This window comes from Carassius carassius, chromosome 45 (assembly GCF_963082965.1).
Source record: "Carassius carassius chromosome 45, fCarCar2.1, whole genome shotgun sequence".
NCBI lineage: Eukaryota > Metazoa > Chordata > Actinopteri > Cypriniformes > Cyprinidae > Carassius > Carassius carassius.
Window position 1 is genome coordinate 24962117 of NC_081799.1, and position 488777 is coordinate 25450893.

General features: G+C 37.7%; 11 protein-coding genes, 4 long non-coding RNA genes, 1 other non-coding gene and 3 pseudogenes across 29 annotated transcripts; 8 read left to right on the forward strand and 11 right to left on the reverse strand.

Annotated features, from left to right (window-relative positions):
- Positions 1–38721: 38721 nt before the first annotated feature.
- On the reverse strand, positions 38722–39300 carry LOC132127853 (uncharacterized). Its single transcript, XR_009427609.1, has 2 exons — positions 39095–39300; positions 38722–38961 (listed from the first exon to the last, which is right to left on the reverse strand). It is a non-coding gene; the product is annotated as an uncharacterized LOC132127853 (long non-coding RNA).
- Positions 39301–55769: 16469 nt separating this feature from the next.
- Positions 55770–69866, reverse strand: LOC132127840 (uncharacterized). Of its 3 annotated transcripts, XM_059539997.1 has the most exons (5): positions 69717–69866; positions 67876–67933; positions 59758–59787; positions 59131–59296; positions 55770–58345 (listed from the first exon to the last, which is right to left on the reverse strand). In XM_059539997.1, the coding sequence occupies exons 4-5, from the start codon at positions 59259–59261 to the stop codon at positions 55882–55884; spliced, it is 2595 nt and encodes an 864-aa protein (XP_059395980.1). In that variant the 5' UTR covers positions 59262–59296; positions 59758–59787; positions 67876–67933; positions 69717–69866; the 3' UTR covers positions 55770–55881. The 3 variants fall into 3 exon arrangements, with proteins under 3 accessions (XP_059395980.1, XP_059395981.1, XP_059395982.1); XM_059539998.1 differs by lacking the exon at positions 59758–59787; XM_059539999.1 differs by lacking the exons at positions 59758–59787; positions 67876–67933.
- LOC132127841 (cryptic protein-like) lies at positions 69466–73000 on the forward strand. The gene is made up of 6 exons (XM_059540000.1): positions 69466–69641; positions 69723–69772; positions 69862–70020; positions 71179–71293; positions 71381–71490; positions 72279–73000. Exons 1-6 carry the CDS (start codon positions 69625–69627, stop codon positions 72395–72397), a joined length of 570 nt encoding a protein of 189 aa, XP_059395983.1. The 5' UTR covers positions 69466–69624; the 3' UTR covers positions 72398–73000.
- Positions 73001–157039: 84039 nt separating this feature from the next.
- On the reverse strand, positions 157040–159252 carry LOC132127273 (uncharacterized). Of its 5 annotated transcripts, none has more exons than XR_009427501.1 (3): positions 158485–158716; positions 157880–158132; positions 157040–157258 (listed from the first exon to the last, which is right to left on the reverse strand). It is a non-coding gene; the product is annotated as an uncharacterized LOC132127273 (long non-coding RNA). The 5 variants fall into 5 exon arrangements; XR_009427500.1 differs by having other exon boundaries at positions 157042–157258; positions 157985–158132; XR_009427503.1 differs by lacking the exon at positions 157040–157258 and adding an exon at positions 159166–159252 and having other exon boundaries at positions 157393–158132; positions 158485–158683.
- A 2812-nt stretch (positions 159253–162064) lies between these two features.
- On the forward strand, positions 162065–173291 carry LOC132127036 (uncharacterized; annotated as a pseudogene).
- A 25719-nt stretch (positions 173292–199010) lies between these two features.
- LOC132127571 (C3a anaphylatoxin chemotactic receptor-like) lies at positions 199011–200112 on the forward strand. Its single transcript, XM_059539491.1, has one exon. The coding sequence runs from the start codon at positions 199095–199097 to the stop codon at positions 200037–200039; it is 945 nt and encodes a 314-aa protein (XP_059395474.1). The 5' UTR covers positions 199011–199094; the 3' UTR covers positions 200040–200112.
- Positions 200113–225646: 25534 nt separating this feature from the next.
- Positions 225647–349312, reverse strand: LOC132127037 (C3a anaphylatoxin chemotactic receptor-like). The gene is made up of 2 exons (XM_059538648.1): positions 349185–349312; positions 225647–226684 (listed from the first exon to the last, which is right to left on the reverse strand). The coding sequence occupies exon 2, from the start codon at positions 226667–226669 to the stop codon at positions 225647–225649; it is 1023 nt and encodes a 340-aa protein (XP_059394631.1). The 5' UTR covers positions 226670–226684; positions 349185–349312.
- Positions 243520–244943, reverse strand: LOC132127582 (C3a anaphylatoxin chemotactic receptor-like). The gene is made up of 2 exons (XM_059539502.1): positions 244916–244943; positions 243520–244721 (listed from the first exon to the last, which is right to left on the reverse strand). The coding sequence occupies exon 2, from the start codon at positions 244687–244689 to the stop codon at positions 243748–243750; it is 942 nt and encodes a 313-aa protein (XP_059395485.1). The 5' UTR covers positions 244690–244721; positions 244916–244943; the 3' UTR covers positions 243520–243747.
- LOC132127038 (uncharacterized) lies at positions 262760–270605 on the forward strand. Its single transcript, XM_059538649.1, has 10 exons — positions 262760–262975; positions 267307–267395; positions 267938–268083; positions 268241–268377; positions 268502–268595; positions 268686–268797; positions 268884–269107; positions 269192–269363; positions 269502–269629; positions 270288–270605. The coding sequence occupies exons 2-10, from the start codon at positions 267314–267316 to the stop codon at positions 270603–270605; spliced, it is 1413 nt and encodes a 470-aa protein (XP_059394632.1). The 5' UTR covers positions 262760–262975; positions 267307–267313.
- On the forward strand, positions 290420–291891 carry LOC132127483 (C3a anaphylatoxin chemotactic receptor-like). Its single transcript, XM_059539384.1, has 2 exons — positions 290420–290557; positions 291167–291891. The coding sequence occupies exons 1-2, from the start codon at positions 290420–290422 to the stop codon at positions 291749–291751; spliced, it is 723 nt and encodes a 240-aa protein (XP_059395367.1). The 3' UTR covers positions 291752–291891.
- LOC132127039 (C3a anaphylatoxin chemotactic receptor-like) lies at positions 303714–306805 on the forward strand (annotated as a pseudogene).
- On the reverse strand, positions 347225–349322 carry LOC132127580 (C3a anaphylatoxin chemotactic receptor-like). The gene is made up of 2 exons (XM_059539500.1): positions 349185–349322; positions 347225–348410 (listed from the first exon to the last, which is right to left on the reverse strand). Exon 2 carries the CDS (start codon positions 348393–348395, stop codon positions 347370–347372), a length of 1026 nt encoding a protein of 341 aa, XP_059395483.1. The 5' UTR covers positions 348396–348410; positions 349185–349322; the 3' UTR covers positions 347225–347369.
- Positions 349323–359046: 9724 nt separating this feature from the next.
- On the reverse strand, positions 359047–361055 carry LOC132127581 (C3a anaphylatoxin chemotactic receptor-like). The gene has a single exon (XM_059539501.1). It carries the CDS (start codon positions 361022–361024, stop codon positions 360077–360079), a length of 948 nt encoding a protein of 315 aa, XP_059395484.1. The 5' UTR covers positions 361025–361055; the 3' UTR covers positions 359047–360076.
- A 17568-nt stretch (positions 361056–378623) lies between these two features.
- LOC132127638 (uncharacterized) lies at positions 378624–384332 on the reverse strand. Of its 3 annotated transcripts, none has more exons than XR_009427559.1 (3): positions 384005–384332; positions 382680–382764; positions 378624–379682 (listed from the first exon to the last, which is right to left on the reverse strand). It is a non-coding gene; the product is annotated as an uncharacterized LOC132127638 (long non-coding RNA). The 3 variants fall into 3 exon arrangements; XR_009427560.1 differs by having other exon boundaries at positions 383994–384332; XR_009427558.1 differs by lacking the exon at positions 384005–384332 and having other exon boundaries at positions 382680–383214.
- An 82-nt stretch (positions 384333–384414) lies between these two features.
- On the reverse strand, positions 384415–385438 carry LOC132127254 (uncharacterized). 2 transcript variants are annotated; one of them, XR_009427498.1, is made up of 3 exons: positions 385223–385438; positions 384648–384817; positions 384415–384451 (listed from the first exon to the last, which is right to left on the reverse strand). It is a non-coding gene; the product is annotated as an uncharacterized LOC132127254 (long non-coding RNA). The 2 variants fall into 2 exon arrangements; XR_009427497.1 differs by having other exon boundaries at positions 384415–384477.
- Positions 385439–394984: 9546 nt separating this feature from the next.
- LOC132127085 (C3a anaphylatoxin chemotactic receptor-like) lies at positions 394985–396067 on the reverse strand (annotated as a pseudogene).
- Positions 396068–397024: 957 nt separating this feature from the next.
- On the reverse strand, positions 397025–430695 carry apc (APC regulator of WNT signaling pathway). Of its 4 annotated transcripts, XM_059538711.1 has the most exons (17): positions 430468–430695; positions 424132–424284; positions 413752–413836; positions 411336–411525; positions 410510–410618; positions 410309–410422; positions 410144–410227; positions 408206–408286; positions 407058–407088; positions 406990–407024; positions 406524–406902; positions 405412–405507; positions 405163–405302; positions 404999–405076; positions 404741–404857; positions 404432–404646; positions 397025–404340 (listed from the first exon to the last, which is right to left on the reverse strand). In XM_059538711.1, the coding sequence occupies exons 2-17, from the start codon at positions 424264–424266 to the stop codon at positions 397980–397982; spliced, it is 8250 nt and encodes a 2749-aa protein (XP_059394694.1). In that variant the 5' UTR covers positions 424267–424284; positions 430468–430695; the 3' UTR covers positions 397025–397979. The 4 variants fall into 4 exon arrangements, with proteins under 4 accessions (XP_059394694.1, XP_059394692.1, XP_059394693.1 ...); XM_059538709.1 differs by having other exon boundaries at positions 406990–407088; XM_059538710.1 differs by lacking the exon at positions 430468–430695 and adding an exon at positions 426961–427154 and having other exon boundaries at positions 406990–407088.
- Positions 430696–432014: 1319 nt separating this feature from the next.
- Positions 432015–479181, forward strand: epb41l4a (erythrocyte membrane protein band 4.1 like 4A). 2 transcript variants are annotated; one of them, XM_059539065.1, is made up of 23 exons: positions 432015–432553; positions 447368–447472; positions 451095–451146; positions 452823–452901; positions 452991–453088; positions 454903–455023; positions 459476–459563; positions 459758–459846; positions 460877–460940; positions 461150–461241; positions 463712–463789; positions 465626–465741; positions 470020–470104; positions 471366–471443; positions 472452–472565; positions 474859–474909; positions 475148–475225; positions 475360–475479; positions 476258–476305; positions 476388–476456; positions 477251–477361; positions 477445–477523; positions 478485–479181. In XM_059539065.1, exons 1-23 carry the CDS (start codon positions 432455–432457, stop codon positions 478593–478595), a joined length of 2025 nt encoding a protein of 674 aa, XP_059395048.1. In that variant the 5' UTR covers positions 432015–432454; the 3' UTR covers positions 478596–479181. The 2 variants fall into 2 exon arrangements, with proteins under 2 accessions (XP_059395048.1, XP_059395049.1); XM_059539066.1 differs by lacking the exon at positions 478485–479181 and adding an exon at positions 477648–477710.
- trnaa-agc (transfer RNA alanine (anticodon AGC)) lies at positions 476920–476994 on the forward strand. The gene has a single exon. It is a non-coding gene; the product is annotated as a tRNA-Ala (tRNA).
- Positions 479182–488777: the final 9596 nt, after the last annotated feature.

Sequence of the window (488777 nt, forward strand, 5' to 3'; positions counted from 1 at the left end):
CAGCTTGGACGACGTGCTAAACTCCTCGTTGGGCGATTCACAGAAAGTCACGCGAGTTCAGAGCGAAACGAAGGTGAGTAGATGTAACAGTAGTTCATTTTGAGGTGAACTATCCCTTAAACTTGTCATAAAACCAGAGCTCTCAGATACAACGAGAGTGATTTCATGTTTCATCGAGACCGATTGGGTTCACAGTTCAGTGCACAGCACATCTGAGCCTCGAGAGGGCCGAGAAAACATCTCACTCGCTTTCAGAGACAATTTGTCTGTCATACAGAAGTTAGCAAAGATTTTGAGCAAAAAAAGCAATTACCGACCATGCTGAAGAGCAGCCCACAAACAATACTCGTGCATTATTTTTGTTAATTAGTTGTTGCTGTTAATTACATTTGCTAAGCGCTTGTCCCGTAGCAACTGCAGAAAAATGGCCTGTTTATTTAAGAGTCTCTTCTGCAGCTTAGCAGATAATTGTTTGTTAATATACGGTTGCAACATTGGCTAATTCCAATGACTTTTTGCCACAAAGTCACACAAGTACGAAGCGTGCATGGAAATAAGGACTCTACTATTAGAGGAGTGACAATTCATAAATAAACCTGGGAAACGCAGTCGGAGGGATTTGCATAGATGTTATTGTGCGTTGACAATGGACTTATTCATTTGTGATGATAAACAAATGAGCAATGCCATTTAGAGGGCAGTGTGTGCTCGGCCTTTTAAAAACAGAAGAAGGCAGTGCGTATAATTACATATCTGAATATGGATTACCTTTTCTTATTTGATAATTGGATTTACTCAGAAGTGGGTTTATCCCGGCCCACATCGACAGCAAGCAATTTAGGAGAAATAGGAATTGCTCAACCTACACACGATTGTGAATAATCGTGATTATTCAACGCCGTGGGCAAAACGCTTCTGACAGAATAAACATAAGCAGAGGTTACACTGAAGAAGTGTAATTTACTTTAATAGAAGTCTGTTTGTTTACCAAACTGCTGCTTTTCAAGAGCATGACATGGAAAACGTTTTACGGATGCCTGTCGGAAAAAAAACACTGACAATTGTAAACTTCCACCTCGTGAACTATTCGTCCTGTGCCAAGACCCGTCAGTCGAGTGGAAAGATCTTACTTATGCAAATATACACTCCTCTCGTCTAACGCAGCTGCTTTGAGCTCAGGAAGGATGTGGGAAGCGGTGCTTTAAGCGAAATGCTGGAGAGTTACAGTCCATCGACTGGCGAATGAATCTGTGACTCTCTGCTGAAGTATTATCAACACTGAGCAGCAGTTTATCACACAGAGACACAGTAAACAGATGGGCCACAAAGCTGCAAGAAAAGACCCTTCATACTCCGCATCTGATTGAAAAAACGGCTGTAAATTATTATTGATGCTTTCTGTTCAGTCTTCACTATTACCAGCGCTTGTGGTCATGTGATCCTGGTGTAACATTTATACTAGAATTTCATTACCTAACCCTAACCCTAAACAGATTAGGACAAACCACACAGTAAGTAATGCACTAGCAACACCATGGGAACCAGCAAAAACTGGGGACAATTATTTAAAACCCTCCCTAAAATAAGAATAACCAACCGAAATGCTCTAAACTACTGCACAGCAACACCCTGAAAACATCTTATAACATCATTGGAACCACTGAGCAACAGTTAGGAACAACCCATAATTAACTAGCAAATGCATAGCAACAACCCTGGTGATGGTGCAAAACCTTAACATAAATAGGACTCACACAGAATACCCATATAACATGCTATAACATCGGCCATTTTTTGGTCTTTTTTCGGCCGATTTCAGCTCACCTTTCTTGTGTTGGATGAGAAACGAAGCGGACTAAACTGTGACAAAACTGAAATGCTTTTTTTTTTTTTTTTTTTAGTAGAAATTGCATACATGTTTCAAAAACAAAAGTAAACGTCAGTTCTGAATAGGATGCCCTAGTCTAAAAAAGAGGTGTCTTCAGGCGCATTGCTATTTTAAGGAGCTGAAAACAGACTGCGACATAGACAAACTCAAGCCTGGTCTAAAGTCTAAAGTCAATGGCGCAATATTTTTTTGTTATTTAAAGAGCGCGTTGGTAGAAAATGCCCCTCTGGGCAGTTCCACAGTATACGTAGACTTTGCTTATTACACACAGGGATGCGCATCACACAAACATGCCAAATATTAAAAACAAAAGGATTACAGTGTAAAAGAATATTATTGTGTAAAATAATGTAATGTAATGATGGATAGTCATTGCGTGTATTAGAATTAGGCTACCTATTTGCAATTCAGCCTATTACTACTTATAATGATGAATGAAATTGGCGAATGAATTGATTGAACAATCGTGCCAATACAGCTATTTAAAAGCCTGCACTGCTACAGTATTTCATCCCATGCCTTCTTCACCTCGGGAAGCTTTGGTGGATTCCTGCTTGTCCCGTAGATGATCTGCTCGCGTGCTTTAACTTTACGCATGAGCAGATCGGTTTCTTCGCTTGTGAAGCGTTTAGCTTTTCCGTGAACAGATTCCTCCATGTAAATACCAATCCGCCAAGGAGCATCTCGCTCTTAAAGGAAAATGGGAGATGACAGTCTGATTGGTTTATTAAACGTTACACCCCTTACTTATTAAGAGAATAGGGACAACCCATTCCAAAAATGCGCCCCAGCCCACGGACCGTTTTTCCGTCGTTAGAATAGCAAAACTGGATTTGGACACACCCTGAGTGCAGCTGCGCCGTACGCTTTACACTTTGCGTTAAGATCGTTAAAATAGGGCCCATGCTTTCAAATGGAGTGGCATTTAATACACAGAGCTGTAGTTCGGTGACAAGCTGCGCAACATCGTGTTCATAATTGAATGCGATTCATCTGTGATTATAAACGCGATACTGTGTAGTTTGTCAGCGCAATGTACTGACGAGGTGTGCATGACAATCACATATGATTTATCGTGCAGCCCTAGCAACCACCCAAAATACCCTAACGACTGAAAGCAATTGCAATACACTAAAAGCAAAAAAAAAATATAGTACATTAGCAACTGCATATAACATCCCAGCAATCACTGTGTAATGCCCTGTTAATCATCCAGAATATCCTAGCAACTACATAGAAACACCCTAGCAACATCATATAGCATTATGGGAACCACCAATAATACCCAAACAAACACACAGCAACACATTAAAGGAAAAATGTACAGTATGTTAGCAACTGCACAGCAACACCCAGGCCACATCCTGTAACAACCTGAATAATGCAATAAACATACTATAATATGCTATCAACCACTGTGTACTGTCCTAACAATCACTCAGAATACCATAGAAACTACATAGCAACACCCTGGCAACATATTATCCTATCAACCAGCTTGAAACTTTGCAGAACTTTTGAAAAATATTGGACACTGTTCGAAATATTTCTGGAAATTTACCAGAAATGTTCCACCCCTAACAGCAACACCCTGACAACAATACTATAACTTCTCCAGAGTTCACAGCTTGAGTAACACGTGAAAGCCCCGCAGCAGATCACTCTCTGACCGATGTGCTGAAGAAAATGCTGTTGGAGGTTCAGTCCTGACCTGACATGATAATCACTTCTTATCGCCTCATTTCTGACACACGTCAGTTCAGGAGGAGCGCATGAAAGCAGGGATGCAGCACACGTCACAGTCTTAATGCATTCACGTCAATCTGGGCGCACGATTGCTAACACTGAATAACATAGAACAATCCTCAACGACATAACACATATTTTGCATATTTCCGGAAATACTCTGATAGACAGTGATTTAAAACAGTTCTGAAATTTCTGACAGATAATGCCTTGGAGTTTATTTTAGATCTAATATGAAACACAATCAATGTCATATGGAATAGAATACGTTTCCTTCAGTACGCCTGTGTCTGTGACTAAAGGAAAATGGGATGTGCATTAATATTACTGATACAACTTTATAAATAACATGTTTATGCTAAAGTTTCTTTGATTACAAAGTTTTCACGAGTAAAAAAAAACATCTTGATCAACAGAAGCAGAGCTAAACCTTAACGGCTGAACTGAATTCCATTAAATAAGTAAATTTTAATTCAATTAAACAACACAGGTGATGCATTCTGGGAAGTGACCTTCACCCCGAGCAACAAAAGTTAATTATTTAAATATGATGAATTGACATTTCAAACACATATCTACAGTATCTATTGAATGTTTTGTTCATGCATTGTTCTATCTATCCTTCTTTCCGTCTAATAAATAAGAGATAATAAATTAGAAAATAATCTAAGGCAGTTTAAACTTTCAGACATGATCAAGTCAGCATTCAAAGTTTGTCTTTATAAATGCTGCTTTTCTAGTTCAAAGTGTATTTGAATTTTAATGCTTTTTTTTTTTTATAGCAATTCTTCATCCTGTTTGCTATTTAAATTCAAACACAGGAACTGAATTATAATTTAAAAGGTATTCTTAATTAAATTCAGTGTAACAAAATGTACAATTTCTACAGTATATCTTCCTCACATCCACATTGCAAGCGCTGACTCTGACTGTAAACACTAAAATAGAAATAAAAATTGGGGTAAGAAAATGAATATAATATATATATATAAAAATGTTAGTTTAAAAAAATATGTGGTTTTTGCCTGCAGAATAATGTACAGTAGTTACAACATCTTAACTGTATACTGTACATGCCACTAACCAACCTGAATTTACACTAATGCTCACTAGTGCAGCCCAATAGACACAAAACAGATCGAAATGCAAACTTCCATTGTATTATCAATTGAAAGTATGTACAAATTGATGAAACCATTTATGCCACTAGAAGCATAATGTAGTACAATGTAATAGTTTATGTTACCAGGGTAACATGGAAAGTGTATGGAAGTCCGTGTTAAACTGATTATACGGATATATCGCATATTTTTTATACGACTGAGAATATCTGCCTTCAGAAGTGCATGGAGAACAAACGATCACGCTTTAATACTTCCACCTGACCAGCATTTTTATCAACTTCAAGGACTTGGAAAAACAAAAGGAAACCCAGGACAATTGGTTATTGTATTTCTTGAAAAGAAAAATGTAAAATGGCACAACCGCTGAGACTGTATGGAGAAAAACAAATGATAACTCCAAAACCAATTTAGGTTTCTATTACCCTTCCGCCGTCTGTTCTGTTCAAAAGCTGCTGTGTGTGGAAGAATTGCATTTTTTGTTTTTTCTGCAACAGGAATTTCCTGAAGGCCTCTCTAACCGGACTGATCGCTCACAGAGATTCATGATTGTTCCTGTTATCCAGTTCGAGTTGCCAAGACGGGTCAATTATCTGTCCCAGCCAGCTGGAAGGCACCAGAGCTGGTCAAGATGCTTGTTTGTGTTGTTCAGGCTATTTATAGTTTGCTTATTACCTCTGAACAAACCTGGACTGAGTGCATGAGGGAGATTTTCTTATTTACCTGCTTCTCACACTTGCAAAAATGCAATAGAACCAAAACAAACCTAAAGAGAAATTTACTCTCCCTATACTTTCTGTGCACAGTAGGACACAAAAGAAGATAATAAGGCATGATGTCCACGCTGCTGTTTTTCATTATGCACAAGTGATAGATTTAATTTAATTATTGATCTACAGTATATACTATATACTCTATAAGGGTCTTTCACAGCAATGCAAAAAAAAAATAGAGATGTGTTTGGACAGTGTCAGGCCGACTCTAACTTAATCATGTTCCAAGGACTCATAGATTTTCTCATTCATAGGATGCCAGGATGCTGCAAAACTTAGAGAATAAGGTCTTCCTTAAATGCAGTTATCTATAGTGAAGCAAGACCAAAATCTAAATTCCCAGCAGGTGAGGTGAGCAGGAGCGCAGTCACACAGACCAGGAGGAAATGTCAGTGGTTTCATTGTCCTTCAGTTTAGCTTGGCTTTTGGTGTCAAATCCTATTAAAGAAAATCAGAGCACTCTTGCTGTCCATCAAGCCGTCAAAATGCCACAGGTCTGGAAGCCACATGTGGCTTCACGTATACAGAATCCAGTGCATGCTTTCTCCACTTAATGCTTAATCCTTAATGCTTAATTTATTTTTTTATTTTATTTTTTTGCATTTCAAATACCTTATATGTGGATTGCTCTTTCAATGCTCAAGTGACTTTATGGAGTTCTGAAGTTTTGTTTAATCTTATGAAGGTAGGGTATCTTATTTGATTAGGGATTTCTAAGGTCTCTAAATAATCAACAGGATCAAACTTGGTTGTTAAACCTGTCCCACACAATCTACTCAATGCCTTCTGTTGTCTGATAGTTTTAGAGTTTTTATAAAGTAAAGGGTCTTTTAGTGTAATTGTACAATCCTTGGGATACACACTGCTTCGGGTGTGTTTTCACGATGTGTGTGTGCACTTCAGATGGGTTAAATGCAGAGCATGAATTCTGAGTATGGGTCACCATACTTGGCTGTGTCACATCACTCACTCACTTCAGCTGTTGCTTTGCATGCATTTTTACCATCATATCTTGATTTTCATCAAGTGAACGTAAGAATAATTGCAGTAATATCTCCAGATGAACTCTTCCTGGACTGAAGCAGCTCAGCTTTACTTGATTCTCCATCAATCTTGTTTTAGAGTCTCAAATCTGATCCTCAGGATCTTTTGAGGAGCGTTTGTTTCCAGAAGCTTTACTTTCACTGTTCCTCAGCGGAGGAATGATCTTCACAAGCCTCCAGAACATCTCACATCTTCTGAGGAGCCTTGATTTCTTCAGCTCTCCATCACTGCGTTATATGTGCGGATCATTTACATCTCTTCTTACTGACACACATTACTGGAGATATAGAGTGATGACTGATATTTATAGCATTTTATGTCAGTATCTGCTCTACTGTTATAAAGATCTCACTGATTCACATCACAAGCAGCAGAATTTCATCACTTTCTGTCCACATAAATATCAGCATCTGCACCAAATTGCATTTTTGAGTCTCTGAATAAAACTCATCTGATTTTTTTTCACCATATTCTCACTGCATTAGAGTATATGAGCCATAAAAGCATGATGTATCAAATATGATACAAAACAAAAAACATGAGCTACTTTTTTTTCCCTAAAGGTTCAATGAACTCTTCCATTTAAAAAGAAATATATATATTTTTTAGACTATTAGTTCATATATCAGGCTTTACAGGGTTAAATATCAACATGTCTCTTACAAATCAAGATGTTTAATAGTTAATAATTGTCATACAATAAGAGTACAAAACTATATGGAGTTCATATGGAGATTCTTTTTCAGGAGAAACACTTGAAAAATTCATCAAACATCCCCATTCGCGCTCTTATTTTTTCTGAGGAACAATTGAGATATTAATGAACAATTTTCCTTTCCTATTGAAAAGCCCAAAATTTGTGAAATTGCTCTGAAGGATCCAATCATGCCATTTCCCCAGCAGTAATGAAATCTAGAAGTGTTAACCAGCGCTCTTTTCTTCATACAGTGGTCATTAGCTAAATATAAAGGTGAATTATTTCCTCGTCTAATATCTTGCGAGAGCCAAATGGAGCTCTTATGAGGATCTGAAAGTCAGCAAATGTACAGTATGAGTTAAATTAGAGAATAACAGCCAAGCAAAGGAGCAGCCATCAGCGAAAGCCAAAGGCAGGAAGGATGTTGTGGCGCACTGATACAGATAACCTTGTAGAGGTGATGAGAGCATGAAAAATTTCAATGTATTTGTTCTTTAAACACAACGTGGACGTGCTGAAGCAGCATTTATAGTGCAGCATGCTTGGCTGCGTTTGATTGTATTGATTTCATTATGCAGCCTTGTTGTCCATGCATTTCCAAACACACACACACACACGACTTGTTATTAAATTATTCATTGCATCCCCTTTACAAATGAGAAATTGAACATTTTGAAAAGAAGACATCAATTCAATAGACGCAAGATGCTGATAATGTACAACACTGACTTAACTAGGGAGAAATAATTGTTTTGCTTTCCGTTACGTCCACCTGAGAGCGTCTAATCTATACATGCGATCTCTCTATTAGCTGCGCGCTGAATGAGCATCCTATGCAAATGAGTTTCTTCATGTGCCTGCAGCGAACGCCTCATAAAACACTACAGAAATGCATTAGACAGCAGGGCAAAAGGTCAAACGTGTACATCTTTCCTTCTCTAAATTACAATATAGAATTGGATACTGCTGCTTATTCAATGATTAGAATTAGGAAAGGCAATGCAATTCACGAACAAATAATCAGAAACCTCTGAAACTTTTATTGAACATTGAAATAATACCCAGCTAACAAAAGTTGGTTTAGAAGAGTTCTCTGAACATTTAAAACGTCTAGTTTTTAAAGGAATTGTTCTTTCAGCTGCACCACACGAATATGCTGCTTACATTTTGTTCTGAACGCAATGCTTTGATCTGCATGTAAACAACACATCCGTGTAGATACGTTGTTTACGTATTTCATACTCTTTAATCACTATTTTAAAAACTTTTGATAATCATGAACTTTTTCCTCCAGTGTGCATGCCATTTCAATTAATTAATTTAGCAAATGTTTTTATTTAAAGCCACTTCTGAGTAAGAATCACCAACAGCAAATTCAAAAATATGGAAAGTTTCAAATTTAAGCTCGATAACGCAAACTGTGTTACAGATATGATGTGCAGTAAAGGCCTCAGAGATATTTCTACCATCTGTTTACCGGTCTGTCCACCTCAAAGTGTCATCTCGGTCTCTTATATCCGTTCAGATCAGTATGTGACACTGCTGGAGAACTCCACGCTTTTTCCGCTCAATTTACTCGGTTGTATCTTAATTGAGATCTTAACACAGTCCAATGGAAATCAGTGAAATGCATTTAGCAGCGCTCAGTTCTCTGTGAGAGAAAAGAGGGCCCATTTCAAACAAATTATGTTAATTGAGGCTATTTTTGTACAATGTAGGATGTGTGCTGCTGCTTCTTAATTGTTACAAAAATATACATATTAGTGGTGCATGCCAAAGGAATCCTCACTTTTACTATTTCTAACACTGAGGGTTAGTGAACCAAATCCTGAATTTAAATGAGTTACATTTAAAGATACTTACAAAAGAATGTTATTTCAACACTTGATATGAAGTCTATGCAAGTCATCAGTCTGAGAATTTGTTCACCGCACCACTGACCTTAATTTATGAGTGGAAAAATGCATTGTTTTGGTTTTTGGTCAAGCATACGGACTCATTCGCACGTGGCCTTTTTCACACTGCCATCTCTTGTAGAAATGGAAATAAAATATGTTTAATCACACGGCATAAAATGTCATTACGGTTTCTGCAACAATTCACACGGTGACAGATTAAGATGTGTGGTGTTGGGTTGGGTTGCGAGAATGAAAGAAAAAGCCCAGATTTGATTCTTTTCACTCTGTTGAATGCGTCTAGCAAGGGCTTTGTGATGAGATGTCTTATTTTCATCTTCTCTAAGATAATCACTTTTATGGTTGTGTTATATTTCATGCCTTTCTTTTCATTATAAATGAAACACAGGATACTCAGGTTGGAACGGCTAAAGGCGCATAACTCTTCAGTGAACTCAATGACATCATAACTCATATATTGTATTACTCTTTAACATTTCTTGAACTTTGAACAATATAATTGAACTTTTCCAGTGTCCTAAGTTCCTGAAAGTATTTCTTCCATTAATTTTCTCCATTTCTGAACTTCCTTAAATAAAGAGTTAAACCATGGCCTGATCCAAACTAGAGATGAAGCACAAGATTACAAACTACCTTTTTAAGTTTTAATTTTAAGACCCATTAGAGTTAAAAAACAAAACATCCCATTAAAAAATTGCATTAAATAATGGAATCAAGCTAGATACACTACTTAAAAAGATGGACTCATAGATATTGAAGAAAAAAAAAAATTATATATATATATAAATAATTCTCACTGGATATATGCAATATATTTTAAGTTGTTAAATTAAAATGTATTATAACATTATGCATATTAGAGATTAGCCTGATAAAACAAACATTTATAAAAATAAAAAAACAAAAAAACAATGGAAGTCTATTAAGTCAATTAACTTAAAACAGTACAGGTTACGGTAATTGATTTCTCACTAGTCTCATAGTAATGCGTACATGTTTAAAAAATTGAATTAAATATAAAAAAATAAAATAAAGTGTATGAATATTTAAAAAAATACAAAAATAATGTCTGAACATGTAAAAACAAATGCAATATAACATGTTTTAATATAAAAATACAAAAATAAAATATAATACCAGTAATATTATAAGACTAGTGTGACTAAAAAAAATTAATAACAGTCTTAGTGCACAGTATAAATGAGTCCACTCCTTCTGAATAAATATAACAGATGTATTTTCTCAATTAACACTAATATAATATATAAATATATATAAAAAAATGGCCAGCATCTCAGAGAATGAGGACAGGGTAGCATCTTCTTTTTCAAGATTTTGTGACCGATTAAGAGTCACTCTTTTCATAGCTTTTGCCAGCTCTGAGACACTTGTATGGTAAAAAATCCCTCATCACTAAATCAAAACTCAAAGTGAAGGACATTTACATTTTAAGTTGTATATCAGAAACAAAGAGAGACTGATTCTGTCATTTTCAGTCCTTCATCATTAGAGTGAATCTATTGCCTTTACCATGTTCGAACCATTTCTTCATTTAAATTTGGCTAAAACCATAAAAATATGGTTTCTACAGAAGCATATACCATCGATTAACAACATTAGGGCTCATGGTACATGATTCTTTATACTTTATCATTAAAAATCCTTCTCTCTATGGAGAAAGAAAATGGATTTTTCTTCCAGAAGCCAACGGTTGCGTTCTACTGCGGCACATCAGCATGAAAGGTCATGGGAAAATCATCCTTTGAGTTTTCTTTGGTTACTGTCCTCGTCTCTCTAGGGTTTGCTCACTTTTTCACTGGCCTATTGTTGTTCTTCCTCATGGGACACATGACCACGAGCGCTTGCGTGTGATTGGCCATGAATTATCTCCACACTGTATTCCCTGCTCTCATAACTCAACCTACAAGCACAGATAACATTCAGCTTCTCAAGGAGACTCCTCATATGTGCAAAACAGGAAGATTTCTTATCCTGTCCTATGATATATTACGTCTGAATATGTTGTATAATGTGCAGAAACAAACAATTACATTAAAAATAAATTATTCAAATTAAGCCTGTAAAGAAAAGTGTAAATGCCATTACAGAATATATAATACAAAATAAATTTTATACAAAAATATATACATATAACATGTCCAAAAACAAATATAAATAATATAAATATAAATAAATAATAAAAGATGTCTATTAACTGCAAAACATATGTAAAGGCATAAAAATATATATATAAAAATTAACAGTAATATAAAAATGTGAAATATACAAAATGTGAAAAATTATTAAAAAAAAATAATAATTAAAATAGTCTGAATATATATATTCACACTAGTCTCACATTAATGTGTAGATTTGTATGAAATGTTTCTAAAATATTAAAGACTAAAATTATAAAAAAATGTATTATATATATATATATATATATATATATATATATATATAGATAGATATATAGATATATAGATATATATATATAAAAGACTGGAAAAAAATAATTCACAGTGTCGAAATATGCTGTATTATGAGCATGAGGATTAAAAGTAATATAATAAGCATAAAACAAAATATTAAATCCCTTTGGTTAAATCTTTAAAACAATTGCTATTTGGAACAATGATTCTGCTTCATTCCATTATTCTAGCAAAATATAAACTAGAGATTCACAATGCATTTACATGACACTAACATAACTTGAATATGGCCATATAATGATAAATATCAGAATATCCCAGTGCATGTAAATGCAGTCAATGTCACCCAGTGGAGCGGCTCTAAAACACTTCATCATAAGAACATCCTTCATCCGTGGTGCTCTGAATGCTGCTCTTTCTTTGAAAAACATATGAGAGGATAAAAGAGCCATCAAGCAGCTGTGTGCTAAAGACGTCACCTCTCTAGTGTGCACTCAGAAGTCGTCTGAAGGGGGACAAATTTAGCAGGACACATCCACCAGCAGACGACGTGCAGTTTAGTGTGATGTATCACAAAAACCTCTAGACTCCCACATATTGTCTTAAAGACAGATGCTTCACTGAGCTGGTGGGCCGACAGAAATGAATCTTTCTACAGCAGGTGAGTAACTGGAGCAAGGCCGTGCAGAGACCTTTGGAGGGGCAGGTGCTCAAAGTATAAAAGGGGCACATGGAACAAGGCTTTAAATGGCACTGTTCAAAATATCAATACAGCAATATATTGTGATGCATTCCTTGCTGATTCGCGTATCGATATGGATGATTATGTATTGATACGGCAGCAAATGCTCTGATGCAGTTTTGAAAAAGAAAAAAGAAAAAAGGCAATTTTCAGTTTAAAAGTTAAAAAAATATTTTCTTTCCACCTAATAATAGCTCTGGGATCAAAAACTGAAATGTCTTAAGTTGTCCCAACCTGATGGCTTTTTCTTCTCTGTTCTACAGAATAATTAAGAACAGCTGTTATAGTAAAAACTATAGAAAGTGAAAGTGACGTGACATTCAGCCAAGTATGGTGACCCATACTCAGAATTTGTGCTCTGCATTTAACCCATCCGAAATGCACACACACAGAGCAGTGAACACACACACACACACTGTGAGCACACACCCGGAGCAGTGAGCAGCCATTTATGCTGCGGCGCCCGGGGAGCAGTTGGGGGTTCAGTGCCTTGCTCAAGGGCACCTAAGTCGTGGTATTGAAGGTGGAGAGACACAAACGCACAAAAGCTTGTGCCTCTACATTTTCCTCTTTCTCACCAGCCTCTGTCTCCTGGCTTGCTGTTCCCTGCTCCCTTTCTGTCACTTGTGCCTCTACATTTCCCTCTTTTTCTTCCTCTATCTCCATCTCCTCATCTGGGGCCCATTTCACAAAGGAGGTTAAGTGAAAACTCTGAGTATGTTTACCCTGAAATGAGGGAAACTCTAGGTTTTCTGTTTCAGAATGGGAGGTTTGTCAAACCTGAGAAAGCAGGGTAAGTCAAGCCCGTTTCTGAAAGAGAGGTAACTTACACTCAGAGTCAGTTACCATGGTAACTTACGCTATGAACCTAACCTGGTTTGGAGCAGGTTTTCTTCGGTAAACCCAGAGTTTATTTCGGTCTCCTCCCCCCTTTTAAACACTTCATTAATGCACACTGGAAAAATGCTCTTCTTACTTATTTTTATTTTTATTTTTTGCTCAAGTAGAAATATAAAAAAATATAAGAAAATATATAAGTAAATGATATAAGAAATGTTGTCTTGTTTCCCGGGGGGGGGGGCGGGGGGTGGTCTAAATTAAGTGCATTTTACTTAAGCAAAATTATATGCCAGTGTGGTAATAAAAATAATCTTAATGCAAATGGTATTATTCTGAGTGTCTATTACTAAGTGCAACTCTACTGTAGCTCCGCCCTCCATCGACACATAAGGTTAAATATGACACATGTGAATAATGGCTTCAGTGGTGTAGGCACTAGGCAGTAATGTTTTTGGCACGGAAACTAGCTTGTAACGCAATTGATTGGGTTACACCAGAGACTCCGTTTTTTGCCAAGCTCATTCTTCTCACTTTTCCCATCACATGTCACATTAGAATTTATTTTCAATAAAAATGAACAAAATGTTCTAAATGTGGAAGTAAAGTGCCTAACGAGTGTTTAATAATGATACAACTATTTATAATTGTAATAAATATAATCATTTACAATGTTGCATCCTGTTAATGTATCACAATACTGAGGTGCAAATGTATCTGCCAGTATAAAGTATAACTAGCATCTAATTATTATTTACACTTAGCCTGTTGCAAAGAACTGCTACTTTTACATGGTAAATAGATCACGATTTTCACTGTACATTTTTTTCTGTAAATAGCATCTAGAGCTACTAGCTCTTAGCCTACTGTAAATAGGATCTATCGCTAAGTATGTTAATTCCACTTAGTGTAAATAGCCACTGCCGTATTTTTCTTACTCTATTGGCAGATCATTTGTAAAATAAGAAAAATGCACTTAAAATATTATTATTAATATTATTATTTTATATATATTTTTTAAAGCTAAGCTATTAGTTCATTAATCTAATGTCCTGCCGGTTTTCACCTGTGATATTATAACACTGAGAAGAATTACATTTGTATCGAGTCTGAAGTATGCAGATGGATTTTTGGCGGGAGCTGTTGCCATGGTGAATCGTAATATGGGCGCTCCATTGATAGTGGCTTTTTATAGTTGTGGTGCACGCGCTTAACTCAGTCAGTCAATTTAGAGTTGATTAAACCAACTCATTTCAGCTGTTCTGTAACCGAAAACTCAGAGTTTCCCATCTCAGGGTAAGTCAACTCAGAGTTCAAGTTTAAACTCAGAGTTGGTTGAACCTCCTTAGTGAAACGGGCCCCAGCTCTATTACTTTCAACTCTCTGTCCATTTAGAAACAAGGCATAATTTACTAAAATCTATTATTTTAACCATCACTACTGTCTACTCTTGCACCTAATCAATAAGTCCACCTTAAATATTGATAGAAAACATTAAACAACTGATACACTGGAATATAGTGATTAATATTATTATTACTGTTGCAGTTATTGTTGTCTAAAATTGAACACCTTTGCAATGTAAACAAATGACAGGCTACAAGTGTTATTCATCTCCTTCACACTGCACTTTGATGTCACGTGTCAGATGTCAAAATATATATATATATATATTTGTGTCACATTTAAATATAATTATATTTTAGTTCATTTATTAATTGTTTTTATTTTTATAATGATAATTCAGAGAGTGAGAAAATCTGAATAAACCTTACCAGTGTTGTGATAATTATTTTTAAGGCACTCTATGTTTTAAAAAATAAATAAATACTGTAATATAATACTAGTTTAGTCAAATAACATAAAAAAGACCATACCCCTCGATGCCTGTGAAACTTTTCTCCCTCAAACAGCACGCTAACGTTACTCTACACTACAGACTACACACTGCAATATAAACAACATATCTGCATGTTCTCACATCACATCGTTCTTGTAAAATAATAATAAGTAAATAAACATCAAAATCACTTCGCTGAGAATGAAACACCACTTACCAGCTGCCGCGGTGTTAATAATACCCTCTAGCTATTAAAAAATGCGCGTGCAGCTTTAGAGGAATCGTCCCGCTTGAAGGAGGTCGTCGTCGTAAGGTGACAGGTCATCATGTGGGTCATTTTATTTACGGCTAAATTAGGATTAATAAATTTTACTAATATTTAGATTGGGCATGGGCAGGCATTCACAAAAGGGCATGTTATTACAAAAAGTTTGAGGAAAATTTGCTTTGACAAAAGGGCACTTTGGGCACCAAGGGGCAAAGGGTCAGGTGCTCAAGCATTATTATGGAAAACAGCTGAATTTAATTATTTCAGGTGTCTTTGATGAATAGAAAGTTCAGAAGATCAGCATTTACCTGAAATAGAAATATTTTGTAACATTATAAATGTCTTTGTCAATTTAAAGCATCCTTGCTAAATAGAAGTATTCATTTCTACAATAACCCCACCCCCACCCACCCCAATAAAAAAATAAAAATGATATTGACTCGAAGCTTTTAATTAGTATTGTATATAATGTTACAAAAGTTTTTTATTTCAGATAAATTCTGATTCTTTATATTCATCAAGGAATCCTGAAAAAAAATGTACTCAACTGTTTTGAATATTGATAATCATCATAATAATAAATTTTTCTTGAGCAGCAAATCAGCATATTACAATTGATTTCTGAAGGATCATGTGACACTGAAGACTGGAGAAAATTCAGGTTTGATCATAAGAATAAATTACATTTTAAAATGTATTCAAATAGAAAGCAGTTATTTTAAATCGTAAAAATATTGCACAATATTACTGCTTTTGCTGTATTTTGGATCAAATAAATGCACGCTTGGTGAGCAGAAGAGACTTCTTTAAAAAAATAAAAATAAAAAACATTAAACATCTTAACGTTACCGTTCAAAAACTTTTTACTGGTAGAGTAATTTCTCTTAAAATACCTTACTGGGTTATGATAATCAAAACAGTCCTGAGCTAGATTAAACTTTGATCTCTGCAGACCAAACTATCACTTTAATCAAATATTTAATAATAATATTTAAAATCGTAAAGCTGCTTGATTTAAGGTATTGCATAAAATACTATAGACGTGACATAAATGCTTTACTGAGCTCGTGCAAACATCCACATCGTAATAAGATGCATATTTAACTGCTGCTTTCACGCTGCTGTGATTGTTTTTTTGTTGTTGTTTATTTCGTTACTGAGGAGGGCTGAATTACAATCTTGCGCTACAGCACCACACTGGACAAATCGCATTATTGCGGGCTCTAAATTAGGTCAAATTAAAATCAAACGACTACTCGACAACAAAAATATTTGTCGACAATAAAAAATTGTCGACAAATATTTTTGTTGTCGAGTAGTCGTTTGATTTTGTAATCATTTTTGTAATTGTCGATAATGTCCACTAATTGTTTCAGCCCTACATACAGTACATATATATTTATGTGTGTGTGTGTATACAGTATATATATATATATATATATATATATATATATATATAATTTCATAATTAAAGTTATAATGATATTATGTATTTTCAGATAGATCACATTGGTAATTTTTACAAAAAAAACAATTTTACACACAGACACACAGACATGTAATATGATTTTTGAATTAATTCACACACACACGCACACACACACACACACACACACACACACACACAATTTTAAAATTAAACATTTTTTAATATATATTTTATATATATATATATATATATATATATATATATATATATATGAAAATCATTAATTGTATATTATAATCATGACACAAGTAGTCTCGCATAGCCAGGCCTTCAGACTTGATTCGAGGTTGACCAGTGGCACTGTAATCTGCAGGTGTATGTGTTTGAGCATCATCTGGCTGACTATATGATCAGTCTGTATCTTTGACCTGTGTGGTGACCGCACGCTCTTCTGGGACAGTGACGGCGTAACTACATCCCCCCAGCGGCTCTCGCTGTCATCTCACACTCCATTATTGATGTGAGTAATATAGCATCCGTCCCTGGGCACATCTGTCACGACTGTTATGAAACCATTTCATAAAATATAAATGTTTCCCATTTTACTGAAACTGTCCGCCGGCTTCTGTCTCAACTACAAACAAAACATCAAGATTTTTATAAACACATAATTGTAAATTCAAAGAAACAGGATTAGGCTCAACATGCATGAGTTACACATATCTACAAGCGAGCCGAGCAAACAGCATCTCTCAAGCGCTTTGTTCTTTTGCACAGAAAGTGAACTCTGTGAATGTGTGTTAAACTCACGCTGGGCTGGAGAGATCTGTCAAAATCATTATGTGTTTATTTGCTCCTCTGGCACTGATTTAATGACTTACAGTCGGAAGAAAAGGAGCACAGCTGAAAGTGTAGATTCATTTGTAAATATGCTAAAAATCCATGCATATAAATGTGTAAGAGCCACTGTCCGTCTGTTAATAGACTGTTTCTGATGCTGTTTTTCTCCCACCCACAGCGAAGCATGAGTTTCATACATACGTAGAGATACAGTTTCCATCCCATTTCTGCAAACGCCGTCTGGATTTATTCATTTTCACTTGAATGAGATGTAATTTGCAGTAGCGTCCTGATGGAGATTAACTCTAGCGGTCATAATTTCTCAGGATACAGTTATCTGGGAATTTATGAATGATGATAAATCATTTTATCTGTGTTTCCCACAAAGACTCGGGCGAAATGAACCCGAACAAATGGAGAAACGCTAATGAGAGAAAGACTCCACATATGCTTTATATTTTTATATAATGGTTGCAATATGAACTGTGACTAGTGACTACTCTAAAACGAAACACATAAAATAACATTTACATGACTTGAAAAAAAAAAAGTTAATTTCGATATAAAAACTAACTTTTTAGCTCTTTGTCAACACAACATTTCTCTGTCATTTAGCTTCTCTTGCTGTAAATACAAAATCATAAATTATACACATATAAAAAGTAACTGAGGTGATTATGAGCATTATGAAAGTAATATGCTCTAATTACAAGAATTACATTTTTGCAATCTGATTACATAATCCAGATTACATGTAATCACTGTTTTATGTGTGTGTGTGAGTGTGTGTGTGTGTGTGTGTGTGAGAGTGTACGTGTGTGTGTGTGTGTGTGTGTGTGTGTACACACATGCATATGTTAACTAATACAAATAAAAATGTAAAAAACACTATTAAATGACTCAAACTTGCAAAACTTGAAAATATGCATGTATAAAAAAAGTATTCAAAACATTCTTAAAAACGATCAATTATAATAAAATAAAACACTTGACTAGTTCCTCTAAATCATGTTTATATCATGTCTACTCTTCACTGATTGATTTATTAAAAACTAAAGTGTCTAATTTCTTCAGCACTAAATATTAAAAACACAAAAAATATGATTTTTCAACCAAACACTGAGGCTGTCTTATTTTGTATTCAGTGAGATGTGCATAAACTCCAGTGGAAACACATTTAAATTATTTTCTGCACATACAAAAATGACTGAATTAACCATTTAAAGAAAGAAAATAAAACTTTTTTTTTTTTTTTTGCATTAATTAAATTCACAATTTGGATTTGGGCCTTGAGACAACCCAGCAACCACATAAAAACACTGCTGAGCCGTTCTGACGTATTCTTCAGCTTGAGTAAAAATGTAGCAGCATGATAATATCTTTCTGAGAGTTAAATGCAACAACCTTTAAAATAACCTTCCATTAATGAAACGCTTTCATTAAAATTATCTCGCTACACTTTACATTTCACAGTCAGAGGTCATTTTAGGATGATTTAACTTTCACAGAGACTGGCCTTGACTCAGAATAACATCACTGAATGCCAAACATGTATCTCAGCATCATCATCTTTGGCAGTTCGCTCGCTAATTCAGCAGCACAGTTACCTTCTCAGCCGCGCTCTTCTGTATGCTCTCTCTCTCTCTCTCTCTCTCTCTCTCTCTCTCTCCCTCTCTCTCTCCCTCTCGCTCTCTCTCTCGCTCTCTCGCTCTCGCTCTCGCTCTCTCTCTCCGTCTCTCTCTCTCTCTCTCTCTCTCTCTCTCTCTCTCGGGGGGCAGTGAACCTGCGGGTTACTGATCAGATACTGTATGCACGCCACTACACAAATCAGCATCTGAAAATAGAGTATTTATGACTGTCAGTTCAACAGCAGCATCATTATAACACTCCAAAAACACACTGTGACTTCTCCTCTGTAGCGCTTTGATTTTTCACACAGAAGCACAATGATGCTGTTGTTTTCTTGTCAAGATTTGTGACCCTGGACCACAAAACCAGTTTTTATAGCAATAGCCATCAGAACATTGTATTGGTCAAAATTATAGATTTTTCTTTAATGCCAAAAATCGTTAGGATATTAAGTAAAGATCATGTTCCATGAAGATATTTAGTAAATTTCCTACTGTAAATACATCAAAAATAAATTTTTGATTAGTAATATGCATTGCTGAGATTTCATTTGAACAACTTTAAAGGTGATTTTCTCAATATTTAGATTTTTTTGCACACTCAGATTCCAGATTTTCAAATAGTTGCATCTCAGACAAATGTTGTCCTCCTAACAAACCACACATCAATGGAGAGATGATTTATTCAGCTTTCGGATGATGTTTTGTGCTCCAGGGTCACATATAAGTCACATATAAACTTTACAAAACACAATTCATATCTCTTAATGAGAAATGCAAGAAAAAGTCCGAATAAAAAATTAGGTATAATTGCAATTTATTTTTCTCACAATTCCAATTAATTCACCACTGCAGAGGGAAAAAAGACAAGAATACAAATTAAAAAGTTTAACTGCGTGATTACATCTCACAGGTCTTGTTTAGTTTTTTCAAAAACTGCAAGAAAAAGGTCAGTATTGTTAGAAAAGACCTTTTTTAAAAAAATCGTTTTATTCTGCGGTGTAAACAAGCTTCTAGAAATAACACACATGAGCTCAGTCATGTCAGTGATAATCAAACTCTTATTTTCTTTCGAGTAGCATGCACTGATGAATCGCTCATATAAGAGCAGGAGCATGCATTAAGAAAGTAAATAAAGTCCATTTGAATTTCATGTCGGCTTTAAGTCTTGATTGATCACCTCCAGATCCCTGTTATACACTGAAATGCTTCTGTAAGAATGCATGGATTAAATGCTTATCGACACCTCAATAAAATGCTGGAATAAAAGAGGTTTGAATGTCACCTCAGCTCTGTGGATTTAGCAATATCTAATTCCTCCTCTATTGTTTGTCACTCAAACTAAAGAATGATTTCTGTGTGAGCTGGGGATCTCTGATATTCTCTGCCATTAATTCCTGCAGTCTTCAGTGTCACATGATCTTCAGAAATCATTCTAATATGCTGATTCATGATCAGTGTTGAAACTGTTGTGCTGCTTCAGGTTTGTTTTGGAACCTGTGATACTTTTTCAAGATTCTTTGACGAATAAAGAGTTAAAAAGAAGAGCATTTATTTAAAATATAAATCTTTTCTAACAGTATACACTACAATTCAAAAGGTTTTTTTTTTTTTGTGAAGAAATTTATACTTTTATTCAGCAAGGATGTGTTAAATTGATAAGAAGTGATAGCAAAGATTTATATTGTTAGAAAATATTTTTATTTTGAATAAATGCTGTTCTTTTTAACTTTTTATTCATATAAGAATCTTGAAAAGAAGTATTACATTTTCCCCAAAAATCTGGCAGTTGCCCAACATTGATAATTTTAATAATAAATCAGCATATCAGAATGATTTCTGAAGATCATGTGACACTTTATACTGGAGTCATGATGATGGAAATTCAGCAGCGCATCACAGAAATAAATTATATTTTAAAGGATATTAAAATAGAAACCATTATTATATATTTTAATAACATTTTTCAAGATTGCTGTTTTTTTATAATATTATAGAATTATTAAATAATGAGATATACATGCTACTATGTACTAAAGTATATATATATATATATAATATAATAATATAAAGTATATGTTCTATATACATACATACTGTAGATACATATTTATATTATTCTACTTTAAATCTATTATATATATATATATATATATATATATATATATATATATATATATATATATATATATAAATATAGGCTAAATATAATTACACATACAGAGTACAAAATTCTAAATTTTCTTTAATGCATTATTATAATTCTACATGTACTGTATATAAATATTATTCTAGATAAGATTATATGTATATATACACCACAGTATATATAATATTATTGATCTATATTCTGTTATTGTACTACAAATCAATTTTTTTTTCTCTTAATTCTATTTTTCTTTTGCAAGAATCTGCTTTTTTCCATCATTTGAAGCACATTTCCCATCTACAACTCTTCAAAATACATCAAGCCTCTACAAACGTCAAGCTAAACTCTAAACTGTCTCAAACTTCCCGGAGAGTCTGTCACCTCAACGCTCAAAGCCTGCCTCGACGAAACTTTCCTTTCGAGGTGTATTTCTGTTTCTGAGTGAAATCTGGCCGGGACAGATGTTGAGAAGGTTCAGAGTATAAACAGAAACATATCGTGGTGTGACATCTGACGGCGTGTGTTTGTAATAAACTCGCTCTGACAGCGTGGGTGCGTTTGTTCATTTTCAAAACACTCAAAACACACGATTTCTTCGTAGCTGAAGCATCGTAACCTCACAGAGCTGGAGGAGGAAAACACAAAAGCAGATCCACGTCTGACAGCGAGGAGATCTTAAAACAGACTGCTGACCTCTGGATCCGTCTGAACCTCTTTCTGTGGAAACAGCGTTTCTCACTCGCAGTCAGATTCTGCCTACAAAAGCACTTTCCTTCCCTTCAAGCCAAACACACACACACACACACACTCGATGACTTGAGATTAAAGCAGAAATCATTAGGAACATGCAGATGACACTCTTCCCCTTCACAGAGTGTCTTTTCCTATTAGAGCGCTGCAGGAAAAGAGTGCTGGCTCAAATACAAGTCAAATCTCTTCAATATCTCATTAGTTTCTCACACATACAAATGAGATCAAATATTTGTGACTCCTGCGAAAACAATCCTAGTAACGATGTTTGATAAAACGTTGCATTATTATTATTACTTTCTAATATTAACAACACCAGTAATAATAGTTTTTTAAAAATTATATAATGTATTTTATGTTTAATTAATTAAATAAATATACTTAAAAAATATTTGTAATATTTTTATTATGAATAAAAAAATGACAATTACAGGTGAAGAATAATGGAAATATTATAATTTAATGTTTAATTTGTTTTCCTAGACATAAATGAGATTAAATGGCGAACTAATTTGTATTATTATTTTTTTATTATTATTGGTATTGTTTTTTATACATATTATTAACTCGTATTGTTAGTTAGATTTTTTATCAATTTTTATTTTACTTTTATAGTTAAATTCATTAATAACAACAACAATAATTCATTTATTATTTAATTTTATTCATAGAAAATGCTATTTATACAATTTTATTTAAACTATATTAAAACATATCTATTAAAATTGTATTTTTATTATAAAAAATAATTACATCTTATTAAATTTTTCAAAGAGAAAAAAGAATGAAAAGTTCCAGGTAAAATCCAAATTAAAGTTTCTCCTAGATTATTTCTCTTAGTCATTATTTTACTCCTCAAAAATTATATATATATATGTGTGTGTGTGTGTGTAACTACATATATTAAACTGTAATTAAAAAGCTGTGTTTTGATCATAACGGAGCGTTAATAAAAACATATAGAAACAGTGAGTTACTAATCCATTTTCACTCATTTCACATAGAGTTATGATGTTTAACAATGAATTCAAGAACTGAAAGTGAGCTGCTATCCCAGTGTGTACCATTATAAAAAATAAAAAAAACAAAAAAACACTTCCCCAGTCACAGACGAAACAAACAGAGGAACATCTCATTGTGTGGCTGTGTTTGGCATCAGTCAGAACATCCTCTTCTCTCCTCAGGCTGATTTCCTGAGCATTTGGTGGAAGGCAGTCGGGCATGGACCCAACAGGACACTGTATCGCAGAACAGGAGCTTGAGTGAATGTTTTGGGCTCTTTTGCATATCTCAGAGGGATTGAGCAATCGTTTGAGTGGGAATGTAAATCCTGAAGCGGGCGAAGAGTGGGATATTATCAAATGAAGTTGCAATCTGCAAAGAACAAATATTTAGTGTTCCTGCAGATCTGCTCAATTCGACCACTACATGCATCTGGACACCAGCTAATAACACTCACTACTGCATGCTGCACACTACAGAACTGAGCCAAAGTGTGCATTATGCACCAATAACCAGTCCAACATTACTGCCACATCATCTCACCATACATGTCTTTCATCGCAGAAATGATACGATTATTTACAATTTTAAATTATTTTTCTTTAAGTATTTTTTGGTAGCCTGAGAGAAGTTTCTTGAAGCGTATTGGATTTGCTTTGATGTATAATGCACATTATTACACTCATAAAAAGAGAAAGAACAGTGTGAGAACAGGAAGGTAGAACACAGCATTATTTTAAAATACCTATACTTCTCTCTGCATTTCACAAAAAGAATAAAACATTATACAATTTAGAAAAATTTATTTAAAATAATATTGTGTATATTTATTTTTAAATATACAATGTATTTATTATTATCAAATAATAAATGGATTAGATTTTATAATGATTATTTTGTTTGTTAATGTTCATTAATAAGCTTCATATTCATACTGATTGTTTACCTTGACGGACCTGCTATTAATTAATTTTTCATGTAGTTGTTAATATTTTTTTATAAAAACAACAAGTATTAATATTATTTTCATTTAATAAATTAATTATTATTATTATTATTGAAGTAAATGTTAATTACGATTGTTAAAATAAATTGTATATTATTATTAATATTAAATGATAAATAACAATACAATTATTATTCATGTTTAATGCTCAATTTCTATGTAATAAGTTATGTTTCTATACAGTATATATGAAATGTAAAATAATATTTTGTATTTTGTTTTATAAATATACATTTTTATAATATATATTATTATTATGAAATCATAAATTGATTAAAATTGCAAATGTTAATTTTTAATATTAACCTTAATGGTAATACTGATTGTAACTTCGACAGATCACTCAACCTCAACCTACTATTAATGATTTTTTAATTCAATTACATTTGTATGACAACAACAACAAAAACAAGAATTAAAATTAATTACTTTATTTATTATTTAATAATTTATTATTATTATTATTAAAGTAAATGTTAATTACAATTGTTATAATTAATGTTTTAATTTAAAGTAAAAATAAAAGTATCATTTTATAATTTGTATAAATCAACAACCACAATACTTATGATTTATGTCAAATTGTATAATATATATATATATATATATATATATATTAAATTATAATAATAATTTAGCTATTTAATTTAATATATTTTAATTTATATTTGAAATATGCAAAGAAAGAAAAATAGGTGTTTTAAGTATGCAGTACTTCCATGACTACACTACTCCTTTTAGCCAAGCAGTGCCATTTGGCTCTGTTCATGTGTTGTGTGTGATTTTTGCTCTTATCTGTGGATCAAGCCTTTAGTGTAATGTCCATTACTATCAGAGCAGAAGGTCTGTGCAATGTTTCAGCTGTTATTGACACAGTTAACACACCTCGTTCATCTGAGTGACTGTGCATCATGTTGAGGACGATTGATCAGTGCAGATAAACAATTCTGACCCGTCATGTCTCACATCCGTGCAGCCAGATCTTATTCTCCTGATCTGCATTACAATAAACTGAGCAGATGACAGACGTGAAAAACATCTCTTCTTCACCACAGCTGGCGGCTTACGGCTTAATACTACAGCATTTAAGAGAGTCGATACCTTATAAAAACGTCATTACACGACTCCTCCAGCTTTGTTCATGAGATACGCCGAGTGCAATAACAGCACAGGTTTTGATAAAAGCATCTGTTCAGAGCTGCATCTCAAGATTGAGCGCCTCATCCTCCAGCTTCAGAGTTCAATAATTACTCGCTTATTTTCCTTTCATCCAATTAAGCCTGATGCTAGTCATTACACTACATCAAGCAGCTATTTCTGTAGCGGGATGAGACGCTCACCAATGCAAACATCTGACTTCAGCGAGGACATCCGGTCATGTGAAGGTCACGGCGTGATAATTACACTAGAACGAGGTTCGTCTGAAGACACTTCTCCTTATCAGAAGCACATGCACGCAGAAGATGAATTGGCTCCAGTCAAGCATGCACTGTTTGGCCATAATAACTTGATGCGTGTGATAAATGAAGGCGTTGGTGAATAGTTAACGGGTTTCATCTTCTAATACATATGCATGGGGAGTTTGGGTGGGTGGAAACTTGCCATCAAACTATAACACTTTTGTTCTCCAAGGGCTTTTCGTCTTGCGCTCCGTGGACATTGTGATTACTAAAAACTGTTCTTGCAGCTTAATATTTTTGTGGTAGCTTTGATGCACTCATTGCACTGCTATTCAAAAGTTAAGTTATTTAAAAAAAATAATAATAAAAAAAAAACTTTGCAAAGATGCATTAAACTGATCAAAAGTGACATTTCTAACGTTACAAAAGATTTCCATTTCAAATAAATGCTGTTCTTTCGACCTTTCTGTTCATCAAAGAGTCCAGAAAAATAAAATGCATCACACTTTCCTTGAAAATAATCTCAACTTTTTTTGGCACTGATAAAAAGAACCATTATTAATAAATGAGCATCAATAACTGATAATTATCAAGCACCGAATCAGCATTGTAGAATTATTAATATTGAAGTTGCTTTAAAAGCATTGAATTAAATAAATAAAAAAAAATGATTAAAATGGTTTAGAAAAAAAAAAAAATATATAAGTAATTTTGTTGTTGAAAATTATTAATGTATACAATATATATATTTATTTCTAACAAAAACGTATACATTTATAAACACACACACACACACACACACACACACACACACACACACACACACACACACATATCCCTCGCCCCTGCCCAAAAATGCATTTATATAATACAATATATAAGTTAAAAAAAATAATAACTTATATATATATATATTATATATTTATATATATATATATATATATAATTATATATTTATATATTTATTTATTTATTAATTTTTTTTCCTTAGGGCAGAAACATATTTAATTATCACAAAACTACATATTGAAAAACTCGCTTCAGTCCATAAAGGGGAAATAGATTCCTTCAAACGTCTCTGTGTTACTAGTTAAAAACATATCAACTTTAACAAGCATGCACTTGCACGATGATAGTATTTAACCTGAAAGAGAAAGTTGACTGTAGACAGATTACGTATCAGGGTTTTCATCAACTTCCAGATAAAACAAATGAGATGAAGTGACTTTCATTAGATTCTGTGATTCTGCCCTCCCTTATTAAATCAAATGTTAAGAAGAGAAGAACATCCTGTTAATAGATGTCAATGCATTCTCATTGATGAGGGAGCGTTGCCTCTATTTTTGCACAGAGCAATTACCATCTCATGCCGTCTAATCACTAAAAACTTCAGCCGAGCACAAAGCACCACGGTCCAAAGAGCTGGTCCACTCATTAGAGCTGATGACTGAAGGACAAGTGTGTGAGGATAGTTAGCTGGGGTCATGGGGTGGACGCTGATATCACACGGCTCGCTCATTATAACACTACAGGAGAGAGAACACAGACTCTGATGACTTCTCTTCTTCAGCCCTCGAATGCACTTTTACTGAAGATTACCGAGACGGAAAGTGGGAGGACAGTACGAGCGGAAAAGTAAGGGTGAAAAACGCTAATTTTATCTGTCATTATCCTTCAGTGTTGTTGGGAAAGATCCGGCCTAACGGAATGATAATGAACTTGTTAATTATTCATAGCAATGCAACGCTATTAAAGCCTTGGAGTGAATTTACATATCACTCGCTCTTCAGAACTCCCATCTGACAGTTATTAATCTCACACATTTATGCATTTAAGTTAATACAAGGTTACATTCCCCAAATACAGCTATTCGTCACATAAAACGAAGCGTGTTGTTTTAAGTGTGAGTAATGATCTAGGTGTTCATGCAGTTGCTCCTAATTGGAAATATTACGGTCATTTAAAGTGAACATAGAACGCCTGTGATTTAAAATTTAATTAATGTTGGATCCCTGTGGAGAATATTAAAATGATTTTGTGCACAACTATAGAGAATGCATTTCTTTAATCATACGCACACGATTATTCTAAATAGGAAATAAAACAAGGAATAAAAAAACAACAATAGTTGCCTCCAACCACAGCACAACTGCAACTTCAAGTTACACATATAAAAACAATTAAAAAGACCAAACTAGCTCATTTTTATTTTTTTTTATATTTTATCCAATTAATGTGCACAATGTTAATTAATTAATTCATTATTTATTTTATAGATATATATATATATCATTTTTAGATTTTAATTATTTATTTCTTTTTATTTCTCCTTTTGTTTTGTTTTTTGTTGTTTTTTTTAGAAAACATGATTTAAATGTTATTTTCAGTAGTAGTGAAAAACAGTAGTACAGAAATCACCCTGCAAATGATGTTGTTAAAGGTATAAACAATATTAAAAAATAATAATTGATTAAAACAATCTTTAAATTATTTTAAAATGCAAAACTAAATATTTATTAATTATTGCATTTATTAAACATTTCTGTCTTTACATTAATACATTAAGTTTTTTTTTTATTTCTCTCTCTCTCTCTCTCTCTCTCTCACACACACACACATACTTTGTTATTATTGTTTCCTTTTGAGTTCTTCTTCTATAGATGTTTTGTCTGGAAAAATGTCTGTGTAACCAAATGTTTATTTTATTTATTTATTCATTTATTTTTTTAAATAATTAAAAAATATTTCTTTGTATTTCCATAAAAATAAATAATTAAATAACAGATAGGGAAAGCAAGAAAAGAAAAAAAGAGAACAAATTTAAAAAGTATATATATAAATATATATATATATATATATATAAACAAGAGATTATTTATTTTTGTTTTCTTTTGATTTCTCCTTCTGTTTCGTCAAGAAAGATTTTCAAATGCTACTTGCATCACTTTCAAAGCTTTAACAGACTCCTTGTCATGATGTACAGTAGATCATCAAGTGTTCAATTTACATCAACAGATGTTCAATAACCATTAACGGACCAAACATCATCAAAATAATACGTAACCCCAAAATATCCAGCTAAAAGCACTCTCTCCAACAATCACAGAGATGAATCACTGAAGTGCTCAACATACTCAGCGTCGTCCCAAACAAACTCAGGAGTGAGCCTTGAGTACGTTCAGAAACACAGGAAACTTTAAAACAAACTGGAGACTGAACCTGAGGAAACCCTGCACGATCGTGTTTCAGGACAGGACAGAATCTGTCTTCACGCTTCCTAATTTATACTGAGAGCAAAACCTGAGCATCTCGTTTAAATCCATGGAGTTAGTTCTATCAGACTTGAGCGTGACTGATTCTCTGTTTATCTCACAAACTGTTTAATCTCTTTGACTGAGTGAAATTCTCAGGTTCCTTCGAGGAGTCTGCAGAATACAGATTACACTGAACTATCTCTGATACCGGTCCACCTGTTTACGCCCAACACCTGATAGTCCTGTTTGTGTATGTTGGTTTACTTTAGAGACATAAATGGCTTAAGAAGTGAGCAAAACATGACAAAACCTGCCTTTCGGGAGACGTCCTCAAAGGTAAAAATGATTCCAGATTGAGTGAGTCTTTCATATGTGCTCATTTACACGCCTGAGGTTTTGGCAGTCACTGCAACCATCTGTCCGTCTGAGCAATGAAAGAAATACTAGCATACTGAGCGGTGCATGCCGTGTAATGCACACTAATCTCAAAAATAGTGTGTGACAGAATGAAGCATGCAGTGTTTGAAAACTTCTCTGTATGCTCCATGTTTAATTTAGCAAGTGCCATCCATCTTGCATTTGAATAATCATGAAATACTGAACCAAGAAAGATGTTAAGATTAAGATTAAAATGCCAAATATTTTAATATAATATAATATAATATAATATAATATAATATAATATAATATAATATAATATAATATAAAAAAGTAAAAAATAGAATAGAATACAATATATGAACAAACACATTGATAAACATTTTTAAGTATTAATAATAATAATAATAATAATATTACATTTTTGTACGGTTTTCTTATTTTTATTTTTTTTTTGTCTTTTTATGTTTTGAAATTGTTTTTTTTTTTTCAAATAACTTGTCAAATGCTACTTCAAAAATGTGAAATTAAAATAAATTAAACGCAATGTAAATATCACTGTTTTAAAAGTTGCATGTGCAATTTTAACAAAAATAAATAATATAATATAATTAGTGCTGTCAAAAGATCAAACGCTAATAATTGCATTCAAAACAAAAGTTTTTGTTTACATAATATATGAGTGTTTACTATGAATATTTATTATGTATATATATATATATATATATATATATATATATATAAATACACACACATACAGTATATATTTTGAAAATATTTACATGTATACACATTTATATATTTATATTCTTATATTTTATATTTAATATATAAACAACGTATTTTGTTTAAATATATACATGCATGCATTTTTTGTTATATATACATAAATAAACACAGTACACACTCATATATTATGCAAACAAAAACTTTTATTTTTATTAATAACGTTTAATAGTTTGACAGCCCTCAATATAATATAATATAATATAATATAATATAATATAATATAATATAATATAATATAATATAATATAATATAATATAATATAATATAATATAATATAATATAATATAAAACTGTATTTTATTTCGGAAAATTGCTATGGACATCTTCCTGAATGAAATTAGATATGCTAAAAATATATTATATCAAATATATTTAAATATATATATAATTAGTCAAACATAACATAACTGTACTTTAATTTCTGAAATTGAAACGGACACCTTCCTGAATTAAACAAGCAATGCTTTTTTGGAAAAAGACAGCAGGCAGCACTCAGTCTTCTGTGCACTGTGGATTGAGCAGTATGTGCTGGTATTCCATTCAAGTAGCGTGCATTGCATTGTGGGATGCATATTTCATGCAGCATGCTCTGCACATCAAGGCAAATGTAGTATGGCATGGTGTTTTCCTTCTACGCTGCGCTCAGTACTTCCCAAAAGCAGTGCAGCTCTGAACCGGACATCACACAGTCTCAGTATTTACATGAGGATGTTTGGCAGTGGATGACATTATGTAAACAATACAGTGTTTAGTAATGAGCATCTGTGCCGGGTTCCTCATGTCGTCTAATTACTTGCATTAGGCCACATAAATTATTCTTTGAAAGCCCCTCTGGATAACAGCATGAATGAGATCATTTAAGCCAACCAATTATGACCTCTCACATCTCAGAGAGTAAACAGCTTCAGCTCAGTAAATCTGCTTTGAGGTTATAATCAAAGATGATTAAAACTTCACGCCGAAAAATATAATCTATACTATAAACACAAGAGAAGACAAAAACATGTTTTTCATTGAACAATATATCTAGTGTATCTATTAAAAAAATTTATTTGTTACACCACTAGTGGAAAAAAGACGATTACAACACTTTACAAAATATATTTATATTTATAATAAATGTATAATAATATATTATATATTTATATAATAATAAGCTATATTTAGATAATAAAATCTATATATTACATTTGATTATATAATATATAAAATATAAAAAGAGACTTAGAAAATATAGCATAATCAAGAATGAGAAAATATATATGGAAAATTTTGATATATATATATATATATATTTTTTTTTTTTTTTTTTTTTGATTGATTTTATTGATTGATTGAACAAAAATCGATGATGAATTATTAATCAATACATTATGAATACATGATTTGCCATTGCAGGTCGCTAATGCCCTATAATAATAATTTCCCTATAGATGCACAAAGACAGAAAACACACAATAATGGCTTTAACATTCATCTTCACATCTCTACAGCTGTGCATCACCTCTGACTCCCCAGCGCTCTTGCTCTCTTTGTCCTTTCACACGAGTCGTTGTTCTGCTCTCAGTTCTCGGGTTGCATTTACAAATTGTTGGCGGTTATCTTGTAAGGGACAAACAGCAGATAGGACGTGTAATGTGGGATAGCTGGAGGCAGAAGGGCTCTCTGATTTTAATGGGAGGTTGGGAGAATAATGTGAGCGAGATAAGATCCACGTTTCTCCCCTTCCAACGAGGCGACCCTGAGAACAGGGCAAAGGGAGCAAATGTTTAATCTGCACGTACCTCTACACCTCTTAGTGTTTGGCGGGCCGCCAGCCGTTTGGTAGAGCTCTGTGTCTCAGTGACTCTGTGCTGTAAGAGTATCACTGGATGCTGGAGTTCATCCTCATCCTTCATCTGATATCTGATAATGAACAACAGCTTTTAAACTGCTTCTATCTGAACAATCGCAAGAAGATTATATTCAGATTCTGAGGTCATTTGAATGTAAAGAACAAGACGTACAGTAGCGGTCAAAAGTTTGGAATTTGGAATTTGGAAAGAAGTCTCTAATGCTCTCCATAGCTGCATTTATTTTTTTACAGCAAAAGTATGAAATATTATTATAATTTAAAATAGCCACTTTTTATGTGTATATATGTTAAACTGTAATATATTTCTGTGATGCACAGCTGTATTTTCAGCATCATTCCTCCAGTCGTCAGTCACATGATCTTCAGAAATCATTCTGATTTGCGGCTCAAGAAACATTTTTGATTATTATCAATGCTGAAAACTGTTGTGCTGCCGAATGTTTCTGTGGAAACTCTTAATTGTTTATTTTTCAGGATGCACAGATTATTTGAAAACAATTTGTTTGGCAACATTCTGAATGTCTTTACTGCTGCTTTTGATCAATTTAATGCATCCTTGCTGAACAAAATTATTAACTTCTTTAAAAAAAAATCACTGTGACCTTAAAAAGTATATCAAGGTATTTATGCAATTGTTACCATCGACATATTATTATGATTTCTGAAAATCATGTGACACTGAAGACTGGAGTAACGATGCTGAAAATTAATCTGTGCATTACAGTATTACTCAGTTTTTTTAATAATAAATGCAGCAGTGGTGGGCAGAAGACACTTCTTTCAACTTTTGGCCAATAGTGTAACTCAATTCTGATTGTGATTATCTAGTTTATCTTCTACTAAACACCTGGCAACCTCCACCAACCTGAACCCAAAACATATTTGCTCTTACTAGCAAACTGATAGAGACCTGTGCACACCACCATCAATGTGAAACACTTCAGTGATCTGTTGCCTGCGATACCGAAGGATTTTCAGAGGCAGTTTTCCAAGGAAGTGCATCATAATTTATCATCCCTTTGCTCAAACAGCAAAGCCTGGCGCTAGCAACAGCAAGGTCATAGGTTCCATTTCTGGGGAATGCATGAACTGATCAAATGTACAGCATTAATGCAATGTAATTTGCTTTGCATAAAAGCATCTGCAAAATACACAAATGTAAATATAATCTCAGCATTTGCTCCGTCAACATTTCTAGCTGTTGCTGTGTTCTGGATTGCCTAGAGGTCTTTGGCTTTCAGAGTCAGCTGGGAAAAACTTAAGATTCAATAAACAAACAGGAGATATCACATGTCAATCAAAATGTCTGCTACAAAAAAAAATAAAATAAATCAAAAATCACATGGTTTCTGGCATCAATGTGTCTGTAACACAACATGGCTCACATCAACAATGACATAAACAACATCACCAAGTGCTTTGATACCAACATGAGTGTTGCAGATCATGATAGGGAAACTGAAAGTAAACACTATATGTCACGACAACAGCAAAAGCTTATTTGAGCTTAGAACAAGCAAACAAAAAGGCCTGGTGATGCACTAATTCATAGCAAAATAAACATTTTGGTAACACTTTACTTAAAACCTTTATATACAATGCATTATAGAAGTCTTTTAAGCATTAACTATGCCTTGCACCTAATAATGCACTGCATGATCTCATAAATAATTGTAATCCTCATTACAATACATTAAAATACTTAGCTAATCATTGGTACACCTTTAAAAAGATATAATGTCTTACAATGTACCTTTCTAGTGCAATGCATTATATCTTTTTAAAAATAATTGCAACCAAATGCATTATAAAATTTGAAGGTTTCTTTGTCATGTTTTAATGTGTAATACTTTATAAAGGTTTAAGAACAAATAATAGTTAAGTATTACAGTATAATGCAACATAACTGATTACTAATTACAATGACTCATGAGATCATGCAATGCATGTATTACAAGGTACAGACTAATTAAAGCATTATATAAAGGATTTAAGTAAAGTGTTACCACATTTTTGCCTGAAATTAAAATAATATGCTTTCAACATGCAGGAGATTGTGATAATGCTTTAGCTTGATGCATGAAACCGCCTTCACGTCTCTATTTCTTTTTTTCTTTTTGTCCCTAAAGAGCTCAGGATTGCTCATTTGCTAATATTGAGCATTTCTATGGTTTTATTGATAGTATTATTATGCAGAGTTAATTTTATGTTTGACTGGGCACCTCCAATTAGTCTGTCCCTCAATTCGAGAAGCAATCCTTTCAAACAATCCAAACGGCTTTTACTTCCAAATAAATATGCATGTGAAGCTAAAGCCCAATAATGACAGAAATCATTTTCATAATTGAAACCTATTCCATACTGTTGGCCAGAATTAGCATTTGCATAAATTGGTCTTATCAATGGCACAGCTGTTTCCATTATCGATGGCGTTGCTTACGTAACTCAAATGAGTCTTAAAAACTTTAGACTAGTTTTAAATGCAACAAGTAACTTTCCCAAGATTGATATGCTGCTTTTAAAATAAAACAGGTGGTGGAGCATTCATCCTTATTCTTTGGGCAAACAGGACACCGGCAGCAATAGAGAAGAATGGGGATAATTACTTTGCTAAATTGGGAAAATGTTACTTAAATGTGAAGAATACACAGGAACAGATGAATTGTGCTCGAGGCTGAAGTGGCTCTCGCTCCCTTTGCACACCTGACACTGGTTGTAGTTGTCGAATAAAAATGTGTAGTCATTAACATGCCGCCTACGGCCTTTTCTAATTAGTTGAGCCTTAATGAATGAGATTTGCCACATCATATCTTATAATTCCACCTTGTGTGCATTTAACAGAGCAATGCAGACATCTAATTCGCCGAATCTCAGAAAATACAGCTTTAATTGCAAATTCTCTTCGCTGTGGTTTTTATGAGGTTAATAATGGCCTCCGAGTCCACTCAGTTTATCCACAGTTACTCAAAGACCTCAGCTGATCCGTAACATGTCTCCGTCAGGACGTGAACTTCATCTGAGCTGTTTTCATCAGAGATGCAGATCTTACAGCATTCAAAACTTTGGGTCGATTCCTTCAAAGGCGTCGAAGACACTTGCTGCTCTTTTGAGAAGCAGGCCGGACGATGCCCTTGGCTGGACGAGAAAACACAGCTAAACTCTTTAAAGCAGCCTTTCATTTTTTAAACAAAACCTCTTGTAGGAAAAGTTGAAGTAAAAGTTTAAACTGTCATCGCTGACTCAGCTCTCTGACTCTCCCATAGACAGCAACACAACTGAAATGTTCCCAGACCCAGAAACAGATCATGTGCTATCAGTGATGCTACAAGAATACTTTCTGTGCACAGAAAAAAAACTAACATTTATTTAGACTTTATTTAACAATTCTTCACTGATGTCCGTGCCATGTTTCTGGGTCGTTGTCTATGGAAGGTCAGAAAGCTCTTGGATTTAATCAAAATGATCTTAATTTGTGAATGAAGGTCTGACAGGTTTGGGATGACAAGAGGGTGAGTAATTAATGACAGCATTTTTTTATTTAAGGTCGAACTAAATAAATAAATAATGCCCAAAAATACAACCCGAATTCCGGAAAAGTTGGGACGTTTTTTAAATTTTAATAAAATGAAAACTAAAGGAATTTCAAATCACAAGAGCCAATATTTTATTCACAATAGAACATAGATAACGTAGCAAATGTTTAAACTGAGAAATTTTACACTTTTATCCACTTAATTAGCTCATTTAAAATTTAATGCCTGCTACAGGTCTCAAAAAAGTTGGCACGGGGGCAACAAATGGCTAAAAAAGCAAGCAGTTTTGAAAAGATTCAGCTGGGAGAACATCTAGTGATTAATTAAGTTAATTGATATCAGGTCTGTAACATGATTAGCTATAAAAGCTTTGTCTTAGAGAAGCAGAGTCTCTCAGAAGTAAAGATGGGCAGAGGCTCTCCAATCTGTGAAAGACTGCGTAAAAAAATTGTGGAAAACTTTAAAAACAATGTTCCTCAACGTCAAATTGCAAAGGCTTTGCAAATCTCATCATCTACAGTGCATAACATCATCAAAAGATTCAGAGAAACTGGAGAAATCTCTGTGCGTAAAGGACAAGGCCGGAGACCTTTATTGGATGCCCGTGGTCTTCGGGCTCTCAGACGACACTGCATCACTCATCGGCATGATTGTGTCAATGACATTACTAAATGGGCCCAGGAATACTTTCAGAAACCACTGTCGGTAAACACAATCCGCCGTGCCATCAGCAGATGCCAACTAAAGCTCTATCATGCAAAAAGGAAGCCATATGTGAACATGGTCCAGAAGCGCCGTCGTGTCCTGTGGGCCAAGGCTCATTTAAAATGGACTATTTCAAAGTGGAATAGTGTTTTATGGTCAGACAAGTCTAAATTTGACATTCTTGTTGGAAATCACGGACGCCGTGTCCTCCGGGCTAAAGAGGAGGGAGACCTTCCAGCATGTTATCAGCGTTCAGTTCAAAAGCCAGCATCTCTGATGGTATGGGGGTGCATAAGTGCATACGGTATGGGCAGCTTGCATGTTTTGGAAGGCTCTGTGAATGCTGAAAGGTATATAAAGGTTTCAGAGCAACATATGCTTCCCTCCAAACAACGTCTATTTCAGGGAAGGCCTTGTTTATTTCAGCAGGACAATGCAAAACCACATACTGCAGCTATAACAACAGCATGGCTTCGTCGTAGAAGAGTCCGGGTGCTAACCTGGCCTGCCTGCAGTCCAGATCTTTCACCTATAGAGAACATTTGGCGCATCATTAAACGAAAAATACGTCAAAGACGACCACGAACTCTTCAGCAGCTGGAAATCTATATAAGGCAAGAATGGGACCAAATTCCAACAGCAAAACTTCAGCAACTCATAGCCTCAATGCCCAGACGTCTTCAAACTGTTTTGAAAAGAAAAGGAGATGCTACACCATGGTAAACATGCCCCGTCCCAACTATTTTGAGACCTGTAGCAGAAATCAAAATTGAAATGAGCTCATTTTGTGCATAAAATTGTAAACTTTCTCAGTTTAAACATTTGCTATGTCATCTATGTTCTATTGTGAATAAAATATTGGCTCATGTGATTTGAAAGTCTTTTAGTTTTCATTTTATTCAAATTTAAAAAACGTCCCAACTTTTCCGGAATTCGGGTTGTACTTACATAAATAACTATGTATTTAAAAAAATAATTGCAATACAATATGATGTAATTATTAAACTTCAAAATGCAACGTATTAATGTATAATATAATATAAATTAATGAATATTAATTTAAATGTTTAACGCAAATTCATATTTCATAAATATATATATATATATATATATATATATATATATATATATATATATATATATATGGCTTGTAACTCTCACCTTGTAACCCTTTTTTTTTTTTTTTTAAAGAAAAACACTTTATTCAATGCATTTTTAGTGCATATGTTTATTTTTTGGATTATTATTCCGAAAGGCTTTATAGGTCGTGGATTCTTCCAGATTTTTTATAATTTCAAGAAACTACAGGCTTTGAATCTGTGGTTTTGATGCTGTTGCCATCAGGTTTCTCGGTTTTAGACCAGACTATAGCATTGGGTGCAAAGCACCATTATTGGAAGCCCTTGTAAATTGGAGAGGAGAGGTCTCGGCTGCTGAAGATCAATTGGAAAGTGTTTGTGGCTCGCAGCGCAGCTGTTGCAAACATAATGACGCTCTGATTGTTTCATCACTAAAGGGTCTGTGACATCTTTTAAAGCAGATCCTCAAAAGGGCTTCACATCAAGAACGAGGAGGCTTTCATGGCGAGGGGATCGCGGCTTTCATCATCTCTTCTGCTCTTATAAATTTTATTGAACACATGCTTTTATTTCTCTCTTTGCCCCAAGAGTTCTTTTGTCAACTTCAAAGGACGTTTGTTTCCAGCACATTATCCCGTTATGTCCAATCAGTTGAGAAGCAGAATGAGTCTCAGGTCCATTATGATTAGATCTGGATTGCACGGAAGAAACGCTGCTAAAAGAAAATAATACTATTAAAAGCTAGTCCTGTACAAATATTTCCAGGTATACAAATGGTCCTGTCTGAAGAGCTCTGATGTGTCGAGGTAAATGGATGTCCATCCACGGAGAACTCCAGAGTGCTGTGGACGCGGTGTTATTTTTTATTCACCAAGAACAGATTTCATTTTTGATATCATGGTCTGTCTTAGTTCTGCGTAGCTTCAAGCTAGTTAGCCAGAAGACACAATGTGCAAGGATAAGTCACACGGGATCCAGTCAGACATGCACAGAAAGACAGACTTGTGGTCTGGCTGTACAGAAGCCCGAGGCTTTAAAGCCAGCGAGGACGGATTCTTCAGCATTCAGACGACGTGTGGTTGTTCACCTTTCAAAGTCCACAACGTCCCCTGACCATAAAACAGCTTTAGCATCTGATATTGTTCCGAGGGCCTTGTTCACAATGAAAAGTGTTGGGAGTTACAACTCAGTCAATCACCAGTATTATCAATCATTCCTGACATTCGTAATACAGTAAATGTCTATGAAAAATGAATATCAAGAAAATAAACATGCATGCCATTATTTGCTACAGCATATTAGCAACCTTACATATCTAGCAGCTGTTCTTAAAACCTGGTTAATTTTCAGTATTGCTATACAGTTTTTAGACCAGTGCTGTTTTAACAGCAGGCCTCAGCAAACTTTCACAGGGAGACAGAAGACAATTTACAATTATTATAAATTCGACAAGCCCCCTGTAAATGCATGGGCATAGTTTATGATATAACCCCCCAACAAACCGTATGTTTTGGAGCTTGACAGACACTATAAACTGTTATTGTCTTTATAAGGTTTTTATAATTTATTGCAATTTATTTAAAATATCCTAAATGTAAAGAAAAATAACAATATCCAGGTTTGGAATCAGACAAGGGTGAGAGATTTTACATTTTTAATTGAATTCCTCCCATAAGCAGACATGTGATGCACGTATTGAGCCGCAATCGTGATATTGCAGCTTTTGAAATCTGGCACAGACACAGTGGATGAAATCGCTGAAGAGTTTCCCCCAAAGCGTGTAACAAAGAGGAGCCGAGCGTTTCCGTCTGAACTAATCCTGATGATTGACACTGTGTTTACCTGCAACCCTTTAGAGCCTAGAAAGGGAATAGATCACCTGTCAGCTCTTTCCTTATCTAGCCTTTTTCCACTAGTCCGCTATTTTCTGCAAAAACACACATTCACAAACAATAAATCTCACGTATGGCTTACTCAGTGCCTGCACTTTACCTTCTTCAATTTAAATGACACGTCGTGCATCTGCAGAAATATTTGCTCTCGGAGGATGACGTTGGCCGTGGGTTTCTCTCATCCGTGATGGTTCTGCCACAACATCTGACACTCGCCCGAGCTGAGGGAAGACAAACATGCCTTGAAGCAGCAGGGCTCCCAAGGCTCTGCTGGAGAACAGGTAAACTCACTGCAGATTACTTCAAGCTCTGGAAATTGAAACATCTTACCTCATCACTTGCTCACTTACTTTTCTCTTTCTTTACACAGGTATCAGAGCTTTGCAAGAGACTATCGTGTTTTCTGTCCGCAACAATTTAAGAGGCGAGCAAAACTGCATTCGGATTTTCACAAACGTTTAGCTGCTGTTTGCTAGTGCCATGGCCAAGACGCATTTTACACTGGGGAAAAAAATGGCTTGTGAACAATTTTCACATGGGAAATTGCTACCCACTTTCTTAGAAAGAAACAGCATTTAACACATTGAGATTAACTTTGAAGTAGTTCTGAAGTAGAAAGACTAGAAAAGTAGAAATATTTTCTTATAAAACATTCTAATTTACTAATTTACAACTTGTATTCTCTTGTAAAACACTCCAATAATTATTATTTGCATAAAAAATTATTTCTTGGAAAAAACATTTCTATAATCTTTGTTTTATTTACAAACTTTGTAAAAACGCTACACGCTACAGTCCAGTTTCTTTTATATGTACAATATAATATACATATATATAAATGAATATACATATAACCTAATAAATATATAACTTAAAAATATATTAGTGTATTTTCTCATAAAACGCACTTCAATGATTTTTATTTACAACTTCAAAAAAATAAAAAAAGTTACAATTTTCTTTTGAAACACTCCAATAATGAAATATCATTTTACAGTCTGTTTTCTTGTAAAATATATTCCAATGGTCTTTGTTTTATTTATAACAAGCATGGTCTATTTATAGTGTACACTGTTTTATTTACAACTTTGAAAAATATTTTTTTTTAAAGTGTATTATTGCTCATTGCCCCCATCCCTAACTGACCTCTAACCATAAGCATTACATGCAAGACTTTCTACTACTATATTATAGATATTAGTATTATACAGTTTACACTTTAAACATTAAATAACATCACTGGAGTGCATAGCAGCGAAGAGCTAACGATTGCCATGAGTCTTTGATAATTGCTGTACTGTCCAGGAAAATTGGTCATAATTAACAGACAAGGCCCGAGATGATTGGAAACAAGATCAATAGAGGCCTTGGGTTGAGACAGGTATTATCACGCGCTCGAGTGTGAAATAGGCGCTAATTGTTCTTTAAAATATAAAAGGAAAGATTTTCAAAGCATTAAAGGGCAAATCTAGAGCTCAGATCTGAGGACGGAGAAACCATGTGCATACAGATTCACTCCAAAATGACACTCAACATTTTCCATATTGAGGGATTTCGTGCTGAACGTTGCATACACAATGCTTGATTGCTTTCGTAAAACAACTGGGGATTGAAATCCCACATCATTATTCCTCTTACAGATGGAAAAAAACAGTTGACACTGGCGTTGTTGGAGTGTATTCAATAGTCATTTGCCGCTTGGCGGCTGCATTTCTACAGACTGCAAATTTGCAATTAAGTACAAGCCTCACCAGCGACCCTGAGGATAGTGAAGCGACATAAATCGTTCAATGAACATGTAAAGCCTCAGTCAGCAAACGCAACACTCAGGCTTACTGAGCATTATGGGCACAAATTCACCAACGTCATGTTGCTTGTCTCGTACGCATCCAAAGCTAATTAAAACCCACCACCACTGGAGACCTTGCAGAAATATTTGCGCCTTGCAAACGACATGCGACATTAATCTCAAAGCAATTTCTCAAATGCCTCTCATCAATCAAAGCGTACATGAGACGGCGAGGAGACTGATGGGACGATGACGTCACACTTGGAGATGTGCACGACTACACGCTTCCCAAATCAACTGCGAAGCTCTGTTTAATTATGCTTGTTTGGGGTCGTGTCCGACAGACATCGATCAGACGTGTTTTCTTAAGGGATGTTCACATAAGATGTGCTCCTGCATTCACAAACAAGCTGATGGAGCCCTTCGTGAATGCAAGAATCCAAACACATTCAAGGCCAACATATACTTTGATTTGATCAGCTTCTCAGAGACGGTTTTAGTGTGACAAGACTACAGCATTTTAAGCACAGCAAGCTAAAAAAGGCTTCTAAATATATACATATTTATCTATAACTCATACACATTTTAGAACTGTAGCATCTGGACCAATTTTTTGTATATTTAACAAATACTCCATAACATCCCTCAATCAACAAGCCAGCTATGAGGGCCTACGGACCTTTCCAAATGTGGCTAATGCCTCAGAAAGGCAGAACAGGCCTCTGGTTCCATGGGAACCAAAGCTGATAACAATGGTTATATTGACCATAGGAAAGCGGCGGCACAACAGCTCTCAATTAATTTACCCATAGGAAAAAGAATGCCATATAAATGGACTCTCATTCACAGACAAACCTGTCTTTGACCTTCCTATCACATATCTCAGGACATTGAGTATATTATGACTGTTCTTGTATATCTTCTTTTGTATTGTATACTGTTTTATGCACCCTTATGATAGAACCACTCACTCATGTAACCTCACCTATACCATGTTTGGTCTCTATGAATTTGTCTTCGGATGATCTAATTGAGGGTGTATATTATGTCTATACCTACCTAGTGTTCTAAGAACCTTTAGTAGACTTTGCATCAACATCCAATCCAGCTACATATGCAAATTACCACGTTTGGAGACAAAGAGTCGTAAACTTTCCCTCCAGAAGTGTAAGTCACTATTGTCTCTTTTGTCGCTTTTCCACTGCGTGGTACAACTCAGTTTAGAGTGGACTGGATTATTCACATGTCTTTTCTACTGCTGCAACGTGTAAAAAACGTTTTCATTCTACGTTGCTCCATGAAGCTCTCGCTGGATCCACTCCTCTGCTATCAACGAGAGAAATGCCTGTACTTCCTCAACAGACATCAAAACAGACATTTTTGGGTTGTTAAAAAAGGTGCTTGGCCTTGACCTTGACCTAGAATCTCAGCTGAGGTCTCTTTTAGTGCTTCTTCACTTTCCTCAACATAGAGTGAGAACATCTTTGGAGTTCATCACTCTTCAAACCCGGAAGAACATGATCGCAAATCCAAACCTTGAAATCATCAAGACTGCACGCAGAAACTTCTTCAACGACGAAGGCAATGCAAGTATCGGTAACGGGGGATTTGTTTCATGGTCAAGTTTTCATGTTTTTTATATTGGAGTTTAGTCATGGTCCCCGTCTAATCATGTGATTCTCTTGCCCTCATGTTAGTGTTATCTGTATGCAAAAAGGGTCTGAGAATAAAGCAAATTTCAATTCTCTGTATGTATGTGCTGTACATGTGGAAGAATTGAAAATAAAGCAGACTTGACTTGAATTGATGTGACCCTTATTCTTTGATATAAATAGCCCTCATGCTGCTATTGTCTCCTGTCAAGTATTGATGTTGGAAAAGAGCTTTATAAAAAAATGAATTAAAAAAAAAAACTGTTTAAAATTTTTCTTTTTTATTGGATTAAGTTAATTAATTATACTGACATTTTACACACGTTATTAAAAAACAAGAAAATACTTAAGTTTTTCTACATCAAAATTTCATGTTTTAACCTATTCAATGTTACTTGACATTCCTTTATAATTGTTTGTGAAATTCACTACCAATAACAAAGTGATTTTTTTTCCTACACTATTTTTAGTAGAGTAATAAGTCATAAAATTAAATAAAAGTAAACATTTTTATATCAATTTTAAAATGTGTTTTGGCATTAGTACAGTGACAATATAAATGCCAAGTGTTCAATTTAGGAAAGGTTTATAAAAAATAAAAAAAAGACTTCCTTTGAATTTTAAAAAGGGATCCCTCTTTTTTTAAAAGATATAGATAGATCTATTTTGTTTATATATATATATATATATATACACACACACACACACACACACACACACACACACACACACACAATAGCCCTTTATCCAGTTGACTATCCTGACCCATCCTTAGTGTCACATGAAGTGAAGTGACATTCAGCCAAGTATGGTGACCCATACTCAGAATTTGTGCTCTGCATTTAACCCATCCGAAGTGCACACACACAGAGCAGTGAACACACACACACACACACTGTGAACACACACCCGGAGCAGTGGGCAGCCATTTATGCTGCGGCGCCCGGGGAGCAGTTGGGGGTTCAGTGCCTTGCTCAAGGACACCCAAGTCGTGGTATTGAAGGTGGAGAGAAAACTGTACATGCACTCCCCCCCACCCACAATTCCTGCCGGCCCGGGACTCGAACTCACAACCTTTCGATTAGGAGTCCGACTCTGTAACCATTAGGCCACGACTCCCCACGACTCCCCCCATTCACATCATGTAGTACAGCAATGTGTTGAAGCAGGAATATAACTAAATGATTAACATTTGAGATCATTATCGGATACAAAGGACTTCATAAGGATGTATGTCACCGTGGTCAACATGAAGAATTACATTTCAAATTAGAAATGTGCATGACTTTCAAACAACGTGCAGCGATTTGCTGGTCAATCTATAATAACTTCATGCCTCTGCTGATAATGAAATTATTCATGTTTTAGAAGGATTTGTCCAATCCAGATTGGCCTGAAATCCAATTATGCGTTTGCTCAGCGGAGAACATTTTTCATGAGAAAAAAAGGCAATGAGAAGTTAATAATGTACTATCAAGTGTTCTGTTAAACAGTACACAATTATGCCAGTATATATAATATGTGCTTTAGACCTGCAAAGTAGTAACCAAGGTCAAAGCCTTTGCGATGCAAAATACATAGTCTCTCTGACTCCTCTGTGGAAGATTTTCCAGCAGATCGATGATCCCAGAGGCCTCGTATCACAGGAGAGCTTACTGAAGCTTTTTTATATTTAATGGCTTTAGTCTGTAGTCTGTTCAGTATAGTTTCTGTTTTGGGATTTGGCTAAAACTAACATTCGCCAAAGGCATGCCGTTTTATTGCTAATATTACTATAATTTAGGCAATTACGCTGAAATGTTGTTTTTGAAACACATCAATTCCCAATGGGTAAAATCAGCAGTGTTGCATTACAGAAGTAAAATGGGATTATGTTTCTCATGCAAAAAAGCTATAATTGTTTGAAGCCTCTATATGTTAAGCGCTGTGCTCAACAGAATAGTCTACATCTATTTAACTCAAAAAGGAAATGACAAACGATTACCTCTTCACAATAGTCTGAATGTATGCCGCTTCAAAAAAGGCCCTAGTTTTGGTTTCATCTCATGCATTTTGACTGACAGGCTCTAGACACTCGGCTCTCCTTGAGTGTCCATTCTCCACACGTAATTACCCATAATCACTTGTACATCCTGAGGAGGATTTGCTTCAGTGAAAGGCTTCGAGAGCCAGGGACGAATGCAGGCCTCTCTTCTCTATAAGTGGCAAAATCAGAGGGGAAAAAAAGAAAATCAATGTGGTCAACAGCTCGATGGTTCGGAGATAGATAGACCTTCATCTGAACGCATCTTTCATCCTTCTCTGTGTGAAACATCGCTACACTCTCCTTTTTCTTTTGTGAGACCTTCATCCACAATTATTCCTCCAGTGCTCTCCTTACCTTCTTCGATGTCCTTTTAAAGCATTTCATTGGCGTGTAAATTTACTGAACATTGCCAAGAAAGTATTTCATATTCAGATACGTTATCATTACTGTTCATTTTCAGCATTAGAATTCAAACAGATGCAGTGGCAAGCTGTTCACTCAAAGCATGCAACACGTTAAATGCATGAATTATAAATGAATTTGTGTGGAGCCTGTAAACGAAGAACATCAATCCATGAGATCAATGTTACCCTGACATATCATAGTTCATGATAATGATTGAGAAATATATGAATTTCATTGAATGATCAATCATGTTGCCCAAAAATAAAGATTTTTTCTTGGCCTGATGATATCGCCAAAAATAAATGCGCCACAAATAAAAATTAATTAATTTAAAATCATACAAAGGAATGCATCAACAAGCACAAGACCAAGTCTAACAGGTCAATTGAAATGTTTATTAACTATGTAATAAAAAGTTGACCAACTTCAACAGCACTAACCAAAATAAACCAGGAATTCATACTGGTCTAAGCTAGTCTGTACAGTATCAGAGGTGAATCCAGACAAATGAGGAAATTCATGATGATCATTCATCTGTCAAGTCACCTTTATTTTTCTGTCTTTGCAAAGACTGTGAAGATCCAGATGGAATAATATTTACAACACATTCATGAGAAGGGAAAATGAAATTATTAACACCCACTTCACTTCTGTTACACAGCAAAAATTGTCAATATAGATGCCATGTATAGATATAGACACTATAAAGACTAAGAATAGGATAACAAATATCCAAAAGTCGTTTTAAAATGCACATGCTGCAATTAGAATACAGCTTTAACACATTTGGTTTAACAGCTCAGATGCAACTAGAGAGACCAGTATAAGACATAATGATCCATTTCCATGTTATTATGTACAAGGGGATTCAATATAATACTATAATAAAATACCTGCTACAGTTTCATTTGTAAATAATGATTTTCTATTAAATCTTAATGCCTGCTCCAAACTTTAGATTTAGCACGAGCGCATGCATAACAGTTATTTATTTGGAAAGTAAAGTCATGTAACTCATTTAAAGGTCCACTGAACAAAGCATGAAACACTCCACACCCTCATTTAAGCATGATTTCTCATGGGGCGTCCAGTGGAGGGAGATGTTGAGGGTGACTACAGGTTGAACAGCTTGCAGTGTGAAAACTAAATTATGCATTCAGACTAAAGACCTCTGTGCTACTTTAAGGGGTTGCCTTTTGGAGAAAAGCCCCGAGGACAGTTTTTCTGCATGCCTACCGCCTTGGGTAAATGTGAAAACCCATAAAACTGAAGTGTGCAATGTTCTTTTTTTTCCCCTTTGTTAAAACACTCAGTTCTGTCCCAATTTCTAAACAGCCGATCAAAAAAACCACAATAATCAACGAGTCATCCACACCACTCCAGTCTGTCAATTAAAATCTTGTGAAATTAAAAGATGCATGTTTCCAAGAAACAATTTCATCATTAAAATGTTTTTAACTTTAAACTGTTGCTTTCAGCTAAAGTAGTCCATAATCCATAATCCATACACATGCTTCCTCCAGTGAAAAAGTCCATGTTGTCCTCTCAAATCAAATATTTGTTTAGAATGGTGTTTGATTAGTGCAGATTTCTCTATTGATTCAGATTAAGATTACTTTTTGACTGCAGGAAGCATTATTAAGGATTTTGAAGTTTACAGTCTTAATGCTGGATTTGTTTCATCTTTTGTCTTCTCCAGATGTTAACTGATGGACTGGAGTGCTGTGGATGTTTTTATCAGACTCTCATTCTGACGGCACCCATTCACTGCAGAGCATCCATTGATGAGCAAGTGATGCAATGCTACATTTCTCCAAATGTATTCCCATAAAGAAACAAACTCGTCTACATCCACAGGATGGCCCGAAGGTGAGTTAACATTCTGCAAATTTTCATTTTGGGTGAACTATTCCTTAAACAATATATGACCCACAAACTGCAACCATCCATCACTGTAATAGAGAATAAAAACTCAGACATATTAGTTAGAAATCAATAAAGGAATTATAGCTATACATCTGACCTCATGGCATTTCTCAGCCTGGAAGTCCAGATCCAAATAATGACAAATGGTTACACAATGGAGAAACAGGAATAGGTTACAAAAAATGAAAGATCTTCCCCACACAGTTCACTTTTTATTCTTCAAATTCAAACCAATAGTGAAGTTTCTTTCATGCTATCGTCAGCAATCTTACGAACGCCATCTGCAGAATTTCCCATGGTGCATTTGAAAACCAAATGTGGCATCTCTGGGAAAGAGCTGCTGTAATCTGAAGTGCATTACTGAAACAGTGACGGGAACATGGCGAGTGACAGCAGCCCTGCATATTTGATGCTTTAACTCTGTTGGCCCACTTTTCTTTCCGCTCTTTTAAAATGTACTTAACCTAAGAATTTCACTTAGTCATGCATTTCATGCAATGACAAAGAATGCATGCATATCAGATGCATTCGATTTATATGCTCTCAAATGAAGCAGAATAATAAAGGAAGAATATGCATTGAAAAAAAAAATATTTTTGTGCAAAAGGAAGTGAGGATACATGAATCCAAATGAACACTATAAATCTATTTTCTCTTTTTCGGGTAGCAGGTAATGAGTTGCTGGGTTTTTTGAATAATTGAGCAAAATGAAAAGTCATATTGCGTTTCCTTTGCCAGTTTTTAATAACAGGGTTTCGCTAATTCAATTTTCCTCGTAGTTGAATATGAAACAACTGCAAAACAGATCACGCCGGTTTCTCTAAGCCCAAAAAAGCAGAAGGATTTTTTTTCTCATATTGCCTTGTCAAGTTTTGGTAGAGCAATAAGACGTTTTGCTCCTCGGGAAATAAACAGACATCAACCCAAACAGTCTGAACATATACACTGGTTGCAAAAAGTATTTAGAAACTTGAGTTAAACTTAAAGTATGCATTTCATTACATAACGAAATGCATGCACTCAAATGCTATATAACATATATAGCGAGAGAGAGAGCAGTGGCATTCGGTTTTTAAGTGCATCATAGATGCTCAAGTACTTTTGGGCTGCTGAACGTGCAATAAACAAGCTTATCGCTTATCCCAAGCTGTTCCTTTCCTTATATACTGTACGAAAATCAATTTTTGAGTATAAAAGGCAACTTTATGTAAATCCATCAGAGAAGTTTTACTAGAAAAAAATCAAGAGGCAACGAAAAAAAAAGATAAATCAGAAACATATAACTGAATGTACGTTTTGATGTTTCTTACATCCAACAAGACTTGTTCTCTTCTGATAATCTCAGATCTGAATCAAGAGCTTTACTGGCTCCTCTCACAGGAACGTCAAAGATCTGCGGTCATTACTGCTCAGTCCACGAGTCCCTCTTATAATGGGAGAGTGAATTCAAAACTACTACAACCTCCTCCTGAGAAATTATTTTAGAAGTCCTACCATGCAGTTAGAGGTAGTACAAGGTTTTTTTTTTTGCTGTGATTCTGTACTTTTTATGAAATATTAATGACTTGGTCTACTGGTCTGGATATGCAAAAACATGTATAACCTCAGGCAAGTTGTTTTTGAGATTTCTTGCATCAAGTGAAATCTAAATGATTCCCCAAATATAACTCTGGGGCTTCCTGAGGCAACCTCAGCATGTAACTCATCTTGAAAGGTTTGGATGATTCATCAAATCATGTGTCTTGTTAAGGAAAGGTATGCTGTATGCCGATATAAATTTGGTTCGACATCTGACATACGTCAGAGATTCAGCCACAGAAATCTTCAATAGTTCTTTAAAGAGCACCATCACGTGAAACATGCATACTGTTTTCTAATTGTTTTCAAATGTCTAAGAAAACACACAATGTGTATTATTGTTTTAATCTGCCTTAATTTAAGGTATTATAACTGATAGACCTGCTAGACTTCATGCCTTGCAAAATATTGAGGAGGATTAAAACAACTGCGATGTGTGTTCTAATGCCTTTCAGATAGGGCATTTTTTTATACAATTATACACATCCACTAAGAACTTATTGATGTTTTTCCCAGCTAAATATCTGTATACATCTAATGTCGAACCAACTTTATATCTCTTTTTACACACTTTAATGCACATTTAAACAACTTTTAACAGCACCCAGTTGCGAGTATGATAAAACTTATTCATCATTACAATGGCAACTGTAAATATGCATTAAATGCATGAAGAATTCCTAATATATATATATATACAACCCGAATTCCAGAAAAGTTGGGACGTTTTTTAAATTTTAATAAAATGAAAACTAAAGGAATTTCAAATCACATGAGCCAATATTTTATTCACAATAGAACATAGATAACGTAGCAAATGTTTAAACTGAGAAATTTTACACTTTTATCCACTTAATTAGCTCATTTAAAATTTAATGCCTGCTACAGGTCTCAAAAAAGTTGGCACGGGGGCAACAAATGGCTAAAAAAGCAAGCAGTTTTGAAAAGATTCAGCTGGGAGAACATCTAGTGATTAATTAAGTTAATTGATATCAGGTCTGTAACATGATTAGCTATAAAAGCTTTGTCTTAGAGAAGCAGAGTCTCTCAGAAGTAAAGATGGGCAGAGGCTCTCCAATCTGTGAAAGACTGCGTAAAAAAATTGTGGAAAACTTTAAAAACAATGTTCCTCAACGTCAAATTGCAAAGGCTTTGCAAATCTCATCATCTACAGTGCATAACATCATCAAAAGATTCAGAGAAACTGGAGAAATCTCTGTGCGTAAAGGACAAGGCCGGAGACCTTTATTGGATGCCCGTGGTCTTCGGGCTCTCAGACGACACTGCATCACTCGTCGGCATGATTGTGTCAATGACATTACTAAATGGGCCCAGGAATACTTTCAGAAACCACTGTCGGTAAACACAATCCGCCATGCCATCAGCAGATGCCAACTAAAGCTCTATAATGCAAAAAGGAAGCCATATGTGAACATGGTCCAGAAGCGCCGTCGTGTCCTGTGGGCCAAGGCTCATTTAAAATGGACTATTTCAAAGTGGAATAGTGTTTTATGGTCAGACAAGTCTAAATTTGACATTCTTGTTGGAAATCACGGACGCCGTGTCCTCCGGGCTAAAGAGGAGGGAGACCTTCCAGCATGTTATCAGCGTTCAGTTCAAAAGCCAGCATCTCTGATGGTATGGGGGTGCATAAGTGCATACGGTATGGGCAGCTTGCATGTTTTGGAAGGCTCTGTGAATGCTGAAAGGTATATAAAGGTTTCAGAGCAACATATGCTTCCCTCCAAACAACGTCTATTTCAGGGAAGGCCTTGTTTATTTCAGCAGGACAATGCAAAACCACATACTGCAGCTATAACAACAGCATGGCTTCGTCGTAGAAGAGTCCGGGTGCTAACCTGGCCTGCCTGCAGTCCAGATCTTTCACCTATAGAGAACATCTGGCGCATCATTAAACGAAAAATACGTCAAAGACGACCACGAACTCTTCAGCAGCTGGAAATCTATATAAGGCAAGAATGGGACCAAATTCCAACAGCAAAACTCCAGCAACTCATAGCCTCAATGCCCAGACGTCTTCAAACTGTTTTGAAAAGAAAAGGAGATGCTACACCATGGTAAACATGCCCCGTCCCAACTATTTTGAGACCTGTAGCAGAAATCAAAAATGAACTGAGCTCATTTTGTGCATAAAATTGTAAACTTTCTCAGTTTAAACATTTGCTATGTTATCTATGTTCTATTGTGTATAAAATATTGGCTCATGTGATTTGAAAGTCTTTTAGTTTTCATTTTATTAAAATTTAAAAAACGTCCCAACTTTTCCGGAATTCGGGTTGTATATATATCTCAGCACAGTCATCCGAAGTGTGATCACGTGATCTGAAATCGCGGGTTTTCCGCGTGTTATGATTATGAATTCATATAACCGTTCCTGGATCATTTGTCAGCTACTTACAAAGCCATTTTACCCGTGACAGTTTCACCTCAATTCACACATGCAAGAAGGCAATTTCAACAATCATTAAGAGCTTTAGTCTGAATGGGTTCAACACGGTCTTAATACAAACATACACATCAAAAATCTCTCGGATGACTGGAGAAACGACTTAAAAAGAAATGGAAAACCTCGGTGCTTATGAAGAAAACATTATTTACCTGACATTTCTAGTCTGAATGGGAGATATTTTTAAGATGACAAACGGCCGTTTTGGCGAGTAGATAATCCGGGTAACAAGTGCACGGCGTTTACATACTAATCAGACGTTTGCTGTACTCGCGCCTGATTGGTCAGCGTGAGACAACCCTCATTCCTCATTGGCTGTTTAGACTGTTCATCACATAAAAACTAACATTTATCCACCTTATTCTTCACGGAAAAATAAATGCGTCCATTGGTAAATTTTATGGGTGTTGCTTCAGTCTCATTTGCTTCAAGCTGCAAATTGTTCTGTCTTGACATATTATTTTAGTGTATAATCGTAATTATGAACACACTGCTTTGTAATGCAAACAGTTTTAACATTCACTGTATGTTGTTATTCTTGTCGTTATTTCCCTATAGTGGCTAATAAACCGGAAGTCTCACCCATATAGGCTTACTTCTGCGTTTAGGAATAAGATGGATACAATAAGACGGTTCTTATAAAGTCATTCAACTTTCAGCGTCATCAAGTTTGTAAACTACTTCAGTGTGAGTTGTTTATATTCTTTCTCAGAAAGTAAATGAAAAAAACGCTAAACCATGATGATTTAATGAGAAATTAATTCCATTATGTAAGATGCCATTTGTTGTCATGTAGCAGTTGATTCTCATTATATTTGCTTGCAGGTGAAAAAACAGCGATCACTCACCACAAAATTGGATGCTTCACATATTTGCTTTCCTGAAACCCCTTGAAAACCCTTCAAGTAACTATCAGCTGTGGCAAACTATAATTCTGCGGTTTATGTTATGAATCTCTTGGGTAGAACCACTTTAGCATCGTGAAGCATATGGCACTGCTGAAATTAATAACTGTGCAGATGAAGTCATTATAAGTCATAGGTGCATTAAGTGATCTAATGATGACAAAGTTTGGGCGAAGACAATGAGAAGCATGACATTTTTTGCTGAAGGATAAAGTGAAGGATAATTTTTGCGAGAGGAGAGTTGATGGATGTGAGCCGCCTCAGCCCACTATATCTCACTGCTGTTTCTGTTCAAGAACCGTGGGACACCTCGAGTGCTGACAGTAACCAGCCCAAATTGGCTGCCAAACACAGCTTGGGTTCAACCATAAGTGAGGGGGGTCTTAGAAAAGGCTATATATCTGGGTTGGGGGTCAACAGGTCTTGTACGCTGGAGAAATGTGGCTGCATCATTACTGATGCTCCCATACAGCATGAAAACAGAGCAAGAGCAGCTTGATGAGAATCTGATGTGAAACCTGATAGAAGAACTAAATGATTTTTTGGCCCAGGGTTATTGACGTAAACAAATCTAAAACCATAAAAAAAATTAATTACTTGAAATAAATGTTACCTGGAGTTAAAAAAAAAAAAAAAAAAATATATATATATATATATATATATATAGGCAACTTTTCTCATTTCCATTTAGTTGGATGTACTAAATTCACAAAAACTAAATTTAAAATAAATAAAAATAATAATTTTATAATCCTAAGAAAATAAATAAATAAATAAAAATCTATTAAATATGAAGTATACTTATAAAGTCCACAAAATGTTTCGGTTGTTATTTTCAAATGTTGGCTTTTCAGTTTCTATGAAGCAGAAAATGACTAAAGTTTTTATAGTGCTGATAAAACTGTATTCTAGCATAATATAAAACAGCTAAACCTAATAATGACTCATAGTCTACCAATTTAATCCCAGCTTCACGCAGTCAATGCAGAACAGAATTGAATCTCACTGTCTGATCAACTGGTGACCGCTAGCATTATGAAAATGAGTAAAAAAAAAGATTGGTGCTCAGAAGCTTTAGCTTTAACAAACACACACCTGCGGGAGCTTTAAAAGGTGCATTATGTTAAATCTCTTCCAGGATTAGACTTCAACTCTATTCCTCAGAGATAAATAAAGGATTGTGGAGCTGCATATTGGGGTATTATGTTTTTGAGGATTTTTGTTCTCTTGAGACCCGTGACAGTACTGCAAATACTAAAACATCTCACTGCTTATCATTTGTCTCGTATGAATGCGTTTAAATATATTTCATCGTGTGTTCTTTTTAAATATAGAGGAGACTGAGGCTAGACAGTATATATAATAGTTTATTTTGTTTGCGAAAATAATATTGTTACAATTAATTAAATTATTACTACAACAAATATGTAAAATGTTAGAATGTTTTTCAAATATTAAAATTGAAAGATTGTATCTAATTGTTATTTTGTTTAATATTAAATTTTTCATATACATTTTTATTTTGTTTAAATATTATTGTAAATATATTATTAATCAATAATTATAAATAATTGTACCTAATTGTAACTGCACAATGAATTGTATACAATTCATTGAAATATTGATGCTATTAAGAACATAAAAAAATGGTGTTACTTTTGAATTTGCCAAGAATGATTATCTTTATATATATTAATTTTCCATTAAATGCCATATTCTATATGTGACAATATGCTCTACTTTTGAACATTTGAATTATTTGTTTTGCAATAAGTTGATGTTGCTGAATGTTGATGTTGTTGAATATTTGTTCTATTTAAGGTTTGTAAATGTGAGTAACATTGACTAGAATAAAGTGTGAACACTGGTTGCGCTCTTTATAATGCCATTGTTTTGTGAGAGTTAGGATGTTTGCTCGTGAACGACTTCAAGTTCAAGTTGCAAACGATCTGAAAATCGGTTGACTTCAGAAGCGAATGGGATAACAATCCCACTGCTCTGCATTACCTGCTCAAACGCCCCAATGAGACGAGCACAGAGATGCTGCTGAAGTGGGAGCGGATAGAAGATATATGTGTTTGTTTCTGTGTGTTTGTGGTGGAGAGAAAGAGAGGACTCTGCGCTGAAGGCATATCTCTTTGCAGGAAAATTAAGTGTCTGTGCAGCGCCCGAGACATCCACACTTCCCTCTCTCCATAATTTGGTGTCAGGCCCTCCGCTCATTAATTTTACTGCAGTGTTTCCAGAAGGCCTCTGGAGCGATGCATGTGGGGTACAGCCCTGTTCCTGCCATAACAACTACAACCACACCAGGCAAATACATGCTTGCAAATACAGCGAGCCATCGGCAAACACACAGGGTCGGCTGTAAATATGTATCTGATAGCGTTTTCACAGTATGTGACCTTCAGCCAATAAAAACTGAATGATGCTTCTACAAACTAATACAGCCACAAATACAATGGTGTTAGTACTAACTAAAATTAAAACTGGTTTTCAATAATTGAAGCTAAAGTTACAAAATATAAACATTCTATTAAAAACTATCCTGGATTCCTGGATAACTTAGAATTGTAATCGTGCAATGAATTGTATAAGATGAATTGAATTATTAGAATATTATACATCGTGTTACTTTTGAATTTACGACCAGTGTTGCTAATATTCCATCAAATAAAAAATAAATTCAAATGAAAACTGAATATATAAAAATAAAAGCATATAAATACCATAATATATAACTCCTGAAATAACTCTGGGCGGCAAATTTGTTGAATTACTACTTCATGACTTTCAAGAGAACAGTGATTAGACTTTAATTGGCCTTCCAAAAAAGAAACTGTAGTAAGTCTCATTAAGCTTTGACCTTTAATTTTACGTTCAATTTAAATTTTAAGTACAAAATGGCACAGCGTGAACAAAATCCGCACCTTGGATTCTGGCCGTCATTTGGAGAAGCACAAGCACAGGAGAGATTTTAAATGTGTTTCTGAAAGGGCAGAGACGGGACGTTTGTGACAGATGGTGAACCGAAGTGAGACAGCTTTGCCTGAGCTCATGCAAAACAAAAGATCAGACGATTGTCAGCACATTATTTACTAGTTTAATTTGTGCAGCATTAACAATAACCAGTGAAACGCCTTCTGCTCATTACTTAATGACAATATCTATATCTGTGCTGGACACTTGAAAGATGACTTTGTGTCTGTCAGACACAGTTCTCTAAACCTATAAAAGACCCATTTGGAATAAAGAAATCAAAATAATATACTTAAGTTTATCAACCAGTAATGGGTTGATATATCATGTAAACTCAGTATAATTATTATCTTGAAGCAAGTGCGCTTCATGTTTATTTTTAGTCATTGAGGTGGAAAAACATACCAGAGCACATCATTAGCCGATCAGATAATTAAAAATAAAAGATGTAAGGACCATTTCAAATCAATATGATCAGCTGGGTCATTTAGGGCTCTGAAGTCCAGCTTAATTACTAAATTAATCAACTGTAGCTAAAATGCTTGTCATTACTCTTGATTTTCACTGCCAGTAGGTGGCAGTGTGGGATACCCTGAGTTGTGAGGGCATGTGTGGTCTATAATCAATTTAACAGCCAGAATCACTACCATTTATACTAACTGTTGATAAATTATGATTTATTAGCATTTTCAGTAAAAATCTTCTCTTCTCTTCTCTTCTAATTATGCAGTATGCAGTATTTTTGCCATACAAGCATGGTGATTTCTATGCTGTATTACTGCAATTTTCAGTGATGCAGTATTTGATCATGCAGCAGAACTGCTGTTGTACTCCGTCCAATTTAATACACTTGTACTAGAGTTAAACAATTGCATTTGTGTTTTTGTTAGGAAGTGCTGAACCGCATGCACTCTGTGTGCAATGACTTGAAAAAGAATAAATGATGTGCCTTGAAACTGTTAAACTGTTCTCAGCTGTCAGCGTGACTGCATCAGAAATAATGATATGTTGTTATGGTTTGTTGTACTTGGACACAATAGATAAGAAGAAATGTAAGTGTCTGCACAGGACACACAACTTTATTCAGTGAACCTGTAGAAGTTTTAAAAACATCACTTGTCATTTATTTGAAATGAAACCTGACATGCAAAGTCTAATCCTCACCGATTCTTGCTAGATTTTGGGCCATTCATTGTTACATTCGAATCAAGGAGAAACTTCCAAGACTTTTTCCAATTGCTCAGAGATATATTTGCAGGCTTACATGTTTTTAAATTATTTGAGAATTTCCAAGATTCCATCCATTCTGCAAACATATCTTCATCTTCATCTTCCACGTTGCCAGATTTGGACCGAACGTTACGCTTTGCTCGTGGTTGCATCTTTGCTATTTTAGATGCATCACTCCATTTCTTCATTTGTGGTTTCAGCTGATCTATATCAGAGTACATTTTCTTTCTTTTCTTTACAGTCTTTGTCACTATCACAGATGTGTCCTCATACTTTCTTTGCTTCGAGTCAAGGTCTATCGTCATGAACCTCCAGGACTTGCTCCACATTTCCAGCTTCAAGTCTCTGAGCGAAGCAGAAGGTAAATTATAGATGCGTTTGTGTTTGGACCAAAGAATCAAGTCTTGTGCATTGAACGATCTTGGCTTTGCATCAACCCACGAGGCGATGTTCTTTGGTGGTTGTGGGTTTGACATCTTCCACGATCGACCCCACTCTGACCAGCTCTCGATCTGAGAATTCAAATAACATTCGATTTGTTTTTGATAAAACTCTGTGCTGGTCAACATCCAAGAGTTATCCCAATTTAACACTTCGTTTTTCATTAGTTGCGCAAGTCCAGGACCATCAAACTTCTTTTTAACCCTCCAGGAGTCATTCCACTCATTTGGAGGATATCGTTCCTTGAATGTCTGAGAAACAAATGATCTGCTAAATGCGTTCGATGCTCTACAAAGTTCCTTTCTGCCTTTCATTTCCATTGATCTCTCAAACCATGCATGCTCACGTTGGAGATCCTCCAAACAGGAGAACCTCCATGAACCAGTCCATGCCGTCATGGACGGTTCATCATGATGACACAGATGAGTTGATGACTTCCATGATTGTTCCCAGTCAGCCATGGATCGTGCATATGTATGGTGACATACCAACTTGGTAGATGCACTTGTCGCTTGTCTTTCCAGAAGATGCTGATGTCTCGTTGACCTCCAGGACTCTGCCCATGTGCAAACCCCTGCTGGTCCATTATGCGTAATGTCTTCATTTACTCGCACTCTTCTAATAGGCCTTGGTTGAGAATTGGCAGACCAACCCTGCTGCCATAAACCGGCATCTTGGTTGAGAGTTAAGTTGGTGAACTTCCAAGAATCGTCCCATTCGGTGAGAGTTTGTGAGAATTGTGAAGGTGGTCTTCTCCGGTTCCTCAAGGCTCTTTCTTCTCTATGCTGATGTTTCATCATCTTCCAAGAATCGTTCCAGTTTATTTTCTCAGAGAAGTTGAGCATCTCTTGGCGCTTCTGGCTTTTAGGCAAAGCAAGTACATTGAAATTCACATGTTCAGTTGGTTGCATGTCTAGTTTCAATGTCTCAACCTTCACTTCAATCTCTTTATTTATCTCTTCTTTATACTCTGACTGATTTTTTATGGTCATCCATGATTTTTCCCATTCAGGCAGCTGATTCTCCCTCCTACCGAACTGAGATCTCCATTGAATTTTGTTCTTCATCTCTTTAGACACATTTATTATCATGTTGCAGATGTCGGGATGCAGCTCCTCAGGCTCCTTTGCTTGAGATTGGATTGAATTAGTCTCCTTTTCTGACATGGTTTTCGCAACTCTCCAAGATTCACTCCAAGCTGAATTAACTGTAGCTTTAGATTTCATATGAAGCTGCTTTTTAAAGTGCATCCCAGAATTATTCCATGGTTGTTTTTCCTCATTAGCTGTGGGTTGAATGAAATCATATTTAACATCTACTTCTTTTACAGGCTTCGTTGACTTCCAGGACTCGTTCCAGTCTGATGCAATTTCCTCATATTGATTGTAAAATTTGTTGCAATAACTTTTATTTTTGTTTTCATGAAACTCTTTTCTTTTCTGACTGAATATCCAAGACTTTTCCCATTCTGCAGTGACCAGGTCTTGTTTAATGTGCTCGGAGTCTGAAGGTTTGCTACGTTTCTCCCATAGAAATATGTCATTGGAGCTCAAATCATTGTTGGCATCAAACCCAAGATCAAACCATGGTTTACCATCAGTGCTTGGCTGAAAATTGAGAAACTTCCATGACTGCCCCCAGTTGAATGCACAAGGTCTTTCTTCAGGTTGTGGCAAAGGTTGGGAAAACTTCCAAGACTTCGCCCACACCATCAACCCCGGGCAGCTTTCATTGAGCTGACGTAACAGAGCCAGTTTATTGGCTTTTGTAGTTTTCGTCGAGTCCACCTGCCTTTGAATCCGACTGCTCTGGAAGCCTTGAGACCTGCCAAGGTGGGTCTTTTTAGCCTTGTGTACATCAAGAGTCGATTCTTCAGGAAGCTTTGCTTTTCTCTCCAGCCTTTTAGGGCTTTTAATCTTGAAGGACATGCGCCCCTTCCAATCCTGATTGATTCTATGAAAAGTTTAATTGGTATGGACAACAAACAAAAAGACTTCTCGTTAATTATGAATTGTGTGCTTCTTTTGTTTTAACAGATTATTTAAAGATGGCTGCTGTTATTAAAATGTATATTTACACAATTAAGGCAATTAAAGTTGATGGGACCACAAGCTCAATATGGTTCTGAATGGCATTGTTATGTGTGAACACAATTGGCAGAGAGGCAGTTGGGATCAAACTGCATTGATGTAATATTAGAGTTACTGTAATTTTGAGATGACTCTTTAATTATTTTTCTTCAGAATTTATTATTTTCTAAGGCAATGCTCAAAATGCATCAATGAGCAGCTTGTAATTATGAGTACGAGAATGTTTTTTTCTAAGCAGGAAACTAATAATTACAGTAATTCTGACATGGCATGAGTGCGGCAATAGCATCTTCATAGATATTACAAAAGTATAATGGAATGTATTAAAGACAATTACATATATTGGTTAAATATGAACAAGCCCCATATAGCAAAAAGTATATTTTATGTGGCCAAAATGTATTTTAAATGTATGCTAAATAGTGAAGCTCTTTTTAAAATAGAAAATATACTTAGTTTCAACCCTCATACAGCAAAATATATTTTTAAATGTATTTCAATGGCAAGAAAATATAAGAATAAAAATTTTTAAAATCATTGAAAAATATTTTGAATTACAAGATAAAAATATTTGCAAGATTGTAAATGTGGAGTTGGAGTTTTCTGATTGAGAAATGCAGGAAAACAAGAGGTTCGGCATGTCCTCACCTTTCCAGAGCGCTCTTCCGTATCCTCTCTTCTTCCATCTGCCGTTTCTGTCGATACTCCCTCAGTCTGATTTCCCAGACATCCTTCATAATTGAAGCGCCACATACTAAAACCTCTGCTTTTTTGTCCATTATTATAGAGACTCCTTCCGTAAGCGGAGCTGAAACTGTCAGTGGATGAATGAGATTGGATTTAACAAGATTGCAATGTTCTTCTGCATAAACTAACCATAAAATGTGCATTTGTTTACGATAGCTCATCGAGTAGCATGCATTTGATTAAGCTACTTAATTTAACCAGGACAGGCAATTAAATACAAACACAGAACAAAACAAATGCAGACAAAAAAAAACGCTATTTGGAACATTTGCACATTATATAATGCATTTAGCAGGGAATCCGCATTTATCATGCAAAAACAATAACATATGAAATTGCTTCCGTGATTAATTCTAAAATAGCATTACTGGATTGTACTTTCAATCTATATTTAAAAGCAATAAAATTGTGTTTATTCCTAGCGATATTAATGGTAATTTCAAGAGCGCACTGCATCTAATACTTCTGTCCTGCCAACATAAAAGTGTATTTCTGTGCATAATTGATTAATAAAAAATGCTTGCTCACCCGTCAGACTGTTCTCTGTCAAATAAGCATCTGGAATCAGAAGCAGCTCTTATAAGTGTCAACTGTAACTAAACAAGCCTGTGTAACCAGGACTCTTGACCTGGCTATTTTTAACCCCATCAGCTGCCAAGTGACTCTGAAATACTTTTTGGATTTCATTTAAAATATTATTTTGTATTTCACCAGATACTGTACTAGACTATGTAACAATAAACCTGTGACTAAACGGATGTTGTTTTGTCACCCCTGTACATAATGATTAAAGTGGTGTCAGATTTCAGAATAAAAATGAGCTTCATCATGACGAGCGCTGATGATGGAGCTGATAAATAATACATTGAGTTTAGGTGGTGCATAACACAGTAGATCATTAAAAGGGAGTTTTTTTGGTGAGGTATTTGGGTGAGAGGATCAAGTGGAGTGTTTTACAGTTGTGTGCTCAATATAGCCACTAGAGCACGATGTTTGCAACGTTTGCAGGTTAAATATGTTATGAATGTACAATCTGCATATGACCGAGTACAGTATGGTAGTGAGTAAAAATAGCCACAAACAAGTTGTTCTATTAAGAGAATAGTTCATCCAGAACTATTTACTCAGATTTACTCACCCCATCCAAATGATCATTTTTGAATGAACTATTCCTTGTTACACTTACGTACATACACTGCATGCATATAATCAAATGTTTATGTAACTCATTTCATTGTGCTGTTGTGTATGCAACAAATTCAAATTTGATTTCAATTGTCACCAAGTTTGCACCAATATTGTTTTGCTCTTTTAATCTCAGTGCTGCTCGTATGAAAACTATTCATTTTGCATCACATTTGTCTTGCTTCTCACATAAGTTGTTGACATCCTGAATCTTAACCTTTCAAACGGAGTGAAGAAACAGTGCGGTGCCATTCAGAAGGCTGACAGCTCATTAGAAGACAAGAGTGTCAAACTTTGCATGGTTGATAATGATTCAGCTGTCATTACAGTGTCAGTTTTCAGAATAGAAATCACAATAATCAGCTCTGTTAAATGTTCTCTATAAGAAGCAGGAACTTGCACATTCACTCTCACTGCCAAGAATGACATGGATATTCAATCGATAATGCATTGTCAAATGTATCCTAATTACAAATTTCATTACAGCAAACCAAAGGCAATGTTGTTAAGTATTTTTAGAACAACATTTAAAGTCACCACGAAAGTGCTTTTCATGAGGAAAAGACTCAACTTTGCATTTAGGTTTGGAACAACATAAAATTACTTTTTATTGTTGGGTGAACTATCCTATGGATTGCTTTCTGTCTTTTTTTTTTAAGGTAACTGCAATTTTCAGAATTGCAAGAAAATGTCAGAATTGTGAGATAAAAACTCATAATTATAAGGAAAAAGGCAGAATTGCTATATATATGTAAACTCAGAATTGCACAATTCTGAGGGGTTTTTTTCTCTGAATTTAGATTTTACATCTTGCAATTGTTTTATTTTTCTGCCACAAAATAAAAAATAATAAAAGTTAAGTGCAATTTTATCTCACATTTCTGACTTTTTTTTCTCAGAATTGAGAGTTCATATCTTGCAATTCTGCATTCATATGTTTTTTTCATGTAACTGCAATGCAAAAAGTCAGAACTGTGAGACACTGTATGAGTTTATAGAATATAACATAAACTCGAATTTCTGTGAAAAAAAATCTGAACTGCATAATATAAACTTGTAATTTCTCAATTCTCTCAGCTTGTTTCTTGCTATCTTGACTTTTTTCCTCAAAACTGTGAGCTTATAGCTTGCAGTTCTGAGTTTAAATTTCACAACTCTTGAGTTTAAATGTCACATATTGACATTTTTTCTCAGAATTGCTTGGAAAAAGAATTTGAGAAAAAGAGTCCCTCTTTCATTTTTTACCCCAATGCAGAAACAGGCTTTTATATTATTCCTTTAATGCATTATCAGGAAGTTTATTTCAGCTCATCTATGAAAGGCATTACATACCAGTTTTTAATAAATGCAGCCATATTTAAAATCGAATAGACCCAAGTCAAGTAAGCATTACTGCACTTCTTATCTCCACAGATGTCATTAAAACTTCCCTGTAAACATGCTGAAACACCTAATGGGCCTGCACTGGCATTATCCAGAGGCTTGTTAATTATGGGAATGAATCACAAAGATATGTAAATTAATTACGAGCCAGCAGGGGGCTCATATGAGTCAGCGAGATCGCTCTATTACAAACTCTTCACACTGAGAGCTGCAGAAGAACGAAAGCGCCGGTGTCTCATTTCATCATCACGCAGCAATTGGCTTTTATAGAACATGCTTTGGTAGAGGATCAAATCCCAAGTGATATGATGATGAAGTTACATGGATTTAATTGCCATTGACATTTTGGTCTTATTTTATTTACTTGCTTTGAGTTTACTGCTGCTTGTGTTGGAAGACAGCTTCGATCCATTCATTCACTTTGATCTGGTGGAAATTCTACAATGAGTAAAATGAGGTCTTTAGCGATGTGATTCCTCAAATCATGCATCTTGTTGAGAAGAGATGTGCTCTACACACCAGAAAGAAATCTTCATGGATAATAAAAAAAATTATACAGCCTTGCATCTGGAAAAACAACGATGGAGTTTTTAGTGTGCTGTAGTTCTCTTATTTAACACTTAAAAAAAATATAAACTACAAATATATGCGGGGTAATTAACAGAAATCATACAATGTGTCATACTCGTGGGGACAGTATGCTTGGAAATAATATTTCATGTCTTCCATTGCATTTGTTATTTGTAGTGCGCCAGCCAACCCAATAGCAATAAGCTTTGTGCTTCTGGGAGGCCTGCTTTTAATATGTCTCAGCTTTCAAAATCAGTTTTATCGATACACAACTCATTTTGTGTCTTACAATAATGTGTTTTTCAAGCTCTTTAATGATCAGATTGCTGTATTTATGTGAAACATTTCTTTGTGAAAATTCCAAAATTCCAAATTTCCAAAACATTCTAAAAGTTGAAGTGGGCTCAACTCATTAACACAGGCTAAGATATATTGTTTTATTTTCTGAGGTAGCCTGCAGGCTATAACATGTAAGTGACTAGGCCTATTCACAAGCTGTTTTATTCATGGTATAATACAGTAAATGATTTAACATAATATTTAACAGCTTCCATTCATTATTTGTAGCACGCCAGCCACCCAGTAATCACAATAATTTTGTGCTTTGTTGCTTTAATATAACACAGCTCCGCTTTCTAATTGTGTCAGTTTTATCACGGAATACAAATTATAAATGTGTTTTTATTCTTTATTTCAAGTTTATAGCAAGACATAAAAGTGAAGGAACATCAGAAGGCATGAAAACTGTAGCCTATAGCTTAATTTATAATGAAAATAATGTCTCATAATTTTAATCGGAAAGACTCACATGCTGCTTAAACAAAAGCAAATACAGCGATCTGTCACACCACGTATAAGAGCGTGAAAATTACACATTATTGGAATATATTGTTTGCATTTTGTTATAAAACTGACAGATTTTGAAAGCTGAGATTTTGGAAAATCCCCCGATGCTCCCAATCCGGGCCATTTTCATGTGCAAAAGGCTAGAATATACTCTCAAAAAATTTCTACTTTATTCTCGTAATATTTCGACTTTATTCTCGTAATATTTCGACTTCATTCTCGTAATATTTCGACTTCATTCTCGTAATATTTCGACTTTATTCTCGTAATATTTCGACTTCATTCTCGTAATATTTCGACTTCATTCTCGTAATATTTCGACTTCATTCTCGTAAAATTTGACTTCATTCTCGTAAAATTCGACTTCATTCTCGTAATATTTCGACTTCATTCTCGTAATATTTCGACTTCATTCTCGTAAAATTCGACTTCATTCTCGTAAAATTCGACTTCATTCTCGTAATATTTCGACTTCATTCTCGTAATATTTCGACTTCATTCTCGTAATATTTCGACTTCATTCTCGTAATATTTCGACTTTATTCTCGTAATATTTCGACTTTATTCTCGTAATATTTCGACTTCATTCTCGTAAAATTCGACTTCATTCTCGTAAAATTCGACTTCATTCTCGTAATATTTCGACTTCATTCTCGTAATATTTCGACTTCATTCTCGTAATATTTCGACTTCATTCTCGTAAAATTCGACTTCATTCTCGTAAAATTCGACTTCATTCTCGTAATATTTCGACTTCATTCTCGTAATATTTCGACTTCATTCTCGTAGTATTTCGACTTCATTCTCGTAATATTTCGACTTCATTCTCGTAGTATTTCGACTTCATTCTCGTAAAATTCGACTTCATTCTGGTAAAATTCGACTTAATTCTCATAATATTTCGACTTCATTCTCGTAATATTTCGACTTCATTCTCGTAATATTTCGACTTTATTCTCGTAATATTTCGACTTCATTCTCGTAAAATTCGACTTCATTCTCGTAAAATTCGACTTCATTCTCGTAATATTTCAACTTCATTCTCGTAATATTTCGACTTCATTCTCGTAATATTTCGACTTCATTCTCGTAATATTTCGACTTCATTCTCGTAAAATTCGACTTCATTCTCGTAAAATTCGACTTCATTCTCGTAATATTTCGACTTCATTCTCGTAATATTTCGACTTCATTCTCGTAATATTTCGACTTCTTTCTCGTAATATTTCGACTTTATTCTCGTAATATTTCGACTTTATTCTCGTAATATTTCGACTTCATTCTCGTAAAATTCGACTTCATTCTCGTAAAATTCGACTTCATTCTCGTAATATTTCGACTTCATTCTCGTAATATTTCGACTTCATTCTCGTAATATTTCGACTTCATTCTCGTAAAATTCGACTTCATTCTCGTAAAATTCGACTTCATTCTCGTAATATTTCGACTTCATTCTCGTAGTATTTCGACTTCATTCTCGTAATATTTCGACTTCATTCTCGTAGTATTTCGACTTCATTCTCGTAGTATTTCGACTTCATTCTCGTAAAATTCGACTTCATTCTCGTAAAATTCGACTTAATTCTCGTAATATTTCGACTTCATTCTCGTAATATTTCGACTTCATTCTCGTAATATTTCGACTTTATTCTCGTAATATTTCGACTTCATTCTCGTAAAATTCGACTTCATTCTCGTAAAATTCGACTTCATTCTCGTAATATTTCGACTTCATTCTCGTAATATTTCGACTTCATTCTCGTAATATTTCGACTTCATTCTCGTAATATTTCGACTTCATTCTCGTAGTATTTCGACTTCATTCTCGTAATATTTCGACTTCATTCTCGTAGTATTTCGACTTCATTCTCGTAATATTTCGACTTCATTCTCGTAGTATTTCGACTTCATTCTCGTAGTATTTCGACTTCATTCTCGTAATATTTCGACTTCATTCTCGTAGTATTTCGACTTCATTCTCGTAGTATTTCGACTTCATTCTCGTAATATTTCGACTTCATTCTCATAGTATTTCGACTTCATTCTCGTAATATTTCGACTTCATTCTTGTAATATTTCGACTTCATTCTCGTAGTATTTCGACTTCATTCTCGTAGTATTTCGACTTTATTCTCGTAGTATTTCGACTTTATTCTCGCAGTATTTTGACTTTATTCTCGTAGTATTTCGACTTTATTCTCATAATATTTCGACTTTATTCTCAGAGTATTTCGACTTTATTCTCAGAGTATTTCGACTTTATTCTCATAGTATTTCAACTTTATTCTCATAAATTCGACTTTATTCTCAAAACATTACGACTTTAATCTCGTAATCTCCGGTTTATTTTTTGAAGAAAGAAGAAAGATGGATACTAAAGGAGGAACCATCATGTTCTGCACAGGCAAACATCACATTTCCCTAGCAATTGCATTTGAATAGTCGTCTAATTTAAAAGACAAGTGAACAGTACAAGCATGCACATTTAATCTAGATTTGTCCTCGCTACCCACCTCAGCTACTCTAATTACCTCACACATTCCCCTGGCAGCAACATGACAGACTGTCAGCCGTACCAGACAGAAATGCACCTGTGAGCAGAAAGAATAAATCACCTTTTGACTCCTTCTGCATCTGTAACAAAAGCGCAGCTCCACAGTAGACCTGAAGACAGCAGCACAGCACAGAGACTCTTGACCTCGGCCGCTCACTCGCTGCTCATTAGTGCAAGCGATTTAATCCTTCTTTATGTGAATGAATTATATAATTAAACCTCTTTAGCACATTAGCAAACACAAGAGGCATGCATTTATGAACTCTGCTTTACTTTGCATTAAATCAAATTAAAATGCATATGAAATAAACTAGAAATAAATTAATACTTGCTTGTTTTGGTGGCTGACAGGACATTAATATGGTTGCTAGAATGTTCTGAGTAGATAAGGATTTAGTAGAATTTTTTAACATTTGTTAAAAATGTTAACAATCTTGTTAACAATCATCTGTGATAATGTATTTGTAATTTGTAATGTTTATGTATTTGTGAATGTATACAGTATGTACTTTCAACCATGAACCCTAAATATGAACAATAATAAGTTATTTTAGTATTAGTTATATACTATATTTACTGTATAATATTTTGAATTAGCTTTTATTTTTATATTTTCAGTTTTCATTTTAGTTTTAGTATAAGTTTGAGCAGTTTTTGTTATTAATATTTCTTTTTAATGTTTTTAATGTTTAATGTTAACCTGTTTAATATTTCTATTTAGTTTATTTTTTATTTCCGTTTGAGTCATTTTAGCTTTTTTTAGTTTTTCAATTTTAAGTTTTTCTATGTAATGTTTTTTCCAGCTTTATTTCTATTAATAAAACAATTTTAGTCAATAATAACAGCACTGACTGTGATGTGCTTTTACCATATTTATTCATTTCATTTATTCATTTGTTTTAAATATTTCTATTGAGCTTCTATTCTTTTTTTCATTTTCGTACTTTAATTTAAATGTGTTTATTTCAGTTATTGTCCGAAACGACTTTTTCTTTTAAATCTAGCTTCATTTCAATTACTGAAAACCTTTTTTAAGTATTTTTTTTTATTTTAGTTAAAAGTAACAACACTGATGGTGAGGGCGCTTTTTTACTTTTTATTATAATTTTTTGAATATTGCCTTTTCTTTTTGTTTTAGAAATTTTCAACTTATTTATTCAACTTCAATTTATTTCACACATATTTATTGCATATTTAAGTTTATTTAATTTGATTTGCAGAGGTAACGTTCCTAATTTTGGTTTAGGTTCTTTAAGCTTTTTTTTTATTATTATTATAGCTTTATTTCAGTGACTGAAAATGATTTTTAATAGTTTTATTTTTACTTCATTTCATAAAAAGGTCATGGGTCTCTTGCTCATGGGTCAGGTGGCTGTCATGCAATATAGCAGCATCTATAATGTCAAGAACAACATGGAAAGCCTTCAGTCTGACCTTTAGCCTTTCAGGTTTGGCCTGCGCCACACACTCCTTCAACTTTATTTAGCAACTGGTCGACGTCTGCGTTAAAGATCATCCCTCTACAGATGGACAGAGTGGCTGCTCTTTCGAGAAACACTTCTCATCAACAATTAGAGGAAATGTTGGCATGAATGTCAAAAAACATTAATGGCACTACAAGAAAAGCTCTCTCAGTGGTGATGCATTGTGCCTAGAAATGAAAAATGCATCAACCTGAGCCATGCAATTTGCATGTAATTTATTTTTTAAAAGGATGATTTTTCCCACCAGACTAAATGAGCTGGTTTTTTTATTATTATGCAAAAGGCAGACATACATTAAATGTGAAATGTAAAACAGCACAGCTCCATCACTGAAACTTGCATTTAGATAATATTATGCTTTTTCTGTTTGAGTTGAGATATATGAAGAGAGAGAAACCAGGGCACATATTCTGAAGTGCATACGACGTTTCTGGAAGAGTAGTTGAAACGAAAGAACGGCAAACTAAAACGTGTGAAAGTTCTTCACCTCTAGGGCTCCAAGAGGAATCAGCTAATTAGAAACCAATAACAAAGCATATGGACAGAAATAGAGCGTGGTGAGGCTGCGGTGCTTTAAAGAAGCGAACTGCATCAAACACCAAAAAATCCTCAAAGAAAACTTACTCTAATTACTTGTTCGGTGGTTATATATTCCTGCTGCCGTTCCTTTGGAAATGTCAGCCTGTGGGAACAAATTCACCAGAGAGATTGTGTGATTTTCCAAGTAAAAAAGTGATAAAGAAATACGAAACCACAGCAATTGAGAATATCTGAAACACAGGTCAGTGTGTGCCTAAACAACGACAAACACCAAACCACTTCTGATATTTATATTTGGTTTAAGATATAAGCAATAAGATATGCTCTTTACTAAATCCAGACAATAAAAACAACACATAAACACATAAATAAATGCAATATAAACAAAAACTATAGGCAATGAAAAGGTACACTTTGGGCAAAAGCAGCTGCATAGATGCTGTGCACTGGACTAGTATTATGAATAAATTATGTAAATTTGCATTGAATGAAAAATAGGCACAGAATAAATAAATAAATAAATAAATAAATAAATAAATAAATAAATTGTTAGAATTCTGAAGGGAAAAAATATATGCACTAGGAAAGTTTGACTTAATTTATGTTTCTCATGTGCTTAAAAACTTTGATAGTCCAGAGATAATAAAGTAATGACCTTAACCATTTGGACAAATATATATAAATATATATATATATAATATTATTAATAATAATAATAATAATAATAATAATTCTAGACAAAATATATTTTAAATAGCAGCTAAATAAATGTTTCAAATGTTTCAAACAGTGTAACAGTTAAACAGTGAACAGTTAAAAATATATTTTTGAAATTAGATAACATTATATTTTTCAAATATTTTTCAAAATGTAATTCCGAGGCAAAAAAATACATTCTCAATCTTACAGTATAGCCTTTAGGCTAAATACTAATGTGAACGAAATAGCCTATATCAAAATTAAACTTATATTCACTTAATAATGTTTATTTTTTATTTGAATTGTATTTTAAGTTTACATTGTACGGTATGTTCTTTGCTGATTTATTCAAATGTGTTATATATTCATAGACAACAAATAAAGTTTTTCATCAAACGTGATTGCATTTTCTTGGATTAAAATATATGAAGAGCAAAATATATTTTTAAATAATAAAAAAAATTAAATACAAACACACCCACACATACACACATACATACATATATATATATGTAAAAAGAAAAAAAAATATATATAAAATATATAACAATATATACAAAAATCGCCTAAATATAAAATATATTTACATAGATATATTTTAGCAATTTTTTTGTCTATATAGCATTTTGAATTTAACAAGGATAGACTTGACTTTACAGTGGTAGGCTATCCACTGTATGTGATGTGATTTTTACTAAATAATTAAAACTTTTTTATGGAGTATTTGTCTAGTTAAAGGTTTGTTTTTTCACTCACTGCATTTCTGTCCCTCGCAGTTTTTATTTCTATCACAAATTAAATATGGCGCTACCCTGACTAAATTCTGTAATCTAAAGGTTCTTCACTTGAGAAACAAACAGAGTTGGTACAATCGATTCGCTTCAAACCGGTTTGACTGATGGAACTAATGTGAATGCACGCTCATTTGCATTAGCGGGTGACTATGGGAGGGGTTTGCAGGTGTTAATGGGGCGTCATGGGGGAGTCTGAAGCCCTAAAGATAAAGAACAGACCCAGCAGAGGGTGTTCTGGTCATTTGGTTTGCGATGCTGACACTGGGGATGTTTTGATGCTGTTGGATCAGTGCTGAGCAGATCGGGTGTTGAGTTGGGTGTTTGTCAAGCGAGCGGAATTATGAATCAATTATTCGGGTGAGCAAATGATTCACGGTTCGTAATTGAATCGCAATTCTTTCTCCTCAGGCCTCACGTTTGCTATATTCTTACCTACAGGTTCTTTCTGTCTGCTGTGGTGGTCTCTCAGTCGGTTTCGTCTGGATCAGGTAAAAGTCGGATCTTTGCGTTATTTGTTTCCATACGCGTTTGGGTTTTCCTCGCTCCTTTCTAACACGGATTCGCGTTCTTCTCCAAGGATGTGAAGGAGCAGGATGTGGGAAAGCTGCTGGAGTCTCTGGAAAGCCAAAACAACACGCGGAATTCTTGAATAAGTTCAACGAAATGAACACGCAGACGGCGCAAGGTCCACACCGGAACGCAGAGGCCGTGTTACCGTTCATAGGACTGACCGGAGGTGACATCATCATTACCGAAAATAAGATACAATTCTAGGCTATAAAATTAATATTATTGGAGTACATTTTAATTACTGTAAAAAAAAAAATATTTATTTTTTTGTAAATAAAACTGCCATTTTTTTTCTTTTTTTTCAGTCATAATTCACATATCGACTATAATTCAGAACTGCCATTTCTTTTAACTGTGTATTTTAGTTTTACACAATTTTTTCTTCTAATGCATCCTAACAGATCAAGTCCTTAGAAAGAGCAGAAAGTCTTCAATTCATAAAGTCGTGGAATAATATTTTGCATGCACTGCCAAAAAAAGAAAAGTTTTTTTTCCTTCAGTATTTTTCTTTTCTTTTCCAATGCAAATATCTAAACATTGCAAATGGAATACAATTAAATGCGTTCATGCTTTTGAAAAAGAACAAATATATGTCAATATTTCTTTTTAGTTTTAGGCATAAATTATCTTTTTTTTTTAAAAATATATTTTGATACTTAAAAAAAAGTTATTTAAGAATGTCAATTGTGTAGGCTACTAAAACCTTTTTTTTTTAATGTGTATTATTATTTTTATAAGGTTGATTTTCTTCTGAACCTATTCTGTCATATACTTGTTTTAGTTTTAAACAAACTCATTTTGATCTTATAAAGATCTCTTTATGGCATTATGCTTCTCAAGTATACTGAAAAAATATTCATTTAATTTACTACCTTTTTTTAAGGTAAGTGGTTAGAATCAATGTAATTTAGTTTTCTAACTTTCAACTATTTTGTTTAAAATGTAGCTGTTTCAACCACAATAAACTATATTTTTCCCCCAGTGTAAATTTATTTTGTTTTAAGAATCTTTGCACTGGAAATGCAGAGGAAAGCATCATAATTCTAGAGTTCTCAGTTTGCACAGCGCTTACAGACACAAACCAGAGGAAGCAAAACTGTGTGTTTTGAGCATTTAGGAGTGGATCTATCTGTTTATTAATGGGGATTCCAGTCTTGTCAGGCGTAACGGCCTGCCCAGTGTCTGGATAGTTCTTGTCATTCTGGGAAACAGATGTTGGTAGCAGCTGTTTAGATTACACGTCATAAATTTTGTAGGAAGGGGCTGCTATTTTTCTTTTACATCCTTTTATTTAACATCTTTATTCCACTGTTTCTCATTTCAGTTTCTAAACAAAGCCGTACCTGCTGCAAGAATGGTGGAACGTGCATTTTGGGAAGCTTCTGCGCCTGTCCGAAGCACTTCACCGGCCGCAGCTGTGAATACGACGAGCGCCTCAGGTAATTAAATGAGGTCAGGGTCGAGCTGGATGGCACTGGTGTCATTGCACAAGGTTTCTGAATGATTATGTGTTTTTATTTTGCCAGTGATTGTGGTGTGATTCCACACGGAGAATGGGTTCAGAAAGGATGCTCGTACTGCAGATGTGGATATGGACTCCTGCACTGCTTCCCGCATGTGTTCAGCAAAGACTGTGGTGAGTTGATAGATGCATGTTTGTTGTGGATTTTATTTCCAACTAAACCAGCTCCAGCACCTAGAAGGATATCAAGTGTGTCTGGCATCGTGTTATCAACTTAAGTTAAAAAAAGGCCCCTAAAATGACCTTCTTGCCCAGTGTTTGTGTCTTGTTTTCAATTCACATATCTAAATATTTTTAAATCAAGATACATTTGAAAACAAAATTGCATAATAAATTAATGTTAAATAAGTTTATGCTTAAAAAAAAGGAAATGTATTATTTTTGTGACCTATTGGTAGATTGTTTTCTTATTGTAAGTGTAAGTTTTATATATATATATATATATTATTATTACTATTATTACTATTATTATTATTATACATTGTTTTTTTTATATAAATTTGATTCATTTAGATTTTTTTTTTCTAAACAAGACTTCATGTGTCAAAATATTTTTAAGGATGTTTAGATATTTGGACTGAAATATGACAATAATAAGTAAGAAAGTACCATTTGCCTGTTTTATTGACCATTCCCATTATATTACAGTGAGGAAGGTTGATAACATGAATCTTAATGAATCTCTTAATATCCTGTAACTGGTTTAGCTGGAGATAAACAACAATAGACACAAGTTCTCACCTCCAACGCTTCTCTAACAGTGCTGTGAATCACTGACTGGCGCTTGATTTAACCTGATGGCAGATGATTATTCAGGCGTCTGCTGCTTCTGTGCTGTTTCTTCAAATAACATTCCTGTATATTATTTCGTATGCATTTATCTTTTTCTTATTTTCTTTCAGACGATTCTGAGGAAGTTCGGTGGTACAGTTCAAGTTCCCACAGAACGTTGTCTTCTGCAGTCGTCATGTTTGTTGCCTTTATTTTACGCTTTCCACTGGAAGTTAGTTTTCTGAACTAGGTTTTCTACATAAATGCTCTATTAGACTACGAACAAGATGTTTTTTTCTTTGACATTTAGGGCAGCATTTATTGGTGGCACTGAAATGCATTTTTCTTCCAGTGGAAGTGTACCTAGCTGTGTTAAAAGCAACTGTTTAGTGAAGGAACATGTACATAGGATTTATATTGAAAATATATATTGTGTGTGTCAGTGCACAGCCAAACCAAAATGACTTCTGTCTGTTTCTGTCTCTGTATGAATTTGTTACACAAGAGAATGCACTGGCTAAAAGTGATTTTTTTTTATATTCTGCATCTGTTTTGCTTTTAAAATATGCATGTCATCTGAACAATGCGCTTGTTTTAAAGTCAAGTTCTCTCCTCATCTGCCCTGGAAACGTTGGTTTCGTCAGAGGAGAGAGAAGGAGATAATGCTCCGATATCCAAGCGTGATCGTTGACCTTTTGGCTATTTTCTCTTATCTTATATAAACAATCGTCCAGCCAATCAATCTCAGTGACTCTCTTGACCTTCTAGAGCTGCCCAGTGATGTACTGTAACACTCTTTATGAATGAGCGAATGAATTTGTCTTATCTAATTAAAACGTGCATCAATAACTGAGATGACTGACTGTTTACTGACTTCAATTAAGCAATTTATCATGGATGCCAAAAATTAGATTGCATTCCAGTGAATAAAAGACTATTGAGTAGAAAAAATATAACGTTTTGGTATATTATTTTCTAATAATAATTCAAGTGGATTTTTAGTAAAGACCCCAATTATCTGCATGGTATTTGCTTTTTAAAATATGTAAATAATACAAAGATTATCAGAGAAGAAAATACTATTTCAGTCTTTCTACTACTTTAAAAATGTATTACTTGCCATTTCTTAGTAACTTTTAGTGAAATTTACTAACAATTCCTGAGACTGAGAGTTTTTTAGGTTTGTGTGTGTGTGTATATATATATATATATATATATATATATATATACATATATATATATATATAAGACTTTCTGTCTGTGTCTGGGCTGAAAGCTCTCTTCAGAAACAGACTGAATAAACAGAGATACTCAGGACTGTTTTACACTACAATGCTGCTGTTCTCTTTGGTATTAATAGCCGGGTGGGAGCTCTGCATCTTCTCCATTGTCAAGCGTGATAACGGCTTCATTCTGTATGAAGAATCTGCTCTTACATGTCAAAGAGATGCTTACAGGGACGTCTCATGTGATAAAGACTAGGATATGGCCCAGCCTGCGTTTCAGGATTAAGGAACAGAAACAGTTTAGCTCAGTTAAACTCATTTTGATATTTATTTTTGTGTAAGGGGAAAGCCACAAATATTTATTCTCATTATTTTAATTCTTATATGCATTTTCAGTGTCAATTCTCATTATTGCAATTATATATATATATATATATAAGTGTGTGTGTGTTCTTTCTTACAAGAAAGCAATATTGTTACAGTATCGAAGCAATATTGCTATTGTTAAAAGTACAATTAAAAATATGCAATACTGTTAAAAAGAAAAAAATGCACTTCTGCTCACCAAGGCTGCATTTGATAAAAAATAATGTTGTAAAATGTTAAATATTATTACAATTTAAAATAGCTGTTTTCTTTGCGAATATAGTTTGAAATGTACTTTATTCCTGTGATGCACAGCTGTATTTTCAGCATCATTCCTCCAGTCTCAGTGTCACGTGATCTTCAGAAATCATGTGTAACGTAACGTGAAGTTGAGATGTTGCTCGGAATGCACGAGGGATGACGTCGTAACTTTCCCGAGTTTAATAAAAGTACTTAAACATCACACACTCGTCCGCATACATGGGGAGTCGAGTGAGGAAAAAAAGACAAGAAGTGTACAAACATCTAACTCCGGTCACAAAAGAAAATATCAACCTCAGAGATCGGTAGAGCGGGTAACTGTCAGTTCTACCTCAGACACACTCTACGCACATGCGCAGTAGTTCTTATCAGATTACCATAAAAGTGACCGTTACACATGCTAATATGATGATTTACTGCTCAAGAAACATTTCTGATTATTATCGATGTTGAAAACCGTTGTGCTGCACAACATTTTTTTGGTACATTCTCTTTCATGATTCTTTGGCGAAAAGATGGTTAAAAAGTACAGCATTTATTTGAAATTGAAACCTTTTGTAATATTATAAATGTCTTTACTGTCACTTTTGATCAATTTAATGTGTCCCTGCTGAATAAAAATATAAATTTCTTCCAGTCCAGACACCAAACGTTTAGCATACATACAATTTATAATTTAATAAAAAAAGAAACACAGTATTACAGAATTGTAAACATGAGAATAATGAAAAACAACCTAAAAATTATTTACAGAAATATTGTACAATTTCTGAATTGTCCCTATAAGCAGTGTTATTTTAGTACAAGTGAGATCCTATTTTGTAAATTTTGTATAAATATTTAGTTTGTATTTTTATATTTTCAATTTTTATTTTAGTTCTAAATTTAAGATTTTAAAAATTTCAAAAGTTTTTCATTATATGTCTTAGTTTTAGTTATTTTAGTACATGAAAATTGTTTCTCTGGTAACTTGGAATACAAGTTTATTTATTTTTTTATTCAGTTTGGTTTTAGTTTTAGTTAACTAAAATAACTTTGACCCCCACCATTTTTTTTATGCAAAATGTAACTTTTGCTTTTTGTTTTGTGGTCTGAATTGTTAATTGTTGAACGAGAAACAAAGTCAGACTGTGTTGGCATTTTAAAGTTTTTAGCCACTGTTTCCCTCATAGTCCTTCTCCACTGAACTTTCTGGATTCGGCGCCTCGAGGCCTTCGTCTCTAAAGTGGCATTAGACATTCTTTAAGTTTCATTGATCCCCTTAAAAAAGGCCACTCTGTCTTCTAACCTCCAGAGATTAATCCAGTAAAAACAAAGCTGGCCACATCAGGAGACTTTTTTTTACTCCGTTTCCATTCTTTGAGCTCCAGGAAGTGCCACATTTCCCAGAGTCACGACATTCAGACGCTCGGGAAAGAGGATTAATGGGAGCCTTTAGAAAGTGACTCCTAAAAGAAACTCTCTCGCACTATAATATAATCGGTCCTCGCTCTGTCTGCGATCGTTTCCATGATAGCGTTTCATTTGCACAAACCTCTCGAGTGCTTTGATGGAGGCCTGGCATGTGGGTTGTTTAACTGGGCTGAAAGAGCTCGGCAGGAGTTTCCTTCCTGAAAAGGCCGGATGCATGGGATTACACGCAGGAAATCTGTCTGGGATTGTGCTGATTGGACGGGGGATGCTTTTGTAGCAATTGCAGGTAAACTTTTAAGTGATTGCATCACTTACGGAAAAAAAAACAAAGGTTGTTTCAAACCAGCTCCTGAGATTCCGAGGTTATATCCATTTGATGAAGCACAGGTACTTCAAACACAGCTTCTTTCTCTTTAATTCAATCTTAATGCTCATATAGGTTCATTGTCTTGGATATGCATGGATCAGCTCAATCCAGGCCGGGAGTCATATACTATTGATAAAAAGATGGCATTATTAATGCATGGCATATTTGACTGTGGCTCGTTTCATATGTGTGTTAAGGCGCCAATCACAATCACAAATTTTCTTTTCCAATTTCAAGTAGCCCAAAGGTTTGCTCGAGCTCCCTCTGAAAGGATTAGACTGAAGTTTATTGAAGTTAGACTGAAACTTCGTTAAAGCTTGCAGCTCAAGGAAAGCTCATGAGATGAACATAGATCTCCCAAAATATATAGACGGAGGAGAACAATCTTGTTCAGGAGGAAGATTGCCGTTTTTTTCTCTGAGACAGCAATGGAGAGCAAATATAGACAAAAAAAACCTAATTTCTCAACATGCAAATATAATATTATTGCACATGTGCATCACTTTAAACATGTTTTTCCAAAGTAACACATTTCTTCATGTGTAAACTTTGTTTTAAGTAAAATACTTTGAAACTTTCAAATTAAAAATATATTTTATTGGAGTTTCAGCAGGACTGAACTTGATCTCGGTGCTAAAGCAGTTCAGTGAGTCGTTTCTGATCTTTAAGTCCACAAATAATGACTTTAATCTTAACTAAGGTTTTATGAATTTGCATAGCAAGAAGAACATTCTTTTTCAGGTTTAAATTATGCATCTTAATCTCTAGTTTGTTTCTCAAACATACTATGTATATTATAATCATATTCATTCAAATGATAGCAAATGCACTGAGACTGAGACTGATTGATTGTTTTTTTATCTGGAAATAAACAATATTTCAGGATTATGTAAATGCAAAAAAGATTGGCCATAAAAAAAAAAAAAAACATAAAAATGAAAATGTATGTTTTATTCAAATATCAGTAAATGAGAGGCAATAACCATGCCAATTATTCTCTAAGGTTTAATTCTCATAGATACATATATTATACCACATTAAAAATAGTTTGTTTAATTTTATTTATCAATTAAACCTTGTTTTAGGATTGTGAAAATTATATATATATATATATGAAAAAGTGAAAATTTGTAGTAATTTAAATAGTTTTTTAATAACGTTTTTTAAATATTATATCATATTGATCATATTGATGAATATAATATAAAAGCACACTTTTCAAAAGTCAATTTTTAATCAAACCACTAAATGAATTCCATTACTTTATTTGCCATTTTTCCTAAAGTTTGTTTCTCAAAAAAAAGTTTGCCTATTATTATCGTATTCATGATATTTTATAATTATTTATTTATTCATTCATTCATTCCTGAGAAAAAAAATGAAACCGAAATGAGAAGTACACAATTTCTAGATACATATATTCTAGATACAAAGTTTTTAATTAAATAAATGTAAAAAAATAAGCGTCACTGATCATGTGACACGTCATTTTACACATTTCGATTTTCTTGCTTCCGCTGAAGCTCAATGAAACACCTCAAATCAAGCCGGAGGACACAGATCACCAGATCATTAGTGTAGCCGATGAAGCTCTAATGACACACCAAACACTGACACATCCTTACGTCTATGAATCTCACTTTTCACTCGAAAAGGTTTGGTCTCACGGTGTGTTTGCTATCCTGACCTGATTCTCAGCCCTGTCCCGGTGGAAAGCTGGTGTGACAGTGGCAAATGTCTCTTCTGTGTGGCAGTAAACAGAGGTAGATGGGGTAAACAGAGCGAGGGGCCGTCAGGGGCCAGGACTCGGGTTCGGGGGACACTGGTAATAGAGAGGGAGTGGAGAGTTAACAGTAAACACTCACACAGACAGAGAATGTGTTTACCCCGAACCTTACAGACGCTCAGAGCTCTTCTGCAGAGCTGCATGAGACAAAAAAGGAATTGCCTTGTCTTATTTTATCATCTCTTTGTACCCTGTACCCTTTGTACCTTCATCTTCACTTATCCTTTGTTCTCGCTCCAATTTCTCCTCCGTCTGTCCCCTGTCTTCACGTTTCCTGTGGCAATGTTTGAACGCAGCGTCTGCACTGTGTCCTCTCCCAGATCTCTCTTCTTATCTGAAGGTGATATGGTGAGAAGCAGGCCTGGACGCTCCTCTGCAGCACTGATCCTCCACAGATGGGATGGGAGGGTGGAAAAGTCATCAATAGTCAATCTCAGAATAAATATTTTCTGAAAAGAAAATACGGCATTAAATATGATTTCGTTTGAAACAAACAAACAAAAAAAAACATGGTTTGTGCCACAATGTGTTGAATGCATGAAACCATCGGAATTCAACACTTTAAAAAATGTTCAGTAATTTTATATTTTAAAAAAAAGCATGCAACAGATAATTAAATGTTTGTATTTTAATAGATCACAATATATATTGATGTTATAATTTTATATTTTGTCATATATATTATTAGTCATTGAATAATAAAAAATAAATAAATATTGATCATTTTCGAAGATTCGAAGGACACCTTTGTTTACTTTTGTATACTAAACCAAAATATTATTCAAATAAAAATGAATAATGAACTAAAAAATAAATAATACTACCTACAATATTATTCATATTATAGTTTAATTTATAACCTAAATAATACATTGTGGTATATTCTTATTATATTAAAAATACATATATTTATAATTTAATGTTTTTAATAGTAATCTTTTTAATAATAAACAAAAATATAATAATTTAAAGTAAATTATAACATTAAGTATGAGTTAATTTTAAATGTAATTTAGTTAATTAACAATAATAAACATGGTTTGTATCACAATGTATGCATGAAACCAACAATAATCTTAAACATTAACATTTAGATATATCATTCATATTATAATATTTACAGTATATTAGAATATATAATACATTATAATATATTCATATCATATTATTATATTTACAGTATGATAGAATATATAATACATCATAATATATATTCATATCATATAAAATATTTAGAACAAATAATACAATATTAATAAATAGTTTTCAAATATTTTAAATATATTTTCAATATTTGATTTAGTTTTTGTTTAATTAATAAACATAAAAAAATACAATTTTAGCATTCACAGTACATTACTAAAATAAATATGGGTTCTCTACAATAATAAACATGGTTTGTGCCCAAATTGAATGCATGAAACATCAAAATTCATGATTTAAAATGCTCAATTATTTTATATGAAAAAATATATTAAAATATATTATTCATGTTGAAATGGTTATATTATAATAATATATCAAACATTGCATTATATTATTCATATCGTAATGATATTTTATACATTTTAAAATATTAGATTTTCAGGACATTTTCGTTCCTTTTTCTACATTAAACACATCAGTATTTGGTGTTGGTGGTCACTCAATGTCCAGTCTACAGGCCATCTGCGTTCGGACGCGGGACGAGCTTCATCTGGGCCGGGTCAGAAAACTCACAGAGCAAGGATGTCACACTTTAGTTCTCCTCCAACAGTTAATTGCTTAAAGGCAGCCCCGCAGAATTAAATCTGTCTAATACGCCTGTGCCCATAACCCATCCTCACGACAGACGCGCTGCATAATAATCAAACCTTCCTCATTACACGAAGGGCAATTGGAGATGAATTAATTGACAGGCTGTACTGCCGTAATGAACCATAAATTAAACACACTGCAATCCACTGCTCACATTCAATAGCAAAGATGTGACAGTTTTGTACAAAATGACTAGATTGATATGCCTGCAAAAACCACCAAAGAAAAAAAAAGAGACTGATACTGAATACTAACTAGGCTTGGACATTTTCTTAAGAGTCTAATATGCTTTGTATGGGGTTTAGTGCATTGCAATGTGGTTTTTAGGGTTAACTGCACACTGCTTTGTTACTGACACTCATATTAAGCCATAGTGATCATAGTGATGCTTGACTTAGTAAACATTGCAATGAATCATACATTGCAATTAGAAAACAGCTTTACGTTTTTGAAATGCAATCGCTTAAGGTTAAAGGGATAGTTCACCCAAACATAAAAATGTAGTTATGTATTTTGTCTTCAGTAGAACAGCTTGATTCATAAAATGCAAGTCAACAGATGCACTTTTTAGAGCATGAAAAAAGCAAGGAACATAAAATTAATACCATGCAACAAATTGAGGTCTTATGAAGCGAAACAATCGGACTGTGCAAGAAACTGATTTTTTTTCTTACAACATTATTACCTGTAATCCAGAGTCTCGGGGAAAACGGGGAAACCTGATTCTTTTCCCTGACAGTTTGATTCAATGAACTGGTTCAGTTTATAGTTTATTTACATAATCATGCAATGACGAAACATATAAGCAATAACATCATTAAAGCACAAAATAATTATGTGAAATGTGGATGTTTTACATCTCTAAAGCATATAAAGTGAATGAACTCATCTTTATCAGCTCACCTTTTTACATAAACCTTGAGAAGCCATAAAAACGTTCACTTCTCCCGTTCATTCAAGCTGTCAGTTCACACATGTGCATATCAGTGCCTTATGGTTTCAAGTTGAATTAGTTGCTCAGTTCAGTGACTGTTAGAGGAACTGGAGAACTGAATGATTCATTTGTCACAGGATCAGATATGCCACTATTTTGGTTAATTTCCAGTTTTAGTGACTGTCAGGCGTCCGAAAGTGAGTAACTAGTAGATCTGTGCTGCTCGAGCTTTGAACTGTTTCAAATGAATCAGTCCAATTTGGTGAATTACTTCAAATAGTTCACCAAAAAGAATCAGTTCAAAATAATAATTCATTCGTTTGCCTGAGGCTCTGGATTACAGTTAATATGCTGTAAATAATGTTCAGTTTCTTGCACAGACTGATCGTTTCGCTTCGTAAGACCTCAATATATCGTCATGAGTTAATTTTGCATTGCCTTTATATGTTTTTTTGACTCTCTAAGTGACGGTAGCCATTGACTTACATTTGATGAACCACCAAGAACTACGATTACAGCTAAGAATCACCTTCCCTGTTCTACTGAAGAAGAAGAAGAAAATCAGCTGCATTTTGGTTGTCCTGAGGGTTTGTCAGGTTTTGCATGAAAACACAAGCCAAACACGAGTGGGTAAATTCACATGCACATGAGAGATGGAAAGCCAGTGCGAGTGGGAGTGAGACAGAGGAGTGATTGAGAGATCGGTGTGTGGGGGTTTGGAGGAGAGCAGACCAGAGGCCTGGACTGATTACTCCAGGAGTCACACACTGATCCTGCGATCCATCATTCCCTCCATCTCTGGGATTACACTCTGTCTTAAGATCCCAACACCTTGTTTCCCTCCAGGCTGGAGTTGTGTTGAACAGAGTGCTTTAGACGCTGTGGATTATGGGCTGTTTAATTAAGTAATGCTGTTAGTTCATGAATCACATCGGCGGTGATGCAAAAGAGCCAGACAATATCCTAAGGGCTCAGGGGAATCCTTAACTCTGAGCTTACAAAGAGGCTTTGTTGGTTTGTTTTAATGCTTTAATAACATGATGTGTGCAGTGCTGGGTAGTAACTGACTACATGTAATCTGGGTTATGTAATCAGATTTCAAAAATGAAGTATACTCATAATCAAATTACAGTTACTTTTTTAATGGATAACACAATTACAAATTATTCACACAATGACAGATAATTAAAAAATGATGCAGGTATTCCCAAACTTTTTGTCCTTGATCTATCTATCTATCTATGCATGTGTTTAATAATCTAAGATCTATGCATGTATTTATGCATGTATTATCTCTCTCTCACTCTATATATGCATGCATTAACTTATGCATACATTATCATTCAATCTATCCACCCATCCATCCATCCATCCATCTATCTAAGCATTCGTTTATAATCTAAGCAAGCTATTTATCTATGCATGTATTTAATTAATTATCTTTCTCTCTATATATGCATGCATTAACTTATGCATTCATTATCTATCTATCTATCTATCTATCTATCTATCTATCTATCGATCTATCGATCTATCTATCTATCTATCTATCTATCTATCTATCTATCTATCTATCTATGCATGTATGGATTTACTTGTTTATTTAAAGTCTCATTTGTGGTATTCTTTTCATATGGGTTTACAAACAAACACACAGTCGACAGTTGTTTTCTAGCTACCTGTGAGTCGATGAGGCTCATCTGTCATTAACACTCTGTGTGAGTTTTCAGGTCACAGAATCTCACCTCATCCTCACATCCCCAAACCGGATCGATTCGTCAGTCCCTTCCCTTCCCTTCCCTACAGCACAGACAGAGTTCATTAGAGCCGTTAGCAACCCAAATCCTGGCTGATTGTGAAAATCAAACACTTGTGAAACTTTACAACAACCGTGACAGCATCGAACACACTCCTTCAAACAAATCTAGTGCTGTTAACAATCTGTAAGTATAGCTAAAAAGGTTTACTGATAACCACTGATGGATCCTTCGGTGGCTTTTTGCACTCAAGTCTCTTCTATTTTTGGAGACAAATCACTCAGTCAGCCCTGGCTCTTTCCACCTAGTCAATAAAGTCACCTCACCGGTCTCTTAGTCTGAGCCTAATATCCACTTACCCCGAGGCAGCACGGTTCTCAAGAGAACATGTCCTCAGGGGGAAACGTGTCTGCAAGAGCTATGAAATTCACAACTTCTATCACTTGAACCATACAGCATGTTATAACCAGCACACACAGAGCTGCTGACATCACATTTGGTGATTTTAAACTCAACAGCATGTCTAGAAATGACATTTCCACTAAGCAAGAAAGAGAGCAAAAACGTTTGCCAAATGTGTCTTCAAACAGCAGTAATCATCATTTATGAAGCATGCATGTGTCTGGAATAGCTTACTCCAATACAATTGGTACTATTTTGCAGTTTTAAGTGCACAGTATGCTACTTTTCTGTACACATTGAATATTAAATGATTAAATGCTGCATTTGCCAAAATATATAAGGCTGTGCATTAATGATGAGCAGTGCATACATTCTATGTTATTGTTTGTGCCTTTAAGCATGCAGAAAAAGAGAACAGAAATTGAGCCAAATGTGTCTACAAATAGCAGTAATAATAATTCAAGAAGCATGCAAGTGAGAATGGATGTCTTTGGAATAGCACAATGCCATACTATTTGTACTATATTGCAGATTTAAGTCTATGCACAGTTTTGTACACTTTTCTGTATTTACTACTTGGATTAACTTGCCAAAAGTAGGTTACACTAACAGTGCATCTTTTTTTAATTTATTTATGCATTTATATATGCATTATTAATGCATGCATTTATTTAAGCATGCATAAAAGAGAACAAAATAGTTTGTCAAATATGTCTAAAAATAGCAGTAATCATCATATATGAAGCATCTTAGTCAGAATGGGTGTGTTTGGAATAGCATACTACTACTTGTTCTATTTTGCCATTTTAAGTCTATGCACTGTGCACAGCATGCAACTTTTCTGTATGCACTGAATAGTTGAATGAAATGCTACAATATATGGGGCTGTGTGCATTGATGATAAACAGCACACACGTTATATTTCACACAGTGCAATGCATTCAAATGCACCCTAGTTTTTTATTTTGATGAAATGTGCAACTGCACATTCTGCTCCTGCCGAAAGTGAAGAATTGGATTTAAAATTGAATTTTTGATGACTGGATGATGACACTCCTTGAATTTAGCATGCAACACAATGACATCATGTGATGACGATAATGCAGTTATCATTTCAGAGCACATATTCTGGATTTTGTACTGCATTATACAGTAGACTATGAATCAGTAAGCAGTTCAGTACATGGCTGGGATTCTTCATCTGAGGGGTTTTTAGTGGGTTTCATATGACTGTATCATGTGTGTCATCCTGAAATGCACCACTGCCATCTAGAGGCTGGCATGAAATGTGACTGTAGCTAGACATAGTGTTTCTGTAGGGGGTGTAATGAGAACATGTCCTGTTGAAGATGTGCTCAGCTGTGGTTTAGCTTGCAGGAGAGATGAATTTACAGAGGCAGAAGCGCAGGTCACTGGGACTTGTCTTTGCGGCTCTGCACATGAATGGAGACAAAGAAAGAAAGAAAAAGTGAACAGGATGAGACAACAATAGAGTTTGCTTGAAAGTGACATTTGCCAAGTATGATAGCCCATACTCGGAATTGTTGCTCTGCATTTAACCCATTCAAGTGCACACACCGTTTTTACACACCCGGAGCAGTGGGCTGCTATATATCCAGCGCCCGGGGAGCAACTGGGGCTAAAATTTCCCCAGTGAAATCCTTGATGATTTATAATAATATTTCAGGGGTTTTATTTTTTATTTTGCTTAATCGAAAACAAAGCATGTTTTCTTGGCAACATTTCTCTTCAAAGAGTTATAGTTATTGATTTTTATAAATAGCGAATAATGTTTTATACATAACATTGCCAGATATTTTTTACGATTTTTGCTCCTCCAATGAAAATAGTTCACACAGGAGTGGCATTACTGAACGAATCATTTTTTTAACGATTCATTGACTCACTCATAAAGGCAGCCACTCATAGCAAGTGGAGATACACAATTTATTGTATATGTACAACTCTGTTACAGCTGCATGGATATACATAATAAAGGCTTTTATTATGTATATCTATGCAGCTGTAACAGAGTTGTACATATACAATAAATTGTGTGTCTCCACTTGCTTAGAATGTTAAATAATCACACTGGAGGATGATTGGACAGAATAGGGGTTAATAGGGCTTCCTATTGGCTGGCTGGTTCTTTGTGCTGTGTGCGCCCTCTATTGCACTTATTAGTTCACATGTGTAAGGCCAGCGGTAAGTCGTGTGATTGATAGCTCTGTAATTCTGTCTGTCTGTTAATGAAATGTGATATATATTAAGGAATAACATTTTCAATATCAAGAAAAGTGTTGGATGTTGGTGAAGAGTGTGCCAAATATTTTTTATTATAGCGCCATGATGAATGAGCTTTATTGACACAACACAACGCAAAGAGGAAACGAGACCAGTTACATTGGTGCCGTGACCCGGATGTGAGTGAGGTTTGGTGGGTGAGTAGGTGCTGTGCCTGTAAACCTCACTCCCCTGATCTCAAGAGACGCACTAGCGACAGACACTAGTGGATGTAGTCATTTAGCCTCCTTGTTAGTGCATCCGCCTCCCATGTCGGAGACCTGGGTTTGAGGCCCACTCGTCGCGAGTGCAAGGTGTGGCAGTGAGGACCCGGGAGAGAAGGGTTATATTGGTGCCGTGACCCGGATGGGAGTGAGGTTTGGGGGGTGAGTGTAACAGAGGCCAGCGAGTAGGTGCCGTGCAGGTAAACCTCACTCCCCTGATCTCAAGAGACGCACTAGCGACAGACACTAGTGGCTATAGTCATTTAGCCTCCTTGTTAGTGCATCCGCTTCCCACGTCGGAGACCTGGGTTCGAGGGCCACTCGGAGAGAGGATGATGTGTGGTATCGAGGACCCGTGAGAGAGGAGTTACACAGCCACTTGTTGAGTTTTTCAACATAGTCGAATGAATCGGTTGAGTTAATGAATCAATGACTCGCTCATAAAGACAGCCGTTGTTTTGTTTCATAACTGTTTGAAACAATCGGTTGAATGAACGGTTCAGTGACGCACACATACATGACAGTCTTTGTTGCCACGTGAAGGCGTAAGAATGTGACCTGCAGAAAAAGAGACTGAAAAATGCATCAATGCATTGTATAATGACTAACTATGGCTCTCTATTTCCAACAAGGTCATTCTGTTGTTAAAAAATTGAATTAATTAACGTTATAATTAATAAAGTGCCTGAGCTTGTCCAGACCATATATTTTTAATATCTGCTGGATCAAAAATATAACATAAGAAACTGCAGCAAAGTTTCTGTGGCTTTGGATTCAGTGGGAGCTGTTAGTTTAAATGAGCATGAAATCTCTGCTGTTTTTCTAGCACAATGGGCGCGAGACAGATGGACAGTGATTGGCGTTTCTTTATCTTGCGATCACTCTACCGTCTCTAAACGTGTCACAACAAGCACAACAAAATTGAAAAATGAACAGGAGTGCAGGACAGATTTGCTGCTCCGTGACACAGTTTCTTCCAGAGCCGCGTGTTCAACAGTGAGATGTGTTTGACAGCGGCTCTTACTGTCATAGGAAACTCTCAAGGGAGAAATTCCAGCAAAATAGTTTTCCAAACTACTTTCAGGCTTGAGGTGGATTCATTCGGTTCAGAGATGCTTGAATAAATCCAGGCAATATAACCTGTCAAACACCTGGCCTGAATCCTCTAAAGATGCGTAATGATTCCTCAGGTCTGCTGCAGAAACATTCACTAAAGATCTGCAGGAGCAGTCATTAAAAACAATATTTATTAGTGGTAGGCCGAGGTTGTACCATCAAGTTTGTGACAGTTTTATGCCCAATTAGATATCACCAATGAAATCAATTACAATAAAATATGAAGACTTGATTTGTGCAAATGAATATAACTTTCCCCAAATCAACTTTTCCAAAACATGCAAATGAACAGTTTCAGCTAGCTATAAAAAGATCAGTCTTAAGGAAATGCTCTAGTAGTATTCTTGATATGTGACTGAATGAGTAATAAAACATTTGAGAGGCTCAATTGCACCCCCTGCTTTTTGAGAGAGGATTCATTCACCAAAGCACTTCATCTATCAGTACAAGCAAGCCTTTACACTGGTGTCTGAAAAAAAGATTTTATTATCTGATCATTTTACTATATAAATTGTTCATAATAAATTATACATATCATATGAAACATTAAAATGTTTGCATGAGGTCAGTAAGGTTTTTCAAAAATAAATGTACTACTACTGTAAACAAGGATGCATTAAAATGGTCAAAAGTGACACTTAAGACATAATGTTACAAAAGATTCCTGTTTCGAATAAATGTAATGTAACGAAATGATAGTAATGATGCTGAATAAACAGGTTAACATTGCAGGAATAATTTGTTTTACAATATACTCACATAGAAAACAGATATTTTAAATTGTAATAATATTTCACAACATTATAATTTATGACTGCATTTTTTAATCAAATAAATACTAATTTGGTGAGCAAGAGACTTCTTATATATTTATATCTCAATATATTTATCATTGACTTTGCTCTCAGAGCAGCTAAACAAAAAAAAAGAAAAAAAGAAAAACAACTTCTACAATAAGTATAGTTCATTGAATGCACATTTTGTGACCCAGACCTATTTAATTACTTTTCATATTCCTCTTTTCCCTCAAAGTAATTGACTCAGTGGAGCAGTAAAGATGTAATAAGTGAGATGCATCTGATCCAACACACCGATAAACTCTGTTTCCTTTATTTGCACCTGTTTATGACCTGATGATGGTAAACTATGCATTTCTGTTCCTCTGATGATCTCACCATTCTGTTAGCCAACCTGTTTTTCTCCATTCCCTGCTCCGTCTCTCCAGCGGCCTCATCTTACCCTCTATTCCCAACTATCCCGCTCACCGCTGACCCTCTCTGCTCTCATTAGCCCCTCTGACAGCCTTGATCTATGATTGTTTTCCGTCTATCAGCTTGTGTAAAGTCCACTATGCTTAGGTTATAGTTCAGGTTTGTTATCCGCCTCACTATAGCCACAGTTAAATTGGTAATGACCTCCCGAGCAGCGGCTTCTGTTCCCTGAGGCTCCTGCAGTAATAAGCAATGGAGGCATTTTTCCATGAGGTCATTTTCAGGAGAAGCGATGCTGCCGGTCCAGACGGATTCAGCGCAGCTCATGGGCTCGATGATGGATGGGTTTAGTCAGTGAGCGTGGAGAAACATTTTTCCCCAAACACTTTTGGAATACATTTGCTTTTGGATACTCAGGATAGCTGGTTAATAACCCTTCTTCTGGAGCAATTCCCCATTATTTACACTGTATAGTATATGTTTTTGTATATTATGGCAGGTTGCAGTTTGTAACCATTTTCTGCTTAATGTTCGATCTTCTTTAATAGTCCTGCAGTGTGACAAATGAAAATAAAATGAACAAATAAAAAGCAAAAACTAGAAGTCTAGTAATATTAGATCATAAGATGCACGTACAACACAAAAAAAAAAGTCTGGAAAAAGTCCTAATGTTACCAAATTTGATGATGAAAATATCAATAAAAACTAATTTTCCACTAAATAAATACAATTTTCAGCTATAAAGGGATATATAAATCTGAAAAGGAGTGGAAAAGTTGGAATAGGCATAAAATAATATCTTCAGAATGATTAATACATGAAAATTGAATAGAAAAATAGTAATGTGGCTCAGAGGAAGACAGAAATCATGTATTTGTATGTTTTCCGCTCATTACTGGAAAATGCCAGATTTCTTCACATTACAAATGGCTATATAAGGTAAATGCTAATAAACATCATATTTTGTCAAAAGTATAACATTCTCAAGCAAAAACAGGCACTATTTATGGAATCAGCATCCAAAATTAGTAAGAAAGAAGTATTGGATTTTATTCAGCAAATATACAGTGCAGCCTAACATTATACAAGAAATGCAATAGTTGCATTAGATAAAATATAAGAGCAACTGTTAATACATTTCACAAGCACAAGTTTGAAATGATAAACCATGTTTTCTTCAAATAATACATTTTTGTTTGTTTGTCTGTCTTATCCTATAAAATGACATCCACACATTCTCAAACCACTTGTTAGTGACTGTATCTTAGATCTCGGTTTGATCTGTAATGATTCATTTGACATGTCATATCTCACGTTCAGCTGCATATACAAGTATTCCTGTGTTTATCACTTCAGTACGTCTTTAAGCTGACAAGTCTTCCTGACTCTGACTCAGTGTGTGTTTGTGTCTTTGGGACACTGCTGGGACGTCTCGTATTGTGTGAGCGTAATGAAATCCCACACATCATAAACCCTGAGCTATGCCCCTACATGAGTCCTGCGGTAAGGCGGAGATGCCCTAGAGCCGCTTGTCTATTCCAGTTTACGGCTCACACAGATATCTGGGTTCAGACCTGACGCTTCCTCTCAGAGCTTTTTAATGGTGAAGATATCACAAGCTCTCTGAAGAGCTGCTCTTAACACACACACCACAAGTGTTTACTGCAGTGCAGAGCTTCCACAAACTTCATCCAGTGACATTATTAGCTCTGATTCCTGAGCAAGAATATCTCTATTAATATTGCTAACTATACATGACTAAGCAATATTATATATAGGTTCTCCCAACAACAACAAATCTATATTTTAGTATTATTATTTTAATGTTTTAGTTTGATGTTCATATAAAAAATATTACAATTTTACTGCTTGTTAAACATTCAACAGTAACATTCCTATAATGTTTGCGAAATTAGAAAATCTCGTAACATTTGCACAACCAAGAAAAAAAATGTGTTTGTTTGTTTAACTGGACATGTTGCTCATTCAAAACACATTTCGAAAAATACAGTTTTCATAACTTGATAAGAACGTCAGCAAAACATTCTTTGATGATAGGCCTATTTCTGTTGGATATATTACTACATTTATAAATTCACTACATAAATTGATACTGTAGTTCAAAATTTTATTAACAAATTAACAACCTCTGTAATTCATTCAGCAGTGCACAGTAACTAAACAGAAACAAAACAAACGTAACTAACTTATGCATTCACGTAAAGTAGCGCAGTCGCGTTATCAGTGTCACGTGATGCGCACAAACAATGTTTTACAAACTGCGCACTTCTATTGAATAGCAGGGTTTAATTCGCACACTTCATAGTATTTATAGCTCCTATAAGTTAACAAGACATGCTGTGAAGTACCACAAAATAGACCTGGGTACATTCCATATTTAATTTGTGACAGGAATGAAAAGAAGGCTGTGTGGGATGAACATTCAATAAATTATGTTGTTGTTTGAAAACATAGCGATTTTTCAAAAAAAGAAGAAACTTTTAAGTAAACATAAAAAATGACATTTAAATGTCTTTTATATAGTGCATGTCATTATAACTATGAGTAACTTTGATATTTATATTGATTTGTGTATCAATATATATAGTGCATCTGCATCAACTGTGACCTTTAGCTCAGTGCCATCCCAGTGTTTCTTGTGAAGGACCCAGAGGCAGGTGTAACGTGTTTTACTCTCGTGTATTCACACACACATGAGCAAATCCTCACGGCACGTCATGACTGGCTCAACACAACACATCTCTCAGCCAGACGACTGGAGCACAAATCCCTGCAGACAGCTGCGCAGAGTGTCAAAGCACAGTTTTGTCATGCTTACAGAGTGACTACACACAGACAAATGAGAAAATGACAGCACTTATTAAACACACTCCCTCGCTGCCAGACGCTTAGAGATACATGGAAGCAGATATAGCACAGACAAAAGTTACAGCAGTAATGATGAATGTCAGTCTCCAGCATGATTACTGAGGGTCTCTTTCACCATATAAACATAAATAATAGAGAAAAAGAAGTGGGTGTCATAAAAAAGGCTTTGAGGGTTAATATACGAGTGCATACACCGATAACTGAGCATTATAATCTGGATGACATATTGCTAGATTAACATAACAATTTTGATGTTTCTCTAAGATTAATATATTTATATATAACTACTTGTTTAGAGAACATTTAAAATTAGCATTCCCACAATGCAGAATGATGCAATGGAATGTTTTCTTAACATTTAAATAACCAAAAACACATTTTTAAAACATAAATAAATAAAAATGGATGCCTTTCATTTCCAGAAATAATGTTTGTTTTTTTTTACAATGGGAATGTTAGTAAAAGTTCTTAGAACATATTTTTGTAGCTGAGAATATACTGTAGTCATTTTCATCATCTCAAAATTAAATATGATGTGAACCAAGACAAAGGTCAGCAGAGGTCAAATCAGCAAGGAAAGGGCATCTTGGGCATGTTTTCATTTTTCCAGGTTTAACATCTTACTTTGCAAACAATGTCCTATAACAAACATAAATGTAAAAAAAAAAGAAAAAATAACTTAAAAAATAATTCAAAAGTTAAAGTAAAAATTATTTCATGAGATCAATATCATATCATTCTGTTAGCTTCACCTGAAAAGTATTCACTATATATCTTATGCTTTAGATAAAAAAAGCTATATTTGCATGCTAGACAAAAATAACTTTTATTCCTACGTATAATGTACAGGAGGCAGCAAATGAAAAGTAATTGATAACTGCAATATTAATCCAGTGATTTCTCATTAAATGAAGCCACATGCATCATGCATTATTGCACCTGCTAAAAACTATGAAAACAACAGAAGACAAACCATTCTAGATCTCCAACATGACTGATCATTAAAAACTAACAAGTGTTTCCCTCTGCTCAAAAACACAAAACAAAAGTACTGAATTTCAGCATTTATCCTTCCGATCCATTCCCATGTAAAGCATGCTGGGTAATCCATGCCAGTTTCAGTAAAGCCAACAAAAATGATTCATCTATTCCCAACCAGTGTTTTATAGTTAACTAATTTAAAACCATAAAATATGTTTATTACTTATAAAATAAACTCTAACTGAAATAAAATCTAGGGCGTTTATATATTTTCTTTCAGCTAATTGCCAAGACAACATATAACATACTGTAGATATTGAAAAAAAGAGAAACAAAAGAAAGAAAATGGACAAAAACACAAAACAAATTTTTTTTAACTTTAACTAAAATTTAAATATAAAAAATAAAAACTAATTTAAAATCTTGATAGAACCTAACAATAGTATACTAATGTTATAAAATAACATTAAATCTAACAGATAAAATATACAAATTTAATTGGATTCCATGCAATGTAATAAAGTTGTGACAAAATGTTAGATAATTTAACTAAAATTAATATATATATATATATATATTAAATGAACTGATTGTCATGTAATTACTTTGAGACAAAATGTTCCAAAACTGTGTTTCTGCAGGACACTGAACAAGGAGCAAAAATCATTTTTAGGGTATATTTATCAAACCCATGACATCACCAGTTAAGCCACACGACCTCCAGAAGAACCTTTGACCCTGACATGGTAATTAAGATCACAATGGTACATTTTGTTCGTAGTTTCCTACTAAAGGCAGTGATGAGAGTGAGGTGTGATGTGACTGGCCTGCTTTCCTCTAAAGCCTGTAAGTCCAGCAGTGCTGTTTGCTGTGGCTAGTTGTTGACTCCAATGGGAATGGTGGCATTCCTCTTGGCTCCATTTGTCTTTTGTGTTTTTGCTCCAGAAATAAACGATGATGAGATCGAAAGAGAGAAGAGAAACTGCCAGATCACTCACAGGCCGGCCTGTCGTTCAGTTTGACTCATAACTAATGTTTCTTTCTGAATTTTTTCAGTATTTTCAAGTTTTTATTCGACAGATAGCGCAGGACTGAAGCTCGTTTGGAGGTTAATTGGTCAACACATGCACAAAAGGTACTTCCTATGAGTTTCAACTAACAGAGAAAATTCTCACAACTTTCACTAACATTTTTTTTTTAAGTTATAGAAATGTTAGGAAACAACGTTCTTGAAGTAATGTTTATGGAACAATGATATATTAATATTTTTTTATTTTATATAAGTTCATTAATAATTTATACATGTTCTTCTAATAATGTTGAGAAAACGTTCCAAAATCAGCGTTATATGAACGTCCTCGTTATTGGTCCTTGATAAACATTGTAAGAAACATTTGCATGACCTATAAATAATGTTAAAATCTCAAAAAACAGACACTTTAATGTTCTGTATAGTAAATATACGATTATATATATAATTATATCTATATATAAAATGAAAAACAAAAATTAAAATAACACGTTGGATGAAAATAAAGACATAAAAAAAATTGTAACCTTTAAATAACGTTATAATCATAAAAAGGAAACTGGGACGTTTCAACAACTGTAGAATAATAAAAATCATCTTTCAAATAAAAAAGAAAAAGTTACTAGAATGTTGACGTTTTTGTAACCTTTAAATGGAAAAACTTACAATTTGGGTGAAAATAAAGTTTGATAATAAATGTAAGAAATGTTTTTTGTAACCTTTATATAATGTTCTAATCAGGACAAAGAAACTGGACAATTCAACATTCTTGGAATATAAAAAAAATATATGAAAAAATCAAATAAAGTTATATTTTGGCTCAAAATAAAGTAAAAAAATAAAAATAATAACTGCTTTTTTGGGAAAAATAAAGTTAATAGAATGATGTAACTTTAAAAAATCTTTTTGAAAGAAAACTGGACATTTCGACATTCTAAAAAGATTTCAAAACAATGTTTCCACAACACTTTTAGAACCTAAACCTGGATTTAGGAAGCTAGTGGATTTTCTTTGCAAGTTGAGGGCTTGTCCATTGAAGAATCACACAGACTGTAATAAAATAAAACTGTGATTGTGGCCTGGATAATGTCTTTGCATGCATTCTGATGAAGCGGAATAGTGAGCATGCTTGTCAGAAAATACTAATGTGCATCATTTGTTCTTCATTTAAAAGTGAAAGTGTGCTGCATGTAGACTGGGTAACGTCTCTAATTTAATGCAAAGTGTCTCGAAATTTTGAATTATGCGTCAAGTGCAGTTTGTCTTAGTTTGCGGGGAATACAATCATTCCCTGTAAAAAATGCTTTGTCCGTGTATAATAAGGATCTACAGATATTGCATGCTCTGATGAAAGATGATGATTCCTTTTAGTTGGGAGGAATACCACAAGCAGTGATACTCAGCTATTTGTCACCCCTGTTTTCATTGTTTCAGATGATTAATTTGGCACGTATTCATGATAAATATGGACTGAAGAAGTATTGGGAAGAGAAGATCGAAAGCCACGTTCAGAGGATGGGAAATGAAGACTCGAGAATGCAGAACAGCGCTTTATCCAAGTGTGTATCACAGAGAATCAGATCTCTTCTCTGATAATTGCTGCTACAGAATAACTTCATCCAATGTGCTGCTCTTCTTTCCATTTGTCACTTTTCAATCTAACTTTCTGGGGTGGCAATTGCAAAGAAAGATTAGGTCGAACGAACTGAAATGAAAAGATAATATTGATAAACGACCTTGAGTCACAAAATACTACTTGCTAAATGAACCTTTTTGGAAGAAACTGAAAAACACATAATTGTTTTTTCTGACCTAGTTTAGGATCCATAAACAGTTTCTGGCTTTTGGAAATGAAAAGCATCCCAATGAGAGTCCATTAAATCCAGACAGGCTTGTGTTGCTTGTTTTTGCTGTCCTCTAGTCATTTCTTTAGGAAGGACATGTGGATTAGCACATACACTGGTACAAATCTCCAGGCTTTGGACCTCGTTTAAATCAAAGGCAGTGTGTTTCAGCAGAAACAGCTGTAGAGAAAAGGGCAGCTTTCTGAGTGTGTAGTGAATACATTGTTCATACAGATGAACCGCAGCAGGCTTCATAGCAAATCCAAGGGTTTATTACTACTCAGATCCAAATCTGAGCGATGTCGGAGAAGCTACTTTGAACCAAGGCTACATGTACAAAGTAAATTATTATAAAAGTGGCTAAAAAAAAAGCAACTAAAATGGTTTTGTTTCTATTCAGCCTATTTCAAAATCTAAAACAAATTGTATTTCTATGAAACATTTTAAAAGATTAACCAGGTAATTTTAATCACTGACTAACAGCACTTCCAGTTATTTTGTTATAAATTATATTAAATTAATTCATTATAAAATATTAATATAAAAATACACATAAAATGAAACCCTTCACATCAGACTTTATCTCTACTGCCCCCCAGAAAAAAAAAATACTGGACTCTGGGCCTGGAGCGAGACACTGGACACGTACAAAACTCAACTTTGCTTTACGCTATGATACTTTAAAAACGGACAAAACTAGAGCTAAACAGATCGGGCTTATAAACACAAGGATGTAATCAGGAGAACAAACAGGTGGGGAGTAATCAATTAACTAAACAAGAAAAGGAAAATGACCAAATAAGGAAAACTCAAAAGGAACAGGAATCTAGGAGACCATGACTGTGACACAGACATCATTCTAATATGCTGTAAAAAAAAAAAAAAAAAAAAAAAAAAAAAAATATATATATATATATATATATATATATATATATATGTGTGTGTGTGTGTGTGTGTATTATTAATTGTGCATAAAAAATAACTGATAATAATTGATAACTGATCAGAGTATTAGAATGATTTCTGAAGATTTCTGAAGATCGTGTGACACTGAAGACTGGAGTTTTGTGCAGGCAGGAACTTCTTAACCTGTGGCATCAAATGACTGTGTTACAGTAAAGTCTATGTGTGCACACAGCAATAAATCCTCAATGTTTTCTTTCAGGTTACGTGAGGAGTGGGTCCAGAGGCTTCAGTTTCGGAACCAGCACGTGATCGAGAGCATGAGAGAGCAACAAATAAGAAGAGCTCAGAGGGTTCAAGGGATTTTGAGAGTTTAGATGCTTGAAAGATTTTAAACCAAAAGTACTTCTCTAATGCATTTCCTAAGAATGCCTGACATTATATATCAGTATGAAAGTCTAGTTCTTTAACTTTAATTAGTTAAATAGTTTTTTTGATGCAGCCTTTGGGACAGAAAGACGCTGTTGCAGACATACAACATTAAACTCAATCTGATCCTGCATTCAAGCATCTGTCTTTCATATAAGACTCATTGGGTTACATTGAATAAAATCTTGTTTTTAGTAAAAGCTAAATATCATACATTTACTGTGTGGGCTTTTAATGATTTATGCTTTTTCTGAGAAAGACACTAATAATTTGTCCTGGTTGCTCACTTTCTGCTGAACTGTTTTATGACATGTCCCTCTTTAATAATAGCCTAATGGTTTGCTCTTTTTGCCATCATATGAGGCATGTCATAAATCCTTTGCACCACATGGGTCAAACACATGTAGGTTCTCAATATTTTAGACTTAGCAAGCTCAATCGTAAGAATATGAATAAACTACTGAACAACCTCTGAAGGATGGCATATGGCTGACTGGGCACGGGTTCTGGCGGATGAAGCCCAGCGTGCATACTTTACTCTTCCTGCCCCCTCTGCCAATCAGTACAAGGAGTTCAAGAAGGAAATTCTAGTCCACCTAGGGTTATCCTGTATCTGTGCCACTCAGTACTTCCATGAAAAGGAGTTTAAGTCTCACCTGCCGGCCCTTGCCCATGTCGCCGAACTCACGCAATTTGTGCAGCACTGTCTGCTGGAGGGGGCTCCATCGGCTAGTCAGGTGATAGACTGTCTTCTCCAAGCCCCTCCCTGATCTCACAACATGCAGTTGGAATGAGGAAACCAACCACCACCTTGGAGCTTGTGGAGGCTGTTGAGCTGGCGGTTGTGGCCCAAAATTGGGATGCTGGGGAGCGAGCATCACCATTTCCCCGGAGGGTGGTCCTGGAGCAACGTGGGCCGGAGGGCACCCAGTGACCAATGAGCATGCCAGGCGGCTCCCACTCTGTGGGATGAACCCATGCTCCCACTGGCTGCATTGTGCATTATGCCCGTGACCTGCTGGTTGGAGTTCCAGAAGTGGACGTGAAAGTAAATGGAAAGCTGTACCAGGCCATCCTGGACTCTGGCAGTGTGGTCACTCTGGTACAGGCTCATATTCGTGCCCCATGAATGGAGTATACAACTTTCCTCCTCATAACCTGTGTCCACGGAGATACACGACAAGTTTCAGCTCACAGACTGACCATTTCTGCCACTCCCAGAACCTGGCCTTTGGAAGTTGGTATAATGAAGGATCTTCCTGTCCCTGTGCTGATCAGTAGAGACTGGCCCTGATTTGACCACCTGACAGCCCAAGACAGGTCCACCGAAGATGGAGGCCCATGAAAGGACCTCGTCAGCACCCTGTTCTTCTTGCCTCTGACAGCGGGAGAGAAGGTAAGTCCCGCTCCCAAAATCCTAACCTTTTTAATGAGGAATACAGGCTGAAGAATTGCTGGTCACAGGTCCGGGTCATTGAAGACAAGGAAGCTCAGCCTGGCCCCCATCCTCTCCCACATTTCTTTGTCCAAAACAGCCCGATCTATTATGTCCCTCAGTGAAGAGGGAAGGAAAAATTATTGTTGGTGGTGCCTTGCACGAAGACTGAGACCTTACTGGAGCTGGCCCACTCACATACCTTGGCAGGGCATCTCGGGGCCACGGACACCATCCAGCAGATCCACAACCCCTTCCACTGGCCAGGCTTAGAGGCCAAAGTAAAGCGGTTCTGACAAACCTGCCTGACCTGCCAAATGACGTCACCCAGGACTCCTCCCCACAGTCCGCTAATACCGCTTCCCATCATCAAGGTGCCTTTCAAGTGCATCGGGATGGATGGCACCATTGTCTAAGCCTGCCCAGGGACATGAAATCATCCTGGTGATCGTCGACTGTGCCACCCGGTACCCAGAGGCAGTTCCCCTCTGAAAAGCCACCACCAAAGCCATCACCCAGGAACTCTTCCTGCTCTCCAGCAAAGTCAGCATCCCAGTGGAGATCCTGACTGATCAGGGTATTCCCTTTACGTCCTGGCTAATGGCTGACCTCTGCAGGCTGTTGCAGGTGAAACAGTTGAGGACCACAGTCTACCATCCCCAGACAGATGGACTGTTCAAAGGGGAAGTCGTGGCCTAATGGTTAGAGAGTCGGACTCCCAATCGAAAGGTTGTGAGTTCGAGTCCCGGGCTGGCAGGATTTGTGGGTGGGGGAAGTGCATGTACAGTTCTCTCTCCACCTTCAATACCACGACTTAGGTGCCCTTGAGCAAGGCATCGAACCCCCAACTGCTCCCCGGGCGCCGCAGCATAAATGGCTGCCCACTGCTCTGGGTGTGTGCTCACAGTGTGTGTGTGTGTGTGTGTGTGTGTGTTCACTGCTCTGTGTGTGTGCATTTCGGATGGGTTAAACGCAGAGCACAAATTCTGAGTATGGGTCACCATACTTGGCTGAATGTCACTTCACTTTATGGTCCCCTACGTCCTCTTCGGGATCCGCAAAGTTCCCCAAGCCTCAACTGGCTTCACCCCCTTCAAGCTCCTCTTTGGCCAGCAACCCGTGTCCTCCTGGATGTGGCGAAGGATGCCTGGGAACACTCTGTTATCGAGCATGTAAAGGAGATGAGGGAAAGGGTCAACCAGGTCATGCCATTAGTCCGGGAACACTTAAGCAAAGCACAGCAGGCTCAACAGCGCCACTACAACCGGGCAGCCCAACCATAGGAGTTCCAGCCTGGAGTCATGGTCCTAGTCCCCAATGCTGCGTGCAAATTCCTGGCCGCCTGGCAGTGTCCCTATTTGGTGCTGGAAAAGGTTGGGCTTACCGGAGACTTATCATGTGCATCAGCCAGGAAGGAGGAGGGCCGAGCTGCTCTAACACATCAACTTTCGACGTCAACACAAACCTCTTGGCTGCCCAGAAGATAGAGCTGCAGCATTTGGTCAGTCAGTTCTCTGATGTGTTCTCCTCTCTTCCCGGGTAGACCAGCATCCAGCGTCAGAGTGAAAATGACTCCTGCCTAACTTGTGTGCGATGAATCCGTAGCATGTTATGATGCATATGAGAGGAACCAAAAAGCCTAACACAAATCTGACACTACTTAACCTTCCATACAATTTGAAATTGTCTCCACGTTGATACTGGCAGTATGTTTTGTTACTTTCTGTATATGTCTCTTTAAACATCATACAAGGCAGACTAAGAATTGAAGCCATAAAAAACCATAGAAATCAATCTCATAGAATTCCTCATCTCATCAAAACAACCTTGACAAACATCTTTGTAGAGATAGTCAGAAACATTATAATAATCAGTATATGTCGTTTAGCTTGAGTTGCTGCTCTCCACAGTACTCTGCTTTTCCTGTAAATAACATTTATTATCAGTGTCAAACATTTATTCATTCAATTAGAAGATTCTTTTATCCAAAGTGACTTATGAACAATGTTCCCTCTAAGCAGTGCAGTTGCGACAGAATAAATAACGTGACAGGTGCAAAACTGAATTGGAAAAGCCATTTGACTGAATTCAAGTAAATGCAAAATAATTGCAAACCCCTATAGAGTTGGTGTTGCTATAGAGTTAGAAGCGGCAAATACGGTTTACAGGTTTCATAGAAAGACAAGACATTTGTGCAAAATCAGTTGCTGTAGAAATCGAATTCATTAATGGTTGTGGACAAAATAACTCGACAAAAGAGCCAACACAAACACAATGACATGAAATAAAACGTCATCATGTTTTAAAGAAGAGTGGCTTGATTGAGTGCTGAAAATAGCAGATGATGGGCACAGAACAGTAACACAACACAGTAAAACTCTTACACATTTACAGGTGTAGCAGTGTGCAAACTCTACAACACTTTTAAAATATATTTTAAATATATATTTAAATATATATATATATTTATATATTATATATTTATATATTATATGTTTAAATGATTTTTAATAGAAATACTTGGTGACAGCACTTTTTCTCAAAAAGGTTTTCTCAAAAATTAGAGAACTCTATAAAGAGTGAATCAAATATAAATAGCACATTAAATGTAAAAGTTACACACATTGCTTACATGTGTGGAAAATAAGCAGTTTGACAAAGGAACTCAATATTATTAAACAATGAAAATAACTTTTAAACATTACTTAAGACATTTAATTTAATCATTAACTATGCAGTCACTTGTATGTCAATGATCATATTTTTATGTTTTAAATCACACTTGAGTTTTACAGATCAACTATTTATGCCTTACAGACTTGTACTCACCTCACCAGCTGCTCTGAACTAACTAGTGATAACTTGCCAGTGCTTACTTCTTTAAGGAATAATCACAAGAAATGGAAAAAAGTCCTACTGATTGGATGAAAGGACTACATAGAACTTTGCATGAGGTGATTGGATGATTAATTATTTACTTTGGACAATTACAAAACGATTTTTGAAAAACATTTGATGATAAGTATTGGATTCTCCTTCCTCTTTTGAAGAGAATGTCACAAGAAAACCACAGTAATTACACAACAGTGGTTATCCTGTGGTTAGCAGCACAAAAGGCTATGGGTTCAATTCCCATGGAACACACATACTGTTAATAAAAATGTATAGCCTGAATGCACTGTATGTTGCTTTGGATAAAAGTGTCTACTAAATGCATTAATGTAAATGTGATTATCAACAACTGGTCTGAAATCTCCCTTTCAGAAATTATAATATTAATTTATAATTTAATATGGCATACTCTAATGTAGTATTATAATATGTATGTATAATAGGTAGCACTTGAGTGTTAATGTTGAATCAAGACTAGTTAGTACATAATTTACAGTAGAAATGGTATTTTTAATTTTATGTATTTTGTTATGGTTACACTTGAATTGGCTACAAAATAGACAATGGGTGGTAAAACATACTTAATTGTCCCCAGCATATATGTAAAATGTTACTTGAGAGAGAAAGAAAGGGAGATATGGCAGAGCTCCAATGAAGAGAGAAAAGAGAAAGAGCAAAACTTATCTCCTTTTATCCATTCCTTGACCATGTGACTAAAAACCAATCTGAGACATTCAAACTGACCAATCAGCAGATTACAGCTTCACCCAGGGTCTAAAGTTGTGACAATTAATGTCATGAGCCACATTTCCACCACGGGAACTTTACCCAGAAACTAAGGACTTTGGGCTGGTACTATTTGTGTTCCCACCACAGGAACCAGGATCTAAATAAAGTTCCAGGTAAAAAAATCGCCCCTCAGAAAGTCCCTGCTGGAGGAACTTTCATGGGCAGGACTGGGAAGATTAACATGCTGATTGGCTTATGTAGTAAGTTCGTGTGGGCAAGGAAGAGGACAAAGGGGTCGGCTGGACTGCTGACGTATTTATTTAACAGAAAAATAACTTAAACTTTGCAAACACCAAATGGTGACTTCTATTCTGACATGTTGTCACAGCACTTTCGATTTACTCCTTCCGGTTTCCGTTTCCGGTTCGCGTCAGCAGTCCGTCTCTCTCTCACTTGCTTCCGTCTCTCCTGGCGTTTTATACTCTCTCAACGCCAATTACTGGAACAAGAAACAGGTGATGATAATTTCTGCCCAAACCACTCCGTTACCGCACGTCTCCTGATTCTCTCTCCCGCTGCAGACTTCGCTAAACCATGCCCCCCCCCCGCCACATACCCCCACCGCCCGACTCAGGCCGGGGAGCCATCCAGCCTGCAGCCCCCCCCCCCCCCCATCTCTGGAGAGGAAGTCGGCCACCGCCATCTGAACACCCGGCCTGTGGACCACCTTGAACTTAAAAGGCTGAAGAGCTAGATACCAACGAGTGATCCGCACGTTGGTATCCTTCATGCGGTGGAACCACTGCAGCGGAGCGTGGTCCGAACAGAGGGTGAACTCCCGTCCCAGGAGATAATAGCGGAGGGTGAGGACGGCCCATCTGATGGCAAGGCACTCTTTCTCTATGGTGCTGTACTTAGCCTCTCTCTTTGAGAGCTTCCGGCTAATGTACAGCACCGGGCGTTCCTCCCCCTCTATCTCCTGGGACAGCACTGCCCCCAGCCCCCTGTCCGACGCGTCTGTCTGCAACAGAAAAGGGAGAGAAAAATCAGGAGAGTGTAACAACGGCCCGCCACATAGAGCAGCCTTGACCTGGGTAAAGGCCTGCTGACATGGCTCCGTCCACTGGACCGTATCTGGCACCTCCTTTTTGGTAAGGTCAGTCAAAGGGCTGGTGAGGTCCGAATAATTAGGAATAAACCGTCTATAATATCCCACCAGCCCCAAGAACTGCCTTACCTCCTTTTTGGTCTTGGGATGTGGGCAGGTCGCAATAGCGGCTGTCTTACCAATTTGGGGACGCACCTGTCCATGCCCCAATTGGAAGCCCAGATACCTTACCTCCACACGCCCAATCGCACACTTCTTTGGGTTGGCCGTGAGCCCTGCTCCCCTCAGCGACCTCAGGACAGCCCTCAGATGCTGCATATGCCGCTGCCAATCATTACTAAATATAATGATATCATCCAGGTAGGCAGCCGCATATGCAGCATGGGGCCACAGAATCTTATCCATGAGGCGCTGAAAGGTAGCAGGTGCCCCGAACAAGCCAAACGGAAGGGTAACAAATTGGTGTAAACCAAACGGCGTTGTGAAAGCTGTTTTTTCTCTGGATAATGGAGACAAGGGGATCTGCCAATAGCCCTTTGTTAAGTCCAATGTCGAATAAAAACGAGCCGTGCCTAGGCGATCAAGCAACTCGTCAACCCGCAGCATTGGATACGCGTCGAATTTCGACGCAACATTCACCTTGCGATAATCCACACAGAATAATGTGTGGGAGTAATACAAGTACTTTCTCTCCCGGTGCAAATTTGCGTAACCTAGTTCCCCTGTTATACAGCTGGCTCTGGCGGTCCTGGGCTTGTAACAAATTCTCCATTGATAGCTGCCCCAATGTGTGGAGTTTTGTTCTCAAGTCCAGCACATATTGAATTTCGTTTTTGCCCTGAGATGGCCCCTCCTCCCAAGTTTCTCTCAGTACGTCGAGCACCCCCCGGGGCTGGTGCCCATAGAGAAGCTCGAAGGGGGAAAACCCCGTGGAGGCTTGTGGGACCTCTTGCACAGCGAATAACAAGGGCTCTAGCTACCTTTCCCAATTTTTGGCGTCTTCGTGAACAAACTTACGGATCATGGATTTAAGAGTGCAATAAAATCGTTCGACCAGGCCGTCGGTTTGTGGGTGATAGACGCTAGTTCGAATCGATTTAATGCCCAACAATCCGTACAGTTCGCGTAGCGCACGTGACATAAACGCCGTCCCCTGTTCGGTGAGGATTTCTTTTGGAACCCCCACCCGGGAGATAAGACGAAACAGGGCATCCGCAACACTTTTAGCGGAAATGTTGCGGAGGGCCACCGCTTCAGGATATCGTGTTGCATAATCAACTATGACTAATGCAAAGCGATGTCCTCGTGCCGATCGCTCTAATGGCCCGATCAGGTCCATTCCAATTCTTTCGAAGGGGACCTGCATTAAGGGAAGAGGGCGCAAAGGCGCTTTTGGGGCGGCCGGTGGGTTCACCAACTGACATTCCGGACAAGACGCGCACCACCTGCGCACGTTGTCATGAATCCACGGCCAAAAGAAGCGGGTCATGAGGCGATTTAGTGTTGCGGCCTGTCCCAAATGGCCCGCCATAGGATTAGAATGAGCCGCATGGTAAAGCATTTCCCTGCGGCCCTTTGGAATTAACAACTGGGTTGTATTCACTTTTGTCCGAGCGTCTTGGGTCACTCGATACAACCGGTCTTTTAAAATGGCAAAATACGGATAGGAGAGCGGGAGGGCAGGTTGGAGAGACTGGCCATCGATGGCGCGGACCTGTTGAAACGCATGTTTTAGTGTCTCATCCTGAGACTGCTCCAGAGGAAAGTCATCACGCTCCGAGAGAATCAGTCTCTCGATTTCGTTCGGTTCCCCTGAAGCAGAACCAAGCGGTCCTGGCTCAGTTTCCCCCACCTGTACCCGCGTGGTCTCCTTCCGCGCCTTACTTCCCCAAGAGGCATCTGCACATAATGACCCCAATAAAACTGTAAATGCGGGCCAATTCGATCCCAAAATTATCGGATGCCGGAGGTGGGGACTAACCGCCACCTCCACACTATGCTTTTGTCCCCGGAATTGAATCATAATTTGGTCCTCTGAGGGTCAGCATCATCTCTTCTCAGGTGTTCTTGATCCAGACTGGAGCTTGTGTAAATCCTCGTTACCACAGGATGTAAATCCCGTGGCAAAACATAGAAACAAAATAGAGACATCATTAGCATAGCTGCTGATCCAACAAAGTAAAATTAGTTTAACCCAAGCTAAAGAATAAAAATGCACATTTGATCAGATGCAACTACACTCACAATTTAAAAGATACATTATTCGTATGCTTGGCGAAAGAGATGTGTTTTTAATCTAGATTTAAACAGAGAGAGTGTGTCTGAACCCCGAACATTATCAGGAAGGCTATTCCAGAGTTTGGGAGCCAAATGTGAGAAAGCTCTACCTCCTTTAGTGGACTTTGCTATCCTAGGAACTACCAAAAGTCCAGCGTTTTGTGACCTTAGGGTGCGTGATGGGTTGTAGCGTGGTAGAAGGCTAGTTAGGTACGCAGGAGCTAAACCATTTAGGGCCTTATAGGTAAGTAATGATAATTTGTAACTGATACGGAACTTAATAGGTAGCCAGTGCAGAGACTGTAAAATTGGGGTAATATGATCATATTTTCTTGACCTCGTAAGGACTCTAGCTGCTGCATTTTGGACTACCTGTAGCTTGTTTATTGACGAAGCAGGACAACCACCTAGAAGTGCATTACAATAGTCCAGTCTAGAGGTCATGAATGCATCAACTAGCTTTTCTGCATCAGAAACAGATAACATGCTTCGTAGCTTGGCAATGTTTCTAAGATGGAAGAATGCAGTTTTTGTAACATTGGAAATATGATTTTCAAAAGACAAATTGCTGTCTAATATTACACCCAGATTTCTGACTGTAGAGGAAGTAACAGTACATCCGTCTAGTTGCAGATTGTAATCTACAAGATTCTGTGTAGTGTTTTTTGGTCCAATAATTAATATCTCTGTCTTATCCGAATTTAATTGGAGAAAATTATTTGTCATCCAATCTTTTACATTTTTAACACACTCTGTTAGCTTAGATAATTGGGAAGTTTCATCTGGTCTCGTTGAGATATATAGCTGAGTATCATCAGCAGAACAGTGGAAGCTAATTCCGTATTTTCTAATAATATTACCAAGGGGCAACATGTATATTGAAAATAGAAGGGGACCTAGGATGGATCCTTGTGGCACTCCATATTTTACTGATGATAAATGAGAAGACACCCCATTTAAGTAAACAAAATGGTAGCGATCAGACAGGTAGGATCTAAACCATCTTAGAGCCTGCCCTTGAATACCTGTATAGTTTTGTAATCGATCTATGAGTATGTCATGATCTATGGCGTCGAACGCAGCACTAAGATCAAGTAAGACTAGAAATGAGATGCAGCCTTGATCTGACGCAAGGAGCAGGTCATTTGTAATTTTAACAAGTGCAGTTTCTGTGCTATGGTGGGGCCTAAAACCTGACTGAAATTCTTCATACAGATCATTTTTGTGCAGGAAGGTGCTCAATTGAGCAGACACAACTTTTTCTAAAATTTTAGACATAAATGGAAGATTTGAAATAGGCCTATAATTTGCCAGTACACTAGGATCTAGTTTTGGTTTCTTAATAAGAGGCTTGATAACCGCCAGCTTGAATGGTTTTGGGACGTGACCTAAAGATAACGACGAGTTAATGATATTGAGAAGCGGTTCTTCGGCTACAGGTAACAGCTCTTTTAGTAATTTAGTGGGTACAGGATCTAATAAACATGTTGTGGGTTTAGATACAGTGATAAATTTATTTAGCTCTTCCTTTCCTATATTTGTAAAGCACTGCAGTTTATCTTTGGGTGCGATGGATGAAACTGAAGTGTTAGACGCTGTAGAATCTACATTCGCTATTGTATTTCTAATGTTGTCTATTTTATCAGTGAAGAAATTCATAAAGTCATTACTATTTAACGTTGGTGGAATATTTGAATCAGGTGGCGTCTGGTAATTTGTTAACTTAGCCACTGTGCTAAATAAAAACCTGGGATTGTTTTGGTTATTTTCAATGAGTTTGTGGATATGCTCTGCCCTAGCAGTTTTTAGAGCCTGTCTGTAGCTGGACAAACTGTTTTTCCATGCAATTCTAAAAACTTCCAAGTTAGTTTTTCTCCATTTGCGTTCAAGACTACGAGTTACTTTCTTGAGAGAGTGAGTATTACTGTTATACCATGGCACGGTACGTTTTTCTCTAACCTTTTAGAGAAAAACAGGAGGAGGGCGGGACACGAGGAGGGCCGGGGGGACGGGACCTAGGGAGAGGGACAGGTTGAGAGAGAGAGGGGGGAGAGAGAGAAGGAGAGAGAGAGTTAGTAGCTGGGGGTGCGCCGACCCCTGGGCACGACACCATGTGGTCCAGCGACGTGGGGCGGTGGCACTGGACCCACTCGGCCGTCTTTTTGGGAAGCCGAGCGATGAACTGCTCCAGCACCACCAGGTTGACGACATGCTCCACGTCGCTTCCCTCGGCTAGTAGCCACTTGCGGCAGGAGTCCCGGAGCTGTTAGGCCATCGCGAAGGGCCGACCGGCCTCGCCCAAGTCCAGGGACCGGAAGCGCTGGCGATGTTGCTCTGGCGACCGGCCGACCAGCTGGATGATGGCCCTCTTCAGGTCGTTGAAGACCAGGAGGTTCACCACCGGAAGTTGTTGCGCGGCCACCTGGACCTCGCCGGAGAGCAGGGGAATGAGGCACACCGGCCATTGCTCGTGGGGCCACCCGCAGGCCTCCGCCGACTTCACGAGAACTTCCAGGAAGGCCTCCGGATCGTCCTGGGCCCTCATCTTGTGAAGTGGCAGGTGGAAGGAGGCGGCGGGCGGCCCGGCGGCCTCGGGGCGAACCTCCCGATCAATCCAGCTCCGGAACCTCTCGCGGTCCTCCTGCTGGGCCTGAACGATGGCCTGGAATCGTCTCTCCTGATCGGTCCTCAGGTCCAGCAGGGCCTGGTGTTGTTCGCGGTGCAGGACCGCGAGGGAAGCGATGACGTCCGCAAGCGGCGTGGAGGACGGGCTTTGCATGGCGGCGGTCCTTCTTCCTTCCCGGGTTTCGGCACCAGTGTAGTAAGTTCGTGTGGGCAAGGAAGAGGACAAAGGGGTCGGCTGGAGTGCTGACGTATTTATTTAACAGAAAAATAACTTAAACTTTGCAAACACCAAATGGTGACTTCTATTCTGACACGTTGTCACAGCACTTTCGATTTACTCCTTCCGGTTTCAGTTTCCGGTTCGCGTCAGCAGTCCGTCTCTCTCTCACTTGCTTCCGTCTCTCCTGGCGTTTTATACTCTCTCCACGCCAATTACTGGAACAAGAAACAGGTGATGATAATTTCTGCCCAAACCACTCACTTACCGCTTGTCTCCTGATTCTCTCTCCTGCTGCAGACTTCGCTAAACCATGCCCCCCTGCCACAGCTTAGTTCACGCTGCAATGTGATTTCAACCAAGGAACAAGGCAAGGAACCGAAACTCCATCGGTGACAGAATGGAGAAAAAACCTTGGGAGAAACCAGGCTCAGTTGGGGGCCAGTTCTCCTCTGACCAGACGAAACCAGTAGTTCAATTCCAGGTTGCAGCAAAGTCAGATTGTGCAGAAGAATCATCTCTTTCCTGTGGTTTTATCCTGGTGGTCGTCTGAGACAAGGTCTTTACAGGGGATCTGTATCTGGGGCTCTAGTTGTCCTGGTCTCCGCTGTCTTTCAGGGATGTAGAGGTCCTTTCTAGGTGCTGATCCACCATTCGGTCTGGATACATACTGGATCCGGGTGACTGCAGTGACCCTCTGATCTGGATACAGACTGGATCTGGTGGCTACGGTGACCTCAGAATAAGAGAGAAACAGACTAATATTAGCGTAGATGCCATTCTTCTAATGATGTAGCAAGTACATCCAGTTCCGGTTTACCTAATTAATGCAGCCTAAAAATCCTTTAACGGATTTGGATATTAAAAGCATATTAGTGTGTTATGTGTAAGCCAGGTCAAAGAGATGGGTCTTTAATCTAGATTTAAACTGCAAGAGTGTGTCTGCCTCCCGAACAATGTGAGGTAAGTTATTCCTGAGTTTAGGCCCAAATAGATCTGCCACCTGCAATTGATTTTGTTATTAGGGTATTATCAAATTGTATAAGCCGTCTCGACTCAGCTATTCCTTCTCACATTTTCTGCTGATGTCTCTTTAATGGCTAAACATAAAATATAGTTTGTTTTGGGTTAATCTAACAGGCAATCTTTGGTCTTTATTCAACTAATATATTAATGTTAAAATTAAAATAAAAAGAGGCAATACTGTTTCATATAATATTTTGTTTCATTATAATGTAGGCTATATAGGCCTACACATTTCCCTGAACTACATTTCTGCGGATATCAATATGTTTAAATGAAAACGAAAGCAGACATTGGTGTTTGATATCATGTATCATCGTATTGTAAATATACAGTGAGGAAAATTGCAGTAGCCAAGGCCAGCTTACTGATGTTATCAAGTACACTGCTGTTTGCAGAATAACCGGACTAGCGTCATCCCATCCATGAGACATTACACTCTTGAGTCGAACTCACAAAGTCCGAATGACTGAGTAGGATGCACCTCCAAAATTTTGTGTACATTGTATTGAGAAATGCGGGCAGACTTACGTCACCAGACTATTTGCATAATCTTCATGGTACTTTTGACCGTGGTGGAAACGCAGAAAGCAACAGGTCTGGAGGTAAAAAAATTCCTGCGAAAAAAAGTTCCTGGTACAACTGTTCTGGGTAATTTTGGTGGAAACGCGGCAATGTATACACAGGCCTTGATCACTATCAGCACTTTTGTGCCTTAAATAATGCCAAATGGTCCTTTTGTTATGGAAGATATGTTTGAAAGATAAGATTGATGTTGCTGAAGCAATTAGTAAGCAGACAAGGCAGTAGTGCATAAGTGTCTGCTTAACACTTTGTTTTTATGTTGTTTATTGTTGCAACATAGGCTTATTGGAAATGCGTGCCTCTACATCAGTGGTTTTCAAGTTTTAAGGAGTAACCCTGTTTTTATGAGAAGTGAAAATTTTGGTTTAGAAGCCTGATGTAGTGTGGCAGTTTTATTAATTTGCATCCAAAGCACAGGAGCTTTGAATAATTAGACTAACATGTATCTTAAAATAAGTTCAGTCAATGAAGGAAAAGAAGCCTATTGAATTGCGGAACACAATTCAAAAAGATTGTGACAATGGAAGAGTTGATATTTAAATACATCGCTAAACATGGCTCAGTAGGAAAGTTTGATGAAATAGAGAAAGCAGATGATCCCTAAGATTGGGCCCTGTCTCAATTATACAATTGTCCCAAAATGCCTAAAAACAAAGAGGGAGAAGTTGGTAATACACTTCAAGCTCTTTTTGCCTCATACAAGGTAACTAAGAAAATATTAGAAGAAATGAAAACAGAAAACAAGTTGCTAAATTCAAGTCAGCGGCCATGTCATATCATTGAGAAATTGTGAGGCTGAAGAGATCATTTGGAAGGAACAGATAGTGAAATTAAGAAAGGCATTTCAAAGTCCGAAACAGAGAGGGAAACATTTAGATGTTTGTATGAAGGGACACCTAGACAGTTGGTACATTCCCAATCCAATTCTGAATATGAAAATAACTGCAAGGAAGCCTTTAGTCAACTACATAATTCTTCAAATGATCCTGTGAGGTTCCCAATAGCACCAGTGCGAACAAGAAAGACTGGAAATGAGAGCGTTCTTGATCAAAGAAAGACAATGGTCCAGCTGGTAGACAACTGTCTTTTATGGACTTTCAATGGTCTTGTTACAGCAGTGGGTACTTTTGACCCTTATAACATGGATCATGTAGAGTTTTTTTTTTTCAAAACTGGAGAAGGTAGTGGATGTTTATAGTGTGTCAGACGAATATGTTTGTAGACTTCTTATGATCTGCCTTCCTTACTCCTTAACTAGTGCTGTCTCACCGGAAGTTTGTGACAAAAGAAACTGACAAAAGTGCAAGGAGACATTCTCTACTTAAACTTGCTGGGACTAATTTGCTTAACTTGAGAAAGATAACTGAGGTGACAATGGAAATTGGAGAGCATCCTCTAGCATTTAGGTTGTGGGAAATGTTCAGCTGTTATAGTGGTTGACAAAGACTTAAACAAAACCTCATGTTTAAGTCTGCATTAATTGCACAGAGTAATTCACACATGCAAGCAGCCATTGCTATGCATGTAGATGTAAATACACCATAGAAGCAAATCATTTCCAAAATGACACAGCATTTCAATGCATGAAGTCAAGGGAAAACTTCTGAATCTAGACATCAAGTTGCTACCTTTAGCAGGAGAAAATGTTCTAGATTATCTAATGGTTTCCATCAGAGACCAAAGAGATGAGAAAAAGTAAATTCAGAAGGTGTTACTCTCTGTTATGCATGTGGAAAAGCTGGTCACATTGCAAGACATTGTCAAGACAATGAGAGAATAACAAGCTGTGTCTGTCATGCATGTGGAAAGGATGGACACATAGCAAGACATTGGCATTGTTGAAAGGAAATAAGGAAGAAGCCTTTCACACCTTGCCAGACACAGCACTGCGTGAAAACATGACTGTAGCTCAGTCACAATCAGATATTAATGTGAATTGTAGGAATTGTTTCATGATAGTATCATATTTTAGGAAAATATGTTTACTATCAAAAGGGGAATGATTCTTTATCATTTCTGAAGAATGTGTTGATGGCATTCATATTTGAATATAATTTATGATAAATTCTTTAATTGCATTCTGTGATTAAATTTCTATAGCTTTGATGTTTTGAATGTGAAAAGATTTTTGTGGGGGAAAGGGGGTCAACCTCTTCTTTTTGATTTTGTTTCAGGTATAAGCATTGAGATTTTTGTTTGGAATGTGTACCCTCATGGAGAAAGATGATTTAGTCATCTGAAGGACAAGAAGGCCAGCAAAACCAGTGGAGCCATGGAACTTCCAGAAGAAAAAGGACATCAAGAAGGCCAGAAATGCTAGTGAAGCCAGGGGACTTCCACAAGAGAAAGGTCTTCTTAAAGAACAGTGATCATCAGAACCAGAAACCAAGTGATTTCCACACCTACAAGATCCAGAACTCCAAGCCTAAAAGATCTAGAAACCATGAGACCCACAATAGCATGGATGAACCTGATAGAACTTCACAAACTGCAACAACAGTTAGAAGGACTTTTCCTATTTGAAATGAATGGACAACGGAAAAGAGAAACAAAGAGATCAAACCAATTTCAGAGACTGTGGACATCAGGCTTACTGTATCACAGAGATGGAAACAGGAAATGAGAAATGCACAAAGACAGACTCTCTGCACATGACACCAGAAAGACACAAACATATGCATACTTGAATGCAGAAAATTGTCTACTGAATGCACACATGAGGTCAAAGGACGTTCACACTGAGAGGAGGGACACAATGGAAGTGACAAAATGAAAACACTCACACTCACACACTGTGTTGCCTGTTGATTGATGTTTTTGCTCTTTTGGCTTTTGGCTACGTTTGTACTGTCATTATGTTTAGTACATTTAGAAAATCCCTTTTGCTGTTATGGTTCTCAAGTGCTCCTCCTCCTTTGCAGTGACGCCTTTTCTGCATTTGAAATGTTCCATGGATGTTTAAAGCTCTTCATTGAACCATTGATGCCAATAAAAATATAAATACATTTTAAGAGTGTACAGTATGTTGTGAGTGAGAAAAAAAAGAGGAAGTTGTTTTGGTAGAAAAATACAGCTGTCAGTTTTGTCAGCAAATGTGCATGTGTCTAAAGATGTAACTGATTATTTTTTGCATTTGCTTTTAAAGCATATCTGAATGCGATGTTTCATGTTTTTTTTTTAAGAGGTTTAGAATGCTTTGGCTACTTGACCCATAAAAAACTTGTTAGCAACTATTTTCACTGATAATGAACTTTACTCAAAATTAATTTAATGTTTAATGAACATTCCAATAAACATACATTTAAACTTTATTATTTTTGCACTTTATATGCAAAACACTGTTTACATATAACTTACTTTGCTTGTAATGATAAGTCTATATAAAAACAAAAGTGAGAAAAAAATAACAAAAAATATTACAAGCTTTATCTGAGCTGACAGCAAACAAAGAAGACACTATATCATAGTATTCTATTATGCTGGTTTTAAACTTTGGCAAATGTTCATTACAAATAACTGGAAATATATAAACAATACAGAAAAAAAACAGGAACCATGAACAAAAGTTAGATGACATGCTGAGTTTGACTTGATGACTTTTGAAAATAAATAATTAAATTGTTTTATAATAGTAACACAAATCAATCAGAAAAAACTGAAGAAATTAGTCGATATCTTCACTACAGCGAATGCATCTGCTGTGAGTGGGTGCTCTGTGATATTGGTGCTCCCTCCTCAGAGAAAACTCTTTCAAAAACACGTCTTAGAGAAAGTTTAACATTGCTCTTAAAATCCTGTCCCATGAAAACATACAGAATGGGGTTCAGACAGCTGTTGAAATACGCCAAAGAGATGGACAACGGATACACTTCCAAACCCACTAAGTGACTTGATTTCTCTCCGTACATTATTATCAAATCAACTATGTGATACGGCAGCCAGCACAGGAAAAAGGCCACGATTACAGCCAACATGATGCGAAACGCTCGTCCAGAGTGAAAATGACTCCTGCCTAACTTGCGTGCGATGAATCCGTAACATGTTGTGATGCAAATGAGAGGAACTAAAAAGCCAATCACAAATCTGATGATGCTTAACCTTCCATACAATTCAAAATGTTCTTCCTTATAAGGCCGGCACTGTGTTTTATTATTTTTAGTGTAAGTCTCTCTTAACATCATAAAAGGCAGACTGAGAATTGAAGCCAGAATCCAAGCTGTTGCACAGGACAGTCGTGCGATGAACAAGCTGCGATGATTCTGAGCCCAAACCGGTGTGATCACCTGAGTAAACCGATCCAGACTAATCAAGCTCAGTGTGAAAACGCTGGAAAACATGTTAATGAGCATAATGAAGGGGAGAATCTTGCACATTATGGATCCGTATGGCCAGTGATCAAATGAGCTCTTGGTAATGTAGTAAATAGTGGAAAGGCAGCACAAGAGGTCAGCAATCGCTAGATTGAGAAACCCTACTGTATTAACAGTCCTCTTCATCTTCAATCCAGCAACATACACAACAAATGCATTTCCAGGAACACCGAGGATCAACGTCAGGTAGTAGAAGACCAGAGAAATCACTCTCATCCGACTTCTCAAAATATAATAATCATCCATTGCTGTGATTGAGTGGAAGTGTCCAGTTTATCCTGCTAATATCACATATTGTCAATGTAAAAGCATGAATCATAATTAAAATGTTGTATCAGATAAGAAGCTTTTAGAAATGAATATGATCAGCAAAGCTGAATTATGATAACAAATATGCAACCAAATAAATGGTATTTTAGCATTACTTTAAAGTACATCAAATGTTTTAAAATCATATAAATAGCTCTACATGATTAATCATGACTTACGGTGTTATGATTCGATTCACAGTTATCCTGGCAAATGATTTCTTCTGTAATGTTCAAGACTTTATACCACTTCTTCAAATTTATGACGTCATCAGGCTTTACCAACATTTCAAACATGGTTGAGCTGTGAAATATCAAGACTAACTCTGTAAAGCTAGTTAATGTGCAGTCTTCAGTCACTTTTGACAGGAGATATTTACATTTTGAATTTTAAAAAAATCGAAGCCTCACCAGAATGGTACTGTGACGAGTGGGGCGGGGCCGAGGGACATGGGAGCGAGGCCGGTGGAGTAATTGGAGATGAGCTACACCTGTTCGACCCGCCGGTCTCGAGGCCCATGGAGGAGATGGAAGGATATAAAACTGGAGCGACGACAGTGAAGGACGAGAGAGGACCAGGCCTGGGATTTTAGTTGTGTTTTGGTTTTATTTTGCGCGCATCAGTCGTCCGTGAGGGGCTGATGCGCTGCTTTGTGTTTATTTTGATCATTAAAGTTTTCTGTTGATTGTGCGCCGGTTCCCGCCTCCTTCTTCCGGATGAATACAAAGGTTAATTCATTACAGTGGTGCCGAAGCCCGGGAGAAGGAGGGACGTGCTGCTGAAGATCCCTTGCCGCTATGGTGAATCCGCGGTGCCATCGAGCAGGCGAGGAGTGTGCCGCCATGGACGCTCGAGGCGGTGGGCTGGAGCGAGTTGCCGGGGATGGGCGAGCTCGCTACCGGCCGCCAACGATGTGGAGAGACGGCTGCCATCCGTGAGGGAGCGGAGGAGTCGGCGCCGTTCGCCAGGTGGCCGGAGCCTGCTGCCATCCGCCGGAACGGGGAGGAGCAGGGAACGGGGGACTCCTGCCGGCTGCCCAAAACCGGAGGAGCCGTCGCCGTCCACCGGGCGGCGGAGGAGTGTCGTGCCGTCCGCCGAGGGCCGTCCAGTGCCACCGCCAGGCACCGCGGAGGAGATCACCCAGCTGGTGGAGGGCCGAGCAGCAGTGCGTCTGGGAACCGGAATTTTTTTTTTTTTCTCCTCTCTCCCCTCTCTCGTCTCTGTCGCTCCTCCTTCCATCTCCTTTTCTCTCGCCTCGCCTGTCCTACCCCCAGGTTCCCGCGAGCGGTCCCCCCCGGAGGGAGGGGGGGGGGTTGGGAGTAGAGCGCAGTCTCGGGAGTACCCCCCGGCCTGCGAGGGGCGATGGGGGTATGTGACGAGTGGGGCGGGGCCGAGGGACATGGGAGCGAGGCCGGTGGAGTGATTGGAGATGAGCTACACCTGTTCGACCCGCCGGTCTCGAGGCCCATGGAGGAGATGGAAGGATATAAAACTGGAGCGACGACAGTGAAGGACGAGAGAGGACCAGGCCTGGGATTTTAGTTGTGTTTTGGTTTTATTTTGCGCGCATCAGTCGTCCGTGAGGGGCTGATGCGCTGCTTTGTGTTTATTTTGATCATTAAAGTTTTCTGTTGATTGTGCGCCGGTTCCCGCCTCCTTCTTCCGGATGATACAAAGGTTTATTATCGTTACAGGTACGAAACTTGCTAAACAGCAAGCAGTTTCGCCCCGATCCGGCCCACATCTGGCCCGCATGAATTTCAGGTGGGCCAGATCTGGTCCGGATCTGGGCCGAAACTGCTTGCTGTCTGGGGAATGCGCTAGTGTTCTCTGAGTGAATTCTGCAAATTCTCTCATCATAAACAACAAAGCGCAGATGAACATACAATGTAAGTAAGGGATTAATTTTGCAGTGTAGACACCTTTAGTGATAATAATAATAGTTTTTTTTTTTTTTTAGAGTGAACTAGATTAGTGTTAGTGATAATGTAATTTGTGTACATATTTTTTTTTTTGCCATTTGAATAACCATTGGAAGGAAACATTATCAATTTCTAATGTTTTAATTAAATGGTAATTTAAAATTCAGTCCAATTAAACATTTTTACATGACACCCATGTCTGGTTCTCGCCTCAAAAAGACAGGTTTATGATGTTTGTATTTAAAAGATTTGGCTGCTTTTAACCCTGTAGCTGGTTCACCCTTCGGGTTCAACCCACTTAAAATGGGTTTTAAGTGGGATCTGTAAGGGTCTTATGTGGGTCTTAACTGGGCAATTCATGTCAGACCCATTTGGGGCCCACCAGTCTGAAGGGGTTTAAAGTGGGCTTGCACCCGGGATCCACATGGGGGCCAGCCGTGGATGCCCAGGTGGGTTTTAAGTGGGATCTGTAAGGTTCTTATGTGGGTCTTAACTGGGCAATTCATGTCAGACCCATTTGGGGCCCACCAGTCTGAAGGGGTTTAAAGTGGGCTTGCACCCGGGATCCACATGGGGGCCAGCCGTGGATGCCCAGGTGGGTTTTAAGTGGGATCTGTAAGGGTCTTATGTGGGTCTTAACCGGGCAATTCATGACAGACCTATTTGGGCCCCACCTGCCCAAAGGGGTTTAAAGTGGGTTTGCACCCGGGATCCACTTGGGGGCCAGCCATGGATGCCCAGGTGGGTTTTAAGTGGGATCTGTAAGGGTCTTATGTGGGTCTTAACCGGGCAATTCATGACAGACCCATTTTGGCCCCACCTGCCCAAAGGGGTTTAAAGTGGGCTTGCACCAGGATTCAACCGTGAATGCCCATATGGGCTTAAAGTGGGCTCTGTAAGGATCTTATGTTGGTCCTAACTGGGCAATTCATGCAAGGTAAGCCCAACCCAAGATTAACAATTAAGAATGAATGTAAGTACAAGATAAATACAAGACACTTGATGCTTTGAACTGCAAGAAATATATTAAATGGAACAACAAAAATTATCTTTAAAAAACAATGTCCCAACATACGGTAAACTAAAAAATATATATAAAAAAAATAATCTCTGAAAAAAACCCTCCAAAAATACAATACAAAATACACTCATTATATAATACATTGAACAACAAACATGATCTTTAACAATTTAAATTTTACAACGTACTGGTAAATAAATAAAAAAAAAAATTTTTTTTAAATGTCTGAAAAAAAAGAAAACAAAACATCTCCAAAAAATACATCCAAAACAGTCATGGCGTTTGTGTTGTCGATGTTCTTTTTTCTCTTAGGCCTCTTGCAGCCCTCTCCCCGCCACGATCACGTGCACCTGTGAACCATTTCCCCAGTGCCATTTCCACATCCTTTCGGTTCACATTCTGAGTTAAAGCGTTACTCTTCAGTGCACCTAAAAACAAGGGAGCATAAGTCAATTTAGCAAGGTTCTTTTTTGCTCCAACTTGCAACTCTTCAAATCATTCATTCAAGTTACACATTTCCACATGTGGTAAGCTAAAATGTTACCCCTAGGGTGACATTTACCATGGAGTTTTATGCCAACCTATAACCCTTTTTACATTACATGTTGAAATTTAGCCTCAAATGCACACCAGATTTGAGCGACATTAGAAACAGTTTTCCATGAATATATCATGTCATATCACATAACTTCCAGTCGAATCACAGACACGACAGCTGCCAGTGAAATGCGAAGCGCTGTCAGATGTTCAACACCAGCAGAGATCATATACACTCGCACACAGACATCAAGAATCAGCATATGAATCTCAACAATGGTGACATGCTTCATGGTGCAATGCATTCTGAGTGCATCATACGAAACTTATCCATGATCCCAGAATGCACTGCACCATTGAAGCATGTCACGTTGAGATTCATATGCTGATTCTTGATGTCTGTGTGCGAGTAAAACTCACAGGAGCCCAACATATGTAAATGGTGTGTTATAAATCGTTTGATGTTCTGATTAAATTCTATTATTCCCTTGCTGTAGAATCACAACAATAAAACAGAATGAATAACATACTATCTATATAAACCTTACACATAATCAGTCAAAAGTCCTGGGCCCCATTCCAAGTAGAAGGTTTAACAAATTGTAAAACCAACCTTGATCTCTGAGCTGATTTACCCTGCAAACAAAAACCCTAGGTTGTTCTTGTGTCCGCAGCCTAAGGAAAGCTATCATCAATGGAGCTCGGAAACAGCGATTCACCATGACAACGAGGGAGAAAAGGACGTGTTGCAGCCATTTTTTCATCGGATGTGTCACAAGAAATTCCAAACCGCTGCGGCGCAAGATAGAATGCTCGTTACTTTATTGCATTTACATTCCTACACTTGACTAGGCTATTTCAAATACAGGGAAACTGTTTCAAATGTGAGAATTACACTGTTGTGTAGGCTAAATGCAATCCCACTGTGTTCAGGCATAATAGGTAGCAGTTGAAAATGAAATATTTTAAAATATTCTGCTTGACATTCATATTTGGTGACAACTTCAGGTTTTTGAAACTTCACAAGAACGCAGATTTTAGTAGACCTGTGATTGTGAGTACTCTTACTCTTCAGTACTCTTTTGGACAGGGTGACCAGGCAGCTAGATTCAGTGCACCCTCACACCAGGATTTTATTTATGGACTTTTTCTCTGCTTTTAATACTGTACACACAGACACACTATTGCACCGTCTGGTGGAGCTTCAGGTCCATCCAGCACTGATTTTATGGATTAAGGTTTTTTTACAGAATAGCAGGTTTTAGTAAATGGTTTTAAATCCAGTAAGCTGTTTTTAATCTCAGGACTCCCACAAGGTTGTGTTTTATCTCCCAATCTCTTCTTGGCCATCTCTTGCAGCAGTGAAGGAATGACTCTTTAAATATGCAGACGACATGGCCTTAGTAGCCCATCTGACAGGTGCCAATGCGCTGTCTGACTACCATCAGGCAGTTAGCAATCTGGCCAGGACTTTTAAGGCAAGTTTCCTCGAGCTCAACATTGGAAAGACCAAGGAAATGTGTTGTGGTAGCAGAGGAACACTTACCACGACACAAACACAGCTTTTCCAGCCGATCAGCATTTATGGCCAACATGTAGAACAGGTCAAATCTTTTAGATAACTCGGAACAGAAATAGACGGATCCCTCTCTTTCTCCGAACACACAGAATATGTGTACAAGAAGGCCCAGCAGCACCTCCACCCGAGAAAGCTCAGGACTTTTAATGTCAGCAAGGACATTTTAACCACAGTCTACACATCACTGATAGAATCCACTCTCACATTTAACATCTCTTCTTGGTACAATGCACTTACCACTAAATACAAAACAAATCTCACATGAATAATAACACAGGCTGGCAAAATAATTGGCTCCCCCTAAACCCCACTATCAGATATTTACACTCACTCAGTACTTAGGAAAGCCACCACCATCACACAAGACCCCATCCACCCTCTTCACCAGTCCTTTCAGTTACTGCCATCAGGTCGCCGTTACAAGGTCCCACTAGCCCGTAAAAATGTTTATAAGAAGTCCTTCATTCCCACGGCCATCACTAAGTTGAATATTCTGAAACCAGCACCTTAACTCCGACCTGTGTTCATTGTTGTTGTTGTCTGGTTATTGTTGTTTGTTACTGTGTACCACTGTGTGGCTATTTTAGTGAGTGTATTTGTTTTCTCTTTTTTCAAATCTATATATTGTTGAGCCTGTCGAAGACAAATTTCTGTCACTTGTGACAGACAATAAAGTTCTTCTTATCTTATCTCTCCAAGACCATGAATGTTGTTTTAAAAAGTTAACATTTTTGATTTTGACTGCCTTAGTCTTAAACTAATCTTATCGAGAGTCTATGGAGGGGCTCTTACTTCCATTACTAAATGTCATCGGAACGTCACAATGACGTAGGTCCAAAATGGGTCTATAGGCCTACATTTTATTTGCCATTGATTTAGGTAGGAGACCTGCACACAGTATAGGCCTACACAATGTTGCTAAAGTGTTGACGGGCCCCCCTTAGAAACAATTAAAGTATCACTGGACTAGTTCAGTTCACTTACACACTTTTGACATTTTTAAACAGTGTATTGGAGAAAAGTTGTAGTATACTTCAAAGATAAGACTAACTGTTAAAGTGTGGATTTTGCAGAGAAGAATCCTGCGGAGTTCTGCGGAGAACAATTCTTGAAGTTGATTTTTTGGCCATTAAGGCAAATTAATGTAATAATTCAAGTCATAAATTTGGCATATTTTGACAAGACACGAAAATGGGCACTACATTCATGCCAGTAGAACGAAATCTACCAAATTTGAGATCGACTGGGCGAGTGGTTAGAGAGTTGCATGTGGAACAGACCAGTGGTTATAAGGCTGAAATTGTCCTTAATGTTATGTTAAAATGTTGATAATCTCCAACTAAATTGTGTTTTGACAAACTACTTTATAATTTAACTTTGGATAAATAAAAGAAAGGCCAAAGACAAGTTTCATTGAGCAATTAAAAAACTGAATTTACCATAGAAAACTTCAAAAAGACGCAGATCTTTGAAGCACAGCTTGCCCATCCGTCCGGTCACGTTGTACTGCCGTTGCAGTTCTGGCAACATCAGGAACTTCATCATCCTCCTAGTGGCATCTTCAAGTGAGGAACGCCCTATGTCTGCAACCATGGCAACCTTAAGAGTATACAGTAATAGAGCAAAGTACATTTAAAGTCACAGGATCAGAAAACACCATATTAAGACAGTAAATATCATAATATATTCTCTGTCCCCATTACATAGCCAAACACCCCGCTTTAAACCTGGCATCCTTATTTTTGGCATGTCAATGTTAATAATAATAATAATAATAATAATAATAATAATAATAATAATAATAATAATAAAGTGTTAAACCAATTATGTGCTTGATAGCATAAAATACCAGTTCCCTAAAACCTACAAGACTGGCATTGTGAATATGGCCTATAGACCGTAGTCTATAGGCCATATTCACAATGCCAGTCTTCCCTTTTCAGCATAGAGCTTCACAGCCAAACTGCCTCAAGGGGGTGATCTACTACAGAATGACCAAGATTATGTCCATGGGGAAATGAAGACATTTTCCATCAAGCATAATTTTGTGTAGAAGTCCACCCTCAATATTTTTGACTGGAAGTTATTTTGGCACTTTCTAGAAGGGGTGTGCCAAAAAGTCGATAAAGATCTTGATACGACACGTGACAATTCGATTAAGATTCTTAAACTCTGGATAATCGACCATGAATAGCCTATATGACAAACACGCAGAGCAAAAATAACAGGTGGAACCAACAATCTCATTACCTCAATCACTACGTTGTTTATATTAGAGATTTTTCAGGTTCAACAGCAGACAAAAGCCAGAAGAGGGTGCTGGCCACAAATATTTTTTAGGTTATTGTATATTGTTCTCATGTGTGTCAAGTTGTACAAGACTGTGTTTTGTAAGTAATGATATAATATTTCATTCATAATTGTAGTTTTATGCACTTAAAAGTATTGAATATAAAAATCGAAAAATATTGCATCGCAATATTTGTCAGAAAAACTGCAATTAGGTCAAAATTGTGCACCCCGCCAAACGCTATGGCGATTTCAATCAGTAGTCATGTAATGTTGAAGTCTTGTACGACTATATTGTTTGTGATCCCTACCTAGTGCCTACCACACTTCTTTTACACCAGTCAAATTGGTGGAAATCTGAGGATTACCAGTCAGCAACAACAATATTGTTGTTGGGGTTATCCGGTTATTAAGGGGGTGGGTTGTTGAGTGAAAATATAACCGTGGGTCCTCAATCCTGCGTTCGGAAAAATGCCTATTATAACACGGGAGTCAATGGGCAAATCAGCATTGTTTTCCCCAATATGGTGCACGTGGCGGGGGCGGGAGCAAGGCTGTTGGGGCGTATCCAATTTGCCGACTGTAGCTATACAAGTGTAATGGTCTTAATAACTTGTCTATTTAGCTAAGGACTGTTTTGCTGAAGACAATTACCATCAGATTTGAAATTAAGATTAGTCAATGCAGCAGTGAACTGATGTTCAAGTATACTTAGTCTCTTCCGTATTTGGACTACATGAAGGTGAAAAATGTTAAGTTGTAGCAGACATGGTTGATTTGAAGCAACCTGGCATGGGTCTTGAACTCTGCAAAGTTTTGTGATTCATTATGCATGGGAAGGATTTTGTCAGAAGAAAGAAAAAGAAAGCACAGGAAAACAATAGGATCTGGCCCCCAAAAACTTACCACTGCAGACATGAATTCAGGGTCTGAGAGCTTATCATTCATGGCGATAACGTCCTCAACGTTGGCCAGGGGGAAAACAGCACCTTCTGGTATCGCCATGACTGGCATGGAATCTTTTTTGAGCAGTGTGTTTAGCATCTGCCCATGCAACTTCAGTGTGTCCTTCACTTCTTCTAGCAATGTCACTAGTGTGATGAACATTGCTCCATCAATTTTTTGGGGGGCTAAACTTTGGCCACGCAGTAACTGGGCTGCTCTGTGGCCAGGAGACGGGGTGGGGCTGCCGCCAAGTAGGCTCATGCTGAGGCCACTTGTGGGAGACCCACAGGGGTTTCTCGGGGTCAGACTCTGTCTTGCTGGGCTGACCCTGGTTACCTATACAATTTGGAAGCAGAAACTTTGACTTTAAGGAACATTTCAATACCTCTAAACGAAAACAAAAAAACTAATACAAATACTGAAATGGCAGATCTACAAGCTCATAATGCATTGTAACATAAGGCGTTGTGAACTCGCCCACCCTCCCAGAAACGTTGGGGCTGCGGGATCCCTGGGACCTGCTCCGCCATCCGGAAACGTGAGGGCTGCTTAGTCCCCTCTGGGACACACGAGGGCTGCGGCTTCTTCTCTGGGACACACGAGGGCTGCGGCTTCCCCTCTGGGACACACAAGGGCTACGGCTTCCCCTATGAGACACACGAGGGCTGCTGAGTCCTCTCTGGGACACACGAGGGCTGCGGCTTCTTCTCTGGGACACACGAGGGCTGCTGCTTCTTCTCTGGGACACACTAGGGCTGCGGCTTCCCCTCTGGGACACACAAGGGCTGCGGCTTCCCCTATGAGACACATGAGGGCTGCTGAGTCCTCTCTGGGACACACGAGGGCTGCGGCTTCCCCTCTGGGACATACAAGGGCTGCGGCTTCCCCTATGAGACACATGAGGGCTGCTGAGTCCCCTCTGGGACACATGAGGGCTGCGGCTTGTCCTCTGTACAATATGAAAGCAGAAGTACAGCATTAACACCATTTCAATATCCTAAGAGGAAGAAATACCGGTAACACTGCAGCAAATTAAAAACACAACACTAAAACATTAAATAACTAGACCAACACATCATAGGTCAAAGACCGGGGTCTTGTAGCGCAATGTCAGTGGTTAATGGTGATTTGCACGGTTTGCGACTAGATTGGCTTAATCGGATTGATGCTGACTTCTGTGCTGCAGGGAGCATTGTTCCGTCTAGGATACTTAGACTAGCCTACTTTTTTACATGTCACCAAAGGCTGTTGCAGCGCTTTAGAAGTTAAGGAGCTTTATGATTCTGCAGAAATATAGGCTACATTGTCAAAATACAAATTGCAGAAATTTAGCCATCATGTAGGTTGCTTGTAATTAAATCATACAAGTCTGCAGATTCACATTTCAATAACTATCAGATTTCATTGGAAGATTAGGCTACTGAAATCGAGTTTGCCTTTTACCAGAGCTAAAGATCTTTATCATTGGGCGACAAAACGTAGCCTAGGCCAATGGTTTTTATCCAAGGGATTGCGACCCCCAAGGGGGTTGCAAGACGTTTCCCATGGGTCGCGAGATGCTCTCCATGTTTATTTTTTGAGAAAAGAGCAAGAGAAAATAAAGATTTGAATAAGGTCTCTTAAAATATTAATGTCTTACAATATAGCCTACTGAATGAATGAAACGGCATTTCAGAATTTTCTGTCTGACACTATAAACAATCGAATGCAAAGAGAGAATTTATCTTATCGTAGGCGACGTTTTCAGCATGTGATATTTCCCCTCTGTGACAGAATGCTGCAGATTCACCTTAATTTGTGAATGGATAAGCTATTCTCTGACAAAAAAGTTTTAAGAACCACTGGCTAGGTTTTAAGAACCACTGGCTATGCGGGCAATCACTCGAAAGTCAATGGATGGGTCAGTGCATCAATTAAATTAAAAATAAATTAAATCCTGACCATATAGCCTATCTACATTTCTCATTGAAGGAGGTACATTTTCACTTCTCCTTTTGTAGACCAATATACCTATTGTAGGTCTTGTTACACTTAATCACTTCACACACTTAATCACTAACCCTGTTTTTTGTCCGGGCTTCACCTGCACCCAACATTTTCTTAGACACAAACGCCTCGGGAGGAGTAGGTGGCAAGACATTTCCTTCAATGTCCGTTTCCTCCTCACTGGAAGCCAGCAGTGGTTTTGGTGCTCTATATTCAGTTAAAAGCAAACATTTAAACTTTTACAATAGAATACACTGAAAAAAGCAGTTATAGTTGTTTGTTATGCCCCTTTTCCCCTGCACATTTTCGTAACGGCTCCGCACGGCACGCTTTATTTGTGTTTTCACTGGGAGACCCGGGACCCGTTACGATTTTTCGCACCCGTTTCAGAGGTGGCTCTATCGTGCTGAACCAACACAAAACGTGACGTAACAGGCTGCTGTCCACTGATTGGTTAGAGAAAATAAGCGCGACGAAACACACAAACAAGGAAGTGAGAGAGAGGCAGAGGAGTTGATGACAAGTCCAGATGAGCGGTGTAAAATTAATCTTAGAAGTGGAGAAGTACAGGGAATTGTATGATCCCCAGCACATGTTCTACAAGGACAACAGCTGATCAGAAGCGCTTGTCGACTGTCGCGGAGAAATACGTGTATGGTGTAAACAGGGGGGCAGCAGATCGAGGGTGATTATAGCGAGCGCGCCATGTGTGTAAAACAAAACACACAAACAACAGCCTTGCCTCTTCTAAATATTCCTGGCTCTGTCTTTTGCCGTTTTCGCTGACTACAAGCCACAGAGCAAACAACAGCAGCAGTAACGCCTCTAATGCCTCCATTGTTGTGTTTACTTTACTGACCACGGCGTGACAGTACATATGCCGTCTAATAAAAACGACGTCACAGCAGTGTCGCCATGCCAACTACACCCACTTCCAGGTCGTAACGACACTACCTTCTGTATGGAAACAAAAACCGTCCTGGTTGTCCAAAGCGTGTGGTGCTGTACCATGCCATACCGCGCTGTACCGTGCTGCAGTGGAAAAGCATACTGATCTAGTTTTGGACTCTAAAATATTGGCATCAATATTGCTTTTTATGATATATTCCCACCGAAAGGAGTTTTTTATACTGTATTTGGCTCAAGGAATTTTTCTAACAACTGCCATATTTGACGTAAATGAAAAATGGAAATTAAAGGGAAAGGAAAAGTTTTTTTGAACCTGGACCTTATTTCTAGCACGAAATAAGTTCATAAACTCAGCCGGAGAAGTTTGGAGTAACCTGATGTTGTTCGCGAGAAATTTACATCCATCTCAGTGAGTGCTATTCCAGCAAAACCGTAGAGGTCAGGGCCAGTAACATTACAGCCTAAATAAAACATTATCGGTAACAACACGTCTTCTTTTCACCAATATGTAGTTATACATTGCTAGTGCTATCCCTCGTTGACTTTGGAGCAGCTTGGTTGTCTTCCAGGGCTTTTTAAAAAATTCAGCAAACAAGCCTAAGGTTATTTCTAGATAGCTTTGGGTTGACAGAAGACGTCGATGACATCACTTCCACAAAATTGTGCACAATGAAGATGTCCAACATATCCTCAAAATCGGATATTCTGCTATATTGTACTAGCAGTAGCAAGTTAGCAGGCCATTGGATGTAGTGTACAAGGCTGAAATAAAATAATCATGTGTTGGCAAACGGCAATGACGTCATCGGCTCGTATTGACAAATATTTTTTAAAATGCCTGGATGACAAACAAGCTGTTCTGAAGTCATCGAGGGATACTAGCAATTCATAACAACATACTGGTGAAAAGAAGATGTTTTGTCACTGATAATGTTTTATTTAGGCTTACTGGCCCCAACCTCTACCGTTTTGCAGGAATGACATAGATCTAAATATCTCCAGAAGGACAAAAAGTCACTCCAAACTTCCCCGGGTAAGTTTATGAAAGAAACATGCTAGAAACAAGGTTTAAAAAAACAGTACAGGTTAAAAAACAGTACTTTTCCTTTAATGCCAGAAATTCTGCAACGTTAATTATATAACATTATATAACATTATATATTCTGTGTATTACATTACCTCCTTTTTCGCCTTGCAGGCAAATCATCACCATCTGTCTGTAAGTCAGACATTGCCTCCGCTTTTTTACATTTTTTGCGAGCAGCCTCAAAAGTGTCTTAATAACAAAAGGAAAAAGGGTATTAGTATGCAATCTATACTGACCGTGATAAAAATAATCATTTTGGTATTTGCACCTATAAACGTGTCACTCAGCAATATGCGTATTATGGCTGCAACGATTCGTCAATGTTTTCGAAAAAAATCGATAATAGAAATAGTCGACAATGAATTCCATTGTGGACAATTGTAGATAGACATGTTTTTCCAACGGAGTGAGGCATCTCACTATAATCTCTGCCGTGAGTTGCACATGCACAATAGCATCTCTGCCGAGCGGTAGCATACAGTAATGGCGGTGTCCTATACAGCAGCTAAAGTCTGGGAGCTTTTTAGCCTGGATACAGCGAATAATTTCAGACTGGTGAGAATTGTAAAGTTCTTTTGCAACAGACTGTGCAGTTGTCCACTGAATGTACTTCACAAAATTCACTTAATATTTGTTGTGTTCACTGTTTAACTGCTGCTGTGTGCCTGCCCTTGGTTTACAGGAAACATGTTGTTCACTTGATTTTAATTTTTTTATAAAACACATTTGCCTGTCCTTAAAAAATGGATGTTTATTTGTTTATGGATTTATGTCTATACTGACTGAACACTGTGCCTAATTGGTTTTAGATTGACATTTTTATTTACTTTTTGTATGAATCGGCCTCTCTCTCCCTTCTCTCCCCTCTCGGCCATGTTTTACCTACATAAAAAGGGGTATGAGCCCCGGTCTCCCTGTGCATCTTGCTGGCTTCTATCATTAGTTGTAGTGTTGCAGTTACAACTGCACTAATACAAAATGAAGGTTAAATATTGACTAAGGTTGAATTTTGTTTGCTTGCATAACCCAAAGAGCAAATATATATCTTATTATAAAAATATAAGAATTATTAAAACTCATAAAATATTCTGACAAAGGAGCTAAATAAATGATAATTGTATAATAATAATATAATTACCTACATTTTAAGTATATGGAACTTTTACGGTTTCACGGTTGATGATCATGATGCCAAACCACTCAGATGTTCCGAGTCATAAGGCTGATATTAATTCAGCTCCATCAAATTAGCTGTGCTTGATTTACTTTCATATACTTAAAATGTAGGTAATTATATTATTATTATACAATTATCATTTATTTAGCTCCTTTGTCAGAATTTTACGAGTTTTAATAATTCTTATATTTTTATAATAAGATATCTGCAGCTACATTTGCTCTTTGGGTTATGCAAGCAAACAAAATTCAACCTTAGTCAATATTTATCCTTCATTTTGTATTAGCTGCTAGTGCAGTTGTAACTGCAACACTACAACTAACGATAGAAGCCAGCAAGATGCACAGGGAGACCGACATTATGATGTTTACAAGCCCAAAACTTTTGAGACTGTTTGCTTACACATTTAGTTTGATTTGATTTGTTCCAATTTATTCTTAGAGCAAAAGGTGGGGACAGTGCAATATGTTGAAGTATGTGTTATTATGCAATATGTGCAATATGTTTTTATGTTTAAAGCATGAGGAAGGGTTCGGGACGGAACCAAACTCTGAATCTGATATTGATTAGATGAATTTGAAGTGAAATAATGATGAATATATTTTATATCATATCACCGTTATTGAATAAAAGTATATTGTGATATATACTGAACTATTGCCCAGCCCTATAGCTAAACCAAACCCGCTGTTTTTCCTTTTGGTTAGATTCTACATCAGATTAAACAGCACAAACCAAAAATACAGCCTACTGTACAATCGGCAGTGTTATTTTTATGGCAATATAATATTTCAACTTACCTTAATTTTACGGAAATTCGGCGTTGGTCGGAAGAAATATGCACTTCACCTCCAAGTCACAGCCAGCTTGCTTTCCGATTCCGAATGGACTGTTAACGTTTTGAGCGCGAAACAGGGCCTTTGCATACAGGCCCCAGAGATGTCCGACCTGCCTGACTAAATAACAATTTAATACAGTAAAATTCGTAAATTAAAGGATATGTGAGAGAATTAACAAACAACTTAACTGCTTCACTGGCTTCTTATGAATGACCCTAATTAGGTGTTGTTGTGCATAAAAGGCAGTTGTGGAGAGTACTGAAAATCTGTAGTCAAGTCCAATTAAGTGCGTTGCTAAAATATTACTCAATTACGAGTAAAACCGGTGTTAGCGAAATACTCAAATAAAAGTACAGTTTGTAAAAATAAATTAAAATAATAAAAATTAAAAAAGAAAAATGAAAAAGAAAATATTCAGAGTATTAGTTACTTTAAACCACTGATGTCACCATCACTTCTCCAGACAAGGGCTGGAAATTGTGTTTTCCTTTACCAGAAGTTAACATGCCAACAATCTATTAATCATTAATAACTGATAAGATGCAAAAAAAGTGTTTTTACCTAATTTTTTTCTCATTTAAGTATTGATTTCCTTATTAAGCAATTGCCTCCGGCAGACAAAAAACTAAATTACATGAGGAGCCATGACTATTGATTAAATATCCATGAATACATTTTTAACTGGTTAAATTCTTCCTTCAGAATCAATGAAAGATCAATCATTAACGTCCTTATTTTGTTTTGTTTCGTTTTCCATCCTCATGACCCGGTTTTCATTGGCTTGTTTGCTATCAAATCACCTTACTGGCTACAAAAATGCAGATAAAAGGTTTGGATATGAATTAAAATTTTACTCAGTACTCAACTATGATTTTAAAAGTAATTTAGTAGATTACATGGATTAATGAATATTACAAGTAAAAGTACAGGCTTGAAAATCTACTCATAAAAGTACAAGTACCCCAAAAAACTACTTAATTACAGTAATCTGAGTATTTGTAATTAATGACTTCCACCTCTGATACCAGAAACCACTCCCCAGGCGGGTCTTGAATCTGGATATCCGGCATGGTAGATGAATGTGCAAACTGACCAAAAGCCAATTGGGTAGCAAAATGGGTCCTATGAGGCATCAGGGAGGGATTTACCCAACATTCTACAGGCAACTATATGTTATAAGCAACTTATGTTAAGTTAGCAAAATATTCATACAATATAAATATTGTAAATATTCAAATGCCAGCAGTAGCAATGCTGTCTCCTTTACACTTATCCCCATAAATCTGTCCCAATCTGGGTCACTGCACCAATGAAAGTGTTTATGTGAATGCTCCATGCACTGTCGGAAGGCTTTCTGCAGCTTCATTCTTTTACTTAAATTGAAAGGGACTCTGGCCTTATAGGCCTACTTCTTTAACTACCTCAGCCCCTCCCTTTACCATCTTAAACCATAAACCATGTATATGTCAATGCATCCTGAAGATCTTCAGATAGCCTAACCAAACAGATCTGCTGTACCTTTTACAGCCAACACATCAGTCATTGTTGGTGTATGAGCTACACCTTGATAGAAACACATGCTAATCCTTGGTCCAAGGACATCTAACAACACAGAAGTGGCTTTTTTTCTTTTTTCCTCTTGTCCTGTCCAGCATCGAAGCAAGCAGAATGATGCTCTGTCTGCCATGTTGTGACGAGCAGATTTTGCTTTGCCAAGAGGAGCTTGAATGATAAGGCTCCCATTGATATCCTAAGTTAAGCTTATTTTATTTTATTTTTGATGCTTGTTTGTAGATGAGAATTACATAATATTGCTGGACCTGAACCAATCACCCAAACCCATGGCCACTTGGCCAATAAATATGCCATTCAAGACCCATATATGTGTTCCCAGTTCAAACCCATGCCAACTTGGCCCATAAATATATCATGCAAGACCCATATATGTGTTCCCAGATCAAACCCATGCCCACTTGGCCCATAAATATGTCATGCAAGACCCATATATGTGTTCCCAGATCAAACCCATGCCCACTTGGCCCATAAATATGTCATGCAAGACCCATATATGTGTTCCCAGTTCAAACCCATGCCCACTTGGCCAATAAAGTTTCTATGCAGGACCCATACGTGCATTCCCAGTTCAAACCCATGTCCACTTGGCCCAAAAATATGCAATTCAAGACCCATATATGTGTTCCCAGATCAAACCCATGCCCACTTGGCCCATAAATATGTCATGCAAGACCCATATATGTGTTCCCAGTTCAAACCCATGCCCACTTGGCCCATAAAAATTCTATGCAGGACCCATATGTGCATTCCCAGTTCAAACCCATGCCCACTTGGCCCATAAATATGCCATTCAAGACCCATATATGTGTTCCCAGATCAAACCCATGCCCACTTGGCCCATAAATATGCCATTCAAGACCCATATATGTGTTCCCAGATCAAACCCATGCCCACTTGGCCCATAAATATGCCATTCAAGACCCATATATGTGTTCCCAGTTCAAACCCATGCCCACTTGGCCCATAAAAATTCTATGCAGGACCCATATGTGCATTCCCAGATCAAACCCATGCCCACTTGGCCCATAAATATGCCATTCAAGACCCATATATGTGTTCCCAGTTCAAACCCATGCCCACTTGGCCCATAAAAATTCTATGCAGGACCCATATGTGCATTCCCAGTTCAAACTCATGCCCACTTGGCCCATAAATATGCCATTCAAGACCCATATATGTGTTCCCAGATCAAACCCATGCCCACTTGGCCCATAAATATGTCATGCAAGACCCATATATGTGTTCCCAGTTCAAACCCATGCCCACTTGGCCCATAAAAATTCTATGCAGGACCCATATGTGCATTCCCAGTTCAAACTCATGCCCACTTGGCCCATAAATATGCCATTCAAGACCCATATATGTGTTCCCAGTTCAAACCCATGTCCACTTGGCCAATAAAAATTCTATGCAGGACCCATATGTGCATTCCAAGTTCAAACCCATGCCCACTTTGCCCATAAATATGCCATTCAAGACCCATATATGTGTTCCCAGATCAAACCTATGCCCACTTGGCCCATGCTTGTCCCTTATGGGGCCCATGTAATCAGCTCATATGGGCTTCCTATGTGGGACTCGTACTACAAAACCTACATGGGACCCGCTGATTTCACCCAGCTAAAGCCCATGCCCACATAGTACCCATGGAACCCGTAGTTAACCCATCTGGGCCCCACATGTCATTGCTGGCTGGGAAGGTACAAATCTGATGACTCACAAGTACCTCCAGGCATAAACAGTATAACTTCTGTTTTATTTTCATTAAAATTAAGGAAATTTAGTGTGATCCAGGCCTTAATTTCCTCAAGACACACTGCAATAACTATCCTTATATTTAAAGATAGTTACCTGCCTTATATTATACTTATAAGGCAGGTACATTTGCGTATTGTCTGCATAAAAATGAAAAGTAATACCAAATTTTCTAAAAATACGTCCTAAGGGGAGCATATATAGGGAGAACAGAACAGGCCCCAAAATGGAGCCCTGGGGGACCCCACATTTGAAAGCAGCAGTTGAGGAGACAAAGTCTCCTCAGCGAACAGAGAAAGTTATTTCGAACAAATAGGATCTAAACCATCCTAACGCAGTACCCTTAATACCAACACATTGTTCTAGGCGTGAAATCAAGGTCTTATGGTCTAAAGTATCAAATGCAGCCATATGGTCTACTAGAATTAAAATCGCACAGTCCCCTGAGTCAGTAGCAAGTAACTTCAGTAACTTAAGTCATTAAAAAACTTCAACAGTGCTGTCTCTGTACTAGTAAAGATCTAAAACCAGACTGAAACACTTTGTGTATACCACGTAGATCTAGAAATGAATTCAATTGGCCAAATTGTTTGGAAAAAAAAACTGAAGTTTTGAGATTGGTCTAAAATGAGGTTGGAGATACTGACCTCTGGTGGTGAGTGGATGGATCAGCAGCATGTATGTACAGTATGTGTCACATTGAGTAGATATTACAAAGCAAAATGAGATTTGTATAAAGTGGCACTCTTAACTTAAAAAGTGTAGCATAGATGGCTGTCCACTGCTGTGTGTGTGTGTGCACTTTGGATGGGTTTGATGCAGAGCACAAATTCTGAGTATGGGTTACCATACTTGGCTGAATGTCACATCACTTTCATTTAAAAAAGTTAATTAGTCAACATAGGACTCACGACTTTTTGTGCATTTAATGTCAACACTGTGTCACATGTAGGGAATTACAGGATATCTGAGGTGATATGCTTGACGGAAAAAAAAACAAAAAAATTACATAGCATTTGATCTAGGCAATTATTCTGCAAATAATATTATTCTGAAATACATATTCTGAACATAAATAATCATAAAAGACATTGAATAAGTATGTTATCAAACAACAGTGGACCCAAAAAATTTTTGGACTTGTAAGTCACATGTCATTGCACTAGATAAGAAAATATCAAAATGAGGAAAGAGAAGGCCAAGATGACAGCAGTGTGAATGGTCATGTTTTATAAGCATCTTAAGTAGTTTGAGGTAGTGATGGGTAAAGAAGCCTCATGAACGGATGCCTTGTCTAAATACCCACACTTGTGGTCTTGGCCACATGAGAGTGTGTGCATGCAACAGGAAGTAAGTGCGCAAGACTGTCCAGATCTTAAAAACACCAAAGTGCAGTGCCCGAGACTTTTTGCCAAGATTGCGAGAGGTCATGGAAACCTTTTCAATGTAAGTTAAATATGAATAATAATTAGATATTACATATAATTTGGTAGTTTTATTGGTGCAAAGGTGAGTAGCCTACATTTATTTTGTACAGGAAATACGTAATATATAAGTAGTCAAGTGATCAAGAATTTTCTCAATATTTTCATGTTTTCATTCGACAGAAAGCGTAGGACTGAAGCTCGTTTGGAGGTAAATTGGTCAACACATGCACAAAAGGTCAAAAGGTCAAAAGAGTTTCATATCCCAACTAACAGAGAAAGTTCTCACAGCTTTCACTAACATTTTTTAAAAGTTATATAAATATTAGGACAAAATGTTCTTGAAGTAATGTTTAAGGAACGTTTATATATTTATTAATTTAGTTTTATTTTAAGTTTATTAATATTTTACATATTTTTTTCTCATAATGTTGAGAAAACGTTCTGAAACAGCGTTCTATGAACGTCCTCGTTATTTGTCCTTGATAAACATTGTAAGAAACATTTACATAACCTATAAATAATGTTCTGTATATTAAAGACATATATGATTATATATGTATATATATATATAATTATATCTATATATATATAAAATTAAAAATAACATTCAAATAACACTTTGGATGAAAATAAAGACATTAAAACATTTTTGTAACCTTTAAATAATGTTATAATCATAAAAAAGAAACTGGACAATTCAACAATTGTAGAATAATAAAAATAATATTTCAAATAAAAAACAAAAATTTACTAGATTGTTGATGTTATTGTAACCTTTAAATATAGCATTATCGCAACGAGAAAACATTTTTACATTCTTAGCATATTAAAAACGAAAATCCAAATAATTTTATTTTTTGAAAAACGTACAATTTGGGTGAAAATAAAGTAACTTAGAAATGTAAGAAATGCTTTTGTAACCTTTAAATAATGTTCTAATCAGGACAAAGAAACTACGTTCCAACGTTCTTGGAATAAGTTATATTTTGTGATTCTTTGATTGTAGACTGGATAATGTCTTTGTAGCATTCTGATGAAGCAGGATAGTGAGCATGCTTGTCAGAAAATCCTAATGTGCATCATTTGCTCTTCATTTAAAAGTCAAGCAAAGTTTCTGAACTCGTAAGAAGTGAAAGTGTGCTGCATGTAGACTGGGGAACATCTCAAATTCAATGCAAAGTGTCTTGAAAATGTTCTCATTTATCTTGATTATGAATTATGCGTCAAGTGCAGTTTGTCTTAGTTTGCGTGAATACAATCATTCCCTGTAAAAAATGGTTTGTTCATGTATAATAACGATCTACAGATATTGCATGCTGAAAGATCGAAAGCCATGTTCAGAGGAAGAGAAATGAAGACTCGAGAATGCAGAACAGCGCTTTATCCAAGTGTGTATCACAGAGAATCAGATCTCTTCTCTGATAATTGCTGCTACAGAATAACTTCATCCAATGTGCTGCTCTTCTTTCCATTTGTCACTTTTCAATCTAACTTTCTGGGGTGGCAATTGCAAAGAAAGATTAGGTCGAACGAACTGAAATGAAAAGATAATATTGATAAACTACCTTGAGCCACAAAATACTACTTGCTAAATGAACCTTTTTGGAAGAAACTGAAAAACACGTAATTGTTTTTTTCTGACTTAGTTTAGGATCCATAAACAGTTTTCAATGAGAGTCCATTAAATCCAGACAGGCTTCTGTTGCTTGTTTTTGCTGTCCTCTAGTGTTTCCTCCTGGTACAAATCTCCAGATTTGGATCTCTTTAAATCAAAGGCAGTCAGTGGGATAGTCCTAAAGAAAAAAGTGTTTTACTATTATTTTGGATTATTTGGATTAGTAATTTAAATAGTAATTTAGTAAAATCAATACAGTGCACTCTAAATTTGATCAACAGATTATTTTTCAAATAGTCTACAGCATGACTTCCGGGTCGTTCAGCTCATCTGTCGACACATTATTACAGTTCTTTATCATTTCATCATGGAATTATATTCATTGTGAAAATTATTTTATTTTTATTATTATTATTTTTATTATTATTGTTACTCTTAATTTGATGTTTTATTTCATGCTTTTATACACTGATTGTATTATTTATGAAGGGAATTATACTTATTTACTATTTTTCATCATCTAGGCAGGGCTGGACTGGGGTTCAGATTCAGCCCTGGACATATCCAGCCCACGAGTTTCACCATGAAGTTCTGCTGCTCCAACCTTCAGTTGGAGTAAACGAATGAATAAATAAAACAGGACAGAAACAAATAATGATTGAAATTCAAAGCAAATGCATTTTTGTCAGATAGAAATGCACTTGACACTAAAGCAATGATTTTGAGCTAGAATGCCAAAGAACTTAGGCCTATTTCTAATGGATTCTGTCATCCTTTCCTCACCCTCAAGTGATTGTAAACCTGTATGATTTACTTTCTTCTGTGGAGCAGAAGTTTTGTAAAATGTTACCAAACCATTTTGCTTATACCTTTTCTAATGTATAAGCATTTCTAATGCATGGACAAAAATGTCTTGGATTTCTCAAATTATCTTCTTTTTTATGTTCCACAGTAGAAAGAAATTCATACAGGTTTGGAATGACATGATGTTGAGTAAATGTTTATTTTCATATTTGTGTGAACTATCCCTTAAAAAACGTTATTATTTGTAAATAATATATACCTAATTTATAAAATACACTGATATTTATAATTAATCGGGCTCTTATTTCAAATTAATTAGCAGTAAACATCTAAAGAGAGAAATTCTTGCTTATACTGTAATTAGCAGGCCTATTAGTAAGATGTGGTCATGAGAAGTAAGACCGTGGTAAATTATTATGGTGCTGAATTGATAAGTCTATGTAGGTCTGTGCATGTTTTCCAGTTTACCTCTTCATGCAGTTTACATTATCGTTACCTTTAATGTTCTCATATAGCACACAACACAACTATAACAATAATTCTGTCACACATCTGAATTGATGAAGCAACTTGTGCTGTTTATCACTATACATTGTGACACAAGCGCAGCGCTGTGCGGGAGACTGTTCCGCTCTTCTTTTGGCCCTGACTACACCACTGAAGGCAGTGTGTTTCAGAAGAAAGAGCTGTAGAGATGAGGGCAGCTTTCTGAGTGTGTAGTGAATACATTGTTCATACAGATGAACCGCAGCAGGCTTCATACACTCTAAAAAACGCTGGGTTGAGACCGCTCCGTAGAACTTTGGGTTGTTTTAACCCAAGTTTGGGTTGAAAATTGGTCTTGATTTTAACACAGCGGGGCTGGGTTGGGAACACCATTTTCTAACCGTGAAAGAAGCTAGAGACGAGTGAAAGACATTATGGTAAGTAACGTTAAAGATTCAAAATGTAAACTTATCGTTTATTGTAACGATAAACGGTTTTCGCCTCAGACACGGAGGTCTTAACGGCCTCATTTAACATTACTGAACAGAAGAGGTACTTTTAATATAACTTCCGTGAATGTCTTATGTCATTTACATAAGTTTTTGCATTATCTTTTTTTTTTTTTTACCTATATTTAAAGGAGCATTGCGTAGGTTCTGAAATTTCTAACCGTTACTGACACCAGTGGCCGTTAGAGGAACTGCAGCCAGTCTCATGCTCGCTCTCAGTGCGCACGCTCTTTTTTTTTTTTTTTTTTTTTTTTACTTACGAGGAGTGTCCGTGGGTGTCTGAATTGAGCTGGAGGCTGGTCGCTTCTTTCCATCCGTAGAGTCCATTTGAAAACACAATTGCCGCTGCTTACTATAATGGCTGGCGTGCCGTACGGTTGTAAGCCCAAGTAGACGAGAACGCGCATGAAGTCACATTTTGTGAATTTGCACACCAATTCGGGCCCGACTCCTCCACACACAATTGAGCCTACAGGCTGATAGAGGCAACCGTGGTGGACAGTCGAGGTGTCATTATTTTTTTTACATCATGGTTGGCTCATACATGTACAAATGAAAACTCTATCTTAAAGATTTTTTTAAAGTAAAAACCTCCACATAGCTCCTTTAACCAGGAGAGTCCCATTGAGATTAAAAATCTCTTTTTCAAGGGAGTCCTGGCTAAGAGGCAACAACATTTACACAATTATAAACATACAAAGAAACATTAAAATAACACAGGTTATGAAAAACAATTGCACATTATTGAGGCAGTCTCCACTGCTTTCAGCTTAGTTTTAAAAGTGTTTAAGGACAAGAGCTCAGTCAGTTTCCAGTCCTTCTGCAGCATATTCCAAGCAAAAGGAACCGAGTGGACAAAGGCTTTCTTCCCCAACTCAGTGCGGGCAAAAGGAACAGAGAGCAACAGCTGATCATTTGATCGCAGGGAGTAAGAGTCAACACTTCTCTGTGTGATTAAAGTACAAATGTATGGAGGCAGTAATCCAAGCATAGCTTTGAAAATAAAAGTGTACCAATGTCCCTGCCTCCTAGTGGCCAGAGAGGGCCATCCCACTAGTGAATACAATTCACAGTGATGCGTCATGGCTCTACATAGCGATGGGACGATAACCGGTTTTATTGATAACCGTGATAAAATGTGCTGAAGGTTAGTAATATCGTTTAAAAATGAATTATCATTAAAACCGTGTTTGATTATCGCGGTTTTAATAACTCAATATTAAATCATGTCCAGCCAGCAACAGTCTGACGCAAGCGCAGCGCACAATGTTTTTTTTGTTTTTTTTCGAGAAGGAATGGCGAAAGTCAGTGACTTTTCTATGCTTTTCTATGCTTCTACACTTTTCATTGTAAGGAAGGAAATGCCACAGAATTTAATCTTTCTTTAAATTAAGTGCATAGAGTTGCTTGTTTTATTAGTTGTTTGTTGATTATTAAATATAAAACTTGCTGAAATGTTTTCAGTGTGAGCATCAACTATTTTTGAACACTTTCATCTCGTTTCAACAAAACCGTGATAATATTGATAATCGTGATAATTTTAGTCACTATAATCGTGATATTAAATTTTCATACCGTCCCATCCCTAGCTCTACAGTTAGTAATGAACCTCAAAGAAGCATGATAAACCGTGTCCACCATTTGAAGACATGAAGAAGAAGCATTCATATAAAAAAGATCACCATAATCACACAGCACAGATAAAAAAGTTGCAGTGACAAAGCGCTTTTTTACTTCAAAAGAAAAACACAATTTATTACGGAAGAAAAACCCCAGTTTAAGTTTTAATTACTTCACAAGTTGTTCTATGTGTGGTTTAAAAGTGAGGGCGTTATCAATCAAGACACCAAGGTATTTATATTCATGAACCACCTCTATAATATTCCCTTCAAGAGTAGACAGTACTGGAACAGTATGAGGCACCATTGTAAAATTTGAAAACAACATTAGCTTAGTTTTGTCAGCATTAAGGACTAGTTTTAACTGAAGAAATGAATGCTGGACAGCAACAAAAGCTTTCTGCAGGGTTTCAATTGCCTGAGCAAGGGATGATCCATAGCAGTAAATGACTGTATCATCAGCATAAAAATGCATATTAGCATCAGAAACATTTTGACCCAAATCATTGATATACAAGATAAATAAGAGGGGCCCCAAAACTGAGCCCTGTGGCACCCCCTAATGGACAACAATAAAATCAGAACAGAGTTCCTCATATTTAATGCATTGAGTCCTGTTATTCAAATAATTTTAGAACCATGCAACTGCATGCTCTGACAATCCTGAGCAAATTAATCTGTTCTTTAAAACAGCATGGTCGACAGTGTCAAAAGCTTTTGACAGATCTAAAAAAAAGTGAAGCACAGAACTGTTTCTTATCAAGTGCCACAATAATATCATTTATCACCTTCATAGTAGCGGTGATAGTACTGTGCTTTTTTCTGAAGCCTGATTGAAATTAAGAGAGGATGTCATTTGAATGCAGGAACGCTTTCAGCTGATCACAAACAAGAGATTCCAGAATTTCCGATAAAACACAAATTTGATATTGGCCTATAATTAGACATAACTGCTGGATCACCTCCTTTTAATTAAGGTAAAACAAAAGCTGATTCCCGAACTGATGGAATTTATTTGGTTTGGATTGAAAGATTAAAAAGAATTGAAAGTTGCTCTGCTATAAAATTTGCTGCCAACTTCAAAAAGTAAGGCTCCACCATGTCTGGTCCAGGGGGTTTTCTGTGATCCAATGTTTTTAGAGCCTTATGCACTTCAAGGACAGTAAATGTGCAAATTTAAAAGGGTCTCCAGAAAACATTTGGGATTCTGTGCAAGACGTTCCAGCAGTATCAAACAAGGAACCAGATGATATAAAGCGTTCATTAAAACAATTCAAGACTTCACTTCTATCATAAACTGTGACTGAATCTTTTAAAAATGTAGGAAGAAGCTGAGATATTTTATTCACAGAAAAAGACTTAATTACTTTCCAGAATTTATGTGGATCATTGAGGTTATCAGTGGTAACAGACAAAAAGTATTCAGATTTGGCCTTTTTGATAAGAGAAGTGCATTTATTTCTAAGCCATTTGAAAACGGAAGAATGGAAGAATCTGTTTTTCTTGCCTTGACCCATGCTCTGTTACGCTCATGTATGGTATCTGCCAGTTCTTGTGAAAACCAGGGATTTTCTCGCCCCTTCACTCTGCATTTCCTTAAAGGTGCATGTTTGTTTACAATTTGCATTAAACTTTCCTTAAAAAATGTCAAAGCTATCTCTGCATCTGGTAGTAACCCTATGTTTTCCCATTTCATCATTGACAAATCATGATGAAAAGCTTGTTCATTAAAATGTTTAAGATTCCTCTTACAAGCAACGGGTGGTTTACATTTTGGAATTTTAGTATTTCGACAGGCAGCAACTACACAGTGATCACTTAAATCATCACAGAAGACACCCAGAGAAGAGAACTTATGAGGCACATTTGTTAAATCAAATCAATCAAAGAAGACTTTTCTGGATTCTTAAGATTAGGTCTGGTGGGTAGATGGACTAACTGGGTAAGATTAATAGGGTCACAAAACTTTTTAAATTCATCAGAACTTGAATTTAGCCAGTCCCAGTTCAAATCACCTGCCATAAGTAGTTTGGTGTAACTCAATTTAGCCAAAAGATCCTTTATTGAATATAGTGCCGCTTTTGAAGCTGAAGGAGGCCTGTAACATCACACAACAGCAATAGAAAGGGACTTTGCTATTTCTACATTCAAGGCCAAAAATTCCATTTGTTTGCAAATTTATTGGGACAAAACAATAGAGGCATTAAATCTTGATTTAACGTAAATAGCTACACCACCACCCTTTTTTGGTCTATCAGTATGATAAACATTGTACCCAAATATGTTAATGTCTTCATTATTAATAGATTTGCTTAACCAAGTTTCAGAAATTATAACAACATCCGCACCGGTTGATTTAACCCAAATTCTAACCATGTCCATCTTTGGTAGTAAACTACGCACATTAAGATGAACATATTTGAGACCAGACAAAGATTTAAAATCAGAGGGAGTCTGTGGGCACTGCAGCTCAGGGCCAGGGTTTGGTTGCACATTTCCAGACAAAAGTAGAAGTAAGACGATCAACAATCTTTGTTTCACGTTTGATTTTGACTCAATTCTTTGATACGTAGAAGCCAGGCAAATTCCTTCATTTAGTGAACAAGTGAGATACAAAGCAAAAATGCATTGAAGTTTAGGTAGGTCTCTGGGCAGAGCTGGCAAAAAGTTTATGTCACGATCCTATTGAAGCTCAGGCTCAGGTCCAGGCCAGTTAACTGCAGAAGACTGTAGCAGGCTAAGGCTCAGGCCTGTTAGCCATAGGGGATGTAATCTTCCAATTTCAGGAACATCCACAATACAAATATGTTTGTCAAATGATCCATGAAATACTGACTGCCGTGTTCAAAGTCAAGAATATGAAGGAGTCGACGCATATTATCAGATGCATTGCGCCCCTTGATGAAACCAGTTTGGTCCTCCTTGATCAGACTATGAATTACCTTCTCCATACGAGAAGTAATAACTTTAGCATACATTTTTAGATCACATGGGATAAGCGAAATCGGTCTGTAGCTGGAACAATCTAACGGATCTTTCCCTTTTTTAAGAAGTAATGAAATAAGTGAAGTTTTTTGATCTCTATGAAATACCCCATGTTCGATTGCAAAATTAAATGAATTAAACATAAGCATCCCTACCGAATCCCAAATTTCTAAATATAGTTCTGGGGGGGAGACCATCTAGGCCCGGCGATTTGCCCTTTTGAAGGCTTTTTAGAGAGACATGGAGTTCCTCCAAACTTAATGGGGCCTCCAAAGATTCTTTGTCCATCTGTGAGACCCGAGGCAGTTCCAATTTATCTAAATACTGCTTACAAATTGGTTCATCAAAATCTGTTTCGGCTCTATACAAATTTGTGTAGAAACCTTTAAATATATCATTAATTGCCACGGGGTTTGTGGTGACCTGATCATCCGATGATTTTATTGTGCTAATATATGCCTTAGACTCGCATTCTTTCAACCTAAGGGCCAATAAATGACTAGGTCTCTCTGATTCAAAATAAATATTTTTGCCTAGTCCTATGTAAAATAAATTCCGCCTTTGATTGTGAAAGCAAATCATATTCTTCTTTTAGAGAGGACAACTGTGCAGCCTGTAGGTCTGTAAAATGTTGTTTTTGTAGATTTTGTAATGATTGGATTTTATTTTCTAATTGTGTAAACTGGCGGGTTTTCGCTTTGGCAAGAGTAGAAGAGAAAGATATACAGAAATCTCGTATGGCACACTTAGTCGCCTCCCACAGTTTTTGAGGATCCACATCAGAGGACATATTAATTTCAAGAAACTCCTTAATATATTCTTTTAAAGAAGTAATGAAAGTCTGATTACTTAATAATGATACGTTAAAGCGCCATCTAGGGGACTTGGCTCTAACATCGGAAAGAGGAATACTGCACAACACAGCAGAATGATCAGATAATAAAATTGGTAATATAGAGATGGAGGAATCAGACGAAATTAAAGATGGGCTGAGAAATATGTAGTCTATCCTAGAGAAAGTATTGTGTCTATTAGAAAAGAAAGTGAAATCCTTAGATTTAATATTCTGAATTCTCCAAAGATCGATTAGGTTAAGCTCAGTGATAAATTTATTCAGTAATTTAGAGGATAAATTGGCTGTTGTATCAGATTGAGATTTATCTAAAGCAGGATTAATGACAGCATTAAAATCCCCACCCACCACTAAAGGGCAGTCAATCTGTTCAAGCAAAGTTTTGGAAATCTGTGACAGGAATGCACTGTCTGTCTCATTCGGACCATAAATAGAGACCAAGGCTAACCTATTATTATATATTTTGCATCGGATAAAAACGAATCTACCTTTCTCATCATTACCAAGGTGTTCAATTGTTAAATTTTACTTCCGATTAACAAGAATAAGCACCCCTTTAGTTTTATTTTGAGTGCAGGAGAAAGCTGCCAGTTTGTAATACTTATTCTGGAAACGTGCCACATCAGATTGCTTTAAATGTGTCTCTTGAATTAAGGCACAAGAAATAGATTTACGATGTAAATATTCTAACACACGAGTTCGCTTAACAGCAGAATTTAAGCCATTCACATTAAGTGATAAAATATTTAGAGTATGCATTGAATATACAGCGTGTAAACATTGATGTATATTTTAGATACCTAACCTCCTAGATGAAAAATCCCTTTAGAAATACGGTAAAATAAACAAGAGTATGCATGTCTGTTGTAAAAAGTAAAAACAACATAAAAACATGAACAATCGACAACCTTGAACAAGGAACAACTCAGACCGCACATTACCGAGAACATTGGTCTGACTAAGCAACATAAAATAGCCATGGATCATGACCGATCCACCCCAACGCAGAACATGTCTCCCAAAAAGCTCGCACTGCCAAAACACATTTTTTACTTAAACCAACTCTCCATTAGTCCCCTCCAAAAGAGAAAAAAGAGGGGTCAGTCTTGCCAGCAACAAGAACGTTGTACCGGATATAAAGAAACAATATCTCAGTAGCAGAGTAGAAAAGAAAGAATATCAGTGAGAATTTTTTTTCCCTTTTTTCCTTCTCTTTTCTTTTTTCCTCCTTTTTATCCAGCGTCCATGTCCATTCTGCCCTCTTCCACTCCTAAGCAGCTGGGACCATGTTCATCCCGGCCATCAAGCTCCTCCCGCCGGCCTGGAGAGACAGCGGCCGCCGTTCCCCCGCGCAGAGCTGTGGCATACGTCTTCTGCTGGGACAGGGAGCTAATGAAATCCTCCGCTTTCTGAGGGGTATCGAAGCTTTTCTGTTCCCCTTTGTGCCGTAGTTTAATTAAGGCCGGATATATGAGGAAGGGTTGGAGACCAAGCGCTGTCATCTTCTTCAAAACCGGACCAAATGCCTTTCTCCTGATCACTGTGGCTGGACTAAAGTCGGGAAAAAATAGCAGTGTGACGTTGTTCCGTGAGCATTTCACCGGATAAGCCTGCCGAGCACCCTTCAGGATATCTGATCTGTCATGCCATCTCAGTACACGGAAGATGAGAGTGCGCGGCCGATCGGAGCCCCTCCCTCCGTCATATACGCGATGTGCCCGGTCAATCTCAATGTCACGGCCCTTCAGGGAAGGAATCCACTTGGAGATATTAACTCTAAGGAAACCAGCCGCGTCGGATCCCTCAGCACCCTCTGGCAGCCCCACCAATCGTACGTTGTTCCTCCTGCACCTGTCCTCCATATCCGTCACCTTCTCTGTGAGTCGCTCAAGCTGATTTCTTAAGCCCGTGACTGTCCTCCTATCCTCACGTGCAGCTGCTTGGACAGAGTCAACGCGGTCACGTGTCTGCTTCGCCGCGGTATCTATGGCCTCAAACTCCTCTCTTAGCTCTTTAACAGACTTGTTGGTCGCTTGTATGTCTTCACGCAATTCGCGTAATGCTGGAATCAAAACAGAGTCCATCGCTTCTCTTACTGCCGAGTTCACAACCGAATTCAACGTGTTTTGCTGCTCTTTAAATGCTAGTTCGATGCGGCTAGCAATAGCATCGTCGAGGTCTTCTCTGGAGCTGGTGGAATCTCTGAATTTTTTCTTGATTGGCGATTGCTCAATCTCTCTCTTCTGATCTCCTTTGTCTGCCTTAGCACTCATGACGGGTCCAATGCAGAGTGGTTTAAATTTTACTGACAGGATCATACAAAATATGGCAAAGTGAGCAGAGCGAAAGACTAAGCCTGCATCACCGTCGAAGGGTCACGTGATCCCCAATTATCTGCACTTTTTGAGGTTAATAGACGGTTATGGTTACGGTTACACTCATGTTAATTTGTTATCTTATTTTTTGCGGTTAAACTGAATGTACGTTAGTCTCCTAAAGGAAACGGCATTGTGTAGTAAAGACTAGCATAATTATTTTGAGGCTGTTGAAGTGGTAACTGTTAAAAGTATGTTTTACATGTAATATTTCAGACTTGTCGAGCTCGTGTCTTCATTGTCCTCGCGCTGAGAGTTAAAGACACAGAAGCTATTTGTGTGAGGAGTCACAGACTGTGTGAGGAGGAGGAGGTGTTCAGCTTCTTCAGAAGAGAGGGATAGACGGGTTTAAGGTGAGTAAACTTCAGATTTCCATCAAGTTCCATCAAGTTCCATCAAATTTTTACTAAGAGTAAAGTAATGTTTGGTTTTGTAGATGTTGAAATCCAGAGACAAGATAACTTCATTCTTTTGAGACTGATGTGAGTTATTTTTAGAAAAGTAGTGTTTCTGTTGTGTCCTGCCTGTTTACTTCACATTTTGATGCAGCAACAGTGTGATTATATGTTCATATTTTAACTATCGATGTCCCTTTTTCAGAACTCAAACTAACTTTGGAGTTACACAGAAGTCTGCTTGTGTGAGGAAGTGGTGGTTTCCTCAGCTTCTTTAGAAGAGAGGTAAAGATAGTTTAAGGCAAGTAAACTTCATAATTTCATGTTATCAATTGTGGTTGCTTTTTTTACTAAGAGTAAAATAATGTTTGCGTCTTTGTTTTTGTAGATGTTAAAAGCCAGAGACATGGGAGAGCATCATTCTTTTGAGATTTTATGTAAGTTATTTTTAGAAAATAAATGTTTCTGTTGTCTTCTGCCGGTTTACTTCACATTTTGATGCAACAACAGTGTGATTACATGTTCATTTCATTAAAACCATTGATGCCTGTGTTCATTGCAGAACTCAAACCAACTTTGGTGTTGTCTGATTTGGAGAGTCATCATTCTTCATCTTCCCTCAAGGAAAAGTTCACACAAAAAATGATTTACTTGCCCTCATGTCATTCCAAACCTATAAGACTTATGTCTATCATTACAACACAAATGAATATATTTTGAATTTTCTCATAATTTTGTTAATCCATTTATAGTCTAGATAATCAGTATTTTCAAGCCTCATAAATACAGATTTATTGTAGAAGTAATTCATTCTGATATTTATATATGAATAAATTTTAAACTATATGATGGCAAACATGTATGTTCAAAATAAATGACTGGTCTCCCAGACTAGCAATGGAGGACACAAATTATGAGAATATTAAATATATTTATTTGTTTTCCAAAAATGAGCAGAGTTTGTGTGGGTCTGGAACAACATGTGGAGAGTAAATTATGACCATTTTCATTATTTGGTGAATTAACCCTTAGAAGAGCAGCCCTCCATGTTCATGAACATTTGTGAGGTATGTGAATGTCATGTCTGTTTTAATGTTTCAGTAAAGAAGCTTTCTGAAAGCAATATATTTATTCAAACAATATTACATGTCCTCACACTAGTTGTTCGTGAATGAAATGTATGAGAGTATACCGAGTCAGTGAGCCAAGCATGTAAATCTCGATCAGCAATCAGCAGATACAAAGCGCAGTTATAGGTGCACATACGCTTGTTTTCATATTTAGCATACAGAACATAACTCCACGTTTAATCCACGATTTATTAATGTGAATATATTATATATGAACAGTCTGACCAAACAATTAAAATGTTTAATTATGCAAGAATACCTTGCGCTTTGTTCATCTGAACAACTTATTTAGACTATTTATTTAATGCGAACATGCACACACTTTAATAAAGCCAAATCAGTTTTTGTCACAAGTAAATACGTTTGTCTACTTAAGCCATAACACATAAGACACTCTTTTTCGCCACTTGCTGTGGCGTATTTGTGTATAATATGAAGAAATGGTCACTGAACAAATCAAATCATTCCAGCACCATAAATTGATTTTTTTAATTGTTGTTTTTAGTGACCCGCCCCGCAATAAAGTGCCAATTTATCCAGATCCAAGATCCAAGATGGCGCCGCACATGGCTGCTTCAGTGCTTGGCTCTCCAGTGTTTGTACTGTTTTTGTTCGTTTTTCCTGTTTTTTGTTTAACAAACACGATCAGTTTCACCAGGGATGAACTGCTGAACATTCGGCAGAACACACCACATGATATTTTTCCGGATTTCTATTATACAGACGTTTTACTGAACATTGTTATCGGAGGAGCAGCGGCGCTGATCAAGCGCTTCAGGACGCGCAGACAGGGAAAGCGAGCGGGAGCGCTCGTCAGACTCAGGAAGCGCGGATTTCGAACGCCATTGCCTAGCATCCATCTCGCAAATCTCCGCTCTCTACCCAACAAAACGGACGAACTCCTTCTGCTCTCTCGGACAAATAAGGATTTCTCTCACTCTGCTGCTCTGTGTTTCACGGAAACCTGGCTGAATGACGCCATACCGGACAGCGCACTCCATCTGCCGGGCTTTCAGCTGTTCAGAGCGGACCGCGAAGCAGAATCAACGGGGAAATCGCGCGGTGGCGGGACATGCTTTTACATCAATGAACGGTGGTGTACAGATGTAACTGTATTAAAGAAGATGTGCTGTCCTGATCTAGAAACGCAGTTTATCAACTGCAAGCCGTTCTATTCGCCGCGGGAGTTTCACTCGTTCATTCTGGTTAGTGTTTACATCCCTCCTCAAGCGCAAGTAAGTCTGGCTTTACAGAAACTCGCTGATCAGATCACAGACACAGAACAACAACACCCGGACTCTGTTTTAATCATTCTTGGGGACTTTAATAAAGCCAATCTCTCCCGTGAACTGCCAAAATACAGACAGCATGTTACCTGTCCCACCAGAGACAGTAATATACTGGATCACTGTTACACCACAATAAAGGATGCATATCACTCTGTTCCACGAGCAGCTTTGGGACGTTCTGATCACTGTCTGGTTCATCTTATACCGACCTACAGGCAGAAACTAAAATCTGCTAAACCTGTAGTAAAGACTGTGAAGAGATGGACCAGCGAAACAGAGCAGGATTTACAATCTTGTTTTGACATCACAGACTGGAGCGTTTTTGAAGCTGCTACCACCGATCTGGACGAACTCACAGAGACCGTAACATCCTATATTAGTTTCTGTGAGGATATATGCATTCCTACCAGGACTTATTTAACATTCAACAATGATAAGCCATGGTTTACAGTAAAACTCAGACACCTTCGTCAGGCCAAAGAGGATGCCTACAGAAATGGGGACAGGGTCTTGTACAATCAGGCCAGGAACACACTGAACAAAGAGATTAGAGCGGCTAAAAAGACCTACGCTAAAAAGTTGGAAGACCAGTTTACTTCCAACGACTCTACTTCAGTTTGGAGAGGACTGAGAGCCATCACAAACTACAAGACACCATCCCCTTGCACTGAGGCTAATCAACGACTTGCTAACGACCTGAATGAGTTTTATTGTAGATTTGAAACCCCCAACACCCACTCTGACCATCTCCCTACACAACCATTAACACCTCCTGCAATCCCCCTCTCCATACCTCCTGCTCTTCAAATCTGTGAAGATGATGTGCGCCAGGTCTTCAAGAAAAACAAAAGAAGAAAAGCACCAGGCCCAGATGGCGTTACACCAGCCTGTCTGAAAACCTGTGCTGACCAGCTGGCCCCCATCTTTTCACAGATCTTCAACAGATCTCTGGAGTTGTGTGAAGTACCTTCCTGCTTCAAACGCTCAACCATAATCCCCATTCCAAAGAAACCCAAGATAACAGGACTTAACGACTACAGACCTGTGGCTCTAACGTCTGTCGTCATGAAGTCGTTTGAAAAACTGGTTCTGGCTTATCTGAAGGACATCACTGGACCCTTACTGGACCCCCTGCAGTTTGCGTACCGAGCAAACAGGTCCGTGGATGATGCAATCAACATGGCATTGCACTTCATCCTGCAACATCTGGACAAAACAGGGACTTATGTGAGGATCCTGTTTGTGGACTTTAGTTCGGCTTTCAACACCATCATCCCAACAACCCTCCAGACCAAACTGACCCAGCTCTCTGTTCCTAGCTCTATCTGTCAGTGGATCACCAGCTTTCTGACAGATAGGCAACAGTTAGTGAGACTGGGGAAATTCATGTCAAACAGCTGCTCCACCAACACTGGTGCCCCTCAGGGATGTGTTCTCTCCCCTCTGCTCTTCTCCCTGTACACCAACGACTGCACCTCTAAAGACCCCTCTGTCAAGCTCCTGAAGTTTGCAGACGACACTACAGTCATCGGCCTCATCCAGGACGGTGACGAGTCTGCTTACAGACAGGAGGTTGAGCAGCTGGCTGTCTGGTGCAGTCTTAACAACCTAGAGCTGAACACGCTCAAAACAGTGGAGATGACTGTGGACTTTAGGAGAAACCCCCCTGCACTTTCCCCACTCACCATCATGAACAGCACTGTGACTGCAGTGGAGTCATTCAGATTCCTGGGAACCACCATCTCTCAGGACCTGAAGTGGGACAATCACATTGGCTCCATTGTGAAAAAAGCCCAACAAAGGTTGTACTTCCTTCGCCAGCTGAGGAAGTTTAACCTGCCACAGGAGCTGCTGAAACAGTTCTACTCAGCCGTCATTGAGTCAGTCCTGTGTACTTCAATTACTGTCTGGTTTGGTTCAGCTACAAAATCAGATATCAGAAGACTACAGAGAACTGTTCGGACTGCTGAAAGGATTATTGGTGCTCCCCTGCCCACCCTCCAAGAACTGTACACATCCAGAGTGAGGAAAAGGACTCAGAAAATCACTCTGGATCCCTCACATCCAAGTCACCCCATCTTTGAACTTTTGCCATCTGGCCGGCGCCTCAGAGCCGCAAATACAAGAACAGCAAGGCACAAGAATAGTTTCTTCCCCCAGGCAATCTACCTCATGAACAGTTAAATGTTTCCCACTTAAACTTATGCAAAAATGTGCAATATCCTTATATTTATTTGTTACCCCTCCATCCTAGAACATTCCTGCATCTCACTCAATCCTATTCCATTATCATTTATAGCACAATTGTTTATACACCTATTTATTTGCCAATTTGTAAATCTCCTGTAAAGGTTTTTTTTTTTTTTTGTTTTTTTTTTTTTTGTCTGTGTGTTGTCTCTGTTTACTGGAAGCTTATATCACTAAAACAAATTCCTTGTATGCGCAAGCATACTTGGCAATAAAGCTCTTTCTGATTCTGATTCTGATTTCTTAACCTGCCCCAACCCGACCCGCAGGTTGAAAAACTAACTTGGAAGTTTTCAGAATTGCATGGAAAAACAGTATGTCCAGCTATAGACAGGCTCTAAAAACTGCCAGGGCAGAGCATATACACAAACTCACAGAGAATAACCAAAACAATCCAAGGTTTTTATTTAGCAAAGTGGCGAAATTAGACGCCACCTGATTCAAATATTCCATCAACATTAATAGTAATGACTTTATGAATTTCTTCACTGATAAAATAGATAACATTAGAAATTCAATAATAATTCTACAGCGTCTAACACTTCAGTTTCATCCATCGCACCCAAAGATAAACTGCAGTGCTTTACAACTATAGGAAAGGAAGAGCTAAATAAACTTATCACTGTATCTAAACCAACAACATGTTTATTAGATCCTGTACCCACTAAATTACTGAAAGAGTTGTTACCTGTAGCCGAAGAACCGCTTCTCAATATCATTAACTCGTCGTTATCTTTAGGTCATGTCCCAAAACCGTTCAAGCAGGCGGTAATAAGCCTCTTATTAAGAAACCAAAACTAGATCCTAGTGAACTGGCAAATTATAGGCCAATTTCAAATCTTCCAATTATGTCTACAATTTTAGAAAAAGTTGTGTCTGCTCAATTGAGCTCCTTCCTGCAAAAAAATTATCTGTATGAAGAATTTTCAGTTTCAGGCCCCACCATAGCACAGAAACTGCACTTGTTAAAATTACAAATGACCTGCTTCTTGCGTCAGATCAAGGCTGCATCTCATTGCTAGTTTTACTTGATCTTAGTGCTGCGTTCGACACCATAGATCATGACATACTCATAGATCGATTACAAAACTATACAAGTATTCAAGGGCAGGCTCTAAGATGGTTTAGATCCTACCTGTCCGATCGTTTCCATTTTGTTTATGTAAATGTGGAGTCATCTCATTTATCACCAGTAAAATATGGAGTGGCACAAGGATCTGTCCTAGGTCCTCTTCTATTTTCAATATACATGTTGCCCCATGGTAATATTATTAGAAAATACAGAATTAGCTTCCACTGTTATGCTGATGATACTCAGCTATATATCTCAATGAGACCAGATTCAACTTCTAAATTATCTAAGATAACAGAATGTGTTAAAAATGTAAAAGATTGGATGACCAATAATTTTCTCCTATTAAATTCGGGTAAGACAGAGATATTAATTATTGGACCAAAAAACAGTACACAGAATCTTGTAGATTACAATTTGCAACTAGACGGATGTACTATTACGTCCTCTACAGTCAAAAATCTGGGTGTTATATTAGACAGCAACTTGTCTTTTGAAAATCATATTTCCCATTTTACAAAAACTGCATTGTTCCATCTTAGAAACATTGCCAAGCTACGAAACATATAATCTGTTTCTGATGCAGAAAAGCTAGTTCATGCTTTCATGACCTCTAGACTGGACTATTGTAATGCACTTCTTGGTGGTTGTCCTGCTTCTTCAATAAACAAGCTACAGGTAGTCCAAAATGCAGCAGCTAGAGTCCTTACCAGGTCAAGAAAATAGGATCATATTACCCCAATTTTACAATCTCTGCACTGGCTACCTATTAAGTTCCGTATCAGTTACAAATTATCATTACTTACTTATAAGGCCTTAAATGGTTTAGCTCCTGCGTACCTAACTAGCCTTCTACCACGTTACAATCCATCACGCTCCCTAATGTCACAAAACGCTGGACTTTTGGTAGTTCCTAGGATAGCAAAGTCCACTAAAGGAGGTAGAGCTTTTTCACATTCGGCTCCCGAACTCTGGAATAGCCTTCCTGATAATGTTCGGGGTTCAGACACACTCTCTCTGTTTAAATCTAGATTAAAAATGCATCTCTTTCGCCAAGCATTCGAATAATGTATCTTAAATTGTGAGTATAGTTGCATCTGATCAAATGGGCATTCTTATTCTTTAGCTTGGGTTAAACTAATTAATTTTACTTTGCTGGAACAGCAGCTATGCTAATGATGTCTCTATTTGTTTCTATGTTTCTGGGGGATTTACATCCCGTGGTAACTAGGATTTACACAAGCTCGAGTCTGGATCCAGAACACCTGAGAAGAGATGATGCTGACCCTCAGAGGACCCCAGATGATGCTGACCCTGAATCAACAAACAGAACTAACAAATATTGCTACAAGTGTGACTGCATCATATAATAATTATTAATTATTAATAATATTAATAATGTTCATCGTCTGGTTGACTACGTCTTGTATTAATTTTTCTAAAAATCCTGTCATACGCGCACAAACTGACAGTCACCACTTATAAGCTACCACTAAATATTGTAGAAACATAATTTTCTGTAAAGTTGCTTTGTAACTTTTTGTATTGTAAAAAGCGCTATACAAATAAACTTGAATTGAATTGAATTGAATTTCTTTGGAATTATATTCATTGTGAAAATAATTTTGTTTTTAAATTATAATTTTTTTTATTATTGTTAATCTTAATTTGATGTTTTATTTCATGCTTCTATACACTGATTGTATTATTCATGAAGGGTATACTTCCTGCAAGGGGATTTTTCAGCACCTAGGCAGGGCTGGACTGGGGTTCAGATTCAGCCCTGGACATATCCAGCCCACGAGTTTCACCATGATGTTCTGCTGCTCCAACCTTCAGTTGGAGTAAACAAATGAATAAATAATACAGGACAGAAACAAATAATGATTGAAATTCAAAGCAAATGCATTTTTGTCAGATAGAAATGCACTTGACACTAAAGCAATGATTTTGAGCTAGAATGCCAAAGAAATTAGGCCTATTTCTAATGAATGGAGTCATCCTTTCCTCACCCTCAAGTGATTGTAAACCTGTATGATTTACTTTCTTCTGTGGAGGTCAAAATAAAATTGTTTTGTAGAATGTTACCAAACCATTTTGCTTATACCTTTGATTTCTAATGTATTGACAAAAATGTCTTGGATTTCTCAAATTATCTTCTTTTTTTATGTTCCACAGTAGAAAGAAATTCATACAGGTTTTTTTTATATTTGGGTGAACTATCCTAAATATATAAAACGTTATTATTTGTGAATACTATACACCTAATTTATAAAATACACTGATATTTATATTTAATCGGGCTCTTATTTCAAATTAATTAGAAGTAAACATCTAAAGAGAGAAATTCTTGCTTATACTGTAAATAGCAGGCCTATTAATAAGATGGTGTTCCCAAGAAGTAAGACCATGGTAAATTATTATGGTGCTGAATTGATAAGTCTATGTAGGTCTGTGCATGTTTTCCAGTTTACCTCTTCATGCAGTTTACATTATCGTTACCTTTAATGTTCTCATATAGCACACAACACAACTATAACAATAATTCTGTCACACATCTGAATTGATGAAGCGACTTGTGCTGTTTATCACTATACATTGTGATGCAAGCGCAGCGCTGTGCGGGAGACTGTTCCGCTCTTCTTTTGGCCCTGACTACACCACTGAAGGCAGTGTGTTTCAGAAGAAAGAGCTGTAGAGACGAGGGCAGCTTTCTGAGTGTGTAGTGAATACATTGTTCAAACAGATTAACTGCAGCAGGCTTCATAGCAAATCCAACAGTTTATTAATACTCAGATCCAAATCTGAGCGATGTTGGAGAAGCTACTTTGAACCGGGCTACATGTAAGTCCGATTTTACAGTAGTGATAAATAAAGTAGATTATTACCAAAGTGGCTAAAATGGTTTTGTTATTATACAGCCTATTTAAAAATATTGAATTGTATTCTGCTATTTTCCATTATACAAATGTGTTTATTTCTATGAAATATTTCAAAAGATTAACCAGATAATTTTAATCAATGACTAACACTTCCAGTAATTTAGTTATAAATTATATCAATATATAAATTATAAAATATTAATATACAATTAATCAATATAAATATTAAATACACATTACACACTTCTAATCATCATTATAATATGCTGATTCGCTGTAAAATATATATATGTTCTTAAAAATGAAACATATTTGCTGAGATGAGACTCTCCAAAACCACTTGCATCATCATTATATAAAGTCTATGTGTGCACACAGCAATAAATCCTCAATGTTTTCTTTCAGGTTACGTGAGGAGTGGGTGCAGAGGCTTCAGTTTTGGAACCAGCACGTGATCGAGAGCATGAGAGAGCAACAAATAAGAAGAGCTCAGAGGGTTCAAGAGATTTTGAGAGTTTAGACGGCTTGAAGGATTTTAATCCAAAACTACTTATCTAATGGACTATATATCAGTATGAAAGTCTAGTTCTTTAACTTAAATGAGTTATATAGTTTTTTGATGCAGCCTTTGGGACAGAAAGACACTGTTGCAGACATACAACATTAAACTCAATCTGATCCTGCATTCAAGCATCTGTCTTTCATATAAGACTCATTGGGTTACAAAGAATAAAGTGTTGTTTTTAGTCAAATTTAAATATCACACATTTACTGTGTGGGCTTTTAATGATTTATGCTTTTTCTGAGAAAGACACTATTCATAATTTGTCATGGTTTCTCACTTTCTGTTCAACTCTGTTTTACGACATTTCCCTCTTTAAGAATAGCCTAATAGTTTGCTCTTTTGCCATCATATGAGACATAATGTGATAAATTCTTTGCACCACATGGGTCAAACACATGTAGGTTCTCAGTATTTTAGACTTAGCAAGCTCAATAACACAAATATGAATAAACTACTCACACTATTTATACTACAAAAGACGTGCAGAATTAATACTGCTCACACTGATCCAGAATCAGGTCACTTTTATAGCATTTCACAGAAAGTTTTATAAGAGAACATTTTCACATTTATTTTATTTGATAATGCATTTGGCATGCAGACCTTTCAGTCTGTCATCTGGCATTTATTTGACCAGTTTCTTCTGAATAAAAAAGGAAAAAGAGGAACTTCTTGTTACAAAGTTTCTTAGCAGTTGCTGGTTTTAGTAAATGCCGGTAAATGTGTGTCGCTACTGATGTAATGTTCATATACATTTACAGCAAAGTATTTGGAATCTTAAATATGTTATCTGTCATTTAATTTAACAAGTGTCTCCTGTTCACTTTCCTGTCATGATGAAAAGGAGGAAGTTGTTTTGTTGCAGCCTCCAAACCTGTGTCCTCATTTTCAATAAAACAAAAAATCTAATTACAAGTGAATTGAAGGTTCAGTGAACTTTACAATAATGATAAAATTTTATTTAAATCAATGTTTATACATCATTCACTTTGCTTCTGAGTAATCAACTCCATAACTCCATAACACTAAAGTAGAAAAACACCAAAATGACTAAATCACTGAGATAAGGCAGGGTAAAACAAAACCTGTTTTTGTTATTAAATTACATTTTTATTTTTTTCTACATGAATTCAGCATAGAAACCAAATGCCATTATTGATGAAATATTACAAGCTTTTTATAAGCTGATAGCAACCAAAAAAGTTAATCAAGCATCAGTATTTCATCACTGTGATGTTAAGCTTTGACGATAGTTCACAAATCACCAATCACTGAAAATACATCAACAATAGAGAGAGAGAAACACACAGGAATAATGAATAAGAGTTAGATGACTTGCTGACTTCGAGTTGATGAATTTCAAAAAGAAATAATTAGAGAAACATTATTAGAATAGTAATAAAAATAAATCAGAAAACGCTGTATAAATGAGCTGATATTGTCACAGTGTCTGGGTTGTGTTCTCTGGGGTTCCACTAGATGTCCTCCTTTCTCACGGTGTCTGTCACCTTATCACTTCCTGTTCCCTTATTTGTTCACCTTCCTCCTTGTTGAGTAATTGATTGTTCCCCACCTGTCTCCTGTTCCCTCATTATCCTTCTGTGTATTTATACCCGGTCTGTCTGAGTCTGTTTTACGGAGTCCTTGTCCTTGCAGGCCTGGACTTTATTTTGTGTTTTGATTTTTATTTGTGCGAGTCAGTCATCCGTGAGGGGCTGATGCGCTGTTTTGTCTTTATTTTTATCATTATAGTTTCCGTTGATTGTCCGCCGGTTCCCGCCTCCTTCTTCCCGATGACTATTAAGGTTTAAATCCGTGAAAGTGGTGCCGAAGCCCGGGAGAAGGAGGGATGCGCTGCTGAAGATCCCTCGCTGCTGTGGTGAATCCGCGGTGCCATGGAGCAGGCGAGGAAGTGTGCCGCCATGGACGCTCGAGGCGGTGGGCTGGAGTGAGTTGCCGGGGATGAGCGAGCTCGCTGTCGGCCGCCCGTGATGTGGTCCACATCACGGGTGGCTGCCGTCTGTGAGGGAGCGGAGGAGTCGGCGCCGTTCGCCAGGGTGCCGGAGCCTGCTGCCTCCGTGAAGGAATCCAGAGGAGCAGGGAACGGGGGACTCCTGCCGGCTGCCCAAAACCGGAGGAGCCGTCGCCGTCCACTGGGCCACCGCCAGGCACCGCGGAGGAGATCACCCAGCTGGTGGAGGGCCGAGCAGCAGTGCGTCTGTCCTACCCCCAGGTTCCCGCAGGTCACCGTGAGCGTTCCCCCTGGAGGGAGGGGGGGAAGTAGAGCGCAGTCTTGGGAGTACCCCCCGGCCTGTGAGGGGCGATGGGGGTATGTGACGAGTGGGGCGGGGCCGAGGGACGTGGGAACAGGAGCGAGGCCAGTGGAGTGATTGGAGATGAGCGACACCTGCGACACTCACCGGTCTCGAAGCCCACGGAGGAGATGGAGGGATATAAAACCGGAGCGATGACAGTGACGGACGAGAGAGGACCAGGCCTGGACTTTATTTTGTGTTTGCTTTTTATTTGTGCGCAACAGTCGTCCGCGAGGGGCTGTTCCGCTGTTTTGTGTTTATTTTGATTATTAAAGTTTCATTTGATTGTCCGCCGGTTCCCGCCTCCTTCCCGAAGATTACGAAGTTTTTAATTCGTTACACCCTCTTTGCGCTTAATTTGATATATGGCTCTAGACGCTTGATTTTCGTCTAAGTTGCCATGCTAGAAGATTTTGGGGCTTATCTCCTAATTCGTAGTATCTTTATTTAACTTTACATAACAATTTTAGTACATTGCCAGATAATAAAGAATTGTATTCATATTTCAATGCAATAACTTATTTCAATAATTCAGTATTTGGGCAATATTTGTGTAAACTTTCTAATTTGGAAAGAGTAATTTCTAATTTAGTCATTCTCACCCAAACCTTTTTCCTTTGAGCAGTCTTAAATGTTATTATTTCCCCTCTGACTACAACTTTCAGTGTCTCCCATAAATTGGAATCATGCTTGTCACCGTTATCATTAATTTCTATAAATTCCACAATCTTTTTCAAGCTCTTTATTAAAATCCTTTAAAAGTGTATTATTTAACTTGCACCTAAATTCTCTTCTTAAATTATCCAATCTAAAATCAGCTGGTATGATCTGATATTATAAAATTATGATATTGTGACTTGCATACATTCAGCACCAGATCTGAATCCAGCAGAAAAAAAATCAATGCACGAGTATGACTTGTGCACGTGAGAGTAAAAGGAAAAATCTCTACCTGAAGGATTTAGAATCCTCCATATATCGACAATGTTTAGGAATTGCATATACGGTCTTAACGTTGTATTTGATTTAGAAACAGTGCTGGCTTGGTTGTCTATCGAGCACATTGTCCAGCACACAATTAAAGTCTCCTCCAAGAATTACATTTGATTGGTACATGGGGATTAGTTTGAATACTTTCTGAAGGAAGACAAGTAGGGGTTACTGCAGCCTGGAGCAATGGGCGTGGCAAAAGGTGGGCGTGTCGAAAGGTTTCTCATTGGTGGAAAGAAAGGTAGGGGGCGTGGCAAAAGGTTTAGCGAAAACTGGCTGTTCCGCCTAAAGGCGAGCCATACTCTTAATCACTATTGGCCTATAGATTAATAGAAAACGATAAATTAAACACGTAATCCTATAAAACCAATTGAAATTCATCTAATGTAAAAACAGCGTTAATGATGTAAATAATATTATTTTAAATTACTTTCGAAAGTATCTTCAAAACGGCTTACTGAAGTAAACACCACCACAAGTTTAGGTCTTAGTTTATCAATAATCAAAAACAGATTACAATTATTTTTGAGAATACAAACGTCTCAACACGGTTAGTCGGACTTGTTGTTCTTAAGTTAAAGTCATTTAAAGTCAGCTGTATTTGTTAACATTAGTGAACTAACAAGAACAAACAACGTACAGCTGTATTTTTATTAACTAACAAAGTTTAATAAATACCATATCAAATGTATTGCTCATAGTTAATGTTAGTTAATACATCAGTCAACAAATGAAACTTTATTGTAAAGTGTTACACTAGAAAACTAGGTTTTGCCTGATGGAAAAAAAAAATGTAAAAATTAAAAAACTAATACATTTAAAAATTAGTCAAGAGTTTAGTAACCTTGTTTTAAGTGACATTAACCAATTAAGCAAACAGACACAGCTTTATCCACTGAAACATTTATTTAGCTTTCAGTTTCAGTCACCAATTCAAGTAAAAAGATAGATAAATCACTCATTCATTCTGTAGTAGCAGTCCATAGAACAGAATCCAGCAAATTCTTTGTCTGAATAGAAAGCTGTGAAGATGCCCTTCTTTCCAAGACCACAGTATCTACAGCATCACACATCTGCTGAGCTCCAGCTCCACTCTGTAGGTCTTCCTCACATCTGGACTGACAGACTTCCAGTCAACCATACCTACACAAGAGAAAAACAAATGTTGAGAGATTCAAACTAGAAGTAACCAATAAGTAGAATAAAATATCCAATAAAAAAAGAAGCGCAAGTGTCTGAGAGTGCAGGTCTGCAGCCAGACCCTTCCCCATTATAATACAACTGTACCGCTGACTCTTCACTGAGTACCAAAAGTACATATGCTTCCTGTGCATGGTTTCTAAAAGAATGGAATCAGAAAAAAGTTGACTGGCACTCATCTATACCACAGGTTATACTAATATTTACATTTACATTTATTCATTTAGCAGACGCTTTTATTCAAATTGACTTACAAATGAGGACAGAGTTGAAGCAATCAAAAACAACAAAAAGAGCAATGATAGGTAAGAGCTATAACAAGTCTCAGTTAGCTTAACACAGTACACGTAGCAAGGGCTTTTAAATAATATAATAAATAAAAAGAAAACAGATAGAATAGAAAAAGAATAGAGCAAGCTAGTGGGTTAATGTGCATGTACCACTCCAACATGTTGGATTAACTTCAAAAGAGTGAATGTCCTTCGAGTGAACTTTGGGCAATGGTACAGTCAAGGCATGAGGATCTAATACAAGAGACTAATCATTCAGAGTAAAGTTACTGACAGTGCTTGTCTCCATCTTCTAAAGTTGACAATGTGCCTCTGAAGGAAAGTCAGTGTCTTTCTCAGGTGTGGTGGATATGCAATGTTGAAAGCAAAATACATCCACAAGGCTGTTATAAAGGCTTCATCAAGGCTGGTGCACTGACACACATCTATTCCATCTTCTGTCACCACACTGAGCCCTCGAACTATGATTGCCATTTTACAGTCAGTATCCATCAGGTGTATGGTAGGAAAGGTGTATCCGGGTCCCCCTTTCATAAAATAAATAAATAAAAAGAATAATAACAACAATAATAATAATAACGAGAAAAAAAGAAAACACTTTTCAGATTCATCAGATTCTGTTGCATCCTCTTTGGCTCAGACGGTGTAGCTACATACACTGCAGAACTGCTGAAACAATCAGAAGCTAATGTATAAGGTTCACAATATACGATGCATTTCATGTTCTTGTATGCACTGATAAATCTTACATTGTTTTCTAAAACTTTTGCTTTAAATTTTTAACAGATGGGCTAAAAAGGTACAGAATAAAATATTACCTGAAAAGATTTGAAACAAGATATTTTACAGTTGATGAGTTTTTTTCTTTAATATACTCACTCCAGCAGGTGTCCTTAAGTATGTGTATTTTTTGAGTACATCCTCCTCAGACATTCCTTCCGTGCTTTCTCAACGTCTCCAGGAGAATGTTCCTGTCGTGTGGTCTTTGACAGTCGAAGTGTCTGGATGTGTTTCTGATACTCACTTTATAACACATTCACATGTGCCTCAACAGACACTGAATCCTCCCCAACACAAGCTTCCTTCATCAGAACAACAGAAACAGATCATGCTTAGATATGATATGACAGATATGAAAAACATCTAAATACTTACTGAACAAGGTGCTTTAGATATAAAAAAATAATAAAAACATTGAACTGCATAAACATTAAGATGATGGTCAGGCAGTGAAGAAGTGGAGTACATACTAAAAGGATTTAAATATCTGTAGTACATTATCTTCCTTACATTAACCTGCACTAAGTGAAAATGTAAAATTGATTAACAGTGCAAAAATAAATTATGCATATGGCAGTGTGCTTACATATTTTACAATAACCTGCAAGTGGAGCACGTTCTGCTTTACATTTCAGGTTTAGGGATGTGTCAGATGTGCTTAAAACACAAACTTGACTGATTGTCATTTTCCAGCAAATAAAGATTACAACATCTTGTTACTACAATATTGTGTGTGATTATGTTGATAGAGATAAATCAATGGTTTAAAAACAATTTAACTTACACAGTCATTTCTTTCTATATTTCTCTGGAAAGGGTTCTTCATAACCAGTGTGTTGACAGCTTGAATATACTCTACATTAGTTGGACACCTGGCAGAAATGTAGAAACTCTAAATTTGAGTTTTTTTATTTTGTCTAATCGTCTTCAGATTGTAAATTGATCATAGTACAGTTGTAATAGCAGAGGTGGCAATAATTATTATACTTACAGGATGTATTCTGTACTCTATTGTACAAAAAGGACGCAGATATAAACTATCATCTCTGAAGGTATTCGCCGTTGATGCGGTCATCGTTTTGTCTCACTGTACATATGTCCGTCAACAACAATAAACTAATTACTAAAGAAAGGAAAAATTATGATCGTATTGTAACAAACTTATCTTAATATACATATTTGTGGTATATAAAGTATAGATAAACCTATAAACAATGAATAATTACCTCACGTCTTATCGCCGCCACCTTGTCTAAGGAAATTACGTAAATGTATATTTACTGCTGATTGGCCAGCACAGTTAAACTCCTTTCACCAATGAGAAACCTTTTGCCGCGCCCCTAACTTTTGCCACGCCCCTACCTTTCGGCATGCCCATTGCTCCAGGCTGCAGCTACCCCTGTCTCAAGGAAGAGGGGATCATCAAAATTTGGTGCATATAAATTAACTAAAGTAATTTGCTTTGAATGTATGGAGCCCAACACAATAATATATCTACCGTTTGTGTCAGAGATAGTCTTGTGATGGATAAATGGTACATTACCGTACAGTTGACATTTATGTAGTTACAATATATACATTTATATATGAATAAACTGCAACATAACCAAAACAAGAACATTTGGACCTTCTTTGAACTTGTGAACTTTAACACAAGCCACGGAATACCCACACAAGATTCCCCCCCAACCCAAAGCTTCCAGGGAGGCAACTAAGAAACATAGCGCCTCTCCTCCCTACACACCAAACTACAAATAAACCTTACCGGTGACTGTATGTATTAGCCACCCACACTCCTCTGCTGAAATGCAAATACACTGTCCGCTTTAATGGTACATATAGTCTTGAATAATCTAGTCCATACTATGAATCATAAGGTATCTCACTGTGCAAAGTAGAGCTGTAATCGGGCCTTAAAAGTTGGGCCTGACAGGACACGAGCCCGACAGGTTTCAGCCTGAACCCGACAAGTACATTTTGATTGACAGCTTTTTAAAAGCCCAAACCCGTTTACAGCCCGACATTATTCAAATGTGCGCACACACACAGCTCTTTTTCCTTGTGTCAAGGATGAGTCATTTATACATGTTTTAACATAATTTATTCATAACCAACCTAGACTACACCTCTTGGAAGTTGGAATAAAGAAATAAAATAAGTCCTCTGTGACATCGTAACATCTCAGCACTCTAAATAGACATGAGCTCATTTAGCCTATAAAAAGACCAACGCACCAATAAAAACGAGTTTTTAAAAAAAAATTAAATTAAGATACATTTTTAATTAAGATGGGTATTTGGCAATAACGAAATTAAGATAAAGGCTCCGCCGGATTTTCTTTCGCCAGCAGCTGACATTTAATAAAAGAATAATGCCAACATTAGCGTATATTCTCACAGAGATTAGGCTAATCCTACATGTTTTTGTGGAGGAAAATGATTGAATCCACTGTAGATGTCTTCAGCGCGTTCCCGCGCTCACTGATGGTGCGTCATTATTCACTCATTATTCTCATTATAAACATGGTAAAAACTTTTCCACACCCAAGACTTTGCTTTAGTTGCTGGTGCAGCCAAAACGTAATCGCCAGAACCAAGCCTCCGTTACACCTACTCAGCTACTCTCGTGCTAATCGAAACACATCACATGACCGCTTGTTTACCTCCCAAACCGGAGGGCAAGCCCGAGCCAGCGTAAAATTATATAAATTAAGCCCGAACCTGACCGAACCCATCGGGTCCTATCGGTTCCCGTCGGGTTCGGACAAAGATCGTCAGCTCTAGTGCAAAGTCTCTGCAGAGCCGATCACCTTTTATACAGACACATGACTAGTTCTGCCATGATCTACTTTTGCATGTTTCCAGTTTGGGACTGTGGCCATCAAAAAAATTTCTCCATTGGACGGCTCTTCAAAGATTTTAGTTTCCTCTCCTAACGTCACAATGAGTTTTGCTGGGAATTTGAGGCCGCATCTTATGCTTCTTTCCTTACATTTATTCCTCACACCGTTAAATCTGTGCCTCTTCTTCACTGTTGCCGTTGTCAAGTCTGGATAGATCTGCACTGTGTAACCTTTAAAACAGAGAGGAGCCTTCTGTCTTGCTAGGCGCAGCACTAGCTCTTTCACTTGGAGGTGGTGTAATGTAGCTATGATCGCTCGTGGCCTGTTGCCGGAGGCTGACCTCGCGCTTCTGTGAGCCATGTCAATTTGTATTGGTTTCTCAAAGTTCTCATGCCCAAGTAGCTCTGGAAGGAATGAACTGACAAACTCGGAAGGCTTCCCGTTCTTTGTCTTCTCTTTAATTCCCATTATGCAAATATTATGCCTCTCTTCCACTCCCCTCTCCGGTTTCTTAACTTTATTTGACTTCGTCATGTTGCGCTATAAACCCTAATAGCTTCAGCCACAAAGCACAGTTAATTAAATTTAGGACATTTTTAAGTATTGAATCGGAGCCAAGAAAAACACATCTATTCCACGCGATTGTTGATTGCCACTAGTGCTTTACCTTAGACCCGCCCTGAGTGAGCTGTGCACAGTCCACCATTGTTTTGATGCTGGATCAGGGAAGAATGACTCCTTAGCGACTGATTGGGGTGTTTTGTTGTTAGATATGAACATAGCAGTCGTCATTTACTACCGACATCTGAGCTGCTGAAGACGCAGTGGATTACGAGAATGTTCATGCGAATCATTCGTGATCCAGCTTCACCTACAGAAGAAGTGAGCATAAGGTTTGTTTTTATGAATCTTTTAAATTAATCCTGTTTTAAAGTGTTAGCATTTTGTAACAAGGTCAACCTTTGGATAAACAACTCAACTAAGGTTTGTTTAAATAAATCCCCAATTTTTTTATGGTTTTGGTTTTTTATGGTTTAAGCACCACAGTCACCTGCAGCACCATGGAGAGCACCATCAGAGGACACAAGGTCTGGGTGAAACAGTGGTGTTCAGGACCAAGGACAGCTCTAACACAGGTGTGCAGCATTCCCCTCTGACAGGCAGCCTCAGCTGCAGGCTGTTGGGCCCAATTAGTAATCTCATAAAAGTGAACAAAGAAGCCACAGTAGAGAGAGAAGCAGGGGAAGCATTTAAGCCCAGCCAGCCCAACTACCCTCTTGAAGATAGAGGCTTAAGCCTGGTTCACACGGGACGATTTTAAAATTGTCGGCAGATTTTCCAAACCTGAGAGACCCCACACACGGCGATAAAAAATCACGGGTCTAACAGTTTTGGTCGTACAGTGTGTGGTGTGCAGCCACACGACAAAATCAACACATCACACACGAACCGATTTGACTCCCGAGCATTCCCAGGTCAGACGGGATATCTCGCAAAATCCCTCGAGATCAAACGTGACTTCAGAGTAAACAATCATGGCGGACGAAGAGGATGCAGTGGCCATAGTTTGTGCTTTGTTTGTAACCGAAAAAAAAACATAAGAAAAACAAGAAAAGGCGATGGTCAAAGAAGTGGAGACAAAGTCCTCCATCTCCGACGTCCATCGGACTTTCTGGTGTGCCATGCCGCCAGCTGTTTTGATTTTGTTTCCCGTTAGTTCCTCGTCACCTCGTCACCTCACTTTCTGATTGGCTACACGCCACAGTCCACAGGCTGCGTGATCGTTTGTCCTCGGAGGACACCACAGACGAGAAGAAATCGGGCCAAATAAATCCAACATGTTGAATATCCCCGATTTGAGATCGGAGCGGTCCAGACGTCCTTCCGAGCAGAGGAGAGCAGTCTTAACACATCACACACGGCAGGAATATCTGATCAGATTATTTTACGATAATCGGGGCATCCTTAAGATTGTCGGAAGGTGTCAATCGGGGCTAAAATCGGCCTAATTATCCTGCCGTGTGAACCAGGCTTTAATTGACGGCGTGAGTAAAGTGAATCTCCTTGACTAATCCTACACCTCTTCTGCCTCTTTTCCAGAAGTAAATTGATGCAAAAAGGAGCAACCTGAGAAAGAAGTACCTAAGTTCAAGTTTTCTCCCCTTTACCCTTAACCCTGCTTTATGACAAATAAAGAACTTTAAGTTTGCTCCAGTGAAGTTCGGCCTGGTGAATGATTTACTTTGAACCCCAGAGCTAACCCTCTCAGCCTTGTGTGTGAAGTTTACATAACCAAGCAAGAGTTGAACATCTAACCATGCAAAAAAATAAATAAAAAAATTATTCACACAAAAACCCAATAAATAAATTCATAATACAAAATTCAACCTTGTGGTTCACACAATTCATCAAAAGCAAATTACATGCAAAAGATAGCTCAACTCTGCTTAAACACTAATCCTATTGCGTCCATGTAAAATACATAAACAATGGGGGAAACAAACAAAATAGAAAAAAGAAAAAGAAAACTAGTCCGCCAAAAGGGCCGTTCCCATTTCTTTCGGCCCACTTACCAGTTGAAGTACCCAGGCAGATTAGACAATAAACCCAAAACCAAACATTCAAACCAAAAAGGTAAACTGAAACACAAATATAACAAGAGCAACAAATGGGCTCCGTGGAGCTATGTCAAAGATCCAACATACGGTATATGCAAACCCCTCGCCTATGAAACAATAGGCTCCATAGAGCAATCTCAGAGACCAAAGAAAATTCACCTGTGAACCTCTCTCAAACTAACAGTAAGAGTGTCTGTCTATTTCCCCCAGCCAGAAACAAACACACATACCATTCTCGTTCCTACCACTGATCTTTATACATTGCTAACCACACCCCCTTAATTCATGACTTTACTCCCCAGATATCACCTGCTACAATTTTATATCTAAACAGTTGGTCAGATACTAAAATCCTGGTCATCCTGAAGTATCTATACAGTTCAAGTGACAGTCTAAAATAGTTTATTTAATTTTCAATCAGGCAAAAGTGCACTTTAAGGATGAAAAAGTGGCATAGATTTTGAAGCTCATTTTCTTATATTTCACATCACTAGAAACTTCGCTGGCTTAACGAATGCATAAAATAGATCAAATGGACAAAAACCAATGCAAGTTCATCGTAACCATTGTTTTAAGGTTGAGGTGCAACTGCTAATGTTAGCTTCCTCTCAGCCTGTCCTTTACTAATGCAGCATCTAGTTGACAAAATAATTACTTTATAATGATATGAAAACATTCACTGTTGTGTACTGTATACAGACCATTTTACTGGCTGCATCTAAAGTCACACACTCTTGAGTAGGTGTTTTTTAAAATAAATAATTATTTCACGACCACTGAAAGAGTGTTTTATGTAGTATGAATGTGTGTTGTATGGATGTAATCTGGACAAACTACATTTGCCATGTTGTCACTGTGATGTATTTTATATTGCAATAGGTAGCACTTCATTGTTAATGTTGAATCAAGACTAGCAAGTACATAATTTGCTAACAAAAATCAGGGGAGGTGGACATGTTGGGGCAGTGTCCAAGGAAGATCATTGGGGTGGAGGGATATATGGGGTATGGAAGAGAATAGGATAAAATTCCTCCTGTGCTCCACATACGATGTCCTACTAACGCCAGTGAATCTCCGTCGTTGAGTGCTGGTTGAGAGCCCAAACTGCACATTGTGTGGGAAACAGGCAAGCCTTGAACATGTGTTGTCATCATGTCAAGCTAGTCTGGCTGATGGCAAGTTCAAATGGAGGCACGACCAGATACTTGCCAAGCTGGCTACAGGCCTGGAGGAAGAGAGAACTTGCCAGTGGAAGTAGGCTGCCGAGGAATTCCTGGGCAGTCACTTTGGAGTGCTTTTTCCAGACTTGGAATAAAAGGTCCCAGCAGGAGACGGCTCGTGGCGAATTTCACAAAAAGAGCAGAGACAGCATCGAGGTGGCTGTGACTGAAGAGTGTGAGCGATGGAACAGCCCACCGGGTAGGAAGGGAATATAAAAGAGCACTGGTTGTGGAGTCCAAGGGGCCGAGGGGGCCGCCCCAGGATGCTGGGGTTAGCTGTCAAGCCCTCTGGAGGTGTTGTGGGTTAACACTGTTGAAGGAGGTTACCCACCTGATGACCCAAAGAAAGCACCTTGGGCCCACACCACAAAGCTCAGTAGGTTGGACTTATAATGCACGAGTGTTGACCATCACCTCAAATAGGCGGCTGGGACTTTACCCAGCCATTGAGGTGAGAGTGATGATCCTATCATATTTCAGACTATTTAAATGGTATTTTCGATTTAATATATTCTATTTTATTATGTATTAACTAAGACCTCTGTGCCTTCAGTAATGCCAAATGGCCCTTTTGTTATGGAAGATATGTTTGGTACAGGAAATAAGAAGTCTTTGATCATTTTCAATCTACAAAAAAAGAAGAAAAAAAAGGTTAAAAGGTACGTGCTGGCACAAAGTTTCTTAGTAACTGCCAGTAAATGTGTGATTCTAAAAATAAGATTGATGTAGATGAAGCAATTAGTCAGCAGAGAAGACAGTAGTGCATAAGTGTTTGCTTAATACTTTGTTTTTCTGTTGTTTATTGTTGCAACATAGGCTTATTGGAAATACATCAGTGGTTTTCAAGTTTTTTTAAGAGCAACCCTTTTTTTCTTTTTAATATGACGCAACCCATACATACATGCTTACACACAAACATACACTATATATATATATATATATATATATATATATATATATATATATATATATATATATATATATATATATATATATATATATATATATATACTGACTGACTGTCAGTATATATAAATACTGACTCTTTGCATAAATGTCATGTAATTGTCAGTACAAGTGTTTGTAATTATATTTCAGTACATAACAGAAACAACTGAAACAAAGATCTAAAAGCAGTTTAGCAGCAAACTTTTTGAAAACGAATATTTATGTAATTCTCAAAACTTTTGGCCACGACTGTATATATATATATATATATATATAATATCTTTTTCAGGACCTCTGCAATTCGACTGGGCATGCTCTCAATCAACTTCTGGGCCAAATCCTGACTGATAGCAACCCATTCTTTCATAATAACTTCTTGGAGTTTGTCAGAACTAGTGGGTTTTTGTTTGTCCACCCGGCTCTTGAGGATTGACCACAAGTTCTCAATGGGATTAAGATCTGGGGAGTTTACAGGCCATGGACCCAAAATTTCAACATTCTGGTCCCCGAGCCACTTAGTTATCACTTTTGCCTTATGGCACGGTGCTCCATCGTGCTGGAAAATGCATTATTCTTCAATTCTTCAGGGCAGAATTGTGAGTGAGCCCACTCCCTTGAATGAGAAGCAAAGCCACACACATGAATGGTGTCAGGATGCTTTACTGTTGGCATGACACAGGACTGATGGTAGCGCTCACCTTTTCTTCTCCGGACAAGCCTTTTTCCAGATGCCCCAAACAATCGGGAAGGGGCTTCATCGGAGAATATGACTTTGCCCCAGTCCTCAGCAGTCCATTCACTATACTTTCTGCAGAAGATCAATGTGTCCCTGATGTTTTTTTTGGAGAGAAGTGGCTTCTTTTCTGCCCTTCTTGACACCAGGCCATCTTCCAAAAGTCTTCGCCTCACTGTGCATGCAGATGCGCTCACACATGCCTGCTGCCATCCCTGAGCAAGCTCTGCACTGGTGGCACTCCGATCCCGCAGCTGAATCCTCTTTAGGAGACGATCCTGGCGCTTGCTGGACTTTCTTGGACGCCCTGAAGCCTTCTTTACAAGAATTGAACCTCTTTCCTTGAAGTTCTTGATGATCCTATAAATTGTTGATTTAGGTGCAATCTTAGTAGCCACAATATCCTTGCCTGTGAAGCCATTTTTATGCAACGCAATGATGGCTGCATGCGTTTCTTTGCAGGTCACCATGGTTAACAATGGAAGAACAATGATTTCAAGCATCACCCTCCTTTTAACATGTCAAGTCTGCCATTCTAACCCAATCAGCCTGACATAATGATCTCCAGCCTTGTGCTCGTCAACATTCTCACCTGAGTTAACAAGACGATTACTGAAATTATCTCAGCAGGTCCTTTAATGACAGCAATGAAATGCAGTGGAAAGGTTTTTTTGGGATTAAGTTAATTTTCATGGCAAAGAAGGACTATGCAATTCATCTGATCACTCTTCATAACATTCTGGAGTATATGCAAATTGCTATTATAAAAACTTAAGCAGCAACTTTTTCCAATTTCCAATATTTATGTAATTCTCAAAACTTTTGGCCACAACTGTATATATATATATATATATATATATATATATATATATATATATATATATACAGAAATTACCCAAAGAGGGAATATTTAATCATTTAAAGGTAACCTTTACTAGAATTAATTTAAGTTATCTAGACAATCTGTTCATCCTGCGAACTGGATGCTAGACTTCCTTATCAAAAAACAATAAAAATATCCTTCTTACAAACTCCAAGAAATATTAATCTTCTGATCAGGGAAAACAATATTTCCTGTGTCTGTGCTATTTAGAATACTGAAATTAATTCCAAGAAAACAAAGCTTTGTAGCTTAGATCACACGATTCAGGGACTTTGCGATTTTGGTGAGCAATAAAACAGGTTCAATTCAAGCAAAATATTGTATTTAATAAAAACAGTCTAAAGAGTACATAACTACAATTCACACAGAGTAAATATGAGTATATAGCAAAACAAACAGTACAATTTAAACAAGATAATCGAAAGAGAATAGTAATGAGATAGAGAGGGAGAAAAACGAGAGAGAGAGAAAGAGTGAAGGCAGATCTCAGAGTGACAATTTTCAAACAGTTAACTTTGCAAGAGACCCCAAGTCATTAGATAATTCCGCAAAAAGTGATTGTTGCTACATATTTTATGGTGGAGTTATTTTGGGCAGCATTCAAACTTTGATTTTGTGAGCAATATTCATATTCATATTCATGTGTATTTTTGGGTATTGATATTATGCACGCGCATTTTTGAATTGCGAGTTAAGTCGCGCTTCGAGCGAACTTACTCGGCACAAAAGCCAGCTGTGCAGCACATTAACAGTTTCTAGAAATACCTTACAGTATAGTCACTGTTATTTTGCTAAAAGTACACTGCAGTATAATATTAAATGTCCTGTTAAGAGAAGACCAAGATCTCTCTGCAGTGAGAACATTTTAATATTAATAAACCGCCTATTAAAGACGAAGAAATCTCTTTTTAGTGCGAGACGTAAACCTGATCAGAGCGATGTTCCTCTGATTCAGTAGTAAAAAGGCCTCGTAATTACATAATGTTATTGAATTCGTGGTTAACCAAAGTGATATTCAAAAATAAACGGTAAACTCCTGGTTAAACATTGGCTTAGCTACCCAATTTTAAACCTAAAACATTTAAATCATAAGGGCTATTTTGATAAATGTGTATGGGAAACCTTTGTCTGTTTGTTATTTGTGACTTGTTGCAGAAAATCAGCGCGTGTTCCGGATGGATATGTCGAAGGCAGGAGGGGGAGAAGTCGTCGCCCGGGACCCGGCTCGAGTCCTCCACTGTGGATGCACCCAGGGTCCGTGGTGTCCCGGCGACGCAGTGAAGGACATCTGGGAAGATCGCGTCCTGGGTGCACCGGGCCTGTGCAGAGAAACACACGGAGTAGACGTGGTGGGACTGTTAGCAGCACGCTGTATACTTACCCCGGACTTGTGAGCGCGGCTCTCCGCTCTCTCAGCTGGGCCTGCCTCACCTCCAGGTCGCGAATCTGCTTCCCCACGGCCTCGAGCTCGAGCTGCACAGAGTGGAGACATTCATCCGCCATTAAAGCAAGTAACAGTGAGTACAGCAGTCCTATTGGGCCTGGTTGGCTTGTGGGACTCCTGAGGCAGCTGACAGGTACCGGCAGGCCAAGCGGACTGCAGCCCGGGTGGTTGTGGAGGCAAAAACTCGGGCCTGTGAGGAGTTCGGTGAGGCCATGGAGAAGGACTATCGGTCGGCCTCGAAGAGATTCTGGCAAACCGTCCGGCGCCTCAGGAGAGGGAAGCAGTGCCCTACCAATGCTGTTTACAGTAGAGGTGGGGAGCTGTTGACCTCAACTGGGGATGTCGTTGGACGGTGGAAGGAATACTTCGAGGATCTCCTCAATCCCGCTGTCATGTCTTCCATTGAAGAAGCAGAGGCTGAGGGCTCAGATGTGGACTCGTCCATCACCCAAGCTGAAGTCACCGAGGTAGTCAAGAAACTCCTCGGTGGCAAGGCACCGGGGGTGGATGAGATCCGCCCTGAGTACCTCAAGTCTCTGGATGTTATGGGGCTGTCTTGGCTGACACGCCTCTGCAGCATCGCGTGGCAGTCGGGGACGGTGCCTCTGGGATGGCAGACCGGGGTGGTGGTCCCTCTTTTTAAGAAGGGGGACCGGAGGGTGTGTTCCAACTACAGGGGGATCACACTTCTCAGCCTCCCTGGGAAAGTCTATGCCAGGGTACTGGAGAGGAGAATCCGGCCGATAGTAGAACCTCGGATTCAGGAGGAACAGTGTGGTTTTCGTCCAGGCCGTGGAACACTGGACCAGCTCTATACCCTCTACAGGGGGCCAGTCCACATGTGCTTTGTGGATTTGGAGAAGGCATTCGACTGTGTCCCTCGCGGCGGCCTGTGGAGGGTGCTCCGGGAGTATGGGGTCCGGGGCCCTTTGCTAAGGGCTATCCGGTCCCTGTACGACCGGAGCAGGAGCTTGGTTCGTATTGCCAGCAGTAAGTCAGACTTGTTCCCAGTGCGTGTTGGACTCCGGCAGGGCTGCCCTTTGTCGCCGGTTCTGTTCATGATTTTTATGGACAGAATTTCTAGGCGCAGCCATGGGCCGGAGGGGGTCAGGTTTGGTGACAACATGATTTCGTCTCTGCTCTTTGCGGATCATCAAGCCAGGACCTTCAGCATGCACTGGGACGGTTTGCAGCCGAGTGTGAAGCGGCTGGAATGAGAATCAGCACCTCCAAATCCGAGGCCATGGTCCTCAGTCGGAAAAGGGTGGCTTGCCCACTTCAGGTTGGTGGAGAGTTCCTGCCTCAAGTGGAGGAGTTTAAGTATCTTGGGGTCTTGTTCACGAGTGAGGGAAGGATGGAACGGGAGATTGACAGACGGATCGGTGCAGCTTCTGCGGTAATGCGGTCGATGTACCGGTCTGTCGTGGTGAAGAAATAGCTGAGCCGCAAGGCGAAGCTCTCGATTTACCGGTCAATCTACGTTCCTACTCTCACCTATGGTCATGAGCTTTGGGTCATGACCGAAAGGACAAGATCCCGGATACAGGCGGCCGAAATGTGCTTACTCCGCAGGGTGGCTGGGCAATCCCTTAGAGATAGGGTGAGAAGCTCAGTCACCCGGGAGGAGCTCAGAGTAGAGCCGCTGCTCCTCCACATCGAGAGGGGTCAGCTGAGGTGGCTCGGGCATCTGTTCCGGATGCCTCCTGGACGCCTTCCCGGAAAGGTGTTCCGGGCGCGTCCCACTGGGAGGAGACCCCGGGGAAGACCTAGGACACGCTGGAGAGACTATGTCTCCCGGCTGGCCTGGGAACGCCTCGGTGTCCCCCCAGAAGAGCTGGAGGAAGTGTCTAGGGAGAGGGAAGTCTGGGGTTCTCTGCTTAGACTGCTGCCCCCGTGACCCGGCCCCGGATAAGCAGAAGAAGATGGATGGATGGATGGATAGTGACGGAGCTCAAACGCAGTACAGCCGCCAACAACAAACAGGAAGTGACGTCTTGTGAAAGGTAGCAGGCTTAGCCCCTTTATTCTCTTCCTAACACTTCCAGCATTCATAATTATTCCATTTCATTGCAGACCAATTTATTTGGGATTTTGTTTTCACTGTGCTCTTTCCTATCTTCACCTTTTTTGTGCTGTTGTGATTTTGTTTCTTGGAGTTCACAGAGAGACCCCAAGGAAAGCTAAGTAGTAGAGCGACAACCGAGCAGGCGGTGTCACAAGGTGACCCACGAGGCTACCACCTGTCAAAGTCTCTATTTTGGGTCGACCCGTAATTGGACCCGCCTAATTGTCTGCATCAGTTAACTGAAATTCTTATAGACGGCATAGCCCGTACGATAGCTCGTTAGCCAGAGAACAAACTTGCATTGGCATCTTTGTGTATGTGCTGTGTTTCCCTCGCCTTCAGTGAGCCAGGATGTCTCATTCATCAAGTCCCTTAGGATCAGCTAGCGACATGGCTGGAAGCAATGCCGACCCCCTTCCTGCCCAAGGACGCCAGTGACTGCAGCACTTGAGCCAAAAACAACAGGACACTGAGCTGGACCAGCTGATGGCACACGATCCGACCCAGAGTTACACCCACAAAGAACTCGCCAGGATCACCAGGACCCTATCTCACCTCCTCGTCGCCCAGGCACGGCTCAGCGAAAGGAGCAACCTCGACCTGGAGCAGGAAGTCACGGCTCTAAAATTTCAAGCAGAGGAAGCCCGAAAGAATCAGGCTCACACCCAGAGCCATCTAGATAAGCTACTTCTCCAGAACCAAGACCAGCGCGAGAAAGAGGATGCCACTGATCCAGGGCTACAGGAGGAAGTAGAAAGACTTCAAAATGCCCTGGAGAATCTTCGTCTGGACACAGACCAAAGAGAAATTTGGAGAGAGAAGCCCAAGAGGAACTTGAGGCAAAGCTCCGACAAGGTGAAGCCCTCCTTGCAAGGGTGGAAATCGGACTGAAAGAAAGAGATGCTAAAGCTAAGGCCTATGAAAATCACCTGAAAATGGCCCAAGCTGAAATCCATGACCTTACGCAGCGTAGAGACTTTCTAAAAGATGAACTTGACATTGTTCACAGAGAACTGAAACATTCTTATAGACTGCAAAGTGAACAGAAAGAGGAAACACACTCAACAGAGTTTCCCCTGGCCAGTGGGCCCAAGCCTTTCAGCCAAGAACTTAGAGTGGAAAAAGGGGGTGAAAGCCCACTTTTCAAAATGTCACCAGCTAGCCTCAACAAACCCCCGTCAGTAGCGGAGGAGGGAAAACCCTTCCAGAAAGTCCTAGTCACCAGCCACGGACACATAGCTCCCAAAGAACTGGACAAGCTGGCTAGAAACATCCCTATGTTCAAGCCAGATCCTGCAGGAGGCCATGATATTCACACTTACTCACAAGACATAGACTTTCACTTACAAACTGTTGCCAACGTAACCACTTGGGACAGATTGTAGCTGCTCAGAATTACGTCCAGTCTTGAGGTACGCAGTTTCTTAGACCGTCAACCAGATTCTGTCAAAACGGACTACCAGCAACTGCGAAAAGCTTTGGTGCGTGAATTCTCTGATCCAGAATCAGACCAAGGGCTAGTAACCGCAATGGACCTCAAGCAAGGTCGACTTGAAACCCCACCGAATTTCTACAACCGACTGCGACGTGCCTACTTCGGAGCACGAAATGAACCAGGCATGGAGGAAGACATTAACTTCCGAACTTTGTTTCTTTGAAACCTCCATCCAACTGTAAGCCACCATTTGGGAGTGTTAGTGTGCCTGCGTAGCATGTCAACGCAACAGTTACGCGACTTAGCCCATAAGGCTTACACCAAACAAAAAACTGTGTCGGAAAAGACTGTAAAACACCCAACTATTTGCCCTGTCTCTGAGTCCTATTCAGAGTTGACCGTAGAGGGTGCCCAACAGCACCACAGTTATAGACCCGGCAACCGAGAGTCAAGACCATTCCAAGCCAGCAGAGGGCAGCGCGGTCATGGTGGTGCCCGTCCGAGGCACCAGAACGACCACTCTGGAGGATCCCCAAAAGGGGGGTGCCACCTGGGAAGCGGGCCGGCGACCCAGAAGGAGTCGACCTCCAACCTGCAGAACACCAAGCCCAGAGAGCCGGGAGGGAGGAACACTCTTGACGTGATGCTTGGAAGCTCAAGGCTGAAACCACATCTAACAGGAAAAGTGCAGCCACGTCCAAAGCTGCAGAACTCCTGAATGTACTGAAAGAGTTCCTTCAAAAGAAACCTCGCAAGGAAGACAAGAAGGATGAACCAGACACAGCATGACTAAACCTTATGCCTGAAACCAACGCATTCCCGACATTTCCGCAACTGAACCAAGCACCCAGAACACTGTTTTCAACCACAAACTATTGAATTAGCTGTTGCATCATCAAACGACAGCAACACCCACTCAGTCCAGCTGACGTCTGCACCTCCTGACCAAGAAAGCATCATCCCTCACACTGAGGTACCAGAAAGTGCTGTTTTGGTTATCTGTACCCACAACGAAACACACAAGACATACCATAACTGCTTATCGATCAACACACAAGCCCCAACACCAAAACTCCTGGGGAACCTGATCGAGAACGGAGTGGCTCGGAAACTCTACCTAACCATCACCTTAGAAAAGGAAATGAGACTCGAAGCTATTGTTGACACAGGCTCCGACCTCATGTTGATTTCTGCTCAACTATTTGAGAAGCTCAAATTTGAAGCTCAGAGACAGAATCAAACTCTTAAGTTTCACACTTGTGAGCTGAATGTGCAGTCATACAGCCAAAATGACATCCAGCTTAGAAATGTAGCTCCCATTTACCTGACTATCGGTCCTATGAGTCTAGGACATCCTATTTATGTCTCAGCAATGTACACTTATTCATTTCTCATCGGGAAAGACCTGCTAGATCGCTTTGAGCCTTTACTAGACTTCAAACAGCTGAAAGTTTGGGCTCAAGTGCGAGAACCTCTTCCCCTTCAGCAACACAGGTCGCCAGTGCCAGAGGTCACAGGTCACAGAGGTCACGGGAACTCCCACAGAGAGTGACTGCCAAGTCACAGAGCTCACGGGAACACCGGCAGCCAGCCATGGGTACCGTAGCCACCAGATCCAGTCTGTATCCAGATCAGAGGGTCACTGCAGTCACCCGGATCCAGTACGTATCCAGACCAGATGGTGGATCAGCACCTAGAAAGGACCTCTACAGCCCTGAAAGACAGCGGAGACCAGGACAACTAGAGCCCCAGATACAGATCCCCTGTAAAGACCTTGTCTCAGAGGACCACCAGGACAAGACCACAGGAAACAGATGATTCTTCTGCACAATCTGACTTTGCTGCAGCCTGGAATTGAACTACTGGTTTCGTCTGGTCAGAGAAGAACTGGCCCCCCAACTGAGCCTGGTTTCTCCCAAGGTTTTTTTCTCCATTCTGTCACCGATGTAGTTTTGGTTCCTTGCCGCTGTCGCCTCTGGCTTGCTTAGTTGGGGTCACTTCGTCTACAGCGATATCGTTGACTTGATTGCAAATAAATGCACAGACACTATTTAACTGAGCAGAGATGACATCACTGAATTCAATGATGAACTGCCTTTAACTATCATTTTGCATTATTGACACTGTTTTCCTAATGAATGTTGTTCAGTTGCTTTGACGCAATGTATTTTGTTTAAAGCACTATATAAATAAAGGTGACTTGACTTGACAACGGACAGTATTCTGGCAATATGGGCAGACAACTCAGCCATTAGTCTCTCAATGCAATCTTTGAGAAGACACCGGACCTTCTGTATACCAGCAAGTGCACCCATTTCTCTTTGAACTCACACCCATCCTCTATGGTGTCTGCCAGAGGAATCTGCGCTTTGCACGTGAAATGGAATTACCTGTGCCTGACTTATTATTTCCTTGTCCTTCTGGACCTGCCCCACGATGTTTACATTGGAGCAGACATCTTGATTTGCCTCAAGACTCATGTGGACATCTTTAATGAAGTTGTATGGGCCCCATTGACTTTGCAGCAACAATGACAACCTCCTGTCAGGGCAGACCATCCCGAAGGTCTGCACCTTAGTCAACAAACAGGGAACGGTGGTACCAGCTTACACCAAAGTGGTTGCTATTCGGCTCAACATGCGATGTGGTCAAACCTTAAACCACATGCTGGGTTTCTTCCAACCCTCACCTGAATTTGTGGAACTTGGACTCACACTGGAAGCCACAACCCTCACTGAAGTGTCATCTCGTGTAGTCCACATCCTGTTCAACAACTGCATGGCAACTGACATCAACATTCCCAAGGCCTTCCGGCTGGGATGGCTAGTGAGCCATGACTTTCATGACTTTGAACTTGTACTACCTGTCATTGGGCACATTCCACATGCACTGATACCTGAAGGGAGTACAGACAACACATTGTTCACTGCACCTTCAAATTCATCGCCATCACATCTGTTATGTGAGTGACCAAAGACCAGGTGTGCAGAACGGAGCTGACTGAGGACCAACACCTCGCAGTATACACAGTCTCCCACCAGAGCGTGGGTGAGACTAATGAACCTACTACACCTCTCAATACCAAACTGACTGATGACACACCGACAGAGGAGCCTTACCCAGGTTTTGAATCTCAAGTGCAGCAAATTCTACAAGACGCTAATGCACTTCAGAGCAATACGGATCTTGAAGGACTCAGACAAGTTCTGTATAAGTTCAAAGAATCCTTTGCCAAAGACTCTTTAGACTATGGTCTCACCAACTTCCACACGTCACGCATCCCTACGCACCCTGATGCTCCTCCCACTTTTGTCAAACAGTTCAAGATTCCCATCGCCTCACACAAACCAGTGCAGGAGATCATCGAATCTATGCTTGAGAAAGGTGTCATCTGTCCATGCAACAGCACCTACTCAGCCCCCATCTGGCCCGTCCTCAAACCTAATGGCAAATGGCGACCCACCATTGACTACAGGAAACTGAATCAACAGGTGCCACTGTCACGATGGCCCATGACCCAGCTAGAACAAGAAATACCCTTAATCAGAGAAGCCACAATCTTCTCTACACTTGATGTGGCCTCTGGATTCTGGACCATTTCGGTGCACCCGGAAGACCAACACAAGCTGAAATTCACATTTGGCAACTGACAGTTCACCTTCAACAGGTGTCAGTTTGGCTACGCCAACTCGCCAGCTGAATTCAACGTCTTTCTGAACAAAGCATGCCCAGAAGCCAGAATGAGAGGTAACCTGATCTATGTAGACGATGTTCTCATGAAGAGCACAACCTTGGCTGACCACCTGAAAGAAATAGACTATGTTTTGAACCAATTATCCACCGCCGGCGCCAAGATCGCCCTCCACAAAGGACAGTGGTGCCGAACTAAGGTTAACTACATGGGCCTGCTCATCGGAACCCAAGGCATTAGACCACAGTCAAACCGTATTCATGCCATTCAAAACATCAAGCCTCCCACTAACGTCTCTGAGCTGTGAAGTTTTCTAGGGGTATGCAATTACTCTTGACAGTTCATCGAAAACTACTCAGACATTGGCAGACCTCTGACAGCTCTGCTAAAAAAAGACTGCCCTTTCGTCTGGTCGAAGGCTCAAGAACATGCCATGACAGAACTAAAAAGACATTTTTGCACAGCTCAATGTCTTGCTTACCCCGATCCACAAAAGGAATTCTACCTGGAAGCTGGGTTTTCCGACCAATGTCTCAGTGCTGGCCTATACCAACGGCATGACCAAGACAAGAAAGCAGAGTGTAAGTTCTCAGACTGTGAAAAAGCTCTGCTCTGCACTGTATGGGCCATTAAGGGATTCTACAATTACATTGGGGCACAGAAAGTAATCATAGAGACTTGCCACAAGCCAGTAATGTTCCTCAACAGCCAACGAATCCGAGATGGCATGGTCACCAATTCACACATAGCCACATGGTAAATGGCTCTCCAAGGACGCAATGTTGAGGCATGGTATGCACAGAATCACCAGTCTACACTGGGCAATGGCGTGGCCGCATGCCAAAACTGCTCTGATAACACACCTATGGTAGCAATGGGTGTACAAGAACCCCAACAGCAACAACTGACCCGTCACAGGTACTTTGAAGAGAATGCGTGTCAAGGCATGCTCACAGCCTATGTCGATGGATGCTCCTACAACCACAATGGCATCCTTAAGGCAGGCACAGGAGTGCTGTGGGTCAATGATCAGCCGTGCCCACCACAACACTTCAAATTAGGTCCCCAGTCATCACAATATGCAGAAATAGCAGCCATTCTCAAAACTCTGCAGATCGCAACAGCCCATGACATCAGAGAAATCCTCATCTGTACAGACTCAGTTTCATGTTCCATCTTCCGAGCTGGAAACAGAATGGTTTCAAAACTGCAAACAACAAGCCAATCAAACACCAACACCTGTTCCAGGAATGTGATCATGAGCATCACAAAAACACACAATGTGACTGTGTACTGGAAGAAGGTAAAAGGACACTCGAAGCTACCAGGTCTAGACAAGGACTTAAATGATCAAACTGACGCCCTTGACAAAACAGGTGCACTACATGGGGAGGTGTTGTCACCCCCAAAACCCACACCCAGCCCCAATGTTGCAGTGTTAACCCGCAGCAAACGACCTTCACCTGTGGCAGCGCCCGCCTCACAGCCGCTATCGCTAACTCTGCAGATTTCCAACAACAACATTGCAGATATGCAAGCCTCTGACACTGCCATAAAGACAATTCTTAACCACCTCTCTGACCCCTCCAACCACCCTATCACTCAGGCTGAGCTGAGGGGTAGGACCCCTGCCCAGGTCAAAAAGAGGCAACAAGTAGTTTCTCACGGTGGTGTGCCAGTTTACCAAGTGGGTACACACCAGCCACCATCCAATCGCGTCTGGCCATGTAGAGAGATAACCGAACGGTGGTTGCCATGCTGTAAAAGTATGTGTCTGCTAACCAGAAAGACTGGGATGTGAAACTCCCCCTTGTGCAGATGGCCATCAACACGGGTGCCCCCTTTTGAACTCATGACTGGGCGGCAGATGACCCTGCCATTACACTTGCTGTATCAACCAGGAGACTCCAACCTTGTCACCGCTTTCACCACATTCCAGTACCTCAACCAGCTCCATAGACACTTGAAAACAACTTTTGCTTTTGCCCAGCAACACCTGCAATAAAGCGCTGAAGGCCAGAAAGCATATTACGACCGGAAAGCAAGACACCAGGAACTAAATGTGGGTGACGGTCTTGTACGGGACTTCATGAGATTATGAACAAACTCTCCCTAGTTGCATACCAGATCCAGATCGAGAGAACCAGTTCTCAAATGGGTCCACTGTAACCAGATTAAAAGACATGTGGCCACTAGCAGAGAAAGACAGGGAGGGGCCAATGCAAGTTAACTCAACCGCCGCCATAGAAGCGAAAAGACTGTCGCATCCAACCCGGGACAAACCTCACTGACCTGTTCCCTCTCTCTTTCCCCTTTTCCTCCCTACCTCTCTCTCTCTCTTGCCTGTAACAGGATGCTGCTGTGGATTGTCATCCTATTTGGTTGAGAGAGCAACCGGGACTCCTGATCACAAATTGTCGGACGCACACCCAGAAAGTATACGTTCGACTCGACCCCCACAATGTCTACAGAGCACACTACCCCCACGCAGTAGCCCAGTACAGCTGGGCCGGTGCTCATTGGACAGAGGACTCCCTCTCTCACGCAGAGGCCGATGTCAAGCACATGCTCAACCAACTTGAGAAGATGACTGTTACCGAGGCGGAATAAGGTGGACACAACCGCCGCTCCAAACATTTCCTGGGAGCGTTGCTCGGAGCCGCCGCTACTGTTGGAACTGAGTTGAACATTGGTATGTCCAGTGTCAATGCAGTAAACACTCATAGCGTGCTGTTGAACCAGACCGTGAACTCCATGAAACAGCTGTTCACTGTCTTCCAGAATGACTTTGCCCAAATGCAGCTGGTCACAGCGTTAATGACTGACATGTTATGGGAAGTGAGTTCCTCCATCGACAGTCTAGCCATGGGAAGAATTCCACCATATCTGATACCCTTAAGCCTGTTGCAAAATGTGCTGGCTTCTGCCATCACCACACCCACTGATCCTATGCAAATACACCTTTCTCTACTCTCTGGGTAGCGCTATTCCCCTTTACGTGGATCCCGAGCAGAAGGAGATGAGTTTCCTCCTGAACTTACCCATCATAAGTTCATGAGTCGAGCCGAATTTACAAACTCAAAGATATTGTTAATGTGGGGTTCTGGAAGGGTAACACTCATATCAAGATACGTACCCCTGAGGTGGTGGAGTACCATGACAGCAACACCCAGCTGTACTTAGCCCCGAACCTGCACATGTGCACTTTGACAAAAGACATCCACTACCTCTGGCCCAGCAAATCGTTTCTCAGAGACAACACTGATGGAATCTGCGGGTTGCAACCCATGATCAGCGACATGCGTTGCCCTGCCGACGCCAAGCCTCGCAGCCAAGTCACCGAGACCAAAGCCGAGATTGTAGGTGATAGATGGCTCGTTAATACTCCAGTGCATACCGCTACACTGACCTACGACCAGCATGACACCGCCACCCGTGTCAACCTGCTTGACCAGAGCATGTGGATTCAAGTCTCACTAGGGGCCATCCTCCACCTTGACGATCTGGGCTTATACCATCTTCAGAGTGAAGAGTACCAATCAGAACTAGAAATCCCATCCTTCTTCAAGAACTACAACTTCACCCTAGGTCCAGAATTAGAACTGTGGATTGAAAATGGGGGGTCTCAGCTCATTGACATTGCTCCCCTCAACACAGCCCTCCAAGCCTTGTCTCGTCATGATTCACCTGCCATCCGACCATTGTGATGGGTGTTGGCCGATAATGACCACAGGGCATCCTCCGACAACAAAGGGAGGATGGATGTAACAGAATGGAATGTAACACTAATGAGCAGATGGTATTCAGCCATCTGTTCCATATTAATGAATCCTGATTCTCTAACACCTTCCTGCAATCAAAGACCAGAACTTGGGTAAACAAGGACCTTCGTTTTACAACCCATCCAATGTAACTCACCATTTCTGCAGCCTCCCACGGTGTGGTGACATTTATGCCACATTTACACATAGCCGGGTATTTAGAGAAACTAAAGGGAGATTTCCCCCCCTCCGTTTTCAAAAATAACATCGTGCACACAACATCGTTTTCAAAAAAGTTGTCGTTTACATCAACCCGCATAAATACGCCGTCGAGTGCCATCATAACTATGCCAAACCTATGGGCGGCAGTGTATGGAGAAGGATAAAGCCATGCAAGCCAATCAGAATCCTCAAAATCGAGCAACTTCCTGTTCCTTTCAAAACAACACAGACATGGCGCGAGGTTCGTTTGTGTGGACAGACAGCGAAGTTGAGTTACTCCTTAAAGTCGCGTTAGACTACAAGTCAAGTAAATCACAAGACAATGTTGACTGGGAATCTTGCCAGTCCAAATATGTCGACATGTTGGCGCAATTCTTGGAGCAATACCCGTCCGAGACCAACGATGAGTTTCCTCATGTAAAGGAGGAGATAACGCGAGGCCATCTGACAACTAAACTTAAGGCAATAAGAGGGAAATACAGAAATTCAGTGGACACTGGACGCAGGAGCGGCCACGGAAGAGTGGTGCTCCTCTACTTTGAACTGTGCGAGAAGGTAAAAAAAAAGTAGTGGTAAAAGGCAAAAATAAAAAAAGTAGGCTAATGAAGAGAAGTCACGTCAGTCGTTCTCATGTGCTACAACATTACAGCAACAGGGAAGTGTTGCACAGTTTAATGTCTATTGGCAAAAATTTTTTTCCTGTGTCTGTCATGTACATTTTGGGGAGATTAGCCTTCCATTGAAAGTATGTTTTAATTTCTGTATTCCTATAGTCTGTTGTGAATCATACTGTTAAGTACTTGTTCATAGATTGATTATGCTGAGGGAATATAGGCCATCATTCATCATGGTAATATGAAATGTGATTATTTTTTTATAGGTTTACTTATGCAAATGAGCATGTTTTAATACATTTTCTTTGTTCTACTCTGTAAAGGCTAAACTGAAGGGACACCGGCATGAACGGTTCAAGAGGAAGCTGCCAGCTGAAAACCAGTGGCTGAATGCCATTGAGGATGACAAAAATGTCAAGAAGAAACTTGTGGAAATTATTGAGACCTCAGAAAAGCAGGCATCTGAAAATTATTCTAAAATAACAAATACCCTGGATAGGCTAACATCATCAATTGCAGTTGGGTTTGCTCTAATGCGCCAAGTTGTGCAGACACCACCACATTACAATATCCCATTTGATGGAAGAGGTCCTTATGGACCAGTTTATGCATACACACCACCACTACACACACACTCCTATTTCCAAAATTCAGCACCAATTCAGCACTCATTCCCACCCAACTCGTCAGCTGACAACAGACCACCCAATGCAGTTCCACTCAGCACCATCAACATAACTGATTTGGCACACACACCTGTTGAGGTCACGCAGGGTCAGTTTTTATATACCCAAGCCCTTAAGGAGGATTAGCAATATTGAGATATAAAGTTTCAATTGATGTGCAATTGTAATTTGTAGAAAAAATGCCAATACTGGTATTGTATATTGGTACTGTATTTTGTTCATAACCTTATGTTATGTTTGTGGATGTTTTTATAGTGTGAAATGTTACCCTGAGGAGTTCCAATATTTTTGTACCAAGAGTTTAAAAATGGGTACTATATAGGTAGCCTTGAGTTAAGGCCTCTTGATTTTTTTTTTTTACTTAAAGTGCCTATTGCTTAAAAAGCAGTACTGAAGAGGCAGCTTATATGCACTACTTTAGTCAATTTGTGAATTCCTCTTGAAGTCTTAAGTTTACTTGAAATATGCTTTTATTTATTATTTGACCATTTGCACTACAAATGCCACTTTGTTGCACTTCTATGCTTGTCTGATTTTCTGGATTAATGACAAACATCTCTTCAGAAATAAAATGTCTGAAAAATTAAGACGTGTGTTTGTGTTTATATTTAAAATGGTTCAAACCAGATCAACCTATTATAGAAAGCGTTCACACAGGACCATTTAGAATTTCTCATTCTTTATGTGGATAATGGCATTCTAACAAACAAATAAAATTTACACTTGGCAATGTCGATACATTACATCCAAGTGACTTGTAAACATGTACAATGTAAAGAATAGAAAACTAAACATATTTGCTTTAACATGTTGTAAATTTAAATGCTTAACACATTGAAATGTAGCTTGTAAACATGTACAATGTAAAGAATAGAAAACTAAACATATTTGCTTTAATATGTTGTAAATTTAAATGCTTAACACATTGAAATGTAGCCAAAAACATACTGCCTAAATACTGGCATGTAAGGAGCACACAGTGTTTAGGTCTGTGATGAGCAAAAGCAAAATATTGTGAACTATGACAATAAGAACTTTAAACTTTGAGATTTCATACTGTCTGATACCCCACACACAATGGAGAGAAGATTGTCCCTTTTATGGATCCAGGAATTGAGTGAGGATTCTCCTGACCCTCTTCCCTTCTGATGTCATGCAATCTGCTCTGGCATGTGGTTGAGTGTCTGGCTTTCCCTGTCATATTGAATTGCCTCAGCAACAGTGTTGTCATCTACCGTGTCCTTGGAAGCCTCACAGTAATTGTGCAGCACGAAACATGCATAAATTACAAAGGAAGATCAGCCAGATTAATGTCCATGGCCCTTCTCAGGGCTCCGAACCGGGCTTTTAGTCTCCCAAACGCACATTCTATCACCATCCTTGCTCGGCACAAAGATAGTCCAAAGTACTGCTCCTGGGCAGTGCTCCCCTCATTGACATATTCCTTCATAAGATATGGGAGCAGTGGATATGCAGGGTCGCCTAGTATGTAAACCGGTATGGCCTCTTCATCTTTGATAATTTGCCTTGGACAGGGAGGGATGCTACTATCTTTCAAAGATGTGTTAAGAGTGGAGTTAGCAAAAATACGTGCGTCGTGCACGCTCCAAGGCCATTTCACTACCACGTCCAAGAAGGCATATTTATAATCGCAGGTGGCTTGAATGTTTAAGGTAAACCTCCCTTTCCTATTGATGTAGTCACTGGAATTGGCTGGTGGTTGCTTTATCTCTACATGCGTCCCATCCACAGCACCTAGGCACTGAGGGAGGCCATGAGCTTCTTCAAAACCCTGCACAAGTTGCTGGACAGCATCTTCGGATTTCGGCAGTGTTATATACTTAGGACCCAAGTGGACAGTTATTGCTCTACACACTTTTCGGATTATTATTGAAACTGCCGATCTAGACAGGCCGAATGCGTTGGCTGTCTTACGTAGTCTACCCTCATCAGCTAAATAGTATAGGGTGAGGGCGACTTTTTTCTCTACACTGACCGGCGACCGCATGACAGTAGTCTGACCTTCTATGGAGGGACGTAGTAACTCCGAAAGCGTCAGTAGAGATGACCGTTACATTCGGAAGTTCTCATGCCATTCCTCTGGTAGCACGACTTCTTTCTCAAAGTTTTCCCACCAGACCGCGGTTCGCCCAGGTCGGATCCAAAACCGGCGATATACCGGCGTCTTGGAAGGGAAAGCTGCTGTAAAAATGCTGACCTTCGTGTACTCCTTCACCTCTGCTCCTCGATATAATACAGCAGTTGTGTTTGCAAATGCAAACAGACCAAAAGCGTTTGCACAAACGTAAAAATGAGTACCATCTTAACAGCATCCATGATCAAACAGTAACGTTACCCAAACAAACTCTAAACATAGGGTGCTCACATGACGTTAAGCATTTTCTGGCGCATAATGTGACGTTTGAGAACCTAAAACCCCGTTTCTCCCAGTTGACACGGCAACACATAACCGGCGTTTTCAGAAATCTCCACTTTGGCCGGAGTTTTTAGAAATAATCGTTTTCAGGGATAAAAACTGCGTTTTCGTGTAAGTGACAGGCCAAAACGCAGGGAAATATCTGCGTTTTCCCATCGTGTAAACGGGGCCTTATTACACCTTAGAGAGAGTCTCCAGAGATACTCGCGAGAGCCTCAAAGGAAAAATCAAAACAACCCCCCCCCCCCCCCCCCTCCACGGCACGACGTGACATTCCACAACACACACACACACACCAACACACGAGCATTTCTGGCTCGCACATGAATGTATCTCTTTCTGTGCTTAGATGTCTTCACGTGGAATAGCTATGATGTTTACTCTGTGTTTAATCAAACTTTATATGCACGTAGTTAGGAAAAATCCTGTATCTCTGTATCCCTTACTTGCAAAATTATGATTTGTGGTGTCTTTATAATCGTAAAAACCCGACTGTGTCGAATCTCGACAACACATTAATAAAAGATGCATTGTTTCAGAAGTACGATCTTTCTGAGGAAAAACTTTCAATTTTGTCAATCGCCATAAATTAGACCAGTGGGCGGCAATCAGCAGACAAAGAAGATTTTTCCCGCCTCAGTTTCTCACACTTTATTGGTTCATATGGTGAGATAGGTGTAAACCTACCTTTCCATAAAGACAGGGGAAAACCCTTGCTCTTGGCATTCCGCCAGAGAAAGAGGGGGTTTTCATCTTCACGACAGGACTTCCCAAGAAGTCTATTCATTTGTTATTCTTTACTTTTCTTTATTTTCTTCTGATATTTTTTCTTTGTTCAATTGTCTCCACGAGCCAAACGAACTTAAGTCAAATCATCTTTTGGTAAATTTTACATTCGTGTTAACCATCGAGTTCACGCATCACCTGCTCCTGCAAGAACTCCGCAGAAGCTGTACCAATAGACAATTTGAACTCAGCTATACACAAGAGCCAGATCAAAGCAAGTACTTTCTCATATCGCAACTTAGAAATGCTGTTTAAGGTTGTCTAGGCTATTCCCCTTTTGCGGAATTATCCAATGACTTGGGGTCTCTTGCAAGTTAACTGTTTGAAAATTGCCACTCTGAGATCTGCCTTCACTCTTTCTCTCGTTTTTCTCCCTCTCTATCTCATTACTATTCTCGTTCGATTATCTTGTTTAAATTGTACTGTTTGTTTTGCTATATACGTATTATATATGTACTATATTCATAAATATGAGTTTACTCTGTGTGAATTGTAGTTATGTACTCTTTAGTCTGTTTTTATTAAATACAATAATTTGCTTGAATTGAACCTGTTTTATTGCTCACCAAAATCGAAGTCCCTGAATAGTGTGATCTAAGCTACAAAGCTTTGTTTTCTTGGAATTAATTTCGTTATTCTAAATAGTACAGACACAGGAAATATTGTTTTTCCTGATCAGAAGATTAATATTTCTTGGAGTTTGTAAGAAGGGTATTTTTATTGATTTTCGATAAGGAAGTCTAGCATCCAGTTCGCAGGACGAACAGATTGTCTAGATAACTTAAATTAATTCTAGTAAAGGTTACCTTTAAATGATTAAATATTCCTTCTTTGGGTAATTTAATATTTGTAAGCAATAAGCACATCATATTCATAGACTCATGAATATTCACTTCATTTGAGTTAATTATTCCCCGAAAAGTGATTGTTGCTACAATATATATATATATATATATATGGAGTGAATGTCCGGTCCATTTTTATGGTTTTCACTCTGTCAGTCATTGTGATTTCGAGAGAATCCCCCATTTATGTGCTGCATGTGAAAGAAAATAAACACGCACAAGATCTGATTATCAGTCGACTATTGGCAAGACTTGACAACTCTGATTTGACTATGTAGATCCTTAGTCGGGGACACCCCTAATGCTATTACAGGAACAGCTCATATAAAAATAAAAATAAAAACACCCTCCTGGTCAACTGGACACCTTCTTAAAGGAGGTTTGATGGGCTGCTGTCCTCATTCCCAGAGGATGGCAGTCCACATCCAACATTCATCTTGTACGAAATTATAGTCTGTCTCGACCTAGCTTCCACTCCACAATATGTTTGGTCATGCTCATTTCCCAAAATGGCTTAATTATTATACAGAAGAAAAAAGTCAACCGTTATGTTGTTTGTAGACCATTTGGGATGATCACATCCTGAGCAAATGGTGACCAATTGTAGAATGGGACATGTGTGGGACACTGAGAACCACCTCAGACAAAGGGTTGTCAGAACTTAATTAACATACAGACTACAGCTGTTACAATATGACCAACTTCAATTACATGAAGGGTAGTAAACTGAATATGTATAAAATGTTTGAACTTGTTCTGGGTTCATTCTGACTGTGTTGAATCCAGGGTACTACATGTACTTTGTCACTGCTATGCTGCAATAAACATCTTCATCAAGATCTTCAATGTCTTCTTCACTTTTTCTCACATTAGCAAGCCACCCAGCGCAGGGGATTTCCAAAAAGCAGGAAAAGTTTTTTTTTTGCTGGTGTTATCAGGGAACCCCCACATTTTAAAAAAAATCTAGAAAAGAAGTTGTAAGGATAGACTAGGGCTGGACAATATATTGAACGATATGATCATGTGCATCTCATCAGTAAAGGCAGTTCCGTGATTAGTTGTAAATACCAATCACCTGCTTTCCAATGGTGCAGCTGTTAATACACAGAGCCAGAGCCATATTTCACTGACAAGCTACACTATATTGAGTTCATTATTGAAGGTGATTTGTCTTCCATAATGAACTCTATATAGTGGAAATATAACATAAAACCAGAAGTAGTGTGGGTTTGTCCAGCATACTGTGACAGTGTTATATTTTTAACAGTTTAGTGTAGTTAAGTGTAAGGCCCGAAATAGTGCGGGCGTGTCTGGAGAAGTGAAAAATTTGGTTTAGAAGTCCAATGTAGTGTGGCTATTATTTGCATCCAAAAAGCCCAGAAGCTGTAAATAATTAGACTAACAAGTTTCTTAAAGTAACTAAATAAAGTTCAGTCAATGAAGGAAAAGAAGCCTATTGAATTGTAATATTCACGTTGATAATGCAAATGATACATTAGGACTTGCGTTTACTGACCTAATAAACTCCTTTGGAGTCAAGCAAAATGTCACCGGGCCCACTCATCGTTTTAATCATACACTAGATCTAATTATATCGCATGGAATCGATCTTACTGCTATAGATATTGTACCCCAATGTGATGATATTACAGACCATTTCCTTGTATCGTGCATGCTGCGTATAACTGATATTAACTATATGTCTCAGCGTTACCGTCTGGGCAGAACTATTGTTCCAGCCACCAAAGACAGATTCGCAAATAACCTGCCTGATCTATCTCAACTGCTATTTGTACCCAAAAATACACATGAATTAGACGAAATTACTGACAACATGGGCACTATTTTCTCTAATCCATTAGAAGCTGTTGCCCCCATCAAATTGAAAAAGGTTAGAGAAAAACGTACTGTGCCATGGTATAACAGTAATACTCACTCTCTCAAGAAAGTAACTCGTAGTCTTGAACGCAAATGGAGAAAAACTACCTTGGAAGTTTTTAAAATTGCATGGAAAAACAGTATGTCCAGCTATAGACAGACTCTAAAAACTGCTAGGGCAGAGCATATCCACAAACTCATTGAAAATAACCAAAACAATCCAAGGTTTTTATTTAGCACAGTGGCTAAATTAACAAATTACCAGACGCCACCTGATTCAAATATTCCACCAACGTTAAATAGTAATGACTTTATGAATTTCTTCACTGATAAAATAGATAACATTAGAAATACAATAGCGAATGTAGATTCTACAGCGTCTAACACTTCAGTTTCATCCATCGCACCCAAAAATAAACTGCAGTGCTTTACAAATATAGGACAGGAAGAGCTAAATAAACTTATCACTGTATCTAAACCAACAACATGTTTATTAGATCCTGTACCCACTAAATTACTAAAAGAGCTGTTACCTGTAGCCGAAGAACCGCTTCTCAATATCATTAACTCGTCGTTATCTTTAGGTCACGTCCCAAAACCATTCAAGCTGGCGGTTATCAAGCCTCTTATTAAGAAACCAAAACTAGATCCTAGTGTACTGGCAAATTATAGGCCTATTTCAAATCTTCCATTTATGTCTAAAATTTTAGAAAAAGTTGTGTCTGCTCAATTGAGCACCTTCCTGCATAAAAATGATCTGTATGAAGAATTTCAGTCAGGTTTTAGGCCCCACCATAGCACAGAAACTGCACTTGTTAAAATTACAAATGACCTGCTTCTTGCGTCAGATCAAGGCTGCATCTCATTTCTAGTCTTACTTGATCTTAGTGCTGCGTTCGACACCATAGATCATGACATACTCATAGATCGATTACAAAACTATACAGGTATTCAAGGGCAGGCTCTAAGATGGTTTAGATCCTACCTGTCCGATCGCTACCATTTTGTTTACTTAAATGGGGTGTCATCTCATTTATCATCAGTAAAATATGGAGTGCCACAAGGATCCGTCCTAGGTCCCCTTCTATTTTCAATATACATGTTGCCCCTTGGTAATATTATTAGAAAATACGGAATTAGCTTCCACTGTTATGCTGATGATACTCAGCTATATATTTCAACGAGACCAGATGAAACTTCCCAATTATCTAAGCTAACAGAGTGTGTTAAAAATGTAAAAGATTGGATGACAAATAATTTTCTCCAATTAAATTCGGATAAGACAGAGATATTAATTATTGGACCAAAAAACACCACACAGAATCTTGTAGATTACAATCTGCAACTAGACGGATGTACTGTTACTTCCTCTACAGTCAGAAATCTGGGTGTTATATTAGACAGCAATTTGTCTTTTGAAAATCATATTTCCAATGTTACAAAAACCGCATTCTTCCATCTTAGAAACATTGCCAAGCTACGAAACATGTTATCTGTTTCTGATGCAGAAAAGCTAGTTCATGCTTTCATGACCTCTAGACTGGACTATTGTAATGGACTTCTAGGTGGTTGTCCTGCTTCGTCAATAAACAAGCTACAGGTAGTCCAAAATGCAGCAGCTAGAGTCCTTACCAGGTCAAGAAAATATGATCATATTACCCCAATTTTACAGTCTCTGCACTGGCTACCTATTAAGTTCCGTATCTGTTACAAATTATCATTACTTACCTATAAGGCCCTAAATGGTTTAGCTCCTGCGTACCTAACTAGCCTTCTACCACGCTACAACCCATCACGCACCCTAAGGTCACAAAACGCTGGACTTTTGGTAGTTCCTAGGATAGCAAAGTCCACTAAAGGAGGTAGAGCTTTTTCACATTTGGCTCCCAAACTCTGGAATAGCCTTCCTGATAATGTTCGGGGTTCAGACACACTCTCTCTGTTTAAATCTAGATTAAAAACGCATCTCTTTCGCCAAGCATTCGAATAATGTATCTCTTAAATTGTGAGTGTAGTTGCATCTGCATTTTTATTCTTTAGCTTGGGTTAAACTAATTTTACTTTGTTGGATCAGCAGCTATGCTAATGATGTCTCTATTTTGTTTCTATGTTTTGCCACGGGATTTACATCCCGTGGTAACTAGGATTTACACAAGCTCCAGTCTGGATCCAGAACACCTGAGAAGAGATGATGCTGACCCTCAGAGGACCCCAGATGATCCTAACCTTGAATCAACAAACAGAACTAACAATTATTGCTACATGTGTGACTGCATCCTATAATTACTATTAATTAATAATATTGATAGTTCATCATCTAGCTGACTACGTCTTGTATTATTATTATTATTTTTATTTTTCTAAAATCCTGTCAAACGTGCACAAACTACTAGCTACTACTAAATATTGTAGAAACAATTTTCTGTAAAGTTGCTTTGTAATGATTTGTATTGTTAAAAGCGCTATACAAATAAACTTGAAACTTGAATTGAATTGCATTGAAACACAATTTAACCTGGTAACCAGACCCCCCGTTATGGCACTCACAGCTGAAAGTGCTCTACCTAACTTAAAATTGTAACAGTTCCTTACTTCAGTGTGTTACACACATAATTTTACTGTCTTTGGAAGGAAGACCCTTTGTGCTTTACTTTTTATTAACCAGAGTTGATAATGCTCAAAAATATCAAAAGTTATAGACAATTAAGTGCCTTGAAAAATATATTTTACCACACTGAACTGTTTTTTTATTTGATATAAACATACATGAAATCAGTCCTGGAGCAATATAGAAAATTAATGAGTTGAAAGTCACATGTCTCATGAGTATCTATTTCAAATCTGAAGATATCATGAAAAATGGATTCCTGCAACCATTTTTCTGAGATTATGTCTAGTCCCCCCACCCCCCCAAATATAAAAAATATTTACCAACTGTATTGAAGGGTTCTACAAACTATTTTAGTCATTAAACAAACCACTGCATAAAACAATAGACAGAAACTTAGACATCATATAAGTGATTTATTTGAGCACTAGAAAAATAAAATAAGAATAATTTGAGTAATAAAAATAAATAAATAAAATAAAAAATATTTAACTTTGTATGCCAATTATAGTACACTGAGATTGGTAGAAATGCAGCATTTACAATGATTTCTGTTCATATAGTCAATTATCACGTGCTGATGGCCAGTTATAGAGATGGTAATCATAGAGATGCGCTATAAAGTCACTCTATTCAAATAGATGGTGTCACGTTGATAGCCGTGATTACACAGTAATAGCGAGCTGGTTTGCACTCAAACAGATGGTAATCATGCAGATACATTTACATTCTATATAAAACACACATATGTAAACTGTTAAAAAATAAAACATAAAGAAAAAGGTGATCGCTAAGTTCCGCCTCCATCAGATGACAGGTGCATCAGAGTTTCACTTTTCTTTCACTTTTTTTTTTTAGTGGATCGTCTCATTCTGTTTGTGACACTGTACGCTACAAAACTATGACATTGTTTTATTACCAAGACTCAGTTTCTGAGCGCGAGTTATTCCATAACAGACACAAACAGTTCAGTCGCTGAAGAACTGAAACGTAAAAAAAGGAATTATGATCCATATTACAACGTTATTGCTGTATTGGACTAAACGTGCTCCATGAGATGTCATTCAGTGGACCCTTATCTTTCTAACTAAACCGGAAGTTACAGCTGTGGATGTGTTTATGACTCATTTTTAAGATGAATCTGGTATGTACTGCGTTTTCATTCTTCAAGTTTTGATGTGTACTGCTTACACAAATTTATCAAATACATTCTTTATAAGATTTCCATTGAAAAACAGTGATCTGTCATGAATGCTTGAAGCTTAGATATTTATAATGATATATAGTGTGTCAAGATTGCATTTGTCTCATTTAATTTTATCTATTGGTAAATATTAACTCGTATAAACAAGGGGAGTTCAGGATGCCTGCGTCTGGGTACAGGTTAATAGGTTAATAAGACTGTGAAAATGGAAGAGTTGATAATTAGAAATTGTCATTTTTTTACCCCCTTTTTTTTAGACGGATGCTGTAAGTTCTGAGGAAGTTAATGGTGTGTCTACTGGTAGGATGTGGTCTACTGGCACTTATCTTTATGTCAGTGAACATTCTGTCATAAATGCTAAAGCTACAATATGCTAATATATTACTAGTAATACTAATGTCTTGTGTGTGTAACTCAATCCAGATTGTAATGCTATTATGTATATGCTCTTTATTCAGAAACTTAATAGATTTGTTAAATTATAGCCTTATCCTATATATATTTTTAACCCACATATCACATGACTGCAGAGCATATAATCTCTAAAAGATATTATATTTGAAGATTACAAAAGTATAGGTTTAGTATAGTTTATAATTTAGAATTACTGTTTTATGATCATTAAACATTCAAATTGCCTTTTTATTTGGACAAAAGCGTTATATTCAGTAAGTTCTGTATTGGTGTCCTGATGACATTTTTGGTAGGCCTATTTTATTTTTATTTTTTTATTTTTTTTGTAAAAATATTGACAGATGCAAATAATAGATCTATAGTCTGTTTACACTTCAAACACCATAACGTTAATGTTCATATTGAAGGATAAATAGAATGGAGATTTAAAAATTTTATAATTTAATAATTTAATAATAATAATCTTAATAATTTTAACCTACTCTGTATTCATACTTTACCTACATTTTAACTGTAGGTATTCTCATGCTCATAAGTAAACTAATCTAATTTTATAATTATTATAATTAAGTAATATGTAACATTTTTCTTCAAGCATAAACAGGTCTATCTACCTCACCTCAGGAATTCACCCCATTCCTCAGAGTCTCTGCTTGTGCTCTAATGCTAAATTACCAGTAAATGCATGGAAAGTGGGATGAAATGGTTCTTATGTTGACTAATAATAATTTGAATGAAGTCATTCAAGTTATTTTTGTTTTCTTTGCACACAGAAATTATACTTGTAGCTTTGTAAAATTACCATTGAACCACTGATGTCACATGGATTGTTTTAACAATCTCCTTGCTATATTCCTGAGCCTTGATCGTGTAAAGCCGCAGTCATACTAGACTTTGAGCATGAGAAACTGCTTCTTTTTTTATGCAAAATTGCTTTGCATGCTGCAGCCGTCGTGTTATGACATCTTGCTGTGCAGTGTCTTTATAAAAACTTAAATTCAACACATAAATTATAATACATTCAAAATATAAAAACATACAATCTATTCCCCTTTCCTTCAGCACTCCAGTTATAAATTTATGTTCTTTTAATTCAGATAGGAGGTCATGCTGTGACGTATCGGCACGGTATCATGATGTGAATTCACAGAATTCACAGGCCAGAGTTCACCAAGTTTGAACTTTGGAATGCAGTGAAATGCAAAAGTTTTCACATGGGTTTGTGTTTCTGGTCTGATGCATTCACATGTGTATGAATGGAAGTCAATGGAACGAAAAGTGCAGTGTGACCTCCCCTTAAGGATCCTTGCTGTATGGCTGTATTTTAATTTGTGTTCTGAAGATAAACAAATGTCTTACAGGTTTGGAATGACATGAGGGTGAGTAACTATCCCTTTAACCCTTGTGCGCTCCTCATTTGGGAGTCACACTCATGGTCTTCACGGTCAAAAAGTGATACCTTTTCGGACACCTGAAATATAACTTTTTTCTTCAGGAAAATCAATCTAATATAATTTTGCTCAATATTTTTTCAGTTTTTTTTTATGTTGAGAGAAATTTATGTTACTAAATATTTACAAAATAATTGTGATCATTTGTCCCATTGAAAATAGTACTTTTTTTTATTTTTTGCAAATTTTTTTTCAATAATTTTCAATTAATGCAGTATTTCAGATTAAAATAGAGACTAGGCCTTTAAAATCCAATTTTTTAAGGCAGAATAGCACCTCCTAGTGAGAGCAAAAAAAGAAAAATCTGTAATTTCATGGCATAACCACAAGATTCCTGTATAGGAGTGTAGTATAGAGAGGCTTGTGAACTCCCTTGCTGTTTTTATACTTAATTGTTTACTTTTATAAGGATGTGGACTTAAATGTATATTAAGGCATTCTCAAAAACTACTTTTTGCCAAGGTTTATAATTTTTGTTGTTTTAAAATGTTATTACTACTGTGGCAGGGGGGGCGTGGTTTAGCAAAGTCTGCAGCGGGAGAGAGAATCAGGGGACGAGCGGTAAGTGAGTGGTTTGGGCGAAAATTATCATCACCTGTTTCTGGTTCTGGTTCTAGTAATTGGCGTGGAGAGAGTATAAAACGCCAGGAGAGTCGGAAGCAAGCGAGAGAGAGACGGACTGCGGACGCGAAGCCGGAAGCAAAACCGGAAAGAGTAAATCGGAAGTGCTGGAACAACGTGCCAGAATAAGAGTCACCATTTGGTGTTTGCAAAGTTTTATTTATTTTCAATTTACTGGTGCCGAAACCCGGGAAGGAAGAAGGAGCGCCGCCGCCGCCATGCAAAGCCCGTCCTCCACGCCAGTTGCGGACGTTATTGCTTCCCTCGCGGTCCTGCACCGCGAACAACACCAGGCCCTGCTGGACCTGAGGACCGATCAGGAAAGACGATTCCAGGCCATCGTTCAGGCCCAGCAGGAGGACCGCGAGAGGTTCCGGAGCTGGATTGATCGGGAGGTTCGTGCCGAGGCCGCCGGGCCGCCCGCCGCCCACTTCCATCTGCCACTGCACAAAATGGGGGCCCAGGGCCATCCGGAGGCCTTCCTGGAATTGTTTGAGAAATCGGCGGAGGCCTGCGGGTGGCCCCGCGAGCAGTGGCCGGTGCGCCTCATTCCCCTGCTCTCCGGCGAGGCCCAGGTGGCGGCCCAACAACTTCCGGTGGCGAACCTCCTGGTCTTCAACGACCTGAAGAGGGCCATCATCCAGCGGGTCGGCCGGTCGCCAGAGCAACATCGCCAGCGCTTCCGGTCCCTGGACTTGGGCAAAGCCGGTCGACCCTTCACGATGGCCCAACAGCTCCGGGACTCCTGCCGCAAGTGGCTACTAGCCGAGGGAAGCGACGTGGAGCATGTCGTCAACCTGGTGGTGCTGGAGCAGTTCATCGCTCGGCTTCCCAAGAAGACGGCCGAGTGGGTCCAGTGCCACCGCCCCACGTCGCTGGACTCGGCCATCCATCTGGCGGAGGACCACATGGTGGCGTGCCCAGGGGTCGGCGCACCCCCACCGGGGGCGGGGCTTGTGCCTGCCGGAGGGGACAGTGCTTCCGTTTCTCCGCTCTCTCCACGCCAATTCTCCAATCCACTCCCTGCCACTGGGGCGGCGGGTAGGTCTGGGCTGGCCTGTTGGCGTTGCGGGGACCCGGAGCATGTCGTGGACAGGTGTCCAGTGATGGAGGTGGGGATGATGATCCGGGTCCCGGACTTCCCACAGGTCACCCCCGGTCAGGCTGGCGAGTACCAAATACCCGTGAGTATCAAGGGGGGTACATATCCGGCTTTGGTGGATTCAGTATGTAACCAAACCTCAATCCATCAAAGCCTGATTCAACCGGGGGCATTGGATACAAGCCGCGTGGTTAAGGTGCGGTGCTTACACGGGGATGTGGTGGAGTATCCGGTTGTCCCAATTATAATTCAATTCCGGGGACAAAAGCATAGTGTGGAGGTGGCGGTTAGTCCCCACCTCCGGCATCCGATAATCTTGGGAACGAATTGGCCCGCGTTTACGGTTTTATTGGGGTCGTTATGTGCGGATGCCTCTTGGGGAAATAAGGTGCGGAAGGAGACCGCGCGGGTACAGGTGGGGGAAACTGAACCAGGACAGCTGGGTTCTGCTTCAGGGGAACCGAACGAAATCGGGAGACCGATCCTCTCGGAGCGTGATGACTTTCCTCTGGAGCAGTCTCAGGATGAGACCCTAAAACATGCATTTCAACAGGTCCACGCTATCGATGGCCAGTCTCTCCAACCTGCCCTCCCGCTCTCCTATCCATATTTTGCCATTTTAAAAGACCAGTTGTATCGAGTGACCCAAGACGCTCGGACAAAATTGAATACAACCCTATTGTTAATTCCAAAGGGCCGCAGGGAAATGCTTTTCCACGCGGCTCATTCTAATCCTATGGCGGGCCATTTGGGACAGGCAGCAACACTAAATCGCCTCATGGCCCGCTTCTTTTGGCCGGGCATTCATGACAACGTGCGCAGGTGGTGCGCGTCTTGTCCGGAATGTCAGTTGGTAAACCCACCGGCCGCCCCAAAAGTGCCTTTGCGCCCTCTTCCCTTAATGCAGGTCCCCTTCGAGAGAATTGGTATGGACCTCATCGGGCCATTAGAGCGATCGGCACGAGGACATCGCTTTGCACTAGTCATAGTTGATTATGCAACACGATATCCTGAAGCGGTGGCCCTCCGCAACATTTCCACTAAAAGTGTTGCGGATGCCCTGTTTCGTCTTATCTCCCGGGTGGGGATTCCAAAAGAAATCCTCACCGATCAGGGCACAGCGTTTATGTCACGTATGCTACGCGAACTGTACGGATTATTGGGCATTAAGTCGATTCGAACTAGCGTCTATCACCCACAAAGCGACGGCCTGGTCGAACGATTTAATCGCACGCTTAAATCCATGATCTGTAAGTTCGTTCACGAAGACGACAAAAATTGGGATTGGTGGCTAGAGCCTTTGTTATTCGCCGTGCGAGAGGTCCCGCAAGCCTCCACTGGGTTTTCCCCCTTCGAGCTTCTCTATGGACGCCAGCCCCGAGGGGTGCTCGACGTACTGAGAGAAACGTGGGAGGAGGGACCATCTCAAAGCAAAAACGAAATTCAGTATGTGCTGGAGCAGCTATCAATGGAGAATTTGTTACAAGTCCAGGACCGCCAGAGCCAGCTGTATAACAGGGGAACTAGGTTACGCAAATTTGCACCGGGAGAGAAAGTACTTGTATTACTCCCAACGTCGAGCTCCAAATTAATGGCTAAGTGGCAGGGACCGTTGGAGGTCGCACGACAGGTCGGAGATCTCGATTATGAGGTAATACGGTCCGATAGGAACGGGTCCCGTCAGATCTACCACCTCAATCTCCTTAAAAAATGGAATGAGGCGGAATCAGTGATGTTGGCAACGGTGATTGGCGGAGAGGATGATCTCGGGCCAGAGGCGAATATCAAACCACAATCCCTCGCCCTGGCTCCAGGTGGAGATCACCTCTCGCCGTCCCAACTCACTGATTTAACGAAATTGCAGGCAGAGTTTGCCAACGTCTTCTCGCCCCTACCGGGCTGTACTAACCTGATTCAGCACCATATTGAGACCGAGCCGGGCGTGGTAGTTTGCAGCCGGCCGTATCGTTTACCTGAGCACAAGAAAAAAGTAGTTCAGGCTGAATTAGGCGCTATGCTTGACATGGGGGTAATAGAAGAATCTAATAGCAACTGGGCGAGCCCGATAGTTTTAGTTCCGAAAACAGACGGCTCAGTCCGTTTCTGTGTAGATTACCGCAAGGTGAATGCTGTGTCGAAATTCGACGCGTATCCAATGCCGCGGGTTGACGAGTTGCTTGATCGGCTAGGCACGGCTCGCTTTTATTCGACATTGGACTTAACAAAGGGCTATTGGCAGATCCCCTTGTCTCCATTGTCCAGAGAAAAGACAGCTTTCACAACGCCGTTTGGATTACACCAATTTGTTACCCTTCCGTTTGGCTTGTTCGGGGCTCCAGCTACCTTTCAGCGCCTCATGGACAGGATCCTACGGCCCCATGCTGCGTATGCAGCTGCCTACCTAGAAGATATCATTATATTTAGTACTGATTGGCAGCGGCATATGCAGCATCTGAGGGCGGTCCTGAGTTCGCTGAGGGGAGTGGGGCTCACGGCCAACCCAAAGAAGTGTGCGATTGGGCGGGTGGAAGTAAGGTATCTGGGCTTCCACTTGGGGCATGGGCAGGTGCGTCCCCAAATTGATAAGACAGCCGCTATTGCGACCTGCCCACGTCCCAAGACCAAAAAGGAGGTGAGGCAGTTCTTGGGGCTGGCGGGATATTATAGAAGGTTTATTCCTAATTATTCGGACCTCACCAGCCCTTTGACTGACCTCACTAAAAAGGAGGTGCCGGATACGGTCCAGTGGACGGAGCCGTGTCAGCAGGCCTTTACTCAGGTCAAGGCTGCCCTGTGTGGCGGGCCGTTGTTACACTCTCCTGATTTTTCTCTCCCTTTTCTGTTGCAGACAGACGCGTCGGACAGGGGGCTGGGGGCAGTCCTGTCCCAGGAGATAGAGGGAGAAGAACGGCCGGTGCTGTACATTAGCCGGAAGCTCTCGAAGAGAGAGGCTAAGTACAGCACCATCGAAAAAGAGTGCCTTGCCATCAGATGGGTCGTCCTCACCCTCCGCTATTATCTCCTGGGACGGGAGTTCACCCTCTGTTCGGACCACGCTCTGCTGCAATGGCTCCACCGCATGAAGGATACCAACGCGCGGATCACTCGTTGGTATCTAGCTCTTCAGCCTTTTAAGTTTAAGGTGATCCACAGGCCGGTTGTTCAGATGGCGGTGGCCGACTTCCTCTCCAGAAATGGGGGGGGGGGGGCTGCAGGCCGGATGGCTCCCCGGCCTGAGTCGGGCGGTGTGGGTATGTGGCAGGGGGGGCGTGGTTTAGCGAAGTCTGCAGCGGGAGAGAGAATCAGGAGACGAGCGGTAAGTGAGTGGTTTGGGCGAAAATTATCATCACCTGTTTCTGGTTCTAGTAATTGGCGTGGAGAGTATAAAACGCCAGGAGAGTCGGAAGCAAGCGAGAGAGAGACGGACTGCGGACGCGAAGCTGGAAGCGAAACCAGAAAGAGTAAATCGGAAGTGCTGGAACAACGTGCCAGAATAAGAGTCACCATTTGGTGTTTGCAAAGTTTAATTTATTTTCAATTTAATAAACACGTCAGCAGTCCTGCCGACCCCTTTGTCCTTTTCCTTGCCCACACGAACTTACAACTACATTCAAACATTTTCCAAAATTACAAAAAGTAACAGGAATGCAATATCAGAGGTTAATCCTTCTGGGTCTGATGTGATTTTAACCTCTTATTTCAGTCTTCTGACTCATTTTGGCTATATGGTTATAGCCATACCAATTCATTTTTAAAAATTCTAAATGTAAAATTCTCCAGTCAAAAGGGACTGAAGACTGCACATTAACTAGCTTTACAGAGTTGGTCATGATGTTTCACAGCTCAACCAAGAAATGTTGGTAAAGCCTGATGACGTGATACATTTGAAGAAGTGGTATAAAGTCATGAACTTTAGAGAAGAAATCATTTGCCAAGATAACTGTGAATAGAATCATAACACTGTGAGTAATGATTACTTATTTAGAGCTATTTATATGATTTTTAAACATTTGATGTACTTTAATGCTAAAATAGCATTAATTTGGTTGCATATTTGTTATCATAATTCAGCTTTGCTGATCTTATATTTATTTCTAAAAGTTTCTTTTCCGACACAACACTTTAAATATGATTCATGATTTTACATTGACAATATGTGATATTAGCAGGATAAACTGGACACTTCCACTCAATCACAGCAATGGAGGATTATCATGATATTTTGAGAAGTTGGATGAGAGTGATTTCTCTGGTCTTCTTCTACCTGACGTTGATCCTCGGTGTTCCTGGAAATGCATTTGTCGTGTATGTTGTTGGATTGAAGATGAAGAGGACTGTTAAAACAGTAGGGTTTCTCAATCTAGCGATTGCTGACCTCTTGTGCTGCCTTTCCCCTCTTTTCACTGTGACCAAGAGTACTATTGGCTACTGGCCTTACGGATCCATAATGTGCAAGATTCTCCCCTTCATTATGCTCATCAGCAGGTTTGCCAGCGTTTTCACACTGAGCTTGATTAGTCTGGATCGGTTTACACGGGTGATCACACCGGTTTGGGCTCAGAATCATCGCAGCTTGTTCATCGCACGACTGTCCTGTGCAACAGCTTGGATTCTGGCCTCACTTCTTAGTCTGCCTTTTATGATGTTAAGAGAGACTTACACAGAAAACAATAAAACACAGTGCCGGCCTTATCAACGTAATGAAGAACATTTTGAATTGTATGGAATGTTAAGCATCATCAGATTTGTGTTTGGCTTTTTGGTTCCTCTCATATGCATCATAATATGTTACGGATTCATCGCACACAAGTTAGGCAAGAGTCATTTTCACTCTGGACGAGTGTTTCGTATCATTTTGGCTGTAATCGTGGCCTTTTTTCTGTGCTGGTTGCCGTATCACATATTGCGTTTGATAATCATGTACGGAGAGAAATCAAGTCGCCAGGTGGCTTTGATAGTAAATCTGTTGGCCATCTCTTTGGCGTATTTCAACAGCTGTCTGAACCCCATTCTGTATGTTTTCATGGGGCAGGATTTTAAGAGCAATGTAAAACTTTCTCTAAGACGTGTTTTTGAAAGAGTTTTCTCTGAGGAGGGAACACAAGCATCACAATCCACACAGCCACAACACACACACTCAGTGTAGAGAAGATATCAGCACATTTATACTATATATACTGTATATGAGTTTTTTGCTTGATTTGTATTACTATTTTAATAATGTTCTAATTTCTAAATTCTAAATTCATCAACTCGTAGTCAGCAAGTCATCTAACTCTTATTCATCATTCCGGTTGTTTTTTTCTTTTCCTCTCTCTATTGTTGACTGTATAACTATCGTCAAAGCTTAACATCACAGTGATTGAATACTGATGCTTGATTAACTTTTTGGGTTGCTATCAACTTAGAAAAAGCTTGTAATATTCCACTAATAATGACATGTGGTTTCTATGCTGAATTCATGAAGAAAAAAAGTATAAAATTTATATACATAATTTGCAGTCTCTTTAGTGAAGATATCAGCTAATTTATTCAGTTTTCTGATTGATTTGTGTTACAATTCTAAAACTATTATTTATTTTCAAAAGTCATCGTCAAACTCAGCAAGTCATCTAACTTTTATCCATGATTCCTGTTGTTTTCTGTATTGTGTATATATTCTAAATGATTTGTGATGAACTTTTGCGAAAGTTTAAAACCAGCATAATATAATACTATGCTATAGTGTCTTTTGTTTGCAGTGAGCTTAGATAAATTTTGTAATATTTCACTAATAATGGCTTGTGGTTTCTATGCAAAATTCATGAAGAAAAATAAAATTATATAAATAATTTAAAGCTTGCATTTGTGAATAAAACTAAGGCTGATGATACAACTTTGGGCAATGTTGTCGTCAATAGGCAACCAGGTGAGACACAGGGCTCACAACTGATCTAAAATATCCAGATAGAAATGTTACCCATTCTCAAGGTTAAAAAAAAAAAAAAGTAGCACAGCAAAATTGCTCAGAAAGTTGCCCCATGTATCATCAGCTTAAAACATATTTTTCAAATTGCAGTGCTTCGGTCATTTTATAATTTTGCTGTTATGATTTTTTTTCTCACTTTTGTGTTGTATAAACTTATAAATTGCAAGCAAAGTGTGTTATCTATAAACAGTTTTTTGCATATAAAGTGCAAAACCAATAAAGTTTAAATGTTCAATTGAATGTTCATTTAACATTCAATTAATTTTGAGTGAAGATTGCTCCTTATTCGGGCAAATAGTTGCTAACAAAAGTTCTCTAGGTCAAGTAGCCAAAGCATAATGGTTTCATTTCTAATTTCTTTAAGAAATATTAGAATAAGATTAGAATGAATTCTAATCTCAAAAAAAAAAAAAAAAAATATGCTCCGATATGCTTAAAGTAAAAACAATTATCAGTTACATCTTTACACACATGCACTCAACTTCCTCTTTTTCCTTGCAACATTCTGTACACGCTTAAAAATAACGCTTTTTTATTGGCATCAATGGTTTAATTAAGAATCTTAAACCTCAATGCAACCTTTCAAATCACAAGGTCACACCCATGGAGAAGAACCTGCAGCTGCCATTAAGTCAGGGAGGACTTCTTTCTGCTTTTCCCTTCAGGGGTCGCCACAGCGAATCCTCACTCTCCACCTATCCCGATCTTCTGCATCCTCAACACTTGCACACTAGCTTCATATCCTCATTAAATCCATCTATATACCTCCTCTTTGCCTCCTGCCTGGCAGCTCCATGTCCAACATTCTCATACCAATATACTCACTCTCCCTCTGATGTGCTCGTTCCGAATCCTGTCCAATCTCAACATTTTAGCTCTGCTACCTATAGATTGATTCTGGTCTCTTCCTCAGTGTCATGGTCTCTAAACCATACAGCATAGCTGGTCTCACCACTGTCCTGTACACCTTCCCCTTGATTCTCGCTGTTACGACCGCTAGGGGTCAGCCGTAACAGGAAAAGGAAGAGTCTCAGAACCAGAGAGATGTTGAATAAACAATTTACTTACAAGTTGGGGCTTAGCGTCAGGGGCAGACAAGGCCAAAACAACAAACAAAAATCCTCTGTTAACCCTCTACAAGTCCTAAAACAAAATTAAAAAACCAAAAGAAATAAAATACAGTTTCAACTTACTGACTCCCTAAACCCAAAACAATGTGAAAAGTTATATCAAAATAAAGTGGCGTCTAACCCCCTACATCCCTCAAATTACAAACTAAGATTAACAAAATGTTTACCATCTATCCATCTATACACACACGAGTTAACAGCAAACAATTTACAATCAGAATCCAAAATCGTAGTCAATCAGGCTTAGGTCAAGTTAACCGGGAAGATCACAGAATTTAGGAAAAGAAAAAAACAATACAATATAATTACCACAGAACACAATCGCAATCTTATACACCAACACACTATCTCTCTGGTAAGACACACAATTCAAACAAACAACAAGGCAAACTGCATACTATCAAATCACACACAATGGCACAATTATGGCCCGATTCAGTGTTTGGGGCAGTCCTTATATCTGGATCAGGTGAAGAGGAGAACCAAATCGCAGTCTCCAATAAATTATCTCCAGGAACTGCCCATCTGAAACAAACATACACTTAGAGAACACAAGAGGGCAGAATGGAAACAACCAACAAATGACTTTGGCTCATAACACTTGCTGATATTTTCCGATCACACAGAACTCCCGACACCTTTCTCCACCCATTCCAACCTGCCTGCACTCGCTGCTTTACCTCTTTAGCACACTCTCCATTACTCTGGACTGTTGACCCCAAGTATTTAAATTCCTGTACCTTCACCTCTTCACCCTGTAACCTTATGGTTTCACTTCCTTCCCTTTCATTCACACACATGTACTCAGTCTTACTACGACGGACTTTCATTCCTCTTCTCTCCAGTGCAAACCTCCACCTCTCCAGGTTTTCCTCCACCTGCTCCCACTACAGATCACAATGTCATCGGCAAACATCATTGTCCAAGGAGATTCCTGTCTGACCTCCTCTGACAACTGGTCCGCCACTATAGCAAACAGGAAGGGGCTCAGAGCCGATCCCTGATGCAGTCCCACCTCCACTTTGAACTCCCCTGTCTGACCTACAGCACACCTCACCACTGTCCTGCTCCTCTCATACATGTCCTGCACCAGTCGGACATACTTCTCTGCTACTCCTGACTTCCTCATACAGTACTACAGCTCTTCTCTTGGCACCCTGTCATACGCGTTCTCCATGTCTACAAATACAAAGTGCAACTCCCTCTGACCATCCCTATACTTCTCAATCAAAATTCTCAGAGCAAAAATTGCATCTGTTGGGCTCTTTCTGGGCATGAAGCCATACTAATGCTCACAAATTTCCACTACCTTCCTTAACCTAGCTTCCACTACTCTTTCCCATAGCTTCATTCTATGGCTCATCAACTTTATCCCCCTATAGTTGCTGCAACTAAGTCAGGAAGGAGGACAACTACAAAAAAATAAAAAAATAAAAATCTTAATACACGTAATACAAAGCGAGCACTGGGCAATTCACCACGATAAAATATAGTAACAATAGTTGTGCTAGTCCTGCGACACAAAAGCTTACTGTAAGTACCTTGAATTGAGCATTTACATCAATAAATACTTTAATACAATCAAATATCTTTAAAATAATTGGATCTATAAAAGAAGAATTAAAACCAACTGGATGGTTCTCCTTTAAGAGACCTAGAAAATAAATATTTATGCAAACCACCATTCTTCAAAATGTTTAAGACAACTCAATTCTTAATGCCTATAATTATTCACTCACATCATTCATTAATCCTGAAGACTGTGTTGCCAGGCCAATCACCAGTTATACAAGCGGGATTCTGAAACAAAATAAAACCACTTTTCTTTACACCACATAATTCACTACCTTCCTCATAATAAAAACCCATAAGTTAAAATACTTCCTGCCAACCTTTAATTAAATTGAAATTACCTAAAACACAAATTACATATGCAACAAAACATAAAAACTCAACTGAAAACTGCTCTCAATTTAAATTCAACAATATCACCATTAAATCAGTTGAGCACAATTTACCTGATCTTAGGACACGCTTGTTTGTACCGTCAATAGATGAGCGAGACGGAAGAACGCTATACTACATTGACTATTTATAGCAGGTGCAGATGTGATTAAGCTACCCCACAGACTTATGGGAAGTGTAGTCCTGAACTCCTTCATCACCCCGTTACAGTCCTCAGGTCTGACGTATCTTTTGATTTGCACCATTTTCTCTTTGGAGTTTGGACCGATGTTCACAGATAACATCAGATAACCAGGGGTTAGCAGTGGTGTAATGTAACTAAGTAAAAATACTTTGTTACAGAACTTAAGTATTTTTTGGGAGTATCTGTACTTTACTTAAGTTTTATATTTCAGTCAACTTTTACTCCACTACATTTCCTCATTAAAATGTATATGTAAGGTCCAGGCACTCGGCCCAAGGAAGGTATCCGGTGCTGGATAAAGGTTTCCTGCGTGTTCGGTCTTTCAGTGCGTAGAGTTATTCAATTTAGGTTAAACTCAAATCTGACTCCATTTTATTATTTAATCTGACTCCAATTTATTATTTAATCTGACTTCATTTTATTATCTAATCTGACTCCATTTTAGTATGACCCCGAATTTAGGTTGAAAGGCAAATTGGTTGTTTGTCGGTCTCTAATTATTATTGTTATTCTTCTGACATTTGATTATTCTAATTTAACTCTTTACTTTATTTTACTCGTTCATTAGGAATCTATGTCGCTCATGGGGTGCCCCACGATCACAAACTCGCCAGTCTAAACAGTAGCCAGAGGTTATGACTAGTAGTCCTCCTTAGTTCAATACAATTATCAGCGGTTATTATCAGTCAGGTGATGATTATGCCAATTACATAGCCAATTCATAGATATCAAATCAATACAAGACATCAAATTCTCAAAAATGAATCTAATAGTAAAAGATGCATACCTGACTTTTAGAAAAATACACAGTATGAAGTGTGTGGACAGACTTCATGCTATGGGCTCAATCTGGCTACAGAAGGCCCTGATCCTTATGCTGCAGTCCTTTAAATACATCAGACCAAGACAAACATCCCCCGAGATGGAGACAGGTCCCAAGCCTGGGTGATTTTACAACTCAATGGGAACGGGGGTAATTTACATGGAGGACCCTGGGAAGGGGCACTCCTATTACAGTAGGCAAAATATCTCTTAACTCTTAGGATCTGTATTATCTTTAAATTTAATTTTGTAAGATTGAGACCATTGTACCAGTACGCAAACATTAATCACTCTACAAACAATACAAAACTATAATGCTATAAGAAACAGAAAAGCTATGAGTCTACAAGTCATCAGGTTTGAGTTGTTCGTTCATCACATGACAGCCCCATAAACTTAACCTATGCTGTCTGAGCCGGAAAGAGAATTTTCACCTTTTGAGTAGTTTGTTCTTTTGTCACGTGATGTAACAGCGTTGGATAGAGAAATTAATTTCCTTACAAACAGGTGCATAATTATTATTATTATTATTATTATCACCATCATCATCATTATTTAAATTATAATTTACTCTTACAGTTAAAGGCAGGGTAGGTAAAAAAAAATGTATAAAAAACTTTTTTTCAAATTTGTTTAAACTTTATTTACATTTAGCTGACGCCTTTATCCAAAGCGACTTACAATTGCTATATATGTCAGAGGTCACACGCCTCTGGAGCAACTAGGGGTTAAGTGTCTTGCTCAGGGACACACTGGCGGTTCACAGTGGATTCGAACCCGGGTCTCCCACACCACAGGCATGCGTCTTATCCACTGCGCTAACACCACCCCAACATATATCGATACATAATTAAAATGTAAGTACTCTGAAAAAGAAAGTATAAAAATCAAGTGACTGTAGACCTCTCACGACTGTTTTAAAGACAGCTCATTATTTCCATTCACTCCACCCCCTCCCTTCTGGGCTCCTTCCAAAGCCTCTACTACGGCTCGCTAAGTAATGTTATGTTAGCTATATTACGCAGCTACGTGTGCTAATGACACATGCTTCATGAAAAAAATATGTATGATCAAAATACAAAAAGAAAGATTTACCTGTCCAGCAGAAATAAAGCCATCAAGGAGTCACTTTTCAGCCCCTTGAGTTCCCTCAGTTCTCGCCATCGCTGGAAAGCCACGCCGATTTTAACTCGCATTTTATTTCTTTGTTTATCCAAAGACTTTTTGTTCATTGCCTTTTCTTGTACTGTTACTGTCTTCCTTTTTTTGCCTGGTTTGCCTTCACTAACTGCATAGGCTGGTACTGTGAATTTTGCTTGCTGTTTCTCTGCCATTGTTTTGGTATTCCTAGGATCCGTGCCTGTTGAATCAAACGTGCTGTTTCCTCAAATCAAACGTGCACGCGCAAGTGGGCAGGTCATGTGTGGCAAAAGGGTGGTTGCCATGGTTGCGAGAGAGTGACAGTCGCCTAAGCCAATCCTATGTTTCGTCCCAAAATGGAAATAATGAGCTGTGTTTAATACAGATTAAACTGTCTAGAGTCACTCGATTTTTATACTCTTTTTATCAGAGTACTTACATTTTAATTATGCATTGATATAAATAGAAAGTTTAAACAAATTTAGAAGAAAGTTGTTTATACATGTATTACCTACCCTGCCTTTAAGTGATGCGTTTCTGGTCTCAGATTGTAGCTTTTTTTCTTACAGTTTATAACTGTGTGAAATTCTGACATGAAGGTTCTTTTCCATGTTGCTTTACCACTGAATGTGGTAACACAGGTATTAAAGAGTTGGTTATTATTATTAAGTCTCTTTCCGGCTCAGACTGCATAGGTTTAGTTTATGAGGCGCTCACGCGATGAATGAACGACTCGAAAAACCAGAAGACTTACAACCCGAATTCCGGAAAAGTTGGGACGTTTTTTAAATTTTAATAAAATGAAAACTAAAGGAATTTCAAATCACATGAGCCAATATTTTATTCACAATAGAACATAGATAACGTAGCAAATGTTTAAACTGAGAAATTTTACACTTTTATCCACTTAATTAGCTCATTTAAAATTTAATGCCTGCTACAGGTCTCAAAAAAGTTGGCACGGGGGCAACAAATAGCTAAAAAAGCAAGCAGTTTTGAAAAGATTCAGCTGGGAGAACATCTAGTGATTAATTAAGTTAATTGATATCAGGTCTGTAACATGATTAGCTATAAAAGCTTTGTCTTAGAGAAGCAGAGTCTCTCAGAAGTAAAGATGGGCAGAGGCTCTCCAATCTGTGAAAGACTGCGTAAAAAAATTGTGGAAAACTTTAAAAACAATGTTCCTTAACGTCAAATTGCAAAGGCTTTGCAAATCTCATCATCTACAGTGCATAACATCATCAAAAGATTCAGAGAAACTGGAGAAATCTCTGTGCGTAAGGGACAAGGCCGGAGACCTTTATTGGATGCCGTGGTCTTCGGGCTCTCAGACAACACTGCATCACTCATCGGCATGATTGTGTCAATGACAATACTAAATGGGCCCAGGAATACTTTCAGACACCACTGTCGGTAAACACAATCCGCCGTGCCATCAGCAGATGCCAACTAAATCTCTATAATGCAAAAAGGAAGCCATATGTGAACATGGTCCAGAAGCGCCGTCGTGTCCTGTGGGCCAAGGCTCATTTAAAATGGACTATTTCAAAGTGGAATAGTGTTTTATGGTCAGACAAGTCTAAATTTGACATTCTTGTTGGAAATCACGGACGCCGTGTCCTCCGGGCTAAAGAGGAGGGAGACCTTCCAGCATGTTATCAGCGTTCAGTTCAAAAGCCAGCATCTCTGATGGTATTGGGGTGCATAAGTGCATACGGTATGGGCAGCTTGCATGTTTTGGAAGGCTCTGTGAATGCTGAAAGGTATATAAAGGTTTTAGAGCAACATATGCTTCCCTCCAAACAACGTCTATTTCAGGGAAGGCCTTGTTTATTTCAGCAGGACAATGCAAAACCACATACTGCAGCTATAACAACAGCATGGCTTCGTCGTAGAAGAGTCCGGGTGCAAACCTGGCCTGCCTGCAGTCCAGATCTTTCACCTATAGAGAACATTTGGCGCATCATTAAACGAAAAATACGTCAAAGACGACCACGAACTCTTCAGCAGCTGGAAATCTATATAAGGCAAGAATGGGACCAAATTCCAACAGCAAAACTCCAGCAACTCATAGCCTCAATGCCCAGACGTCTTCAAACTGTTTTGAAAAGAAAAGGAGATGCTACACCATGGTAAACATGCCACGTCCCAATTATTTTGAGACCTGTAGCAGAAATCAAAATTGAAATGAGCTCATTTTGTGCATAAAATTGTAAACTTTCTCAGTTTAAACATTTGCTATGTTACCTATGTTCTATTGTGAATAAAATATTGGCTCATGTGATTTGAAAGTCTTTTAGTTTTCATTTTATTAAAATTTAAAAAACGTCCCAACTTTTCCGGAATTCGGGTTGTAAACCAACAACATGTATGTTAGACCCTATACCATCTAAGCTCCTAAAAGAGGTGCTTCCAGAAGTCATAGATCCTCTTCTGACTATTATTAATTCCTCATTGTCATTAGGATATGTCCCCAAAACCTTCAAACTGGCTGTTATTAAGCCTCTCATCAAAAAAACACAACTTGACCCCAAAGAACTAGTTAATTATAGACCAATCTCGAATCTCCCTTTTCTGTCCAAGATACTAGAAAAGGTGGTATCCTCACAATTATATTCCTTCTTAGAGAAAAATGGTATATGTGAGGATTTCCAATCAGGATTTATACCGTATCATAGTACTGAGACTGCTCTCCTTAGAGTTACAAATGATCTGCTCTTATCATCTGATCGTGGGTGTATCTCTCTATTAGTTTTATTGGATCTTAGTGCTGCGTTTGATACAATTGACCACAACATTCTTTTGCATAGACTTGAACACTTTGTTGGCATCAGTGGAAGTGCATTAGCATGGTTTAAATCGTACTTATATGACCGCCATCAGTTCGTAGCAGTGAATGAAGATGTATCCTATCGATCACAAGTGCAGTATGGAGTACCTCAAGGCTCAGTACTAGGGCCGCTACTCTTCACGCTTTATATGTTACCCTTGGGAGATATCATCAGGAAACATGGTGTTAGCTTTCACTGTTATGCTGATGATACTCAGCTCTATATCTCTTCGCAATCCGGTGAAACACATCAATTTGAAAAACTAATGGATTGCATAGTCGATATAAAAAACTGGATGACGAGTAATTTCTTACTGCTAAATTCTGAAAAAACAGAGGTGTTAATTATAGGACCTAAAAACTCCGCTTGTAATAACCTAGAACACTGTCTAGTTAGCTGCCATGTTCTTTCTCTCAAAGGAAAACGATTGGGCCACTTCATCAAATACTATAAGTTGTCGTTTCAGTAATCATACCATATCAAAATCACGTACCACAAGGATAACATATTTCACTAGTAGAAATCATGCAAAACAACTTTATATCTACATAACTTTACTCACCTAACATAATACACTAAAAAAAAACGTCATCTTGAAATGTAGTTCAGCAAACCAAACAGACCAAAAGGACGAATTTTGTAATCCCCCAATCAGTGCTTTTGTTCTCTTGTTGCTAGGTAGAATTCCTCCCATGGCCAATCACATTAAAGGAAGAACAGAGTGACGTTGAGTTTTTCCAAAGGATTACTCATGATTTTGAGCTCACAACACTTGAAATCTTAAGTTTATGCATTTTGAAGGTAAATTAGTTAAATTAACTCATATTTTTAAGTGGCAGGGCCAAAACGCAAAATTTTAAGTAATGTTTAGTCAACATTACTTGATTTTTTAAGTCAAGACAACATTAGGGTTTACAGTGTAGTGGGATGAGCGAAAGCTGGCATGCATGTCAAACAAAATGCCCCCAAAAGAAAAAAAAATCTCTATGTTTTCAGTGCTGATGCATTCATGTAACATTTAAGGGCACCTAAAAGCTGTCACAACGAACCGGCAAAATTAATGATTATGAATATGTAAAATATAGCAGAAGACATTTAATTTTTTTTTATGTCTTTCGGCTAGAAAGATGCTTGCTGACTCATGATCTTCGCAGTAGTGAACGCGCCTGAGAGAAATGCACATTTCATACGTGAGGGAGAGCAGTCTGTTTTCTTTCGTTTTGAATTGTTTTGTTTAAAAGTAGACATTTCAAGCTTTATATATAGCCTATTTGTCGGATCTGTGAGGCAAGTAGGCTATACGCTGAGTTTCGGTTCATTCATGAGACAAACTCCAGGTTCACACCGGCTCCTTCGTATCGTGGTTATCTATTTTCTATTTACTTCTTATTAAATCCAGACAATTGGTTGATGAAACCTTGATTAAAATTAAGATACAATTAATACAAAACGAAATCAAATTTAAAGACAGGCTTTGTGCTTTCTGTTTGAGGTCTCAGTGAATGTTTTAAAGCAGTCTTAGTGCCGCTGTCAGAGCGCTCACGTCCGTAACTGAGAACTGTCCCTTCCATAAGATTTTTTTTTATTTTTATTTTTTTTAATATATTTCTAAATAAATGCGACTTATAGTCCAGTGCGAGGCTAGGCCTATATGTTTTTTCTTCTTCATGGCGCATTTTTTGACTGATGCGCCTTATAGGCTACTCCGGAGGACTTATATTGATAGGCTACACCTGTATGAATTCTCATTTTACTTTTTGAACTCCATTATTGAGCCGAGTTTTGCTTGAAAATAGTCTACTGTTGATGACTGTGCAAGACTAATGGATTCAGGGTCAGGCTTGAATGAGCATGCTTCAGACTCGTGGTGTGAGCAGAGCGAAATTGGAGCGGGAAATGCGACGCTCCGTCCACCGTCCTTTTGAAATTGCCGCTCTGCGCTCTGTCCAAGATCCGCCCGCTCGCACTTCCCGCCTCACATGCTCTGAAGGCAAGTGGCAGTGTGATACTGTAAGCTACTATGCGAGCCGCAAGTTATAGCTTGACGAGCCGCATGCGGCTCGCGAGCCGCGCAATGAGTAACTGTGCTGCAGTGGAAAACGTAGGTTTTAAGAACATGCTTAATGTAATTGAGCCCCGTTACAATATTCCTTCACGAGCTCATTTCAGACAGACCATAATTCCTGCTTTGTTCCAAAAAACATAAGCCCTATAGAGAACCAATTGAGTAAAAACACACTCAATATAAATAGTTATAGAGTTCCATATAAAAAGTTACATCTTTGTATTTGTTCATAACTAATATAACATTTTCATTTTTTTTTTTATAAAGAGCTGTTTTTGTTTTATACAGTATGCTGCTAAGAAAACACCATAGAAGATGGGTAAAGAATAGCTCCATCATTGTTCAATGTAAAAAAAAAAAAAACATACTTTGTTAGTTTTAATAAATAAAACATTTTTATAAAAATTAAGGAAATTTATCTGCTAATTTTTTCTTTTTGCTGTATCTAAAACGTACCGAACCATACCGAACCGAACCGTGACACCAGTGTATTGTATCGAACCGAACCGTGAATTTTGTGAACCGTTACAACCCTATTCACAATAGATTATAGATAAAATATCAAATGTTGAAAGTGAGACATTTTTAAATTTCATGCCAAATATAGGCTCATTTTGGATTTCATGAGAGCTACACATTCCAAAAAAGTTGGGACAGGTAGCAATAAGAGGCCAGAAAAGTTAAATGTACATATATGGAACTTATTAGGTCAATTGGCAACATGATTGGGTATAAAAAGCGTCTCTCAGTGTGCAGTGTCTCTCAGAAGTCAAGATGCCCAGAGGATCACCAATTCCCCCAAAGCTGCGGGGAAAAATAGAAAATATTCCAGAAAATATTGTCGGTGAACACAATCCACCGTGCCATTTGCCGCTGCCGGCTAAAACTCTATAGGTCAAAAAGAAGCCATATCTAAACATGATCCAGAAGCGCAGGTGTTTTCTCTGGGCCAAGGCACATTTAAAATGGACTGTGGCAAATTGAAAAACTGTTCTGTGGTCAGACGAATCAAAATTTAAAGTTCTTTTTGGAAAACTGGGACGTCATGTCATCTGGACTAAAGAGGACAAGGACAACCCAAGTTGTTATCAGCGCTCAGTTCAGAAGCCTGCATCTCTGATGGTATGGGGTTGCATGAGTGCATGTGGCATGGGCAGCTTACACATCTGGAAAGGCACCATCAACGCTGAAAGGTATATCCAAGTTCTAGAGCAACATATGCTCTCATCCAGACGTCGTCTCTTTCAGGGAAGACCTTGCATTTTCCAACATGACAATGCCAGACCACATACTGCATCAATTACAACATCATGGCTGCATAGAAGAAGGAACCGGGTACTGAAATGGCCAGCCTGCAGTCCAGATCTTTCACCCATAGAAAACATTTGGCGCATCATAAAGAGGAAGATGCACCAAAGGAGACCTAAGACAGTTGATCAACTAGAAGCCTGTATTAGACAAGAATGGGACAACATTCCTATTCCTAAACTTGAGCAACTTGTCTCCTCAGTCCCCAGATGTTTGCAGACTGTTATAAAAAGAAGAGGGGATGCCACACAGTGGTTTCTTTGACACCTGTAAAGTCCTGGCACTGGTGGTGGAGATGCTGGTGAGGAGGGGGATGCAAAGCCCACAGGAACTGAAACTGATTTTGATAAATAGTTTAGTTTATGTGGGATGAGGGGTAATTTATCAGCCTGTAGGCTCAAATGGTCATCATTTATTTTGGGGAATGTTACAACCCTTTCATCGACCAGGTCTGCACTTTTGCCTTCCAATACAGTGATTGTATAGGGGCCAAGAAAGTTTGCCTCCAGTTTGCCACCCTTACGTTGTTGGCTCCTTTTATTTTCCCTCCACACTTTGTCCCCCACTTTGAAATTCTTTCTTTGTGCTTTCTTTTGTTTTGTTTGTTGCCTTATCCTTTAGCCAATTCAGTTAATTCCTCGGTTGACAATGTGCCCTCCACACTCTTGTCAATCTGGAAAAAAAAGTGTAGGACAATACTTTTAAAACAATTGCTACCTATTTATCATTTATGATAACTATTGAAATCATGCAAAAATCTGCAGTTACCCGATAGTGCTCAGGTATTTTGGACGGGTTACGGGCCTCTCTTCCAAACATTAAAAAGTATGGAGAGTACTTTGTTGGCATCTGCTGCTTTGTGCAAAGCCCAAACATAACATCATCCAGGTGCTTGTCCCAGTCATTGGGCTTGTCTTTGACAAGCTTGCAAAGGGATCTGGCAATATAATAACATTATTTTAAGTTTCAAAGCAATTAAGAAAGAGCCTTTACATTCATGCATCTGGTAGACATTTTGATCTTGCTTAAATAATAGTGCATTCAGTGTGTACATAATCATTATGTGCATTTGCTAGGAACTGAACCCCTAGATTTTGCATTTCTGTCATCATGCTCTACATGTAGAAATACAAAAAATGCCTTATGCAGGAAACAGCCAGGGAATTATCATCTTTTTTTTTTTTTTTCAACATTGTGATAAGTCAGTGTGAAGAGAATTAGAATTAACTGACAGCTCATACCTCTGTATTGTTGTGTTCATTCTTTCCACAAGCCTGTTGGTCTGTGGGTGGTAGAGTGTGCACAATGACCTTTTGATATTAAGGACTTTGCAGATATGACTGTTCAGCTGCAATTTTATAAATGAAAACAGTTTATTAAAGTTCTAAGGTAAAATATGAAAGTGTATATTGAAAAAAGTTGCCGAAAAGTTGAATAATTTATTATATATATTTTTTCTTAATATGTGAACATGTATGACTTACTGTGTTTACAAACTCTTTCCCATGGTCTGTGAGGACTCTCTTAGGTGCCTCAAACTGATGCACAAACTTTAAAAAGGCAATCTGCAACCTCCCTGACATCCTTAGATTTGAGGGGATAAGCTTAGGGGCCACTTAGTCATATAATCAATGATAACACAAATGGATTGGTTGCCATTGTCAGTCAATGCTAATTTGCCAAGCAGATCCATCCCCAAAAGCTCGAAAGGCTGTGTAACCTAGAGTTAGTCAAATAGAAACAAAATAATGTACTGGAATTTTAAGAAGTATAAATTAAGTATTTTTAGGAATGATCAAACTGTTCTTATGTAATTATATAAATTAATTGTTATTTCTAATAAAAAATAAAAAATAAAAGATTAAATAAATGTGTGATGGAAAGGCATACCACAATCGGAGTGTATTCATTTTGTTTCATTCATTTGTGTCATTGATGATCTAATTGCCTGACATGGTCCACACTGTGCCACCTGTGATCAGAACAGCATTATGTTGGAAATTATTGCCATTTTATCATATTGCCAAAGTAGTAATTCTCTACATGTTATTACCCTGGTGTCAATGTCCTTTGCCATGCCAAGCCAGTTAAATCTTATATATACTGCGTTTCGTGTTTGTTTTTTTCCAACTTGTCCAACTTGCACTGTTAACACTGGGGCTAGAGTGTATTATATATATATATATATATATATATATATATATATATATATATGTCACGATCTCTAGCTGGAGTGCCTGTGAGCTTCAGTAGAGGGGACTCCACTCAGGACACATTAAGGGCTCATTCAAACTTCATTTCCCATCCTGCCTCATTCCTGGGACTGATTGCACACACACACACACCTGCATCTTATTTCACACCTGCATCTGATTACACACCTGCAGCTAATACACACACACCCATATAAGCAGCACACTCACGCCAACTCATTGCGAAACCTTGATTATTCCTGTCTAGCATTTCCGAGTTTGTTCCTTCCGTGTCTGACCTTGGATTGTTATACCCCCTGTGATACTCTGCCGCCTGCCCCGACCTCTGCTTGGTACTGTTATTGATTCTGGATATCCGTTGACACACTTGACGCTGTTACCTGAATTCTGCCTGTCTGACCATTCTTAATAAACTACTGCATTTGGATCCGAACGTCTCTGACTCCGTGTTACAATATATATATATATATATATATATATATATATATATATATATATATATATATATATACATACACACACACACACACACACACAGACACCGTGTTTGCATAATTATTATAATATAGGCACGTTGGTATTCTGATCACATTTTCCCCCAAGCCAAATTTTTACCAATTCCAAACCACATCAACCTTAATTTTGTAAGTAATAATTTATAAGTGATATGTACCTGTCCATGAAGTCTGTTAGTGAAATACTCCTTATATTCAGGTGTGGAGAATTATTAGGTATGTTTTATTTTACAGATAATATTAGCCAAAAATGAGCTTTAACAATATTATTAAATCCCCATGATAAATATTTAAAAGTAATGCGATACAGAAATTGCAAAGTTAAGACGTGACTGACCACTGGACATTGAAATGCTCATTGGGTCAGCAGGGTCAGAAAAAAGCAGGTTGAGCAGAAAAGACATGTGTTAACTGCAAAATAATTCAGAATTAATGTAAAGACTTAGGTGTTAAACCATCAGGAACCATTTAATTTCCAACACCACAATTTCCCAGAACTGCAACCTGCCTGTAGTCTCCAGAATTACAAGGTGTCAGGTTCTGAAAGATTTTGCTTGGGTAAAAAATCCTAAAAAAATGCCCCTCACTTAATAAGAGTAAAGAGCTGATGTGTTGTAAAATATACTGTATGAAGACGATTGTGTTTTATAGGCTTTATGGACAGATAAGTTGTGTGACTCTTGAAGGACCAGCACCAAATCCTCTTGTACCACTTTTTGAAGAACCTATCTTTAAGAATCATGCAGAAAGTTTTAGGAGTCTTCATGTATTTCACAACACATCAGCATTTTATTCATATTAAGTGAGGGTCATTTTTATATATATCCATGGTTAATTTTTGTAAGTTAATTTGTAAGTTAATTTAAGTCATTTTTGTATGCCAGTTTTAAAATGCATTCAGTACTGTATGGTAACACCTAGTGGCACAGTGTTATGTTTTAGGCACTTCATGCTTTCTGCTGCTGACCAAATTTATTGAGATGCAGATTTCATTTTCCAACAGGACTTGGCCCCAGCACACAGTGCCAAAGCTACCAGTACCTGGTTTAAGGACCATGATATCCCTGTTCTTAATTGGCCAGCAAACTCACCTGACCTTAACCCCATAGAAAATCTATGGGGTATTGGGAAGAGGAAGATGCGATATGCCAGACCCAAGAATGCAGAAGAGTTGAAGGCCACTATCAGAGCAACCTGGGCTCTCAAAACACCTGAGCAGTGCCACAGACTGATCGACTCCATGCCACGCCACACTGCTGCAGTAATTCAGGCAAAATGAGCCCCAACTAAGTATTGAGTGCTGTACATGCTCATACTTAGTTTTTATATTTTTTAGATGGCCAAGATTTCTAAAAATCCTTTCTTTGTATTGGTCTTAAGATATATTCTAATTTTCTAATACTGAATTTGGGATTTTCCTTAGTTGTCAGTTATAATCATCAAAATTAAAATAAATAAACATTTGAAATATATCAGTCTGTGTTACGTACATGGACTTTCAGTTCCCTTATTTGGTCATCTTCCTTTTCTTGTTTGGTTAATTGATTAATCCCCACCTGTATCCATTCACCTGATTTCTCCCTCATGTTTAAATACCCTGTCTTTTGAGTTCCTCCTTGTCTGTGATTGAGGTTGTATCCTAAGTCCGACTCCTATGCCTGGAGCAACTGGACCGTTCGCTGGAGGACCATACGTGCGTTGTGGGAGTATTGGTGGAGATCAAGGGCGTGGAGGAAAGCCCTGCCCACACTTCTGCGACTGAGGGTGAGCTGCATTCGGTTTCTGGGAATTATATAGAGGAATTAATGGACCTTATAGACTGGCTTGTGGAGGTGAGCCCTGAATTTCCTGTTTCTCAGCTGGTTCCGCCCAGTCCTGAATCTCCTGTGTTTCCACTGGTTCCGTCCAGCCCTGATCCTCCTGTATTCCCTCCCAGCCTCCCACTCCCACCTCCTCCTAGATCAGTCAATTCCTCTACTCCATTTCCACTGGTTCCGCCCAGCCCTGAATTTTCTGTTTCTCCGCTGGTTCCGTACAGCCCTGAAGTTTCTGTTTCTCCGCTGGTTCCATCCAGCCCTGAATTTTCTATTTCTCCGCTGGTTCCGTCCAGCCCTGAATTTTCTGTTTCTCCGCTGCTTCCATCCAGCCCTGAATTTTCTGTTTCTCCGCTGGTTCCGCCAAGCCCTGATCCTCCTGTATTCCCTCCCAGCCTCCCTCTCCCGCCTCCTCCTAGACCTGCCAGTTCCTCTGCTCCACTTCCGCTGGTTCAGTCCAGCCCCGTATCTCCTGTTTCTCTGCTGGCTCTGTCCAGCCCTGATCCTCCTGTGTTTCCTCCCGGCCTCCCTCTCTCATCTCCTCCTAGACCAGCCAGTTCTTCGACCTCATCTCCGCTGGTGCCAGTCAATGCCACAGCTCACCCTCAGTTAGCGCCATTTGGGCGTGATGGTTCGCCGCGGGACTTCCTGTCTCCAGCTCCGCCTTGGCGTGTGGATTCCCTGTCTCCGCCTCCAGCCTCCGAGCCCAGGACTCCACCTCCGTCCTTCGACCCTGCAGCTCCGCCTTTGCACCCTGCTCCCTTGTCTTCACCATCCCACCTGCTCCACCGGGCTCCCTCGTCCCTCCGGCTCCACCTTGGTCAGTCGTCGACCATCCGCCGCCTCGGGACTCTACTCCTATGGCTTCTCCTCGTCATTCCATCCCTCCGGCTCTGTCAGGCTCCTCCTTCCCTCCGGCTCCACCTCCGACTTCAGTCGCTCTGACTCCACAGCGGGCTTCAAGAGCCCCGCCTCAGCCTTAGTCGCCGGTGCCTTCAGCGCTGCCTTGGACGTCCGGACCCTTGGCGTCACCCTGGCTCTGCGTTTACTCTGCTCCTTCATGGGCTCCTCACCCACTGGCGCAGTCTCTGTCTGTCGGCCCCCTGGTGTCGTTGGCTCCTCCTCCACCATGGCTCCTCACGCCTCCCGCCGTGGGTCATCATCCTGGCTGGTCTCTGGAGCACCATCTGGCTCCTCCTGCTCCGGGCTCCTCCCTGGCTCCTCCCTCCACCCACTCCACCCTGGTTTCAAGCTCCTTGCTCCCTCTTTTCCTGCCCCTTGCCTGCCCCACGCCCGCCTCCAGAACCCCCACCCTACCTCCGCTGGTATTCCTCTTGCGGTGCGAGGACGCACTGTTCCGGGAAGGGGTGAACTGTTACGTACATGGACTTTCAGTTCCCTTATTTGGTCATCTTCCTTTTCTTGTTTGGTTAATTGATTAATACCCATCTATCTCCATTCACCTGATTTCTCCCTCGTGTTTTAATAACCTGTCTTTTGAGTTCATCCTTGTCCGTGATTGAGGTTGTATCCTAAGTCAAGTTAATGTATTATGTTGGATGTGCCCTTATTCTCCCTCGATCATTAAAAGTACCTTTTGTATATCGTCTTCCTCGTGCGCCTTCCTTACACACCAGCAAACTGGTAACTGTCTGTGAGTAATAAATTAATATAATATACAAATTGCATGATATTCTAATTATTTGACTAGCACCTGTATACTATACGAAAGCTATACTTTTGTAATCTTCAGATATAATATCTTTTAGAGATTATATGCTCTGCAGTCATGTGATATGTGGCTTAAATATATATATATATATATATAGGATAAAGCTATAGTTTAACAAAACTATTAAGTTTCTGAATAAAGAGCATATACATAATAGCATTACAGTCTGGATTGAGTTACACACACAAGACATTACTATCACTAGTAATATGTAGATTTAGCATTTAAGACAGAATATTCACTGACATCAAGATAAGTGCCTGTAGACCACATCCTACAAGTAGACACACCATTAACTTCCTCAGAACTTACAGCATCTGTCTCAAAAAAATAAAATGACCATTTGTAATTAGGAAAAGCTAAAAAAAAAAAAATAAAATAAAATAAAACACTATTCCTTCTTTATCATCTCGGTTTCATTAAATATGTTTGAGAACCAATTATTTTAGAATTTTTTTTAAACAAAAACCTTTCGTATCTTCCTGACCCAGAAAAACAAAATTGAAACAAAAGCAAATGAGAATTATATAATTACATAGCATTTGATCTAGGGAGTTATTCAGAGAATAATATTATTCTGAAATATATATTCTGAAAATATCTAATCAGAAAAGACACTGAATAAGTATGTTATCAAACGAAAGTGGACCCAAAAAGTATTTGGATTTGTAAGTCACATATCATTGTACTAGATTAGAAAATATCAAAACAAGAGGAAAGAATCTTTGAATTGAAAATGAATAGATCTGGCAAACTCAAGTCAAGTCACCTTTATTTATATTGCGCTTTAAACAAAATACATTGTGTCAAAGCAACTAAACAACATTCATTAGGAAAACAGTGTGTCAATAATGCAAAATGACAGTTAAAGGCAGTTCATCATTAAATTCAGTGATGTCATATCTGTTCAGTTTAAATAGTGTCTGTGCATTTATTTGCAATCAAGTCAACGATATCGCTGTAGATGAAGTGACTCCAACTAAGCAAGCCAGAGGCGACAGCGGCAAGGAACCGAAATCTATCGGTTATAGAATGGAGAAAAAAACCTTGGGAGAAACCAGGCTTAGTTGGGGGGCCAGTTCTCCTCTGACCAGATGAAACCAGCAGTTCAATTCCAGGCTGCAGCAAAGTCAGATTGTGCAGAAGAATCATCTGTTTCCTGTGGTCTTGTCCTGGTGGTCATCTGAGACAAGGTCTTTACAGGGGATCTGTATCTGGGGCTCTAGTTGTCCTGGTCTCCGCTGTCTTTCAGGGATGTAGAGGTCCTTTCTAGGTGCCGATCCACCATCTGGTCTGGATACGTACTGGATCCGGGTGACTGCAGTGACCCTCTGATCTGGATACAGATTGGATCTGGTGGCTACGGTGATCTCGGAATAAGAGAGAAACAGACTAATATTAGCGTAGATGCAATTCTTCTAATGATGTAGCAAGTACATCGTGTGTTGAGGGAAGTGTTCCCGGTTCCAGTTTACCTAATTAATGCAGCCTAAAAATGCTTTAACGGAGTTGGATATTAAAAGCATATTAGTATGTTATGTGTAAGCCAGGTTAAAGAGATGGGTCTTTAATCTAGATTTAAACTGCAAGAGTGTGTCTGCCTCCCGAACAATGTAAGGTAGGTTATTCCAGAGTTTAGGCGCCAAATAGGAAAAGGATCTGCCGCCCACAGCTGATTTTGATATTGTAGGTATTATCAAATTGCCTGAGTTTTGAGACCGCAGCAGACGTAGAGGATTATAATTTAAAAGGAGCTCACTCAAATACTGAGGTGCTAAACCATTCAGGGCTTTATAAGTAAAAAGGAATATTTTAAAATCTATCCGATGTTTGATAGGGAGCCAGTGCAGTGTTGACAGGACTGGGCTAATATGGTCATACTTCCTGGCTCTAGTAAGAACTCTTGCTGCTGCATTTTGGACTAGCTGTAGTTTTTTTACTAAGTGAGCAGAACAACCACCCAATAAAGCATTACAATAATCTAACCTTGAGGTCATAAATGCATGGATTAACATTTCTGCATTTGACATTGAGAACATAGGCCGTAATTTAGATATATTTTTGAGATGGAAAAATGCATTTTTACAAATGCTAGAAACGTGGCTTTCTAAGGAAAGATTGCGATCAAATAGCACACCTAGGTTACTAACTGATGACAAAGAATTGACAGAGCTGCCATCAAGTCTTAGACAGTGTTCTAGGTTATTACATGCAGAGTTTTTAGGTCCTATAATTAACACCTCTGTTTTTTCAGAATTTAGCAGTAAGAAATTACTCGTCATCCAGTTTTTTATATCGACTGTGCATTCCATTAGTTTTTCAAATTGGTATGTTTCACCGGGAGCATAACAGTGAAAGCTAACACCATGTTTCCTGATGATATCTCCCAAGGGTAACATATAGAGCGTGAAGAGTAGCGGCCCTAGTACTGAGCCTTGAGGTACTCCATACTGCCCTTGTGATCGATATGATACCTCTTCATTCACTACTACGAATTGATGGCGGTCATATAAGTACTATTTAAACCATGCTAATGCTCTTCCATTAATGCCAACAAAGTGTTCAAGTCTATGCAAAAGAATGTTGTGGTCAGTTGTGTCAAACGCAGCACTAAGATCCAATAAAACTAATAGAGAGATACAACCACGATCAGATGATAAGAGCAGGTCATTTGTAACTCTAAGGAGAGCAGTCTCAGTACTATGATACGGTCTAAATCCTGACTGGAAATCCTCACATATACCATTTTTCTCTGAGAACAGCTTTCATAGCAAAGTGGCAAAGCTTGACCTCACAACTGCTGTGTCATATGAAGAATACAGTGATGCTATCCAGGCCAGCCATCTGAGAGACATTGATATGATTGAATTGTATGAGGAATATAACATGATGATAGCTTCCTTTACCTCTCCGGAAATGAAAGGTTGCCACAGTGAGGAGCGATATCTGAAACTGTTTTCCAAAGCAGATGTACCACTTCAATACCATCTCCAAAAGATCAGCGCCTATATTTTCTTACAAGTCTTTTCAATGATGACATCTGCATGGAAAAATGAGAGAAATCGTCTGGATGTGGACAGCATTAAGGCTGAGCTCTAAGTTTATGTCAATTTCACCTTTCCCTGCACAGATGTGTACAAGAAGTTCCTTGGAAACAAAAAACTCTTGGTTGCAGCCAGGAAAGGGCAGAAGTATTGCAGATAGACATTCAACTATTTGGGGAGTACACTAGTCTTATGTGTTATAAGTAGTCTTATGTGTGTTCACAAATCTGATACAGTTAGTTTACTGTGTATTTTATTTAATGAAGCAAATATATACAAACGTGATTCCAAAAAAGTTGGGACACTGTACAAATTGTGATTAAAAACAGAATGCAATGATGTGGAAGTTTCAAATTTCAATATTTTATTCAGAATACAACATAGATGACATATCAAATGTTTAAACTGAGAAAATGTATAATTTTTAGGGAAAAATAAGTTGATTTTAAATTTCATGGCACACTGAAAACCCTAATAAGTTGACTGAACTAAATTGATTGAGTAAACTCGTTGCCTCAATTTAATTGAGTAATGGAGTCTCCCAAAACGTACATATTTAAGTTTATTTAACTTGACGCTTTTGTAGACTCTACCTAAATCACTCAGAGGTTTTAAATGTTGATACTTGATTCATTTGAAGTCACCATTGTGGTGGAAAGTGTTTGGTTTAGTTGGGATCTTGGTCCAGTTGCTGCTGGGTTGGTGTATTTTAAAACGCTGTTTTTGTGGTGAAAAAAGACAAATTTAAATGAGCTCAGGTGTTATCAGATGTTTTTTGTTGATGAGAAAGTCATCACATAATACGTATTTGAGATCATAAAATAAGTTTTGTTTGATATTTTTAACAGGCACCAAGAGCAAAATACTTATTTTGAAGATGGACAAAATGAATGCATTTGAAATATTTTGAGTAAAAGAATCAAGTATTCACACACACAGACTTCTAGATTTAGCATATGCATCACAACAACGGTGACAAACAAAAGAGCTCCATAGCACAAACTCATCCTTATTTTACAGCCTTTTTTGTTCTGATTGTCATCATTGATGGGATGCATATCCAAAATCTTGATGTCTGTTTGTGACGATGTGATCTGTTTTCAAAAAGTAAGTACATTATTTTATCTACTAGGTTTCTATCCATAAAAGTGAATCCACAGTTGCAGCAATACATTTTATTTTAACTTGTCACCATTACAAGCAAGATGTGCATGTCTGATTTCAACTCTTATTGCCACAATAACAGTGTTTTACAACACACAAGTTACAGCAGCAAGAGACAAGCTAACACCAATAAAGAGCTGATGACAACTGAGCTCATTTAAGTTTGTCTTTCTTCGCCACAAAAACAGTGTTTTAAAATACACTGTTACAGCAGCAAAAGACAAGCTTACACAAGAAGTAACTGGACCAAGATCCCAACTAAACCAAACACTTTCCACCACAATGGTGACTTCAAATGTATAAAGTATCAACATTTAAACCTCTGTTAATTCTCAATAAGAGCTTCTCTAGATGTCTGACAGAAATAAAGTCACAGAAAACCTTGTAAGGAGGATCTGTGAACGTCTATATCGGACGTACAGAAGACATAAAAAACATTTTAAAAAAGACATCATAAAACATTCTGCCTCCTCAGTGGACATCTTTTCAACGTCTTCAAAGACATAAAAAGATGTCCACTGGACGTAACTTTGCCCAATGGATTAGGTTGATGTTAAAATACGCAAACATAGTAATTTTTTGTTAAGTTTACTCAAAAAAGCGCTAGCGATAAGTTGCCTTATTTTTTTAAGTTGACACAACTTTTTTTTTTACAGTGCAGTATAAGGTTTACTGTATTTTCATAAATATTGTGACATTTTGTCAAAAGGCCAAAGTTTAAATATGCTGTTATTTGTTTTACTTCAGTGTGCAAAAAGTGTGCGGTCAAAAATAAGAACATAATTTTCTGTTAAATTTACATGTTGAGTTAACTTAAATATATAAGTACACTTGAAATTAATACCAAGTTAAGTGAACATAATCGTTTAAGTACATTAAATAAGCACCAAGTTTGGTGAACTGAGTGATTTAAGTACAATCTACAAAACCGTCAAGTTAAATAAATTTAAATATGTAAGTTTTGGGAAACTCCATTACTCAATTAAATTGAGGCAACGAGTTTACTCAATCAATTTAGTTCAGTCAACTTATTAGGGTTTTCTACAAAAGCGTCAAGTTAAATAAACTTAAATATGTAAGTTTTGGGAGACTCCATTACTCAATTAAATTGAGGCAACGAGTTTACTCAATCAATTTAGTTCAGTCAACTTATTAGGGTTTCCAGTGTATTGGTTTAACGAGTTAAGCAGTAACGTTAGCTGCCATGTTCTTTCTCTCAAAGAAAAACGAATGGGCCACTTCATCAAATACTATAAGTTGTCGTTTCAATAATCATACCATATCAAAATCACGTACCACAAGGATAACATATTTCACTAGTAGAAATCATGCAAAACAACTTTATATCTACATAAATTTACTCACCTAACATAATACACAAAAAAAAAACGTCATCTTGAAATGTAGTTCAGCAAACCAAACAGACCAAAAGGACGAATTTTGTAATCCACCAATCAGTGCTTTTGTTCTCTTGTTGCTAGGCAGAATTCCTCCCATGGCCAATCACATTAAAGGAAGAACAGAGTGACGTTGAGTTTTTCCAAAGGATTACTCATGATTTTGAGCTCACAACACTTGAAATCTTAAGTTTATGCATTTTGAGGGTAAATTAGTTAAATTAACTCATGTTTTTAAGTGGCAGGGCCAAAACGCAAAATTTTAAGTAATGTTTAGTCAACATTACTTGATTTTTTAAGTCAAGACAACATTAGGGTTTACAGTGCATCAACACATCTCAAAAAAGTTGGGACAAGGCCATGTTTACCACTGTGTGGCATCCCCTCTTCTTTTATAACAGTCTGCAAATGTCTGGGGACTGAGGAGACAAGTTGCTCAAGTTTAGGAATAGGAATGTTGTCCCATGCTTGTCTAATACAGGCAACCCCATACCAGCAGAGATGCAGTCTTCTGAACTGAGTGCTGATAACAACTTGGGTTGTCCTTGTCCTCTTCAGTCCGGATGACATGGCGTCCTAGCTTTCCAAAAATAACTTTAAATTTTGATTCGTCTGACCACAGAACAGATGTCCACTTTGCCACAGTCAACTTTAAATGAGCCTTGGCCCAGAGAAAACGCCTGCGCCTCTGGATCATGTTTAGATATGGCTTCTTTTTTGACCTATAGAGTTTTAGCCGGCAACGGGGAATGGCACAATGGACTGTGTTCAACGACAATGTTTTCTGGAAGTATTCCTGAGCCCATGTTGTGATTTCCATTACAGTAGCATTCCTGTATGGGATGCAGTGCCATCTTAGGGCCCGAAGATCACGGGCATCCAGTATGGTTTTCCGGCCTTTACCCTTATGCACAGAGATTGTTCCAGATTCTCTGAATCTTTGGATGATATTATGCATTGTATATGATTAGAACTTCAAACTCTTTTCAATTTTTCTCTGAAAAAATCCTTTCTGATATTGATCTACTATTTTTCACTGCAGCATTGGTAGAATTGGTGATCATCTGCCCATCTTGACTTCTGAGAGACACTGCCACTCTGAGAGGCTCTTTTTATACCCAATCATGTTGCCAATTGACTTAAGTTGCAAATTGGTCCTCCAGCTGTTCCTTATATGTACATTTAACATTACCGGCTTCTTATTGCTACCTATCCCAACTTTTTTGGAATGTGTAGCTCTCATGAAATCCAGAATGAGACAATATTTGGCATTACATTTCAAAATGTCTCATTTTTTAACATTTGATATGTTATCTACACTGTTAGCAATTGATGTAATTTTACAATACATTTTACAACAATACACTGTATTCATGGTTTTTATTGTAAATGCAAATGCATGATGGGAAATTGATGGACAGTCCTGTAATATTATTGTAACTACACTGTAGAAGCATTGTTTTACAGACACCACAAAGCATTGTGTTGTGACTGTGTGGATTGTGATGCTTGTGTTCCCTCCTCAGAGAAAACTCTTTCAAAAACACGTCTCAGAGAAAGTTTAACATTGCTCTTAAAATTCTGCCCCATGAAAACATACAAAATGGGGTTCAGACAGCTGTTGAAATACGCCAAAGAGACGGCCAACTGATACACTGCCCACGCCACAGAGCGACTTGGTTTCTGTCCATACATGATTATCAAATGCAATATGTGAAATGGCAGCCAGCACAGAAAAAAGGCCACGATTACAGCCAACATGATGCGAAACGATCGTCCAGAGTGAAAATGACTCCTGTCTATCTTGCGTGCGATGAATCCGTAGCATGTTGTGATGCATATGAGAGGAACCAAAAAGCCAAACACAAATCTGATGATGCTAAACCTTCCATACAATTCATAATTGTCTTTATCAGGATGATAAAGCCGGCACTGTGTTTTATTATTTTCTGTGTAAGTCTTTCTTGAAAACATAAAAGGCAGACTGAGAATTGAAGCCAGAATCCAAACCGATACACAGGACAGTCGTGCGATGAACAAGCTGCGATGATTCTGAGCCCAAACCGGCGTGATCACCTGAGTAAACCGATCCAGACTAATCAAGCTCAGTGTGAAAACACTGGCAAACATGGTGATGAGCATAATGAAAGGGAAAATCTTGCACATTATGGATCCGTACGGCCAGGGATTATCAAAAGCACTCTTAGTCACATAGAAAAGAGTGGAAAGGCAACACAAGAGGTCAGCAATCGCTAGATTGAGAAACCCTACTGTATTAACAGTCATCTTCATCTTCAGTCCAGCAACATACACAACAAATGCATTTCCAGGAACACCGAGGATAAAGGTCAGGTAGTAGAAGACCAGAGAAATCACTCTCGTAAAATTCCTCAGCTCATTAAAACTATCCTGAGAAACATTTTTGTAGACATTATCATAATAAGTATATGTTTGGTGGATTCTGCTTGAGTTGCTGCTGTCCATAGTGCCCTGCTTATCCTGAAAATATAATATATTATCAGTGTCAAACTCTTATTCATTCAATTACCAGATTATTTTATCCAATGTGACTTACGAACAATGTTCCCTCTAAGCTGTGCAGTCGCGACAGAAGAAATAATGTGACAGGCGCAAAAATGAACTGAGAAAGCCATTTGTCTGAATTCTAATAAATGTGAAATAATTACAAACCACTATAGAGTTGGTGTTGCAATTGAGTTAGAAATGATGAATGAGGTTTACAGTTTTTATGGAAAAACAAGGTGTGCACTAAAAATCAGTCACTGTAGAGATCAAATTCATTAATGGTTGCGGACGAAATAGCTCAACACAAGAACCAACACAAAGACAATGGGCCCTATCATACACCCGACGCAATGTGATGCAAGGCGCAGCACAAGTGTGTTTGCTAGTTTCAGTCCGGCGCCGTTTGCATTTTCCCGTCCAGTGCCACATCATTTAATTAGCAAATGCATTTGTGCCCATTTGTGCGCCAATGGGCGTGCTGGTCTAAAAAAGAGGTGTGTTCAGGCTCATTGCTGGCGCATTGCTATTTTAAGAAAAGAAGATTTTTTTGTAGGCTAATTAAATATGAAAATATAAAAATATTTATATTTATAAATCTCATGCCATGATGGATTTGCTATTTACACGACAGAATTTGGCAAGCGCAGAGACAGAACACGCCTCCGAGATGAAACAGAGCTGCTTGTGTGTGAGCAAATAGATAGCCTAATTCGATGACTATCCATTATGACATTTAGGCATTTATAATATATATATATATAATTGGCCTACAAAAAAGTCTTATGCATTGACACGGAGATGAAGGAGGATGAACCCAAATGCAGACAGTAGTCACAGCAACACAGTTTATTGTACAAAAAATAGGAAAACAAAACCCACGAGGGGGCAAAACAAAACAAAAAGGCAAAAGCCTCGACTAGGACTTGACGAAGACTACACTAACAACAAAACAAATAACATTATACGTAGAACAGAACTCTAGACCAAATACTCACAGCAAGATATCATTAAAGAAAGACAGAGACAAAGCTTCACAACACTTGGCAAGACTTGACAGTATATGACAACGTTAGACAACATTTAGCAATGAACCGACAAAGGGACAGAGAAACACACGAGGTAATAAAGGGAGGCTACTAATGAACACAACAGGTGGAACAGGTAAATCAATGATGACAAAACTAGGGTAACAAGGGGGGCGGGGCAAGGAAACGAGACAACACAAGCACATGGCCCAAAGACAAGGCCATGTGCTTGTACACAAAACACGGGCCTGTCATGATCCTGCCACAAGACTAGAGAAAAATCAGGACATGAAGGCAGAACCATGACATGCATTGAAATCCTTTAATTTTTTTATATTTGGCATGTTTGTGTGCTGCTGTGCATCCCTGTGTTTAATAAGAAGTGTGTACACGCATTGCGGACCCGCCTATACTACCACGCTCTTTAACCACTTCAGCTGTTATTTTGATTTTTTGAGAATTAGGCATATGCAATATTGGACCCACCGGTGGGTCCCCAGAGTTGATGTGGTTAAATAAGAAAGAAAAAACATTGCGGCAGACTTTAGACCAGGTTTGAGTTGGTCTATGATGCAGTCTATTTTCAGCTCCTTAAAATAGCAATGCACCCGCAATGCGCCTGAACACACCTCTTTTTTAGCCCATGGGCGCGCAAATGCATTTGCTAATTAAAGGTACAGGTTGTAGGACCTGCCACGAGAGGGCGCACTACCAAAACAATAACAATCGCGTGGTTTGATGACGCTAAGAAGGAGCGTGGAATGATGGGATTTGTTGTCTTCAACCCAACCGCTGATGGCCATCAATCAGACGGAAAGATAAATCATGGATTTAAAGGATGAGGTAAAGTTTTATATATGTTGTGTTTGATACCATAATTTTCAAACACGAGTTCAACGATTTGTGCGAGTACATTACCTACAAAGTCAATGCAAAGACGCGATCAGACGATTGATCAGACGCGTCCTCGCATGGGTCTAGAGACGCGATGCCCCTCGGTTTGGCGTGTAAGCCCCATAATACTAATCTTGTTGATCATTATAATAGCATACGTTTTCTGTAAAGATATGAATCAAAACAACTTACCTGTCTAGCAAAACACAAATGAGATCGGCATCTCTAGATTGTTGCGAAGCACTCTCCATCTAGAAAATGCAACACCGATATTGATCCTCGCTCTTTCTCTCCTCTTGTCCCAAACTCTTCTCGGGTCGTTTGGTTGCCCCGTACGCTTACGTTTACGGGAACTGTCCTTGTCGGCAGAACAAGCGGCAGATGGTAAACAGTAATTATGTTCCATAAATAAGTAACACAATCCACCATAAAATGTGCAAGAAGTAAATAAGGAACTGCTTGAAGTAAACTAGTGGTTTGCTGGACTCTAGACACTACTTCCTAGACATTTGTCCGCGACTCTGTTGTCATGTGGTTTCTACGTCAGTAAAGGCGGTAACAAAGGGAAACCAACGTCATTGATAGACGACTGCACTGCCCCGTGTCACTGTTTAGAATGGGTGTTTTCTCACGATTTACAAGTAGTTGAAAACATTAGAGATTGTTAGTAATCAGCTGGACAAAATATATAACACTAGCCTAGTGGTTTTTGGATATTTTACTGCAAATATCTTACAAATTGTACCTTTAAACGATGTCGCGCTGGACGGGAAAATGCGAATGGCACCGGACTGAAACTAGCAAACACAATTGTGCTGCGCCTGCGTCGCATTGCGCCTGGTGTATGATAGGGCCCTTAGACATTTACAGGTGTAGCAGTGTGCAAACTCTACAACACTTTTGTTTTAAATATTAAAAATATTTTTTTAATAATTTATAAGACTAATAAATAGTTGATCTCAAATATGGAATTCTGTTTTATTTTTTAAATATTAGCTATATATTAATTATATTATATAACATTACATTATATCATTATAAAGTATGTAACTTTTCTGTGAGGTTTTATTTAAATGATTTGTGACACAGCACTGTAAAAAAAATGTTTTCTCAAAAATGAGAGAACTCTAAAAAGAGTCACTGTAAGTTGCTTTGGATAAAAGCGTCTGCTAAATGCATAAATGTAAATTTAAATATCAACAACTTGTTTGAAGTCTGCCTTATAGAAATCATAATGTTAATTTATAATATAATATGGCCTACTCTAATGTAATATTATAGTATATAATATGTATTTATGGTATCAAGTTTAGGACAGTGATAGTTTACCTTATACAAATGATCAATCAGTCAGTAATACTTTAGTTTAGGGACAAATTCTCACTATCAACTAGTTGCTTATTAGCATGCATATAGGCTGTTTAGTACTTATTTTATAAAGCACATATTCTGCATGACCATATTCTACATCACTAATTCTACCCAATAACTAAACTTAACAACTACTAAAGCTGTAATCGGGCCTTAAAAGTTAAGCCCGACAGGACCCGAGTCCGACAGGTTTCGACCCTAGCCCGACAAGTACATTTTGATTGACAGCTTTTTAAAAGCCCAAATCGTTTACAGCCCGACATTCAAATGTGCGCACACTCACAGCTCTTTTGCCTTTTGTCAAGAATGAGTCATTTATACATGTTTTAACATAATTTATTCATAACTGAATTTTTTGACGGTCACTTTTTAGCACATTTACAACAATATTTGTCAACTTAGAGATATTTTAAATAGTTAAATATAAATATTAAATGTTAAACCTAAATGTTAAATGTTAAATCTAAATGCTAAATATAAATCTAAATGTTAAATCTAAATCTAAATGTTAAATCTAAATCTAAATCTAAATGTTAAATCTAAATCTAAATGTTAAATCTAAATGTTAAATCTAAATATTAATGTTAAATCTAAATGTTAAATCTAAATATTAAAACTAAATCTAAATGTTAAATCTAAATCTAAATGTTAAATCTAAATGTTAAATCTAAATGTAAAATCTAAATGTTAAATCTAAATCTAAATCTAAATGTTGAATCTAAATGTTTCGGGTGAAACAAAATATTTAGCTAATATGCAAATTCAAAATGCCGGAAGTGCCAAAATAAAAGCTCGATGATGTCAGTGTGTGTTTATAGCATCGTGTTAAATAAGGAACGAATAAAAATCATCTCATCCGAGGAAATTGACTATTGGACATGGATTATCGTGATAATGACTACCGTATTTTCCGGATTATAAGTCGCAGTTTTTTCATAGTTTGGCTGGTCCTGCGACTTATCAAAATTAATTTGACATGAACCAAGAGAAAACATGACCGTCTACAGCCACGAGAGGGCGCTCCATGCTGCTCAATGCTCCTGTAGTTTTTATATTTTTAACTCCACTAATGTGATTTTTTTTATAGAATTAGAAAACCCAAAATCGTTATCTCTATAATATTTTTTCAATTATTTTATGTGAATTTTTTTCCTGTATAGGATCCCATATGATGAACACGTAAAAACTTTTATTTACTGTTTTATGGTGTTATGATTGTTATTGTTAAATACAACCGTCTTACCATGATCTTTTATGTTATAAGTTTGGCAATAATAATAAAAAGAGGTACAGGTGCACTACCACTTCACAGCATCACTAACTCCACAGTCCAGTACAGTTTCTCTCAGCGACTCTACATTGTCTGCACACGTCGAACAGCTGCTCGAAGATCTCACCTTTGGAGAAGACTGATGAGTTTATACTCTAAAATTGTAAGTATTACTACTCAAAAATGAAGATTACCCCATAATGAACGGCATCCTTTGCCCACCCCAACACTTACATGCAATAATAATGATAAATGCCAACCAATAATTATATACATTTATTTCCTTAAAATTACATTTTAGTAAAAGAAGCAAAATGTATTTTCTGTCGTGACATAGCTATACATGAATATACACTAATGCAGTTAATGTGAATGCATCAGTTTTCAGTCAAGCAATTAATACACGAATAGATAAAATATTTATATTTTATTTACTGACAACAAGAAACATGTTTAAATGATTAAAAGAATGTATAAATGTTAGCATCACAATAAATGCATACATGTACAAGTCAACAACACAAGAAACAAAGCTTCATTCAAACTTACTGTTCTAACAATCATGTATTTACAGATGGTGAACCCCACATCTTACGATCATCTCAACACAGCTGTTCTGATTCTGCTGCTGCGCTGTGCTTCACAGTCTCACTCTTTTCTCAACGGGGATGTCGTTGAGCAACAGGATGAGGAAGACCATGATGTCGGCTCTCTGAACCACACAACCTTGAAGCGAGAGCAGAAGAACACGTGCAGGACAATCTGACTGCTTCTGTGTCTGCTCCAAACAATCGTGTGCCTGCTCTCCATGAGCACCACTACCTTTAAAAAATTTACACATAGTTTACAAGTACATGCATTAATTTATTATTTTTATTGTTGCCTAAACCACTGAACTGGTTCAAAACTACCAGTATGTCTGTGAGCACGGCTCTTTTCTCCAGGTGGATCAGAGGATTGTAGGCCCCTGTAATAAGAGCACTGTCAATCACTTCAGATAAAAGCTGTTAGGGTGTACCGTCGGTGAAGGTGTAAAATCAATGATGATGGAGAAGAATTTTCAATCCAGTGTGTTTATTTTGGTGCAAAAGTGATTCCCATGCAAAAATATATACAGTAACAAAACTAAAGCAAAATAAATATAAATATAAATTCATAAGAGTTTCACATGTATTCTGGCTATGCCAATATTCAGGCCCAAAAATACAAGGAGTGAACCCACACTCCAAACACTCTCCTGAAAAATGGCTACCAGGAGCCCTTTTATAGCGTTAGGCTCCTCCCACTTCAGGAACATACCATGTATAAATAAATGATAATTTTAAAGCAAGATAAAACTATACAAATATATTAAATAAATGGTATTAACATGCAACCTATGCATCACATTATTAATTACAAAATTTTGTCTCCACATTACAAAGAAAAATGTCTGAGAAATGATAGTTTCCCTGATTTCCCCCTGTGATGTCACTGACAATGAAAGTGCCCTTCCAATTGGGCAATTAGCAGCTTTAAAATGGCAGCCGTCGCTGCACATGGGTTTGCCAGTAGAGAGGTGACCCACAATGTGAGTATAACAGTATTTTATGTGTACATGTTAGTATGTTACCGAGGAAATAAACTGTTAACATTTGTAAAAGAGTTTGGTGTGGTTTCTTTGAAGGTTAAATCATATAACAAAACAAAACATTTAGCATTGAGACAAAACAAACAACCAACAAAAGAAAAGAAAATTATATAAAAACATGGAACTAAGCAGAGAGCCTATCACACCACCTAAACAGAAAAATAACCACACATCTAGTATAGGATGTTAATTTGCCGGCATGTAGATTGTGTGTGTATATGGGTGTAAACTGTTTATTGGGGTACAAGTACTTCAGCAGTTCTTTCAAAATAAAAGTCCTTTTAGTCTTAGGTCACAGGCTCCCTGTGACATTTCCCCCTCCCTCTCCTGACACCTCTTGAGGTGCCCTTGAGAGAAAATCAGCGGTACAATTCTGTGCTCCTTTCCTGTACAGCACCTCAAAATCAAAGGGCTGAATGGCTAGAAACCACCTAGTTATTCGGACATTAGTGTCCCTCATTTTGCCTAACCAGGCTAGTGCCCGATGGTCAGTCTCCAGCCGAAACTTGCGTCCCAGCAAATAGTATCGCAGAGAGTTTAATGCCCATTTAATGGCAAGGCATTCCTTCTCCACCGTTGAGTACTTTGTCTCTCGGGGAAGGAGCTTCCTACTGATATAGGCAATGGGTTTTAGATGTCCTTGTTCACCCTGCAACAGCACAGCTCCTAGGCCATGCTCTGAAGCATCAGTCTGCACAGTAAACAGTTGCTCAAAGTCAGGACTCTGAAGCAGTGGTTCCTTACATAAAGAGTCCTTCAAATCCTGGAAGGCCTTTTCACAGTCCATAGTCCAATTCACCTTGTTTGGGTGGCCCTTTTTGGTGAGGTTAGTCAGGGCAACTGCCCGGGCTGAAAAGTTTGGTACAAACCTTCGGTACCAGCCAATCAGTCCCAAAAAGGACCGTACCTGCTTTTTGGTCACAGGCCTCTCAGCATTTTTAATGGCTTCAATTTTACCAACTTGTGGTCGGACCACCCCATGTCCCAGTACATACCCCAGGTATTGGGTCTCAGCCTTGGCCAGGCCACACTTGTCTGGGCGGATGGTCAATCCAGCAGTCTTTATCCTCTTTAGCACCTCTTGGAGATGCCCTAGATGTTCCTCCCAGCTCTGGCTAAAGATGATAATATCGTCCAAGTAGGCTGCAGCAAACATTTCCGTGCCTTTGAGAATCTTGTCCATCATTCTCTGAAATGTTGCTGGAGCACCATGAAGCCCAAATGGAAGAACCTGGAACTGAAAGTGTCCAAATGGGGTCTTAAAGGCTGTAAGCTCCTTGCATTCTGGCTTCAATGGAACTTGCCAGTACCCCTTGCAGAGATCGAGAGTACTGAGGTATTTTGCTCTTCCAAGTCTTTCAACCAGCTCATCTACCCTTGGCATGGGGTAAGGGTCAAACTTACTGACACTATTCAGTTTACGGAAGTCCAGGCAGAACCGGAGAGTGCCATCCTTCTTAGGTACCAGTACAATAGGGCTGCTCCATTCACTGGTGGATGGTTCTATTACCCCCAGACTCTGCATGGTCTTTAGCTCCTCTTTCATCACTGGCAGCAGTCTTTCAGGTACCCGATAGACAGATTGCCGGATGGGTTTGGGGTCGTTCAGAATGATGGAGTGACTGATCAGGTCTGTTCTACCCGGTGACTCCATGAAAAGTTGGTCAGGTAAGCATCCCATCAGCTGCTATTTCTGTTTCTCAGTAAAGTGACTGAGATTTAGTTCGCTCTTGCCTGGATGTCCAGGGATGTATTGCTCTTCTACCTCCTCCTCCTCTGCTACTGCCCTTACAAACATAGCGTTGTCCATCACTGGGGCTGCTGTGCTTTCGGCCATATCTGATGATGGTATACGGGAATGCCATTTCTTTAGCATGTTGATGTGGAATACCTGCAGAGGCTGGCTTCTGGAAGGAATTTCGATTTCGTAGGTCACTGGACCCACTTTCCGCTTTACTTCACAGGGACCTTGCCACTTTGCCAACAACTTGTTTTCCAATGTTGGCAACAGCAAAAGGACCTTATCACCAGGATTGAAACTGCGTGTTCCGGCTGCTTTGTCATACCACTCTTTCTGCTGGGCTTGGGACTGGAGCAAGTTCTTTTGGGCTTGAGCTGTGGTCTTTTGGAGTTGCTCTCTCATCTTGAGGACATAAGTCAGAATGTTTTGCTTACTGGGCTTATGTGTGTCTTCCCAGCTCTCTTTCAGCACATCCAAGGGTCCTCTAACAGGATGGGCATAAAGGAGCTCAAAAGGGGAGAATCCTGTTGAGGCCTGGGGTACTTCCCGATAGGCAAAAAGAAGGAAAGGCAGCCACTTGTCCCAGTCTTTGCCCGTTTCAGAGACCAACTTTTTGAGCATGGCTTTTAGGGTCTGATTAAAACGTTCGACCAGCCCATCAGTCTGAGGGTGATAGGGGGTGGTTCGCACTCTCTTAATCCCTAGCAGTTGATATACCTTGTGTAGGGTATGGCTCATGAAGTTGGGTCCTTGGTCTGTGAGAACCTCCCGTGGTATGCCCACTTGTGAAAAAAATCTCAAAAGGGTTGTGGATATCTGTTTGGCAGTGACTTTTCTAAGGGGATAAGCCTCAGGGTACCTTGTAGCATAGTCACAAATTACTAAAATAAATCTGTTCCCTGCCTGACTTCTTTCCAGTGGGCCAACTATATCCACTCCTATTCTTTCAAAGGGAGAGTCAACAACAGGTAATGGAATAAGTGGGGCATAAGCAGGGGTACGACCAACAGCAAGCTGACACTCAGGGCATGTCTTACAGAACTCCTTCACATCGCTGTACATTCTGGGCCAATAAAACCTCTTTGCAATCCGCATTAAGGTTTTCATAAATCCCAAGTGACCTGCCCAGGGAATGGAGTGACCTAGATTTAATACTTCCCTTCTCTGTGTCTGGGGTACAACCAACTGAATCCCGTCTTCCTTACTTTCTCTGTACAAGAGACCATTATTCAGTACAAACCTCTCATCCAAGCAAGCATTCACTTCTTTATTTTGTACCTGCTTAAAACAGTCAGCTAAGGTGGAATCTTCATTCTGGAGCTTAGCTAGGTTATTTGGAATGACAATATCTGCATCACTCAAGTCAGGTTCCTCTGGTTTCTCAGCTTGCTCTGCGGTCTCTATCAAGCTTTCCACACACTCTCTACGTAGCTGCAGCCTATCCTCTGCTGTAGGTTTTGGCTCTGTGACAATAACCTCAGAAAAAAAAGGCATAGATTGCAGTGTTTTCTCAGTTTCTTGGAATGGTGTGTTTTGTTCTTGCTTCTTAGCCTGAGCCCTTGTTACTATTCCACACCATGCCGTCTCCTGTACCAAATCAACCAACACTGGTAAATCTGTGCCTAGCAAAATGGGGTATGGCAGACTCTGCGCTACTCCAACCTTCATGAGATATGGCTGATTATGCACCTCAATGTAGACTTCAGCTGTTGGCAAATTAGTACTGTCCCCATGAACACAACAAACAGTCACAGTCTCCTCCTCACTCCAGCTATCTCTGGGTACATATTTGGCCTCTACCAGTGTGTGGGCACAACCTGTGTCAACCAAAGCTGGAAGTGGTTTCCCATTCAACAAAACGGTGACAACTGGCTCTAAGTCATGTTTAGGGGTTGCATACTGTACTAGCCGGGGAACATAACAGAGACTAGCTGTCTTAGGCTTTTTCAAGGGGCAATGCGGTCTAGTATGCCCTGGCTCACCACAATTAAAACACACAACTTCATTTTTGACTATGGGTTGAGGTAGGGGAACAGATGTTGTGGGTTCAATGTATGTAGATTTCAGAATCTTAGCTTGGCTTTTAGAGCTTGACCACACCCCCAAACCCTCAGACTTACCCTTGGTGGCCTGCAGGACGCCAGTATAGTGGAAGTTTCCTGGACCCCTCCTTGCAGAAATATAGGCCTCCACCAGGTTAGCAGCCTGTCCAGCAGTGGTTGGATTCCGTTCCTTGACCCAGGTCCTCACCTCTGGATGCAACACCCGTAGAAACTGTTCAAGCACCATAGCCTCCATTATGTTGTCTTTGCTGCTTTTGTTGAACTGGACCCACTTGCAAAACAGATCTTTAATACGGGTGTAGAGCTCTTGGGGTGACTCATGCATAGGGGTATTTAAAGAACGGAACCTTAACCGATAGGTCTCAGTGCTGATCTCATACTTTTTTAGTATGGCTTCCTTCAGCTGGTCATAATCCTGTGTCTGGGAAGAGTTCATGGCCACAAAAGCACTCCTGGCCTTGCCTGTAAGCAGGGGTATTAGGCGTATGGCCCAGTCTCCTCTCGGCCATTGGTAAACTTCCGCCAGTCTCTCAAAAGTGGTCAAAAAGTGTTCTATGTCATCTGTGTCCTCAAGCCTGGCCAATCTTGGCTCCTGGCTTTTAACCCTGGCAGCTGTTCCATCACCGTCTGTGCCTGAAACTCGGGAACGCTCCCCTCCAGCAGATGGAACCTCAGCAGGTTGCTCACTTGCCTCTGGGTCACCTCCTATGGCACCCTGGTCCACATCCTGAACTGTGCCTTCAACAGGCTGACTCCTTAGTTTGGGAGGCATGTCAGAAAAGGCGATCTCCCCCACACGTCACTTGACCGGTACTAATCCCACTTCTGACACCACTTGTTAGGGTGTACCGTCGGTGAAGGTGTAAAATCAATGATGATGGAGAAGAATTTTCAATCCAGTGTGTTTATTTTGGTGCAAAAGTGATTCCCATGCAAAAATATATACAGTAACAAAACTAAAGCAAAATAAATATAAATATAAATTCATAAGAGTTTCACATGTATTCTGGCTATGCCAATATTCAGGCCCAAAAATACAAGGAGTGAACCCACACTCCAAACACTCCAAACACTCTCCTGAAAAATGGCTACCAGGAGCCCTTTTATAGCGTTAGGCTCCTCCCACTTCAGGAACATACCATGTATAAATAAATGATAATTTTAAAGCAAGATAAAACTATACAAATATATTAAATAAATGGTATTAACATGCAACCTATACATCACATTATTGATAATGACTACCGTATTTTCCGGATTATAAGTAGCAGTTTTTTCATAGTTTGGCTGGTCCTGCGACTTATCAAAATTAATTTGACATGAACCAAGAGAAAACATGACCGTCTACAGCCACGAGAGGGCGCTCCATGCTGCTCAATGCTCCTGTAGTTTTTATATTTTTAACTCCACTAATGTGATTTTTTTTATAGAATTAGAAAACCCAAAATCGTTATCTCTATAATATTTTTTCAATTATTTTATGTGAATTTTTTTCCTGTATAGGATCCCATATGATGAACACGTAAAAACTTTTATTTACTGTTTTATGGTGTTATGATTGTTATTGTTAAATACAACCGTCTTACCATGATCTTTTATGTTATAAGTTTGGCAATAATAATAAAAAGAGGTACAGGTGCACTACCACTTCACAGCATCACTAACTCCACAGTCCAGTACAGTTTCTCTCAGCGACTCTACAATGTCTGCACACGTCGAACAGCTGCTCAAAGATCTCACCTTTGGAGAAGACTGATGAGTTTATACTCTAAAATTGTAAGTATTACTACTCAAAAATGAAGATTACCCCATAATGAACGGCATCCTTTGCCCACCCCAACACTTACATGCAATAATAATGATAAATGCCAACCAATAATTATATACATTTATTTCCTTAAAATTACATTTTAGTAAAAGAAGCAAAATGTATTTTCTGTCGTGACATAGCTATACATGAATATACACTAATGCAGTTAATGTGAATGCATCAGTTTTCAGTCAAGCAATTAATACACGAATAGATAAAATATTTATATTTTATTTACTGACAACAAGAAACATGTTTAAATGATTAAAAGAATGTATAAATGTTAGCATCACAATAAATGCATACATGTACAAGTCAACAACACATGAAACAAAGCTTCATTCAAACTTACTGTTCTAACAATCATGTATTTACAGATGGTGAACCCCACATCTTACGATCATCTCAACACAGCTGTTCTGATTCTGCTGCTGCGCTGTGCTTCACAGTCTCACTCTTTTCTCAACGGGGATGTCGTTGAGCAACAGGATGAGGAAGACCATGATGTCGGCTCTCTGAACCACACAACCTTGAAGCGAGAGCAGAAGAACACGTGCAGGACAATCTGACTGCTTCTGTGTCTGCTCCAAACAATCGTGTGCCTGCTCTCCATGAGCACCACTACCTTTAAAAAATTTACACATAGTTTACAAGTACATGCATTAATTTATTATTTTTATCGTTGGCTAAACCACTGAACTGGTTCAAAACTACCAGTATGTCTGTGAGCACGGCTCTTTTCTCCAGGTGGATCAGAGGATTGTAGGCCCCTGTAATAAGAGCACTGTCAATCACTTCAGATAAAAGCTCCATCACATTTTTTGATGATGCTTTTGAAGCTTCTGAAAGTCAGCCTTCATTGTATAAACAGAAACCAGCAGAACAAACTTTACCAAAATCAAATCCTCAGTGTCTTTTGGTCTTTCTCTATATGCTCTGGGGCCACCGATGACGAAGAGACCACAGCAGCATCTGGTCCTGATGAGAGCTGGTGAGAGCTGGAGTGATGGAGCGTCTCATCCGTGTCTCTGGACCATTTCCGGATGCTGCAGTGGACTTCTCCATCCTCAGTGCACACACCAGTCTGCAGACATTTTCATAACCTACACAAACACACACACACACACACACACACACAATACAAAAAGTCATTACTTTATGCTTTTGTTTCAGGTGTTTCCTTTTTTCCCCTTTCCTTGCAGGTCCTGCTCCACCACAAAAGATCTGCAGCAAATGCACAGAAATCAACAATAAGAAAAGTGCTGTTATAACTCTTTGAAATTACACTAATTAAAATGTTTCATTTCTTTTTGTAGTGTACTTACACAAATCCTTTGATGGCAGCATTCCTTCATGAGTCTCTCTACAGCAGATAAACATAATCTGTTCCTGTAACATCCAGACAAGAGTCAGTCTCCTCTGTGATTTAATTGTGATATACTGCATCTGCATGTTGAGTTAGTAAATGATGTAAATCGTTTTTTATCCAACACAAATGTTTCTAAAATTATTAATATTGCAAATGGACAAATAAAATAGATAACCTGTGTTTAGTTACTGTATGTAGATTTGTTTGATTACATGACTTACACTCATCTAAAGCAGTGTTGACAACAATGAGTGAACTCAGATGCCTGTTTCATGTCTGTTAAATGTGCTCACCTGCAATACTTATCAAAGACTATCCTGTCAGATGACAGACATTTAGTAATAGTCTTCAAGATGTATATATGGTTTATATAAATCCACTTTTGAGTCGTGTACTTAATGGAGCTCCCCTGTTAGTTATTCATTATAAAACGTGTTTTTACAGCACAATCACAAATATGCTATATTATGTAAGTAACAAACAGGGTTTAGATTAAGCCAGGATCAGGCCATGGCTCAATTAGTCTTGCCTGTGAAACCGGAAGATAGCGTCTTTACACCTTTTGCTTATATGTTTACACCTTAGATTTAATAGATTATTAACTCCAAAATCAATACCACTGTATGAAAATAACTTGTACTCTTAAATTTAAATAATTATTTTCGTGAAAAAAAAATATTCTCACCATTGTAACTCACAGCAAGCCGTCATATTCGTCTTCTTCCCAGTTTAACGGCGGTTGGCATCCAGCTTATTGGCGCAATACCGCCCTCTTCTGTTCTGGAGTGTGGATCAGATAATATGTTTTCCTACTAAACGTACACATCACTCACATTGTTCCCTAACATTAATATCTACATACACTAGCGTACTCTTCAAATACAGTTTCTCCAAACGTGTTTATTATTTTAGGTAGTCATTATCACGATAATCCATGTCCAAGAGTCAATTTCTTCGGATGAGATCATTTTTATTCGTTCCTTATTTAAACACACACTGACCTCATCAAGCTTTTATTTTGGCACTTCCGGCATTTTGAATTTGCATATTAGCTAAATATTTAGTTTCAACCGAAACATTTAGATTCAACATTTAGATTTAACATTTAGATTTAGATTTAACAGTTAGATTTAGATTTAGATTTAACATTTAGATTTAAATTTATATTTAACATTTAGATTTAGATTTAACATTTAGATTTTATATTTACATTTAGATTTAGATTTAGATTTAACATTTAGATTTAGATTTAGATTTAACATTTAGATTTAACATTTAGATTTTATATTTACATTTAGATTTAGATTTAACATTTATATTTAGATTTAGCATTTAGATTTAACATTTAGGTTTAACATTTAATATTTATGTTTAACTATTTAAAATATCTCTAAGTTGACAAATATTGTTGTAAGTGTGCTAAAAAGTGACCGTCAAAAATTCAGTTTTTTAAACATTGTTTGAAGCTAAATGTGACAAAATGTTGCTGTTATTTTCAGCATGAGCAGCTTTACAAACGGCACCCGATACAGGCTCTGCCGGATTTGCTTCACCACTATCAGCTGACATTTAATAAAAGAATAATGAGAAGTTTATGTCCATATGTGTCGACTGTCTAAATTTATCTAGGTTTTGGAACCAATCAGATTTCTTCTTACCAGTGCTTTGACGCATTTAGTATCTTCTGTCTAGAGTATAATTGTTGGTGATTCAGAGTGGCCTACGAACTCCATCCTGAGAACTGAAGCTGGCTTCTGCTGATGAAACTGCAAACTATTTTCTTCAGTACAATTCTTATTATTAATTGAACTCATCTCTGACTCCTGGTCTTCATTACGACACACCTGGTCCGCTGGGTTATAACTGTAATTCCCCTACAGTATCTTTCATTCCAACGTAAGAAAACATTCCTGGAATCTGCATCTGAAATAGCATTTAGATATATTTACGCGGTTTATGTATCTCAGAGGGGACATGGATTAATTTAAACTGCAGATACAGATACATAAATAGGCTTAATGTTTTGTTTTTAACATAAAACGTTGAATACTGATATTTGAAATAATTTATAACATATAAAGAAAAAATTTGTCGAAATGTGAAATTTAAACTGCCAGTAGGTGACAGCAAGTGACTGTTAATGAGTGAGTCATTGAGATTCAACCGATTCATTCAAAACGACTGATTCATACAGAAACCAAGCATTTGACTGTGTTAATGAGTGAATCACTGAATCATTTATTCAACCGAAAAGTTGATTCAGTTAATCAGTAAACATTTGCCCAGAGACACAAAACACTGCTTGTGATCTGTATTTGGAATTTTTTTTGTTTATAAAAATTTAGCAAAAACAAGCAATATTTTGTCTTAAATGTAATCGTACACCCCTGACTTGACTTGAGTGGGGAATGAAATCATCCGCAGTTTTTCTACACATGAACAAAGGTGTTTTTTATGAGCCGACCACTGATTCACCAAACCTGCTTTCCTGCAGTCTGTTCTTCTGACTATTTTGTAGTAAGTAACTAATATACTTAGGGGAAATGTATCAGAGTAAAAGTATACATTTTAATGAGGAAATGTAGTGGAGTAAAAGTTGGCAGAAATATAAAAACTAAAGTAAAGCGCGGATACTCCCAAAAAAAAACTTAAGTACTGTAACAAAGTATTTTTACTTACATTACACCACTGCTAACCCCTAGTTATCTGATATTCTTTGTGAGCATCGGTCTAAACTCAGGGCAGCAGAGAGAAAATGGTGCAAATCAAAAGATCCGTCAGACATGCATCAGTCTTCGCTTTCATCTCTGCTGAAGACTATATACTGCCAAATCTTCAACCTTCCACAAGATCGACAGTGCTTCAGACATGTAATCTCTTCAACACATTCAATTCTCTCTTCTGTCCCACTCCACCATCTCTTTAACAGCTGATGATAGCCACATTCTTCACAGACAAAACTAGAACAGTCAGCAGGCAGTTATCCGCTCAACGCACATATAAACTTTTAGTATTTAGCAGTTTAGTACAGGGCAACATTATGCTTTGGCTATACTTGACCCAAAGAAAACTATTTGCACTAATAATGAACAATCTTCAATCAAAATTAATTGAATGTTTAATGAAAATTCCATTGAACATACATTTAAACTTTATTGTTTTTGCACTTTATATGCAAAACACTGTTTATACTGTACATAACAAAATTTGCTTGTAGTTTATGATAAGTTTATACAACACAAAAGTGAGAAGAAAAAACATAACAGCAAAATTATAAAATGACAGAAGCAGTGGAATATGATAACATAAAATAAAAATATGTTTTAGGCTGATGATACACGGGGTAACTTTTTGAGAAATTTTGTTGGACAACTTTTTTTGAACAATATTGCTTTGGCACTTTCTCATTGGAAATGGGTAACATTTCTGTCTGGATATTTTAGATCAGTTGTGAGCCCCGTGTCTCACATGATTGCGTATTGACAGCAACATTGCCCAAAGTTGTATCATCAGCCTTAGTTTTATTCACAAATGCAAGCTTTAAATTATTTATATCCATTTTTTATTTTTCTTCATAAATTTGGCGTAGAAACCACAAGCCATTATTAGTGAAATATTACAAGCTTTTTAATCAAGCATCAGTATTTCATCACTGTGATGTTAAGGTTTGACGATAGTTCACAAATCACCAATCACTGAAAATACATCAACAATAGACAGAGAAACACACAGGAATGATGAATAAGAGTTAGATGACTTGCTGACTTCGAGTTGATGAATTTCTAAAATAAATAATTAGAAAATTATAACAATAGTAATAAAAGTCAATCAGAAAACTCAGTATAAATGAGCTGATATCTTCACTACACTGAGTGTGTGTGTTGTGGCTGTGTGGATTGTGATGCTTGTGCTCCCTCCTCAGAGAAAACTCTTTCAAAAACACGTCTCAGAGAAAGTTTAACGTTGCTCTTAAAATCCTGCCCCATGAAAACATACAGAATGGGGTTCAGACAGCTGTTGAAATACGCCAAAGAGACGGCCAACTGATACACTGCTGAAGCCACCGAGTGACTTGATTTCTTTCCGTACATTTTTATCAAACCTACTATGTGAAACGGCAGCCAGCACAGAAAAAAGGCCACGATTACAGCCAACATGATGCGAAATGCTCGTCCAGAGTGAAAATGACTCCTGTCTATCTTGCGTGCGATGAATCCGTAACATATTATGATGCATATGAGAGGAACCAAAAAGCCAATCACAAATCTAATGATGGTTAACCTTCCATGCAATTTATAACTGTTGTCATCAGATTGATACAGGCAGCGTGTTTTATTATTTTCTGTGTAAGTCTCTCTTAACATCATAAAAGGCAGACTAAAAAGTGAAGCCAGAATCCAAACCGATACACAGGACAGTCGTGCGATGAACAAGCTGCGATGATTCTGAGCCCAAACCGGTGTGATCACCTGAGTAAACCGATCCAGACTAATCAAGCTCAGTGTGGAAACGCTGGCAAACATGGTGATGATTACTATGAAGGGGATAATCTTGCACATTACGGATCCATACGGCCAGTAGCCAATAGTGGTATTGGTAATGGTAAAAAGAGTGGTAAGGCAGCACAAGAGGTCAGCAATCGCTAGATTGAGAAACCCTACTGTATTAACAGTCCTCTTCATCTTCAATCCAGCAACATACACGACAAATGCATTTCCAGGAACACCGAGGATAAAGGTCAGGTAGAAGAAGACCAGAGAAATCACTCTCATCCAACTTCTCAAAATTTCATGATAATCATCCATTGCTGTGATTGAGTGGAAGTGTCCAGTTTATCCTGCTAATATCACATATTGTCAGTGTAAAATCATGAATCATATTTAAAGTGTTGTGTCAGATAAGAAACGTTTATAAATTATTATATCATCACTAAAGCTGAATTATGATAACAAATATGCAACCAAATAAATGCTATTTTATCATTACTTTAAAGTACATCAAATGTTTTAAATAGCTCTAATCATGACTTACGGTGTTATGATTCGATTCACAGTTATCCTGGCAAATGATTTCTTCTCTAATGTTCAAGACTTTATACCACTTCTTCAAATTTATCACGTCATCAGGCTTTACCAACATTTCAAACATGGTTGAGCTGTGAAACATCATGACCAACTCTGTAAAGCTAGTTAATGTGCAGTCTTTACATTTTTTTTTTTTTTTAATGAATTGGTATGGCTATAACCATATAGCAAAAATGAGTCAGATGACTGAAATAAGAGGTTAAAATCAGATCAGACCCAGTAGGATTGACCTCTAATATAGCAATCCTGTTTATTTTTGTTTTATTTTGTAAAATTCAATGTTTTGTGAAACAAAATGCTTTCTGTGTTCAGGTTTGAATGTAGTAATAACATTAAAAAACACTAAAATTATAAACCTCGACAAAAAGTTTTTGAGAATGCCTTTATATACATTTAAGCCCACAACATTATAAAAGTAAACAATTAAGTATAAAAACAACAAGGGGGTTCTCAAGCCTCTCTATACACTCCTGTACAGGAATCTAGTGGTTACACCATGAAATTACAGATTTTTTTTTTTTTTTTTGCTCTCACCAGGAGATGCTATTCTGCCTTCAAAAACTGGATTTTAAAAGACCTAGTCTCTATTTTAATCTGAAATACTGCATTAATTAAAAAATAATTGTAAAAACAACAAAAAATAAACGTGTATTATTTTCAATGCAATTTAATTGCATTTAATGCAACCATTAAATGATACTTGTAGTAGAAAGTATATATATAAAAATAAAAAAAAATAAAAATCTAAATAATCATAACTCACATCTGTCTGTGATGATTCACAGTTATCCAGTTCACAGTAGAATGTTCTAGTGCAGAACGTTTTATTCTCTCATGCTAAATACTTCTAATCACTTCATGTCAGAGGTTTCACCAACACTCAGCTGAGTTGAGAAACATCATGGTCAACTCTATGTAAAGATGTTTGAGTTTTATTATATGGCTCACAGGTTCGGAATGCATGAATTAAGCTCGAATGCAATGTAAATTGCTTTGGATAAGTTTTTTTGCAGAATACATGCAGGTTTTACATCTAAGAAATAGCAATTTAATATGCAAAAACAAATCAGGAATATAGACAACCATAGTGTTTTTCACAAGACTTTGTTGCAATAAACTGCCAGCTGAAATGAGCAATACATTATGTGGTCATGTTGTGGATTATGAAAGCAGTTTTTCTCATTTAGAATTTTGAAATTTATTATCTCAACTTTGTTGGCAGTTTGAATTTGAATGGTTTTTAATCATGTGAGTTAGTGGAAGATTTTCAAACAGCAATTTAAAAATATATGTTTTTTTAATTTCAAAACTAATAAACATTTCTCGTGGTGTCATTGTGGGTAATGAGGTGACTGAATAAATAAGTGAGGGATGAAAGTTGATGCACATTATCAAAGTCAAAGTCAAAGTTTATTTATAAAGCACTTTAAAAAAAACACCAAGTGTTTATCAAAGTAATGTACACAAAATTTAAAAAATCTGTGATACAAACAGTTAACAACGCAAAAGAAAGAAGACACCATAAAGACAATAAATGGATACAGCTCTCAAGTAGCGTCAAATGCCAGACTAGAAATTCGTTTTTAGGCTAGATTTTAAAACAGCAAGTGTTTGAGCCTGTCTAATGTAGAGGGGTAAACTATTCCAGAGCTTCGTGCTGCAAATGCTCAGTCACCCGTGCTCTTCAACTTTACCCGTGGGACAACTAAAAGCAACTGGTCAGCAGACGGAACATAGAGCTAGACTAAGTTGGACAGATATTTAGGTGCCAAACCATCAAGATATTTAAAAAATAAATACCAATGGGGGTGAAATGTTCCAGCTTTCATATACCCTTCAGCGAGCCAGCTTCCGCATTCTGGACCACCTGTGGTCTGGAGAGAGAGGCCTGACTAATACTTAGAGGCCATTACAATAATCCAGACGAGTTGAAATAAAAATATGATCGATACTTTGAGCATTTTTTATTAAAAGACAGGAAAGATTCCCCTTGGAAAGTTGTCTCAATTGGAAAAACAAGATTTAACTACAGAGTTAATCTGTTTGTTTGATTTAAAATCACAGTCTATGATAACCCTTAAATTGTTTAAATAGGGCTTCCCCAGGCCCGGTTTCAGAACCAAATCACTGAGTGTGCTTCTGAAAATTGTGAGGGTGCTCACAAATAATATGTATCCTAATTTTCAACTGTATGAAAATAGTATCACCAAATATTATGGGGAAGTCGTGGTCTAATGGTTAGAGAGTCGGACTCCCAATCGAAAGGCTGTGAGTTCGAGTCCCGGGCCGGCAGGAATTGTGGGTGGGGGGAGTGCATGTACAGTTCTCTCTCCACCCTCAATATCACGACTTAGGTGCCCTTGAGCAAGGCATCGAACCCCCAACTGCTCCCCGGGCGCCGCAGCATAAATGGCTGCCCACTGCTCCGGGTGTGTGCTCACAGTGTGTGTGTGTTCACTGCTCTGTGTGTGTGCATTTCGGATGGGTTAAATGCAGAGCACAAATTCTGAGTATGGGTCACCATACTTGGCTGAATGTCACTTCACACTTTTTAGGGCTTAATTTCAACGATGTGCAAACTAACATAATACATTATATCCATCACTTTACAAAAAAAAAAAAAAAAGCCACACACTGTGATAGGTTAGACTACTAGGCGCATTTTGACTGCACGTTTTGCTGCTTGATAGCAAGATATGGAGGTAAAATTGCCCTCCCCTGTATGATTTTTTTTTCTTGTTTTAAATACCATATAGTTTAGCAATATCATACGAAGAGAGTTGGTTTTCCCCCAAATATCAGCACGAATGCAAATTTAATGAATTTCTACTGCATTTGAATAAAAAAGAAGATAATATTAAGTAACGTACAGACACAATAGGCTCTCTAAGCTAAATTGCCACTAAATTGGACAAAAATGCCCATGCACAACAAATTAATCGATTACATCTGTTGCTAACAAAGTGTAAATGAATAAAAAGTGTTAATTTTAGGCGCTTTTTCAGTGTTTTGCGTTATAACCAATTCCACACCATTCTGCTGAGCTTAGGAATGCATTAGCCAATCAGAGGCATTCAGATGAGTGAAAACTGAAACTCATCAGCTTTATTGAGTGTGCGCATTCTCTGACTGAATTCTGCAAATTCTCTCATCATAAACAACAAAGCACAGATGTACATACAATGTAAGTAAGGGATTCATTTTGCAGTGTAAAAAGCTTCAATGATCATAATGACAGTTTTGTTTTTTGAGAGTGTAATAGATCAAAGTTAGTGATAATGTAATTCCTGTACATTATTTATTCTCCATTTGAATAACCGTGGGAAGGAAACGTTATCAGTTTCTAATGTTTTAATTAAATGGTAATCAGATTTAATACAAATTCAGTCCCGTTAAACACATTTTACATGACACCCATGTCTGGTTCTTGCCTTAAAAAGACAGGTTTATGATGTTTGTATTTAATACATTTGGCTGCTTTTAGCCTTACCCTGGAGTTCACCCTCCGCTTATAAATGAAAGCATGATGACAATAAAATCATAATGTGAAAGATCAAGTTTATGCATTAATTTAGCAAATTTGTGCATGTGTGTGCTGCTGTCTGTGTGTTTATTGATGGTGAAAATTAATACACTATTAATAATTTTATCTGAGGGTGCTTTCGCTTTTATTTGGGGGTGCTTAGCACCCTCAGTCAACCCCGTAGAACCGGGCCTGGGCTTCCCAAGTGGTTTCAATTCACCAAGGTACAAATCTGATGACTCACAAGTACCTCCAGGCATAAACAGTATAACTTCTGTTTTATTTTTATTAAAATTAAGGAAATTTCATGCAATCCAGGCATATATAGGGAGAACAGAATAGGCCCCAAAATGGAGCCCTGGGGTACCCCACACGTGAAAGCAGCAGTTGAGGAGAAAAAGTCTCCTCAGCGATCTAAAGTATCAAATGCAGCTGTAAGGTCTAGTAGAATTAAAATCGCCTCTGAGTCAGTAGCAAGTAACTTAAGTAACTTAAGTCATTAAAAACCTTCAACAGTGCTGTCTCTGTCCTAGTAAAGATCTAAAACCAGACTGAAACACTTTGTGAATACCATGTAGATCTAGAAATGAATTCAATTGTCCAAGTGCAACCTTGTCCAGTAGATTGGAAAGAAACTGAAGTTTTGAGATTGTTCTAAAATGAGGTTGGAGATACTGACTTCTGGTGGTGAGTGGATGTTTCAGCAGCATGTAAAGTATTGCCGCGTTTCCACCGAAATTACCCGGAACATTTGTACCAGGAACTTTTTTCCAAGGAACTTTTTCCCCCCAGACCTGTTGCTTTTTGCGTTTCCGCTGCGGTGTAAAGTACCAGGAAGAATAGGCAAATAGACTGGTGACGTAGCTCTGCACGCGTTTCTCAATACAAAGTACGCTGATTTTGGACGTGCATCCTCGGTAGTTCAGACTTTGTGCATTCGACTCGGGAGTGTGATATCCGCGACGACACGAATCCAGTAATTCTACAAACAGCAGCATACTTGATAACTTCAGTCAGCTGACCATGGCTACTGCAATTTTCCTCTATGTATATTTACCATAAAACGAAATAGGATATCAAATACCACTGCCTCCTTTCGTTTTCATTTAAACATAATGAATGAGCTGCAGAAATGTACTTAGTTCAGGGATATGTGTATATATATATATATACAGCCATTACAATGAAATGAAATATTATATGAATTTGCCTTTTTTATTTTTATTCTAACATATAGATAAACTGAATACAGACCAAAGATAACCTGTTAGATTTACCCAAAACGAATTATATTTTATGTTTAACCACCAAAGAGACATCAAAGCCAGCGGCACATATCACAAGGTCTAGCAGAGGTGAGGCTGCTTCTCGGCAGATACATAAGCACTGAGCTCCTGCTGATCGCGTGGAGTTCACCGTCTCCGGGATCGGTGAAACACATTTTTAAATAGGCTCTGTCTTTATAAATAAACCACAGATTTAAGTTTTAAACAACTACATTCCTGCCTGAAACACTTTTAAAATTACATTTCATGACACAATAACAGTAATATTTTGAAAATGATCCGAATAAATGGTGGTTGAACCCAAACAATGCTGCGTGAACTCAACCAATCAGCATGTTTAGCGCCCAAGTCCCACCCCCGAAAGTTCCGGAACTTAAAAAAAGTACCACCTTGCCAGCAGGGACTTTTTGAGGGGCATTTTTTTACCAGGAACTTTATTTAGTTCCTGGTTCCTGCGGTGGGTTTTCTTTTCTTCTGAAAAAAGTTATTTTTGCTCCTGATCATTTAAAGTATCGTGTCGAATCTCGAACGCAGTGACACACACTACTTACCTTTTGGTGAATGGTGAAATTCAAAGGTCTAAATCCAATATTTTCTCTAGTGGTAGGTATGTCCAATTTCATGGGCATCCCTACCACTCAAAGGATAAGTTGTGGGCTAATGGTTAGAGAGTTTAACTTCTAACCCAAAGGTTGTGGGTTTGAATCTCGGGTCAGCAATACCATGACCTTGAGCAAAGCACCCCCAACTGCTCCCCAGGCGCTGCAGCATAAATGATGTCCACTGCTCCGGGTGTGTGTTCACGGTGTGTGTGCACTTTGGATGGGTTTAATGCAAAGCACAAAGTCTGAGTATGGGTTACCATACTTGGCTGTATGTCACATCACTTTCATTTTAAAAAAGTTAATTAGTCAACATAGGACTCACGACTTTTTGTGCATTTAATGTCAACAAAGTGCACAGAATGACAGGAATATCTGAGGTGATATGCTTGACAGAAAAAAATTGCATAGCATTTGATCTAGGCAATTATTCTGCAAATAATATTATTCTGAAATATATATTCTGAAAATATCTAATCAGAAAAGACATATGTTATCAAACAACAGTGGACCCAAAAAGTATTTGGACTTGTAAGTCACACGTCATTGCACTAGATAATAATCAAATAAGAAAGTATCAAAACGAGGAAAGAGGAGGCCAAGATAACAGAATGGTCATGTTTTATAAGCTTCTTAGTAGTTTGAGGTAGTGATGGGTAAATGAAGCCTCATGAAGAACGGATGCCTTGTCCAAATACCCACACTTGCGGTCTTGGCCACATGAGAGTGTGTACATGCAACAGGAAGTAAGTGTGCAAGACTGTCCAGATCTTAAAAACGCCAAAGCGCAGTGCCCTTAATGCATTTTAAATCCACACTACCTTGAATATCACTCCGGAGCAGTATTCAAGGCTTAGTGTATCCCATCATGCATATGCTGTGGAAATAAATTGAGACTTTTTGCCAAGATCACGAGAGGTCATGGAAACCTTTCCAATGTAAGTTAAATATTAATAACATTTAGTTATTACATATAATTTGGTAGTAAAACAAAGTGCTACACATTTTATTGGTGCAAAGGTGAGTAGCTTAATATGCTTTTCACCTAAATTCTCTTCTTAAATTATCCAATCTAAAATCAGCTGACTGGGGGGCATGATCTGATATTATAAAATTATGATATTGTGACTTGCATACATTCAGCACCAGATCTGAATCCAGCAAAAAAAAAAATCAGTGCACGAGTATGACTTGTGCACGTGAGAGTAAAAGGAAAAATCTCTACTTGAAGGATTTTGAATCCTTCTTATATTGACAATGTTTATGGATTGCATATACTGTCTTAACGTTGTATTAGATTTAGAAACAGTGCTGGCTTGGTTGTCTATCGAGCACATTGTCCAGCACACAATTAAAGTCTCCTCCAATAATTACATTTGATTCAGAGATATTGGGGATTAGTTTGAATGCTTTATGAAAGAAGAGGGGATCATCAAAATTTGGTGCATATAAATTAACTAAAGTAATTTGCTTTGAATGTATGGAGCCCAACACAATAATATATCTACCGTTTGTGTCAGAGATAGAATTGTGGTGGACAAATGGTATATTCTTTTGAATCAAGATAGCCACACCTCTGGCTTTGGCAGAAAAAGTAGACTGATACACTTGTGCAACCCAGTTAGACTTTAATCTATTCTCGCTACCCTTCTTTAAATGTGTTTCTTGAATAAAACCTATATTCGTTTTCAAGGCTTTGAGATGTAGAAGAACCTTTCCATACTTTACAGGGCAATTCATTCCCCTAACATTCCATCTAATGAGCCTAATATTGCCCAGTCTGTCCCTGTGATCATTACCGTAAGTATCAGTTGACATTTATGTAGTTACAATATATACATTTATATATGTATAAACCGCAACATAACCAAAACAAGAACATTTGGACCTTCTTTGAACTTGTGAATTTAAACACAAGCCACGGAATACCCACACAAGACCCCCCCCCCCCCCCCCCCCAAATCGTCCAGGGAGGCAACTAAGAGACATAGCGCCACTCCTCCCTACTCACCAAACTACAAAAAAACCTTACCGGTGACTGTATGTATTAGCCACCCACACTCCTCTGCTGAAATGCAAATACACTGTCCGCTTTAATGGTACATATAGTCTTGAACAATCTAGTCCATACTATGAACCATAAGGTCTCTCACTGTGCAAAGTCTCAAAGCCCACTTAAAAGTTGAAGTACCCAGGCAGATTAGACAATAAATCCAAAACCAAACATTCAAACCAAAAAAGTAAACTGAAACTCAAATACAACAAGAGCAACAAATGGGCTCCATAGAGCTGTCAAAGATCCAACGGACGGTATATGCAAACCACTCGCCTATGAAACAATAGGCTCCATAGGGCAATCTCAGAGACCAAAGAAAATTCACCTGTGAACCTCTCGCAGACAAACAGTAAGAGTGTCGGTCTATTTCCGCCGGCCAGAAACAAACGCATATACCGTTCTCGTTCCTACCACTGATCTTTATACATATCCAGTGTTGGGGGTAACGAGTTACAAAGTAATGGATTACAGTAACTATATTACTTTTTTGGGTAACGAAGTAAAGTAACGCATTACACTAAAAATATCGGTAACTACACTACTTTACTAGACGCTTTCCTGCGTTACACATGCCGTGTTTGCCTGTGTGTAAAGTTCTGGGCCGGGTTTCCCGATAATGATTGATCTTAGCGCTTAAGGTGCCGTTCACATATCGCGTCTTTGGCGCGCTCAAGTTCGTTATTTCCAATGTAGGCGTGCGGCATGCGCGCTCATAATGGAAGCGACGTGGTCGCGATGCGCACGCGCTGCGACACGCTCGTTTTTTCCATGTGCGTCGAGTTAAAAACATCTCAACTTTTCAGAATGCCGCAAGCGCACAGCAGGTCATGTAGGAGTCGCTCTCCGTTTGTCAAGTGCTCAAATGTCATCTTATAGACGGTTTCATCGGGCGCACACGTCTAGCCCTAAGTTAACTTTCGGTCTGTGTTGTGTATATCAGTCTGGCTGCAGTGCCTTCTACAAACGCAGTTAAAGTTAAGGTGATGAGTAGACTGAAGTTGGGCTCAGGTGGTTGTGATGTGGGATGTGTTTCCCATACATTTATTTATTTTTGGAGACTCGCCACGATTTTAAAACTAAACGATTTTTCCAAAAGGCTTTGTTGAATAAACATGAGCATGTACTGCACGTTTAATAATAATTCCTTACATTTATATGTTTAAATATCAAAACGAGACACAGGTGTTTTTATATCACTGTATTTCTTAAGGAAGACTTGCATGTTATATGCCTGATAAATCCGCGTTTCTTTCCAACTGTTATTAGGGAAATCTCTATTTCTCGCGCTTTAAAGCATCTGCTTAACATTTCTTCCATGTTTTATTTTTAATAGTAAATCCCCTTTGTTTACCAAAAAATAAAGTTTGCTTAATTTTCAATTTTTAAAAGAAAATCTAAATGAATGTTTTATGCCATCATTTGATAACCAGAAAAATGTAAATACACAACAGAATTTCTGAGGGGAAAAAAAACATTTCATAAAGCTATTTTTAGACAAATTTAATAAAGTTGTTTTTATGCATTTAAATAATTACACATGCTTAAAAAATCTAACATATGAAGAAAAAAAAAACATTTCATAGGGCCCTAAACATGTAATTTTGTTTTTACTTTTAATAAATTGCTGTGAAAATGTATGTGTTATGATTTAAATTAATTAGACATGCCTTTTGATTAATACAATTAAATTTAACCATTAAAAAGGAGTTGAGAAAATAAAACAGAAAAAAATGGAATCTGAAAAAAATTGGGGAAAAAAAGTAAAGTAATAAGTAGTGAAGTTACTTTTCAAATGCAGTAACTAGTAATGTAATCTCATTTCAATTTACAGAAGTAACTAATTACATTTGAGTAACTACCCCAACACTGTACATATCTAACCACACCCCCTTAATTCATGACTTTACTCTCTAGATATGACCTGCTACAATTTTATGTCTAAACAGTTGATCAGACACTAAAATCCTGGTCATCTTGAAGTATCGACAAGCGACAGTCTAAAATAGTTTATTTAATTTCCAATCAGACAAAAGTGCACTTTAAGAATGAAAAAGTGGCAAATTTAACAAAAATATATTTGACTGATTTTACTAAAGAAAATCACTTCACTCACTCCACCACAAGCACACGTGCATTCAAGTGACAGGGAATTCAAAAGATTCAAATCACTCAGTGAACAAGGGTACCCATTAACTTGGACCTAGAGTGGTCAGCACTCCTTCTCAGCCGGTCCAACAAAGTTAACAAAATCAATGTCAAATTGTCACAAATCAATAAACAAGAGAAAAAAAATACAAGTTGATCAACAAAATACAAAACAAAAACAACAAAATAACAGATGCAAATCACATTACACCTTGTCCATTAACAATACACACACACAGGATGCATTTAAAATCACGCAAACTCACAACCATTAATACTTATTTCTCACGCTCGCACACACTTCCAACAATAAACAGCACACTCACATCAACTTTGAATTCATCCACCCAACCATACAAACCCCACAGACACAATCTTCCAGTTGAAACAGTGCGGAGGTGGCCAAACGGCCACACGGATTAATACTCGGGTCTCACAATCTCCCGATGTCAAGTTCACTTGATGTGGACAGGTCAAGCAGGCGCAGTTGAGTTGAGGCAAGATGGAACGTCACGGCAACGCACAACGACAGTAGTCTATTCAAGACAACGAAGGCAAAGACCAAACAGGAAGGAAGGGGAAGCCCGGTCACAGTCCCAATCAGCTGTCATCACACGGACATATTACCGGCTCTTGGCCTCTTTAGCTGATTATTAACAAATCAGCCCTTCCAACGTCAGACCACGATAGATAAACAGCCCAGGATGCATACCAAATACTGCGTGGCACAGCTCGAAGATCCCCATAAGGGAATAACTCGAAAGAACAGCTTTCGAGCAGTCAAGAACAGTTTGCAGCAGTCAACGCACGCCAACAACGCAATAGCTTCCTTATACACACTCACGCACCTATAGCGCACCTGTATCTAATTAGGTGATTACCATTCATTTGTACTAGGGTTGTACCAAAATTAACGAGGCAACTATGACTACTACACATGCAAAGCAATTTTGCAAAAAAAAAAGAAGCAGTTTCTCATGATCAAAGTCTAGTGTGACTATGGCTTTACTCGATCAAGGCTCAGAAACATAACAAGATTATCGTTAAAATAATCCATGTGACATCAGTGGTTCAACCGTAATTTTACAAAGCTATGAGAATATTTTTGTGCACAAGAAAACGAAAATATTTTAATGGCTTTATTCAATTTATTTATTAGTCAACATAAGAACTGTTTCATCCCATTTTTCATGCATTTACTGGTAATTTAGCAGTAGTGTGAGAGCAGAGACTCTGAGGAATGGTGAAATATGATGAAAAATTAAATAAATTACTTAATTACAATTATAATAACATTAGATTAGTTTGTGAGCATGATATAACCTATAGTTAAAATGTAAGCAAAGTATGAATACAAAGTAGGTTAAGATTAGTAAAGAAAAAATAGTTACATTTTTCTATTTATCCTTCACTATGAACATGAACTTTATGGTGTTTGAAGGGAAAACAGACTTTAGAACTATTATTTGCAAAAATAAGGGACTATCAATATTCTCACAAAAAATAAATTAAAAAAAAAATATATATATATTTGTTTTTTTTTTGTATATATATATATATATATATATATATATATATATATATATATATATATAGGCCTACCAAAAAGGCCATCAGGACACCAATAAAAAACTACTATGAAATTGCATAAATTGATGACGTGGGTTAATTTATTTAAGCTATAGTTTAAAAAGCTATTCGGTTAAAAGCATTTTAGACAGAATATTCACTGACATCAAGATAAGCACCAGTAGACCACATCCTACCAGTAGACACACCATTAACTTCCTCAGAACTTACAACATATATCTAAAAAAAAAGAAAGATAAGAACAGCGCAAAATAAAGAAGACCATTACTAATTATGAATAGCAAAAACATTGTAAAATAAAACACTATTTCTTCTTTATCGTATCTTGGTCTCATTGCAGATGTTTGAGAACAAATTATTTTAGAAATACAATTTTTTTTAGAGGGAGAGAAAAACGAATTACTTCTTTACTCAAGTCTACGTGATAAGCAGGTATACACATTATACCCACTAGGAAAGGTCAAAGATTTCCGTATACCCACTTAAAAAAGCAGGCGGATATGTACGGTAACAACATCGTCTTGTGACAGACCTTTTACACGTTCATTCATAAATTCTCCCTGTCTTTGTTGCGAAGCACAGACTTTTTTAATAATCACGATGTTTGTTGCTGCCGTGTGTATTGAGTTTGAACTCCATCATATTACTTTTGTAACAAATTATCTCAAAGTGATATGTACATAAATAATCATAACAGGTTTTTATTAAATACATTCATCTTCAGGAATTACTTGTAGCATTATGGCATTAATAGTACAATAAAATGATTTGTTCATCCGCAGGGTGGACAGTGTTGATCGTTTATTGACTCTAAGTAAAATTATTTCTCTGGCCACGAAAAATTATTTTACTACGACATTGCTCCCAGAGCATGTAACGAAACCAGAACATTAAAGTGATTATTTTCATACAACTTTATGAGTTATGAGCGCAATGCTCCAGCAACTTTTTTCAGCGTTTAATGAATAAAGTTAATTCTGGTTTGAGGGGATGCGCTGTGTACTTGGATGACATCGTCGTGTATAGTCAAACTTGGGAAGAACATATTGTTCAAATTAGAGCACTATTCGATCGATTTGTGGGGGCAAATTTGACCGTTAATTTGTTAAAATGTGAGTTTGCCAAGGCCACAGTAGTTGGGCAAAGTGGTTGGGCAAGGCAAATTGCGCCCTGTCCGTGCAAAAGTAGAAAAGATTGATAACTACCCTACGCCTACCACAAAGAAAGAACTTCTGCGATTTCTTGGAATGGTAGGGTTTTATTGTTGTTTTTGTAGGAATTTTTCTACAGTGGTGGCCCCCCCTGACAAGTTTATTGCGGGGCGGAGTAGACTTTTGTTGGACATCGGGTTGTTAGCAAGCCTTTGAAAAGGTAAAAATCCTTCTTCCAGAGGATCCCGTTTTGAAAGCTCCGAAATTTGATCAGGCGTATCGATTGCAAGTGGATGCCAGCAATGTGGGTGCTGGTGCCGTTTTGTTACAGACTTATGAAGATGGAATTAATCATCCAGTTGGATTCTTTTAAAAAAAAAATTAATTCTTATTAACTTAACTATTCTGTGAATGAGAAGGAGGCGCTTGCTCTGATTTGGGCTTTGCAACACTTTGAAGTGTATGTGGGTTCGTCTGAGGGACCTCTGCTGGTTTTTACTGATCATAACCCTTTAGTTTTTCTTCACTCGTTGCAGAACCCAAACCAGAGGTTAATGAGGTGATGCTTATTTTTACAGGGATACCTGTTAGATATTCGCCACATTAAAGGTTCAGAGAACATAACTGCTGATGCCTTATCTCGTATTCATATAGTCTAGTGTTGAAGGATTTGATCTATTCTCCTGTCTTCTGTCTCTGTTCTTTTCTTAATTTGCTTCCTAGGCGCAGGGATGGCTGGAAGGATTTGGAGAGCTAATAAGATTGGGAAAAGTTTTAATGTTTGAATAAGTTTGCTTACTTAGACTGTTGAATTTTTTAGTGGTGGGGTTTTCTTTGGGGTTTTGGACGTGTTTTAAGTCTCTGTGCTCTTTTTAGGGGGAGTGTGTGACGAGTCCCTCTACTCTTCTTGCTACAGCTGGTTAGTGGGTGTGGCTAGGAGACTCGTCAACGGAATGATGTCCACCTGTTCATCCCTCTATAAAAGTTTAGGCTGGCTAGTGTAGGAGTGGGACTTTCTCTGGGTTTATTTTGTGTTTGCTTTAGGCTCTGGTTTGTTATTTGATTTTAGTATTTTGTTTCTGTGGCTATTACATTTACAACCATGCAACTGACAGACATTACAGATGACCATGTTTTCTTGTTTAGATATATATTATTTTATTTGCGTTAATGTTTATTTCTTGCAATCCAGTCACTGTGTCCTCCATTTCATTTGCCACGGCTTTGAGCCGGTCGTGACAGCCCCCATCAGTGTCAACGGCAGTTATCGCCCTGATCCGACATGTGCTGTGGCACTATCATGCAGTCTGTAATGATATGATGTCAGCAAATTTTAGCTTTTTTTTTTTTTTGCAAACATTTCTTTGAGTAACATGACCGTTAATATGAACTCACAATTGAATGGTACATAAAACAAATGATTACTTTTCGTTAAAATCTTTATTTATGCCAAAAAAAGCTTACATTATGTGTGTTTTTGTTCACTGTAGCAGCCATGTTGCCGAAATAATTCATACCCCTTAGTTTGAAGTGTGGTCCCGAAAAATCTTCATTTAAAGGGCATCTGGCCCTTCCTCTTACCCCTACCCCTCCAACCAAAAGAGAATCGAGACACCCCTACCCCTTCACGTGAACGCGCGAAACGGAGGGGTAGGGGAAAGGGGTAGGGTAAAGGGGAAGGGCTAAGGGGTAGAATTGGGCCTAAGTAGTTTGAGGTGGTGATGGGTAAATGAATCCTCAAGAAGCACTGAAGCTTTCCTCTGCCTATTTCGGTAAAAGATTCAGAGCTTCGCGAGTGTCATAAAGTGTGGTTAATAAAATATATGGCATCCAAAAGCCTGTGAAAGACGATCTGTTGGGAGAAGAGTCAGGGAAGACGTACCTGCTGCTCGTCGGATACTTTCATGTTTTTTCGTGTTGGCATGTAGGTCAAATACGGCTTTCCCTTGACTACTAGTGCGCAAAATCCATGAAAAGCGCCTCTACTGCTTTTTGCTATAAATTCGTGCTCTTTTGTCCATTCCGGATTAAACGAGGTCTGATGTTTCGGCATGTTTACGTGATATGACGTAGCCAGCACATGGAGGCTTGTTTACGTTTTTAACCATTGTTGATATATCAGATATTTATTTGTCACCTCTTTTAGACAGTCGTTTGTTTGACCAGAGATTTAACAGCATTAGAACTATGCTGCTGCGTCCTAATTAAGATTCTAAAAAATTTTTTAGGCTGATTCAGCGCAACTCCAAAAAGGAGGACAAATGTGTTGTCTTGAGGCTGTGATTCTGTGACCATCGTATTCTGTGACCCTGTTGGTACACTGCTCTTGTCACTGTTTGGCTTGAACTTAGAATTGGGTACGCAAACAGAGTACAGGTTCTTGGCGCCCGTGCACATTAAATAGGCGTGTTTCTACCGTCTGGTCGCGTGCGGGAGATGAACTGTTCAAAAAAGTGTGTTTACATTAATACACATATGTATGTATTCTTAATCTTTCACATACATATATATATATATATATATATATATATATATATATATATATATGAAAGACTTTGATATTCTCCAAATGCACTGTGTACTTTATAAATAAAAATACACTAAACCCTTAAAAAAAAGTTTTAATATGAACATTACAGCTTGTACAATATTTAACTGGCATTAATTATTCATTTTCTAATAGTTAAAATTTTTACATTTGTACTTTCTATTTTTAAAGTAATGGTGTGAATTTTTTTTTTTTTGCATTGTCTTTCTTCTCTGTGTCCAGTTGCTCTCTCTCCATTACTCCAGGTTCATGCTCATAACTGACTGAAGAAATGGATTGGCTTCTCTTGCGTGTGTGCATCTTTTAAGAGTGACATCTGTACAAGACTGAGAGAGTACAGCTGTGTTGTGTTGAGAGGACCCAGAGGTGTTAGCGTCCCATTCCTTTACAATTGTTGTTTCAAAGCTAGTCGAGATACTTTTACACACAACACTTTGTTGGCTTTTATCTATTTCCCTTTTCTGTTGTTACTATTATTATTATTCTATCAGTATTATAAGGTAAACTGTAAAGAGTGACAATGCTTGTAGTATAATACTTTTTCTTTATTATTTTTAGTGCATCGGTTTTAAAAGTTATTGTGTTGACTGCATGCATAAGTAGGCGATTGTTTTGTATGAGATAGGCGCCTGTTTTAGAACAGACAGGGATGACAGATATATTTTTGTCCATTTTTGCTACGGCCCAGTGAAGGAGCAGATTTATTGTGGGAGCATTCAGGTCATTTACCCTTAAATGCCACATCAGAAACTTCCGTGACATGAAATGCCAAAACAACAAACAAAACATTGCTGACTTTAAGCACTATCATAGCCTTACCAAATAAAAATGAACAAAAATACAAGCTCTTCCTTGTCTTCCTGACTGTTCCAAAACAGGAGAAAAAAAATAATAATTTATTACAAATTACAAACTGATCATTCTGAGGCCCCATGCATGCTACATCTTCTTTCTTCAGAGGATGTACACACAGTATATGTATCACAGCAAGCTATATGTTTTACTGTATCTCAGATATTCACCCTGTATATCTTGGAATCAATCATTATTAACTTCAGTGTGACATAATGTGACCAGTAATAATAATAATAATAATAAGTTTTATTTATATAGTGCCTTTCCAGAGCTCAAGGACCCTTTACAATAAACAAACAACAATAAAGGCAGTTGACAAAGACAGCAGACCAAACAACAGTAGGCAATTGAGAGTGCAAGTACAGTAAGTTAGAATTGGGTAGATTGGGTAGCAACCAGCAGAAAAAAAAAATTCAGAGATTTGAATCTCTGAAAAAATTTGAATTCAGAGATAATGTTAACAGAACGGAGTGATCGGGGGAGAGAGTTCCACATTTTGGGCGGGACAAACACTGAATGATCTGCCCCCCATTGAAGCAAGGAGATGCCGAGGGACAACGAGAAGGCTGGAATCATCGGAATCGTAGAGAGCGAGTAGGGTTGTAGGGGAGAAGCAGGTTACAGAGGTAGGGGGAGCCAGGCCATGCAGAGACTTAAAAGTGAGAAAGAGAATTTTTAATTTAATACGGTAAGCCACAGGAAGCCAGTGAAGATCATGCAGAATTGGGGAAATATGTGCAGAACGCTTGGTGTGGGTGAGTAGTCTGGCAGCAGAGTTTTGAATGTATTGTAATTTGGAAATGGAGCTAGCTGATAGGTCAATGAAAAGTGCATTGCAGTAATCAAGATGTGAGGTGACAAATGCATGGATGACAGTTTCAGCATCTGAGATACTGATAAAGGGACGGAGCTGAGCGATACAACGTAGATGAAAGAATGCCAATTTAGTGATGGAATTAATGTGAGAGTGGAAAGATAGAGAGGAATCAAAAATTACACCAAGATTTTTAACAGTACTAGATGGTTTGATGAGAGAGCCAGCGATCTCACAGGTGAAGTTGGTAGGAATTTTATTAGTGAGTGATGAAGGTCCAGTGAAAATAATCTCAGTTTTGTCCATGTTAAGTTTTAGAAAATTTTAATGAAGCCAATCTTTTATTTCATGTACACAAGCAGAGATTTTTTCAGTTGTGAGAGATAAAGTTGATGTACAGGTAGTATATAATTGAATGTCGTCAGCGTAAAAATGATAATTAAAACCATGACGGCGGAGGATCTAACCAAGAGGTATTATATAGATTATAAATAATAATGGTCCAAGAACGGATCCCTGAGGGACACCTTGCTTCAGGGGGACAGGGGTTGAGCGAAAATTCTGAGGTGAAATGTAGAACAGTCTGTCAGAGAGATAAGAGGAGAACCAGGAAAGAGAAATACCCACATCCGAAAGGCGCAAAATGAGTAGTTGATGGGAGACGGTATCGAAGGCAGAGCTGAAGTCGAGCAGCAGGAGCATAGACAGAGAACCAGAATCACCAGAGAGAAGCAGATCATTCAGTACCTTAACTAGTGCAGTTTCAGTACTATGCAAAGGGCGAAAACCAGATTGAAAAGGATCAAAAAGATTATTTTCAACTAGAAAAGACTGAAGCTGGGAGGCAACAGTACTTTCCAGAAATTTAGCTATGAAGGGGAGATTTGAAATGGGACGATAATTAGATAAAACTGAGGGATCAAGGTTGGGTTTCTTGAGAACAGGGGTAACAGCTGCAGTTTTGAGTGACAGAGGAAATGAAGCAGAGGTAAGAGATGCGTTGATGAAGTGAGAGATAGGTGCAGAAATAACTGAATGGCAAAGTTTCATTAGAGTAGTAGGAGCAGGGTCAAGATGACAAGATGAAGGGTTGGATTTCAAGATTAACTCAGAGACAGAAGAAGAAGTAGACAGAGAAAAAAGAGGCAGGGATTGACCAGGTTGATTCGGCAGATAACTAATGTTAGTGCACAGTAAAAAATGGGGTGTTAATTTCTCAGAGTAAAGTTATTTTAATCCAGAAAGAGTATTTTCAACATTTTGGGGAGTAAAGTTGCTCTATCGGTGGAGTTAAAAGTGAGTGTAAAAATCTGCAGAAACGCAGTGACAATTTCAACTCTACAGCAGTGATGAATACCCGCCATTCTGCTGTGCTTATCATTCGTTTGGCACGCATTTCGGTGGAGGAAGATTGAGAAGGAGCAACTCTATTGCTAGGTGAGTATCCTGTGCTATCCACACCAAAACGCAATTTTTTTTTACTTTACATAATTTTAAAAGTGTGCTGATATTAGTTGAGGTCATATTACAAGTTATAGCAATCCGTATCGGTAACGTAACTGTGTTTCTTTATGTGTTGCAATATTTTCACGAATGAAGTTTGTCAGAATGATTTATGCTTAAAATAACGTTAACTCGGTCACTATAACAACAAAAGATTTAATACAGTTAATAGCTATTCTTAGCTAACGTATTTTTTAGCTTCCCAGGCAACGTATCTAGGTTTATATATAGCGTTACTGGTAATGTTAGCATGCTTCTGATAGTTAATGTTAGTCTCATTAAACGATAACTTAGATCACTGATTGCGTGACGTGTTTGTTTAACATGGCTTAACAATTTTAAACTGGTTACGGTTTGAACTAAAATAGAATCAGAATCAGAATCAGAATCAGAATGAGCTTTATTGCCAGGTATGTTCACACATACGAGGAATTTGTTTTCGTGACAGAGCTCCGCAGTGCAACATAACAGCGACAGAACAAAAAACACAATAAGGAATAAAAAATACAAAAAAATACAAATAGGTGGGTAAGGATTGACAATATACAAATTGACAATGTATGGCAGGTATATTAAAAAGAGCATTTATGTATGTACATTATGTGGAAAAATTGTAACTGTACGCTAAGTATGTGTGTTTGGATAAATAAGTGTATGTGTATATAAATATAAATATAAGTAGTATAGTGTGTTCCATGTATGTACATGTATATTATGTGCAAAAGATTTACGTGTACGCTAAGTATGTGTGTTGGATAAAAAGTGTAGTGTATATAAATATAAATAGTGTAGTGTGTCCCACAGTTATTATCAGCTGTTCATAAGATGGATTGCCTGAGGGAAGAAACTGTTCCTGTGTCTGGTCGTTCTGGTGCTCAGTGCTCTGTAGCGTCGACCAGATGGCAACAGTTCAAAGAGGGAGTGTGCTGGATGTGAGGGGTCCAGAGTGATTTTAACAGCCCTTTTGCTCACTCTGGATAAGTACAGTTCTTGAATAGATGGGAGGGTTGTACCGATAATTCGCTCAGCAGTCCGGACTACCCTCTGTAGTCTTCTGAGGTCCGATTTAGAAGCTGAGCTGAACCAGACAGTTACTGAAGTGCAGAGGATGGATTCGATGATGGTGGAGTAGAACTGTTTCGGCAGATCCTGTGGCAGGTTAAACTTCCTCAGCTGGCGAAGGAAGTACAACCTCTGCTGGGCCTTTTTCACAATGGAGTCAATGTGAATGTCCCACTTCAGGTCCTGAGAGATAGTGGTGCCCAGGAACCTGAATGACTCCACTGCAGTCACAGTGCTGTTCATGATGGTGAGTGGGGGGAGTGCAGGGGGGTTTCTCCTGAAGTCCACGATCATCTCCACTGTTTTGAGCGTGTTAAGCTCCAGGTTGTTGAGACTGCACCAGACAGCCAGCTCTTTAACCTCCTGTCTGTAAGCAGACTCGTCACCGTCCTGAATGAGGCCGATGAGTGTGGTGTCATCTGCAAACTTCAGGAGCTTGACAGAGGGGTCCTTAGATGTGCAGTCATTAGTGTACAGGGAGAAGAGCAGTGGGGAGAGAACACAGCCCTGGGGAGCTCCGGTGCTGATTGTACGGGTGCTGGGTGTATTTTCCCAGCCTCACTAGCTGCTGCCTGTCTGTCAGGAAGCTGTTGATCCACTGACAGACGGAGGTGGGCACGGAGAGCTGAGTTAGTTTGGGCAGGAGGAGGTTTGGGATGATCGTGTTGAAGGCAGAGCTGAAGTCCACAAACAGGATCCTCACATAGGTCCCCGGTCTGTCTAGGTGTTGCACAACATAATGCAGTCCGATGTTTACTGCATCGTCCACAGACCTGTTTGCTCTGTAGGCAAACTGAAGAGGATCCAGCAAGGGTCCAGTGATGTCCTTCAGGTTGGCCAGCACCAGTTTTTCAAATGACTTCATGACTACAGACGTTAGAGCCACAGGCCTGTAGTCATTTAGTCCTGTAATTTTGGATTTCTTTGGGATGGGGATGATGGTGGAGCGTTTGAAGCATGAAGGGACTTCGCACAGCTCCAGCGATCTGTTGAAGATCTTTGTGAAGATGGGGGCCAGCTGGTCAGCACAGGATTTCAGACAGGCTGGTGTAACACAATCTGGGCCTGGTGCTTTTTTCCTTTTCTGCTTCCTGAAGACCTGGCGCACCGCATCCTCGCTGATCTGTATTGCAGGTGTGGGGGAGAGGGGGGATGCAGGAGGTGTGAATGGTGAGAGCGCTTGATTGGAGAGGTGTTCAGGGTGGGTTGCAGGAGTTGTGAGTGGTGTGAACAGTTGTTTGGAGAGGCATTCAGGGTTGGTTGCAGGAGTTGTGAATGGTGAGAGCGGTTGATTGGAGAGGTGATCAGGATGGGTTGCAGGAGCTGTTAATGGTGTGAACGGTTGTGTGGAGAGGCATTCAGGGTTGGTTGCAGGAGCTGTGAATGGTGTGAACGTTTGTTTGGAGAGGCATTCAGGGTTGGTTGCAGGAGTTGTTATTGGTGTGAACGGTTGTGTGGAGAGGTGTTCAGGGCAGGTGATGGGTGTTCTTTCAAACCTGCAGTAAAACTCGTTCAGATCGTCTGCCAGTCGTTGATTTTCCACAGTGCTGGGGGGTGGTGTCTTGTAATTGGTGATCTTCTTTAGGCTTTTCCACACTGATGCGGAGTCGTTCGAAGTGAACTGAGTCCTTATTTTTTCAGAATAATTCCTCTTTGCCACTTTGATCTCCTTTTCCAGTGTGTATTTAGCCTGTTTATACAAGACATTGTCCCCCTTCACGTAAGCATCTTCTTTGGCCTGACGGAGCTGTCTGAGTTTTGCAGTGAACCACGGTTTGTCATTGTTGTAATTTAGTTGAGTCTTGGTAGGAATACACATATCCTCACAGAAACTGATATATGATGTTACGGTCTCTGTGAGTTCGTCCAGATCGGTGGCAGCAGCTTCAAAAACACTCCAATCAGTGAGGTCAAAACAAGATTGTAAATCCTGCTCTGCTTCATTAGTCCATCTTTTTACAGTCCTTAATACAGGTTTAGCTGATTTTAGTTTCTGCCTGTAGGTCGGTATAAGATGAACCAGAAGGTGATCAGAATGTCCCAAAGCTGCTCGTGGAACAGAGTGAAATGCATCCTTTATTGTTGTGTAACAGTGATCCAATATATACTGTCTCTTGTGGGACAAGTAACATGCTGTCTGTATTTTGGCAGTTCACGGGAGAGATTGGCTTTATTAAAGTCCCCAAGAATTATTAAAACAGAGTCTGGGTGTTGTTGTTCTGTCTCTGTGATCTGCTCAGCGAGTTTCTGTAAAGCTGAGCTCACGTGCGCTTGAGGAGGGATGTAAACACTAACCAGAATGAACGAATGAAACTCCCGCAGCGAATAGAACGGCTTGCAGTTAATGAAGAGCGTTTCGAGATTTGAGCAGCACGTCTTCTTTAACACAGTTACATCTGTACACCACCGTTCATTGATGTAAAAGCATGTCCCGCCGCCGCGCGATTTCCCCGTTGATTCTGCTTCGCGATCCGCTCTAAACAGCTGAAAGTCCGGCAGATGGAGCGCGCTGTCCGGTATGGTGTCATTCAGCCAAGTTTCCGTGAAACACAGAGCAGCAGAGTGGGAGAAATCTTTATTTGTCCGAGAGAGCAGAAGCAGTTCGTCCGTTTTGTTGGGTAGAGAGCGGAGATTTGCGAGATGGATGCTAGGCAACGGCGTTCGAAATCCGCGTTTTCTGAGTCTCATGAGCGCTCCCGCTCGCTTTCCCCGCCTGCGCGTCCTCTTGAAGCGTGTGATCAGGGCAGCCGCTCCGCCGACAAGAATGTCCAGCAAAACATCAGAATAGTCGAAAACCGGTGAAATATCGGGAGATGTGTGTTGCCGAATATCCAGCAATTCGTCCCTGGTGAAACTGATTGCAGGAATATAACTAAAGACAGGACAAACTAACAAAAACACAAAAACAACTGCAGAGCACGTCACGGAGGCAGCCATCCTGTATCGGCGCCACTCTAGCTAATGAGCTAGCTAACTTTGGCCTTTGGCACAGTTATTTGGTAGCTAATGGGATACTAGCCTAATTTGCTGCAGAAAATATAGATTACGTTATATTCAACCAGCACAACTTTGTCTTCAGTCGCCATTTGTAACTGCAGTGTAACATCTAAATAATGCATAGTGCATGAGAGAAATTAATAGGTAACTCTTTGTTGAACCAGCCCTAAATTATGATTTTGAATATATATTTTCTTTGTTAACAGGGGCAAAATGCTGTTGCGTGTTCAATTCGGGGAAGAGCAGAAATACGTGAAGGTGTCTGAGCTGACATTCGATGCTTTCTTGAAAGAAGGTGGGTAACTTACCTTAGGTTAAAGCTATAGCCTATATATCACGCAATGACAAAATAATACAGCTTTAACCAATTATGTCATAATATCTAGTTAGGTCATTCATTAATTGTGTTGTGCTTTATATTTTCATTTGCATATAATTGGCTGCAGATACTTGTCTTGCTTCATTTAGGGAATACATGAGGCAAACTTAAATATGAACTTGGTTACTTGTGAGAAGGGAATGCATGGTTTTTTATTATAATTTTTTTAAACAGTGTGTCTAAAATTCAACGTACCAGAAAGCAGGCAGCCAGACATTAAGGTGTATGACCAGTCAGACACAGAAGTTGACACAGAGGTTTTTGAAGAAATAGTGAAGGAGTCACCTGGAACTCTGAGAATCATGCTGGGCAATGGAGGACTTGGTATTCATCCAGACAATTCACAAATTAGTTTATTTAGTTTAAAGGCTGAAATGAGAACATTTATTGTCTTAAAATACCGATAACATTTTCTTGTAATATGTTTCTATATTTTGTACCAATTTCATAATGAACAGGTGCCTCTCAATCATCATCATGCTCGGGTACATCTGATGACACCGTCATCCTGAATTTCACAATGTGTGACCCTGTTGAAGAAGAAGCTGCTGCAGAAGGAAGCCAGCCTAAAAGGCCATGCCACATAAACTATGAGGCAAAAGCGGTAAGTGGTGGAAATCGCTAAGTCAAAGTTGCTTATATTGTTAAGTCCAATCTGAATGTTGTTTCACCATGGGAAGTGTTCTTTAGATAACAATTTTTTCCATCATTATTACATATGGTTTTACGATAACGGAAAGCACATTGTATTCCATCTATAGTTGATTGAAAAAATCTTAACATCAAAGCCTGGTGGTGAACACATTATGCATGAGTATGGAAAAACCAAATCCCTGACCGATGCCACCAGGAGACAGATGATAAACATACTTGCTGCTGAGATGACAGAAACACATGGGTAAGCATTAAGCATATAGCTGGGCTGTAAATAAACATTAATATTATTTTACAAATAGTAATTATGTAAATTGTGTTGTGCAATGTAATTTGAGTGTAATGTTAACTTTGAATTCATATGCTAGGACATCCCCCCCCAAAAGTGTCAGAGTGATGTATGCACAGGGGATAGTAGCTTTGTTTCCCTATCTAGAAGACCCATACTCACAACATGGATATGTAAGTTAATGGGTTATTGCTAAATTATGCACATATTCACTCTTTGAAATGTTAATAGTACTCCTTTATAATTTATTTATAATTACTTAGGAACATTACTACGATCCAGAGAGTGGTTCAGGATACCTTGCATGGAGATTGAAGACAATACAAAGAAAAACAGCAGAGGAAAGGGGTGCCTCAGTCAGCAAATCTCCTAAAGGTATGTTTACTGATCAGTGACGTGATTACATTGGTGACCTGTGAATTGTACAGAAATGAGTTTTTAACATTTTATTTTGTCTTAAGTTGGTGGGCCAGGTCGTGTTCGTCAGCCCTTCACCTTTGACAGAGAGCCATCTGATGAGGATGTGGAAGCAGCTATTGCCGTTTTGAGACACTCTGCTGATGAAAAGACTGTCCGTGAGAAGATGAAAATGACCTTCATATATCGGCAAGCAATGGTCAACGATGAAGCCAAATCATCAGATGTCTTCTCGGTCTTCCCACGATTTCTGGACACACCAGGACTGGTATGACATCTTAATTCACAACATCACCAAAATATCCAATGTAGCATTAGGTATCACTCATCACCTCTGTGTGTTACATTGCAGATAGAACAAGATTTCAGATTTCTGTTTGGTGAGGCCACGTCCAACAAATTCTTGGAGAAGTGGCCAACCACTTTTAAAGCAAAAGTAATAAAGGAAAGCCATGGACTTGTACCCACCACAGAACTCTTGGATTTGATGTGCAATGCTAAGTCAGCTGCTGAAGTTGAGAATGGTATGAATGGAACTGTTTTACTTGTTATTGTGGGTTATGTAGGTGTGTAGTGTAAATTTTTGTAATGGTGCAAGTTTGTCATTTTGAATGCTATGCTATGGCATAATGTTAACCAGGTTTTTATTTACTTATTTGTAGGCTGGGACAGTGACATGTCGGCCATCTTGCTGCTGCTACATCTGCTGCCACCATCTGCACAAGGTAGAAAGAGGCCGGGAAAGCTTTCTGCGTATCAAGCTGTAGATCAGCTCATCAGATTTCAAAAGGTATGCCTAAAGGGTTAGTTCACTTATAATTTTTATTTATTTTTTTGCTAATAATTAACTAACCCCCATGTCATCCAAGAGGTCCATGTCTTTCTTTCTTCAGTCAAAAATAAATGTATGACTTTGAGGAAAACATTCCAGGATTTTTCTCCATATAATGAACTTCAATGGTGACCAACGGTTTGAGGGTTCAAATGAGGGTTCAAAGTCTGTCTCAATGTTGCTTCAAATTCTCGATATGATCCCAGCAGAGAAATAAGGTTCTTATCTAAATAAAAATACCACAATTGAATGTGTTGTAGAATCTCAAGATGCGCCACGCAATACGTCATGATGTCGGAAAGGTCAAATTTTGGTTAAAAAGTATATTATTTTTAATTATAAGCCGATCGTTTCTCTATATAAGACCCTTATTTCTCTGCAGGGATTGTCGAGTCTTTGAAGCTACATTGAGACAGACTTTGAACCCTCAAACCGTCTTGGATGACACAGGGGTGAATAATTATCAGCAAAAACATTTTTCAAAGTGAATGAATTCTTTAACAGTTGTTTAAAATATATCTTCCATCACCTCAATTTTGTGGACAGTTTGTAGTGATCTGATCTATTGTCAGAAGTTAGTCACCAAAACAATTCTGTTGAATGTATTTTGTTGTAGGTTGGAACCAGTGTGCAGCAGCATCTAGACAACATCACCCAAAGAAGTCAGCCCTACCTTCTCGCCCAGGGATCCACACAGAGCACCATTCACTCCTACTTCATTGTGGTTGACAAGCATGCACTTCCATGCAAGGCAACAGGTTCAGTTGGAGCTTTTGACGAACTCTTTAAAGCCCATTACGTCTTTGGTACGTCATACAGTTCTTCCCTGAGCAGCTTTTTCACATTTGTGCAAACAACCATCTATAACATCGACATGGGGGAAACAAAGGAGACCCCTAGAGTTGCAGAATTGCGGGCAAGGATGGTGCGTTAGTTTAGCTATGAAGTGTTTTCTTTGCAAAAGTGACCATGGAAGTCCAAACAACCTTGTTAAGTACTTTAAGGTAATTCATGGGCTATGTACAGGCAGGACTCTTTTTTTGATGTGTGGACAAGAAGGATGCTCACGTTCTTTTGGTAGTTTTTCTGGTTTAAGAAAACATCTTAATAAGTGCCATGGAAGCAGTTTAGTTGATTCTGTAGAATATGATCTTTCATATCCTCAAAGTACCGTCAATACAAGTAATGTTTCTCGTGTTGAAGAGTCGACTGAATATTTAGAGGCTGAGTCACAGTTATCTTCCCCATACATTGTAAATAGTTGTTCAGCTGTAATTTCTGATCTAAAGGCAGCAGGTGTTGGTCAAAGTACACTGAATTCTGTAGTGATTTCCATGGAAGAGATTGTTCAAGATATCCATCAGCATGTTAAAGAGACAGTGATAAAGCATGTATTTAGTAATGAAAGAGAAACGGAAATGTGCAAAAAAGTTGAGGCGTGTTTTGAGGGGTTAGACAATCCTTTCACAATTCTAAATTCGGAATACAAGCGATCAAAATTTATGACTGACAAGTGGGAAATAGTAGAACCAGTTGAATGTGTGATTGGTTCAAGATTTGACACAAGACGAAATAAAAAGACTGGAACATATGATCAGGTAGTAGTTCAAGATAAATTCATGTATATTCCAATTTTATCTACACTGCAGTCAATATTTAAAAGTCAGTATGTTGCAGAAATGTTGCAAAGCTCAGCTACCAGCGACTCTAGACTGAGAGATATTTGTGATGGATCTTTTTTTAAAAGTCACCCCCTGTTCTCAACTGAGAAGCAGACAATACAGATCCAGATGTTCTATGATGACTTTGAGGTCGCCAACCCTCTGGGTCCTAAGCGAGGTATTCATAAATTGGGTGGAGTATATTTTACTTTAAGAAACTTCTCTCCAAAATGGAATTCTTTCTTGGCTAACATACACCTGTGCGCCTTATTTCATACTCAAGATGTTAAACGGTATGGTTTTAATGAAATTTTTGCTCCCATTGTTCGAGACATTAAACTGTTAGAGAGTGATGGTATTGAGATTCCATTATTCAATGGTTGTGTTCGTGGCACTGTAGTACAGGTTACAGGTGATAATTTGGGTTTGCATAGTTTGTTTGGTCTGGTGGAGTCTTTCAGTGCAAGGTACTGTTGCAGGTTCTGTTTAGCAGAAAAGGAGGACTTTCAGACAGAATTCTCTGAAGATTCTTCCAAAGTAGTTTTGCGCACCAAAGATATACACACTGCTCACTGTCAAGAAATGGCCTGTAATCCATCCCTTCCATATGTTTTTGGTGTGAAAAGGTCATGCATATTAAATTCATTGGAGTATTTTCACACGACAGAGAATTTCTCAGTTGATGTGATGCATGATGTGTTAGAAGGGGTGGGCCAGTACGAATTGAAGTTATTATTTCTGTATTTGAAGGAAAAACATGTTACATCAGCAGAAATAAATTCAAGAATACAAAGTTTTGATTACGGTTTCATGGAGAGAAACAACAGGCCTGTAGCTGTTAATTTAGGTGAAGGATCTAATGATCTGGGACTGAATGCAGTTCAGTCCTGGTGCTTACTTCGGAATGTTCCTCTTATCTTTGGAGATTTAGTAACTTCTATTGACCAACACTGGGGCCTGCTTCTTTTACTGCTTCAAATAATAAACATTATATTCTCGCCCATGTTATCTCAAGGTTTATGTGTATATTTAAAACATTTAATTGTGGATCACCACACACTGTTTAAGAAGTTGTATCCTCAGAAAAAACTTTTACCAAAGCACCATTTTCTTATCCACTATCCCCGCTGCATCCAGAAAATTGGGCCTGTCCTGCATAGTTGGTGTATGAGGTATGAGGGCAAGCATAATTTTTTCAAAAAACAGCTTAAATCATTTAAAAATATTACTAAAACACTGGCAAAAAAGCATCAGAATTATATGGCATATAGTTGGCGAAGTTCAACAACTTTTAGTCGGTTAGACATTGGTCCAGGAAAAATGGTGTCTTTAAATATGGTAAAAGGAGGTTCTGAAATTGCTATGGCAATGCAAGTGCCCAGTAGCATTCAGGTTATGAAGGTTAATTGGGCTAAACATAATGGGTTTGTTTATCGCCCAAACTTGGTTATCTGTGGCAAAGTTGAATCTGAAGTGCCCGTGTTTTATCAGATTGAGTCAGTTCTGATAATGTGTGAAAAACTGTTGCTACTCACAGTGCCTTTAGGTACAGTTACTTTTCAAGAACATTTCCATGCATATGAGGTGATCAGAGCAAAGCAGGATTTTGTTTTTTTTCATGTCGACAACCTGCATTACCCTAGGCCTTTTGACATACAAATGTCATATGGAGGGAATGACACAACTCTCCTTGTCGTGCCATATTGCTTTCTCTGGTAAACATTTTGTGATGTTATACATATTTCTGTCAGAGACAAGGCAATGGGTTTGCAATGTAAATTCAATGACATTGAAATGCTTTATTTTTTCACAATAAATTGTGAGTCCTGTGATCTACTGTTGTTGTGCTTTGTGTTTTTATTGGGATAGTAGTTGATATATATATATAATTCATTAACACTGCATCTTATGATTTATATATATTTTTAAACACTGTAGAGAAATGAAAAGTAAATATTACACTTAGAAAGTGTCATTTTAAAAAAAGTAAAAATGTAGATAAATAACTCTATACTGTGTAATTATATTACTCTTAACAGTGTGATTAAACTACAGTGTTAAATAATTTTACACATTTCATTGTTATTTTTTACACAATATTGAGTAGAATTAACTCTAAAAATTTGACACTGACCAAAGAGTAAATTTTACACTGATTTTGAGTGGGACCAAATGTTATCTGAAACGGAGTCAAATTCAACTCTTTAGGAGTTAAATTAACACTTCTGTTTTTACTGTGTGGCATCATTAAAGAGGCACTGGTTTACGGCATCTGTCTTTTCTAGCATGTGAGCCAAGAATGAAGTGCAAAGTTCATCAGAAGCTAGAGCAACATGAGATGGAGGTTTGGTAAGTTTATTTATTGTGTTGAATAATGCTTTTGGCCTGTTGCTTGATTTATTAATTGTAGCAGATACAAAACTGGAACGAGCCAGGTTCAGGGCCGATTTGTATTTCTTGATATGTTCTGTAAATGCCAAATGGTGAACAGTCAGGCCAGTTTTCCTGTAGTAACGCTCAAGCCGTCTACCAGTGGCCTTTAGACGGAGCTCAGGAGTGTACCAAGGAGAAGAATGTGTTGAAGGAACACTTCTGGTCTTGACAGGGAGCATGCTTATCTAAGATATCCGAGATTATGGAGTTATAGTTAGATAGTATCAGTGGGGGTGAGGAGATATCAAAGACATCAGAGAGATTAGAAGAGGAAACGGAGGTACAAAATAATGCAGTATCAACAGCTTTGAGATTGCGGTAACATATGACAGTTTGTAGAACAATTCGTATGCATAGGCAGGCTGAAGCTAAAATCAAGAAATTTATGATCAGAAATACCAGTGTCAGTAGAAGTGATGGAAGAGATATTGGCCCTTGATGTACAAATCAAATCAAGGGTATGACCACGGGTATGAGTAGGAAAATTAACATGCTGAATTAGATTAAAACATTCAAAAATAGAAAGTAACTGGCTGGTGTTAGAGCAAACAGCACCAACATGAATATTAAAGTCACCAAGCAGTAGAATGGGAAATGACAATGAGCAGGCAAGGGTCAACAGTTCACTGAGTTCAGAAAAGAAGTTAGACAGGACCTTAGGAGGTAGATAGAGCAAAATAATTATGAGAGAGTCAGCCTTCAAAACCATGTACTCAAATGTATTGGTGTCATGAAAGTCAAGTTGCTTGATACAGAAGTTATCACGATGGATGATAGCGAGACCACCCCCTTTACCAGTGGTACCACATGTGTACAAGAGCCTGACCCCATGAAGCTCTATAGCTGTGCAGCGTGTCAATACCCTGCCTTTACATTATTAGTGTTTAAGTTTTTGTATAGTTAAAGGTACTGTTAACCTGATATAAGCTCACATTGTTTGAAAAATAAAGCATTTCATTGCAAATTAAAGAATTGGTTGCATTCTTATGTAGAGTATGTATATAGATTAAACATATAATGTTTGTACATTTATTTTACATTTGTGGTAGAACCCACACACACCCAAAAAAAGGTACATGGAAAGATAAGTTTACCTGAAATGGTTTGATTGTTGTGTCAGGAATTTACCTGATGGGAAATACTGTACATAACAATGGGGTCACATATTCTGATGACCACTATAAAAACATCAGTAGCCTGACGTCAGCTTCATGAACATTGTTTGCATACAAAATGCAAAGATATGCTACTCTGCAAACAACAGGAGTGTGTTCATTCTCATTAAATTTTTAATTGGTTAAATAAGTCTGATGAATAACAAACATTTCTAAACAAACATTTTCATATTCAAATACATATTCAACATATTCAAATACATTCAAGAGTATCTACATTAGCTTACATAACACAAGGCTTTTTTTATTAAAATAGAAAATGAACAAATAAATCAGAATCATTTAATGTAACAGCTTATTCATATTAGAATAAGCTTCTTTCCTGGATAGGCTATAGAATAGAGGTTGCAAATTGACTTGAATGGAGATTGTATAGAAGCACTCATTCAATGTGCACATGCGCCATAAACCTGTAAGCTGTTTGCATTCCCAATTCTGCTGTGTGACTGAGTTCAAGCCAAACAGTGACAACAGCGCCTATAGGGTCACAGAATACGATGGTCACAGAATTTGGTGTAACAACGGACAGGGGGCTTAAAATCTAGACTTTCCGGCCAAAATCCGGACGTATGGCCATCCTAACCGTGACAGACTTGTGACACGGTGTTGACATTAAATGCACGAAAAGTTGTGAGTCCCATGTAGACTAATTAACTTTTTTTAAATGAAATTGGACATCCACCACTTCAGAAAAGTTTGGATTTAGACCTTTGAATTTCACCATTCCACTAACTCACATTGTTAAAAACTTCTTTCATAATCCATAACATGACCACAGAATGAATTTCACATTTCAGCTGACAATTTATTGCAACAAAGTCTTGTGCAAAGCACTATGGTTGTCTATATTCCTGCATTTTTTTTTACATATTAAATTGCTATTTCTTAGATGTAGTAAATACATGTATTTGGCAAACACTTTTATCCAAAGCTATTTAAATTACATTCAAGTTATACATGTTTTCTTTTTTAATTCATGCATTCACTGGGAATCAAACCTATGAGTCATATCACAAGACTTAACCATCTTTACGTAGAGTTGACCATAATGTTTCCCAACTCAACTGAGTGTTGGTGAAACCTCTGACATGAAGTGATTAGAAGTATTTAGCATGAGAGAATAAAACGTTCTGCACTAGAACATTCTACTGTGAACTGAATAAATGTGAATCATCACAGACAGATGTGAGTTATGATTATTTAGATAGTTATTTTACTGTTCTACAGATTCTTTTTTTATATACTTTCTACTAAAAGTAGCATTTAATGGTTGCACCTGCCCAGCCAGCAATGACATGTGGGGCCCAGATGGGTTAAGTACAGGTTCCATGGTTACTGTGTGGCCATGGGCTTTGGCTTGGTGAAATCAGCGGGTCCCATGTAGGTTTTGTAGTATGAGTCCCACATAGGAAGCCCATATGCGGTGATTACATGGGCTCCATAAGGGACAGGCATGGGCCAAGTGGGCATGGGTTTGATCTGGGAACAAATATATGGGTTTTGAATGGCATATTTATGGTCCAAGTGGGCATGGGTTTGATCTGGGAACAAATATATGGGTTTTGAATGGCATATTTATGGTCCAAGTGGGCATGGGTTTGATCTGGGAACAAATATATGGGTTTTGAATGGCATATTTATGGTCCAAGTGGGCATGGGTTTGAACTGGGAATGCATATATGGGTCCTGCATAGAATTTTTATGAACTAAGTGGGCATGGGTTTGAACTGGGAACACACATATATGGGTCCTGGCATATTTATGGGCTGAGTGGGGATGGCCGGAAAAAGGAGTGCCCACCACACAGACGCCATGAGTGTATTAATGTATTTTTTGGAGAGATGTTTTTTTTTCAGAGATTTTTTTTGTATATATTTTTTATTTGTTTACCGGTATGTTGTGACATTTAAATTGTTTTTTAAATATAATTTTTGTTGTTCAATTTAATATATTTCTTGCAGTTCAAAGCGTCAAGTGTCTTGTATTTATCTTGGACTTATATTCATTCTTCGTTTTTAGTTTTTCTTAGATTGTTTCCTTAAACCATTTGGCATGGTTGGGCTTAGATAGGCCTTTGCATGAATTGCCCATTTAGGACCCACATAAGATCCTTACAGAGTCCACTTTAAGCCCATAGAGGCATTCACGGTTGAATCCTGGTGCAAGCCAACTTTAAACACCCTTTAGGCAGGTGGGGCCCAAATGGGTCTGTCATGAATTGCCCGGTTAAGATCCCACATAACACCCTTATAGATCCCTTTTAAAGCCCACCTGGGCATCCACGGCTGGATCCTGGGTGCAAACCCACTTTAGACCCATTTGAGCAGGTGGGGCCCAAATGGGTCTGACATGAATTGCCAAATTAAGACCCATGCAGTACCCTTACAGGTCCCACTTTTAGTACGTCTTGTCCCAATGTGGATCCCGGGTGCAAACCCATAATGGGGCCCACATTTGCCGCCCATGAAGCCCTCATCTGGGCCCCACATGTCATTGCTGGTTGGGTGTGTATCATAATTCAAATTTGCCTACAATAGTAATTAATTAATCTGATATGTATAAATAACACATCTGACACATCATTTTAAATATGATTTAGAACATTTACATTGCCAATGTATGATATAAGCAGGATAATCTGGACTCTTCAATAATAGAGAATGAACCAGATGGACTTGACAAGGGGAATTGATTATCAATGTTGTTTTAATGAAACCGTGAGGAATTCTATAGCCCTATTCGGATGGGACTAGTTTTCCAAACGACGTTTGAGTTACAATTCTTATCAACCTCTGTGATTTCATGTACGGATTCGGACGGGACTAACATCTTCATGTTTATTACCGAGGTAGGAGTGTCTGTGTTTTACATGTGGGCATTGCAGAAGATCACGTGTTCAGAATGTGTGGATTGCGTATGGTCATATGACCGATCAATGGTACACTTCAGGAATATAACTTAAACTGCCATTGAACACAATTTATGTAATTTGATCAAATGTATTTTGAAATTAAGAACTTTGAAATTTAAGCACTTAAATGTCCTAACGTATTTAGTGTTTTGTAAACATTTAAAAAAAAATTTAACTAGTGTAAAAAAAAAAAGTAAACATACATTTATCATCATTATTTTATAGAACTGGGTTCTTATAATAAACCCACTGGAATAAAAAGTTTTAACTTATATAATTTTCACATTATGTAATTAAGTGCAGAAATTTAAGTAATCTTATCTGAGACTGATATTACAGTAGCCAGCCTTAACAGTTTACGTGATTTGGCTCTTCTTGTTGATTTCATTTTTTTTTTGTATTTGTTCGCAGTGTACCAAACACATCTACATCCCTTATAGATGCGCAAAAAGCAGAAATGCGACCACTGGTGCGACAGCGAGAGATTGTATGGTTGTTCACATTGACCAAAGCACACAAGAAAAAATGTTTTGGAAAAAACATTTTCGGCAATCACAGACATTTGAATTCAGACGGGATTAGATTTCACTGAGGACTACTGAGTTTGACGAAAAACAGTAGGTATTTTGCTCTGGAATTTTTACAGAGATTGTGTGAGAAAAAGACAGACAGAAATTTCTCTAACGTCCCCCTGTGAAACTAGTCCAGTCCGAATCTGATCTTCTTCTACCTGACCTTGATCCTCTGTGTTCCTGGAAATGCATTTGTCATGTATGTTGCTGGACTGAAGATGAAGATGACTGTTAATACAGTAGGGTTTCTCAATCTAGCGATGGCTGACCTCTTGTGCTGCCTTTCCACTCTTTACTATGTGGCACAAAGATCTCATCTTGATTACTGTCCATATGGATACACCATATGCAAGATTCTCCCCTTCATTATGTTCATCACCATATTAGCGTTTTCACACTGAGCTTGATTAGTCTGGATCGGTTTACTCAGGTGATCACAGCGGTTTGGGCTCAGAATCATCGCAGCTTGTTCATCGCACGACTGTCCTGTGTAACTGCTTGGATTGTGGCTTCAATTCTCAGTCTGCCTTTTATGATGTTAAGAGAGAAACAATTTAACAAAAGGAAATAATTAAACACATTGCCTGCATTATCAATTTAATGGGAAAGGAAGTAAGTGCACAAGACTGTCCCATTTCCCATTTTCTAATCTAGTACATTGACATGTGACTTACAAGTCCAAATACCTTGACTTTTTTTTGTTGCTTTTCTTAATTACAAATGGTCATTTTTTTCACCCCCTCTTTTGAGACGGATGCTTTAAGTTTTGAAGAACCCTTAACCCTGGTTAATGGTGTGTCTACTGGTAGGATGTGGTCTACAGGCACTTATCTTGATGTCAGTGAATATTCTGTCTTAAATGCTAAATCTACAGTATACTAATACAGTATATTACTAGTGATACTAATGTCTTGTGTGTAACTCAATCCAGACTGTAATGCTATTATGTATATGCTCTTTATTCAGAAATTTAATAGTTATGTTAAACTATAGCTTTATCCTATATGAAAGTGATGTGACATTCAGCCAAGTATGGTGGTGACCCATACTCAGAATTCATGCTCTGCATTTAACCCATCCAAAGTGCACACACAAAGAGCAGTGAACACACACACACACACACACACACACACACACACACACACACTGTGAACACACACCCAGAGCAGTGGGCAGCCATTTATGCTGTGGTGCCCGGGGAGCAGTTTGGGGCTCGATGCCTTGCTCAAGGGCACCTAAGTCGTGGTATTGCCAGCCCAAGATTCAAACCCACAACCCTAGGGTTAGGAGTCAAACTCTCTAACCACTAGGCCACGACTCTAAAAATATCAAATAAATATTTTTAAGCCACATATCACATGACTGCAGAGCATATAATCTCTAAAAGATATTAATTAGGTCAAATAATTAGAATATCATTTAAAAGTTGATTTATTTCATTAATTGCATTAGCATAATGAAACTTGTATATTATATTTATTCATTACACACTGACTGATATATTTCAAATGTTGATTTCTTTTAATTTTGATGATTATAACTGACAACTAAGGAAAATCCCAAATTCAGTATCAGAAAATTAGAATATTTCTTAAGACCAATACAAAGAAAGGATTTTTAGAAATCTTGGCCAACTAAAAAGTATAAAAACTAAGTATGAGCATGTACAGCACTCAATACTTAGTTGGGGCTCCTTTTGCCTGAATTACAGCAGCAATGCGGCATGGCATGGAGTCGATCAGTCTGTGGCACTGCTCAGGTGTTTTGAGAGCCCAGGTTGCTCTGATAGTGGCCTTCAACTCTTCTGCATTCTTGGGTCTGGCATATCACATCTTCCTCTTCACAATACACCATAGATTTTCTATGGGGTTAAGGTCAGGCGAGTTTGCTGGCCAATTAAGAACAGGGATACCATGGTCCTTAAACCAGGTACTGGTAGCTTTGGCACTGTATGCTGGGGCCAAGTCCTGTTGGAAAATGAAATCTGCATCTCAATAAAGTGGGTCAGCAGCAGAAAGCATGAAGTGCCTAAAACTTCCTGGTATACGGCTGTGTTGACCTTTGACCTCAGAAAACAGAGTGGACCAACACCAGCAGATGAACATGGCAGCCCAAAACATCACTGACTGTGGAAACTTCACACTGGACCTCAAGCAACGTGGATTGTGTGCCTCTCCTCTCTTCCTCCAGACTCTGGGACCCTGATATCCAAAGGAAATGCTAAATTTACTTTCATCAGAGAACATAACTTTGGACCACTCAGCAGCAGTCCAGTCCTTTTGGAACCCAAAGTATTAATCTTCCCCACATTTTTGAATGGGTTTTGTTTCACAATCTTCTCCAGGGTGCAGTTATCCCTATTGCTTGTACACTTTTTTCCACCACATCTTTTCCTTCCCTTCGCCTCTCTATTAATGTGCTTGGACACAGAGCTCTGTGAACAGCCAGCCTCTTTTGCAATGACCTTTTGTGTCTTGCCCTCCTTGTGCAAGGTGCCAGTGGTCATCTTTTGGACAGATGTCAAGTCAGCAGTCTTCCCCATGATTGTGTATCCTACAGAACTAGACTGAGAGATCATTTAAAGGCTTTGCAGGTGTTTTGAGTTAATTAGCTGAATAGAGTGTGGCACCAGGTGTCTTCAATATTGAACCTTTTCACAATATTTTAATTTTCTGAATATGGGATTTTCCTTACTTGTCAGTTATAAACATCAAAATTAAAATAAATAAACATTTGAAATATATCAGTCTGTATGTAAGGAATGAATATAATATACAAGTTTTACTTTTTGAATGGAATTAGTGAAATAAATCAACTTTTTGATGATATTCTAATTATATGACCAGCACCTGTATAATTTAGAATTACTGTTTTATGATCATTAAACATTTAAATTGTCTTTTTATTTGGACAAAAGCGTAAGCCTATTCAGTATGCTACACTGTAAAATATGAAACATTGGATTAACTTAATAAAATTGAAGTAATCATTCACAATAAAGATTTTACATTGACCTAATGTTCAGAAACCATTCAGTTCAAACTAATTGTCTGCATTTCATGCAAACTCTTTTCTAAATTTGGTGTAAATCAATATTTTAAATTGGCTTAAAAAAGGTTTTCAAGAGACTTGATCTAAATTGAATTTTCTTCAATCTGAAATATGTATTCGTTGCAAGTTATATAAAAGCCAATTTTTTTTTTAATGAGTCAGATCAAACGTATGAAAATCAATGATTTAAGATTAGACTTTTTGGCAAAACAAACATTGTTTCACAAATACAAATGTAATTCTGAGAGAGGTCAAGTGATCAGTTCATTTCAAGTTGAATTTCATATATAGCAGTATTAAAATGTGAATATATCATATAAGAATAATAAGAACAAGAATAAGAAATGAGAACAAATACCTAAAAACTATTGGTCTGCTTCTTTCAGGAATATTTGGCAGAAGAAATAAATGCAAATCAAATACAAAACATAGATATTGCCACATCCAGTAAACAACAAACAACTACTGAACTACTAATACAATGTAGTTGAGACTGGGGTGAAAGCATTTCTGCCATCCTGTGTGTTTGTGTGTGTGTTCATCAAAGCACTAAAATGGAGGCTGTCAGTCAGTCATTGACTACGCAGCAGAGTGCAGAGGCGACATATTCTGGGGGTCATTTTCCTTGTTTCAAGTTCCATTAAAACTTTCTGAAAACTGAATTTTAGTTCTTTTGGATACTCAAGGTTTAGCACATATGTCAGTCCAAATAGCATTGCTACAGCAGTTACGGTTAACCCTCTGGAGTCTAAGGGTATTTTTGGGGCCAGGAGAAGATTTGTCATGCCCTGACATTTGTACTTTTTTTTCAGTTTCTTATAAACATCTAAATGGCTAAAGTCTAGTCTCACTGTAATCAGCACATACTGGGCTATAATAATATGTGAGCAGCATGTATGTACATGATTGTGTTTTTGAGAAAATAAAATGTTATGCATGGTTAGTGAAAAACATAAAATGTTAAATCACTTGAATAAGACAATGAAACACATACAGAACATTGGTTCCCGGGATTTTTGAGAACTGGAGCTTGTAGCCTAAACTTTTTCTTTCTAAATTATATGAAAATCATCTTGTTTACTCACTTACAGAAAAAAATTGTTTTACATTTTCTAAGGCACTTTTTGTTGGTAAAAGTCATATGCGAGTAAGCGTCAACTATCATGAATATCATTGTGATTTACACCTGAGAAGACAAAGACCTGCATAATGAGCTGCATAATGAGCTGCATAATGAGCTGCATAATGAGCTATTCAGTCATCTGTGCAACTGAGAGGAAGGAGTTACAAGAAAGAATGTGAGGACAAAATAAATCTATATAATTTTATGTTTGTAGTTTATTTAGAATATATTTAATTATCCCACAACATAATTTAATATCCACTTGGGAGTGCAGTTAGGAACAATCATAGCTGACTTTCAAACTTAATTTTTTGCATCATTACTCCAGTCACACAATCCTTCAGAAATCCTTTTAACAATCTTATTTTCTACAAAAAAGCATTTATTGTTATTATTATTATTATCATTATTGTTATTATTATTAATGTTGAAAAGAGCTGAGAATATTTTTTCAGTTTTTTTAGGGGGAATAAATTGAAAGAACAGCATTGTGTTACATTTGTTACAGTTGCATTTATTTGTTAATTTTATATTATTTACATCAAGCTTTTGAATTGTATATTATTGTATATTAATATTGAAACTTCATAATATTTCACTTGATTATACATTTAGTCAGGAATTATAAATTGGAAAAAGTCATTGGAAAAAATCTAACTAGTAAAATGTTTACACGTTATGTGAAAACTAGTACAAGTATATAAATAAATAAAAATAGACTTGATCATGTTTATGACCTCTGCTAAATAAAGTGCTTCCTTCTTTTTTTTCTAAGGAAATCCAAATCTCAAATCCTCAACCACATCACATCTTTTCGGGGTTAATTATGTCTTATTCCTCTCATCGTGAAGCAAACAGTAAAATAATAAAAACTTAAAGAACAGTCTGGCTGCGTTGTCTTCTGTTGTGTTGGCGTATTCAAGCCGTGCGCTTCAGTGAAACATTAGATTCTGAATAGAGCGTTCAGCAAGCCACCGGGCAGCCTGTTGTGCCCACCCACCTGCCTTTACATAAGATGGGTCCTCAGGATGACCCGGAAGCATTCCTTGAAATATTCGAAAAGTCAGCGGAATCCTGCAGTTGGCCCCTTGATCAATGGCCAGTGCGCTTAATTCCGTTACTGTCAGGCAAGTCTCACATGGCCACACAGCAACTCCCGGTACAGAACCTCCTGGTCTTCGACGATCTCAAGAGGGCCATCATTCAGGGGGTCGGCCGGAGCCCTGAGCAACATCGCCAGTGCTTCCTCTCCCTGGACCTGGGTGAATCCAGTTGGCTCTTTGCGATGGCCCAACAGCTCTGGGCCTCCTGCCGCAAGGGGTCGGCAAACCTGTTCCATCTACCTTTCTCTCTCTATCGAGTGACCCAAGATGCTCAAACAAAAGAAGATAGAACCCAGTGTTAGTTCCAAGGAGCCGCAGGGAAATGCTTTTCTAGGCAGCTCACTCTAACCCAATGGCAGGTCCCTTAAGGAAGGCAACGACACTGAATCGCCTCATGACCCATTTTTTTTGACCGGGCATTCATGAGAATGTGCGCAGGTGGTGCGCGTCCTGTCCTGAATGTCACTTGGTAAATCCACCGGCCACCCCAAAAGCGCCTTTGCACCCCCTCCCATTAATGCAGGTCCCCTTCGAGAGAATTGGTATGGACTTCATCTGGCCATTAGAGCGATCAGCAAGGGGACATAGTTTTGCATTAGTCATAGTGGACTATGCAACACAATATCCTGAAGCAGTGGGACATCATTTTGCATTAGTCATAGTGGACTATGCAACACGATATCCAGACGCACTGTTTCGTTTAATCTCCTGAGTGGGGATTCCGAAAGAAATCCTCATGAATCAAGGCACGGCGTTCATGTCATGTACTTTACGCAAACTTTATGAATTATTGGACATTAAATCGATTTGTACCAGTGTCTATCACCCACAGACTGACGGCCTGGTCAAACGTATTAATCACACGCTTAAATCCATGATTCGTAAACTCATACAAGAAGATGTCAAAAATTGGGATAAATAGTTAGAGCCCCTGTTGTTCGCTGTGCGAGAGGTTCCACAAGCCTCAACTGGGTTTTCCCCCTTCAAGCTCCTCTATGGACGTCAGCCCCCATGGGGTGTTGGACGTCCTAAGAGAAGCTTAGGACGTCCAACCAATAGCAAAAAACCAATAGCATACATTTTATCTAAAAGAAGATAGTGATCAACCATATCAAATGCTTTTGAAAGATCTATAAAAATAGCACCCGTAAGCATATTGCTGTCAGCTGCGGACAGTATGTCATTAGTAAATTTTAAAAGAGCGGTAGTAGTTGAATGGCAGGGTCGAAAGCCTGATTGGTGTGGAGATAATATATTATGATCTATAAGATATGTAGATAATTGATTAAATATTAGTTTTTCGAATATTTTTGCTATACTATTGATAATAGAAATTGGTCTATAGTTATTAGTATCTGATGTGTCTCCTCCTTTATGAAGAGGGATTAGTCTAGCACTTTTCCATGATTTGGGTGTTTCACAGGTTGCGAAAGATAAATTAAATAAGTCAGCCAATGGAAATGACAAAACATGAGAGGCAAGTTTAAAGAACTTAAGTTCCAGACCATCTGGACCAGCACTGCATCCAGAGTTTAGACTATCAATAACCCGCTGAACATCGACTGGAAAGATCGTTTTAAAACAAAATGAGCCGCCACACCTATTCTGAGTCGATTTAAGACCAACGCTCGTGTAGCCAGACAGAGAGCTGCCAATTGTAGAAAAGTGCTGGCTGAATGCCTCTGCAATTAATAAGGGTTCACTCACAGTTTGATTATTTATTCTAATATGCATAGCAGAGCTTTTTGTGGATTTTTTGGTAATATCATTAATTCTCTTCCAAAATTTCTTCGGGTTCTTAAAATCAGTTAATAGGTGATCCTTATAGTAATTTGCTTTAGCATTTCTTGTCTTGGTTTTACATTTGTTCCTCAACTCCTTATATGCATTCCAATCATTAGAGTCCTTTGTGTTGCGGTATTGTTTCCAGGCCTTGTCCCTTTGTTTGAATAAATATATGAGATCACCCTTGATCCAAGGTAAATGTCGACCCTTGACCTTAATTGATATACAAGGAGCATGCTTGTTGATAATCTCGAAAAACTCGTAATAAAAAAAACTCCAAGCATCTTCCACAAATGGAATTAATTTAAATCTCTCCCAGTTTATGTTTAATATATCCTGTATGAAAAGTACAGGATTAATTTTATTGAATTGTCTTACTTTAATCAATTTAGGAGGAAGACGAGGTACTTTGATTTTCCAAAAACAAAAAACCATAGAGTGGTCACTAAAAGAATCAGGTAGAACCCCAGATTGTAAAATTCTGTCAGGATGGGAGACTAAAATCCAGTCAAGCAAAGATGAGGAACTAGGACAGACTCTAGTAGGTTCAGTTATGAGTTGAGTTAGATTTATACTGTTAAAGAGATTACGATCTTTTTGCGAGGAGCGGTCAAGCCAATTAGAGTTGAAGTCACCTAATATGATCAATTCACAGTTATCATCTAAAGAATTAATGGTAGACAAAATACAATCAGTAGTTTCTGCTGGTGCAGATGGAGGTTTATAAATATTTCCAATGATTAAACGTTTATTTTCATGAAAAATAATTTTAACGAAAAGGCCTTCAAAATGTCGGGGATTCTCATTCGGAAGAACAAGTTCTGCAGTCAGATTAGATGATATATATGTTAAGAGGCCCCCACCTCTTGAACCTCTATCGTTCCTAAATACAACATAATTGTCAAGTTTGATTTCGTCATCAGAAATATTGCTGTTTAGCCATGTTTCAGATAGAGTAATTACATGGGGTTTATTATAGGTAAGCCAGGCTCTCAATAAATCCAATTTCGGTGGCAAACTCCTAATGTTCAAGTGAATAACATACATCCCTTTAGCACAATTCATCAAAAAATAACTGAATAAGTAGGCCTATGTGTATAATCAGGCAGTGAAAATGCACACAGAGCATCATCGCAAATTGTGGTATATAACAAGTGAAATGGGTGGAGAGAGAGGCAGAAGGAGAGCAACAGACACAAACACACACGCACTCACACATAGACCAGACAGGAAAGTGCATACGGCATAGGAACCAGCACATACCGCTCTATCCAAATAAGTAATAATAAAAAATAAAAAATAAATAACTAAATTCACAACTCAGTCTGCATGGCTCAGCATAATGCGAGCATATCAAGATAAAAGGTCCAAACCTAATAACAGTAAAAAAATAAAATAAAAAAATACAAAAAAATTTAATAAAAAAAAACCTTTATGAAGTCATCCAAAAACAAGCAAGCAAAAATAAGCTAATAATATGGTTCATAATTTTATTAGCTTCATAACCCCAAAAGTAGGCAATTAAATAATTATTCTAAACAAATTATTTTTTGGCTTCCATACTACCCAGTTTACTCTGGGTATGAAAATTGACTCAAAAAAAATTTCGATTACCCATCTTTTTTGTTAAGCCATTTTACGACACTTGTGTTATGCTATACGGCAAACAATAGTAAGGCAGCTGCCATCACACATAAACAAATATTGCCGGAAAGAAAGCAAAAATAAGGCAGCAGTCGCCAGCACAGTGATTCTATCAACGACAAGATTAAACATATGATATGAATAACAGAAGAGTTCCAAAAGTCACCAGCCATCAGTCTGCTGCCATATCAGAGTCAATGGAGGAGTTAATAGAAGAAATTACATCAAGGAATTTCTCCGCTTCGCCAGGAGTATGAAAGAAGTGCTTCTTACCAGCGTGGGTGACTCTCAGCGTGGAAGGAAAGATCAGTCCATATTCAATGTCCCGATCACGGAACTTTTTCTTCACAGTATTAAATTCTCGGCGTCTCTGGACTACTCCAGCGGAGAAGTCCGGGTAAATATGGACTCGAACTTCTTTCAAGGAGCCCTCTTTATTCACAGCCCTTACTTTGTACTGAAGGAGGTCCTTCTTGTCTCTGGCTAGTTTCATTATCTTTAACTTATCTTGGAAATGCTGAAACTTTACCAAAATAGGCCTGGGACCCTTGGCTTTAACGTTATCCATGATTCCGATGCGATGACAACGCTCAATCATAGGAGGAACGGAGAAATTTGTTTCACCTAGGAGCTGTGGAATCAGATGACTCATGAAGCCGAGGAGATCTTTGGCCTCTGCCTTCTCAGGTATGCCGATAAATCGTAGATTAGAACGTCTGCTTCGGTTCTCGGCGTCTTCAGTCCATGCTTTAAGGTCAGTATTTTCCTTTTCGAGCACCTTTACACGTTTGACCAGATCAGCTATGTTATCTTCGTTTGCGCTAACTCTCAACTGAATCTCATTGACCTGATCTCCAAGCATATGAAGTGAGTCATCTATTTTCTCCAGGCTGGGTCGAAGTGAGTCTATTTTAGAGTCAATGTGTGAAATCATGTCGAGCTTCATTTGCTGCATCATATCAAAAATACTTTGAAGAGTAATTGTTTCACCCATTGTAATGCCAGCCACATTTCAACTCACACAAGAGGAAGGGTGAAATCACACAGCTCATAGGGTTGAGGCTTGAAGCAGTTTTAGTTCTTTCTTGTTTCACCACAAATCATTAGCACCAAAAAAAAATGTTTTTTTTTTTTTTTTTTTTTAAGTGGAAATATAAGTTACAACATCCTTATTAAAGAAATGGTTGAGCCAGCAGACTAGAGCTCTCAGCACTCACTCACTACACGGCAGCCATCTTGTGCAGTCTCTCCCCATCTCCTGGGATGGGAATTCACCCTCTGTTCGGACCAAGCTCCTCTGCAGTGGCTCCACCACATGAAGGATACCAACATGCAGATCACTTTTTGGTATCTAGCTGTACAGCCCTTTAAGTTCAAGGTATTCCACAGGCCGGGTGTTCAGATGGGTGTTGCTGACTTCCTCTCGAGAATTGGGGGGGGGGGGGTGTCACTTCAGGCCGGATGGCTCCCCGGCCTGAGTTGGGACGATGGGGGTATGTGGCAAGGGGGGCGTGGTTTAGTGAAGTCTCCAGCGGGAGAGAGAGTCGGGAGACAAATGGTGATTGAGTGGGTTAAATGCAAATAACCAACACCTGTGTCTCGTTTCAGTAATTGGCGTGGAGAGCGTATATAATGCCAGGAGAAACAGGAGTGTATGAGAGAGAGAAGGACTGCTGACGAGAACCCATTGCTGAAGGAGAAGCCTCAAGACTGTGAAAGTTATTTAGATAATTGTGTATATAGTTGGTGTCGTTGACACCGTGTGTAGAGAAAGAGTGAACTGTGCAAATAAACGATCGTCAACAGTCAAGTCGACCCCATCCTCTTCCTTTCCAACCCACAAACATGTTACAATCTGGTTTCAACTGTATGACACCCCTGCTTGTTGCATGTGTATGTGTGAGACACCAGTTGTGTGCGTGCCTGCTTGTGTATGAGAGACTACTGCTTACACAGCTCATTCTGAACCAAGCATGTAGCCAAATACCAATGTCCTCCCTGAAACATAATTGTCATTATGTCATTCTTTTTAATATAGTCAAAAAGTTCATAAATTTCAATAATTCAAGGTAAAAAGTGAAAACTTGTATATTACATTGATCCATTACACATAAAGTGAAATATTAAATAAAATTTTCATGGTTTGCTGCTTAAAGACAATCAAAACTCCAAATTCAGTATCTCAGAAAATAAAAATATCACATAGAACCAATAAAAACAAGGATTTGTAATACAGAAATGTATATCTTAAGAAAAGTATGTTCATGTTCTTCTCATCAGTGTTTGGTTAGAACACTATTTTGTTTTTTAGTAGTTGGTAGCACTGTTGTGGTCGATTGTTTTTGTGTACAGATCTCGGAGCCTAGGCTGCCTACAGACACATTTTTTTGACGACCAGCTTATGGGGTGTACAGCTAGCGGATCGTGAGGACGAATATGATCATTTATGTATGGGCCTGCAATTGCTTATACAACCTGGGCATCCATAACACTTCAGCTGTGCCACATGGAGATTAAACACCACACTGATGCAGCAATTCATGCAAAAGTAGGCCAAAATACTCAACCAGGTATTTAGTGCATATACCTGAACATAGCTATAAGCTGCAATCAACAGAAGAAGCACAAATAATTCCGTGAAAAATTTCACTTCGTCTAATGAATATATATAATGCACGAGTTATACTTTCTTGTAACTTGGACAACATTCACATTTTTTTAGCTCTACCAGTATGTAAGTACTGGCACCAGGAACTAGCAGAAGCTTTCCTAAAATTCAAATTCAAACATTAATCCATTTTAATAATTCCTCCCTTACCTAACAAATGTGTCCTGTTCGCTTCGCACTGTTCAGCAGATAACCAGCCTCCTTCGACTTCTGCTGCGTTCAGTCTCTTCCAGAACTTTCTCTCGAGTTTTCATGTGTGTGCACGCGCAAACCATGCTTAATCTAATAAAAGTCATTTGATCGAATGTATAATAAAAATAAAAAAATGCTTGCACACAAGCTGCTTTGTTTCATCTCGGAAAAGCGTTCTGTCTTCACCAAATTCCTTGCCAAATTCCGCTGTGTAAATAGCAAATGCGTCATACAAAAAGTAACAGGAATGCTTAATCAGAAGTTAATCTTGCTGGGTCTGATCTGATTTTAACCTCTTATTTCAGTCTTCTGACTCATTTTGGCTATATGGTTATAGCCATACCAATTGATTTTTAAAAATTCAAAATGTAAAATTCTCCAGTCAAAAGTGACTGAAGACTGCACATTGACTAGCTTTACAGAGTTGGTCATGATGTTTCACAGCGCAACCATGTTTGAAATGTTGGTAAAGCCTGATGACGTCATAAATTTGAAGAAGTGGTATAAAGTCTTGAACATTAGAGAAGAAATCATTTGCCAGGATAACTGTGAATCGAATCATAACACTGTGAGTCATGATTACTTATGTAGAGCTATTGATATGATTTTTAAACATTTTATGTACTGTACTTTAAAGTAATGCTAAAATAGCATTTATTTGGTTGCATATTTGTTATCATAATTCAGCTTTGCTGATCATATATTAATTTCTAAAAGTTTCTTCTCTGACAAAACACTTTAAATATGATTCATGATTTTACATTGACAATATGTGATATTAGCAGGATAAACTGGACACTTCCACTCAATCACAGCAATGGATGATTATCATAATATTTTGAAAAGTCAGATGAAAGTGAGTTCTCTGGTCTTCTTCTACCTGACGTTGATCCTCGGTGTTCCTGGAAATGCATTTGTCGTGTATGTTGCTGGATTGAAGATGAAGAGGACTGTTAAAACAGTAGGGTTTCTCAATCTAGCGATTGCTGACCTCTTGTGCTGCCTTTCCACTATTTACTACATTACCAAGAGCTCATTTGATCAATGGCCATACGGATTCATACTGTGCAAGATTCTCCCCTTCATTGTGCACATCTCCATGTTTTCCAGCGTTTCCACACTGAGCTTGATTAGTCTGGATCGGTTTACTCAGGTGATCATGCCGGTTTGGGCTCAGAATCATCGCAGCTTGTTCATCGCACGACTGTCCTGTGTATCGGTTTGGATTCTGGCTTCAATTCTCAGTCTGCCTTTTATGATGTTAAGAAAGACTTACACAGAAATTAATAAAACACAGTGCCAGCTTTATCATCCTGATAAAGACAATTCTGAATTGTATGGAAGGTTTAGCATCATCAGATTTGTGTTTGGCTTTTTGGTTCCTCTCATATGCATCACAACATGTTACGGATTCATCGCACGCAAGTTAGGAAGGAGTCATTTTCACTCTGGACGAGCGTTTCGTATCATGTTAGCTGTAATCGTGGCCTTTTTTCTGTGCTGGCTGCCATTTCACATATTGCGTTTGATAATCATGTATAGAAAGAAACCAAGTCGCTTGGTGGCTTCAGCAGTGTATCCGTTGTCCGTCTCTTTGGCGTATTTCAACAGCTGTCTGAACCCCATTCTGTATGTTTTCATGGGGCAGGATTTTAAGAGCAATGTTAAACTTTCTCTAAGACGTGTTTTTGAAAGAGTTTTCTCTGAGGAGGGAACACAAGCATCACAATCCACACAGCCTCAACACACACACTCAGTGTAGTGAAGATATCAGCTCATTTATACTATATATACTGTACATGAGTTTTCTGATTGATTTTTATTGCTATTTTAATAATGTTCTAATTATTTCTTTTTAAATTCATCAACCCGAAGTCAGCAAGTCATCTTACTCTTATTAATCATTCCTGTGTGTTCCTATCGTCAAAGCTTAACATCACAGTGATGGAATACTGATGCTTGATTAACTTTTTTGGTTGCTATGAGCTTGTAATATTCCACTAATAATGGCATGTGGTTTATATGCTGAATTCATGAAGATAAAGTAAAACAAATTAATATACATAATTTGCATTCGCTGTAGTGAAGATATCAACTCACTTATTCAGTTTTCTGATTGATTTGTGTTACTATTCTAAAACTATTTAATTATTTATTTTCAAAAGTCATTAAGTCACACATAGCAAGTCATGTAACTTTTATCCATAATTCCTGTTGTTTTCTGTATTGTTTATATATTTTCAATGATTTGTGATGAACTTTGTGCCAAAGTTTAAAACCAGCATAATAGAATACTATGCTATAGTGTCTTCTTTTGTTTGCTGTGAGCTTAGATAAAGCTTGTAATATTTCACTAATAATGGCTTGTGGTTTCTATGCCAAATTCATGAACAAAAATAAAAAATAATATACATAATTTAAATCTTGCATTTGTGAATAAAACTAAGGCTGATGATACAACTTTGGGCAATGTTGCTGTCAATACGCAACCAGGTGTGACACAGGGCTCACAACTAATCTATATCCAGATAGAAATGTTACCCATTCTCAATGTTCAAAAAAAGTTGCCCAGCAACATTTCTGAAAAAGTTGCCCTGTGTATCTTCAGCCTAAAACATTTTTTTTCATACTGCAGGGCTTCAGTCATTTTATAATTTTGCTGTTATGTTTTTTTTTCTCACTTTTGTGTTGTATAAACTTATCATAAATTACAAGCAAAGTGTGTTCTGTATAAACAGTGTTTTGCATATATAGTGCAAAAACAATAAAGTTTAAATGTATGTTCAGTTGAATGTTCAGTAAACATTCAATTAATTTTGATTGAAGATTGTTCATTATTAGTGCAAATAGTTGCTAACAACAGTTTTCTTTAAGTAGCCAAAGCCTTATGGTTTCATTTCAAATTTCTTTAAATGAGAAATATTAGAATCTTTATAAAAAAAATAATAATAATAAAAAAAAAACATCAAATTCAGAAATGCTTTAAGTCAAAAATAATCAGTTACATCTTTACACACATGCACACAACTTCCTCTTTTTCCTCACAACATTCTGTAGACTCTTAAAAATAAAGCTTTTTTATTGGCATCCGTGGTTTCATTAAGAATCTTAAACATCAATGCAACCTTTCAAATGAAGAAAAGGTTCTTCACAGTCAAAAAAAAGTTTCTTGAGATTTAAAAAATGTTCTTCAAAATGGTTCTCACTGCAAAAACACCCGTTTGGAACCTTTATTTTTAAGAGTGTACTCTATTAATATACAATATATATTGTTTCACAGCTCTTAACTGCTAAATGCTAAAAGTTCAAATGTGTGTTGAGCGGAGAACTGCTGCTGATTGTTTTGTCTGTGAAGAATGTGGCAATCATCAGCTGTTAAAAAGATGGTGGAGGGGAACAGAGGAGAGAATTGAATGTTTTGAAGTGATTACATGTCTGAAACACTGATGGTCTTGTTGTGGAAGTTTGAAGATTTGGCAGTATGGACTTCAGCAGAGAAAGATGAAAGCAAAGACTGATAGACTCAGGTCTGACGGATCTTTTGATTTGCACCATTTTGTCTCTGCTTCCCTGAGTTTGGACCGATGCTTATGGATACCATCAGATAACTAGGGGTTAGCAGTGGTGTAAAGTAACTAATAGGGCTGGGCGATATATCTAACGATATGATCATGCGCATCTAGTCAGTAAATCTGGTTCCGTGATTACCGCTAAATCACCATCACCTGTTTTTTAATAGACAGAGCCGTAGATCACTGACAAGCTACGCAATATCGCGTTTATTATCCCAGATGAATCGCCTTCGCTAATGAACGCAATATTGCGTAGCTTGTCAGTGATCTACGGTTCTGTCTATTAAATGCCACTCCATTTAAAAGCAGGTGATGGTGATTTAGCGTTAATCACAGAACCAGATTTACTGACTAAATGCACATGATCATATCGTTCGATATATCGCCCAACCCTAACTTAGTAATAATACTTAGTTACAGTTTTAGGAGTATCTGTAGGCCTACTTTACTTGAGTTTTTATATTTCAGCCAACTTTTACTTTTACTCCCCTAAAATTCCTAATTAAAATGTATACTTTTACTCTGATATGTTTCCCCTAAGTATATTCGTTATGAAGTTCAATAAAGAAATAAATGAATTACATTTTAGATTTAAAAAAATTGCTTGTTTTTGCTCACGTTTGATAAATGAAAATAGTTCCAAAGAAAGATCACAAGCACTGTTTTGCGTCTCTGAGCAATGGACTGTTTCCTCTCTCTCTCTCTCTTGGCCACACATTCCCCCGCTCACAAAGACACATTTGCTCTCAGTCCCACAAACACACATTGACTGCGGGTGTCGCTGTGGGACAGTGTTTTCTCTACTTCCTGTTGGCCTTCTGTTGCTAATCGTAGCTCCGTGTAGCTGTTTTTATTTATTTATTTATTTATTTTCTCTAGAATCTTTATCTTACTATCACTCCATGTTTTTTAAAGTGATAAAATATAACTTAATTCACTCCATATTTCTGATATTATCGATCAATCTTATCAGATTAACTTTGATCGTTCACTTTTATTTTATATCCGTGAGTGCAGTACACCTGCAAAGCGTTAGCACTCGTTAGCTTTTCATTAGCGTTTTCATTCGAACCTATTGCTGTTTTCTTTTCTCCTCTCCTCTCTCTTGCTCCAGTTTTTCACAAGTTCATCAAACAACAGCAGTAAGAATATTTCATCAAGCACGGTGAGTAATGGCTTCTCCTGCTATTGTTATTTGCACCTCTTGCCACATTAACAGTTTATCTATCTCTGTCACAGATGAGGGATTCACATGTGATAAATGCAGGGAAATAGTTAGGCTGACAGAGAAGATTTCAGAGTGCCTGACATCTTGGCAAATTTAAAAGTGCTGGCTAATGCTCAACGTAAATACAGTAAGATTATTATTCATGCCGGCGCTAATGATGTTTCACTTTGCCAGTCGAAGATCACTAAAAATAACATTAAAGAGGTGTGTGAACTTGCAAGCACGATGTCAGACACTGTAATATGCTCTGGTCCCCTCCCTGCTTACCGTGGTGACGAGATGCATAGCAGATTGTTATCACTCAATGGCTGGATGTCTAAGTGGTGCCCACAGAATAACAAAGGTTTCATAGACAATTGGACAAGCTTTTGGGGCAGACCTGACCTGTTGAAAAGAGGTGGTCTTCATCCCTCCTGGGGTGGGGCCACTCTTCTCTCTAGAAATATGGCAAATAGTATTAGTGTTTATACTTGACTAACTGGGGCCCAGGTCAGGAAGCAGACAGACTGGCTAAACCGACCGTCTGCTAGCTGCCTCACGTCACAGAGGTCAGCTAATTCTCAGCACATAGAGACTCTTTCACCTAGATATCACACTATAGAGACTGTGTCTGTTCCCCGAACTAGAAAATACAAAAAACGTCCAAACCAAGTTAAGATTAACAATTTAATTGAGGTTCAACAAATAAAAAACAGATGCAATATGGATAAACAAATGATAAAGCTTGGCTTATTGAATATCAGATCCCTTTCTACGAAAACACTTTTTGTAAATAATATGATCACTGATCATAATATAGATGTACTCTGTTTGACAGAAACCTGGCTAACCTGGCTTTGACAGAAAGCCGCGACTAAAGGCAAAGGGGGAGGTGTTGCTTCAATTTATAACAATGTTTTCAGGATTTCTCAGAGGGCAGGCTTCAAATATAATTTGTTTGAAGTAATGGTGCTTCATATAACATTATCCAGAGAAACAAATGTTAATGATAAATCCCCTGTTATGTTTGTACTGGCTACTGTATACAGGCCACCAGGGCACCATACAGACTTTATTAAAGAGTTTGGTGATTTTACATCCGAGTTAGTTCTGGCTGCAGATAAAGTTTTAATAGTTGGTGATTTTAATATCCATGTTGATAATGAAAAAGATGCATTGGGATCAGCATTTAAAGACATTCTGAACTCTATTTGGGTTAGACAACACGTTTCAGGACCTACTCATTGTCGAAATCATACTCTAGATTTAATACTGTCACATTGAATTGATGTTGAAAGTGTTGAAATTATGCAGCCAAGTGATGATATCTCAGATCATTATTTAGTTTTGTGCAAACTTCATATAGCCAAAATTGTAAATTCTACTTCTTGTTACAAGTATGGTAGAACCATCACTTCTACCACAAAAGACTGCTTTTTAAGTTATCTTCCTGATGTATCCAAATTCCTTAGCATATCCAAAACCTCAGAACAACTTGATGATGTAACACAAACTATGGACTCTCTCTTTTTTAGCATTTTAAATACAGATGCTCCTTTACGCTTAAGGAAGGTTAAGGAAAACAGTTTGACACCATGGTATAATGAGCATACTCGCACCCTAAAGAGAGCAGCCCGAAAAATGGAGCGCAGCTGGAGGAAAACAAAACTAGAGGTATTTCGTATTGATTGGTGGGAAAGTAACCTATCCTACAGAAAAGCATTAAAAACTGCTAGATCCGATTACTTTTCTTCTCTTTTAGAAGAAAACAAACATAACCCCAGGTATTTATTCAATACAGTGGCTAAATTAATGAAAAACAAAGCCTCAACAAGTGTTGACATTTCTCAACACCACAGCAGTAATGACTTTATGAACTACTTTACTTCTAAAATCGATACTATTAGAGATAAAATTGCAACCATTCAGCCGTCAGCTACAGTATCGCATCAGACAGTGCACTATAGACCCCCTGAGGAACAGTTCCACTCATTCTCTACTATAGGAGAAGAAGAATTGTATAAATTGTTAAATCATCTAAACCAACAACATGTATGTTAGACCCTATACCATCTAAGCTCCTAAAAGAGGTGCTTCCAGAAGTCATAGATCCTCTTCTGACTATTATAAATTCCTCATTGTCATTAGGATATGTCCCCAAAACCTTCAAACTGGCTGTTATTAAGCCTCTCATCAAAAAACCACAACTTGACCCCAAAGAACTAGTTAATTATAGACCAATCTCGAATCTCCCTTTTCTGTCCAAGATACTAGAAAAGGTGGTATCCTCACAATTATATTCCTTCTTAGAGAAAAATGGTATATGTGAGGATTTCCAGTTAGGATTTAGACCGTATCATAGTACTGAGACTGCTCTCCTTAGAGTTACAAATGATCTGCTCTTATCATCTGATCATGGGTGTATCTCTCTATTAGTTTTATTGGATCTTAGTGCTGCTTTTGACACAATTGACCACAACATTCTTTTGCATAGACTTGAACACTTTGTTGGCATTAAATGGCATAAATGGAAGTATCATATCGATCACAAGGGCAGTATGGAGTACCTCAAGGCTCAGTACTAGGGCCGCTACTCTTCACGCTTAATATGTTACCCTTGGGATATCTCATCAGGGAACATGGTGTTAGCTTTCACTGTTATGCTGATGATACTCAGCTCTATATTTCTTCGCGGCCCGGTGAAACACACCAATTTGAAAAACTAATGGACTGCATAGTCGATATAAAAAACTGGATGACGAGTAATCTTACTGTTAAATTCTGAAAAAACAGAGGTGTTAATTATAGGACCTAAAAACTCTGCTTGTAATAACCTAGAACATTGTCTAAGACTTGATGGTTGCTCTGTCAATTCTTCGTCATCAGTTAGGAACCTAGGTGTGCTATTTGATCGCAATCTTTCCTTAGAAAGCCACGTTTCTAGCATTTGTAAAACTGCATTTTTCCATCTCAAAAATATATCTAAATTATGGCCTATGCTCTCAATGTCAAATGCAGAAATGATAATCCATGCATTTATGACCTCAAGGTTAGATTATTGTAATGCTTTATTGGGTGGTTGTTCTGCACACTTAGTAAACAAACTACAGCTAGTCCAAAATGCAGCAGCAAGAGTTCTTACTAGAACCAGGAAGTATGACCATATTAGCCCGGTCCTGTCACCCCTCACTGGCTCCCTACCAAACATCGTATAGATTTTAAAATATTGCTTATTACTTATAAAGCCCTGAATGGTTTAGCACCTCAGTATTTGAATGAGCTCCTTTTACATTATAAACCTTTACGTCCGCTACATTCTCAAAACTCAGGCAATTTGATAATACCTAGAATATCAAAATCAACTGCGGGCGGCAGATCCTTTTCCTATTTGGCGCCTAAACTCTGGAATAACCTACCTAACATTGTTCGGGAGGCAGACACACTCTTGCAGTTTAAATCTAGATTAAAGACCCATCTCTTTAACCTGGCTTAAACATAACATACTAATATGCTTTTAATATCCAAATCCTTTAAAGGATTTTTAGGCTGCATTAATTAGGTAAACCGGAACCGTGAACACTTCCCATAACACCCTATGTACTTGCTACATCATTAGAAGAAGGGCATCTACGCTAATATTTGTCTGTTTTCTCTTACTCCGAGGTCACCGTAGCCACCAGATCCAGTCTGTATCCAGATCAGAGGGTCACTGCAGTCACCCGGATCCAGTACGTATCCAGACCAGATGGTGGATCAGCACCTAGAAAGGACCTCTACATCCCTGAAAGACAGCGGAGACCAGGACAACTAGAGCCCCAGATACAGATACCCTGAAAAGACCTTGTCTCAGAGGAGCACCAGGACAAGACCACAGGAAACAGCTGATTCTTCTGCACAATCTGACTTTGCTGCAGCCTGGAATTGAACTACTGGTTTCGTCTGGTCAGAGGAGAACTGGCCCCCCAACTGAGCCTGGTTCCTCCTAAGGTTTTTTTCTCCATTCTGTCACCGATGGAGTTTCGGTTCCTTGCCGCTGTCGCCTCTGGCTTGCTTAGTCGGGGACACTTCATCTACAGCGATATCGTTGACTTGATTGCAAATAAATGCACAGACACTATTTAACTGAACAGAGATGACATCACTGAATTCAATGATGAACTGCCTTTAACTATCATTTTGCATTATTGACACACTGTTTTCCTAATGAATGTTGTTCAGTTGCTTTGACGCAATGTATTTTGTTTAAAGCGCTATATAAATAAAGGTGACTTGACTTGACTTGAATGAATCAGCTTTTTGAACAAATTTGGTTGAATAAATTATTCAGTGATTCACTCATTAACACAGTCAAATGCTTTGTTTCTCTATGAATCAGTTGATTTAAATGAATCGGTTGAATCTCAATGAATCACTCATTAACGGTCACTTGCTGTCACCTACTGGCAGTTTAAATTTCACATTTCTGCAATGTTTTCCTTTAAAATTTTACGTAAAAAAGTCTATTTTTGTATCTGTATCTGCAGTTTAAATGCATTAATGTCCCCTCTGAGATACATAAACAGTGTAAATGCATCTAAAACTATTTCTGATGCAGATACCAGAAATGTTTTCTTACGTTGGAATGAAAGATACTAAGTACCGGAAGAAGTTCTTCTTATTCTTACCTAAAAATGCAAATTGGAAGAAATAGTTAAAACTGAACACAATCTTGCTACTCCAGCTGTGTATGAACATTTATAGATACATATATTTATTTTCCTCTTTTCCATTTTCATTTACTTGTACTTTTACTTTCAATACTTAAGTATGTTTAAGATTTTAAAAACAATTTTTTTTCCTAAAGTACAATAAATATCACATACTTTAAGACTATTACTAAATTAATATTCCAAACTGTTACTTCAACTTCTACCAAATTAATTTTCTGGTAAGATATCTGTACTTTTACATGAGTATTACTTTCAGGTACTTTATAGACCACTGGGGGTTAGAAGGCACAGCCCGTGCTGGCCTGGAGGAGAGAGGACATATATCGTCTAGACAAGAAGTGGAGCATAAAGTGTCAGTTGCTGCTTTCACATCCAGGGAGCGTAGTTTTTACCTAAAAATAACCGGAAGAGGGGTTGGTGGCACACATACTGTACATACTATTTTCCACATACTGATCAGATGTGCTAGAACACCAGACACATTTAAATCTAGACATAAAACTCATCTGTTTAGCTGTCCATTTATTGAATGAGCACTCTGCAATGTCCGATTTACTTTGTTTTATGTAAATGAAATGTGCTATATAAATAAACTTGCCTTGCCTTGCCTTGCCTTGCCTTGCCTTGCCTTGCCTTGCCTTACTGTATAATTATTTCACCTCTATGTCCGTCTTTCCGAAAAGCGAGGTGTGCTCTGATTGTCCACTATCCAGTGCTTTGTGATTGGCCAAATGCCCTTAAGCATGTGAAAGAAATGTTAAGCCCTTAACAAATCTTTTTTAATTTCGTTAATTTCATTCATATAAGTCAAATGTAATTAAAGTGTTATGTGTTACTTCCCTAACACATCTACTACTTATGCAAACTGTAAATCACTCTACAAACAATACAAAACTATAATGATATAAGCAACAGAAAAGCTATGAGTCTATTGAGTCTATGAGAATTGATTAGTTCATCTTTTGAGTCCTTGGGTTTGAGTCATTCGTTCATCATGTAATAGCCCCATACGCTAAGCCTATGCTGTCTGAGCTGGAAAGAGAATTCACCTTTTGAGTAGTTCGTTCTTTTGTCACGTGATGCAACAGCATTGGATGGAGAAATGAATTTCCTTACAAACAGGTGCATAGTAATTGTTTTTATTATTATTATCACCATCATCATCATTATTTAAATTATCATTTACTCTTACAGTTAAGTGATGCGTTTCTGGTCTCAGATTGTAGTTTTTTTTTCTTACAGTTTATAAATGTGTGAATTTCTGCCATGATGGTTCTTTTCCATGTTGCTTTACCACTGAATGTGATAACAAAGGTATTAAAGAGTTGGTTATTATTATTAAGTCTCTTTCCGGCTCAGACTGCATAGGTTTAGTTTATGAGGCGGTCACGTGATGAATGAACGACTCAAAAAACAAGAAGACTTAAAATAAGTGAACTAATTTCAGGACAGAACCCATAGGAAGTTGCGCATGTGTGACTGAATAAATCACTCCCAGAGACGACTCGTTCGCCCTAAGTCACATTAAAGATGAATTCAAAATGAACAAATCCTTCAAGAATGACCCATCACTAATACTGTGATGTGTGTCCTGGTCAGAACACCAGCGAGACGAGACATAAACAATAAAATCCATTACAAACGAGCCATTTTTTGCATCTAATGGGGACATAATTATGGATTATAATGACTTACACTGTATTTTTACGCATTGCATTGCATCATGCCACGTAAACATAAAACCATGTCAGCATTTGTGACTGGAGAAATGACAAACAACAAGTGCTACTTTACACCAGTGTTCTCAGTTCCAATCCTCATGCCCCCAGCTCTGCATATTTCGCAAGTCTCTCTTTGTTAACACATCTAATTCAGATAACCAGCTTGTTAGAAGTGAGCTCCGTGCATGAACTGTGCTCTCAATGACATGGTCCCTACACAGAGTTCATTGCTCCCTTGAAGTTTACTTCACTTTGGAACATTTATTCATGAATTTGCGCTGCACAACATCTTCACACACATAAATACAATTCAAATTGATGTCTCCCACACTTTAGTGCACTTTGAATGGAACATTTGTTTGCTTTGAAATGGAATCATGGTGGAATATGCTGTGATGTCCACTTCGCAGGGCACTTATGCTCGAATAGAACAAATGTCTGAAGTCATAAGAGAAACATATAAAATGAGCAAAGCAGGGGGGCGCGAGTACTGGAACTGAGAACCACTGCACACTGCTCAAAACTTGTGTTTGAATCATCAGTGGCAAATCCTTTACATATGTAAACATACTTACAGACTGTGAGTCAAAAGCGCCGGCATTGTAGTCTTCTCCTTACAGTCCTCCATAAAATGCATGCACACATCTGAATATTTGTATTGAGCTGTTCTGGAACAGTGTTGTAAATACAACTTAACCACTGATTTTTAGTTCAGACAGGACCACTTTGGCAAGTAACTTGAGTTTATTGAACACAATATATCTTTGGCGGTATGGTTCCTTATGGGGGTTCTTGCTCCCAAATTAATTGAACATACAAGAGCTTAAACATTAACCCCCCAAACATAATGAGAGGTATTACTGCCTAAAGAAGAACCCTCCAAAACCATCCTTGTTCCATTCCTGCAAAAGAGAAAAGATTTTATTGAGATATTATTAATGCAGCCTACTGGCTAGCAGATGGGTATTCCCCCCTCTAAAGGAGGGAGAGAATAGCAGGCCCCTCTTTAATTTAAGTAGCGAGGGGTGTTCATCCCCTGCTGGGGAGGAACAGCAGGCCCCTGCAGTTATACCAGCAAGGGTGTTCTCTCCAGCGGGAGAAAATAGCACGCCCTTTTTCTTTTTTGAAGGGTGTTTGTATCTTACCCAGCGATAGAACAGCAGGCCCCTGCAGTTATAGCAGCAAGGCACTGAACCCCCAGTGAAGCTGGATCACGAATGATTCACATGAACATAGATGCATTTAGATAGATTCCCTTCAAAAACAAAATCCTAATCCACTGCGTTTTCAGTGGCTCAGATTTCAGGAGTAAATGACGACTGCTATGTTCATTATTACGTCTATCAACAAAACACCTCAATCAATCATTTAGGAGAAATTCTTCCCTGCTCCAGCATAAAAAAAAAAAGGCGGACTGTGCACAGCTCTCTCAGGGCGGGTCTAAGGTAAAATGCTCGTGTCAATCAACAATCGTGGGAGGGGCCTGGGTCTGTGTGACATCACACAGCCAAGACAATGAGAAAGGTTTGAATAGAGACTGGGTTATTATTTATGAGGATAAAAAAAACGGTAGATTTTTATCATTATTTGGTGGCTGTGAACACACACTGCCAAGACACATTTCAGTTCAAACAACATGTAAAAGTGAATTTTGGATCTAATGACCCCTTTAATCCCTCACACAAGTGGCTTCTTTAATTTGTCTAATTTAATTTGCTGTGAATTTATATTATACATATACACAGATTTACCTGCTTACATGATCATTTAACCAATAAATATATACATTAGAAAATTTGGGCACACTTTATTTTAAGCTATTAACAAATGATTAACTATGACTTTTGCCTTAGTAAACTCCTAAATTGTTGTTTATTAATAGTTAGGAAAGTTATTAAGTTTAGTTATTGGGTAGGATTAGTGATGTAGAATATGGCCATGCAGAATATTTGCTTTATAAGTACTAAACAGCCTATATGCATGCTAATAAGCAACTAGTTGATAGTGAGAATTTGTCCCTATACTTAAGTATTACTGACTGAATGATCTTTTATATAATGTAAACTATCATTGTCCTGCTCTTTATACTATAAATTAGGGGTGTAACGGTACGTGTATTCGTACCGGACCGTTTTGGTACAGGGCTTTCGGTACGGTGCACGTGTGTACCGAATGACGGAATGCAATGTGCGCGGAACAGAAGTACATTTTCGTGTTTCCAAACGAACATATTAAGTGGCGGAAGTCTCCGCGTTCAGCGCAAATCTCGCCATGCAGCAGATTCTAAGGCCGGCGACACACTGGATGCGTGGCACAAGCGTCTCAGCTGTGTGGCGTGTCCGTTTTTAATTCGGCTCCCATGTTAACAGGTTAGAGTTTGCAGACTGCCTGCGTGAGACGCGCGTTAATTAATAATTATCGATTTTCAAATATTGCACCTGTCAAACATAGTCTATTTTGCCGTCAATACTGTTGACTATGTCCTTTATCAGTAGGCTTTATATTTATGCTCAACATGAAGTATAGATATTGTTGTCATGAGGACAAGAGCTTGGTCTGTCGGCGGTCTCCCTCTATGTCACCTACAGTAGCAGCAGCAGCGCCAGTGCCGTGTCAGAGCCGCATCAGGCACGGTTCTGGTGAAGCAGGCCTACAAGCTGGGATTGGTAGCCTAATGCTGCACTGTAATCATAGTTATTTATTTATATTATTTATATTTTTCATAATATTTTATTATATGATATTGGTTTGAGACTGAGAGTATTTTATTTAGTGGAGAACTTTGCAGCAGTATTTTATTTCTTATTCTTTTGTTTATTTATTTTTTTATGTATAGTAATAACCTGCAGTTTAATGTTTGCATTTCTTTCCCTTACTGTACCAAAAATGAACCGAACCGTGACTTTAAAACCGAGGTACGTAGCTACCGAACCGTGATTTCTGCGTACTGTTACACCCCTACTATAAATGCATATTATATACTATACTTACATACATTAGAGTATGCCATATTATATTATAAATTAACATTATGATTTTCTGTAAGGCAGATTTCAAACAAGTTGTTGATATCCACTGTTGTGTAATTACTGTGGTTTTCTTGTGACATTCTCTTCAAAAGAGGAAGGAGAATGCAATACTTATCATCAAAGGTTTCTCAAAAATCGTTTAGTAAATGTCCAAAAGGAAATAATTACTCATGCAATCACCCAGAGCCCTTTGTAGTCCTTTGATCCAATCAGTAGAACTTTCTTCCATTTCTTGTGATTATTCCTCAAAGTAGTAAGCACTTGCAAGTTATCACTAGTTAGTACAGAGCAGCTGGTGAGGTGAGTACAAGTTTGTAAGGCATAAATATTTGATCTGTAAAACTCAAGTGTGATTTAAAACATATGAACATATGATTATTGGCATACAAGTGACTGCATAGTTAATGATTTAAATCAAATGTTTTAAAAAAAAATATTTACAAATAACTTTCATTGTTTAATAATACTGAGTAATTGCCTGTTTGTCAAATTGCTTATTTTCCACACATGTAAGCAATGTTGCTTAAAAATTTTTTCCTGCTGAACAAGAGTTTTCTGTATTGGTCGGAAACTTCTGTAACCTGAGCAAAACATTCTTTATAACTTTATATCTGTACAGCATACACACAGATAAAGTGTGTAACTTCTAACTTTAACATGCTTTTTATATTGGATTTACTTTTTTAGGAATTCTCTCATTTTAGGTTACTTTAGAATTTTATTTTATTTTTTTACAGTGCTGTGTCACCAAGAAATTCTATTAAAATCATTTAAAAACCTCAAACAGAACAGTTAAATTCTTTATAATAATGTAATGTAATACAATATAATTTAAATAGCTAACATGAAAAAAAGAAGCAGAATTCTCTTAGTGTGATCGACTATTTATATTATACTTTTACAATTTATTAATATATATATATAGAGAGAGAGAGAGAGAGAGAGAGAGAGAGATTATAAATATTTAAAACAAAAGTATAGTAGAGTTGGCACACTGCTACACCTGTAAATGTCTAAGAGTTTTGTTAATGTTCTGTGCCCATAATCCACTATTTCCAGCACTTAATCAAGCCACTCTTCTTTAAAACATGATGACGTTGTATTTTAAGTCATATCTTTGTGTTGGCTTTTGTGTTGAGCTATTTCATCTGCAACCATCAATGAATTTGATTTCTACAATGACTTATTTGGCGCACATCTTGACTTTCCATGAAATCTGTAAACCACATTCATCAGTCCTTACTCTATAGCAACACCAATTCTATAGGGCTTTGCAATTATTTAGCATTTACTAGAATTCAGTCAAATGGTTTTCCCATTCTTTTTTGCGCCTGTCACATTATTTCTTCTGTCGTGACTGCACAGCTCATAGGGAACATTGTTTGTGAGTCACTTTGTATAAAATAATCTGCTAATTGAATGAATAACTGTTTGACACTGATAAAATATGTTATTTACAGGACAAGCAGAGCACTTTGGACAGCAGCAACTCAAGCAGAATAAACCAGACATATACTGATTATGACAATGTTTCTTATTATTTCAACAAAAATGTTTCTCAGGATAGTTTTAGTGAGCTGAGGAATTCTATGAGAGTGATTTCTCTGGTCTTCTTCTACCTGACCTTTATCCTCTGTGTTCCTGGAAATGCATTTGTCGTGTATGTTGCTGGACTGAAGATGAAGAGGACTGTTAAAACTGTAGGGTTTCTCAATCTAGCGATTGCTGACCTCTTGTGCTGCCTTTCCACTCTTTTCATCGTGACCAAGAGTACTATTGGCTACTGGCCGTACGGATCCGTAATGTGCAGGATTTTCCCCTTCATTATGCTCATCACCATGTTTGCCAGCGTTTTCACACTGAGCTTGATTAGTCTGGATCGGTTTACTCAGGTGATCATGCCGGTTTGGGCTCAGAATCATCGCAGCTTGTTCATCGCACGACTGTCCTGTGTATCGGTTTGGATTCTGGCTTCAGTTCTTAGTCTGCCATTTTGATATTAAGAAAGACTTACACAGAAAATAATAAAACAAGCTGCCAATTTAAAGCTGATAAAGACAATTATGAATTGTATGGAAGGTTGATCATCATCAGATTTGTGTTTGGCTTTTTGGTTCCTCTCATATGCATCAAAACATGTTACGGATTCATCGCACGCAAGTTAGGCAGGAGTCATTTTCACTCTGTACGAGCATTTCGCATCATGTTGGCTGTAATTGTGGCCTTTTTTCTGTGCTGGTTGCCATTTCACATAGTGGGTTTGATAAAAATATACGAAAAGAAATCCAGTACTTCGGTGACTTGGGCACTGGATCCGTTGGCCGTCTCTTTGGCGTATTTCAACAGCTGTCTGAATCCCATTCTGTATGTTTTCATGGGGCAGGATTTTAAGAGCAATGTTAAACTTTCTCTTAGACGTGTTTTTGAAAGAGTTTTCTCTGAGGAGGGAACACAAGCATCACAATCCACACAGTCACAACACACACACTCAGTGAGAGTTTTTTTCTCTCTCTCTGTATTGCTTATGTATTTTCATTGATTGGTGATTTGTGAACTATCGTCAAAGGTTTCTACATTGACTGATTTGGCGCACATCTTGCCTTTCCACGAAATCTGTAAACTGCATTCTTCAGTCTTAACTCTATAGCAACACCAACTCTATAGTGGTTTGCCGAAGCATTGCAATTATTCCACCCAAATGGCTTTTCTGATTCATTTTTGTGCCTGTCACATTATTTCTTCTGTCTCGACTGCGCAGCTTAGATGGAACATTGTTTGTAAGTCACTTTGTATAAAATAATCTGCTAATTGAATGAATAAATGTTTGACGCTGATAATGTACAATATTTAGAGGATAAGCAGAGCACTTTGGACAGCAGCAACTCAAGCAGTATGAGCCAGACATATACTGATAATGATAAGGTTTCTTTTTATTTCTACAAAGATGTTTGTCAGGATTGCTTTAATATAAAGCTGAGTAAATCTATGAGAGTGAGTTCTCTGGTCGTCTTCTACCTGACCTTTATGCTCTGTATTCCTGGAAATGCATTTGTTGTGTATGTTGCTGGATTAACATCACAGTGATGAAATACTGATGCTTGATTAACTTTTTTGTTTGCTATCAGCTTATAAATAGCTTATAATATTTAATTAATAATGGCATGTGGTTTCTATGCTGAATTCATGTAGAAAAATAAAAAATGTACATACATTAAAAGGACACACATATTTGGAGGCAATTACTAAGAAAACTGACCGCTGCAACAAAACAACTTCCTGCTTTTCATCATGACAGGAAAGTGAACAGGAGACACTTGTTAAATTAAATGACAGATAACATATTTAAGATTCCAAATACTTTGCTGTAAATGTATATTAACAATACATTAGTAGCGACACAAACATTTACCTGCATTTACTAAAACCAGCAACTGCTAAGAAACTGAAAAAAAAAGTTCCTCTTTTTCCTTTTTTATTCAGGAGAAACTGGTCAAATAAATGACATATGACAGACTGAAAGGTCTGCATGCCAAATGCATTATCATAAATGCAAATAAAAATAAAATGTATATGAAAATGTTCTCTTATACAACTTTCTGTAAAATGCTATAAAAGTGACCTGATTCTGGATCAGTGTAAGCAGTATTATTTCTGCACGTCTTTTGTAGTATAAATAGTGTGAGTAGTTTATTCATAATCTTATGACTGTGCTTGCTAAGGACAATATAAGTTTAAAATACTGAGAACCTACATGTGTTTGACCCATGTGGTGCAAAGGATTTATGACATCATGCCTCATATGATGGCAACAAGAGATAACTATTAGGCTATTCTTAAAGAGGGAAATGTTGTAAAACAGAGTTGAAAAGTGAAAGTGAAAGTGAGCAACCATGACAAATTATGAATAGTGTCTTTCTCAGAAAAAGCATAAAGCATTAAAATCCCACACAGTAAATATGTTATATTTAACTTTTATTAAAAACAAGACTCTATTCTATGTAACCCAATGAGTCTTATATGAAAGACAGATGCTTGAATGCAGGATCAGATTGAGTTTAATGTTGTATGTCTGCAACAGCGTCTTTCTTTCCCAAACGCTGTTTTTGGTTTAAAATCATTCAAGCGTCTAAACTCTCAAAATCTCTTGAACCCTCTGAGCTCTTCTTATTTGTTGCTCTCTCATGCTCTCGATCACGTGCTGGTTCCAAAACTGTTTTTTTTTTTTATCAATCTTTTATTTATTTGTTTACATACAACATCACAAAACACAAAAACAACAATAACAAACATAATTTATATATTTTGAATCTTTTTCAAGGAGTTATTATACTTGCTCTGTGAATAACTTTGAAATATATAAGATGAGCCAAGTTATTAGAGGTTAAACTGAGGTAAGACCACACTTTCTCCCATGTCAGACAATTCCCGATTCCAAACCGATATCACAGAGAAAGTCATTCTAATGAGATCAACAATTCCACCACATACCAAGGAAGCAGAGTGTTGACCAGAAGATGGCACAATCCACTCCAGCACAAAATGAGATCTCCTAAACAGGCTCGAGCGTCTGTTGTTTAAAATAAAAGTAGCACAGAAAAGTCACAGGAAAGACAAACAACTTTGAACAAGAGCCAAAAAATATCACACATTTCCGAGAATATAGGTCTGTAATATATATATATATATATATATATATATATATATATATATATATTTGTGTACCGGGTGGGCCGGCCCACATTGGCCAGCGTTCCACCGGGAAAAGTCCCGGTGCTTCAGATGGCCAGTCCGCCCCTGGTCGTATGTAACCTTAGAGATGGTCCCTAAACTTGCGCACATCGAGCGTCTAGCGCAAAACCAACTTTATGCCAGTGAATCGCGTTTCCAAAAAGCATTGTCAGCCTGAGTAGACTGGAGACGTTTAGTGCAACTGGTTTTATGATAACCTTATGCTCACTATGTTTTGGGGAGTTTTCTCTGTGATTACAAACTGAAAACAAGCCTTAGAAACCTCCACCAAGTGTCTAGAGGCATCATAAAAACTCATCGACGATGTTGTTGGTTCCGGGCTTAATGATATGTAACTATGAGAATAAGTAACTGATTTCAGTCGCTATAAAATAATTAGAAATAATAATGTGAATCTGTGAAAATATATTGGATCTCTCCAGTTGATCTGGAAATACAGTAGACTAAAACATGGCCACAAAACACTCGCAATTCTGATGCTTCTGCGTGAGCTCTCAACCAATGATTCACCAGCGATCCACAAGGATGCTATATGCATGCAAAATACTTTAATGTATGTACATTCAAAAATGTCAAAACGAATAAAATTATCTGGTCATACAGTGCTTTTCGCTGCTTAGAGACAATGGGCGCGTATTTGGATTTTTAGATGACATCCCATCTCTCAAAGAAAAGGAGAATAGAATAGCCTTCAGGATTGCTAGGACTGGAAAAGGCCCTGACTCATGGAGACTCGCGGGACGTTGTTGGGCATGAATTGTTTGAAGAGTTGACTGCTTTGGGCAGACGCCTGGTTGCTGGATCTAAACCACTGGATGCGCTTAAATTCATCTGTGAAAAAGGGATGGAATCAATTTTTCCAAATGTTTTTGTAGCATTGAGAGTGGTTCTCACTCTCCCCGTCATTGTGAGCTCTGGAGAACGCAGTTTCTCAAAGCTTAAACTGATTAAAAATGATCTCCGAAGTACAAGTTAAACTCGAGTACGCAATCAAAGCGTTTGCCGCTGTGAAAGCACGCGCACGCTTCTGAAATGTAGGTGTGTGAATGTGTGTATCAGTCAAGAAAAAATCAAAACCTCCAGTTTTGTGAGCTAAAAAGTTGTGTGCATATGTTTAGTTTTATTCTGTACACTATCTATTAGCCTATAAAACAGAAATTATATGAAGCTGTTGCATTGTGTACCTTTTTCACCTTTTTGCAGAATGAAAAACATGCTTGCCACTCTGAAAACATGCTTGCACGTTTTTATTTTTTGATTTAAAAAAAATTGTTTACATGCATCTTAAGGATCCCTAATTGTGAATGTGAGGTGGGGGCGGCACGATCGTGAATCATTTTAATAAGTTCGGGAGTTCTGAGCGGGTTTGCAAATCATTTGAGTCTGTTCGGGAGCTCGGAGCGGCTTCGCGGATCATTTGAATCAGTTCGGGAGTTCGTAGCGGGTTCGCGAATCATTTGAGTCAGTTCGGGAGTTCAAAGCGGGTTCGTGAATCATTCGAGTCAGTTCGGGAGTTCGTAGCGGGTTCGCGAATCATTTGAGTCAGTTCGGGAGTTCAAAGCGGGTTCGTGAATCATTCGAGTCAGTTCAGGAGTTCGGAGCGGGATCGCGAATCATTTGAATCAGTTCGGGAGTTTGTAGCGGGTTCGCGAATAATTGAGTCAGTTCGGGAGTTCAAAGCCGGTTCGCGAATCATTTGAGTCAGTTTGGGAGTTCGGAGCGGGAATCATTTGAGTAATTTCGGGAGCTCGGAGCTGGTTCGCGAATCATTTGAGTCAGTTTGTGGTTCGCAAATCATAGCTTTATATGGATAGGCATTTTTAACTAATTTAGTAGCTAGTTCTAATTACGTTTTCCACGTGTGTTTAGGTGTGATATGTGAACTCGTATTTTTTGTTTTAATGATGTGCCTTTTAACAGTATCAAGTATATTCAAAAACTAAACAAATCGTGACTAAAAAGTGCATACATCTAGGCTAATGTAAAGTTACATGATGATGTCATGCTAGTGCACGTGGCACGTGTGCATTTTGAGTGCGTTCTTTCACTGCATTATACGGTGTATTCAAATGCATTTATGAATGTGAATGATCACCAAATTCAAGATATGGGGGTTAGAAAATGTATATATTTATATCATTTTATGTAGTTAATCAATATCACACGAAGAGTGCCATTTCAGTTTTTCTCCAAAAATCAGCATGATTAAAATGTGATATTAAGTTACTACAAACAATTATTTAATTACAAATACAAAATGTTGCAGAATAATGTAATATATGAATGAATAATGGCCTAAAGAACCTTTGTGCCAAAAGGGTCCTTTCTTGTCATTATAGAACCTTTTTATTCTCATACAGGCGAAACATTGTTGAAAACATGCAGCCTCTACTGTGGAGTCGTCGGCTTTCAGTCAGCTCCTTAGCATGATAACATAGATTTAACATAGCATTCATATATATATATATATATATATATATATATATATACATATGCATATACAGTACATATGTATATGTATGTATTTTTCTTGAAATTGATTCTGAATAATTCAGATTGCATTCATTTATTTGTTTCAAAATGTTTTGTGTTATGTTGTCCATTGTTGATAGTTTTCATCCTTAAGCTGTGAAAGGAACATTTTTAAGAGCTCAACACAACAGCTTTTATGATGCAGAAGCCACTTTAGTTTTTGATTCTGAATATATTATTCAGGTGTTTTGTTATTTATTTCAGAAATCCTTGTGATATACAATATTCAGTTTGTGCTGGTCTGACTTAATCAAAATAGTGTTTAAAAATTACTTTCTGTTTTACTTTGTGTTTGTATAGACCATAATGCATAAAGGTGCATTAATGGGAACATTAAAGAAAGTTATTTAAAAAAGTAACTAAAAAGTTACATTAGTAATGCATTACTTTTTGGTGTAAGTAATCAACAAAGTAATTGAGTTACTTTTTGAATTAAGTAACAAGTAACTGTAACTAGTTACTATTTCTTAGTAACTAGCACAACACTGTTTGCATGTCGCGACTGAAAGGGTGTGGAAAATGCTAGGCGCACTGCTTTCTCCTTTTTCCAAAGCACTCTGTAGCCTGTGCTCTACGCTTGCCATATCCGTAGCCTAAGGTTTAAATCATTGCCTTTTAAATATATACAAATAATAGAACTTGTATGATGTATTATTATAGGTGATATTACTCTTGCCAAGCTCTGATTTATGATAATGTCTAAATTCTCTGATTTGAAAATCAGAGAATAAATTATTCTTCTTAAAGAAGAATTGAATCTGTTCACAAACCATCGTTTCAAATACTTTACTAAGAACTGGCAGTAAACTTATTGGTCGACTATTAGCACCACTAAACCTCAGTGCTGCAGTGCTGGACTCAAACCTCTTTGGATTTGACTTGGACTCGACAAAGCTGGACTTGACTACAGCTCTACACAAAACTCTGCATTTAAATACTCAATAGCAAATACTTAAACTAATAGCAAAACATATTTACAGTTGCTGATTCAGGAGCACCAGAGTGTCGTAGCAAAGTCAGAATTACCTCCTCTCCTAGGTTCATGATTTTGTTGTCCATAAAATGCGTTTGCTTCCTAAATGCATCTACTTTTCAGAAGGCCAAATAAAGTGCTTTTGCTTTCACCTAGTCAAGTCAAGTCACCTTTATTTATACAGCACTTTAAACAAAAAAGATTGTGTCAAAGCAACTGAACAACATTAATTAGGAAAACAGTGTGTCAATAATGCAAAATTACAGTTAAAGGCAGTTCATCATTGAATTCAGTGATGTCATCTCTGTTCAGTTTAAATACTATCTGTGCAATCATTTGCAATCAAGTCAATGATATCACTGTTAATGAAGTTTCCCCAACTAAGCAAGCCAGAGGCAACAGCGGCAAGGAACCAAAACTCCATCGGTGACAGACAACCACCAGGACAAGGTCTTTACATTATCTGTGGCTCCAGTTGTCCTGGTCTCCGTTGTCTTTCAGGGCTGTAGAGGTCAGTTCTAGGTGCTGATCCACCATCTGGTCTGGATACGTACTGGATCTGGGTGACTGCAGTGACCCTCTTATCTGGATACAGACTGGATCTGGTGGCTACAGTGACCTCGGAATAAGAGAGAAACAGACTAATAAAAGCATAGATGCCATTCTTCTAATAATATAGCAGGTACATCGGCTGTTATGGGAAGTGTTCCTGGTTCAGGTTTACCTAATTAATGCAGCCTAAAAATCCTTCAACGGATTTGGATATTAGTAACGTATTAGTGTGTTATGTGTAAGCCAGGTTAAAGAGATGGGTCTTTAATCTAGATTTAAACTGCAAGATTGTGTCTGGCTCCCGAACAATGTTAGGTAGGCTATTCTAGAGTTTAGGCGCTAAATAGGAAAAGGATCTGCTGATATTCTAGGTATTATCATATTGCCTGAGTTTTGAGAACGCAGTGGACATGGAGGTGTGACGAGTGGGGCGGGGCCGAGGGACATGGGAGCGAGGCCGGGGGAGTGATTGGAGATGAACTACACCTGTTCGTCCCACCGGTCTCGAGGCCCATGGAGGAGATGGAAGGATATAAAACTGGAGCGACGACAGTGAAGGACGAGAGAGGACCAGGCCTGGGCTTTTAGTTGTGTTTTGGTTTTTATTTTATGCGCACCAGTCGTCCGTGAGGGGCTGGTGCGCTGTTTTGTGTTTATTTTGTTATTAAAATGTTTTTGATTGTCCGCCGGTTCCCGCCTCCTTCTTCCGGATGAATATGAAGGTTGATATCATTACAGTGGTGCCGAAGCCCGGGAGAAGGAGGGACGCGCTGCTGAAGATCCCTCGCCGCTGTGGTGAATCCGCGGTGCCATCGAGCTGGCGAGGAGTGTGCCGCCATGGACGCTCGAGGCGGTGGACTGGAGCGAGTTGCCGGGGACGGGCGAGCTCGCTACCGGCCGCCCACGATGTGGAGAGACGGCTGCCGTCCGTGAGGGAGCGGAGGAGTCGGCGCCGTTCGCCAGGTGGCCGGAGCCTGCTGCCTCCGCCGGAACGGGGAGGAGCAGGGAACGGGGGACTCCTGCCGGCTGCCCAAAACCGGAGGAGCCGTCGCCGTCCACCGGGCGGCGGAGGAGTGTCGTGCCGTCCGCCGAGGGCCGTCCAGTGCCACCGCCAGGCACCGCGGAGGAGATCACCCAGCTGGTGGAGGGCCGAGCAGCGGTGCGTCTGGGAACCGGAATTTTTTTTTTTTTTTTTTTTCCTCTCTCCCCTCTCTCGTCTCTGTCGCTCCTCCTTCCATCTCCTTTTCTCTCGCCTCGCCTGTCCTACCCCCAGGTTCCCGCAGGTCCCCGGGAGCGGCCCCCCCGGAGGGAGGGGGGGGGGGGAGTAGAGCGCAGTCTCGGGAGTACCCCCCGGCCTGCGAGGGGCGATGGGGGTATGTGACGAGTGGGGCGGGGCCGAGGGACATGGGAGCGAGGCCGGGGGAGTGATTGGAGATGAACTACACCTGTTCGTCCCACCGGTCTCGAGGCCCATGGAGGAGATGGAAGGATATAAAACTGGAGCGACGACAGTGAAGGACGAGAGAGGACCAGGCCTGGGCTTTTAGTTGTGTTTTGGTTTTTATTTTATGCGCACCAGTCGTCCGTGAGGGGCTGGTGCGCTGTTTTGTGTTTATTTTGTTATTAAAATGTTTTTGATTGTCCGCCGGTTCCCGCCTCCTTCTTCCGGATGAATATGAAGGTTGATTCATTACAGGAGGATTATAATGTAACAAGAGCTCGTTACACACAGCTAGATAGACACAGCATCTCCCTGACATGGCTGCTTCAACACTAACTGTGTTACTGAAACCACCCCTTCTTTCTTTGCATGGGGGTGTGTGAATGAATATCTGTCACGCTGTCTAGTCTCTGTTTCCCTGGGTGTCCACTAGTGGGCTCACTTCCCCTTAGGCACTTCACCGTAGGCACTAGAATTCCACTAGTCTTGTCCTTTCATCACAGTAATTGCACTCCTGCTAATTGCACCAGGTGCCTTCACTTAATTGTCATTAGCCTCCCTATATTTACCAGTCTTTTCATGTTGTCTGTATGGAATCCTTTCCTTTCGTATTCCAGTCTTCTCGTCCTCTGAGATTCTTCGTTAGTCTTCTCGTCCTCTTAGTCCCCTCGTTTTCCGAGTTCCCGTTCCATTTCCTTTTCTGTTCCTTCCTTTGTTTGTTTGTTTTTGGACTGCTTTTTGGTTTTGACCCTGGCTTGTTTTCATTACGTTTTGGATTACCCCAATAATAAATCATACCTGCAATTGGATCTATCTCTCTCTCTGTGTCTTATTGGAACGCGATTGTCACAATATCTCTTTGGATTCGAGACTTTAGTCTTTGCAACTTTACAGATCTTCTTCATGCTCCAAGAGCTTGTAACTGTCATAATATGATAAAATATTTGATCATTTTCAATCTAAAAAAAAGAAGGTACATAAGGTAAAAAGAGGTACATGTTGGCACAAAGTTTCTTAGTAACTGCCTTTAAATGTGTGCGTCTAAAGATAAGACTGATGTAGCTGAAGCAATTAGTCAGCAGAGAAGGCAGTAGTGAATAAGTGTTTGCTTTATACTTTTTTCCTTTTGTTTATTGTTGCAACATAAGCTAACTGGAAATGTTAGAAACTTCAAACATCAAATTCAGAAACTTTAAAAGCAAAAGCAAAAAAGAATCAGTTACATCTTTAGACACACGCACAATTGCTGACAAAACTGTCGGCTCTAATTTTCTACCAAAACAACTTCCTCTTTTTCCTCACAACATACTGTACACTCTTAAAATAAAGTTGTTTATTGGCATCAATGGTTCTATGAAGAACCTTAAAAATCCATGGAACCTTTCAAATGAAGAAAAGCTTCTTTATAGTCAAAAAATAATTTTCTGAGATTTTAAAAATTGTATTCAAAATGGTTCTTTAAGGAACTGTTCACTGAAAGTTTCTTTTGGGAACCAAAATGATTCTTCTATGGCCTCACTGCACCCTTTTGGAACCTTTATTTTTAAGGGAGTACTCAACACAAAAGTGAAAAATTATAAAAAATTATAAAATGACCAAAGCACTGGAATAGGCAAAAATTTAATATGTTTTAGGCTGATGATACATGGGGCAACTTTTTGAGCAATTTTGACGGGCAACTTTTATAAGCAATGTTCCTTGGGCACTATTCCATTTCTATCTAAATATTTTAGATCAGTTGCGAGCCCTGTGTCTCACCTGGTTGCCTCTTGATGGCAACATTGCCCAAAGTTGTATCATCAAACTTGGTTTAATTCACAAAATGCAAGCTTTAAATTATTGTTAGATTTTGTTCATGTCTTCATCCTCAGGTGGCAAGCTAGAGCCTAAAAACCCTAGTCCCGCCATATCTGGACTCTGAAAAACACTGCTGCTATCTATCCCTCACCTCTAGGCAAATTCACATCTATCCACTAATTGTTTTCCTGTGCCTTAACTGCTGCTTCATTTACTAAAGATCCTCAATTGGTCTTTCCCACTTGTATTCTTGTTGTGACACATCAGTTTTTTGAATCTTTACCCATTTGTTGGGCACTATACCATGGCCCAACCTTTGGAGGTGCCAAAACTTGATTCTTGGCATTGTGCACTGACAGACTGAGTCCTTCATCAATTTGGACAGGGCTGTCAGATGTTAGATTTTCATTGGACATGGGCCGGCCTGTGACATGTTCAAAAAGGCATAGTCTATTTTCCTTGTGGTTTTCCTTAATGCCTTGGTTGACATCTTGGAGTTTTTTTCCCATCTTCCATTAACAATGATGATTGTTTCCTGGACAATTAAATTTGAATCTGTTTGCTATGTAGAACTGTTTGTGAGTCTTAATTTGTCTTAATGCCGCTGCATGTTCACCTCTCTCCTTTACGGTTTGTTTAGCAGCACCGCCTACTACGACATAATCTTTGGCTTCAGTGGTTGAGGTTTCTCTGTATGCTTTTCCCTTCTTGTTTGCATACACATTACATTAATAGATATACATTAAGATAATAAATGATATTCCCTTAAATTCTGACTCTGGCAAAATATCAGTGCTGGTATTGCTAGATCTCAGTGCTGCGTTTGACACTGTCGATCATAACATACTACTAGAGAGACTGGAAAACTGGATCAGGCTTTCTGGGATGGTACTCAAATGGTTCAGGTCACACTTAGAAGGGAAAGGCTATTATGTGAGTCTAGGAGAGGATAAGTCTAATTAGACGTCCATGACATGCGGAGTCCCACTAGGGTCAATTCTTGCACTGCTTTTGTTTAGCCTGTATATGCTTCCACTAAGTCAAATAGTCATCTGTGTGTTTCCACCGCAGGAACCAGGAACCAAATAAAGTTAAAAAAAAAAATGCCCTTCAGAAAGTCCCTGCTGGCGAGGTAGTACTTTTTCAAAGTTCCGGAACTTTCGGGGGCGGGGCATGGGCGCTCAACATGGTTGAGTTCACTCAGCATTGGTTGAGTTCAACCACCATTTATTCCGGTCATTTTCAAAATATTATTGTTATTGTGTCATGAAATCTAATTGTAAAAGTATTTCAGGCAAGAATGTAGTTGTTTAAAACTCAAATCTGTGGTTTATTTATAAAGCCAGCGCCTATTTTAAAAATATGTTTTGCCAATTTCGGAGATGTGAGCTCTACGCGATCAGCGGGAGCTCAGTGATCATGTATCCGCCAAGAGCAGCCTCTACTCGGCTAGACCTTCTGATATGTGCCACTGGCTCTGAAGTCTCTTTAGAGGTTAAACATAAAATATAATTAGTTTTGGGTAAATTTAGCAGGTTATCTTTGGTCTGTATTCAATTTATCTATATGTTAAAATGAGATTCACCAATCCTTCTTTCAACACTTTCTTTAAGTCTTTGTTGGTCATTGTCTCTTAAGTTAACAATAACAATCATCACACTGTCCATTAGATGTAAATTGTAGATTTTCTGCAAGCGTTGAAGAAATGGTCAAACTTTTTGTGGTTGCTTGTACACATCTGGCAATTCTTTTGACCATTTTTCAACTTGCTCTGGAGTAGCTGGCTAGTATGTTCTGTATGGAACATATTTCTTTAGTACCTTTTTTACTGTGTGAGTTCAGCGTTCACCATCTTCCTCATACTCCTCTTCATTTTCAGTTTCAACTTCACTCCTTCTGTTGTTAACAATTACAGTAGCAAGTCTAACCTTCAGTTTGTCCATTGTACTTTTAGCATGTGTGTTGTTATCTTCACCACTGTTATTAGAGCTGCTTGAATATTTTGATTCCAGTCATTTGGAGAGCAAAGTTAGCAACTTGTCATTCGCATGTAAAAGTCTTTCTTTGACCTTCTTTACAGTTTGTAATTGTTCCGTCAGTGCTCGAACCTTTGCTCTAATGTTGTTATTTGTCAGTTTCACATCTCTGTAGATGCAGTTGAATTTGTTTGAGCAAAATTAAAGACAAGCCATCTCTGTTGGCGTTTGTCCTTAAAGGATTAGTTCACCCAAAAATGAAAATTCTGTCATTAATGACTCACCCTCGTACCCTCACCATACGATGCTGCTGACGTGTTTTCTGGTGCGCCCAATAACAAAGATAACATGTGACCATCTCACCCCGGAGCATCAGAGAAAAGTTAAACAGCTGCTGAGGGAGGAGTGTGCAGCATTTTGTCTCCGTACCAAAACCACTACACAAGAAGGTGAAAGAATATGTGGAAGACCTCTTGAATAAAGGATGGATTCAGAAGTCTTGCTCCTCCTATGCATCTCCAATCGTCTGTGTCCGAAAGAAAGATGGTAGTCTAGGTCTCTGTATAGATTACTGAGAGCTCAACTGCAAATCCATCCAAGATCGTCACCATATCCCACGGGTACAGGACATGCTAAACAGTTTATGTGGAAGTACATGGTTCTCAGTCATGGATCAGGGGAAGGCGTATCAGCCTTTATGAATGGGTCAGGATGCCCTTTGGGCTGACCTATGCCCCTGCCGAGTTTCAGAACAGTATGGTGGAGTGTTTAGTGGGACTCAGGGATGACACCTGCCTTCTATACTTGGATGATAACCTCATACATAGTAAGACATTTGATGAGCATCTCCGTGATGTTAAGGAAGTGTTACGCCGCTACCAAGCTCGTGGAGTGAAGCTTACAGCTAAGAAGTGTGAATTGTTCAGGGCTGAGGTAAAGTTCCTGGGGAAAATTGTCTCTAAAGAGGGATACACTATGGACCCCAAGGAAATTGAACCCCGTGCAAGCACTGAGAGACCATAAGCCTAAGACAGCAATTTGCAATTTGATAATACCTAGAATATCAAAATCAACTGCGGGCGGCAGATCCTTTTCCTATTTGGCGCCTAAACTCTGGAATAACCTACCTAACATTGTTCTGGAGGCAGACACACTCTAAATCTAGATTAAAGACCCATCTCTTTAACCTGTCTTACACATAACATACTAATATGCTGCCTGAAATTAAACTGCTGATTTCGTCTGGTCAGAGGATAACTGGGCCCCCAACTGTGCCTGTTTTCTCCCAAGGTTTTTTCTCCATTCTGTCACCGATGGAGTTTCGGTTCCTTGCCGCTGTCGCCTCTGGCTTGCATAGTTGGGGTCACTTCATCTACAGCAATATCATTGACTTGATTGCAAATAAATGCACAGACACTATTTAAACTGAACAGTGATGACATCACTGAATTCAATGATGAACTGCCTTTAACTGTCATTTTGCATTATTGACACACTGTTTTCCTAATGAATGTTGTTTGGTTGCTTTGACGCAATGTATTTTGTTTGAAGCGCTATATAAATAAAGGTGACTTGACTTGACTTGACGGTCAGAGATCTGAGACAACTTCTGGGGTTCCTGTCATACTATTGCATGTACATTCCCAGTTTTTCCTAAAATGCCAGACCTCTCTATGAACTATTGAAACAGGGAAGCCTTCAGCAAGCTGTAAAGATGACAACGGTAAGAAGGGTTGGGGTAAAGGAGGAAAACCATCCCAACTTCATTCCAGTCGGCCTATAACTTGGACAGAAAAACATCAGAATGTCCTCATACGACTATTTGAATTCTTGCTTCATCCTCCGATCATAGGCTACCCTGATTTTGAACAGCCCGTCATCTTGCATTGTGATGCATCGCAAGACGGACTGGTTGCCGTACTATATCAGAGGCAGAAAGGGAAACTGGTGGTCATTGGCTAACAGATATTGCTAACACTATATTGGTCAATATAGTGACGACTTACCCTTTTGAACTGGTATCAGTAGATTTTCTACATCTAGAGGGCTGCAAGGGTGGCTACGAATATAACCTGATATTAATGGACCACTTTACACGATTTGCCCAAGCATACGCTTGCAAAAAAAGTATGCAAAAACAGCAGCAGAAAAGATCTTTGGCGACTTTGTTCTCAGATATGGGTTCCCCACTAAACTCCATCACGATCAGGGAAGGGAATTAAAAACAAGTTTTTTGAACACATGGAGGTAATCTGTGATATCGAACACTCCTGCACGACTCCATACCACCCTGCTGGAAACGGGCAGGTGGAAAGATTCAACAGAACATTGTTGTCAATGCTGAGATCCCTGCCAAATTAAGCCAAGGCTGATTGGAAGAGCTCTCTAAACAAGGTCGTCCACGCATATAACTGTACGCGCAGTGAAGTGACAGGTTATGCCGCGTATTACCTTCTGTATAGCAGACACCCAAGGCTGCCCATTGATGTAATGTTTGGACTGAAGCCAAGGGAGAGTGGAGTGTCGATAGTGATTATGCTGCCAAATGGAGAAAGCGCATGAAAGAGGCATATGAATTGGCATCAAGGACAGTTCAGAAAGAACAGAGGAGAGCAAAACAAGGCTACGACAAGAAGATGGAAGAATATGGAAGAAGATATGGAGCAGATCTCCAGCCGGGAAGTTTTGGTGAGAAATCGGGAAGAAAGAGGTGGTCCGGCCCAGTGTATGAGGTTAAGCCAGCACGTGGCCCAGGGGAAGCGAGGGTCCTACACCGAAACATTTTGCTGCCTTGCGACTTCCTACCTATTGACTATATCCAGCAGAACAGAAGTAAAACTCAATCAAGGGGGAAAGTGATAATGGCAAAGGGGGAAAATGATACATACCAAGTGGATGCTGAGATGGAAGAGGATTCCGAGGACAAGGATGTCTGGAGAGGCTGGACGACATTTTCGATAAAGCAACGCGCAGAGAGAAAAAGCTGGCCAAGAGCTGAGAAGGATGAGTGCCAATTAGGGGCAACAGAAGGAGAATTGGACCAAGAGCCAGAATGCGAACATGTACTGCCCATGGAAATATGTGATGAAGAGGACAGAAATTCAGAAAAGTCTGCAGATGAATTGGAGGGTGAAAATGAGGTGTCAGAAAGGGGGACAGGAGACATCATCAGACGAGGCAGACGAGGCAGACGACATCAGCCCTGCAGCAACTCACCAGCCACAAAGAAAGTATCCTTTCAGACGAAGGCACCCACCAACAACACTGACTTATGATACATTAGGCACACCCTCTATTACACATAAAGTCATTTGATTTCATATCTGCTATGTAAAGTAGTAATAACAAGGTTCACAGTTCATAGGTTCATAATGAAGAAAAAGTTAATGGGATTATGTTTCATTTAATACACATAGAGTACCAGTAAACAGACATTGGCACATAGATTGCTAAAATATTATGATACAGTCAGAACAGCACATATGTGGGTCTGTGTATAGAGCATAGAGTATGTTTACAGTTGAAACCTTTTAGTACTTGATGCATGGCCCGTCCCATGGTGGAGCAATGTTTCAGACACCATGTGGCCAGTGGTGTCTACTTCAGCAGATGACATGAAATGGGAGATAAATGTCATGCAATGACAGTTTCAAGACTAATAAGCATCAAGTATAGACACTGACTCTCTTATGTACTTCTTTGCAAGACTCTATGAGACTCTGGGAACTATTGAATGCTGAGAAAGCATTCATTTTTGGAGGGGAGAGTGTGGGGCTCATAATAACATTCCCTGTAATGTTAATGTTAATGTTTAGAGAAAGAGTACTACCCCCCCCCCCCCCAATGTCTTTATTTTATTTTTATTGTTCACTTAGTTCGTATGTATTCAAAATGTATGATGGGGTTAATGCAGGATATGTGTTTAAATCAAGATTGGTGCAAATGCATTAATTTATGGTGAGTGATGCTCAAGTAGGCATGTTATTATAGCGATCCTACAGGAGAGAGTGCCCACGGAAGACAGGAGCGGGCATGGAGTAGACACAGAAGAAGAGTTTTTTCTAGTGCGCATGCAGAGTTTTCCTGTAATGTGAATAAATGCAAGTGAACAAGATTAAACGAACCCATCAAATTATCAGTGGTGTCAAAAGTATTGGCATTCATTACTCAAGTAGAAGTATAGATACTAGGGTTTAAAAAGACTTTTGTAGAAGTTGAAGTATCAACTCAAGGTCTTTACTCAAGTAAAAGTGTAAAAAGTACTGGTTTAAAAACTACTTAACGTATAAAAGTAAAAGTAATGTAAGGGGAAAAAATACTATTAAGAACAAAAGCTTAGGCCGTGCCACAGGGGCCTATTGTGCACTACCCCCCTCCTCAAAAAAAAATTTTTCTAAAGGCCATAGGCCATAATGACTATAATGTTATATTAAAATGTTCATGCTCCTCCTTGAACTGCCACCTTAACGTGGTGGAGGGGTTTGAGTACCCGAATGACCCTAGGAGCTATGTTGTCCGGGGCTATATGCCCCTGGTAGGGTCTCCCAAGGCAAACAGGTCCTAGGCGACGGGTCAGACTAAGAGCGGTTCACAAACCCCTTATGAAAAGATTACATAAAAGGACCGTGACGTCGCCCGGTATGGCGCAGCCGGGGCCCCACCCTGGAGCCAGGCCCGGGGTTGGGGCTCGTATGCGAGCGCCTGGTGGCCGGGCCTCCCCCCACGGGGTCCGGCCGGGCTCAGCCCGAAGGAGCGACGTGGGGCCGCCTTCCCGTGGGCTCACCACCTACAGGAGGGACTGTAAGGGGCCGGTGCTTAGAGAATCGGGCAGCAGTCGAAGGCGGGGGCCTCGACAGCCCGATCCCTGGACACGGAAACTAGCTCTAGGGACGTGGAATGTCACCTCACTGGCGGGAAAGGAGCCCGAGATTGTGCGTGAGGTTGAGAGGTTCCGACTAGCGATAGTCGGGATCACCTCTACGCACAGCTTGGGCTCTGGAACCACACTCCTCGAGAGAGGATGGACTCTTCACCACTCTGGAGTTGCCCATGGTGAGAGGCGGCGGGCTGGTGTGGGTCTGCTTATAGCCCCCCAGCTCAGCTGCCATGTGTTGGAGTTTACCCCGGTGAACGAGAGGGTCGCTTCCCTGCGCCTTCGGGTCGGGGATAGGTCTCTCACTGTCGTTTGTGCCTACGGGCCGAACGGCAGTGCAGAGTACCCGGCCTTCTTGGAGTCTCTGGGAGGGGTGCTGGAAAGTGCTTCGACTGGGGACTCCGTCGTTTTACTGGGGGATTTCAACGCCCATGTGGGCAACGACAGTGACACCTGGAGGGGCGTGATTGGGAGGAACGGCCCCCCTGATCTGAACCCGAGTGGTGTTCAGTTATTGGACTTCTGTGCTAGTTACAGCTTGTCCATAACGAACACCATGTTCAAGCATAAGGGTGTCCATCAGTACACGTGGCACCATGACACCCTAGGCCGTAGGTCGATGATCGACTTTGTGGTCGTTTCATCCAACCTCCGGCCGTATGTCTTGGACACTCGGGTGAAGAGAGGGGCGGAGCTGTCAACTGATCACCACCTGGTGGTGAGTTGGATCCGATTGCGGGGGAGGAAGCTGGACAGACTCGGCAGACCCAAACGTACTGTGAGGGTCTGCTGGGAACGTTTGGCAGAGCCTCCTGTCAGAGAGATCTTCAACTCCCACCTCCGGCAGAGCTTCAACCGGATCCCGAGGGAGGCTGGAGATATTGAGTCCGAGTGGACCATGTTCTCCACCTCCATTGTCGAAGCGGCCGCTCGGAGCTGTGGCCGTAAGGTCTCCGGTGCCTGTCGAGGCGGCAATCCCCAAACCGGTGGTGGACACCGGAAGTAAGGGATGCCGTCAAGCTGAAGAAGGAGTCCTATTGGGCCTGGTTGGCTTGTGGGACTCCTGAGGCAGCTGATAGGTACCGGCAGGCCAAGCGGACTGCAGCCCGGGTGGTTGTGGAGGCAAAAACTCGGGCCTGGGAGGAGTTCGGTGAGGCCATGGAGAAGGACTATCGGTCGGCCTCGAAGAGATTCTGGCAAACCGTCCGGCGCCTCAGGAGAGGGAAGCAGTGCCCTACCAATGCTGTTTACAGTAGAGGTGGGGAGCTGTTGACCTCAACTGGGGATGTCGTTGGACGGTGGAAGGAATACTTCGAGGATCTCCTCAATCCCGCTGTCACGTCTTCCATTGAGGAAGCAGAGGCTGAGGGCTCAGATGTGGACTCGTCCATCACCCAAGCTGAAGTCACCGAGGTAGTCAAGAAACTCCTCGGTGGCAAGGCACCGGGGGTGGATGAGATCCGCCCTGAGTACCTCAAGTCTCTGGATGTTGTGGGGCTGTCTTGGCTGACACGCCTCTGCAGCATCGCGTGGCAGTCGGGGACGGTGCCTCTGGGATGGCAGACCGGGGTGGTGGTCCCTCTTTTTAAGAAGGGGGACCGGAGGGTGTGTTCCAACTACAGGGGGATCACACTTCTCAGCCTCCCTGGGAAAGTCTATGCCAGGGTACTGGAGAGGAGAATCCGGCCGATAGTAGAACCTCGGATTCAGGAGGAACAGTGTGGTTTTCGTCCAGGCCGTGGAACACTGGACCAGCTCTATACCCTCTACGGGGTGCTGGAGGGTTCATGGGAGTTTGCCCAACCAGTCCACATGTGCTTTGTGGATTTGGAGAAGGCATTCGACTGTGTACCTTGCGGCGGCCTGTGGAGGGTGCTCCGGGAGTATGGGGTCCGGGGCCCTTTGCTAAGGGCTATCCGGTCCCTGTACGACCGGAGCAGGAGCTTGGTTCGTATTGCCAGCAGTAAGTCAGACTTGTTCCCGGTGCGTGTTGGACTCCGGCAGGGCTGCCCTTTGTCGCCGGTTCTGTTCATGATTTTTATGGACAGAATTTCTAGGCGCAGCCAGGGGCCGGAGGGGGTCAGGTTTGGTGACAACACGATTTCGTCTCTGCTCTTTGCGGATGATGTTGTCGTGTTGGCTTCATCAAGCCAGGACCTTCAGCATGCACTGGGACGGTTTGCAGCTGAGTGTGAAGCGGCTGGGATGAGAATCAGCACCTCCAAATCCGAGGCCATGGTCCTCAGTCGGAAAAGGGTGGCTTGCCCACTTCAGGTTGGTGGAGAGTTCCTGCCTCAAGTGGAGGAGTTTAAGTATCTTGGGGTCTTGTTCACGAGTGAGGGAAGGATGGAACGGGAGATTGACAGACGGATCGGTGCAGCTTCTGCAGTAATGCGGTCGATGTACCGGTCTGTCGTGGTGAAGAAAGAGCTGAGCCGCAAGGCGAAGCTCTCGATTTACCGGTCAATCTACGTTCCTACTCTCACCTATGGTCATGAGCTTTGGGTCATGACCGAAAGGACAAGATCCCGGATACAGGCGGCCGAAATGAGCTTTCTCCGCAGGGTGGCTGGGCGATCCCTTAGAGATAGGGTGAGAAGCTCAGTCACCCGGGAGGAGCTCAGAGTAGAGCCGCTGCTCCTTCACATCGAGAGGGGTCAGCTGAGGTGGCTCGGGCATCTGTTCCGGATGCCTCCTGGACGCCTTCCCGGGAAGGTGTTCCGGGCGCGTCCCACTGGGAGGAGGCCCCGGGGAAGACCTAGGACACGCTGGAGAGACTATGTCTCCCGGCTGGCCTGGGAACGCCTCGGTGTCCCCCCAGAAGAGCTGGAGGAAGTGTCTAGGGAGAGGGAAGTCTGGGGTTCTCTGCTTAGACTGCTGCCCCCGCGACCCGGCCCCGGATAAGCGGAAGAAGATGGATGGATGGATGGATGTTGAAAAATTTGGGATGCACTAGGCTACATGTTTCAGCCACATATATGCCCATTGAAAATGAACGCACTTTAGTACAATGCAAATACATTAAAGGACTAGAGATATGATGACTAGTTGCCTATAAGTATTGTAATGGTGCCAAAAGTCAAACTTCAGAGGCATGTCATCAATAACCTTTAATGGAATGTAAATGTACATCCAAGCTTAGCTGCAGGAATCTGCAAGGGCAATGGACAAGAACATAGGTGTACTTTAGTAACAATTACTCTTGTATGGTTGTCTATATACAATAAACATTATAGTGCTGTCAAAATGAATGATTAATCCAAGTGTTTAATCAAAAACTAAAAATAACTCATAATCCTGATACCTTCTTGATTGATAGCTTCTTGTATTCGGTACATACGTCTGCTATGTCCAGTGTGTGTGTTGGGGGTAACGAGTTACAAAGTTGGTACAGCCTACTTATTGTCACGTTTATGAACTTTTGGTTTCCTTATTTGGTCATCTTCCTTTTCTTGTTTTAGTTAATTGATTGATCCTCACCTGTCCCCAGTTCCCTCATCACCTGTGTGTTTAAATACCTGGTCTGTTTAGTTCTCCCTTGTCCGTGATTATTATTGTGGTTTATCGTTGTTGATATATGTGACTTGTATGCTAAATGTTATCTTGTTAATATTGTCTGTATTCTTCGTTATCGTCAGTAAACTCCTCATTTATTCCTTATCCTCCTCTTGCACTTTGTTTTACGTTTAGCACTACACCTCATCTGTAACAGAATCACGGACCTTAACAGTTTAGTTATATTAGCGGCGTTTTTTTCTTTCATTTATTTTTTGCTTTTTTTTTCTCCTCTCCCGGAATGGCCGTCCCAGCAGTCCGTCTCCTATGCCTGGAGCAACTGGACCGTTCGCTGGAGGACCACACCAGGGACTTTTTAGATCTGGTGTGCCTTACTAACTTCCCCGACCACTCGCTCTCTAAATTTTTCTAGTGTGCTCATTCTTTATAAAGTAGCAACAATGTCGTTTGTAAAGTAAAGTACTGTGCAAAAGTCTTAGGCACATTAGTATTTTCACCTCAAAAAAAGGGTTTTAAGCCAGTTATTTATATCTTTGCTGTAGTGTGTAAGAAGGAAATATCAGTTTGCCATTAATTTTAATAATAATCTAGTGCAATTTTCAATGCATAAGCAGTTTGACAACGGCAAAATGAATGTTTGGAAATGTAAACTGATATTTTATACTGACACACTACAGCAAAATATATAAATAACTGGCCGAATGCCATTCTTTTAAGTGAAAATACAAACGTGCCTAAGACTTTTGCAAAGTAGTGTATGTATACGTATGATTAAATTAAGTATATTTAAATAAGTGTAATTAAAGTATGTGTTCGTTCATATGTGTTAAGGGCTAGATTTTTGCTGGAGGAAACACCTGTGGTGTGATAAGCGAAAACTTTACAGTAGTTAGATGAGAAACCGACTGCTGCCTCGTGACCTTTTGTAAACTGTATTTATGACAAAGAACTGCACAGATACTGATATTCTAACAATCTATCGATAAACACATACCTTGTGTCCTTTGTCTCTGTATGAGTCCGCTCGCTGTCTGCGGTTTAAAGAGTGCGCTGAAAGACGGAGAGGAGACCGGTCTGATGCCGGTTTCATTTGAAATTTAAGGGGACTGACTCTGAGGCAATCGGATACCGGTTCCATACCCAACCCTACTTTTAAGAAATATATTTTTTGATAAACGAACCCAAAACTGGCTATGTCCTGGCTGGGGTGTGATGTGATTTGTGTCATGTGCAGGTGCGATGGATCGCGTCCAAACCAATAGGGTGTCGGAATGGTTTATGTTTATACTTCTCATCCAACCACAATCAAATTCACTCCATCCGGATGGCGCGATTTATCTGGATAGGTTTTTTTTTTTTTTTTTTTTTTGAATGATGACAAGCCGGAATGAAAACAAGCTGAAATGAAATTGCAGTAACGAACTTATTTTTAAAATGTAAGGAGTAGAAAGTACAGATACTTAAGTGAAAATGTAAGGAGTAGAAGTAAAAAGTTGTCACGGTTGGTAAACCGTGATCTCAGGGTTTTGCACTTTGTGGGTGAAGTCACTGGCGGTTCTAGGGGGGGGGCCAGTGCCCCCGTGTCACCAAGCTTGGCCCCCCTCTGGCCCCCCTAAATTTGGAATCGTAAAATCACACTAAACAACTGCGCGTTTGATCAGTCGCGGCGCCTTCGATAGGCTACAATCAGTGTTGGGAAGGTTACTTTGGAAATGTAATAGGTTACAGATTACAAGTTACCCTATTTAAAATGTAATAGTAGGGTAACTTTTTCAATTACTTTATTAAAGTAATGTAACTGATTACTTTTGATTACTTTTTGATTACTTTTAAAAATCTCTAATAAATGTTTATTTGCAACCGTTAGTCAACATTTACACTATGCAGGTTTAACCTTAAAGTAGAGCTCAATACTGTCAGACTTTCACCATCCTTCATCACTTGAATTATGATGATCAAATTTGAACACATCCACCACACAATCAGACTTTAGTTATGCATTTTACTTTAAGATTGATCTGAAGTTCAATGCAAATTTAAAATCATAAGAAATTGTTTAGTGAAACTTTTTTTGAAACCAAATCTTTGCATAGTTACAGGAAACACTGCTTCTAACAATAGTTTGGAAAGAAAAAGTTAATTAAAAAATAATAAATAAAAGCATATACATCAACTCAAATATGTTTATGTAATAAGCATACCTCCTATTCTGTGTACTAAACTCCTGAAACATTGCTGCTCTTTGTATATGATGATAGTTTTCTCAAAACAAGTTAAATGCTCATGAAGTGATTCATGATAGAGATTGTGTTTATGTGTTCATGTACTAATATATCGAGACGGCAGAGGTTGAAAACACTCCGAGCTTCAGTAGGCCTAAGTCTGCATCAATTTCCATGAGGGGTGGACTGGGAAAAAAAATTTCAGACCAGGAAATCTCTAACTCATACAAACAAATTCATGGACAACACTATTTTTTGTATGGACCTGACATAAAAAAGGTATAAATCTTTAGTTTGGGGACATGCAAAATAATTAAAAATTCTCTGCTGAACTGCACCTTCACTTCCATTTTTCTTTTCAGTCTCTTTATTTTGCCCTGTTATCCATCTCTCTCATGACTTCAATACTCAAGATTTAACAAAACTATACTTTCTAAATTGCCTACATGTCAAAATGAGTGCATCACTTCAATATATTTATAGAAAAATCCTTATTCATGAGTCATGTTTTTCCCTCACACAAATTTACCATGCTTTTATTATATAAAAGTACATTAACCTTGTTTTATTTATTTGCAAATGGATTACCATTTGTATTTGTTTTTAAATAAATACATTTGTAAAATAATTTTTAATTTGTGGCATGGTGTATTGTGTGCTTTGTGGCAATAGTAACTTTTGTCTCTGGATTTATAGCAAAATATTAAAACATACATTTTCGTAAGGGTTGTGTAGTTGTCTGTCGTAGCTTCTCCTAAACCTATAATAAAATCTCATTATTTTTCAGCTTAATTACTACTGCAACATTACAATAGATAATAATGATGTCGTTTATGCAGTATTTTGAGTGAGTGTGATCAATGTGCTGTTGCTCCTTGACTAAGTGAACAAATACAAAACTACTATAGCATCTTTACAGATGAAACTGACCTGCACTGGAAACCCTGAACAGTAGTTTTGCTTCTCTGCTCCAGCTGTGCGCTACAGTCCACTCCGGTCTCTCTCTCTTGCATTGATTACTCTGAGTCTGATCCAAACCGTTCGGCGGAGGCGCGGAGAGCGCGCGCGCCCAACCATTGCCAGTCACAACTAACCGAATTATTAGAATTGAATTATTAGAGATGTAATTATCGAATGGCGGATTCGGAAATGATCGCTTTAGTACAGTACATTCGGCAGGCAATTATACAATAATAATATTAAAATAGCGGGACAAATCATCTGCAAGGCCACCGGGAATTGTCGCGGTTCTCTAGATGTCCGGTCCGCGCCTGTTTTCCACAGACACGCAGAACGTGCAGGATTCATAATGTCTTTTGCGGCTCAATATTCGTAGACACTACTCCATGCTTTGATTCAAGTGTACTGACCTACTTTTGATTTATTTGTCCAAAATGTGGCATATTCTGTCCGCGTTAGGCAATAGCAATCCCGTTTTTATGACTGGATTCTACGAACCAGACTATGTTTCTGCATCGCGGAAATTATAGGGCCGTGTGTCTCAGAAGAAATCATTTAAATCTGTATGTGTATGTGTGAAATGTAATCCCCTTTGTAATCTTTAAAAATTTCATAAGTAACTGTAATTTAATTACTCACTTTTTCTTAGTAACTGTAACTGATTACAGTTACATTTATTTTGTAATTAAATTACGTAACGCCGTTACATGTAACTAGTTACTCCCCAACACTGGCTACAATGCAGCACGATGTATCACAATAATTCGACCTGATGTGACAGGCGGAACAAATGCGTGTCGCACTTGGTTCCAGTCGGCCGGCCCCATTGGAGCGTTTGACGGTTACACGCCAGAAGCTCACTGACTGACTGTTGCGCGCCGCGGCCGGGAAAAAGGAAAATACACGTCTACAGAACCGGAGTCATACAACAAGAATTACCGCTGAGATTTAAGGTAAGCAAAGCTAGTATCTTTTGTGTAACTGTTATAAAGTAAGACTTCTGGTCAGGTAATGTTGACTGCTTTATTCTGAGCTTACACCGTTCACAGCAACCCTTCTTTTACTCAAACACTGAGCGTATTTTCCAGATTGAAACGTATCACTCTGCCTTCTCTCTTAATTATTTTACAATAGTAATAACACACTGTCAGTAACGTTTTTTTATCGTCAGTAATGGTAACGGCGTTGTAAAGATGGAAAGAGGAATTTGTTAGAATCCGAAGTGAACAATGTTCTTCAAACATTCCAGAAACAAAGAGGAAAGTTCAAACTTAGTTTGTTCAGAGATGAAAAAGAAGACTCTCCAGTCTCCACACACTTTAGTTAACAGAACCCAGATGTAAGTGTGGTGGTTACAAAAGTAGATAAGTAATTGTAAATAAATATATGATAGATCTTGAGTTCATAGTGCATCTTGTTACTCTCCGTAAAGTGTTTGGAGAAACAAAACTTCTCTCTGATATGCTACAGGCCTCGACTCTTGATATTTCAAAAGCTGTAGATTTAGTTGAAGCTTTAGTTCAGACATTAAAGGATTTCAGGCAGGAATTGTTTTTTGATGATGTTTGGGATGAGGTGTTGAACATTTCTGGACAATGTGATGCAACACAGCCACCGGCAAAACGACAAAAAATGCTAAGCTCTAAACTCGGTGAGCACTGTGTGATGACCACTCTTGGTCAGAGAGAGTCGGAACGAGGTAAAGACGGGTTTCGCACAACCTTCTTCTACCCTATCATTGATCTGATGCTCAGTGAGATTAACAGCCATTTTTCCAGGACAAACTGTGACATAATGAACAGCATCCAGGCATTTCTAAAAGAGACAGCTCTGTACTCATTTGCTCGATTGTATGATTCAAGTATTGAGGATTTGGGACATGAACTGCATCAGTTTAGCAGGATCTTGGACAGGAAAATACAGACCAGGATGCAGAGACCCTCCAGTACAGTGGAGCTGGTACAGTTCATTGAGCCATATAGAGAAGTTTTTTTGAGCTCTACAGACTCTGCAAAATAGCCGTTGCGATCCCGGTGAGCACTGCTTCTTGTGAGCGGAGTTTTTCTACTTTAAAGCTGGTGAAAACGTACCTCAGATGAACAGTGTTGGGAAGGTTACTTTGGAAATGTAATAGGTTACAGATTACAAGTTACCTTGTTTAAAATGTAATAGTAGTGTAACTTTTTCAATTACTTTATTAAAGTAAAGTAACTAATTACTTTTGAGTACTTTTTGATTACTTTTATAAATTTGTGAAAATTAAAGAATAATAAATAAAAGCATATACATCAACTTAAATACAGTTATCTAATAAGCATGTGACGTATTCTGTGTAATAAACTCCTGAAACATTGGTGTTTTTTTGAAACTGCTGTCTCTGTATATGATGATAGTTTTCTCAAAATAAGTAAAATGCACATGAAGTGACACAAAGCAGTTCTAGAAATTATGTTTATGTGCTCGCGTACTCCTATATTGAGGCAGCAGAGGTTGAAAACACTGCGAGCTTCAGTAGGCCTATATATGTGTAGTAAATGAAACCATGACTTTGCCATTAATTTACAGGAGGGGCGGACTGGGAAAAAAACTCAGACTGGAAGATTCAAACTCATACAAACAAATTCATGGACAAAACTATTTTTTGTATGGACCTGACAAAAAAGGTTTAAATCTTTAATTTGGGGACATGCAAAATAATTAAAAGTTCTCTACTGAACTGCACCTTCACTTCTATTTTTCTCTTCAGTCTCTTTATTTTGCGCCGTTATCCATCTCTCTCATGACTTCAATACTCAAGATTGAACAAAACTATACTTTACAATACAATACTCTACAATACTACAATATCTTTATAGAAAAATCCTAATACTGTACACGAGTCATGTTTTTCCCTTACAAAAGTTAAACATGCTTTTATTAGCCTATATAAAAGTAAAATAAAATTTTTTTTTTGCAAATGGATTTGTATTTATTTTTAAATAAATACATTTGTAAAATAATTTTACATTTTTGATTACCACAGTTAACCAATAGTAACCATTTTCTCTGGATTTATAGTTAAATATTAAAATGTTAATTTTTGTAAGGGTTGTGTTGTTGTCTGTCGTAGCTCCCCCTAAACCTATTAAAAAAATCAGATTTTTTTTTTCAGCTAAATTCCTACTGCAACATTACAACAGATAATAATGATGTCCTTTATATAGAATTTTGAGTGATGACTGATGAGCAACGTGCTGCTGCTTGATTAAATAAATAAAAAAACAAAGACAAAAAAGCATCTTTACAGATGAAACCCAGAACAGGAGTTCTGCTTCTCTGCTCCAGCTGTCCACTGCTCCAGTCTCTCTCTCTCTCTCTCTCTCATTGATTACTCTGAGTCTGATCCAAACCGTTTGATGGAGGCGCAGAGAGCGCGCGAGTCACAACTAACACTTCATGACTTATTAGAGATTTAATTATCAAATGGCGGATTCGCAAATGATCGCTTTAGTACATTCGGCAGGCAATTATACAATAATGATATTAAATAGTGGGGCAAAATCGGCTGCCAGGACTCCGGGAATTGTCCCGGTTCTCCCGGTGTCCAGTCCGCGCCTGATTTCCACGGACACGCAGAATGTGCAAGTCATATATTGCATTTTTGGGGCTTTATATTCACAGACACTAGTCCATGTCATGTTTTGATTCAAGTGTACTGACCTGCTTTTGATTTAGTCATCCAAAATGTGGCATATTCCGTCCGCGGTAGGCATTCCGTTTTTATGACTGGATTCTATGAACCAGACTGTGTTTCCGCATCCGGGAAATTATTAGGGCGGTATGTCTCAGAATAGTCAGTGCAATTTGGGAAATAAATCAGTTAAACCTGTATGTGGATGTGTGTAAATATTCAAATGTAATCCCCTTTGTAATCGTTAAAAATTTCATAAGTAACTGTAATTTAATTACTCATTTTTTCTTAGTAACTGTAACTAATTACAGTTACAATAATTTTGTAATTAAATTACGTAACGCCGTTACATGTAACTAGTTACTCCCCAACACTGACCATGAATGATGACAGGTTAAGCAATCTGGGTGTACTGAGCATTGAGTCAAGGAGGGCAATTAGCGCGTGACATCATCTAGTTGTCATTATACATGCCAACTACAAGGGGGAAGTCGTGGCCTAATGGTTAGAGAGTCGGACTCCCAATTGAAAGGTTGTGAGTTCGAGTCCCGGGCCGGCAGGAATTGTGGGTGGGGGGAGTGCATGTACAGTTCTCTCTCCACCTTCAATACCACGACTTAGGTGCCCTTGAGCAAGGCATCGAACTGCTCCCCGGGCGCCGCAGCATAAATGGCTGCCCACTGCTCCGGGTGTGTGTGTGTGTGTGTGTGTGTGTGTGTGTGTGTGTGTGTGTGTGTGTGTGTGTGTGTGTGTGTGTGTGTGTGTGTGTGTGTTCACTGCTCTGTGTGTGTGCATTTCGGATGGGTTAAATGCAGAGCACAAATTCTGAGTATGGGTCACAATACTTGGCTTAATGTCACTTCACTTCACTTTGGGAAGTCGTGGCCTGGTGGTTAGAGACCACCAGGCCTGGTGGTTAGAGACCACCAGGTTAGAGAATCGGACTCCCAATCGAAGGGTTGTGGGTTTGAGTCCCGGGCCTGCAGGAATTGTGGGTGGGGGGAGTGCATGTACAGTTCTCTCACCACCCTCAATACCACGACTGAGGTGCCCTTGAGCAAGGCACCGAACCCCCAACAGCTCCCCGGGCGCCGCAGCATAAAAAATGGCTGCCCACTGCTCCGGGTGTTCACTGCTCTGTGTGTGTGCACTTCGGATGGGTTAAATGCAGAGCACAAATTCTGAGTATGGGTCACCGTACTTGGCCGAATGTCACTTCACTTCACTAGTTCATGTTCTCATGATTTATTTTTATGAATTAAAATGTTTCTAAACACCCCACCCCACCCCCCAGTGAGCTAATAAAATCCTCTGCTTTCTGAGAAGAGTCAGACATCACCTGCTCACCATTGTGCCGTAGTTTAATTATCGCCGGATAGATGAGAAACGGCTGCAGACCCAGTGCTGTCATCCTCCTAAGAACTGGGTTGAGGTTGCTTCTCCTGGCAGATGTGGCTGGACTGAAGTCAGGAAAAAACAATAGTGTGACATAATATTTATATTTCACTGGGTATGCCTGCAGTGCACTCTGTCTTGCCATCTCAGCACAGTCGTGCTGAGCACAGTCGTGCTGGGAAGTCGTGGCCTAATGGTTAGAGAGTCAGACTCCCAATCGAAAGGTTGTGAGTTCGAGTCCCGGGCCGGCAGGAATTGTGGGTGGGGGGAGTGCATGTAAAGTTCTCTTTCCACCTTCAATACCATGACTTAGGTGCCCTTGAGCAAGGCATCGAACCCCCAACTGCTCCCCGGGCGCCGCAGCATAAATGGCTGCCCACTGCTCCGGGTGTGTGCTCACAGTGTGTGTGTGTGTTCACTGCTCTGTGTGTGTGCACTTCGGATGGGTTAAATGCAGAGCACAAATTCTGAGTATGGGTCACCATACTTGGCTGAATGTCACTTCACTTTCACTTTCACTTTCAAAAGATAAGAGTACGCGGCCGCCGTGAGTTACTTTTTCTTCCGTCATAGACATGATGAACCCACTCAATCTCAATATCGCATCCTTTCAGTGCAGGAATCCAGATAAGCTCTGAGGAAGCCTGCTCCATTGGAGCCTTCCGCCCCCTCTGGTTATTTCTCCTGCTCCTATCTTCCATGTTCGTCACTTTATCGGTAAGCACTCAAAGCGCTTTACATTGTCATGGGGTATCTCTTCATCCACCACCATTGTGCAGCATCCACTTGGATGATGCAACAGCAGCCATAGTGTGCCAGAACGCCCACCACACACCAGCTTATTGGTGGAGAGGAGACAGAGTGATGAAGTCAATCAGTATGGAGATTGTTAGTGGGCCAGTGGGTAGCAAAATCGGAATCATAAAGGGACATTAATTGGTAAGGCAGAATCAGTAAATCATGTAATTTGTACACAAGATTTTTATTAACTAAACACTAATGCAAACTAGTCAAACAAACAAACACACAAACATACATACAATCACTCATACAAGTGAAAGGGAAAATGAGATTTGATGGATAACATCAGGAAAACTAGAGAATGAAGCAATGAAGAGAGTCAGTTAACCAACTGAGTAAAACCATCAGCGCCGTTTATGACGGAGTCTATAACTTATAATAAACCTCTGTTTCGTTTAGTTAAATGTATGATACTTGAATTTGCTTGGCCTGGAATGACCGTCTGGATGCAAATCTTGATGGTTTGGAGGTTCGGTGGTGAAGGAGTGATGATCACATTCTTCCGGTTTTGAAGAGAGTTCCAAAGGTGTCCTGACTCAATGGTGATTGGGAATTTCTTCCCAGTGGAAAGTGAATAGGACTAAAGGTAAGACTAAAGGTTAATAATGGCATGACTAAAGGTTAACTTGTTCCCACACCCCTCGTAAGACTGGGAGGGGTGGAGGTACTGGTCTCCTTATCTCAAAAGAATGGAAATCTGATTCTTCTCTCTCTCAGTTTTCAGCTCTGGACACGAACAGTGCTACTGACACTCTTTGCTCCACTCTAACCTCTTGCTTGGACAACTTTTGCCCATTGTCATCTAGACCAGCACACACCACCCCATATGCCCCCTGGCTGTCCGATGTTCTCAGATGTTCTCTTTTTCAGTCATACCTTCACTTACTCACGTTATCAACACCTCACTTCACTCTGGAAAATTTCTCCCAGCATTTAAACAGGATCAGGTAAGCCCACAACTCAAGAAACCATCTCTAAATCCTGCACTTCTAGAAAACTATAGAATGGTATCCCTTCTTCCATTCATTGCAAAGACACATGAGCGAGTTGTGTTCAACCAGCTCTCTGTTTCTTGTACATAACCACAACCAATATGGCTTCAAAAGCGGCCACTCAACTGAGACTGCCCTGCTCTCGGTTACTGAAGCCCTACAACTGGCAAGAGCAGCTTCAAAATCCTCAGTACTCTTCTTGCTGGATCTATCTGCTGCTTTTGACACCGTTAATCATCAGATTCTACTGTCACCTTTATTTATATAGCGCTTTAAAAAAAAAAAAAAAAAAAAAAAAAAAAATACATTGCGTCAAAGCAACTGAACAACATTCATTAGGAAAAATTACTGTACACCCTCAGAAAGATGGCCATCTCTGGATCCACACTCCTGTGGTTTAAGTCCTACCTCTCAGATAGATCCTTCAGGGTGTCTTGGAGGGTTGACGTTTCTAAGTGGCAACAACTTGCTACTGGGGTTCCTTGCAGCCTGTCTGAGTGACATCTCTAGCTGGATGAATTACCATCACCTTCAGCTCAGTCTTACTAAGACAAAACTGCTGGTGGTTCCAGCTAACCCACCCAATACGTGAAATTGCATAGACATGAACAACCATCAATCACTTAATTAACACTCACATTGAGTTCCTCAATGAGGTTAAAATTATATTAGATAGCTACACCAGTTTAGATCAGAGTCTGGAGGTAAGTTACTTGCATTGCCTGTGTAAAGGGGGTTCCCTTTGTTGTCATTGAAAAGAGGGTTTCCCAAGGTTTGCTGATTGGCTGGAAGTTCAGTAGTTGTTGAAAGCGACGTCTCGGGAATCCCGTGGTTGGACGTTTTAGGTGTGTACTCGAGGACAGACTCAGAGACACAGTGTTACAAATCACATCCTCACTCCTGCTGTCCCAGCAGCATCTCGCTCCCACAGGAACCTTTCCTAATTCCCACACTGTCACAGCAATGCCAGCTCTAAAACTCTATCTGTATTTCTCCACTCCCTCTATCTGTATTTCTCTATCCTCTATCTGTATTTCTCCACTCTATATCCTAACAGAGTATGTTAACCTGATGAATAGGGCCCGTCTGAAGCCTCATCCATACGAAGTCAAGTACATCAACCACACTTTCTTTCAGGACTTCTCCAAGCTGAGGCTCTGCAAGTCTCTGTGCCCTGGAGTAAGGCCTGGTGAACTAACTGTCCATGATATCAGAGCCATCAGGTAATTACAAATGTACATTTACATTTACATTTAATCATTTAGCAGACGCTTTTATCCAAAGCGACTTACAAATGAGAACAATAGAAGCAGTCAGGTCAACAAGAGAACAACAACAGTATACAAGTGCCATGACAAGTCTCAGTTAGTCTAGTATAGAACGCATAGGTAGGTTTTTTTTTTTTTTTTTTTTAATTAAAAAGACAAGAAAAGGAAAAGTGCTAGTGTTAGTTGGTTAAGTGCAGGCGAAAAAGATGAGTCTTTAGCTGTTTCTTGAAAATGAGTAAAGACTCAGCTGTACGAATTGAGATTGGGAGGTCATTCCACCAGCTGGGCACAGTCCAGGAAAAGGTCCGTGAGAGTGATTTTGAACTTCTTTGGGATGGTACCACAAGGCGTCGATCACTTGCAGGGCGCAAACTTCTGGAGGGCACATAAGATTTAACCAATGAGTTTAGGTAAGTTGGTGCCGTGCCAGTGGTCGTCTTGTAGGCTAGCATCAGTACCTTGAATTTGATGCGAGCAGCTACTGGTAGCCAGTGTAACCTGATGAGGAGAGGAGTAACGTGAGCTTTTTTTGGCTCATTGAAGACAACCCTCGCTGCTGCATTCTGGATCAATTGCAGAGGCTTGACAGTACATGCAGGAAGGCCCGCCAGGAGAGCATTACAATAGTCCAGTCTGGAGAGAACAAGAGCTTGGACAAGAAGTTGGGTTGCTTGCTCTGACAGGAAGGGTCTAATCTTCCTAATGTTGTATAAGGCAAACCTGCAGGACCGGGTAGTTGTAACAATGTGGTCTGTGAAGCTTAACTGATGATCCATCACAACTCTTAGGTTTCTAGCTGTCCTCGAAGGAGTAATGGTTGATGAGCCCAGCTGTATAGAGAAGTTGTGATGAAGCAATGGGTTAGCTGGAATCACCAGGAGTTCTGTCTTCGTAAGGTTAAGCTGAAGGTGATGGTCATTCATCCAGCTAGAGATGTCACTCAGACAGGCTGAAATGCGAGCAGCTACCGTCGGGTCATCTGGTTGGAATGAGAGGTAGAGTTGGGTGTCATCAGCGTAGCAGTGATAAGAAAAATAAGAAAAGCCATGCTTCTGAATGACAGATCCTAATGATGTCATGTAGATTGAGAAAAGAAGTGGTCCAAGTACTGAGCCTTGAGGAACCCCAGTAGCAAGGTGGTGTGACTTTGAAACATCACCCCTCCAAGACACACTGAAGGATCTGTCAGAGAGGTAAGACTTAACCCACAGGAGTGCTGTTCCAGAGATGCCCATCTTTCTGAGGGTGGACAGGAGAATCTGGTGATTAACAGTGTCAAAAGCAGCAGAAAGGTCCAGTAAGATGAGTACTGAGGATTTTGAAGCTGCTCTTGCTAGTCGCAGGGCTTCAGTAACCAAAAGCAGAGCAGTCTCAGTTGAGTGGCCACTTTTGAAGCCAGATTGGTTGCTGTCCAGGAGGTTGTTCTGTACAAGGAACATAGAAAGCTGGTTGAACACAGCTCGCTCAAGTGTCTTTGCAATGAATGGAAGAAGGGATACCGGTCTGTAGTTTTCAAGAAGCGCTGGATTTAGAGATGGTTTCTTGAGCAGTGGGCTTACCCGAGCCTGCTTGAATGCTGAGGGAAATGTTCCAGAGTGAAGAGAGGAGTTGATAATGTGAGTAAGCGAAGGTATGACTGAAGAAGAGATCGCTTGAAGGAGGTGAGTGGGGATCGGATCAAGTGGACAAGTAGTAGGATGATTGGACAGGAGAAGTTTGGAGACGTCCATCTCTGAGAGTGGGGAGAAGGAGGAGAAAGAGTGTGCGTCGGTCATTGTGAAGTTGTCCTCAGTCTGCGGTGTGGAGAATTGGTCGCTGATGGATCTTGTCTTATTTGTGAAGAAAACTGCAAAGTCGTCCGCTGTAAGAGTCGATGGAGGAGGTGGTGGTGGCGGATTAAGAAGAGAAGAGAAAGTCTTGAAGAGTGTCCGAGCGTCACAACAGCTGTTAATTTTGTTGTGGTAGTAGGATGTTTTAGCCGTGAAGACATTTGCAGAGAAGGAAGAGAGGAGAGACTGATACACACTGAGGTCTGTAGAGTTTCTTGATTTCTGCCATTTCCTCTCTGCAGCCCTGAGTTTAGAGCGATGTTCACGGAGAACCTCAGACAGCCAGGGGGCAGATGGGGCAGTGCGTGCTGGTCTAGACAACAGTGGGCAAAAGTTGTCCAAGCAAGATAGTAAAGTGGAGCAAAGAGTGTCCGTAGCGCTGTTCGTGTCCAGAGCAGAGAACTGAGAGAGTGCAGGAAGCGAGGATGAAACCACAGAAGATAGGCGAGATGGAGAGAGTGAGCGTAGGTTCCGTCGAAAGGTGACCTGCGTTGGAGTGTGAGGCACTTCAGGAGTAAGTGCTAGGTTAGCAGTAATGAGGAAGTGGTCTGAGGTGTGCAGTGGAGCAACTGAAGAATTGTCCACAGAGAAACAGCGTGTGTAGATGAGATCAAGTTGGTTGCCTGATTTGTGAGTCGCTGTAGTAGACACTAGCTTGAGATCAAATGAGGAGAGCAGAGTTTTGAAGTCAGCAGCCTGGGGTTTATCTAGGTGGATGTTGAAGTCACCAAGCAGTACCAGAGGAGTACCATCTTCAGGAAAGTTTGATAGCAGCACATCCAACTCCTCCAAGAAGTTTCCCAATTGACCTGGGGGACGATAAATGACCACAAAGTGGATTTTAACAGGGTGGGTTACAGCAATGGCATGTGATTCAAATGAACCAGTACCTGTAGGTGATGGCTGAAGATCAAATTTCCATTCTTTTGATATAAGGAGACCTGTCCCTCCACCCCTCCCAGTGGTACGAGGAGTGTGGGAACAAGTGAAATTAGTGGAGAGGGCTGCAGGGGTGGCAGTATCTTCAGGTTTGATCCAAGTCTCTGTCAGTGCCATGAGGTTGAGACCGGAATGAGTAGCAAGAGAAGAAATGAAGTCTGCTTTGTTAACTGCAGACTGGCAGTTCCAGAGACCAAATGTAAATCTTATGTCTTACCAATATACTGTAGGCATGACATTATGATGTTGCATATTTATTTTATGAAATCTTACAGTGATTATGTTGTTGTGTTATATTTTGTGCTATTAGGTACAACAACAATGGAACGATGGACTTCAAAATCAAACATTCTGATGACTGGCATCCCCATCTGAGTCACCAACTCCGAAACTCCACTCTATTCATACGACCTGAAGATCAAAGAGCTGAAATTCAAACACCTCCAAGACCTGAAGCAAGTCATCCCAAAGGACTTTCACAGCTTTTATGACAATTTGCTTCACTAGTTTAATATAGGATGCAGTATTAAGACAGTCAATATGATGGCAATGTAACACCACACACAGAGCCTAACAGACACACAGACAAGAGTTCATCCTACTCACAAACACAAATACACTTAGTAATGGGCTTAGTAAAGAAAACCTTAACTATGTTTTTATCAGTGTTAACCTATAATATCAGTTATTAATGTATTTTGTATATCTACTTATTACTAGGTTTATTATACATGTGCATTGAAGTTTTAAAATTTATGCAATATAATACTTGAATTAAATTGAATGTTTTTGATACCACCATTAAATTATTGTTTTCATTATTATTTTAGTGACTTTTTCAGTTTCACTATTTCAGTTCAGTTCAGCTCTTAGGCCTTCTTATAGACTATGCCTCTCTTGGAACTGTGCATGTGAAACATCCCGAGTAGCAAGGTTTTTATTTATGGGAGAAAAAAGGGCTATGAAGTGTAATGGTGTCTGCCGTGGATCTGATGAATCAAACTTAGTCTCAGCATTTTGTTTCCAGAAGATAGACATTATTTCAGAGAGAAACAAAGCCAAGAAGTGAATGCCAGGTGGCATCTCATTATATACAGTTTTCTTGTTTATAGAGGGTGTTTCCTATTTCCTACAGTCTTCCTTATCCTTAAATTTCAATTCCTCCCTAGAGAGATTGCCATCTGGATTTGTACATCCTTGCCATGTAGGCCTCTTTCTTCCTACCCATAAACTATAGGATTATAATGGTATAATAACTGGTAATATAAATGGCTAGATTCACATTTATTATACTTGATTAATAAAAATCTTATTAATAAAAATGTTCCACACCTACTGGCGCCAAGTAAGCCTCTTTGTATAACTCTGTTTTTTAGACAATAATGAGTGAAAATATTTTGGTTAGATACATTTGAGTTACATTTGAGCCTGTTATATAAAAAATTGATAGCTGTAAAAGTGAAAGTGACATGACATTCAGCCAAGTATGGTGACTCATACTCAGAATTTGTGCTCTGCATTTAACCCATCCAAAGTGCACACACACAGAGCAGTGAACACACACACACAGAGCAGTGGGCAGCCATTTATGTTGCAGCACCCACGGATCAGTTGGGGGTTCGGTGCCTTGCTCAAGGGCACCTAAGTAGTGGTATTGAAGGTGGAGAGAGAACTGTACATGCACTCCCCCCACCTACAATTCCTGCCGGCCCGAGACTCAAACTCACAATCTTTCGATTGCAAGTCCGACTCTCTAACCATTAGGCCACGACTTCCCCGGCAATGTAATGCTTCAATGCAGAAGGAAGCCCGTAAGCCACGAAGGTAAGTTTGCGAGCAGATTAGAGTAATTTCCGCCTATATTGGACAGCCTAATCAGCTCATCATTTTTTGTATTGCATCACTTCCACCCGACAGCCACGATATGTAAGTGTGAACTTGTGAAAAATGTCATTTAAAGGTTGCAATTTATTTTACTCTGCCTTATCACAATGATTTAGTCATTTTGGTGCAAAATGCATGATGTATAAACATTGTTTTAAATATAAAATGCAAAAAGTAAGTTTTTTTTTGGGGGGGGGGTGTCAGGATGTTATGAAACTCATAGTTTTTTTTGTTTTGTTCTCAAACATCTGCAATGAAACTGAGATACAGTAAATAAGGAATAGTATGTGTTGATGCCATGAAATTTAAAATCAACTTATTTTTCCCTTAAATTGATACATTTTCTCATTTGTCAGTTTAAACATTTGATATGTCATCTATGCTGTATTCTGAATCAAATATTGAAATTTGAAACTTCCACAACATTGCATTCTGTTTTTATTCACAATTTGTACAGTTTCACAACTTTTGGAATCGGGTTTGTGCATTTTTTGCCATTTGCATATTACGACTTCTAAGGATATAATATCTGCGTATACGCTCTGTATACCCACTTGTTTTGTTGCTTTGCAAGTCAGTAATCTACTATCATGTATCGCTTCTCCTTTAATATTGTAGCATACAGTTGTGTGAAACTCGTGATTCTTTGTTGTAATTCGCGCATTACTTCTGGTACATCACTCCTTTCATTCTACCTTTTCCCGCCCATCATCGACTAAGTGCGCGTGTCATATCCCACAGTCCTGTGCGTTCCATTCTGTGACAGTTAAACCAAAAATAAAGATGGCATCTGAAAGTTGCGGTCAGTTTGTGTGTAAATGTATGTTTTTGATCAACGTTTTCCACTTTTGATGCCATTCCTACCGAGAAATTAATATAGCAGTAATGAAATATCCACTTAGTTATCACCGAAGTTCTCTATATTTAACTGCAGATCATTAAACCATTAATCTGTCTCAGAAGCCTGTCCAAAATCAGTTTTCGGGTGTGATTTATGAGAAAACTAAAGGTTCTGTAGTGATGCTGGCTGAAGTCATACAGGTTTGCAATCACTTGAGGGTGAGGAAAGGATGACTCCATTCATTAGAAGTAGGCCTAATTTCTTTGGTATTCTAGCTCAAAATAATTGCTTTAGTGTCAAGTGCATTTCTATCTGACAAAATATGCATTTGCTTTGAATTTCAGTAATATCTATGATTGTTTGTTTTTGTCCCGCTTTATTTATTCATTTATATACTCCAACTGAAGGCACTATAACCCAGCAGAACATTTATGGGGAAACTTGTGGGCTGGATATGTCCAGGGCTGAATTTAAACCCCAGTCCCGCCCTGCCTAGATGCTGAAAAATCCCCTTGCAGGAAGTATAATTCCCTTCATGAATAATACAATCAGTGTATAAAAGCATAAAATAAAACATCAAATTAATATGAATATAAAAACCACACACACACAAAAAAATATTAAATTCAGATGTATCTCTAAAGCACTTTTCACAATGAATAATAATTCCAAAGAAACATGTTGAAATGATAAAGAACTGTAATAATGTGTCGACAGATGAGCTGAACAACCTGAAAGTCACGCTGTAGACTACTTGAAAAATAATCTGTTGACGAAATTTAGAGTGCACTGTATTGATTGTATTGTATGTACAATTAAGAAAGACACTATTCATAATTTGTCATGGTTGCTCACTTTCTGTTTAACTCTGTTTTACGACATCTCCCTCTTTAAGAATAGCCTAATAGTTTGCTCTTTGGCCATTATATGAGACATAATGTCATAAATTCTTTGCACCACATGGGTCAAACACATAAGGCCATGGTCCTCAGTCGGAAAAGGGTGGCTTGCCCACTTCAGGTTGGTGGAGAGTTCCTGCCTCAAGTGGAGGAGTTTAAGTATCTTGGGGTCTTGTTCACGAGTGAGGGAAGGATGGAACGGGAGACTGACAGACGGATCGGTGCAGCTTCTGCAGAAATGCGGTCGATGTACCGGTCTGTCGTGGTGAAGAAGGAGCTGAGCTGTAAGGCGAAGCTCTCGATTTACCGGTCAATCTACGTTCCTACTCTCACCTATGGTCATGAGCTTTGGGTCATGACCGAAAGGACAAAATCCCGGATACAGGCGGCCGAAATGAGCTTTCTCCGCAGGGTGGCTGGGCGATCCCTTAGAGATAGGGTGAGAAGCTCAGTCAGCCGGGAGGAGCTCAGAGTAGAGCCGCTGCTCCTCCACATCGAGAGGGGTCAGCTGAGGTGGCTCGGGCATCTGTTCCGGATGCCTCCTGGACGCCTTCCCGGGAAGGTGTTCCGGGCGCGTCCCACTGGGAGGAGACCCCGGGGAAGACCTAGGACACGCTGGAGAGACTATGTCTCCCGGCTGGCCTGGGAACGCCTCGGTGTCCCCCCAGAAGAGCTGGAAGAAGTGTCTAGGGAGAGGGAAGTCTGGGTTTCTCTGCTTAGACTGCTGCCCCCGCGACCCTGCCCCGGATAAGCAGAAGAAGATGGATGGATGGATGGGTCAAACACAAGTAGGTTCTCAGTATTTTAAACTTATATTGTCCTTATCAAGCTCCATCAAAAGAATATGAATATACTGCTCACTATTTATACTACAAAAGACGTGCAGAATTAATACTGCAATGATCCAGAATCAGGCCATTTTTATAGCATTTTATAGTACGGAACGTGTTATAAGAGGACATTTTCACATTAATTTTATTTGCATTTGAATTTATGATTTTTAAATAAATAAAAAACTCAAATTAGGTGAACTGAAGTTTCAATGAATATTACAATAATGATGATGTAGAAAGGTTCAAGGATGGAAAGGAAGAGAATGAGGGATCGGCTTGACTGCTGATGCTTTTATTAACAAAATTACTTAGCAGAACGGTGTCGCTCACACCGGCAACAACAAAACTAAACAACACTTCCGGGTTGCGGCTTCCGGCTCGTGCGGTCGTTAGCAGTCCTTCTCTCTCTACTACTCCGGTTTCCCCTGGCGTTAAATACTCTTCAACCCGCTCACTCACCGTTCATCTCCCGACTCTCTCTCCCGCTGCAGGCTTCGCTAAACCATGCCTCCGCCTCCAAGGATGAATTTATATTTTTTGCATTTTATATTTAAAACAATGTTTATACATCATGCACTTATAGCAGGGCCGGATTGGGACTCATTTCCAGCCCTGGAGTTTCATGCCTTAGACCGGCCCACTTTAGTTCACAACTGACTATATTAAAATAATGTAATTAAAACCTCAGAATATAATTCCATACAGCCTTGTAATTCATTGTATTTTTAAAAACATCATCATTTCCAATTCAGTGCAAAAACAATAGCCTAAGTTTTGCTTCAAGGTGAAGATTTATTAGAACAGTAAATAACAGTGTAAGAATCTCTTTTCTTTAAGATTTAGTATTCATAAATATCCAAACATTGAAATAAAGAAAAAAATCTAATAAAAACAAATATATAAAACAAAATAAAAAATAAAGATTAAAATAAAATGTATTGCACTTTCTAACGACAGTATCATCTCAGTTTTATTCACATATTGCAGAATCATCAGGTATCATTAATTATCTCAGGGCATTTTTCATTGAGCAGGGCTCTTCATTACTATTAGTTCTTCTGAATGACAATCCTACCTTCCCATTCTGGTGTGTTGGGCTCATGACTGGAGCTTGGTAACGTTACTGGGCCTTGCTCTTCACTGTTAGCAGCAACTGGACTAAAGGCGGCAGCTGCTGAAGAGCTACAAGAAAAGGTTTGATACATGAGCGGTGGTTTGCAAACAACGTTGTTTTGCAATGAACGCTAGCATCTTGAACTGCTCCTAACTAACGTTACCTTAACGTTAGCTTACTTACCGGCCTCGTCGTCTCCGTTAGTTTTATTGAGGAAGAATGTGCTCAGCTTAGAACATTTTTGTCCTCGTCAGTTTCCAAAGCTTTCTTCTTATTTATTCTGGACTTTTCAGCGCCGCATTTGCGCTTTCTGTTATCAATTTTTATCTCACTTTTTATTTTTATTTTGAGCAACTTGCAAGGTGACGTGTTGGGGGCGGGGCCAGGGAGTCAACAGATAATCATGTCATCATTATCTTGCAGGCTGCACCAAGGCGAGAAAAATATAAAAAATATAACGGTGACGGTGGTAAAATAATAAATAAAAAGAGTGGGGCTACGGTAAAATAATAATAATAATAATAATATCATATATATTTATATATATATATATATATATTTCAACCCAGTGCCATGACAACAACGGCCCTCGCAGCCAAAAAAACATACCAGCCCACGGGGAATTTTCCCGGTGCTCCCGATTAGCCAATCCGGGCCTGACTTATAACACTAAAGTAGAAAAACACCAAAATGATTAAATCACTGAGATAAGGCAGAGTAAAACAAAACCTGTTTTTGTTATTAAATTACATTTTTATTTTTTCTTCATGAATTCAGCATAGAAACCACATGTCATTATTAGTGAAATATTACAAGCTTTTTATAAGCTGATAGCAACCAAAAAAGTTAATCAAGCATCAGTATTCCATCACTGTGATGTTAAGCTTTGACTAGTTCACAAATTACCAACCACTTTAAATACATAAACAATACAGAGAGAGAAACACACAGGAATAATGAATAAGAGTTAGATTACTTGCTGACTTTGAGTTGATGAATTTAGAAAATACATAATTAGAACATTATTAGAATAGTAATAAAAAATCAATCAGAAAATTCTGTATAAATGAGCTGCTATCTTTTTCACTACACTGAGTGTGTGTGTTGTGACTGTGTGGATTGTGATGCTTGTGCTCCCTCCTCAGAGAAAACTCTTTCAAAAATACGTCTTAGAGAAAGTTTAACATTGCTCTTAAAATCCTGCCCCATGAAAACATACAGAATGGGATTCAGACAGCTGTTGAAATACGCCAAAGAGAAGGTCAACGGATACACTGCCCACGCCACAGCCACATGGGAACTGGATTTCACATCATATATTATTATCAAATCTACTATGTGATAGGACAACCAGCAAAGAAAAAAGGCCACGATTACAGCAAACATGATACGAAACGCTCGTCCAGTGTTAAATTGACTCTTGCCTAACTTGTGTGCGATGAATCCGTAGCATGCTGTGATGCATATGAGAGGAACCAAAAAACCAAACACAAATCTGATGATGCTAAACCCTCCATACAATTTTAAATGGTATTCATCAAGTTCATGAAACAGGCAGTATGATCCATTTTTAATTGTTTGAAACTTTGCTAACATCATAAAAGGCAGACTAAGAATTGAAGCCAGAATCCAAGCTGTTGCACAGGACAGTCGTGCGATGAACAAGCTGCGATGATTCTGAGCCCAAACCGGCGTGATCACCTGAGTAAACCGATCCAGACTAATCAAGCTCAGTGTGAAAACACTGGCAAACATGGTGATGAACATAATGAAGGGGAAAATCTTGCACATTATGGATCCGTATGGCCAGTCGCCAATAGCTCTCTTGGTAATGTAGTAAATAGTGGAAAGGCAGCACAAGAGGTCAGCAATCGCTAGATTGAGAAACCCTACTGTTTTAACAGTCCTCTTCATCTTCAATCCAGCAACATACACGACAAATGCATTTCCAGGAACACCGAGGATAAAGGTCAGGAAGTAGAAGACCAGAGAGCTCACTCTCGTAAAATTCTTCAGCTCATTAAAACAATCCTTACAAACATCTTTGTAGACATTGTCAGAAACAATATCAGTATATGTCTGGTTCATTTTGCTTAAGTTGCTGCTGTCCATAGTGCTTTGCTTGTCCTGTAAATATAATTTATTATCAGCATCAAACATTTAATCATTCAGTTAGCAGATTCTTTTATACAAAGTGACTTATGAACATTGTTCCCTCTGAGCTGCACAGTCACGAAAGAAGAAATAATGTGACAGGTATAAAAACGAATTGGGAAAGCCAGTTGACTGAATTCTAGTAAATGCAAAATAATTGCAAACCACTATAGAATTGGTGTTGCTATAGAGTTAGACCGGTGAATGCGGTTTACAGGTTTCATAGAAAGACAAGATGTGTGCCAAATAAGTCACTGTAGAGATCGAATTCAATACAAAAGCCAACGTAAACACAATGACATGTGAAATAAAACGTCATCATGTTTTAAAGAAGATTGTCTTGATTAAGTGCTGGAAATAGCGGATGATGGGCACAAAACAGCAACAAAATTTACAAATTTACAGGTGTAGCAGTTTGCAGACTCTCCGATAATTTTGTTTTAAATATTTATTAAAAATATTAGGTTTTTTTTGTATTTATAAATTATGAGACTAATAAATAGTTGATCTCAAAAAGGGCAAGAAACAAATTAGAAGGAACATTGCTTACATGTGTGGAAAATAAGCAATTTGACAAAGGCAACTATTCAATATTATTCAACAATTTAAAATATTTTTAAAATAAACATTAAGACATTTATTTTAAATCATTAACTATGCAGTCACTTGTATGTCAGTGATCATATATGGTTTTAAATCACACTTGAGTTTTACTGATCAAATAATGCCTTACAAACTTGTACTCACCTCACCAGCTGATCTGTACTAACTAGTGGTATTTGCCACTTCTTATACTTTAAGGAATTGTAAATTGAAAGAACCTCAAAGAACCTCAGGTACTTTGATCTTTCGAGAAACAGCCAACACAATCATACACAGACACCCAACAGAGTGGAGGTGCAGGAAACGCCTCTCTCAAATATGCATCAGTTCTTTCTCATCCCCCTCCTTCCGCTTACCCATCCTCCCTTTACTTGGTTCACTTAGAATGTTCAGTAGTATTATGTTCTACATGGATGCAAGTTATAGTTACAGTCAGGTTTAGCATCATTTGAATTGTCTCAGGGCAATGGTACAATGGTCTCAACCTTACAAAAGTAGACTAAAAGATAATACAGATCCTAAGAGTTGAAGGGATCACGTTATCCTTGTTTAAAGATCTTTATTTTGTATAACAGAATATATTGACATGCTTTAATGTTCAAAAAACACATTATTTTTCAAATACTGCACATTATTGTAGGTGCTCTATTGCCTGCCTCTTTCAAACACGTAGTTTTCTACAAAGTCACTCCTTCCGACAAGCGCAGTCTGCTCTGATTGTCCAGCTGACCCAATGCATCGAGAGTGATCAAACACTACAAGAACTCGTCAGAAATCCAACGCCCCTTTCCATAATCGTGAGCGTCATCTTTCAAAATAAATACAAAGACAGTTAATAATGTCCTTAATTTTACCATCAGTTCAAGACTGAAAGGGGAACAGAGTCGCGTGACAGACAGTGATGAAGCATGTATGTGATTGCAAAACACAAGCCAAGGAAAGGTTAAGACAGCTGACTCAACTGTGTGACCCTCTCTCTCTCACACACACACACACACAAACACACACACACACACACAATACGTGCAACACTGTATTTAAACATTCAATAGCAAATACTTAAACTAATAACAAAACTTACTTACATTAGCTGATTCAGAAGCACCAGTTTGTCATAGCAAAGTCAAAATAACCTCTCTCTTAGGTTATTGAAACGGTCATCCAAAAGATGAATTGCTGTTCTGTTGTAAGTAATCTTAAAGATTCCTAAATGCATCTACTTTCAGAAGGCCAAATAAAGTGCTTTTGCTTTCACCTAGATACACACACTCCCTGACCTGGCTGCTTCAACACTAACTGCGTTACTGAAACCATGCCTTCTTTCTTTGCATGAACATTTGGGCGGCATTATCCAACTATTTCCATATAGTGAGGTAGACATGTGGGGGCTTGTTTGAATGAGGCGTTTTAGGGGGCGTGGCAGAGTCTTAACTTTGATAAAGAATATCTCTTTGGATTTTAGACTTTGCAACTTTACAGATCTTCTTCATCAGAGAACTCTTTATCAAGAGCTTGTAAAACTAAAAAGAGAAAGGAAAAATTGAAATTGCATCATATGACCCCTTTAAGAGATTTTTTGCTAACTGCAATGGGAGAGCTCTTTCCCAGGGCCTTCTATGTGAATTACTTTCTGTTCCCATTGAGGTGTAAACCACCCAGGTCTGGGACCTGGCTTAATGCAAATTCAAATTTTTTTGTACAGACCTCCATTTGGGGGATGTTTTATCTTGGTGTTGTATTTAAAAGATTGCCGCAAAAGGATCGGGGCTTTCTGTAGCCAGAATGAGCCCATAGTATAAAGTGTGTCCACACACTTCATTCTATGTATTTTCCTAAAAGCCAGATATGAATCTTACTCTTAGATTTATCTTTGATTATTTTATGTCTTTTATTGATTTGATATTTTTGAATTGGCTTTCTAATTGGCATAATTCATATTTACCTAAATTATAATAAATTGTTACATTTGATTCTATTCTGTTTTACTCTTTAATCACTGACTCTGGTAGATTACGCTTTATCCTTGCTACCACATTTCCTGTGTCAGGTTAGTAATGGACTAAAATTCAGTTGAGATGGAGCATAGGGCACACCAACTGCATCTTTAGAAACCAGGCTAACACTTGGTTTTAGTTCAAGTGTATTTAGATTGTAAGGGCTTATAGGGAATTTCCATTTAGGTCAACTGGATGTTGTTCGACCCAATGCTTATCAGCCTGCCACACTCCTGAGGCCGCCCACCAGCCTGCAGCACCCGCAGCCAGTTACCCAGTACCATACCCCATGCAGGTGAACTTCATAAGGCTCTCTCCATCTTCATAAGGCTCTCTCCATCTCTCTCCCTGCCTCCAGAGGCAGAGACCTTGAGGCAGGTCTCTGCCTCTACTGCGCGACCACCGACCATTACATCGGAACCTGCCTTGTCCAACCCACATGTCCTGTGGTGAGTACACTTTAGTCAAAGTCACCTTTACTTATATAGCGCTTTAAACAAAATACATTGCGTCAAAGCAACTGAACAACATTCATTAGGAAAACAGTGTGTCAATAATGCAAAATGATTTCATTTTGGCAGTTCATCATTGAATTCAGTTATGTCATCTCTGTTCAGTTAAATAGTGTCTGTGCATTTATTTGCAATCAAGTCAACGATATTGCTGTAGATGAAGTGACCCCCAACTAAGCAAGCCAGAGGCGACAGCGGCAAGGAACCGAAACTCCATCAGTGACAGAATGGAGAAAAAAACCTTGGGAGAAACCAGGCTCAGTTGGGGGGCCAGTTCTCCTCTGACCGGACGAAACCAGTAGTTCAATTCCAGGCTGCATCAAAGTCAGATTGTGCAGAAGAATCATCTAGTATTTAGTTTAAGTGTACTGGCCCCTGGCTCATTCTCCAATCTCCAGAAATCAGATGGGACTCGTGGGAGGTAACACACTGGAGCAAGTAATGTCTACAATGTCTACATGTCTACGAAAGTTCTGTTTTATTGGAAGCACCCACTATCCCATCTGATTATGTGCCATTCCAGGATGTTTTCAGCAAGCAGACTGCCACTCACATACTACCTCATTGGCTGTGGGACCGCACCATCGACCTGCTGTCTGGAAATAAACTCCCAAAGGTTGAATATATCCCCTGTCCATCCCGGAACACAAAGCTATGGAGGAATAAATTCAGGAGGCTCTTTCCAAAGGTTTCATTCATCCCTCCACATCACCGGCTGCATCCAGCTTCTTCTTCGTGGGAAAGAAGGATAGGGGCTTGAGGCCATGTATTGATTACCAGGTACTAAATTCCCAGACTGTGAAAGTGAAAGTGACATGACATACTGCCAAGTATGGTGACCCATACTCGGAATTTGTGCTCTGCATTTTACCCATCCAAAGTGCACACACACCGTGAACACACACCTGGAGCAGTGGGCAGCCATTTATGCTGCGGGACCCGGGGAGCAGTTGGGGGTTCAGTGCCTAGCTCGAGGGCACCTCAGTCATGGTACTGAGAGTGGAGAGAGTGCTGTACATTCACTCCCCCACCTACAATTTCTGCAGGCCCAAGACACAAACTTGCAACCTCTGGAAAATGTGTCCAAATCTCCAACCATTAGGCCACAACTTCCCCCTGAAAGCATCCTTACCCACTTCCCTTTGTCCCTGCCGCTCTTGAGGAACTCTGTGGGGCATGTATCTTTTCCAAGATGGAACTGCAGAATGCATACAACCTAGTTCAAACCCGGAAGGCAACGAGTGGAAGACGGCCTTCATTACCCCATCTGGCCTCTAGGAATACCTTGTCATGCCATATGGCCTTTCCAACACCCCGTCCGTCTTCAAGGAGCTTATAAGTGAGGTGTTCTGGTAGTTCCTTAATGACTTTGTTATTGTCTACATCAATGACATACTCATCTACTCCCAGAATCTAGCCAACCATTGCAGTCACATGAAGCAGGTCTTCAGGAACATTCAACAACTCTACCTCTTTCCTGAAGCTGCAGAAGTGAAAGTTCCATTGCCCCACCGTGCAGTTCCTTGGATATGTTATCGTCCAAGATGGAATTCAAATGGACTAGGGAAAGGTAAAAGCCATTACAAAAGGGAATCGTCCCCAGTCGGTGGAAGAGCTCCAGAGCTTCCTAGGATTTGCTAACTTTTATCGATGTTTCATTGCAACAAGGATTTCAGTTGGCTCTCAGCTCCATTAACTTCTTTGCTCTGAGGTAAGCACATGTCCCTGTCCTGGAACCCCAAAACTGGCCCTGGAAGAGTGGTGGCATTGGCTGGAGGGAGCTAATCATACTTTTACTGGTGTCACAAATCACAAGAACCTTCAATATATTTGTGATAGTTTTAGGCTCAATCCCCGTCAAGCCCGCTGTGCGCTATTATTCATTAGGTTTCAATTCACCATTACTTATTGGCCAGGCAACCAAAACTGTAAGGCTGATAAACCTCCTTACCCTTAACTACCTGTTGCTTATTAAATTAAATTAAAATTAAAATGTATGCATTTAGCAGAAGCCTTTATCCAAAGTGACTTACAGTGCATTCAGGCTATCAATTTTTGCCTATCATGTGTTCCCGGGGAATCGAACCCCCAACCTTGACAACACAATGCTCTACCTCTTGAGCTACAGGAACACTATTAGCATGCATATAGGCTGTTTATTACAAACCTGATTCCAAAAAAAGTTGGGACACTGTTCAAATTGTGAGTAAAAAAGAAATGGAATAATTTACAAATCTCATAAACTTTCTCATAGTGATATTTTAATCACTATACAGTAGATAACATATCAAATGTTGAAAGTGAGACATTTTGAAATGTCATGTCAAATATTGGCTCATTTTGGATATCATGAGAGCTACACATTCCAAAAAAGTTGGGACTGGTAGCAATAAGAGGCCAGGAAAAGTTAAATCTACAGGAACAGCTAGAGGACCAATTTGCAACTTGTTAGGTTAATTGGCGGCATAATTGGGTATAAAAAGACCCTCTCAGAGTGGCAGTGTCTCTCAGAAGTCAAGATGGGCAGAGAATCACCAATTCCCCCAATGTTGCGGCGAAAAATAATGGAACAATATCAGAAAGGAGTTTCTCAGAGAAAAATTACAAAGAGTTTGAAGTTATCATCATCTACAGTGCATAATATCATGCAAAGATTCAGAGAATCTGGAACAATCTCTGTGCATAAGGATCAATGCCGGAAAACCATACTGGATTCCCATGATCTACGGGCCTTTGGGGGATCTACGGGGAAAGCATTGTCAGTGAACACAATCCACCGTGCCATTCACCGCTGCCGGCTAAACTCTATAGGTCAAAAAAGAAGCCATATCTAAACATGATCCAGAAGCGCAGGCGTTTTCTCTGGGCCAAGGCTAATTTAAAATGGACTGTGGCAAAGTGGAAAACTGTTCTGTGGTCAGACGAATCAAAATCTGAAGTTCTTTTAGGAAAAGTGGGACGTCATGTCATCTGGACTAAAGAGGACAAGGACAACCCAAGTTGTTATCAGCGCTCAGTTCAGAAGCCTGCATCTCTGATGGTATGGGGTTGCATGAGCGCATGTGGCATGGGCAGCTTACACATCTGGAAAGGCACCATCAACGCTGAAAGGTATATCCAAGTTCTAGAACAACATATGCTCTCATCCAGACGTCGTCTCTTTCAGGGAAGACCTTGCATTTTCAAACATGACAATACCAGACCACATACTGCATCAATTACAACATCATGGCTGCATAGAAGAAGGATCCGGGTACTGAAATGAAACATTTGGCGCATCATAAAGAGAAATATGCGACAAAGAAGACCTAAGACAGTTGAGCAATTAGAAGCCTGTACTTCTAGCCTCAACTTTTTGGGAATCGGGATTGTAGTTAATCAATTGTTAATAGCGAGAATTGAACCTTAAAATAAAGTGTGACCACATTTTCTACTGTATATATTATTGGTTAAATGAGCATGTAAGCAGGAAAATTGTATATATGTATGTGATAGCAAATTTCACAGCAAATTAAATGAAACAAATTAAAGGATGCAGCATCTAGTTGACAAGCTAATTACTTTATAATGATATAAAAACATTCACTGTATTTTAAATAATTATTTCACGACCACTTTAAAGAGTATGTTTTATGTACTTTTAATGTGTGTTGTATAGATGTAATCTGGACATACTACATTTACATATTATATTGCGATAGGTATACTTCGGTGTTAATGTTGAATCAAGACTAGTTAATGCATAATTTACAATTGAAATGGGTTTAATAACAGTATTTTGTTAGGGTTACACTTAAATTGGTTACAAAATAGATGATGGTAAATGGTAAAACATAGTTAATTGTACCCAGCATATACAGTATGTAAAATGTAACTTGAGAAAGTAAGAGAGCGAGAGACGCCAGAGCCCTAACAAAGATAGATCGCCAGCCAAGAAAAGAGACAGCAAAGAAAAGAGAAAGAGCAAAAATTATAATTTTATCCCTTCCTAGACCAATGTGTCTAAAACCAAATCTGATATGTTCAAACCGACCAATCAGCAGATTACATCTTCACCGAGGGTCTAAAGGTGTGACAATTAATGTATGTCATGTATACGTACACAGGCCTTGATCACTAACAGCACATCTTTGCCTTCAGTAATGCCAAATGGCCCGATTTTTTACTCAAGATAGGTTTGTTACAGGAAAGAAGAAGTCTTTAATCATTTTCAATCTTAAAAAAAAAAAGAAAAAAAGAGGTACATGTTAGCACAAAGTTTCTTAGTAACTGCCTGTAAATGTGTGTGTCTAAAGATAAGAAACAATTAGTCAGCAGAGAAAGAAGTAGCGCATAAGTGCTTGCTTAATACTTAGTTTTTCTGTTGTTTATTGTTGCAACATAGGCTCATTGGAAATACATGCCTCTACATCAATGGTTTTCAAGTTTTTAATAGCGATCCTATTTTTTATTTTTAAATTGACCCAACCTATACAAGTGGCATGCAAAAGTTTGGGAACCCATTGCAGAATATGTGAAAATGTGAAGAATTTGTACAAAATAAGAGAGATCATAAAATATACATGTTATTTTTTATTTAGTACTGTCCTGAGTAAGATATTTTACATAAAAAATGTTTACATTTAGCCCACAAGACTCTTTTTTTTTATTATTAAAATAACCCTATTCAAAATTTTGGAAACCCTTAGTTATTAATACAGTGTGTGGTTACCCGGGTGATCCACAATTGTTTTTTGTTGTTGTTGTGTTTTGTGATGGTTGTTCATGAGTCCCTTGTTTGATCCTAACAGCAAAACTGAGCTCTGTTCTTCAGAAAAATCATCAGGTCCTGCAGATTCTTCAGTTTTCCAGCATCTTTTGCATATTGAACCCTTTCCACACATGACTTTTGAGATCTATCTTTTCACACTGAGGACAACTGAGGGACTCAAACACAACTATTAAAAAAGGTTAAAACATTCACTGATGCTCCAGAAGGAAACAAGATGCATTAAGAGCTGGGGAGTAAAAACTGTGAAAAGGGTTGAGAAGTCAAAATTTTTCTTATTTTGTTGAAATACTATATATATATATTTTTTTTCCCATTTAATACTGCCCTTAGGAAGCAAAATAATCTACTTGCATGTTTACTGGAAGACAAATTAAGTACAACAGAAAGACAGTCGTGAATCATCCAGGTAACAGCACACAGTATTAAGATCCAAGGGTTCACAAACTTTTGAATGAGGTTATTTTAATAATTTCAGTTATTGTTTTTTTCTTGTGGACTAAATATAAACATATTTTATGTAAAATATATTACTCAGGAAAGTACTAATTAAAAAATAACATGCAATTTGTATGATCTCCCTTATTTTGTTAAAAATACTAAAATTTTCACAGATTCTGCAAGGTGTTCCCAAACTTTCACATGCCACTGTACACACATGGATATACACAAACACACAGACACACACACAAATTCACACTATATATATATATATATATATATATATATATATATATTACAATTAATCAAATTAATCGCACATCAATTTTGGATAAATTACTCCCAAAAGATCATTTTAAGTCATTGTTGTGTAAAGCATCAAACAGGCATTACAAGAAACAGGGGGTTCAGCAATAAATATTTTGAGAGAGAGAAAGAGAGAGAGGGAGGAAGAGAGAGGGAGAGAGAGATTTGTAAATTTTGGCAATTTTGCCCCCTTGTTGTTGAGAAATATAAATGTAGCGATTCACTATGTGTGGGGAAGTTGTGGCCTAGTGGTTAGAGAGTATGACTCCTTACCCTGAGGTTGTGGGTTTGAGTCTCAGGCTGGCCCTACCATGACTTACTGTAGGTGCCCTTGAGCAAGACACTGAACCCCCAACTGTGTTGCGCGTGTGTGCGTTTTGGATGGGTTAAATGTAGAGCATTAATTCTGAGTATGGGTCACCATACTTGGCAGTATGTCACATTACTTTTTCACTTTAAATATTGATTAATAAATGTCGCGTGGCAGCACTGACAAGTTTATGAGCTTCTGAATGTTACTTTTTGCACAGCATGATCTCGGTGTGCGAGGTGTGTGTGTGAGTGAGTGTGTGTGTATTTGCACGCATGTATCAATTATTAAAGCAGCACATTAGCGGTGATTAAACTGATTTTTAATGCATTGACCTTGTCACACACACATATATCACACTGTGTATCTGTTATTAAAACAATGTATACAAAAATATTCAGAAACTATTTGCATCAAATAGTTTTTTTTATCATATTATTTAAAAATGTGTATGTACCATTTAAATACAAAATACATTAAAGGGGGGGGGGGGGGGGGTGTTGGCACTGTCACCAGAAAAATGTAAAATGGCAAGTCATGCCAAAATGTTTGGCGACCCCTGCTCTAAATAATGAACTAAAACTGCCAGTGGGTGTTGGTAAATGTCTTAATGATTAAGATTAAGTGATTCAATGATTAAGTTATTTATTCATTCATTTGATTCGTTTAAATAGCTGATTCATTCAGGAGTGAAGTAAATGCTTCTTTATGAATGCAGCATGGGCTGCCTCTTCTTACCCCTGGTTATCTGATGTTCTTCATGAGCATCGGTCCAAACTCAGGGCAGCAGAAAGAAAATGGCACAAATCAAAAGATCCGTCAGACCTGATTATGTATCAGTTTTTGCTTTCATCTTTCACTGCTGAAGTCCATATACTGCCAAATCTTCATACTTCAACAACAAGATCAACAACGCTTCAGACACACGTAATCTCTTCAAAACATTCAATTCTCTTCTCTGTCACCCTTCACCACCTCTTTAACAGCTGATGATTTCGCCACATTCTTCACAGACAAAACCAGAAAAATTAGCAGACAGTACTCTGCTCAACGCACATATGAACTTTAGCAGTTTAGTGCAGGGCAACAATATATACTGTATATAATATATATATATAGAGAGAGTACACTCTTAAAAATAAAGGTTCCAAAAGGATGTTTTTGCAGTGAGGCCACAGAACCATTTTGGTTCCCAAAAGAACCTTTCAGTGAACACTTCCTAAAAGAACCATTGTGAAGAAAATTTTTTAAAATCTGAAAAAAAAAAAAAAAAAAAAAAAAATTCACTTAAAAGAACATTTTCTGCATTTGAAAGGTTCCATGGATTTTTAAGTTTCTTCATACAACCATTGATGCCAATAAAAAGCTTTATTTTTAAGAGTTTACAGTATGTCGTGAGAAAAAAGAGGAAGTTGTTTTGGTAGAAAATTACAAGAGTCAGTTTTGTCAGCATACGTGCATGTGTTTAAAGATATAACTTATAATTGTTTTTTACTTTTGCATTTAAAGCATATCTGTTTTTGTTGTTGTTTTTAAGATGTTTAGAATTGAAAACATTAGGCCTGACCCAGAGAAAACTGTTGTTAGCGACTATTTGCACTAATTATAAAAATTTTCACTCAAAATTAATTTCATGTTTATTGTACAGTCCAATGAACTTACATTTAAACATTATTATCTTTGCACTTTATATGCAAAACACCATTTATACATAACAGACTCTGGTTGTAATTTATGATAAGCCAATAAAACACAAGTGAGAAAAAAAAACATAACTGGAATATGAAAAATGTAAATATGTTTTAGGCTGATGATACACAGGCAACTTTTTGAGGAAATTTTGCCAGGTAACTTTTTTTGAACAATATTGCTGGGGCACTTCCCATTGAGAAGGGGTAATATTTCTATCTGGATAATTTAGATTAGTTTTGAGCCCCGTGTCTCACATGGTTGCCTATGGACAACAACATTGCCCAAGTTATCCTGTGTATCATAAACCTTAGTTTTTTTCATAAATGCAAGCTTTAAATTATGTATATACATGTATTCTTCTTAATCCATTCATTGGAAATTTCACAAGCCATTATTAGTGAAATATAAAAGATTTTATCTAAGCTGACAGCAAACAAAAGAAGACACTATAGCAAAATATTCTATTACTATAGTTCATCAAAAAAACACTGAAAATATATGAACAATAGAGAAAAAGAAATCATGAATAAATGTTAGATGGCTTGCTAACTTTGACTTGATGAATTCTGATGAGAAATAGTTCAATAGTTTTAGAATAGGAACACAAATCAATCAGATTACTGAATAAATTAGTCGATATCTTCACTAAAGTGAATGCAAATTCTGTATATATTTTTTCTTAAAGAATTCAGCATAGAAACCAAATACCATTATTATGAATTAATATTACAAGCTTTTTCTAAGCTAATAGCAACCAAAAAAGTTAATCAAGCATCAGTATTCCATCACTGTGATGTTAAGGTTTGACGATAGTTCACAAATCACCAATCACTGAAAATACATCAACAATAGAGAGAGAAACACACAGGAATGATGAATAAGAGTTAGATGACTTGATGACTTCAAGTTGATGAATTTAGAGAAGAAATAATTAAAACATTATCAAAATAGTAATACAAATCAATCAGAAAACAGAACACCGTATATATAGTATAAATGAGCTGATATCTTCTCTACACTGAGTGTGTGTGTTGTGGCTGTGTGGATTGTGATGCTTGTGTTCCCTCCTCAGAGAAAATTCTTTCAAAAACACGTCTTAGAGAAAGTTTAACGTTGCTCTTAAAATCCTGCCCCATGAAAACATACAGAATGGGGTTCAGACAGCTGTTGAAATACGCCAAAGAGATGGCCAACAGATTCACTATCAAAGCCACCTGGCGACTTGGTTTCTCTCCGTACATGATTATCAAACGCAATATGTGATACGGCAACCAGCACAGAAAAAAGGCCACGATTACAGCCAAAATGATACGAAACACTCGTCCAGAGTGAAATTGACTCCTGCCTAACTTGCGTGCGATGAATCCGTAACATGTTGTGATGCATATGAGAGGAACCAAAAAGCCAAACACAAATCTGATGATGCTAAACCTTCCATACAATTCAGAATTGTCTTTATCAGGATGATAAAGCTGGCACTGTGTTTTATTATTTTTTGTGTAAGTCTCTCTTAACATCGTAAAAGGCAGACTGAGAATTGAAGCCAGAATCCAAACCGATGCACAGGACAGTCGTGCAATGAACAAGCTGCGATGATTCTGAGCCCAAACCGGCGTGATCACCTGAGTAAACCGATCCAGACTAATCAAGCTCAGTGTGAAAACGCTGGCAAACCTGCTGATGAGCATAATGAAGGGGAAAATCTTGCACATTATGAATCCATACACCCAGTTTTCATTAAAACTCCTCTCGGTCACATAGTACAGAGTGAAAAGGCAGCACAAGAGGTCAGCAATCGCTAGATTGAGAAACCCTACTGTATTAACAGTCCTCTTCATCTTCAATCCAGCAACATACACGACAAATGCATTTCCAGGAACACCGAGGATAAAGGTCAGGTAGAAGAAGACCAGAGAAATCACTCTCATCCAACTTCTCAAAATTTCATGATAATCCTCCATTGCTGTGATTGAGTGGAAGTGTCCAGTTTATCCTGCTAATATCACATACTGTCAGTGTAAAATCATGAATCATATTTAAAGTGTTGTGTCATAAGAAACTTTAAGAAATTAATATATGATCAGCATAGATTATTATAACAAATATGCAACCAAATAAATGCTATTTTAGCATTACTTTAAAGTACATAAAATGTTTAAAAATCATATCAATAGCTCTACATAAGTAATCATGACTCACGGTGTGATGATTCGATTCACAGTTATCCTGGCAAATGATTTCTTCTCTATTGTTCAAGACTTTACAACACTTCTTCAAATTTATGACGTCATCAGGCTTTACCAACATTTCAAACATGGTTGAGCTGTAAAAACATCATGACCAACTTTATGGCACTTGGTATGTGAACACACAAAAATTGAGGGCATGATTCGAAAAAGCTAAGTGATCATAAAAAAAGTAGTTACACTTACGGTCTTCTGTCAAAAATGGAAATTAATGGGAAATGGGGAAAATACAGAACATTTTGTGTGTACAATCTACAAATCCCCCACAATGCAAACAAAAAGTGTAATGCAATGAAGGGGTGAAACTAGGGATTTTGCGGTGACGGATTTTTTTCGGTTAATCGACGTGTAAAAAAAACGGTAATCCTGGGGTCTCAATTTACTTTCACTTTAGTTAGCGGCAATTCAGTCGCATTTGTTTGAATTAATCATGGGTTAATTTATTTTATTCTTAATAAAAATACACATAACAATAAGACACTCGCTTGTATTACACACATCTTTATTGCAAAATGAATAATAACACACCATGCGAAAACTAAACAAAAGCACTTAGTACGTATCCAGACCAGATGCTGGATCAGCACCTAGAAAGGACCTCTACATCCCTGAAAGACAGCGAAGACCAGGACAACTAGAGCCCCAGATACAGATCCCCTGTAAAGACCTTGTCTCAGAGGAGCACCAGGACAAGACCACAGGAAACAGATGATTCTTCTGCACAATCTGACAGCCTGGAATTGAACTACTGGTTTCGTCTGGTCAGAGGAGAACTGGCCCCCCAACTGAGCCTGGTTTCTCCCAAGGTATTTTTCTCCATTCTGTCACCGATGGAGTTTCGGTTCCTTGCCGCTGTCGCCTCTGGCTTGCTTAGTTGGGGACACTTCATCTACAGCGATATCGTTGACTTGATTGCAAATAAATGCACAGACACTATTTAACTGAACAGAGATGACATCATTGAATTCAATGATGAACTGCCTTTAACTATCATTTTTGCATTATTGACACTGTTTTCCTAATGAATGTTGTTCAGTTGCTTTGACGCAATGTATTTTGTTTAAAGCGCTATATAAATAAAGGTGACTTTGACTTTGACTTAGGCTATGAAACATCTTTAAAGTGCATTTATTAACAAACCAACCACTGCACACATCGTGCAAGTATCAAACAAGAAATTATATTAAAAAAATTCACTATTCGTTAAATAAAGTGCCTGCCTTTTTCATCAAAAAAAAAAAAAACACCGCACAACCATCGAATATGAAACGAACGAACATCAAAAACTTTGTTAAATAAGGTAGCCTACCCGAATAATCACTGGACACTTAAGTGCAAAAAAAAACTAATATAAAAATTAAACTCACGTTAAGCTGTTAAAAAAAAGAGGTAGGCCTATTAACTGCATACACCGTACAAAAAAATTATAAAAAGGCTAAATGAGAAACAATAAACGAAAAACCTTCATTTAAATTGCAACAGGGAACAAAACGTGATCACACTGCTTGTTGCATACATTCTTACATATTCCTGGCCAGAAAAGCCAACCTATTTACCATTTCTGGTTTCAAAAGAGATCTTGTTGGGGTGATTATGTTTCCCATCGTGCTGAACACTCTCTCGGATGCGCAGCTTGTTGCACAAACACAAAGATATTTTTTGGCTACTTTTGCCAAAACCGGGAGCCCATTTTGATTTTCTTTCCAGCACACCAGAGGATCTGTCTCAGCATTAGTGGAGGACTCGGGCTCCTGAACATAAGTTGTGATTTCTGTGAGCACCCTTTCTGGAACAGTCAGTGTTGATGCAGCGCCTGTTTTTCTTTTTAATAAACTTGCTAGTGTTTTCCTCTTGTGCGGCGGCTCCTCGGCGCTTTCATCCTTATTTCCCCCTTCCTGTTCTGTCACGTGTTGCGCTGACTGTTCTCTACTACCCAAAAGGACCGCTTTTTCCTCATGTGCTTGTAAATTCGAAGTGTTACCTCCGGATGCTTCCACTTTCATCAGGCAAAGTTTCGTTAACGTTTTCAGGTTCCCTGTTGGCATTTGGCAAATAGGTGCTTTTGCATTTCGCTTTGAAACCAGATCTTCCGCCATCCTTTGCCAGTTAGCTCGCCTCACTCTCCTCAAATGATAAATGAAATCGGACACCTGCTGCTTTACTGCGGCGCTCGTTCCGCTTACGCTAAATTACGAAGGCACGTAGTCACTAACTGAATTAAGTGCTTTATTGCTATAGGCTAAAACTTCAACACGATGGGGACTGTGCCGGTGGTCAAGTGCTATGACCGGTAGGTGGGTTAAACACCGTGTATCACCGGTAACACCGACTATCGCAACAAGCCTAGGTGAAACTCTAAAATATTTAGAGTGCAAGATCAACACACCAACTCACACACGTGCGGACACACACACGTATGAACTGGTGTGACTGTAACACTGCAAATATAAAAAATAAAAGGAAGGGGTTACACTCTAAAACATCAAGAGTGTAAAAGGGATACATGCGCTCACACACACTTACAGACTCACACATACAGAATTATACATACTCAAATGAATTGGTTATGGCTATAACCATATAGACAAAATGATTCAGAAGACTGAAATAAAAGGTTAAAATCAGATCAGACCCAGAAGGATTAACCTCTGATTTGGCATAATTTTTGTTACATTTTATACATTTGTGATGTTTTGTGTAACAAAATGCTTCCTGTGTTCAGGCTTGAATGTAGTAATAATAATGCAAAAACATACACTTCAAATCAACATTGAAAAGAACAACAATTATAAACCTTGACAAAGTAGATACATTTAGATCCACAACCTTATGAAAGTAAACAAATAAAAACAAGGGTATTCACAAGTCTCTCTTTACACTCATATACAGGAATCTAGTGATTACAGCATGAAATTACAGATTTTAATTTTTTTAACAAAAAAATCTGAGGGCTACTATTTGGGCTTCCCCGACGAGCCAGCCTACTCGGGCCACACCCCTCTCGCAAACGCTGCAGCCAGTTGAGGTTCCGGGTGAGTTTGCTGGACCCTCTCAGGCTCCTGGCATCTCATTCGGGGCTCGGGAGGAAGATCACCAGCCCCCTCCACTGGTTCCTTTCTTCCCGAAGGTGCACCAGGAAGTGAACGGTTCATGAAAGCCACCTTTAACTGCCCGAAACCATTCTGGTGCTTCCTCTTCCTTCACTGCCCTCGATGGCAGAGCGGCCAAGGGGTATGCTGGGATTCCCCCAGTTGAGCGTTCTGTTGCGATGCAACTGTGTCCTCAGAGCACCTCCACATGGCATGGTGGTCCCAAACTTCCCTCCAAGGCCTGTAAGTTCTCATCCAAGCTTGTGGCCAAGGCTTACAGATCTGCAGGTCAGGCCTGCCTCGGAACCTTCACCCCGTGGTTGGACCTCATTTCTACGGGCTGGCGATCCCCTAAAACCAGTGTCCAGACATGTTGTGGTGTCAACAGATGCCTCAGCCACAGGCTGGGGTGCCATTTGCAATGGACAAGCTGCGTCAGATTCCTGGACAGGACCCCAACTTCAGTGGCATGTCAATTGCCTCGAGTTGCTAGCAGTACAACTTTCTCTGCACTGCTTCAGGGCCCTGTTGAAGGACAAGCACGTTGTAGTCCGTACGGACAACACTGCAACCGTAGCATACATCAGCTGTCAGGGTGGTCTACGTTCCCATCGCATGTTGCAACTTGCTCGCCATCTCCTCTTGTGGAATCAGAAGCATCTGAGGTCGCTTTATGCCATTCACATCGTATCGTGCAGCCGACAAGCTTTCACATCAGCAGTCTCGTCCCAGGGAATGGACCTGGTTCCTCGAACTTGTACTCCGCGCGACAGCCCCACCCTGGCCAATTCCTCTGAGGAAAGACCTTCTTTCTCAGAGACGGGGCACCCTCTGGCACACGTGTCCCAATCTTTGGAACCTACATGTGTGGGTTTTGGATGGGTCACCAAAGGTTTAGGTACCTATCCTAAAAATATATACAAATTAAGATATTTTTTATGCATTCCAAGAGCTCTTTCACCCTCCCATAGACCGCAGGGATCCTTAAGGGGCGGTCACACTGCACTTTTCGTTCCATTGACTTCCATACACATGCAAAAAACCAGCAAAGCAAAACGAAAAAGGGAATAGATTGTATGTTTTTACATTGTAAATGGATTATAATTTATGTCTTGAACTTAAGTTTTTATAAAGACGCCACGCAGCATGACGTCATATCACAACCGCTGCAGCATGCAAAGCAATTTTTGCATAAAAAAAGAAGCAGTTTCGCATGCTCAAAGTCTAGTGTCACCGTGGCTTTACACGATCAAGGCTCAGAAAGAGATCGTTAAAGCAATACATGTGACATCAGTGGTTCAACTGTAATTTTTCAAAGCTACAAGAATACTTTTTGTGCACAAAGAAAACAAAATTATTTTTAATGACTTCATTCAGTTTTATTAGTCAATATAAGAACCGTTTCATCCCACTTTTCATGCAGTTAAAATGTAAGTAAAGTATGAATACAGAGTAGGATAAGATTAGTAAAGAAGCAATAAAGTTAGATTTTTCTATTTGTCCTTTATTGTGAACATTAACTTGAAGGGAAAACAGACTATAGATCTATTAATTCCAAAAATAAGGGACTGTCAGTATTCTCACAAAAAAATAAATACCGTATTTTTCGGACTATAAGTCGCACCTGAGTATAAGTCGCATCAGTCCAAAAATACGTCATGATGAGGAAAAAAACAATTCGCACTGGACTATAAGTCGCATTTATTTAGAACCAAGAACCAAGAGAAAACATTACCGTCTCCAGCCATGAGAGGGCGCTCTATGCTGCTCAGTGTAGGCTACAGGAGAACTGAGCAGCATAGAGCGCCCTCTCGCGGCTGTAGACGGAAATGTTTTCTCGGTTCATTTCTCTTAGTTCATTTCTCTCGGTTCATGTCAAATTAATTTTGATAAATAAGTCGCACCTGACTATAAGTCGCAGGACCAGCCAAACTACGAAAAAAAGTGCGACATCTAGTCCGGAAAATACGGTAGGCCTACCAAAAAGGCCATCAGAACACCAATACAAAACTACTATAAAATGAAATCGCATTGCAAAATGATGACATTGGTTAATTTATTTTATTGTATAAGATACAGTTAATAACTTTTAGAGATTAAATGCTCTGCAGTAGAGCCCTGCACGGGCCTCAAATCTAGGCCCGAGCCCGGCCCTGGCCGAGACGCTCAGGCCCTAGCCCCGACCCGTGTCCGACAGCTCATCAGAATTATCAGCCCGAGTCCAACACGAGCCCGTGTTTTTATTTATTTATTTATTTATTTATTTTATTACACAGCAGAAGCCTGCCCTATTTGCAACAATTAAAAAGGGGTCAGTTTTGTGTTATGTTTCTTTTCTTTTCTTTATCAAGGTAATTTAGAAAAATGTTTGGAGCATTTTTTTTAAATGAAGATTTACGTTTACCAGCCGAGCCGACAGCGAGTAGCCTAAAACATATTTAATCAATTAAGCCTCTCAAATTAACGCTAATACTTTACTTGGCTACAATAAAATCCATAGATATAAAACACTTCAAGCATATCACACAGACAGTTAGTTTAATATATGTTTATTTATTAAACCACAGTGAGTAAAATAAAAAAAATTGAAATACTGAGGCAGACTCGCAACAGCGCTCGCAAACGAAATGAGAAATAGCCTACAATCTAAACAAATTAAATCAATTAAAAACAAACTTGCAGGTTATCTTACCTCAAAAATGCACCACTTAACATGTCCATTCTTTTTTCCATTAGTTTCCAACAGTTAAACGAAAATAAAGTCCAGTCAAATGAAAAGTTAGAACAGTCTCTTACAGAGCATCGTGGAGAAAAAGAATAGCATCCAGAGTGGAAGGTTTTAACCCAGTCCTCCTCTCTTCCATCACTCTTCCCGCTGCGCTGAAGACACGTTCGCTGCTGCTGCTGGCGGGACACTAAACACAGAGCGAGCCAGTCTTGACAGTCGCGGTAGCAGGGTCTCGTGCTGTTTCCACCATAGCAGCACATCTCGTCCATCACCTTCCATGTTGTGATTGAGGCGCATGTATTGCTGTACTTCATCGTCGTCATCCTCGTCCTGCTCCACAATGTTTTCAAACTCGGCCAGCGCTCTCTTCTTTCCTGCGTGGCCCGCAACAACAGGTGCAGACACAGAAATGCTCGCCGCTGCATGAATCATCATTTTATAATTATTAGTTGGACAACTAGGCTATGATTAATACATTAATTTAGAGGCTTATAATAGCTACTACAATAAGTGGATATAAGTGAAGTATAATCGTGGGTCGCGCTGACGGAAAAGCGTGCGTGCGTGACACTGTCGTGTCAGTATGTCAGTATAATTATAACGGGTTGAATTATCAGATTATAAAAGTTATGAGGTTATGAAATGTCTATGTTTGTTTTTCTATCATCGACGTGAACTTCTCTTTTTTTTTTTTTTTTATTAATGTCTAAAAATATAAATAGGATAACCCAAGAAAGGCCCGAGGCCCGGCCCGCATATGAGCTATAACGTGAAAATTGGCCCGAAGCCCGGCCCTAGGGGCATAAATAAATCGGGGCCCGTCGGGCTCGGGCTGAAATGCAGGGCTCTACTCTGCAGTCATGTGATATGTGGCTTAAAAAATCTATAGGATAAAGCTATAGTATAACAAAACTATTAAGTTAGAAAATTACTGAGATCAAGATGCCAGTGCCAGTAGACCACATCCTACCAGTAGACACGCCCTTAACTTCCTCAAAGCTTACAACATCGATCTCAAAAAAAGATAAAAAGATGCTTTATTGTATCTTGGTTTCATTGCAGATGTTTGAGAACAAATTATTTTAGAAATAAGATTTTTTTTAGAGGGAGAGAAAAAAAACTCTAAATTAGAGTTTCATAACTTCTTGATCCAAGAGAAGAAAAAGGAAACAAAAGCAAAAGATTGGATATATGTGAAAATAAATTATTTGTGCCATGCTTTAAAATAAAAATTTTTTATTAAGATACTTGACAAGAGCATTAGATCTTGGCAATTATTCTGAGAATAATATTATTCTGAAATATATATTCTGAAAATCTAATCAGAAAAGACACTGAATATGTATGTTATCAAACAACAGTGGACCCAAAAAGTATTTAGACTTGTAAGTCACACATCATTGCACTAGATAAGAAAATATCAAAACAAGATGAAAGCGTCTTGAATGAAACGCATAGATCTGGCATAGAAAAAATAATGAATAAATGAGCTGATATCTTCATTACACTGAGTGTGTGTGTTGTGGCTGTGTCGATCGTGACGCTTGTGTTCCCTCCTCAGAGAAAACTCTTTCAAAAACACGTCTTAGAGAAAGTTTAACATTGCTCTTAAAATCCTGCCCCATGAAAACATACAGAATGTGGTTCAGACAGCTGTTGAAATACGCCAAAGAGACGGCCAACGGATACACTGCCAAAGACACAAGGGAACTGGATTCCTCTCCATACGTTATTATCAAATGTACAATATGTCTATCTTTGTGGCGAATAGTAAAGAGTGAAAAGGCAGCACAAGAGGTCAGCAATCGCTAGATGACAATGACATGACAAATTCATTTCCAGGAACACAGAGGATAAAACCTCAGGTAGAAGAAGACCAGAGAAATCTTCTTCATAGAACTCCTCACTGTTTTGTGAAAACAACTGTTAAGTCTGGGCGGACGCTCACAAGTCCGGGGTAAGTATACAGCGTGCTGTTAACAGTCCCACCACGTGTGTTTCTCTGCACAGGCCCAGTGCACCCAGGACGCGATCTTCCCAGATGTCCTTCACTCCGGCGCCGGGACACCACGGACCCTGGGTGCATCCACAGCGGAGGACGTGAGCCAGGCCCCGGGCAACGACTTCTCCTCCTCCTGTTTTCGAGATCTCCACCCGCAACCACTTCGCTCCCCTCCGCGAGACGGGACACGACGCTGTGATCATCGGAGACTCCATCGTCCGACACGTCCATGCTACGTTAGCCGAAGGAAAAGTGCACACAAAGATGGTTTAGATCCTACCGGTCCGATCGCTACCATTTTGTTTACTTAAATGGGGAGTCATCTCATTTATCATCAGTAAAATATGGAGTGCCACAAGGATCCGTCCTAGGTCCCCTTCTATTTTCAATATACATGTTGCCCCTTGGTAATATTATTAGAAAATACGGAATTAGCTTCCACTGTTATGCTGATGATACTCCGCTATATATCTCAGCGAGACCAGATGAAACTTCCCAATTATCTAAGCTAACAGAGTGTGTTAAAAATGTAAAAGATTGGATGACAAATAATTTTCTCCAATCAAATTCGGATAAGACAGAGATATCAATTATTGGACCAAAAAACACTACACAGAATCTTGTAGATTACAATCTGCAACTAGACGGATGTACTGTTACTTCTTCTACAGTCAAAAATCTGGGTGTTATATTAGACAGCAACTTGTCTTTTGAAAAACATATTTCCCATGTTACAAAAACTGCATTCTTCCATTCCATCTTAGAAACAATGCCAAGCTACGAAACATGTTGTCTGTTTCTGATGCAGAAAAGCTAGTTCATGCATTCATGACCTCTAGACTGGACTATTGTAATGCACTTCTAGGTGGTTGTCAAGCTACAGGTAGTCCAAAATGCAGCAGCTAGAGTCCTTACCAGGTCAAGAAATTATGATCATATTTCCCCAATTTAACAGTCTCTGCACTGGCTACCTATTAAGTTCCGTATCAGTTACAAATGATCATTACTTACCTATAAGGCCATAAATAGAGCTGTAATCGGGCCATAAAAGTTAGGCCCGACAGGACCCGAGCCCGACAAGTACATTTTGACTGACAGCTTTTTAAAAGCCCGAACCCATTTACAGCCCAACATTATTCAAATGTGCGCACACACACAGCTCTTTTGTGGAGGAAAATGATTGAATCCACTGTCGATGTCTTCAGTGTGTTCCTGCGCTCGATGGTGTGTCATTATTCACTGATTATTCTCATTATAAACATGGTCAAAACTTCAGACTTTGCTTTAGTTGCTGGTGCAACCAAAACATAACCACCAGAGGCAAGCCTCCATTACACCTACTCAGCATCCATTTTCGCATCTTTCTCGCACTAATCGAAACCCATCACATGTACACTCGTTTACCTCGCAAACCGGAGCGCAAGCCCGAGCCCACGTAAGATGATATAAATTAAGCCCGAACCCGTCGGGTCCCATTGGGTCCCGCCGGGTTCGGGCAAAGATCTTAAGCTCTAGCTCTAAATGGTTTAGCTCCTGCGTACCTAACTAGCCTTCTACCACACTACAATCCATCACGCTCCCTAATGTCACAAAACGCTGGACTTTTGGTAGTTCCTAGGATAGCAAAGTCTACTAAAGGAGGTAGAGCTTTTTCACATTTGGCTCCCAAACTCTGGAAAGCCTTCCTGATAATGTTCGGGGTTCAGACACACTCTCTCTGTTTAAATCTAGATAAAAAACGCATCTCTTTCACCAAGCATTTGAATAATGTATCTTAAATTGTGAGTATAGTTGTATCTGATCAAATGTGCATTCTTATTCTTTAGCTTGGGTTAAACTAATTAATTTTACTTTGTTAGAACAGCAGCTATGCTAATGATGTCTCTATTTGTTTCTATGTTTTGCCACGGGATGTAACTAGGATTTACACAAGCTCCAGTCTGGATCCAGAACACCTGAGAAGAGATGGTGCACTCATGCCACCCCTGAGCCTAATTAAATGTTTGCAAATACCTACAAGCCACTTTTGTGTTTTATTTGATCAGTAACGTATTCTTCTTATTCCATTGTTTTAATTAGAAATAAAATTTATTTTTAAATTTGACAAAAGATAACATACTTAGAATAAATTTAGAAAAAAATTGCCTCTGTAAATCTTTAAAGGAACACTCCACCGTTTTTTAAATTAGGGCTTATTCACATTATTTCCTACATTTAGATAGGTGGGCAAATGCATTTTTGTGTCAGTGCATGCATTGTTTTAGTTTGACTGGGTCGGCGTTAGCTTAGCTTAGCACAATGAATGGAATCCTTTGTTGCCAGCTAGCATGGCCTGAGTAAAAGTGATAAAAAAAAACAAAAAATAAAAACAAAACTCACCTAATTACTTCTTGTGGCCTGCGTATTCACAACGAGTACAAATAGCGATCCAGATTAACACTAGGCGATTTCCTAGGCAGATATTGACTTGGGACTATATTATGGGGAAGCACAGGCGAAGCACTGCTGCTTAAGCAAAGCACTGCTACTTCGGCGCAGAGATATCACGCAACACATGAAATCCCACGACTTCCGTCAACATAGCAGCGTGCAACGCGTCAAAAAAAACAGAAGAAGAAGAACATACCGGCGTGACCTGCACCGAGTGTCTTCGCTTTTGGATGATTTATTTTGAGAAGTTACAGCAAACATGGTTATTACCTGCATAGCAAAAGGTTGTGAGAACAAGCAAAGGACATACACGAATGTAATGTTTCACAGAATTCCACCTAATGTGGAACTGAGAAATAAATGGCTAGCAGCTCTGGAGATCTGTAGTTCAACGCCTCAACAAAATAAAGCAGTATCGTGTTTGCGAAGAACATTTTGCACCAGAGGACTACTTTGAAAACACAGGAAGAACAAAGTGCACATTTAAGTTGTCTTTTATTTCTTTTCCTATATAACCTATATTGCCTGTGAAAACCAACTCTATGTGAATACAGCTATAATATGGGTCGATCTATACATGCGTCATGATTAAAATAATCACTTACTTTGTGGACAGCTGTCCATTTGGTCCATTCGGCGTGGGGCGTTTTTTCCAGTTCACTTTGTCACACCGGAAAAAAAAATCGAGTACTGCAGAATGGATCAGCGCCGTGAAATCCTCAGTAGATGTGACACAACTTCGGGCACGCTCATCTTGATCTGATGTGTTGAGCCTGGTCATCAATGGCAAAAACATGTCCCACTCTCTACAGCATAGACACTCTATTTCCGTCGGCATAGATTGGCATATTCCCCCACATTCACACCACCAGTTCATGTTGGCTCTCATCACGAGCGATCGCAACCTCCTCCTCCTGTCGTTCTATTTCCAAAGCACGCAGCTCGTCTTCTGTAAACTCTGGTTCAAATAGGTATGGTTCTGGTTCTTGACTGTCTGAGAAGTCACCCTCTTCGTCTCTCTCAAAATCAGCCATGTTCATCGCCATTCGTGTACTGTAAGGAAAATAGCCAGGCAGCTACTATACTTGACTATTCACGCCGGTATGTTGACGGAAGTCGTGGGATTTCATGTGTTGCGTGATATCTCTGCGCCGAAGTAGCAGTGCTTCGCCTAAGCAGCAGTGCTTCGCCTGTGCTTCCCCATAATATAGTCCCAAGTCAATATCTGCCTAGGAAATCGCCTAGTGTTAATCTGGATCGCTATTTGTACTCGTTGTGAATACGCAGGCCACAAGAAGTAATTAGGTGGGTTTTTTTAATTTTTTTGATCACTTTTACTCAGGCCATGCTAGCTGGCAACAAAGGATTCCATTCATTGTGCTAAGCTAAGCTAACGCCGACCCAGTCAAACTAAAACAATGCATGCACTGACGCAAAAATGCATTTGCCCACCTATCTAAATGTAGGAAATAATGTGAATAAGCCCTATTTCAAAAAACGGTGGAGTGTTCCTTTAAGGAGTCCAATATTATTTTGTAATGGGAAGGCAAATTTTTGTTATTGATCAGAACGTGCATCTGAAGTTTTTACTGTGCTTCTACTTTTATTTTTTAAATTAGCAGCACAAGTGCTCCTAAAAATAAAAGTAAGTGTAGAGCCCTGTTTAGTGATTGTGGTGGTGGTTATGGGTGTTACTATGGGATGGGTGAGTTAGAGACCGGGAGGGAAAAGTCACAGTATACTCAAAACTATACTACACCACTGATTAAATGCTACTTTTAGTAGAAGTATATAAAAAAGTATCTATATGAACATTAAAATAACTATATAAATGATCATAACTCACATCTGTCTGATGATTCAGTTATCCAGTTCACAGTAGAATGTTCTAGTGCAGAATGTTTTATTCTCTCATGTTAAATACTTCTAATCACTTCATGTCAGAGGTTTCACCAACACTCAGTTGAGTTGGGAAACATTATGGTCAACTCTACGTAAAAGTGGTTGAATCTTGTGATATGACTCATAGGTTCGATTCCCAGTGAATGCATGAATTGAAAAAGAAAACATCTATAACTTGAATGCAATGTAAATTGCTTTGGATAAAAGTGTTTGCCGAATCCATGCATGCATCACATCTAAGAAATAGCATTTCAAAGTCTAAATAAACACATGAACATAGACAACCACAGTGCTTTTCACAAGATTTTGTTGCAATAAAGTGCCAGCTGAAATGAGCAATTCATTCTGTGGTCATGTTGTGGATTTTTAAAGCAGGTTTTCATTTTGAATTTCGAAATTCATTATCTCGACATTGTTGACAGTTTGAGTTTGGATGGTTTTTAACAATGTGAGTTAATGGGAGATTTTCAAACATCAGTTTTTAAAAATATATATTTTTACTTTAAAAACTAATATACATTTCTCGTGGTGTCATTGTGGGTAATGAGGTGACTGGGAAAGCTTCTTGAATGAGGGATGAGAGTTGAAGCACATGATCAGGTTGGAGATACTGACCTCTGTTGGTGAGTGGATGGTTCAGCAGCATGTATGTATGTGTCACATTGAGTAGATATTTTACAAAGCATAATGAGATTTGTATAAAGAGGTCAATTGAAAGCAATGTTATTTTTTTTTTATATGCTAGGTAACAATCTTTTGTTGCGGTAGACTTGAACAGTGGATCAGGCACATTTGTCACAATATAAAAAAGCGATCACAATCAAGTCACCAAGTCTCAGAAACTATTTTTGCATAGTTTTAATTTTGGTAAATTGGCATATCCTGACATGCTAAACCCCATCTAACACCATTTTATTAATTTCTTTATAAATATTATGTATTTACCAGCTCATATTAGCCTAATTGAAAGACTGTGGTTGGTGTTTTTACATTGCAAGACCGTTTAGGTGAATTAGAGATGGCAGAATTGTGATTAAAATGAATTTAATTTAATTGAAATGGTGACCAGTTGCAGGTTGAGTAAAACCCATTGTGACTCAACCAAACTATTACTGCTGAGAGCGCAGCAGTGGCACTCTTAACTAAGTAAAAAGTTGAATATAGAAATTACTGAGATAAGGGTTTTCTTCTGGAAAAGGAGTTATTTTTGCTCCTGTTCATTTAAAGTCTCGTGTCGAATCTCGAATGCAGAGACAAACTACTTACCTTTAGGTGAATGGTGAAATTAAAAGTTCTAAATCCAAAGTTTTCTCGAATGGTAGAGAAGTCCAATTTCATAAAAAATTAAATAAAAAAAGTAATTAATCAACATAGGACTCGCGACTTTTTGTGCATTTAATTTTAATACCATGTCACAAGTCTGTCACGTTACAGGTTGGTTTTTTTAGCATAGCCAAGCGCACGTGCACCGAAAGGAACAAATTTCCAATAGAGTCTGGCTGCAGACATGATGCACTCTCAGCCGCGCATGCGCACTTAAGGCCGGTGACACTGGCTGCGTGGCGTTTCGGCTGCGTGGCGTTTCTGCTGCGTGTCAGGGGCGTGGCGGCTGCTTCGCGTTTTCTGTGTCTTTACCATAGACTGTATAAGGTCTTTACACACCAGAATCGTGCCTGACGCGGCGCTGGCGCACTGCTACTGCCATAGGTGACATAGAGGGAGTCCGCCGAAACATAGACATATAAATACCTAGACGCCTCATTGGCCGCTTTGAGCCGTTGCCGTCATACGCATGGTCATACGTCAACGCGTCCGCCATGTTAGTGAGGGCAAGACTGCCTTAAAACAAATGAAAGTAACCGGGGGAGCTGCGGTTTTTACTGAATAAAAACACGATAACGTTCACATTTATCAACCGATTTCAGAGGTTTGTGATCTACGTGCAGTTAAAAAAAACTTTGCCTCCAGTTATTTAGTTAGGTTTGGAAAAATTATTAATTGAAAGCTCACATTTGTCTCACTTGTTGATTTCGTTGAGTTTTTCGGTTTACAAATCTGTTAATTTAGTAAAACTGTGACATATTCATGTAATGTAATTTGAATGTACATTACATGATATGTAGTTGTTTTATTGCAATCCCAACCGATATCAATCCCAACATTTTTCTTTCTTTTTTTCTCTCTTTCTTGTGTCTCAGGTCAGAACACAGCTCATTCCCTTTGAAATACTGTGATAAAATCTAAATAATACATCTTTAAACACTTATAATTTACTATCGTTGAGAAAATTGAATAAAACAAGTCAATACAAATCAAAAAGTGACACTTGTAGTCTGCTTTTCATTTTGATAGCACTATAGCCTACAGATGAACTCCACAACAAATAATAACACATGTAACTGATGAGGCTATGGATCCAGTGAAAATGAAAATATGCACTGCTACAGTGCACAGTAGAAATATAGTAAAAGTGATATGTTATATTAAAAAGTATATGTAGTACAACTTAAAGTAAAGTGAATAATATGAAAAGAGAGTACAACGGTACAATAACATATAATATAATAGATTTATAAAATTCTATGTATAATATGAATAATACCATAATAAATAACTGAACAACAATAGGTTAATAATAGCAAGAAGAATATGTAATATAAAGGGTGGAATAATACAGAATATACAAAAATGAAGAATAAATTAATAGTAAATTAAAGAGTAAAATAAAAAAATTTGAAATGTAATTTTAAAATACTATTTGTGTAATAATTATTAATCAAATTAAGACACAACTAATGACACAACACAAAAAAATGTGGACATGAGTTCCAAATTGTGTTTAATTAATGAGCTCCTTAAGTATAATATATAAATGTACACACACACATATATATATATATATATATATATATATATATATATATATATATATATATATATATATATATTCAATTAATGAGCCAAACAATGTAAAAAACTTGACAATGCTTGACATTTTGTTCTATAATGCACATTACACACGCTCATGCAGAAAACACAGACATTTTGAAACAGTGGTTTATTTTTCCATGTATGTTAACCAGTGTTGGGCAGTAACGCGTTACTGTAACGCAGTTCCATTTGACAGTAACTAATACTGTAAGGCATTACTTTTTAAATAAATTAACTCCGTTACTGTTACCATATGGTGCATTGTCCATTACTTTTTTTTAAATTAACAAATTTTGACTGAAGTGCAGCCTAACCTGTTTGCAGCAGCGACGCATTGTAGGATTGGTGGACGCCAACCACTGTAAACATGAAGACGCACTGTGGGCGTGTCTCCGTTTATTCAAGTATGTGCGGCAGTCATGGCGAGTCAAGGCGAGAGCAACACGAGTTTCTCAAAGTGGAAATATGCTCATTATTTCACTTTAGTTGAGCATAAAGACAAAAACCTTTTAGTCAAATGTAAGCTGTGTCTTTCTGGTTCGAATGTCCTATCCTAATCCACGAATTTCCAATCCATGTACTCAGATTTTGTAAACCGTACCCTCGGTTTTTGAATCTGTAACCACGAATTCATAATCTGTGCGCACACTTTCGCAATCCGTTCCCATGGATTTGTAAACTGTAGCCTACTCACGGATTCATGCAGCAAGCTCCTACGTGTTAACATACAGTTTTAATGAATATTATTATGTGGAATGGGTCTACAGCAAAGTGTCTTAAGTGATTCTCTGTATGTTTTTCTCATTCAGGTGAAACATTGTTGAAAACATGCAGCCTGTCTCTACTGTGGAGTCACCGGCTTTCAGTCAGCTCCTTAGCATGATAACATAGATTTCAGATTAGATTTTTAAACAGCATTTATATATATATATATATATATATATATATATATATATATATATATATATATATATATATATATATATATATATATATATATATATATATATATATATATATGTATGTATGTATGTTTCTCGAAATTGATTCTGAATAATTCAGATTGCTTTTATTTATTTATTTCAAAATGTTCTGTGTTATGTTGTCCATTGTTGATAGTTTTCATACTTAAGCTGTGAAAGGAACATTTTTAAGAGCTCAACACAACAGCTTTTATGATGCAGAAGCCACTTTAGTTTTTGATTCTGAATATATTATTCAGGTGTTTTGTTTTTAGTTCAGATATCCTTGTGATATAAAATATATATATAATCAGGAAGAGGGTGGGGGGTCAAATAAAGGGGTCAAGGCGTTTTTTGGCAGGGTCTTGAGCCACCTCAGAGAAAACCAGTGTTGAGCTGCTGCAAGAGCTTTTGAAGCACAGCAGCTTTGGTCAAAGAGTTCTCGTGTGTTCGGAGCGGGTTCGCGAATCATTTGAGTCAGTTTGGGGATCGCGAATCATTTGAATCAGTTCGGGAGTTCGGAGCGGGTTCGCAAATTATTTGAGTCAGTTTGGGAGTTCAAAGCTGGTTTGCGAATCATTTGAGTCAGTTTGGAAGCTTGGAGCAGGTTGGTGAATCATTTTAAGTCAGTTTGTGGTTCGCGAATCATTTAAGTCAGTTCGGGAGTTCGTAGCGGGTTCGCGAATCATTTGAGTCAGTTCGGGAGGTCGGAGCGGTTCGCGAATCATTTGAGTCAGTTCTGAAGTTCAAAGTGGGTTCGCGAATCATTTTAGTCAGTTCGGAGTTCTAGCATGAATCATTTGAGTCAGCTCGGGAGTTTCGGAGCGCGAATCATTTGAGTCCGTTCGGGAGTTCGGAGCGGGTTCGCGAATCATTTGAGTCAGTTTGGGGATCGCGAATCATTTGAGTCAGTTCGGGAGTTCGGAGCGTGAATCGTTTTAATCAGTTCGGGAGCTCTGAGCGGCATCGCGAATCATTTGAGTCAGTTTGGGAGTTCGGAGCGGGATCGCGACCCAGACAGCACACATACGTTGTGCCGATGTCAAGCCGATCTACAAAATTCCATCTGCATGATATCGCCCAGGGAGCGTTTGCTAATAGGGAAGATGTCGCCGCGACGTCGGCCTCTGATCGGAAATGCTCTCCGGCCGATGCTGGGACGATACATCCCGTCCGCTCTGTGTGGACGCGGTTCACCGGCGTTTTGCTCATCGTTACGGACCACCCGCGGCTACCGCTGCCGTTTATAATAAAACAATACACACCACTCTCAAGAACCGATGCCACTTTATTAATATTTTCATTTATTTCATATTACATGTACAAATACATTAACATTTACCAGATGCTTTGATCAAAAGTGGATAATTCGGGGTTATTTGTAGTCTTTTGAAAATTAACCATGATTTTACAACAGCTTTTGCAGTAAAACTATAGTAAAAACAAAAATAACCATTACTACAGTACTTGCATGGTTAAATGTTGTATGAGTATAGCAATTTTTTCACAATACTTATTTCAAAGTAGGTTTACGGAAAATGCATGTTTCAAGGTTACAGTTTAAAAAGCCAGAGGTGACTGAGACTGACTGGGGAAGACCATGTTCTAGTTCATAATAAAAAGTCATGTTTTCATTGCTGTCAGCATTGCAGGCTAACTTTATGCCAAAAACTTTTAAAAAAGTTACATTAACACAAAATAAAACCAAACAATAATTAAGCAATTAAAATGTCAAATTGCATGATAAAAATTCTAAAATATTTTCTGATAAAATCTTACTAAACAAGTCTCTAGTTTTGTGTTCAGTTAACATTAACATTGTCTTTCAAAAATTTTAAAGGGTAAGTAAAAAAATATTCAATCCATTTTGCATTGTTACAATGTTGGTAACATTTGTAAAAGAACAATGTTTATTCTTTCTCCAAGATACAGTTTATTTGCCAGCAAAACTGATGCAAAACAGCATGTTTTCATTTAGATACTGCATTGTGTCATTTCCGCAAAACTTCTCATTTCATTTTGCATCATCCTGCAGAGTGCTGCTTACAAATAAAAGGGGACATGTAGCTCCACATAACTCAGACAGTAAATATTGTTTATTTACAGATATAAGAGACATTGCAATAAAGCAGGTTGAAAATCATCAAATTTACCCTTATAGGCAAAATAAGGATAATATTTGTTTTGTGTGTCCAATGTTTTGTGTGTTCATGTACAGTCGCCGTCGTCTGTAGTCTTTGTGAGCGTTGGCATCGTCTGAAGTCTTCACAAGTGAGTTTGAATTCAGTTTGGAGCTGGTGTAATCTCTAGTAACCTTGGGATGGCTATCCTGAGATAGAAACAGGAAATAAAAATAAGATAAAGTTTAGCATAGCTGATGCTGTTCATATAATTTCAAACAAAAGATTATGTATTTAATCACATATAACTGGAGTGCATGGTTATTAGATGTGTTGTGTGAATACTAAACTATGTATTTTAATCTAATTTAAACTAAAAAAGTGTGCCCGAGCCCCAAATATTATTAGGAAGGCTATTTCAAAGTAAAATACCAAAAAGTTCTACTTCCTTTAGTGGACTTTAATAAATTCTTGGTATTAGAATGTAGTGACCTCACTACAGGCCAAGCACCACAGCTGCTGCTGCCCCCATTTGTGCTTATTTTGCTATATATATCTTATTTGATCACAAGTAGGTTTAATAAAGGCACATCCAAAAACTTTAGGCAGGTGCTCAATCACATGATACACTTCACCAATAAATAAACAAAAATCAACAGACTGCCACTAATGCTCTCAAAAATCAGTTTATTGATGAAGTGTTTCATGTGATCCCTGTAAATGTATTATTTGTGGAACAGGCTTCTCTTTAGAATGGAAAACACATGCCACAGTACCATTTCAGTAGGTGGAACATCATATTTGTAATTTATACTACCGTTAAAAGTTTGGGGTCAGTAAGATTTATTACATCTTTGAGAGAAGTCTATTCTGCTCACCAAGGCTGCCTTTATTTGATCAAAAGGAAGTAAAAAACAGTAATATTGTGCTATATTACAATTTAACACAACAGTTTTCTACGTGAGTATATTGTGAAATGTAATTTATTTCTATGATCTAAGCTAATTTTTATTACTCCAGTCTTCAGCGTCACATGATCCAAGTCAAGTCAAGTCACTTTTATTGTCACCTCACCACAGCACATTTGCCTTGGTGAGTGAAATTCTTTTGAGCTTGCTCCAGAAATTGCAGAAACAATTAACATATAACCATACAGACTTCAACAGGTGAAAATGTGCAATATGCACATACATATAGTCAGTACACACAGTGTACTATTAGACATACTTACAATTAACACTACACATTATACACAGTATGTAAATACATACAGTTAGCACTAAACATACACTATACACAGAATGTACACGTTCCACATTATGTAAACTTAAAGAAGCATAAAAATATGCTAAGGTGAAACAGAGTGTACTTGAAATGAATACAGAATTGTCATGGATGTGCATCGGATGGTATCTGGTGGTAACGTGTAGGTTATTGTATTAAAAGCAGTGTGTATGTGTAGTCCAGTGTTGAACTGTAAACGTTAAAGTACAGTGTGTGGCATACCATATTGTGGGAGTATGCTGTAGGGTGTATTAGATCTGACTGTTCATTAGTCTGAAAAAACTATCCCTCAGTCTGCTAGTGCGGGATCAGATGCTGCGGAGACGTCTTCCTGAGGGCAGCAGAGAGAGCAGTCCATGGGATGGGAGGCTGGACTCACTGATGATCCTCCGGGCTTTCCTTAAACACCGCCTGGTGTATATGTCCTGGAGCGAGAGAAGCTCACCTCCAATAATGTGGCTGGCAGTTCGCACGACCCTTTTCAGAGCTTTACGGTTTCCAGCGGTGCTGTTTCCAAACCAGGCAGTGATGCAGGCCGTCAGGATGCTCTCTATTGTGCAGGTGTAGAATGTTCTGAGGATGCTAGGGCTCATTCCAAACTTCCTCAGCTGTCTCAAGAAGAAGAGGCGCTGGTTTGCCTTTTTCAGCACTGCGTCAGTGTGTATGGACCAGGTGAGATCCTCACTGATGTTAATGCTGAGGAACTTGAAGCTGCTTACCCGCTCCACAGATGTATTTTCGACTGTGATGGGTGTGTGTTCTCTGCTCTGTCTCCTGAAATCACCACCAGCTCCTTGGTCTTGTCGATGTTGAGTGAGAGCTGGTTCTCCTGACACCATTTAGTCAGGGTCCTCACCTCCTCTCTGTAGGCTGTCTCATCGTTGTCGGTGATCAGGCCTATCACCGTTGTTTCGTCAACGAATTTGATGATGACGTTGGAGCTGTGTGTGGCTGTACAGTCATGTGTGTACAGGGAGTACAGGAGCGGTCTGAGGACACAGCCCTGAGGAGCACCAGTGTTCAGGGTTAGCGGTGATGAAGTATTGATGCCCACTCTGACCACCTGACTTCTGCCTGTCAGGAAGTCCAGGATCCAGCTGCACAGAGATCTGTTTAGTCCCAGAGTCTGGAGCTTCGCAACAAGTGTGGCAGGCACTATGGTGTTAAATGCTGAGCTGTAGTCCACAAACAGCATTTTCACATAGGTGTTCTTAATTTCCAGGTGGGAGACAGCAGTGTGTAGGGTGAAAGCAATAGCATCGTCTGTAGAACGGTTGCTTCGATATGCAAATTGTAGTGGGTCCAATGAGGCAGGCAGGACAGAGCAGATGTAATCTCTGACAAGTTTCTCAAAACACTTACTGAAAATGGGTGTGAGAGCAATGGGCTTCCAGTCATTTAAGGATGTGATTTTGTTTCTCTTTGGAATGGGCACAATGGTAGAATTTTTAAAGTACGAGGGAACCACAGACAGACAGACATTCTGATTTGCTGCTCAATAAACATTTTTAATTATTATCAATGTCTTATCAATTATCAAAAGTTAAAACAAACATTTCTGTTTTAAATAAACACTGTACTGTTTTAAAACTTTATTCAAAGAATCCTGAAAAAATGAAGCAACACAGCTGTTTTCAACACTGATAATAATCAGAAATGTTTCTTCAGAAGCAAATCAGAATGACTTCTGAAGGATCACGTGACACTGAAGACTGGAGTAACGATGCTGAAAACACAGCTTTACCGTCACAGGAATAAATTACTTCTCTAAATATATTCAAATAGAAAACAATTTACTACACTTTTAAATTTCATTTCATACATTAAACTGTGGTTGCCATAAAAGACTTTCAAAAACATAAAAAAAAACCATGCCAACCCAAACTTATGAAACAGTTGTGTATGTTCAAGATTGTACTTACTAGTCCGGCAGTTTATAGCATCTTGGAGATGTTGTCTGACAGCAGTGGTGGGCCTTCAGGGTGAGCAGGGCCTTCTCTGCTGGCCCTATAAAAAACAAAATTGTGTGAAAAATGTTTTTACTGATTATTTAGTTATCATTTTCATTTGTGTAATATCCACAAATTGCTTGTGATTAGTTAAGTTGAGGTTGACTTGACTGAATATCCTACATTAAAAAAAGTCTATGGCCAGCACTACAGATGGTGCTACCCTTTTGATGAAAGAAGTCATATCTGATTTGTTATGAGCATTAGGGACAGAATCATCAGCCAATCAAATTTTGACGTTCAATGACAGCACACCCTCTGGCTCTAGAGACGTGCCCAGTGCTACCCCCAGCATTAGACTGCCCTTTTAGTCAGGGATTTCCGAGGTACGAAAGTGAAATTCAATGAAAAGAAAATACAGCCTACAGATCTTGTTGCCAATCTACTAAAATGCTTTTGTAAGGTGCTCTTTTGCAGAAAAAAGAGAATAACTGAGAAAGGAAGACCTACACCTAAACGTTTTTATGCACCATTTCAAAGATTGCAACTACAAGTGCTATGAGTGGCTAAGCACAAGTTATTTTGTTGGCCGCGATTAATTTTTTATCCGAGTCAAGGGACGTGAAATGAGTGCTTTTTGTGATAACTGTGATTTCTCAAAGATGAAGCACTGCGCTTTTGCAGAGTGTGTTAACTTTTTTTATATATTTTGATTAGATAATCATGCAGTGTTCTAACATACAATACACATACAATATCAATAACTTGTGCATGTAATTATAATATGGCCTTGTGTATGTATTTCAAGATGGCTCTCTTTAAGCATGACTGTTGAAATTAAATTGTAATACTTAACAATAAGAGTCCATTTGTAACATTAAGGAAAGCTGCAGAAGTATTGTTCCTTGTTAGAGTGTGTTCATTTCATTTAAACATTTACTATTACTAATAGGTTTCCTTTTTACATTTTAAACTTTCTTCTTTTAACATTAGTAAACTATGAAATAACTTTAATGATCAATATAATAATTAATATTAATACTACATTTTTATTCATTTACAAAGTATGGTTCAATACTTTTACTGCTTTTTTTTAAAATAGTAAAGCTCTATTTTAGTTTTCGTTCAGTATCCATTTTAAAAACTATTGGTTGATAAATCGGTATTGGCCAGTGTGGAACAACCTAGCTACAACAAGACCAAATCAATACCGGTGGCTCCTGGTGACACATTGAGATCTAATGAAGAGAAATGATCGGTCTGTACAAGAAAATGAACAATACTTACAACAGTATTACCTTTAATCCAAAGCCTGGGCAACCAGCTGTCAGCTCGTTCACAACTGTCCATAGATGCGACTTCTCTGTCGCATGACAACGGATGCACAGGCGTGATACTGGAGCAGATGACGCTGTTTCCAGCGCAGCATCGTGATGTCTATCAGCCAAGTGAACTATCAGTGAACTATCCCTTTAACCCATACTAATCTAGCCTACTGTTGAAGTTGTTGATCAGCCGTCATTGTTGTTGAGAGCCTGTGTGAGGCATAATATGTGCATTACACATACGGCTGCGTTAGCTGTAACAGAGATGTGTAAGATGTGTACAGGTATCTTACAGTTGTTTACTGAAGGCACTGATTGAAACCCCATGGTACTCACTGTCTGACAGGAGGTTAACTCAGACTGACTGACTGATGGCTAACTGCCATCATCACTGAAGAGTCCAGGAACAAAACAAGCAATCTGACACAGACACAACAATATTTAGTCTGCAGTGCAGGTTCATTAGAAGGGAACAAGATAGAGCAGAGGTAAAATACAGATAAAAGACAGAATAATATATAACAATTATAATAATATATATAATATACTTATTCTAATAATATAATCTTAATATAACAGAATCTATATTTTTAATTTTAGGTTGAGTGTGACTTACGTTTTGATGTCAGGGACTTCTTAAAATTGGTGAAATATATTCTGAAAAAGGCATATTAATGTATTTCATGAGCTTCTTCAGTTCACCTGTATTTCTAAGTCAGTATCTCCCTTAAGAAATGTTGAAATCTTTGAGTTTCACTTTGTTCTGTAGAGTTTCTTTCTGTCCTCCTGAAATCACAGAACCATTTGTATTAATATCTGTTTATCATGAAATATCAAAACTCATGTGAACTTGTTTTCAGCCAATTACACTCTCAGTGTAAGTGACGTCATCGATTCAGTAAATCAGCCTTTTCCAATACACCACTGACAAATCACCAGCAAAACATTCACAGAGCCATCAAAATATCTCATACACACACGAAGATTTGATTAAAAGCCCAGTTTCATCAACAACAGCTCAATCTATAGAGTTAGCCTACCTGAAAACTGCTAAGATGCTAACGGCCTTTTGCGAAGACACTAAACCATTTCTATAAAATACATTTAATTGAAACATGTCAATAACAAGTAAGAAACGTGTCAGGAACGTTTGTATATAATAGTTGTGTGATTTTTAGCGACTAAACATACCTAAAACAGTGTAAACCGCAGCGAGAGACGGAGATTACTGCTTGCCAGTAACGGTTTTTGTGTTGATGCCCCGTTTCCATGGCAACTCTGCTCCCCGCTCGCGCAGAACTTACCGCAAACACAGCATTTATACAAAAAAACATCTAGAGTTAAAACATTACATTTATCATTTACAGTCTCATTCAATAATAACTCAATAATGAATGTAAAACTCATTTTATAGCTCAGAGCAACAGCAACGGATTCTTTCTGGCAGCCTGTAAGAGTGTAAAACACGTCAAAAAGCAGTCGGGACTTCTCTTTAATAATCTGCTTTTACATTTTCCCTCCGAGAAACTGCTGGAAACGCATTAAGGCGTTAACATTAATTTTAAAAACTTGTCTAAACAATTTAACGGTAACATTATTTGAAAATGAGCCAGTCTCTTCAGCTGCCCATAGACTGCATAAAACACACCGCGTGCCTTAGAATTAACAAAGTAACGTTAGTATTTTTTGTCTAATTGAGCTGAAATGAAATCGTAACGTTACCTGAAAGCCACAGATGTCGCTGGGATGAGTCTCTTCTGTCTCTCTGGGTGGCTAAAAGAGATGAATAGGGGGCCGTTCACATATCGCGCCTAAAAACGCGTGGAAAACGCTAGGCGCGCCGCTTTCTCCTTCTATCCAAAGCGCACGGACAGTTGCGCCCGTTGCTAAGCAACCATGACGCGCGCTCTCTCTATGAAGACGCGGAAATTTCAGCAAAGGATAAATGGATTTGCAGCACTAAAAATCGCTTGCAGTAGCTCTGCTACTAAATTTATTTCAAAATGGCAATCCATATACAGCTAGCTGTTCCTTCATCTTGGCTGAGCTTTAAACGTTGTTAAGGGAAAGGATGAAGCTGATTGGTTAATTCTTGTCACATGACCCGCGGTGCCCTTGCGCATTCTGAAAAGTTGAGATGTTTTTAACTCGATGCGATGCGGACGTGCATGGAAAAAACGAGCGCGTTTGAGGTTTGCGAATCATTTGAGTCAATTTGGGAGTTCGGAGCGGCTTCGCGGATCATTTGAATCAGTTTGAGAGTTCGGAGCGGGTTCACGAATCATTTGAGTCAGTTCGGGAGCTCGGAGCGGGATCGCAAATCATTTGAATCAGTTCGGGAGTTCGTAGCTGGTTCGCGAATCATTTGAGTCAGTTCGGGAGTTCGTAGCTGGTTTGCGAATCATTTGAGTCAGTTCGGGAGTTCGTAGCTGGTTTGCGAATCATTTGAAAACAGTTCGGGAGTTCGTAGCTGGTTCGCGAATCATTTGAATCAGGTCGGGAGTTCGTTTTCTAAGACTGTTGTCCATTGTTGGGCAGTAACGCGTTACTGTAACGCAGTTACTTTTGACAGTAACTAATAATGTAACGCATTACTTTTTAAATAAATTAACTCTGTTACCGTTACCATATGGTGTATTGTCCATTACTTTTTTAAAAATGAATTAATTTTGACTGAAGTGCAGCCTAACCTGTTTGCAGACGCATTGTAGGATTGGTGAATGCCAACCACTGTAAACACGAAGACGCACTGTGGGCGTGTCTCCGTTTATTCAAGTATGTGCGGCAGTCATGGCGAGTCAAGGCGAGAGCAACACGAGTTTCTCAAAGTGGAAATATGCTCATTATTTCACTTTAGTTGAGCATAAAGACAAAAACCTTTTAGTCAAATGTAAGGCGTGTCTTTCTGGTTCGATTGTCCTATCGTAGTCCACGAATTTCCAATCCATGCACTCGGATTTTGTAAACCATACCCTCAGTTTTTGAATCTGTACCCACGAATTCATAATCTGCGCGCACACTTTCTCAATCCGTTCCCATGGATTTGTAAACTGTAGCCTACTCACGGATTCATGCAGCAAGCTCCTACGTGTTAACATACAGTTTTAACGAATATTATTATGTGGAATGGGTCTACAGCAAAGTGTCTTAAGTGATTCTCTGTATGTTTTTCTCATACAGGTGAAACATTGTTGAAAACATGCAGCCTGTCTCTACTGTGGAGTCACCGGCTTTCAGTCAGCTCCTTAGCATGATAACATAGATTTCACTTTTAAACAGCATTTATATATTGTTGATAGTTTTCATACTTAAGCTGTGAAAGGAACATTTTTAAGGACTCAACACAACAGCTTTTATGATGCAGAAGCCACTTTAGTTTTTGATTCTGAATATATTATTCAGGTGTTTTGTTATTTATTTCAGAAATCCTTGTGATATACAATATTCAGTTTGTGCTGGTCTGACTTAATCAAAATAGTGTTTAAAAATTACTTTCTGTTTTACTTTGTGTTTGTATAGACCATAACGCATAAAAGCGCATTAATGGGAACATTCAAGAAAGTTCTTTAAAAAAGTAACTAAAAAGTTCGCGTATTTCTTAGTAACTAGCACAACACTGGTGTTAACACATATGAATGTTTGGGTGCGAGTATGTGAGGTTTACCTTACAGAACAAAATCTCAAAGTATAGTTATGTTTATCACAGACCAGAATATGAGATGGTCCCCTCAAAAAACTTTCTATTAATAAAAATTAATAATCATTATAACAACATCACAATGAGTTCATCGTGATATTGCAGCTGGACTCACTATGAGTTCCTGTGTTTTTCATTTCTAGGCTATTTACATCATGTAGTTTTTGTGTAAAGACACACACTGTACATTATCAGCATTAAACAGCCTGTGCAAAGCTTTTTAAATGCAGTCTATAGTATTAGAATATGAGCTGGGTCATTCTGTCGATTCTCCGGGCTGCTCTGGGTTTAGTACAAACACAACACTAGTCTGTGGAGGTATAGTCTTGTCTCTTGGAAATGCAGAGAACAGCTTTCCTCAGCTTTCCTTAAGGCTGTCTTTGTCCTGTTTGCAAATGGATAAAAGGGAAGAAAAAAGAATACATAGAATAAGTTCACAGTTTTATGAAAAGCAATGAAATCCTTATAATCAAGTGATGATAAACTTAATCGGTAACACTTTTGAATAACGGTCCATTAGTTAATATTAGTTAACTACTTTAGTTAACATGATCTAAGCAAGAACAATCCTTCTACAGCATTTATTAATCTTAGTTGATGTTCATTTCAACATTTACAAATGCATTATTTAAATCAAAAGTTGTGTTTGTTAACATTAGTTAATGCAGTGTGAAATAGCATGAACTGACAATGAAAAACTGTATTTTCATTAACTAACATGAACAAAGATGAATAAATACACTAATAAATGTATTGTTCATTGTTTGTTCATGTTCGTTAATGAATTAACTAACATTAAAGGACTAGTACTCTAAAGTGTTACCACTTAATCTTTGTAAATAAGTAACAGTAGTGAAATTAAAGAGAGAAGATTTAGCTCCATCATTAATCTAGACAGTCATAAAGGGCTCACTCTGTATATTGTGCTCATAACACCATTTAGTTTATTATATAAACGGCAATATAAGTTAAAACGTAATAAGAATTAATTTAAACTTTGAATTCTTATAAAGTCTCAGCTTTCACTGCTAACTACGTTAGCGATATCGCTAGCTATTATTAATAGTCCGACACTGGTGGTTAATTAAGCTGTCAACATAATGTTAAAAATGACCAAAAAATCATCGAGAAAGAACAGCTGAGTCTTACCTGTGAAAGATAACACCCCGAGATCTGTTTTTATTATCGTGTGACGGTTTGTAGGTGTCCAATCTGTCGAAGAGTCAGGTATGTTTTCTTCTGTCCTGATGTGAGTTATGGGAGTTGCCCGCTCTAAAATATGGCGGCGGCGGTGACGTGCGGTCGAGCGGCCAATGAGGCATCTAGGTATTTATAGGCCTATATGCGCCCAAAGACAAGGCTCTTGTCTTCATGACAACAATATAAACTTTTTTTTTTACACACCTACTGATAAAGGACACCGTCAACAGTATTGACGGCAAAATAGACTATGTTTGACAGGTGCAATATTTGAAAATCGATAATTATTTATTTATTTTTTAAATTACATTTATATCTGAATTTGTCAACCCATAGACTTTCAAACATCAAAATATCATGACTTAATATGTATTTGTGTACAAAATGACATATAAACATATTTTGCCTGGAAATGCTTCCAACACGCTTGCGTGTCACGTGAAAAATAGGCATCGGTTCTATTTCTAGCATGCACGCGTTTTCCGCACGGCTTAAGCCGCGCCTGAGACGCACGTCTTACGCAGGCAGTCTGCAAGCTCTAACCTGTTAACTATGAACATGGGAGCTTAATTAAAAACGGTCACACCACGCAACTATGGCAATTGTTCACTAATGCCTGCTCGGGCGTCTGATTGCACATTGACACGTCAAAAGCGTGCGATTTTACAGCAAAACGCGCATCCTTGACACGTGATTTACCATAAAAATGCGCGTTCTTAGCGTGCGCTTTGGGATTGCGGAAAACGCGGGTCAGAAGCACGCGTTTTTGTGCATCAAAATGCGCGTCCTCGACGTGTGATTTGCAGTAAAAACGCGAGTTCTTAGCGTGCGTTTTGGAGTCACCAAAAACGCGCGTTTTTGACGTGCGTTTATCATAATAGAAACGGGCGTCCAAGATGTGCGTTTTGAGTCAGACAAAACATGCGTTTTGAACATGTAAACCGGTCAACCAAACTGGCGGTGCAAACGTCTTTTGAAGTATCCAAACAGGCGAAAGAAACATGCGCTCTCCTAGTGTTTTCAAAATGGCACGTTGAAAGCGTGTGCTCACTTCATAGGGCAGAAGAATAAGAATAAATTAATTTAAATAAATTTAGGCATTTAGCAGACGCTTTTATCCAAAGCGACTTACAGTGTATTCAGGCTAACATTTTTTTACCTAACATAACATATCAATATATAAAGTATATTATATATTAGGTAAAGTATAATATTATACATTATAATATATTATAATATTGTATCGTATTATAGTTATTATGTCCATGTTGTCTGTCTGGAACGCAGCATTAGGTTAACGTCAATAAATGATCGTGTACTACAATGAAGAGTCATGCTGACATTTCAGCACTTGATAAACGGATAGCGACTCCTAAGTAGCACTTAAAGGACAGCTACGTGCAACTGTGTTAAGTGTATTTTTGGGAAACGCACGTGAAACAATAACTAATGATCGTGAAATGACTCGTAGAAAACGTTCTTAAGCATCAAATCAATCGTTATTGGGAAACCCGGCCCTGATTAATTCATTGAAATAAATACATAAATATACTCCCCATTAATAAAACACCTGATGCTGTCGGGAGCTGACCAATTTTGTGAAATTCGCCTCGAAAGGACTAAGAGCACAATGAAGTTGCGATTGTAAGATGCAGTCTGTTAGACGCCCACGGGAGCATGACTTGACGCGCGACACCGCAGAAAATGTAGAGTTTAATAATATGAGCTACTCTCAAGAGATGTTTTGCCACATTTCTTCAATTAAGGATGATTGCTGCGTATATGGGTGTTTCCATTTGACTGAAAAATATTTTATCCTTGTTTTGTCCATTAACTGATCGTCTTGTCCCCTTTATATTTGTATATTATTATTATTTTTTATTATTATTATTATTATTGGTTATATTTTTATATTATATTGGTCTATATTCATCTTTTCCTTTCATTTCGATCTCTTTACTTAACGTTCTGAATACTTTTGTAAATAATAGCCTACTGTAAATGGTCGACATGCGAATCATGCTTTGACTATGCTGACTGGAATTTTTGCTGGAATGCATTTTAAATGTAACATATTTCATTTTATTTTGGCTAATTAATAGACAATAATTGTAAATACTATAGTGTTTCATTGAGGAATTAATAATTCACGTATAGTTTCATTTGTAAATGAAAGCACAACATGGTAATTTATCATCACGCATGGTCATAAATACAATCACAAATTCAAAACTTTCTTGGCTTAATTGTCTGATAAATGATAAATGAGCATCTTGTGTTTTCATTTACAAACGTGACATTACTACGTGAATGATTAATTCCTCAACAGAACACTATTGTACTTATAATTGTGGTCTATTATTTAGCCAAAATAAAATGAAATATATGTTAAATTTAAACCACAGACTATAGAATACCCGTATGTCTTAAAATGACTTTGACTGCATTCCAACAAAAATTCCAGTCAGCATAATCAAAGCATGATTTGCATGTTGACCATTTACAGTACGCTATTATTTACAAAAGCATTCAGAACGTTAAGTAAAGAGATCGAAATCAAAGGAAAAGATGAATATGAACGAATATAATATAAAAATATAACCAATAATTATAGGACAATAATAATATACAAATATTACGGGGAAAAGACGATCAAATAACAGACTCAAGACAATGATCAAATATTTTTCTTGTAGGCCTATTTTATATTATACACTTTATGTAACATTTCATGATAAACTTCATTTGAATGCGGACGATCGCATACAGCCCGGTAGCCAGGCCTATGGTTAATATAATAATTTAATAATGAAATAATTTATATTATAAATAATATAATAATCTCTTAATTCAATATAAAACATTAATGAATCCAACTCTGACAATCCCGGTGTTGGTATGGTCTCGCAGGTTTGTTTACGCACGAAACTCGTGGCCACGACATAATATCACGTTCCCAAGAGTTATTATGTCGTGGTGGTCATCTGTGCTGGTGCTACATGGTGCTACAGAGGTAACTTTAGATAGCAGCTAAAATGAACAAAATTCGTGTAAACTGTACCACACCACTGATCTACAATAAAGAGTTTACCAGACCCATTTCTTTAATGAAGCTTAACCACATTAAATTAAAATGTGTCATTTAAACGACATAACATCCCTCATTATGACCAAGTGGAAAAAAAGAATATGTATGCTGTAGCAATGCCTTACCGTGATAGCCCATATATAGCGGACCAATCATTACAGACTTCTGCCCTATGAAGTGAGCACACGCTTTCAACGTGCCATTTTGAAAACACTAGGAGAGCGCATGTTTCTTTCGGCTGTTTGGATACTTCAAAAGACGTTTGCACCGCCAGTTTGGTTGACCGGTTTACATGTTCAAAACGCATGTTTTGTCTGACTCAAAACGCACGTCTTGGACGCCCGTTTCTATTATGATAAACGCACGTCAAAAACGCGCGTTTTTGGTGACTCCAAAACGCACGCTAAGAATGCGCGTTTTTACTGCAAATCACACGTCCAGGACGCGCGTTTTGATGCACAAAAATGCGCGCTTCTGACCCGCGTTTTCCGCAATCCCAAAGCGCACGCTAAGAACGCGCGTTTTTATGGTAAATCGCTCGTCAAGGACGCGCGTTTTGCTGTAAAATCGCACGCTTTTGACGTGTCAATGTGCAATCAGACGCCCGAGCAGGCGTTAGTGAACACTTTGGCTTGCCAAACGCAGCTGAGACGCTTGCGCCACGCATCCCGTGTGTCGCCGGCCTAATAAGACACATGCACCCAGCCGCACGCATGCGCTTTGAGGAGGACATGCACGCTCAGGCTCACGCATTCGCATTCATATGTAAATGTAAAAGTTTTTCACGAGGTGAAATCCTATTTTAAAAAGGTGGAGATTACTTTTTTAAGAGTACCATTAAGACTGTTGGCTAGGTCACGGCTCGGATTTATATAAAATTAAGACTTTGTTGAACATCTACACTAATAATGTCCGATTGCTTTGCATATGTAACGTTACCTATGTAGATGGTCCGCATATTGGCAAGATACATTATTAATTAATGGTAATCCAAATTTGTAAGGTGGTATGCTTGACGAAAAAAAAAGATTAACAACAACATTAAATAGGTTACCTATGCGCAGTAAAAAAAAAAAATCAAGAATATCCCTTAAGAAAAAGTAGTATACTTCAAGTTTATTTTACTTATACTTTAGTATACTTTAGTATACTTAAGTAAAGTTCAAGAATATTTTTAAATATACTTTATGTAGTAAGTATAGTAGTATACTTGCAAGTGTACTGTTTCAATACTCCTTGGGACTAAATTGGCCCACTTTTTATAAAAGTCTACTTTTAAGTATATTTAAGTATAACACCAGCCAAATTTGAATACACTACCTCTATGTTTGTAGTTTGTACTGCAATTATACTAAAAGTTAACTTATAGGTATACTCACGGTTTACTAATTAAATACTTTGTACACTTTGAAGTATAGTCTCAGTAAACTACTAGTCTAGTAGTTTTATACTGCAAGTATACTCATAAGTCTTCTTTAAGTGAACTTTAAGTATATACTATCCCTATTTAGGTTTTAATGTGTATATATTTTGGTACATAAATATCTGAAAATACAAAACATCAAAAGAAAGAACAGAGAAATCTGCTTGTAAATAAAAACATTTAATTCTAGCTTCATGCATTATTTTGTTATTTTATAAAAAATAAAGAAATAACATTTTGAACAAAAAGCTGAAAAAAGACTATAAATTCGACTCAGAATGATAATCCAAACGTAGATGCAGTCGATGAACACCCCAAAGCTTGACTGTAATTATTACCTCTTTATCTGTCATTTTATTCCATAATGTTACAGTTTTGATGCTGTTTGATGTCAGATGATGGTGTTAGATTACATGTGTTAGTATCTGGCGTTTCTTTTTTTCTTCTTCACTTGTGTTATTTTGGAAATTCTGTGCAGAAGATATGTACTAGCGCCCTCTACTGTATAACAATGAAAACACATATTCTAGGAGTATAGCTCAAATATATTTTAACTTTTTGTAAGTATAAGTCAAGTATACTTAAGTCAAGTATATTTCTGAGGAATACATAAAGCCCATTTCTGAGAAGTACATAAAAAAATAAACTAAAAGCATACTTTCATATTTTTAGTTTAAAAGAAGTATACTAATAGCACAAAAAACCTGTACTACCCTTACGAAAATTAACCATGGTTTTACTACAAAACCATGTTTAATCATGGTTAACTTTCATATGGATCATTTAAGCTCAATTTGTAGCCTACTTCACTTACCTGATTATAAAAGTAAACTACTATTAATACAACAGACATTAAAGTGAAATAGGCATTTTATTTTAAGAACTGAGAGACAATGTAAAGTCAATAAGTCATTTTCACCAAAAGGGTAACCAGGATAATTACAAAGCTAATGCAAATAAACTAACAAAATTAAATGACATAAAATATGATTTGGGTTTAAATAGCAGTTGTATTTTGTGAGAAGAAAAAGCGAGTGATGTGAGAGACATTTGGAAGGCTGTGTAGGACTTCATCCCATCAAGACACAACATTGACTTACTCGAAGCTTACAGCATCTGCCTAAAAATAGCATCAGAATTACAATCTGCTTTCGAGCTTTTGGTACATGAGAAATCGCTTTGTCATGAACTAGTTCACAAAAACCCTGCTAATTCAAACAAAAATGGAGCATTGCTGAATGTAAAGCAGTGACTTATTGTAACATAAAACCTTATCATGTGTATGTTTTATTGCAGAAGTTTTTGAACCGATCATTTTAGATGCACTTAATGAATTTCCTAACTTCCTGACAAAGAAACCATAACGGACACTTCCTAACAGTGCTAAAGTGAGCTGTTTTGCATATCTGAAGTTTCAGTTTCAAATAAATATTTATGTCAAGATAGTTCACAGGAGTATTTGGTCTAGAAAATTACTCTGATGATAATGCAAAAAAAACATTTGGCATATGACCTGAACTCAGTATAAATGAGCTGATATCTTCTCTACACTGAGTGTGTGTGTTGTGACTGTGTGGATCATGACGCTTGTGTCCCCTCCTCAGAGAAAACTCTTTCAAAAACTCGTCTTAGAGAAAGTTTAACCTTACTTTTGAAATCCTGCCCCATGAAAACATACAGAATGGGGTTCAGACAGCTGTTGACATACGCCAAAGAGACGGCCAGAGAATCCACTACGGAAGCCAATGAGGAACTGGATTTCTCTCCGTATATGACTATCAAATCTACTATGTGATACGGCAGCCAGCACAGAAAAAAGGCCACGATTACAGTCAACATGATGGGAAACGCTCGTCCAGAGTGAAAATGACTCCTGCCTAACTTGTGTGCGATGAATCCGTAGCATGTTGTGATGCATATGAGAGGAACCAAAAAGCCAAACACAAATCTGATGATGGTTAACCTTCCAGATGTTGCACGGTTTGAATCACCTTCTTCATCAGCATGAAAAGTGCAAAGTGTGATGTTAAACTCCTCATTAATGAAAATTTGCCTTGATAACATAAAAGGAAAGCTGAGCAACAAAGCCAAGACCCAGGCCGCGACACAGGACAGTCGCGCAATCAACAAATTACGATGATTTTGAGCCCAAACTGGCGTGATCACCTGTACAAACCGATCCAGACTAATCAAGTTCAAGGTGAAAACGCTGGAAAACATGGTGATGACTATAATGAAGGGGAGAATCTTGCACATGACTAATCCATACGGCCAGTGGTGCTCAAGGACAATCTGCGCCACACTGAAGGGTATGGAAAGGCAGCACAGGAGGTCTGCAGTTGCTAGATTGAGAAACCATATTGTATTAACCATCCTCTTCATCTTCAATCCAGCGATGTACACAACAAACATGTTTCCGGGAACTCCGAGGAGGAACGTCAGGCAGTAGATGACCAGAGAAAGTATCCTTATGGACTCTTTTACTTCTGAAGACACAGGGTCTGTCTCACTGTCATTAAAACACCACACACAGTTATGTCCACTTGAGGATTCATTGATGTAATCGTCTGAAAAGGTCTGGTTCATTTTGCTCGAGTTGCTGCTATCCATAGTGCTCTGTCTGTCCTTTAAATAGATCACATATTATCAGTGCCATTTGTTTCACTTTGCAGATGCTTTTATCCTTTTTATCCATTTTATGAGGAAAATAATAAACATCAATTAAATCAAATTTTCAATATTTAAATGTACTGTATATATTATGTAATCACTAAAGTAAATGTCCACATGGTTTGAATTGCACTCGAGTTTCACAGATCCAATATAAATGTCTAGTACTCACCTCACCAGCTGCTCTGTACACAGGCGACACTTGCCCCTCTTTCCACTTTAAGGCAAAACCACAGGAAATGGGAGGAAGTCCTGCTGATTTGACGAAACCACTACAAAGGGTGTTTGCTCGAGTAAATTTCCTTTTGAGCAAACTATAATTTCAGTATTCAGTCTAGAATGCTGTTCTTGAAGCAAACTGAAGGATTTCTGGGAAAACGTTTGATCATTTAATCTCTCACATTCGGTGAGACCATATCCACAACTTGGTGCAGAAGTAACATGACCAGTGCTTATTTGACTGCTTATCATTTCTGTGAAAAAGGCTGCAACCACCTAACAGCCCTCGAATGAACTGTGTACTCCATGCACTATATATGGCAGTGGCATCTTAATGTGTCTACGTGCATTTACAAAAAAAATGGCCGATAACAGTCTGGACTTTTGGCTAGTCCTGCATTCCTAAGAGCTGGCTGCATGTGAATCATGAAGGAATTTAAATATTTGCCTTACTAAATTGGACGAGTAATTGGTATACATTAAATGACCAAGTAGTTTAAAATTCTTTCATTTTTCTCTTCTTCCTGAAAAAAAAAAGAAGCCCACAAAATTGTGAGATCACAATTGGGATTACTTTTTTTTTTTTTTTTTTTGCTTAAAACATTTGTCTTTTTCCAGATTAACAGATGCATACATTTCATAAGAGGTGTATAATAAACAATCAGATCATACTCCCAAAAAAAATACAATTCGAGTAAATTTAATATTTTTTATTGGAAATATTTTGTCAACATTGATTTGACCACTTTTGAAATAAAATTTGATTATTTACACCTTGGTTTTGGCAAAACAGTCGAATTGAATTATGCGCTTAAGTACTAAATAAAAGGGGAAGCAAATGAGCTTTTAAAAAGGTACCAACACCAAAACCTACAGGAATAATTTAATTATCAAACATTACTTCAGTCCTTCAAAGTCTATCGTTTCATTGAAAAGACACCTGCCTCATCTGGCAACAACTATACACAACAGCAGAGCAATGGAACTATGTTTTTTATATATATAATCTATGTCAACCGTCAACATCATTCATCAGTTTTGAGGATTATTCCTTGCTTTTTCGAAAGCGCACACACAAAAGTGTAATATGTTACACTACAGCTATCAGTACAGGTCATATGTCCACAGAAATGTTTATCTTTATAGGAAATACTATACCACTGAATCGGTTCATGCAAGGAGAAAATTCATTATGTAACATACAATATGCAACAATGAATGAGTTTAACATTTTAATTAATACAGGTTTACAGTTAAAAAAAAAAACTGCATTAGAATTGAATTCCACCAGAACTTGAACAGCATCCCAAATAGTCCACCATTAGTCAATATTCTTATCAAGTCAAGGTAAATAAAGGAATCTGATGTGTGGTTAAATTAAATATATACATAAATCTGTACAGTACAAATTGTCAAATATCTCCGCCCTCCCTACTGCTGCTTCTCTGGATTTGAAACCAACATTAGCTTAAACAGCAATCAACCAGCAAGAATACGTTTCTTAATAGACGCTGAAACAACAATAAGTTCTAAGAAAGTGGCCTCCACAGAGGTTTCTCCACAAAAACACAAAGCAAATTATAAACAAGGCCAGAGTCTGTAATAAGTGTTTTCTGGCTTTTGCCATAAAGGTTTATGAGCAAGTCCAAACTTAGACAGAAGTGACGATGTAAGACCCACTTTCAGTCGTGTCTCCTTTAGTGTCTCTTTTTTTTGCATTGCTTGTAATAGGTGTTGGGATCTGGGATGGTCTTGGAGTTGTGCTGTCGGCACTACTCTTTCTGGGGCTTGGTGTGTAATTAAAAGGACTTACCCTAGCAGCCACAGCACCACTAGGGGAGCTGTGTTTGCTGGAGTTAGTTGAACTAAACGGTGTGCGTTCAGCAACTGGGAATTCATGAACCTCTGTGCCAGTGTTTGGGTTACTTGGAGCAGGCTTGATATCGACAACTTTATCAAGAGACTCGCTACTTCTGAGTAAATTCAGATTTGTTTCTGAACCAAGGTGGCCTATAGCTGCATTCTCACTTGCTAGTGGCTGTTTTGAGTTTGATTCGCTTGAGTCCCTGTCACAAGGTAGCCCTTTGCTTGACTGACTGTCGATAACAGGAGGTGTGTTTGCTGTGGGTGATTTACTAGACCTTGGATTGTTTATGGGACAGTCTTCGATTCTCACCCAGACATCTTCTTTCTTGGACATAGCAGCACCCAATGAATGAGCAGCATCACCAGTTGAATCTGGTAAGTCTAAAGTCATAGAAGGTGCATATGAGCTTTCACTCTCTTTCATTTTCCTCCATGTTCCTTTGCGTTCCAGCCCCCCCTCTTTGCCTGATTTTTGAGGTGGATTAGCAGGTTGCCGTTCATCCTCGCTTCTACCCTTTTCACTAGACTCAGATGAAGCAGAAAGAATGGAAGAGCTGCTGCCGGTTCTTTTCCAAGTGCCTACTCTTGGGAGAGATGATGAATGTTTGCTGTGCTCCCTTTTCCATGTCCCCGTCCTGTTTATTGGGAGCCTGGAAGGGCTTTCTGAATGGGATCGGGAGATGTCATGCCTTCGGAGTGACTTAGAATCACCATTCTCTGCAGTGTTCTGACCGTGAGGAGACTTTCTCCAACCACTTCCCTGGCAGGGAAGACTAAGTGACATATCCGTTAAGGATGGACTAGATACTGGAGTCTGTGACTGGCTTGTAGACGAAGGGGACAGGGACTCGAAAGATGCAGACTCCTCTAATTTCCTTTTTAGTGTTGGACTAGGAGCTTCTTTGATAAATGTTGACTGACGAACAAGTCCAGGCTTCTCAGACCGGTCAGACTCACTCCCACTTGATTTGGTAGATGACATTCTGGACAACTCTGCCTTCTTTGGAGGACCTGAGGCTCCGCACTGGCTTAGACTTTTTGAGGCAGATTCACTTCTAGGAATTCCACTGGTGCTTCTATGCAAGCCACTCTGCTTCGTTGGTGTTTGCTGGCCCAGTTGCCTCCCCGGAGAAGTGTAAGCCATGCGTCCGGATCCTGAAGATTTTGTTGAAGCAGAACTGGGGGAGGCAGTGCGAGGCAGCTGAGATAATTTGTTAGATGGGCTCAAACCACTCCTACCAGGTGAAACTGAGGCACGGCCAGGGGACTGCATGGGCCTTGTTAGAGATTGCTGAACTGGTCTAGAAGGTGTGGAGTCTCTAGACCCAGATCGAGAGGAACCTTTACTTGACCCTCCTTGAGACGATGCTGCGTCCCTGGCAGGAGTAGGTTCAGAACTTGCTGGGATTTTCATGGTTCTTGGAGAGTTTCCAGGACCAGGTGCTTGAGATGGTGGTTTTGACATTTGGCCACGTGGAGGGGGCTTTTTCGGTACTGGACTGGTGCTAGGAGAGCTGCTCCTCACACCAGGTACATGAATCATTGTCCTCCCTCTGGAGATCACAGGAGCTTGAGCTTGTCTGTGCTGAGAGGACATGCTTTCAAGACTGGGTCGGGGCTTTCCTGTTATTAGACTTTTATATACTTTCTTTCCTCCTTTCAGGCTCTTAGTTTCTTCCTCTTTCTTTTTGGACTCTAAAGTGCTTTTCTCACCAGGTTTTAGTATTCTTGGCCCTTTATTCATAGCAGGCTTATTGTCCTCCTGATTTAAAGAAAGATGGAAGGGGGATCCAATGGAAATGCCTGATTTGAGAGACAGAATAGAGTCTGAATCAGAGGAACCTTGTCTTGAGAGACTCGCTGCAGCCTGATGAAGACTGCTAACTATAGAATTGGCACCCTCTTGAATGGCTTTCCAATCAAATGATTCAGAGTCTGGTGATAAGGCTTGCTCTGAAACAGGGCTATGTGTGTCTGTGAGGTCTAATATAAGATCTGGTTCCTCTGCTAAAATACCATCAGCCAACATGCTCTTTTCTTCCTTAACCCCAGTTTCCTCAGTCTTACTTCTTGGTGGCTGTTTCTTTTTCTTTGGCATCGCAGAACTGATGCATTCTTGGAGAAGGTCATCTTCAGAATCAATACTGAGAGAGCTAAGGGAGCTATTTCTAGAGAAGCAAACAGGTGTGTCCTCAACATGAAAGGCCTTTGGTGCATAACCAGAAGCTTGTGGCCTGGGCACTTCCATCTGAGTTGCATCGTCTTTGTGTGAGCAATCTTTGTTGTTGTTTTCTTGGTCAATGTCACTTAATGAGCTAAGGGATGAGTTTCTTGAAAAACATACAGGTGTGTCTTCAATGGAAAACTTCTGCTTTTCATCACACACTGCAGCTGTATTTTCTTTGGGTGCTTGTGGAAAACCTGGTTTTTGAAGGGGTTTTATTGGAGCTGTCTGAAATGCTGATACTCTGTTGGTGTTTACTGGCTGTTCTACACTGCACTTCAAAGGGGGAACTTTTCTTTGCTCTTTATCTTTTCGCAGCTCAGCTTTTTCTTTAGACAAGTCAAGATCATCATCCTCAAAGTCAAGTGAACTCAGTGAATCATTGCGAGAGAAGCAATAAGGTGTGCCCTCAATTGGTGTGTAATGATGTGGAGAATCAAAGGCAAACCCAGGACGTGTTTTCACCTCGGGATTAGCAGGCTTATCAGCAAACTCTCTTGTGACAATTTTGGGCTCTTGCTTTTCTGTTTCTTTGTTTTTATCTGGATATGATGCTGCTTCTGACAAGCTATTAGGAGCCTCTGGCCGTTTGAGCATCCTTGCTCTGTACTCACTGCTTTGTGGCATAGGTTTTACAGGAGAAGTTGGCTTTTTCTTTTCCAAGTCTTGCTGAACTAGGTTGCCAGTGGCGGTAGATGGATGCTGGGCCTGTTCAGGCATCTTCTGCACTCTAAATGGCTTGTGTATTTTGCCTTTGGGCATTGCTGAATTGATACACTCTGCAAGAATATCGTCCCCTTCATTCTCAGCCAGGGCAGACTGCATGGGAGGTGATAAACCTGTATCTTTAGCCTCTGCACTTTTCCCCTCTGGCAGAGTGTCTCGTCTTTGACCAGATGTTTCTGCAAGGTGAGCTGAACTTTCAATACCCGCCAACTCATTCGGGGGTGAATCAATTGTGAGGTCACTGAGAGACGTTGCTGTGGAAAAGTTAATGGGTGTTCCCTCCACACAGTACACCCGGGGCATGTCCTCACAGTGTGTGAGGGGAATATGCTTCTGCTGCTGTCCACGGTTTTGGGGTGGCAACAATTTATAAACTGGGAGCTGACTTGGCTTGCGAGCCACGGGTGGCGGTATTCTAGAGGAGCTTGAGTCCGATTGCTTTTTCGGTTTTCTTGATGATTTTGTTGGCATCGCTGAATTAATACAAGCCTCTAGAATCTCTATGTCATCATCATCATCCGAGTCATCCAAGATGTCTTTTCTAGGTTCAATTGTTGATGGTGGTTTCTCTTGAACCTTGGGTTCTTGAATGTCTTCTTTCTCAAGCTCTGTTTCATTGCACTGGTCATCCTTATGAACTGGGGGCATTATCTTCAGCTCAACATCTTTCTGAATAAAGGGCTCATCTAAACTTAGTGCACTAAGACTCGAAGCACAAGAGAAGCCATCTGGAGTGCTTTCTGTGGCAAAATGTAAAAGAGTATCATTATCTGGTAAAACCTGCACTTTTTGTACAGCAGCACTTACAACTGCATGTCTTGGAGCCAAATCACGTTTTTCAGAAAGGGGTGGCACAGTAACTTTTTGTTTCACTGATGTGGTTCGTGGTGGTGGAGGTGGTGGTGTCTTGTTGCGACTTGGTGGCATTGTTAGTCCTGGGCTATCAGGCAGATCACTCGGACTGATAATCCCACTTACCATCCCACTGCATGGCTCACTCTGCACAGAACTTGCAATGGAATGACTCTCAAAACTGTCAAGGGAGCTGACAGACGTGCATCTGCTGAACATGAGTGGAGTCTCTTGTAAATAATGTTCAGGGGGACTTTTGGGTGTCTGGGCACCACTTTTGGATGGTGACTTGGCACCTGATGAAAATTCCACTGTTTTGTGATGCCTGGAAGCATCTCCATGTCCTAAGTGATGTCGTGGAGGCTTGATGCGAACATAATGGCCTGACCCTTGGCTCTCAGATGTGCGCTGGTCTGATGCAATGTTACTAGTGGATTCTTTTTCTGATATAGGTAGAGTTGGGTAGTTATTGGCTGAGTTGACATTACGTTTGCAGCTCTCCATTTCATCTTCCTCGGAGGACAATGATGATAAAGAGCTACCACGTGAGAAACAAATGGGCGTGTCCTCCACACAATATGTCTGTAATGTTTCTTGATTTATCGTGGGAGCCTTGCATGCTGGATTCTTCTGAACTGCTCTTGTTGGTCCTGCTCTGCTTTGAGCAGACGAAGGATGGAGCTGCTTTTGCCTACTCTGGTTCTTTAAAGAAGCCACAGAGGAGGAACTGGCTTGGCTTAAATGGTCTTTGACAGAACCTTGGGAAGAAGATGGCTTTGAATGACTAAACATGGCCTTCTTGGAGGAAGCATCAGAGTACTTCAAACTGTAATCAATAGGCTGTTCTACATGATGATCCTCACTGTATTTCATACTGTAGTTTGGAGTTTGCTCATCCAGCTGCTCTTCTTCTGAATAACGCTCACTGTAGTTTGTTGGTTTGTCGTCGGCATAATCATCAACAGTGCAGATAGTCTGAGAGATCTTTTTGTTAAGTCCATGACTTGACCCACTGTTAATTTGTTCATTTGAGCCCCTTGACCTAAATCCAGGCAGGTCCTGTTGAACAAACCTGGGCTGGTACTTTTTTAGTTTATCTTCTCCTTCACTGCTGGCTTCAGTGTACATGGGGTATCCTGGGCTTTGTGATCTCGGTGGTTTCTGATCTGGCCGCTTCATTTCATCATCAAGGAGCTTAGGCCTTGCCCACCTTTCATTCTGGGTTGGGCTTTGTCGACCAGAGTTGAGCTGTTCATCAGAATACTTCAAACTGTAGTTAATAGGTGTATCCAGATCCCCATTGTCATCTTCCATGTGATTCGCATTGTGTATTTTATGGGCAAGATCCGCAGGATATTTTCTGTAGACACAACATTTGCCTTCATCATCTTCTGAATAGGAATCCACTGAGGGCTTCATTTGACCTCTCTTTCCATAGCCATCAGTGCTGTTGACACTATTCAGACTGTCATTAGAAGCTCTGTACTCAATTTTGGGCATTGGGCACGGTCTGCCCGAAGGGTCAGTTTTGCTGTAGTTGTACATATTTTGGTGACCATGAACAGCAGTTTGGCGTCGGATCATGTCGTCTTGCACAACGTGAGGGTCTGGTGTAGATCCTGCGGTTCTCTCATCCATACTTAAGTGCATGATTTGCACTTCCTCCATAACTACCGCAATTTGAGCTGCAGTTGTGGGAATCTGCACCATTCGCTTGGCAGCCTCTGCATCGGAATGGAAACCCCTTCGCTCTCGATCTTGACTTCGGTCCCTCTCAGCTCGGACACTTTCTCCATTTCCTCTGTTCTCTCTGGATGATGGGCTTGAGAGCACTGGGGTGTTCATATAAGGTGATCGAACTCCAACTCCATTGGGGTTATAGCCATCTGATCGACAGACACCATCATAATCGCCGTAGACGTTATGCTTATGCCTTGGCTTGGGCCGATGGGAGGCTTTTGGGCTCAGGTTATCAATGTTATCGAAGGTTTCAGAGAGGTGCTGTGCATCTAGTTCTTCAATAAGTGCTTTCTGTTTTCTGACATGCAGGGACGGTAGACTGGATCCAGGAGACATGATGTTGGCATCCTTATACTTGGCAGGCCGATTGGCCATGAGGTTTCTCAAAGCAGCAGCACTTCCCATAGCTATCATCTTGTGCTTGGAGTGAATGAGGTTCTTCAGCATGCTGACTGCCCCCATATCCCATAATGCCTCTTGATCTTTTGCATTCCGAGCAGAAAGGTTCCAAAGCGTCCCACAGGCATTGCTCACTATCGTCAGACTGTGTGATTTAAGGTGCTGAAGTAGAGTCTGAAGACAGCTGTTTTCCCTTAATATTTGCCTGAAATAAACAAAAAGAGGAAAACGTTTGCTGCCATGAGGACATATTCAAAATTTGTGAGCGTATGCAGCTTTATTAAAGCATACTCTACCTGTGCTCTTCATTTGTGGCAATTAGGCTTGACACGTTTCTCAAGATGCCACCACCACTTTCTATTATGGCAAGAGTGTTGGTTTGGCTTCTGTATGTTAGAGTGCTCACTAAAAATGCCAAAGCTCCAGGAACAGTACAGATATCAGCTTTGTTTTCAGTGCAATGTGCTGATAAGTTCCAAAGGGCGCTCAAGACGCTCTTTAATGTGGATTCCTGTAAGATAAAAAAAAAGACAATTTCCTTAGTGACTGAACGGGTTTGTTTGCATTCATGCAGAAATTATTCAAGAGTTTCAAAGACTCCTCACCTTCTGAACCTCTAAGGCACACTCCATAAGGGCTCTAACACTGCCAACTTCTCGCAAGATCTTCTTACTGTTCACATCAGCTCGCCACGAGAGGTTCCTCAGAACACTGGCAATAACCTAAAGCAGTATAGAGCTTCTTAGTATAATAACTTAAGATGAATGTCTTTCCTTTTGGTGGCGTGCATGGCTATGCATATACTATGTTTTTAATAATTATTTAAATATTCAAATTATGACATGAATTTCAAACAATTATACCTGTTGTAGGTCCTCACTCTCTGACTTTAGTTGAGCTACCATGGCTCTCATGCAACCTTTCATTGAGCAAAGTGTAGCCTGCGGGCAAAACCAGAAAGTAATTAAATGCAATAATAAACACTAAATGGAAATGATGAGAGACAATGATAAGAGAAATAACACACCTTGTTGGCTACATCTCCAAAGGTTAGATTAGTTAAAGCCATACCAGCATATCGTCTTAGTGTAACACTGTAGTGATCATTGGTAAGACCGTAAATCTCACAGTCTACCTGGAGCAGCTCCCCAATCGCCTGAAGACCACCTGCATAAACAAAGCATTGAAATATTCAGCCAATGAGATTTACATTTTAGGTTTTTCAACGTCTTGCAAGAACAAACAGAAGTTTCATTTATAATTTTGGAAAACCTACCAAGCTCATTCATTGCATGCCTGTGCTCTTCATCAAAGGAAAGTTTCATGAGAACACAAACCGCTGGGCAAATCTGATGCTCGACTGGTGAAGGCACTGCAGTGAAGGCAAACGTATGTTAATGAGGTTGTGTAGCTCCACATATATTAATTATGCAGAGTTATTAAATTATCCATTTAAGCTCCTTCCCATTAGAGCATTTCGTGTGAATCACATTTATAAATAAATAAAAAAGTTAGTAGTACATGAGATAGAATAAAAAAAGCATTGAATTGCATTTACTACAGCAATATATTAGGGACATACAGGCCAGTATATTACAGTGGTCGACCTTTAAATGACTAATGCAGATGATTCAGATTCACTGCCTAATTTATGTTGATATATATATATAAAACAGGGTTGTTATGTACTAAAAATTACTATAGACTAAAACTGAAATATCATTTTTAAATATGTTGTTAACTGAAATAAAGCTGAAATAGAATAAAACATATTACATGCAAAACATCAACAACTTAAAAATTTTAAACTAAAAAAATGCAACTAACTGAAATACATTTAAGTACTAAAAATACTAAAACAAATCAAAATGAAATTAATATAAATATCTATATAAATAAAAAATATTATCTAGTAAAACAAATCTGTAATAGTGACAAAAGCACATCAAATTAATAAAACTAAAACTGCAAATATAAAACATTAAAACATAAAATTAACTATATTAAAAATAAATGAAAGCTAAAAAGAAATATTACATGATAAAAGCAATAAAAACTATATAATTTAAAATATAAAAAGATATTTCAATATATTAATATGTACTTTAATGACAGCTAAATGTGCACAAAAATTACTGAAATTAAAAGAACACATATTTGACTATACATTTACACTAAATTAAGTTTTAAAAAATTAATACAAAAAATGTTTCCATTTAAAATACTGTCAGTGAATTTTGAAACCAAGACAAGGATGAGAAAACACTTCTATTAATCCACACAGTAACTACAACTAAAAATAATGGTACCGCAAGGATACCATGTCACATCCCCCTGCGCTATTCCTGACACCAAACATACATCATTGCAAGATATATTGGGTCTCACTTGGGTTCTTGTCCTGGTCCACGCCACGCTCATGGCTTTCCTGCCACTCCCAGCAGGTCTCGCAGTAAGCCCTGATCTGCTCCAGCAGGTGGAGCACCCGGATCTCCCGCCGGCCGCGCTTGTCATCGGGCTGCGAGTGGATAATGTTATGCAGGGCGGCGCTGGCCCTCGCCCGGGCCTCTTTGCTGCCGCGGGAATTTCCAAGCAACACAGAGTCCTTGTCATTGCCGTGTAGAAGCTGGATAAGCAGCGGCAGACAGCCGGATTGACGCATAGCGATGCAGCTGTCCTGAGAGCTGGACATGGCCAGGAGCGTGCGAGACATGTCGTCTTTATCATGGGTGCCCAGCATGGACAACAGCGAGTACACCATTTCCACCTGAGCATATGCAGACTTGATTAAAGTGATGCATGATGCATGATGCTTTCAAGTCATTTTTGCATTGAGAATCTAGCATTAGTTAACCTTAGTGCCCAAATGGCTGGTCAGTCGGCGTGGAACGGAGTAACTTCCTGCACTGCTCATCTCACTGGCGGCATCATGATCGACCCGAGAACTGGAGCCCTGGCAGACAAAAACATATAAGGCAGATTCCAACAATGTTCTTAATAGACAATAAACAAGAAGGTCTCCTAATCAAAGGCCTTTTCAATTATACACCATACAAAAAAAATCAATAGGTACATATGCAAAAATGTCTAATTAAATCTAAATATAATTTTAATATTTATATTATTTATTTGTAATATTTAAATATTATATATTTATTTATAAAAATATTATTTTGTTTATAATTACTATTGTTTTCTTTGAAAATTGAATGATAAGGTAAGTGAATGCATCGTGTTTTATTATGTCACTGAATTTGTATTATAATAAAAAGACCTTTTAATCATCAATAGCATTATATATAGATTTTACACCGTACATTTACATCTTCAGCATGTCCACAATACAGTGTTTTGAATGCAGGGACTATGCATAGGTAAATATGTGAATATTCATATTTATATTTAAAAACAAATATAACATAAATAAATGTACATTTAGAAAATGTATTTACAAGTGTAAAAATTAATTTCAAGGTAAATAACATTTATAAATGTAACTTTTTGAATTATATTAATTGCATTTTTAAATGTATATTTAAATGTATTACTTAAAATATTGTTTATTAAGCACTGTGTTTTACTGAATTTGTATTATAATTACTTATACAAACAAAAACAAAAAATGCATAAAATACACTTTGCAAACACAAAAATGGGGGCAAGTCTCTTTGCTTAGTGAACAATGTATGGCTCGTGTGTCAGACTCGATCCCTGCACCTAATCCAGCGACATACCGCTCCCACCATCTGTCCGAAAAATACCATGCGGCATTAATGCGAGTCAAAGAGTATGGAGTACAAAAACCCCTGCTGTTTCTGCTTAGAATTTCAAAGTCTAACTAGGGCTCTATGATGAACAATAAAACCATTAGCATCTGCATTCAAATCATTATTATTCAAAGCACACCAAAGCTCTTGGCACAGACTGAAAGAGCTTTTAAATAAGGGCCTGAATCCTTGGCACCCACTGGCAGAAAAAAAGGGCCACCGGAGGACACTTCTGTTCATGAGACCATCAACAAAATGAGTCTAATTTAGTAAAAGATGATTGCAAATAGATCCGGTGCTCACCTGTGAGCAGGCCGCATTTCCAGCGCCAGCATCTCCTGCAGCGTGCGCTCCTTCGGTCTGTGTCACAGGGTCATGCTTCACCTGAAGATTCAACGAGGAGGAAATATGAGACACAGCAGGTTAAACTGAGCAAATCACACCTGCAATGCTCTGTAAGTCACAGGTGGACACAGAGCTTCTCTGGCTATAGGGGACGGATATCCTGTGTAATCAGCTCAGAGAAGTGTGGATAATTCAGTGCATAGAGATACTGAGCGAGGCTAAGTCTTCAGATACAGGACAGCAGCTGAAACAGCATCAGGCTCTTCCTGACCTACATTGGTTTCTCTTTCAGCCGGCGCGATTATGGCAACAGAAGGGGAGGAGATGCAAAAGTGTTTTATCAACTCTGAGCATGCATACTAAAAAACTGTTTTATTATATAAAATACCTAGACTTGCTGTAGCACTAGCAATGGCCTTTCTTATTAATTTTTTTATAGTTATAAACATATAATTTTAATGCCGCATAAAATATTTCTCTTCTTTTGCTCAGAATATTGTATGTTAAGGTTTTGATTGTTTTTTATATTAAGTTATATATATATATATATATATATTTTTTTTTTTTTTTTTTTTTTGATTAGTTAGGACTTCAACTTAAAAAAGCAATAAATAAAATGTATATCTTGAATGCAATGTGCATAACGCTTTGGAAAAAAATGTCCATGTAAATGTAATGCTCTGTGCATCCTCAAGCTAGGTCACACTAATGTTATTTTATGCTCAGCCACACAGAACATGATACATTAGTACAGCACGCTGCTCATTCAATTCAACTTTCATGGCTTCACTGTTTATGCACAGATGCATTTTCTATGCACCATTTCCGTTCGCTTCTTTAGAAGCTCTAAAAGTGGAACACACAACAAACACTGATGCTGAGATAAAAATTACAGCCTTTCTAAAGTCAAGGAATTAAATGCACAAAAAGGAACAAACGCTTGCATAATCTGACCACAAATTTCCATAGTGACAAGAAATGATTAAACTAGATTTCACAAAATGACTTTCACTTGTTCATGTGGACATAAATAGAAGTCATAACACCGAGATTATGAGGAACCAACAGATCAAAGGAATGGTTTAGTCCAAAAATACATATTTGCTAGAAACATGCTCATTTTCAGATCATACATGATGTAGATGAGTTTGTGTCTTCATCAGGTTTGGAGAAATGTAGCATTGCATCAGTGTCTCATCAATGGATGCTCTGCAGTGAATGGGTGCCGTCAGAATGAGAGTCTGATAAAAACATCACAATAATCCACAGCACTCCAGTCCATCAGTGAACATCTGGAGAAGACAAAAGCTGAAACAAATCCATCAAGACGTTTTAAATCAAACCGTCACTTCTGGCCAAAATGCAAATTCATAATCCATAATAACGCTTCCTCCATAAAGTGGTCCTGTGTGAATCAGGAGAGATATATGCACAGATCAAACACCGTTTACAAGCCAAAACGGCTCGAAAACAAATCTTTGGCTGGATTTTGATATGAGAGATCACAGGAGATGGACTTTTTCACTGGATGAAACCTTATTATGGATTATGAAGTTGTATTTTAGCAGGAAGTAACGGTTTGAAGTTGAAAACGTCTTAATGCTGGATTTGTTTCAGCTTTTGTCTTCTCCGGATGTTCACTGATGGACTGGAGTGCTGTGGGACTCTCATTCTGACGGCACCCATTCACATTGCTGAGCAAGTGATGCAATGCTACATTTCTCCAAATCTGATGAAGACACAAACTCATCTACATCTCTGATTGCCTGTGGGTGAACACATTTTCAGCAAACTCTCATTTTTGGGTGAACAACTCCTTCAATTTATAAGAAATTGTACTAACTGCTTCTAATCTTGAGTCTGAAATTCAATCACTACTTTATAATAGTCCAGTACCTCTGCGTCGGCTGGCTGGGCCTGTAAACGTGTCCGAATCCTCAGCATGTCTTTTTCTATCTGCTGTATCCGAGCGACGCGGCCCTGAGGACACATGATGCAAACCTCATCACTGAAGTCTGATCATAAAATCATAAGTCTCTCAGTTTCAGCATCTCAGCCCACCTGCGCTCGCTTCTCCATGTCCTGACACGAGCCCAGCTGCTCCTCCATCGCGGCTCTGATCTGTCGGGCTTCGTATTCCAGCTGCCTGCGCGTCATATCGGTCTGAAGAGAAAACTACAGCAGCAGAAGAAGTGTGAAGATACAGAGATCATGCAGTGAATCTGATGCAGTGAACGGCGCATGCACACTGTACATCCTTACATTCTCAGTCAGCGGCAGACTGTCAATCCTTTTGGTGAGGTTTTGTAACTGAGCATAATACCAGTCTTTTTCCTTCTCCTCCTTCTCAAGTTCTGCCATCAACAAAGACCTAATAAAAGCAAAAACAATTATGTTAGATTTGAATTTTAGGTTCGAAAAACATTTTCTCCATAGAAAAAGTTATTTTTACTGATAAATGTAGACTTTTTTTATTTTTATGTTTTTGAAAGAAGCCTCTTCTGCTCATCAGGTGCATTTAATTTGATTAAAAATATGGTAAAAACTGTAAAATTGTGAAATATTATTACCATTTATAATAACCGCTTTCTATGTGAATATCTATTAACGTGTAATTTATTTCTGTGATGCTCCGCTGTATTTTCAGCATCATTCCTCCAGTCTTCAGTGTCACATGATCTTCAGAAATCAGAATAATCTGATGATTTACTGCTCGAGAAACATTTCTGATTATTATCAATGTTGAACACAGTTGTGTTGCACAATATTTTTGTGGGAAACTGATGCATTTTATTTTTCAGGATTATTTAATGAATAGAAAGTACAAAAGAGCAGCATTAATTTGAAATAGACTGTAATTCTATTTCAAATTAACACTTCTTTTTTGAAAAGTGACCGTAGAGACATTTTGACTTTTGATCATTTTAATGCATCCTTGCTCAATATAAACCCAAATTGTATAGTTTATATCTCAGAATATTTTGCACTGAACTTGCAAATTTGACCATAGTAGCTAAACCCTAGGAGCTTTAGAAGAAACCTTTAGTTGACCTGCTTAAAGAGATCTAATCAGTCATGTGATGCTCACCGTTCCTTCTCCAGCTCCTCCAGGTACCCAGCGCTGTCTCGACCCCCGCCGGTCGCTCCTCTCCTGGGGAAGGAGCTCATGGGGCTCGAGCTGGGGCTGCTGTCGGCCGAGTGGGTCGAACCGGACCCCTGCAGAGACGTCTTGGACCTCAACTTCACACCAGAGAAACTGCTGGGGTCAAGACTCATTTCTGCAGGACAGAACGGCCATATATAACAGAAGTTGTGTTGCATTGGTGTGTAAGACACATTTTATAATTACATGTACATGTAAATAAAACATTATAAACATGCATTTCAGTTACTCTTACATTACGACATATAATTTTTTAAACCATGACTAAATATTTTTTAAATCATGACTATAATGTCATAAAATTTAAAAAGATGCAATAAAAAACACAACATAATAGAGTGCTGTCAAATGTTTATTCACGCATCCAAAATAACATTAAAATTTGAGCATGTACTGTGTATATTTATTTGTATATATAAATACAAAACATGCTTGTATATATTGAGAAAAATATATTTTGATATATTAAATATATGTAAAATAAATGTATATAAATTTATTTTTTTATACATTTCAATTTTGTTTACATGTAAATATATACTGTATGCGTGTGTGTGTGTGTGTGTGTGTGTGTGTATATATATATATATATATATATAAAATGTAAAAAAAAACTTTTATTTTGGATGTGATTTATTGCTATTAATTGTTTGACAACACTAAAAATAAATATATTTTGATATATATAATATAAATGTTTATACATGTAATATATACTTACATTAAACTATACATTAACTATATACTGTATGTGTGTGTATTTATATATTCTTAATAAATAAACAGTACATTTTATATACATATATATAAAATGTAAAAAAAATAATTTTGGATATATATATATATATATATATATAATATATAAACACACTATACAATATAAAATAAAATATTGAAAATTAATGGTAATCAGAACAGGAACGAAAAATAAGTAAGAAAGGAACAAATTATAGTGACATTGATTATAAAGTTTATTATAAACGCTAACTCTAGGCTTGTGTATTTAAAGCGAAACTGGCATGTGTGAAATGCATTATACAAATAGACTTGGGCTCATGTTTTTCTCTCTTTTGACACAAATCTGCAGGTTTGAATGCTTGACATCAATTGCATTACATAAGTTGCTTTGCAATACAAGTCACAGACCACTTTGCTTCTCTTATATTCTGAAAAATACAGTACATTTAAGAGTTTTTACATCATATTCAGCTTGATGAGCTGCCTTGCTGTCTTCTGACTACATAGACCTTCTACAAAGGCAGAATCCGAAATGAAATGAAACGCCACAAGTGACCGATGCAACCACACAAATAGCACTTGATTCTGATGGGGTTTGACATGACCTTGTTGCTAAGCTAATGGCAAGCATATGCCATGAATAAAAATACACAGCACACACAAACACCGGGTGAAAACTGAATCAAAGCAAGTTATTATTTAAAACCGTTTGCTTTTGGAACGCACCTATGATGTCTTTTACATGCATTGGTCATGCATTTTTGTTCTGTCTGTTGAAAGCATTTTCTTGATTCATGTGGAAATAAAAAAAAAAAAGTAAGAAAATATATATATTCCAAAATCCTCTCTGTATAATCTTTGTAAAAAAAAAAAAAAAACTTTAAATATGTCAACAAAATTAAACAAGAATTTTAACCAGGCTTTATCCAATGTTTACATTCCTGATCTGGAAATGCACACAAATTAGTGCATATTTAATAACATAATACATAATGTGGATATTTCTACATTTCAGAAAAAATAGAAAATGTTAAAATATAAACAATATGTACAAATAAACATAAATATAATATAAAAATATCTAATAAAAAATCTGTAATATACAATTTACTATTCACACACACACATAACAAAATAATACATATATACATATAATTATGGAAGTAAATAAAATGAACAATACAAAATATCATAATTATACAAAATTATAGAAATATAAAAATACATAAAATAAAATAAACAATAAAATGTATATTATATTATTTTAATATTAAAAAAAAAACATTTTTACAAATTAAAATTATATATCAATATTATAAAATATTTTAAGTGCATTGAATTTTCAAAGGTTTAATCTACTAATATTACCAAAGTGATTTGCTGAAACCCTAAATTAATCTTTTTGAGAATAGATCAGAGTTAAAACAATTGTGTTAATGTAGTTATAATCAACTTGGAAGAATACAGCGATTAGTTGAAATGTTTTCCCCTATTCACTTAAATGCAATCTAGGTAGGCTTCTTACCAAGCTGTATAATAGATCGAGATTAAAATGAAAATATGCATTGCTCACATGAATACTGCACAAGTCATCTGTCCTCACCTTTAATTCTTTCCAAAAAATCAATCTGTCCTTGTGAATCTACGGAGTCCTCTTCAATACTTCCTTGTAGCTGCTTCAAAACCTCCTGAAAGAGAAACAGACATTATTCTTTCTTCGCTCAAACACTGAAAATACATCTGTGTGTGTGGCAGCTTCAGAAGCCATCGTTAGATAATATAACATGATGCACGTAAGGAACCGGAAAAAAAGCATGAGAGATTTCCAGCTCCCACCACATGTAAGAAGACTTCTTCAGCCTCTGGGTAAAGCAGAGCTGATAAAGAGAAGAAAACTTCCATCAAAGAGCTTCGTAGTGCTTTGAAGACGAGTGTTTCAGAGACATAAACAGCTTTGAAGCTGTAAAGATGCACCTGCTGCTTCTTTAGTGCCGTGTTTGTGCATGATCCGGACCGTGATAACGCCTTGATTTCTCTCTGATTTCAGCTGAAAATCAGCATTCGCTGCTCAACCGAATGTCAGCGACTCACATCGTAAAACACAGTATTAGCTGCACTACAGAGCAAACACAGATACATTTGGAGATTAAATGATTTCCAGACTCTTACATAACTAGATTTGTGCTTTTTAAGAATAAGACAAGATGCATGAATGAATGAAGCAATTGACTTCACATTGACTTTAATACTTCAAGGTATAGTTCACCCAATAATGTACGTTTGCTGTAAATTTACTCGCTCTTAGGCAGTCCAATTATTTATAATATACAAAATTTATATATACAAAATTAATAATTCCCATGGCTCCTGATGATAAAATTGAGGTTTTATGAAGCGAAATTATCATCTGTGCAAGAAACTGAACATTATTTACAACATTATTACCTGTAATCAAGAGCCTTAGGAAAACTCGGAAATACGATTCTTTTTCCGTGAACTGATTCTTTCGGAAAGTTCATTTCAATGAACTGGTTCAAATAAACAATTCACAAGTTCGTTTACATAATCACTCGATGATGTAATGCATATGCAATTATATTAATCAAATCATCCAATTATGGTGTCAAACACGGATGTTTAACATCTCTAAAGCATAAATGCGTCTTTATCTACTCATCTTTTACATAAACCACGGCAAATCATAAAACGACTCATCAGTCCTCGGTCTGTTTCAGACTGGTTCGTCTAGTTCACTAAAAAGAATCGGTTCAAAAGAAAGATTCATTTGTAAACCGGACGTAACTCAATTTACACAAAGGCTCTGGATCACAGCTAATAATTCTGCAAATAATGATCAGTTTCTTGCACAGACTGATTGTTTCGCTTCATAAGACCACAATATATTTTCAGGAGCCACTGGGATTTCATTTTGTGTTGTCTCTATAAGCTTTTTTGACTCTCAAAGCATCAGTAGCCATTAACTTTCATTTTATGAACACAAAAACGTCTTTTTGTTCTACTAAAGACAAAAGTCACTTAAATCTTGGATGGCTTGAAGGGTGAGTAAACAGCAAAGTCTTGTTTTTGGGGTGAACTATCCCTTTAATGTTAAAGGTTTAATCAAATTGCATAGATGATGTTTGATTAACAGTAGTTTAAGTCATCCTCAAGCATATATACCAGCATATTAACACCAAAGCCCAGGGGAAAAACATCTGCAGAACTCACCGTTGAGATTTGTTGAGAGTCCTTTTAAGGTTTCATAACCTAAACCCTTGATGATGCCAGAATGGTCCCAAAACCATATCAAATACCAGACATTCGCAGCGCTCATTTCATCACTGGGAGTTCTCCAGCGTGTTTGGAAGCCAAAAAATCCCAAACAATGTGACTGCCTTTCAGGAAGCGGCTACCTCCCCCCTCATCCCATCCCGGAGACCCAAAGCCTCATGGAGAACACAGATGCTTCCCCATTCATCTCATAGGACCACCCTTCCCAAACGGCCTGGGGTCACCGAATCCACAGCCCACTGGACACACTGGAGGTGTCCAGAAGAGAAAGTCAGGCATGAGCTCGCCATTTAGCTTCCCTTATCCTGTCTCAGAAGAGTCATCGTGTTATCTCCCGAGGGAGCGAGACATCTCAGGAAACAACAGCTTCATTATAGGAGAGGGTCATATGATAACATGACTCTCTCTGCTCGTTTAAATAACGTGAAACTGAACGACCTCTGCTTATGTTCTTAAGAGATGTGTCTGGTCTTATTGGGCTAGATTCTTTTCCCATTTAAAACTGTAAATACAAGATAAAAATTAAAATACAACAAGATAACGAAATAAAATATAATAATATGAATAAAAATATATTAATATTAATGGAAGAATAAATAAAATAGCATAATATAATATTAAAGCAAAATATAATTATAAACATTTGAAAATAAATAAATACAAAATTAAAAGTAAAATGTATAAAAATAAAATTATATATAACAATACATCATGTAAAATAAAAGACAATATTAAACGAAATAAAATTGTATTATGAATTAAAAAGATAAAAATGTATAATATATTAATAAATAAAAATGTGGAATTATGTGCAATCCTATTTAAGTGTTAAAAATAAGGTTTACAATTAAAATAAAAACTAAAATAAATAAATGAAGGAAAATGTATAATATAAATTAAATAAAATTAATAAATGTTATAAATTATAATACAAAATAAACAATAATATAATCTTAAATAGTATAATATAATTATATAAATAAAACTAAAATAAACAATTCTAAACTGAAAACCTTTTAGTAAACAAAATTAGAAATAAAACTGATTTAATATTATAAAATGATATAATAAATAAAATAATATAATACAACCATGCTACATTTAAAATAAAAATATTAAAATAAAAATAAAACAAAATTGCATATAAATTTAAAAAAAATACACAAAATATAATAATAATTATTCTAAAATATAATTATAGAAAATTAAATATAAATCAAAAATACAAAAATTTACAATATAAAGAAATTAATAATAAAATAATTATACATTTAACAATAAAAAAACCTAATAAAATTTTCACTGGACCTATGACTTCGTAAACACCACCAATCAATATTATAAAATATATTATGTGAGTCAACAGCATTGAGATTTCTGATCCATGTTTTAAAAGGTCTAGTCTTCTAATATAACAAAAGAGATTAACTGAGATCCCCAAATAACCTTTATGAGAGTAGATTACAGCTATAATAACATTTTCAACAGGCAAAACCACATTCAATGGACTTCAATCTCCTAATGCGCCGCTGAGGCTATAATGAAAGTCCTAGTTTTGCTCTTAGAGTCAATGTCAGAAGGAATCGGGTTACTGTGATGCAGATGCCCTTGGTACAATATTAGAGTCATCCACCCCCTCATGTGTGGAGCTGCAAGCACACAACACTTAAAAATGTCATCCTATCCTCCCAGTAATGGAAATCAATGCTCCTATGCAGCATCTGCAGGGAGCCCGAAATACCCGCATCTCTGATTCCCATCTAGTGTGCGAGACCCATGGGTTATGTAAATAAATGAAATTATTATGAGGTTCTCCATCAACTTAGCCTGATTCTCTGAGAGAAAAAAACAAGACTATGTGATGCACTGAATAATTTTTATTCAATCTAAAATGAAAATGAACCTAAAGTTAAATAATCAACTAAATAAATAGTCAAATGTATTTAATAATCAACACTAAAAAAAATTTTTTTTTTTACATTAAAAATTAAAAGTAGCTGTAATTTAAACTTGTTTTCGTGGCACATTTATTCAAATATACATTATAAAATAATTGTATACGAAGAAATGGTTCAGTAAAAATATAAAAAATTTAATTTTCGTTGATGATTTTGGCCGTCCAAAATTATTTTGTCAAAAAAAATATTTGTTTTTTTGATCAAATATTTTTGGTTGCCAAGATCAATAGTTTTTATTAATATTTTTTAATTTTAGATTTATATAGTTGATATATTTTTATACTTTATGGTTTCATTTTAATTTAGTTGAAGCTATTTAGTTTATTTTATTATAATGTCTATATAGTTTTTTGTTATACATTTTATTTCCATTTTAAGAAAATTATAAACGCCTTGTCAAATAGCATAGTTTATATATACATTTTTTTCATACAACAAACTTATATATATACACTTTTCGATTTAGTTAACTATAATAATCCCTGGCTGACAACTGGGAGCATCACTACTAAGAACTGACCTAACAATGATGTTGAAGAACATTATACACCTAGACCTACAAAATACTTTAGAGATCAAGAAGAAAACAAGTTCTGGACAGAAGAGGCCAGGTCTACACAGATCTATGCTAAGGTGCAAACTCCATCCAGTAAATCCAGCAGAGATGTTTTAAGAGAGGATTACAGCAGTCTGAGTCACTCTGACATCTATATGATGTGGACATCATTATTAGAAGTTACTGAGCTCATCCATAGAGAACGTGAACCACACAGCACACACCAACGTGGCCAGATCATGGAGGATTTGAAATGAACGTGAAACAGAGCGACACACCTTCAGTGACTCATTGAACCGATGGCACAGTGACATCAGCTCCAATTGGAAATGACAACCCACTCTTGGTTTCGCTAGAAGCAGGTGCAGTGGGATAAAGAAACAAGCCATGAATGCTTTCCTTTCTTTGTAGTCCATGTGAAACTACTTTCTGCAGTATATAGTACGTGTACTTTGCACAGCATGCAATTGTCTGTACACATAGAAAGGGCTAGACCACACAGAGTTTCCAAAATTAAAACCGTAGCTGAGAAATTAGGGGGGGGGAGCTGGGATTTATAATATTAAAACTGACTGGAATTTAAAATTGGATTAAAAAACATTCAAGGTTTGCTGTGTTTATTTGTAGTGCTGCACAAAATAATACATTTAATAATAATTTGGCCAAAATAATAACAACAACAAATAATAATATTACTTTACCAGTACTGAATAAAAATATAAAAAATACTAAAATATTATATAATAATTATATAATGCAATATAAAACAGTTAAATAATAGTATTATAAAATATATATATTATTTTTTACATAGCAACTCATAAATTACTATATAAAACTTTTATACTATAAAAGTACAAAACTAAACTTACTCTAGTACTGCACAATATGGCCAAGATATTATTATTATTTATAATATTACTTTATTAACACTAAATCCGAATATAAAATTACACAAAATAAATATTGCTAATAATACAAAAAAAATTACTAAACAAATATTTCCCTGTAAAATGTATTTTAAAAATATCAAATGTATTTTTACATTACATCTCAGAAATTACAATATAAATATTTTTATATTTTAAAATTGTAATATTAAACAACACATTTCAGGTTTGTTGTGCTTATTTGTAGGAATGCAAAATAATATTTATTAGTACTAAGAACAAATTGAGTTCTATTGGTATTCATTAGTACTAAATAGAATGAAATATTTATTAGTACTAAATAAAGAAAATAATTAAAACAAAAATGTATTTATATAACAAAAGTATTTAAAAAATACAATAATTTTATTTTATATTACAATATTAAACAAAAATGAAAATTGAAAAATACAATGCGTTACGCACTGTGATAAATCAGCCATAATTACACTCAACCTTGATCATAATTTGATTAGACAGCAAAAAAAAACTAAAAAAAAAAAACTAATTGTGATCGTCGCTTTGCACTTTACTAGACATCATTTTCACGTCTGCTAACCAAGCATGACAAGTTACGCAACCTGGAATTCAGAAACATGTTTTTCCATCTCTGAAAACCCAAACGACTCTTCATGCTGCTAAATCTTGCATTGCTCGTGTGTTAATTAACCAAAGCAGCTAAACTCAGCTAAAGTGGTTTGTTGTATGCTTGGCATTTGATTTGCGTGTGCGGTGAGGGGAAGCTCAGAAGTGCTGTTTATTTTCTGTCTGCAGATGTTTGTTTCAGCCGGCCGGAGGGGAAGGGAAGCGACTGCATTCATCCAACGAACAAAGACAGGAAGGGAGCTTCTCTAAATTAAACCGCAAGTATCTCACCGGCTGGGAAACGGAGGGGGCTTTGAACACTTCCATGAGAAACAGGAAAATGGCTATGATGCTGGAAAACCTGGAGAGAGTAGATCATGTGAATACTAATGTAAGTGTTTTAGGGCATTTCTGATGCTCTTTTCTGTGCCACTGCAACACTGAAGCAGCGATACCTCGGACAGAGACGCAGTGGTTTAGTGCTGCAGGTTTAAACAGCAAGATAAGACGCTTAACAGACAACCTTTGTCAAAAATTTCATCCGCCTGATGTTTCATCAATAGAGCGCAGCACATCTTATCCTGGAGGTGCCAAATAAAAGCCAGTGGAAGATTTTTACCGCAAATCATGAAGTCACGCGATGATATCATCAAATTGCGATTGGTTCATGAGATTGGCCAAGTGTAGTGAATACCGATTATCGGCCGATACCAATCTCCAGCCGATCGATTGGAGCATCCCTAGTGCATATACACATGCATTATTTTTTTAAATAAGTGTTTATTTTGTATATACACATATTATAAGCATTATAACATTTATATTAAACAGAGCAGTTTTAAAGGAAAGGTGATATGGCGCTATATCGATACGAGGGTTTAAATGATCCTCCGAATTTAGATCTAGCTATATTGTGTTTATTATAAATAACCACAAAAATTTTTTAAAGTAGCATCACTCATTTAGGCTCTCCATGCACAGCACAAGAGCCAAACAGGCTGTTGATAATCATTAGTGATTTTATCGATTAGTTGTTGCAGTCCTAGAAATAGCAGCATCTAATAAATGGAAGACAGCATGTGAGCTCAAGCCTCTGCAGCATGCCACAGATAAAAACACACCAGACAAATCCAGCTACTCATTAAGCGCTTTAAACACTATGATTACGTCTAGGGATGGCATAACCGCTGGCATCAGGGCGTTCTGGATGTGCCCAATATCAGATCATCCTGATGAAAGAGGCTACATCCAAAAGCTCTTACATAAGACAAACATAAACAGCGATATCACTTCCTGAGACCCGACGCAGGCAAATAAGATTTCACTCTATTCAAGAAGCAACAGATGCCTACTTTTAGAAACGAAGCATTTAGAGTTCAGAGAGCGGCTATGGCATGAGGCATCTGGACTCGGGATGACAAGGAAATCTGGAGAGCTGGGTCCTTTCTTGGACATTAAATTAATGCATGGAGAAGTCAACATTTAAAGGCAACATGAAATCAAAAGGGATCATATTTACTTAGCTGACATTCCTGGTCTCTCTTAACTCATGAGTGCACATTATTCTGAAAAACGAGTGCAAGGTTTTGTAATATTTCAATTGTGAACAAGTTTAGCGCTGCACAATGAATTGTATTTATGATTTCTGCTTCGCTTGATTAAGCATTATTATCTGCGATATTTGCCCGCTGGTTAATTATCTGAAAACATTTCATTTTTAAATGGCATTTTTGTTACCTTGCATTAACAAGTAGTGCTCGACCGATATATCGGCCGCTATTTGGCATTTTTCAAATATCGGCATGTGTTCATGTGTTCAAGGAGGGACTTTTATTTTGGCGGCACATCTAAGCGCACACAGAGTTCAAATTCTCCTTGTTCGCTGTCGTAGTTAACAGTTCTGTTTAATACAGATAGAAGTCCGTCTAATAATCAGACAGAACATTTAAAGAAAGTACTGTATACAGAAAGTATTACATATTCATGTGTGCTGTATGTAAAATTAGTGTTACCCTAGCTTTATTTGGAAAATATGATTCCCAGTGCAGAATACAGAATAGAGTTTACTTCCTTTTTAATGATATTTTTATTAAATATTTATTTGTGAAAAATAATTTGTCATCCAAAGCACAAGTATGTTTATTTTACAAATGCATTTTTTAATTCAGTGTCAAATGAATTCAAGTGAACATTTTGTAAAAAATTATATCGGCTTTATATCGGCTCCCGCTTTCCAAGATATCAGCATCGGCTGTCAACAAAACAATATCAGTCGACCACTATTAACAAGCCTCCAAAAGTTTTCATAGTTGTGGCTGCCAGATGTCCAGAGTTTAAATCCACCATAAAATGATACATTTTCCCTCCAGAGGTTTATTTAATCTTCCCAATCTGGCAACAATGCAAGCTTTCTGTACATTACATAAAACACTGAAAACACTGCTTAGCAATCTTTACTAAGGTATTCTGCTCAAATAAATGAAAACAGCATGATCCAGTATTGTAAGTTCTCCCAAACCTGTATGAGTTTCTATCAACTTTTGAATACAAAAGCAATATTTTGAAGAATGTTGGTAACCAAACAGTTGCTGGTAGCCATTGATTTCCATAGTATGGGTTAAAAATAATATGGACGTCAATGAGGATAATTCAACTGTTTGGATACAAACATTCTTCAATTTTGGGGTGGACATTCGCTTTAAGGCTATTGTTACTACAGCAGCCAGTTAATACAATAATTAGACTTAGTTATGGAAAATATTTATGACTATATATCTGAAACAGAAGCATGTTCGTGAACCAATCAATTCCCTGTAGATAATGTTTCTTGCACATTAAGTAAAATGTTGACTGCGAATGGTTCAGTAAAGCATACAGCAAGCTTGATGCTATTAAACATCAAAAACCATCTCAAATCTGTTCACGGATAAAATAAGTATGAGCACATGGAGAGAAAATCATCTTCCGCTTCAAAGATTCCTGCTCAGCAACACCAATCTCTCACATCTTCAGAGCGACATAAATTCCCTTCAAGAGACGTTCAGACGTGTTAAACAGCACGAGATGTGACAGCGACCCGTTTCAGCCCAAAATATCGCCACATATCTTTCTCCTGAACTCGTTTGAACCTCGTCTTGAAATCGGGCAGGCAATCCGTACTGACAGTCTCGATCTAAAACTTGCACATTAGCCAACTTCTAATGTCTCAGCATGTTCATTTTGGGCCTTGAGTTCTTTCAAAAACCCTTTTCTGTCTTCCCTCCCGAGACTGCTAGGTCACATCCAGTTTCTTAATGCACACCTAGCAGGCTGCCGCTTCCACTTCAAAAGCTCGACTCAAAGAAATGCCTGCGAATACGGCCTTTGGTGTCAGGAGCTGAGAGAAGTAAGGGCACTTAGTGGGAAATCAGTGGCGGAGGATGACATTTTTAGTCTTGAAAGCATGCAACATTAAAAGAGAGCCCAACTGTACAGCGTTTGGATGACAAAATGAGGCACTGAAGCTTTTAAATACAAACCTTTTGAGGATGAACACAAATTGACTAAAGGTAGGAGGAAAACAGTATATTGATTTCTCAGATTGTTGTAGGCAGGGCCTAAAGTGCACCAAATGTTGAATATATAAAACAACGTCACTCGCCAGTTGCCAGTATTTTAATAATTCTAACAATAAATGAAAAGTGATATGATTTAGCGCGATTATCAAAATTGCAAAGAATGCACCACATTATGTAAATTTATTAAATCATCGGTTCATGTTAGTACAGAGAATAATTTAAATATCGGTTGTAAACAAAAGAGAAACATTTTAAAGGAGAAGTTTCCCGGCAAAATAAAATAAAATAAAAGCTCTATGGTCTAACATTTTAAAATCAAGAAAAACAACGGTAAATTAGTATTTTAATCAAAAAGTCTTTTAATATAAATTAAGAATAGTAGTTATTATTATTATATATTATAGTTTAATATTATTATTTAATATTATAGTTATTTTATATATATTTGATTTAAATAGTATTATAAATCCATATATATAAATTTTTATTTATTAAAAGTATTATTTTAATGCAATACCGTGGTTCAATATTGTTATAGTGATTTTTATTGATATTTGTTTAAATAATAATAATAAATCATTAAAATAACAATTAAATGTGTTTTTTCCAATTTGTTCTGCCTGTTTTCTTTATGAAACAATGCACATATGCAGTTTCATAGAAGTAAAAAAAATTACATGCATATATATATATATATAGGCCAAACAAAACCCTGTAACAAGCATCTTAGCTGTTCCTATCATCTTACAGTCATCTTTTCAAAGCACAAGATCTTTTAATGTGTTATTCGACGACATAAAATATATCAATAATTCCATATATACTTGTCTTGAAAATTAACAAGTGGCTAGATTAGACTCCAGAGACTGGACTACAGAGGTTGTTAAAAAATCTTTTATATTTATGTTTATGCATTCATCACATCAAACTGGTCTACTCAATAGTGGCTTTCACAGCCAAAGGAACCAGGGTGATGCTAACTTACAGGTTGGCCTATTAACATATACCATCACTGTGGTGCTCTTTGAGTCAAGAAGCATGTGTTCAGTAGGTTAACAGAGCTGGATTTGATACCATGCTCTCAAGAATACAATTAGGCTGCTGCACCTTCATATTAGACGCCTCGGTCTCCAGTTTGTTGAGGTGGTTTGAGTTGTCCTCGAGCTCTTGTCTCAGGTTGGAGTTCTCCATCTTCAACGCCTCCACTTGCTTCAGCAGCTGATCATACGATGCTGCAGCCATCTTGGACTATCTCTTGACCTACAAGATCCAAGAACAGAGGAACGATCATGTGCGGTTCAGAGAGATGCTCGATTATTCATTTTGGATATAGATATATATACACAAAAAATGAAACATGCAGTAAAAAAAAGAATTAAGTGCAAATTCAAAACATGATATGAGGGTTAGGCCCGAGGGTTTCCTCTTGCATTGCTCTTTAAAAGCCAATGAGTGAGCATCATCTTCCCGAACTCTGATATCTGCCATATTTTCAATGACCAGGTCATGACACTGACGAAGAGCACAATAACACGCGTGCCTCACGTTGTGTGGATGGATGGTAGAGCCGATGCCGCTGGCCAGTTTTACCCACGCAATGAGTCAGTCAAGCAAACGATTCTGAGAGGAAAAGTGACGTGAATCAAGAGCGTGGAGCTGCGGTTATGAAGTTTCTATTTTTATCTCCATCCTGAAGTGAAGGCCTGATCAACCAAGTGGAAAAATCTATCAGCACATCACCACTAAATCACCACTGACATGCTAAAGATCAACAGCTAACCCTGTTCAGCATGACTCTAGATTTCTGTAACTGAATATAAATGCATGCAATTGAAAAAAAAAAAAAATATATATATATATATATATTTGAGCATTTTCTGAAGAACCTGTTTTCTGGTCCAGCAGGTGACAATTGTGAGTCTGATCACTTGGTAAATTAAAAGCACATCTCTCCTCAACAACATACTAGATTTGAGGAATCATTCCCAAGTGCTGCAAGACGATGCACATAATTATTAAACCTCAATACTTAAGAGTCAAATGAGCAATGCAACTATGTGCATTTGCCTTAAAAATAATAGTTTTGTTTTTCTGCCAAAATAACACATTACTATATCTCAGCATTAGGAATATCAATGGCCTGTGATGCAAAGTGTTGCAACATTATCAAAATACAGACTTTCTAGCAAAAACATGTAATGGTAAAAAGAACATATTGCATGCATAAGAAAAAACATCGAACTTTAACACTTATGAGCAATGCATTTATGTGCAGTTGCCTTCAAAAACTAGTTTTCTGGAAAAATACCAAATTATTGACAACTCAACATTAGGAATATTAATGGCCCGTGATGTAAAATATTGCAGCTTTCAAAATACAGATTTTCTAGCAGAACGGAGTAGGGAAAAACATAGAATGAAGATATTGCATGCATGCATGTATGTACAAAAAAAGTGAACTTTAATACTTAGGAGCAATGCAACTGTGTGCATTTACCATTAGTTTCTTCCAAGATAAAAAAGCATTTCACAACGTGCACAATAAACTGAATTCCTTCCATTCCACTTGATTATTAACCTGGTTTTATATTAACCAACACCAACAGTCTACATTACAAGCAACCCATCAAAGTGTCAGGGCTAATTTGCAGCTGTGTCCAATCAATGTGACTCCTCTATGGATTCTGCCACTGTTTCCAGGGCATCCACAGCCATTAGGAAGCAGAATTATCAACAAAAATCTAGATATTCCTATTAGCCTGTGTATTACAGATTGTTCAGATTTCTGAAAGACATTAAATGCTGGCAATTCTGACAAAAATCTAGAACTTGAATGCCAAAAATTCAACCCAAAACCTCTGTGGTTTGCAAAGCACACATAATTACAAGAAGATCTTGCTATTGTAAAGCAACATGACTAATTAACCAGCATGGATGCATATGATTTAATGCCAACACAGTGCGTTGCGCGCTTCAGGAACAGAAATCTGCTGACACACATTTTGTGAATAAACAAACGCCATTCAAGGTGAAATTTATGCATATAATGATGCATTTTATGCTTACAAATATTAATCTTGCTGAGTGCAGCTTCGCAATTGATAATGCAATTAATAATATATTTAAAAACCTCTCGCTGGCATGCAGACAGAGCAAAATGGTCGACATCTATTCAGCAAAAATGCTTGAGGTATGAGACGGAACCAAAAGGAAACTGGGAGGAGTGAAAAGAAGAAAGACTCATTAATATTTCAACAATCTCTTCAAAAAATACGAATGTGTGCACCTTCACACGTCTGCATTATTTCACAACTGCAACCGTCTTCCAAATGTCCACCGCGCATGCATTTATTCACCAGCGGTGCAGTGTTGTGCATGCAACGCTTATGATGCATTAAAGCAGTCACCTCTTCTTCACCAGCAATGCAAGATGCTAAAATTCCCTGCAGTCAAGATGCCCTTCCCTCCGCGCACAAAGACACGGTGACCGACGACATCCCGGTCTCACATGCACCATCTAACCAAGCCAAAATGGTGTTTTGCACCAGCAAATCCAGCATTAAACATCTGCTTAATTCACTAAAAGGGCATTTCTTGCAAAAGCCCCACCATCTTGACGGGAGGAATTGCTGCTTACATTTAGAGAGGAATCCATGTCCATCTCTATAAATAATCAGCCTGCTCGTGCATCTGTCCTCTCGCAGCACAAAAGAGGCTTTTTAAGCGTCCCGACAATAAAGCATGAATCCCAATCGATGCACATCCCCCCACACCCTCTCAATAACCAGCCATCAAAACAAAAGGCTTATCGGCACCGCCTTGCTGTACCGCACAAACGTGCTATTATTGCCAGCCATCCGCGCTGAATAGCTGGAACAGTAGACGACGCATCTACACGCTTGCATGGAGAGATCAGGGCGTTAAACAGAGACTTACCCCATTCTGCACCAGTGACAGCCTCCATCCCAGCAACCCATCTACTGTGTCAGTTGCCAGAGAGCATCCAGCCAGCCCTGAGTCACATGGGCCAGGGCTCGGCCAATCAGAAGGCAGCCAGGCTAGGCCGGTGTTGGTGCAGTGGCTGATGGTGGCTGGCCAGATTTCTGCCCCACTGTACAGCTGCTTCCCCTGACTGGCTTTAAAAGCTGTCGCCCCGGGCTTACGGGGTGCTGGAGATGCAGAGATGGGTCAAAACAGCTGAAGGTCACAAAACCAGATTTACAATAACCGGGTCAATTTGACAGCCTAATTACGGAGCATATAGAAGATGTATGTTTAGTGCATTAAAGCAAAGTTTAAATGGACCAACATCCGAAAAACCATTAAACAACAACAAAAAAAGAGCAAGCTGACAAGCCTCATTTATAAGATATGATGTCTGACATTGCATGCATATGTAGGTTGTTAAACAATAACTTTAATAATAATTTAATATGTATTTAATATTTGCATGCAATTAATAATTGAATAATGGCATATAATTAATAAGTATTTGAAATGTCAGAAATGTAATTAAGTTAAATTATTAAATTTCTAATTGTTTATGCATAATTGAGTAATTAATTAAATTAAATTAATTACTTTTTTTAATGATTAAATTTTTATTTAGAATGTTATTACTTTTTTTTTTATTATAACATCTAATTTTAAAATGATAATTTACCTTTATAAATAATAAATTAATAAGTTATTTTCAATCTGACTTCTAAATCTCTTCTTCCAATTATTACATTTTCCATGCAAGGTGCACAAGTACATTACATGCAATGCAATTATGCATTTAATTACGAGATGCAATTAATAATTATATTGCATACAATTATTTGAATCGTGTCTGGCATTTAATTATTAAAGGGAATTTAGAACGTATAATACGAAATTAAAAATTGAAGTTAATCAAGTTACAAATTAAAAAAGTTAACATTTAATTGTATAATTATGAATTACATCTAATAATTTAATAATTACCACGTGCATTTTACATTTACCTCATATATACTTCTATACAATTCCAAACCGACTTCCAAATGCCATTACAGAACAAAAACAAATCACCCAATTCTTACATTTTCCAAGATATGCACAAGTATACAGAATTTCTATAATCTAAGCAAGGCCTAATCTATCCAACCACATTTCAAAAGTGCATTTATATACAAAAAAAGACTAATTTTAAAGACACATTGTCTGACATTTCACATGATATACTGATTTACATTCGTTCTTATTCGTACAGTTCTTCCTAAATTTACCTCCCAAGAAGCACAAGTATATAATACTTCCACAAACATGCGATAATCAACTGCCTGCTCAAAAATGGAAAGAGTATATGCAAACCTTTCAATCACGACATTTGGGACCAATGGTTTTACGTTAGATTTCAACTGAGATTTGTTCTGCTTGTGACACCATTTGTCTTTTTACAGCAAAAACACATATCAACTGCATACATCATGTCCAAATTCAGCGTATACAATAAACAAAAGTGCATCAATCTCGCTCTTAAACAAATAACACATTTTTCAGTCCATAATCCGTACTATTCGCTCACAGCGGCATTACTGTCCATTACTCTGCGTTTACTGCTACTGTACAACTTTATCATTGCAATTACAGTCTCGGGAGCTCCTGAATAAGCCTTTGTGAATAATAAATCATGCTCTATAAGTGGCTGTGATTTGCGTTCTCAAACTGAGGCAGTGAATAGAAAACACAGACGGAGGTTTTTCTCTGAATACGCTGGAAGTGTTGGTTTTTTCTCATGTAAATGAGCTTTGGGTCTTTGAGAGCTGAAAAATGGACATTGGCAGAGACTCTTGTTGGTCAGTCCTCTCTTGTGGAGCAATTCAATGGGAAACCGTCCGCACTTTTTCTTACTTGTGTGGGAAAACATTTTAAATAGAAGAGGAAAGGCTCGTGTTTTGTGCCTTTCAGAAAAAAACGTCAATCTATGATTTCCGTCTTTAAGAATTGCTGCTCATTTAGAGCAAATGAAGTGTACAACATATAGGATATAAACCTGATTGCACAAATATTTCAATATGTTTGACCAAATCCACAGACAATGCACACAAAAATAACACATGAAGCTATCCCCCAAACAGGCCAAATCTGCCATGTTTACTCACTTCAAACCTAGATTAAATATTAATGAGGTTTTGTTACGTTCAAACAGGTCGTGCACATGAAAAGTAGCTTTAACTAACCTACTTTTGCCCAATTAAACCTCAATACGAATTCAGAAGAACATTAATAAAAGTTTTCACTTCAGTTTTAGGAGCGAAGACGTTCCTCCAGATTCATCTCAAAACTTAAAGGAACAGTCCATCACAAATTTTAATTCTGTCGTTATTTATTAATATGTACTTTATTTATTACACAGGGTTTCTGCAGGTTTTATAAAGGTACATTTAAAACTTTAAGCCACTTTTTAAGACCAAGTAAAGAAATTTTAAGAAATAAATTGAATGTCAATATGGCCTCGAAATGTAAATGTCTTGTATTCAACTTCCAACAGATCTCAATTACCTTTTAATTCAATTAAAACAAAACAAAAACAAAAAAGTCTAAATATTATTTAATTAAGATATATTTACGTAAGATAAGAAGTCTTGTTTTATTAGAAATTGATTTAAAAAAAAATGAGTTTGATAAAAAATAAAAAATAATATAATTTTCAATAATAAGAAAAAACCTTAATTAAAAAAAAAAAAGGTTTGGACACCCCATGGACAAAACTTTGTTCTTAAATTAAGAATAAACTCAATTTTGTTTGATTTTTCGGAAAACTAGATTAGATCACAAGTAATTTCATCTTGTTTTAAGGATGTTTGTTTAGATATTTGTATTAAAAAACTAACAGAGGAAGACATTCATTCTGTGCACTGCTTACAAGATTTAATGCCATGACCTTTTCATTTAAATTTTAGGCCAAAATGTGTGGAAGGAGGAAACCATACAATATTCCTAACAATTCTGAAAAATCCAATACCAAATATCATTGCAAAATAAACTGACATTCATTAGTAATATCAAAACTGCTTGAATAGTTGGTGATTAGTTATAACGTCACTGATTTCTCATGATAGATCTTAAAAGATAGATCTACAAAATGTTTGAGTGGAGTATATAGTTAACTATATAAATTGTAAGTTTTTAAACAGTATAGAGTAGTAAATACATTATATATGTGTGACATTCGCACCGATATGATTTTATTCAATATTAATGGATGAGTGATCATATCACAGCTGTTCTACAAACTCTTATTTACACATAAACAGACACTTACTCAGGCTTTAACTTGAGAAAACACTACTTGTTTTAAGAGCACACCATTTATAAACTCAATCAAAGGGTTATTAACAGAAATGTGTGTATATTAACGCGTAACTGAGATTGTGTTGTTTATATAAACACTAGTGAAGCTATTTAAAGTCTTACCTGCATAAACATTCGTCCTCTTCCACTGAATAACTCCACTTTATCCCACAAGCCGGAATAACTCTCAGGGATTCATATTGTTGGAGCTCAATAAACGGATATTTCTCGGGTTGTTGATGGTATCATGGGTTTGTTTGGAACTTTGTCTTCTTTTGTGTGAGTGATTTTCTGCTCTGTAGCTCTAGTCCCCGCGACGCTTCGCCATATTGTTAGGATCTGCGCATGCGCAGTGAGCTTCCTGCTCGAAGCGACACCATGCGGCAGGAGACAGAATTGCTTTATACTCTTTAAAAAAAAATCATAATGTATTTTATCATAAATTATTTATTTAAGATTTTTAAACAATTACATTTGAATTTTAATCCTATAATTAATTATTTTATTATAAATTCGCACAGTTTGTTATAGCGTCATTTGAAAGTAGAAATTAGAATAGAGCAACAATAGACTTTAATAGAGTATTTTGAACAGAAATCAATGATGTATAGAAGAGGTTTAGATATTTAATAGCAATGTTTCATACATGTATGTTACTCACACCAAGTTAAGAAGAACATAATGTATTTAATTATAAATTATTTATTAAGATTTAAATTTGTAAAACTATTTTTAAAATAAAATTTAATTTTGAATTTAATGGATTCAATTATATTATTCACCATTATTTAATTTTTAACATTATTTATATACATCCTATAATTAATTATTTTTTTAATAAATAATTAATAGAGTTCGCACAGATTATTATAATGTATTTTGGACAGTAGAAATTAGAATAGAGCAACAATAGACTTTATTAAAGTGTTTTAAATGTTGAATAGAATTCAGTGACGTATAAAAAACTGTTTAGATATTTAGTAGCTTTTTTTTTTTTGAGAATATTCCAAACATTTATATGGCTCACACCAAGTCAAGAAGAACATAATGTATTTTATTACAAATTATTTAAGATTTTACTCTTTTTAAACGATTAAATTTGAATATTATTCACCATTATTTAATATGTAACATCATTTATATAGATCCTATATTAAATTATTTGATTATAAATAATTAATATTTTAGAGTTTGCACAGTTTATTCTAGTGCAATCTGGATTTTGAATAGAATTCAGTAGCGTTTAAAAGATATTTAGTAGTTTTTTTATTTTTTATTATTGGTTTATCCATAGCTCCCACCAAGTTTATTAGTAATAGTAATTATTAATTCAAGAATGTAATTTTTTTCCTATTTTAAAACAAATGTATTCGAATTTAAAATGAAACAAATTAAATTATTCACAATTATTTAATATTTAATTTATTTAAATAATTTTTTATAAATAATAATTATTTAGAATAAAAAAGTAATTATTTTTTAAATAAATAAATAAACATTTTAATTTAATTTAATTTAATTTAATTTAATTTAATTTAATTTAATTTAATTTAATTTAATTTAATTTAATTTAATTTAATTTAATTTAATTTAATTTAAAAATAAATAAATAAATAACTCACTGACAGCATTTTCTAGAGGAGAGGATGCGCTGATTTTCCAACAGGTGGCAGGACAGTCTTGCTCATGAGACACTGATGTGTGCGCGTGCTTGAGGGAGGAGTCACACACATGAACAGCTCGAGCTGCTTGGCAACACACAGCATGAATCCAAGTGAAACACGTTCAGTGAATCAGGAGGTTTTGATGGGACGCTTGGATCAGTCCAGCCCTGCACCACCAGCCGAGTCCCCTGCAGGCCCGAAACTGAAGTCAAAGCTCGGGGATTCACTTCCAGCCTCTCCATGAGCCTCTCCACGAGCCTCTCCACATAGACTTCAGACTTCAGATGGGACATTCTGCTGCTGCAGACATCAGGTGCATGAAGCCTCGAGCGGAGAACATGTAACAAAGAGCACAGGAGCCGGATGATGGATTGTAACATCCCGAGCTTTCTATAGGCTCTTCACTTTCGATCACGACTCTCTGTGGATCTTCTGTCTAGTTCAAGATGAGTTGTTTCTGTTCAGTCCAGGAGGAGTTTTACTGTGAGGTTCTGCTCCTGGATGAGTCCAAGCTGATTTTAACCACCCAGCACCAGGGAATAAAGGTAAAAGAGGCTTTTTAAAGAATTATTTCAGTGTATATCCAGATGCTTTTCTTCCTACCCACACAAAAGAACAATATAAAGTAATATCATGGTAATCCGATGTGCATCATACTGATTCCTGTGTCTGTATTTCATGTTGTCCACACCCTGAATCCATGAGCTCAGCACACTGTTAACCAGATTACAGTAACCAGATCATCTGGTTAGGCCTAATTATATATAGCCTAAAGCTGGCTGAACAGAGACTACAGTGGATTTATGTTTTAGGATGATTGGGTATGATGTTAAATGCATCTATTTATATGTGCAGTGCTGTCCATTAAATATTATTGAACATAAAGCAGATATGGTCATTAACTGACATGGATCATGGGATTGCTGTAGTTTTGTGGAAATGGTGTGTTCATGGAACGCTTTCAGAACTTTTGCTGATATTCTGGCAGAGTTGTTGAAAGTTATGAACTAATGTTCTTCGAGTAGTTTTATTAAAATGTGCATTCAAAGTTATCTGGTTTTTAATAAAGCACAGAAAGGTATATAAAAATGTGTATATATTGTTCACAGGATTTTTTCCTGAAACATTTTAGCTGGACGTTCTAATGTTTTTTTTTTTTTTAATGTTACCTCTTGTTTCGGAACGTTGAGAAAGCATTCAAAAGTAACGTTCATCTTATGTTTCGAAATGGCTAAATGGAATGTTCCTTGGAAGTTTGTGTTTGACCAAGAAAGAATGTTTTAAAACATTTTAAAAACGTATGCATTGCTAAGAACTCCATTTGAACAACTTTAAAGATGATTTTCTCAATATTTAGATTTTTTTTGCTCCCTCAGATTCCAGATTTTCAAATATTGTCCGATCATAACAAACCAAAATATTTGAAAACGTTATTTCTGAATGTTCAAAAAGTCCCGTTTTTAAAATGTCTTCAGAATGTTGAGGGAACATTCCATTTGATCATTATCCAAACATTAAGGGAATGTTACTTTTGACTGTTATTTGAAAATAGTATCATTTAAAAAAACATGAGCATCCAATGTTTCAGAGATAAAATGTTCTATGAATGATTTATTAATAACGTTTTGTGCTAATATTGGACAACATTAATATTCAAGCTCATATAACTCTGAACAAACGTTTGATTAATGTTCCTGGAAGAGTGTTCTTCACATGCAGCATGTTTGTCTCTCTGAACAGATCTCGTGTTGCTGGTTTGCTATGAATAGTTAATGGACAGCGGAGCAGCAGGATCTTTAGCAGGTCTTTAACGTAAAGTACATGAGGACGGCAAAACATTGAAAAATGGACAGTCTTTTGAGTTTAAAAAACGGCACGTTTTTGCAAAATAGTGTAGCTTTTAGCTGCTATCGGCAGAGAGGAGGTAATAACAACATAAAGTGCTCAGAAATGCTTTTTTCATCAGTTTGTTGCACATTGCTGGACATGTTGAAGGGTCCAGGAACAGATTTTGTGATGAAAGTGTCCATCTGTCACACTTGTCTGGATGTTCTTAGCGTGACGCCACATTTTCCTCCATCAAGGACATTGAAAAGACAACTCCCTCTAAAACAACAAAAATGACATTTTGTATTTTCGCATTAAATTGGAGGCCAAGATGTCGTTATGCAGGTTGCTAGGTGTCTTCTTCCCTTTTATCAACTTACTGCATGTGATCAACCCTCTAGCACTAAAACTACAAATGAGCAATCAATGTGTTTTTGCATTTAAGTGTTTTATCTGTGCTTATAAAGCCACACGTTTGCTCAGATGCTCACACACATAAAACCCTGAGCGTTTCTCACACGCTCACGACACAAAGGTCTCATTGATCTGACCCAGACGGTGTGAATGTGTGTGTGTGTGTAGTTGTGTGTGAGGAACAGAACAGCTCACATGTTTTCATCTTCACCAAACAAAGACAGCAGCTCCGAGTCGAGGCGATGCTCTCCTGACGTCTGCTAATGACAAAGAGACCCGTTTATTTGGAGTCCGAACAGATTTAGACGGTACGGTGTTCTCTGTTGTGTTTCCTGTGAGAGACCGCCAGCGCTTTCTAAACAATGGTGACCTTTGGCACGTTTCAAAAGCTGCTATGGTGAAGTTCAAGAGTTCATCAAACCTGGCCTGAATATTGAAATGTTCTCACTGTACAGTGGTGATATCAGATATTAGAATGACCTTTCACTCTAAAATTAAAAAATAGATAATAATTAATAGAAGTCTATTTTATTTTATTTACTTTATTTATCAAGTTTATTTCCATGACATTTAAACACATTTAAACCACCAAATATTCTTATTGTAATGCAAATTAAAAAGTATTTTATGCGATTTACGTAAACTATCAGTAAATATCATGGTAATGTTTTTTTGTGAGGCATTTAATTTATGCTTGGAAAAAAAATTGTATCTTATATTGAAATAACTTGAGAATAATTAAATGACGAAAGGCATTTTAAAAAGGAAATGTGCCTAAATGTCTAGCATCTGTCAGACTTTTATTAAAACTTTATGCTGTTTAGTTTTTTATTGCATACAAAAATATTATATACTTAGCATAAACATGTATTATTATTATTTATTTATTTTTTTAGCTAGATAGTCGTACCAGGCTTTTGGACTCTAACAATTATACATATATATATATATATATATATATATATATATATATATAATATATATAATGTGTGTTTGTGTGTGTACTTATTTTCTCAGGGTGAAACACAGGGAAAATGAGTATTATATATTATTGTGTGTTGAAGGCTGCTGGTTCTCCACACACACATGCACACACACACACACACACACACATCCGTCAGCGCAGGTGGAGCGAGTGTGTGGTGTATGGGAGTGTGCCGGCTGCTCCAGACAAAGGCTGAGGAACCCCGGCGATGAGATGGAGCAGATTTCCTGCTAATGCAAGCTCTGGATCAAATCCCTCATTGATGTGTTTAATGGGATTCCTAAATGGGCTTGTGTGCCTTATCTTACATGTTCACTTACAAGCACATTTCACAGCTCACATTAGTAATGATGATGAGCCTAATCAGCTAATTATACAGTGCAGAAGAGAACAGGATGAAATGATTGAATGTTTTGTTGTGCCATCTGACCTTTTAAGCCCATTATCTGGCGCTCATCTCGTAAAGACAGTGTGCCATGAGAGACAGAAATAAACTGCACACTAGAGAGCATCTCATGCATTTGAAGCTCATATAATATGTGTTTTGTGTATCAGCTTTTCCCCATGAAACCTCAATCAAACACATCTGGGGGAAAAAATATCCATTAAATAAATATATATTAATAATAGTAATTTAAAAAAGCATTAAACTTGCTTTTAAGATTTGGGTTAGTCTGTAGTTTTTACACCAGTCAGCTTGGGGTCAGTAAAATGTCTTAATGTTTTTAAAAGAAGTTTCTCATTGCTCACCAACGATGCATTATTTGATCAAAAATGCAGTAAAAATTCGAAATATTATTACATTTTAAAATAAGTGTTCTCTATGCAAATCTGTGTTAAAGTGTAATTTATTTCTGTGATGCTCCGCTGTATTTTCAGCATCATTCCTCCAGTCTTCAGTCACATGATTTTCAGAAATCATTCTGATATGATGATTTGTGCCATTTAAGAAAGGAGTTCACTCTGAATATGCTACACAGCTACTGTAACTTTCAGTCAACCAACTGTAAAATTAGTTTTTATTAGTTTGATGAAAGTGGTGGCTTATATCATGAATACCTAGAATACTTATCAAGAATACAATGCCATCACCATAGTAAGCATTCAAAACAAACCCAAAGCATTGCCTATGATTCTTTTTGCTCAGTGAATACACAAGAGAGTAATATGATATTTATTGGCCAGTGAGCCTGTCATACAGCATTCCTCTGAGAAACCTCACCTCAGGTACTTCTCTCAAACCTGCTATAAAAAAAAAATTTTCACACTTAATTATCATAAGGTTGCTCTTAATAGTTTAAACAATCAATCATAAACCTGAGGAATGGGCTTGTTTAATATTTTATATACATTAATTGTAGGTATTCATTAAATGTAGGACGGTTTTATTTTGTTTTGTAATTTATACAATTAAAAAGGGCATATAATTGTACTATATTTGGTTGGTGTACATATCCAAAATATACTTTTACAAGTCTTTTCCATGTATGTATATGTTTAATTCTGTCAAATCAACCAAATTTCAGAAACTCCGCAGTCTCATATTTTTTTATTTTTTTTTTTCTTATTTATTTTCTTATATAAGCAAAACAAACATAAATAGTGAACGCCAAAAAGTTAAAGATCACAGATATATATTTACTGAGTAAGCCACTATTTTGTTACATTTTCAGAGCCAAGGCTAAAAATGACTTGAGAAAGAATCATCATGTTATTTTTAGACGGAGATTCGTAGCTTTATCTGTTGACTCTTTAAATCTGTTGACTTTGGCTATCTTTGTTGCATTATGTGACAATGGTGACCGTTCAAAATAAAAAAAAATGTAAAATAGAAAAGAAGCCCTTTTTATGTTTGTTTTTCCCCCCAAAGTTTGCATGACTGTAACTCAAGAAATATTAAAGATATATTAATATCCTTTTAGATTTTGGTTCTTAACAAACTTTTCTTTCGGTATCTTCACTTATAAGGCCCTATATGGTTCAATTTCAGATATTCAGGGATCCCAATGCAACCTGATTTCCAAATTGTTGTTCAGTGATCAAAACCAGACATGGTTCACTTTGCATAAAGCAAATACTTATTGTATTTAAAGAATTCCTAAAAAACTAATTATATTTAAAGTAGAATCCGACATATATTGCTAAAATTTTATAAAAAAAATTAATAAATAAAATATATATACATACATACACATAGAGAGAGAGAGAGATAATATAAAGTATTAAGTTAGAATGTAGATATAAACTATAGCAAACTATATTATATTTTGCTATAATTTTAAAGTTGCATGGTTTGCAGAAAGTCACCATGGAATATAGAAAATGCTATGTAAATTTCTTCCATAAATATGATGTTGATGGAGCCAATAAAGCATTAGTTGTTGGTGGACTGCGCCTACTGGAATTGGTGGATCAAACAGATAGTCCCGCCCCAAACTCAAACTCAAAACGTGATTGGATCAATTCATGCATTCTTTGGAAATCAAACCCATGATCTTTGACATTGGAACTGTTTGAGATTTCTGGATATTTTTCAATTCTGGATATCTTATTAATATAATTTGTGCTTTCAGTTACCAGCTGCAAGTGTTCTCATTTCAATGCCATTTAACACATCTTAACATATATAAATCCACCTAAATCCCTCAAACTTCTACTGATGTTGTTCAAAAATGGTGCAGACATGCAAAATCCATCTGTGGATTGTCTGTCAGGAGTGTTTGTGTGTCAGCTGGTGTCAGAGGGTTTAACAGGCATTTGAAGGAGCGAGAAAGAACATGAGAATAATCTCTGCATCAGCGACTTTCTTCAGTCACGGTGAGGGTCGTAATCTCTCCTGTCAAACACAGAGTCAACACTGATCACTTTGTATTTTTAGATGCATTCTTTCTGTGCGCAGATGGCAGAAATGTCCTCAAATGAACCGCCGTCTGCAATCAGAAAGCTAATTATTCGACTGATTGAGCCTATTGAGGTGCTCATCAAATTTACATCAGTGGTCCATTTGGAAGAAGCTTTGAATTATAGAAGACAGACGAAAATAATCAGGCTGGTTTGTCGTTCTTTTGTGCCTTATTTAAATGTTTAGCCTTTGATAAGAGTTTTTCCAGAAACTCCATTTATTCTGAATCATGTCACGCTTAAAAACGACCTGCATCAGTTTTGTTCGAGGCTTCGGTCTTTATAATGGCCTGGTAAGTTTCTTCCGTTGTCGAAGGCAAGTGTTCAACAACAAGCTAAAATTTCCAGCGACAGTCTCGCGTGTATTTCAACAAGCCTCATGCATATCAGTTCTTACTGATGCTGGAGTCTAATTTTAACTCTGTCTGCCACACACAAACTTTCCCAAAGCGTAGCACTCCACAGAGACGTGGTTTCTGGGCTTTGGTTGCCAAAAAAGTTTCTTGATCTGTAAACCGAATCATATTCTCAAATCCAGTATTCCTGCAGTTCTCTCTAAATCCTGAATGTATTTAGCAGTTTAGATCATTTGATGAGAAATGTTTGAGTTCACATGAGATCTCTGACTTTAGATTTGCAGATTTTGGGATCTTGACAGATCTTAGACATTTTCAAGATGTTTTGTGTAATTCTGTAGGAGAGATGTGAGATGACTGTCATTCTTCTTATTCTGATTCGTTCTCAGGATAATTTCTATATATTTATTTTTAATTAAATCCACCATAATGTATTAGCATTTAAATCATATATATTTTTCCTGCATTATTTGCATTACGAATTTTTTATTTTTTTATAGTTTTCATTTTAATTTTTTATTTATTTATTTAGCAATTCAAGCGAGAAAAAAAATCTGAGTTGCGAGAAAAAAAGCCAGAAATGTGGGGGTAAAAAAATCCAGAATTGCATAAACTTATTATGAATTATAACTTTTTTTTTTCCGAATTAAAAGATATAAACTTGCAGTTGCAAGAAAGATGTCAAAATTGGGAAATAAAAAGTCACAATTAAATTTTTTTATTTAATTTAATTATTTTATTGAGTTGCAGAAACGAGCTTCCATAAATTACTGTGGTCTTTCTCCAGACTAAAAATCTGAAAAGTATGAAAGCCCTGCAGAAATCTCCATTGTTTCTAAATGTACTCTGTGTCAGAGATGAAATCCCAGTGGTTTTTTCTCAAGTAAACTAGTATGATGTTTTTAGTTTTTCACGCTTCATGTTCGAGTCACGTTTAGTTTCGTTCCCTCTTTCAGCTTTGGTTAATGTGTTTGGTTTGGAGCTCAAAGCACATGTTATCAGTGTTTGTGGGTTTATTTGTGTGTGATTTCGTCAGTCGTAGGATGCATGCGTTTCCTCTAGTCATTGTTGGAGTTTTTGTAAGTTGTTGCATGCAGTTTTTCCTTGTGTTCATGGATTTTGAACATGATTGCATTGTTTTTTGGCAGTATTCGTGGAGTACAATGTAAATACTGATTTGTAATTATAGTAGTATGTAGCATGCCTTTTACCAAGTAGAGGCTTTCCTAGAGCATCCTGCATTTTTAACCTACCTGTTATACCTTATATCTTTTATATAAAGTTTAAAATGCATAGTGTAACAATGAATGACATTTAAATTAATGCATTTAGCAAACGCTTTTATCCAAAGCGCCTTACAGTGCATTCAGGCTATACATTTTTTTTTACCTAACATGTGTTCCTTGGGAATCAAAACCACAACCTTTTTTGCTGCTAATGCAATGCTCTACCACTGAGCCGTAGGAACCAATGAATGTGTTATAATGTATTAATTATGGTTACAATTATTCATGAGATTGTACAGTGCATTACAAGACATAATTAATGCATTAAAACTACTTTTATAATGCATTTTGCATAAAAGTAAAGTGTTACCATTTTTTCCATTAAGAATTTTGGAGCTAATGTGTTTAATTGTCATGAAAAAGCCTTATTTTCTTTATGCACAATATAATTTCTATCTTTCTCTTAAGATTTAAGAGAAATATCCTCTCAAAGCATGTCCTCCACATTCGTCTCCAAAGATTTTCTCAATCTTTCTCCAAATTTTTTATTTTTATTTTATTTTATTTTTAAATTTTTTTGAGAAATTGAGGTTTAATTTGTATAATTGTCATGATAAAGACTTTTATTTTTGCTAAATATATTTTCTCGAAGAGAAAGATTCTTACTCTAAAAAAAAAAAAGTCAAACAATTTTTCTCAAATAATTCTCTCAGGATTCATTTTTCAAAGATTTTGTGAATAATGTGTTTAATTGTCATGAAAATGACTTCATTTCATTTATGCAAAATATAATTCTGTCTCTGGAAAGATTTTTTTCTCAAGATTTTTTCTCAATAATTCTGTCTTTTTTGAAAATAATGTTTTATGCAACATGTAACTTCTTTTTTCTCTCTCGTGACCTGGTCATGTTCCTGACAGTTTTGGTCAGATTCACGCATTTAGGCTCTTTCAGCTCTCTGGGGGAGTGAATGAACATCTGCTGCACACACACACACACACACACACACACACACCAGCGGTCAGCGCCGCACCCGAGCAGCAGATGGTCCGGTCTCGTTAATAGTGACCCGTTGTGATGGGAAGAGCAGGGCACGTCAAAGGCAGGTAATTGTTTCAGAGATGAGTTAAATGGTCAAACCTCCAGAATCTCACAGGGATCTGAAGAAGAGCACATCCTGGTCATACTTCACACCTTAAACCACATGTTTTACAACAGTTGCCATTTTTGTCAATGAAGCACATTTTCTAATTGATTCATTGACATTGTTTTTAGTGTAATTGCATTCGCTGTATTCGAGATGATAGAAGAGCGTTTGTTTGAGCATGCTGTGCATCTTTTCCAGGTCCTGTGTTTTGTAGGTGGTCTGTGTTAATTACTTTATCCTCTTTGTAATACCTCAGTCAGGCTTTTGTTTGATTAGCTCTTGTTTACAGACACGTGTTTCTGCTTTCACTAAACAAATCTTTGCAATCTCAGTCGCAGTAGTTCATCTCTTACAAAGGGTCTTATTTCAGCACAGATCAATCTTTATTTATTAAATGGGCTTGTGCTCTTTTTATTTATCACAGTCTGTAATTATTAACAAATTGTCATGAAAATATAAAATATTCTGTCTTTCTCTTGAATTTGAAGAGAAACATTCCTTTTATCTGCACTTATTAACAAAGGCTATGTTCAGAAGGCCACACTAATCATATTACATTTAAAATATGCAGTATGTATAACAATTTTATATATTTTTTTCTATTAAATTATATTACATTATGTATTTATATTACATATTATATTTTTTCATGCTGTAGATAAATAGCTGTAATAACCTATTATTATTTTTATTAAAAATAATAAATTATATATAAAATATATATATAAACACTAATAAAATAGAATACATATTATATAAAATAATAATAATATATTTATTGATTGCGAATATTATTAACATGTTACATTGTATTTTACATTACACATGATAGTACATTATGTATTTATATTACACATAATATTTTTCATGTTGTTGATAAATGGCTTATTCCCGTAATTACCTATTATTATTATACTTATTATAATTATTATTATTAATAATGAATTATATATATATATATATATATATATATATATATTTAATTAATTAATAAAATAATAAATATTATGTACAATAATAATTATAATAATACTAATATATTAATTGATTGTGAATATTATTACTTAAAATGTTATGAAAAAATAATATAAAGGAAAGTATACAGTAAGGCACAGTTTAAAAAAATGAAAGTAATTTTCAGATATTAGGACATCTTTTTTCTCCTGATTATCGGATTGAGTTGATTTCTCTTTGTATTTGGATTTAAAATGCATTGCATGGCTTTAAATCTTTTCCTAATACCATCTTAAAATGCTGTGAAGGTTTTACTGTCCACCTGTCACTCAAAATAAAGCTGTTATTAGTGTACACTTGATAATGCATTTGAACACTAATCTGTTGCAGCTTTGTTATCAGCATTTCCATCCGATGGAAATAAACAGACGTGGGCATACGGTTTCACTCTCAGCACAGGAAAGCTTTGCCTGTTTTTATCTACGGTCGGTGGGAAAAGTGCTGGTGCCAAGCAGTGTTTCTCATCACAAGGAAACCCATTTCCTATCTATTCATTTCACTCTTCCCTGTTATTTTGACATTCCCACCCTGACCCGCACAGAAGTCTTATCGGGACGAGAGTTAGGGCAGGAATGCAGAGGGCATGTTTTAGGAGGATGGTTGGAGACAGCCGTGTGTTTGCGGTGTGTGGTGTTCAGCTCTCCTCCCTTTGGGCTTCTGGGACTTGAATTACGACGCTGACATCAGAGGTCACACACAATGAGGGGTTTTTCCCTGGTAAGGCTGTACTTGTGTTCGCTCTGCGTGTTCAGCTTTGATAGATATTTCGCCATCGGGTTCCTTCAGTGTGAGAACACACATACATCAACTGTGAGCGCTGATCTCTTCCCGTCAGTATCCACACACAGTGAAAACTATTTATAGAAGAACGTCCTTAACAAACCTGCACTGCACAAAATTATGAATTTACCACAGTTGACATATGTAATATTTCAAACAGTTAAGTTGACTTCATGCCTGTAGAGTGTTATTGCTTAATGAGTTTTACATTACTTTTATTAACCAGTTATCTTAATTATTTAATGTATGTTTGAAAAAATCTGCTGTGAAAACCCCCCCCAAAAAAAAAAAATATATATATTTTTTTTTTTTTTTTTTTTTTTGGGGGGGGGGGTTTCACAGCAGATTTTTTCAAACATACATTAAATATATATATATATATATATATATATATATATATATATATATATATATATATATATATATATATATACACACACACACTCTGTAATAAAAACTTTATATATGTTTTTCAACAATGAATTGGATTAGAAACATAATCATATCCTTAAAAAATTTATATAAAAACTGTCTTATTTGCAATTGAAATGTTTTACTCTTTTGTTTGACTGCTGATTATGAAATAAATTTGATTAATTAATTATTAAATAATCAATCATGTTTTGATTATTTTTAAAGCTCATATTTATTTATTTATTTTATTATTTAAATAGACATTTTTCTCCACAAATTTTCTTTACAAATTCTCAGTGAGTTTTCTCAACATTATTTCTCCCAGACTTTTTTTTTAATTTTTTTATACATATTTAATAGTTCAGGTATTATGACTCTTTTCTTCTTCGTTTGTATTTGGATATAAAATGCATTGCATGGTTTTAACGTTTGACCTAATAAACCATTTAAATACTGTTAGTGTAAATAAAACTAATTAGATATTACAGCATGTTTTACAAGAAAATACTATTTCAGTTTAAATCAATTCACTAGCAATTTCTAAATGACAATTATTTCAAGTAAATTTGAAAAGCAAAATTTTTGTGTGGTTAATTTTTACAAACAGTTTTGTTGACTTCATCCCTCTAAATATTTAGAGGATAATGTTATAGCTCAAATTTAACTCTTTTAGAGTTTTCAATTATAATTCGTTGAAGTTTCCGGGTTGTCTCAGATGTTTCTCTATAGTACACTATATTATTTTGGAGTGTTTAAGTCTGTGGGCAGGGATCCAAGGAAATGCTCTTAATTGGTTTTCCTCATTTATTTCTGGGAGTACTTTTTCTGTGGAGCTAGGAAATTCTTCTTCTTCTCTAAAGAAATGCGGGGTCCCACAAGGATCTGTATTGGGTCCAGTCTTATTTAACTTCTGTATGCTATTCCGCTGGCTGATATTTGTCAGAAACATATTGTATATTATCATCTCTTTGATGATGACGCTCAGCTTTACCTTGCTTAAAAGTTGGGGGATAATTTGGCTCTAAACTCCCTTTAGTTGTTTTAATGATATTAAGAATTGGATGGCAGCCAACTTTCTGCACCTGAATGAATCAAAAACTGAAGTGTTATGCCCTCCGCGTTTATCCAAACATGCAGTATATCTACAGTACATCTATATATCTATATAAATTCTGCCTCTTTATAATCCAAGGTACACAATCGAGCAAAGAGTCTTGGTGTTATTTTTGATGCTGAGTTAATGTGTAACAAGCATATAAACTATGATTAGAAGTGTGTTCTTTCAATTAAGAAACGGTGCAAAACTGAAACCATTTTTTTTTTTGTCTTTTGATGGTTTGGAAGTTATGCATGCTTTTATTACATCCAGACTTAACTGTTGTAACTCACTGTTATTACACTGCCTTACTTTCACGCCTAAAGTTGGTTCAAAATGCTGCTGCTCAGCTTTGGATTGAGACTAAGAAATATATTCCCTGTATTAGCATCTCTCTGTTGATTTCCAGTCAATTTTTTTAAGGGTTTAAATGGGTTGGCACCCAGTTGTATTAGTGAACTTCTTCAGTTACATATGTCTTCTAATCCATTCAGGTCTGTACAAAGGTAAAACTATTCAAAATCTCGGTTAAAATCAAGCTCCTCGCTTATGCAACAGATAACCTCTTCACATCAGATCTTGTGCCACTCTTGATGTATTTAAATCTCTTTTAAGACTCATCTTTTTTCACTTAATTTGTTATTTATTTTGTGCTTGGTTGTATGGCTCTTGAGTGTATGAATGCAAATGTGTGACCAACATTGTTTTTAAATGTGCTGTATAAATAATGTGATTGACTGATCGAATTTTCCTTAATAATTGTAATAAAAATAGAAAAATAGAGTCTCAGAGCATTTGATGAGAGATGTTTGAGATCATACTGAGATCTTTATATTCAGACTTTTGGGTCTCTCCACTTGCTCTCTATTTAATGGGATTGCTGTCTAGGTTTTTGAAGAGATCTTGTGTGTGATTTCTCAGTCATGTGGGTTTGCTGCTGTATATAGTGTTTCAGATGAGAAGTTCATTGTGTTTCACCCTGCAGCGTGTAACAGGAGCGATCATGACATACGTCCCTTTGTGTGTTTTATGTGTGTGTGTTCTTACACACACACCCCCAGTGGACAGAAGCTCCTTCAGGTTTCCTCTCACCCTCCATGTGTCATATGAGCTGACGTGTGTCATACGTCTGAGCTGCAGTTGCACAACTATCCACAGAGATGTCACATAAACACTGAAGATTTATGACCATAGTAAAACTTTTATTGGTGGTAACATACTTGTTGCATGAATTTACTAGAACAGGGACGCTCATGCCAAACCGGTTTAGTTTAAAACCATACGTTACCATTTAAATATTTTTGGTTGGAAGAATTTTTTTTTTAAAGTATGCATTTAATTGATTGAAATATGCAAAAAACAGTGAAATATTATTATAATTTAAAATAGGTGTTTACTATGTGAATCTGTGTTAAAGTGTAATTTATTTCTGTGATGCTCCGCTGTATTTTCAGCATCATTCCTCCAGTCTTCAGTGTCACATGATCTTCAGAAATCATGAAAATATGATGATTTGCTGCTATCAAAGGCATACATATGTTGATATGCCCTACCATTCAAAATATTAGGTCACTATGAGTAAAAAAAAAAAACTATACTTATATTCTGCAATATTGCATTGAATTGATCAAAAGTGACAGCAGAGACATTTAGGATGTAACAAAACATTTCTATTTCAAATAAAATGCTGTTCTTTTGAACTTTTTATTCATCAAAACTTTTGTGTTCCTGTAGCTCAACTGGTAGAGCGTTGGGGGTTCGATTCCCCGGGAACACGTGATAGGTAACAATTGATAGTCTGAATGCACTGTAAGTCGCTTTGGATAAAAGCTTCTGCTAAATGCATAAATTTATTTTATTTATTTAAAGAATCCTGAAAAATAAAACTCATCACAGTTTGCATAAAAAACATTCAGCTGCAGCAACTGTTTTCATCATTGAAATAATCAGAAATGTTTCTTCATCATATTATTCTGATTTCTGAAGATCATGTGACACTGAAGACTGGAGGAATGATGCTGAAAATACAGCAGAGCATCACAGAAATAAATTACACTTTAACACGGATTCACACAGAAAACAGCTATTTTGAATTCTAATAAAATTTCAAATTTTTACTGTTTTTACTGTATGTTTCATCAATTAACGCAGAAGAGACTTCTCTCAACAACATCAAAACTTCATGGCAACCCAAAAAGGTTACCAGTTATATGCTCAGCACTAATTGTAACAAAACGTTTCCTTTTAAAGTTTTATATCTTCATGCATTTATGTATTTAATAAAGTGAAGTCTATAACTCATTCTCAGGGTGTCAGCTCACGTCACAGCTGTGTTTGTGAGTGATAATCTCTTATGTCAGATAAAGGTCACCTCAGCGTGTCTGGACACAAATATCAAACCGAGCAATATTCAGAAACGAGGAAAAGATCGTCAGACGGATTAGTCATTGTGTTTTCTTTATCTAACCTATTTTTACTTGTGTTTACCTAGTCATTCTCGGCTTTAATGGCATTAGCGGTTTGTTTTCATGCTGTAACTAGTGTGTGCACGGGTCAATTATTATAGGTGTGGTTTGTGGTTGAAAGTAAACCGTCAAGCACTGTATTAAATCTGAACAAAGCCACAAACCCTCCTCTCACTTCTGGGAGAGATGCAGTAAAGTCAAGCTTGTAACTTTAAAGCAATAGTTCACCCCGAAATGAAAATGTCCTCACCCTCAGGCCATCCAAGATGTAGATGAGTTTGTTTCTTCATCAGGTTTGTAGAAATGTAGCATTGCATCAGTGTCTCATCAATGGATGCTCTGCAGTGAATGGGTGCCGTCAGAATGAGAGTCTGATAAAAACATCACAATGATCCACAGCACTCCAGTCCATCAGTGAACATCTGGAGAAGACAAAACCTGAAACAAATCCAGCATTAAGATGATTTTAACTCAAACACAGAGTCTATAATCCATAATAACACTTCCTCCAGTGAAGAAGTGTTCTGGTCTGAATCAGGAGAGAAATCTGCACAGATCAAGCAGCGTTTAAACAGCTCTAAACAAATCTGTGTCTGGATTCTGATGTGAGAGACAACAGCAGATGCACTTTTTCCCTGGAGGAATTTGAATTGAAGAATTGAAGAATGTTGTTTGCAGTCTGAAAACAGTATATTAACGTTGAGATTTCTAATGCATATTTCACGTTTCTCCTCAGAAATCAACCAAAGGCTCTGTAGTGCTGGACTATGTGTTCAATCACGTGAACCTCGCCGAAACAGAGTATTTTGGGCTTCGCTATTGCGACCGCAGTCATCAAACGGTGAGTTCTTGAAGATTTTATCCCATGTTCACCCCAAAAATTTAGATTCTGGCATCATTTACTCACCCTTGTATGATGCAACATAAAAGCTTTATTAGGGACAAAAAAAAAAAATTTTGAAGAATGTTGGTAACTTAATAGGTTTGGTTCCCATTCACTTCCATTGTACTTTCTGTCCAAATAACCCAATGGGAACCAAATCTATTCAGTTACCAACATTCATCAAAATATCTTTTTTTTTTCAGGAGATAAAAGAAAGTCAAACAGGTTTGGAATGACGTGAGGCCGGGTTCATTTTAGGGTGAGCTATCCCTTTAAGAGAGTTTGCTAAGGCATTAGGGTCACATCTGAGGTAAAGGTGGTAAAGTTTATCCAGGGGCCAAATTTTGGGTAAGGCAAAGTGCAACATTGTGAAAGAACATAACAGTCATTACCTCACCAGCTCGACCAAAGACAGAGCTGTTTCCCAGAATGCCTTGCAGGCCTGTCCTTAAAGCCTGGATTTATTGCGGAGCATGCAATGGGCGACAGGCACGCCACAACATACATTTACACAAATCTGTCAGCTCTATGAACGGTTATTACGGTAAAAAGAGACCGGAGATAAAAACTGGGTGTGATTTACACAGTAGTGTGTTGGTTTCTGTTGTGTGGGTGTGTTTTACACTCGCTCTTGACTCATAGATGGTTCATCTAATTGTAAGGTGCAGAGAATTCCTTCAATGGAGACATTTCAAATAAAAACATCTGTCTGCATCCATAGGAGGACAAGCTGCTTTCTTGTTATGAACTAGTTGTTTACATTTCTGGGTGAACATTTAAGCATGATAATTTTTTTCATATCAGTTGATATCGATAATTATCATGATAATTGTAGAATGTTTATTTAATTCAAGTTTTAAGGCAGATTTTTTTTTTACACTTTTCCAGTCACTTTTCTGTGACAAAATAAAATCTAATGAGTGATATTGTTTCAAATCAAGAAACAGGTTTGTGTTGCCTGATAATATTAAAAGTAATAGTAAAAAAAAAATGCATGCACCAACATAATAGCTTGATCACAGGAAATACTGTAATTATATTATATTACTCCTTTAATACATTTAATTAATGCATAAAATTCTATACGAATACCCGCATTTCTTCAAATGAGTAGTGCTCTTTCACTTTGCTTTTGGTGCTTAAACTTTATTTAAAAAATGTATCAAACTCTTATTTATTTCTATTTATTAAAATATTTAGTGCTGTAAAATAAATAATCGCATCCAAAATAAATGTTTTTGTTTACATAATATGTGTTTATTTATTATGCATATATAAATACGCACACATACAGTGTATATTTAGAAAATATTTACATGCATATACATTTATATTTTATATTATAGATAAATATATTGAATATGTAAACATAGCATATTTTTCTTAAATGTTTACATGCATGTGTTTGTATTTATATATAGGCTACATAATAAATATACACAGTACACACTCATATATTATGTGTGCAAAAACTTTTATTTTGGATGCGATTAATTGCGATTATTCATTTGAAAGCACTAAAACTCTGACTTTTTTATTGTTCACCAAGTGAACTTAAAATCATCTGCCATGACTGTAGTAAAATGAATCCTCCCTTGTTGTTGGAAATGAAGACTTTTGAGCTCTTCAGTTCAGTGAAACACAGCAGCTGCTCTAATGTGATATTAGATGAGTCTTAGTGACTCAATTATCGTTTTCTAATTGAATAAAGCACAGCACTAATCCTCTTCCCGTCTGCACACACACCTTCACTCACTTCCTATTGTTTGCACGTATGTTTGTTTGCTTTCTCTCTGTGTAAATGCGGTTCAGTGGGAGTTTAACGCATTTTCTTTGCTCGTATTACATTTTCATGCATGCTCATTTGCACATTCATTAAATGGCATATAAATCTTGTCTGCAAGGCGACACCAGATAGCATTCCCTCCTGACTTGACTGAAATATCACCTGTCAAGAGTAGAAAACATGAGGAAGATCTTCAGGCTGTGTTCATTAGAGAGATATTAATTATCACTGTTGTTGTCAAAAATCACTGTAAATGCCCTCATAGTTGATGGCAGCATCACTTTTGATTTTGCTCACAGTGTTTTTGTATTTTGATACAATACCTTGGAAAATATTGATATTTGATACCATGGGGAAAAACTGCCACAACATTAAGGGCATAACATTTAGTTTTGAAAGATAAGTATAACAAGGCTAGAATGTATACAATGAGGTATATGTTTATATTAAAGGTGGTAAAACACTGGAGAAAAACGTAAAAAATGTTTAATTTAACGAGAAGTATTATTTTTCCCATTTTTACCCATATTAGGGTGGTGTGCACATTATGGAGCGTGTAGTGTTATATTCACACTGAATATTACACTGCGTATTTTATGTATTATTATTTTAATGGTTTAAATTATCTTATTTTTCCTATCACAACAATAGAGCCCTATTTTTTTTCAGTGTTATAGCATAAACATTAATCTTTTAATTTAATACAATTAAAATTAAACAAACCTTTTCATTTTTGGGGCAAAAATGTATTGCTTTAAAACAGAGGTTTACTGATTAAATTAAGACATGGAAGAATATTTTATGTGATAATTCCTTAAAAAATAATTATTTTATTATTATTTTATATTCTAGTCGGGGCCATATGTATTCTATGGTTACTTTTGGTCTAGTCTTCTACTGTAAAGCTACTATATTTCTGTCACAGTTTCTTCAAGTTAAACCGAACTTTTATTTTGACAAAAAAGATTTGTTTCTGTGTGTATATGACATGGCGGAAACAGTCAAATGCTCATGAAGAGATACACAGATCTTGTTTATGTATTTATTAATGCTGTCAAATGATTAATCGCGATTAATCGCATCCATAATAAAAGTTTTTGTTAAAATGTGTTAAAATGTGCACTGTTTATATTTATTATGTATACACATGCATGTCTATATTTTTGGGAAAAAATCTATATATTAAATATATTTATTTATAATAACACACACATATACAGCTTATTTTATTTTTATTTATATACGATTAATCGCGATTAATCATTTGACAGCACTAGTATTTATGTCTTTATTTATTGAGAAGGCTACTGACCTACTTTTGATTGATTCGTTCAAAATGTGACAAATTCCCTGAAGTTCGTTGTTAATTATACAGTAAGTTGTGTTTTTATGACAGGATTATTCTAGCATCATGAGGTTCACACATTAGTATTTAAGACTCACACAAGAGCTGAAGAACCAACCAGTGCTTCCTCGAATACACATCATTGCATCAAATCTCACAAATACAGCGTTCATTTAAAACCTGAGGAATCTTTTCATGAGGATCTGCTGATGAATGACAAGCTGAGCTCCACATGACATGCTCGGACGTGCTGCAGCTTCATGTTTTATTGATGGAGACTACAGTGACTCTCAATTTTAACGAGTCTGTTCGAGAGGCCGCTTTAATTAGGCCTCATATTATACCAGTACTTGCATGACTGAACATCTCAGCAGCTCCAAGCCTAAAACTAAAGCATTAACACTCACAGTGCTTCATTTGAGCTTCATTCTCCTCTCTTATGTTTACAGTACTGGCTCGATCCCTCGAAAACACTCGCTGAGCATAAAGATTTGATAACAAGTAAGTATGCACTGGTTTCTATTAAAATACTGCTCAGAGATCTGAGACGGTCTGGAATGAAACACTTTGACCTAATGATTGTCCTTCATTTTCTGGGAAGATTAAATATGGATCGGCGCTGTAATGATTTTCTAAAGGCCTTCTGATAAAACTCACTTTACATTTCAGAAAATAATTTGGAAGTCATTATGCATTTAAGCCTGTCTAAATAAGTAGTAATGGATACAATTATGTTTGTGTCTTTAGTTGCACATGAATATTTACAGATGTGAATGTAGGGAAGAATTTACAACGCATTTGTTTAATTCAGTAAACCTCTGGGAAATGAATGCATTATGCATTCTAGATATATTTCTAACCCTGTTGTTTTTAATGCATTTTAGCTTTGACTAACTAGTTAAGGTGTGGTAGGTTTGAAGAATGGTAAATTGGTCACTTTATATTAGATTTTATTAGACATAGAGCATAATTCTACATTTAATCGTTTTGTGCAACTGCTTATAATTATCTGTAATTTTTGTTTTTGCTTTGATTATTTATAAGTTTTAGAATTATAAATGATAATTAATTATAAGTGCATGTAATCGGAGTAACACTGGCAATGTTTCCTAATCTGACTTGAGGAGCTCAAACTGGTTGGAAATAATTGTTTACATGCAACTTTCCAAACCGAAGCAGGATGACATACTACTGCATATCACGATTTTTTAAAGGCAAGATTAACAGTCTTATTACTTACTTTTTCAGGTTGGTTTTTAAGACAATTTTTTGTTTATATTTTACACTTTCATTTTATTTATTATTTTATTTTATTTATTTGTTTATTTTTATAATTTCCTTTTATTTTATAGTTTTATTTTATGCATTTATTTATAATATACAGAATTTTTAAATTTTAATTTTATTATGTCATTTTGTTTAATAGATTATGTATTTGTATAAGTTCACTATTTTGTGTTAATTTATTTTTTTCATGTTTATTCATTTGTGTTTATAGTTTCATTTTGTTTAATTACTTTACATTTCATTTTATGCATTTATTTATTGTGTAATATTTATATATTTTTATATTTTCATTTTATTATATAATTTTGTTTAATAGATTGTATTTTTATAATTTCATTTTATTTTATCATTTCAATTATTTTATAACTTTATTTTGTTAATTTTTTTCATGTTTATTCATTTAATTTTATAATTTTATTTTTTATTTGTATAATTTCATTTTATTTACATATTTAAAAAAAATTATTTAGACATTTTATTTTTTTTAAAATGTTTTATTATTATTTTATTTTTTATTTATTTTCATCATTTTTATTCATTTACTTTTATAATTTGTCCTAACAAGGCTTGACCGGATAAAATGTCAAACAATTAATCAATTAATGTTAATGTGTGAAAATTGTAATATTACAGTCTCCTGGTTGCCATTGGTCCTTTCATACTGTGTAGCCACGCCCACTCCGCAAACTCATTGGTCTAAAAGCTCTATTTTAAAAATCATGTTCTGATTGGCTGTGAGTGTGTCGTTTTATTTTTTATTTGGTTTAATTAATTAATTTTTTGCTTGAATTGGGTTTAGCGTTACCAGTAAATTAATTTTCTTTATCTATTTTCTGGACTTTATCTAGAAGATAGATCAATGTGTTTGAGAGTTGTTTTCTTCTTTCCAGCTGGACCTCCGTTCACGCTCTACTTTGGGGTCAAATTCTATGCTGAAGATCCTTGCAAACTAAAAGAAGAAATTACAAGGTGTGTTTTCTGTCTATCGTGAGCATCAATAAGCACTACAGTGATATTAGAGATGCATTAATATGATGCTCTGTACTGTCTTCTGTCAGATATGAGTTCTTCCTGCAGGTGAAGCAGGACGTCCTGCAGGGGAGGCTTCCCTGTCCGTTAAACATCAGCGCACAGCTGGGAGCGCTTGCTATTCAGTGTACGTACAAATACACAAACGTTGCAGGGAACTGAATACAGCAAATGTCATTTCAGTCTAGTTTTTTTTTTACAGAAATCGTGTCCGCAAATGAGCTACAGGATTCCCAGCTTGTTTTATAAGATCCTCTCTAAGATTATTAAAATAAATAATTTCATGATTTATATTTTTATGTAATATTAGAGTAAAATGTTATGTTGTGATAGTTGCAATTTTACACATTTGAATTTTAAATAAATATTTTTTATAATTTGAGCATTTTATTTTTAATGATTTTTTTAAATGATATCATTTATACATTTGTATTTATTTTAATTTACTTATTCATGTTTCATCATGTAATTTTATTATACTTTTTTTATTTTAGATTTTATAGTTTTATTTATTTCATTATTTAATTGTTTTGTAATTTCATTTTATTTATTTTTAATTTAATTTGTATAATTTCATTTAATTTATTAATTTTTATAATTTAATTTTTTTTATTCTTTAATTTTATATTTTTATTTATTTTATAATTTCATTAAGTTGATTCATTTATTTGTTTGTCCGATTTCATTTATTTCATAATTTAATTCTAATTATATTTTTGTAATTTAAATTGATTTATTATATAGTTTAATTTTTTTAATTGTATAGTTATTGTATTATATAGTTTAACTAGATAAAAAAGTTTGTCAAGACAATTTGAAAGTTTGAAAAAAAAACAAGAAAGTTTTAAAAAGTTTGAAGATTTAAAAAAGTTTAAAAAGTTTTAAGTTTGACGGTTTCAGTCTAAAATAGTAAAAAATTTAAATAAGTTTTAAAAGCATAAAGTTTTAAGGTAATACAGTCTGTCAGAGATTGATAGATACCGGGGGTTGCTAAGGTTTTGCTATGCAGTTGCTAGGGTACCCGGGATGGTTGCTAGGGTGTTGCTATGCGGTTGCTAGGGTACCCTGCAGTGGTTGCTAGGGTGTTGCTATGCGGTTGCTAGGGTACGCCAGAGTGGTTGCTAGGGTGTTGCTATGCAGTTGCTAGGGTACCTAGAGTGGTTGCTGAGGTGTTGCTATACGGTTGCTAGGGTACCCAGGATGGTTGCTAGGGTGTTGCTATGCGGTTGCTAGGCTACCCGGAGTGGTTGCAAAGGTGTTGCGGTGATTGCTAGGGTACTCGGAGTGGTTGCTAGGATGTTGCATTGCGGTTGCTAGGGTACACAGGGTGGTTTTTAAGGTGTTGCTATGTGGTTGCTAGGATACCCTGGGTGGTTCTAGGATGGTTTAGATAGTCGCTAGAGTGTTGATAGATAGATAGATAGATAGATAGATAGATAGATAGATAGATAGATAGATAGATAGATAGATAGATAGATAGATAGATAGATATGAATCTATGAATCTGAATGAGTTTGAATGGGTTAGTAATAATACATAGAAGGAAAGTCTGATTGAGTCGAATGGGCTTCAGTTTGTTTGGATTTGAATTTTTGACAGTTGGAGTTTGACGGAATGTTCAGGTAAGCAGAGACTTTTCAATGGAAGTCTATGGGATTTTTATGATTTTTAATCATAATTTTTATGAAAACCATAAATCCGATCAGTTAGAAAAGATAGAGCAACTCGAGTCAGATTAGTCTGAAGAGCTGGGCCGACTTTGGAGTCTGTAGAGTTAAAGCTCTAGGAGGAGTAGCGGTCAGAAATTTAGTCTCAGAAGAATAATAATAAGTTTAAATAGAATATCAGTAAGTTGGCTTTCTCAAGCCTAACGTTACTTAATTATTTATTTAATAATTTCATGTTATATGCCGTTGTGTCTCTTTTTGTCGTTTTGTACAGCTGAGCTCGGAGATTACGACCCATACAAACACACACCAGGTTATGTGTCTGAGTATCGCTTTGTCCCCGACCAGCAAGAGGAACTAGAGGACAGCATCGAACAGATTCATAAAACACTCATGTAAGAGAATAAAACACAGAACATCACACACTTTCATCAACAATAATCTCCTTCCAGATCAGATCAAACACCACATTCCTGTTTAACTCTTAAAAGCATATAAGATATTTTATTAAATTAATTTGTTATCTAAAACATTGATTCTTCTTATGCTATCATTATTTCTTTTTATAATGGTTTCATTTTATTTACGTATTTATTTTATTTTGTTTATTGAGCCATAGAACCAAATTAAATTTAAAAAATGATTTAAAATGTTTTATACGAGGTTGCAAAATATAAAAGAAAAAATAATTACACAAAGTAGGGAAGGGTGATATGAACAAAATCATATTTCACTTTATTTTATTTTATTATTTAAAAAATAGGATGAACAATATGACCATTATTACTTAATGTGATTAAATGATTAAGTTTCTTAATTATTATTATTATTAATTAATATGAAAGATGCAAATTTAATAAACTTACATTATATTAATTTACAGTAAGCCTGTTTAACAGCGGTAAAAAATAAAATGCTGGAACTGTCTGAAATTTCAGTTTTGATGGTTTTAGTTTTAGTTAATAATAATGGTGCATTAAAGTAATAATCAGCTGTATTTTTGATTAACAAACATTAATGACATTAACAAGTGCTCATTAGTTGATTTAAGTTAATGCATCAACTAATGTTAAGAAATCAGACTTTATTTAAAGTGCATCCTCTTTTTTAGTAAATGTTACAGTAGTGTGCATGACATTGAAAATCATGTTCAAACTCAGTTTTGCAGATTTACTGCGCTCATATTTCAGTGTGATCTTGAGTTTGTGTGTCTGATTGCTGATTGTCATCTTTTTTCTTAAATCCCACTCGACTCCTGAATGATTGGGAGCGGCTGATTGTTAAGAGGAGCACATGATTCCTCCCTCAACAGAAACACTGCAGGAGAAATCACTTCATTAAAGCATGTACAACATATTAAATCACATTCAGAATGAATCCCTCGTGCAGTTTTGATTGTCAGGTGAAGCTTCTTGTTCTTAATGGACCGCGGGGCACAGATGGTCTTAGACTGTAAATGACAGACAGCGGAGTGAGATGAGAAACTCTGATCAGGAAACGTGTGTGAGGAGGAAGAGCAGGAAACATGAGAGGATAACAAGGGAAGAGAGAGAAAATATATAGGCTTAGGGATATATAGAGAGAGTTGAGGCCAAAACCAGTAGAAAACAGTAGAAAAAAAGAATTTTCAGCAGCTAAAGATGGTTTTAAGTCACTTATTTCTATCTTTTTACTGTAGTGTGTCAGTAGAAAATATCAGTTTATATATATTTACATACATACATATATATATACATTATGCATATATAAAAGATGTAAGCTTAAAAATAAGCATATTTATGATTCATGTATGTATTAATTATGTAATTTAATAAATTATGTTTTTTTATATATATATATATATATATATAACATGCTTTAAAATAAGTTATAATTTTTTATTTATATATTATTATATTTACAGTATATATATATATATATATATATTATTTGTCATTATGTTTATACATTTTATTTTAAAATACATTATTGTTTGTTGTACATATAAAACAGGAGAATTTATATAAATAACTAAATATATATGTTTTTAATATTAGTATATTTTTATATATTATTTATGTCATATATGTATATTTTTTTACGTATGTATATTTTGCTTATGTAGACTGACATGAGGGGTTTTAAGGTTTTTATATATATATACAGTACAGACCAAAAGTTTGGACACTTTTCATACTTCACACTTTTCACTACAATTTTAATAGTCATGAAAATAAAGAAAACTTTTTGAATGAGAAGGTGTGTCCAAACTTTTGGTCTGTACTGTATATATTCTCATGTTTTATGTTTCATTGTATATACTATACTTATTGTCAAAAGGTCAGATATCTTCTACACAATTTGCATAATTGAATTAAATACAAATAAAATCCGACATTTATTTCTGGACACCACTTAGATTTAAACAGATTTAAACTCTCAGCATGATGAGATATTGATGTTAGTGTAGTATGCTGTGGTTAGACTTGTGCACTGTTATAAACAGACTGCGCAGTACACTATAGTTCTCTTCTGCACACCGATGCAGACAGAGAAGTGCAGTTAAAGTGTGTCGACCTCTCTTAGACAGAACTAAAGGATCATGGGAGTCCGGCTGTGCTGCATCATATTTCCTCCGGCGGCGATTGAGAGGAGTATGCAACCGCATGAAAGAGACGAATGCAGCGAGTCCCCGGGGGCCGGACGGGGTCAGACACTTATAATAGAGCATCTAGAATCAGCAGAGGAGAATCCTTAATGCACATGACCACAGGAACACAACACAGCATGCAATCATCTTACAGCGCATTATATTCAAATAATTGTGAATTCTACCAAAAACTGTATGTTTAGAAAACATCATTGTTTAGTGAAGAATCATACAGTATATAAATCATAGTGTGTGTGTGTGCGTTTGTGTGTGTGTGTATAATATATATATAAACATACATACATATATTAACATTACTGTATATATATATATAAAATGACAGCACAAAAAGTTTCACAATAAAACAATTACAAAAACACATAAAAACAAACAAAACTTTGCCCTACATTCAGGTGATTACAATATATATATATATATATGGCTCAACTGTTTCTACTTAATTCACATAAGTTCACTTGCTATAACATAAAAATGAAAATATGATGAAATGTCGTCTATATTCGACATAAACATAATATAATACAAATGAATGACAATATTACAAATAAAAAACATAGAATTATATATACACTAATAAAATGTAAAACGTTTTTTTTTAATTACATTAAAAACAATGTTATTGTTAAATAATATTTTATTAAATATTTAATGAATAAAATAAATGTGTATATATATATATATATATATATATTTTTTTTTTTTTATTATTATTATTTTTTTTTTTTTGAAGTTGCACTTTTTCTTGGATGTTTCCCAGAATCTGTATCTTTTTCTTTTCTCTTTATTGTTGTGTTAAGATCATGCTCTGACTCCACATTCCTGCGTTAGTGTTAGTAGGTTAAATAAACATTGTTTCAGCACGACTGCTTTCAGGTTTGACCTCACTGGAATGAGTCTGTTATTCAATCCGTGACAAACACACATTCACAAATCACTGATTTCCTGAAATAGTTTTACAACGCAACACTGAAAATCACATTCAGTCCTTCAGTGAGTTAATGATTACAGTTTGAATGTTTGTTTGTTTTTCGTTTATGCTGCTGTTGTTTAACCCTGTAAAGCCTGACATAGGAAATATTGAAATGCATTTATCAAGACTTTAGACAAGATATATAAGAAAATCTAAAACAAAAGTTGAGAATATGGAGTTTTTACTTGAAGAGGAACAAAACAGCTGAGTTTTATTCAGAGCCCCAAAGTGAGCCAAGATATTTTGCTTGCGAAAGTTTGTGAACCCCTTGCAGATTCGGTGAAAAATTTTAACAAAATAGGAAAGATCATACAAAATGCATGTTATTTTTTATTTAATACTGTCCTGAGTAATATATTTTACATAAAATAAGTCTACACCTAGTCGACAAGACAAAAAAAAACAGCTGATATTGTTAAAGCATCCTCGTTCAAAAGTTTGTGAACCCTTGGATCTTAATACTGTGTGGTGTTACCTGATGATCCATGACTGTCTTTCTGTTGTGTGATGGTTGTGCATGAGTCCCTTGTTTGTTCTGAACAGTTAAACTGAGAACTGTTCTTCAGAAAAATCCTCCAGCTCCTTCTTCAGTTTTCCTGCATATTTGCATATTTGAACCCTTTCCAGCAGTGACTGTATGATTTTGAGATACATCTTTTCACACTGAGGACAATTGAGGCACTCAAACACAACTATTAAAAAAGGTTCAAACGTTCACTGATGCTCCAGAAGAAAACAAGACGCATTAAGAGCTGGGGTGTGAAAACTTTTGAACTAGATGAAGATTTTTCTTTCGTTTTGTTGAAATATCACTTTGGTCCATTTAATACTGCAGTTCGGAACAACATATATATATTTTGTTACAATTATTCACATTTTCGCAGATTCTGCAAGGGGTTCCCAAACTTTCGCATGCCACTCTATAGCTCCATTATTAAAAGTAAGAATCTTAGTAAGATGTAATGATGTAAATGAGATGTAAATGATCCAAACATATAATGCAGTGATTGAGAGATGAAGAAATAAAGGCTCCTCAGAAGATGTGAGATGTTCTGCAGTTACACTAAAAGAGCTTTTAATTGATAAAACCCCAATCTGTCACTCAGAGACAAGAAAAGCAGTAAACTGAGTGTGAGAAGTTGAACAGCACAGTTTTGCTCATGTTGCTCATTTAGATTGTTCTGGAGGACTTTGCGGTGTATTTTGGTGTTTTTCTGCTCTGTTCAGGGGTCAGGTGCCTGCCGAGGCTGAAAATAATTACTTGGCAATTGCCAAAACCCTGGAGATGTACGGCGTGGATCTGCACCCTGTGTTTGTAAGTTCAGCTGTTTAAGATCGCATACAATATCAACATTGTCTCTTTTGTTAATGGCTTAAATATTTTCTCCGCTGCTCCAGCTTGATTCTTTATCAAGTTTTTTAATAATCCTGGCACTGTAGTTAATGAATATTGATGATGAATTGCTTGTGTTTCTGTTTATTAATCTCATAATGCATGAATGTTTTCAGGGAGAGAAGCAGTCGGAGTATTTTCTGGGCCTGACGCCTGTCGGAGTCGTGGTTTACAAGAACAAAACACAAGTGGGGAAGTATTTCTGGTAGGTTTATGTCTAAACTGAGGAACAATTCACCCAAAACTGAAAACTTCTCACCCGCATGTCATTCAAAACCAACATTAATGTGTTTCAGGATGTTTTATATATATGATATGATGCATGGTATGCTATATGTAATATTATGACGTATGTTATGATATCATCCTTTAAAAGAATAAATCATTTAATGAGATATGTAATGAAATATATGATATAATATGAGATGTATATGAGATCATATTTATCTCGTATCATAATCATATCGTATATCACATCATATATCACATATATGATATATATCATACATCTTGTAACATTTATCATATGATATATCATATAATATCATATGTAATATATATTGTATGATGTGATAAATGATGTGAAATGAGATATATGATATGAGATATATGATATGAAATGTATGATGTGATATGAGATTAATGATATGATAAATGAAATGAAATATTTGATATATGGGATGTTATATGATTTCATATGATAAGAGATATACGATGATATGATATGATACTCTATGATATGATATAATATATGATATGAGATATCTGGTCTATGGTATAAGATATGATATGATATGATATGATATAACATATGATATGAGATATTTGGTCTATGGTATAAGATATGATTTGATACGATAAGAGAAATATGATACGATATATGATATGAAATATGAGATATGATATGATTTGATTTGATATGAAAAGAGATATATAATAAAATGATATGATATATGATATGATATGAGGTTTATGGTTTATGGCATGAGATATGAGTTGATATGATAAGAGATATATGATATATGATATGAGCTATATGGTCTATGGTATGAGATAGGATTTGATTTGAGATGATAAGACATGTGTTATGTGATATATGATATATGTTATGACATGATACAAGATACTGTGTGATATCATCATATATAGTATTATTTTTATATTAGTTCATATTAGCACTTCACTCTCGTCACTGTGTTTATTAAATGATGTACTTTTAATTAATAATGTTTCAGGCCAAGAATTACGAAAGTGTATTTTAAGGAAACCCAGTTTGAGCTGCGGGTTATGGGCAGAGATGTAAGTTGTCTTTTTAATACAGCATCACAATAAATAAATGAACTGTGTGTGATCTCTAGATACCCTTGAATTTACATGCACTCATTGCATTACACTGTAGCCGCTGTATAAACCGTAACATCATGTTTCTCTGTGCAGCTGCTTTGAATCAATGTGTATTCTGAAAATGCTAGATTGTGCTAGATGCTATATTCGCTGTGTGTTTTCAGTGCAATGAGACATCGTTCTTCTTCGACGCTCCCAGTAAGACGGCCTGCAAGAACCTGTGGAAGTGCTGCGTGGAGCATCACACCTTCTTCAGGTAAAGCAGCAGAGATTTCCTGCTCTTTTAATCAAGTTACCCGATACAATAGTGGAACAGATGGCGGGAATTCAAATATTACTCCATTTCATGGGTACTGAATAATGCATGTCCAGAAAACATGGTAACACCGTGCTTTAAAATTTATGTGCTATAGTTTTATTTCAAGCTTTATTTCAGTTAACAGGTGAAATTTATCATTCCTTTTTGTTTAAAGTTGAAGCACTAAAAATGGAAATAAAATAATGTTATAAATAATTTGAATATTTAAAATGAACAACGAAAAAAACTAAAATGACAAAAGCCCATAATAAAGATTTTAAAAATGAAGATTAAGAAATAAAATTTAACCTGTTAATTGAAATAAAGCTTTAATAAAATATAAAGATTAGATTTACATTTTTCATGATTTCAGTTCTCATTTTCAATTGATTAAATTGGAGCACTAAAATTGCTAACTGGAAATAAAAAAATAATAATAAATAATAAATAGTAATATTTAGTAAAACTAATCAAAGTGACAAAAGCAAAAAAATTTCGACTAATAAAAAAAAAAGAGTATGAAATAAAAGCTAGTTCAGAATAATAATAAAAAAACTGAAATTAATAATATTGAAAATGAATAATAGTAAGTAAACTACACCAAATGCAAAATTAATATTATAGCATGTATTACCATGATTTTGGACATGCATCATTCAGTGCCCATAATAAATAATATTTTAATTCCCACTATATAAACAATTTACATCTGATATGTTAATTTATAACATACTGTTATGTGCTTTTTGTTGTAGAATTTTATCTAAAAAGTCAAAACTATTATTTAATATGACAGAATCGACCTGATTGCATTGCAAGCACCAATAAAACCCTCATTTGAAGGCTCAGCTCAGTAACAGCTACACATTTCCACTGCATGAAACAGCTTTGGGGTTTTTTTCTAAGGGATTGCAGTCGACAACCTCGTGCACTTTAAAAGCATCTTAATCCAGTCTGTACGACTTGTTTGAGTGCAGAAAGCTGAACCCGCTGCATTACACTCTCCTGTAGTTCTCACAGAGAAACGCTGTGAATTGAAGGTCCTCAGATCCCCGCGGCTTTACTGAGGCTCTTTATTCTGAACGTCTCTGGTGTTTGTTCAATCAGAGCCGTCTCACTCCAATCCCCAAAGAGCTTTACACGCTCAGAACGCAGGCGGCTGGAGGTTTCTGCTGCTAATCAGCGTGTGAAACAACGTCAAGAACGAGAAACACCTCTTAACATTCAAAACTGAATTATTGGTAACACTTTACAGTTCATACCAGTTAATGCATTAGCTTACATGTTAGTAAAAATATAGTTATTTGTTCAGTGTCATTTGAAATCGATGACTGAATTCAAACAAAACTTAACTAAAACCAAAACTGAAATAAACATAAACAGTATTTTTTTAAATACAAACTGATAAAAATTACAAAAGCACATGCAAATTACTAAAAATTTACAAAAATAAAAGACAATTCTATTAAAAAAGTATATACATAATACCAAAAATAATTGATCAAATGCAGAAACAGATATTTTGATATCATCAGGGTTTTTTGGACATGCATCATTCAGTGTGCACTATAATAAAGTATGTTTATATTAATCTGATCATCTACTTTATCAAGTAACTGAGCTTTTTGTTTTTGGTAACATTTCTACTAACTCATTTTAAGTTCACAATATTATTGAATATTACAGAATGAACCTGATTACATTAAAAGCACCAATATATTAATGCAATTTTTTATTCATCGTTTAATAATATTTATTATGTGAAAATGAGAAATGTTGCTTTAGCAACTATAGCTGAAATAAACCATTTTATTTTTGTTTTATGTTCAGAAAAATTGTTTACCTACATAGTTTTAGTTGTAATTTTAGTTTCAGGTAACTGTAATAACCCGGGTTGAAATTGACAACTACTAAAAGCTGTAGAACTCCATTGTTGGCTAATATTTTTATCACTCATTTTTGATTGTTAGTGTTGTTTATATGGCGTGTACAGAGCCGTCCAGACTTTAAAAACAAGCCCAATCATGTTCTGTCTTCATAACACACAGATCTTTGAATGTTTAATCCAGCAGAAACACAAATTATACAGAGCATGGGGTTCCTCAGTTCTAGTCTGAGCTCTCGTTATGTTTTAGCTTTTCATTTCTCTGCTGGTTGCTTCTGCATTTTATCAGAGCTGTGTGTTTACAGCTTTTGAATTTTAATGAGAGAAAAGCTCTCCTTAACACATTTGTTCTGTAATTTAGCTCATAAAATATGGCTGTAAACAACAGAATTGCCCCACAGATGTTTGGAAGGAGGCTAGAAACGACATCCATGTTTCATTAGCAACGAAAATCTGAATAAAAAACACATAAAACCTATGCGGTATATCTATATCTAAATGTTGATATTTTTGTAAATATTCTTAATAAAATATCTTTCACAGAATGCCAGAGAACGAGTCTAATCCACTTACAAGGAAACTGTCCAAGTTCAGCTCTCTGGGCTCGAAGCATCGCTACAGGTTAGTAAACCAGAAATGAATGCTTTCATTTAACATAGATGCATTAAACTGATCAAAAGTGACCGAAAAGATTTCTAATGTTACAGAAGATTTCTATTTCAGATAAATGCTGTTCTTTTGAACTTCTCTGTTCATCTGTGAATCCTGAAAAATGAAACGTATCACGGTTTCCACAAAAATATTGTGCAGCACATCTGTTTTCAACACTGATAATAATCAGAATTGTTTCTTGAGCGGCAAATCAACATATTATTCTGATTTCTGAAGATCATGTGACACTGAAGACTGGAGGAATGATGCTGAAAATACAGCGGAGCATCACAGAAATACATTACAGTTTAACAGATATTCACATAGAAAACAGCTGTTTTATTAAAAATATTTCACATTGTATATTTATGAAATAAAAACCAGTTTTTTAAAGGAACAGTTCACCCAGAAAATGAAAATTAAAGTTATTTCATACAGAATAACATGATTTTCCTTTTCTGAGATAACTGTTCTTTTAACTCTTTCTCTGCCAGCAAAAAGATGTCAGACACTGCAAGCATTTTTGATGACTTTCACTAAAATTTCATTGCCCCCAGAATATTTGTTGTATGCGTTTCTGAACATGCAATACATCACAATAAAGAAGAGAACCCTTCCTTTTAAACAAAAAATCTGTTTTATTCTAGCTTTAAACATTCTTTTTTTTATCAACACTTGAATGTAGGTATGTTTCATTAAAAAACAACATTTTGAGGAAAAATATTATTTTTACCAAATACTACATCTGTATCATATTCAGTAAGATGATCAAAACAAAGATGCAGTAGATGACTTCCACCAGTTCTCCCAGTTTTCATTTATATGCTGTTTATTATTAATGATTGCATTATTTTTTCATATGCATACATATCGTTTCTGTGTCTTCCTCTTCTGTGTTTTTGATCGGCATGTTCTAGACTCATTAAGGAGATGTGAAATAGCGGCCCCTAGCGGATAACAGTGAAAATACGGAAAACCGGAAAATTCTGTGTTTGGAGGGGAAAGAGTTAATAAAGGCAGGGCTCTAGACTCATTCTTTCCACTGGTCATTCTTAGCACATAATTTGTTCGAATCATTGTTATTCTTCGTTAAAAAGCACAACAACAATAAAACAGTAGGCTACAACGACAAACTAGCTTATATAATGTTTGTTAACAGAAACTAATAAGTTGAGGCTCGGCATATACTACCTGCCGAATTATATACAGACTAATAAATGACAGAACATATATCAGACAATAAAGAATCAAATAGAACTACAATTAAAAGAAAGCCTCCTTAGCGTTATATGAGGTAAACAGCAAAAAATTAAAAAATGAAAACAAAAAGAAAAGTAAAACTAAACTGGCTGTCTAGATTTTCTTACTTAGTATTTTAGCCTTGTTTTCTAGTATAAATTCAAAGGTTAAACAAGATTTTTATTTTTATTTTTTTTTGCTTGTTTTAAGATAAAACTAAATGTGGAATTTTTCTTTTTTTTTTTTCTTTTTTTTTTTTTTACAGGAAACAAGAAATAATATCTTAAGCAATTTTGCTTGTACAGTAAATTCATCTTCAATCAAGATATTTTTATATTTATACTAGAAAACACGACAAAAATACTAAGAGAATATTTTTTTGCAGTATGACAGGAATTGCATGTTTTTTTTTTATCCACAAGAAAACCAACATGTTCATTTTCATGTCTTTAACTTGAAAACCAAATCCATTTTGGCCACAGTCGAGAGCCTTGGAAGGGATTGCTTTAATGATGTTTTCTAGTTGTGCGGGAGGATGTGAATCATTGTGTGTGTTTCTGCTTCCAGTGGAAAGACTGCGATGCAGATCGGACGAGAGCAGTCTGTGACTCTGCCCCGACCCGACCTACAGGTGATCCGAACCCGCAGCAAGACCTACCCAAAGAGAAGCACACAGCCCACAGGTGAGCCGCATCTCACGTCTGAATCACACCTGATGAGGTGTTTTCTGAGACAAACAATCACACAGAACACCCCAGACCAGGGGTTCTCAAAGTCTACATAACAAGGTCCACATCTGAAATTTCATCAATGTCAAAGGTCCCGAACAATGAGTTATTATAAAACTTGTTTTTAATAAACATGCTTAACAAATCAAATGCTTTTTGAGTTTAAAATATATTACTAACAACTGCAAAAGTTGCTAAACAATTCATTTAAGTGTCAACAATAGAGGTTGACGGATATGGGTTTTTCTCTAGCCGATGGCAATATCTAGAAATCAGGGCAGCCTATGGCCAATTATGATGCAGATTTTTATTAATTTATTTTTATTTTTGGCCAATATGTTTGGCCGATTTTCTTTTTTTCCCCCTCATAAAAAAAATAAAAATAAAAAGAGAGTATGCGTAAATGTTTATTGCAGGGCACAAGATGAATTCCCTCTGGATCCGGATCAGTGGGCGGGGCTAAACCGGCAGTGATGTATAGTCGATGGGCGGGCCTATATAGGCAGACATGTAGAATCAATGGGTGGAGCTAAACAGGCAGAGATGTAGAATCAGTGGGCAGGGCTAAACAGGTAGTGATGTAAAATCAGTGGGCGGGGCTAAACAGATAGTGATGTATAGTCGGTGGGCAGGCCTAAACAGAAAGACATGTAAAATCAATGGGCGGGGCTAAACAGGCAGTTATGTAGAATCAGTGGGCGGGGCTAAACGGGTAGTGATGTAAAATCAGTGGGCGGGGCTAAACAGGTAGTGATGTATAGTCGGTGGGCGGGGCTAAACAGGTATGTAGAATCAATCGGCGAGGCTATACAGGCAGTGATCTAGAAACAGTGGGTGGGCTTAAACAGACAGAGATGTAGAATCTGTGGGTGGGGCTAAACAGGCAGTGATGAAGAATCAGTGGGCGGGGCTAAGGGGGCAGTGATGTAGAATCAGTGGGCGGGGCTAAACAGGTAGCGATGTATAGTCGGTGGGCGGGCCTAAACACACATGTAGAATCAATGGGCGGGGCTAAACAGGCAGTGATATAGAATCAGTGGGTGGGGCTAATAAGGCAGTGATGTTTAGTCGGTGGGCAGGGCTAAACAGGCAGTGATGTAGAATCAGTGGGCGGGGCTAAACAGGCAGAGATGTAGGTGGTGCTTATCCATACTATTACATCATAGAGTAGAAAATTCCACAAGCTGTGTTTTCGGAAGACTGCCTTCTAACTGTGAGTTAACACCGCCCCGTCGAGAGCGTCAAAGTCACTGCACTGTTGAGCAGCGACGTGTCATGACCAGTGTTGTGGGTAACGCGTTACAAAGTAACGCGTTAGAGTACTCTAATTACTTTTTTCCTGAAATGTGTAACTTAACGCGTTAGTTTCGTGCGTAAGTAATCAGTAACTTCGTTATTTTTAAAAAAAAGTAATCCGTTATTTTAAGGAAAGGAAAATCCCGACTGCAGCCTGCTTTTTGTCAGACAGTATAGGTCTACTGTGCCACCTGCGGATGTATCAGCGGAGCCGAAGCTCTGTGATCGTAAAGTCAATGGCTGTGATACGTCTGTGCCCTGCGCCTGACCCTGTGTGTGTGTGTGGGTTTTTTTTTTTCGAACTCCCGGCAAGATGGCAGAGAGGACCGCGTTTGGTTTATGGACTGTGTTAAAGCGAATTTAGGCTTGTGACTGTGAGTGACACTTTAATAATAATTAGTTCGGCTTTTAAGCGATTTGTCATTTGCCTGTGTGGCAGTGAAGGATTTAATTCGGTTCGTTATCATTTTTGTTTGACAGGCAGCTGTTAATTTCTGTTAGATCGTTGGCTGGCTGGTTGTTCATCATTTCTAAATGGATTTAAATCGGCAAGCCTGTTTAAGGTTGTGTTTACAAGTAAGCATACTTGTACTTTGATAACTGCATTATTTAAAGTTAAAGAAAAATCAGGAGTTATCTTGTGGTGCTCATAATATACAGTAGCCTAGGCTACCCCGGCTGGGTAGGTGCGAATTTTGATTAATAATATATTCTGTGATAATAAATAAATAAAACCCCATGTGGAATAGCCTATTGCTGACTGTCTTTCCTGTTATTGTTATCCTGCAGTGTTAATTTATTCGGATGACTGACGTTATTCATTGTCGGGAGTCACGACTTCTAGGTGCATTTAAAGGGGCCAGGGGCTGTGTCTGTCATGTGTGAGGAGCTGCAAACGGCTTTTAATTTTTGGTAACTCATGAGTACTCTAACGCGTTACTTTTATGAATAGGTAACGCTGTATCATAACTGATTACTTTTAATTGATGGTAACGTTGTAACCTAACTAACTACTTTCCAAAGTAACTATACCCAACACTGGTCATGACTTGGGCGTTGAGAGTGTTGAGGAGAGTCGAAATCAGGGCAACTTTATGGTAATGAGCTATGACGCAAATTGTCTGCCACCAAACGTAACGTAGAAGTCCACCGCTTGAGAGGATTCCAGAGAACGCAGCTCCGACTACATTAGTTCTCAAGAACAATAGAGGACAGGGTGATTATTGCTGTGACGGGTTTGCAATAATTTATGTGAGAAAGTTTTGAGTTCTTTAACTTACAGGATGTTTTAACATCTCATATGTCAAAAGATCAAGGGACTTTTGGTTTCTCCGTTCATGACCCCTTTAACCATGGCGATTCTGTAAAATCTCATTGGCCACCCCTGTGGCCACCCCAGATCTGATAGGTAGTTGGTCAAGTTCGTCAACACAAGAAATGAGAAATGCTGTCAATCAATGATGACAGCTGACAGTTTTACATTTTTAATTAACACAGTAACGGTCATACTGAGACTGAGAGCTAATTTCTGCTCAGCGGACGTTTGGCCATGCAGCTCAGGTGACCCATGAGATGAGCACGCACGGTGCACCTACTGCTGCTGGTCCGTGAAACAAACAGGAGGATGGTCACACAGAGTTTCAACGACAAAAACGCTGGAATCAGTCGATTGAGATGTTTGGTAATTTATAGGGCTGTAGTCAACCAAAGAAATACTTAGTCGACCAAAGTCCTGTCCTGCGCAACGATCAGTCGACTAAAAAAAAAAAAAAGACGCGATGTTTTGCATTTTGATTTAACATTTATTAAACAATTTTCATAGAGCATCTATAAAACAACAATGAAAAAACATCAATAATACAGTATAAAACAGTATAAATACAGTATAATACTATAATAATAATACAATTCTTTGAAAATTAAGTGATTGACAGTCACAATCGTGCAACTGACCACACCACACGCTACAAAAAAAGTAACTGCTAAAACTGCCAAATAATCAAAAATACAAAAAAAAAAAAAGCTTTCGTTTATACAGGCTGTATATTCTTCTTTACTTTCAAAGCTATGGGTTAACTTTTGTCCAGCCGATCTGGGCGTTTTAAAACAAATGCACAAAAAACCCAAATAGCCTAAAAAACAAGCCCAACAAGACGAGAGGACCATGTTGGCAGCGTTGTCCGTTACCACTGACACCCGCTTCTCTGGTGGAATGTGGTAAGCGTCCGCGACTTGAGTGAATCGCGACATTTTCTCCCGTGTGCGCTTCATCCATCTGCTTTGTTTCTAAAACAACGCTATTCATTTTCCAGTCCGCATCGATAAAATGGGCCGTGACTGTCATGTATGCTTCCATTCTAAGCGAAGACCACAAATCAGTTGTGAGGCCTACAGCCTCGGAGGATTGGAGTAACTGGTTTACATTTACTTTACATTTTGGGGATGCGCCTAGTAGTCGCAAATTGCAATCTCAATTCAGTTAGAAATTAATTGTACTCAGTTGTGTTCAAGGCACTAAAATAGTCCAGTAGGCCTACGTTATAGTCAAACACATTTTTTATATAAAATAATAAAGATTTCTGTGCCACCCCAGTCTGGTTGCTGGCCCCTCCCTGGCCACCCCTTTAAGACACCCAGAGTGTCACATGACATGAGGCTCAGGTGTGCGATTGATCGGTTGGCGAGTTTGCTTCAGCGCTCCGTCTGCATGGGATTGAGATAAACGCTTTTGTTTTTGGGCTGAGGCAGAAATGTGTGGGTCACTCCTGACCTCAGCTCATGTTTGCCCAACACTCACAAACTTAAACAATAGAGCAGACACTAGAGAGGGCTCGAGTGGAGGATGCAGATGGACGCAGGAAGGGTTCTGGACACAGTAACATCAGACTGATGTTTTTGGCCACAGAAGCCCTCATGTTTGGGAATTATGTGCTTTAGGGCGGAGCAACGGAGGACAGACGGTCTCTAAGACAGAGAAGGCGAGTGAAGGCCTCAAAAGCACTGCACTTACACCGGTCAAGAGGTATTCAACACTCTCATTAAACGTCATTTGATCACAGCGTTTTATTGCTCTGACCTTTTCACAGCAAACAGTGACTTTATTCTTGAGATCATTCAGGGTGTCCATCAAAAGCAGCCTGCGCTGGTTTTCCTGCATCTCAGATGTTTCTTCTGAGACCCCAATGATCTCATGTACTGTAGATGTCCTCCAGCTCAAGATCTCAGTATGAGCTTCTCCCAGAATCAAATGATCTGAGCTGTCTTGCACATTCATTTTGTCAATGACACAAATGTCTTGAACAGCAAATTACTTTCTCCTCCGTATATTTATCTTGTTTTCCAGCTCAAATATTGAAACATTTGCTTGAGAAAAAAAATTACTTCAGATTCTGAAAATCTTCTGAAAAATGCGTCAAACGTTGGTCAGTTTATGCTTAAAAAAAATTAAAAAAATAAATTGCAACTGGAATCAGAAAAATTCACTAAATTCGAAGTGAAAATGTATTATTTTTCATGCTCCATTTAGAGATATTTTTTCTTGTTTTAAGCATAAACACGCTTAATTTTGATCATGTTTTTTCAGAAAACAAGACTTAACATCTCAAGTCATTTTGATTCTTAAGTAAATGCATATTTATACTGAAAAACAAGACAAAAATAAAGATTTTTTTTTTTTTTTTTGCAATGTATATTCTTAAATCTAAAATATTAACTTGCAAAAGAGGAGGACTAAAGATGTTAAGTCCTGTTTTCTTGATCATAATTAAGTGAGTTTAAGTTTTAAAACAATGACAAAAAAAGACATCCACGAATAGGGAAAGACAATGAAACGTAATTATTTTTGAAACCAGATTCTTTTTCTAACCTCACTAAACTCACTTTATTTTAATGCATTTTTTCAGAAAACAAGTCTTAATGTATCTTATAAAAAATGTTTAGATATTTGTGCTGAAAAGCAAGACAACAACACTGAGGAAGAAAGTCATTTGCGGTTTAAGACACTTGATTGATATTTAGTTTCAGCTTTGTCTCAGATGTTTCTTCAGAGAAATAAAAATAGCTCCAAATGAGTCAAAAGCTGACCTGCAGTCAGTAATTGGGCAAAGCATCTCAGATCATGTGAAGAGAAATGCCTCTGAGTCTTTTTTTTTTTCAGGAGGAACATCGAGAAGCAGGAGCTTCAGCTCAGTCTTCAAGTAATCTTGAAGAAAATAATCAGATCTCATTTTAGATCGTCAAGCTTTTACAGACTATCACTACTGTTTCATTGTATTTCCTTACAGTCCTAAAGCAAAGACAGACAGCACTCCAGAGGCGCAGAACAAGCCCAGTGCACCATGGGAGGAAGACGCCCCTCAAAGGTACAGGACTCAGAGTTCAGAAATGAATAACAATGAACACACATACAGTGTATCCTATATTCACCAAGGTACTCGTTATTATTTGTGTACTGTTATAGTATTTATTAATACTTAGAATTTAGTTTTTCAATATTTTAAAATGTATTTAATTTTTATTATTTGTTTATATTTCTTTATCGCTTTAAAATTAATACTCAACTTCAACTTATTTTCTTTATATCAGTCGTATTAATCAACATTTTGTATTGTGCTTTTATATTCTTATATCTTTAATTTTGGTACTTCATCTTAAAGATATTTTTAAAATAGCTGTATTTATTACTATTTTGAATTAGCTTTATTTATTTATTTTTCGGTTTTCATCTGTACTTTTACTTTAACATTAAACAAATTTCTTGTGTGCTTTATTAATTTTTATAAGCTGTTGTTTTTAAAAAAAATTTATATGGCTTTCATTTTAGCAATTCAACTTAAACTTGTTTTGTTTCGTTTATTTATATTTCAGCTTCTACCTTTATATTTTCCGTTTATTTGAGTAATTTTGTGCTTTAGTAATTTTTATTACTTTTTTATATGTAATTCTGTATGGATTTAATTGCAATGCTTGCCTTAAACTTGTTTTATTTAATTTAGTTGTATTTAGCTTCTATTTGAGTTAGTTAGTTAGTTAGATTGTTGTAATTTTATATATATATAATGTATATGTATTTCTGTGTAGCTTTAACTTTAGTACTCCAACTTAAGGTTATTTTATTAAAATTATTTTATTTAGTTGCAAAGCCAACGTTTCCAAGTTGTTGTTTTTTAAGTCATCTAGTTCATCTAGTATTTCTATTTTACTGTATGTTAACATTATTTCAGTTGCCAAAACCAATTTTTAGTACCTACACTTTTAGTTAACAATATCAGCACTGATTCGTATGCATGCACTATGGTATTTTATTATGGTATGCCATTATTTGTGCATTCTTGTTCTCTCTAAGCCGTCCCATCATTGTTTTTCCTCAGCGGTCTGTATAACTCGGCCAGCGAGCGGAACAAATCTCCCAAATTCCCCAAAGCTCACAGACGTTCACCCTCCGGAGGCAGCGAGAACGAGCCGTCTCTCTCGGCCCGCCGCAGGTGTGCACATGCATCTCTTCGCTGCATTCAGACTCATTTATGACCTTGAGTGTTAATGCATGTGAAGAAGAGCATGAGCAATGAGTCTTAATCCAGATGCATTTGCTCCCTCTAGAGGAAGTAAACTGGAACTAATGTGTTTTTTTAAGTCTTGTTTGTTTGAAGAAAGAAGCCAAACACAAAGAGTAGAATCCAGGACTATTATTGGTAACTAAAACTATACGATATATATACAAATTGAATTAAATTGAATAAATTAGTTAATTAATGAATAAATGCATTTATTGGCTTGAATAAAGTTAAATAGAATAAAAAAATATACGTATATATATATATATATATATATATATATATATATATATATATATATATATATATACACAGTACAGACCAAACGTTTGGAAACATTACTATTTTTAATGTTTTTGAAAGAAGTTTCTTCTGCTCATCAAGCCTGCATTTATTTGATCAAAAATACTGAAAAAAATGTAATATTGTGATATATTATTACAATTTAAAATAATAGTTTTTAAATGTATTATACTTTAAATTATCATTTATTTCTGTGATGCAAAGCTGATATTTTAGGAACATTATCACATGATCCTTTAGAAATCATTCTAATATGATGATTCATTATCAAAGTTGGAAACAGTTCTGCTGCTTAATATTTTTTCAGAACATGTGATACTTTTTTAGGATACTTTGATGAATAAAAAGTAAAAAAAAAAAAAAAAGATGCTATGTTTTTAAAATATAAATATTTTGTAATAACAATATACACTACTGGTCAGTAATTTGGGGTCAGTAATTTTTTTTCTTTCTTTTTTTTAAATAAAATCAATACTTTTATTCAGCAAGGATGTGTTAAATTGATAAAAAGTGATAGTAAAGAAAATATATTATTAGAATTTTTTTTTTTTTTTTGAATAAATGCAGTTCTTTTTAACCTTTTATTGATCAAATATATTAGACAGCAGAACTGTTTCAACACTCATAATAAATCAGAATATTAGAATGATTTCTAAATGATCATGTGATCGACTGATGTTACATGTGACACTGAAGGCTGGAGGAATGATGCTGAAAATTCAGCTTTGCTTCACAGGAATAAATTATTTTTTTAAAGTATATTCAAATAGAAAACTATTATTTTAAGTTGTAATAATATTTCACAATATTACTGTTTTTTTCTGTATTTTTGATCAAATAAATGCAGGCTTGATGAGCAGAAGAAACTTCTTTCAAAAACATTAAAAATAGTGATGTTTCCAAACTTTTGGTCTGTACTGTGTACATATATATATATATTGCAGTTGTCATTTTAATTTTGTTTGTTTAATTTTTTTTATATATGCTTTAGTCATTTTTAATATTTTTTTAATGTTTCTATATGTTAATTTTAGTACTTCAGCTTAAACGTATTTCATGTAGTTGCATGCATTAATATTTTTAATTAGCTTTTATTTAGATATTTTCAGTTTCCTTTTCTTTTTAGTTTAGCTTTTAATTAGGCAACATTTCTATATTATTTTTGTTTAATTTGTTGAAGCACTAGAATTGCTAACTGGAGATAAATGATTTAATAAAAAAAAAATTAAAATATTTCAAACAAACAAAAAAACACATAAAAGCAGATGTTCTATGCGCATTAAATTAGTAAATATTTAACTAAAATTAAAATTGAGTGGGTTTTTTAAACGTATTCAAAATATTTATAAAAGCTGTAATAGTTGATAAATAATACTAATGCATCAGAATAAATATTTCTTGATTTACTGTATCGCTTTCAAAAATTGAGAAAGCAGTGCATTGAATATCTTCAATGTGTAAAATAAACAATAAAGCGCATAACAAAAATACTAGAAATTTAACCTAACTTAAAATAACGCTGAAAGTAGGAAAATAAATGCTCAGTTCAGAATTACATTTTTAAATATATATAAGTTTGTAAATAAAATAAAAAACAATCCTTGAATCTCAATGAACATTTTTTTTATTTTCTTTCGTCTACATGGTCTACATTAGTCTCCAATACATGGATTTTTTAGGTAGTATTTTTTCAAAGTCTCATTGCTGAAAGTTACTCTAGTTATGAGTTCTTGCCTCTGGGCATCAATAAGAAGTGAATCCAGCCGCAGGCGAGGAACTGATGAAAGAATGGCTGAGAATAAATCAATACTGATGAATCCTCACAGCAGCGCAGGCGTCTGTGTCTGTCTGTCTTTTAGAGATGATGAAACAGTCCGTGTGTTTCTCTTTAAACATCCTTCACTGTGTTTTGTCTCGACAGAAAAGGTCAAACCACTGACGACCCGCAGGCCAACAAACAGTACAGGAGGAGGTGCGCTTTTATTGCTTTGCTAAATAATAATAGAACAGAAAGGAAACAATCAGTGTTTGGTGTCATGCAATTCTTTGCTTTTCTAATTTATGCTGTTTTACCTCCTCGGGTGTTAAATAGAAACAGACACATTTTTTTGCAGAAAAAACTTTCAGAATGTAGTGTGTTAAAGGACTAGTTCACCCAAAAAATGCCTTTCTGCCCTGTCATCTTTCACCCTTCTGATTGGCCCCTTCAGGTCACGTTCCCGTGGAAACACCAGCAGTGGCAGCGAATCCGAGAATTCCAAAAGGGAACACCGTAAAAAAAGAAACCGGTGGGTTATCGATCTGTCAGGACGGTAAAAGAACAAAGACCTCCTGAAATAAAAGGACAGGAATGGTCTTAAAAACAACTGTTGGAGGAAATTGTAGCAATCTTTGAGAAATGGTCTCGAACTGTAACCTGCAGGTCCCGGCAGGAGAACGAGATGCTTGACTCTGGTCCGCAGTTTGACGTTGTGCTACGCAGACAGAAGGAAAAAAACCCCAACGATCCCAACCATCGGCGCTCGAGACACCGCTCACGATCGTAAGCACCTCAACTACTGAGCCTCTCATGACACGTCTCTTCTAAATTAAACATATTTGACACATCAGGCTTTTATGGCTCGTATAGTCTGGTTAAGTGAGAATATAGAGAAAAAACAGCCCTGATTTTATCCCAAACTGAGCAAAAATATGCAATATGGTGCAAATGCTGATATTTACATAGACAAAAGACATAAAGTGATCTAAATATCAGTGGTGTCTCCAATAATATGTCTCAGTAAGTTGAGATGTAAATGATCCGCACATATAAGACTGAAGAAATCAAGGCTCCTCAGAAGATGTGAGATGTTCTGGAGGCTTGTGAAGATCATTCCTCCGCTGAGGAACAGTGAAAGTAAAGCTTCTGGAAACAAACGCTCCTCAAAAGATCCTGAGGATCAGATTTGAGACTCTAAAACATGATTGATGGAGAATCAAGTGAAGCTGAGCTGCTTCAGTCCAGGAAGAGTTCATCTGGAGATATTACTGACCTTATTCTGACCTTTACTTGATCACAATCAGGAAAGATCTGACACGAGAAACCTGGACGTTTGTACAATTACACTAAAAGAGCTTTTTACTGGATAAAAACTCTAAAATCAGATGACAGAAGACATGCTGTAGATTGTTTGTGACAGCAAACTTTTGATCATGTTGATCATTAGAGGCCAATCAGATATGGTACAGAAGATTTACAGGGTTAAATCATAAAAAATCGAAATGATCCGACCCTCTTCTGCCAGTCTTTGAACTCTTTTTCTTCTTCTCGTGTATCGCAGACGAAGTCCTGACGTCCAAGCTAAAGAGCTGCTCTGGAAGCACATCCAGTGAGTTGAACTCGTCTCTCATCGCTGATCAGACTCGGTCTCTGAACACAGTGATGACTGATCATGTTGTGTTTGTGTGCAGGAAGGAGCTGGTCGATCCTTCAGGTTTCTCTGAGGAGCAACTAAAGGAGATTCCGTACAAGAAAGTGGAGTAAGTCAAATAAACCTGTCCTCCTATAAAACAGGACGATCGATAGTTCCACAAATAGGGAAAACATTGGTATCCCACAAAAAATGTAAACATAATGTCAGTGCTAGAACTCCCAGACAATTAGTGTCCATAGAAAACCAGCATTATTCAGCTCAGTGAATCTCTAAAACCGTCTCTGATGAGCTAGATATCAGTCTAGATTGCTGTAATACAGAGAAGAAGCTTTTAAAGGGACAGCTTACCTAAAAATGAATATTCATCCTCATGTCGTTCCAAACCCTGTAAGACCTTTGTTCGTCTTCACAACACAAATTAAGATATTTTTGATGCATTCCAGAAGCTCTCTGACCAGCAAGGATCCTAACACGATCAAGACTCAGAAACAAAGCAAGGACATCGTTAAAATAGTTAAAATAGAATACATTTTTCATCATATAACGCAATTTCTGAGAGTATCAAATATGTGTTCCCGTGGCTCAGTGGTAGAGCATTGCATTAGCATTGCAAAAGGTTGTGGGTTCGATTCCCAGGGAACACGTTAGGTAATAAATGTTACCCTGAATGCACTGTAAATTCTTTAAATGCATACATTTTTTTCAAAATGCATAATGTATACAATGTATTAATGAGGATGCAATGTTTACCTAATTTGTGCTTCGATCTGAATGTTAACAATTTATCCGTGTACATACGATGCAGATGTTGTTTACTGATACAATACTCTCCAAAATAGAATTGGAAAGCATTTAGCTAGGTAAGTTTATGTGCAAACAGCTGCATGTGTCTGGTTTCAGAACACAAGGTGACCCGATCAAGATCCGTCATTCACATTCCCCTAGGAGCTTCCGGCAGTATCGGCGCTCCCAGTGTTCGGATGGCGAGCGGTCTGTGCTCTCCGAGGTCAAGTAAGTCCATTCTGAGCGGTCAAGAGGATGTTTTGTATCACACTCGCTGATTTCAGGTCAGATTCATTTTTATTGTCTTTCAGCTCTCGGACGGATCTGGTGCCTCCTCTCCCGGTGACCCGCACCGCAGACGTTCCCGGTTCCAGCTCGACCCCTGCACAGGTCAGACACACACCTTGCCTTCCTAATTATTTAAAGGAATAGTTCACCTACAAATTAACATTTACTAAACATTTACCCAACCTTTAGGCCATACAGGATGTAGATGAGTTTGTGTCATTATCAGATTTGGAGAAATGCAGCATTCTGTCACTTGCTCACCAATGGATCGTGAATGGGTGCCGTCAGAATGAGAGTCCATCACATCCCTCACAAGTAATCCACACCCCTCCAGTCCATCAGTTAAAGTCTCAAGAAGCCAAAAGCTGCGAGTTTGTAAGAAACTAATCCATCAATACGATGATTTTAAGAGTCCATAATCCATGATAATGCTTCCTCTAGTTAAAAAAAAGTGTTCTGGTCTGAATCAGGAGCGAAATCTGCACAGATCAAGCAGCGTTTACAAGCCAAAACTGCTTTAAACAAACATGTGGCTGGATTTTGATGTGAGAGACAACAGGTGCATATGAACTTTTTCACTGAAGGAAGCATTATTATTGATTATGGACTCGTATTTTGGCCAGAAGTGATGGTTTGAATTTAAAATTCTAGATTAGAAAGTACATTAATGGTTTTGTTAATTACAAACACGTAGCTTTTGTCTTCTCCAGATGTTAACTGATGGACTGGAGTGATGTGGATTATTATGATGTTTTTATCAGCTGTTTTGACTCTCATTCTGACGGCACCCATTCACTGCAGATTGTCCATTGATGAGAAACTGATGCAATGCTACATTTCTACAAACCTGATGAAGGAAGTAACAAACTCATCCTAATCTTGGATGGCCTGAGCGGGAGTCAGTGTTCAGCAAATGTTCATTTCGGGGTGGTGAACAGTTTCATTGCTTTTTTTAATGTTAACCTTTAGAGCGAGAGTCGGAGACTCATCTGATTTCAGTTGGTTACTGAATCAATGTCAGTCGTTTCTCACTCTATCTTGTGTCTATTTATGTTCCTTTCAGAAGAAGAAAGGCTCCAAAGACACTCTCTCAGAGAGCTCCGAGCAGGATGCAAAAAGCACCGCCAAGGTGGTGAAGACCGTACACACATCTCGAGTGAAAACAGAGACGTGACCGTGTCCAGGACGAACGACTGAAATGAAAAGTCAAGCTCTGGTGGAGCCTGTATTAAAACACTGAAGATATCCAGATTCACGGACACCATCAATAAAGATTCATGCTCCTTTCTTCATAGATCATTCCATAAATCAGAGAAAAATGCATTTCTTCACCACTCACCTGTGTCTCTGTTTGGTCGGTTTATCATTCAAACACACTGCAAACATAGAAATCAGATGCATTTCCTACTGGCAATCAAATGAAGGTGGACTGTCTGTTGGTGGTGTTAAGTCTGAAACTGCAAACATCTCAAACTCTTTTGAACAGATTTTCCACAGTATTAAACGTTTGTGAGCTCAAGCACCATGTGGGAATGATTGTAAACAGTGCTTCGTATTATTATTATTATTATTAATGTTCGTTGTGTCCTCAGATTTTAGAGTCAGCTCTGCTGTAGGAAATGTTGCTGCTGTATTTCTATTTTTGTTTTTGCACAATAATGTAGACTCTTGTATCTCGTTTCAAAACCACTGTAGCTAAACTGGAAGCTCGTATTATTGAGTTTTAACATCTTGTCAATAAATACGTTATAATACATTAATTCTGAGGTTATTGTATCTGTCTGGTGTCTTTTCAAAAGCAAAGTGGTCTGGTTTAAATGTTTTAGTTTTGTGTCTTAGGATGTTTTCTGTGTAATGACAGACTGCAGCCAGTAGAGGGAGGCAAAAAACTTGATTATTTGTATTCTGAAGTCAATGTAAGTGTAAAATAAAAAAATATTTACAGTCAGCAAACAGGAGCAGACCTCATTTTTAGATATTTTATTTAAACAACCAAACTTAATGTTTTAGATTAAATAAGAATTATTTAAATTATTTTCATTACGTGGTAAGAATGTTATAAATGCGATAAGGTGCTTGAAGTTAAGTTAAATGAGGTTAATTTCACATAAGCGCTGTGTGTATTTTAGCTATCTATTCACTTTACAAAGTAACTTATTGCATTCAAAAAGCATTTTAAATAAGGTTTCTAATTTAAAAAAAAAAAAAAAAAAACGTTCGTCCACGCGCTAAATAAACGTATGCGAGCGCACTCACGTGGCGCCAGTTGGCCGTTCGCGCGCTTTTCCTGACGATCAGTTTGAGACGGTAGGTCAAAAAAACTAATATTTATTCAGCACTTTATTACAGATTTGCTAGTTATGTCACACATAGTGTTTCCTTTGAGAAGTTATTAATATCATATCGGTCTCGCTACCGTTTGTCAAACTGGGAAAAAGCCATTTTGGTTGTGTGAGTTACTCCATCGCTTTCTTAAAAACAACATATGTTTAGGAAACTGAATTGATTTTGAAGGGCATCTGCAAATGCTTTGAATGTAAATTGGGACTGAGCCAAAACCAAATACCTTCCATCACGTGTCAAATTTACACTAGACCTTTGCAAAAAAAAAAAGAGCTTTGTGTACAAAACTCGGCATGTTCCAACACCGTGAGACATAAAAAGAAGGATTATAAATAATAGAGCTAGATAACAGATTATAAATATTTAAAGAAAATGTAAGTGGTGTTTCCACGCCTCAGTGCTAAGTTATTTATGGTTGTTAGGGGGTTGCTGGAGTGTTTTTTTGCACACGTGTCAAAAAGTCCATAAAACTATTGTGTCTCAGAAGTTTAATGGCTGAACAGATTTCGCAGCAGTTTACACTGAAGTGAAGTGGGGTAATTGGGCTAATCTTTTTATCACACAATTCTGACTTTTGTCTTGCTATTCTAAGTGTATCTCAGAATTCTGAGGGGAAAAAGCCAGAATTGTGAGATTTTTTTTGCAATTCTCAGTTGAGTCTCACAATTCTGACTTTTTACTCTGAATTCTGAGTATGTATCTCACAATTCAGTTTTTTGTTGCTACTACAGAATAAAACAAGATATGTCATTGCAACTTTTTTGCAGTTGTGAGTTTATGCCTTTTAATTCTGTTTTTCTTTCTTAAAATTGCAAGTTTATATTTTAGAATTGCGAGAAAAAGGACAGAATTGTGAGATGTAAACTTTTTTACATATTTCATGGTGGAAACAGGCTTGCAAAGATAATAGTTAAACTTTTGCAATCCGTCACAATATATATATATATATATATATATATATATATATATATATATATATATATATATATATATATATAAAACGATTGTGATTTTAACAGTAAAAGAGTGTAAAAATGCTTCAGTAAAAACCTGTTAATGGGTTGTCAGTAACTTTCCATACTATATACAGTGAATAACTGTAATTACACTTAATGTAAGTGAAAAAGAAGAAGTCATTGTATAATTTACAGTGAAAAACCATAAATTGTCACTCCCAGGATTCCCTGCATGACACTTCATATTTTATGTTTTTAAGTTAAGTCTGTAAAACCTTAAATGTTGCTACCATTTTTTTAACGTTGAAGTTCTGGCAACCACCTGACAGTATGTTACCGTAAATTCCACATAATATATATATATATATATATATGAAGCTAACAGGGTAGCAGACTGTAAATCCAATATCTTGATCATCACATATTACAGTTTGAGATAGTCTGTGTACAAACAGCAGTTTGATGCTCTTCAAATGCTTCAAGAGCATGTTTGGTCTGGTAAAGTGAACATGTGTGATGTTTCCCCAAGATATGGGTGAAGGTGTGTCCTTTTGTTGTGTCAGGTGTCATCCACTTCCATTCCTTCACCTTCCTCTGAGCTTCTCCATGGTCTTCTCTGTCTGAATTCACTGCTCAGCTGCAACAGATTTGTGTGAGTTGTGGCAAACGGCCAGAACAGCGTGCCAGATGCACTCACTAACCTCTTTTGAGGGATTTTAGGACAAAGAAACAGAGAAAGCCAAATATACAATCACTTTGTGTTTGTGACGGTTTCCACAACAGATCCTGCTCATTTCATAGAAAGCAAAGCCGTTATTTTACAAGGTTCAGGTCATGATAATGACTAACAGAAACTTAGTTTCTAGAAATCCATTTTTTTCTCATGCATAGTCACCCAGATGTATTTAATTTTGTTAGACAGATGCAAAACATCAAACCAGGGCGCCTATGTTTTAAAGCATAAAAAAACCCAAGCACGCATTTCATTTGGATTTTTGTTGGTGTTTGCCATGCATTTTGACTGATGTTTTTAATTGTTTTTAGGGTGGTTTCTTAACATCTTCACCCGGTTTATCATCCACTGCATTTTTAAGTATCCAAATGCATTTTAGGATGACTGTACACTTTCCTGGAGGTTTTTATGATTAGACCCCAGCAGAAACCCAGATCTGCAGCTATCCAGAAGAGCAATGACAGCCATCTGTAATAATTGGATAACAGTGCCGTTTAAAGACAAGGACAGTATCCTGTTTACATGAAGCTCATTGCACAAGGCTGTTGTCCTGTGGTGCTCAGAAAACAGGAAGTTTTGTAGGGCGCTACTCTCAGATAATCTTGTTTGCATTCCCAAATGAATTCATTGAGTAAAAGATTGCTGCAGAACACAAAGAGAAACTTCAACGCCATTGTAGTGAAATCCTGTGCAAGTTCCTGCAGCCTAGAGGATGATAAAATTATTAGATGAACCCTAACAATAACTGCACCAAATATTGGTGCATTTGGACACTTAAAATGTATGCGTTTCTTTGAATCAGATCAAATCTACTGTTTTCATATTTTGTTATCTAGTGCAAGTCGAATGATAAAAGAAGACTCACACATTCAAGTAACAAATGGCCACGCCGCTCCTTCGTCAAAGATTAAGGTGGATAGACCGATATGATAATTATGATCATATGGTCAGATAAATTCTGACTTTTTTTTCTCACAATTCTGAGCTTATATCTCAGAATTCTTTTTTCTTCTTCTTTTTTTTTGTAGTTTTCAGTTTAGTCTCAAAATTCAGATTTTTTTTTTTACTCTGAATTCTAAATTGGAGCGTCTCATAATTCAGTTTTTTGTTGCTACTACAGAATAAAAAAAATTTTTTTTGCAATTGTGAGTTTATACCTTGCAATTCTGACTTTTTTCTGAAATTGCAAGTTTATATCTTAGAATTGTGAGAAACACCAATTTTCTGAACATTACATTTCTCATGCTCGTCAAGTATTATTACAATTTTAAATAATTTTTCTATTTTAATTTAATTTAAAGTATAATTTAATGATCACAGCTGTATTTTCAGCATCATTCCTCCAGTCTTCAGTGTCATGATCTTCAGAAATCAGAATAATATGATGATTTATTGCCAATGTTGGAAACATGTTTTGCTGCTTAATAATTTTTTGGAACCTATGATGCTTTTTTCATGAATAAAGAGTTAAAAAGAACAGCATTTATTTAAAAAAATAAGTATTTTCTAGCAATATAGAAGTAAACTTAGTTTTGTTTACATTGTCCCTGAAAGGATTTTAGTATTTTACTGTATGTTAATTTAAGAAAAATATATTTTATCTGCTGTTTTATATGTGTGGGTTGATCTTTTTTTTTCTTCTTTTTGTATTATTCCAACTCAGTTTTTGCCATGAAGATGCAGGCAATAAAAATAAATAATTACTATTAACAATAGAAGTCTTTACTATCACTTTACCAATTTAACAAGTCATTGCTAAATAAAAGTATAGTACATTTCTTTCATAAAAATGTACTGACCCCCAAACTTTTGAATGACAGCATACATTTTTTATAAAATATTTATATTTGAAATAATTGCTGTTTTGTTTGTTATTAATCAAAGAATCCTGAAAAAAAAACAATGCAGGTTTCAAAAAAATAAGCAGAAAAAAAATAAAACTTATTGAGCAGCAAATCATCATATTATTCTGATTTCTGAAGATAATGTGACACTGAAGACTGGAGGAATGATGCTGAAAATACAGCTTTGATCACTGAAATAACATTTTAACATAATTTTCACATAGAAAACAGCTATTTTAAAATGCAATAATATTTATTTCACAATTATATGTGAATGTGAAAATTTTTTAAGAATGACAAAACTGTCTTAATAGTGTGTGGGACTGCTTGTTCTTTAGTATCCTTTCAGTCAGAGACACTAGATTTTGTTTAATCCTGAAACCCATTTCTGTAGAACTGGACACCTTCTAATTCTGCTAACATGTGGTTAAAAGCATGATGACAGCATGCACATGATTGTTAATGAAAGGCCTTTTTGTGCAAAGAGATCAATAAAAGCAACAGATGGAGAACGAACAGATTTGAAAGCAGGATGATCATTTTCAAATGGTCAGTGATGAGCTTCAGCAGAGCTGTTGTCCATTACAGAGACGTTTCAGAGCAATCTGTGGAAGACTTTTAGACGAAATGATCAGCTTATACCAGGATCTGTGCCTCGGCATTCCACATTCCAGCTTTGACTTCCGCTCGGAGGCCCTTTCCATGTGATTACATCTGTGAAAAGATTTCTTGTCCCCTCAGAAATGTCTAATAGACATAATCACAGAGCAAGGTTTTCTATAGTAACGAGGTGAGGTGAACAAACTTGAACTAAAACGGGTGTGTTGAAGCAAACAAGTGACTAAATTAAAAAACAAAAAGAAATTCTTGATTACCAGGAAAAACACTCTGAAAATAGCCAGTAAATTGTATACAGCGTCTGAAAGCACATTGAAAAGTGAGATTTTACCATTTGCACATGCTGTTAAAAAGACTCTTATTGTTCATAAAGATTGCATTTATTGGATTAAATACAGGGTATTTTTAATTTGAGAAAATACACTAAAAACAGTAATATTATTACGATTTAAAATAGCTGTTTACTATGTGAATATATTGTGAAATATAATTTATTTTTGTTCCAAAGCTTGGGGGTCATAAAGACTTTAAAAGGCTTTTCTATTTATCAAGGCTGTATTTATTATTTTTTTTAACACTGTAAAAAATGAAAAATAGTGAAATATTATTAAAACTTAAAAAAAAAAATGTGTTAGAGTGTAATTTATTTCTGTGATGCTCCGCTGTATTTTCAGCATCATTCCTCCAGTCTTCAGTGTCACATGATCTTCAGAAATCATGAAAATATGATGAAGAAACATTTCTGATTATTATCAACGTTGAAAACAGAGAAATATTTCTGTGGAAACTTATGCATTTTATTTTTCAGGATTCACAGATGAATAATGCATTTATTAAAACAAAAACATCATAAATGTTTTACACTCACTTTTGATCAACTTAATGCATCCTTACTAAATGCATTTCCAGAAAAAACTTTTACTGTAAATAATGCTATATTTGAATTACAAGACCAAAAAACAACACTGAGAATAACGAGAGCTTGCATATTTATTCAACTACAGCTTAAGTTGCAAAATAACATGATATATACCTGTGCATCCTTATAAAGATGACAAGGCTAGACTTCATGTTTTGTACACCAATCATACACATATTACACAATAATTCAACATACTAAAAGCTATTCACTGGCTATTTACAACACAGTTGGCATATCTAATCTATGAGAAGAAACGGCGAGGAGAATCATTCAGATCAGAAACTAAAAGGAAGAGCATGCGATCAGTAAGCACTAAAGAGAGACTAGAGCAAGCTGGGAGAAGTGGGAAAATAAATGGAAGACTAAGAAAACTAATGTGGGCTTTCCAGTCGGACTCTGAATTGGGATTTTTAAACGTATGAGAACTGGAAGCAAAGACAAAACTGCAAATACCGAGTGACGATACCGTGCTACTTAAATGAATAAATATAAAACATTGGGTTTTCATACTAAAATCCAGGAAACTCATGAACAAAACCTGTTGCATTGGTTTGGCTGCTACATGTTTTGCCTTCATCGAAGGACCCCGTGTGTTAAACGGATGAGCGTTTTTCTCCTTGTTAGACTGAAGTAGGATGTTAAATCTGCTCTGTGCATGTACACTATGTAGACCACTGTCACCTGGGACCATGCACAGCAAAATACAACAACGACTGCATCCACAGTGTTTCACACTGATGTCTATTTGAATCTGTCCTTAATGTATTAGAAGTTCGTCGCTCAACAAAACCGTGAAATCGTTTGTGTAAGCGACCCCGTCCTGTATAAGAGTGACTAAAGTGCCGGGAACTGTAATTAAACCTTTACATTAAAGGGTTAATAGTGTTAAGAATTGCAGTTTTGTGATTGCTCCGACTGTCTATAGTTTCAGAATTTGGCAAATAATCCTCTTGGAGTAAACAAAACACCAACTCTTCTGCAAATCTGCTGTCCAATGAGAAAGCCACACAGAAACAACGAGGGGGAATAAAGTCGATCCGATCCGAGTTACGACAACCAGACAATAAAGAAACCAACACCTCCTCTGAACATGAAAGTATAAAATCAAACCCATCTGAGCTTCCTTACCCAAGGAGCAGATTAAAGTCCAAAATAGCACCATTCATCAGTGTCTCAAATCCGTGGCAGCATCTCAGTCACTTACCACAAGGAAACAATGCATCTCTACAGCTATTTCTATATCACAACGTACATGATTACACTTTAATATACTGGCAAAGCAACAAAAACAAGTTAAAAAGCAAACTTAACAAGCATATTCTAAAAAAAAAAAAATGAAACAAAAAAGATGAACTCTGTAGCTTTTTTTTTAGTAACTGCATGAGAAGTGGGGACTCTTAGCCTTAGTAAATACTGTAAGGTGTGAGTACTGAGTGACGTTGACATGGTTTAGTGATGAAGACGTGTGGATGGATCCGAGAGGGACGTCACAGTGCTTCTGTGGCTGTGTGGTTTGGTAGTGACTGAATCATATATTTGGCGATACTGTCGAAATGGAAACTGGGCTTACAGAAGTGCTACTTTTTAGAGAATTTTAATGTGACCCTGGAGCACAAAACCAGTTTTAAGTCTCTGAGGTATATTTGTATCAATAGATGACAATCTTTCATGCCAAAAATCATTAGGATATTAAGTAAAGATCATGTTCCATGAAAATATTTTGTATATTTCCTACCGTAAATATATCAAAACTTAATTTTTGATTAGTAATATGCATTGCTAAGAACTTAATTTGGACAACTTTATATTAAGTATTTAGATTGTTTTGCGCCCTCAGATTCCAGATTTTCAAATAGTTGTATCTTAACAGGAATATTGTCCTCCTAACAAACCATACATCAAGCTACATTCAGCTTTCAAATGACATATAAATCTCAAATTTGGAAAAATTGACCCTTATGACTGGTTTTGTGCTCCAGGTCACAAATAATCAAAAAGTATGTTGCATTACTTCAGTGCAATTGATCGATTTCAAAAATCACATTATGGAACGATTTCTAGACGATTAAATAATTAAGAGCAGCGCATAACTCAAAAAGCAGAAATCATATTCACTTTCCATGAGTTTCATAAAATTCTATACATTTTCATGTACTTTCCAGAGCTACGAATCTTCTACGATCTTAGGATTCACTGATATCTGACCATGCACTGTTAAGAGATAAAATCGCAGATTATATGAATATAATTTCTCGTTTTTTTAACTTGAAAAAAAAAAATTTGTTATTTTTAAATTTGCTTCCAATTTTTGATTGAAAATTGTTTCTGTATCTTTTTTTTATTTGGTGGAATTCGTTTAATTTATGACTGAAACTTTTTGGGTGACATTTAATTTCTGAGTCAAATTTGTAAAAAAAAAAAGAAATAAAAAAAATTCTTATTGAACATATTTTCTACACATTTTTTGTGTATGAATTTCTTTATGTGTAGAAATATTTTCTTCACCATGTCCATGTGGGAACCCTGATGTTGTTAAACACATATCGGTCGCTAGCGTTTGTCACACTGCCTGTCAATACAGAGCACCGTTAACATTTCTCGGTGGGTTTGTTCACAGGAATTCACAGAAATATGAAAGAGTCCAGCCGTGTGAAGTTGAAGTGGACAAGTGGAAGACGTGCCGCTGCCGCCGGACCCCCAAGGGCCCCTGTGGGGTTTGCAAACACAGACATGTGGGTCTTTAGTGAAGCTCCAGTCTGTCAGGTCTGTCTCGAGGTGCTGTGTGTCTTTACTGCCGCCCCCTCCGAAAAACATATCATCAAGGCTTAGAGTCCCAGGTTTATCTACAATGTTATTAATCACATAGATGGGGAAATAACCCCGGCGTCATAATTCATCTGTACCGCACGCCATAACCATAAAAAATAAGGATATACATGATTTAAGAAATTAAAAAAGAATAAACATGAGGATACAATTTCCCCAGAGGGCCGTTCTCTATCCTACATCAGACAGAAGGAATGTCGATGTTTCGTGGTCATTCCTCTCCGTGCCTCCAGGTTCAGGAACACATCCGTCAGCTCTGAGGAAGTCAACACACAATAGAGGGAAATCAACGAGCGCTCGGGATGCTGGGATGTCATCAGAACACGATGGACTAAACCTACCTAATGGGATCCCCCATTGCTCCTTTTGGTGTCATGTTGAAGAAACAACCTGCAGGAGAAAGGGATTTTTTTTTAATAGCATCGATTATTATTGATATTATACCGTCATATACACATTCAAACAAATAACACACAGGTTCCAATCGACATATTGGTCTTATTGAACAAAAATGATGATCCAAAATAAATGTAAAAAAGGTATTGGTTAAAGAGTTTCAAGCCATGAACCAAACTGTCCAGCTGCAAGAAAAAAAAAATACATTACAAACTTTGGCTTGAAGAGAGAGAAGAAAAAACAAATATATATACATTTAAAAAATCTGACAAAAAGACAAAGATACAAGACTGTGTAGTTAATGGTGCTAATGAGGTAAATTACTACAATCCCATGAAGCATTGCAAATGCCAATAAAAATAACATAGTTAAATATAAAACTATATATATATATATATATATATACATATGCATATACAGTACAGACCAAAAGTTTGGAAACATTACTATTTTTAATGTTTTTGAAAGAAGTTTCTTCTGCTCATCAAGCCTGCATTTATTTGATCAAAAATACAGAAAAAAAATGTAATATTGTGATATATTATTACAATTTAAAATAATTGTTTTTAAATGTATTATACTTTAAATTATCATTTATTTCTGTGATGCAAAGCTGATATTTTAGGATCATTATCACATGATCCTTTAGAAATCATTCTAATATGATGATTCATTATCAAAGTTGGAAACAGTTCTGCTGCTTAATATTTTTTCAGAA

Excerpts from the sequence above, each read along its gene's own strand:
- LOC132127840 (XM_059539999.1), bottom strand. The coding sequence starts at position 59,261 with ATGGACAAAAAAGCAGAGGTTTTAGTATGTGGCGCTTCAATTATGAAG. Across the intron at positions 58,346-59,130 it reads CGGAAGAGCGCTCTGGAAAG|AATCAATCAGGATTGGAAGG; the intron begins GTGAGGACATGC and ends AACTTTTCATAG.
- LOC132127841 (XM_059540000.1), top strand. Across the intron at positions 69,773-69,861 it reads GTCGGTTTCGTCTGGATCAG|GATGTGAAGGAGCAGGATGT; the intron begins GTAAAAGTCGGA and ends TTCTTCTCCAAG. Across the intron at positions 70,021-71,178 it reads GTTCATAGGACTGACCGGAG|TTTCTAAACAAAGCCGTACC; the intron begins GTGACATCATCA and ends TTCTCATTTCAG.
- LOC132127571 (XM_059539491.1), top strand. The coding sequence starts at position 199,095 with ATGGAGGATTATCATGATATTTTGAGAAGTTGGATGAGAGTGATTTCT.
- LOC132127037 (XM_059538648.1), bottom strand. The coding sequence starts at position 226,669 with ATGGACAGCAGCAACTCAAGCAGAATCCACCAAACATATACTTATTAT.
- LOC132127582 (XM_059539502.1), bottom strand. The coding sequence starts at position 244,689 with ATGGATGATTATCATGAAATTTTGAGAAGTTGGATGAGAGTGATTTCT.
- LOC132127038 (XM_059538649.1), top strand. The coding sequence starts at position 267,314 with ATGCTGTTGCGTGTTCAATTCGGGGAAGAGCAGAAATACGTGAAGGTG. Across the intron at positions 268,596-268,685 it reads CATACTCACAACATGGATAT|GAACATTACTACGATCCAGA; the intron begins GTAAGTTAATGG and ends ATAATTACTTAG. Across the intron at positions 268,798-268,883 it reads AGTCAGCAAATCTCCTAAAG|TTGGTGGGCCAGGTCGTGTT; the intron begins GTATGTTTACTG and ends TTTTGTCTTAAG.
- LOC132127483 (XM_059539384.1), top strand. The coding sequence starts at position 290,420 with ATGATGTTTCACAGCGCAACCATGTTTGAAATGTTGGTAAAGCCTGAT. Across the intron at positions 290,558-291,166 it reads GTGAATCGAATCATAACACT|AATCATCGCAGCTTGTTCAT; the intron begins GTGAGTCATGAT and ends GTTTGGGCTCAG.
- LOC132127580 (XM_059539500.1), bottom strand. The coding sequence starts at position 348,395 with ATGGACAGCAGCAACTTAAGCAAAATGAACCAGACATATACTGATATT.
- LOC132127581 (XM_059539501.1), bottom strand. The coding sequence starts at position 361,024 with ATGGAGGATTATCATGAAATTTTGAGAAGTTGGATGAGAGTGATTTCT.
- apc (XM_059538709.1), bottom strand. The coding sequence starts at position 424,266 with ATGGCTGCAGCATCGTATGATCAGCTGCTGAAGCAAGTGGAGGCGTTG. Across the intron at positions 410,619-411,335 it reads GAGGAGCTGGAGAAGGAACG|GTCTTTGTTGATGGCAGAAC; the intron begins GTGAGCATCACA and ends TGCTTTTATTAG. Across the intron at positions 406,903-406,989 it reads CCAGCCATTTGGGCACTAAG|GTGGAAATGGTGTACTCGCT; the intron begins GTTAACTAATGC and ends GCATATGCTCAG.
- epb41l4a (XM_059539065.1), top strand. The coding sequence starts at position 432,455 with ATGAGTTGTTTCTGTTCAGTCCAGGAGGAGTTTTACTGTGAGGTTCTG. Across the intron at positions 459,564-459,757 it reads TGGATCTGCACCCTGTGTTT|GGAGAGAAGCAGTCGGAGTA; the intron begins GTAAGTTCAGCT and ends GAATGTTTTCAG. Across the intron at positions 460,941-461,149 it reads TGCGGGTTATGGGCAGAGAT|TGCAATGAGACATCGTTCTT; the intron begins GTAAGTTGTCTT and ends GTGTGTTTTCAG.